General features: G+C 39.6%; 5 protein-coding genes, 2 long non-coding RNA genes and 1 pseudogene across 14 annotated transcripts; 5 read left to right on the forward strand and 3 right to left on the reverse strand.

Annotated features, from left to right (window-relative positions):
* Window positions 1-281: 281 nt before the first annotated feature.
* ABCB11 (ATP binding cassette subfamily B member 11) lies at window positions 282-76027 on the forward strand. Of its 2 annotated transcripts, none has more exons than XM_081141647.1 (28): window positions 282-362; window positions 7292-7394; window positions 8621-8642; window positions 11631-11682; window positions 12469-12707; window positions 22866-22953; window positions 23904-24037; window positions 26016-26187; window positions 28991-29115; window positions 30656-30830; window positions 35734-35847; window positions 38671-38781; window positions 40712-40837; window positions 42523-42726; window positions 44465-44635; window positions 45114-45315; window positions 46438-46513; window positions 50473-50575; window positions 54316-54480; window positions 59389-59493; window positions 59581-59742; window positions 63561-63764; window positions 65043-65284; window positions 67633-67789; window positions 68925-69122; window positions 72040-72246; window positions 74169-74315; window positions 75495-76027. In XM_081141647.1, the coding sequence occupies exons 2-28, from the start codon at window positions 7319-7321 to the stop codon at window positions 75693-75695; spliced, it is 3978 nt and encodes a 1325-aa protein (XP_080997773.1). In that variant the 5' UTR covers window positions 282-362; window positions 7292-7318; the 3' UTR covers window positions 75696-76027. The 2 variants fall into 2 exon arrangements, with proteins under 2 accessions (XP_080997773.1, XP_080997774.1); XM_081141648.1 differs by having other exon boundaries at window positions 74196-74315.
* Window positions 76028-85788: 9761 nt separating this feature from the next.
* On the reverse strand, window positions 85789-92479 carry G6PC2 (glucose-6-phosphatase catalytic subunit 2; the record flags this gene model as incomplete). Its single annotated transcript, XM_081142209.1, has 5 exons — window positions 92140-92479; window positions 91426-91535; window positions 89392-89503; window positions 87103-87218; window positions 85789-86300 (listed from the first exon to the last, which is right to left on the reverse strand). Exons 1-5 carry the CDS (start codon window positions 92355-92357, stop codon window positions 85789-85791), a joined length of 1068 nt encoding a protein of 355 aa, XP_080998335.1. The 5' UTR covers window positions 92358-92479.
* A 6577-nt stretch (window positions 92480-99056) lies between these two features.
* SPC25 (SPC25 component of NDC80 kinetochore complex) lies at window positions 99057-107175 on the forward strand. Of its 2 annotated transcripts, XM_081142444.1 has the most exons (8): window positions 99058-99181; window positions 99978-100130; window positions 100229-100294; window positions 100896-101042; window positions 102275-102379; window positions 103391-103489; window positions 105432-105557; window positions 106856-107174. In XM_081142444.1, exons 1-7 carry the CDS (start codon window positions 99136-99138, stop codon window positions 105554-105556), a joined length of 741 nt encoding a protein of 246 aa, XP_080998570.1. In that variant the 5' UTR covers window positions 99058-99135; the 3' UTR covers window position 105557; window positions 106856-107174. The 2 variants fall into 2 exon arrangements, with proteins under 2 accessions (XP_080998571.1, XP_080998570.1); XM_081142445.1 differs by lacking the exon at window positions 105432-105557 and having other exon boundaries at window positions 99057-99181; window positions 106856-107175.
* Window positions 107176-110413: 3238 nt separating this feature from the next.
* On the reverse strand, window positions 110414-156669 carry NOSTRIN (nitric oxide synthase trafficking). 2 transcript variants are annotated; one of them, XM_081142447.1, is made up of 16 exons: window positions 156459-156669; window positions 150620-150705; window positions 141994-142077; window positions 138426-138488; window positions 138159-138240; window positions 136478-136540; window positions 133587-133685; window positions 128626-128751; window positions 123531-123629; window positions 123311-123436; window positions 119301-119409; window positions 118338-118423; window positions 115594-115719; window positions 114471-114582; window positions 113163-113252; window positions 110414-110619 (listed from the first exon to the last, which is right to left on the reverse strand). In XM_081142447.1, exons 1-16 carry the CDS (start codon window positions 156483-156485, stop codon window positions 110456-110458), a joined length of 1542 nt encoding a protein of 513 aa, XP_080998573.1. In that variant the 5' UTR covers window positions 156486-156669; the 3' UTR covers window positions 110414-110455. The 2 variants fall into 2 exon arrangements, with proteins under 2 accessions (XP_080998573.1, XP_080998572.1); XM_081142446.1 differs by having other exon boundaries at window positions 114471-114585.
* Window positions 143281-152231, forward strand: LOC308559566. Of its 3 annotated transcripts, XR_013999172.1 has the most exons (5): window positions 143353-143508; window positions 143805-143884; window positions 149141-149245; window positions 149395-149463; window positions 150154-152231. It is a non-coding gene; the product is annotated as an uncharacterized lncRNA (long non-coding RNA). The 3 variants fall into 3 exon arrangements; XR_013999173.1 differs by lacking the exons at window positions 143353-143508; window positions 143805-143884 and adding an exon at window positions 143592-143753 and having other exon boundaries at window positions 150154-152230; XR_013999171.1 differs by lacking the exons at window positions 143805-143884; window positions 149141-149245 and having other exon boundaries at window positions 143281-143753.
* Window positions 156670-175983: 19314 nt separating the features above from the next.
* On the reverse strand, window positions 175984-411607 carry CERS6 (ceramide synthase 6). 2 transcript variants are annotated; one of them, XM_081142426.1, is made up of 11 exons: window positions 411057-411587; window positions 343850-343955; window positions 334245-334375; window positions 281212-281269; window positions 236683-236733; window positions 232813-232905; window positions 218814-218942; window positions 216013-216119; window positions 181932-182088; window positions 181356-181379; window positions 175984-178869 (listed from the first exon to the last, which is right to left on the reverse strand). In XM_081142426.1, exons 1-11 carry the CDS (start codon window positions 411224-411226, stop codon window positions 178717-178719), a joined length of 1179 nt encoding a protein of 392 aa, XP_080998552.1. In that variant the 5' UTR covers window positions 411227-411587; the 3' UTR covers window positions 175984-178716. The 2 variants fall into 2 exon arrangements, with proteins under 2 accessions (XP_080998552.1, XP_080998553.1); XM_081142427.1 differs by lacking the exon at window positions 181356-181379 and having other exon boundaries at window positions 411057-411607.
* Window positions 411608-415262: 3655 nt separating this feature from the next.
* Window positions 415263-438213, forward strand: LOC308559555. Its single transcript, XR_013999170.1, has 3 exons — window positions 415263-415362; window positions 432630-432796; window positions 438136-438213. It is a non-coding gene; the product is annotated as an uncharacterized lncRNA (long non-coding RNA).
* Window positions 438214-456481: 18268 nt separating this feature from the next.
* On the forward strand, window positions 456482-463215 carry LOC308559402 (protein Mdm4 pseudogene; annotated as a pseudogene). The gene is made up of 2 exons: window positions 456482-456646; window positions 462655-463215. The product of its transcript is annotated as a protein Mdm4 pseudogene (transcript).
* The last annotated feature ends 53682 nt before the right edge of the window (window positions 463216-516897 follow it).

Here is a 516897-nt window from a genome sequence, read left to right on the forward strand (position 1 = left end):
GAGTTGGACACAGCCAGAACCACAGCACTCTCGCCCGAGCCCCCGGCCTGTGACTCGCCTCTTTCGGAAGCAAATCAGCACCTTCCACAGCGCGATGGCCCCTCAGAGGGTTCCCCAGCACACTCTGTGTTTGGGGTTATTACTTCGAGCGTGTTCAGTCTCTTCTCAGATGTCACTGAACTGTGCTTAGGCTGCCCTTCAGGGTATTGACCCTTAAGCAAATAGATAATGTTCCCAAAAAGCTTGAGCTGCTCAGTGCTTTCTAACGGTGAGCCCTGGAGTTGGGAAAGGCTGTAAAACCCTTTGCCTCTCGGCAGTGGAGTTCATTGCTTCTTCTGGCTTCCTCAGGTTCGCTTTCACAGGTAAGCGACTTACGCCGTCTACAGCATTTGAGGACTGTGTTCTGCAAATCCGTTTCCTCTAAAGCTCCCTTTGTGGGGCACTGCGTTTCTGATTTACTAAAGGGCGGCCTCTTGTCATGGGATAAATATATGACAATGCTTGTATAGGAACTTGCAGAATACATGAATGATTTCACAGTAGTATATACAGTACAGATGACTCTTAATTGCAGTCTCATTTATAGCAATGCTATTGTATGCATCAATTCCTTTGAGAATCTGTGGTGTTGGGGATGTGCTGTGTAAACGGGTGAACAGATTGAATAATCTGCCAAAGGTAAAAATACCAGTGAAGTTTCTTAACTTGGCTTTATGGAAGCATAATTCTGTTTGCACTGATAACTACAAACCCTACCCTGGAAAGCTGGTGCTGGCTTAATAAAGAACTATACCGACTTGCCTTTTCTCCAACACCATGCTCGTTTCCGCAGTCTCCCAGTTTTTAATAATTTAGGTACTAAAAAATAAGAGCTCTGGATGCCTGGCTAGAGGGGGGAAAGTTGGTTTCTAGAATGTAGTTTCAGTTTTTAGGTTTTCCTAGCCAATAGAAATCATGTTGCTGATGATTGGAGCACATAGATCAAATATCATACACTTTTAAGACAGGGAAGTAAGTGTGGTATTTCTAAATGTTGTGAAGGAGGAACAGCTTTCTAGACATTTTAGAGACACATAATAGTGATTGTACCTAAGAGTCTTAATATTGGGATCTAACAGCAGTTATTTATTAAACTTTTAAGGTATTGACTTATTTAAGGCTCTTGTTTAACAGAGATTCTTTCTGTGTGCACCTACCCACCACCCTACCCCCACGTACCCCCCACCCCTCGAAACTTAGTCACCCCTGCGCTCTGCTCTGTAGCTCCGTAATGATCTCTGAAGACTCCATGTCCCTGCTGAGGAGTAACTGTTTACATGCCCCTCCCCCCTTGATTGTAAGCCCCTTGTGTGTGTTTTACTACTAGGAGTAGTGGTGACAAATATTTGCTGATGAAGCCTGAAGGTGAATTAGGACTTAATTTAGGAAAAAAATTGCCCACTCTGGTTTTAAAAGTCACTGAGATTGCTAGAAAATGTCCGAGTTCCAGGCAGGAATCAAATATTGGAGCTGTGTGTTGCTTTGTGACAATGACAGGGCTATGCATGGAGAGAGAAAGGAGAGCTGGGAGCAGCTGTGGTGGTCAAGTTCCACTTTCTCCAAAACCAGTCCCTTAGCCCTCTATCTCAGCTGTGACACTGGGGAGAAAGGATGTCTGTGGGTCCCCGTGAGGATCCCTGTGCATTTCTTTCCCTTTGTAGCTAACAGAGCCCCATTTTTATCCCATCCCTGGACAGCGTCTCCCACGTTATTGACACACACCATCATCCCAAAACCTGCAAGATAATATTTTTCTTGCTTCTTAATATAAGTTAATATTTCTTTTCTCCTCTAATGATCCTTGGGAGAAAGAAATTACTTGTTAGGTTTGATGATAACAGAGGGGCCCTGTCTACATTCTTAAATGTCAGCAGTGAAAGACATTTTAAGGGCTTTTTTGAAATATTGAAATTTGTGGCTTGGAAAATGACTTCCAAATTCAAGAGGGGCAGGAGCAGTTCTGCTTTTCTCTCTGAGCAGCTCAGGGAAGGGGAGTTTATGGAGCTGGCAGCCTTAAGAGATTTTACAGAGGGGACAGCTTCATAAGAGTAAGGCCAAGGAGAGTATTCACAGTGTGATGTGGGGTGCAGGGAAGGGCCACTCCACTTCTGAGCCTGGCCTGTCCCCTTGTTGTGTCTCAGCTCCTCAGTGGCTGTTAAGGCTCCTCCTTACCATCTTGGTCTGGATGAGGGAAAACCTCTGCCCCTTCCTCCTGAATCCAGTCCAGGCAAGACCAACATGTTTTAAAAAGAGCATTTGGGAGAAAATGAAATGGGAAGCAGAACAAATTTTCCCAGAAAAAATTCAAAACCCTGAACACTGATAGAGTCAACAAGCCATCTCCTAAAGTGACAAGAGCCTGGGCACCATTGGCTTGGCCGTGTCACATCACACAGCCTGTTTCCTTTGGTGGCCTCAGGCCCATCTGCCTGGGAGTGGTTTGAACTATACACACTCCTGGACTTAGTAAACGAGGGTGAGCTGCTGCTTGATCTGGGGGGATTTCTGACCTTCTCAAGATGATTTCCTCTTCTCTCTCTCTGGGTATAGGCTCCCAAGTCTCAAACCTTATCAGAGTGTTGGGGTTTTAAAAATGTATGTAAATGTGATAATATTCTTCTTTTGCCTAAAAGCCTTTATTAGCTCCATTGCCCTTGGGATAAGGCCCCAAGTCCTGAATGTTAAGGATTACCAGGTTCCAAGGAATCAACAAGCTACATCCACCAGCTCACTGCGCTTCCTTCCAGACTCACTGGACCTTTTTTAATCCTTAAACCTACTGTACTGTCTCTTGGGTCTGGGCCTTTGCATGTGCTCTTCTGTGCCTGGGACACTCTTCTTTCTCTTCTTCCCTGGGCTAACTTCCCCTCATCTTCAAGGTCTCATCTGGTTCCAGAGCCTTCCTTAAATCTCTAGACAAGAGCAGAGCTTCTGCTTGAGGGTTTAGGAGATGCAGGTACTTCCCCTTTATTCTTAGTAATTTTGTTTGTAATACTAATGTGTCATCTGTCTTCCCTGCCATACTATAAGCTTCACAGGGGTAGGGCTGGTTGGAGGGCTGGACCATCACACAGTTTTTCGGTTAGGTAAATCTGGTCCTTGAAGATTTCTCCCTGAGCTGACCTCAAGATAAAGGGTTCAGCAAACATTTTCGGGTGGATATAGTCTCTGTCACAGCTACTCAAATCTGCCATTGTAGCCAAAGAAAAAATGAAAACAAATGGGCACGACTGGGTTCCAATAAAACTTTATTTACAAAAACAGGTTGTGGGTTGAATCTTCCCATTGTAGTTATTACCTTCGGCCTGGAAGGATTCCAGCTCCTGGGAGAACTATTCTTAAGCCTGACTCCTTCCCTTCCCTTCCCTTCCCTTCCCTTCCCTTCCCTTCCCTTCCCTTCCCTTCCCTTCCCTTCCCTTCCCTTCCCTTCCCTTCCCTTCCCTTCCCTTCCCTTCCCTTCCCTTCCCTTCCCTTCCCTTCCTTTCCCTCTCCTTTCCCTTCCTCTCCCTCCTCCTTCTGTTCAGATTTTCTGCAGTGCTCCCAGTCTTTGGTGAAGGTCAGCTCACTCATCTGTTGCTCTAGGCTGTTGCTTTGAAGTCACACTAGGAGCCTTGGCACAGTGACCCACTGTGGGCACTGACGTTTTGTACTCTCAGGAATTTTGATTTGTCCCTGGCATGCTGGCAGAACTCTTTATCTCCTCCAGTTTTGACAGCCTCATGCCCCTGTGGCACTGCTCACTCAGCCCCCTTCCTGAGGTGTGTCAATGACACAGATTCTCTTGAGTGACAGCCTGATTCTTCTCTCAGTTACCTTTCTCCCACCAGCGTTGATCTTACAGAGTGTTGTTGCTAATGTTCTAAGGTAGAAAAACCTCTGCTATGTCTACTAGTAAAGGTCAGAAGACTGTCCCCCAATGTGAGCTTCTGTGTTGATAGGATTACACATTTTATCAAAGAAAACATCAACCTTGGATAGTTAAACAGAAGCATGTGTAGTACTCAGGTTATAGAGTACGTGCCATTGAGCAAAGAGAAACACTGGTGTTGGCATGGACAATTAAGAATTCTTGGGGGATTCCATGATTAGGTGGCCAAAGTCTGCCAACCAGTGCTTAGAAATTCTGATTTTCTACTTTTAAGTCCTAGATTCTCAAGTTTATTGAAAGATAAGTTTTTCGGAAAGACCCTGGGAATTTGTTTCTGAAGATTTTTTCGGAGATTAAGATAATTTACTATATCAAAATTTAGAGTGAAAAGGAAATAGCAGTGTCTTATTTTTTAACTCTGAGTTCTTTTGTGTTGGTTAAAGTAAAATGTTGTTACTGTAAATTCTTAAGAAACCTTAATTAAAGCTTCCTGCAAGGTATGATACCAAGTACCTTGCACAAGCTTCAGGAAGCTCAAGAACAAATTGTTAGCTTAGGTGTTAGAAGGGTAGAATTGGATGACATTACATCTGTTTGTATTGATGGGGGAAATAACTTGACAAATTATTGCATTCTTAAATCAGAGAGTGTACCAAGTGAAGGGGAGACACTCTCATAACCCTGTAAAACAAATCTGTTTATTCCTAAAAACCAGACTCCCACTATGTTTCCAGGGTTTCAAAGATTAGTTGAGATATTCTCCAGCATCTGCTATGTGATGTATCCAGGATATTGTCTCATAAAAAGGGAATTAACCAGTGGGAGGAAACATGGTCTAATGATATATCAGAGTTTCATTCTACACTTATAATAATATGAAGCAACTCATGTTACATCTTGTTCTGGAAACATTGCCTTTTCTGGAAATTATCACAAGCAATACCTTGTTTATTCTTTCTAGTAATTGTGGCGCCTTATTGCATTTCCCCAAACTTAGTGTTATAAAATTGCTACTATTTTTGTGGCTGCATGCAAGCTATCAACATTTTCAACACAATGGCTTTGAAAAGTCATCACTGCCATTTCTAAACTTGCCAGAGATAAGGCACCTAGCCTCCATTTCTATTGAGCAACAGTCAGATGCCACACAATGCATGCCCTGTGACAATGGAGAGTGCACATCTTTCTTTCTTTTTTTATTTTTTAAATATATCTTTATTGAGTATTGAGAGAGGAAAAGAGAGGAAGAGTGAAAGATAGTACCATCAACGATGAGAGAGTCATTGATCGGCTGCCTCCTGCACGCCCCGGACTGAGGCCGAACCCGCAACCCGGGCATGTGCCCTGACCGGGAATCGAATCACCATCTCCTGGATCCTAGGTCAATGCTCAACCTCCGAGCCACGCCTGACCGGGCAAGAGTGCACATCTTTCGAAGGATAGCTCCTTGGTGTACCAAAAGGGCACAGGGGACTTTCAGAGTTCAGAGTGATGCACTGAATGCTGAAAAAGAAAGCAAACAAACAAAAGAAAGGCCCCAGGTTTCGGTAGCTGGCCTGGCATTCACACCTAAACCATGTTATGCTCTTTTTAGAAATTAACGATCTCACAGAATACAAACTATATTACTCAAGGCTCTTGGGAGAAGCAGAACCAGTAGGACATGTAGAAAGAGATTTATTATGAGGGATTGATGCCCATGGTGATGGGGGCTGACAAGTCCCACAGTCTGCAAGCTGGAGGCCCAAGGAAGCTGGTGAACCAAAGGGGCCAATGGTGTAAGTCCCTCTCTGAGTCTGGAGATTAAAGCTTCAGAATCAACGGAATCAGCAAAATTTGCAGTCTCTGAATGTAATACTGCCACACTGAACAGATTTCTTGTTGAGTAAAATAATTTTGCATCTGGTTGACCTAGTTCTTTTATTTGTACTCACCTCCTAAACCACTTAACTAAATCGTGTTGATAGAACCTTTGATATGATGTAATGAGAAGGGTACTTTACCTCTGAGGTCTTCCCAAAATACACAACTCTTGTCCAATCTGGGAAAAATATCACATAAGTGTCATTTAGGGGACATCCCACAAAATAACTGCTCAATACTCCTCAAAACTGTCCAGGTCATCAAAACCAGAAAAGTATGAAACATTGTCATAGCCCAGAGGCGCTTAAGGAACTATGATAACTTAATGTAATGTCTTTCTTTTACATGTTCCTAGCACTTTGTACTCTTGAATATTTACTCTTTGCCAGTATTTCAATGAATGCGTTTAGTACTCATTGCTGATCATTTTCCAAAATTTATTCATTGGGGTACAAAATAATGATTTTTCTAATTTTTCAGTATTTTAAAAATCAGGAATGGATATTAATTTTTATTGAATACTTTTTCTGCATATATCAAAATGATCAAAACTTTCTTTACATTGAACACTGCATTCCTGGAATTAACATTGCTCATTATATGTTTTCATAAACTGCCAAATTACACTTAACATAACTTATTTAATGATTTTAACTCTATTTTGAAAAGTAATTATAATTTTTTTTATAACATTCTTGTTTGTTTTGATGTCAAGGTTATATTTGTTTTAGAAAATGAGTTAAGCCCTAGCCAGTTTGGCTCAGTGGTTAGAGAGCTGGCCCTCAGACTGCAGGGTCCCGGGTTCTAACCCAGCCAGGGGCACATACCTTGGTTGCAGACTCAATCCCCTGTCCTGGTTTGAGTGTGTGAGGGAAGCAATCAATGGATGTGTCTCTCTCACACTGATGTCTGTCTGTCTCTCTCCTTCTGGTTCTACTCTCTCTGAAAAGCAATGGGGGGAAAAAAAAATCTATGGGTGAAGATTAAAAAAAAAGAAAAAGAAAATGAGTTGGATAGCAGTTCTCCTGGTCCACACTGGACTTGCTGTATCCTGGATTGAGGGGCTTTATTTACAAAGGAGCACTGAGGACTCCCCCTTAGTATTTGAGTGCTGTTGGTCAGATATGTCGCCAATTAGTTTTGCCCTTCTAGGGATTTTTATTTTTTCTGATTAAAAAAAGAAGTAAAGGAAGGAAGGAAGGAAGGAAAGAAGGAAGGAAGGAAGGAAGGAAGGAAGGAAGGAAGGAAGGAAGGAAGGAAGGAAGGAAGAAGAGATAAGCAGAAAGAACAGATAAATAAAAAGCATCCACTCATCATCCTGAGAAATCCGCAATCAGTGATTTGGGTTTATCTTTCTAATCACTAGACTCTTTCATGGAGTTATTAATCACTTAAAAAATCTGCTTTTCATGAGACTGGTAATGAAATTTATTTCTTGAACCAAGTTCTTCTTTCATTTGGCTACTTTGGTTAAAAAAAAGAAAAGAGATAATTGTGGTGATTCTTTTATTTTCTCTATAGGGAGACTGGCTGCAGGTCGCAGTTACCATGCCTGACTCAGTGATTCTCCGCAGCGTGAAGAAGCTTGGAGAGGAGAACCACTGCTTTGAGCCAGATGGACCATGTAAGTGGCCTTTTCTCTCACTGTCTATTGAACAAAGACAGGTTAGAACAAAAATGGAACAAGCTAGTGAGGTTTCAAGGGGCAGAGACAAACCATCAATATTTAGAACTGTTAATGAACATGTTTCTTACACATTAATGGGTGGTTTTCCCTAGAATCCATGTAACAATGTATGAAAATGTCAAGGTAAAAATGCATAAAGTATGGGTTTGTGAAGTATCTAATCTATAAATATCTCTTTCCTAAGCAGAGTAGGGTTGTTCCGGCATCGGCTATTATTATTGTCTTTATTCATATATTGTTGTGGTTAATTAAAGCAGTAATTATTCAGTGAGCACTGCTCCCTGAGAGGAACTGCACCAGGACTGTGCTGGCAGGAGGGAAGGGCGTCAGTGCCCAGCATGCAGTGAGCACAGATGATTCTAAGCAAGTCTTACTGTTTTAAACAGATCTTATGATTTTACAGGAAAAGAAACTGAGACTTGAATACATTTTTTAAAACTTGGCAAAGATCACATGACTAATAATGGAGCTCTAATCCTAATCCAGTTCTGTCTGATTCCCAAACACAAAATATTAATCTCTTTCTATACTATAATGGCTTTTTACTCTGAAGTTAAACTAAATTAAAATGCCAGGACAATCAGGATGTGCTGTTCTGTGACAATGACCGTAGCACCTTGGGTTCCTTTCCCTGTGACTTCCTGACCTCACACCCTTTTACTTCCTACCCTCCATCTGCTCTGACCCACACTGGGGAAAATAATCAATGTGCTGCTCGATTCTGTGGCTTCTACTGGCATGCCAACGGCATCATATTGTTTAGTTAATTTGTGGTCTAAATTTTAAATAGAGAAATTCTGATGTTTCTATAGAACCAAGTAATAAATATTCACTTTACTTGGTAGTTCAAAAATTCATATTTTCTTCAGCTAATGTTGGTCTCCAGTTGATATTCAGAAAATATAAATATTTCATATCCTGGAGAAAAGTCTAGAAATGTAATCAAGCTAGAAGTCCTAATCCTGAAAGAATATTTTCTTTATATATATGTAAAGGGAGAAAGAGAGAATTTTTAAAAAAGGAGAAAAAGCAAATAATCATTTCGCTATGCTTCATGAATAAAAATAATTTATAGAAAAGGCTTTTTCCAGAGCAAAATTGTAAGTAATTATGTTGCATTTTGTCATTATTAACTGCCTTATGCATTGTTTTTATCCTGACAGATAACAATGATAAGAATTCACGGTAAGTGACTTTATCAACAATGCATCTTTCTTTGAATAGCTTCACAATATTCCTATAAAAGGCACAAAGCAAAGGAAATATTTTTATGTACATTACACTTCCTATAAAATGGTATAGATAATCCATTATTTTTCTCTTTAAAATATTACTATAATTTGATTTCAAAGACCTTTTGGAATATCCCTTATAGACCAGGTCCAAATCTCCCCTGTGCATCCAGGAACAGCACAGAATTTCCCACCTGAACAATAGAAGAAAAGTTGATGAGTATGATTTCGTGGGTACAGGGGAGGTTCCCAAGCCCCAGATTTTTCCCACAAGCAAATAGTAGAAATCTAACACTTAATTATTAGATATTCCTCTTTAGCTTAAGAGTTTAAATTCTCACATAAAACAAATTTTAGTTACTCATACCTTGGCATGAGGGCAAAAATAGATGGAATTTAATTTAGAAGAGGGGGGCATGCCAGGCAATAATAAATATACAGGTGAAATAGAGGAGGTAGAAAGGGAGAGGTTGAAGGTATTTAAGAAATTTTAAGTAATTTGTGGCAGAGGGAGGTGTGGGGTATGGTAACATTAGCTTTGGACTAAGAGTGGCAGGACCAGCTTGGGCCTAGAAGAATCACACTGGGTGGGGAAGAGATGAAAATGGGTATGAATGTAGATGAAAAGCAGTGGGTGAATTAGCAGGAAGTTTGAGTGAATTCTTTGGTTTTTATTTTTATTTTGTCTACTCTTTTTAAAAGTTGTATTGGGGTGACAATGGTTAACAAAATTATATAGGTTTTCAAGTGCACAATTCCAAAATACATCATCTGTACACTGTATTGTGTGTTCACCACCCCAAATCAAGTCTCCTTCCATAACCATTTATCTCCCCTATGCCCCCTCCTCGCCCCTGGGCAATTTGTCTGTGTCCATGAGTTTTCTCTCTATTTTTTTCTTTCTTTTTTTGTTCTTTTGTTTGTAGAGGAAACGACTCTGTCTCCCAATAGATATGGTAATGTAGAATGAGAAGATAAGAGTGAGTCTGACAAAGCTGCTGAGGGAAGGGAAACAATCTCTAGAGGGAAGAAACAGTGTTTCAATTGAGCTAAGGCTGGAGACCATTCTCATTTATTCATTTATTCATTTCACAAGTATTAATTGTCTATTAGGTGTCAGGCACTGATTTTAGTGCTGAGGACACAGAAAAGAACAAATTAGGTAAAAATTTCTGTCCTTGAGGAGCTTACATTTTGGTGAGGGAGACATAATAAACATCATAAATAAAAAAAATATATAGCATGGTAACTAATGATTATCACTTTCTTCTACAAAGGAAAAAGTAAACATGGAATGGAGTCATGAAATGATGTGGGGGAAAGCTGAAATTTTAATGACTTTGATCAGAGAAGGCCCCATTGAAAAAGTGACTTTTGAGGAAAGGTCTGAAGGAGGGGAGGGAACTGACCATGCAGCTATCTGAAGAAATAGCATTCTGGCAGGAGAAAATAGCAAGTGCAAATGTCCAACAAATTTGGCTTGGACAAAGGTCAGCAAAGAGGCCAGATGGCTTAGGGGCAAGAACTGGAGTGCAGTAAGAAGAGACAAGATCAGAGAGCCAGTTGGCCAGACCATGGAGGGCCTTGAATGTTTCATCAAAGACTTGGGATTCTACTCTGAGCTGGAAGGGAAACTCAGGGTAACCGAATACTAGGAGTGGCATGTGTTGGCATCAGTTCACATGGTGGAGATGTTATCTCCAGCCGGCCTAGCAGCCTGGCTTCAGGAGAAGAGGGCAAACATGCAGGATGGATGTAGAGATGAAGTTTCCAAGCAAGGATTTGGGGAACATTTGAGGATGATGTTGAGAATGTGGTTCAATTGGCAGGCAGTGTGATGCATGGAGAAGGAAGCAAAATTTTGATGAGGTTTAGCAATTATAAGTTAATAGAGGGCTTAAGGGGCTGCATGTCTCAATTGAGATGACAAATAGTTGTGGAAGGGAGAAGGAAGTGACAAAACAAATGCCTGGGCTGTCTCAGTGTGCGATGGAGTAGAGTAGTTTCTGGTGAAGGCAAGTTCCAAGGTATTTCATGAATGAGTGACTCAGCTCAAGTAGAGATCCCTGGAGTTGAGAAGGTCAAAGGTGGGTTCAGTATAACTTTATGAGAAATAAAATGAATAAGAAATACTAAGGAAACATAATTTTATAGGAAGTATGGACGATTGGGGGGAACTTTTCATCATATCAACACTACTTAATGTAGTTGTAAAAATTTTTAAGTGTTAGAAGGAAGTTTTAAATCAGCTAATCCAACCACCTCTGTTTACCCACAAGGAAATGTATATAGAAACAGGTCAATAGCACATGATCTCGCTTATATGTAGATTCTAATAAACAAAATTAACTGATGAACAAAATAGGTCCAGAGGCATGAATGTATGGAACAGAATAACAGATTTCAGTGGGGAGGGTGGTGGAGGGGATGGGAAGAGGTTAACCAAATAACATATATCCATATATGCATAACCCATGGACACAGACAATAGTGTGGGGAAGGCCTGGGGTGGGGTGGGGATTGGGTAGAGCGGGCACAAAAGGGAAAAATGGGGACATCTGTAATACTGTCAGCAACAATAAATAAATACACAAATTAAAAAGAAGAAATAGGTCAAGGGTAATAGTTCAAATAACTGAACTCCAATAGTTATTTATTGGTATAACTGAGAGTGAGGAGTATTTTTTATTTTCTCTGAGCGCCTTCAGAAAAACCTCAATGAATCTCTACTGAGCATGAGATATATTGATAATAAAATTTCTAGAAGAGGTAAATCTGAAAAATAAAATCTTGTTTTAAAGATACCAGGTTTGTCAAGAATTTCTCAGCCAGAGGGGGGCTTTTTTTCATACTAAAGAATAACTCATTGAATCACCACCTAGGGAGAATTTCTCATTGTTTGGAAAGTATGGTCTGTAAATCCCTATTTTTTTCTCCTCAGGTTACAAAATGAGAAGAAAGGTGACAGAAGTCAAGTTGGCTTCTTTCAATTGGTAATGAGACAGTGCTGATTTATGACATAGGTTTTGCAACTATGAATTGTTCAGATCCTGGAGGAAGAGTTAAATCTTTAGTCATATCAGTAGGTTTTTAACTACAATGATCACTTTTTCAGTCATAAACTTTGTTTATGTGATAACATGCTGACTAGCAATTAGAAATATATTGTTGATTAAACACACAAATCCTATTCAGTAGATCAGAAAAGTGTCCTGGAAAATAATTACTAAGTTTATAATTATTATTTTAGTAAGGGAAATTATCACAGTAATCATGTTGTCTATATTTATTCCTTTGATAAGACTTCAGAAATTCCATAGTATAAGTATTTTTGACAAATTTGTTCAGGGTGGAGGCATTTCTAGGCACAAATAGGCACTCTTCATTGTCAATATCAGTTCTGGCAGCCAATTTATGTTATTGCTGAATGTCCCACACAGTATACACACATGGCAATGGTATTGGTGCCAGTGACTGATTCCCCCATAAGTGGTGGATGAATAGCTAAGAACTACAGTCAACTCTTGAGATAAAGAAAGTGAATTCAGAGACCGGGAAAGAAACAACATTGACTGACAATGTAAGAGTCTCATGTTTTAGATAACTGATATACCGTTCATTTTGATAAAATTAGTGGGAACTCTGTTGTTTGTTAAGATGATCCCACAAAATTTGGTGTTGAATACTATTTATCAGAATCTAGTAATTAAAATTAAATAGTCCTCCTACCTCTCCTGCTTTTCACCCATAGATGATCTCTGAATCCTTTGTTTTTCAAGTTTCGGTTTTCTTCAACGACTGACATTTGGCTGATGTTTGTGGGAGGTTTATGTGCATTTCTCCACGGACTAGCCCATCCAGGCGTGTTACTCATTTTTGGCACCATGACAGATGTTTTTATTAACTACGAAACTGAATTACAAGAACTGCAGATCCCTGGAAAAGCATGTGTAAATAACACCATAGTGTGGACCAACAGCTCCCTCAACCAGAACGTAACAAATGGAATGCCTTGTGGGTAGGCTGCTATTCTTTATTTTTTACTTTTTTTTTCACATTTTAAATTGTAATTCAAAATGTGTAAAGGGGACATATTGACTGAGCTGGAATGGCATCTAATATACAGTGAACAGAAACATAAATTTACCCATATTTCTAAAACTACTCTGCCCGGAGGTTCTCGTATCTTACCAGATTTTAAAATCCTAACAAAAAACATAATTGGAAATTGCCCATTAAATGCATCATCCAAATTTAACCACTTTGCACACCATAGGCTTGAGGATGGGACTACTAATGCTTAATGCCAAAAGAAGATGACCCATGAATTTTACTTGAGTCCTATGTCATGTCTTATATCCAAGACTTCTTTTTTTTTTTTTTTTCCTTTCTAGCTCCCTTCCATTGCCTAGCTTTTGTGGTCATGGATTATGATCCACTAGATCCCCAGCCTTTTCTCTATAATGGGAATTTCATTAGTATGCTACAAACCTTGGAGTAGGGGCCACTGGTCTCAGTTAGTAGTTGAGTTTCTACGAAAGAGCCGTGTGAGCAGAAGGAAGCCATGAAAAACTAGCCAGAGCTCACTGTGCCATGACTTTTCTTTGTGATAAGCCCAATAGGCTGCTTTGTAATCAGTGAGTCTAGAGTACAAAGGTTGATCCACTGTTACGGCAGGGACTTTGCAGCCTGCCTCTTGCTGCCTCAGGGCCAGAACAGGGTTATTTACACATAAGAACAAACACACTCAGATTTGAGAACCAGGGGCAGGGCACATCCTGGCTAGAAAGACACTTGGAATGGCTTTCCAAGTGAATTTATAATTTTCACCTTCATTTTAAAATTTTTCTACAAGATTGATTTCAGATTATGAAAAATCCTTCTAAATCATTGACTCTCTTCCATAATATTATCTACTCTTATGGTATTTTATTCATTCACTCATTTAGCCAAAAATTTTGGAACAACTATGTACCAGAAACTTGTGTAAGCATCAAGGATACCGTGGTTATCTTAAGAGTCAAGTTCCTTATCTCTGAGATCATCATTAAATCTATGACCATTCAAATAAATACGTAGTTGCAAATTGATTACTGCTTGATAGAAAAGTATAGGATAACATACAATATACAGAATTACCCTTTGAAAAATACTAAGCCTACTCATCAGAAATATATTTTCTAATGTCTAAATATGTATGTTTCTTTTCTAAATTTAGAAGTAAGACTCATTCTGTGGCATCTGAAAGGTGGAATGTGAGCTTGAGATCAAACAGTACTGCTGATGCACAACTGGGTGAACAGTCTCTACCCAGCGATTTCTGAGATATATCCTGTTAACACTCTACTGGATTAGAATTTAACTGTGACTTCCCTCTACCAAAAAAGATTCAAACAGAAAGCGTAGGCGCTACCATAAAATAAACATTAATAATTTTTGTGTTCAGATTGACCTTACAAATAGAATATTCTTAAGCACCGAGTGGTGGTTGTAACATTGAATACTTCCCAGTACCTCTGTCAGTTGGGCCTTGAACCTGGTATGCTGACTCAAGGCACAGACAGGGGTCTCTGAATGGCTAGGGCTTCTGCATTCAGTCTAGGCCAGGCCTGTGGCCTGTGGTCTGTTTTTGTAAATAACATTTTATAGGATGGAATACAGCCATGCCCATTTGTTTACCTATTTATTACCTATGGATGCTTTTGTGCCACAACAGCTTAGTTGAATAGTTGCAAAAGAGATTGTCTAGCCAAGAGAACCTAAAATATATATTGTTTGACCCTTTACAAAAACACAACTTGTCAACCCCTGGTTTAGACATTTCAGACTTTTTAGTGACTGCTGTTCTATTTACTTTCCAATTGATCAGATGGTATTTATTTACTGTTGTGAATGAATGTGAAAAATTAAAAAAACACACAAGTAAGACTCAGAACAGTTTGTATAAAAGAGAGACTATCTCCAGTGACCGTCTTTTAAGTCTTTCATTTATGTTAGAGGACAGAGATGAACTGCTTTTTACAGAGTAAAATGACTACAAAATGTGAAGTTAATCACTCCCTCTTTGGAGAAAAAAATGCAGACTTCTTTATGATGTAAATAGACCAAAATCATTAACCACACTCATGAAGGTAAATTTTTTCAAGGGAAAATTCCTGAAAATATATCCTATTATGTTTTAAAATTTGGAAATAACTCTTAGAAGGGCCAAAATTTGAGACATATTCATGATACCAAGTGCTCATAAATATTTATTAGATGAATTAAAGAATGAATCTACCTTATTCTGCATCACCAACATCCACTAGAAAGGAATTCACTTTAGCTACCCATTACTCATGCTTTATTCACTCTTACTGGGTCATGTACTCTAAGGTGAGCAAAAGTGCAAAGCAAATAGGGGCTTTCAGAAGTTCACTGGCTTTAGCTGCATCCATATGATACCAAACATCCAAACATGTAAATGGACATTTGTCCTTTTAAAAAATTTTTCATATAATAACTCAAATTGTGTAGACCACACCTTTCTTGGGCCATTCCTTTACTAAGAACTCTTTTGATGAGTTAAATACTTTAATTGTGAGCTATCATGGTCACTGACATGAATACTGTTACATCTTTAAATTAATATGTTTGTTTAGCTTTCATGTAGTAAGATCACTGAGAAAATGGATGTGGATGGGACAGAGGGGAAGGGAGAAGGCATTTCCTTCTTGTAAGTGTGAATAGTTAATATGCCTCCCAAATTACCCAATACTCCTTGCAACTTGAAGAAAGTGTATCATTAAAGTACAATTTCTCCACCTATTATAATAGGTCTTTAGTCTTGGACTTTACAAGGTGACTCAATGATTTTATCAACATAAGCATGCATACTTAATGGTAGGAACTAGTTTTTATTTCATTTTGTTGGTTTCCACATATCAGTTGTAATCTATTGGATGGAATTTATAGGCTAAAGCTTTTCAAATAGCTCTTAATGAATAATGCTGAAAAAGATTACAGAAAATTAGGCTTCCTCATTAGCTTATCAGAATTTATTTGCTCAGAATAATCAAACAATAAGGTAAAAGAATGAAAGAAGGTGAAAGAAGGGAAGTTCAAATATTATAATGCAGCTTACTTTTATCCAATTAAAGTGTAAAAATTCAAATGGAAGCCGCAGCCCCGTCGGGCGTGGCTCAGCGATTGAGCATCGACCTAGGGTCCAGGCGATCGGGGTTCGATTCCCGGTCAGGGCACATGCCCGGGTTGTGGGCTCGATCAATGACTCTCTCATCATTGATGTTTCTATCTCTCTCTCCCTCTCCTTTCCTCTCTCTGAAATCAATAAAGATATATTTAAAAAACAAAAAAAAACCCAAAACAAATGGAAGCCACAGTCTTGTAATGAAATCATGGAAGTGACATACTGTCATTTCTGCCATATTCTGTTGCTCACACAGACCAACCCTGGTACAATATGGGAGGGAACTATAAAACAGTGTGGATACCAGAAGACACAAATCATTAGGGACTTTTTGTAGGCTGACTGCCACCACCATTGGGAAGTTCCTGTCCTTGATTGTCTCACTTTTAGATTCATTGATGTAGAAATCTGAGTCTCTGTTTTCTCTTAGATTTCAGTCTATTTTCTTAGCAATGTACATGTAGCTTATGCATTCAAGCACTTTTTGAATTTAGACACTTTAAGACCAAACAGCTTTATTGAGATACAATTTACATACCATATAATTCACTTATTTAATGTGTACAAATTAGTAGTTTTTATGATATTCACAAAGTTGTGCATCTATCACCACAGTCAATTTTAGAACATTTTCATTACTGTAAAAAGAAACCCTATCCCCCTTAGCTGCCACTCCCCATTTCCCCATCCCCTTTCAGTCCTAGACAACCACTAATCTACTTTATGTCTCTGTAGATTTTCTTTTATATATATATATATATATATATATATATATATATATATATATATATTGATTTTAGAGAGAGGAAGGGAGAAGGAGAGAGAGAGATAGAAACATCAATGATGAGAGAGAGAGTCATCACTGATTGGCTGCCTCCTGCATACCCCCAACTGAAGATCGAACCCACAACCTGGGCATGTGCCCTGACCAGGAATAGTACCACAGTCTCCTAGATCCTAGGTAGATGCTCAACTGCTGAGCCACCCCAGGTTGGGCTCTGTAGATTTTCTTCTTCTAGATATTTCAAATAAATGGAAAAATACAATGTGCAGTCCTTTGTGACTAGCCTCTTTAAATTAACAACATTTTCAAGCCTCATCTATATTGTATCATGAATTAATACTTCATTTCTTTTTATTGCTGAATAATATTTCATTGTATCAATAGTTATCCATTCATCAGTTGATGGACATTTGTATTGTTTCCACTTTTTGGTTATTAAAAATAATGCTGCTATAACCATTTGGATATAAAGTTTTATGTGGACCGATGTTTTAATTTCTCTTGAGTATACACCTACATGTAGAATTGTTGGGTCATATGGTAACTGTAATGTTTAACCATTTGAGAAACTGCCTGACTGTTTTTCAAAGTGATTGTAACATTTTACATCCTCACTAACGCTGTATGGGAGATCCAATATCTTCACATCCTCACCAACACTTGTCACCATCTATATTCTGACTATAGTTCTAGAGGGCTGAATAATGGCCCCCAAAGATATCTAGATCCTAATCTCTGGAGTCTATACATATTACCTTGGTCGTATGTTTTCTTACTATTGAGTTGGAAGTGTTCTTGTATTCTAGACAAGAGTCCCTTATCAAATATGTGGTTTGTAGAATTTTTTTCTCATTCTTTGGGTTGTCTTTTCACTCTCTTAATGATGATTGTTGTAGTAATGATGATTTTTGAAGTTTTAAATTTTAATGATGTACAGTTTATTTTTTTCTTTCATTGCTTATGATTTTGATGTCATATCTAAGAAACCATTGCCAAAGGCTAGGCCATGAAGATTTGTACCTATGTTTTCTTTTAAGAGTTTTAGAATTTTGCTCTTGTATTTAAGCCTATGCTCTTTTTAAGTAAACTTTTGAATATGGTATTTGGTAGGAATCCAACTTGATTCCTTTCCACCAGGGTAGCCAATAGTCCCAGCACCATTTGTTGGAAAGACTGTACTTTCATCATTGAATAGTCTCAGAACCCTAGTAAAAATCAATTTACCATAAATGTGAGGGTCTATTTCTGGACTCTCAATTCTACCATTTGGCACCATTCTACCATTTGTCTTTAGGCTCGTAACATACTGTTTTGATTATTGTAATTCTTTGGTACGTTTTGAAACCAGAAAGTGTTAGTCTTCTATCTTTGTTCTTCTTTTCCAAGGTTGTTTTGGCTATTATGGGTCTTTTGGATTTTCATATGAATTTAAAGATCAGCTTATTTAATTTCCACAAAGAAGTCAGCTGGGATTTTGATAAAGATTGCATTGAATCTGTAGGCCAATTTGGGAAGTATTGCCATCTTAATATATACTTAGGTCTTCCTTAATATCTTTCAACAATATTTTGTAGTTTTCAGAATATAAACTTTGCACTTGTTTTTGTTAAATTTATTGCTAAGTATTTTATTCTTTCTGATGCTATTGTAAATAGAATTGTCTTAATTTCATTTTCAGTTTGCTCATTGTAACTGCATGGAAATACAATTAATTTTGTATATTGATCTTGTATCCTACAACCTTGTTAAATTATTTATGAAGTCTAACAGGTTTTTAATTAGATTCTTTATGATTTTTCTATACAAGATTATGTCATCTGAGAATACAGATCACTACACTTCTTCCTCTCCAGTCTGGATGCCTTTTATTTCATTTTCTTACCTAAAATTATTCTGGTCAAAGCCTCCAGTTCAATGTTGAGTAACAGTGGTGGGTGCACACATTCCTTTTCTTGTTCCTGATCTTAGGAGGAAAGCATTCTGTCTTTCACCATTGAGTATACTATCAGTCATGAGATTTTCATATATGTCTTTTTTCATGTGAAGGAAGTTCCCTTCTAGTCCTAGTTTGTTGAGTGTTTTTAACATTAAGGGATGTTGAATTGTGCCAAATGCTTCTTCTGCATCTATTAAGATGATCATGTGGTTTTTGTCCATTTTAATACTGATATGATACATTATATTGATTAATTTTCTTATGTTGAAACACCCTTGTATTCCTGGGATAAATCCCATTTGGTCATGATATATAATACTTTTAATATTTTGCTGGATTTGACTTGCTAGTATTTCACTGATGATTATTGTGTTTATATACATAAGAGATATTGATCTGTTGTTTTTTGTTTTTTTCTTGTGATGTCTTTGTCTTCTTTTGGTATCAGATAATACTGACCTCATACAGTGAGTTGAGAAGTATTTTCTTCTCTTTTATTTTTTTGGAAAAGTTTGTGAAGAGTTTTTTTTTACTACAAAAAAATTAAAACTTTTACTCTGCAAAAGACATTTTTAAGAGGATGAAAAGATAAACTACAAACTGAGAGAACATGTTTGCAAATTATATATCTAACAAAGTACTAGGATCTAGAATACCTAAACTACTCTCACAACTCAATAGTTAAAAAAAATTCAGAATATGGAGAAAAGACACCAACAGACATTTCATTAAAGATATAAAGATGGCCAATGAACACATGAAAAGATGTTCAACAACATTAGTGGTTAGGGAATGCTAATTAAAATCAAAATGAGATATCAGTATTTATCTACCAGAATGACTAAAATAAAAAATAGTGATAACACCAACTGCCGGTGAGGATCTGAAAGAACTGGATCACTCATACCTTGGGGGGATATAAAATGGTGCAGTGACTCTGTAAAACAATTTGGCAATTTTTAAAAAGCTAAACATGCAACTATTATATGACCCTGTGATTCTACCCTTGGGGACTTATCCCAGAGAAATGAACTTAAATGTAAAAATTGAAGCTTTATAGAAGCTTTATTTGCAATAGACAAAAAGTGGAAACAACCCAGACATCCTTCAATAGGTGAGTGGGTAAACAAACTGTGATGTATCTATATCATGGAATCCTATTTAACAATAAAAACGAATGAGCTATTTATGAAACTTGAAAGAATTATGCTGATTGAAATAAAAGCCAACCCCAAAAGGTTAAATTCTGTGTAATTCCATTTAACATTCTTCAAATGACAAAACTGTAACAACAGAAAACAGATCAGTAGTAGCCAGTGGTTAAGGGAGGAGCGGGGCCATATGAAAGTATGTGTGGATATAAAAGGGCAACATGAGAAATCCTTTTGGTGATGAGACTGTTCTGATCTTGATGATATCAACTCAACATTCTGATTGTGATGTTAACCTATAGTTTCACAAGATGTAACCACTGTGGGAAAACTGGAAAAAGAGCATGCATAATCTCTCAGTATTATTTCTCACAGATGCATGTGAATCTATACTTATTTCAAAATAAAGGTTTGATTAAAAATAAATAAACAAAAAATACCTTCCTGAGTGAAAAAAATTGTGGATTTTCTGAAATTAGGATCTAGCCATTCTCGCAGTATGATACTCTAGTGTATAGATGTTCTAGCAACTTTGGCCAGTGATGAACCATTTATCCATAGGTCAATGTCTCTTGCATTAAGGAGTACAGAACCTCCAACACTCTGAAACTGGGACATGAACACACTTCTGCCAGATTGAGATGCTCAGTTTAGAGTTGACACGGATGTTAATTCTAATGTGTCCATGCTACTATGTCTACAGTGCATGAAAACCATTGAAAGAAAAACTCCTTCTTAAGAAATGCACCTTGTCATAGTGACCTCCTAGGTATTTTAAATGAAAAGCCTATGGCTTTAGTAAATCTGAAATCTTGAGTGATTCGATCTTATGATGCATTTATTTTTTTATAAAAACAAGGTAAGAATCCTCATATATTAATAATTTATAAAATAGCTCTTTCCTTTACCTCTAATTGTCATCTCTCTTCCCTCTTCTCTCTTCAATAAATGAGTTAAGGAAATCTTAATTTATTCAAGTAGATGTAAGTTAATTTTGCTGTTAAAAAAAAAAAAGAAAAAGATGTCCATTGTGGGGTCCAAATCACCTGCACAATTTATAGAATCCTTCCCAGGATTTTATAACCACAAAAGCTTTCCCCCAGGCAGGTGATGAAGAGTTTGATGTGCAGTCCAAGGAACTAGCCAGCCTGCTCTTTTCCTTCCTATTAGAGTTGCTGATAGACTTGTCCTGCTATTCCAGAAATATTCTCAAGTAGTCTCTAAAACTGATAACTTTTTCTGCCAAGAATAAAATAGAAATGAGTTAATCATTTACCTCTGGGGTACCTCAGGGGTGAAAAGAATCATAAACTATCTGTGTCCTTACCCACACCACTCAGCAGTGACATAATTCTCCGGAACCTCTCTCCAGCAAATCCTGGGGCTGGCTCAGTGCTCTGTGCTCTAAATCTTCACAGGCTTGTTTGTAACTGGCAGCTGTGTTTTCATGACAGGCACTTTATCACTTCTGCTCAGAGTGTCCGTAGAATGAATGCACCACAGGAAAGTTAAGGAAAACTTTTTGACAAATCCGCATAGATTTCTGTTTTTGGACACCCAGATTTTATTTCACAAACAGAGAACTCAGAGTATGGACTCACTTATAAATTAAAAGACTTTACTCATAATAGCACATTATACACCGTACAGAGATTGTTAGCTTTTGTAAGAGCCTCTGACTGTGGATACTGATATATAAATTTATGATTTTCTAGGTCTTGTCCATTCTTGGGGTTCCCTTAAATCATTATGAAAAACTAGGAATGGGGTGAACACGGACATATTAGCTGGTTTAGAGATTATCAGAGGGGTTGACTAAGGCAGTTATTTCCTTTCTTCATTAGTATTTTGAAAGTCAAAGCAAAATCAAGAAACATTTATTGAGCTTACTGTTCTCCTTTACGACTCTATTACTATGTGGAAGCTATTGTACCAGGCTTCAGGCGGTGTGAGCAAGAAGCTTAAAGCCAGCCTTTGCCCTCAAGTAGCTTGCAATTTATTAGCAAGGAAAACAAATATATGTATATATGCATATGTATACTCAATATAAATGTATTCAATAAAGATGTTGAATAATAGTGCAAGGTGGCAATGAAATTTGTGACGAATAACAGTTTGTTCTCAATAAAATGAATTATGCTTCGATGCTTGGTTTGAGGTAGGTAGAGGGAGAGAGCAACCCCAGCGTGGTCACAGAAGGAAGTCCTGATAGGAGGCAGAAAGGACGTAGGATGAGAGATGAGAGCATCTATGCTGAAGACACTGTTTTCTGATTTTCTGTAGAAATGGACAGATTTCATATCATTTAGCCTGTCCCTGAGGATCAGGATTGTCATCAACCAATATGTTAGTTTTTGAATTATAAAATTCCTTATTTCCTGAAAGCAATTTCTTCCCCTCCCTGCCCCTGCTCCTGTCCCTGCCAGTCCCAAACCCTATGCCGCAGATGACAGAGTTGTGCTGGAAAATGCTGTAGAGCTTTCTTGCTATTCCCCACAGTTCTTTGGCTTCAATCTTAGAAATCGCCCTGGAGAGTGAAGCTTCCTGGGCTGAGGTCAGCAGAAAGGCTCTACTAATAAAGTGGTTTTCTGCCTCTGTGGGAAGATGACATGCACATTCCTCACAGTGTCACTGAAATGGAGGACATGAAAAGCTGGCTTAGAGTTGTAAAGGAGGAACAGTAAGCTCCAGATTTCCAGCACACATCTCCCTACCGGTGTTTTTTTAGACACCTGTCTGGCTTTTTAAAACTTTTCTGTAGCTGTGATTGCTCTATCCCTGCACAACCAGCCTGAGTGTAGGGGCCTCAATGGACAGAGCCCTGGGCTGCCACCTAGGGTCCCCAGGCTTCCAACAATGTCAGATTGATTATTTCACAACACTAGCATCTCGGCCTGTACAACCGAAGGGGGCAAGCATCTTGGCTGTGATTGATACCATGAGATCTATTTAGGAATTTTGCTAGATTGATTATAATTCTACATAGATAAGATGTCTCACCCATATTTAATAGAAGCATATAATACATGTATTTTAAATTCCTCTGTACTCACAAATGTAATCTTTGGTAGCTTGATCCTACTTGTGAGTCTTAACATTTCCCCTCTCTTTTGAAGGTTGCTGGACATTGAAAGTGAAATGATCAAATTTGCCAGTTACTACGCTGGAACTGCTGTGGCGGTTCTTATCACAGGATATATTCAAGTTAGTAGCGCTTCTATTTTACTCCTTGATCAACATCTGGGTTCAAACACATTACAATGAAATGCAAAGTGTACTCTTTAACTTTTAAGTTATTCAGAAGCCCTAAAGACTACTGGTGTTTTGTTTTTTTTCGGGGGGGACATGAGAGAATGAGAAAGATCCTTTCTTTCATTTGGAGGGGAGCATACAAGCGGTTGTCTAGAGAGATGGCGAATAGACCTTTAGTTTCAATGTCCTGTCCTTCCCGGCCCTCCCTACTGCACCCTCTCTTCGAAACTCAGAGATAGACAGTATGGGGTGTTTGTAGAGGGAAAGCCAGGCATGGGGAGTTGGAAGAAAGCAAACTTTACTTTCTTTTTCTCTTTCATTGCCAAAGACTCATCAAACCGCATTCCAGCCCAAATTCTGTAAATTGAATCTAGAGCACATTCTAGATTAAAGCCATGGAAGGGCCTGGAGTTGCTTAACCCTTATTAAGGAAAAAATAATTTCATCTTTTACTGCCTCCTGTAGAAAAATAATAAACTTCCCCACCTCCCATTCATTCAAGAATTCCAGAAAGTTAGTGTCAGTTGAAGAGAGAAATGCATCATTTTTCCCCATTCAGGCCCTGGGAGTTTTAATGACAGGCTTACTTGGCTTGATTGGGGGAAACTGTTAGCAGATTCCCTGCTTATGTCATAAGTGTTGTCCTATTTTCTCTGAAATCTTTGTCCAATAGCCTGAAAATTATGCATAAATGCTTGTTTGCAGGCTTGGGGGGGGCGGGATTCACTCAGAAGTGGCGTGCAAGACTGCACTTCAGTTCCCAAAGAGATGCATTTCATGAATTACTTTCCTCCTTTTCGCAACTGCTATACTGAAAGTATTTCTTCTGAAAAGAGAAGGAATTAAATATTGTTAAATATTTTTAACATCACAATGCTAAACATTCCTTGCTCCATTTTCAGATATGCTTCTGGGTAATTTCTTCAGCTCGTCAGATACAGAAAATGAGAAAATTGTACTTTAGGAAAATAATGAGAATGGAAATAGGATGGTTCGACTGCAATTCAGTGGGAGAGTTGAATACAAGATTTTCTGAGTAAGTGGCTGGTAGGACATTTTAATGTATGTATGATTTTTAAAAATAATAAAATGTTTATTTCTAAATTAAATAACAATTGGAAACATTCTCAGTTATTTTTTAATTGAATTTATTGGGTGACATTGTTTAATAAAATTATAAAGGTTTCAGGTGTACAAGTCTGTAATACATCATCTGTATACTGTATTGTGTGTTTACCACCCCAAGTTGGATCTCCTTCCATCACCATTTATTCCCCTTTACTCCCTTCCACCTCCCCAGGCCTCTGGCAATCACCATACTGTCGTCTGTGTCCATGAGTTTTTCTTTCTTTTCTTTGCTTAATCCCTTCACCCATCTCGCCCAGCCTCCCTCCAGCCCCCGCTCCAGCTGCCAGTCTGTTCTCTGTATCTCTGAGTTTATCTGTCTCCACTCTGTTAGTTTATTTTGTCATTCTCAGTTATTTTTTATATGTTTTGTCTCTTAAGTTGGGCTTTTATAGGTAGCATAGCTTTTTCATAAGTAATGTTTATCAAATATGGTCATTATAAATTGAAAGCCAGGATACTATAATATGACCTGTGGGCCCTTGATTAAACCACTAGAAATGAAGAATTACAGAAGAGATTTAAAAGAAGTATGGTTATTTGGCCCCAAAGGAGAAATAGAGGGATGTGACAATCTAGGTATCTATAAGGAAAATAATACAACTAGAATAACTTGCTTTGACTGTTGAGGTAATTAATGCACATAAAAACAAAAACAAAAACAAACCCATAATAGTTTGAGAAAGATTCAAACTAGAAATTGCCTATAAATCCAGTTTATACTTAAATACTAACTTGGGTCATTAATAGCCCCCTCAGTAATTCTGAATGAGCCCTGAGTAATTAGAACTAGTTCAATGGAATTAAACTTTGAAGTCCCATGACAGGTAGTGTGGAGTGTACCGAAGATAAAAGTAGACTGAATGTTGGGGACCCTTAGATTCCAGCACTCCCTCTACCTCTGACTATGACCTTGGACAGATACATAGCCTTGCTGGGATACAGTTATCTAATTTTTGCTTAATGTCTTAGGTCATTTTTTGCTATCAAGTCCTAAATCCTTGTATGCTCCATCTGGACAGGAGATTATGGGAATGTTCCCAGGAATGTGAATTTAACTGTATTCAACCAACATTCTGGAGCACTTACTCCATGCAAGGCATAAAGATAAACCACAGGACTCCTAGTAAGAGGACAAAAGGTGCAAGCAAATAAATAATCAGAGCAAACACGTATTGATTGCTTCCTATATCCTAGGCACTGTTTTACAAGCTTTACATATATTAGCTAATCCTCCTTACTACCATTGAGGTGGGTTTTGTCTTTATCCCCATTTTAAAGACAAGGAAACTGAGGCACAGAAAGGTTGAGTAACTTGCCCAAGAATAGCTTGTGTTTAAATTCTGGGTCTAGCTCTAGAGCCTGTCCTCTGAACCACTATTCTATACCGTCTATAAGCAGAATGCAATAATTACATACACATACATACACTTGTAGTATAGAGATTAGTTACATTGCTATGGAAACACAGGGAGGAAGATATTACTTCTTTCTGGGTAACTATAAGTTTTTATGAGTTAGTTGGTATGTGAGCAGAACCTAAAAGGACTTAGCAGCTATAAAGAATGAAAGAAGGGCGTGTCAGGATAGACCAAGGATATTAGCTATAAAAAAGAGACAAATAAGATGGTTGCCAAAAGTCTTTGCCAAAGTTTAATGGGCACCAGTTGGGAAAACCAGGTTAAGGACATACTTACTTAGCTCTGAGAGGAGGCTTGATGACCTCCCAAGCTGCAGCAAATTTCCCAAGATGTGAGAGTCGGTTATGTTTCCCAAAGGTAGTGGGGTTCAGAGGTAGGAATGTTTAGAAGGGAAAGACCGAGATTTCTGAGTAAGACATTTGAATGGACTAATTCCATTTTAGTGATTAAAGCCTCTCTTGTTTCCAGTGATATTAATAAAATCAATGATGCCATTGCTGACCAAATGGCCATTTTCATTCAGCGCATGACCACGAGCATCTGCGGGTTCCTGCTGGGATTTTACCAGGGGTGGAAGCTGACCTTGGTTATCATCTCCGTGAGCCCTCTCATTGGCTTGGGAGCAGCCATCATCGGCCTGGTAAGAATGCTTCTCATTTCTCCCCGTGGGCAGGTGCTGGCTCTGGGAAACAGCCAGAAACGTAAGCTTGAGCCCCTGCCGAGTATGGTTAGTCAGCATCACTATTTTCACTTATTATTTCTCAGTATCAAATAACATTCCTTATATTAGGGATTAAGGATATTTTAATAATATAAATATTATTGTGTTAATAACAATAACAACTACACTTATTGAGCATTTACTATTGTGTCAGGCACTATAAAGAGCTCCATATACCTTATCTCTAATCTTCTGACGATCTTATAAAATATTAGTACCATTTTAAATATAAGAAACAGAGACTCAGGGGGGTAAAGGGACTTGTCTGGGACTGCACAGCTAGTGAGTGACAGAACAGAATGCAAATTCGAGGGAGACTGACTCAAAATTTCCACCCACTCTCCAATATGCCTATTGCTTCCCTGGTCTTCCAAGCTCAGATGCCCCCTCAAAAAGGCCCAATAAATATACCCATATCAGTAACAAGCACCTAAAACAGATTTCTGCAATCACAACTGTGTTCTCCATTCCATCTGATCAGTTTCAGAGAGAGATTCTCTGACAAGTTTCCCAGTCCCAGTCTCCATTCCCCAGGTATGCAGGCCAAAGAAAGGGTAGGAGTAGGAATTTTGGGTTATCCCTGTTAAAACACACTCCCAAAGGCTGAGAAATTGTTATGGCTTACTTTTAGAGCAGCCACATTAGATAGCAGGTCCTGGGACCAGGCACACTAATAATTTGCTGTAAATGAGAGTAGAATTCAAGTGTAAAGCTCGCCTTATTGAGCAACAGGTACCAATCTCCATTACGATATTTTTCTAGCAAAATATTCTCTACAATCCACTGGTTCTATTATTCAAATGTTTCCCTGGTAATACAGAGTGACAATAGCAAAGAGCTCACTCCACTTAACTAGGTCACCACCTGGCTCTTTCACCTGGCTTAAGAAAGATATGTTTAACTCATCAAAACTTCAGTTTCCTCATCTGAAAACAAGGACAGTACCTCCCAAAGTCATTGTGATGATTCAGAACATAATCCAAATTATGCACTTAGCACAGCACCTGACACAGAATTAATCACTAAAGAGATATTAGCTTTTATTTTTGCCCACCATATCACGCAAGCTTTGCAAAAGTCTTTTCTACCAAATACTTTCCAGCTACACTCCGGAGAAGCCTCGGTTTCTAGGGAGGGTCTTCAGGGATTCTGCAGACATCTGATTCATTCCCCCCCCCCCCCCCCGCCAAATACATTTAATCTCTTCCTTTAAACGCAGCATAAATTAATATTCCCCCTCTAATGGATCACATGTCACACTTTAACATATTGGAGCCCAGCAATGCACCTGGTTTATTTGGTTTTATACAGGCTTCGAGCACGGTTTCCTTTGTCTCAGTGCCCACATCTCAGCTTCCTGTAAGTGTGTCACTGATTTGCAATGTGGTCACTCTGCACTGGCTTCTTCTTGGGTTCAAGTCTGTGCATGTTTGTGTAAAACTATACAAGCAACTTCACTGGGCTCAATTCAGTAGCAAGACAAGAAAAGGTGGAGGGGCAATATATGACGTATTGGAAGTTATTATGGTTCTTTTGTCTTTGACTTTTATACTTACAATGAAAAACATGAGCAATCGTTAGATATTCCCAGTCTACATTTTTAAGCTCCCGTGTCCGTTTAATTGACATATCCTGAGATTATTTAATGTGCCATTACCACAAAAACTGATAACATTAATAACTACTTAATTATCTCATTGCTGTACATATTTGTGAAATAAATTAGAAAAGTGTGGTAAACACTGCAGTGCCATCCTTAACACCCCAATTTTAATGTTGACGAAAATACCCTCCCTTTTCTTACTGTTGCCTTTTCATTTCACAAACATTTTATAAAATGTGGACTTGTGAGATAAATATATTGTAATAAAATACTACTTTTACTTATTACTATATCCTAGAAATTGTGCTTAAGATTTTGTTTGATAAGAGTTTTGCTGCTAAAAGCTTGGAAAAACTTGGAAGATTAAACCCTCCTAGTGTGGGCACTGAATGTTTTTGGGTTTCTGAGTGAATCAATCTTCCACAGTATTTGCTTTTTCCCCGTCTTGTTTCTTCGTCTGTGCCAGGAATTTTGTTGGCGGTTAATTCTAACTAGGATTCAATCTAAGTCCAATTCTAGAAAAAGTAACTTGTTTAATTTTAAGTGCAATGTTTTTTTATTTCCTTTTGTGGAAAGCAAAGGTGGTTGAGCCCCTATGGGTGAGTGAAAACAGTGTAGTATTTACCTGAAGCTTTCTCCTGAGGAATTACCTGGGCCTCAGAAGCCTTCGCACGTTTGGTCCCTTTCTGTCATTGTATATCCTGACAACTTGATGGCTGCGCTGACCTCTGGCCTTTGCCTCTGATGTTTGTCTGTGAATTGTGCAATGGCCTTTGGCTAGGAGCAGTGAAGTGTGATGTGTTTTGACTTGAAAACGTCTTTACTGTAATGACTGGGACACTGTGGTCTCACAGGAGTAAGACCTACTCTGTGAGAGGGTTTTCGAGGCTGGCTTTCAATACAGTCATTTTGACATGTCAACAACCAAACACCTATGGGTGAGCTTAGCATGGATCAGGCTTGCGCCAGGTTCTTCCTCAGCAAATGCTGTTACTGTGAGAATCCAGCCGTGTATTAAACCCTGCCACCTGTTTACCCACCTAAAGGAATCACTGAGGGACAGACTGACTTACCTTTTTACCCGGTCTTCACGTTTTGTTCTGTTCTTTTGGATTTTAGAGTGTGTCCACGTTCACTGACCATGAACTGAAGGCCTATGCCAGAGCAGGGTCGGTGGCTGATGAAGTCATTTCATCCATTCGAACGGTGGCTGCTTTTGGTGGTGAGAAAAAAGAGGTTGAAAGGTTGGTTAATTGAAATGTCTGCACTTTCCTGGATTTCCTTGGTCCATATACTACCCTGAAGCTTCCCCATGTTTTCGTACAAAGGGGCAGAGTCACCTTGGTCTGTGGCACCCTGGAGGAGCTTTTTGTTCGAGAGAGAGCTCGGTAGAGTAATGAGATCGATCAGAGCACTACAAGGACCTCCAAGCCGTTAGCTATGAGTTTTTGAAGATGTTAGAGTTAGTGATTTTTAGAAAGCCATCTTAGGTTAGATCTTTATTTCAAGCTCTGGGGGGGTATGTGCACATACTGTACTGCTTCCCGACTATTACGCTGTTTGCTGCCATTAAGGAAAAGCCTACATGATCTAAAGTGCAATTTCACAGATTTTTATTGAACACTCCATTTTATTCAGCTGCTTTACTGCACACCCTTTATTAAGTCTCAGGTTTCAATGTAATCAAACAAAATTTAGCATTGGTTTATTATAGACCATCATTCTAGGAGATTAATTCTTAATGAAAATGAAAACCTAAATGACCAAAACAACACAGTTATCAAACAATTGCTTTTGCTTCTTCCATTTATCTAGTATTTATTGAGTGCTTATATGTGCCAGGCACTGATATTACAAAACAACCACCAACTTAAACTTTTTCTTTTATGTGTTACAGATCTATTATGATTGTGTCATTCTCAATTGCTAGCAAATTCACCAAATGAAAAAGAGAATAGGACTTACAGTCTCTAATTATCTCTTTTCCTCTTTTATTTTTCATTTGCTTCTTTTGGTTTGTGGAATGAAGTTACCTTATTTCTCATAAAAAATTTCAATAGCGTATTTCCTCCACTATGAAAGATATTCTCTTCTATTGTTAATAAAACAAGCAGTGTAAATGTTTTAAAAATGCAACAAACAGAATAGCCTTCAGTTTTGTCCTATGAAATGTTAAAAATTCTCCATTAATTAATTTCTTGAGACGTAGGAAGGCAGGTATAGAATGTCCATTATTAATGGCTAGATGATAGAATTACTGAAGCTTAGTGCTTGGATTGAATCTCCACGCAGCTATCCATGTCCCATGGCTGTGAATCTGACCTGCGATGTTACAACATAGCATTCTTGGTCACAGGGCAGCAGATGAGTTGGTGTGAACATTAGTTTCAAACCTAAGGAGAAAACTGTTGCATCATTTTCTGATAGAAAATATGTCACTTGACTTAATAAAACAATATAAACACAAATAGTACTGGATCCCTCACGTCCAAATATTTGTGCTGAAAAATGTTTTTCTCTTGGGGCAAAGCTTACCCCACTGTACTCATCCCTGAAGTACAAGGCTTTGTCAGGCATCATCCCTTCAACTCATTTCATTGCCAGGTTGAAACAAACTTTAAAGAAGTACACAGAAGTCACTGTTCTCTGTCCCTAAAGCTGGCCTGTGTTTGGATGCTTTTATCATCACTGAGGAAAGCCACTGCACTGTGGTCTGTTTTAAACATTCTAACCTGAGCTGCTACTGCTGCTGATGAAATAGACTCAAATGTTTTCTCTTTGCAGGTATGAGAAAAATCTTGTGTTTGCCCAGCGTTGGGGCATTAGAAAAGGGATAGTGATGGGATTCTTTACTGGCTTCATGTGGTGTCTCATCTTCCTGTGTTATGCACTGGCCTTCTGGTACGGCTCCAAACTCGTCCTGGATGAGGGAGAATATACAGCAGGAGTCCTTGTCCAGGTATCTGGGTCTTGGTGACCACATGTAGCATTTCTTGTTGGTATCTCAGAAAAGCCCATGGTGAAGACATTTTGTTTTTTCCTTTAGTGTCTGAGGGAGGAAAGTGTCAATGATTTGGTGGAACAAGCAATACATATACCTTTTATAGTAAAGGGATGCTGAGCATTTGAATTGATGAGACCAGCGATTTAATGGTTTTCAATTAAATGAGGATTTTATAGCTTTAAAACAATGATTTTTCTGACCGAATCCAAAAGATAATATGCCACGAAAATTGAAAGTCAGTGATCTCTCAGCTAAAAATTATCAGCTCGTGTAGCTGAGCTTAATAATAGCACAAGATATGTGCTAATGGACATATTTGTGAAAACCTAATGAGTTACTAAAATGCCAAGCCAATAATATCCTCAGCTGAACAGGTAATGCAAACATATTTTATTGATCACTTGTGCTATAGCAATGCTGTAGCTAAGGCCATGACTACTTTAATTTTCAATGTCCTTTCAGCTATTCTTTCAAGAATTAATTACTGAGCATCTACTATATGCCAGACCCAGACAAAGATTCAATAGTGAGCAAAAGAAGTGTGATCTTTGCCCTGATGGAATTTATAGTTTAGCCAGGAAGATAAGTAATAAATAAATAATCACATAAGGGCATAATGACAAAAGGTAACACGTGCTGTAACGTAGAGGAGAGGGAACCTCTGCAGTGAACAGCAGGGTACCAGGCGCGGTTGGGGTCAGGGAAAGCTGTTCCTCCTGCTCCCTCTCCCAAGGCCTTTCCTCCTCAGCTCACAGCCTTCGTGTTACAGCTGAACTCCTGTCACTGGATTCTCAGCTGAGTGGCGCTATCCCAGCCAGGCCTTCCATGCTCATCTAATCTTTTATTTTCTTGTATGGCTTGCTGAACTTTCCCCTCAGAGCACTCGAATGAAATTGAACATTTGCTTATATTTACACTTGTTCCCATCCCTTCCCACCCTCGCATAGTAAGCTCCACATAGTAAAGCATGAAATATATGTTTCATTTGGCCTATTAATGATCTAATTAAGAATATTAATTTAAATATATTAATTATTAAATAAAATATTTTGGTTCCAGATTCTAGGTAGGACAGGCACCAATTTAACAATAAAAATTACCCAGATTTTGTATACCAGAAATTTGCTAGCTGAAAGCCTGAGATCTGAGATTTACTGCTTTAATATAAATACATTTCTAGGGAATGTTAAATGAAAATCTTATTTACAATAGAAATGATTATCAGAGATGAAAACATAATCATTCTACTCTACTGACTTTATTTCGTTAACAGCATGATACACTAAGAATGAGTTTTAAATTCAGTTCTCCTTTGCAAGATGAACAGCTGGCATCACTTGAACTTCTTTAAAAAAATTAAATATGATAATGCATTTTATACTGTTTTATAAACTTTAAAAGGATGGTGTAGATGGAAAGTGTTGCTATTATCATAATCTAACCATATTCTTAAGTTTGATATAACTTTGTACATTTGAAAAGCCAGGGAGAGTATTGCAGGTCTGAAATCTGACCATAAAGTCTCTTTTCTTTATTGATCTAATGACTTTATAATTTTCAACATTTACCAAACTAGAGATACCAGTAGTTGATTTTAGTTCCACCTGCATATATCTATTTCTTCCGCACAAGTACATGCATGGAGAAAAGACATCTTTCCTTTCATTCCATGCCTGCAAGGAGAGGACAGAAAAAAATAAATTAAAAAAATTGAAAATTAAATAACATATAATTCCAACTGGAAAAACTGAACTTTAAAAACCCCTTGGTTCCCCGGCCAGTGTGGCTCAGTTGGTTGAGTGTCATTCCCTGCACCAAAAGTTCGCCAGTTTGATTCCAGGTCAGGGCACATGCCCGGGTTGCTGGCTAAACCCCTGGTAGGGGGTGTGCAGGTGGCAGCTGATCGCTGCTTCTCTCTCACAGAGAAGTGAGAATTTTCTCACTCTTCCTCTCCTTTCCTCTCTCTTTAAAAATCAATAAAAACATTTAAAAACAAAACAAAATAAGAAAAACCCTTGGTAACTCTCTCTTTCCCCTTCCTTCTCTCTCTCACTCATGCATGCACCTTTTGGCTGTACTTCTGAGCAGCAAACCATGAAAACTGAGTATGCATGAGTTGAGTGTTTTAATCCACTAAACTAATTAACAATTAGGTTAATCTAACATATTTTGTGATGCACAAAATCATTCTTGGCTGCATGGTAATTGCGCATAAATGGTAAGGAATTCACATAAATGACTGTAATTAGTATCACTTGTACCCAGACAAAAGTCATACTCTGTGATCTATTAGAAAAAAAGATGAAAGGGAACTGAATGGTGCCAAAGGATGCTCTTTCATGCCCGTCTTACATTTCAGGACTCAACAATAAAAAATTATAGCAGTAATAGAGAGTAACATTATTCATTGTATACAAGATGTGAACCACTGAGTGAAGTATTTAATAAAATTACCATATGTAATACAACTTTATTCTGTAAATGATGTCATTTTACTACCACTTAAAAATGAAATGGAGCCATGAGGTTGAGAAACATGTGTCTGGTGGTACTGAGTGGGATTTGAATTCAGGTCTCTGTGACCCTGGGGCCTGACCCATTAACCACTCTTTTCCTGCCTCTGGATCTGTTTTCCAAGGGGGTCACAGATCTCCCTTTCTCCAGCACTGCACATCCACAGGTAGATTGTTTCCCAGTGGCCCTTCCTGCCTTCCTTTTTCCCATACTAGTGTCCACAGGACTAAAGAGGGATATTTGGAGTGAGCAATGATGATCTATTGAGATGTGTGCTACCTATAGTGAAGCATTAGGTCCATGCCCCTGTCCTGTCTCACTCACTCTTCTCCTAAGAACCCTGAGAGAGACCTTCGCTTGAGGTAATGCTGGTAAAGCCTGGCTGAGCGAGGATTCAACCCCAAACCTCAGTTTAGGACCCTAGTGAATTTTTCTAGAATCTAGACCAGGGGTCAGCAAACTGTGGCCTGCAAGCTAAAACTAGCTTAGTGTCTGTTTTTATAAATAAAGTTTTATTGGAACACAGCCACAGTCATTTGTTTAATATTGTCTATGGCTGCTTTTGTACTAGACAGCAGAGTTGAGTAATTGCTTCAGAGCCTATGTGACCTGAAAGCCTAAACTATTTACTATCTGGCTGTCTACAGACGATCTTTATTGACCCCTGAGCTAGGATATGTGGAAACCTTCCTCTGCTCAGGTAGGAAAATCTTGGATGAAGGTGGTCTTAACCCAAATTAGACCACAATTACTGTCCTGTCTGTTCACCTTATCACTTCCTAAGTGTGAAATCTTGCTTCTTTCATCATCATCATTACTATTATTTATGTGGCTGAACTGGATTAATCACCTTTACACGCATCATCTCATTTAATGCTCATAACGATCACATGAAGTATCTACTCTCATTATCTCTGTGTTACAGATAAAGAAATTAAGGCTTGAAGGATTAAGCAATCTGTCCATGCTAGGACCTACCTGCCACAATTAAGGAAAAAGAACAAGAAGGACAGATGAAGAGATAATGTTTGTCCCCATGCATAGAGTGGGGAATTCAGGGAGCAGGCAAGAGGGGGCTGGTCCACATAATCCTGATGTGTGAAATGGAGAGGAGACTAAAGAGGGAGGGAGGTGACTGGGAGGCTCTGAGAAGCCCCATGGTCCAGCCTTAAGGAAGAAAGAGAGTAGAGAGGGGTTCTGGGAAGGATCCAGCTCATAGACACCACCACAGACTAGGATCATCAGATTACCTGAAAAAGGCTATATTCATGTAGATGTCAACCTTTGGCTCAGCAAATAGCTGTAGTCTCTGATAGATGGTGGCCACTGAAACGTCTTCCACATGAGTCAAGTTGAAAGGGTGGGGAGCAGGAGTTTTGTGCTCATCCTAGATGCCAATGTGAGGAATTTTCTCATTGCCTCTTCCTTTATAAACTGATAAAAGCAGAGTGCTATTTGGTAGGACCATCTAGTCATGATCAGGTAGCCTTCACCTAACTTAATGAGATGGGTGGGTTGGTGAGTCAAAGATAGCTTCCCCAGCTCTACATAGGAACCTGGCCACTCTACCTGCATGAAACCACCAGCAGATGAACCTGGGAGGTAGACAGTCATGAATCTAGGTTCAGGTACTGCTCTACCACTTCATATATGTTGTGACATATGTTAAATTAGATAACCTCCATACTCTGTTTCCATATACTTCTTTTGTAAGGATTAAAGGAAGCAATATAGGTAAAGGATTTATAAACATACCTTATTATTATTGTTATTACTGCTAGTAGTAGTATAGTACTAGTAGTAGTAGCAGTAGTTATCCTAATAACTAGTATACTAGTAGCAGTAATATAACAGTAGCAGTAGTAGCAGACCTATATTGCGTGTACCAATCTCTAGGACAATCAAGCTAATCATAGTGTCTATTGTTTCAGGGACCCTTTGACCAGAAAAACCATTGTAAGGCTATTTATATAATGAATCTAATGATCATATCACCATTCTAACCCACTTTGTGTTGATTGAAATCTCTGAGTTCAGCCTTGCCCATCATGACCCACTGGTTAGAGCATCAGCCTGTGCACCACCCTGGGGTCGAATTCAGGAGGCAAACAATCTCCCTCCCTCCCTCCCTCCCTCCCTCCCTCCCTCCCTCCCTCCCTCCCTCCCTCCCTCTCTCTCTCTCTCTCCCCCCCTCTCCCCCCCCCCCCCCCCCCCCCCGTTCCACTCTCTACAAATCACTGGAAAAAGTAGCCTCCCTCCTAGGGTGAACATAAAGAAAAATCCCTCCGTTCACACAGGTCGCCCCAAAAAGCATGAACACTGTGCTTATCGCTTCTCATTTCAGATTTTCCTCAGTGTCATAGTGGGAGCTTTAAATCTTGGCAACGCATCTTCTTGTTTGGAAGCCTTTGCAACTGGACGTGCAGCAGCCACCAGCATTTTTGAGACAATAGACCAGGTACGTAAAAGCCAAGAGTAAAGGTCATTCATAGGTTGGGGGTAGAAAGAGGAATGAACTGAGGAATTTAACCTCAGTGTTAAAAACTATGAGAAATGATCACGATGCCCTTAGTTCAGCAATATTTAGTAAGTGCTGTCATGGACCAGACCCTATTCTGAACGGGGAGCACAAGAGTAAAACAGAACCAATAAGGCCTCTGCTTTCCTATCACAACTGGGAAACAGGCAATAAAGAAGTAAGCACATTCAGAGATAAAATAATGTTAAACGGTACACTGAAGGAATTAAAATAGGCCAATGTGATAGCAATTAGGGGTGGGAAGGAGTGTTTATATTGAGGGAAACGGTGGCTCTACTGTAATAGCTCTTGGTTTACAGATAAAATGTTCCTTGACTTGACACCCAGGGCAATGGGAGGCAAGTTTTGGGAGCCCAAGGAGCAGCAGGGCGCTGTGGTTCTGTTTCTTTGTCAGAAACACCCCCGCCTGACAGTGGGCAGCTGCAAGGCAGGACCCCACGCTCTGGCAGGCGTCTGCTGGCTCAGTCCCTGTTCACTGCGCTCACCCTGCTGGCTGCCCAGCAGCTCCTTCTTCCTCTGGGTCCGCTGAAGGAAGCGCCTGTGACCGAGGGCTTCCTCCCCTTCCTCGCCAGGCCCCAGCTCCCTGCTGCAGGGCCGGTCTCTCCGCCTCTGGGCTTCCCTCCCTTCTCGCCTCCCCGCTTATTCCCGGTTGCCCACCTTTAGATGTTTCAGTGTGCGGGTCTCTCAGGCATGGCTTTGTGTTGAGTAGGGAATTCTTTGCTGAGTTATATTTGTTGGTTAATTTGTTGAAATTTCTGGGGGAGGGGCCAAGGGTATCTCTCACACAGCCATTGCTCTGATGTCACCCCTAAACCTCGGAGTGTTTATATTGAGTGATGGTGATGGCATCATCTCGGAGGAGGTAGTGTTGGAGCTGAGAGCCAAAGGAGGAAAGTTGGCCACGTAAAGGGAGAGTGGGGGTGGGGTGGGGTGGTGCATGGGAGGTAGGAGCAGGGAGGGTATTCATGGAAGAAAGACCTCCAGTTTGGAAAGGGCTTATTGAATGCAAGGAGCTAAAACAAGGTCAGTCTGAGAAACAGAGTGAGCAAGGGACACAGGCTGGAGGGATGGGAAGGGGCCAGGTCATGCAGGACTTTAAGGCCAAGTACATAAGTTTGGGTTATCTTCTAAATGTGACAGAAAATCTATACAAGCCTGGAAAGGACCCTGGTAGTGTGGCTAGGATTTTTCTGGTTGATTTATTGAGTCATTGGAGGTCAAGGTACAAAGTCAGAATCCAAGAACAGGAGGTGAAGGTGGCAACATGTTCTTTCCCTCTGAAAAAATGCCCTGGGCAGAGTCAGAAACCCTGTAAATCCAGAGGTGTTTCATGGGTTCCCTAAATCATATCTATTTATGAGGCATATAACCTGCCTGAGTACATTTCTCTTCACTTTATCTGTTTTATATTTTGGGGTTTTATGTTATTGGGATATAAAGAGATTGTTGAAAACCACACAGGCCTGTGGAGAGATCCAAATCCTACCTCATTCTGGAGCTGTTATATGCTCAAGTAAGATGAGTCTGAAAGGTCTATGACACTTTTTTTTTTTATTTAAATATATCTTTATTGATTTCAGAGAGAGGAAAGGAGAGGGAGAGAGAGAGAAACATCAATGATGACAGAGTCATTGATCGAGCCCACAACCGGGCATGTGCCCTGACCAGGAATCGAACCCCGATCGCCTGGATCCTAGGTCGACGCTCAACCGCTGAGCCACGCCCGGCCGGGCTAAAAGTTATTTGATTATCTTTACTAGAGACCTGAGAAGAAAGTAGATTACACTTTAGTCCCAAACAGAGATATAATAATGAATTTTTGTCACTAGTGTAGAAGAGGGAAGAAGCTGACTTGGGAGTGTCTGGTAGCAGGAGATGACCTCACTCTTGTCTGATTAACTGGAATGGTTAAGTTCTAGATTAAGCTCCCTGCTAACAACAGAGGTGAAACTCAGCAAATCCACTGAAAGTTGTTAGTGTTTGAAGACACCACCTGAGGACATTCAGTTAGTTTTAATCATGGTATAATAGATACTCAAATGTTAGACCCCAGCTTGATTGACCAGTTGTGTGGTCTTAGGCAAGATACTTAACCTCTCTGAGATTCCTCAACTTCCTCAAGTGAAAAAATGGGCATATTATGTCCTGTTAGGTTATAGTGACAATTACATAATTGAAAAAAGCACACTAAAACACCTAGTATATAGGCTTCCATTGGTATTTTTATAATATAATAATACATAATAATCTTAATATATTATATACTAATATACTAATTATAGATCAATATGATATATTATATTATTATATTGTTATATAATAATATGTCATAGTAATATATCAATAAGTAATTATATTAATGTGATATTATATATTTTTATTAATTTGCATCACATTTTCTATTAATTAAAATTGATTATATATTAGTTATTTATATTATATAGTATAATAAAGATAACATTGTATATTTATATACAATATAATACATATAACATGTATGTATTAATATGTTGTATATGTAACAATACTATTAATATATGATAATTTAATATCTCAATAAATGGTAGTGAGTATTCTTACAATTATTAATAATTATTTAATGTGGTGGCAACTTCTCTTTAGCATATCTCTGCAATGTTTTACCTGGTTGTTATTCTTTTTTATGAGTAAATTCAAACTGAGATGGACAGTAAATGTCTCTAATACGTGTTGTTGCTACATCCCTTTTATATTCTACTCCAGACACCTGTTATTGACTGCATGTCAGAAGATGGTTACAAGCTGGATCGAATTAAAGGTGAAATTGAATTCCATAATGTGACCTTCCACTATCCTTCCAGGCCAGAGGTGAAGGTAAGGGCCAGCCTTTTCCCCAGGAACACCAGCATTTATTTGATGATTCATTTCCAGAGCCACAAATTGCTTGGTTTTCTGGAGCATGATTCAGTTTCCAGGAACTTGGAACAGAGGCATTTTTCTCCGGAAGTGTCCTTGGGTGTCATGTCATTTCTCAGGCACCGAACTACGTTTCTTCGTGATAACAATAGTGAGCAAATCCCTCTGGTAGGAACAGCCTGGCAGCACATTCCAGTTAAGTCACCTTTATGACGCTCTGTGGGGATGTACGCGTCACGCCCTGTCATTGATAAACTGCACGGCAGTCAGATCAGTTAAGGACAGCTGCGCCAAGCCACCTCCCGGGAGGGCGCAGCAGGCAGAGCACGGGATGGCACCCCGTGCAAGGCAAAGGAAAGCTGCCGTCTGCAGCTTGCTGCTTCTTATCTGTAACTTCACAGGCTCACTAGATCAGTCCTCGGTGCAAAGGTTATCTTGTGATATGCTCATGTGTCACCCGTGGTGAAGAAAATTTAGTTTTCCTATACCTACTGAGCAGGTATCTTTAAAGGCAATTTACAGGAAAATTAGGATACTCTCCCCTTGAATGGACTGGCTTCTAAATGAGACCTATTCCTCAGTTTTAACAGAGTATCTTTAGCCACCCTTTCTTAATAATATTTCTGTTATCCCCACAAAAACTTATTTTCATGCAACCTAATCTTGATACCACATACCTATAATGCAGGTAAATACATACACACACAGCACATGCATACACACACCCATTATATGTATATATAAAGCATAAGTACATATATATTATGATTATATTTATGAAGTATATTTTTAATTAATATTATATATTACATATACAAACAGTAACTGTCATAACATATGTAAAAGTACTTTGTGAAATATAAATCACAAGGTGGTTTCACTCAGTAAAGATCTTTGAAGGGATAGCTAAAAACTTCCTTTATAATATTTGTTCAGAACCAGCTCATAATAACTGTTCAACAAATACTAGTTGAATTGAAACACAGTTATTTCATTTCTGTTTTACCTTCTATTCCCAATACCAAGAGTTTGCTGTAATAAAATCTTCTTACTTAGACCTGTAAATATTCTTCATTCCCAGCATGAGTATGTATTTAGCCTTGTTGGGTGCCACAGTGTACTGGGACTATAGTGATTAAAAAAAAAAAAAGGAAATATACACAGTGCCTGCCCTGGGGGAAGATTATAGTTCAGTAAGTGAAAATTTGTAAGCCTGACCCTCTAGTATGGCGAGAGGGTGAGATTTTTGTCACATAGAGGACCCCAAACCACCTCTACATAAGTACAAAAATCACCACTGAATTGGTGAAAATATCCAACACATGGTTATGAATTAGCTTTTTCCTTCCCTTTCTAGACTTACCAGCATTCAGTCTCTACTTTGCATAGAGCTTTGTATCTAGCAAATATACCACAAATATTTGTTATTCATTCAAATAGTGAGTTCACACACAGTACAAGTATATAACAGCTTAAACTTTGCAACTGGCTTATTATTAATATGCGATCGGTAAATTAGTATTATCTTTTTCTGACTTAATGGCTTTCTTCCCTTAACTAATTGGGACAGTCTCCTTGAGGTGTCCTAGTATGTCAGAAATGTTTTAAATTAAATTCTGGAACATGTAAAAGTGGGCATGGTTGATTAACTTTGGGTGCTATCACACATCATTTTATTTTTTTGAGCCCAGCTATCAGCTAAGTAAGTAATCTACTAAATGCTAAAACCTCACCCTAGATACTGGTTACGAATATGCTGCTTATTCATGGATATCGATGGATATTGCTTACAGGGCATAAGTAAACAAAAGCCATGTCCTCACAAGGCATCCTAGCTTGTAGCCTAATTGCTGACAATCTGAACATTGTTCTTTTCTCTTCGCTGCAGATTCTAAAGAACCTCAGCATGGTCATCAAACCGGGGGAAATGACGGCTGTGGTAGGATCCAGTGGAGCTGGGAAGAGCACAGCCCTGCAGCTCATTCAGCGATTCTACGACCCCAGTGAAGGCATGGTGTGTGTCTCCCAGAAACTTCTCAATACAGGGGGTGGGAGAGTGCTAGTGGTGATAACTTAACCAGACACAAAGGCCGAGGACACACTGAGACCCTCCTGGCACATGCGTGGTGGACTTAATGATGTTGGCTGCACTGGCTGCACTAATTCCCTGCTTGGCTGTGTTCACTGACTGATGGAACTGACTGTGCAGACACATTCTAAGTGGTATTGTTGCCTCTTTGGTGAACTAAGGTTTTCATTTATTTCTTTGTATTATAACAAAATTGTTATTGTTCCCCCAAAGTTCTTGAGATGCTAAGTACGGGAAAGCTTACATGGCCGGAATTAACAGAGACTGGCTCCTGATTTCTGCTTTGAGAAGTTAGGTTGAAAAACAATTGTATAGTTTCACAAACTACTTAGTCTTTTTTCCTTGTGTTTGATTATAAACATAGATGGAAAATAAGAAAATAAATATTAATAATTTCCATTTATTTATCACATCTTATAGTTCAAGTACTTTATAAAATGATTACTTATTTTCACAATGGTTGCCAAAGGTACATATCTTTTTATAAATGAGGAAGGAGAGTTAGAGAGATTGAGACTTGCTCCTGGTTTGAACCTGGACTTGCTGGATGCCAAAGGCTTTTCACTCTCTAGATTCTTGTCAACATCTCCTTGATGCTTTGAGATAGAATCATTTGAGTACATGTTAAATACTTTAATGCAACGAGTTCTCTATAGTGCATGCACTATTTCACTAACATGGCAAACAAACCAGAATTTTCCTTTGTCACAAATATGTCATTCTCTGATTGGATATTCTTTGCCACATACAAGCATAACTATATTCTAAATATGTATATAAAAATCATGGTTTCTTGATGTAAGATTTTTATATTTTTGCTAATAGTAATTTAGATTTTTTCATCCCATTTATAGTTTCAATTGCTGTTGAACAGCAAAGTGTTATTTGGTGAATCTGGCCAGAAAGTAAGATTTACTATAAAACATATATACAAGCTAGGGATCATTGCTTATTTATTTATTTATTTATTTATTTATTTATTTATTTATCTTCACCTGAGGATATTTTTTCCATTGCTTTTCAGAGAGGGGGGGTGAGAGAGAGAGAGAGAGAGAGAGAGAGAGAGAGAGAGAGAAATGTCGATGTGAGAGAGGCACATAGATTGGTCACCTCTTGCATGCACCCTGACCTGTGCCAGCGATTGAGCCTGCAACCGAGGTACATGCCCTTGGCCAGAATCAAACCGGAGACCCTTGAGGCCTCAGGTTGACGCTCTAGCCACTGAGCCAAACCAGCTAGGACTCATTGCTTATTTTCATTGTACCTTTTGAAGTCCATTTTAGGTCACAAGTCAAAACATAGTAAAAATATTCTAAGTACGGTGAATATCTGACTGGACTCTTCATTGAGGAATTAAAACTTTTTGCCAATCATGTTAAATTAAAGGCCCTTTACATTATTTGTGTTTCTGCAATGAATCATCCTACAGCTATATTAGATTTTAGTTATATATTGTCATTTTTATATAAGCAACCATCTTATAAGAGGAATTGTTTCTGTTACAATCTGTTGGGCTCTATTTTTTCTCCTCATGGGTGAAGTACAACATAGTATTGATTCAGAACCCTGAAGGATTCCAAGAGATGTGATGTTGTGCTCATGTCCTCTAGGTGACTTTGGATGGCCATGACATTCGCTCTCTTAACATTCAGTGGCTTAGAGCTCAGATTGGAATTGTGGAGCAAGAGCCTGTTCTGTTCTCCACCACCATCGCAGAGAATATTCGCTATGGCAGAGAAGAGGCGACGATGGAAGATATTGTCCGAGCGGCCAAGGAAGCCAATGCCTACAACTTCATCATGGAGCTGCCACAGGTACCCCTAGCCTCTCACTCCAGAGGGAAACCCATAAGTTGGAGAAGGAAAAAAAAGTTCTGTGAGATGTATTTCTTTTCACTTGAATCCTAAATCATTAAATTCTTTTTTTAAAAAATATATCTTTATTGATTTCAGAGAGAGGAAAGGAGAGGGAGAGAGAGAGATAGACACATCAATGATGAGAGAGCCATTGATCGAGCCCGCAACCCGGGCATGTGCCCTGACCGGGAATCGAACCCCAATCGCCTGGATCCTAGGTCGACGCTCAACCGCTGAGCCACGCCCGGCCAGGCCTAAATCATTAAATTCTTAATGTCATGTTTTAGTTTCATGCCTAGAACTGTACCATGTTTCCCCTTTGTTTGAAATCATGTTAATCTATTAAAAGTCTACCAAGCTGGGGACTTTCAAAGCTCCCTTTGTCATAGATACAGTTCCTTTATTCTATCTATTAAGCATTTGTCTAAGCGGATGATAAATTTGTTACGTGGCAATAACTTGCACAGTGCTCTTTTGATGTCTCCCGTTGTTGTTTAATTTTGTTGTGCTTAGGCAGCTAATATGTGTCCTCAGCACTGTATCCAACATATTCAAAAATTCCTCATTTATCTTCATTTTAAGCAACAACGACAACAAAGCCAATTCCATATTATTATATGGATTTTGGGGCTAATGGTTAGCTAAGTCAAAGAAGAGTTATTAGTAGTTAAAACATATATAGTGCTTACTACAAACCAGGCATTGTTCTAAGCACTTTACATCTGTGAATTCATTTAGCCCTCACAACCGTCCTTTCAGGCAGCTACTGTTATCTCCCTAACTACAGATGGAGAGCTGAGGTTCTGAGAGGTCGCATAACTTGCTCAAGGCTCACACTCATGTGGTCTGGCTCCAGAGTCTGCTTTAGAACAATTTCTATTCCACCTTCAAAATTCCCTGTATGAATAGGATTACAGCTGTATCATATAGTTTAGTGGTTAAAGTGTATAAAGCTTTAGCATCAGTCTGCCTCCATACATGCCCCAGCCTCTCCACTTGCAAGCTTTATAAACTTGGGGAAGTTAATTTACCCCCTTACACCCCAGCATTTTCTTATCCATCAGCTGAGGAGAATAGCAGTCCCTACCTCATGCGGCATCTGTGAAGACTAAATGAGATGATATGTGTAAAGCTCCGCTCTGTGCTTTCTTTATACACGGTGGGTGCTCAACTCACGTCAGCTAATAATTGCAAGAAGAGTCTGATATCAACGCTTCATTGTGAGGTTCCAATATAATGCTAGACATGCAGGATACTCAGGGACTATTTGCTGTCGATGGTAATGATTATAAAGGTAGTTTGGCCTTTCATACACAATATAAAAACAACTTTAGCATTGTGTTTTTCTGTGTTGTCTAACTAGAGAAAAGAGACAAGATTTGATATGTGCTCTAAGCCTCTAACGTGGATTTTCAGAACCTTGATCAACTCTTAGTTTGGTGGAAACATTTTATTTGAATTTGAGCCTCACAGAATCATTTATACAGCCAGTGAACCTGGGAATAAAAGAATAAATCAATTTATTTATCTTACTCACAAATATTGATGAGACCTGTTTCAGGAAAGGGTATTTCAGTAAAAGTTGGACCTATGAAAATTCATGCTTGAGAAGGAAGCTAGAAAGGACCTCATGATGTGTTGCTGTCAGGAGTCATCAAATTCTTCCCCTTCATTTCTGGGCTCACTTTCTTCCCAGCAATTTGACACTCTTGTTGGAGAAGGAGGAGGCCAGATGAGTGGTGGCCAGAAACAAAGGGTAGCCATTGCTAGAGCCCTCGTCCGAAATCCCAAGATCCTGCTTTTGGACATGGCCACCTCGGCACTGGACAACGAGAGCGAAGCCATGGTGCAGGAGGCACTGAGTAAGGTTTGTGGAAAGTCTGAGTTCATTTTACATGTGGAAATGTTTGTGCTGCTGTAGGAAAGGCTGCTTGTTGAGAGGGGGAGGCGAGAGACAGAGAGAGAGACAGAGAGAGATGCTAAATGGGTCAGTGTATCCAGTCTGAATGTTTAGAAAACATTGGTTGACTACAATGTTCACAGTTGAACAGAAGATAGTTACTTGCTTCCAGAAGTTGCACATGTAAAATTTAAAATCTTGTTAAATCTAACTTAAAATCTGTGAGTTTAAAATTTTCCTTTTTTGTTTTTAGCTGTTGATTAATAGCAGCAATTGGACCAACAGTGTGAGAAAGCGTACCGCCCATTTCTAATGTCTGCACAGCCTATTTAAGGATTTCCCCAGGGACCGAGGCTCTGACTTACTGTGGGTTCGAGATGACCCAAAAGCCAATGTCATCCCTGCCTTACGGTCTCTCTTAACGGTGCACTGTGCATTGTTACAGATTCAGCACGCGCATACGATCATTTCAGTGGCCCATCGACTGTCCACAGTCAGAGCTGCAGATGTCATTATTGGTTTTGAACACGGCGCAGCAGTGGAGAAAGGCACCCATGAAGAACTGTTGGAAAGAAAAGGCGTTTACTTCACTCTAGTGACTTTGCAAAGTCAAGGAGAGCAAGCCCTTAATGAAGAAGGCGTAAAGGGCAAGTGCCTTCTTCATTTTGCTTATACACTGTATTAAATAGTTAACATATGTAATGCTTTATGTGTTTCTATGCATTTTATTTATTTATTTATTTATTTATTTATTTATTTATTTAAATATATGTTTATTGATTTCAGAGAGAGGAAAGGAGAGGGAGAGAGACAGAAACATCAACGATGAGAGAGTCACTGATCGAGCCCGCAACCCGGGCATGTGCCCTGACTGGGAATCGAACCCCAATCGCCTGGATCCTAGGTCGATGCTCAACCGCTGAGCCACGCCTCGCCAGGCTCTATGCATTTTAATATACAGTGTTGTCTTATTTGTTCTCCCCAAAGCCCTTGGAGGCATTATATAAATGATAAAGGAAAGAACAGGAGCTCAGGAGGTTCAGTTACAGAGCCCAGGTCTTTTGTGGAAGAACTTTCAACTCATCCCCCACTAACCACCCCCCTTTGCAAATAAGAGAGGCTTCCTATAGTGTCCTGCACACAGTAGGAGCTCTATTCTTGTTGGTTGAGTGAGTGAATCAATGACTAAAATGTTTTGTGCATATTTTCACTAGTGTAAATAGATACTTCAGGCCCTAGTGCACCTTCTCTTTTTCAATCTGAATTTTTCAGGTTTGGTGGTTTAACCAAACCTACATTAACCACTCCACACTTTCTCTACCATAGCACATATCAATTTTTGAACTCCACTGAGTATAACTGTACAGTCTATAACTGCATATAACTATATAACTGTATTCATACATGTGTGATTTATTCTGAAATGATTTTTTTAAAAAGTGGTGAGCCTGTCATTTTTTTCCTACTTCTAGTGGGCTTCCCTTAAGTTTTTTATGATTCATGCTATAAGACATCTATTTCTGTGGTGATAACACATAGGCTATTATACGCATACAGTTTGAAAGATTCAATCTTGCTGAGTATTTTGAAATATTTTTGTTAGAATGCTCTAGACAAGTGCTGTTTTACTTATAAACAATAAAGTTAATAGAATGTTTTAGTATCAGACATAGTAATGATGTGCTAGGCAAACATAGTAAATCATTTTATTTTGATATCGTTCTGCTTATTTCATACACTAAGAAATCCCTCATGCTGTGTTAAAATAGGAAAGGATGACACTGAAGGTGCTTTACTTGAGAGCAGACAGACCTTTAGCAGAGGGAGCTACCAGGCTAGTTTAAGGTAAGTTCAAGCCATGGGGCAGATTTTAAGGTTTTCAAATATTCTTAGGAACCTTCTGCAACTATGATCCTTAGGCAATATTTCAGGTACTACCAGGAGAGCCCTAAGTGTAGCCCCAGGTCTTGTGTAATAGGAACATGAAATGAACCCTTGGTTGCTATATTGACATTCTTGGGAAGAATGTTTCTAATTCATGGGGAGTTTTTGTTTAACTGTAGCTTCTCATCTTATTGGGGGTGGGGTCATGATAGAAATACTCTATAATTAAAATGCTGTTTATTTAACATAGCAAGGGGATTTTTAAACAAAAAATTTGTACTTAGTCCCCTCCTCCCCCAAAGCTAACTGTGGTATGAATCACCATCTTACACGGATGTCAACTTCATTTCTTTAGATCTACTCTTTAACCTACTGAGCTGAAATTGAATTCAAATATTTTTTTCCAGAGTAACCCATCTGAAGCCAAATCATGCTTTAATTCGATGAAATAAATGTATTTTCTAATGTTTAAAGAGGATTTTCCCAAACATCAGCTATTTATTTTTTATTTATTTTTAATTTTAGCTATTGATTTTTGTATAGATAGATATATGAATATTCACTCTCAAAACATATTTTTTTGTAGTATGCTACTAGCAAGACTGTAAAATTTAGTCTTTCATCCTGGTTTAAGAGTTGTAATAAAATAGCTCCTTTAATATTAAAAAACTGTGAATTAAGAAGAATTCTGCTCAGGAATATTGACTATATTCATGAAAATGTTATTAAAGGTTCTTTTTCTTAAGTTAGGATACTGTAGTGGGCAATGAACTGACAGCATATTTCTCTACCACTTTCTTACCATTTCTAGATCACTTAATTCAGGGCAGTGCTCTGACAAAGGCTCAGTTATAAGATTTGCTCATTCAAGATAACTAACTAATCATTTATTGAAAAATGGTTAAAGAGCTTAAAACAAAACATTTAGGTAACAACTTCAAGTAGTAAAAACACAAATTTACTTAATATTAAAAATATCAAGTTACTCTATGAAGTGAAAGCTATGAAATTGTCAAAATTATTAGGCAATTTTTATAGACATCTGGCATTATGTTTAACCATGCTTTTCTGATTGGAAGAAAGAATTAAATTGTAAGGTTCATTAGAATCATAACCTGAAGATAAACTAACTTCTTAAATGCAGAAAATGACTCGGCATCTTTTGATCACTTGGTTAAAGGTTGCCAAGAGGAGATGTATCTCATGGTCACATCAACAAGAAAATAAATATTTTCTTAACTTTCCAGATGAACCAAATTCCACCTGTTCTAAGTAGTTTATTTACAGTCTATTATTAGGACCAGATAGCCATTTTAATACAAACATTTCCTATTTGACCATTTATTCTCACAAAATTCTACATATTGGTGACTAGGATGAGAAATCCAGAAATAAGATCTATACACAGAAAGAAGCTATTAACCTCCTGCAGAGAAAGAGTTATAAGTCTGAGTGAGAAGGATGGTTAAAAATATCTCATCGTGTGTGCTGACAGATTTTTTTGTGTGTGTGCTAAAAAATGACTAAGTAGAATGTTAATTTGTATCTTATTTCCTTGCCTACAGTCTTTCTGAAGGCTAAGTCTTTAGTCATATATTTTAGGTTCAAGAGCAATTTAATGGATGATAGTAATTAATTTCCTAAATAATAATGTTGAGAGAGAAAGCAAGCATTTATTCCCTGAATTAGTTATTTTTATTTGTGTCGAGTAGTAAAGCAGCTTCTGAGAAAGGGGGTGGTAGATGTAGGTTCCTGAAAGGGGTGAGATAGAATTATAGGTCTGGTGTTTATGGTAGATCAGAGGGGGAACTGGGTGGCCTCGCTGTGTCATTGGGAGAGCCTATGCTAGACAGGCGGAATGGTTTGGGGGGTGGGAAGAGAGAGAGAGATAGACTTAAGAAATGTAAGATTAAAGTGGTCAAGAGGTCAAGGATATAGGTCTCCCATACTCAGAACGGGGGGGCAGTTACCACATTTTCATGCTTTTTTCTCTCCACATACTCCTAGTACAGCTTCTGACACTCTGAGTTTTATTTTAGCCCCATCAACTAAGTCTCAGCCCTATCATGTATTCTGCTCTCTCCAGGTGACACATTCCTTATTCCTTACACCTTCTGGAGAAGACAGCCCCGCCTTAGTTACCTAACCCAAAGAAATGACTCTATTGCTGTAGAGCTTCAGGTCAGGTTGGGAGGGAAATGGGGTGTCCCAGAAGAAGCCAGTTTGGCAGGCAGTAACTGGCTGAGGAGTGGTTTCATACCTGTTCGTAATGAAGTTTGGCAAGAGTTTGAATATGCAAGACCAAGGAAGAGGGAGGACTTTAGATAAACATACCTTGTTGAACCTGGGTGACTAAGAGGATGGTGGTGCCATTAACAGAATGTGGTGACAAATTAGAGCAGTTAAGTTGATGTGTTGCTGCCTTCTCAAGAAGCCAAATGAGCATATGTAGAAGGCAGGCATCGCCCTGCTACTGGTTTTAGTCTAATTTCACCTGGATACAAATGATAGTGGCTTGTGAATGGTTCCATCTAGATTGCACTAAGTAGCTGATGTAGGTCTCTTCATCTCGAACATCTCTCTTTATACCTTATTACTTCCAATTTGAGTGCTTTGATAAGGAAGTTCCTCTCAAGTCTTCAGTATTGCCTTTGTCACTAAAGATTCTTTTTGCAAATGAATGAAAACCTAACCCAACCCAACCTGGTTTAACCTTTAAAGGGAGAGAGTCAGTTGGCGTAACTAAATAGTCCGAGGAGGGTGCTTTGGCTTCAGGCAAAGCTTGAGTTTCAGGGATTGGTTCAAGTCTCTCTCCTCTTCTTTTTGTTTTTTCATTCCTGGCTTTATTTTTTATAATTGCCATCAGCTCCCTCCCGATGCTACATATTTTCAAGCTTAACCTAGAGGGGAGTAGGAGTCTCCTTCCCAGAAATCTCAGGAAAACAAAACAACCTGAACCAATCACTTTCTATATCTGTCCTGTACTAAGTAGATATAATGATATTTCTGTTCTCTCCTCTCCTCATGCTTCCATTTATGCTGTTCTCCCAATCAGAAGTGCTTTTCCTTCCAGCCTAGAAAAACCCAAATCCTACCTTAGCCACCTCTTCCAAGAAGCCTTTCATGATAACTCCTGCCATGCATTCCTTTTGCCTTTAAATTCCCATACTCTTTACTCAAACCTGCCTTATAGCACTTAGCGCATTCTTCCTTACATCAGGGTTGGGTGTACATGTGTTGCTCTTCTACAGGATTTAAGCTCCTTGAGGGAGAAGCCTGTGATTGACAAGTCTTTGTATCCCCCACAGCACCCGGAAGTGGTTTGTATGTTGTAGATGCCCAATAAACCTCTTTTGAATGAATGAATGAACACATCAAGCTACATTATATTTCAGTAAAATACTTGTTGATTAAATATATAGCCTGGAGAAAACCTCACTAAGGGTTCTATTTCCCCTTACTAGCTCATTTGTATCCAGGTGATATTACTTTACAGTAAACATCAGGTTGGGGGAGGGGGAGAGATAGAGAAAGAGAGATCAAAACTATAACTTACAACCAGAAGGGAAGTAAAGGTGGTGGAACACTGTAATCACAGCAATTAGCAGAGCCATGTAGGTTCAGAATGGATTTGAGTCTTACACCTCTTTCTGGTAAACCAGTAAGACACTTTGCGCCCCTTCTCTTTCTCCCTCCTAGGTCAAGGTCTAGCTTGGGGCCCAGAGCAACCCCACTGATTAATTCTGCCCTAAGAATAGGTCTATCAAATTTAACCCAAAAGCTCCCTTATCTGCTTACCACGTGACCTGGCAAACATTTCTATTTATTTGAGACGTGTGTTGTAAACTTGCATACCATTTGAATCCTGTTTCAACCTGCCCACAGGCTACAGACTGTTTCATATTTTTGTTTATTTACAGAGCTTCCATCAGGCAACGCTCCAAGACTCAGCTTTCTTACCTGGTACACGAACCTTCATTTACTGCTGCAGATCATAAACCTACTTATGAACAAGACAGAAAGGTCAGGCACCAATCATTCATGGGGGAATGGAAGAAGTCCCTCTGGGGGACTATTGTATACCTTTTGAACCTAAAATATGAATTTTCAAGGCCTATATCTAGTAATATTTCAGTCAGACTAAATGGGAGAATACATTAAAACACTAAATGGAAACTCTAAATTTTACACAATGTTTCTAAAGAAACAAAGATTAATTAATTACTTTTAAGGATACCTGGTAACTACAACTGGACTATAAAGGGTTAATTAATAGCTCTTAAATGTACCATTCTAATAAACACCGGCAGATTACATGTACTTAGCAGATTACTTGATTATGCAAGCATGCTTTTAAAGTTTTTAAGAATATCTGAAAATTTTTCCCACAAATTTTTAAATCTCTTTCTTAAATTGTAATAACCTTGGCAAAAGTGTTTGATCAACAAAGGTATTTGATAAGGCTAGCTTTATACAAGTCATCACAAATTTTTAAAATTGGCATATAATCGACCTACAACATACCTCACAAAATGATCCCCATGATAAGTCTAGTTACCATCTGTAGTAACTAATCAATACTGTTAATTTTAACATAATTCAAGACAACACAAAGATGGAAGAGATGGGAGAGGAATCACCACATACAGCAATATAACACTCTCTTCCTCGGAATATATGTATCCAGAGCTACTGTGGGCACTGACTTCCACTTAAAGCGACTGCCCCCCTTCTTAAAGCCTTTCGTAATCATTGCCCTTCACCCTTCAGCACTGACACGCTCACTTTTGACCCCCACTACCCTTCACTTGACTCTTTTCATGGCACTTTTCTTATTGAACTTTATTTGAGGTCATGTTGTCTTACCCCCTTACTAAACTATAAGCCTTCTTAAAGTTAGTGACTATATATTATTTGTGTTTGTATCAACTTGGGCACCTCACCCAGTGCCCTGCACCTAGTAGGACATCAGGAGATTTTAAAGCTAGTATAAAAAATGGAATGTCTACAATAAAATAAAGCCTAAATCACAATATTTATCGAAGCACGTAAGTCAGAGAATATTTTAATTACAAGCTCATTTATTACGCATGATGTAATTTTAAATTTTTAAAAATTTCAACATGAGAATTCATTTTGGAAGTAATTGTAAGCATTGGTTCACACAAATGACAAATTTGGAAGAAAGTACAGTGCTCTTTATGACCTTGACTAAGAAGGACTCTTAAGGCTCTTTCTGGTTTCAATGTATTAATCATGAATAAATAGAGATTCCACTATCTAACAGAGTTGTTGTGAGTTTCATAGATGAACACTTCTTCTTGGGAGGAGCAGGATGAATCACGGTGAGAGAAAACATGATTGCTTACTGCGTTTTGCCAGGTAGGACTTAAGTCCTCTTCTAGTTCAAGAAATAGGTACTGCAGTTACCTTCATGGTGCTGCCACTAATAACTACGAGAAACATGATGGAAGGAGCTTAAGAGGGCTTCCAGGGAGAAAAGGACCACACACGACACTGACATTTCAAACACAGCAGCACCAATCATCTTCAATTTTTGCATTTTTATGTGTGTCTTTTCCTCCCTAGTTTCTGGGTAAACATTTGACAATAAAAGCAAGAGAGTTAGGGAGAAGAAAAAGAAAATCTGATTTTGCGGTTGTTACTGCTGAAACCGGTAGGTGGCCCAGCACAGGTGCAGAGAGCAGCTGGGTTCCCTGGAGACAGATCCCCAGGGGGTGCTCTTGATGCCGGGGAACTAGAAGGGAGCCGTTTAAATAAAAGGAAACATCAAATACAGAGATTAGTTCTAAAGATATAAAGTGCTCCATAGAACAGTCTACTCGTTAGCATTGTAAATTAGAATGGAACAATTAAACGCGACTAAATGTTAACCAGTATAATTTTAAAAGAAGGCACTTTATATGCTCTCTCTAGTTAAGGGACACCTTGGAGGAAGGAAATGACCGGGAAGCCAAAGCGGTTTCCTGAAAGCCCCAAAAGGAAAAGCTCTTACGCTTCTATTAATACTGCTTCCTTGTATGTTACTCATCTGAGTCTTTTAGACTTAAAAAACTAAGTATTTTAAAGAAGAAAACAGTAAAATTAGGGAAAATAAATTTTAACTTATGGAATTTCTAATCCCAGTAAATTTTAAAGCATTTTAATAGTTAACTACATTCTGCAAGCCCAAGCAATGAGAGTCTCCCTTTTTCTTATTTTGATGTAGAAACTCTAACCTTATCTTCTGTTGATTGGGAAATGTTCTATTGTATGTTACAATGCAAAAGGCTTAATTACCTAAAGAAGTTATCTCCATCTTGTGGTTTCTTAGAGTTTTGACTCTGAGAATTATCTCCTCAAAACAACTTAGTCCATTGCTCTCATTTTGAGGGTCAGGTAACTGAGACTCAAAGAGCTGAAGTGCTTGGTGATATAACCCACCGCTGGCTGTGCGTGGCTCGTCCAAGAATCCCCTTCTTTCTATGCCTATTCCACTCAGCTTTCCTAGGCTCCTTTCTTCCTCTCTGGCATCGATTCCTAGAGTTAGTAAGCTGCCAGAAATAAAATCATTGAATGGAAGGATTTGCTGCGTGAGCAAGTAGTAATGACAAGTGCAAATGTTGAGGACAGGCCAAGAGAGAACTTGAAATGAAGGCAATAACACATCCATCTCCACCTAAGCTGCCTTCCTCCATCCTATCTGGCTTGCAACCATAATGACACAGACATAATACAGGTTTAATTTAAATTGAATTGGTAATATGGTTTTTGATTTTATAAGCAAAAGGAAAGCATTTGAAGTTCTTGCTATTGTATGCTCCTGACATTCAGTTACCAAAAGGGTAAATTACTATGTGTTAATGAAAGAGAACACTAATTAATAGCTTTGTAGTCAATTTACTATAGATATTTTTAGTATAGTTTAATAGAAAAATAAAAAATTTATTATAGATCTATATAAGCCACCTAAACTCCTTTCTCAAATAAAGTGCGCAATAAATTTAAAAATGATTGACTAAATGGGCCTAAGACAAAGCACTGAGTAATATCCATAGCAAAGAAAAATAATGGTAAAAATGAGGCTCTGAATGTAATATTTGACTTCAAGAAGATAAAAATTTGCTAGCTCTGACACTTTAATGGCAAATAAAGATATCAGAACAGGGAAATATTAAAATAATATTCATTCCTTGTGAAGAAAATGTGAAATTTAGAAATCCGAATGGATTACAATTTTCCTTTGGGCACTAATTAAGGAAAACCTTACATGATACATGTAAATGATAAGTGTTGACACCACTTCACAAACTCTAAAAATTATTTTGCCTTATTTTAGACACACTGGCTTACCTTGGGAACTTTGACATTTATGAAGGACATACCCTGAAAATTTCACAAGTCCTCAAATACGTAAATACTACTATAACACAATTTTTTAAAATCAGGGGTTTATTTTTCTCAAAGATCCAACATATTTATTACTGCCCAAGAATTCATACCTATGCAATTGTGAAATGGGAAGTATAAACTCACTTTCAGATGCGTAGCCTCTCTAGGCTCCTTTCTTCCAGTGACAGCATGGTCTCAAGAAATCTAAAGCCATTCCTCGCAAAATAACAAATCACCACATCTTCTAGATCTCTGAAGTCACTCATAACCAATCAAACCATGACTCTTACGTCTGTATAAAAAGAAAAGTACGTGAAAAAAATGTCTGTGTGTACATTCGGATGAGTAATCTAACCCTCTCTCCCCTCCAGGACAAGAGCATTCCCGTGGAAGAAGAAGTGGAACCTGCCCCCGTCAGGCGCATTCTGAAACTCAATGCCCCAGAATGGCCCTACATGGTGGTCGGGTCTGTGGGCGCAGCTGTCAATGGGGCAGTCACACCCCTCTATGCCTTTTTATTCAGCCAGATTCTTGGGGTAAGCAAGCCGCTGGACTAGCTTTATCAGTGGATATTGTCATTTTTGATAGGTTGGCTTTTTACTTTAATGTGTTTAGTTTTTTTCTCATCTTTAAAGAATTAAAAATGCCTCAAGTAGCCCATCAGACAGAAGGTAAGAAGACGAAGCTAAGCACTGTCCTTTGGGCTGGCAGGATGCTCATATGGTCATCAAGTCTGTAAAAACTGCACTAAGGCTGCAAATTTATGTTAGCAGAGTGCAGTTTACCTACATGCGAACTGAATCAGGCTGCAAACACGTTTGTTGAATAATACAAAAAAGTTTTAGAGCTATTCTGATCTTGCTGAACAGCTGAGGTACAAAGTTTTACTTTTAATGGCAGGTATTAGCATATGTTGTATAGGCCTCTGCTTCCCTGCTGATTGCACCATTGAAATTGGGAGATAGAGAGAAAATGGGAAAAGGAGAAGTAAAATAAGAATGGGAAAAGATTAAATTCATTTCAGTTTTTCACTTCCTAAAAGTTTCAATATTCTCTATCTGACTTCACTGCTATCATAAAAAATAACTACAAAATTAATTAGACACTAAGAACTTTCTATATAACAGTTCATTAAGCTCTCCTAATAACCATCTGTGGTAGGCATCCTTATTGTTCCCATTTTACAAAGGAGCAATCCAAGGCACAGAGAACTTAGGGTAGCAAGTAGTGAATCTAAGATTCAAATCTAAGCAGTGTGACTTTAGAGTCAGGTTCTAATAAAACCTTATCATTGCAAAATTATTTATCAGAATGCTATCAAGTTTTCTTAGTTAAAATTTATACACACACACTATCTTGTGAGGTCAACAGGGAGGCAAACCTAGAATCTAGAGAAGTTTATTAACTTGTTCAAGGTAACATGGGCATTAGGTGACGGGCCCAGGAATAATAGGACCTAGTCTTTCAGAAGCCTAGTCTAAAGGATTTGCTGACACACCACACTGTCAGAACTTAGTAAGAATCCTAGGTTTTAGCTTTCCTTTCTCTCTTCCTCTCTTTTCCTCTCTCTCCCTTTCTCTCATTGTCTCTCTAGTAGAGCGCCTGACCAGAAAAAAATGTCCCCACAGGCCTGAGTTGTACAGAAAGACCTGGATAGTCCCACAAACAAAATCAAGTCAATTGTGTAGGGAGGGCCCCAGCCCGGCTTCAATTTTCACACTGCCCCCTTGTGGTAAGCTAGGAAATCATGTTCATTTCAGGGGAAATTGGAAACACAGGGACCTTCAGCTCTGGTAAATTGAATTTCTGGTTATGTAAAACCTTTATGCTGAAAATGTTTTAAATAATTAATTTATATTCCTTAATGTCTAGTTAGTACAATATCATAAAATACTAAAAATGTTTGTTTGCTCACGCAATAGATATTTGTTATCTGCCTTAGACATTGTGCTAGGAACTTGGAAATGCAGTATCAGTCATGGTGTCTTCCTTAATGAAGTTCCAAGTCTATAAGGAAGACAGACATTAAACAAAAAAATTCACTCACCATCTCGTTATTCAACAAACATTTATTGATCATTTATTGTTTACTAGACACTGTTGCTGGTGTTGGGAATAGAGTGTTGAACAAGAAAATCATGGCCCCTCCCTGCTCTCATAAAGTTGATATTCTAGTAGTGAGAAGCTCTGGAAATGCATTGCTCTTGGCAGTGATGTAGACGCAGAAGGTGTAGGGGGTGGGGTTGAATCAGCAAAGACCCAGAACTATGCCCTAGATGTTTGCTTTTAAAATAAATCCAGGAGGTCAGCATCTTTGCTGATCATCTCTTTCTGTTTTATAAAAGCAGAGTAAGGAATCTACTCACTCAACTTCACCTTATATATTATATGAGCTGCTGTGGAAAGAGTCCTGGTTTCCCTGTCAGGAGACCTTCTGAAGCTGGCTTTGCTAGTTACTTACCAAGTACTGTATTTATTATTATTATTCATTATTATTATTGATTTTAATATAGGATTCAGCAATTTCCATAGAAACTTACCCAGAACCTTCCACTGCCATGATAACTGGGGCATCACCATTCATACGCCCAGGGATCACATCATGCCACTTCTCTGAGCCCCTGTTTTCTGAACTATAAAATGAAGAATTGACAAAGATAATTTCTAAGATATCTTTCAGGAGAAATTTGATTCAGCTATAATCCCTACCCTCCTAGAGCACCCATCAGTTATTGGTGGTGAGAATATTTTCTGATTATTCTGGTCACAACCAGAAATTCTAGGAAAAACTTAGACTGAGCAATTGAGCTTCTCACTTAAGGGCTGCAGGACCAGGGTAGCAAGGCCTAGTTGGTGAAATCCAAAGTCTACCCACAGTTAATGTCCTCACAGGATTTTTTTTTTTTTGCTAAGAGAATGATGCTAAACAAACTGCTATTTTTCCTCTCTGGTAAAGAAGATTGTTTCTGTTTGTCTCTTAGCATAATTATCACATATTCATCAGTAGATTCATGATGTTTTTATCTCATAAGGTATAATCATGAGTCAGATAATAGTCCGTTTTTAATTGTGCTATTTTCATTCTGACGTACCTAAAAGGCATAATATTCACGTTTAGTGTATTGAGACCACAGTTTGGAACATGGACTCAACAAATCATTGGGCATTATTAGGAGTCTGATTGCTAATCTAGTGAAGCCTCAATATACATGTAACGCATAATTTATCTCATTCATATTCCCTGGGTCTTTTTGATTTGGAAAATGTGCCAAGTGTTCCAAGCACAGTAATTTGGATGGGAAAAAGCATGAACTATGGAATCAGCCAGCTCTGGATTTATAGTGGGTCTTTGCTTTAAACCCTCTGTGTGCATTTGGGCAAATGGATTGTCCTTGATGAGTCTTAGTTTCCTTTTCTGTTACATGGGGCAAGAAAATCTACTCACCAAGTTGTTTTAAGAATCCCAATTTAAGGAAATCCTCACAAGTTAAATTAGGTTAAGTAACACATTTGGCACCTGGTAAATAGCAAGAGTTTAATGCATGTTTGTTTTCTCCTTAAATGAACTTACCATTACAAGAATGGCACTGATGTGTGCTCAAACTACAGCTAGTCTAAGAACAGAGGGACCCATTGATGGGTAGCTCTTTGGGTTGCAAGTATAAAGAAAATACAAAGAACTCATGAGGCAGAATTTTGTAAAAAAAATCCATTATGGACAGACATGTTCAATCTTGCACTGGACAGTTATGTGGATTTAACATTAACCAAATATTCTCTTCCTTTTCTTTTTTAACATTGAGAAGATGGGTAATACCCGGAAGCAAAGAAAAAAACCATTGCACTGGAATCTGAAATACAGACATTTCCTTATCTAGTATTAACCACTAGCTACATGAACTGGGACAAAAGACGTGATGTTTTGGGCTGTAGTTTTCCATCTATATAATACGAGTTAAACTGGCTAATCTACAATCTACCTTCCATGATTATTATAATAGGTGACCTTAGGGAGCAATGGACACTGTGTCATCATAGTTTGGGTTTTGCAGAGGATTTGTATAGTGCTTTTAAAAAGCAAACTGAAATATATTTTTAAATTCCTGAATTTTAAAACTCTATAAAGTAAAACTGTGAGTTATTCTGTGCTGGAGAATGACTGTGGTGACTTCTGAACCCCCTTTTACTTGTATTAAGAACCATGAAGGCTCTAAAAACTTCTGTCTGAGAAACAGTAAATCTCATTAATCTGGAACCCTTCCTCTGACTTTGAAATTTACGATAGTTAGAATGGGTTACGTTTGCTTTACAAAAAAGGATCTGTTAATGGAGTAGTATACAGTGTTTTCAGGAGATTTATTTGGCATATAGCAGACACTCAATAAATATTTATTGGCTAAATGGTTACCTTTGAGCAATAAATAAGGATTTATCGTACAGCTCTATAATGTATGCTTTTTCCTGAACTCTCATAGTTCCCTCCTTTAGTCTGAATTAGGAAGGTTTTGTTGTACCTAAAACCTCCTTCACTGTAGGGCAATGTCAGAATAGGTGGCTCTTCTTTCCATTTTCTTATTGGAACATCTTGGTCCCAAATCCATTACTGGAGCATATGTCTGTAAGTTCAGAATATAGGTACTTATGAGTAGAGTTTACTACTTACTATAGGCTAAGAAAACCCATTCAGAATTTTCATAGTTTTTTGAAGGAATATTTTCAGCTTCTGGTGATTTAAAGGCAATAACCTCAGCCTCAGATGGATGAAAACTTTTTTCTCTCCTAAGCCAATTCCAGTCAGTGCCTTGATAGCTAGTTGCTTTTTTAATGATGTTATTATTTGTGTGTGTGTGTGTGTGTGTGTGTGTGTGTGTATATTTTTTACAATTATAAAACTAATAACAGGCCATGTACCTGAGTGGCAACATCATCTTTAGTTCCTCTATTATTGAGGAAAGATAGAGGTCATAATACTTTAAGTTTTGTCCCAGATAAACATTCTCAGATTCTCAAGTATCCTTCCTTCCTTCCTTCCTTCCTTCCTTCCTTCCTTCCTTCCTTCCTTCCTTCCTTCCTTCCTCCCTCCCTCCCTCCCTCCCTCCCTCTCTTCCTTCCTGTATTTTCTTTACCTTATTACATAAAGGATTTTAGGCATTTCACCATATTTTTTATCTATGTCAAAGGAAAGCCAATACAATTGCCCACATCAGGCAAAGAAACAAGACAAAAATTCTGTAAATCTTAACCATTGGTTTTCATTCTCCAGGCTTCCTTCCCCACGGGAATTAAAAGTACACATACTCAAAGTTAACTTTGGCTTAATTACTAGTATGTTTAAACTGAAATAATTTTTAACTCAACGTTTAAGAGAAATTTCTAAAAGAAATTTTTTTTTTTGCTATTGTTTGTAATAACGAAGCCATTTTCTTGCTTACTGTCCTGCAAAGACTTTTTCACTTCCTGATAAAGAAGAACAAAGGTCACAGATCAATGGTGTGTGCCTGCTTTTTGTAGCAATGGGCTGTGCATCCCTTTGCACTCAATTTCTGCAGGTAAGACATCTTATTTTTAAATAAGTGATTTAGCTATTTCTCGCTTTTTCATGCTAACCTATCACTAAATACTCTTTCATGTTTTAGGGATATGCTTTTGCTAAGTCCGGAGAACTCCTCACAAAAAGGCTACGTAAATTTGGTTTTAGAGCAATATTAGGGCAAGACATTGGCTGGTTTGATGACCTCAGAAATAGCCCTGGAGCACTGACGACCAGGCTTGCTACAGATGCTTCCCAAGTTCAAGGGGTAAGCTATGGGCCCCGGGGAGGGGGGGGTATGAGCTAGGGCTGGAGTCACTGGAGGAGATTTTCTTTCCTTTGTAGCCTTCAGACAATCAGCTATGTATTTCCTATGAAATAGGACCTCGCAGGATTCAGATACCCCAGAACCACATTTCCCCACATTTCCAATGCTGAGGAACAGCGTCTAAAAAGCACAGTGTCTCCTAGGCGGTGCCCCGAATCAGTGTTATGGCACGAGCTGAAATGTGTCGGGGTTTTGGATTTCCTCTGCATCTTGCAGTTGAGAAGGACTTTTCTGAGTCTCCTTTCTCAGAACATTTTTAGGCTCAGAGGCTCAGATTTCATAAGACTTAAGAGTGCCCCATAGGGTGGAAGCAAAGAATGTGAGGGAAGAAGCCTCCCTAGCACATCTGTCATTATTTTTTTTATTCTCAAAGTGTAACCATTGGATTATATTCAAGGTATAATCATTTTGAAAGGTTTAACATGCACTGTCTTACTGCTTAGAGAAAATCTGTACCAATTTCACTCCCATCATCTGAGAATTCTAGTGTCTCGTTCACCTTACTCTTGAACTTTAGGTTAAAGTAAATAAACCACAATCTTATCTATTTTTGTGTCCTTCAGTCTTCAAGGGGCTTTTAAAGGTTTTTCACTCTTACTAAAATTCAGAGAGTAGCATCTAATCGTCTCACAGAATTTTTATTTATTCTTAAAAAAAAAGATTTCTGAGAGTTTTTCCTAATACAATCAGGTAGGTAAACCCTCTGACCAAAATTTATGTATAGTAAATGCTCTCCGACTGTGTGACAGACAATGTGCAATCAAGGATATTTTTTGTATTGACCAAATAGTTAATCAAATCCCCTGAAACCACTTTAATATCTGCCAATAGGAAAATAGTTGAACAAATTTTGATACAACCATACTAAAAAATATTGGGCAGCTAATTTTCAAAGTGAGATATATAATGATCTGGAAGAGTGGTTATGTTTCACTAAGTGGAAAAAATCAAAGTACAAAGTAATATGTAGAGTATGATCCCATTTTTTGTGAAATATATACATATACAGTATTTTAGGCTGTATTACTTTTTAAACTTTTTAATGTATCAGTTGAATAAAATGTAAAAGAAAACAACATCCCAAAGAAAAACTGCACAGCTGGTTTTCAAATACTCTATAATGCCTATAGTTCTTTCCAACCAGAAATTCTTGTTTAAAAAATTGTGGTAAAATATACATAACATGAAGTTTACTGTTTTAATAATTTTTAAGTGTACAATTTTGTGGCAGTGAGCAAGTCACATTGTTATGCAATTATCGCCACTATCTTTATCCAGAACTTTTCATCACCCTAAACAGAAACGCTGCACACATTAATAACTTCCCATTGCTCCCTCCCCGCCTTCTGATAGCCACCATTCTACTCTGTCTCTGTAAATTCTAGAAGTCTCATATAAGTGGAATCATACAAAATTTGTCTTTTTGTGACTGGCCTGTTTTACTTAATGTCTTCAAGGTTTCTTTCATCTCATGGAATGTGTCAGAATTTCATTTCTTTTTTAAGGGTGAATAATACACCACTGCATGTATAAACCAAAGTTTATTTGTCCATTTCTCCACAGATGGGCACTTGGGTTGCTTTTACCTTTTGGCTATTGTGGATAATGATGCTATGAATATAGGTATACAAATAAGGAATTCTTAATTTAGATTTTATTCCTGTCTTCAAGGGAGTTTGTACCCACACATGGGAATTCTTTAGACCACAGAGTTCACATTCTATTTGAGTCTTCAACACAGTATGAAGATGCAGAGGATTCTTGAATTGCTGTCTTAGCACCTATGGCTACCTAATAGCTTACCTTTGGTTGTTTTACATTCCTTGTCTTAAATAATGCTAAAGTCTCTTCAGTTTCGATCAGCAGTCCTGTAGTTGCACCCACCCACATGTTCTCTACACAGAAAGCACCAACCTTTGGCCATATTTGCACAGCTGCAAGTGAAATGAAGACTTGGAGCTATCAAATACTTTTGATTAGTATAATAATAATTACCACAGTGGTCCAATCTCCATCTATATTGAGATTGAATCTATTTTGTCTATCTGTGTTGACTAAGCAGCTATGTATTAAGTCAGCATGTAACTTTGTACCAATGAGCAGACTAACTTCGGTGAGAATCAAAGTGGTGTCTTTAAGAGTCTTGTATGAATTTCAAAACTGTAATTATAGGGCAAGTATCAATCTTCACTGAATAATAACTACTATTATCACAAGCTCAATGCCTGTGTATTTTCAAGCAAACCAAATGCAGCCCATGCTTAGGGCTGAATTAATCTCACACTGCCTACTCTAGCTCTGACACCCATGAAATGAGATCAGTCAATAGATGAGCTGCCAAGAAGCTGAGAATAAAATGGACTTTTATTAATCCAGCCTTCAAATGCATTAGGGGAGCCCATTATTTAAAAGAACCTACCTTTTTAAACACAGAACTACCATATAACCCAGTAATTCCACTCCTGGATATATATCCAAAAGAATTGGAAGCAGGGACACAAACAAATATTTGTACACCAATATTCATAGCAGAATCATTATGGCTAAATGGTAAAAACACTCAAGTATTTATCAACAGACGAATGGGTAAACAAAGTCTGCTCTATATCTACAATGGAATATTATTCAGCTTTAAAAGGAATGATTCAGCAATTCCACTTCTGGGTATTTATTCAAAGAAAATAAAAACACTAATTTGAAAAGATATATGCACCCCTTAATTACAGCATTATTTACAATAGCCAAGTTTTGGAAGCAACCTAAATGTCCATCAACAGATGAATAGATAAAAAAAGATGTAATGCATATATACAATGGAATACTACTCAGCCATAACAAAGAATGAAATACTCCCATTTGCAACAACATGGATGGACCTAGAAAGTATTATGCTAGGTGAAATAAGTCAGACAAAGACAAATACCATATAATTTCACTTACATGCGGGGTCTAAAAGACAAAACCAATGAACAAACAAAACAAAACATGAACAGACTCACAGATACAGAAAACAAACTGATGGTTGCCAGAGGGGAAAGAGGTGGGGGGATGGGTGAAATAGGTGATAGGAATTAAGAGGTACAAACTTCCAGTTATAAAATAAATGTCACAGGGATATAATGTACAGCATAGGGAATATAGTCAATAATATTGTAATGACTTTGCATGATGACAGGCAGATGCTTACTAGACTTATCATGGTGATTATTTATTTCTTAAGATATTTAAGTGTTAAATCACTATGTTGTACACCTGAAACTAATATAATATTATATATTAACTGTACTTTAATTTAAAAAAAGAAATAAAATTCTGATACAAGCTACAACACAAATAGACCTTGAAAGCATTATGCTTAGTAAAATAAGCTAGACACAGAAAGATATTGTCTGATTTTACTTATATGTGGTACTTAGAAAAGGCAAATTAATAAAGACAGAACATATACTAGAGACTATCAGGGGCTTGGGAGAGGGGGGAATGGGGACTATTATTTAAGGGGACAGGATTTTTGTTGGGGATGATGAAAAGGTTTGAGGTATAGATGATGGGGATGGTTACACAACACTGTGAATGTGTTTAATGCCATTCAATTGTATACTCATGAATGGCTAACATAATAAACATTATGTAGCATATATTTTATCATAATAATTTTTTAAGAACTATCCTTTTGGAATAAAATAGCCTTTTCACATAATGGTATTTGATAAAAGAGACTGCAGGTCTGAGGCTGTTTGATTGCTTTTGGTTTGCAGGCTGCCGGCTCTCAGATTGGGATGATAGTCAATTCCTTCACCAACATCGTTGTGGCCATGATCATTGCCTTCTTCTGTAGCTGGAAGCTCAGCCTGGTCATAGTGTGTTTCCTCCCTTTCTTGGCTCTGTCGGGAGCTGTGCAGACCAAAATGCTGACAGGATTTGCCTCTCAAGACAAGCAGGCCCTGGAGACTGCAGGACAGGTAATTTTACCAACTCAGTTTTTAGGCTGATTCTGGCTGAATGGCTGTCATGAAACTGTTAAGAATGGGTGTGTAGTATACAGAGACTTTGGAAGCTGTTCACCTACAAACTTTCATGGTTAGCAAACTCCCACCAACCCTTTTCATAAGTGCCTCTGCCCAAAGGCTGTGACAAGAAAGTTCTGACACAGAGTTTGAGTAGGTGTGAGCAAATAGTGGGCGTGTTCAATGGGTTACAATTCACTTTCCCCTCAAATAGCTACTTTTTCTGCATCCCAATCTGGTGTATTCTCATTTGCAAGACCAGATAGTTCAGCTTTCTGTCTGTTCCATTTTTTCAGCTTAATGGTTTCCCCAGGTCATGCTGCCCACATGGAGGGGAGTTTTACACATACTTCTAATTTTCCACTTTAGTGTCTGTTAGACTTGTGACAAATGTCTTTCCTAAGTAGAACCATGAGGTACAGCTTAGATTTTAAATACACTTATGTTTTAGTTATGTACCTTTAAAAGTATGTTCTAATTAATATCTGGTTATTAGGGGCAAATGAAGGAATGGAGACACTGACATTTATTAGGTATAAGAAATCTCGCACATACACATATACACACCCTCACTCTTTTAGCAAATTGACTATAATCTAGGTCTTATCTCTTTTAAGAGAGAGAATGTGAACACTTCCCAGGCAGGCAGAAACCAAAAGGATTTCATATGCCAGTGGTGGAAAGCCGCCCACCTTTGTGTCTTTTTGGGACAGGACCCTAATTCAGAAACTGATTATTTGCCCCAGAGTATGGACTGAAACAAAGTCAGAGTATAGACTAAAAGATAAACTTTATACTTAATTTTAATTCATCTTAAGTAATATTTGGTTAGATTAATTTTTAAGAAAATCAAGCTAGTATGTTAAATTTATATTATTAAATAAATGTTTGTCTCAGAAGCCATCTAAAGATGCCATTTTAGACATTTTAAATTAACTAATGAAACTAAAAACTTTCAAGGATAAACACATGTATCTCCCCTCTCCCCCTTCCCCAACAAGTGGAGGCGAAAAACAGTGCTAGTATGAAGTAGAACTTCATTCAACTGATAGGCTGTCTCACGGTGCAGTTGCGTTGATCTCCAGCAACTTAGTTGTGTTCTCAGATGATGCCTTTGTCTCCAATTTGTACCGCATTCTGCCATTTGTACTAGATCTAATCCATATAGCAGCTGAAATGCCATGAAAATAGTTATTTTTGCTCTTTTATTCCTAAGACTCTTTCATTCTTCAGGTTGCAAGTGAAGCCCTCAGCAATATCCGCACTATTGCTGGAATTGGAAAGGAGAGGCAGTTTATTGAAGCATTTGAGAGGGAGCTGGTGAAGCCATTCAAGACAGCCATTCGAAAAGCAAATGTTTATGGATTCTGCTTTGGTTTTTCCCAGTGCATTGTGTTTGTTGCTAATTCTGCTTCCTACAGATATGGAGGTTACTTAATCTACAATGAGGGGCTCCATTTCAGCTATGTGTTCAGGTGAGGACTCTAGGCCAAGGCCATAAAAGATCAATGGTCTGGGAGGAATAGCCTGATTCTGTAAGTTAACTTTTGCTGCTTAACAAATCAAACTTGGTGTCTTAAACAGCTGGGATTTATTATTTCTCAAGATTCTGTGAATTCTCAGGGTGGTTCTTCTGGACTAGGCCAACTCAGGCTTCTGAGTGGGCTTCTGTCTCCACATAGTCGCTCTAGTAGGTGAGCTCGTTTTCTTCACATTGTGGTCTCAGATTCCCAAGTGCAACAAAGAGAGGAAGCCCCTATGTGCAAGCACTTTTCAAGTCTCTGCATGCATCATATTTTCTAATACCTCTTTGGCCAAAGAAAATCATACAACCAAGCCCAGGTTTAAAGACTAGAGAAATGGAACCCACTCTTTGATGAGAGGATCTGACATGTTTCTCCTTTATTCTTACACTATCACACTCACAACACTTTGGACACCTGATGTCCTACAGTTCAACTTCATTCTGATACCATGTGTCTGGAGATAGCCACAGAGCCCACAGGTGAAGGACATAGTCCTACAAGGCTGCCCACCTCAGACTCTGCACCCTTCCCTGGAGGTGAAATGTGGGGTAAGAGACTGAAGTTTCCACCCTTTAATCAAATGATTGCTTCCCCTGGCATCCAGCCCTCATCCTTAGGTTACCTAGGGGCTTTCCAAAGTTATTTCACTAATGTCTCAAAAGACACCTTGATTGCTCTCCAGAAACAGGAAATTCCAAGGGTTTAGATGCTCTGTGTCACAAACTGAGCAAAACAAAGTATGTTTCTCATTATAAATCACAATATTACAGAGCAGTGAAAAAGTCATATTGCAAAGGGGTGCATGCATAGTAATAGGATGAATTAACCATTTTCATAATCTACCTTATTGACTAATGCTGAGAAAATCTAGAGGCCTTGACTAGCATGGTTCAGAGAACTACCTTATGTGAACTCTACTTCTTACAAAAAGGGCATGTTTCCAGCTGACTCTAGGTGTAGGCAGAAAAATGCAGTTCAGGGGAATTATATTCCTTTCTTATAGCTGGAGCCCACTCTTCTAATAAGATTAGCTTTGAGTCCAGTTTCTCACATTTCCAGAGGTGAGAAACTAGGGGTGTTGGGGCACCAAGGGACATGTATATGGGTGTAGTGTGGTGGGTGGGGGACCATAAGTGGGGTAAAGGGAAATGGTCTGAGAAAGTCTTGAAAGGCATTAAAGAAAGTGGTCCCAATAGAAATCTGTTCTTTTGAGTTCATTCTCAAGTCATGAGTTCTGTCTTCTTGCCTTTGATTTTCAATATAGAATAGGTTTTTTTTTCTCCTGCCCCATTTACACTGACCCCAATCAGGAAAGTCTCTTTTCTAAAATTTTACACATTTAGAGCTACTAACTTAAATCTGATATCACAAACTATTGACTTGTTTAGTTTATGTAAGATTTTGGAAGAATTATTTGCCAAAGTGTAAAAACTTGGAGACTGCAGAAAGCTCCTAATTTCTGGCTTCTCTTTAAAAATGGAAAGATCACCTTCCATCATTTCTCATTTTATTCCAGTTGCTTTTCATTGCTTTATGCTTCGGACTGAGCCCTGGAGATGTTTGGGTTTGCAAGTCTGGCCTAAAACAATTCCTGCTCATGAACTGAGCCATGAAACACACAAAGACACTGCCCCTACCACTATCCAGGCAGGTTCTCTGTGCTTGGCAGTGCGGGTGGACAACTTTGCAGGGTGCCCCTCGTATCATAGTGTATATAGCAGCAGAGCTATCTCTCATCATGTTTATCTTTCATTTATTCATTCACTCATTTGCTCATTAATTACACACATGTTGAGTATAGTTAGAGGCTGGGCCAAGTAGAAGGATACAGGCAATTCTATCTTATGCTGTCTGAAGCATGAATTACATGCATGCTTGGTACAGATTGATGCATTTATCACCAATCATTCCCTTTTATGCATTTATGATAGATTCAAAAAATATTAGCAATGTGAAAAAATCAGCCCAATCTGGTGATTTTTTTATGTCCCCTTTATTTTTTTTTTAAGAAGTCTTTTCTCAAACACATTTTTAAAAAGAGGCTATTGTAATTGAAGCAGGGTTTGGAGGTCTGAGCCTCCCTTGTTTAATCATCCCCTCACCTTTTTTTTCATAGAACACAATTTGAAAACTGCTAATCTCTCCAACTCCACCTTGCCAAACAAGTCTACAGTGACTCGCCCAAGGTTGCTCAGTTCTTTGCTAACAGAACCAGGACTAGGCTCCAAATTCCTATCTCTCTGCCACCACACCAACCACACCACACTTCTCTCTACATGGTGTCTGTTCAATTGCAGGGTGATCTCTTCAGTTATTCTGAGTGGGACAGCTCTTGGAAAAGCTTACTCTTACACCCCGAGTTATGCCAAAGCTAAGATATCAGCTGCACGCTTTTTTCAACTGCTGGACCGACAACCCCCAATCAATGTATACAGTGGGGCAGGTGAAAAGTGGGTAAGTACTGAGGTGGGGTACGAAGGCAGTTGGGGAGGGTTGTGCTTGTGTGTGCACATGTAGTACAGCCATTGGGGCTGACCATACAACCCCACCACTTAGCTTCTAAGTTCCTGCAGTACATGGGTTCATCCAGATGCACTCAGAATGGTCAGACAGATTTATAGATGTAAAGAAATTAAGTAAATTAGCGTTAAAATCATCCATAAAGCAGGCATTTGAAGAAGACAACAATATCCAGTGAATGCTAAATTCTGTGTACTATAAAACACACCTAGCTCCAGAATAATGAAGCTACCCAGACACCATGTTTTCTACTGATGTTCTGGTATGGAATGTAGAAAAACCAGTTCTTCTTGTCCAGTAATATTGATGTAATTCATGTTTACCTGGGTTCAAGTTTTAGCTCATGCCTATGGACTGCCAGAAAATTAATTTGATCTTAGCAAAATCTCTCTTCTTCTGATTGATAGTCTCCACAGGTGTTTTCTAATCTTCCCTGCCTATTTTTTAGTATCATAATATGATCAGGAGAGCGGAACAAATCTAAACCCTAGTAAAGCTAAATTAAATTCAGAAATCTTTTTAAATTGGTCAAATGACCTGTTTCTCCTTTAGCCCAATGAAAGTAAAGTCTCTGTGTGGTCTGTTAAATAGCTATCCATTTCTAGGATCCACAATTCAGATAATAAAATGGAAGGTATTCACATTTGCAGTTCAGGGCTTAAGTAACTTTCTAAGTGGTTTCACGTGTAATGCTATTATTTTAAATCTTTGGGGGAACAGACCTCTAAGGGTTGGAGAGTTCCTGGCTTCTGTGACGTAATTGTGTATTCTAGCCATTCTCTTCCGTTTGACCTTCTTCCAGAATGGCAAGCCATGGATGACAATGAAATCCCCGTAAGTTAGGATGGAAAAAAGCACTCAGATATTTAGAATTTCACTGCCCAAGGCTTCCTCTGTTCTACCCCTGCTGGAATAAGGAATTCATTAAGTCGCTGTCTTCATACTTTGCACTTCAGCAGCATGGTGTTGAGGGTCTCTTAAGCAGGGATTTAAAACTCAGATTTAGGTGCATTTTTCATATTCTAGATTCTAGTAGGCGTATATATAATTCCAATCTTCCCTTCCACAGGACAACTTCCAGGGGCAGATTGACTTTATTGACTGTAAATTTACATATCCTTCTCGACCTGATGTGCAAGTTCTTAATGGTCTCTCCGTGTCGGTTAGTCCAGGGCAAACGCTGGCATTTGTTGGAAGCAGCGGATGTGGCAAAAGCACCAGTGTTCAGCTGTTGGAACGTTTCTATGATCCTGACCAAGGGAAGGTGGTAAGCAATGCAAATGCTTCAGAGAATTTTGCTTTCTGCAGGAGCTCTCCAGCCCCTGAACATGGTCTTCAAGGTTGTGCCTTGCCAGACTCACTGTAAAGTGCTAGCCTTGGACACTCACCCCCGTGGATAGTTTCCAGTACCAGTCATTTGCTGGTTGACCTGATTCTACCTCGCAGTTTCTAATATCAGATTCTTCCCAGTTCCAGATGGCCTGCTGACCAGTTAGGCAAAGAAAACTGGGCACACTGCAAAGCTGGAGATGAGCATATTTAGCAGAAGCATTCACTTACCCGTAAATGGAGCAGAAAGTACAGACTAATCAGGAGACTAATGACTGGGAACGGAAAAAGTGGGGGTGATAAGGGACACAGTGATATATGAGCAAGAAAGCGGATTTAGTATGAAAAAATTGGAGACAATCCTGGTTTGAGAAGCTTAAGTCTAAATAGTATGAGGAACTCAAATGGTAGTCATGTGCCATAAAGCTTTCATGAGAATATTTGAAAAATTGGCAGATTGCTTTGTTGTTTATTTCCCACAGCAGCATTTTTTCCCTTTTTTTCTTTTCTTTCCAAATAATATATGCAGAGGAGTACAAAATAAAGTAACAATATTTGTAATGAAAAGCAAACTTTTATTCTGCCCTTTCTACCACTCCATTTCTCTGCTCAAAGGCAACTGTTTTTAACCCCTGATGTTTTCAGATTTCCCAGAGATTACCTCAACACCTCTAAACATTATGCTTATGCTGCTGTTTCATGATTTAACACATTTAAATTCTGTTGACTTACTTTCAAGAGATGAAAATTTAGCTTACCCTCACCACTCTTTTTCCTTTTACCCACATCCTCCCAACATAGATATATAAAAAAGTTCCTTTATTTGTAAATTTAACTAATACACTTCTGTGTTGTTGTTTTCTACCACCTGTAGATAACATCTCTTGAATTCTCCATTTCTAAGATGAAAATCTACCTTTATTTTTATCTCTTCTTCCTTTTACCTTTTACCTATCAACTCCTAATAACTACTCTTTTATATGGTCAAAAATACAAAACACTAACATTCTGTTTATAACGTTTATTATCTTTCATGCTTTCACTCTAGGCTGATTCTAAAAGTCAAAAATCAATGAACAACTTTTATTATGATTACATAAATAAATAGTATTCATCGCTTAGTCAAGTAGTAAGGCCCATTAGCATTACATGTTCTTTCTTATTTTTCTGAAAGGCTTTCAGTTCCTTGTATTCTCTGCCTTGAAAAAATCTTTATGTTCTTCCAGGGTTTCTATCCTGCTGCTTAGTCTGAGGGACCTGCTTCTTTCCCTCATTTCTGCCACAGCCTGAGCTTATCACAACCGGTACCTGTGGAATAATTGTCATTCTGTGAGTTTCCTGCAGTATTTCCTTAGATTTTATTTCCTACTCCCTGTATCTTCCTCTTTCTTGCCTTTCACTCTCATTTTGTTGGAGTACATCCATACTAGTTTTCTAAGATATGATTCATAGGCATGGGTCTGAAAATGCTTTATTCTGCTCTACACTTGTTTCATCTTAATATTTAGAAAAAGGCCTTTTTTATTTCCCCAAATAGTTTATTCTTCATTGCAATGAGGACAGATAACATGCTGAGAAAAACACATACATTAAATATATTTCTCTGAAAGTGCTCAGTGAATGTTCAGGTCACAGGTAGAAAGCAATGCCCATGAAGAGATCAATATGATTCCTTGCTTTTTGTGGACACAATGTATTTGTTATCATTGTAAAATATTTCCATAAACATTTTAAAGTATAAAAATACCACCTTTTATGCAATTTTGAAAAATCCCCTTTGCTCTTAAGGAAGCTACCAAATGCATGCATTTAACCTTTTCAACATTTAATTGGATACCTATGATGTACAGCACTGCACTAGGCCCTGAGGGAGATCCTAAGGAGCATGAGGCAGGTCTCTGTCTTCTAGGAGTTTACAATACCAGCACATGTACCACAATTAGCAGACAGCTCCAGTATTTAATTAAGTATTAAATTGTGCTTTGCACACTGTGAGTACTATGGAAAATGAGTAGAGGAAAATGAGAGGGTTAATTGTTGAGAAATGCCTTATGTTTTTTTCTAATAGTGTTTGTTTTTCCCATTGCTCAGATATTATCTACAATATAATATGCTCTCACCATTTACCACAGTCTTTTTCTGAAATCATAAGGCCAAATACTTTACAGTAGTATGTTAGGCATACTGTATCTTTAACTATTCTAGGGCTTTCAAGGGAACCAGCTCAAATGGTAATATTTGACTTCCTATACTATTTTTAGGCAGTGAGTTCCTAAAAAAAAAAAAAGATTATATTTTCTTCCTATAGCAGACAAAATACTGCTTAGCATGGTGCCTTTGTGGCAGAGAATTCAATATATGTTTGTTGATCGACTGAGTAAATGAATAAATGTACTCCTTTCTTGCTTGGGTCTCTTATCTCAGTTATGCATAGGCTAGTAGTGTCAGTAAGATCATGGAAACAGGCTTCATTCTTATGTCATCTGTTTTATAACCTATGGAGTTTCAAAACTGAGCAGTTCTGCACACTTGTAGAGGATGTCCTGCACCAAAATATAAGGGGAAATTTTTAAAAATACTGAATAGTGTCTTGAATACCTTTCCCATTGGTACCACCTGTAGAGCTAGAGTTTGGAAGCAAACAAATGAAACCATAGTCTGATCATAACTTTGACACCGTTCTGACAGACACCACCTCCAGGGGTCAAAGGCAACATCATTTATTTCCAAGAGTCCTGGGATTGTTGTCTCTTAAACAAAGCAGATGTTCTACGTAACACTAACTCGAGAATATAAACTTTCCTCACGGCTGGAATTCTAAAAGTTAATGCCCTGGCTGTCACCTCTGTTGTCAGATAATAGACGGGCACGACAGCAAAAAGGTAAATGTCCAGTTTCTCCGCTCGAAGATTGGAATTGTTTCCCAGGAGCCGGTGTTGTTTGCCTGTAGCATAACGGACAATATCAAGTATGGGGACAACACCAAAGACATTCCCATGGAAAAAGTCATACAAGCTGCAAAGCAGGCTCAGCTGCATGACTTTGTCATGTCACTCCCGGAGGTGAGTACCAAGTCCGAGTGACTCCTTTGGGAGATGGTGATGGGAGAGATAGAATAACCAAAGAGGATTATGATTTGGGCTCAAGGAGAAGATCAAAGGCAACATAATTTATTTCCCAGTGCCGGGGGTTCATCACAGTCTGTTAAGCAAAATAAATGTCCTTCATCAACATACTCTTTAGTTTTGGAAAGTATCATATTATCAGGTGCAAAGGATACTGTAGAACTCGTTGTACGTAAAGCAATGTACTCATTGTACACTGAGCACCAGCTTAGCATAGTGAAAAATGTCCTGAGATTTAAAGCAGACAGTGCTTTGAATCCAAGCTCTGCCACTCACTAGCTGTGCAACTTTGGGATGATTACTTATCTTGTCTGAGACTCAGTCATCTGCGAAATGCAAAAAACAACATTAAAATTAAAGAATATACATAATAGCCGAACAAGAGAGCTGCTGCTGTTATTACTGTCGTCATGATGGTTTCATTACTTGGCAGCAGGGCCACGTGTGAACTTAGTATGATATTGACTCTGAATTTTTCCATCTACCAACAGTCTCTCTTGGTGATTGATCACAAAGAAAATTAAGCCATGGAAACTGAATTTTAAGAGTCAAATGTTACATTTAACCTTTTCCACTCCTTTCTTTTAAATACCACTGGGGAGTTGCTTTTCTTTGTAAGTGATTATGTTTATAAATGTTGGAGTGTTTGTGCTGGGCTTTTTCTTTGTTCTTTTCACAAAGGCTTTTGTGCCTGAGGTTCTTGACCTCATTCTCACTTGGGTAGCCTGATGTGGAAATTGCTACTTGCTGTATCCTAAATGAAAAGCAAAGCTTGTGTGTCCACTTGGAAGATTCATCTAGTCCACAAATCTTTGTTGAGCACCTGCTCATTTTGTGGGAGACACTGGCTTAGAGTTGATTTATTGCGTCTTTCTCATACAGACTTACCTGTAATACCTTTCACTGAGCACTTTTTCTCAGCAGTTAAAGTAAGACAAAGTAGGTTATTATGAGTCTCACTTGGCTTGGGTGAGCATTTTGTCCAGAGACAAGGGACAAAAGGAGGCCGACCTGCTGTGGAAGGTGGCAGGGTACTGGTCAAGGGCAAAGGCTCAGAAGATAGACACACCTGGATTTAGATTTCGCTGTCACTGCTTTTTATTTGTCCTCATACAATTTCTTACCTGTGTGTGCCTAAGTTTTTGTAATCTGTAAAATAGAGAGAAAATGGTTTTTGTGAATATAAAATGATGATCTGGCTAGAATAGTTTTCAGAATACCTGATGCATAGTAAATATTCCATGAATGTTAACTATTTTTTATGTAGTCATGCCAGGTATTTAGCTAGGAATTTTCCTTTATAATTTCATCTAAAACTCACAACAAACATGTGAACTAGCTATTAATATCTGCATCTTTCAGACTAGTTTGTACCTCAAAGAAATTTAAATAATTTTCTCATGGTCACAGAGCTAGTGAGCAGCAGAATAGAGATTCACACCTAGGCTTATATTCTAGAATGATGCCTCCTCAACAGGGGACTGGTCTAGAAGATCTCTCATGGGCCTTTCCATTCCTAGGATTATTCTGTCCTAGAAAGATCTTCCACAGAGGAGTTTGGAAACCAAGGAATCTTGAATCAGGGAAGAATCTCACACACAGGGAGAAAGAGATAAAAAATACAAAGCTTAAGAGAAGGGTAGCTAAAGTCCCCTTGTTTCCCAACAAAAAGGTCACAAACTAAGATTTCTTAGATTTCTAAATGGATTCGACATCCTATATAGAGGGACCCATTCACTAGCCTCAATTTCAAAAAACAACAAATTGTTTCAGTTCCCAGAGGGGTCATTGATGGGGGCTCCATACAGCCTGGGAGCAATGGCTGCCACTGGTTTTCAAACCTATCGTGCTTTTTCCAGAAATATGATACTAATGTTGGGTCCCAGGGGTCTCAACTCTCTCGAGGAGAGAAACAACGCATTGCTATTGCTCGGGCCATTGTGCGAGATCCTAAAATCTTGCTACTAGATGAAGCTACTTCTGCTTTAGACACAGAAAGTGAAAAGGTATGTATTGATTTTCTGAAGTATTAGATTGTTATAAATGAGACTTTTCCTGTAATGTTTGTCCTTCTAAAATGGCACTATTTTCAATTTTCTGACTCATTAACAGTAGAAATTGCCAATACTTTGTGGAGCCAAGGACAATAATCTAGAGCAGTGATTTTCAACCCTTTTCATTTCATGGCACACATAAACTAATTACTAAAATTCTGCAGCCCACCAAAAAATTAATATTTTTTGCTGATCTGACCAAAAAATAGGTATAATTTTGATTCATTCACACTAGACAACTATTGCTGTGTTGGCTGTTGTCATTTTTTTAATTTGACAATCTAAGGGAAAAGAGGTCAGTGCTCCTGACCAAATAGTCAGATATTTCATGTTTCAAAAATTCTTGGAGCATACCAGTTGAAAATTGCTGATTTAGAGAAAGTGATTTAAAATAGGATTGCATACAGACAATGGTCTGGAGAGGGACTGAGGAGGGGGGTAGGATGGAGTGGAATGGGTCATTGGGGAGAAAAAGGGACATCTATAATATTTTAAACAACAAAAATAGGATTGCTTCAAATAAAAATAACTTTGAAATAAAAATTGTTTTTAAGATTCTCTAGGCTTGGTGACATTTTTCAAGGGCAAATAATTAGCTTTCTTAAGTAAAGTAAAATAATCCAGGTCATCTGTTGGGGATTTCAGTTTTTATAGTTCTAAAGTTATGTGGCTGAGCAGGTAGGCAGCAAACAACACAAAGTAAGAGGCGATATCTAATGTGCAGTTTGCATGAAAGGAAATGCAACCGAGCAAAACACAATTATGAAATTTTCTATTTATTAACTCCTTAAAAACCAGGATTCTATTTTGGAGACAGCTAAAACGGCCTCAGTGAAGAACAAAATCAGGAATGGTCGATGACTGCTACCTTACCTTGCTTCCTTGGTTTCATTTTAGCAAACTGGACCATCAAGTATTTTGAAATTACATAATGACCTCATAGTTTGGTTTATTCTTGTTTCACTGAAATTTGTCAGCCTATATTCAGCACATACTTATTTCTTTTATGCCAAGCCTTTGGGTTTAACCCCTGACTATAGCCATGTTACTCAGATGGTATTAAACAGAGCTCTGTGGTGGTGGGCCAGGGAACATGCATCTTTGCATCATCTTTCCATCTTTTCTTTGCAGACAGTGCAGGTTGCCTTGGACAAAGCCAGAGAAGGCCGGACATGCATTGTCATTGCCCACCGTCTGTCCACCATTCAGAACTCGAATATCATTGCTGTCATGTCACAGGGGGCAGTGATTGAAAAGGGGACCCATAAAGAACTGATGGCCCAGAAAGGAGCCTACTACAAACTAGTCACCACAGGAGCCCCCATCAGTTGACCTGACTCAAGAACTTCACACACAGATGATGCACCGGTTACAGAAGTGCCATGTGTTGTCTTTCCTTTAAGAAGCTTTGATAACTATTTTTCTTTTACACACATTGTCATACATTGGGATCCAAGCTAATTTCTAATGACCTTCAATAGTAATTTAGTTTTAAATGTCTGTATATAGAAAGTGAAAGAAACTAGGTCCAGTGTGAGTGAAAAACCCATGTTTAGCAGCTTCTCAGGCATCACCTGGTGTTCTCTCCATGCAGGAGCCAGTCCCCACTGCTCCATAGGAATCAGTGAGAAGTCCTGGAGTAAATGAAACTTTGAAATCCTCAAGGGCAGAGAGGCTTATTTTTTGTTTTTTCCATTTTTGAGCCCATAATTTGTCAGCCCTAAGACAATAAAAATGGGAAATGTTCATTCTTACCATTAAGATAGAGCAATGCCTTCCAATCGAAATGTAATATGAGCCACTAATGCAAGCCACATGTGTAATTTAAAATTTTGTAGTTACGTTTAAAAAAGGAAAATAAAAAAGGTGAAATTAATGTTCATAGTATATTTTATTTAACCCTATATATCCAAAATATTATCACCACAACATAAAAATGTTTACCCACTATAAAAATTATTAGTGTTTTAAATTATTTTATCATATTAAATATCCAAACACCAATGCATATTTACAGTTGCTGCATATTTCAGTTCAGACTAGCCACATGTCAAGTCCTCAGTGTCAACATATGACTAGAGGCTACTCTACCAGACAGACAGGGTTAGAGAATCCAGGTTCCTGTATTTACTGGTCTGAGCCTCAGTTGTTCCTTTACAATTCCAGTCTTATAATAAACATGAGTCCAGCTTCTCCGTTGAAATGTGCCCTTATACCTACTCAGAAACTTTAGAAAACTTGTTAGACAAAGATCATGGTGCCCATTTGGACTAAAGAGAGACATTGGTAGAATTAGACATCATGGTATCAGAAGTTACAAATAGAATCACCCCTTATCAGAGGGATTAAAATTCTTTCCAGCATTCATTTTATTTTATTCACCCGTTTGAATTGAGTCGACAAGAGGGAAAAAACTAAGATTCCTTAGTGTAGCACAATATAACTTTGAAAACTCCCCTGAGGCCCTCTTTCCAAAATAAGTTTAGTTCCAATTAATTTATTAGACTCGTTTATGATTTTTTTCCTATGAAGAATTCTTATGAATAGTTGGAGTAGCACATCTTCCAACTTATTTTGGGAAGAGACCCTCGGTTGTGATTCTCAAAATTGTATGGAGGCAGATGCCCATAAACCAAGAGTGTTACTATTTGATAAAAACGTAGAAGAATTGGCCTCTAGATTTTTTGTCTATAAACTCTTTTCATATAGTTACTCTATGTCTATTCTACACTTGTTTTTAGGAAATTATTTCAATGACCAAAGACTGAATTTAGTGGTGCATTGATGCAATTTTTGGCAATTAAACACTTACTAAAGTTGTAGATCCTGAAATATTTTGATACTATGTTCTGAAAGAGAAAAATAGATAGGCTAATAATTAAATATGACTTACCACGTATTTATTCATGAGTTAGATATAAATTTCATTTCCTAAGAAAATATCAGAACAATCTCATCAGGTTGGTTTAAGATCGCACCTCATATTTCCAAATGAGAGTTGGATTTATTAATATATCTTATGCATTTAGATTCTTGCTGTAATCAGGTCACTTAAAGCTGTTAGTGGACATTAAAAATTTGCAAACGTTATTGCTGTTTTCTAACCCATTTTGAGATATATTTACATGTGTGTGCCATTATAAAATAAGCATTATGTCCATTTGTATTTGCTTTAAATTTCCAGATCAAGTGAATAATCTCACATACCTGTACGAGATGGCAGATGAAAGTAACTTAAACAAACCAAGAAACCCAATTCCAATTTCTTTCATACTGTGTTCAATTAGATGCCCAATTAATTTAAACAGATGGACTGTAAATAAAACAGTGCACATGATTATCATCTAATTGGCACTGGCCAGCATTATAATGTGCTCATTAGTGAGTTGTATGGCATCCTAAGGCTCATAATGAGTAATCAGTGTACACATGATTGGCATATAGCAGTCTGGATGCAATTACTCAATGCAATAAATCAGAACTTGGACAAAATGTGCAGTAGATTAAGGAAGAAGAATACATAGCCAGCTGGTGAATTGGCAATTCCCTCCTGTTTGTAATTCAGGTACAGCTTCTATTCTCAGATACAAAGAGATAAATGTGGGCACAACAGAATGGCTAGCGATAAAAAGGGAAATGTTCACCCAAGGTGACCCAGAACAGTACCTACAATTATTAACAATGATTACTGAAAAAAGAGAAAATAATGCTATCATATTGGTTGAGAATATATATTTCCGATATACAAAGTATGGAATCAAAGTCAGAGATAAGCAATGTTTTCATAAAATTCCTTGAAAGTTGAGAATTCAATTAATCCTTTAAATATACATCAAAGAACATTCACAAAGCGTTTTATAATTTTGAAAGCATTTGCCTTTATAATCTTTGTATGTTATTGTGAAACCATCTAGTAGTCAGCAGGGGAGGAATGCAGCTGTAAGTTGCATTCATTGTTATACATATGAGAAGTCATTATGGCAGGCATCGTGAGTTAGCTCACTTGACACCCAATCCTACACCCCTTTCCCTTGCTTGCCTCTATTACAGAGCCTGGAAAGTAAAGTAGTTACCTTCCTAGACTCCCTTGCAGCTAGGGACAACCATGTAACACTGTTTTAGTCAATGAAATATAGACACAAGTCTCTGTGGAAACTGTCCCTTTTGGAATAAAGCCTGGGTTAAAGAAAGCCTGTTTTCTTTCTTCTTTCCTCATGCACAGCAACCATGCTGTGGTCATTTGGACATCAGTGGCAGAGCAGGAAGACAAATTGAGTGTGATTCTTAGACAACCTTGAGAAGCTGCTCCAGCCTGAGCTTCCCTTCATCAGTCATCCTGTTATACAAGAAAAAGGCACTTCTCACTTGTTTAAGCCCTGAAGACATTTTTTGTAGTTGTTAATTTTGGATCAACATAATTAATAGATACAGTTAGATTTTTTATTAATAAAAATACTGAAACTTAAGTATAAAGAAAATAATGCAATGTTGAAATATTGATTTATGCTTAAATGACCTTAAAATATGACTTTTACAATATTTCCAAAAATATTGATTGAAAAAAGGAATTAATCAGTCTTTTTTTTCAAATGCCACTGCTATGAAAAGGAGCTATAACTGGATGGAAGTCCTCACAGCTCATTCTAATGGTTTTCCAGGAACATTTCATGTATCCTGCTTTACTACGCTTTATGAAGATGTTTTTACTTCAGGACTTGGTGTTTTGTGATTATGCTTTCTCATCCTCTCATATGATAAAATTGGTGTTAGACTAGGAATGATCATTGGCAGGATATAGCCAGATTTGAAAAGAGTGATTCAAGAAGAGAAATAATTTGAAATAGGGTGGGTTAGAAGAGATGGGGAATAATGTTACCCTGTAACCTGTAGCTGGGTATAGTTTCAATTCAATTCTTTCAAGCCCAAGGCCAGAGATAGTCTTGGTGTACACCCACAGTTGCAACATGTAAGCCTGGAACTTCTGGGGATCTCTTCAAGGGAAAGGCCCTTATCAAAGTCATTTCTTGCATATCTAGCACCTAAGTGATTTTAATAACTGTTCGTCAGGTGGGTGGGTAGGGGGATTAGAGAGAAAAGAAAAGCATGGACAAAAGGGGTCTTGTTTGAGCCTGAAAAGATCTTAGAAGCTCTTTGGAACTGGATCTCTAATTTTCATTTAGCATGGTCATCCTCAAAAATCTTGGCATCATATAATTTGATGTCAGACTTGTGATGCATTCAAGAATCACATAACACCAACCATGAATTAAAAAGTAAATTTTATCGTTATGTCTTTGAGAAGGATCTGTAATCAGTCTACAACACACTTACTAAAATAATATTTCAGTTCTAGTTACTTCCCTCACACAGTGTAGTTGGTTAAGCACCTCCAACTCCCCTCCCACAGAGCAAACTTTTCTTTTCACTCAGCCTGTTATTATATATAACCCCTTAGTATCTCTTCCAGCAAGAAGACATTCCTTGTTAGGATGTTAGGAAAGGGGAAATGGAGCTGGTAATTTAATCATAGGATCACTTCTGTAAGATAGGTGAGCAGAAAGTCTATGAATATTCTCATGCTAATAATTTTGCTCTATAACATCAGTCACATTATTACATGTCTCCATGCCTCTCTTTTCATAGCTACAAAATTTGGATTCTAACAGGAATAGAATGTTTTAAAGGCTGATATGTATTATATAAATCTAAAATTGTTCATTAAAAGCAAATTACAAAATGGAGTACTCTTTAGAATTTACAGCTTTATTCATTGCATGTAAGTAAAAGTAGATATGTTCTGCCTCTCTCTCCAACATCATTGAATAACAGCCTTAGAGCTGCAGAATGTCAGAGCTGGAGTGAATCCCCCATTATAAGCCCACTTTAAGGTCGTGATTTGAGAAATTAGTCAACTGAACCCACCAATGTTAAATGGCCTCCCAGCATCACAGTAGTTAGGTGCAGAGACAGACTAGAATACAGGTCTGATTACTCCAGTCCAGAATGCTTGCTGCCAAACTCCACAAAGTCTTTTGTACATCTATCTGTCCTTGAACTTGCTAGCACCTGCCTCTGGTGTTCTGACACCCTTGGGATCCACATAACGATGTGTGGCACCACCACTTGACTGGTCAGCATGAGCAGGGCATCAACATTCCAATGCTAAAAGGATAAAATGTTCAATAAAATCTCACAAACTCAGACGGAGGCATTTACTTTTCCTTTGTTAAGCCAATGCAATCTTTGTATAGAAAGATAGCAGGGCCTCTACTATTTCCTCCAAAAAAATTGTTAAAAGACAGAGTTTGGAAAGATTCTGCCCTAAAAGAGATCTCAAGGATCAGATGCTTTTAATGCACAATTATGAAGCTGGCAGGCAAGGGTGTTATCTATGAAAGGCAGCAATGGGTGAACGCAGTGTTCACCTCCAGCAGACCCCTTCCTTTAATGGCAGCATGCATGAGCAAAGACGACAATCTGGCCAGCTGTTTATAAGACACAGGCTGCGTCCAGGAAAAAGTCAATTTTTTTAACAGAGGTGAGTGTGATTGGCCCAGTTGATGAGGAAAGAAGCTCTTAATTAGTTCTGGATTTCTTTTCCAGATATGCATATGGTCTGCTTCTCCTACAGAGCACTCAGATCCTCCCAGGGAAGTGGTTTCTGCTCTCACTTGGGCCAGCACTGGACTTGGGTAAGGTGCTGCCAGAGCGAATGCTCCTCTTGGCAGTGCCTGATTTGTGCCACAAGCCCACTCAGCAGGACCACAACTGCTGCCCTTCACTCATTACCTGCTCTTGTCCTGGCAGCTCCTTCAGAACATAGTGCTCTTTGGGAAACTAACACAGTTTTAAAAAACTGAAGCAGATTCTGTTCAGAAATCAGATGGTAAAATGTTGGAGAAAAGGGATTCTAAAAAAATTTAAAATTAAAGACAGAAAATAATTAAGCAGCTTCATGCAAACCTTTATAACCTCAATCTTTGCATTTTCTCCGTCCTTGAGAACAATCACTTCTGTGCTGCCAAAAGAAATGAGATGTGATTTCTTCTAAGTCATTACTGTGATCTCCATCAAAGAACAGCAAAGGCAGTAATTAGTACTCCACATCAAACTGCCCTCAAATTTGACAAAAACTGCATTTGTCCTTTGCAGAGCTGAAACAAAGCACTTCTAATTCTTAGAATTTTCCCATGAGTTGCTATCATTTGGCAGAAGTTTCTGGAGTTGTTGCTTCTTATAGACCTTTCTTGCTGTTAACATTGTTTTTCAAAGACAAAGAAAATAAAGTCTTTTTTTTAAAAATTAACAAGTTGTACCACATTACCTTTCGTGTGAAATCATCATTGGAAAGCATTAAAGATAAGGGGACAGGGAAAATATTATATGCTATAGGTGACAATATTTAAAATAAAAATTTTTTTAAGGCAAAGCACTGTGGGACTTGCTCTGTGCTATCTAATTCAGTAGCCACTGAACACACATGGCTATTTTAATTTAAATTAACAGTAAATAAAAATTTAAAATGCAGTTCCTCAATTGCATTTGCTGTATTTCAAGAGCTCAGTAGCTACATGTGGCTTATAGACTACTGTTTTGGACAGCACAGAATAGTTTCACCAATGTGAAAAGTCCAATTATAAAAAAGCTGTGGGGTGGGGGTGGGATGAAGGGAGATGATATGACTTTGGGTGGTGTTCACACAGAGCAATATACAGATCTTGTAACATAGAAACCCACACCTGAAACCTATTTGTTCATACCGACCATTGTCACTCCAAGAAATTTAATTAAAAAAAAGAGAGAATTGAAAATGTCTCTCCCCCCCAAAAAAATTAAATGAGAAAACAAATAACAAAACAAAGCAAACAAAAGCTGTGGTACATTTATACCATAGAATACTATGCAGCTGTAAAAAGAAGGATCTCTTGTCCTTTGAGACAACATGGAGGGACCAGGAGAGTACTATGCTGTGAAATAAACCAGTCAGAGAAAGGCAAGTATCACATGAGCTCACTTATATGTGGAATCTAATGAACAAAATAAAGTGACAAACAAAAAAGATCCAGAGACACTGAAGCATGCAACAGACTGAGGGATCTCAAAGGGAAGGGGCAGAAAGAGATTAACCAATGAACTTATATGCATATATGCCTAGCTCATGGGCAGAAAATAGTGTGGGAAAGGCCTGGGGAGGGGACGGGATTGTGAAGGAGGGGGTCAATGGGGGCATAAAAGGGGACATCTGTAATACTTTCAACAATAAAGATAAATTTTTTTAAAAGTGCTGGAATATACAGTTTTAATATACTCAAGAAATAAATCACATTTAAAACCAAGGTTTTTTTACTTTCTCTTATACCAAGATTTTTATGTGTATCTATCAATTTGATCTTGGATTTATTTGCAGATTTGAATAAATATAAAACATTTAGAGATATAACTTTGAGTTTCAAGGGCATCTTATGATAATTTTTTAATCTCCCTTGTGTTATACTAAAATAGATTCAAAGAAGGCACCAATTTAACCTTCTCAGACAGATGTCCAATCCCTAGGTTGTCAGATGAAAGGGATCCAACACTCCCCTTGACAGCTAATTTCAGCAATAATAATTCCTTTGAATTTCTTTTCAAATATATGTTTGATTGGAAAGTTTCTCAAGTCACTTGTCTAGATTTTTTTCATCCTGAAAGCTCATGATATTGACATTTTCCTCCTGAATATGCAGGTGTGTAGACATTTTGAATACGTGGAGGTAGTAACAGCAAGTTAAGTGAACTAAATTTCACTTACTTTTGGCAAATAAATTGATAGCAGAAGAGTCTTTTCCATCATTATTAAAAGCAGACATTTTCTTCAAGACATTTTCTTGCTGCCTAAGCAGTTTTAACTGCAAAAGCCATTGGCCACCATATGGATCCCTCTAGGAGGCGTCAACTAGAGTAAAGAGGGAAACCTCACCACATGGGGACGCCAGGGAGTTATGGCAGATAAGGTAGAGTTGTTGGAGATTAATTCTAGAAAACCTCGGTGTATTCCACTTCTGAGGATCATGGATCATCCAACAGACAGCACTCACTGTGGGTAGCTGAAGACAACTGAGAAGGGATTTATAATGGAGTCACATATTGTAGCAGAATTCTTTGGCTATTAATGCCCAGCTTTCTCAGGCCTTGGTAAGAGGAGGTTGAGACTGTATTGTGAGGGAAGATTCTTCAATATTAACATTATTAATCTCAACTGAAACTTTGAGAAAGAGCTCTTAGACAGGAATGAGAGCTCTGACAAGTGCAGAAGAATATGTGATGAGGCAAATGCATCATCAAGTGTGAGAGAACTTTCTAAGGTCACTCCAAGTGGGAGCCTTGAACCCATGAACTAAGCTCACACATTAAGAATCATTCTTGCCTGTCCTGGCGTGGCTCAGCGGTTGAGCATCAGCCTAGGATCCAGGAGATCGAGGTTCGATTCCCAGTCAGGGCACATGCCCGGGTTTCGGGCTCCATCCCAGCAGGGGGCGCACAGGAGGCAGCCGATCAATAACTCTCTCATCGTTGATGTTTCTCTCTCTCTCTCTCCCTCTCCCTTCCTCTCTCTAAAATCAATAAAGATATATTTTAAAAAAAAGAAAAAAAAAAGAATCATTCTCTCTTTCACCCCAAATGTCTCATCAACATGAGACAAATTTCATTCTTAAGATAATGTTTCTTCAGTACAGCATAAGAAGTATAGTCAATAATATTGTAATAACTGTATGACGCCAGGTGGGTACTGGAAATACTGGGGTGAACACTTTGTAAGGTATTTGATTATCTAACCACTATGCTGTACACCTGAAACTAATACAAAATAATATTGAATGTGAACTGTAACTGAAAAAATTTTTTAAAAAGATAATATTTTGTCATATCTCATTTTTTTGCTTAGGAATCACCCACTCACTAAAATCACATTCAGTTACCATTTAAAAAGAAAGCTATTAAGTATGTTTTGTAAAAGCAACAGCATATACTCTATAAATACACCTAGAAGTGGACCAATAATTGCTTTGAGTTTTAGAGGTTTTGTTATCCTCAGATAATACCTTGTCAAATAGCACTTGCTTGAACTGTTATGTTTTCATAAACATTTATGGGTTATTTAATATGTTGTCATCTAAAATAAATCATGTATTTATATCCTTGAAAAGAGTTACATAAAATGTTATGGTAGATCACAGGTCAATAAAATATGTGGCAAAATCTGACTTAACATGTGCTTGACTGAAAAACAGAGTTATCAATCTAAAGTCCAGGATTACTAGGTCCAATAAGAAGAAAACCTTAGTGAGAAATTCTTAGTATAACATTAATATTTCATCAATAATAATTTTCTAGAGTAAACCTGTAGATTTTAATCATTGTTCAGCATATATAGAGGTTAACCCAATTAACAGATATAAGCATTTAATAGTTTTCCTGATTGGATCGTGACCTTGAGGAAGGCACTAGATTTCCCTAGTTTTGAAAACTTGACTCCTAAAGTATAAGGATATCATAATAAAGAGATAAGCCTTTTGGGGGGTAAATGGTGTTCTAAGCAGAGTATCTTCAGCAGCATTTATTGAAATATTAGAAATCACTACCTTAAAACAGAGACCAGGAGTTGTGCAGAAGTTCAAGTCCATAGTAGCCTGTCTTGTTTCCTTTCCCCTAGGTATGTATCCATACCTAGAGCCGTCACTGCCCATCTTGAGGCCCTGCATGCATGGTTTTAGTCAAACAGGGTGTGGCACTTTAATGTTATTTTTGGAAAAATAGTTGATTTACATAGTAATTGTCATAGAATCTACATAAAATCTTACAAATTATCACCTCTTGAAAATGAAGAAACAAAACATAGTGCAATGGAAACATTTGTCAGAAGACTTGGCTTCTAATCCTGTTATGACGGTGGTATGACCACAGCAAGTTCTTTTACCTGAATGAGCCTCTGAAAACTGGCTGCCACTAAAATACCCACCAGAGCCAGAAGCATCTGGAGATGATAAAGGTATCTGACATGGGCTCCCATAGGATGCAGAGGATTGTGATAAATGGATAGTGCCTCCCTTGTGTTGGGGACATTTGGCAACAGCTGATTAACTCCAGGTGGGGATGCGAGCCCTCTATTGCCATATCATTAGATTTTTCAAGAAAATACAGAAATTCAGATTTTTATGTGAAATATCCTGGTTTTTAAATATTGACAACTAACTTAAGAGAGAGAGAGAGAGAGAGAGAGACCACTGTGAAGGCCAAACTAAACATATGTGATGGTGGGCTGGGGCCTATGGTTGCTGTTTTGTGCCCTCAGATTGGCAGCCCCCAGTCTCTCCCTGCTCAGTGGTTCTACTGGAGGAGAGAAGAGGCTCATCCTGGGGCCATAGAGCACTAACTCTGCGCAACTCTAGTTAATCTTCTTTTCGCTTGGATTCATTAGCACATGAATACAGTAAGGAATGAGAGCAACCACAGTCAGGGGGATGGATGCACTTTTACAGAAAGACAGCACGTAAAATAAATGCTCTGCGTGAGTGGGGATCTTGATGAAATGGTAGAGCTGTAGTGTGGTCAACGAGGCCATGACACAGAGCAGCCGGAAGCTCAGCTTGTAGCCATTTTCCCCTCGGCAGCTCCTGAGGAACATCTCTGAGTTGATTGCAAAGCCCAAGCCAAAGAGGACCCCGAGGTTTCTCACGAGTCCAGCAAAAGGTGTAGTGTCAATGTGGATCCAGTCGGGGTTGGCACACCACTTCTTGGCGATGGGCACAGACCACAGCAGGTCAATGTCAAGCAGTCTGAGAAGCAGGTAAAAGCCAAGTGCAAACAGGAAGAGGAAGAGGTTGGTCTTCAGGTATGTGCTCAGGCTGGCCGTTTGGATGCCTGGAGTGTGTTCAAAGGCCTCTGCCACAAGCATACCTGGGGGTTAGAAAGAGACACTTAAGGCAACCATGTGCCCTTGAGCTCCCCAGGGAAAAATTCCTTCCTGCATTAAAGAATTTAGCTGCAGTTTTCAATGATAAAGGGCTTTAGGCACCTAGGTTCTATCCATTTTCCAAAGCCTTCCTTAAAGCAGTAACTAAACACACACACTTGCCCCACGGTCTTTTAACTACCCATAGTAGGACAGGGGCACCTTTCGGGGATCCATGGCACTGAGTGACAACCCACTTTATAGGCAGAGCACTGATCTAGGTGCTTGCAATTAATATTTCAATTGCCAGAGCCAATTAACTTTTGTCTTTGAAAAGCATGTGAGGCTAAAAGGTGGAAACTCAATCATGGTGAATGCTGCTTCAGGAACACAGAGCAGCTGCTAAATGAAGTTAGTAGTCATGTAATAATCACTTCAGATGTTTCAGAGAGAGAGTGGCATGGTATGCAGGTTGGAAGGCCATTATTAAGTCCCCCAAACCAAGACACAAGCGGGTTGTCTGAAGTGGTGGTCTGGGAGTTGGACTTAGCTCTGGTCACACTTCAGAGAAGCCCAGCTCACTAAGAGGTTAACGTTTACACCATTAAGTGAGACTGTGCCACTGTGTACAGAGAGGATTCGAGAGGCATGTTGAACCACGTAAGCTCCCAGGGTAGCATGACGCATCAGTGGCTTAACAGAAGTTTCTAGAATGCGGAACTGATTAGAGGGAAGAATCTAAGAAAGTAAAACAAATGACACTAAAGCTCTCAAATGACACCAGCAAAGGTAAATGATCATATTTACCACCAATTACTCCGAGAATAACTTGATGAGGAAAATGTGTTGCTATGAATACTCTGGAGATGCAGACACTGATTTGAATCAACCAAAAAAGACTCCAAAGAAATGACCAGGTCAGTCTATGATGGAAGAATAGATACAAGTGTAAAAAACAAAGAAATCATATCGCTCAGAAAATTAGGGGCGGAGGTTGACACCAGATGACCTTTCTCAGAGGAATTGTCTGATATAACATCATGATTCTAGAGTCTGTTTTTTCAAAATGTTGTTTCCATGTGCTTCATAGGATTTGAAAACCTTTAACAGAGGTTTCTACATGTATCAATGCATTTTTAATGCTATTTGCTGAAATTTTAATAAGTACTACAAAAGGAAGCCAATTTGACATCCTAATAATTATTTTAATGGAGTAGGGGAATTCAAGTTTGGGGAATTACTAATATCAGAATGATGAAGAATGAATTATATATACTTTTACTCCCTGTCATATGTGCGCCCTTTTTACTCTCTCTCTCAATCTTTTTTTGCTTGAAGAAAACTCACTGGAGAGGCAGCTGCCACTCTGATAAAAAGCACATCAGCATTTATTAAGGGCACGTTTTCATTGGGATTAAGTTTAGACTCTCAATGGAGTCCTGATTCTTTGGTTTTCAAGATATAGAAAATAAGAAACAAGAAAACTGACTTATAGGTTATATACTTTGGATTAGAAACAACAAAGTAGGCCCTGGATGGGTAGCTCAGTTGGTTCGAGCTTTGTCCTGAAACGCCAAGGCTGCAAGTTCAATCCCCAGTCAGGGCACAGACAAGATTCAACCAATGATGCATAACTAGTGGAACAACAAATCGATGTTTCTCTCTCCCTCCCTCTCTTTCTCTCTAAAAATATCAATATATATAAATGTTAAAAAAGAAACAAGGTGTGAAAACTAGTAAAACTATTAAAATCCAAGCTATGCTCATTATTTTAATAAAACAGAATTAGCAATATTGAATTTTAAGAAGTACCAGGGTTCTCAATGGTTTTTCCTGATAATCAGACCAAACTTTGATTATTAAAAGACTAAAGAATGGAGAGACATGAGACTTCCAAAGAGGAAATAAGCAGGGGTTATCCATATGGGAGAAGAATAAACAAGGGTTTGGTAATATTAAGGTAAGAGGTAGGCACTAAATAAATTTGGGTGGATGAAGGAATGTTGCAGTTTATAAAAACTGAAAAAGGGTTATGGGAATTTTTTTAGAAGAAACAAATATTTTCCAAGTTTGGAAATTGGAGGAAGAAATAAACTATAAGAAGGTGAGCCTTATCTAGATTCCTACTTTGAAAAATAGTCTATGGGTAGGAAATGCTAATTTCTTTAAATTAAACAACTTTCTACTGTTGTTGTTTTGGCCAATGAATACATTAAAGCATACAGGTTAAGCGATTATTAAAATAAACTTTAAATATGTCCAAATTATTTCGGTCATTTCTTTTTTATATTATCCAATACTACTCTGAAAAGTATGGATCTTGGAAAATTTTTATTTTAAAAGAATTTGTATATAATAGCATATGTTTCACCTTTTTTAACCAATTAACAGACAAATTTTATCTCTGGTAGAATAATAATTTAAGATTAGAGTGGTGCTCAAAATTGTTTTAATGATAAATTATTTCCGGACAGAAGAGAAGGAAACAGCTTAATTGCTACAAAAATTTTGAGTAATCTAACATTAAGGTTCTAGGCCTTTTTAAACATTACAAATCTACTAACATGAAATCTATTAACATTCAAATTGAAGTTTGCCTCTAGAATGTTTTTACTTAGAAAAGTTGTAAAGTCTTCAAAGCTAGAATATGTTATTGATGTCAAAAAACATTGGCTCATCAAAGAAAGAAGCATAATTATACTAAATTAACTGATGCATTCAAGGGGAATGATGATTCTCAAAGTTTCTAGCTAATCTTAAAGGAAGAGAATGCATATGCAAAATTATTTCCTTATATAATTTTAGATGACTTATTTATGCACTACCAAAGTGATTATTATATTACTGAAACCCAAAGGCACATTTAGCAAATCATTAATCAATTAAACATTTCCAACCCTATAGTGTAGCAATAGCTGTGAACTAATTAAGACATTATCTTAAGGCACAATATTAATTTTCTATTCATTTGCTATTTTGATTATGGTAGAATAGAATAAGCACATTTCAACAACTGAAAACATACTAAAATGAATTTTTAAGAAGATATTCTATATTCAAAACATTCTAGTGCTACAAAAACTGGAGAAAACTGACCTGTGCAGAGTGGTAGATGACTTATCCATCCGACTGACAGTGTGGCTCAGGGCAGCCGTTACCATGACATACCAGACACACGATGAGCCCATTGCGTGACCAGATGGACTTCCTGCAAAAGCAAAGTTGTCGATCCATTTGAAAGGTAGTTTACAGAGTATCAGTATCAGAAATGGGTGGTAGAATAGCATGTTAGCCGTGAAAATTACAAATAACTCAGAAAAATAACCACAGGGCACAGGCTATCTCTAATATTTAGACATAGGTAGAAATAAAGAAAACTGAACCAAATTGAACCTCAAAACACTACTTGAAAATTTCCCCCCCAGATTTTTCAAGTTCGTCAAATTCCAGAAATTAATATGTTCAAGGCTAATTAAGAACTCCAAGTGTTGCACCAAAATCTGCCATATTCATTGTTCATATCTAATTGTTTTTAATTGATGATTAAAATTAAGTACTTGTGTTGGATCTTAAATCAGTTTATTTTCCTTGGGCTGAAAAGTCAAATATCTAAAGGGTATTATTGCTATGCCTGATTTACCAATTGACTGCTACACACTAGCAGCTCCCTCTATGCCTATCTTGTGGCCAGCAGCTCCGTGGAAGTCTTTGTTATGAAATGGAAGGGAAGCTGTGAAGGAGGCATCGATATTGGCAGAAGAAGCCTGAAGACAGGGTAGCCTTTCTACTCCTAGAATGTCTTTCCCATGAAGCTTGATATTTTTTTAAAAAATAATTTACTTTTATTCTCTCCCTAAGTCTTTATCAAGTGGAGATTCATTCAGGTTAAACACCAGTCAATTTTTTAAAAAACAAAATAAAACAAACAAAAACCACACTAAATTAAACAAAGAAATTTATTTCTTGTAGATCTATTTCTAATGCAGGAATTTTCACAGACTTTATCTTCTTAGAGTTGTAAATCTCTAAGGAGTGAACATAGAATGTGATATATCTTTCTTTTTCTCCCCTCCAGGAAATGTCCCATAAGATAGAATACATGCTGGGAAGTGCTGGGATAAAACAAAGTAGCATTTCAATTGTCTTAAAAGTTATCCATTCATTCGTCCATCCATCCATCCATCCATCCATCCATCCATCCATCCATCCATCCACCCACCCATTCATCCACCCATCTAACCCACATTGGTTTCACAAAGATAAAATGCACACCATCCCCATCTTAATAGAACACAGTCTACTGAGGGAGCCAGATATATAAAGAATTAATTATAGTAATATAACAGAGCTTACACATTCACGATTTTCAGGGTTAGTTTCAATGGATGTCAAATATGAATTTTCTGTATGTGCCAAACTATGGTGAGGTATAATGTAACACAGTCTTATAAATTAAACCAACAACATGTAATTTCCTTGAGATATATATATTTATTTAAAAAAACTTTTTACAGTTTTAAACTCAACTTCCATGTAAAGATTCTACATTCATGCAGAGTCTTACTTATAATAAAAAAGGAAGTGGCCCAAGGAGTTTACTTACGTACTATAAATACAAGAGAAAAAAAAATTTTAGAGAAATCATTCTAAGATCAGAGATAGCTTTACTGGTAATAGTAACACTGGAAAGTCCTTACCTTAACTTGCCTATTCTTTCCTCATTCATGAGATTTTCAGAAGACCTATAATAACTTTGAAAGCTGCTCAGCAGTAGGTAAATCAACATTTCTAGAATTTTAACATAGTTCTTTGGCAATTTATTCTAGCTAACTTTTTTGTTTGTTTTAATGTTAAACCATTTCATTCTTCCAAAAAGTAAATGCCAACTATAAAATTATTTGAGGAGTGTTCTCCCAATTTACCCTTTTACAAATAATACAATGAAATTTGATTGCTTATAAAACTTTCCTTTCTCGTTAACAATTTTTATGCTTATGAACTTTTAGCACCCTCACTCATGACATTTTCTTTAATACCCTATATGATATCAAACACTTATTAGATGATAATCATACATAATGACTCTCTGTTGGAATATCTTTAGTAACTTGAGGTTCTATAATTGCTTACCTGGACCTGTTTCGCATGTAGTGGGAAATTGTTCAAGGCATGGACTTGAGTGATTTGGGTAAGTCTGAGTTTCTTGGACCCACCAGTAAGGCCGATGACCAAATAATATCCTGTATTTGAAGAAATATAAATATGCATGTATATTTAAATACACAACTATTACTTAATTGGAGACTAGCTATTTTCTCCTACAAAAATGATATCATCAAAGGGTTGATGGGGAAAGCTGATGATTAAGAAACTTTGAAAGATCTTGGGTTCTGGTCAATCTTTCATTATAGAAGACGACACAGTCATTTGGGGATTGGGTACCCTAGTTTTCAATAAAAACAGGGACTTTTTTCCTTCCAGGGGAAGTCCTGTGGGTGCTTTGGAACTTAGACTGGGAATATCAAAGTGGTCCCTGGAACCACCAATCTGTTCAGTAAGGTGTGGCTCATTTAACTACTTGGTTAACCACAGCATATGTGTTACAGGGTTTGAGAATTTACTTATAAATTAGTATACATTAGTATATAAATGTACATTTGTATGTAAGTATGCATTTCTATGGGTTTTGTAAGTTCTACTTATGAATCTGTGTTTCAAGTTAACTGGTATGTTTGAAAGATTTCCCAAGTAAAACTACACACGTCTAAAATGTGACCATTAATTTAAAGCTACAAATTTAAGAATAAACTTTAGGGAAAAAATGAAACAAAAAAGAAGTCTTACCATTTAAAAATAAGATTGAACCAATCCCCAATGACTGCTACCCATATCATCTTGGTTCCAACTGTCTGATTAAGTTGAAACCAAAGTGGAAAATAAATAGAAAAGATATTCCGGGGGTCTCCAACATTGGACATAAAATTTAGAAAATTGTAGTAAGCTCGGTAGTCCTTCTGCAAATGCTGAATAATGAGCACTCCATTCCTATGAAGGAAATCCATCTTGAAAGAGAGGCAATTCTAAACATAGAGCAATTGGAGCTGAAGTGCTCTGAGTCCCACCATTTTTATACGGTACCCTTGTGGCGTGTCAAGCCATTACTACAACATGTGACTCTGACCATCTGTGGAAAGGGCACATAGACCCTCATGTGCTGAAAAGCTCATCTGTTTATAATTTTAATTGGAGCCGAAGAGGTGAAGTACAAGCTGATCTGTGACAAGTCAAGGGGAAATTTGGATAGAGATACAACGAATTTCTTATGCAACCTCCCTTTTGTGTGAACAGTTGGGTTGTGTTTGCTTGAAATTTTTTGCACAGTTCATTTCCTTCAAGGGCAGAGACATTAGCAATTTCTATGCTTGGCTAGAAGACTATGCAGATAATTACTGCATGTCAAATAGCCCTTAAAGCCATGCATTTTAATTTAAAATAGACTGTGGCTCTTTGACTATTTTATTGGGTCTTTGAGGGAAACAGATGAGTAAATATCTGGGCATGAAAACTTGATGTGATATAACAGATTATTTTCTCATCACAGATTTTTACATATTTTTTTCTCTCTTTATTAGCAAAAAGAATGAAGTGATAAATAGGGAACAGAGAAGGAAATACATGGAATATATGAAATCTAGAAGGAAATGCGTTGCTTTTTTAAAAAACATGTTTTTATTGATTTTAGAGAGAGAGGAAAGGAGAAGGAGAGAGAGAAACATCCATGGGAGAGAGAACCATCAATCAGCTGCCTCCTGCACACCCCCTACTGGGGATCAAGTCAAAATCCAGGCATGTGCCCTGACTGGGAATCCAACCAGTGACCTCTGGGTTCATGGGACGATGCTCATCCAACTGAGCCACACTAATGAGGGTGAGAAGGAAATGGGTTGTGTTTTGATCATGAGGTCACTTTGCTAATAAAACGGTGTTAGGACTGAGTCATGTTATTATTGACTAGATGATATAATTGAGAACACTGGGGAGTGCTCATGTGAGAGAAAGACAGGAACAGACTTCAAAAGGCTTTGGACCAATCAGGAAAATGGTTTGTTGAAGACAGTGTCCAGTAGAAGTACCTGGGCCACACCAAAACAAACATGTTTATTGGGAATGAACAGAAGGGCAGCTCCAAGGGAAGTATGGGTCCCAGTCAGAAGGGAGATGCTGGGTTTAGAGAGCTAAATCAGGTCTGCGAGGATTCCTGTGAGAGCAGAGAAGCCCCACCAGGTGGCAGAGGGTGGAGGCAGTAGCTATACTTACCGTTCAGATTGCTCTTTGCTAATCACGGCCTCTTTCACTAGGAACCTCTTCACAGGCTATAAAGATCACTTTGAGCTTCTCTTGGAGTCCTGCCCCATCATTTAACAGCACCACTGCTAGGGGGAATCCAGTGTCTATCAGTACCTTCCCAGGCTCTGTTGACTGTCCTGGAGAAAATGCTTGACCAACCATTAAACTCTTTAGGATGATTTTTTTTTTTTTTAATGCCATACATTTGTCCTACCCCAAACAAACTCGTTTCTGACTAGGATCCATACTTCTCTTTGAGCTGCCCTTCTATTTATTCCCAACCTACATTTCTGGACATCTAAATTTCTGGACTCAGGCACTGGTATTTTAAAAATACATTCCAAGTGATTCCAATGTGCTGTCAGGGGTGAGAATCAATGTGATAAAGAAATTCATCCTCTACCTGTTTTCCTTTCAGCTTAAGTCTCCCTCCCCTCTCCCCACCAAAAGTCAACCTGAAAGAAGTTTCAATGGCATTTAATATGTAAATTATTGAGTATAACTGGATCTTCCTGTTAAATTTGATTTTTGCACTAATTGATTTATCTTGTCAAGACTTCAGAGAATCTATCTCCAGAATAAAAGAAAAACCTAATCTAATAAATTATACAGCTGGTGATGGCTTGTAGACAAATTTGGTAATGTGGGCCATAAGAGGTGAAGCAGTGTGACCATTGAAACGCACTCCTCTTAAAACACGGCATGGTGACGACAACTTTCCTCGCTGAGTTTTCTACGATGCCCACCTGGAAGGAGCCTAGAATACAGCCTGGTTTCTGTGGATGAGAATTCTGGTTTTCTCATCATAAAGTGAGACTGGAAGCAGCACCATGTCATTTTTCAGAAAGTGATTTTATGTGGCTGCAAGGAAATGAATATTAATCTCCATCCATGGTGAGAGCCTTACCAGTCTCTTCTGTCATTCTTATCATTTCAGTAGGAGGATAACCAGGAAGGAGTCAGCCAGCACTGGCCTTCCCCACATTTTGCTCTTCCCCCAGGCAGCCCATGAATCACACACACACCAGGTTCTCCTACTAGTATGCTAATCTGATTCGAATGATGTATGTGTTGGGGTAAAGTTAATTGTGCTGAAAACTCAATTGTGCATTAGAATGTCTTGCATTTATGCTCTTCCAATTATTTAAAATACTCTATTTTATTATCTTTTAAAAAATATTCTATCTTATTATCTGATTTTAACTCTACAGTGGTACAGTAATTCTCGTCTTAGTGATAAGGACATGGACAAGTAATCTCCCCCAGGTCATGTCTTTAGTGCAGCATCCGTGCTTGAAGACTAAATTTTATTCCAGAGCAATGCTTCTTCCTAGTCTAGGCTGTATCCAGGTTACCTAAGGCCGACATTGGTGAGATTTAAACCAGCTGCAAAATGAATAATAGCTGATGCTATAACCAGCTTGTTTCAAATACTTTCAACTACCCAGACCTCCAATTCAGCTGTGTCATCATTCCAGTTATAAGGCTTTTCTGTGTAGTCTTGTGAATTAGTTGACACATAGGCACATCTGGCCAGCTGCCATATCTCTAGAACTTTGTAGATATAATCACCACTTTGAACTCCTGTTGGATGGCTTAACCCATCATGTGACATCAAGGATATAGTTGTTATGGGGGTTCAGTGGCTACTGTTACCTTCCCAGTCTCTGACATCTTCTCTGGGGGAAATATCAAGCGACACTAAGATGGGCACTTCAGAGCTTGCAGGGGAGTAGGAAAACTCTACAGTGGGTCTCATGTGTGCTCTGATTAGAGGTTGTTGGCATGGCCAAGCAGAAGCTGGATTAATCAGAAGCAGAGCATCTTATGTGATTGGCTAGGATGCATATTTGGCTTTCTCTCCTTGGTCCTGAGCTGGAAGCAGGGGCAAAAAAATAGTGAAACTGGCAGTCTTGACCAAGTCCTGACCATTCTGGGCAGATTGTTTTAGAGGCTGTGGACCAGAGTTCTAGTGTCATATTTGGTCTGCCCATTGTCCATTTATCTATTCAGTCTCTCACAAGACAAATTGAGTAATCATGTGCCAGAAGTAATTTGTGTGATATCCCACCAAGAAATAAGGGAATCCATTGTCTATTTTATGATTCTATCATTCTTATTATTTATTGAGTTAAAATCAGGGCATACAGTTGCTTAACAAAGAAGAATCAATCTATTCAGGTACATCACTGCTCTAGCCAAGGTTTAACTTTGACTAATCAGAGTCTGTGCTACTGGCCTTTTGTTTGTCATATTCAGGTTCTATATTTTCCATAATGTCCTTGATGAGCCACAAGGAAGAACATTACTTCCCTTTATCCTTTTTCTAAGAGGTGTTTGAGCTACATATTTCATAATACTCATTTCCTTCAGAAATGTCTTGCCCTCAAACCAGGGTGTGAAGGATATCAAATACATTTTATCTTACAATTAAAAATTCAACTTTATGGTCATTCAATACTTCAGAGTCTTTGGGCCGTGATGAAGTTGGCTGCACATGGGCTTTTCATCTTAGGTAGTTAATTTAGAAAGACTGTCTCCCAAGGACTATTTGGTTGTGTTGACTGCAGGCAGGATAATTAACCAAAGTAAAAGCATCTTGATTTCTTTTGCTTTTTTAACAGGATCTGCTACCTGGTTATTCCTCATAGTTCATCATTTTTAGTCTTTTCATATCTTAGCTTATGTGCACTTCCTCCAAGATGCCTTCTCTGGTCAGCATCTAGCTGGGTCACTTATAATAGTGTCATTATGGAATGCCAATATTCCTGGGATGCTAGCCATAATGGAGGTAATTGTTCTCTGAAAGTCCCTGGGGTCTAAACTTGGTCTGAAATAAATCCATTACACATTGCAATGTGACACTGGAGAGATCTCAAATACAATTTGTTGTAGACGAGACAGATAAGCTTGCTATAGAAGGATAATGACCGTTCACAGAGACATTAAAGGTCAATGCCTCCAAATATTTTCATTTGCTGCCACTGTACCAGTGACACAAGCTAAAGTCAAATATCTCTGAATGACATTGAACTGCAGTGAGCACTAAAACTCAGAGATGAATGGTTCCTCTTATGATAAGAATATATTTTATGGTTATGTAATTTTAATGTGACAAAACATATTGAAGAAGTTTTAGCCTCTGTCTTACAGGTTCCAATTTAGTAAAATAGGCAGGATTTGCTGCAACTCAAAACCTCACAAGAATCTAAATGAATCAAAATAAGAAAGTTCTGAAAAGAACTAGAATTATTCAACTATTGGAATTAACTAAAAACAAGACAACCATACAGGATTTGGGAACGGGCTATAGTACCAAAAGATTTTTTTTAAAAAAAAGTCATTAAAAAGAAGGAAGTCACCAAGACAAGCAAATTATGCTGCGGAGATTGGAGTACTGGAGATAATTCTGAAGAAACTGAGGAATTGGAGGGATCCTGGACGTAGGCACCATGGACAGTGGGTGGGATTCCAGCAAACCTTATGCTACACTTAACTTGTTCGGGTCAGGAATTCCAATGAGAATCTTGTGAAAGCTCTGGCCTTTTTCCAAGAAATATGCACATGTACTAACATTCTGCATATAACTTTAGGAAGTTCAATGACCTCTAAATAAGTCAGATTCATATTTTGGACTCCTGGCCTAGTGACTGAAGAGATGTAGCTAATATGAGACCCAAAAGCACATACTTTTAAATATTTCTACTTAACAGTATTTTACTGGCACAGCAGAGTTCTAGTCATTGAACAGAACATGGAGGAATCAAGTACAGACTTCTATGACAGCAGGAAGAAAAGGTATTGATCCTGAAGGGAATGGTGGCTGGTTGTGCAATTTTCTGAAGACTCTCATTATGTGGAGAATATCTGGTTTGATTCCAAGATGCAATGGTGAACAATTCAGATTTGTCTCTGTTCTCTTGGATTAGTCTGTGCTTTCAGGCTATAAGAGAAGGTTGAAGTTTTTGACCAATTTGAAGTCATAGATTAGTAAATATTTAGTGTGAGAAAGAAGGAGGCTGGGATGGAGAGAAAAAGGCAGAGAAAGAAAGGAAGACAAGAGAAAAGGGAGAGTGGGAGGAAGAGGCAGAGATGTCAGAGAGTATAGGAAAAACAACAGAAGAATGGTGTATAAGACTGAAATTTTATCACTCTGCCCTACTTCCACTCTGATCAGGAATCTCACCATTGAGGGTCAACACCACTTTTACAAACTATTTGACTTTGTTTTATTTAAAGTCTTATATATGTTTTAATATGGCAGCCTATTTCATAAGAAGTAGGTAGGATATAAATCATAAAAACAAGAAACCATTTTGAGTACTTATAGGGACCTATTCTAAGGCATTTGCATTTAGTATCTTTTTTAGTCTTTTAGATGGGGTATATGCAGAAGATATTATTATTGTTATTATTGCTACCCTCATTTTACGGATTAGGAAACTGAGGTCCAAGAGACCAAGTAACTTGCCCACAGTCACACATGGTAAATCATGGGGTTTGAAATCCAGGCTCCATGATTTTGCAGACTTGGAGCAGTTACCCCTGTGTAACTTATTAGAGAAGTAAACTGCCTAAAGGACATTAACACTTGGTTAATATCTCTAACAATATTCTCTAAAACTCAACATTAAAATCATAACTCATCATGCCGATGCCTTTCCACAACACCCCTCCCGCAACATACTCCACCTACCCTGAAGACAATCTCAGTTCTGCCAGTAGTATCCACATTCTTCCGAACATCTATGTTAGATACCTTGAATTACCTCTGCCTTCTCCCTCCCCTTTTCACTTTTATCTGCAAAATAGCAATAATAGAGGGCAGGTACCAAGAATTTTGGCTATTAAAAGTTTTGTGTCGTTGTCTACTGTGGCAGGAACTACCTGTAATAGATACTGCCTTTTAATGTTTCAGACTTAATTTACATGGTCAAAAACAGAGGATCAGAAAATTCTGGAAGAGTTAGTATTAGAAGCCAATAAACAGTAATAGTCCAGCTACTTCCCAATGAAGCATTAAAAGATGAGACCAATTAAAAAATAGTATTTTTATTAGTTTTATTATTTTTAATTAGCTTTATTTAAGCTACAGGTAGTATCAAAGAAGAGGGTATATACTTGGTAACAGAACACAGTTAAAGTCCAGTATTTATATTTGTTGCAGAAACCTTCATTTGAAACTGATGAATGGCCTGTCCTGGGGAGGCTCCTCCAGGAACTATTACTATTTTCCTAAGCCAAGGCGAGAGTTGGGCTGTTTTTCAAAAATGAACTACAAATCCCAGAATGCCCTTTCCCCCATCTTTTGCGCGAGAATCTGGGAGGGCTACATCAACCAATCCCTTCCTTCAAAACCTGTGCTACCAACCAATCAGAAGGCGAGCGGGCGCTCGAAGTCGGGAGGCGGAAGACACCGCAGGTTTGAAAGAGGAAAGTTGGCGCGGCGCAGGGAGGCGGGTCTCCAGCCCGGCGGTTAGCTGGCGTCGGTTCATGTCCTGTGTGGGGAAGGCGGCGGGGGTCAGGCCTCCGGGAGAAGGTGAGAGAGGTGGGGGCTGAGCTGGGCTCCCGACCGGCCTGTCGCGATAAAAGAAGTGGCTTTGGGGGCGGATGTGTGCTTTCGGGGGCAGTGTCTGTGAAACGCTCGTCCTTTTGTTTGTAAATCTGGGCCTCGCGGGGTGGGCAGCGGCGAGGCTGAACTCCCGGGATGTCTGTGGATCCCCGGGAAGATTTTAGGTCGCTGGGAAGGTTTTAGCCGTACGGGGAACTGGTGGGACCGGGAGCCGCACAGGACGTCCTTTCGCAGCGGAGGACCCCGAGGCCCGGAGGGGCTAGGTGACTTGTACAGGTCCTGGACTACACCCACTCAGCCCCCACCCCGGTCTTCGTAATTCCTGCTGCCTTGACTGATCCGGGGTGAGAGGAAGAGGTGGGGTGGGTGGGTGGCGTCTTATCCTATGGGAGGGGGCCGGCCACCTGGGACTTGGCGATTCGTGCTGGAATGGGAAGTGTCAGAGTTGGGAAGGTTCGTTAGATTATCACCAATTTTACTTGTGAGAAAATGAATCATTTTCCCAAGGGTCATAGGACGTGTATGTGTCCTGTGCAGTTACATACGAACGAATTTCTGGGAGGTAAAGGTTTCCTGAATCTTGCAGCACCTTAACCATAGTCAAGTCCAGGTTCTGATGGGCTCTGGAATATCTAGAGCTAAAAGGAAGTTGCTGACCATTGAGAGCAAAGGTCAAACTGCCAAAATATAGTTGATTGGAATATATGCCAGATATGATTAAAGCAACTTTAAAAATACAATGTATGTTCTGTTTGTCTTGTAGCATTGTCTTACAAAATGGTAGAGGATGAGCTGGCACTGTTAGATAAAAACATAAATGAATTTTGGAATAAATTCAAAAGCAATGTCAATGACACCTCCTGTCAGATGGTGGGACTAAGAGACACTTACAAGGACACCAGTAAAGCATTTGCAGGTACCTAAAGTTAATTCATAACATGCTGTTTATGTTATTCTTTGTTTTTTAGTGTTATTTCAGCTGAATTGAAGCATCAATTCCAATTTCTCTTTCAGAAAAGCTGTCTGTGAAATTAAAGGAAGAAGAGCGAATGATTCAGATGTATCTAGAATATAAAAATCGTATGTGACAATCTGTAGATCACAGTTTTGTTTAGATTAAATATCTTTTATGAAATCCTTGATACAAGTAAAGCAGTGTATTCTGTATGTGTGTGTGTGTGTTTGTGTATGATAAACATTTATGTATCCATAACCCAGCTTAATAAATAGAACATCCCATGTTATACCTTCTTCTCCTCCCACCTTCCAGAACTAACCTATTAATATTTTGTTTAGTATTGTGGCTTTGAATGTTATGTAAATGGCATCATTTTGTATGTATTCTGTCCCTTTTAAATTGTCTTTGGTGGTGAGTTTTCTGTATTTATTTGAATGGGGAAGAGCTGCAAGGGTCATGATCATCTGATTTTTTAAATTTCTTGTTTTATTTGGTATTTTTTTTAAAAAGTGTTTGTGTCTTTTTATTTCTATTTTCATAGGCAAATAGGAAAGAATAGATTAGGATTTTTTTCTCTTTAAAACATTTTTTAATCATTAGGAAATATTTATCAATTAAAACATGCTGTATTAATCTTATGAAAGTCAATATTTTGCTCTATCTTAGGTACATATTAGAAAACGAAACATATATATTCTAGCTAATACTTTGTGCTTTTTACAGAGATCTGCAGGCAGAATAAGCTTATTCAAGAAAAAAAAGATAACTTGTTAAAGTTGACTGGTGAAGTAAATGGCAAAAAACAAGATTTGGAAGTGCTGACTGCAAACATCCAGGATCTTAAGGAAGAATATGCTAGGAAGAAGAAAAGTAAGTTTTCAGTTGTATACATATTTAAAACATAAATCTAAATTTCAAAGCCGTAATGGTTCACAACTCTACCTTGTCTTCTCTCCATCTTATTGCCCAAAATAGATATGCCTAGGGGCATAGCAAGGACTCATTTCTGTAAGGTGTCTATGAAAGTAGCTGAGTGGATTTTATTTTCTGTTTTACTTAAAGGTCCTTTTGATTTCTAATATTGCCAGAGTAATAATGAAATTAATATGCGAGTTTAATTAAGCATAGTGGGAGACAGTTTCACAGAATAAGGTTTGCCTGGGAGAACCTATAGTATAATTTAGGTAACAAATTTATTGATCACACATTCTCTGCCAGGAACTTTTTTTTTTTTTAATACATCTTTATTGATTTCAGAGTGAGAGAGAGAGAGGGAGAGAGAGAAACATCAATGATGAGAGTCATTGGTTGGCTGCCTCCTGCACGCCCCTGACTGGAGATCGAGCCCACAACCTGGCATGTGCCCTGACAGGGAATGAACTGCCATCTCCTGGAGCCTAGGCCGAAGCTCAACCACTGAGCCACGGCCAGCGGGGCTCCCAGGAACTATTACGCACCCTCTTTATACTGAAAAGTCTCTTTGTTTAAAAAACTTTTATACTTGAATGAGTGCTTGCTTTACAAAGGAGTCTTGTTTGCCCACAAACGAAGTACACAGATCTCAAATCTCTTGAAAGTAGCAGTTTGTTTTGTTAATATGTTTTCTTACAGAATTTGTATGCTAGCCTACATTATTTTTCTCATCTGCTATGTATTACTTAGAAAACCATGTGCTAACTTTAAGAATAATTCTAAACTAGCAGGAAATAAGGCTAACTTCTTGTGAGAAATAGTTATGTTTAAAATAATAGAATTTTTTTCAATGAAGCAATTTCTTGGCGAACAAGAAAAAGCAAAATAGTGTAAAGGAAGCCTATTTCTCTGCCAGCCATGCAAATCTTGGCCTATTTATTCATGCTACTAAGCGATAAAATAGAATAAAACATTCCTCTTACTCCTCGTACATATTTTCTCACAGGTTTTCCTTCCATTGTGAGTGAACGGAAGCCCCTTTTGATAATTGGTAGAGAAAGAAACTCCATAAATTTAAGCAGATTTATTTGGCATCATTTTTATAGTTGTTTTCAAGTTTTTAAAAAATTAAATGAGCATTGAGTGTTATTTAAAATATTTTGATAGTGTGTATGTTTTTTCAATTATAGCTATTTCCACTGCTAAAGAAGCTAGTGAAGAGAGGTTACAAAGGTTACAGAAATCTGTAGATGTGTTTAAAGATCGACTTGGACTAGAAATTCGAAAAATTTATGGTAAGTATATTAATATAAATAAAACAGGTAATTAGAAGGTGTGTCTTTTCTTAAGTATAGGAGAATTAAAAATTTTTTTCAAAGTAAAAATATTTCATGTTTTCAAGTAAATGAATGACATTATTAACTTTTTAGAAAATAGGGGGAAAATTACAAAATTTTTATCACCATAACATAATTACTAATGCCTTGGTTATTTCTTATCCAGTATTTAATAAATGTATTTTTGGCATGGTTGCCAACATGCAAATAATTTTTGTTCTTTGCTTGTACTAGTATTATATGATTTGCACTTCTCCTATTGTTTTAGCCTTCATAATGATAAATTTAAAATGGTGGTATAATCATTCATTCTATTAACATATCATTAATATGTGTATTGCCTCTAACCTAATCTTTGGATTCTGCCTGTTTTTTAGTTTTAGATGTACTATAGTGAATGTAGACTCTTCCATTTCTTTTGTATAATTTCCGTGGAATTCCTAGAGGGTAATTACTAGTTAAAGCACATACATATTCTAATGGCTGTTATATGTATATGTGCCAATTTACAGCACTACTTATTGTGTTGGGAGTCCCCAAGATTACCATCAGGTTTGGTGATTTGCCAGAAAGACTTACCGGACTCGGCATATAGTTATAATTTTGATGAAGCCCAATGTGTTTTTTTCTTTTGTTATTTGTGCTTTTTGGTGTCATATTTAAAGTACAATAGGTTTTAAAACAAACACTTGCAGCATACAATTGGAGACATTGTTTAAGCAAGTATACAGGGTGGGGCAAAAGCAGGTTTACAGTTCATATGGAAAAGAATACAATAATTAATAAATAACAATACAAGAATAAACTGTGTATTTTGCGTACTCACAACTGTAAACCTACTTTTGCTCCATGCTGTGTATACTTAGTGTCTAATTATTCATCAGAGACAGAGGTAAGTGCACATCTCCATCGAAAGCTTTGGCACAATAAAATGTTCTCATATTAAATAATTTAATCTCTTTTTTTCAGGTGATAAATTGCAGTTTATATTCACGAATATTGACCCTAAGCATCCTGATAGCCCATTTATGTTTTGCCTGCACCTGAATGAAGCAAGGGACTATGAAGGTATGTCTTCCTCTCAATAACTGGTATTTAAGAGTGGCACCTGAAAATGTTATTTGAATCGATATAAATATGAATGAAATAATATTCCCACAGCTATTGTTTTCTTTCCCAGTCTTGATTTTTGGGATATTGTCTTCTAAAGGCTGTGACTATGATAAGTAACTTCTTTTCAGGATGGCACAGTGCCACAGTGGCAGAAAAGCCTAAAAGACAAAAGATTGTTGTATTTTATATACAAGTGTGGATTATCCTTTTAGAGAGCTTAAAGCAAAGCAATAAAGGATATGACTACCTAAATGTGAATACTAATATAATTTATCCAAGTAGGTGATTTTAAAACCAAATGTAAAATCATTAGAATTTGGTAACTTTTCCCCCAAAAATCAATTTTACAAAATAGTTCCATCCTGAAAATTTCTACACATAATTTAGTTGAGTTACTGATCCTCAACAGGCCAGATGGTTTTTTGATTTATGGGAAATATATATGATTGGTAATAGTGTGAACAAGAAGAGAATGGAAATATATTTTCCTCTTCCCTTTTAAAGTAATTAATTTATTGGAATTCAGGAAATGGTTCCCAGCTTTTGATACCTGTGTTCTTATTAAGGCATTAATAGGAGACACACACTCAGGTGAACTGTTTAGTTGGCTCTCCAGTGTGCCCTGATGACTCCATTCCTATTCTAATGGAATTTATATTTTAGGAATCGAATTCATGCACAACTGTGTAGCTTTTTTCTCTCTGGGTAAATATCTTCTGATCTAATGAGTGCCGAATTTTAAACTGCAATCCCAAAAAACCTCTTACTTAGCTTTTAAATTTTCTCCAAATTGGATATCTTCCATTGCTAATAGTTTCGTTGTATTTGGTAGTATATTAAAATAGAACCTACAATTTAATTTTGAACCCACTGGTTTTTTCCTGTTCTTTCTCTGCTTTCATCATGAGCCTTATTTCCTAAGCAATTTCTACCAAAGAGCAGGAAATCTGATGTGGTCGAATGTCTTCCCCTTCAACAAAGGACAAGGTTGATGGTAGAGAATGCTGGATCATTCCTTTTCTTTGACCAACCTCTCTGGAGACTTGCTTGCTCCCAATATGTACTATCTGGTTTAGCGGCATATGAGATCTATACTGTTGTTCGTGACCTTGAGTATCATTTGTTTAGTGGGCCCTGTAAACAACACTTTTGGAATAGGGACCACATTTTCTAATGACCTCCATTTCATTTGTGAAACTTCAGATTCCCCCCCCCATAATTGTAAGTTATTAAGGTTGGCATTGCCCGGCCGGGCGTGGCTCAGCGGTTGAGCGTTGACCTAGGATCTAGGTGATTGGGGTTCGATTCCCGGTCAGGGCACATGTCCTGGTTGTGGGCTCGATCAATGACTCTCTCATCATTGATGTTTCTATCTCTCTCTCTCCCTCACCTTCCCTCTCTCTGAAATCAATAAAGATATATTTTAAAATATATATATTTAAAAAAAAAAAAAGAAAAAAAAAAAGGTTGGCATTGAGTGTTGTTCTTTTTTTTGACCCATTGGTCACGTACTAGAAGTCAGGCAAAGTTCTGTAGAGAAAACTGACTTAACAGTTAAAAAAAACAAACCTGTTAAAATAGTTTAGTTAAAGTGTATAAGAACGACGATGGGAAATGGCATTCTCTTCATCATCACTAAGCTCTTTAATCCCTTGCCTACCATCTGTTTAAATTTAAAGCAAGATTGTAGCACAGAGATTTGAATATTTAGAAATTAAGCAGAGGAAAGGTTCAAAAGATAGTTAGGATATGAAACCAAGTGTCTCTATCATTCTGTGCTCAAATCAGTTGAATAAAATAGGATTAAAATGATCTGAGTCAGACGAAATCATCTAAATTGGAAAAATTTCTCTTCCATAAAAAAATCTCATTCAAATTGTCTTTTTTTTTCTTCTAGTGTCAGATAGTGCTCCTCATCTTGAATGCCTAGCAGAATTTCAAGAGAATTTAAGGAAGACCAAAAATTTTTCAGCCTTTCTTGCCAATGTTCGGAAAGCTTTTAGTACTGTGGTGTATAATTAAGGTATAAATAGTATATAAAAACTTTATTTTTCTTCCTTATTGTGTATCTCTTTTAAAAAGAATTCTCACTATCCATAGTTTGCCTATAATCCTTTTGGATTTTTTTAAACATTTCTCTGTGGTGTATTTCTTTAAGGTATTTTAATTAAAATCGTGGAAATAAAATTTATAAAGTCAAATGTGTTCTTTTTAAAATGAAAGATAATATATATATATACACACACACACACACATAGTTGACCCTTGAACAACATGAGTTTGAACTGCACAGGTCCTCCTACGTGTGGATTTTTTTCAATAAATACGCAGTCAGCCATCCAGACCCCTGCTTTTGCATCTGCAGGTTCAACCAAGCATGGATGGAAAACAGTATTTTCAGTCTACAGTTAGGAATCCACAAATACAAAAAAGTCTGATTTAAATTAGGCAGATTTTCAACTGCATGGGAATTAGAGCCCTTAACCACTGCAGTTGTTCAAGGATCAGTAATACATATACATGTATATTTTTAGATAAAGTCTATTACTATATCTATATTATATATAATACACATGTTATATATTATTAAAAATATTTTTGTATCATATATATATTTTTTAATTAATCTTTATTGTTGAAAGCATTGTAGATGTCCCCTTTTATCCCCCATTGATCCCCTCTGCCCCACATCCACCCTATCCCCAGGCCTTCCCCATACCAATGTCTGTCCATAGGTTATGCATATAAGCATATAAGTTCTTTGATTAATCTCTCCCTACCCACTCCCCCACCCCTGCCTTCCCTCTGAGATCCCTCTCACTCATATATATTTTCTTCATGGTGGTCAGGGACAGTTTATGGTTAGCCTCTAAATGGGAATTTGTATAGCCTGCACTGTGTCTCAGTGGTTTCCAACCTTTTAAAATCATGGACTGGTCATATTAAAAACTTAGGAGGGTGGCCCAACCTAGTGTTGACAAATTTTGAAATGTACTTGGTAAAATGAACACTATTAAATGGTACTACTGTCGTCCTAATGGAAAGTATTATTATCTCACAACAAGAGGAATCTGTAGTTAAAATAAAAGACTAACCTTCATATCAGAAGAATATTGGCAGTACTCTACCAAGATATTAAAAAAAGGTTATATTTTTGAAAATCCAAATAATAGCACATTTGTAACCAATTTCCATTTTGTAATATTTATACTGTTTAATTGTGGTCTGGACATAAGTTTGCCCTCTTGGGAATTCAAATGTCAGCGTGTTTTAGGATTTTGGTTTGTCACTGTCCCTCCTTACAAGTGTGGTTGTATTTAGGCGTGCTGGCTATAAGGACGCTTCAGGATATCTTGCAATAGAATCACCTGCAGTGCTTGTGGAACCACAGATGGCTGAGTCTCTGAGTGAAATGGGCTGATAATTTGCATTTCCAACACAGTACAAGGTTCTACGGGTGCTGCTGGTCCAGGTGAAAATTTGGTTCAGCCCTGACCGGTGTGGCTCAGTTGTTTGGGCATCGCCCTGTGTACGAAGGGGTTGCCAGTTCCATTCCCTGTCAGGGTGCATGTCCGGTTGCGGGTTCAGTCCCTGGTAGGGGGCGTGTGAGACTCAGCCAATTGATGTTGCACTCTCACATCCATGTCTCTCTCTCTCTCTCTCTCCCTTTCTCAAAGTCAATAAAGATAACTTTAGAAAAAAAGAAAATTTGGCTCAGACCTCTACTTGGTGAATCACTAGAGTAAGCACTTGCCATTTGCCCCAATGTCTGGAAAACTCAATTTACAAGCCATTTGAAACAGATCAGCAACACATTTGCCACCTCATATACCTGGCTAGCCAGGTACCCGGTCCCTTCTAGGTACCCCCAGATCGCTATCATAAGATCTGAGTTCTTTCTGTGGCCAGTTCAGTTCACTTCCACTCCTCAACTGGCTTTTCCTATCTGATTAGAACATTTTTATGTTCTAGATAAGCTGAATTTGCTAAAATAAACCATAGGATTGTATTAAGGTTCATAATTGAATTTTATTCCATCATGAAAAATGCTTTGGAATTTAATTTCATTCCTATTTTTTTCTAAGATCATACTAAATTTTTTCTTTTAAATTGATTAATGAATAACCACAGCATATAAAGGTTAGATTCCTAGAATCTCAGAGACAGAAAGCAATTTCAAGGATCATATAGCCCAACTCATCTATTCACTCATTTATTTATGCATTTACTCTGCCACCTACTCATTGAACATTTTAGTGTGGAGCTGTGTGACAGAGTGGGCTAATGATAAAGATTCAAAAATTAACTTGGTCAACCCTCAAAGAGTTCATAATCTAGTGAAAAAGACATAAAATGGAAACAAAATATTGCAATACAATGCAAAATAGTTCACATGTACAAAGCGATGGTTGAATTGGATTATTTTCCATTTATTAAAAGCTTTTTTGAGGTATACAATAAAATTACCCTTTTAAATACAGCTTATTGAGTTTGGTCTATGTATTCTGGCTACAGCCACCACAATCAAGGGTTAAAACACTTTCAGCACCCTCGAAGCTTTCCCTTTTGCAGTCAATTGCCCACAACCCCAGGCAACCACTGACCTACATTCTGAAGTGTACTTTTGTCTTTCCTAACTTGTTTTATTTTGCCATTTCCTGTCCTCACCCCCCATGCCCTTGGTCTGATCAACAAAAATAAAATGGCAAAGTTTGGGAAGCTACACGAAGTGCAGTATGGCCAGATGAGAAAACTGATGGTTGAAAAGGTTCAATGACTTGCCCAGGATCACATATCAATTTTAATAGAGCAAAGGCTGGGGCGCATCCTAATTCTCAAAATTTTCCACAATACTGTTCTCATGATTGGAAGACAGAATTTTTCACAAACCAAGTTGGAATATTTAAGATTTTCCACTATACATATTGTATTTCTATATGGAAGACTTGGGCACATCATTAATCTTTACAATAGGTACTTAATTTTCACCAAAATCTAAGGGTCCTATCTCCATCTGTCCAATCAGAAAATTCTTGCCTTACTAAAAGATCTTCAAGATAAAAGTTGTTATACCCAACTATACTTGTATTTTACCTAGTTTAAGACTACATCATGTCTTTGAAGCTTCATAATTACATATCACAGCTGCAAAAAGAATGTGTAGCAACATTTCAAAATAGAAAAACCATTTTATGTTTTTACAAAGTAAAACTGATTTATGAAGAAAGAGGAGCCTCTTTCCTAGAAAATTACTTTCAAAGAGTTTCAGGGTCCAACCACCATTATCATCATTTCTCTATACAAATGATCCAGTGTAGGCTGCAGTCAATTGCTACATAATTTTTTATCCATCAAGGCTAATGGAAAGAAAGAAGATGAAAAGGAAATATAAATTCAAAATCTCTGTTCATGGTCTAATGGTCTATTATTCAGCCCACTTTCTACATGCAGAAAGCTGTCATTAGTACGCCATTAAGGATGACATTAAAACTTCTGATCTGTTCTTCTAGGCTGTAAGTTATGCCTCACATAACAAATTTTACTTGAGCCCCTTCAGGTCTAATATCTGTATCTATAAATATCTCTGTGTTAGCTATATCCTTTAGGAGTGTAATGTGCATAGTGTAAAAATATATGTACCTTGCTTTGAAAAATTCCTTCTTGAAAGTATAAAATCTGATGAATTTAAAAAGAAAAAGAAAAAAAGAGGTGGGGCACAGGGGAGAAATGGAATGGATCTTACTCCTTTAATGCCAGACTCTATTTGGCACAAATGTAGACATACCCAGATGTTTCTGTCAACACCATGACCTTCCACTGAATGGAGTGTGTGATCTCCAGGCTGACTTAGGCCATTTTCTGAAAGATGCTGCTGTACCACTTCTCCCCATCCTAAATTGTTACCCTTGAGAAAAGTTTGGGGCTACCTCTCTCATTCCCAACCGTTTCCCATTATATGGCATTTGAGAAAGCAGCATACATCTTTTCTCTAAATATTCCATTTGATAGTGAATGTTGGTTTCTAAAATTTTCCACCCAAACTAGAGACTCATTAGCATTTAAAGTACCTTTCACTAGGGATTTGCTTACGGTATTCCTTTCATAATGACCTACTTGGGAAGCGCAGAATTCCTGGTTTCTGAATTGGTATATGAAGTTTCCAAACAAGCAAAGAGGCACAAGACATCAGGAATGGTCTCCTTTCTAACCCTTCCCTACCTGTCTTGCTCTTGTCCTCAGATCCCCATCCGTCTCTGGCTCACACTTGACCTTACTTTAAGAGTACTTCTGGTTGTGGGAAGAGGGTATATAAGAAGCTGCTACCTCAGAAGGTCATTGGCTACCCTGAGGTCATCCACTGGATATGTAGTCCTCTTGTCTACCCGCGCCCCCCCCCCCCCCCCGTGATCATGCGACTCGACCTCGGCTCCTGATCCTTTATTCTACAGTCTCCTAACTTGGGTCTACATCACTAGTGTCTTGCCTGCCTGTCTTCTGCTGAGCTCATCTTCTTGGATGTAATTACAATGTGTTCTTCCTCATCTCCCAGGACCTGTTTGAGCCCCTGTAGGCCTACTGTGGCCTATTGCCACTCAAGTCCAGAGGAAAAGGACATCTGAGGCCTAGAATATGTTGTGCTGCCAGAAAACTATGTGACTTCATGCAAGTACTAAACCTGCCTTAGAGTCTGTCTTTCTCTGTAACACCAGGGGCTGTATTGGGTCATCTCCAGGGTCTCTAACTGTAGGAACCCTGAGCCTCTTCCCTGCCTCCCTCTATCCTCCACCTTCTGACTTTGTTTCAAAAAATAACCAAGAGTACAAAGTGCTGTCACATGCAGGTAGGACTCCATCACTCATTTAGAACAATAAACCTGGGAAGATCACAGCATTTATCTTTATTTGCATCACATTGTATGGTTTACAGTGTGTGTAAGGTGGTGTGTTGAGAATCTTGTTTTATGCCCATGTACCCAGCGTTTGAAGGGAGCTCCTCCACGTAAGCTGCAGGAAAGTGGCCTTTTTTTCCATTTAAAGATCCAAACCACCATCCTTCTTGTTTCTTGTGTACAGTCACAATGTCACCTGTGAAAATGCACATTTAGTTAGACAAATGGGTCTCTGCAGTTTAAGCACGAGCCTGAGCCCAATTGGTGAGACAGTTTTCAAGAGTCTGCTTTCAAGGAGTTACTTGGTAGCATTGTTTTCTGCAGGTGATTCAGATGAAGCAGAAATTTATTGACCACCTCTGTATGAGCCAGGCACAACACAGCATATTAAAAAGAGTAAGATAACGGACAGCTAAGTTATGGCATAATAGAATTTGATTAACAACAGATTCACATTCAAACATAAGTCCTTCTCATGCTGGCTGGCTCACTCTGAATAGAGCTGATGGGTTGTCACCAAACCCTTTCTTGGTATCTGTGCTTTAAGGGTTTCTCATGTTGGTGGCCGCCATAGTTTGGTATGTTGATTACTGTCTTTGCTACCAGACATTCCTTTAGAGCAAGACCACCTCTCTCCATTATATGTGCCAGCTTCATAGACTAAAGTTCACCTAATAGCTTTGCACTAAATATAACTTCAAAATTTAGGTAACTTTAATAAAATATCAATTCAAAGACAAAACTTTTTTAAAACCACGATTCAAATAAACAGATTTCCTAAGAAATACATGGCTCTTCTCTAATTCTCTATTTAAAACAATATTATTCTGATATTAATAACCCTAAACCTTAACTGGTGCCCCAAATCCTCTGGCTGTCCTCTTTTGAGAGAGCCCATTCTTTCTGGCTGCTATCTGCACATCGAAGTGAAAACATCTACCTCCTTCAGGATCCCAAAGCTACTTTATCTTGAGCATCATTCTAAGGTAATTTTTCAGTCTTTTTTTCTTTAATTTTTTCTGTTCCCCAGTCATTTTCTTCTTAAGACAAAGGAGACTGTTAACCCCTCTTCTATCTCTCCTCAGTCATAAATCACTATTTATTCTTAGAGGAGATCATTTTCAACTTAAGTTCACCCTCTAATGAGTTTTCTCAGGTCAGAATGACAGTCTACTAACAGAAATTCAAATGGATAATTTAAAATCTTACTGCCAGTTTCCCTAAGCCCCCAATGTCTCATTTCATTTATAGAACCCACTTAGGATATGAAGTATAAGTAGGCTTTGCAACCAAGGAAGAACTAAAGACAAACAAGATGATCTATTTATTGTGTAACTATGCAACTCAAACTCAGGAGCCCAGGTTCTAGACGGCATCGGGAATGTGTTTGGAATACAGCATTTCACTTACGTACTTGCTGCCCTAGGAACCCTCAGGATGGCATGGTGAGTAATGAGATGACTTCTATAACACTTAAAACTTTTAAATAAAGGCAACATTGACTTAAGAAGAATGGAGGAGAGGGTCTACTTTCTATTTTCTTTTTTCCTGTCTTTACCAATTTCTGCATTAGAAGGAAAAGTAATGGCCTGGAGAAATCTGAATGGCAAACCGCGGAGGAAGCACCCACTAACCAACAGCAACTACGTGGTGTGTGTTGTTTGACTGTGAAAATCCATCTTGACTTTCCCCTGGCTCTGGGTGCCACGTCCTGCCCATGGATGAAAGCTTTCTCCTATGACACACCTCTTTCTCACTAACCTTTTCATTTCCAGGTCTCTGCTTTAGCTTTCACATCCGAATGTGGTCTCTAACCGGACACACAAGGAAAGTTGAAGCTAGTGACGTCGTTTTCTTGTTTAATAGTGTTGAGGTCTATAGAACCCATTATGTAATAACTTGCCATGTGAAAGAATAATCTGTGACACAAAGAAGGGGCTCTGTTTCCTCAGACTGGCCATAAAACACTTTCCTGAGAGATAAGTGGGAGAAACAGTAAGCTGGGCGTCCTTTGCTCGAGTCCTAGAACTTGCTCTCACACTAAGCCGTGAGAGGAGGTCACTTCACATTCCTGCCTGCCTAGCTTTTTTAAAAGAAGAAGGTGGGGTCACCTCTCTAATGACTTTCCATTGCCGCCATTCTCACTCTTCATTAAGCATGACCCAGTTTCTAAGTTCAAATCCTGCACTGCCGCTGCCTGTGACTTCAGCCAAAGTACTTACCCTTTCTATATCTGTCTCCTCAGCAAGAAAATACCCACTTCCAAGGGTATAATAATAATAATAATAATAATAATAATAATAATGATGATTTAAAATTATTTGCTTCAAATTCAAGCTACAAATTCTAACAAATTAATGAGCCTTCATTTTAATGTAGATTTCTTTGAACTGATATATATCAGTGTGGCTCTGAAAATAAAATGTAAATATAGCAATGTCCTTTACTGGTAGGACTTAGCCCCAAATGATTCTGGCGTGGGATTTTATGAATATTAAATTGGATAATGTGCTTGCAATGTCTGGCATATAGTAAACATTGAATAGACGTCACCTATTTTTATTACGTGAGCTTTATTTTTGATGTGTTTTATCTTTATCTTCTAAGAAGGGTGATTGTAAACCTGAGCTGAGTTGACATGGTAGTAACGTTTAAGGCTACTACACTAAGACAGGAGTTTTATTCAAGTTAAGGGTTTCAATAGAGGAAGGCAATTAAACATTTGAGAATGAGTCTTACCTATTTCCAAATTCAATTCATCCTCTTGCCTGGCTTGGAAAGAATATAAGGCTTTGCAAAGAGTATTGCCATGCTGGGCCACACCGGAGGCTGAAAGTTGGATCAAGTTATAATTACCAATGCTGTGTCAGTAAGCAAGAGGATACAATAGGCAGCTCTTTAGTTACTTAGCAGTGTGGGGCAGAGCTTAAATATATTGAAGTCTCAAAAGAAAAGTTTATAATTTTATATGCTATTTATTCCTTGGTTCAGTAACCATTTATGAAGTACCTACTTTGTGTATGGACTGTGTATATTATATAATCAGCAACTATATTAAAATATAGAAAATAAGTCTGAAGAAAAAAGTTATTGTAATAATAATAATAGTAATAAAGATGAAGATTTAAAATTATTTGCTTCCCATGGACATAGACAATAGTTCGGTGAAGGCCTGGGGAGGGGATGGAAGCAGGGAGGAGGGGGGTTAATAGGGGGAAAAAGGGGGACATGTATAATACTTTCAACAATAAAGATAAATTTAAAAAAATTATTTGCTTCCCACATAAACTTAATCAACATCAGTTAGCTAATATGTGTGGTACGCATGTTTTGGAAGACATATGCAAGGTATGCCATTCGGGTATGGACAGGGGACACTTGGAGCATGTGCCTCTTACCGTCATCCCTAGGTATGTATGGAACTATTTCTCAAACAGTGCAATGTGAGTCTCTAATAGACCATGTGGATGATAATGTCTGGGTTTTATTGAAACTCTTTTTTTGGCCAATTTCTAATCAAGAAACTAGAGAGTCGAAGTTATGGTAAATATAGTTGAACTATGAGGGACAATAATGTACGTGTGTGTGTGCGTGTGCGTGTGTGTGTGGAAAGGTAAAAGGTAGTAGGGTGTGGGTGGACAAATGACTAAAGTCAAGTAGCTGAATAAAGGGGGTGAGTAGGCCCTGGGATCAGTATGTTTCTCACGTGCAAGTTTGGAGGAGGCTACAGAGACAGAGCTCAGAGCTCCCCCAATGGCTTAGGGGTGATTGTGTGCACAGCAATTGCAGGCTGCCTGAATAACATGGAACCAGCCATCTCATATTATAAAATTCTTCTCCCAACCCTCCAGTCTTCTTGACTCCTTCAAGCTTTTTGGATTACATTTGCATAGAAAACTACAAATTCTAACAAATTAATGAGCCTTCATTTGAATGTAGATTTCTTTGAACTGATATATATCAATGTGGCTCTGAAAATAAAATGTAAATATAACAATGTCCTTTACTGGTAGGACTTAGCCCCAAATGATTCTGGCGTGGGATTACCTGTAGATGAAGAACTTGGATTGCTCTGCCCACCAGTAGATGCCCTTCTCACAGCATTCTCTGATCTCTTCATCAGAAAAGGTCGAGATATTCTTACATAACTATGTGTCTGCTGCTGTTCAAATAAAATTTTTTGAAAAAGTCATTTTTAACAGCACAAGTATTCATGAAAAATAATTCTTCTGTAGCTATTTTCTTTAAGAATTTGTTTTTTAATTTTTTGGAGGAAGGTGTAAATAAAGCATTAACTATGTTCCTAAAGCCTACTGCAGAGCTTTCTTGTATCTGAAGCCTTAATATTTTCAGAATTAGATGATTACCATATTTTGTAACTTGTATTTGCTATTCTGACCTGTACCTAGGCAAAATAATAACATTCATAGCTTCTTCTTTTCCTTCCTTCCTTCCTTCCTTCCTTCCTTCCTTCCTTCCTTCCTTCCTTCCTTCCTTCCTCCCTCCCTCCCTCCCTCCCTCCCTCCCTCCCTCCCTCCCTTCCTCTCTTTCTTTCTCTCTTTCTTTTTTGACTGAGACCATTTTCCAGCTCTTGAGTCTCTTAGAAAGAAAACTGTCCCTTCATTACAAGATGGTTACAGCGCCCCCTTCTGATAGAGAATGGAAAACAGCTACAAGCAGTAGTTAACCTATGCATATTCATGATTCACCATCCATTCCTAAAGAGGGTAACACTGTGAAAATACATGTATGTGATTTTTAAAAATTGTGCTCATACATTTTCTACATTGTGTAGTATGTTAAACAATGAGACTAATGCATATCACATAATTTAGGTCTGTATGAATAATACTAAAATTTCAATTTAATAGAAGTTTTACTATAAAATCACATTCAGAGGATAAAGTTAAGGTTCGAGTAGGAAGAAGAAGGTATCCAAAGGGGTTTTCAGCTCCTCATATTTCATATGCAAAGAATGCACTCAGTTGTGTTTAGCTCTTGTTACTCCACTCAAAAGGAAAACAACTAAATTTATCTTAAAATTCTGAAGTTGAGATTTGGGACATATGGCGTATATAATTCATAGAAGCCTTTTTGCTCCATGCTACTTTAAGCCACTTCACCTAGCAAACCCAGTCAAGAAATTATAACCAATATCTTAAATGTTTACCTTTTCTTTCCGCTTGAAGATGGAGTTGCTACAAGGATGGCTGGGCTGAGGTCTCTGCTCAAGTTCTGCTAACACTGATGACAGTTTATAGGCATTTGCTTGCAACAGGTCTAGTTTCAAGTTGGTCTGTGGATACATCATTTGGCCTTGTGAATAAATTTCTAGAAAATGAGGCACAACTGCATGGGTGAAAGGATATCAGGATAACTTCCAAAATGACAACGAGGTCTGGGAAAGTACACATTCAACTCATAGGCAGACACACACAGAAAACGCTGAGCGAAGAAATGGACCCTTTTCCTAGAGGAAAGCCTTAGTTGTTGAGCATGAATTATGCTAGATTCTTATAAATGGGGTAAACCAGAAACCTTGATAGATATATTACTCAGTATTTTTTAGCAATGAATAACTTTATTCAATTTCCTGCTGAGCAACGAGACAGGGAATACTAAATGTTGACTGCAGAAGGCAGCCTTTTGGGAGGCCTTGAGGACAGGCAGAGGAGGCACAGGTGCTCAGCGCTGTGAAGAGAGCCGAACTCGGATCAACAGAATCCAGCGAAATGATGCAAGGCAGGGTTTTTAAAATTTATTTTGGTTGATATTGTTCATTGTTTTTCTTGAAGAGGTGAGGTCTTATATTACCCAGAAAGTTCGCAGTAACACTTCTGGAAACTAGAAGCAATATTCTAGGGTATTTGATTATAAAAATAAAGACTGAAGCTTAAGATACATGCTTAGGCTCTTCCTGTTCTCTATTTAACCTCGAATTAGAAACTTTGTAATGACTTCTTTGTCGGGCTGTGTCCAGCCAGGGTAAATCAAATAACAGAATCCAAGCATTAGAAAGGGCCTGCCTACGTACTCTCCTCCTCACCATCACCTCTCCCTTCCCATATGCCCAGCATGGGGATTTCTAACCCTAAGATCCCTGCCAAACACCTCCAATCGATAAGGAAGGTCTCTAATCCTTGGAACAACCCACTGTACTGAAATGAACCCCCCTACCTTCTACCATTAGAACTAGTGCGTTAGAAAGCATTATAGAGCGAGTCTCTTTCCTCTTCTATGTGACACTCCTTCCCATATCTGAAGACAAGCCCTGCAACAGTTGCTCAGAGAAATGTTGGCATGCCTTGCCAACATTTTTGCTTCAAAATTAGCACTTTAAGGATCAAAAAGCAATGAATTAGGAAGAATTTAAGTGAAACAGAGTGTCCTTTTGCAAGAAAACTTCTGTGGGTAAGGCAAAATCTACTGACAACTTTCCCTCCAACGGATGCAGAGGTGTGTAGTGAAATTACGTGGGCATTTGGCATCCATTATCTGAAGGCTTGTATTTGTTCCTTCCCTAGATCACAAACACTGTGAATTTAAGGGTGAGAGCCTCTCCCTTCTTGCATCCTCCACTGTGTGAATCAGTCCAATTGTGTTCCCAGCTGATCCTAATACACGCTTTATGCTGGTAATGACAATGACAAAATTCTGTGCAGGAACAACCGAAGAAATATACTTGTATCTTAACACCATCATAAAGTGCTCCATTTGACTTTATTTTGGTACTATTATTTGCATTGAATTAGTTAACTAAATAGTTTGTGTTGTCAAAGAAAATGTCCTAGAGTCTTTTATAATTTTGTAAAAATTGTAGCCATGTGTTATTGCAACTATGTTAGACCTGTTTGCAGATAAAGAGAATTCAAGCTTTTCTTTTCACAAGAAGTGTTAGGTTTGTTTCAGCAACAGCACCCCACTAAAGGAAGCCCGGGTATGCGGTAAAATAGGTAAACTGTGCCTGGATACAGCTGTCTATTTTCACCAAAGAACTAGTGAAATTGCCTGCTTGGAGAGAATTATTAGGTACCTACTCCCAAGAGAATTAGTTAGGCTATATTCAAGGTAAGGGAGGCTTGTCCACCTTCAAAACATTAAATTCTTCAAAATATTGCAAAGATTTTTTATCTCTTCTGAATTTTTCTCAGAAAAGATAACCAGTCAACTTCCTCTCAGTCTAATCACAGCAGAAAAGCCCTATCTTGCACACATGGGTAATAGCATCTGTTTGTTTTCATTCCTGTATAAAATTCACGGGCCTTTGCTAACTGTTTTTAATGTGGGTTCCTCCAAAGTTGCCACTCTGCCCATCAATCTCTACATGTTCGTTCCTCCTGTTATTCTCAGGAGACCCTGATGTTAGTTGAGGAATGAATGGGAAACAGCATTTTAATAATAATCAGTTTTTCAGCTCTCCTCTGCATACTGTGCTAGCATTTTCTAAATGATATTTAATCCTCATGGAAACTCTTAGAGGTAGGTACCAATATCTCCATTTTACAGATGAGAAATCTAAAGTTATCCCAGGTTCCTGTAAACAGTAGAGCTAGACAGATGCAAACGCAGGCCTTTCTGAATGTAGAACCTGCGTTTTTGGTCACGGTTCTTAACTGGGTTAAAAGTACCCATGGTTTCCAGACCCTGGAAGGAATGATTCTATTTTGGAGAATTCTATTTTAGGCACTTTTTTTTTTCCCCTGGGAGGACACTAAAGCAAACGTTTCTAAGTAGTTGGAGTTTTCCAGATCCCTCGAACTGCTTGCCAAGGAACTGACCCTACACACTCTCTGACTAGATTGTTCTGTGTCATGAGAAAGGAAAGGCAAACAGAGGTCAAATGGGCTGGAAAACAAGCATCTAAAAATAACTTTCATCATTAAATCTAGGAAACCACTCTCCGCAAATATTTACCTCTTCCATTAAGGCTGCTGTGCTTTTCTGGCTCTCTGGGTCTGAGAAGGAGTTGCCGGAGTAAGCTTTCAGCATAGTTCGAAGTCCTGAAAATGAAATCATGCTCTCAGTCACTGTCCTCCTGTCCTGGAGGGATGGAGCTGAGGGAGGTCACACTCCATGGGAGCCTGAGCCCACAAGGATCTCCTAAACAGCTGTTTCTGAGGGTTGTGGTTACTCAATGTTACTGAGTGGGTGAGCTTTCCCTTCATTGAATGAAATGTGAGAAATGCTGGTTGATGCTTAGAGTCGTGAATGTTATTTTCTGAAATGAATTTATGAATCCTCCTTGTTGACCCATTCCTGGTGGATTCCTGACGTTTACCACAGGGTTAGGCTTTCCCTCCCTATGGTATTTACATGTGGAAACATTTTTGCTCTCTCGGATTTCCTGTCAAGTATTCCACTACAATATGCTGTTCTGGTTCACATAAAATAAGCTGTACACATGGAGATCACAAGTGGGGAGTCGTTTTTATCGCCTGCATCACTTTAGAGTTTCACGCTCTAACAGGCCTCACTTCTAAGTATAGGGTGTAATCTGAATGATTTTTATGTTGCGTAGAGAGTCAGTCTAAAAGGAAACAAGCAAGAAAACCTAAAGCCCTGTGCACAGGTTTACTCTGTTGTAAACCAAAGGAATTGTCCCTTATTCCAGACAATGCCAGAAACATAGTAAAATGCTATGTTTCTGGAAAAGATGGTATAGAACTTCTATAGCTCTCCCAGACAGATCAAAGTGTCATTTTCAGTGTTTTTGTTCTCTCCTTTCTTTTTTTAAATTTTTCTTTACTCACACAAATTAGGTTTGACACACAGTTCTTTAAATGAGGTGATCCCTGACTCAGTCAGCAAAAGCAGAACCACCCGACTCTGAATGGAAATACTTTCCCCATCAGGCTGTTCACAGGGAGAATGACACACCTTCCCGGTCTTTTGAGGCTTTTTCAATATCTCTTTGCAGTCTCAACAGTTTCGATCTAATTGAAGACTTTTGTCTCTCTTTATTCATTGCGTTGTTAGGATCTTCTTCCTTTAGGGGAGAAAAAGGATATTTAACAATTTAAGGGGGAAAAAGAAAGAGTTTTCTCTCCTACTTGCACTGAGACTTTTGCTGACTATTTAATTTTAACTGGGTGGAAGAAAAAAGTAAAAAAAAACACAACACAAAGCAGGCCCGGCCAGTGTGGTTCAGTGGTTGAGCATCGACCCCATTACCCAAGAGGTCACAGTTCGGTCACAGTCAGGGCACGTGCCCAGGTTGCGGGCTCGATCCTCAAGGGGGTGTGCAGGAGGCAGCAGATCAATGACTCTCATCATCGATGTTTCTCTCTCTCTCTCCCTATCCTTTCCTCTCTCTGAAATCAATAAAAAAAAAAAATTAAAAAACAACAAAGCAGGTAACCTTTGGTTTAATACAGATTGTTCTAGACCTGCTTAATAAGAAAACACCAAAAAGGACTGTATCTGTTCACAACTTGTAAGTACATAGCTGAGCACTTTCTTTAGTAGAACAAATTATTCTTGGAGGATAGCCTCCAAGTTTCTTGACAAGTGAATCTATTTGTTGTATTCTTATTGCTCTCTATTTATCTTTATTCAAGTTAGAGTCTTTTAACGGTCCAAATGTAGTATCATGTATATGCCTGAAGCTAGGACTGCTTCATGAGCGGAGCAATCGTTTATTGTGCTGTGTTGCTGGCTATTGGGAACACGTGAACTAAAACACAAACACTCTTCCCAGAATGGGTTTATAATTTAGTTAGGCCTTGAAGCATAACATAAGAGACCTAGCAATTCAAGGCCATGTTCATTCATGAATGGTGCAGACAAGGATGTGTGGCCCACCAAGGGCAGGGGCCTGGGCATGGAAGCTTTGAGGAGGCTAGAAGACAACACCAGGATTTTTCCATCAAGGGGAAAACTGGCCCAAGTGAAGGACAGAGGGAGGACTGTGTGAATGTATCAGGAACAGTAAATAGACCAGTTGCTTAAGCAAACACAGTAGAAGAAAAAGTTGTCTGAGTAGTTTAGGCCAGATTTTTGGGCAGAAGTAGACGTTTTATCACATGGGCTATGAGAAACCATTAACAAAATTTGAACTTTCACATACATATTTCAAGGGTTGAATAAAAAAAAAATGGGGTTAGGGTCAGGCAGGAAGGTGGCTGAACACAGAGAACCCAGGGAGAAAGAGGAAACTAATAACTAAAGATGGAAGTGAGGGAGTCAGAGAGCCAGGGCTTATCTGACAGGGAAGGAGACAAACTAGGATCCTTAATGTTGGTGGAAGGTTAGCTTTAGATAGACTATCATGAAGCAAGGTAAGCTGAGGATTCAGAGCAATGTGAATAGCCTTTATAAAAATGTAATGTACAGATAAAAATATTTAATCTACACATTGTACATTATGTACTAGAAAAAGTTTCTTGGTAGCCCAAGCTGACGTCACCCCCCCCCCCAGGTGACCTCTAACGAAACCACAAAGGTGCCTTAACTCCAACTCTCAGTCCTTCCTTGCTAGAGGAATGCACGTTATAACCTGGCTCCCGTACCAGTCCAAGATTTCATTTGGTCTGCTTCGGGGCACCTATTGTTCAAAAAGGTATCTCTAAGGATAGATCACTCCTGGATCAACTTGAGAATGGAGTATCCTTTAGCTTTCTTAAATTCCTCCTCTCTTCCAAAGATTTGTTAGGAAGAAGAGTAGTAGGAGGCATATAAAACTACAGATATGATCTTTGAACATGGCCTTTATAGTGACCTTATAAATGTTTTCACACTGGTCATCAGCCCTCCAAAATTTGTACTCAGATAGTTCTCCTGTCTTACCTCTTGTCCATGTAAATTTCATAGCACTAGATAAAAGTCCCTCTACCCCTATTGCCATGACTACAAAGTCAGACTTTGGGGGCATTTTGCTTTAAGGATAGTAAGAAAAATCTTATTTATTTATTTGAAGATACAGCCCTTTCTCTTAGACAACAGATATGTAGTCGTTAGTTCTGGTGCACTGAAGTTTCATAGAAACCAAAAATTCCCACGGGCACGTCAATGAAAGAGAATCCATTGTGGCTGCCTCCTTACATTTTGATAGAAGCCTAGTCAAATTTTCAGGGAGAGTGACCCTTACTTTACTGATAGGTTAGTCTATAGGGACATTTTTATTATTCTTTTAAGAAAGTAATAGATATATTTTATTGTATATTTTCTCATCTCAGAATCACTTACATTGTTTGGAAGAAAAAAAAGAAAGTGCTTTCCTATTATAATCAAATCTCCCTTTCTGCTCCCATCTCTACCTCTTTTTCTGCTTTGAAAAGACATTGCTATTGTTAATTTACTTTGCCTTTGCCAGCATAGGGAAAAAAAAGAATTCAATTAAAGAAATAGCCCTAGCCAGTTTTGCTCAGGCCTGCAGACTGAAGGGTCCCAGGTGTGATTCCGGCCAAGGGCGCCTACCTCAGTTGCAGGGTCGATCCCCAACCTCAGGTAAGGGCGAGTGCCGGAGGCAACCAATCGATGTGTCTCTCTCACATAGATGTTCGTCTCTCTCTCTTTTTCTCTCTCTCTCACTTTCCCTTCCAGTAACTCTGAAGAGCAACAGAAAAAATATCCTGGGGAGAGGATTAAAAAAAAAAAAAAGAAATAGTTGGCCACTTGCTGCTGTTTGGAAGGTGGAGAAGGGAAAACTTGGCCGCCTTCCCTGCGGCTGGACTCACTGCTGTGCCCAGATATAACTGCTTTTCTTTCTCCCCTCATCCCTTGCTCCCTGATTATGGATCCTGGGATATTCACTTTGGCTATACTTTTAATCCTATAGGAGGACATGACCAGGGGGTTGGTTCTACATACAGAGAAAGATAAGCCTCCCAATATGAACCTTGAAAATCGGAATGAAATCTAGCAGAGGGCCCAGGGAAGAGCTGCTAGGAATTCAGAAGACAAAGAATTTGCTCCAAGATAGCAAAGAGACAAGATGCCTGGGCTCTGACCAGGGACACTGATCTGTTTTTAGCACAGATGCCATAGTAGAGTCACCCAAATGCCCTCAAAATAGGCCTCTGTGATTTGGTCCAAGTCTTTCAAAGAAAAGGACCCTGAAGAATGTTGATAACGATTCCCACCTCCTAGGATTCATGCCATTGTGTAATCCCCTCAGCTTGAGTGTGGGCTGCACTTACTGATTTGCTTCTAACAAATAAAACATGATGAGCTGTCACTTCTGAGATTAGCTAGTGAAAGACTAGGCTTCTATCTGGGGCACTCTGGCTCTGTCTCTCTTAGATCAAAACTCTAGGGAAAGCAGGCTGACATGTGTGCTGCCCTAAGGAGAGACCTACTTGGCAAGGAAATAATATCCCTGGCCAGCAGTCAGCCCAGACCAGAGGACTGCGGTCAGCCACATGAGAAATCTTAGAAGTGCTTCGTTTCCCAGCGGAGGCTTGAGATGTCTGCAGTCCTGGCTGTCACCTTGATTGCAGCCTATGAGGGACTCAGAGGCACCCAACTAAGCCACTCCTGGATTCCTGACCCACAGAAACTGTGGGATAATAACTGTTTGTTTTAAGCCATTAAGTTTGGGGGTCATTTGTTATGCAGCAATAGACAACCAAGGTGAGACGCAGTGATTATTTACAGGGCATGAAACGTGTGCCTGGCATTGCTCTCATAGAAGGCCAAGGGTGAAGACTCAGTTGAAAACCCTGTTTGACTTTCTTCCCTTGCAGAGAACACCAAAGACATGTTTCCATTGCCTAGTTTATAAACCACACTGTTTTTTAATTTATATGAACCATGAAAAAAAATCAGTATTTTCCATTTAAAAAACAAGACATTTCCTTTATAATTGTTCTCAATTTTTTAAAAACTGAATCCTTCAGTACCTGCCTAAGGTTCCCTATTAATGGAACTTCCTTCCATCCCATACTTACAAAGTAATCAGTTAATAGGAACTCCGATTTATTTTCTGTAGATGAAACGGCAGTTTCTTCCATTAGAGCCTGGATATCTTGTTCGACATCTATCTTACTGATGGCCCCGTGAATGTTCGTGTGGCACTGCAAGGCAAGGGAAGCCGAACAAGGTTGCCGAGGACGCTCCCTGCCCGTTCTTACCTGGCACACCAGAAATGGAGAAATCTTGACTACTCACTGTGGTCAGGGTTTGGCCAAAAACAGAAATATGTTGGGTGTACTGATTTAAGTTATTGCATAAAAGTTTAATTCTTTCCTTCTCCAGCTCCACGATGTTCTAAAAAGGATGAAAAATGACGTAAGATCAGCTGGTTATTATGCAAAACTGGTCACCCATCTGAGCTAATTGTTCTGTTTGTGCCTCTTGATTATGTCATATCCAAACTGTGATGGGGAAGATTCTCAGGGCAAAAATGTGATTTGGTGTCTCTCCTATTTATCTTCCATTAGAATTGATTTAAATCACATGCTTTTTAATTTTTTTTTATTTTTAGCCCAAGTGGCATAGAGGCAGATGCTATGAGTTACCTGACATTCCCAAAGAAAGCGTAGAAAATAATCTTTTGAAAAGCACTTGTGAGTTCCAGAGAAAGAGAGGGAAGCCCAGTGAAACCCATGTCCATATTTCCAACATGCGGTCAGAAACTAGAGATTTCTAGACTTGTTTCCGGGGCACAGAAGGCATTCTGCTGGTCTCTGCAGGGGCAATGATGGTGAGCAAACTCTCTGCTTCAGGAAACTACTGGACAAGAGCAGAACCTCGAAGTTTGATCAACACATAATTCTGGCCTAAAATTAAGCCTGGGGGGGTGGTGGTCAGAGATCACTGTTGGAAGGCAGGAACACGGCCTCCCCATGTTGTGTGGGATGGCAAGAATTCCACTCCTAGAGTTTCATAACTTTTAGCTGGGAAGGGTAAATAAGAAAGTGAGGGAGGTCACATTTGCCTCGTTAGCCCTTAACACTCTAGACAAAATTAGCTATTAGACTCTTGCCACTCCCTGCGAGCTGAGTTGCTCACTGATTGTTTTGAAGGAGTTCGAAGAAGTTCAGCAGCTGGGCACCGTGGGAGAAAGCTGGGTCGGGTGGAGCATGCAGGTGACTCTCTGGCCACATGGGGGCAGCTGCGTATGTGCCCAGAGGACTCTGGCTTTGACAGAGGTGGCAGGTGTCCAAGACAACATGCTCCTTTATGGAGAGGATTGGCTTCTCCCGTACCTGCCACCTCATCCCACACAGTAAAGAGCTCTCAGCAACAGTCTTTCATGAAGGAGGCTTTGGGCAAATTGGCGGGTAGCATTCCCATGGGAAGCAAGAAGGAGGGGCTACATCTCAAGGCCTCTGAGGGGGGGAAGGGAGGAATCTCAAAGACAACTGGCTTCTCCTGTCCTGCCTCTGCTGGCACACCTGCAGGGCCCCCTGGCCTGATCCAGCATGGGGTTTCTTTACATTCCTCTGAGTAGACTGCATTTGCGGTCTGTTGTTATTTCATCTGTGGTATACAGTCATTTAAAATGGTCAAAAATTTATTTATGCTTCCTAATTGTGGTAAAATCCTCATAACATAGAATTTGCCATTGTAATCATTTTTAAATGTACAGTTCAGTGTCATTAAGTACATTCGCCTGTTGGGCAGCCATCACCCTCATCCATCTCCAGAACATTTTTCATCTTGCAAAACTGAAACTGTGTACCCATTAAGCAATAACTCCCAATTCTCCTATCCCAGCCCCTCTGGCAACCACCATTCTACTTCGTCTTCTATAAATTTGACTACTTTTGGAAGCTCATAGAATAGGAATCATAAAGTATTTGTCCTTTCGTGCCTGGCTTATTTCATTTAGCATAAAGTCTTATCCTGTAGCATGTGTCAGAATTTCCTTCCTTTTTAAGGCTGAATAATATTCCTTTGTATGTGTCTACCATGTTTTGTTTATTGGTACATAGTCACTTTAAACTGCTATGTGAAAGGCTCAGACAGTAACTGAACATCTTCTTCAATCACATGCAGATTTTTATTCTGCGCCAAGTGTCCTGATGTTTGAACCTGAAAGCCTGGAGCTCTGCTCCCCATGGCCACCTTCTTTGTGGAGTCAGAACCTGCACAATTTTTGTAAGTCAATGGAAGCCAAATGTCTTCGTTTCTGATGTTGGTCCTCTGAGTCTTTCTTCCAGATCGCAGGCACCGGCCATTTAAATGTGGCCTTGTGTCCTCTGTCTCCCCCATACAAGATTAAAGACACTGAGGAGCAGCCTATCAAGCATATTGCTCCTTCAAAGGACAGAAACCATATGCCTCCTAACAAATACGTAACAAATTCTGCTCAGTGGTTTGGACCTCAAGTGGAACAGCCTTCAAAAAGCAAGAGACTTCCCTTAGCATAATACTCTCCAGGTTCCTCAATGCCAGTCAGAGAAAGACAAGTATCACATGATTTCATTCTTATGTGGAACGCAATGGACAAAGTAAACTGATGAACAAAATAGATCCAGAGACATAGAAGCATGGAACAGGCTGATGAATCTCAGAGGAAAGGCAGGGGTAGGGGATTGGGTGGGGAGAGATTAACCAAAGAATTTATATGCATATATGCATAACCCATAGACACAGACTATAGTGTGGTGAAGGCCTGAGGGGCAGGTACAGGGTGGAAGGGGTCAATAGGGAAAAAAAGGGGACATCTATAATAGTTTCAACAATAAAGATAAATTTAAAAAAAAAAAAGCAAGAGAATTTACAGCATAGAAAAAGACTTAGAAAGCAGCTTTTCTAGTTTAGCAGCATCATGAGCAAAGGGCAGGAGAGAAAAGAAAAGGCAAGAACACATTGCATCATTAGTGGGCAGCTGTTTCTTTACTTTGACAAGTGCTGAGCCATTAGCATCAGTTTGAGTCTAGAATAACCAGTGTCTCTTGATGGAGATGGTAATGTTGAACAGATTTTAATTACATTTCAGGGAAATCACTAAAATGATCTATGTTTGTTCATGAAAAGAGGCTGAGATAAATTCACTGTGCAAAGGGAAAATCCATATCTCACTTAATGAATTATTGCTTTCTATTATCTTTTTGTCTTTTTAAAAAATATATATATCTTTATTGATTTCAGAGAGAGGAAAGGAGAGGGAGAGAGAGCGATGAGAGAGTCATTGATCGAGCCTGCAACCCGGGCATGTACCCTGACCGGAAATCGAACCCCGATCGCCTAGATCCCAGGTCGATGCTCAACTGCTGAGCGAAGCCCGGCTGGGCTCTTTCTGTCTTTTTTTTTTTTTAATGTATCAGGCTCTGTTTTATTTATTTATTTATTTATTTTTAAATTTTAGTTTTGTTTAAAATATTACAGATGTCCCCTTTTCTCCCCAATGACCGGTTCCACCCTGTCCCTTCCCCCACCCCAGTCCCTCTCCCCACGATTGTCCGTGACCTTGGGTTGTGCATATATGCATATAAATTCTTTGGTTACTCTCTCCCCCTCCACCCACCCGCCCTCCTCCATCCCTCTGACATTCATCAGTCTCATTCTGTCTTTTTTAAAAAAATATGATTTTATTGATTTCAGAGAGTGAAGAAGGGAGAGGGAGAGAGAGATAGAAACATCAACGATAAGAGTCATTGATCAGCTGCCTCTTACCCCCAACTGGGAATCAAGCCCGAAACCTGGGCACGTGCCCTGACCAGGAATTGAACAGCAATCTCCTGGATCATAGGTCAATGCTCAATCTCCTGGATCATAGGTCAATGCTCAACCTCTGAGCCATGCCAGCTGGGCTGTTTTTATTTTTTAAGTAAAATAAGCAGTAGAAAAGGAAGATACTCTGGAGGAACCTGAAACTGTCCTCCTGTGCTATATAGCACATATGAGGAAATTGTGGTCAGAGTTACCAAGAAACAGCAGATTTAGAGCCTGTCTGAGGCCCAGGCATCTTGACACTTTTCATTCATTCTTTTCAGTTCCTGCTACTGTTTTGGCCTTCCAGTTTATAATGCCTGAGAAGCTTGGAGGGACTCTGTTTTCATCCAAATTGCCCTAATAAAACTATCAAAGAAATACAGAGCAGGAACTCTCAAACTTTAGTATGCCTAGCAATCACTTAGACCCCATCCTAAAATAATTCAGAGGTTCTGTGATCCACCTGGTCTAGGGAGGTGCTCAGGAATCTGAATCATTACAAGCACCCTAAGTGTTTTGAGACTTTGTCCTGGGGCTAGAAAGGGCCACAAAACATGTTTTTTAATCATTTATAATTCCACCCAGAGGTGGTTGCTGTTAACATATTGATGTATTTCAGTCTGTCTAGGTATATGTGTATGTGTCTTTCTATTTATCTATCAAATTATTTAAATTCATATATATTTTTTTCAGTTAACATTATACATGAGCAATTTCCCAAGCTGTCTTCATAAAGACCATTTTAATTAATAGTCCACTGTTCAGAATTGCATAGAATGTAAGGATTCATTTAGTCACCCCCTAAATGTTGGCCGTTTGGATTGTTTCTTCCCTTTTTTGCTTTTAATGTTTTTTGAACAGAAATCTGTGTTTTGTTTTCCAGCTACTTTCTTAATATAGATTTATAGAAAGGAAATTACATTTTCAACAAGGGTTCTAGAAGAGAATTAAGTGGTAATGGATGCCTATGGCATCCATCGTATTCAATGAATTACCATCTCCCTTCTGCCTCTACAGTGGTACTAGTCACTACCATCCTTGAGAGAACTGAAAACAGTCACACATTATTTTCTGTGTTCTGTGGTTCACACGAAGAACCCTGGTTGAGAAAGTGAACATTTTTAAGGTTCTTGACACTTATTGCAAATGGCTTTCTAAAGTAATTTCTTGAGTAAGTACTGTTAGTACCAAGCAGTTGATTCTTGGTAATTCCTGGTAGTGTGGCTATTATTTTTCAAATATATTATAGATTACTCCTAACAACTGAATTGTTTCTTCTTGAAAGGTAGGAAGTATGGCTTGATCATAGCATGATTATAAAGTAATAAGATTAATTTTGACATGTGGATTGTGAAATTGGTTTCATTATTTAATAGCCACTCTTGAGACTTTGTAACAATAAATATTCACTGGTTATTTTATCCATGGAAGAATTGCAACAATGAGAAGTAATGTGGTTTGTCTAAAGTCACAATAAGAGTGAGGGTCATAGCTAAGGGCAGAGATCATCAGGTCATGTAACTATAGATCTGATCTCCATTTTTAAGGCCACACAAAGCTCCATGGAAGAAGAAAAAAAAAAAATTAATGCAGAACTTACCTGGTAGCAGTTTTCCAGTGTGTTTTCCCATTTCAGTCTGGTAGAACAGCCAGCTATGTTTTTTTGGTAGTAATTTTCATCTTCTTTTGTCAACTTCTCAGTCGATTTTTTCAATTTATTGAGGAGCTAAAATAAAGCATCAGAGTCACATATTCATTAACACATTTATGAAAGCCCTTTGTAATTCCACATAATTTCATTCATCCCAATGATATACTTCTCATCTCCCAGCTAAAGTCATAAAGAGTAGCTATAAATGACAAAATAAGGGATGTTGGAGCTGAAAGGAACCAAAGGACCCTGCAGTGTAATTCCTTCAATTTTTTATATGAGAAAATTGAGGTCCTTAAATATGATGTGATCTGTCACATTCACCAAATCCAGGAGGAGGCCAAATGACAGGTGAGGAGAAGCAATCAGGAGCCTCCAACTCAAGACTACAATCTTCTAACAATTCCTGTGGTCTTATCTGGTAAATTCCTTAAGCCCTGGCATCTCTTACCAGGGCAGTTATATGTGCAGTCATATAACATTTAGAACTAAGATTAGGCCTGGCTATCATCCAGTAAGGCCCAATAACCTTACTTTATTTTTGCTATATAAATTCTGCAGTATAACTTTAAAATCAAACTTCAGCATTAGAGTCCTGCAGGTGAATTACTTAACCTTCATGAGCCAGTTTTCTTATGGTTCACCGGGTTGCTTTGAGGATTCAAGCAGGCGATGCTGGTAAGGCAGGTGGCACACTGCCCGAGACCTGGGACAGCACTCAGTTAGTGTTGCTATTGCTAGTGAAGAGCCTGAGCTAGACACATGCCAATGTTCATGGCAAGTTGTGGACAGCTTGACATATGCCTTCCTTTCATCCTACTTCCCAGTGATTTGCTCCTTCACAAAGAGTTCCCTCTTGCCAATCCCCAGGATGGACCATTCTGATTGTGAAATCTTCCGGAAAATCAAAGTAATATAAAACTCTCTGAACCAAGGTAGCTGAAATTGATTCTCAAAATACTCAGACAAGTAATGTCACATCTCTGAGAATGGAAGTTGTATTACATTGAATGATTCTCAAACTTTAATACACCTAGGAATGACCTGGGATGATTGTAAAACTGCAGATTGTCAGGGTCCCACAGTAGCCATGCTGATTCAGTAGCTCTGCAGTGGGATCAGGAAATCTGAAAGTTCACTACCTCCTCCGGGGATTCTGATGCAAATGCTCCTCAAGCCACAGTGTAAGGAGTGCTAAGGATCCCTCTGACTTAAAGCAGTTTAGAAGTTTCAAGGACACAGACAAAGGCTTTTAAGAACGACCCTTTTTATGTTTAAGGACAGTTTGACTAATGATTCAGTAATGAAGAACATTCATCCAAAATTCTGAATGTTAACACCACTCGCTTTATTATTCCAATTGCTATACTAGCCGTTCAACTGTCCCTCGGCTCTGATGTATGACTTACACAGGACACATTGGGTCTTGTATATCAGGTATAATGGACCACATTTATCTATAGAAACATGAGCTTGTGAATTTTAATCCGAAAACAATATAGTGAAAGGGCCAAAAGGGTACCATGGCGATACTTTGCTAAATCATGTCCTTAGATTCTTATCGAGGATACTCAGACCTCCAGCAATGAGAACAAAGTTACTTTTGAGATGACCACTCACATTCATCAGTCTGCACTATATAGCTATGAACTAAAAGTTTCTGCTCAGTAAATTTACAGCAAATAATCTCAAAATAATGTAAAAGAAGAATGTAGACTCTTATATTCTTATTTAAGGATCTTTTCAGAAAACTTCACTGAACATCAAGAGACGAATTTGTCAGTTACAATAATTGAAGCAATGATGGTGGTGGCCTGGAAGAGAGTAGCGGCAGTAAAGATAAATACAAGTATGTAGATAAATGTAAAAAGTATTTGGTTTAGGAGTTAAAATTGGGAGGATATGGGGAATGATGATATTCAATGATACAGAAAAAACAAGAATAAATAATATTTTTGGCAGAGGGAAGTGATAGTTCTCATTTTGGATACTGAGTTTGATATGCTAGAAAGCAGTTTAGAAACTGGTTTGGGCTGCAGATATAAACGTGGGTATTGTCAGCATAGATATTCTAGCTGAAGCTGTGAGAGTATATTTATTGAGTACCAGTTACTTCTTGAGTACCTGATATTGAGAGTACTGAGTTGGACACTGAGATACCATGCTGAATAAAACAGAATGAGGCCCAGGAGAGGAACCATCAGGAATAGCAGTATATAAAAAGGCAGATGAAGGGAAGTAGTTCAAGAAGTTTAAGAAAAAAATGGCCAGAAAAAAAATGAAAAGAGTAAAATGTTGCTCAAGTGAAAAGAAGAGACTGTTTCTGGAATGGGGAAGTCATCAATGCTTAATGCTTCCAAGTTAAACAAGGTAAGAACTGGAAAGTACCCATTGGCTTCAGCAATAGGGATGACATTGTTTTCTATGTCAAAAGCATTCTCGGTTCAATGGTGGGGAAAGCCAATTGGGGTGGTTTGAGGAATGAACCGGAGATGAAGTGAAGACACAGAACAGAGAACTCTTTCAATAAATCCTAGTGTAAAAAGGAGAGATAATAATATCTGGAGAGGAACAGGACTAGGGCCATGGAGAGGTGTCTCCCTGGCTCTCCCAAGATGTGGGGAGTTGAGAAGGCTGATGGGAAGGAACTGTTGGAGAGGGTCATGGCCAAGATAGAGGGGAAAAGGGAGTAACCAAGAGAAGCATGTCGGAGAGAGAGGACGGGATGGGAACAGAGCACCTGAAGAATGGGCCTGTCCCACTGCACACGTGACTTTAGCAGGCAGGTGACTGTGCTGCTATTTACTCTGTGAGCTAGGAGGCAAGATCGTCTGCTGAGAGTGGGTGGTGACGATGGAGGTGCAAGGACAATGGAGATTTAGATCAGCTTCTGGTGGGAACAAGGACTGCTGAGCAGGAAAAGAGGAAGAATTGCTGAGCAGCATAGAAGCGGCTCAGCTCAGGCTGGAGATCGGGGCCAGTTCTGTGCGAGATGAGACAATGAATGCTGCCTTAGCTGTGTGGCTTTAGGACTAAAAACAACAACAACAAAAAAGGCTAACAGATAAAGCGATGAAGACGGTGGCGGTCTGTGATGTTAGGACAGCCAAGGCTTAGAATTACAGGACCAGCCGGAGGAGGGGAGGGGAGGACTGCAGGCTTCGACCCCCCAGGGAGGCTTCTAATGAGGGAAGGAAGCAGAAACTCACCACTTAGCTGCCCACGCTTTTTATTGTGTTATTGCTTCACGTCAATAAAGGACAGCTTCTACTGTGGGCTTCAAATGCCTGCGACAGGCCCCAAGCTTAGCATTTTAACATACTGTGCTTTTGCCTCCTTGGAAACCATATCATTATTCAATACTTGTTATGATTATTTCAAACTGTGAAGACTGACATGTCAAGACATAAGAACTTGTAAAACCTTGCTAATAATGAATTTAAGTGATTCAACTAATAGTTTCTTCAGATGAAATAATAGCATTACTTGCAATGACAACTTTCTTCTTTTAAGAATGTTTTGGGTTGTAGTGGTGCTGAAGCCTGCATTTCCTTTGGGGGCTCTATCTTTGGGGGAAGATATTGATGATTTCAAAGCGTTCCAATCTCAGCACATAGCACAAGAGGTGAGTGAGATAATCTATTTGGGGCTGCATTCATTTTTGCCTAAAGCTTGCTTGCATTTAATATATGAATTGACATTGATGCCCACACATGGACAGCTGGGGCTCCCAAGTGTCCTGGAGGATGAATGGGAATTTTATGATAGGAGAAGGTGTCAACATCCTGCTGGCCACTGATATGTATCTGCGTCATGCGGATTTATAAATTTATTATCTAGCTTTGATTAGGTTAATACACACAAAATGTACAAATCTCTTAAGACTTCTGCAGAAAAGTTATAGCTTGGAGCTAATATGAACAACAGCAGCACAAGGCAGCCCCAGGAAAATGCTGGAGCTGATGCTTTCTCCTGCTCCTGGCTATGAGTGCATCCTCACCCATGCGAAAAGGCAAAAACCTGGCCCTGGCTGGCATGGCTCAGTGGTCAGGGCGTCAACCGGTGCACTCTAGGGTCCCAGGTTCAATTCCCAGCCAAGGTCACGTGCCTGGGTTGCAGGTTCGATCTCCAGTCTTAGTTGGGGAGTGTGAGGGAGGAAACCCACCGATGTGTCTCCCTCACATCAATGTTTCTCTCTTCTCTCTTTCTCTCTCCCCTCCCCGCTCCCTTCCACTCTCTCTCTAAAACATCAATGTAAAAAATATCCTCAGGTGAAGATTAACAACAACAACAAAAAGGCAAAAATTGGGATGAACTAGTGAGATCTGACAAGAAGGTGACCAAAAAATTTAAATTATCAAGAGGACTACCAGAAATATGAATTTATATTTACTATGGTAAAGGCTGAACCTGGCCCCAAGTGTATATTTATGCTGGAACTGTCACTTAATGATCGTGTAAAGATAGAATAATTAGCTAATCATTTAAAATATCATTTCATCTTTACCTCATCCTTCAAACAGTTCTACTTTTTTGTGTTCTATAGAGTTCATAACATATTGGTATAATACATAAAGTACTATTATTACATACAACATAGGTAAAGTACATTATATGATAAATGTGTATATACATATTTTTATTTGGGGTGTGAGCTGAGAGGCTTACTTAATAGAGCTCCCTATAAAAAAATGTGGACAACATTGGTCTAATTTGTCATCTGTCAACAATACCTTTTAAAAATACGTGTGGAACAGGAATGATTTAGAATACCTCTGATACTCTGTGCACTAGGGCTCAGGAGAGACCCCGCCAGAGGGGGAATGAGCCTCCGCTCTCGTTTCCATTGCTAAGGGCGGGAGCCCACCCAGCTCGAAGCCTTATGCACCCAGCAGACAAGGACACGGTACCTTCTGCTTCTCCCTGTCGGTCATGGTTTGCTTGGAGCTTTCTACAAGGTGGAAAAGCGCTTCATGCTTCTTGGTACTCTCCATTAATTTCTTTTTGGCCTAGAGTCAAAAACATACAGAAAAGCAAAAAAAAAACAAAAAAAAAAACAGAAACTGATATCAAGAGAAAAGCTCTTCCGTCCTGGAACAAGTTAATGTTCACGGGCTAGCTTGTGTGATTGCGTATTTTCAGGTCTTCGTTTCTGCTGTCACTCAAAATTTGCCTGAAGTTTCACAGCGGCTAATGTTTTGCCCTGAGAACCGCTGCACATTTTCATTACAGTGGGTACCCTCAAGGGGGTTATACATTTTACTCAATCACGGAAGGCCTGCAAGCCTCCAAAACATCCCTCTAACTAATACGAAGGAAGGGAATGGCTTTGCCACAAAAAAGAGTAACACAGCAAGCACGGGAGACTGCCTGCGTGATTCTTTTAAATCAGCCTGGGCCACAACTGAGGTTGTGTTAAGATGCTTTCTTAAAACTGACAGCAACGGGGAAATTTTGCTACCTGATGACCAGGCTTGAGAACTGGGCATTTGCCAGGCATCTAGTGACAAGCCTTTATTTGTGGGAAGAGGTGGGGTGAGGAGAGTTGGGAAGAAAGAAACATTCCAAGTTCCCCTATTCTGTCGATGCCTCAAACCGTGGGGTAGGTCATGACTCAGGCGATCATTTTCTACTCTCCACAGCTCCAGTCTGGCAGGAAGTGACGCTCCAGAGAGGAAATAAACAGAATTCGGTTTGAGTTGGATTCAGCCTGTTTCAGAAACTGAGTTGATTGAAAGACTATTATCTTTGTTTTCAAATGACTGTGGCTTAGAGAGGTTATTTGTCCAAGCTATTTACATGGCTGGAAAATGGTAAAGCAGAACTTGGGACTTCAGCAATTTGGCTTAAGAGTCTATATATGTAACCTTATATCACAGCTGCCTTCTTCAAGGACTTATGTGAAATAAAGTGAAAAAGTTAAAAGGAAAAAAAAAAAAAAGACTATGGTTTTTACCTCAAGGTTATAAGAACCATAAAGCCAGATAATGAAGGGAAAAGCTCAGGTCACTCTTTCGTTCAGAATCAGAGGCAAAGGCTTCTGAAAGTCTCTAAATAGATGAAGTCTCTACAAAAGGGAATTCAAGGAGCAAGAAGCTCCTAGACCCTCTTCCTCCACCTTCAGTTGGTCACATGCCTGCAGATAAATGAGAGCGTGAGGCCAGAGATTTGGTTCTTTAAGGCTTTTCCTCTGTGTCTCCAGAACAGACTGCATGCACCTCATTACTGACATGCTGAATCCCTTGAATTGCAACTGGGGAGAGAATTACTATAGCTCAAGAATTTTATGTTCTCTAATTTCTCTGTCACTCTTCATAAAAAATATAATCATCTTTATTTGAAAAATTTATTTGGTGAAAACTGGGAAATAATAAAAGATGTTTTCTGTTCTGGAAAGCAATTGCAGCTGCTGAGCATGGTTTCTCTCTTCTGGTCCATTATATTGGATTTCCCGTGGAAGCTGAATATTTAGAGAATGGATTTTTAAAAAACAAATTCTGTTTAAGAAAGCTTATAAAATCAAAGCAAAACTAAAAACTAATGGCTGAGAGCTGTTTATGAGAATGTTAAATATGTGTTACAAATGTGATTCTCATGAGCCTGCTTTTATCAGTGCTACTACTGTGGGTATAGAAATTCATTTATCGAAAACATTTCTTACTATCTTTGTTCTCATGGAGTCTGAATTCAGCAGAAGCTTCAGTGACAACAGGAGGGCTGCCATGGGGCTACCTGTTTCTGAGGGTGTCTCTGGTTATTTATATATATGGGTGGCTGTCTACGTGGGAAGGGACTCTTTGGGGTCTTGACACTTTGGAGATTAAAAAAAGGAGAATTTCAACTTTTGGAGCATAAGTCCTTTCAAAAAGAGTCCTTGGGTTTTCTTGGTAGATTCACTCTCTAGTCCTTTCTACTCAAAATGAATTCTTCCTAAACTGGATTGTTCTAGAATAATCTTCTGTACATATATATGAGTTCCATCTGCTGTTCTCTCTGCTTAAGAACCTATAATAATATGCTCTAAATTCTCACACCAGATCATAATTCCTTTCCTTAGAATTCATTCACTGTTTCCTGCACATATGTTACCTATCAACTAAATTTAAAATTACTTGGAAACAAGAGCCTCATCTTAGTACAGTGTGGTGCGCAAGAGGCAGACTATGCATACTTGTGGACCCAATATTTACATGCACTTCCCTTTATGTATCCCTACCCAACCCTCACAATGCTCCTCTCACTAGTGAGACCAACGCCCATCTACAAATGATAAAACCAAAACTCAGATAGTATTTGCCACTTACCCTAAGTTGCAAATTATACAGAGAGGCAGTCAGTGTAGTGAAATGATTAAGAGTAGTGACCCTGGAGCCCAACAACTTGTTACATTGTTGGTTCAAGCATTAACTAGCTTTGTAAAGGTTCTGCCCTAACTTGAGTTTGACTAAGGGCAAATTAGTTACCTCTCTGTATCTCAGTTTCCCCATCTTTAAGATGAGACAAAGCAAGGTCACATACCACAATGGGTTGCTGCAATGATTGAATATATAGTATGTAACACTCGGCACACAGTAAGTGTTATGTAAGTGTTGGCTATAAATCACAACTATATTTAGAGCCCTGCTCTTCCATTGGTTGAATTGAAAGATACAGCTATATAATTTCTCAGGTGAGTAAGCATTTTTCTGTTCAGTTAGCACTTAGAAATACTAACATTAAAACACATTTCCATATTTGCGCAAAAGCAAAAAACTTCAATCCTAAAAACTGAGTTCACACAGAAGATATTTGTGTTACTCACCTTAATTTGTTGATTCCAGTTGCTAATGAAAAGATTTGCTGTCTTTTCAACTTCGTTATTAAGCTATTGAAGAAAAAAATAGAAAAAAATTATTTTTTGCTGTCTTCTTGTTGAGTCACGGTGCTGTCTTATAAGTTGTAGCACAATCACGACTGCAATTCATAGAAACTTCAAAATCCTACAGTGGACATGGTTCCTGAGAAAAGTAGCCAAACTATTTTTTCCCCTGTCAAGGAGGCTCTTGACAGAATTTAGCTTGAATGCATTAGATAAAACAATTATGTCTAACATATAACTACATGAAAACAACATACATGTGTGCAGTCCGTGTGGGTGAGACTCTTGCATAGTCTGGTGTTACATCCACCCCATCCCTTCTTCTTCCACATCGTACCGTGTGGCCCAAACTTTAACACCATGAGAATCTGTATCAGCCCAAGCAGTGCCAACTTTACTGAGTCTCATTGCCTCTGAAGTGAATATTGTTTTAACTTCAAAGAGATTGAATTCTTATTCATAATTAACTTTTTCTCCTAGTTTAAACAGCCAAACGGGACAGTGATAGTAATGATAAAACTGGGTCCAGGCAACCCCCCCAGGAGGTCAAACTTAAGTGAAGGCAGAGCCTTTGTTCCTGGACCAGTGACCTCTTCCCCAGGCCCACAGATCAGCCACATTCAACCACCTGGAGATTTAGCAACACTGCATTTTGATTTTTTCCAGTTGATTAAATTTGGAATATATGCTTTACTGTAACAAATACAATGAAAATAACTTTATGCTTTATGCCATGTTTTACGCTCTGTATGTGGCTGAAGTGTGAAAGCAGTTCACTTTGTTTTTAAAAATTCTAATTTTCTATCTTTTGTGTGAGAGTGGGAGGGGTGTGAGAGGTGCAGCAGGAAGGGGCAAAGCTGAAAAGATGTCAAACTGGAACCGTAGTTTGGAGGTTCACGACATTAATTATCTAAGGCACGGTTATAATGATCATAGCACTGTGACTAATTTATGGTAAGTACTAAGGAAATGCTAGTAATGATCATATTATAATGTGGTGTCAAAAATATTTATTCGTTAATAAAATATAGATTTGTGTTTGGATTTTATTAAGTTGATTTACAAAGGTGATGATTATATTGCTTTCTAGTAATTACTGCAAATTTCCTCCACCACCCTAGCCCTCAGTGGAACATTCATTCTGGTAAAAACACACGTAGGTCCACACAAACATCAATTCCATTTCCTGAGTGACTTTAATGAGTTTGAATAAATTTTTACAAATCCCCTCATCCTTCTGACTTACTACCTTTCAAACCTGCTTTATCTGGCTGTGATCACTTGAAATTCCCTTTAGCCACTGCCCCTTCCCTTCACAAGGATCCCCTGTTACTGCTTCAGAATTTCTTACCAGCACCTGGTCTTGAAATAGTGACCCTGATCCTCCCCTATCAGAACTAAGCAGCTTTTATGAAACACCCCTTAGGTTGTCCGAAAATATATCTGAAAGTGCTTAACAACTGCATGACACACAAAAAGAAAAATGATCACAGATGAAACTGTCCTGGCAGAAAAGCTACACAAATTTCTGAAACCTAGTATCACTTTCAGGTCACCTTTTATTTCTTGAGCCAAAGACAGAAATCTTGCTTAAACAGGGGAGAAAGAAAGATTTTTGACTCACTGATTTTCTCTTCTTCTCGTGTACACTCAGGACTTGATGAGTTGGTTTTACTGCTTCCAACTCAATTGCTTTGCCAAGTTTTCTGGAAATGGAGCATAAGAAACACACAAGTGTAGTATTAGGATTTATATCTACTTTCCAAATTATTTTCTGGGGAAATAAAATGGTGTGTTACGGCAAGTTTGAAGAGGAGTATTGGAGCACACCCACATTAAATATTTACGACTCCCTTTGGGGTAGGAGCAAGGCTGGGGCGGGAGCACTCACTGATGCAGGTCTGCTGCAGATTTCATGCCCTCTGAGACCCAGGCCCAGGCACTGACGACACCACTGGAGACAAAAACAAGGGGGAGAAGGGTGCATCATTTTCCCAAAAAGTCTGATTCATTGCTTTCGGCAACTGCACTCATATCCCTAATCTTATTTCAATTTCTCCATGGGACTAAATGCTGCCAACATATTTATTTGCACCATACTCATTACAGAAACTGCTATTTTTCAGTCATTTGTCATTGTGATTTTCATTTTCTATCTCATGTCTGTAGAAGATTGGGAAATAAAGTAGCCAAGGCTGAGAAGGCATTTAGAAGACACAGGAGACAGCATACGAGGGGCAGAAGGCCCTTGTGGACAATCTTTTCAGGCTCCTTATTTCACAGATGATAAACGAGGCTCAGAGAAGTTAAGTGACTGCAGATTCGAGAGCCCTGATCATGTCCTGCGTGCTGTTCTTGGGGTCGGGGTGTAGATCCTGTTCCCTGTTGGCTTTTAGGACAACAGCTCAGGTATTTTACGGTCTGTGAGCAGTATCACAATTTAACAAAAGGATAACACTGCCCTGTCCTCAGCAGCACAGAGGGAGGATTAGGAAGTGTGATGCTGTTTTCTCCTATGGAAGGGGCATAGCTCATAGCAGCCTTCACAAGGCAGGACAATAAGTCCAGTTGCATCAGTAACCTCAGGTACAGACGCCTCTGTGTGCTTTGATGCCGGGGGAGGGGACAGGTCGGTGCCCTTACTGAAATCAGGATGGTGCAGTGGTTTTGCCTCAAATGACTTAGGTTGCACCCAATAGTCAGATAATGGGAGAACTAGATCTAAGGATGCCAGATTTTCTGCATATCCAAAGTCAGGCACAAAACCAGGCCCAAGACAGTACCTACTGTATGCTTGCAATTATAGGAAATTCCAGAAAAGACAGAATGAATATGCATATCGACGGGAAGCAGATCAGTGGTTGCTCGGGACTGGGTGGGAGGGGGATTGCACACAGGCATGAGGGATCTTTTGTGTGATGAAAAGGTCTCCGTGTTGATTTTCGTGGTGGCTACACAGTGTAACATACATCAAAATCCACCAAACCATCTGCTTAAAATGGATGCTTATTATTGCAGGTAAGTTAAACCTCAATTGAGTTGATATTTTTTTAAAAAATGAAGCCATGCCCTGACTCGTGGCTCGGTTGGTTGGGCATCGAGAGGTTGCTGGTTTGATTCCTGGTCAGGGCATATGCCCAGGTTGCGGGTTCAGTCCTTGATGTGGGGTGTACAGGAGGCAGCCGATTCATTTTCCCTTTCACATTGGTGCCCCTCTCTCTCCCTCTCCCTTCCTCACTCTTTCTAAAAATCAATAAACTATTCTTAATAATAATAATAAATAATAATAAAAAATAATAATAATAAAAAGGAACACAGCCCTGGCTGGGTGGCTCTGTTGGAGCTCTGTCCCTTACACTAAAGGTGCTGGGTTCGATTCCTGGTCAGGGCACATACCTAGGTTGCGGGTTCAGTCCCTGGTGGAGGCATGTATGGGAGGCAACCGATCGATGTTTCTCCCTCTCTCTCTCTCAAATCAATAAAAAGATATCCTCGAGTGAGGATTAAAAAAAAAAAGGAAGCTAGGCACACTTTTGCCCCTCACAGGAGCAGGCAACGGAGCAGGAAGCCGAGGGCGCTGGCTCAGGGGCGTCTGCATCTGAGTTCACATGTTCCCCACTGTTTCCCATATGAGCTTGGAGGGATCACTTGATTTCTCTGACCCTCACTTAATTGGACTTTTAAAATAAAAATAATTAAGGTTATTTATATAGGTACCTACCACAGATTTGGGTATAGATAAAAGTTCAATTAATGTTTATTATTAAATATTATTGTGCCAATCCCGGTTAACCAAACATTCTGAACGTGCCAGCTCTCTGGGAGCACCACGCTGGATCCTAGGGCTGCAACGTGATACGGCACACACCCCTGCTCTCATTCTTTAAAAGGTAATTATTATCTTTACTTTTTTTTTTTTAATCCTCACCTGAAGATATATTTTTTCCGCTGTTTTTCAGAGAGAGTGGAAGGGATAGAGAGAGGGAGAGAGAAACATCGATGTGAGAGAGACACATCATTGGCTGCCTCCCGCATGCGCCCGACTGAGCCGGGATCGAGCCTGTAACCGAGGTACGTGCCCTTGGCCAGAATCGAACCTGGGACCCATCAGTCCTTGGGCCGATGCTCTAACCACTGAGCCAAACCAGCTAGGGCTATTTTTCCTTTTTATTGAATTTATTGGGATCACACTGTTTAACAAAATTATACAGGTTTCAGGTGCACAATTCCACACCACATCACCTGTGCACTGTTTTGTATGTTCGCCACGCCAAGTTAAGTCCATCACCATTTATATCCCTATACCCTTCTCCATCTCCCCGCATGTAGGAGATAATTCAAATCAAAACCATAATGAACACTTACAGGACTTTGCCTCTGTCCCAGGTAGTAAGCACGCTTTTTGTATTATCTCATTTAATTCTCACAGCAATTATGTGAGATAGGTTTTATTTCCACTTTATTTCCACTTTAAATAGACCCTGAGAAGTAAGATAAATTTTCCTAATTCACCTACCTGGTAAGTGGTAGAGCTGGAATTTAAACCCGGGCAGTCTAAATAAAGTCTCTACTCAACCACTGTGCTAGTCTCCTTCGTAGTCTACTAAAATACCATCCTAAAAATCAAGTTAAAAGTCAGAGCAATTCAAAGTCAGCATTTGCTGTTACAGATGATGCCTAAGGAGGAATAAGAATATGAGCTCCCCAAACCGTCTTTTTTTATTTTCCTCTCATTCACCATCACAAGAGGCTTTTGCGACAGCATTGCCCGTTTAGCCTGCCATCTGCAAGCAAGAGTTAAGAGTCTTCGTAATAAATATAACCAGTGGACCATTTTTAGAATACCAATATTGAGGAAGGTGTGAACCAACGTTTTTTCAGCATCCAATGTTCTAATCTCTTTCCATACATTTTCTCATTAAATATGCACCCCCCATACACACCTATATACACACACATAGTGGAGAATACACCATTACTTCACCTAACAGTAGAGGAAATGAAGGCACAGAGATGCCAGGTTATTTGTTGAAATAAAGCAGGATTCACACTTTTTTGACTCCAAGACATTCCAACTTAACAACATTGCTTTCCAAGTTAACCGTCACCACCGAGACCTATTACATATATGGGCTTAGGAGTCATAAAGGCATGGGATGAATGCAGCTCTGCAACTCGTAATCTGTGTGATTGGGGAAGTGTTTTAAACCCTCCAAGACTCAAGACTTTGTCTGTAATAGGGACCATAATAAAACTTCTTAGGGGTTTTGAGGATTAAGTGAGAGTATCTATAAAAGCATTTAACACAATGTGTCGCACATAGTAAGTGCCCAAGACCCGGAAGCCATGCTTGACATGATGTACCTGCCACCTTTATAACAGGAAGCTGGAACTGAACAAATGACACTGTTTATTATATTTAAAAAGTATTTTACCTTACCTCTTTTTCATATACTTACTTTTTCTTTGTGTTCTGTAATGCTTTGTTCAGCTTAATTGCCTGTTTCTGAAGTCCTTTGGCATAGTTAAACTCCAAGTTTGCCCTGTTAGCAAAGGGGTAGTTAGGATGCGCTGTCCAAAAATCAAGCAACACCTCTACACCCGCCCCCCCCCCACATACATACGAAGGAAGTAATTCATCCTACATTAGGGGTTTTATGATAATGAAAATATGGCAGTAACCCAAGTTTAGGAGGGACTCAAAGACTGGAACGATTGCTGTTGACCTGCATGATCTGACCCTTGGTTCCCTCTCTGATTTCCTCTCCTACAAGTTTTCCCCTTGCTCTCTGTGCTCTGCTAGTGACCAAATGTCATTCTGCCTCTGGGCCTTTGCATTTGCTATGGCCTTTGCTGGCTACTCCTTTTGCTGTATAATCATATGGCATTCTCCTTCAAGTGAACACCAACAGGACTTGTTCAAACATTACTACCTCAGAGCCTACCCCTATCTAAAAGAGCATCCTTGTTACTATCCCCTTACAGCTTTTATTTATTTCCTAGAACTCATCACTATCTTAATCACATATTTTTTCAGTGTACTTCTATGACCACTCCTAGAATGTAAGCTCCATGAGGGTCTAGAATTTGTTTTGTTCATTGTTATATATCTAGGCCTAGAACAATGCTTGGCACATAATAGGTGGTTGGTTTGTGTGTAAATGAATGAATGATGAACTTTCCATCAGGTCTTGGTTAGAATTTTTAATTAGTTTCTGCTCCAAGTCTGTTCTCACCTCACCTCTCTCAAAAACTTAAAATTGCCGAGCTATTTAGATGTATTAGTACAAGTTTGAGCTGTGCTCAGCCCTGATAACAGAGTACACAGTTTTTTAGCACTTAGAATAACTAGACATATAAACCCTTTCCTAGCCTAGTGCTAACCAGAGGCCTTTTTAGGATGTTCCTTTCCAGCATTCTTTCTTGGAAGCAGCACGTAGAGCATTAAATATGAGGAAGCATCTCACAGCTGAGCACCAAACAAATTCCTAATGAATATTAATTTTTAAAATATGATTATTATTATGTACCCCAAAGGATCTCTAAACATCCAGAACACCCCAGATAAACAGAGCAGGGGTGTGTGGGGAAAAGAACCACAGTTTGCACATCCATCAGCTCCAGCACAATTTCGAGAGCCTTCTAACAGGGAAGGTTAATGCTGTCAGGCACAGCCTCCTCCTCGGGATTCAGTTTCACTTTTAGAATGTTCTTGCAGTCCGTACAACGTGTCCTAGAGGCTAAGCAGACATAAAAAGAACAATACCCAGAAGGAAGTGCTTTTTTCCTTTAAATCACTAACTTAATCAGATCCGCCTGGGGGGAAATGTTGGGCTTTGGTGGCAGAAAAGGGAGAGGGTCCTGCTCACTTTGAAGCTCTTGCTCTTCTGCTTTGAGCCTGGCCACATTTACCCCTGAGCTTCAACACTTATTGGGCACTTACAACATGCCAGGCACCATTCTAAGTGTTTCAGGTGTGTTGTATCATTTAATCCTTGATAACTCCCATGAGGTACGCACTCTTACTCTATCCATTTCCTGGAGAGGAACAGCAAGGCACAGTTTAGTCAGTAACTTGCCAGAGGTCACTCATGAAGAAGTGACAGAGCTGGGATTCAAACCTGGGCAGGCAGGATTCAAACCTGCCTCCTTGGCCGCTCCAGTCCCCTCTGAAACTGGGGAAGAGGCTGGAGATGGAGAATGGCGGGGCAAGTCAAAGGTAAGTACTTTTAAAGATTGATGCCGCCTCTCACTTTGCCTTTAATTGCAGAGTTTCTGAATCGCCTCGTGGCTCAGTGCAGACAATGAGTTTCGGGGGCTTCTCCCAACAACACTGGAGCTGCTGTTAAGGTGTGTTCCCAAATGGGGAGGAGGAGGTGTTAAGGGCCCGGAAAATGGAGAGGGAGGGATCTATGACATCAACTGTCACCAACTTAGCCTTCTGGGTGGGACTGAGTTGGACGGCTTCTCTGAATGTCACTATTTATTGCATCCTCTGTCCACCTTCGATGTAGTAAAGGGTTTTATGATTAGCATTCAAACTGATCAAGCAAAGCAGGCTGTAATAATCTCCTCTTGCATTTTAAATCCTCATGACCATTTCACAATCCTCAGCAGATTACCCCGCCCGTCAGAGGAATGGAAAGGAACTGGGGTGGGGAGGGCGGGGGTGGGCACAGGGGGAATGGGGCGCTGTGGCTGGGCCCCTTTCTGGAGAGTTCTCCTATAGACGAACGGTTCCCAGACCTCTGGCCCTGAATGGTCTTTATCTTAACAGACGTTAATGGCTAAATTTTTCCCTGGAGAAATTGGTTCTAAGAAGTTATGTTCCGACTGGCAGGCATAGAGAGAGCTGTCATTTTTACAAGTCGGAATGTTTGTAAATTGAACAAACACTGCCATGCGGCTCGTCTGTGTTTATGGTCTAATAAAACAGTATGTCTATATATCTTTTCAGAATTCTTGCTAAACAGAAATGAACTGACTGCTGTGTTTTCCCAAGGCAGAGGTGGCAATGCGCAGCCTCCTCCACTGCCTCCCCCCCCCCAACCTCTCGGTCCTTTGAAGGGAGCTGCTTTATCGTGGTTTCCAGCCTAAGAGTTATCACATGCAAAGGGAGTCAAGAGAGGCAGAGCTAATTTCAAATTGAGACCTAGAATCTTCATTCCCTCATTAAAATAATCAGAAACATGCTTGTAAGAACATTGTGCTTAATGTTCTGGCCCTATAACTACCTAATAGGAGTTGAGATTCCCTCTCCAAGCGGTTGTCTTGGTGCATGTGAAATTGATGAGGTATATATCTTCTGATGGGCAATTCAATAGCAGAATATCCCAGTGAGTTTTAAGGATCCTGGTCCAGAGAAATGGCATGCACTGACTTTTAATCCATTTATGTTCTGATTTCCTCTTAGCAAGTGGAGGCAGGTTAATAAATTTTCATTAGTAATAATGAAGACCAACCAATAAGTCAAAGACCCACATTTGTCTTAGAATTTAAAATAAATTATACTTTTGAAAGAAAGGAGAGATGGAAAATACGTGGTATCAGATTCAATATTTTAGGTAGACTGCAAATTAAACTGTAAGAATATAAGTGACCGTGTAATCAATTTTAGAGTTTCCTGCTCTAATAAAATTAAGATTTTAAAAAGTGGTAAAAAACAATAAACTATAGCTGGTCCCTGTGTCTACAAGGAATTAATTAAAAGAGATACGCACCACTATATGTCACTGCAGTGTTATTTACAATAGCCAGGATATGGAAGCAACCCAAGTGCCCATCAGTAGATGAGTAGATAAAAAAGTTGTGGTACATATAGATAGTGGAATATTATTTGGCCATAAAAAAAGAATGAAATCTTACCATTTACAACAGCATAGATAGACCTAGAGGGTATTATACTAAATGATATTAGTCAGAGAGAGAAAGACAAATATCATATCATTTCACTTATATGTGGAATCTAAAGAGCAAAGTAAATGAACAAACAAAACAGAGATTCATAGATACAGAGAAGAGACTGATGATTGCCAGAGGGGAGGGTTGGGGACTGGGTGAAAAAAGTAAAGGGATTAAAAACTGCAGATTGGTAATTATAAAGTAGTCATGAGATGTAAAGTACAGCATAGGGAATATAGTCAATAGTACTGTAATAACTACATGTGGTGCCAGGTGGGTACTTGAAATGTGGTGGTGGGGAGGAATCACTTTGCAAAGCATACGATTGTTTAACCACTCTGCTGTACACCTGGAACTAATGTAAAATAATACTGAATGTTAACTGTAATTAAAAAATAAAATTAAAAAAATAAATGAATAAAATGGAACTAAGGCTCTCTCAAGCTTGAAAACAGCAGGTGACAGAACCCTCCCTTTAGTATGAATTAAGAAGGAATTTTAGTAATACGAAAATCTTTGTTTGCAATATCACCCCCATCTCTGGCCTCCTAATTTCCACTAGCAACCGCTTCTGGTTGGGGGCCTGGTATGCTGACGTTTTCCCCCCAAGCTTTATCAGTTTGTTTTTGAAAGAGCAGTATAAGCTCATCTTATAAACAGGCTATGTTTAAAAGCTAGTTGCTAGCAACTTGAGAGACATTTTTACATGGAAGCTCTGTTATATGAGCATCTGGGTTCTCTGGCTGGCCCATAACACCCACTTCGTCATTACTGATGGTCTCAGTTCTGGTTCCAGAGAACAATATAAAAGAAGACGAAATAGGAGGGTGAGACAAGGAGGACACCCTTCTTGGGGGTCCAGTCTGAGACTCCCACTGAGTCACTGTTCACTTCTAGCTCAGGGAATGGACCTCTGTGGTAGCTCTAAAACTTCAGATCCTCTGTGTCTGCTAATTCCCGAGCTGAGTGAGTTTATAAAAGGAGTTGGGGGAAGTTTCAGGTAAAATGGACAAAAAGGGTAGTTTTCAAAACTTCTTAGCTAGAAAACAAAATTTTATACAGAACCCACCATATTGTATAAATACTATGTTCTAATTAAGTGGGACCAAGGGCTCCCCACAGACAGGTGTGCTACCAAGTTTAAAAGCCGCTGGGCTTGCCCGGCCGGGCGTGGCTCAGCGGTTAAGCGTCGACCTAGGATCCAGGCGATCAGGGTTCGATTCCCGGTCAGGGCACATGCCCGGGTTGCGGGCTGCAGCCGATCAATGACTCTCTCATCACTGATGTTTCTATCTCTCTCTCCCTCTCCTTTCCTCTCTCTGAAATCAATAAAGATATATTTTAAAAAAATAAAAATAAAATAAAATAAAAGCCACTGGGCTTGATAACTGCTGATGTCCCTACCCACAGAGGACCTTAAAAGGACCCCCTGAGAGTGATGGGACTCCCACAGCACTGCCCCATACTGCCTCTCTACTTGGAAGATGCCCTTATAGGGAGCCTGGGTTGGGCTTAGTAGAAATCAAAATGTATCATCTCATCCATATCCCCATCTGTAAATTAGGAATAAATGAGAGTACATTTGTACTGCACTGGATTGTGAGAATTAAAGTAAAAAAAGACTAACTATAAGACACATCTAATACAGTGGCTGATCTATAGATAGTGCTGGATAAATGGTCTTTTCTGTGGTTTTATGATTCTTTTTCAGCTTCTGTTCAAAATAATATTCTATATACTATGTAAGTAAATTTCTCTGACACTCATTTATTGCTCTTCAGAAATAAGCTAACTTGAGCATCTTAAAAGCTATGAGTGCCTGAAGGTACAGTCACTCATACATTAATTCATTCAATGAACATCTCTATTGAGCACCTGCCTGCTCTGTGCCAGACAGAGAACAACAGTGTAGGGCAGGAGAGCCGTGTCAGAGGTAAGCACCAGCTCCCCACGTCTCTGAGGAGCACTTTTTTGAGACTGGGGACTGGAGTCAATGTAGGCCCGCTAGAAGGGGATGGCGTTTACTGGAGCCTGGCACTGAAGGTGAAGACGTGACCACAAGGCAGAGGACATAACCTGCACGGATGCAGGGACCCATGATGAGGGGTAGGAGTGTGTGGGAGGGGTGGCAGGCACTCATTAGGGGTGACTGCAAGTGATTCAGTAAGTTGGAGAGGAACATGCATCATGGGGAGATGGAGAGAGAGAGACAAGCTTGACATGAAGCAAAGACCCAGATCTCTTTTATAGAATACTATGGAAGCTCAGTTTTATACTGAAGGTGATGGGAGTCTTTGAAGAGTCTTAAACAGGGTCATGGCCATAGAGTGGAAGATGAATTAGAGACAGAGATAGGGCCCCTGCTTGAGGCAACTTTGCTTGGATTAGAGACAGAAGGTTCTGTGAAGGGACACAGCCCTGAGCCAGGGTGCAAGACTCGGGGATTGAGAGTGGTTTTAATTCCTGCCTTCACTCAGCCCCTCTTCCAGGTGCCTTTGTGCAGTGCCCCGGGACAGAAGAAGGGATTAAGAGATTTTTGCCAGAATAATGGCAGAGGCAATGAAATGAAAAGAAAGCTATAAGGTATAAGAGGTGTTTAGAAGAAAGCAATATGATGACTTGGTCATAAATTGAGATAAAAGAAGGGGTCATGGGTGGCTCCCAGGTATTGGGCTTGATTGGGTGGGCAGTGGTCTTGGTCTCCATGGTAAAGAAAAATAAAAAATCCATGAGTACCAGCTTCAGGGGAAAGCCTAAGAGACTGTTTTGGATAGGCTGACTTTGTGATTTCATGGGACACACAGGTGGGAATGTCCAATAGACTGTGGATATGTGGTTTGAAGTACAGATAAGATATATTGTCTAGTAATACACCTGCAAGAGTCATCAGTATGCAGAAAAGAGCTGAAGCTGTGGGAATTAAGATCACCCAGGCTGTGGCTAGAGTAGAAAAGGGGAGGCCTTACCAAAGATTTTATTTTAGTCATTTATTCCTTTGTTGACAGCATCTGCAACGGATCATGGCTGAAACAACAACCAACTGCACTTTTGTCTTTGTTTTCCTTTTTCCCCCCTTCCTCCTGTCTGTTTGTCTGTCCACACCAGTGGTACCTGCCATTTGAAAACCTGATCTTAAGCTTGCTTGCAAAGGAACAATTGATTTTCCCATCAAAGCCTGTTTTAACATTAGCTGTGAAAGTGCAGGGAACCAGACACTCATAAGTGGTTTCTGGGAATGTGTCTTTGTCTTTTAAAATTGGATCTGTAATTGTGTTAACGTGAAACCCGATGACTTTGTCATGAGGCATCTTAGTCTCTGGATAAATCTGAGTTGCAACTGTAAAAAAGGAAACTGTAGCAACTAATTGGATAAAAGAAGCTAAGCATGACCATGAATTGCAGAATTTCCCGGAAAAAATGGTGTTTCAATAACAACTGTAATTTTCTAGCACCACCAATTAGAACAAATGCAAGAAGGCAGCTGAGCTTGGAAAGAAAACATTCTCTGCACTCGCAGCTTGCTTGTGACGCTGTCTCCTATAGCCAGCGCTGATACAGAGCTGTTCTGCAGAGCCATGTTCCAAGGACAGTAAAGACCTTGTTCTAACACTGTGGCTGTAATATAAGAAAGTAAACCCTTAACCATCTTTCATTTATTTATTCATTCAAGGTACAAGTCTTTACTGAATCTATTTCACTTGGCAGGTACCTTAATTCCAGGAGGCCCTTTATCTTTCATGAAGCTAGCTACCGGATGTGCCTTTATGATTTTCTATGTCATAACCCTCAGCAGTTGCAATAGAGATACGGGTAAGAAAGAACGTTCTGACTCCAGAACGTGGAGATGCAGAGCGATCTGGGCAAGACAGTTTTGGAGTAGTGATTCCCCCAAATGTATTCAGTTTATTGTTGAGTCTATTTGCCAGGCATGATTTGTCACTTGCCTTCTGTCTTTGCAGCTCTCTACCGGGCACGAATTTTGAACACAGGAACAGCAAAAAATCAAGGACCAGATGACTGCAGCCCAGGTCAGGTGCATAGCTAATAACGGGTACAGATTCTACCTCATCTGCAGGAGGGAGGCGCTCTCTAACCCAGGCAATGGGTTGAACTTGTGCAATAGTTAACTGGTCTTATTTTAAATAATCTCCTTTGAGACTGATAAAAATACTTTCTTAAAGAAGAAATGCTCTCCCAGATTGGCCCTCCTATTCCTCTCTTAGAATCAAAGCTACTTGGCTATTAAGACAGAAGTAACATCTTGCTTTAAATTTGTCTTTTCGACTTCATTTGACAAACCTGATTCTTTGTGACAGCCTCTTGGAGCTCCCCTGCACCTTCCCTTAGTCCTGACAAAGTGACTGTTTTCCTTTGTTCTGGACCTACTAGTGCAGGAAGCAATCAGCCCACGTGTCTGTTCTCACCGCCCGCAGGCAATCACTGAAACATGGAATGGGTTACCTCAAAAAGGATAAGTAATCTAGTGTGAGGGTCTATTTAGAGTGGTTTATTACAGAGCTTTCTAGAGGCAGGAAAACGGCCTATGTCTTTATGGCCCAATTCAGTCCCCAGGTTCTCAAATTTTAAGCAGAAATCTTTGTAACTTCTTGGCTGAGTTCACTGTGCTCATTTCAGCATAGTGAACAGCCCTATCCATGATCACATCTAGTATTAAAGACTAAGATACTGAAAATGGCGACTTTTATTTCATCCATTAGGTGGACGGATGATTAGAATGACTTTTCTAATCATTCACTGGGCATTTATTGAAGAAGTCGGCCAACCAGGCTGCAAGAGCTCAGCATGCAAAGGCGAGTAAGACACTGCCCGCCCTCGCCGGGGAGGCAGATCCGTCACCTGCTAATTGCTGTCACCGTGAGCACAACAGTGGCACCTGCGGCGGGAGGAACGCGGGCCTCGGCAGGGGGTGACAGACAGTCTGCAGGATCCGAGGAGATTTGACTGGACTTTCCCAAGCAGAATTACTTCCTGCTGTTTCTGATTTTTATGGTAGCCGAGTGATAAATGTGCAATAGAGTAGGATAGCTCTTCAAGCCAATCTCTCAAGCACCAAAATATAACCCTGCGTTTGGAAAGGACAGCTTGTAATCGCTCCTCCAGGCCCAGCACTCGCCGCAGCTACAGAGGAGGAACTGCAGCTTATTGCAAACGCACGTTTCATACCTTTGCTGAAGAATGGATGTGACCTGCTTGCAGAAATTCTCTCCATTTTGAGAAAACTCCTTGAGGTTCTTATACACTTGATTATACTGAAAAAGAAAAGATGCACAGAAGGATTACGGGCGCTTCCAAAGACAGAATTCCTGTAAACTCCGAGCGCTGCTGTAATGATACATTATCGAGCAGCTGTGGGATGCACACCTTTCTGTTGTTGTTGTTGTTAATCCTAACGCAAGGATATTTTTTCCATTGATTTTTAGAGAGAGTGGAAGGGAGGGAGAGAAGGGGGGGTAGAGAAAGAGAGAGACATCTATGTGAGAGAGACACATCGATTGGTTGCCTCCCACACTCATCCCAGCTGGAGACTCAAGAATTCTAACTGAAAGTTTTCCTCATTTGATTTAGAATGCCACAATGTCATTCTGAAAATTATATTTGTAAAGGTAGACCTTGATGACAATAGATTTTAAGTGCCCGAATGGAGAGGGTAAATGTCAGCTGATTCTGTTTCAAATACACCCTCTCAGTTTCCATCTGGGAGATGTGACAGCTGGTTGCATTTTTCAAAATGAGATTTTACACAAGCATCTGAAATATGAGTTTTTTTAAAAAAGTTATAGCAGTTGATTCACATATTTTAAAACTCTTCAGAGTAAGCAAAGCATACCTGTGCTGAGGTCCAGGTGTAGCCTTTCTCATAAACAAATGATTCTTTTCTCAGGGTCCTGAGAGTAAAATCACTATTTGGCAACCAAGCTTCCTCATTGTTATTTCCGTAAAAATAACTTGTCATCTATGAATGATTTGATACTAAAAGGCTTCCTTCCTTCCCTTACATGTACAATGGAAAACTTTTATTGAGCATTTTAAAATTGTTTAGTTTTTTTTTTACTCCTCTGTTAACATTTTCACTAAGTTCCCCTAAGCCTTTCATTTTCTTCCCATAACGCCAAATAACATCCCACAAAACACGCCTAGGTATCATGAGAAGAAAATAGATAAATGTTTAGCAGGGCACGTGTCTCAGCCTCTGTAGCCCTTAGGTGTACACATGTGACTAATTACTTCTCGAGGCCTGGGCAAAAGTTTTGTGTTTCAGTGAAGGTTCCTCCCTTTCTTTCCTGACACTTGGACTTAGAAATGATGGCTGATGCCAGAGGATGGTCTTGAAGATGGATGCCATGTGCTAAGATTGTAGAGCAGTAAGAGAAAAGAGCCCAGGTCCCTGATGGCCCTGGAAGCCACCACACAAGCTCTCAACTCTCTACTTTTGGACTTATTTTATGGATGAGAGAATGTTTTATTTTTTAAGCCACTCATTTCAGGTTCTTAAAATATGCAGCTGAACATATTTCTAACTCATACACAGTCTTTTAACTTTTTATTTTAAATTATGAAACATTTTTATATTTCATAAAGTAATGATACAGATAATAATAGTGATATGCTTTTGTATTCACCGCCTAAGTTATAGAGATATTAATAGTTTGCTTCTGTTCTCTCTTTATACAACTATGTTTTCCTTTTCATAATGTATTTGGCTATACTTGGGCAATATTCATTCATATGAACATATCTAATTACAATAAAAAAAAAAAATCTCTGTTGGGATCCTAATTGCAATTGTATTGCATATATATATCATTTGGGGAAAATTGACTTTTTAATGGCATCTAGACTTTCCATCCAAGGACACAGGAAGTCTTTTCATTTATTCAAATCTTACTTTATGTTCAATAACATTTTATGATTTTTGTAGGTCCTGTGGTTTTCTTATTTCATTTATTCAGAAATGTCACACAGTAGAAAGCTGTATATTTTTAACGTGATGTCCTATCTGATTCCTTCTCCAGCAACAAAAACGCCAGGGGCTGGGGGCAAGTGCAAGAGAGGAGGCTGGGATGCAGCTTGCAGAGTGAGGCTTCCTGCTGGGCTGGGGCTGGGGCTGGGAGAAGACAAAGCAGAGATGGAGTGGAGGGTTTGGGGGTGCTCAGAATGGGAGCAAGGAATAGAACCCCCATCAGGAGAGCTGGGAAGGAAGGAAGGAAGGAAGGAAGGAAGGAAGGAAGGAAGGAAGGAAGGAAGGAAGGAAGGAAGGAAGGAAGGAAGGAAGGAAGGAAGGAAGGGACTGAGATGAGCGGTCACTATCACCTGAGGGCAGGATGCATTCCACAGCTCTGGGGTGAGAACAGGTGACCTCAGGCACCATGTGGGAGGATGGGGGTCTGTAGGGGAAACCTTGCCCCTAACCAAAGTTGTGAACAGAACCAGCTGAGAATATTTCTACATGCTTGACTGCCCGAAGTGGGGTGCCTGTGGCAAAAGGGAGAGTTCCTGTCTTTCCCAAAGATACTCAAATTCAACTTTTTAAGAAACTATTATTTTACTGATTTACTTTAGAGAGAAAGGAAGGGAGAGGGAGAGAGAAACATCGATGTGAGAGCTGAACATCAGTCAGCTGCCTGCTGCACGCCCCCTACCAGGATCCAGCCTGTAGCGACCCACAACCGGGCATGTGCCCTGACGGGGAATTGAACCAGGAGCCTTTCGGTGTACGGGGGGGATGCCAACCAACTGAGCCACAAAGGAAGAGGCTCCTCAAATGAAGAGCATCTTATGGCTTCAATTGACTCTGAAGCTGCCAGTTTTCGATTTTGGAAGATGATTTCCTATTACTTAATAGACTAGTACTTCCTAAATTTTTCACATCACGGCACACCTAGAAAATGATATTTGTACCAGGCAGTGTAATAAAGGGACAAAGTTCTTCCAGGCAGAGACAACAGGCCCATGAGCTCTGCCATGCCCTGCCAATTCAAGGCTGAGGGACCTGTGTCCCAGATACACCCGTAACCCCTTCCCCAGTCCCCAGTGCGCCCAGGCATATACAGGCCTGGAAGCTCTTCAACGCGTTATGCTGTTAATTTAGTGATCAGATAAGAACAGGATGCTCTGCTTGCAATAGCAATGGAGAGAATCTTTATCTTTGACCCTATATATACTGTACTGGACAATTCCCAACAAACCCTGATCACACTGAGATAAAGGTGACATCAATAAATAAAGGAGTTCTAAAAATACTTCCATTATTTTAGCATAATCCCTTATTTAGAAACAACTATCTACTCAGAGTAAGACAAAGGCGGTGAAAAGCAGACTTACATAAATATCAAAGCAGAGCCCAGAGACCATCTTGTCCGGGGTGTGTGTGTGTGTGTGTGTGTGTGTGTGTGTGTGTAATCAGAAAATATTGGAACATGTCTGCTTTGAGGGGATGAAATCTCTTGACCTTGGCTCTGGCTCTCCCTCTCCTATTCTCCTCCCTTCCCATCCTACTCACATCTACCCTGGTGACTAATAATTTGATCATAGACACTGACCCAGCTCTTTGAGGTTGAATGGCCTAGCTCTTGGCCTATGTTACCCATTGGAGCATGACCTAAAATAAAATATTAAAATTTTTTTTGTTTCATGGGTCCCTTTGGCATTCTGGTGAAGCCTATTTCCCTCGGAATAATATTTTCAAATGTATAAAATAAAATAATAGGATTACAAAAAAACCTAATATATTTGATATATATTTATGAAAACATTTTAAAATCATAATATTATGTGTGTTTTATGATTAAGAATTACCCAATCTTCTAAACTACATTGAGTGTGAACAATATTTCTAGATATATGCTAACAACTTTAATATTATATAAAATACATGTGATTTTTCTTGGTCACAAAATCACAGACACTTCAGTGGTGGTACTGGGTTATTGCTTATATTAAAAATTGAAGGAAATTCTAAATTTCAGGTATAAACTAGTGCAAACAAAAAGATGCTTTTCTCATTGAAACTCACGCAACCCACTGATTTCCGTACATGGACACACTGGCGTAGGCTAGGTTAAGAACTGCAGCTACGCTAAGGCTTTATGAATTGATTGTGTTCTACGCAACCCTAGGCGCTCATGGAATGGGACCTTTTCCAGGTGGTTAAAGCTTCGTTTTCTTTTTTAATAAAACTGCCCGAGTGTTTCATAAAGCATTCATTTGCTTTATTTAACAAGGCACATTAATGCTAATAAAACCCATCCGCACGTTTCACTTTGTTCCCAGGCTGCAGCCTCATCTTGCCAGTGTTGTTCCCCACGCACAAGCTAGGACTGCACCAGGAAATCGAGTCGAACGCTTGAAGAAGCAGAAACAACTGCAAGTAAGTAAAGAGCCCATGACGAGAGGATTTAGAAACCCTGGCTGAGGGGATATCCACTTCCTCTGGATTCCCAGACTACTTTGGTGGCACTGGGCCCATAGAGATAACCTTCAAGGTTGTGGACAAGGTAGGAGTCCTTGGGGCAGTGTGGCTCGGCATGAGGAAAAGGGCCCTTCAGCATGCCAGGGAGAGAACATTACACTGACAGAGATGTGCTCATGGGTTGTCTTGGGGCTGCTCCAAAGAAAACATTTCTCCTAGTTCCTGAGGATGTTAGGCACTCAGTTCTTTTTTTTAATTTTTTATTTTTTTTAACTTGGGCCTAATTGTCCCTCTCTTCTATCTCACTCTTCCCTTGGCCTTGACTTTCGTGACTATTGGTGCCAGGTTTTGACATATCCAGCCCCTGTCCCACTTAACTACCCCTTTGCAAAACCATGATCAAAGTATCAATGGTGAGAAAGGAGTAAACACTTTACAAGGGAGCAAATGCAGGGAGTAAAAAATAAACAAACAGCAAATAAACCATAAAAGACTTTAAAAAGTTACCTGTGCAGAAGATTGGAGTAAATTAAAGGGGGGGGGGGTTCTTTGTTCAAATCTATTGACAACCATATTGCTGGATTTTTTTTTTTTTTACATTAGACATTACTTTTTCATTGGAAAAGTAAAAGTAGGCGGAGGCTGAGACTCCATTGCCATTATTAATATTACTAGCCATTATGACTTCATCAGCATTCAGCTCATCTGATTCATGAACTCATTTAGCAGGTACAGGTCCATCTTCTCTAAGCCTGAGCTTCCCTCACCCACGGGACTATTTCTGTGGCTCTATTGCAGCCCCCATTTATCTGCTTTTCCACAGTTTTGGTTTTCTTTTTGAATAAAATACTTGCAAGACCCGTTGCTTCTGTTGTTACCAATTTTTGCTTCTTGGCACCGTTTATTGGGATAACACCCTGACAATCCGTGATTACTTTGTTTCCTAAGTAAATTAGCCTCTTCTTTGTTTTCGCTGCTCCTCATTTCCTAAATTACATCCCTGCTATTGCTGCTAACGACCTCACAAGTCTTTGAATTTTTGATCCATCTCCTGTTTTTGGTAACCCTCCCAGGACTGAAACAAGCATATTGGTAAACCTGTCTGAGAACCACCACAGGCTGGACCCCCTTGCAAAGAATTCCTTCCTCCTGAGGGGCGTGGCAATTCTTGACTCTCTCAATGATATGGGAAAATACTCAAAAACCTTCCACCCTAAATTCCTTCTCAGAACTGGCTGCCAACATTCTGCGTGTTTGTGTATCACTCAACGCATAATGTTGACACCACTGGCCTGTATCTTAAGAGCGTTTTCTACACAGCCACCATCTGCATGCAAATAGGATGCTCTACCCGCTCAAAGTTTCTCTAAGAATATGAGAATAGAAGATGACCACACCTGCCCAGTCATTTGCTAAAAAGGGCAATGAAATTGAACCAAAGAACAACCACAGATTTTTGTCCCACAGCCAATGTCGAAACATGTTTAGCTCCTGAGCATCTCAAACTTTTAAAGTTAAAATAGTTTAGTCTATAAGTCTACCCCTCACCCGCCTTCTCACATACAAAGACCCAAACTACACCAAGTTACTCACCGAGCAGTCTGTGAGTGGGTCCCTCATGCTGAAATGTGTTTTGCTTCTGTCTTTTTAAACTGCGCTCCAGCCTTCAGCTTCCCACACTCGGGACGCATTGCCCTCTGAAGGCTGGGCGTGTCCTAGACTTCCTGCAGTCAAAGAGCCCAGAATCCTGTCAAGCACCCTGAGGAGGAAGCCCCACCCTGGACTTTCATCTCCTTTATTTACTGAAATAGCAAAGAACTGCTCTGGGTCAAGACAGCTGGTGTGAGATGGTGAGAAAGACTTCTGTAAATATTTAGAGGGCAGGCAGAATACTGAGCCCTCAACTGTGTGGCCTTGAGAGAAAGCCCAGAAGCTATAAAGTGTCTCTATAATTCGGACGCCCTCAGGGCTGATGAACGTTCTCTCAGCTTGCTGTACTAGTCACGTTTTTTTATTTTCTGTATCGTATGATGCTTGGACATGTTGAGGCCTTTTGGACTTGGAGAGAGAGAGCCTCGCTGGGTCTTCCTCTGCTGACCTTCCATACCTGCTCCACAGTCCTTGCTCTGCTCGTGACTGTCTAACTGCCTACCACAGAGAGGAAGGGTCCTTAGGGACCACCATTCACACACTTAATAATGTTTTCCCCTTAGCTTCTCCGAAGGAAATTTATCACTGGAAGTCACGATATTAAGCAGTAGCTATTAAAGGGCTAGAATTGGACAAGCCTACCTGGCATACAGGAAGATGTGTGGAGTCAAATTATAAACTGAGGTTAAAAACACATCACTCAGATTCCCGTGCCCTCAGAGGCTGTCGATAAACTGGGCTGGGGCTTTGGTTCTAGGGCCAGGGGCATCTCAGCGTCTTCCCCCTGGTTCTTACTGCATTTGGTCTCAGTTCAAAATGGAGAGATTGGCCTCCCTTGCCAGTTTCCACAAGAAATGTCATCACACCAAGCTTACTGTGGTGTGTGTGGCCCTAGTGCAGATTGGTAGGATGTTCTTCCACACTTTCTCCTCACTTGTCTTTCTCCCAGCAGCTGACTTGCTTTCCCACAGGCCTCATGGACATTTGCTCCATGAAAATGTCTCTGTCTCAGTACAGTACCCCTCTCACAGACTGATGAAAGGGCAGCTGGGTGTCCTGGCTCAATCTAGACCGAGAATTAAAGTTGGCTATTTGTTGAGCTTCTTAGAAGGGTGTTTGAATGTGCAAAGTTTTTTTTATTTTGGAGGTCAGAAAGGGGGTTGTATCACTTATCTCTTGTCATAATGATGCTATATATTAAACAGAAAATCCAGTGGCTTCAAATAACCGACTTTATTTAATTCACTAGTTTGTGGTTTAGCTGGGTGGTTCTCCTGGTCTTCCAGGTCTCATTCATGTGAAAAAGCAGGTCATCTACACAGCTCTGCTGATTTGGGCTGAGCTTGGCAGGTAGGGCAGCTCTTCTGGGCTCTGATAGGCAAGTAGTTGGTTATGGGTGGAAGCAATTTTTTTCATCAGCCAGCAGTGTAACCCAGGCTGTTCTCAGGGCATGGCAGAGGAGCCAAGGGAATGAGTGGAACTCAGGCTTGGAACTGACATGCTATCACTTCAGCCACAGTCTGCAGACCTGGCCAGCCCAGATTCAAGGGGGTGGGGAGATTCCACTCCTTAATGGGAGGAGCTGAATGTCTCATTACAAAGGGCATAGAAAGGGGCAGAGACTTGGAATTAGTTTTACATTCAGCCTATGACAATGGCCAGTCAATATTTGTTCTTGAGTGACTGCAGAGATAAGGGAGAAAGGACACTGGAAGGGGCGGCTGATACATGCCATCCTCTCCTTTCCCCAGGGCAGCCTCAGGGCACAGGCTTGGAACTTCAGCGAGATGGAGGTTAGAGAGTAAAATAAGAGGAGTTAAATTTACAGAGTCTAGATATGGATTTGGAAATAGGGGTGTTCTCCCCTCTGACCCCACATTCCACCTGCACGTACTCTGCCAAAGAACACAGCCAAGCACCCCCCTGGGGTGGAGGGCAGGGCAGGAGGAAGTGGCAGAGCAGGTTCTCCGCGTGTCTCCTGCCCCCGAGGCTCTGACTGGCAAGGGCATCTTGGCAAGGAGGCCAGAGCAGGCCAACTTGAGTAACTTGTCCTTGCCCATGTAAGAGTCCCTAGAGCCCCCCGACTCCCAGAAATGGTCCAGGGAGCCTGGGAGAAGGAAGCTGAGTTCCTGTATGAGCAAGGGGGAGAAGAACTTTGTGGTTTTGGAATCAATATTAATATCACCTTGTTTATATCTATAGGGAAGCTTCTCAGAGAAGGTACACTAGACTTGCTTTCTAAAATATTTGGTGCCCAGGGCATCCATGTGAGTTCTCTGTCCTCGGGTTTCCTCTGGCCGTTTGTTTCTGGCCTGCACTCGTTCTCTGGCTTTTTTCCAGGCCAGGCCTCCAGCGTGAGTTACTAGTTTGACCTCTCGGATACCAAACTTCCTACTTCCTTTCCCAGTTTATGCTCAGCACTGGGCTTCCTGGAGTGGCCTCTCCGCAGAAGGAAAACCTGCAATGGACTCCTGGGGTCTGGCCTGGAAGCCACTCCACTGCACCCCACCCATCCTATTTTGGGCAGCCTCTAAGGTAGTCAACAACAGGAGGACACATTTGTTAAGTGCTTATAAGGGGGTGTTGGGTATCAGTAAGTTAGCAAGAAACAGGAGCCTAAATGTAATAGAAGTTAAGGGCAGTTCAAAATTTGGTTTGGAAATTTCTTTAGTAGCCAAAGGATACAAAGAATTGAAACAGCACATACATTAAATTAATGCTGTGTATTAATGCTATGTATTAAATAGGGATCCGGTTAAATACCTTATGGTAATATAGGCTCACATTTAGAGTATTTACCATCTGCTAGGTGCTATTCTAAGTGCTTTACAAATATTAACCTATTTAATCATAATAGCAATCATTTGAGGTAGATGTATATTATTTTGATCCTTACAGTACACATAGGGAAACTGAGGCACGGGTGGTTAAGTGACGTACCCAAGGTCACATGGTTGGTGGTGACATGGCTGGGGTTCATCTGACTCCAGCACCTCCAAGCTTGATTTCCATGCTGCACTGCCACCCAACCCGGACAGTGGGGCACAAAACATCCAAGACATGAGGATAGAGATGAAAACATTTAGTTATAGGAACTGACTTAAAAACAGGTTGCAAAAGAATAAGTATGATTCCAGTTTGGTTCATATATATATAAAAGGGGTCTAGACACATATATACTAGACAGACAGTAACATATCTCTGAAAGTTGGGATTATGGAGGGCTCTCTAGGCCACGCATTCCTGTGTAATTTTAATATTTGAAAAAGAAGTGTTGCTTTAGAAACCAAATAAGACAAAATTTTAAAAAAGAATAACATTTATGCTCACTTTAATTTTTAAAAAGGGAGAACCGATCAATGAAATGCTGACCATGGGCCTCGTTCATATCTCGAGGACCTTGCATAATGCTGTGCCTTCTACCTGGAAGTCCTGCCTTTATGTTGGCCTTACTGACTTATTTTATCTCTAATGTCCAGCTTTTGTCATTTTCCCCAGACACTGTAAGTACACTCTTGCCTTTGTCCTTCTGTATATTACACACACCTCTTTCGATTTATTTATCATCCCATTATGTTGAAATTACTTATTTAATGGTACGCAGTGTGCCTTCCACACGACTCAGCGAGCTCGGTATGGCAAAGTACCTGGAGCAAAGTAAATGTTCAATAAATAATTGTTTTCATTAGAGCGAATTCAATACTACTGAGAAAATGACCCCGTTAGCTAGCTCCTCTCCGCTGACAAGGCAGGGAGCATTGTTCGGGGATGGGCTGTAATCTCGGTTCTCAGGAAGCAGAGTTCAACACGGAGCGAAGGTAAGAGCGACCTCCTGGGCAGCAACTCTAAAATGGCAAAGGGCTCAGATGCACTTGGGAATCTCTGACACTCTGATTAAAAATGGCCTCGGCAAGCAGGAAACTGAGAAGGGATCAGAAGAATCCCAAGAAACCACTTAGAGAACTTTCTTGGAGATTTGTTGGTTAAAAAGATATAAACAGAGGAGATAAAAAGAGTCTTGGGACCAAGAATAAAATCAGAGAGTGGTCGAATGCTAAGAATAAACTTGGGAAAGCCGGAGTCTAAAATGAACCAAGTTCTGCAAAGTGTGCCGAAAGCATCTAGAATTTTCACTACATCCAAAGCATGAGGAATGCAAAGGGACAGAACCTGGGCTCGGGCGGCTGGCTGGTGTGCGCATGGCAGGGCAGCAGGAGGGCCTTGCGAGGCTGCTGGGCTCCCGGGGCGAGCGGCTCGGGCAGAGCAGCCGGCAGCCAGCGCACCACGGCTGCGAAGCCCTTTCCTCCCAGGACGAGCCGATACGGAGGACATGTGGTTCACGGCTTCCCAAGGCCATCTCACTTCTGAGGCCTGGACAAAGTCCAGTCCTCGGCCTGTTTGATCAGACAGAGGACCAGTCCCGTCTCTGCTGCCATGTCAAGCATGTGAGAGCCACAGAAAGTACTGACAAGACATGACATCGCTCCCACCACCAATCACCCTCGGAGGGAAATGGAGAAGCAATCTCACTCTAGCTAAATTACTTTTTATTTTTAGTCTCTGGTTGCTGTAGTAATTGGTTTCCTTAATTTCCACATATCTTCAAAGCTGGAAGATACATTTGTAAAGCTTAGCCTTAATGCATATATATTTTTTTAAATGTACCTTTGTCCAAAGCCTTAGGATGGGAAAAAACCTGCCTATCCAATTTAGAAGCCCTAATGGGTGTTTTAAACTGTAGCAGGAGCAGTGGAAGCACACATAGATACTGTTATTGTTAATAGCCAGCCTAATTTGTAGCGTCTAAAGTAACTTTTATGCTGTTCGTACTAATTATATTGTGGTTTTTAAAATTGCACAAAATTAGCTTTTTACCACTTTCTGCTTCATAAGAATTACCTAAAAATTACCTAATTTTTAAATCAAAGTCCAAATGGCCATAATTAACTTACTTTATATATACAAACCAGCCCTGTATTCAGTGGGTTAGGGTGAAATTTTCATTGTGTATTATTTAATACACGCATACACATTAATTTAAAATCTCCAGATGTTAATGGAGAATAAAAATGAAATAAAATAGATTCAGTTTCATAAAACAAATTTACTTTTCCCTAATAAGTCCTACGAAATGAAAACTAATGGACAGCTAATTAACAACCAAGTCATCCTACAGCTGTGATCTATGGCTTTACCTTCCAAAAAAAAGGCACAAGAACAAGGTATTTTACAAATGCATCCAAATGACATTATATCTTCACTTCCTCGCCTATGTTAATATTCATATGCCATTACTTACATTTTCTAAGCTCATCTGGGACAAGTCTTAGGGATTTTAATTAAAAGGCACACTAGAATATCTAGTATAGAATCATTTCAGTCACCAGGCATTTTTGCATATGTAAATAAAGTGCCACCACAGGATTTATTTGCCTTTTCCATCTTGGTTATACTTCCATGTTATAAATCATCGAGTTACAGTTATTCACTATAAATCACTGCCAGGTTATGGAGATGAGATCTTAGAAAACAAAAGCTCTCCAACTGGTTATTTATCACAGTTCCTTCTGCAGCAGGAACCAAGGTGCTGGGGGTGGGCCTGGGGAAGAGAGGGAGCTTTCTCTTCATTCTATTTCCTTTTGCATTTTTGCAGTTATATATGATGTGCTTCATCACTTAGTCAAAAGTATAAACTATTGAACTCTTTAAAGCCACGGCACACCCCTGGGGCTGAGGGCACACATTGTGTAGAGCCTGTTTACTAGGAATCTAGATCTAGTCATCTGGCTCTCTGTGTACTTATTAAAAATCTTCCCCTCATGTCTTCTACTCAAATTGTTAACCCACTAGTCAGCTTTCCCCACAACTCTTTGAAAAGGTTCTCTGGAAAAATCACTTTTTTTGTTTGTTTTTTAGTGGGTTTTTTGTTGTTGTTTTGCCTCTCCGTAGCATTTTGCACAACTGATAATTCATTGGCATCCATTCATTCACACTGTCACTATTCAGTGAGGGTGTAGGTGGCATCGTCCCTGATCTGGGCAGTCTGAGGGACCCAAAGATGAACCAGTTCCCTTCTTCCAAGGCGCTCAGCGTGGGGACAGAAGTTATATCACACTGCGATAGATGACATAACGGAGCCTTTACAGAAACGTGAGGGGAATTCCAAAGAGGCACCCAGCTCAGCCTGGCTGGGGAAGGGGCAAGCGCCAGAAAGCGTTGGCGAGAGCCGGTCGTGCTTGCCGAGGCTCGAAGGGCGCGTGTTCATTGTCTGTGCTTCGGAGAGTGTGTGTTGGTGTCCTCAGAACTCTAACTCCCTCAAGAGTGCCTTGAGTGCAAAGCTTGCCTGGGACCTTCGAGTTGATGAGGCTGGAGACACAGGCAGAGACCAGGCACAGGAAGCCTTGGGTGCCATGTTTTGACTCTTACCCAAATGTAATTGGAGCAACATAGGGGTCTTTTTTCATGTAGGATTTTGGGCACATTTGTGATAGTTAGATGTGCATTTTAGACTGATCGCCGAGAGCCATATGAAGATGCTAAAGAAGGCTGAGATAAGAATCAGGAAGGGTGGGAACCTGTTGCCAGGGGCTGGGAGATGAAAGGCGATGCCTGAACATAAAGAGGAAAGGGTAGAGTTTTAAGATGGACAGCCAACAGGACTTGGCGATGGATCGGATTGGGAGTAAATGATGGAGTGGAAGGAGCTACAGTGAAGCCCAGGTTTCTGGTGTTCCCCTTGGGATTCTCTTCTCTGTGGCCTCCATGGGAGACACTACAGGGCAGGAATTAATAGGACAGGTTTCAGAGTGTGAAACATGTGGGTTCAAAAATTGGCTACATTACACATTGGTATACCAATTTTGGGCAAAACTTCTTAACCCCTTTAAGGTTCGGTTTCCTGATGTCAAATGGAAGAAATAATAACACGTACCTCATAAAAGAGTGTATGTAGCAAATGTTCAGTAAACACTAGCTGCTATTATTGCTGTTATAATGATTATTTTAATTACTTTTTTGCATAATAAATTAAGGCACTATTAAAGATGATTATATATTATACATATAAAATACTGAAAAATATAACTAGTGTAGTTCAAAAACTCATGAAAACTAATATGACTATTCTACTCACCAAACAATTTAGCATTCCCAAGAATTCTTTCACTAAATTTCCCTTCAATAGGCTGAGGGGTTTTGTATTCCTCTATTGCTCTTGAGACTCAAAGACAGCGTTTTCATTGAAAAAAAATAGACCTGCTGCATCTAAACATCTGAATATTTTACTTGAGACATTATTAAGGTTTTGAAAACAAATATATATTGATTTAAAAATTATCTCAAAGTTACAAATTGCAAATTTAGTACACAATTTTTTTTCACCCCTTAATATTTTAGTGTGTATTTCCTACTAACAAGGAATTTCTGCAACAAAACCACAATATAGCCATCAAAAGCAGGAAATTAACATTAATTCATTACTACCATTTGCTCCTCAGTTCCACCAATTGTCCTAATTACGTTCTCTATAGCAACAGGTCCCATTCAGTATCATGCATTGCATTTAATTGTCATGTCTCTTTAGTGTCCTCCTCTCTGGAACAGTTCTGTCTTTCCTTGACTTTCATGCCATTGACATATTTGAAGATCACCAGTTAATTATTTTTAGATTGCCCTTCAATTTGTATTTATCTGGTATTTGCTCATGAATAGATTCAGGTTATGCATCTTTGGCAGGAATGTCATAGAAGAGATGCTACGTTCTTATTGTATCCATTCAAGTGACTCATGATTTCATTTGTCCCATGACTGATGGTGTTTACTTGATTAAGATGGTGTCTGCCAGGCTTCTTTGCTGTAAAATTACCACTTTTGCCTTTCAGTTAATAAATGTTTTCTGGGGATGCACCTTGAAGCTATGCTAGCATCCTGTCCCTCATCAAACTTTGTCTATTCATTTATTAATATGTATGAACTCACTGTTTTCCCACTCTATTCAGTGCATTATAATTTGTTACCTAATGTAATTTTGCTGCACAAAATGTCTTAGATTTGGCCTGTGAGAGTCTCTTCAACTTTGTTTTGTGTCCTTACACCATTTTTCCATTAATTTTGAGCACTTTCTTGCTTTCTGGTCCAATAAGATCTTTCATCCCAGCCTGTGCTTTCCTGCCTCAGCCCTGAATCAGCTACTTCCTCAAGGAGCCCTGGTTCATTTTAATGGAAAATGGATTTAGGATGGATTTAGAAACCAAGATTTGGGGCACTGGATGTTCTCATTAGGGAGTTACTGGTTGCAGGGCCTGAGGTGGACAGCTGGGAACTCACATATGCACAAATAGACACATCTATATTTTCATATCTATGTGCACAGATAGACATATATGCACAGATAGCCACATTTATATTTTGATATTGAAAGCCACGGATTGACATGGATATCTATGCGTTTAATTCAATACTGCTAAGTTCATTTGGTTTTCTCTCCCTCCATATTTGTAACTCCCTTTTCTAACAGTGAGAAACTGGCTTTCATTACTCTTAATAAGTTTACATATTTGATCCATCCCTGTACCTGCAGCCAGCTTCCCCCTGCAGTCCCTCTGACTTTCCATGCTCCAGCCCCCTAGCCAGGCTGCTCCTCTACAGAGATGCCCTCACCATCCTGCTGGGGGGCCACACTTCATGCCTGGCCTCCTGGTATGGACACACTCTCCATCCCACCCTAATTCTCTATAACCTCATTTGGCCTCTGATACCCCACTCTGGGCAACCATGACCCCTTTACCTGGCATAGACATCCACCCTGCTATGTCCCATCCAAGGCGTTGGGACTAAAGAGATCAGGAATAGAAAAGAAGGGAAGGAAGAGAGAAAGAGGCAGAAGGGAAGGTCATCATTATCATGAACATCATTGTCTTTCTTCCTATTTTTGTTATCACTGTGTTCTTTACTAGCTTATCTTCACCCTTGTATCCTTCTAATGTGGGAATTTCCCAAAATCTGCATTAGTAGGAAACAGAGAAATGACTCAGAGCTCAGATTAAGTTATCTGCATAACTGCTTTCTGGCTCTAGAACCTACCTTGGCAAGGTTCTTATTCTCTCTGTGCACCTGTCTCATCTGAAAAAGAAAAGAAAAGAAAAGAAAAGAAAAGAAATAATAATGGTACCTAGTTTCAATCCCATCTTTCTAATTTTTGGTAGACATTTCCAAATGAATGGGCTCTCATTAGCTCAGTTTCAAAATGCAAAAATCAGCTCATTTTTCCTCTTTCAAAACTTATTCATCTTCTTAAAGCTCCTATTTCTGTAAATAAATATATTCACTCTGCAAGCATTTATTGAGTGCCTACTATGTAGCAAACATGGTGGCTAACAATCCAGTTATATCTTTTTTTTTTAAATATATATTTTTTAATTTCAGAGAGAGGAAATGAGTGGGAGAGAGAGAGATAGGAACATCAGTGATGAGAGAGTCATTGATTGGCTGCCTCCTGCATGCCCCCGACTGGGGATCGAGCCCGCAACCCGGGCATGTGCCCTGACCGGGAATCGAACCCCGATCGCCTGGATCCTAGGTCAATGCTCAACTGCTGAGCCACGCCCGGCCAGGCAATAGTCCAGTTATAAAAGGCAAGGTCTTTGCCCTCAAGATGCTTACAGTCGAGTGAGGGAGGAGTGTGGTAAGCACCCTGATCAGGGTGAAATGGTTGTCCCTTTCCTTCTCTAGGAAGCGCACTACATTCCAAGAGACTAAAGCTTTCTGGGAGAAGGTGATTCTTACGTTAGTCTTGAAGGCAACACAAGAGGTAGCTAGATGGAGAAGAGGGAAAAAGACCTTGAGGCAGAGTGAGCAGCATGCTAGGTACTGGAGACATAACAGTGCCTGGTCCATTCTGAGACCATGGACTTGAAAACAAGGTTGAGAGAGGCCATGGGGAGGGGTGAGGATGGTGTGGGAGGTAAGAGGGGTCAGGCCATCAACTGCCAGGGGGCGCAGGTAAGGGGCTTGTGCACTGATTCCCACCATGCCCTTTGTCTCAAATGCCCTTTCTCTTCCCACTTGACTCGTCCAAATCCTATCCATTCTTCTTGGCTTTCACCTTGAAACCTTTCTCACCCGATCCTGAAGTAACCTCTCTCTTTTCTGAACTTTTTAAACAAATACTATCCTAACAATATGTAACATGATGATAATAATGTCTTATATTTGTGGAGTACTTACTGATTTCAGAAACGTTTACCTTTATCACTAACTCTGATTTGCATAATAGAACAAGTATCCTGTCTTTTAGAGCTACCTTGACCCATAAAAATAACTACTGCTATGTCCTGACTCTCTAACTAGACTGAAAACTTTTTCAGGTCAGCAGCTTTGTCTTTGACTTATTTATATCTCTTACAGTGCTTAACATAATACTCATAGGGAATTGGTGCTCAATATGTGTCTTGACTTAATGTTGATGTGAATTTTACTGAATTCATTACATTGTGATTCTTGGTTTTTAGCTAGCATAGTATCAAGTGTTTTATACATTCTCAGAAATGACTTGCAAGTGATATCACTAAGAAATGTAAGAAATGAAATGATTTAACTCTAAGTATAGTATGGGCTCTTTTCTATGAACCATTTAGTACCCTCAACTGAGAGAGAGAGAAAAAAGACACTAATTACTCTTAAAGACTCTAAGGATCCTTTTGAACTTATTTTTGTTGATATGGCTCCAAACAACCTCACATCCTACACATTTCTTGCTTACTGGCTTACTGAATAGTTGCTAGTATCCTGGGTCAGCAAAAGTAACAGGAGCAAAGAGCTTAATCCTGGTGAATCTAATTAATTGCTATGACTCAAAAAAGTAGAGCTGGTAATTGCCTTTTCCTTTCTTATACCTTCCTCACTCTGCAGCACCCCATCCCTTACCCACTCCTAAAAGAATTGCCCCATGAGACTTCCAGCCTATTCTAAAAACCCAGACCCCTCAATAACTATTCCACTACCATATATTCTCCACCTTTCTAGTCTGCAGTGCATTTAATTATTGAACTGCTTGATTTGATTTCTTTTAAACTTGTGTCTTTGCAAGCTCCCTGTGGGTTAGATTGGGGAAGGAGATATGTGCTTTGTAAACTGGAAAGATGCAGTGAACTTGGAAAACTGAGTCAATCATTGATGTATTAGATTTACTGAGGGTCTTCCCTAAGAAGGGCCACTGATGTGTCTTATGGTACTAAACAATACGATGTTGAAAAAAGTAGAATAAAAATGATGGTTAAAAATCCAAGATCTGGAGGATAATTAAAGGAAATATATAAGAAAAAAACCATTGGAGAATTCAAATGCAGTAGAAACCTGGGCAGCCCGAGTCTTCAGAAACAAGTGCAAATATTAGAAGAAGCATAATGTGCCAGGAAGATCTGTATAAGCTTTGAAATCACTCAGGTCTAGAGTCAAATCTCAACTCTACTGCTTGCTGACTGGATGACGGAAGGTAAATTACTTCTTTGAGGCACAGGTTATGGGAGACTGTGGTTTAACAACTGGCTCATTCAACAAATAAAACCTTGATTTGCAGCTTTTGCCCATTTCCATAAAGTACATAGTCCCACCATGGCTGATTTCGAGCTACCAACGCAATGTCACTGAACAGAGTTGGGAGGAAATGCACAGTAGTCACACCATTATACAGTATTTTCATCCTGCAAATCCAAGAGGTGTAAATACTTCAAAAGCACAGATTAAATGTGGAGAAATAATTAGGAAGAGATGTTTTGTGTATTATATTTTTAAATATAATTTTAAATCGCAAGTATATAATGTTTAATAATGGTGATTTAATAGCATCTTGCAAAATTTCAGAAAATTTAAGAATCGGTTCAATCAAGCTCTGTTCAGGCATGTGTTCTAGTGCTGTTGGCTGTGAGTTCAGTGTTAATGAGTTTACAATATATGTCAAATAAAGTGTCTTTAAACAAAAGCACACATAAACAAGGTTATGTATTGATTAGCTGATGAAAACTTTGTGTCCCGAGGCTCACAGGAAGTTAACCCTGTATTTTTCCTTGGAGCAATGGTTCATGGTAACTTTATAGAACATCACTGCTGTGAACACAGAGAGTTGAATTGTATCTGTCTTTTAGGGGGTGACTGGACTGAGACACTTCTGCACTTAGCACATTGCTTGGCACCCAGTAGGAAAGCCCAAAGGGGTTTCTTCTCCTGTTCATCTCGCCTTCCTTGCGCTGGGTAGTGCTATGCTAAACCGGGCAGGCTCACTCAGATGCAACCCGAGGTTATGCAACATTCAAGGCAAGTATTGTTATTGTTGGACTCTCGCCTTCTCCAGAGAGGTGCTTTGGAAATTGCAAGCATCCATCAGTTCACAGTCCTTGAGACAGATGCCTTTGAACTACACAGAGAAAGGTGCTAACAAGAACAACAAAAAAGAACTACATTCAGTCAGGAAGTTGCCTCTCTCCCTAAGGTTCCCCCCTGGCTGATAATGGCCAATTTTTCATATTTTTTTCAAGTTACTTTCCTTGAAGGAACTCAGAGTCTCTTCCTGTCCCAGGTCTCAGCATCCTCAGAGCAAAACCTTCTGCCTCTCATTCTCTGTCCTGACTTACATTGTTGACTGTGGGTTGAATTCTCAGTAAGGCTTAGTCCTTTATTTCTTCCAGTAGCCATGTGCCCATCATGATGCCCACCACCGCTGGGGACACAAATGACCCACTTCAAGTTGGAGTCATTTTTTTCCAGTCATGATTAGGATGGATATTATTACTCCATGTTCTTTCTCTTCTTATTAAAGATGACAACTGATCAAATTATGCTACTCCCTGCTTAAACCCCTGAAAGTTTCCCATTACCCATTGCCTAAAACTCACCCTTTTGAATGTGGGATACAGGCCCTCTACGATCTGTCCCTTTCTACCTTTTGAATGTCATCACCTGCACTTTCTGCTTATTTTCCTTCACCCACATTGGCCTTCTTGCTGCTTCTTGAACTTACAAGCCTGGAGCCTTAGTGTTTCAGGTTCTCACTGGCTGACCTGCAACCACCCAAGATCCTCCCCAGCTGCTCCTGTCAGTCAGGTCTTAGTCCAAATCACCTGTCCCTGAGGTGTCTGTGACCATCCAGTCTGAAGAGTCCTGGCAGTCACCCTGCAACCACCTTGTTTCTTCATTACTTTTGTCCTTTGTCACCACGTGAAATTACCTTGTATTGTGGACTGAATTGTATCCCCCAAATTCATGTTGAAGTCCTAACCTCTAGTTTCTCAGGAGGTGACTGTATTTGAAGATAAGGCTTTTAAACAGGTGATTAAGGTGTGAGGGGAGGTGGTAAAGGGGGTTAAATATACGGTGACAGAAGGAGATGTGACTTTAGGTGGTGAACACACAATGCACTACACAGATGATGTATCATAGAATTGTCTACTTGAAACCTATATAATTTTACTAACCAATGTCATTCAAAGAAATTTAATAAAAATTTTAAAAATAGGTGATTAAGGTAACTTTCCCACTATGCATTCTAAGTGCATACCCCTAAAAGCCTCAGAAATAAATTGTGCAAATGAATCAGTGTTTATTGCAGAAGACAGAGAATTTTAACTTTTTGCCAAATTATGACACCCTGGAAACTTCATCCTATCTCTTTTTGGGAAAAAATTAATGTAATAAAAATTTTACCAGTGTTTAAAAATAAAAAGACATGATTTAGATAAAATGAGGCCTTTAAGAGTGGATCCTAATCCAATATGACTGCCATCCTTAAGAGAAGAGAGTAGGACAGATATGCAGAGGGGAGACCATGTGGAGACACCTGAGAAGGCAGGTCAAGGAGACAGGACTCAGATGAAACCAGCCCTGCCGACCCCTTGATCTTGAACTTCTGGCCTCTAGAACTGGAGCAAATACGTTTCTGTTGCTTAAGTCAGCCAGTCTGTGATATGTTGTTATGGCAGCTCTAGCAAACTGACACTCCTGTTTCTTTGTTGTTCTTCTTCTCTTTCCAGAGTTTAAGTTCCATGAAAGCAGGAACCATATGTCTTATTCACCCTTCTATCCTTAGTGCCTGTAACAATCCTCAGCACCTAGTAGGCTCCTTATAAATATTTTGTAACCGATTGAACGATGCAGACAGGGACTCGAGCCTTTGTTGTTTAAATTATCTTTGGCTATGCAAATATTCTCATTATTCATTCAGCTGAAAAATAAACCTCTTGCTTAAAGAATCACTTACTAACTTAGTCACAAGTGCCGGAGCTTAGACCGTCTCACCGCATTTTTCACAATTCTGGCTCATTAACCCTCCAGCTCTTCAACGCCCTCTCCTCTCAGTCCCTCTCTGTTTGTAGACACCTTTAGCCTCAGCCCTGCGCCTTCCTGCCCTGAGCCCTGTGTGCCCGCTGGGAAGCTGGTACCATGGGTGGCTTCCCTTGCCCGAGCCTGCCCCGAAGCCCTGGTGCCAGCGATGGGAACGGCACCGCAGGGAAAGGCCGAGCTCCCAGCAGCTGCAGATGAAGCGCATCCTTGGGCTCTCGCTTCCTGGCAGAGGGAGCGGGAATTGCTGGAAACTCGTACCCCACCCGCACTCTCCTAAGCGGCTTCAAACATCGACTGTGGCCTGGTGCCCCCCGGGCCGTGGGTGCAGTTCCTGGAATGCCACCCGCCTGATGGGCCGATTCGGTGTGCCCCCCGCAGCTCTCTGCTCTGCCTGTGGGACCTGAGCCCCGCCACCGCCTCCCTGGGCTCCCAGGGCAGCTTTCTGGGGCCAGCCAGTGGGTGCGTGAGAAAGCAGGGAGAGAAAAATGTCAGGGTCTTCGCTCAGCCGGGGCCCAGCCCCCACGCGGGGCCCTCTCCACGCTCCCTGCTCTCCTGGCCTCTGGTCAGAGCCCGGGTGGCAGTGGCTTCGCATGTTTGCTGGACTCCGGGTGCCTTGCTTTCCTGTGTTTCATCTTAGAATCCTACCCATGTGCCTGAAAGTAGTCCTTTTATTGACGTTTTTTCAACTCGACAATCTGATGGTGAGTTCTGTTTCCTGCCCAGATATAGGCTTTATGTAAATTTTTGACCTCAGTGTTTAGGAATGATGTAGCGTTTGGGTCCTCGTGCCAGCAGCTTTGGAGCGAACCAGGGGTGTGGGGCGCAGGCTCCAGCCGCCGTGGTCGTGTTGAGGGACCGCCTGCGTCCCGGTGCACGTGGTGCATGCCCCCTACTTGGTTGTTCTGCCGCCTCTCACTGTTGCTGCACCGTTGCCACTGCTCCTGGTGAAGCAAGCGCAGGGTTGGTGGGAACATAATCAGGGGCAGAAATAACATGTGCCCGGGCTGGATGTGGCAGATTGGAGGTGCCCGGCAGCAAGGGAAGGGCCTGGGGGGAAGCTGAGCTGCAATGTGGCTATTCGGGAAGAGGCTTGTGGAGTTAGGCTATGCTGTGCTCACAGGAGCAGCAGAGTCCACGGCTTCCCAGGGTGGTGCATTTGCTTACTGTCTATCTTTCTGTACTGAGAGACATTCTGGTGGTTTAATTTACTAGAATCACTTGCGTTTGGAACCAGACTGCTGTGGGTATAAGATTTTTCACAAGGTGTCTGCTTTATTTTTCATCACATTGGTGGTGGTGGTGGTGGTGGTGTGTCTGGTGGAACGTCCGTGTTATTTTAATGGCTCTTGAGATTCTAGATGCCATAAGCTTAGAAAAGAAGAAGGCAGCCGGGGAAGACCAAGTTACGCAAGAGAAGAGGGAGAGAAGGTGTAACGAAGTGGTGCACGGGCCCAGGGAAGACGATGTCAGCTGCGCTTCTATGAGGTGCACCGGTCAGACACAGAGAGGGACAGTTGTGTGTGTGTTAACTTTGGGTTGTTAGTCCTAAGGGCTTGTTTCATAATTTGGAAAAACCAGTGCAGTCTGATATATTTGAACAGATACTTCTGTAAATCATATTTTTTCCAGAATGAAGTCCTACGTAAAATTTAACATTGAAGTTCATATAACTTAATTTTCAGATACGATAACATATATATGTCATGACTTTGTTAAATGAACATTTGTTAAGTGGAGTACAGGGTGAACTGAGGTTCAACAGACCACAAAAGAAATTGCAGTAGAGAGGTTTATTATTCACTGGTCCTGGGGGAAGTACACGGCATCCCTCAAGGAGCCACATGGGGAGGTAAAGGCAGGGCGCAGACAGAGCGAGACAAGACCTGGGCACTTGCCTTTATTAGGGCCCACGAGTGGAGTGCTTGGGGTTCCTGGGCTGAGGCTGAATTGATCACTTCAAACCAAAAGAGCAGGGTTTTGGTAAGCCCCACAGGGGTCCCATCTAGGGTGCATAAGGCGTACAGGTGCTGGGAGGCTGGGGAGACTTGATCACAAGGGCTGTTGGGGAGGACATATCAGGGACTTACATTTGCTTGTGACCCTGTGGGCTGCTATCCAGGGCATGCACTGGAATGAGGGGCTGGCGTCAATTTTAGGTCCCTGCAGGCCACTTGACCGAATAAAATAGATGCCAAGGTAGCAATACCATGGAGTAGCTTAGCTAAATTCTCGACAAAATAACATATATGTAACACATAAATATAACATACTCGCTCAGTAATCATAGTCATTACTGGAATTTGAGGAGGCTTGCAAGAAACTGGTAAGATGAAGGAAAACCTGAAAAAGTCTGGTCCAGGAAGGTGTGGCATATCACCAACACAAGCTCGTAGTGCTTACAGAAAGGGCACTTACACCATACTCTTAATGCTTATCTTTATTATGAAAGTGTTTCCAAAGTAAAATGATCCTCATCATAACAATTGCGTCCAGAGATCATGAATGAATAATTATATTTTCATATAAAATTCAGCAAAACACAATAACAGTACATAAGAGAATTCTATTGGCTAACAGTACACCATTCCATTTTAACAGAGATGCTCAAGCACTGAATTGTCCTAAGAAAAAAGTAAGATTTTGTCACCTATCCTAGTTCTCACTGCAAGCTGAAAAATACCAAATCCAAAACTAACCACCTCCCCCTTGCATGACAACAAATGGCTATGGCAGTAACTATGTGGGCAAACACAGAGCTGGTGGGAATCATGAGCTAGCGGCATTATAAAACTTTTGGAAATCGAACTCGGACGGTGTTTTCCATGTTTAAAGTTAAAGTTCCAGAATCACCACATAACTGTTCCTATGACAGAGCTAATTTCTCTTTGTCAACTCATCTTTAAAAACCCCTAATTTTTAAAGGGCAGTTATACAATGACAATTTAAAACATTACTGTAGATCTAAATAAAAAAATTATCTCTATAAAATCAATTCTTCCCCCCACTGAACATAGGAATCATGCCACCAGCTATTGTTCCTGGTTTCCAGGCCATGCAAAATACACCAAAGCAGGAAGCCAAGCTTTCATGGACCGTGTTAAGGAAAACAGGCTGATGTGGACACAACATTTTAAGAAAAATGGCATCAGGCAGAGAAGGAAGTGTGGGTACAACTGACCCAAAGTGCACTGGGAAATTGATAGCAGAAAAGTGACAATATTCTGGCTTCTGTTTTATCAAGAATTCCAGGAGGCTTAAGGGAATGTGAGTGAATGAGATCAATTACACAGATTTTAGGCTAACGGTCCCCTCGCATCACTTCCCGTGCAAACTGAGAATGCCTAGTCTTGTGGAGACACCATACGACATGTCATCTGGCCGCACATGTTTTTTTATTTCTTTGATCTGATGAGGTCTTAGCTTGTGTTCCTTTCAAAGGCTTCAGTTTTGACTCAAGTTGGAAATACCCAGAAAAGACCAAGGTTCTCCTTTGGGTGTTTGCAGATCTTAACAGTTACTTATGATGTTTTATGTTCTTTAATACAATGTTCTCCATGAAAGCCAGCATCAGGTATGCTCCCTCTGAGTATGTATTAGAAGAGTTCAAAAGCATAGAGCGGACAAGTGGACAGGCCTCCTCAGTATCTACTGAGCGCCCCCTAGGGGAGAGTAGGGGCCCTGCGTGCAAAGGCAAACGGCAGGGCTCTCTTCTGGACTATTACTATGAAGAACTAAAAGGTGGCCACGGTGAAACAGGGCTAATTACTATTTGGTAATTTGAGAATGGCACAGTTTCATGTTACCAAGAGAAATTTAAGTTGACTCTGGGGACAACAATATCTTTATTAAAAACATATCTTGCTGCATTCTGCATGACTTCAAGGACCCTTTGATTATTACAAGTATTCTTCCATGGACAGAAGGCTAGACAGCAAATGCAATAACTAGAGCTAACTGCATTTTCTCTTTCCATACAAGTTACTTAGAGACTGAAAGTGCCTTGTCATCACTGAAAGTGCCTTTATCATCAGGCTGACTTTGACCTGATCTTTTCTTATTTGAATGTTAGAAACATTTCAGGGCTATCATTATTTATCAACAAAGCAGGAATCAGCCAAAGACGACAACAACAACAAAACAGTAAGCTAATTGGAAACTTAAGACCTCAAATAGCACACAAAATGTAAACATATAACCTTTTATTCCCAAAGGATTTCTTGAACCTCTCTGGACATAACGGCATCATCACACATACTGATAAACAGAATCTTTTAACACCTTTGGAATTATTCTGTATACTTTTTATACTTAAAATTAAGAAAAAATATTCAGGCATCTTTGGCGTCAACATTTCCAAGAAAGGGATAAAAATAACTATCAATAAAAAAATCACGAATAGATCGGGAACCATCATAGGTGTTCATAAAGACCTTTGTGGAAAGTTCTTTTGGAAAGACTCAGGTAAGCTGAAATAAAATCTCATTTTTTACTTCTACACAAGGGGGAAGCATTCAATTTGCTCAAATTCAAGTTCTATCATATATATATACTCAGAACGGAAAGTTTGGCAATAGAACTGGACGTTGTGAGGTTCACCAAGTGATCTGATCTTATCTCACTAAAGAGTTCTCTCACCCAACCGCTTGCTTTCTTGGAGAGCCAGCCTTTCTTCCTAGTTCATCTTCGTCAGATGTGTTTCATTATCTGATGGCACCTCAGAACACCATTATCTAGCAGCCTAGCAGGAGTCAGATGTTAATAAAATTGTGGGGTTGAAGCAGCAATCATATGCATTTTTTCCAACATACAGTTTAATAATCCAAAATACTGATAGTTATTCCCTTATTCTCAACATTCATATGACTCAGTTTAGAAATGAAAACTGTATTTGGCTTATCTGCTGACCTTAGGCCTCTATGATCTTGATTCTGCAATATTTAGCTCTGAGGCTAAGAGACAAAAGATTCTACGACTCTCAGCTGTGTGAGTAGCATGAACGGGAGGTTGAAAGAAAGGCAGGAAGTTTCTATTGTACATAGTGAATGGTTTTTATGAAAAGAATATCGATAAGGATGAGTCGGTGATATTTTGGTTTTGTCACATTTTTGAAGAAACATACAGATACATACACAGATCACACATTTATATCATTTATTGACCCAAGGCCAAATTCTACTCAATTTTCTACTTTCCCCCCCACTAAGAGATCTAGAAGAGCTATAACATTAGAGAATAAAAGATACTTTTTCTAGATTCCTTCCTACACACCCTTAGTACCCTGGGAAAGTCTGAATGTGACCAGGAGGAAGGAGATATCAGCACAGGCTAAGTTAATTAATGGGCAACAACACTCTCACTAACCTACAGTGGAATTTACAAACTACGCTTCCCACAGGATGGCCTAGCACTGGTAGGGGGTATTTTTGTCACTCAGCCTTATCAGGCCACCACCGGAGAGCAGCACACAGAGATGTATTATCCTTCACCTCGAGAGGCCTACAAACACCATTTTGATTCTTCAAAAAGAACTCTTTGTCCTAAAATGTAAAATGAAATAAAAACCTGTAGATCCATTGAGGACTTTGTTAAATTGATGCCATCGGTCAGAGAGGCTCTAAGTACTCCCAGTCCTCCCTCTAAGTGACTTCTGGGAAAAACAAAAGCTTGTCTAGGTTTGCCTTTGCTAAGGACAGACTCAATTTACTTCATTTTATGCAACTCTAAGTTAATAATTTATAAGCTGATCTTTTGAAATTGTTCTTCTGTACTAAAGAGTGTCGGGTAATCTATATTTGAACATACTGTGGTTCTCTGGTTTATTTCACCCACGGAAAGGACTTGCTCTACCACTGGATACAATCCTCTTCTCTTTCATATTTTAGTTGATAAGAAAAGAAATTTTCACCTTCTCTAAATTTTTCACCTATAACACGCTTGCTGTTACTTTTTATTTACCTGCATCTCAGCAGATGTTCAGATGACTAACAAGTACTTTTGATGTTTTATGATTGGCCTTACAAAGTAAAACCATCCTCAGATTACACCTTAGACATATCTCTCTTTTGTGAAATAAAATAATAAGGTTTTACACGATGAATTAGTTGCACTGTGTTTCAATAAACAGGCAGATATATTTCCAAGCCTCTTGAGTTATTACTGTGAACTAAACCAGAAACATACTATTTTGTAACTAGGTGGGGAAAGATTTAATATTACAGTGTGAGGTTTTTGTTTGGGACTATTCTTTGTACTACAGGTTGTAAATTGTGAACACAAAGCTTTAATTTTTTTTTTTTTTAAATGGATCTGAATGTGAATGGCTCTGAACAGCATGTGCACTCTCTAGTATTTGCTGTTGTCTGCACTGTGCCAGATTCACACATTTATGTCACTGCATTGTGGTTTTCAACTCTTGTTTTACATGATGGTCTTTTTTATTTATTATAGTAAGTATCTGTAATACTTTTTTATTCCCTCTTACTGAAAGTTGGAAGAAAGGAGATAAAATCTTTGGTTATGTGTATGGTTTTCTTATCTATAAGTAAATAACACTGCTGTCTAGGAGACAATGGAAACTTATTTTTCAGTAGTTTTTCTCATTGCCAATATTGACATTGTCCAGTCTAATTTTTGCTTTTCTGGCTTCCTTTGAGTAAAAATTCCTGTAAAGCGAACAAATCTTCAAAGAAGCAAACGAAAGGACTCAGAGTGCAACACTGCTTGAGTAACAGGGAAGTCATTCTGAGTTATGGTTAGGGAGAAAAGACAATGGGTAAAAGAGTCTTTTTCCCACTGCCTTTATTTTGCTCAGAAAAATAAAAACATCAAAATCAAACACTAGATACGGCACTTTCTTTGAAAGCTGGTGAAATAAAGTGCTTTGCACTAGAGGTGACCTTTGCCAACTCTTGAAACTCTCTTTTTTTTGTCCCAAAATATACTTGGCTTCTTTTTTTTTCATGACATAACACAAGACTGCGCTAATTACGGGGGCAGTGGTAGAATCTGGCTGCAATCAGCTGCTCTCTTTATGCTAGTCTCAGGTCACGAAACAAATGCCACACAGTCAGAGTGTTTTCTTTGTAACTATGACCTTCAGCAAATGTCTTCCTTTAGAGCCAGAGCATTGACCTCATAACAGAGAACAGAAAGATCTCTGTAACCTACAAGGTGAGTCCCCAACTAGCTACAACACTCACTGAAGAAGTCCTGGTTATGTGCACAAGAAATGAAGTCTATTCCAAAGCCATTTAATACAAAACAATTTTTAAAAGCCCTCCAATAACTATACTCTTTCATTTGAACTGCTCAATGACCATGAAGAGTGACAATTAAAAAACCTAGCTCGTCCTATTTAAACTATCTGCTGGGGGAATGGTCACTGAGATCGGGCACTGACACAAAGAAAGCAAACCTATTTGGAAGTGTACAGGAATCTTGCGCTGGCTTCTGCTTGCTCTAAGAGAAATTAAGCTGATGCTCCTAGCAGACGGGGCTACAGCAATAGAAAGGGGTTGAAGCAGATGGAGCATCTCCCTCAATGTCATGAACCCAGGGAGTAAAAGGAATGAGGAAACCCTCTTTTGTCCACAGATTTACAAACAAATACAAAAAAATAAATAATATTCTAAGACAATACAAATGCAAATATTGTTCCCTTGTGTCAATTACATACAGCATGCCTACGTATAGAGAATGATAATTCTTCATTCACAGACGGGACATATGGCAGAGCACTATTCAAAATGCTTTGAGAATCCTAATTTTTGTTTCTGGTGCTGAGATATCATGAAAGGAACTGCATTTGCAACTTATTAAATACTTCCAGGAACAAATAGTTCACTTTGTTCTGGACTTGTAGTTTTTGTAATTAATCATCCACGGAGCACGGGCCGGTCAGGAGGTACCCGTTGGTGCCACTGGTTCCATTGGTGGTGGTGGCAGTGTGGGATTTCTTCCCTGCAGGTTCCGAGTCCTCCTCATCTGAGCTGGACTCAATGTCACTTCGATCATCCTTGGACACCTGTGGAATGCAACACAGTGAGTGTAACCAGCTCCTAAGGAACCATTCAGGTATCGCATGCTCAGAATCACATGCAATTGTCATACATGAAGAAAAACAGATCCAAGTGTTAAAAAACCAAAAAAGATAAAAACTTTGCCATAGTAAGAGATCCCCTTTACTGGAGATATACATTTTGGGTGACAAAGTCAATTGTCAAGGAACGTAGGTAGATTTAGGTATCACAGCAGGCTAGATATGCTGACCTCTTGATGTCTGGATTGAATGTACTAGACCATGAGTCCCACTTTCTCCGGCAAAGTGGCCTACTGTACTACTGGAGTGGCATTAAAGGAATTTGGTACAAACGACTCAACTTACATTCTGATGATCGCATTATCCTTGAGAATCATTTGAAGTCAGCTCTCAATGAGCTACACTAATGGAGATATTCACTAACTCGGATCATCAAAACATCATTCTTATTTGGCTTTGTAATGCATTGTTTCATGATTTAATTTGGTTTTCTTTTCTGTCTGCTAGAATTAAGTAGAAATTTTGTTTTATATACTACATCATAACTAATGGCAGTAGGAAGCATTTTGAGAACCTGCTGGGTCAGGTTTAGTTTTAAATATTTCCAAAGGAAAACCTACTGACGGAATCTGCACAAATTGGTTCCCATCATTTCAGGGTTCTTCAGTTCTCCAGTCAGTCTCATTAAGTAATGATGATGGTCACAAAAGACACCAGATAGGAATCTATACATTACCATAAAGAATGAAAAAAAAAAAAATCAGGCTGTCCAGCAAGGAAGTGATTTAGGGAGAAATTTAGGAAATACTCTGCTACTTTTAATATTAAAACAGTTGGAATCTCCTACTCTGTAAGTCTAAATTATGGTAAGCATTTTACCCAAAAGACCTTAAGAACTTTGAGTAACTGAACACCATTTACTTGCTTCCTAAGTGGGGTGGCAATAGGGACTGGTGGCCTGGCTTCATAGAAATTTCCCCAGTCTGGTCACCTGTGATTCTCTAGGGGGTGGGCTGGGGAGGTTGGCAAAGTCTCCTGGGAAGTATATCAGAATTAACTGGGGGATTTTTCATATCATGTTCTCTCTGTGCCACCACTACTCCCCAAATTGAGAACCCTGGGTCCCAGTGCCCTTCCAAGTGGGGAAGCCACTGTTACTGAGAGAATGTCAGCTCTGTTAGGCAGGAGGGGCTAGAGATGACAGTAAATAGCATAAAAATGAACTTCACTCCAATGCCCCTTGAGATGATGCTAATTCACAAGGACCATCTCCAAGAAGATTAAGATACTGAAACATCAAAACAGCTAGATTATAAGGATACTTTAGCTTAATGAAACACAGCTCACAAAGACCGCATTATAGTAGGGCTCCACTACATTTAGAAATCCATTAGTCATAAATTAAGCTGCTAATAGGAAAGAAAACTCCAGTTTCAGAAAGTGATTAATTTACATTTGCATGATTAGTAAGATTATTTTTAATTACATTTGGCAAAAAAATCTATAGTTATGTTACCTTCAAAGAAAGAAACAATTTCCAACGTCTCAAAATAATCCACAAAAAATTGAGTCCATAACCTATGCCCATGAATCTTACTGTCTTAGGTGAGCGGTAATGGCAATTAAAATATCATGAAGCCTGAGATCTGGAATAAGATTAATGATCATGTCTTCATAAAATTGAATAAATAAGTTGGAGAGAAGACAGTACATCTGGTGGAAACAGCAATGCAATAAGGAAGGAAGTAACCTACTCCGTGGCATCCTTGTATCTTCAGTTATTCTCTCCTACTGACAGTATTGTGCATGTTGAATTAATTTGTATCCCAATGAGAATAGGAGCATTTTAAAAACAGAAATACATACTCGCTTTAAAGAGTAAGAGGCCACAGAGAAAAAAATATTTTGCCTTTAAACAATGTATTGATCAAAATATTTTGGATTTATAAAATAAGAGCTGACACTGAGCACTGCTTCATAGAGTATGACCAGGTGTCCCAAGCGCCTCTATGGAAGGGTCAGCTCTGTTTTCCTCACTGAGGACAAGGTGGTTAGTTAAGGGCTGCCTTGTGGTCTAGGGCACCTTAGGCAAAGGAGCTCATGCTCAGTACTCCATTCTGGACCGTGCTGCTCCTCTCCCCAACTTAGTTCTATTACTCCTACTTCACTTTTGGCCTATTTCTGTTTTTTGGCCAACATGTTAAACACTGATGAGAAAAATTCCTCTCCTTCTCTGTGGGGTCATGCAAAGTTTAGCAGAATGCAAGCTCATACAGAAGGGCATTAACGGAGCTGTCCCCAGTGTCCCTCTGCAGCTGGTGGGAGCCATACCTCAGTTAGAGCCTCCAGCCAGTGCAAACAGATTAGACAGAACAATATGCATGGAAACAAAAGCATCTGAGTGCCCCTCCAACAGGCAGGCTAATGTGGCACCCAGGACCATGACAGAGAGAGACTTGTGAGAAACTTACATGTAAAGGGTTCCACTTCCCAGCCTTCCAGGGTGGCAGAAGGAGAACAAACAATGAAAATAAGAAAATATCATAGAGAACTTTCTAGAAAGTCACTGCTGTACATAGAGGGGTTGGGGCGCAAGAAGCTTCATTCCAATCAGCCTGAGTCCATTTTTTTAACCAAAGAGATTCAACTAAATTTTATTGGTAAAGGCATAAATGGGCATCCTGGATCAAGCAACCCTTCTCGTAAAAGGGAAGAAGTTACTAATTTCTGTTCAGTATTAAGTATAATCAGGGAAGGACCAAGGGAGACAGAAAGAGGGAGAGAAAAAACACAACAAATAATATATCATTAAATCTAAAATTATAAATGAAGAACATTGTCAGTAAAGCAATGTTACAACTTAAAAAGTGAACTAAGTAGACAACAATAAAAATTTTGGGTGTGTGTTTTTATGAAGTTATGCTCACTTTGGGGAAAAATATCCGTTTTGATGACATTTGAAATAATAAATAATGTTCTTGTTGATTTGGAGCAATCAAGAAACATAATTATCTGGGACATATTAGAAATGGTGAATTTTATCTTACCTTGCCCTTTGAAATAGCTTTGCAAGCTATTTTTACAATCAAGTAAGACCAGAAGCAGTTCAAGCCTTGTATTAGCAACAGCAGTAGGTTGAAAACCCACCAGGAAGGGTAAGGTCCAACAATCTCCCAGCTTTCAAACAGTGTGGAGTTCAACACCCTAAGATAAAGGAGAAAGGCATCATTGAACACAACGTTTCACTTTGCCTGCAAAGAAACTCTAGGACCTGCACAGAAGCAGAGTCAACAATATTCACTAACCACTCCCTCCCTGCAAGGCTGACCTGGTATTTCGAAGAGTCATCACCTGAACTATGCCCCTGGTGGCCAACATTCATTTCGATTCTAGTTTTAATAGTGTATTTATGCCCCCCCTTGACTTTTGTCATCGTTTCTTCCATTAATTTCCATTAAGTTTTTAGTTGTGATTCTACCTCTGATTGCTAAAGGGCTTTTGAAGTTTCTTTTGGTCTTCAAATAAGGGAGGAACACCACTCAATAACATTACACTGCAAGAAAAAAGGGTAAATTAATTCCAAAAACACTAGTTATGTTTAAACCATATGACTAGTACAGTGGGAGCTAGAACACACTTCAGACCTATCTCTTGTCCTCGAGTGGTTTACAGTCTAGTAGGGGAGCCCCTAGAGGGTTCTTCATTCTGTAAGCCTTCCCCTGGGAAAGAATTAACAATTGAAAGATATCATTTTGAAGTGATGTCTTGAGATGAGTACTGGAAGAATTTTAAAAAGTTATTAGAATATAATGAATATACTTAGTTTTAAGAGTGTGTACTCGAGGTAGGCAAAAGTATTTGAGGCAACTGGTTCTCTCTGTAATCCACCAGCAGGACCAGAACGGAGCAGCCACCTGGGCAGGTGCCCGAGAGCTGGTTTCAGTGTCTGGCTCTCCTCCCTGCTGGAAACTGACTCCTGCCTTCTGGATTCCGATTGCAGCCACAGAGAAGAACACTGCCCACAGAATTTTGGAATCCCTTGCATTTCCTCTTTAACTTACTGTAGGGCTGGTTCTTCAATCTCAGAGTGTTGATAAAACTCATCTAAGTGCATTTCCCCCATCTGCCACTGCAGTGCTTTGCTGGGGTCCCATAGGAGATGTTAGGTGGACCACACTTAGTGGCTAAGGAGGAGGGATGGAAAACTCTTGAATTTAAGACACAAACCACTCATACAAGAACAGCAGGCAGACATGCAGATAATTTTCATAAAACAAAGAGTGTAATGAGTGCTTTGAGAGAGGCTAAGGAAAGTATGAATCCACACAAAAACCCCCACTTATTGCAGTTGGGATAAGAGATAAAGAAAAAAGAAGAATGAATAATATAAATAGGGTCCCTATCCCCAATTTCATCCTAAGAACTCTAACCCTGCCACACTAGTTGTTTCTCAAAAACAATACATATGGATATTAAAATCCTAAAATAACAGTATGAGATTGAATTTGACAATTCACTGAAAGTTTATTACTCTATGCTATAGTAGTATTCATTCTGCCAGAGGGGGACCAATATTAGGAAATCTATTAATATAATGTGTCATACATCCATAGACCAAATCGGTACAAACCTACTTATTTCAATAGCAATAAGAGACATTTGCTGATGTTCAACTCTACATTGCTGATATTTAAAATTTAGGACTCAAAGAATTTATTTAATATCACTTTTAAGCAACTCAAATCACCAGTTATCATTCTTAAAAAAACATCAATTTTTTGCCCCTATAATCAGGAACAAACCACAAACAGCCAACATCACCATTATTATTTAACACTTTTCTAGAAGTTCTGGCCAGTGAGTATGGTAGAAAGTCAAAGACTTCATTTCAAATATGTAGACATTAAATCTTTGTAACTATTTTAAAAACAGCGAACAATCAAAATTTCCAATATCAGAAAATGGACAAAAAAATTAATTTTCATTCTTAATACAGAGATTATGAAGTCATCATCTTAAGTATTAAATGTTTCAAGAGTTTCTTATGATAGAGAAAAATACATATCATCTCAACTCCATAAAATACACATATGTGCACATGTACATGCAAAAAAGGGAATGAATGATACATCCTGGAAAGGAATAATCAAAAGCATTACAGGCTTCCTTTGATGGATTAGAGATTGTGTATATTTTCCTTGTTACATTCTATTTTCCAAATCCATGCCAAATAATTCAGAAAAAGTACAAATCATTTGTAAAAAGGCGTAAATCAGGATAATGCCTATATCCTTGCCTTGTGCATTAGAACAATGATTTTACTTCAGAACTACCTCTGCTTCTTGGAATGCTATTCATTTGGATATCAGAGAGAAATCAGTTTAATTTGAACAGAAAGAGGCCCTGTAGAAACAGCAACAATGCCTGGATTACGCTCTTTATTATAGATCAGCCTTTGCTGGATTACAGCTTGAGGACCTTCCTCACCATTACAGTCTGCTTGGCTTAACTGGAGCAGGGAGTCATGCAGTCGCTGGTGACACGGCATCACATTAATCTCTGCAATGCTGCATCAGAATTCACAGCCTTGGCCATGACAATCTGTGGTGCGTCTGAGGTGCAGCTCAAAAGTAATGAGGTTTCTTAGAAAATTGAGTTGGTGGCCTGCAGAGACATATAATCAGTGCACTGAATGGATATGTCTCTTAGTGCGAAGTTTGGTAAGAAAAACAATGTATTGGGAATTTAGACTGGGAGAGATCATTATGCACCTGGGCCTGAAATGAACCCAGGAAACAGGGCCTTTTTTTAAGCCACAGAATATTATGGATATAACTGTTTCCCCCTTTTTGGGAGCAGGCTATTAAAATGGTGATTACAGAATTTTATCATTTCTCAGAGGTTAGGGTTAGGAGTATGTACCTTAATGATGCTGTTGCAAAGCTCTGGTACCAGAGTTCTGAATAAAGGGTTATTCTGAGGGAGGATTTCTGGGAGGGGTCATGAGAGAGATTCCTAGATGCTGGAAACATCCTATAGCTTAATCCAGATGGTGATTATATGTAGCATACAAATGCAAACATTTACAAAGGTAAAAATGTAGGAAGCTATACAATGAAAGATTTGTGCACTATATTGTATATGTGAATTATGCCTCAATAAAATAAAATGGCAAAAAGTACTTTGTGGGCCAAACACAGCCAGTTTGCAACCTTTCGTTTGAATAATTACTGTATCAGTGTCCCTCCCCGCAATACTCTAGGCTCACAATGTGGCTCCTAAGAACACAGACACCACCGCCCCCCTGCCAATAGTTAGCTTCCAGCATCAAACCTCCTACAGCTGCTCAAGTAAAAAGTGGTGGAGAGCTTGGAGGTATAGACACCATTAATGCTGGGCTCACTTAGCCACTAGGTGGCACATTATGCATGTACAAGGCATGCTCCACGAGGTCTGTTCTGCCAGAACCTTCAGCCAGCCAGAGTGTGGGCCCAGCACAGAAATCACTTGATCTTCAGGTTACACCCTCCCTTCTAAGAATCCTGTCTAACAATGGAATGGAAGGCTCCAGTGCGCACTTCTTTCTTCCTGCAGGATTCTGGAAAGAAATGGATGCCTGAAGGGCAAAGCTGAGCTCCCTGCAATTCACTGGTGACCTGCAGATGCACCTGTTACCACCCCCAAGGGCTGAGTTAAAATAACCTTGATGGGTTATTTTAACGGATGTTTAATGAATCATAAGAATTTAATCTGACTATGCCCTATAGTTACTTCCTCTCGTGCTTACCTTTTATGGATGCTTCATCTTAAATTTGATGATCACAGAATTATTATACAGGCTATACAAGGCGGGGGGACGGAGGATGGGGGGATGCATACATTCGTGCAGAAAAGTTTGCAACCTTTTCTTTTTAAGCAAAGAAAACACAGTCTCATTTTCATATGAGATTTAAGGCCTCGCTCGTTTACGTTCTAAGCATCAATGTTGCATCTGCTCTCCCTTTAAGCCTCAGGGTTCCGGGAGTCTCAGTGTCATACAGCACAGTGTAAAAGGATCTTCAGTGGCACCTCATTCAGAAATGGTACAGCCAGAGCTTAATTCATCATCCTTGTCATGACTGTCCGCTCAGAGTTTAACCTGACAGTCTTTACTACACAACATTAGATGAACAGTCTCACCTTCAGTGGATGTTTATGATGGGACCATGGCCCGAGACAAACACAAACTCCCTACGCCCTTTCTCCCCTCTACCCCCACCAAGGACCTCCCTCTGAGCCTTGGGTTGTGTATTTCTGGAATGATCTATATAAAAACCATAGTAATAATGAGATTCATATCAAATACCAAAGAGAGCCAAGAGATAGGGTCAGGTGTCACTTTGAGGAGCACTGCACAATGCCAGGGAGGGTGCGTTAAAAAGAAAAATTTGCTTTGCGGTCAAAATTAGGGTGTCCTTTACTTCAGGGTTTTTGAACGGTCTTCACTTTGCTTTCCCAGACAAACCTCAATATATTTCATGATGTGTTTTTCTCCGACATATATTTTCAGTTGCTCTACACACAACGTAATTGAAAAGTAGGTTCTACCTAAAGATTACTGATAATCTCCTGGCATGTTTTGTTCTTTTAAAAGTAAATGCTGATAGAAAAGCATTTAAAATGTACTCTGAACAGAAACCACTTAACACCCGATAAAGAGTCAGTTAATTAATCCACTGTTAGAGCAACTGTCTTTGTCCTGGTTTTCTAAGGTAATAAAAGCTCCAAGACTAAAGCATATTTCAGTCAAAGGTTGGGTAGTCCAGGTTTCAGCCTTTGGTAAAGGCTGAAAACCAAGCTTGCAACACTCTTTTAACAAGACGGCCCCTAATCTCTGAGAAAGGGTAAAATTCCACAATCACCATTTTAATACCCACTCCCCCCACAAAAAAGCAGGGACAGTTATATCCATAATATTCTGTGTCTTAAAAAAAGACTGAAGCCTACTGGGCAGGTAGGAATCTAAGAGACACTGAGACTCTGGATGCACCCTTCCAGTTTTCTAAGAGTATAAGCCATCCTCACACCCTCAGAGGGGCAGACGGAGGGCCAGGCTCTGCGGCCTCCCCAAACCCGAATGCCCTTCCCCGAAGGGCTGCTTTCGGCTCTCATTCTCTGTAGGAACCATTCCTAACAAGGCTGACAACGGACTACATGCTTCTGGGCCGAGCTGGGTAGGATGCTCACAGCATGCCCTGGGGTTCCTGCCTTTTTCTCCCTTTTCCATTCCCTTGGGGATTTGAACAGTAATTTTTGTAGCAGTGAGAGAACAACTAAAACCACAGATATATCATTTTGGAGCTCTGGTTGTGAGATTCTTTGTTTTACCTCGAAGTTTCTGAGTCTAATCAAGGAACTCAATTTAAAGCAGAAACGCTTGGCCATTCAGGGAATTCAATGAACTTGTTCTCAAGGGATCTCACTGGGCTGTGACAAGGAAGCGGAGGGGGGAGGTCTGGTGGCCTGGTAGGAAGATCTCATCTCGAGTGTGTCTATTTACAGCAGGAATGTTGAGAGGCCGGTCTAGTTTCTGGCTTTGGGGGAGTATCTTCCATTTTGCCTTCCCAAACAGGTAGGTGCTAGAGCCTGGGGCCATTTGTATTTTCTTATGAGCTATTTGAATAGCAACTTCGGTGTGGGAAAGGCCTGCAGTGTGGTGGGCACATGGTCATCCCCTCGAGTGTAGCCCGCAGGAGGGATGTGGTCTGTGCATCGCCGGGAGAAAGCAACGAGGCAGCATTACCAGCGTTATGCCTACGTCTGGGCTGCTCTGTGGAGGTTTAAAAGGAGCATCTCTAGGGATGAATGGTAAGAACACATCAGTCAAATATGCCACATTCTAGTCCCCTGAAAATTTTGTTTTAAGAGAGCTTGAATAATACTTGTATTTGAGAGACGTTCAAAGAATTTTTATGTTTATTAGATTAAATCTCATTACTAACCTGTAAAGTTGACAAGGCAGATGTAAGAGCAACATTTTGGCCAAGAGATAAAGATCCCCAAATAGTATTTAATTACCCAAGGTCACAATATTGCAGTTTTTGTTTTTAGTCTAAACATATTATCTCCTGGTCTCCTTCTGTCCCTCTCTTTTAATTATTATTATTTTTTTAAATCAAAACAAAGGTTGTGTACTCTTGATAAACCTTCCAGCAAGTAAGAGCTAAAAGGGAGGCTAAGAGGCCATCATGCGCAGGCTGGCAGCTTTCAAGACAGGAGGAATTCTATCCCTCTGCTTTCTGAAATCCCTTGAGAACATTCCGGTAGGGTCTTGGCTCAGGGAGAGTCTCAGTATTTCATTACTCAGGGGTCAAACCCAACCCATTTTGTTTAGAAGCTTGTAGAGAGAGTCCATGTCTTCTTAGAAATTGTGTGTGTAGCACAGGTATCAGAACTTCAGGTCAGCCCTACGTTCGTCTGCCTTGAAGCTTGGTTGTGAGATTTCTCTGCCATATCAAGCTAGCAACAGAATTTTCCAAAAGAAAATTCCAAAAACTGAACAAATATTAATTACATATTTTCATGGATATATACATATAATTATATGTATAATATAATATCCTCAGTAGTGTATGTATATCCTTTGGCCCTTTAAGAAATGCAGGCACACTCACCAAGCATGCACCAAGTGCGTAGGTCCAAAAGGAGTGTCTGTTCTTTCTGGTAAACAGACCCTCCTTCCACCTCCTTCCTGACTTCCGTAGTCTTGTACCTCAGGTCTTCTTTGCTCTGAGACTCTGACCATAGTTACTCCTGGCTCTCTGGGTTACATACGTCCTACGGTCTCCGAGTGTGTGATGCCAGCTTCCTGTCCCTCTGGAAAGCTCTGCCTTGCATGATGCCCCTGCTCTAAGTGTTCCTGTCCTGACTCTGCCCCCACCCACTCCTCTGTACCACAAGCCAAGCCAACTCCTTCCCTTTTTGCTGAAGATGAAGAGAGAGGGTGAAGGCAGGGGTTGGGGAGAGAGGAAAGAAGAGGATAGTCTCTTACTCCCACCTGGGTTGTATTGTCTCTCCTATCTTTTGTGTATATAACATAAAAGCAAGCAAAGGTAGCAAGGGAAGCTTGGTTAATTATTTGGTAACCAAGAAAATTAAGTGGACTTATCTTTATTTTTATTATGCTTGTGCTACATGTCCAATACTGTGGGGGTATACACTAGTGGGCCTCAAAAAACTATAATCTAGTTGAGAGGCTGAGGTTGGAATAAATTGGTATATTCTATTTGGTGGGTAATGTTACAATATGTATCAAAAGCTATATATTTACTGACCTATGATTCTCTTTCTAAATATTTGTCCTAAAGAAATAATAAGGAATTTATGAAAAGATTTAGCCACAAGGATATTCATATAAATATTATTTATAATAGGAAACCACTGGAAACATCCTAAATAATGTCCAAAAATAGGGCACTGATAAATAAACAATGACTTTTTCATAGGATGGAATACTCTGCAGCCAATATAATTATGTTATAGATGACTACTTAATAAAATGAGAAAATGCTTACAGTATAATGTTGAATGAGAAAAGCAAAGCTATAAAATAATATGTGCAGAATGATCTCATTTTGGTAAAGAAAAAGATGTAACTTTAAGCATATAAAGTGTTAGAAACAAGGACATCCAACTAGGCTCAGAGGTTATCTCAGAATTATGGGATTGCTAAGAAAAGCCAATAAAGGTCTTAACTGGTGCAAAGAGCACAACAGCTTTTCACAGAGCCAGATGGGTTTCCCCAAAGCCACCTCCATTGAATCTCAGTCACAGAGGGGCAAGCCTGGCTTGGCCAGATGTGGTTCTCCTCAAAGTCCCAGCTTCCTGCTCTGAGTGGGAGATGGTTGGCTCCCTGAGAGGACTGAAGAGGGGACTGCTCAGGGAAAAGTAGGGTGCACCGGTGGTAGTAAAGTCCCCCCTGTCTCTAACAGGCTTATTCACATCACTCACTCCAAAAATAGATGCTTTGATTCCATTTGAACACAGGAAGCCACTCTGTAGATTCATTCTTGGTGATGGGTTTTTGCTCTGGGTTATGGAGATCCTGAGAGGGCAGAGGGGTCAACTTCAATGCACATCGGAAGCACATTGGATCACTTTTGTCCCTGGAATGTGGGTCTGTTGGCATGTTTAGGGCTGTTTTTGTCCGAGTTCCCAACATTTCAAGCTTAATAACTGGCCTCAGAACTGTAAAACCTGCCAGGCTTCTGCACTCCCCTTCTGTTATTTTCTTATTTCATGATTTTGTGAAAGAAATGTATTTTGCAAGACACAAGGTGCAGCTTGTGGAAGCTATGGTACAACCCCTACAATCTTGCCTCGAGGGGCAGGGGGAAATGGAAAAGAGACTGGAGAGAGGGAAAGAGAGAGAAGGGAAAGTGAAGGGGAAGAATGAAGGGATGGGAAAAGGGCAGACAGGGAGGAGGAGGCAGGCAGGAGGCCCTCCTCCCCAAGGCACTGTGCATCTTGAATCAAGGCCAGGCCTTGCACAAACAGCCTGGCATTTAATACCACCTATTTCTGGTATTAAATGTTACACTAATGAAAAGAGAGCCACAAGGCAAAATAGCTGTGCCTTGGAATTTAGGAGAGAGATGCCCCTGTGCTAAGCTCAGGGCCTGAAACTTGAAAGCTTCCTCCACCTGTCACTCAGGCTGGGGATCTATTCAGTGGGATCCACTTGCTGGGAGACTCAGGGGAGGCGCGTATTCAGACAATTCACTGAGGAAGAAAGGAATATGAACACCTTGCCGTGGAGGGCGGGCAGGCAGTAACGCGGCACTGGCTGCTCGCTGAGGGCACTGGATTCCGGAGCTGGGGGGCAATGCGTTCTTTTGCAGAAACCCCCACTGCAAACCCATCAAAGGAGGGCTTACTCTAGGGACGACAGTTTTATGTGATAAAACTCATCTTCAAATAGTCAAAGACAGTCTACAGAGTGTCCTAGGGGTTTCATCTAAAAAGCAAAAAAATAATTTAACTGACGGGACAAGACGTTCTCTCTGCTGCTGCTAGTTGTAGTGTGTCTAACTGGGCTTATCCTTCGACCTCCATTACTTCTCTCCAGTAGTCCCCGATCATGAGTGGGATGTTTACAGTCAACAAGCTGACTATAAGGCCTCTCCTCTCACTGACAGAAATAGCAACAGCCAAGGCCACACATTAATCACAGAGGAAATCTGTACACACCATTCTTGACCTCCACGAACAGAGTCTAGCGCTATGTTAGGAGGTTTGAGTGGGTTCAGGGGGCAGCAGATGTAGCTTTCTCTCAAGGGAAAAGTGGAAAAGGGATACGAACAGACAGTTCCCAGAGGAAATACAAATGGCTTAGGATATCACATTTTCTATGGGTTTGAACATGTTCAAATTAACAAATTAAAAGAGATAACGTTTAAACTATCAAATTAACAATTGTACATAAAAAGATGATGAAACGCTGTTGTCAAAAATAAAGTGAATGTGACACTCATATGTGGCTGTCAGAATGTAAATTGGTGAGTTCTTTACTGAAAATTTGGCCATACATGTGAAGAATATTTAAAAATTATTCTTTATCCTCATAAATTTAATTTTGAAGTTATCTATCTTTGCCTTTAAATAAATGAGTTATCCACATATTTAAGTGCAAGAATTTACATGTAATGCTGTTTTTAATGGCAAAAAAACCTTCCAAATGGTTAAAAAGGCCTATCTATACTGTAGAATGCTGTTCATATATTAAGATCATGTCATCTATCTAAATGACATGGGAAAATCTTTAATTTAATGAAAAGTGAAGAAAATCAGATTAGAAATTGTATACAATATGATCTCTAATTTTTAAATGTATAAACATTTTATCTACACATATGAATAAAACATGATTAAAAGAAAATATTCCACAATGTTAACATTGCTTATTTCTGATACCAGGGACTTAAAACATTTTCTATACTCTTTTCCAAATGTATGTATTATTCTTATATTTAAAGCAAACATTTAAACTTTTTTTTTCAAGGGTGATTATATAAGAAAAATTTTTACCCTCTCAAGTTAGTTCAAATACCTATTTGTGTTCTGCCTCAGGCAGCAGAGAGGTGAAGCTGAGTGTCAGGGCCAGGGTTGAACGCCTTCTGGAATGCCCATGGGGACACACGGAGTAGAACTTGGATCTGAGCCACAGTTGTTGGTTTTAGGGTTCGCATTCCTATGAGCAAGTATCCTTAGCATGGCACGCAGATGGTACTAAAGAAACCAGTCTAAGAAGAAAAACGTAGGAGGCCAGAAGGTCTCTCAGATTATTCTGCCCAAGTCTTCCTTAGATTGAGGTCACACATGGACTATGAGGCAGAGATGGCCTTCCGTTTGTAATCTGGTCCCAGGGCTCCCAATGTTAGGGTAAAATGTCTGGGGTTAAGCACATAGCAGATGCTCCACAATGCCTTTTTGGGGGGCAAATATTTTTGGTTAACTTATAAACATGCATGTGATTTCTGGAGTTTGTATACACCATATATAACATGTCCATTAAAATTACTCAAAATCAGCTTGTAATGGAAATGGTGTTTCCCGTTGTAAAACTAATTCCCCTTAATCTGTAGAATTCAGAGGCCTGATTTCTCTTCTTCCCACCCTGTGCCATGTGCTTCAATGAGTCTGTTCTGCAGAAGGACAGCTCCCAGCCTGGCTAGGCACTGGAATTCCCTGGGGAGCATTAGGAGGGCAGATGCCTGTGACCAGCCTCCAAAGCCTATAATTTAAATGGTCTGGGTGCAGCCTAGGTGGTGAAATCTTTAAAAGGTCCTGGATGATTTCAATGTGCAGATGAGTTTGGGAACCACTTTTGTAGGCTTTTTTCTTTTCTTTTGTTCACTATTTCTTTTCTTTATTTTTTAAAAACTACAAACAATTCTGAGTAACTTTTTACCGAACCGTTCCTGCTCCCAGTAGACAAGATGGTTAGTGGACATTTATGAGGGTGTGTGCCTGAATGAAATTCACCAGGCTATGCATGAAATGTTTTTAATTCTGTCCCCCTCCTCCCTCCCACTTTTTTTGGAGCATCAGAATTCCCAATTTTTGAGGTTTCAAACTGTCCCAACTCAGATACTTAACCTCACTCTTCCCAGATCTCCTTAGCCCTCCTTTGAGCCACTTGAAGCTTATTAACCTCCCAGAATTTTGCAGAAATCATCCTTTGAAGAGAGAGTCTGAAGCATGAGCTTGCACACTCATTCAGACAATAAGCAAAGCCCAAGGCAGAGGAGGGAGAGTGTCTGCAGCACCAGATCAACAAGCCCAAAGCCTCAAGGGATGATGGTGCCCACACATAATTCATATAAAAAATAATTTTTAACATGTAACAATGCAAAAATATCCTTCTTTTTTGACATGGGGGAAAAAGTCTGTTTTTGTTAAAATATAAAAATATTTTAAAACAAATTTTATGGCCCACTTTGCTGGGTCCTGAGCACACTTAGTCGGGCCCATTAGGTGTCTCTGTGTTTGCCATTCATTGCCCTCCCTACGATTACTTGGGTCACTTAGCATTCACATTTGCTAAAGAGAGAGCAATGTTTGTTATAGAGTTTTACCTGAGGAAATATTCCTTCAGATTTGATCAATGTCAAATTTCCTAAGAGATATCACTGGGCTTACTATGTTTCAGACACCAGAGGAGATAGTGCTCAGGGAGATTTTCATGTTGACTTTTGTAAAGCAGCTCTTACAAGGCTCCGGCTAGTAATGCGCCATCTCTTCACCTTACCTGGAGGGGCCTCTCCCATCAGGAAGGCAAATTGGAAGATGGACACTGAGCTGCCATCTTCATTAGTCGGCTTCTCTAACTGGGAGGGACAGATTGGCTCTCAATATTGTGAAGCCCTGAGGCAAACTATCCTTCCTCACCTAAGATACTAATTCAAGTGAAAAGTCAGTCCACCTGGAAAGGCAACCAAAGTCCCAAATAAGCAACTATCCCCAGGAGATGCAGGGCAGCAGGGAGTCATCCTACTACTTTGTAGCGGAGCTGCCAGGGACAATTGTAACAGTTAGACTCACTCTCCTTCTTTAAACCTTCTAATCATCACTCACTGAAATTAGAAAACCCCAAACACCTCCGAAGGCCCATAGGAGTCCCCAATTTGGACCTCTCCAACCTTAATGCCTACCTTCTTGTTCATCAAGCTTATTTCTGTTCCAGGAAAAGGCCAACACTGTTCCCATCTCAGGGTGATGACATTAGCAGTTTCCTGTGCCTGGCCTCTTCCTATGACTTGTCCTTTAATGTGTCTATTTCACTGTAAATACTTTCCTATGATCTCACTGCCTCCCACCTTAAAGCATAAGCTCTAGGAGCACAACGACTGGGTACATTTGACTGCTTTGGGTCTGCACAGGCACTATGAACTTTATAGTATACTGGGTGCAGATAACATAACAGAGGCTATTGATCAATCCCCATTTCAAGAAAACCGATGGTAGACATGGCCCTCACTTCAGCAGCCCACAGAATATCCCTGCTGGACACACTCATTTCCAAGTACAGACAGACAGGGCTGCTCCTCACACTTGCCTTGCAATATTTATACTCATAGGCATAATTTGTCAGTGCACTGTGCCATGATAATTGCTTTTGGCCTACTCACTGCCAAGACTTCAGTTTCAGCAAAAGCATTAGACACGCAACAGAAAAAAGAATGAGAACATTAGGCCCCTGAAAATAAAGTTATTAGAATGGTAGGCGCAAAGGGAATGAAACCTCACACTGAGGCTAACACAAAGTGACTTGGAAGCCGTTTCAAGTGAACTCCATCCCAGGCAGGACTGAAGTAAATTGCAATGCCAACAAAATGCTACGGCTATGCATTTTTATCATTACCCACCAGGAGTTGCTTTTCTTGTGCCAAGTAAGACAAACGGCAACCAAGTCAAAGCTCAGATTTTTTTCTCTAAAGTTCTGATTGAAGTCGGGTCCTGGATAACTGCAGAGCTGCCAAGAATGTGCTCATCCTTTGAAATAAATACTATACTGAAATTGATGTTTTCATATGCCAACTGTATAACCCTGGGGCTTCTATGTTATTTACATGCCCCTGGCACCAATGAGCCAATGCTTAGAATACTATTGTTGCTGCTCCTGAATGCGGCATAGTCACATTTATGGTCTTTGAATGTGTATAGTGACACACCTTTGAAGCGTGCCTGCCTGAGCTAGGGGCTGCGGTCCTGAAATAACCATTTGCTTTATTTCTATGTGAACTTTGGCTTCATTACCACCACAGTCTAATCAAACAAATGAACACACAGTCAAAACCATGCTTGAGATTCCCCAGTTTGGTTTTCCAGCTAGTTTGTCTTATTTCATTTTGTTTTAAATGCTCATACATACACACATACATGCATACAAATGTATATATAAAAATATACATGTATATATGTATATATAGATAATTATATAGGGAGATAACTATAGATCTATCTATCTATCTATCTATCTATCTATCTAATCTATCTAAATTGATGGCTTGGCACCTCCTCTTGGGTATTTATGAGGTATCTCCAAAGCCAAATTTATATTTTCCCCAAAACCTATTCCTATAGCAAATAACACCATTACCACCACTACTGTGACTCCCATTATTAAGCATTATAACTCCAGGCACATAGTATTGTTTCCATCTCCCAATTATTTATTTTATTTATTTCAGAGAGAGGAAAGGAGAGGGGGAGAGAGAGAGAAACATCAGTGATGAGAGAGAATCATTGATCGGCTGCCTCCTGCATGCCCCCCACTGGGGGCTGAGCCTGAAACCCAGGTATGTGCCCTGACAGGAACTGGACCGAGATCTCCTGGATCATAGGTGGATATTCAACTGCTGAGGCACGCTGGTTGGGCTCCATCCCCAAATTTTGCAGAAGAGGTTAGAGTGCATAGGTAATTTACCCAGAGCCATATAGACAGAGGGACAGAGCCAGGATTTGAACATATACAGGGGTATCCAGAGCCCATTTTGTTAACTACCATCTCCTTCCTCAATTAATGGCTTTAGTCCCCACTGAGTTATTTAAAATTGTGGTGTCACCCTTTCTAACTCCATCAACTTGACCCATCCCCTTTATAACCAATGTGGCTACAGGCCCTACCAATCTCCTAACTTCTTCTGGAGTCCATTTACTTCCGTCTACCACCGCTACTACAACTGTACTCGAAACCACCATCAACTCCTACCTGCGCAGTTACTGTAACAGGCTTCTAATTAGTCCCCCGGTAGACCCTGCTTCAAGGTATCATAAACAAAAAGACCATGACAGCAATGAAATCATGTGGCAGTATTTGGTTAGTAAGTGATCGTCCAGATAATCTACAAGATATGTATTTTTAAAAATTAGACTGTCACTGTGAACAATTTCAAAACACTTTCTCAAGTCCCAAGTAGATCCGTGAGCCCCCAGTGGCCAGGCTAACCCAGACTGATTCTTAAGATGGCAACTTCCAAGTTATTCCTCAGGGAATTACTCCCTGGCCCTCAGAATAGACTGGATCCTCACAGCCGCCAATACATCTTCATAATATTCACCACTGTAACTGCGTGAGGGATGTCTGCTCCCTATTAAAAGCTTCACAAGGGCAGGGACTGAAACATTTGCTTCGTCATTAATGGTCTCATTACCTGAGAATGTCTGGCAAATTGTAAGTTTCAAATATTTGCAGGGTAAATGAAATTTTTCCATAATGAGAATGGCTTGAATATTTTCTGATTCTGAAAATATGTATCATGTAGAAATATCAGACTATGTAGAAAAAGTTAAGAAAGTAAATGCCTTTCAATTTTTTCTTCAAATTATTCTTGATTCATATTTATTTTTACCTGTGGAGAACCAACTTTGCACGAAGTGCTATTTAAACAATGTGTATGTAACTGAAAATCCATGGGATTTTCCCTCATCAGACACCAAATATGCTAAAGTTCTGGAAAAGGGCACAACACTCATCTTTCCCTTACTCTTTTCTACCATATTGGACTTTTCAAAATCAGATCCTAATTTGACCCCAAGAGTATAAGGCACATCCCTCTAAATGTTGGCTCTTCCAAACTCACTCCTCTCCTGCATTCCTTCCCATCCTCTTCATACCTGCGAGGCAGTAGAATCAGTTGCATTATATAGTAAAAAAATAGAGGATTCAACTATTTGTGCTTAGCAAAAATAAAATTAAATAAAATAGCATAAAATAATGAGAACAAAAGAAAAAATTATTTAAATAATGCAGGAGAATCCAACAGCTATTTTCTTAACTCACTTGAATTAGGGGACACAACTCTTTTGTACCCTTGGACATTCTCAGTTTTTACCTTACTTGCCTTTCATAGTGAGACCATCTTGTTGCATGCATAGTCAATTTAGGGATATATACTCAATTTTTACATACGAACTAACCTTGGAACTTCTACTGCTCACTTACTGTAAAACTGTGGACCTCTATTGGCCACTTCTGGCTGCCTTCTGTGGGTAGACTAGTTGACCAATGTCAGAGGTAGATCGCAAGCTCCTCAGGGTAGGGGTATCATATGCATTTTTGTATCCCTGGTGATTAGCCCTGAGCCTGTGTAAGCCTTTGATAATTTATACTTGGTTAAAAAACAGAACCTTATGGAATTTTCTTTGATTCATAGCTTTTTAAAACATCTGTGATGCAAATTCTAAGTTATAATATTCTATTCTATGCTTACTTCAAAGTCCATCCCTCACTGGATTATTCGCTTAATATATTCAAGTTCTATTCTGAGGAACAACAGTGAATCATAAGCTAGAGTTTAAAACTTTTTGAAGTTCTAAACTTTAGTCTTAGTAGAGCATACCTATCATGATGTTAAAATACCAATTATATAAAAAAGGAAAATTGAGATGCATCACTAGAAACAAAAGTATCTATTTTCTGTTTGGTTCCTGATAAACTGCCATTGTTTATTGTATAATAATCACCGCCATCTGTCACTTAAATTTTTCGTACCATCTGTCACTATTGCATGGCAGAGCAAAACTGATTCATATCTCTTCTTGTTGGTCAGATATAATGAGCTCTGTGCAAATAATTTAGCAGAAAGCAATGTTTTGACTCCATACCCAACTTTATCACAGAAAGAATCCTATCTTAATTCAAAGAATTCATAATATGAGTCTCTCATTCTGTATATACAAAATAGAACTGAATTTCATAATTTGGTTTTTAACTTCTATTACTGAAAAGTTTAGGTATGTACACGAGGGGAAAGAAAGTAGTATAAATGACGCCACCACCTCAATAGACACTCATCAACAGCTTCAGCGGTGATCAATTCACGGTCAATGTATTTTCATCTATATTTCCCTCCCTCTGTCTACCTTGAATTATTCTGAAACTAATCCCTGAGACCATATTATTTAATCTATAAATATTTCAAAGTCTTTTTTTTAAAAACCAAACCACAATGCCATTATCACCTGTTAACAATAATTTACATACACCTGTTGAGCCCATTTTTATTCTGCTGCAGAAATGAGTCTTACTGAATATTTCCCTGTAAACAGCTCAAAAGCCCTTTATAAATGGTACACAGGCTGTCAATTATTACAAGGCTACCTCTAAGGCAAAGAAAAACAATTAATTCCCTGAATGCTGCTTAATACTGAATTCAGTTTTTGGAACAGGGATGCACGTAAGGTAAAAAACACAGTCACTGGCATCCACACTGCCACATCAAGCTTGACAGCCATTCTTCTTTTTCAGTCTTGCCTAGGGTCACCAACCAGATAATTTCATGCTGAATTTCAATTGTACATCTGAACAATTACAGATGTACAGTTGAAAATCAGCATGAAATTATCTGGTTTGGACACTGCAATAGTTCATTTTATATTTTCACATCCCTCCTAATAAATTTCCTATGAATATTGGTTTTAAAGACTCTGAAGGAGGTAGTTAAAAAAAACAACAAAAAACCTAAATGTCATATTTTTCAAAAGGTCACTGCAGAATTTTTTTCTTTACACAGTAGAGAAAAAGGACATTTTTGAGATGAAGTGTCAGTCTGTTAGCCTAATATTGAATTTTCCATTGTTGGTACTCAGTCTCTCCTGGGAGCTTCTTAATTGAACCGGTCTTGAAAGATTCTCATTGTGTTTTTTCTCCGACTTTCTTATGGATTACAGACAAATTCAGAGTGAACACAGCTCTAATGGAAGGTGCTGTCATCCCATTATTCAGTCTGGCCTCAGTCACAATTATTCTTGCCTCTTAGAGACTGGCATGCTACCAGGTCAAGAAGAGGTCAATGTACAAAGACACAGGAAGCATCACTCTTCATGGGGAACAGAAAAACAGTGGTCGAAAGAGATGGTACAACCACCAACTAATAACCTTAGCACAAATTCTAGACTAATTTGTAGGTGTCCATTCCCTAAACAATTTTGAGAATCACTGGTTTACAAATATGGCTCTCAACTGGGGTCAATTTTGCCCCTAGGAGACATATGGCAATGTCTGGAGACATTTTTGGTTTTTGTAACTAGTGTGCTTATGTGTTACTGATATCTAGTGGATAGAGGCCAAGGATGCTGCTAAACATCCCAGAATAAACAGGATAGTTCCACAACAAAGGATTATCTCTTCAAATGTTAATAGTACTAAAGTTGTAAAACTCTGCTTCAGAGTTATGTTTATGAATGACACGAATACCCTAATTGAACACCCACAAGTGAATGTCTTAAACTGGTTCTGAGGAAGGTTTTAATATCTACATCCAGATTTATTTTCAGAAAGCAATAGGGAAAAAAAAAAGACCTCACAGAATTTTAACATACATCTACCTCTCCATTAAAAAAAATTCCTTCTCCATTTAGTTTTTGAGAATAAGGTGGTTGAAAAAGTACTTAAATTATTATGACACAATGCCCACCTTTAGTTCATAGTTCCGCTCAAGTAATCTACTAAGGTGCTCCAAGTGTCTTCTATTTTCCATAGCAAATAACCTCCAGCTTAAAAAGAAAGTTTTCTCATCTCCGATTGTGTTTACATCTGTGTGGGTGGGAGTAGGGGACAGGTTGGTGGCTCTGGTCTGTATTCCAAACTGTCCTCTGGCACTATGCTGAGCAAATTGTAGGGGTCAACACATTTACTGTGTTCTATGATATACCGGGTAATGGTAAGCTATCAGTGGGAAGTAAATTTATGTAACCTTCCTATACCTCCTTTCCTTCCCTTCTGAGCTATGTCAACCTAGGAAAATTATTTCTAAGTGTTGTTGGTCTCATTAGCATTCTGTATTCTACACTCAGCAACCATTTCAGTTCAAGGATCACACTCATAGAGGCCTGAATGCAGCAGTCTGATTAAAAATGTTTTCACAGTCAATCTAAATAGAAGAAACAGATTAGGGATGTCACCCCTACCCCTGACACACCTCAGAAGCAAACTTTTCTTGTATAAACTTTGAGGTGGGTACAATAACTTATAGGCCAAATTTATCAAACATCAATTGAATTAGTTATTGACTTTACATACAGTTTTGGGAGGTGGTGGAGAGGGAATGGGGAAGTCTGCTATAAGCATTAGATGACTTTAATTTGTATTAACACTGATAACTGTGAATGAGCCAGGCATAGAGCTAAATAGTCCTATATTGACTAAATAATCAAAGTACTGTACTGTTCATTTGAGGAGGGGTGAGACATTAAGATCACTCTTGTCTACATAAGGAACATATACTCTGTGAAGAAATGGTCTGTTTGAGCACAATCAAAGTGTTTAAATGCTTTGATTTGTGGTTGACTGATTTTTAATTTTTTAACTCGCAGGCCTAATTTTTAGTTGTTTAAAGACTGTTCCATTTTATGTTTAAGGTGTTGTAATTCTCCAGTGTTATTTGCCAGGATACTGATTATGTATAAGTGGGAGAATTTTTTTTAATCAACAATAAATGTCTTGCACTGTGAAAATAGCAGCTTGACTCCCACATTCATTGAGCAGCAGGAGGCATGAAATGAATTGGCCTTTTGGAATTACTCTGAAATGTGTTGCAGATGCATGTAGACAGACCACCAAATATAAACCTAATTGCTTCTTTCTTTTGTTTTTGTCTCACCGCTAAGCAACTTTTAAAAGCAAACTATTTATATAGGACAAGTTCTTTATCATCACTGTTCTTCAGAATAAAATTAAGTTGAAAGCAAAGCAATGTATGTTCCCAAAATACAATCTGGTGAACCCTGTTGACTACTGAAATTTGTAACTGGAAGACTGTCAAATGTCGCCATTTTGATGAGTATGAGTCTTTGTTTCTGAAGGATTTATTCATTTGAATGGTTAGGTATTAGCTTCCTATTTATAGTGACATGAGTTATGCCAAGGAGGTGTGCTGCTCAGGTCTCCCTTCAAGAAAGAACTCGCCGTTCAGCTATGAGGGGTTTTGTTAGCTGGTAGGCTCCAGAGGTAGTGCCTTCAGAATCTGCCCCAGTGTTTGAGATGAGGCCTTGTTCCAGCCGAGGCCTGGGAAGCTCTCAGCCATGACTGGACATACTGGAATAATAGGGGCTGCCCATTTCTGCCCAACCCAGGACTCCTCTAACGAGCAATCATTGCTCTGGAGTTCTCTGTTGGGCTGCCACGAAGGTCAGAACTACATCACTATCTAAAGCTCCACCTGCCCCACTCCTGCTTCTTTCCCTTTCCCTTTGAACAGTGTAACCACCTAATAAACCTCTGGCACTACTAACTCCATCTCAGCCATCTCAGCATCTGCTTCTCAGGGCACCTGACTGATACATATCATTTAGATGTGTACCAAAATGGGAAGAGTAAAATATTCCATGCTGCACTTTGAGCCCATGGCCAGTTAGCTGCAAACACTTCCTGGGGACCTTCACCATCAATATTAACAACTCAGTTCATATATTGTGTTGTGATTACCCACATTGGTATATCTGCTCTTAATGGGCAGTAGCAAAATCTCCCTGGTGTCTCCAACCAGTAGCCATCACCATCTCCTGGAACCCTTAGGGTTAATAAAGTACATGGCTAGTGAGAATCTCAAAAAAGGAGTAAGTTTTATTCCCTGTCAGGCAATGTAGAAATTGGCTAGAAAAAGACTTTCATCTGAACAGCGGGATGGGCTGCCTCAAAAGATAGTAACTGCTACTTCTCCATGAGATTTTGGGGATTAAGCTGATTAAAGGAAAAACACTAATATTAAAGTGAATCAATGTAAACTCACTAATTTAAACCGACTGGTTATTTTCAAATTATGTTTTTCAGTTGTTCTGCCTCCACGAACAGGCAAAGCATGCATCTCTTACATCTGGGCAAACGTATTTCCCCACTCTAAACACTTCTCACCCTGCTGAGGAAGGAATCGAATCTATCAAACCCCTTCCCATGGAGAACAAAAGAAGCCTTGTTTCTTTCTGTGATAAAGAATGTGGAAACAAAGGTAAATTCAGAAAAAGAAAAACCATGAAGAAAATATAAAACTTGTAAATACTGGCTTCCTTCTTTTTACCTGGTCCACCCTGAGAACCTCTGAACTTCCTCCACAGGTTGAATCCCATGGTCAGTCATGTCAGCAGAGTCCCTGATCACACCCAGCTCCTTTTACCTGCTGGCTGGAGGGTGGCCATTAATGCTGCATCGATCCCTTCCTGCTGGACCCAGACTCACTGGCTTTCTTTATTTTATTCTCAGGTCATACTGACTGGATTTAGAAAGTCAGAGAAACCCTAGACCCACTTTAAGTTCTGAGTACAGGAGGTCATCCCATTCAAAGGAACATCGTCACCAAGAAAGAGCCATTTAAAGTGAATCCACTTAAAATAGAATATAAATTTCATAGAAAACACTGGATAAAAGGCTCAATAAAGACTTTCATTTTGAGAAGATAAAATTCATAAAAATAAATTTATCTTCCATTTGTAATCCAATTCAGGTTATAATTGCAACTATGTTCCAGTTCTTAGACCAAACTTAAAATGAATCAAGTGTTGATTGGATGGGTTATATAACTGTCCTCAAAATTGAGTGGTTTAGCCCTGGCCAATGTGGCTCAGTTGGTCAGGCATCCCCCACGAAGTGACTGCTGTTCACTGACCATTGGCTCAAAGGGCAATGAGGTCCCATCACAGCTCTGTTCTCTTTCCCCAGAACCTCTCACCCAAATCCAATGCAATTCCCACATCTTGTCAGGTATGACCAAGGTTTTCTTGTTAAGAAAACTATAGACCATCCAGTCTACCTTTCTATCATGTGCACACCCCCTCCACTCCAGTTTTTCATTCTCTTTTTTCTTTGCCTCATGCTCCAGCAGGACACGTTTCCTACTTCCACAAGGCTGTCTTTCCACCTGGCTGTTACTCCTCTGGGATCCTGCTTGCTCAGTTTTTTCCTGTGTTTTGTTTTTTATTTTTCATCATCATCAATCTCTTCCTTTACACAGACTCCAGGAATCATGGGTGCCTGAGAATTCATCTAACTGGAACCAACACAGGATGCCTGCCTCTCTTCCTTCACGCCTCTGAAAAGCTGGATTCACTTCTCTAACTCACACACCTACAAGTACTCTTTCTCCTGTTTCTAAAAGAGAGCACAGATGTTCAGTATCCTATACAAACCTTTATTCAATACTGTCACCATTCTAATGATCATCTTATTTCTTTCCTTCTATACACTGCAAAACAAGCCGTCTATGTCCACTATCTCTTCTTGCCCACCACTCCCTTGTCCTCTGTCCCTCCACTCAGAATCCCCTGCAGGGATACTCTACAAAAATATATCACTGGAAGGTCACCTACCCACTTATAATTGTAAAATCATAGAATCAAGAAATTTCAGAGCTAGAAGATATCTTTGATATTTACTTCAATTCTTTCATTTTATAGATGGAGAAGGGCACATACACTATTTCACATGACCAGTGGTCTCATTTGTCTTGATCGCCTTTGCAGTACTTGATATTGTAGACACCTTCCTTTTTCTGAACATTGGTTAAAATACATAAACTATTGTTAATGTTTTTGGGGTTTTTTCTCATTGGTTCAAAGAGAGGGCCTGAGAAACTTTCCTGAGGACAAACTACATCAGTCACAAGGCAAGATGACTATCACACGTGTGTTTCCATCCAGATTCTTGGGTAAGATCCCTATCACCCCCTTCCTCCCCCTTCACCATCACCATGTTTTCATTTACCTCAAGCTGTTTTCATAATCATCAAAGGCCTTTGTTATTGCTGGAAGAATTCAATATGAATGTCTTCCTCCTGCGCTGGAGTGAGCTGTTTATACGTTAGAAAAAATAACTTTAAATACTGCTTTTCAACTATTAGACATTCACTTGGTTAAGTAACATACCTTACTGCCAAATATTTTTTCTCCCTTCTCCAAGAGGACAGTGCATTGTTTTAACTGTCAAGAATTTCTCAGATGTAGATACAGTAAGGAGCAGCAAATTGTCACTGCACACCAGGACAGGGACAGGGTGTTCATTTGAAGAAGAAAAAATAACCACTCTTCCCTTTTTGCTTAGGGGAAAACAGTCTGGACCTGTTTGGAAATCTACTGGCTATTTTCAAGGCGCTCAAGACCCTGTCCCAGGGAAGTATCTTCTGAGCATGGAAAGAAACAATGGTGTACATGTTTGAGACCCGTTTGTAGTGTAAAGACTCACTAGGTACAAAAAGTGTTAGCAAAACGAAGTTTTAATAAAACTATTAGGTATTCATGTAAATGCAAGGAAATCGCCTTACCTGAAATCTCAAAGCCATTAAGGCCAATTTATGTGGAAAACACATCATTAGGTTTTATTCCTTTCGTTCCTTTTGCAGCAGGCAGCAATCAATAGTCTCACCCCTTTTTAATTACTAAAAAGAAAAGCCCCATGAACTCATGGGAGCAGCTGGTGTGGTATTTATTTGATGTTGATAAGGGTAAGCAAAAGTTTCACTAATGGTATATATATATAAATAAAATATGTAAATATCAATAATGTATATTTACTTAAGATGTAGATATTTATATCTATAAATATACTTATATATGATAAATTATATATTTATGTATAAATATATATTTAGATATAGATAAATAAGATCTATGTTTATATATGGTAAGTATATATAAAATACACATATAAAATATCTATCCATCTATCATCTATCTCATATATACACAATAAAACACCACTTTATTTCACCTCTTTTAAGAAAAATAGGCCAGAAGATAAAAATAAGCAATGATCCTAGTTGTGTATGCAGTTATTTTCAGACTGAGGCAAGCTTTCATCACCTTCCCCAAACCTTTGAAGAATGGATAGAAATCAAGCTCCAAAAAGGGAACAGTCACAAAGTTACAAGTCAGTATATCCAGTGTGGGCCACCCAAGTCCAGTCCCCGACACTGCCTGAAAGTGAGCTCGTTTCAATACTAGCTTTAAGGGATAACATGTTGGGTGGGCAAGTGATGGTAGGGGAATTGGTTAGAAAATGTGACTTAAGAGAAGAGGGAATTTAAATATGCATGACTTCTGGCATTCAGAATGTTTCTCCCTGGTTTAGGGAGAAGGCAAATAAAAAGGTTGATATTCCTTATATTGAAATAAGTAAATGAACTACCTGTCTGGGGAGAATACCTTTATGAAAGTGAATTCTGAATTGAGGTCTAGGATAAATCATGGAGAACTATAAGGTAAATCAGCAAACTCACAGTGAACCAGGTATTGTCATGGCACCAGAATTGAAAGGGAGAGTGAGACATGGTCCCCGCCCTGGGCGGAGAAGAGTGCCAGGGAAATGAATAATTATCGAACAATTGCACCAGAGCAGTGCTTCGGGAAAATGCCATGTGATTGCTATGGCGAGTAGGGGACTCAAACAGCTAATTAAATTTTTGAATGGGGTGAGGGGACACACAATTTGAAGTAAATGCAATTCTATGGCTAGGGAAAGAAAAGGGGGACAAAGCTCCATGAATAATTCACCACCAAGAGAGACATCAAGCTCTGCTCCTCCTATACTTCATCATGGCAGCTTTAACCTACTTTGTGAAGCACCTGACTTATTTCTGGAAGATATTGTAGCCTTAATGTGTAGGAAAGGGTTTTGACCCTTTTAAATAAAGTGTTGACTTTGCAAATTGTGCTTCTAACATAATGTAGTATTATGGGAAAGGGAGATAATTTAAGAGACCTGTACACAAATCTTCAGTGTTTCACATAAGCTCCTGAATTGACTGAATGGGAGAATACTTTAATTAATCAACTTAAAATAGCTGTTGCTTTATCCAGGTCTTTGCCCTTCAGTAGCAGACAAGAGATAAAACATTCTTACATACATCCATGGGGTACGAACAAAAACAACGGTTGGACTGAAATCTTGATTAATGGAAGTATCCTGATTAACATAATGATAACTAGAAATTTTTCCTTATTTTGTTTTGTTCATTTATTATTAGTCAAAAAGCATAGAAAAAGTCACTGAAAAATATTCTACTATTATTTGATGGTTCATAATCTTGTGCTTCAAGTTAACATCCTTACCACCAACTATGACTGCAGAGGACAGCAGGTGAGAAGACAGGAGACTAGGCTGGGACAGAGGTGACCCAGGGCACTCCCCGGAGGCTTTTTTGGGGAAATAATCCCAAATATTTCTTTATTTGATTAGCATACTCCATTGGGCAGTGAAATTACAGTTAACAGCCTATTCCACTTCATTAAACACATTTTACTATATTTATATTTCAATTAAAAAGATAATCTAAAAATGTTACGTAACTAAAACAGTGCTTCTTTATCTCTCAGAATTTAAAAACATTTGTAATTGTTTGGCTGGCCATTTCTGTGTGCCACTAAAAAGTGGGATGTATTCAGAACCATTTCTTCAAACAAGCTTTGATAAATATTTCAATGAATGCTTCTTACTACTTTTTTTTATAACCACTAAATATATAACTGAAAGATCTCAACACCAGGTATTAGCAAACAACAAATCAAGTTACATATTTATTTTCTGTCAGCTCTACTTAAAGCACGGTTGGGACTGTATGGAATATGAAGTAGCTAAGACACCAGCGCCTGTGTGGGTTTATATGCTGCTCGTTGAAAGAGAGGAGTTAAGGCAGCTACATTGGGTTGGTGCAAGTTGCTCTGAGAGATGCAGGGTTTGCTATGAATCTGACATTGGGCACCTAATCTGACACTGATGTAAGCCAGGGGAGAAGTCCCTGAAGGTGGCTGGGAACAACTGTCCAGGGCCCTCAGACATCATTAAAAATTACTGTTGGGGTGGTGTTCTCTTGCTCACTTTCTTGGGTCGTCCAATGGATGGAGGAATGGTGCTCTGTATCTTTCTTTTTACTTCCCCTTCTCTTGGACAGGTGCTCCCTTCCCACACTGTCCTGCAACCTCTCAGCTTCCTCTCTTCATGCCTCACGAACCAGGAGCCACCGTGCCATGAGTACTCACCACACCCCTTGACCAGACTCCTAGTCACAATCTGCATTTTCAGCATATCCACTTGTTTTAGGGTCATATATATGTGTGTGTGTGTATATATATATATATTTACCTCCTGTATTTCCAATCCTTTGACATTTAGCATTTTAAATTATGCATTTCTGTTTTATTACCTGCTGAGGACAAAGGCAATATTTGTGAAACAATCACACAATCCTGTTTCTATAAATTCTGTCTGAGCAAAATGATTCAGTGGCTGGAATGCTTCTGCTTTTGAAAGCTACTGAGTCACTGTCATCTTTATCTTCTTCGACTGGCCTGTTCTGTATCATAAGGAAACACACATGTGGGCTGCAGAGTCTCAGTCCTGACTGTGCCAAAGTGCATGGGAAACTCTAAAATTTCATTCATTCACATAACAAATATTTTTTTGATGCAGTGCTGGATGTTCCTGGACTCATAACCTAATAAATATCTATGTCCCTAATACCCACACTGTGCCTGACACACAGCAGGCTCACAGTGAAGTGCACTGAAGAGATCTGTAAAGAATAAGTGGCTCCTTGCCTATGAGTAATTTGCAAAGTGTTTGCTCCCTTGTCCTAAAGACATAAAAGGTTAAATAATAAGACACGATGAGCTATATCCCCACAAGGAATAGGGTGACTCGAGGGATGCTGGGGATGCTATGGTTCTGTCTCCTTGGCTACACTGCCATCCCAGAGGTGAGAGTCAGAGGCATGGATGAAGTTCTGAGAATGAAAGGACACCGCCAGGGTGGCCTCCACAGATGTGCCATAGAGCCCTGCACACTGGGATTCTGCAGGGAGGGTTTCTGGGATGGCTCAGGTACTGTCCAGACTGGGAAGTAAGCAATGGGAAGGCAGAAGCTGGGCCCAGGCTGAGCCCAGGACTGTTGAAAAGGGACTTCATATGGACAGAGAGCAAGTTGACAATGGAAACCTAGGGACCACAGCCAGGGAGGTGGGGGTGACTGCTGGAGGAGAGGACGAGCCTGGTATACAACTGCGCTTTATAAAGCACAAGCAAACTGAAGAGAGCTGATGTGGGTTCCTCATCTGCTATAGCATTTTACATAAAGCATCACTTTCAAGTAAGTGAGGCCCTTGATCAAATATACAATTTTCAAATCTCTGACCCTGGCATTAGACTTTATTGCAATATTCAGATATTTTCAAAACAGATGAAATGGCCACACTGAATTTTTTCCACAGATGGTATAAGCACATTGTATAATACTTTGAGAAAACAAGCTTTTAATTTTCTTTTTCCCCAGCAAAGAATTCTCTGCAGTGATTGGGAGGAAGGGAAAGATCACTTAAGACATTAATTCTGTGTAGAGAGCGTTACTAGGATACCACATTTTCCTGTTGACTCAAGTCACAAAAAGAAAAAGCTCACTTGAGAAAAAGCTCACAGTCTGCCCCTAGCACCCCCACATACAATGTTAAGAACAGCTGCATGTTTTCTGCCTGAGGTAGACAATACTTCTAGAAAACATCCAAAGGCTGAATACATTTAATACATCACTCCATTGCCTACTCATCAGACTAAATTTTAGTGGCCTCGCCCAGGAAATGACAAATTTCTATAAAGACCCAGCTGGTGCCCTGGCTGGGTAGCTTAGTTGCTTGGACTCTCATTCCACACACCAAAAGGCTGTGGTTCCATCCCCGGTCAGGGCACTTTGGGAAGCAACCCATCTTTCCTTCCTTCCTTCCTTCCTTCCTTCCTTCCTTCCTTCCTTCCTTCCTTCCTTCCTTCCTTCCTTCCTCCCTCCCTCCCTCCCTCCCTCCCTCCCTCCCTCCCTCCCTCCCTCCCTCCCTCCCTCCCTCCCTCCCTCCCTTCCTTCCTTCCTTCCTTCCTTCCTTCCTTCCTTCCTTCCTCCCTCCCTCCCTCCCTCCCTCCCTCCCTCCCTCCCTCCCCCCCTCCCCTCCCCTCCCCTCCCCTCCCCTTCCCTTCCTCTTTCTTCTCTGTTCTCTCTCTGTCTCTTTCTCCTCCCTTCCTCCCTTTCTCTTTTACTCTCTCTCTTTCTCGCTCTAAAATTAATAAAAGCATATCCTCAGGTAAGGATTTAAAAAAAAAAAAAAGGACCTAGCTGGTAAATAGTTTAGGATTAGTGGGCCACATATTCTGTCTCAACTATTCAAACCACTATAGCAGAAAGCAGCCAAAGACAATATATAACAGATGGGCAAGACTGTGTTCCTATTAAACTTTATTTATAAAAACAGGCAATGGGCTGATTTGCCCTACAGACCATGATTTGTTGACTTTTGTTCCAGCCCTTCAATCTCGCAATCACATTAAAATTACTATGTTCACATGAAGAGATAATACATCTTAATAGACATTATTTTCACCCAATTCTTCCCCACCATAAAAAGGTATTTACTGATACTGATATATGTATTATTAAAAACATGCCAAACAGCCTAATAGCCAAAGATTTCAGGTTTCATATTTTATCTTTCAAATACAGTTAACACAAACTAGCACCAAGAATAATTTCAGAGAAAGTCTATCAAGGGATTGTAGAGGAAAAACACCCAGCTACTCCAAATCTGTGAACTCTGAGATTAATCTTATCAGATATTCAGAAAAGTATAAAATAGCCACACTACTGTGGCAAAATATATTTTGAAAAGTAATCAGAGAAGAAGATGCTATTCCCAAATACATCTGGATGAATTTCAAATCTTATTATGGAAAATGATAAAGGAATGATCAAGAAACCTCTGTCATGTTTTTGGGTTTTTTTTCTTTTTAATTGCAGAAACCTTCAGAGAGTAAAAATCAGCAAATAATTCCCCTGTCTTATAGGCTGGAGATCAACAGAAACATTCTGAGAAGTCATGTGCTTCTGTCTGAATAGCCACAGACCTTGCACGTATCTGACTAATTTCCCTGTAGCCCAGGCTGGCATTGGTGAGCATGAATGGGGATGTGGAAAGTCACCACTGGGCCATGGGAAGAGGTCCTGGCAATGTGGTATTCCCATTGTTGGCTGGGTCATGGCTTGTGAGTCTGTGACTTATAGGAAAGGACTAGCCTGACGTGTAGTTGCATTTTATAAAATGCTGTGATTCTATGAATAGTATTGGTTATTTGTGGTGGCTAAGGATAGGTACAGCCACTTAGGATTTGAGGAAATAAGGCAGCCCTGAGCATGCTCACTGAGGACTGAGAACAGGAGTGACTAAAACAAGATTTTTTGAGTCTCATAATTGGAGAGAGATTTAAAAATTTATTTCAAAATACCTACAGTTATGGCTCATTAATCTAGACTAGTTGGAGGTTATAAAATGTCATAAAAAATTTTGACCACATGACCACAATGGGAATTTACATCTTTAACAATTTATTTTTAAAATGCTTAATGTTTGTAACGTACTTTATAGTTATAGATCACTGCTACAAACAATATGTCATTTGATCTGTAACATCTCCTGGTAAGGGAGGTGGAACAATTGCTATTATTCTTATTTTTCTGATGAGGACATAGATGCAGAGAAGTTGTACACCCGGTCCTCAGACACGCAGTGAGGGAGAGGGCCATGACTCGCAGCAGGCAGCCTTTCTCTTGGCTGCAGCATGCTCCTTCCTTTTCCAGATCTTTGTGGATTTGCCGTTTTTGTCACCAGATTCCAACGTACGGCCAAGAAATGGGGAGGCTTACAATAGAGTGTCTTGGCTGGGGCAGGATGCTAAGGATAATCATTTAAAAACGACTCTTTAATGCAACAACTACCAAAAAATATATTTCATCCATAGCTTCATGTCCTACCTCTTAAAGAAGATAATATTATGTTGTAGGAAGAGCAACTGGAACTTGCTGAATTGAACCAATGGCAGGAGACCAGAGTCCAGAGAAACCAGGTAAACCACTGACTAAATGAATCCGTTTTCTCTGTTTCATAAGGGAGAAACTGCACCTGTTCGTTTCACAATGATTTAAGGAGCTCAACTAAGAAAGCAGATGTCACACCATTTTGAATAAAAAGTACCTGATTCACTCAACAAATATTATTGAGTAGCCATTGCAAGCAAAGCGTTGTGAGAAATGCTATAATGAGGTTGAGCACAATCTATTCTATGCCAATGGAAATCACAGTTGCACAAAATATGGAAAATTGTTAGGAAATTGTTAGAAATTTTTGTCACACAGAGTTGACAAAGATAGATGCAGATCAATGAAAATGGTAACAGTTTACAGTGATGATAGGCTTACTGTCAAAAACGATTGAATCACTGACTGTCCAACTCCAATGTCAAGGCTAAAATACGTGGACCTTTGAATAGATGCAGTAACGTAAAATGCATAACCAATTTAGAAGATTCAGTATATAATAAAAGAACACTAGTATCTCAATTTTTAATACAGATTGCATGTTAAGATGGTATTACTTTGGATATACTGAGTTAAATAAAACATTTAAATGGATGTCACATTTTTATTTTTTAATGTGGCTAGTAGAAAATTTAAAATGACCATAAAACCTGAATTATATTTCTATTGGACAGTGCTGTTCTAAAAGGGTGTACAGTAGCCAAAAGAGAAATCTGGGCAGTGCATGGTTCTGAAAAGGCTACTCACGTGTATGCTGTCTTGTGAGGTAAAGACTCAAATGTGCCAAAGATGCAACTGAGAATGAACCAAGTGTTATGAAACCCACAAATTATAAAAATTCTGATGGCTCATGTGGGAACATAAATATAGTCAGGAGGAACATGGGCTAGGTATTGCTGGTGATTCCAAAGTGAATGGACTGAAACTGAAAAGAGGTAGAGGGCACAGGAAATAATTTTGTTTCTTCATCCCGCAGAAGCATAAATATTTGAAGGAGAAACGAGTCTATGAAATGCCTGTTAGATCTGAAGTCCAATTTCCCACCAGCACTTTCCCTCCAGGAGCCAGTGAGTATTTCACGCGCGCGCACGCGCGCACACACACGTTATCTACCGTGCTTTACTAGCCGACAGAACTCCTTAGGATGCTTCCACCAAACTATTTAATATTGACAATCCACTTAAATTATTTATCTCTAGTAAATGGCCACAAAAAAACGAATCATCTCTAGGCCCCAAATTACAAACCATAATACTGAAGGGACCTGGAGGGATTCAGTTACAAGTGCCCCAAGGGGAGCCCTATTGTTTAATTGAACTTGCAGCACCCAGCCCAGTACTGGTTACACAGTAAGTGCCCAATAAATTCACTAAGAACATTAAAAATGGTGGTATATTGGAAGGTTAATAGTCCACAGCTACACAATGTAGAAAAGGCAAAGACGGGAAGTCTTAGGCGGCAGGCTCAGTGTTGCAGATGGGTGATCAAAGACATGAGTGTGAGCAGTTAGAAATGAAGAGCCAGGAGCCAACAAGTCTCCTAAAGTCAAGTCATGCCAGACGGGCCCCTATTCTTTTTCCACCCTGCCTCCAGATGGGCAGAGGAAGCCTTAAACACAGAGTAAATCTTGACTTTCGAAAGACCTTTGACCTTTCATAAATCTTTATGAAATGTGGAGAGATAGCACGCATGATTGGCAGCAGTTTCAACAAGTAGAAAAATCATGAAGAAAGACTGGTGGTTGAGAAGTTGAGGCCAGCCTAAAGAAATTCTTCAAGAATGTATCAGGAGTTCGTCTGAGGCGACTTTTTTCTTCAGTGAGTTGGAGGACACACAAAAGGCATAAAGGTGGAGGGAATAAATACAGCATTGGATGTAGTTCAGAAGGCCCTAATATTAGGGGTCATGTAATTGGTTATTTAAAAACAGCATGGTGAAATCTAACAGGAGTAAATTAGTTTGTATAACTAAGTATACAAATAAATCATAATTAGAAATAGAAATACATAAAAATGAAATATATTTAGGATGAGGAGGACCTAGTCTGAGGCAGCGCAGATGTTTATCTGGTTGTCAGTAGTACAATGTGGAATCTGCTTATTAAAGCTGATGCAATGGGAAGCTGCGTTAGAAGACATGCAGTTCTAAATGAAGCCTGTTTCACTTCTCTTATATTCTGTACCAGCTAGTCCACACTGGGAACATCGTGACAAGAGGAATCCTGAGAAACAAATGAAGGAAAACAACAAGCAGGAGTAATCTAAGGGATTAAAGGTGCTTTCCAATGAAAGGAAAGCTTCCAGATGATGCCCTAGAAATCTTCACATTCTTAAGTTTTCAATTAGAAGTGGTAGGGCACTCTTAGTCTGTTTTCCAAAAGGCACATTTTTAAGGAGAGAAGGGTTCACAGATCTCTTAGAGAATCTGATAAAGCCATGGGCCCTCCCCCCGACCCCAGGGAAAAAATTACACACGCATACATGTTTTCATACAATTTCAGGGGGTTCTAAACCTTAGAAGTTATAAGGACCCAGGTTTCTATTTCATATAAAGAACTATTTCTCCCTTGACCTTTAAGCAATTCTTCTGATCAGGGAAATGGATAGAGATTCCTAACCTGGGAAGAGGGAGTGGGAGAAGAGTGTGGAGCCAGTAACCCAGAGTCCCTCCCAAGCCTAAGATTCCCTAATCCGAAAGGAACTTCTGAATACTTTTACAGTAGTAACAAAAATATTTAAAAAGAGTTTTGTCACTGTCATTCATGTTACAATTTTGAATACTAACAATACCAATTACAGTCTAGTAATTGAAACAGGGTTAAAACAAAGGTCATCCAGGCACTAACATATTTACCAGGCACATCTGAAAGGAAGTTCATTCCCTAAATGCACAACTCCAGTGGCAGCAGGTATATCAATTATTTCATATATTACAAACAGTAAAGTATTTCTCTCCTCAAGGTATCTTTTGAAAAACTTGGCTGCGCTAAGGGGCATGGTAATAGAAGCCCTACAGCATCTGCAATATAAGCTCTCGTTCTGTGTTTGGTTACAAGGATTCTTCTAAGGAGCATGACAGGATATACCCATGAGGCACCTTATTAGCAGCATTACATAATTTCTATATTCCGGGGTCTATGTTCTAGGTAACTCATTACTGTCATTACAAATTAACTACTGGGAAGGAGAAGAGGTACATTTAATTCTACCCTTAAAGGAGAATAAATAAATTGAAGTACTTGAGAGTGAAGCTTATTTCTTTAAAACTCAGGTTCTCACAAAGTCAGAAAAGCTTCCTAAAATTCTTTTGAGAAATAATTCCTGGACTTTGCTCAAATTTTTTCTACTAAAATTCTTACCACTAGTTCTACTAATAATCTTGAAAGATTCCCCAATCCCAAAATAATTACAGACACATTATATTCAAAATTACTTCAATGTTTCCTACTTACAACCATATAAAACTATAATGAGGTTTTATAAATACCTGCTGCTTGGAAATTATTTTCACAATAAGCATGACCTCAAGGAGAAGGGGTGTGTGTGTGTGCATGTGTGTGTAAGTGTATGTATGATTAATTTGTGTATGGAACCCCAGTAATAGACGTTATTCACTTAAAAGTCTCAACTTCATTCTTTGGGGGGGCTGAAAAGCAAGGTGTTATTGCATCTCTTCATTTCTCAGCTTTCTCTCATTTCCACTGCTTTAATTTTCCATTCAAATCAATTTCTAAAAACAGGGGGAGGGGGAATCTGCCATCAATGGCAGGCTTGAAGTGATGAGGAAGGCTCATGTTTTTCTAGTTCAAGTAATAGCCTTCCAAAAAATGATTAATGACAGTGGACCTACTTTCTATAGAAAGAACTGTCAAATTCCATCAAAATCTGTCATGTTGTTTTCTTAGCTCTCAACAAAACAAAACGCATCCGGACATTCAGGGGCCATGGAGAGTTTTAGGGATTCATTTTAGGTTATTCCTTCCATCTGCTTTAGCTATAAATACAGCCGATGAAGAGAATTATATAGGACAGTGGTCCTCAAACTTCAATGTGGAGCAGGAGCAGCAGAAAGGCTTGTGAAGACACAGGTTGCTAGGCCTCATCTCGAGTCTGTGACTCAGTCTGTCTGGGGTGGGGCCCAATAAGTTGCATTTCTAACTGGTTCCCTGGTGATGCTGTTGCTGCCAGTCCGGGGACAACCCTTTGTGAACCCCTGGTATAGGAGGATCCCTGACGGATAGCTGGTTGCAACACCATATTTCCTTTATTCATTCCAACTTTCATGGCGAAGGTTTTTAAATCCTATTCTAGATTGGACCCCAAAACGGCAGACAGCTTTCTGTGATGTCAGAACCTACATAGCCACACCCTCCTCTCACTATCCTGAGGGGAAATATTAGCAAAGAGCGCAACCCTCTTCTGGAAGAAGAGATCAAGCTGTTTCTTGAGTTGCTCCCTCTCTTTTCCCTCCAAAATAATATTATTTATGTACTTCTTAATTTTAAAAAAATTTCATTTACAGTTGACATACAATATTATATTAGTTTCAGGTGTTCAACATAGTGATTAGACATTTATATAACTTACAAAGTGATCACCCCAGTAAGTCTAATACCCAGCTGATACCATACATAGTTATTACAATATTATTCCCTCACTTTCTTTACACTGCTTACCAAGTATTTGAGTAAATTGAAAAGGAAAGTGATTCACAAAGCTTATCTGGGAGGGTGGCTCTATCACAAAGAAGACTGGCATACTCACCAGAGAGGAAATACACCCAGTCGTGTGGTGATAAAAACCATGGCGAACATAATAAAGAGGAGATCACACATTTTCTGAAACTTGGCATAATTGGCCATTTTGGCAGCCTATGAAAGCAAGGAATACGACGTATTAATTTAGTTAAGTTGATAACTAAAAAGCTTCTTTGACTATGCATGAGTCTCCTACAAGTTATAACTTACCAGGTGCACGAAACTGCCTGCTACTGTGCAATGTCATGCGTCACGCATCGGTATTTAAAAATTACCCGTAAGCCGAGGGAAATGCAGCATTAGCCCTAAGTAGAACTGCTGACTGTCACAGATTTAATAAAATATTCAGCAACCTGAGAAATTCAATTATATGGTTGATTTCAGAAAAATAGGAAAATAAGAAAATTCTTGCATTAAGGATGATATTAGCAAGCCAAACACACCAGAACAGGAATTTGGCCTAACAGGTCAAAATAGAAAGTGTTACATAACTCTTTAGAACTTTAATGAGTCCCAAACACTGAGACCACAAAACTTATACAGAATATATAAAGCCTTTCTGTATTTTTTTTCTCCTTTCTACTTAGAATTATAGGTTTTCTTTAAGGCATAAGGAGTATTCTGGGGAGACAGTTTCTTGGCATATTCTCAAAAACAATTTTAGAAATGGAAATATGTCAAGATCAGATTTTTTCAATGAATCCATTTAGGTATCGTTTTCAAGGTTACATTAATGGGCCATCTTCTGGATGAAAGACACTAATGTTGAAAGCGTCTGTAAGAAGTACTCTAATATTTATGGTAGTGATTTAAGTGACGACTTTTTATATTATAGTCTAGGGAAGAAAGCACTACCCTTCCTCTACCATCTACTATTTACAGATGATTCTAAGTAAAAACAGGTGACACTGAAAACATAATTTTGCTTCATCACCTCTTTTTATATTTTCACCAAGAATTCACAAGCCCTGCCCCACAGGGTTATAAATTGAAGATGTCTTCTGAATTCATACATTATTTTATAGTTTTTGGAAAGTTAAATTAGCTGAGTCAAACTTGAAAAGCTTGTTGACAGTGTCCACAGAAGCTATAATTTAATAGCTGTAAGTAGAACACAAAGCTATGAGAGAACTATATTCCTAAGGGAAAATGCCAATTTACTGAGTGGAAGCTTTTAATTTCATGAGTACTTTGGATATGAGACCACAAATTATATTGAGGAAAAGCATCTTCTGCCTCCTTCTGGCTAGGTAGCCATGCAGTTCTTTTATATTCACTCACCAGTATTCAATAAAAAAGATGAAACATCAATTTTTTAAACATGTTTAGGCCATATACCCCACTTCAAAGGGTTGACAGTCAATATATCTCATTATTTGGATACTCTTGATAGATACTTTCTAATAGCAAAGAGGACCCAGCTGATGAGAAAAATATGCTTTTAAGCCACATAGCTGGGATTTCTGGATTATTTTTCTTTTCTGGATTAAAGTGGCACACGATGATACACCTAACATTTTCTGAATCATAGCTCTGCCAAGCATCATGCCAGCCATTTTCACAGAGATTAAAGTTGGAAGACTGTACAGGATTGATTTCAAAACTGTAGAGTGCTGTATAAATCTTTACTTTCAAGCATACTTCGGACTTAACCAAATGGTAACTGATTTTCAGGGGATTGCCCTTATACTAATTATATTTCTCCTTTAAAAAATATGTGGAATAGAGCCTAGCTTGAAGCACTTAAAAACTGTAGTGCTAACTATCCTCTGACATATCCTAGCCCATTAGGACTATGTTTCTGTTTCATAAACTTATAGGGATCAAATTTTAATAAAGTGCTATATATACTTCAAACCTTGACTAACTGCCTTTCTAGTAGATTCAATTTTATGGTGCGGGAATTTCTGCTTATACTGCAGTATATGAAGGCACCTTTATTCTATATACAGTGACAGTAAATGCTTTAAAGGGAAGAACTGTGGGCCAACAGGAATAAAAAATCAGAATACAGATTCTAAGACCACTTCTACATGGAATTTGTATTCTGGTAGGTTTATTTTTGACCGATTACATAAATTTCTTAGTATAAAGTGGAAAAACTTTTATTTAATTATTAACATTACTGAGTGTGTAATTAAGAGTAAATACTACATTGAAATTTTATTGGAGATTTTATCTTTTGAAATATGCTAGAAGCACTTTTCTTTCTTTTTTTTGCTACTTTAATAATTCTAAGTGATGATGGTTTAGAAAGTTTATCAAAGTGCAATCAATATATCCTCAGATACATTTTACACTTATATGCACAGAAAACAATTGTCATATGTAATTTGCAATTTGCACACACTTTTCACTGTAAAAAACAAGGATAATATGTACACTGGCAATAAAAACTATGATTACTAATTGATTTCACCAGGATGTACAACTTCCATTAATAACTAAACTGAATTACATACACTTTCTGGATAAATCAGCATGAAACATATAACATGAGAAATAAAACCAATTCAAGTAATAATTTTCTTAACGTAAAACATTCAATTTTTAAGTGTGGAATAATAGAGGTGTTAATTACTCTGCTAATAAAGAATGCTAACATGATGAATATTTTTTATACAAAAACATATATACTAATTTAAAGTCTCCTTTTCACCAATTTCACCTACAAAGAGATACTCTGCAGTTTCAAAACAGTCATATACTATTGTCCCCAGACCATCTAGCATGACATAGAAGAAGTGATAATCTTCGAGACTTCCTGAATTCTAGATCTTGTGCTCTCAAAGATGAAATAAATTTTACCTCCAGAAAAGCATCCGCTGAATCGTGAAGACAGAGAACCAGGGTCCCTATTCGGGCCATGTTGTTGACATATGAAAACGTAATCAAGAAAATAGACACCAGGTGATGCAGGAACATAATGCCGAAGTCCTTGGGGAAGGAAAAACACAGCCACATTAGGGCTTAGCGGTATTGTAACATTTCCACTGATCCATTCAACCATTCGACCAGTACTTTCCAAGCTCCCTGTGGGCCTGACATTGCGAATACTAAAGTGAATGAGATATAATTCTGGCCCTCTGCGAGGTCACCCTAGAGTGGGAGGGACACACAGGAGACCGGCGATTACGGAGAATGGAATGAAAGCCAGGACTAAGGCCAGATCATAAAGGGTGTTTTGCACCAACCCAAGGAATTTGATGCTATGGGAGAAGTTATTGATGGATTTTAAGCAAAGAAAGACACTACTTGGGTTAGTACTTTAGGAAAATCTGTTGGGCAGCAGTGCAGGTCCAACTGGACCACCTCTCTGACCACTTCGGCATCCTTCTCCTAGAACATGCTCAGAGGGACATTAAAACAAAGACTGTAACATATTGGTTTTTCTGCTGGATCCTATACAAATAAGCTCTGAATTTTAACCAGTATCTGTCTATAGTCATTTAAAAAAATTTAGTAAAAATAATGGAATATTGGCTATCCTTATTTTGGTAAACTTCAAGGGTGCTACTTCTTGGCCCATGTGAAAAGATCATCTTTCTCAGATACTGATTTATCTCCTGATTATCTGGACAGGGTTTCTTGTTATACAGAATTTCTGCTGCTTAGAAATACAGTCTCCCTAGAAGAAGGTAAAGGGGGGATAAATGATGATGGAAGGACACTTGACTTGGGGTGGTGAACACACAATACAATATACAGATGATGTATTATAGAATTGTACAACTGAAACCTATGTGATTTTATTAACCAATGTCACTCCAATAAGTTCAATAAAAAGAAAAAAAAAGAAATACAGTCTCTCTTTTACTGATATTTTTTACTCTTATTTAATGTATATTTCTCCCAGAGTAAACTTGAACTTCTCAGGAACTTAAATGCCAGGATTGGCTCTAATGGTGATCTACTTGAAGCCTTGGAGAAAGGGGACTACTTTCCTATAGACCATTCATGTAGAGACAAAAAAAAAAAATAGCCCAAATGGAAAGCATATTATGAAACTAGGAGAAAAAGAGAAAGAGGGCAACTGTGTGCATACACTCTCCTTTCAGTAGCTGCTGATGTCACACAGTTTGGAGTTTGAAAGGTCAACTTCAACAATTTTTAAATGGTTTTAAAACATTTCAACAATGGTCTTTGTTTAGATCCTAAAAGTAAAATGATACTCCACAAAGAATAAAATATTGTTCCTACTAGATCCGTTAGCCATTTATTTTATTGTATAGTTCCTATATTGAAAACATTTCCAATTATTTGATTTTAATTTATATACTGTGAACCTACAAAGCTATGGATATTTTTAGTGTTTAGATTCCTGTGAGACAGAACTCTTAAAAATGTCTCTTTATGTTTTATAATGTCAAATTTAAATAAAAACAATGAAATAAAGTTAAACGTGTATGTTAAAAACTCACACCACAATGTTTAAATGGTTCTGTATACACTTTGGTGAACATGTCCAGAGGTTACTTTTCTCCCTTGGAAAGTACCAAACATTTATTGATAACCATACATACTGACTCATTAATACTACAGTAAATTCTCACTTAAGGTCACTGATAAGATCTGTTACTTTAAGCAAAATGGCATATAACAAAACCAATTTTACCACAGGCTAATTGATGTAAACAAGAGTTACGTTCCTATAGCATCTCATCATTATAATGTAAGGCTTGAACAAAATGGCATTATTTGAAGACCTGTTGTATTAGTTGCCTAAGTCAGTTCAGATAATTGTTTAAATGCATCGCGACTATTTCTCTTATTTTCAATTAACTTAGCTATGCTGCACTGATGGTGAATTCCATTGTTGGAAGAATCTTCTGCCATGCATCGGTTAATTCTACCTGCCTGCAGTAGAACTGCAGAACTGAGGCTTGCAAACTTCTGCCACCTGTTGACCTACCACTATGCTCCTTCCTCCAGAACCACATTCGCATCTAGTTCTCAGCTCACTGGCAGAGAGAAATGATGACCATGCTCTGAGCTTAATGAGTGACTGTGTGTCAATTTAGTTAACTAATTTTACTTACAATCATTAAAGTTGGACAATACCAAAATGCCTTAGGCACACAATAAAAATGGTTCTGATAGTGTTTCCCACTGGAAGATGAAATTTGTTCTCTTCAGTCTGTTATCCAAAGTTTATTAGGTTCCATCACCTGTCAGACAATGGCTATTTCAAAACAATGAATCAATGAAGGTGGAACTACCCTATCAACTGATATTTTATACTGTTTCCTAAACATAATTAAATGAAGACATACAGTGCTTAATTCAACAGTTCAGTGAGTTTATCTGTGCCCATACTTATTACACACACACACATATATATATATATATTTTAAATATATCTTTATTGATTTCAGAGAGAGGGGGAGAGAGAGATAGAAACATCAATGATGAGAATCATTGATCGGTTGCCTCCTGCACACCCCTGACTGGAGATGGAGCCCACAACCCAGGCATGTGCTCTGACCGGGAATCAAACCGTGATCTCCTGGATCCTAGGTCGATGCTCAACCGCTGAGCTACGCCCAGCCAGGCTACACATATTTTAAAGTCTAACCAGTTGAGTACCTAACCAGAACAATACTTTCCACATTTCCCATTGTTCAGCCCTGAGTCATTAACTGCTTTTGATTCACTGAAAGAGAACAAGAGCCCAGCTGGTGTGGCTCAGTGGTTGAGCAATGACCCATACACAGAGAGGTCACTGGTTTGATTCCCAGTCAGGGCACATGCCTGGGTTTCGGGCTCAATCAGGGGGCGTGCAGGAGGTGCCAATGGATGTTGATGGTTCTCTCTCATCGATGTTTCTATCTCTCCCCCTCTCCCTCTCTCAAATCAATAAAAACATATTTAAAAAAAGAAAGAAAGAGAACAAGAGTTCTCTATTTAATTTTAAAATTAATAAATATAAGTTGATTAAAATTTATATTTTAATCAATCCACTTATGGATGATTAGTGCCATTTTATAATTAAGTTTCCTGATTTGTATCTGATATAAATGTCAATAAACAACACAAAGTCCTTGGCAATATATCAAGGACCCTCTTAAAACAAGAGCCATGTTTTTCAAAGTTTGTTTTGTGAAGATGATTTCTGCATATAAGTTCCCTGGTTCCAAAAAATATTTATTACTAAGAGACTCAGAGTTATGTGCAAGGCAGAAGACCGATTTTCATTATACAGTCATATCTGTATGAATATGAAAAAAGCATGAATAATGAATTTTATCTTACATTTCTGCTTCAGAAAAGCATTATACACAATGAAATACCTTTAATAAAAGCCATGGAATGATTATTTTATGTGTTACCCACATCTCACCCTGACACATTTTTTTAAGTTGACACTAAATCTGGTCCAAATACCAGTTTTTAAACAAATTGTCAATTTGGACTTTATCGATGCAGGGTGGGACCCTGGTGGGACCCCCCCCATGTTTGTTACTGTTGAAAGTGACTGATATGTATTTAGACACACACATGGCTGCAGGAACATCGGCGTTTTAGGTAGAGAATGTTTCACTGCATTTTTAGTAGCAGCAATGAGGTAGAGAAATCGTGAATATTTGTCAGCCCTCAGACTGAAGATTGATTCCAAAAGCCCTTATTCAAAACAGAATGGCCTGGCAGCCTGCTCCTGTGGTGTCCCCAGTCTCCTGCCATTCCACCATATGGTTTTTGGACATATTCACAGTGATCATCAAGGGGTCCTTCTTCGTTCTTGCCTAATAGTTACTCTGATCTCAGCCCTCATTCCAGTAGCTTCTTCTATGTTAATTACTAGACAGATAAAAAAAAAAATTAGGTGTGTTCTTGACTCAAACTCCATTAGAATAAGTGTGAAACGAAAGAATTCAAGGAAGATCCATCCATGTTAATACCAGAAGCTGGTAAGATAATCCTGGTTTTCCCCCTTATTACATTTCCAAATGGCATTTAGAAAACCTAAGACAGGGTCTCTTAGTCTGTTCTGTGTAGCTTCCATATAAGAAACGCCTGGGTGCAGGTAAAATTCCAGCTATTTGGGCTCCATCCTCAACTATTAAAATGAGAATCGGCATCCTTAACTCACTTCTCTGGGAAATTTTATACACAATATTAGTCAGAGGGATCACCTTCTCATTAAGACATGTTCTAGAAGAACATGCCTGATGTTCAACATGATGAAAACTCCCTTTGCAATGACCAGGCTGCAGAGAGTCTTTGAAATTATACTGTGTCTTCAGGAGGCACCAGAAATTCATCTTTATGTACATGTTTTTATAAACGCAAAATGAACTCATTTCTCAACAAAACAAAACAAAACAGAAAACACCATGAACAACAAGAAACTTGTTCTTCAAGTTCTCATTTGTTTGATAGAGTACTAATAATTTTATGCAGTTTCTTTTGGGAATAATCTTTGCAACAAATAAAAAAACATTGGTGAACCTTCTCAACAAAGTAATAAGATGACCAAGATTTTAAGCGAGGGTTGATTTAGATGTGCTTGGATGGTAAAGAATAGGAAATACCTCTAAAGTGCAAGGCAAAGGAAAGAGTTTTCTCTCAGATACAAGTGACATGCATTAGCATTCCTGGATTTAATAAAATTAATAAATATAATTAATAAATTTAAAATTTAACTCTTATGAATGGAAATCAGATAAGTAGTACCAAGTTATTCATTTAACAAATTTTCAAACTCAACAAAACAGAAATTCAGCAGCATAATTTAAAGCTGATTTCATTTTATGAAAACTGCAGCAATAATAGAAATCTCTCATTTCTATTTTTTTAAAAGCCAAATCAAAGGGTATACTGTGAGAAACTCAGTCGTGTTATCTGAGTCGTGCCAACTGCGTAGCCCCATGGCCAGCTTCATCACATTTTCTTCACATAAAGAATATGTAAGAGAAGCTCTGGCTAGTGTTGCTCAGTTGGTTGAGCATCGTCGCATGCACCAAAAGGGTCACCAGTTTGATTCTTGGTCAGAGCACATGCCCAGGTTCCAGGTTCAATCCCCAGCAGAGGGTGTGCAGGAGGCAGCTATTCAATATTTCTCTTTTTTAATTTATTTTTATTTTTTATTAAATATCTCTTTATTGATTTTAGAGAGAGGAAAGGAGAGGGAGAGAGAGAGAGAGAGAAACATCAATGATGACAGAGTCACTGATTGAGCCTGCAACCCCGGCATGTGCTCTGACCGGGAATCGAACCCCGATCGCCTGGATCCTAGGTCGACGCTCAACCGCTGAGCCACGCCCAGCCAGGCAGCATTTCTCTTTTACATTGATGTTTCTCTCTATCTCTCCCTCTCCGTTCCTCTCTCTAAAATCAATAAAAACATATTTAAATAAGAATATGTAAGAAATTTGATTTTCATAGCTATTCTGAAGTAACCCATAAAATATGACTCTCAAATTTCAGACACACTATAAAAAATTAGTTTTGGCAGGTATCTCCATCACGCCTCTCATGATAAAGTATAACTACAACTTCAAGATAATTATTTGAAAATCCTGACCAGCTTTTACAATAAGAGCTGTCTGGGTGCAACAGCACTTTCTCTGCTGCCAGATGTGCCATTATTTTATAGCTTCTGGGAACTTAGATAAATGGAGTGAAGAGCTGCTGTATAAGCAGTGTTTACCCGATCTTTCTCCTGTGTAATATTTATGGTACCATTTCAAGATCAAGAATTCATAATCTCTTTTCTACTATGAATTATTTAGTTAATATTAATCTTTAATTGATTTTATTACTGTGGCAGGGGAGGCAATAAAATTTTATTTGTACAATAGAAAACAGTATGATAGTGCCACCGATTCCCTTCCAGTATGCCTGGCCGGAGCATGGAACTCAATCTGTAACTCCCTGGAGTTCTTCCTCCTTCATGCTTTCCCGTCCCCATCAAAAGCACTCTCTCCAAATGCACTCAGCTTTCAAATTATGTCAATATTTTTCTTAATTATACATGCATGTCTTTTTTCTCATTGATCTTTGGATCTTCAGATGTTCTCCATCACTACAAATCCTGTCTAATTACAAGCACCAGGAGATGGAGGTCTTTATACACACTTTCTGGGCTCTGTTTAAATTACTCTTGGCCCAGCCACACTAATTTGTAAAGCTTTTAATGCTAAAAAGGTCACTCCCAAGACATTTTAAATATACGCATCATAATAGTCTTCAGTGATGCACAGGTTAAGACTATTCCCTCCCTTCCTTCCTCCCTCCAATGTCCCTGAGGACAAAGGCAACTCTTGCTATCAAGTAAACCCATTCAGGTTGAAAACATCCACAATGATCAGTAGGGGGCAGACTGTGCTCAACCAAAATCAGAAATATCCCAGAACTCAAAAGCCATAATCCTCATATTTACTTTAAATATGAGGCCTAAAATAACAATGGGTAATCAAGGACTCAGTTTTGTGCTTGAGATAGTAGATGGAAAAATTTTCCATCAGGTCAACCAGATTGGGATGATGCTGTAAAATGTCAGGAGGGGTTCAGAGAAACTAATTATTATCATCAATCAGCCTTGTCTTCTCTCTTCTCTTTTTCCTTCAGCTATCTAAGTTTTCGCCCATTTTTACAAACACACAAAACTGTACCTGTACGAATCACTCCTCAAGTTACTTCTGGCCATGCAGGTTTTTTTATGTTTTTTGTTGTTGTTTTCCTGGCTGCAAGGCATGTTTTCTCTTCTTTTCTCCAAGCCCCACTCCACTTTTACTACCTGGTGAACTTCCATCTACCCTGCAATTTGCTTGCTAATTCTCACGCTCCAAAGGTTCTGTCTGACACTGTGACTTATTCTGAAGAACAACCCCATCAGGCAAGTACTATTGGAACTCATTTTATAAAGAAACTGAGGCACAGAGATACTACATAATTAATACTGTTCTATTGTTGTCCCACCAGTCCGCACACAGCACTGGGTTGAAATGCTTTGATCACAGATGGTAGGTTACTAAAATGAGCTGCCTCTTCTTCCCCTCTGATATTCTGAAGACACTTTAGTGTGAAAACACACACACACAAACACAACAGAAGCCTAAGAGTCAGGAATGTCTGTCTTGGAAAAAACCTAAGCTTTGAGTGCAAGATGTTGCCACTCCAATCCCAAATGGGCACACAGATGAGCACCTCGGCACCTGTGTAAGAGAGGTTAAGTGGCCTGCCTGTGTCTGTCAGTAGTAGCATTGAGGTTACACAGAGGGAATTCACATCTTCCTCCATCCCTCTCAGGATAATCAGGTGTCAGCTGGTGGGATTGCAGCTTTTCAAGAAAGAAAGGACATGCTGATACAATCTGAGGCACTACCTGGGAGTCACATTCTTGGGAAAGACTTAAAAATGATGAGCAGTTCTCAAAAGATTTAGTCTCAAGACTCTTTTATATTCTTAAAAATTATTAAGGACACCAAAAAGGGTTTGTTTATGTGGGTTATACCTATCAGTATTTACCACATTAAATATTAATACTGAGAAAATTTTAGAACGTGTAAAAACACACTTATTAACTTAAAGTCCATTATTTGTTAATTAACAGAAGTACTTTTGCCAAAAATAACTACATTTTCCAAGATTTAAAAATAAATGGTTATGAGAGTGTCATTGTTTTACATGATTACAAATCTCTTTGCTGTCTGGCTTAAGACAAGAAGGCTGGCTTCTCATAATGGCACATACATTCAATCTGTTGATGTTACTTTGATTGAAGTATGTAAAGAAAATCCAGTACCACACAGTTTGAAAAGGGAGAAGTATCTTGATAGTCTTTTCAGACAGTTATAGATATTCTTTGATACTGTACCAAAACTTGCGAAGTAAGATATTCTTCAAGGTGAGTTGCAATGTGGAATTTAAAACCAGATCAATAAACTCTTCATATTCTGATATATGAAATCCTTTGCTCTGTCTTGACCTTTGAATGGATCTTAAACTTATGCATGATTTTGTAACATCACACATTAGTCACTTGGAAAATATTGGCTCACTGAGCCAATGACAAAATTTGTTACACAATACTTTAAAAATCACATTTATTAATATCACTACCAATCTCATGAGAAAAGCTTTACAGAACTGAGATGCCATCAAGTTCTCACTGGTGAACACAAGTTTTCCAAAATTCAAAATTTTGTTTGAAAGCTTGAGTTTTATCACTGACAACAAATAATGCCGATTGTTCTCTTGAAACAACTTGACAAGCTCACTCTGCATTTTCAAGAAAATATCTACCCAAAATACAAGTTGTAATGACCATGGTTTGCCAGTGATTCTTTCAAGTAAAAGTGAGATTCTAAAGGGGGGGGGGGGAGCAGCTAATTCAATTCACAATGCAGGGCACTAACTGTACATGGTTTTCTTGAGACACTAGTGTACACTGTTATGCAGCAGGAGTTCTTTATGCTTATTTTCCATTTCATCACATAAAATATTTTTAAATGTATACTCAGGAATGCAGATTTAATAAAATTAACAATTTTTATGCTTCACCAAGAGCGTTCTCAAGTAAAACTGACATTGGTTCTTTCTGCAAGCATGTGGATGTGAAGAATACCACGACTACTGACACAGTTTGGTGCCACTAACAGCAATTTTGCCCACTGTTGCTTTTGCACGATCACTGCAAATTTCAATGCAGTGAGAAAGGCAAATGACATCTTAGTGTTATTATGACAGTTTTGACCTTGCAGGTCCCCTTTGACCTGCAGACCACACTTTGAGAACAGCTGATCTAGACAAATTATTTCCAAATAATGCTTTAGGAAATGATAATTAGCCATATTATTAGTAATAACTGCACCAGTCAGGACAAACTAGATTTTGTGGCAATCAATAACAAAGCCCTTGAAATCTCAGTGGTTTAAGACAAAGGCTTATTTCTTACCCACTGCATGTTACCATTTGGCTACAGATGGGGGGCCCTCTGCTTACCAGAGTCACTCAGGGACCAGACTGATGGAGTAGTCTCCATCTCAGATATCACCAATCACTGTGCTACAGGGGAAAAGAGCTTGGAGGATCTCACCTGAGCAATTAAATACTCTGGTCCAAAAGTGACTCAAGTGAGCTCTGTTCACAGCCCACCAGTCACATGCTCCCATCCAACCACAGGAGGAGTACCATCCTACATGTGCCTGGGGGTAGAGAGCTGGCACTATCCGGTGAACCACATTAAAAATTGCAGTAATAGCTAATATGTATTAAGCGTTAACTGTGTGCCAGGCACTGTTCTAACAGTATGTATTACATTACGCTGACAACACTCCGTTGCAGTAGGTTATACAAACTCCATTCTCTGGATCAGAAAAACCAAGGCACAAAGAGGTAGAGTAACCTGCTCAAGGTCACACCAAGTTAGGAGTGATGCCCAGCAGGCAGGTGAACTCCAGAGCCCATGCCTTTAACCTCAAGGCCATTTGCCCATAATACTCCCCACTCTAGAAAAAAATGAGTAAGATAAGAACTTTTTAATAATGATAAATTTAAAGGATTATCCTTTATTACAAGGTGCCTTTTCTCCTTGAAAATGTTCAAATGTCCTTTCATTTAAGAAATGATGGTTGTAAGTGGAGGAAGTACTAGGAAAAAAGGTTGGCAACCGTAAGTTAGTTCCTCTTCCTTAGCATTTCTGTTCATTTTAATTGACCCAAAATATAAAAATTTGTGACCCTACATTTTGGAGGTTTTTTTGTTTGGTTTCAGCACTCTGTTTCGATTCAGCCACATTTTGGTCATTGTGTGCCCAACAGAGGTACTGCTCTAAGCTCTATTTGTCAAGCATTGTGCTAGATGGTTTGGTGGACATTATTTCATTTAATTCTATGCCATACTGCTTGCTGCCTTATAAAGAGATTAAAGCATGAATTGTCTTTTACCCTGAATCCAACTGAAGCTGGAAAAATCTGGAGCATGACAGGCCCCTAAAAGGCAAGTAAAGCACCCACTGCAATGGCTGTCAGTTATTCTTTGCAAAAATTACCAGAGAGCAAACATATGTCCTTCAATGAGCTTCTTGCTAAACTTAATCGCTGTACCCCTCTCTGTCAGGAATCTTTTCCAAGATGTAATTTTTCTCTCAGGTTAAAGACCAGAAGAGCCACAAGCTGATTTTACCAGCTGGGCTTTGGTACTCCGCCATGGACGATTTCCTACAAAGGATTCCGAACACGAGCCCCGCTCACTGGCCAAGGGCCCAGGCTTCGGGTCCAGCAGCCGCTTACTTGAAAGGGACATAGGGCTTAGACACAGGCAAGCTGTTCTGTGCTCCAACACAGTCATACTTATTAGCTTCCCTTAGAAACTGTAGCTGTGCAGGAGAAATACTCATTGTGAGGAGGTGCTCAAAACAGGATTTTTAACAAAATGAAGCCTTGGGTAATAAGAAATGTTTCAAGCAATGTTGAATACCAGGAATATATCTGTTGTTTTAATAAGATACTGGAACAATTTCTCTTTACAAAAGAAGGAAGGAAAGACGGAAGAAAGGAAGAGAGAAAGCGGGAAGGAAAGAGGGATGGAGGGAAACAAGAAGTAGGAAGGAAGGAAGGGAGGGAGGGAGGGAGGGAGGGAGGGAGGGAGGGAGGGAGGGAGGGAGGGAGGGAGGGAGGGAGGAAGGAAGGAAGGAAGGAAGGAAGGAAGGAAGGAAGGAAGGAAGGAAGGAAGGAAGGAAGGAAAATTTCTCAAAAAGGTTTACATATCTTGGTAGCACATAATAGAATATTTGAATTATAAGTCATTGGAATTATAAGTCCAGATAACCATATCTTGGCTAGTCCCTGCCCTCTGGGAAGATTAACAGTACATCTCATCACTGACCAAATAAGTACCAACCCTGGAAATGATCAAGAGAGAAGCAATGTGCTCTGTCACCACAGGGATGAAAGTTCTCCTCTCATTTTTAAACTTCAGATTCTATTTTGAAACAAAGCAATTAAAAAAACAAAAAGATGTCAATATTAGGACACTTCTAAAAGGGAAGAGTCTGTGAATATAAAAACCATTTTAGAAAGACTCAAGCATCCATTAAGTCACAGAAATGATTTCGAAACCTCATTTAGGGCACTGATTCTAACAGTTTAGGGTTTGCATTTGGACTCAGTGTTCATAAACCCTAGTCACTATTTGAAAATGGCTGTCCAGGCTCATGATCATTTAATTGGGAAGCAAAGGAAATATTTTCATAACCTTTGTATTAACAACCCTACAAACAGCCTTCAGAAGTTGATATCCATACTCTGCTGTCAACAAATATTTCTATCCCCTAATTAGAAAGCAGGCTATGTTTTAGAGAGTTTAGTTAATAGGTGCAATCTAGAAGGTGGGAAGTATATTTTGCAGCCAGAACATTTCATAAATCCTTGCCGATAGCTAGAATAGCAGATCTTCAAAGTGTCTACAGAGCAATGAGGAGCGAACCACAGAGGACCTTCAGTGACAGCAGGATGCAAAGGAGAAAAGGGCTATAACTCACTAATGAGAGACGTCAAGAGAGGAGAAGGCCTTCCTTATTAAAACCTGTGCTGAGTAATACTCAGTCTGGTAGTGGCTATATTCCCATTTTGCACATGAAATAAGAATTAGCCAGCTGCACCAGGAACATACAAAGGTACTTAGACCAACTGAAGAAGGGAAAGGTGCCAGGTGTCTAAAATAAGCTAAGAAAGAATATATAATTAATTTCTAAAATTTGACAATATGTACAGGCCTGAGAGCAATTCCATGAACCTCAATGTAAAAATTCCTTTTATAGATGTTTTCTGCGCTGATGCAAGATATGTTAAAACCATACAAAATGATATACTTCAACCCTTGAAAATAACCCACTTAAAAAGATAACTATTAAGATAATGGTCACTTGGCCAGAAACAATGAAGACTGTCAGTCCTCTTGGCTCACTGAAAAGGCATGGTAAATGCATGATGTGAAAGCTCAAGCAAGTGGAGGGGGCCTGGTGACTTTTGGTGCAGCCATGTCTCACTAGGACTAGGCTCCTGGGAGCCAAGGACAGACAGTCTTGCAACCTCTTTGACTCTAGATGGCACTCCTAATTCTAACTAAGCAAACGAGGGACCAATAAAATGGCAAAGAGCTGCAAAAGGCTTACTACCTTTAACGTCAAGAGCATGGAAAGGCAAGGCAATGCAAGAACTGTGTACATGTCTAATCTAAGAGTGAATCACAGGACTTTGCTTGGTCACCTTGGGCTGTAATTCATCCCCAAATTGCACAAAATGTATGTAAACTTACTGTAGATAAATTTTCTCAACTACAAAATAGGAAGAATATTCAAACTTCCTTCTTTGTTATGCACGTGTTTTGTGTGACTACCTGGAAAAAATGTTCCCCTCCCAAAAAAGAAAATTCATATTATTCAGTCTTAAAAAAGAAGGAAACTCTGATGTACGCTATAACATGGATGACCCAAGGATATTATGCTAAGTGAAAAAAGCCCATCACAAAAGGACACATATAGTCTGAGTCCACTTTTATGAGGCACTTAGAGTAGTCAAATTCATAACAACAGAAAGTAAAATGGTGGTTGCCAGGTGCCTGGGGGAGGGGAGAATGGGACATTGTTGTTTAATGGGTATAGAGTTTCAATTTTGCAAGTTGAAAAGAATTCTGGAAACTGGTTGCACAACAGTGTGAATGTGTGTAACGATACTGAAGTGCACACTTAAAATGGTTATGATGGTAAATTTTATATTTTGTATTTTTACCACAATTAAAGATTTAAAAAGTAAATAAGTAAAACACACAATGAGCCTGGCACATAGGAGATAACCAGACTACAAGTATTGACTACATGAATGAAGAAGGCTCCTCACATAAGACAGAGGAGATCTCATTGGCACAATGTCACCAAAGGATCTCTAAACATTCCCAGAAACTGGCCCAGAGTGTTTGGGGCAATGAGTAAGGGAACCACAAATTATGGGTGTCAGTTAGTTATCTGCTATGCCTAAGCCCTGGCCCTTATAGGGACCGCCCACTTCTGAGGATCAGACGACACATACCACATTAAGGCTGTTCAGGCATACAGATCAGAAAGAGCCTCTTGCCAGCTAAGTAAATCACTGCTGTGGGACAGTGAGAGGAGTGTACCTGGCAGCACACAAGTATGTGGAGCATGGGCACTGAGATGCAAGCCAGCAAACACAGCTTTGAAGGAATGATCCAAATATGAAAATCTGGAGAAAATAGCATCATGAAAAACAAATAAGCAGTGAAGAGTCAAAAGTGCCACCTCTGTCCAGAAGTTGGTGGGATGAGAACTGGAATGAGTGGGTTTAACACACAGGAGTTGGAGCGCACCCTCTGCAAAGGCCGATGGAAGGGAGGGGTGAAACCCAGATCACACTTCATTTAGGAATGTTGTATTTTCATGACATCTTTTCATGCCAGATAGCCCTTAAACTGGAGAAAAATTCATTCTGTAGGGCTAAAACACTGAGATTTTACTCTCTCCCAGGAGCAACAAATAAAATTTTTCTTCTTTATTTAATTTAAAGAACAGAGGGACTTGTGAATCAGACTGAGAGAGATTACTGTTGTCAGAACTCATTGCTATATATTTTTATAGAGAAAAGAACACTAGGGAAGAGTTAAGAGACAAGGGGAACAAAATACAAAACAGCGCAAACTAAAATAGAGAACTTTATGTATCAAAGCAGAAAGCAGTACCCTAGTGCTGCTGGGAAAACAGCGGTGAGTGCCTGTGAGACTCCACCCACCTGCCAGGGGCCCTTAAAGACACAAATCTTCAAACACTTTACAGCAGAACCCCACTTACCTTTCTTTTGATATCAATGAACTGGGAAAACATTAAAGACCAATAAAATGACAGTTCCAGGATATAATAGTAGTGAAGGTCAGTTGTAAGTGGCTGAGGGTTAAAGGAAAAAAAAGGAAAGATTAATAGTTAATAGGAGACCTCATCTGTGTCCCAAACATCTCAAGTTCAGTGCTGAAAAGCAACATAGTCTTATGCCCCCACAATTTCTGGCCCTGTTCTCTTTGCGATAAGGGGCTTTGAAGAATGCTTCTAATTCACAGCCCGATGGCATTAGTTTTATCTCCAACCAAAAAAAGTGTCCGTCAGTATGAACATTTGGTGTCCAATTCACTATTCACTTGAATAATAGCATTTATGCTTCTTTGACATGAATCTGTATCTGCAAGATTCCTCAGGCACGTGAAAAAATATTCTAATGCACACACAAAAAGAATAACCTTGGATAACTATACTGTGAGATTCCACAGCACAGGGACAAGGGAGGGAGGTGATAGGAACTGGAGTATAATATATGTCACTGAGGCACAGTTTCAAGTTCTGCATTAATCAGATCTTTCAGTACATTGCAAATATTAAATAATAAAAAAAAGACAATTCAAAACATTTCTTAAAAGATCAGAGGGACAAAGAAGCTGCCAAGAGGTACTGGGCTAGGCACCCAGGTGGGAAATCTGAGATCAAGTCTCACCTCCAGAAGTTAATAGGTATAAAATTTGGGCCTTAATTAATGTATTGTAAAATGAGGTGACACCTGCTCTATCTGCCTCATAGGTCCAGGAGTGGGGAGAACTCCAAAGAGGCAGCAGAAGTCAGTAATGTTTATTCTGCACATAAATCCATAAAAACAAAACAAAACAGTGTTTAATAAAAACCATTTTCAACAAGTTGTTTTGTTTTATTGAATTGTAATGAAATGTCTTAGTTTACCAGAATGAATCAAAGACCTTTGAAGCTCATCACACAAACACATCTATACCACTACACACATAGCAACAGTATATGCGGTAAATACAAGGGAAACTTAAATGCTCTGTAAACCAACAGCAGCAAAGGGGATGATTTTCATGAGAAGCTGGTACTCACTTAACTACCAACTCTACCAACTTTACACATAGGCATCAAGGGAAACAGCCGTTTCACTCACTGACCTCTGGCAACAGAGCATGAGAGAGGACAGGATACTCTCCCCACCAGCAATCCTAAGCTCTGAGCATCAGTGTGTTTTTCAAGCTCAGCACTACCCTGGAGAGAATATCTTTCCTACTGAATCGTCCTTGTAAAATTTGAAGGCATTTGTAATGAGAGATGGATACTCAGGTCAGACATATGGCAGCAATAAAGTCTAGAAAATAGAGTGCTGGCTTCAGGGCCCTTGGAGCCAAGATTAAGTTTCGGTTTTAATGAGAGTCACTTTCTCATTGCATCGCCACCTGGGAAAAGGCCACAGTGGGCTTATGAGGGCAAGTGAGGGCCTCTAGAAATTTCAGAGTTCATAAGGGAGGGTCATATTAGAGTAACTACTATAGTTGTGGAGTCCTTTGCAATTAACAAAGCTTACACGTGTGATAATCTCTTTCACTCTCATAAAAGTCCTATAAAATGAGTACTATCATTTTCTAGATTGTATAGTTACAGGAAATTGCTGCCAGTTGATTCAGGCTGGAAGGCTGATCCCAGGTCTCACAAGCCCTGTGATAGCCAGGCTAGGGCTTTCATTCCCCACTTGTGCTCTTTATGACAGGCCGTGCAAGGGCCAACTAAAGACAACTTTGCATTATTTCAAACTTAAAATACACATGTGTATATAAAAATCATTTTGTATGCAATAAATACTATAATATACATACTCATGCATAAGGAGCAATGTGTGTTTAATAAAATTGAATAGACCACTACTCTTTCACCTAAAAATCTGTTCAACTATTTATTTAATAGATGTGCTAAAGACATAATAAATCTGTTTCACAAGCATGGCCCATCTTTAAAAGTGCTCTTAAGGCATAAGACTGACTGAACTACAACCTACATGTTTATGTATACCTACCCACAAAGCACTATAATTACATGCATAATGATTATATACTGTTTAATATACACCCCCCCAAAAAAGCTGCTAATTTTTTTATGAGTATAAGGAATGTATCAAGAATCACCACTGTCCCCAGGAGAGATCATAAATTGGTCCTAGGCTTCGGGAGTTATATGCCAAATTATTCATTGAGAAGCAATAATGTCTTATCAGTTGAATTCAATCTTGATCTGAATCCCCACATACTAATGACGTTTTCTATTTTATATAAATATAACTGTAAATACCAGACAGATCCTCAAATTTTCAGGTGGAGTCGATAACTGCCTGTGAAATAGTCTGCAGCTACATTTTGAGCCACTGCTCTAGCAAATAATTTTCTCAGAAATAAGCAACTGCTTGGCTCTAGCCATTAATGTGAAAGTTATTTCAGACCACATTATAGTTATGAAGAAGAGTGGGTATTACATTTCATACGGCATTTGTCTCAATGCCATTCACGTGACAGAATTTACCTCATAAACGCAGTGCGTTAGAGCAGCTGCCACATTGACATTCAAGTTAAGGTTTCTGGAAGGCTTTGATGTGTTTTTATAAATAGAATTCTAGATATATAGGGACTTTTCCACTCAGTGTACCATTACAGGACACAAGGAGAGCTATAAATGACAATATTCCAAGTATTTAAGATAGTAAAACAGCAGTTGGGCCTGAGAATTACAACTGTATTCAACAGTGACTGGGTTTCAATGTTGCTTTAGTCTCTGAAATGGCCCTGGAGTACTCAGCTCTCTGGAACCATGTCATGTTGCTTATTTACATTATTTTCTAATCTGAATAAACTACATGAAAGAGATGGAAATGCAAACTAGAATTCCATTTCAACATGCCTTTAACCTTGAACTTGCCCAAGGAATATCCCAACACCAGTTCCCACTGGTTTAGACACTGTGGGTGATAGAAGACACAGGGCATGCCTACCCCCCAATAACCTGATGCGTAACAAAAAGACAAAAGCCTCTAAAAAGACAGCTCCAAAGAATCCCAAACTCAAAATCCAAGTTGCTTATTATAATGTATGTCTCTTTATTGTATCATCAAAATACCTAGTTGCATTTGCTTCATATCCCAATTGATCTAGACCCTTTTCAGGAAGAATTTTCTAGAAAAGTCCAGCTTTGATACTCAAATAGTAACTGACCTAGGGACCAGCATGCTAATACTACTGAGTTCATGGACAGAGGCAAAGGTACATCAGTGCGCAGGAATCTGAAATACTCCCTTTCTACTATATAAATTTAATCTCATTTTCAATTATGGGGGGGTTTTTTTGAGTTTTTTTTTTTTGGTCTATGTGTAATGGTATAAGCCCATTTTTCTGTGCTCAAGCAAATGGTACTTGATTTACATACATAGAGGCTACTCCTAAGCCACAAAGTAAACTGATGTCAGCATGCCTGCTCCAGCTCCATGCAAGCTTTTCTACTTGGTATTGAGAGAGGCCTGTGCTGTTATCAGCCTTTCCTCAGTCATTAGAAGCAGATCAACTGTTAGAAACAGGAATCATCCACCTGATGAGCTGATTATATCTTACTCTCCAGCAAATGCACCTTTCCACACTTACTCCATCTGCTAAAGCAATTAAGCTCTGATTCTGAACTTCACTGAGAACACAAATACTTCCCTCACTAGGCTACCTGCAGCATCAAGCAGCAAGGGTTGGGGCAGGAGGCCAAAAAGCAAGGCAGCTGTCTAACCTACTGGGACCTGCCTGAAATCAGAAAACTCACATACGATACTGTATGTGTATAAAAACCCAGGCAATAATGGCGCCTTACCTGATAGGGGTAGTTGTACCAGCAGTGCCTTGTATTCCACAGCCAGGGTGTCTAAAAAATGACAAAGAAACATATTTTACATGTCTTGGAAAAGAAGCAGGATGAGATGTTTATGACAGATTCTTCCCCCCAACTCCCCAATATTTAGGTATTTCAATAATCTACCTGTGTGAGAACTGAAAGACTCAGGAATAAAGTTTTAAAGCAATTAGTACTCCATCATATATTCTTTCTGGGTAATCTACACTCAACTGGTAGTATCTCAGGCTACTTCTGGGATGAAGTCCTAGCTGGTGTTTTTAGATTTTGCTGGTCACAGAGACACATTCCTGCTATGTCATGAGCCTCAACAGCAGGGCCCTTCAAAGGTCTCACCTAAACCAGACACAAATCATCAATCTAAGTGTTATCAATAGACAATGCTGACAGTTGGTGCAAACGACCCTAAAACATCTCCAGCCCAATGTTTACAAAGAAACGTTATTAATCAATTGTTCCCTGCCTTAACCAGGGTTCCATAACAAGCAGTTATACTACTTTTTTCAGTAGGACACCTCAGATTAATTCCAGGCCTAAGGGAATTAAGCCTCAGGGCACACTCTACCCCTTGACTCATAGTCAAGGTCTTCTAAAGACAAAACAATCATTCTTAATTTGACAGCAATCTCTTGGCTTACAACGTTTTATAATCAAATAGAACATCTAAGTATACACACAGATTCAAAACATTTGTAATGAAAAGAGAGGAGTTGGTGAAGATTTAAACAGGTTGTGGAATAATCCAATAATATCAACACAAACTTTCTCATATTCTTGCATTAAGTTTGTAATTCTTTTGCATCTCTGATCTATAGCTATCAGCACTTTGTGGTATACATTTATATACATTTGATATACATCTGTATATTAAGGAACATAATCACGAATCCAACCCATATCTGTTTACGCATCTCAAAATGACAGTAAATGTCACTGAAAGATTAGTGTCAGATGTGTTTGTACCGACTTAACGTCCTTATCTGGTCCCAGACCGTATAAGATCAAGGTTGCTGCCCTCTGCAGTGTGATAATGCAGTTGTCTCCCTGAAAGCGATGCACATATCCTTCCACCCTGTACCAGTGAGGCTGAGGATGGGAGTGAGAAAGGGGCTATGTAATAAATCTGACAATTTCAGTGACTGAAATTAACCTCACAGGGAGATCTGATCATAAATTCCTAACTGGGCAGGGCCTGGTAGGTAGTCAGGCCCCAGGCCTATAAAAAATTTACCTTTGCCTTAAGCAAGCCCTACCCAGTGTTCTTGTGCATCCAGGTTAACACATCTTTGAAATGCCAGAGTAATCCTCTTTTCCAGATCCCTCAGAGGTAGAAACATCCTCAAGAGAGAAAATAATCTTGTTAACTCTCCTGTAATCCAATCACACAGATTTCCTTGCCTTGCTTTCTCCTACCACCATGTGATTTCCTTATGTTCCCTCTTTAATTTCAAATGTAAAAGAACTGCAAAACTATTTCCTCAAGAGCATTTGAGATCTTCCTTCCTGGCATGTCACCAGTTCAGCTCAAATAAACTCATAAAAATTTTCCACATGTTTGGATGTTCCTATGTCAAGTATGGTAATGATGATAACAAAATGTGAGTCCTCCTATGTCCACACATTTTTTAGAGGACGTTTTTTCCATGATCTGTTACTTACTTAACCAGTTAAAAAGTTTAGGCTGTCACACACACTTTTAAAGGATCTTACATATGAACTCATTTTATCCTTACAGTAGCTAATAGTATTTGCCTCATTCTATAGATAGGTAAATTGAGGTCTGGAGTTCATTAACAACTGCCCAAGTTAAATAGCTAGGTAGTGCCTGAGCTGGAAATCAAACTCAGATTGTGTGGTCTCAAATCCAATATAACCCCTGTGCCTCTAAGTCTGATAAAACCTGAACCAGGCCTCTGTTTAGGGAGCCAGATAGAAATAAAAAGCCATTCCATGCACTAAAACGGAAACTGTTCAAGGATCTTTACATTCTCCTTACATGTAAGTACTACCACTTCTCCCTCTCTTTTCCTGGTTTTGCTATTTGCTACATGTTCAATTCCATACATATCATGTAATCTCACTGCACTTAACATCCTGGCTGCCTGAGTTGTATGTCTGTCTGTCTATCTCCTCCATTTTTCTTATCCATAACTTTGGTGTTCATTACTGATCTATCTCACAGGGTGGTTGTGAGGATCAAATGAGATAGCATGTCTAAAAATACTTTAGATGCTTCAAAAGTTTATGTTATTGTCTTATAGTTATATAAATAATGCATGTCCATTGAGGAAGACATAAAAATTATAAAAATTAAAAATAATTTCAATTCTTATCACTATTAACATTTTAATGTACAATCCATTTTTTTCTATGTAATATAGATATAAATACAGATATAGATAGGTTTATTTTTAAACACTCAAGAATTAGGAAAGATCATCAAGAGCAAAGATGTGTCATTAAAGACCTAGGCTAAGACCATCCACACCCTCATAGTCCCAATTACTATGCACCGATGTGAAAGTTGGACAGTGAAGAATACTGATAGAAAAAAATAATAATTCATTTGTAATATGGTGCTGTTGAATAGTTCTACAAATACCCTGAACTGCCAGAAAGATGAACAAGTGGATCCTAGAGCAAATTAAGCCTTAAACATCACTGTTGACAAGAATGACAAAACTGAAGCTGTTCTACTTCGGGCACTTCATGACAAGGCAGAGTCTTCGGAAAGACAATAACACTGGGAAAAGTATAAGGTACCGGGAAAGAGGAAGACCAAAGATGAGATGGATTGACTCCATTAACGAAACCATCAGCATGAGTCTATAGGAGCTGAGCAGGGCTATGGGGACAGGACACTGTGGACATCACTCACTCAAATGGTCAACTCGACGGCACATTAATACATACACACACGTGCATAATTTCTAAATGTGGGCACAAAGCACCCAAACCTATTTTAAACGTTATTAGTTATTCCCTTTCTCTTTGATAAAGGTGTTTATTATCTCCACAATTAGTTGAAAGTCCCAGAGGGAAAGGTACATCATATGCATATGTTTATCCCCCCAGCATCTGTGCCCAAGTTGACAGCTCAACATGCATTTACTGAATGCTAATGAAAACAATGCAGAATTAAATGCAAGGCCTGTAACAAGCCTCAGAGTATATTTCTGAATTTATCAGTCCCCAAATCATAGGACATGTGTGTGCTACCTCTGAAGATGCAGCGGGCACCCCTTCCACTGCAGCCACCCCTTCCAATCACCGTCAGGAGAGGAAAGGTGTGATTCCCAGTGATCCAGAAAAATCCATCATTTAGCGCTTCCCTTCCTCTGTAAGTTTCCTGGCTCGTTGGTTTTCTTCTAACATCCAGGCTTTTCCCTGTGTGCATCAGATGTACATCACCCAGACCTGCTTCTATTACGTGCCAGTGCCTGACTGACCTGCAGAAACAGTGGATGAGTCTTTGTCTCTCGCTTTGTCCTACCTGAAGCAGGAGCAAAGGAAACTGAATTTGATGGAGCTACCAGGGCCCTAGCTCAATCCACAAGTTTGTTTGCCAAACATTTATAAAAGTTCTTTTATATACAATGCTTGTTTGCATGTACCTCTCACTTTGGCAACACTAGATATTAATACCACCTTCTATATGCACACTACATTTTTCTAGGACCTCATGCTATGCCCTCAAAACCAGTTTTTGAGACAGGGAGAACAAATACCATCTTTCCCAATACATAGATGAGAAAACAAGTCCATGAGAAGGTGATTCTTAACATTCTTATCATCATTCCTATACAATAAAATAAAGCTCTGTACCTAGGACAGTGCATGGCAATTAAGCACATTTCCTGGAAATGGACAGGTCTTTTTCACATGGCATTACAATATTAAGGAGTGTTATCAAGGTTGAAAAATCTAAAAACCTAAGGATTCTCAAATCTTGTCATTCTAATAACAGGATTTACTGTATTCCCCCCTCATCCATTTATACTTAAATAATGCTATGAAGCACTTACAGATTTTAGTGTATTTTATACATATTATCTTATTTAATTCTCACAACAACACTGTAAGTGCTCAAGCTAACACAGCCAGCAGATGCCATAAGTGACAAAAAACATGCTGGCACAGAACTTCTCAAAATATGAAAAAGCAGTTTCTGATTCAGTAGATCTGGCTTGAGACTGAGATTCTACATGTGTAACAAGCTTCCAGGAGGTGCTGATGCTGTCAGACCTTGGCTCATACTTTGAGGAGTAAGGTGCCAGGGAAAGTAAACTAGACATTTAGTTACAATACTTCACAATTGTGTACAAGGTGAATAAATTAATGAACTATTTAAAATCTTTACAATAACCGTTTGAGGCAGAAATTGCTAGTAAAACAATATTGAGCTAGAGAGCATGCTTCTGAACCCACCTTTCTATTGGATATAACCACACTCCTAAGCTCTGGTGGAAGGCACGTGAGCAGCATTTACATGGTCCACTTTGGGATGGTGCCCCCAAAAGTTAATATGAATGAGTACTTCTTACCCTTTCTCCATTCCCATCAGAGGGAGATAATGAGAACTGGAGTGGTTACCCTTGACCCTGAGATGAAAGTTTCTATTGAGGTTGGTATTAGGGACCTCTTACTAGCCCTGGTCTGGCTTACCTCTGGATTCTTTGCATGCAATAGATAAATTCCTATCATTTCCCTCATATCTAAGCTACTGTATTATCTATTTTTAAACTATATATACAATAGCATAGTCTGTATTCTCATTAATATATGCATCAAGGTAAGCATGATTAATTATTTTATAGACAAGTGATCTCGAAGAAGTACCATAATTAACTGAAGACTCCCTAGCTGATAAGCAGAAAAGCTGGAATTGAAACACAGGCGAGCCAGATTCTTCCACTATATCTTCCCCCAGGTACCCTGGGTTTATAAAGAATTAGTAATCAAAGAAAAACATCATGGGCATTTGGAATTGATTACCCAAAATTAGTTATTATGTAAAAAAAGTTGTATTTTAGGATTGGAAAGGACCTCCAAATCTTGTTTAATCTATGAAGAAACCGCATGTCCAGATGGATAACTGTGCCTTTCACTCTGAAAGAGCCCCATGGTTATCAATCACTGAAAAGATCCCTTAGGCTTTCTATTTTGGTCAAAATAAATTATATCAGTACTTTGTTTGTTTTGGCATTTTCTATGAACTAAATTGTGTCCCACCTCCGTACAAATTCATATGGTGAAGCCCTAAATGCCCAATGTGACTGCATTTGGAAATATGGCCTGTAGGAGGTAATTAAGGTTAAATGACGTCTTAAGGGTGGGCCCTAAACCGATGGGATTGGTGGCCCTATAAGAAGAGGGAGTGAGAGATTTCTCTCTCCTCACACACTCAGAGGAAAGGCCAGGTGAGGACTGCAGTGAGAAGGTGGCATATCAGGAAGAGAGGCAAGCAAGGGAGAGAGGTCCCCCCTAGGAACTGAACCCTGCAGAACCCTGATCTGGAATTTCTAACTTCCAGAGCCATGACAAATAAATGTCTGTTCTTTAAGCCACCCAGTCTGTCTTATTTTGTTATGACAGCCCGAGCTGACCTACACAGCATCATGAGACGAGGCTTAATAAATGGTGCTTAATTGTTATTAAGCTATACATCAACTAATTTCAATTCAAGAAGACTTATAAAGCATATGAAGCAAGACTAAGACCATAACATAGTGGGTTAGAAATGACTTCTAACATTCTCCACCTAAACTGCACTGTTTAATGGGATTTTTCATTATCTCATGCACATCTGCTCCCAGACACATCACTTGAGACACAACTTGGCAACAAGCACATCGATCAATAATAATGTCCCATGGCTCTTCTTACTGGGAGCAAACCAACCCCAGCACCAGGATGGAGGTCAGACGTGCTGCTGGTGGTCACCCTGCTGTATTCCTTTGCATTTTGACCATATGCATAAGACTCGAGTGCTATTTACTCTATGGTTTTTTAAAGGAAAAACTAGAGAAGCCTTTTTAAGTGTCAGTAAATCTGCTCTTTTTTTGGGTTTCTTCTTTTATCAGCTGTTCTGTAGAGGTTTCACAGTGAACAGAACTAACAAAAATAGATCAGGTCTGATCATTTCACTTTACCATCTGGAGTTAGATAGGTGTGGTCTTACCAAAACTAGAGACAGTTTTGTTCAAGCATAGAATGTGCAACACTAAGAGTGAACCCTAATATAAACTAAGGACTTTGGGTGTTAATGATGTATCAATGTAGGTTCATCGACAATGTAGGTTCATCGACCGTAACAAATGTCCTGCCCTTGTGGGGGATTTGATGAGGAGACTATGCATGTGTGGGGAAGGGGAACATATGGAAATTTCTGTACTTTCCCCTCACTTTCTGTGAATGTAAAACTGCTTAAAAAGAAAAAAAATCAAGGTAACTGAGCTATTTTAGATCACTGACCTTACCATGTTACTATGAGCTAAAGGAATAATAGCATTTGAGGCAAAAGACCAGAGAAAAAGATGCTCGGTTAACCAGGCAAGTGTTAAATGATTAAACAGAAATAGAAATACATATGAACACATACATACTTTTTCCCAAGAATCAGTAGAAACCTACAGCTGAGTGACCGTACTTTCTTTGAGCTAATAAAATAATTAATTTTGATAATAATATAAATATAAATTAACAAAAGAACATAAATCATATAAGGCACTAAAGACATGTTGTTGCCTCATCAAAGACGTGAAAGGCATGTAGGTCTTTGCCCAAAGTCAGCATCTTAGAGGCAAAATTTCATCTTTTGCTATTTCCATCCAAACTCATACATGGCTTTCACAAAGCCCACTGGGACAGCAACAGCAGAGGAATATGATCTAAGAGACATGCTGGTATCTGCGCAATTTATGCGTGAAATATACAGAGCCTCAGCTTATGCTTTAAAATGCCAGAAATCTAGCTCCCTGAACTACTCTGAAACGACTTTCACTGAGTTGTACTTCAACCTTTTGCCTTTGGATTATACTGAGGATTTAGCATAAGAAATAAACATGAGAAAAATGCTTCTATGTCTGCAAAGGGTTTATATTGGAAAGGTTACCACTAAGTTACCCTAAGTCAAATGTGTAAGTTCCACACAATATTTTTCCTTTTAAATTTAGTCCAAGGGGAAAAAATACTTCCCTTCAGTGAATGCTTAGTATGCTTCCTCTTACTGAGTGAGAATTATGTCACCCCATTACCTTTTTACCTTGGCTTTGGGAAGCTGAAATCTAATTCTAAAGCTCAGTCATAGCAACTGTGATTGTCTTTCAACATCTTTGCTTATTTTTTCTTTTATGTATAACTTTTTATGCTAATATTTATATTAATAATGTTGTTACATAAACATTGCAAATTCTTTTAGAAACATTCAACTGTATGATTTAAATGAATTAATATAAATCAAATCCATTGCAAATGATAATCTACAGTTTTAATTTAATACACATTGTAAAATAACTCAGAATGTGAAGAAATTTTTCATGCTTTGTGAGCTTAAAAATTGCTAAATAAATTGTGTTTGGGTTGAAAAGAATGAAGCCTGAGGTGCTGCTGGTCAGTGGTGAGCTGTCTAGAGTGCTCCCAGAATGAAGAGTACCCTCTCCTCTTTTCCTGGGTCAGTAGAAATGTGACTAAATCTACAAAGCAGACTGGTGACTCCTCCCTAGAGGCCCCTGGCATCTGCATGAGCTTTGAAAGCTCTCCTGACATGCAAATATAATTTGAACTTGACCAAGGCATTGTATAAAGAGAGCAGCCTTTCCTATTGATCAGGCTTTTAAAAAGATGCTGGTCCTCTAGCCCTCGTCAAGCACGTGCCTTCAGCATATTCAGCAATCAATTTACAAAGTAATTTGCTGAGCTGGCAAACATACATAAATAGGAGTTCCTTGGAGATGGGCCCTGAGGTCACAGGGTCTCTATGAGGGTTTAATCATAGAAACAAAGAAGAGAAATGTGAGTGGCATTTCTATGCCTTCTAAGACCTTCCAGCCAGTGACTACCAACATTTTCTGCCTTTGCTTAGCTGAGATATTACACACACACACACACACACACACCCCTAACAGTAACTGTGGCTATCTCAAGAGTCTAAGTAACAGGAAACTTAAAAAGCCATCTCTCCCACTGATGCGGATGTGAACTCTTCTCCACTGCCAGTGAGAATCACTGCGAGCAAAATGGAATGATCAATTAATTCCATGTTTAGAGCAGAAATTAGGGATAATGGAATCAGATGAAGACAAGAGATGACATAAAAATGAGGTGAAAGGAGGGGAAAATGGTGAGAATGTCAACACAGGGGGAGAGAGAGAGAGAGAGAGAGAGAGAGAGAGAGAGAGAGAGAGAGAGAGGGGGGGAGTAAAATTTGGGAACAAAGCCAATGAGAGTGGCTATCAAGAAGCACACAATTAGTCAAAAGATAATTTAAAGATATATTTTTTTATAATACATTACAGAGGATTACTCTTTCCAATATGTAAAGAGCCCACAAAAATTTATTAAAATATCAAAACACCCAATGAAAAAATATGAGGAAAAGATGAAAACAGGAAACAATAAAGAAAAATATATGTAACTGAAAACATTCAAAAGTCACCAAATATTATTTTACTCATGTCTGGAAAATATTTAAAGAGTTTAGTACACAGAGGTCAGTAGTGTATAGAACTCCACAAATTTAAATAACACTCCACAAATTTAAATAACCTTTCTAAGGAGTAGTTTGGTCTTTAAAATCTGCATATCCTTTGACCCAACATTGATTGTAAAAAAATTAATTAAACCTATATGTAAAGGATTTGTGAGTAGATTTACACTATAATTCTTTTTCTAGTAACAAAAATTCAAATAAATCTAACTTCAATAATGTAAGGTTAGCATGTGCTTATATGTGACTCTATGAGAGTAGATCCTGAGAGGAGGGTATGGATGCAGGCTGTTTATTTGAGAGGAGATCCCAGGAAACAGAACAGAGAAATGGAAACAGTGAGATAGATGAGGAAGATAATCCATTATGGTTTTCAGGACCTGGTTGATTACTGCTACAGGCATCCCAGTTCCACTGGGGATCTCTGCAGAACTATGTGGCATGTATCTCATAATTCCAAACACAGGACAGGGAGGTCGGATGGGGAGGCTGGTATTTTCCCACCAACTCCCATCCCCCATTGATTGAGGTTTCAGTATTAACTGCTCCATATTTCTAGATTGTACCTTCCCGTGTTTAGGTGACCTTTGTGGTTTTGGGAAAAGCAGAGCAGAGATATAGCACAGCTTGCACCTGAAGCGGGACACTGTCAAAGGTGCATGGAACTGTCTACCACATCAGGTGGGCTAAGGCGATGCAACAGGCATATTCACATTTTAAGTTAAAATTAGATTACATGCCGAATAAACAATGTACCTTATGTTTAAAGTGGACATATTTTTAGACACACACACACCAAGTATGCACATGAAAAATGCCTGGCAATATTTAGCAAAACTTACTTGGTGATTATCTCTGAATAATGATTATCTTGAGTGATTTTTACTTTTTTTCTTTAATGTTTGCATATCACTATTAAATTACACAAGTGATTGTAGCTATATTTTTTCTGCAATGAACAGGTCTTATTAAAATCATAAAAAGCCAAAGTTCATGTACTTTTAATTGATTTCATTAAAAAATACACATTTAGTTTCTATTCACAAACAACATTAATAGCATTAATAATATATAGCTATCTTCAAATTATTCAAGAATTCTAATTAACTTTAAACTAAGAGCTAGTATGTGAAATAGCTGTCTTCAGAGCATTTACATGTTGGCAGTGATATTTTTCAAGTATAAACAAATCATTAATAATGCAATTCTAAATTCTCAATTAAGAGGCTTTAACACACACCAAAATTAGTCCCAAGAATCCAAAGCCATAGAATTGAATCAGGTTGAGGACGGGAAGACTCTTTTTGTCAATGTGGTGATAACCAACATTATCACCAGATAAATCAGATAATCCATAGTGATGGGAAGAGAGTCAGGGTTGCTCTTTGAGACCACACAGCCTAAGAGACCTTCAGGATTTTCATAAGTCATCATTTCTGTAAAAATGAATTTACCTTGAGCAAGAACTTATGTACTTAAAAATCATCTTTCTGAGAACACTTTAAAGGAATTATATGTGAAAATCCATAGCTCACTCTCTCTCATTTAAAAGTATGGGGCACTTTAGGTTTGATTTTTCTTATATATGGAATTTGGCTTGTTTTTAATGTTATCTTGCCACCATGTCTATGTATTATATTCAAAATCTACAACAGGCCATACTACATGCATCATGAATCCAAACATATTAAGAATAAACAGTTTTATGTTTCCCAAACTCCTAAACAGTCATTAATCTTTTATCTAGATGTGGCCATATGGCCATGGAAGATCCATATTTTACATGAGTGAATATGTTAGAAGAAAAAAGTGTATTGTGTTATTATTACTTGAGAATGCTGCATGAAAATACAAAAATCAGACACTTGCCAAGCAGACAAATACCTGTAATGTTCAATTACATCAATAGAGAACGCCATTCTTAGGAAAGAAGAATGTAGAAGCAGAGAAATAAAAGTTCCTTAAATGCCCAATCCCTGCAATTACTGAAAGAACACAAGCTGGGGAAGAGGGAATCAGAAAGGGCACAAGATCCTGCTGTCAGGCCTGTCTCCCACTAACCAGCGGGGTGACAGTGGCTAAGTCAATTCACCCATCTGGTTGCACATGTGTGAAATTAGTGCATAATTCCTATGATCACTTCAAGCCCTAAGTTCCACCACCCTCTTTGCCACCTTTTTTTCTCCTAAAAGACAGAATCCTAGTTGGCCATGCTCTGATCATGTCACGGACTCTGACATCCCACAAATGGAAACCCAACATCAGAGGGAGACCCCCATTTTCTTCTTTTTGAAAGGATTTTAGTTATCCCATGCAATTTAGATTTTTTTGAATCACTGACAAAATTAAGTCACTCTTATTCAATCCGATTAGAGCATTATTAGCAACCAGTATAATAAAAAGCTAATTTTTGCCCAATTTCATGATGTTTGAGTAAAAGTCATAAAGTGAGTAATCGCTTTCCAATCACTTTCCAATCATTTTCCTCTATCTGTGAGGTTCACATTTTATATTATGTTTGGTATTAAATATTAAAATTTTCTAAATTAAACACTTATAAAAATTTGATGATAATATTTTACTTTAGGAAAATAATTACCCCTTTTCCCTTACAGCTACTTTCACATATTAAAATTCGGAAGGGAACTCACACTTTAGTTTACCATTACTCAATACTATAGAACAAATGATCAAACTGTACCCTTTAAATGAGTGGTACATCCTTATATATTATTTATCTTCAAATTAGGATAGAGAAATTATGCTTTGAGTTGCTGAGTTAATTACAAAGAAGGAATTGATCTTTATGCAGTTAAGTTTTGATCATTAGTTTCTGATTTTTTAAAAAAAATAGATCTTTATTGATTTCAGAGAGAGGAAAGGAGAGGGAGAGAGAGAGAAACATCAATGATGAGAGAGTCATTGATAGAGCCCACAACCCGGGCATGTGTCCTGACCAGGAATCAAACCCCGATCGCCTGGATCCTAGGTCGATGCTCAACCGCTGAGCCACGCTCGGCAGGGCAGTTTCTGATTTAATCAATCCTGTCTTCATGCCTTCCTAGCTCATGATCTTCCAAAAATGTATAACTGTTTTTTAGGGAGGGGGCTGCAAGATGTAAGTAGGATAGATTAATGCAACTGAATTATATCAAGGGGCTGCACCAGCAATTACAGAAGTAGTTTGCTGAATGTAAGATAAGCCTCCCTCTCCCATGAATAGAGCTCTTAAAATCCATGAGACAGCCCTCACCACTGTTTCTCAGTGTTAAAGCAGCAGCCCACGCACCAAAGGGTCATGGATTCAATTCCCAGTCAAAGGCACGTACCTGGGTTGCAGGTTCAATCCCTAGCCTTGGTCACCTGGTTGGGACACATGCAGGAAGCAACCAATCAATGGAAAAAATATCCTCAGGTGAGGATTAACAAAAAATAATAACAAATAAGACAAAATCAATGAGACAGAACGACTGGGTGATTAATAAAATTGGCATGATATTTAAAACAATCTAAAATTATCTATTTACCAGGGAGCAAAACCAAGACAGCCAAGTAGTCATAGTACAACCAACCTTTCTATGCAAGTAGAACCAGATTTCTTTTTATCTTCCGTTTGTATTTTTGAAATGCTTCTTTGCTTTGTTTACCTCAACACCTAATGAATGTCTGAGTTCACTGATGTCCACAATATTAACCCATCACTGTTTACTTTCTTGTAGTGTGGTTCATGCTCTCATGGGCTTGCACTCATTACTTGCCAAATACCTGATTCTTCAGGCACATATACTATCAATTACAGAACTTGCCTGTGCAAACAAGTGAAAAACAAGGTTATTTATTGGCAATGCTGAAAAGGCCATGAAATTGAACCAACCTGGAGCCATGTCTCCAGACTAAGGTATACAAATGACTTCATGACTTCAGTTTACAGTTTCAGGGGTCACAACTCAGAAAACATGCACAAGGTCATCTTTAAGTGGGAAAGAGCCACAGGAAATGATTTTACTTGCTTCAATACAAACAACCTTAGCATTTGAGCTGAGAAGACATACTATTCTGTTGTCGTGAAGAAGTAGTATCTAGAAAATTCACATTGCGCTAAGGAGTAAGTATCCTTTAATAGAGCCATCACTGAGCTAAATGACAATGGTATTTTCATTCTTCATTTCGAGTTTCTAAGATACTCTAATTGAAGGGGCTTTGCCATTGTACATACATTTTCATCTCTATAGGAATATCTCAGTTTGGAATGCTTAAATATTACCAGTGACCAATTTATAAATACCTGTTTTTAAACTAAGAGTCCATCGATTTACTTTCTTGATTCTAGAACATACATCTGGAAAGAATTGCCCTGTTTTCATACACCATTGGTTTCAAATAGGAATAATGTACATTTTTACCTAACAGTATTATAACAGAATTGTATTATATGTAGTTACTGTTCCAGTGAACAAAATTTAACCCACGATTGAATTTGTAACATCAAACTGTTTTATAATGGGACTGACTGTGATTATACTCCTGGAAAAACAGAAGGACCCCCAAGGAGATGAAAATTTACAGTTAGTTCAAACAGGAAATAGTAAAAAACTGTCAAAATGTAGGGAAAACTGGCATTTGTAATAAGCTCCAAAAGTAACAAGACAGAACTAGAAGGTCAGCTGAACCGTGGATTTCCTTAGTTTAAGGTTATACTTATTGAAATGATACCACTTAATCAAGTGGTATAAGAGTAAACTGAATGCTGGGACAGTTAAGTTCCTAATACAGTCTTCTATGAATCATGCACTAAAATTCATTTATCCAGCACCTGCTCTGTGGCAGGCCAAGTTCTAGGTGCTAGGGATTTAGGAGTGAACAAAACAAACAGAAAATCACCGCTCCCACAGAATTTATCTTCTAGTGGAGGAGACTGACAATAAACAAGATAAATAAGCAAAAATAAACAGTACGTTACATATGATGAAGGTTAAGGAGAGAAAATCCAGCAGGAAAAGGAATATGAAATGTCAGAGGGTGTGATGGGGAGATGACATTAATAAAGGGTGATCTTTGAGTCAAAACCTGAAGGAAATCGCCTGTCATCAGAGGTTTTCCTTGACTGTCCTGATTACATTAGTTTCTACCTTTATTTATATGTAAATAAAGTAAATAAAGTAAACCAGCCACACAGGGGTGGAGAAGGCATGAATAAGGGTAGAAAAGACAGACATTCTGCTTTTAATTGGCAATAACTTCACCTCTGCTTTCAGTCTGTGTGTTCAAAATATCAGTTAGTATGTCATTTTGTGAGTAATAAGTTGCATCTTTAGGTGTGGCCCTCACTAATTCCACTTAAGACATTCCTGGAATGAGAACTGAGATGAGAGGTAAGATCTAGGGGGAGGAAGGAGCTGGAAAGTTGGAGAATAAAAGGAAAAAAACAACCCCAAAAATTGTACGTAAATTTGCTGTTTTTAATGCATGGACCTGCTTTTTCATTTAAACTGACATGTTGTCAAGTGAAAACAATTGTGTGACTTTGTTTCAATTCTCTGTTCTATAAAATGGCCATGATGATCATTGTACCAGGTTTTATGAAACTGAAGCTAAATAGAGGCAAGAATTTTAAAAGTAAAAACATCATAGAAATGGAAGCCATTGCTTTTATTTCTTAGATTACCCTAATCACAACGTATTGTAATGACAGAAGACAACAAAGTGAGCAACAGAGAAATAAATTCATTGGAGACAGAGTACTTGCAGTATAACCAGGACTCTGAAGACACCAAATGATGAATACTTAATTCTTCAATGTGCTTGACCAGTACATCTAATCATTCTGGTCTTTAAAAGATCTGCTGTTCTATATTACACCTTCCTGTCATACAAACACACGTTAATCCAGACCTCTATGACAACATCCAAGTTTATATCTCAGAATAACCTAGGAGCACAGGACTTGGTGCAGTGACTCTCTTTCCTGGGGAATGCACAGTATAGGGGAATAACCTTTGTTCTGTAAATTCATGAGGGCAATGACTGGATCACTTTTATTTTTTAACACATAGAGTATTAGGATTGACTCCAGACTTATTAGGTGACTTCACTTGTTTATTTTAATAAAAATACTTTCCAGAATGGCAGCCACACAGCTGAAGTATCTGAGACTTGAAAGAGACCTCCAGTAATAACTGGCTTGTTCTGCCCCAGAGAGAGTTTTATATATCCTGAGCAGAGTCGCTTGTCCTCTCCCCCAGTTGCCTATGCCAACATGGTTCGCCCCTTTCTTCCTTAGTGATAGAACCCCACTTTTAAGTGGGCTACACTGTCTCCTGAAAAAACAGAGAAGACACTTCTCAGCTTTCTTGCAGCTAGGTGGGGCTCTGTGTCTCAGTTCTGGCCTATGGAGTGAAAATGGTGTGTGGGAGGTCCAGTAGGAGGCCATAAAGGCTATGTAGTGAGAGCTGACTCAGCTAGTGAGCAACTTTCTACCTGTTCACTTTTCCTCCTTTGAGGGGATTGTTTCACTGATGTGATAGCTGGACTTCCAGCAGCCATTCTGTACCAGTAAATAATCTCGAACATGCGGGCTAATGTTGTGAAGCCAAAAGGCAGAATATCCCTGTATCCTTAATGATATAATGGAGCTATCCTATCAGACTCCAACTGCCTCCCTCCAGACTTATTTTACCTGAGAAACAAACTTTTTTCTTATTTAAGTCATTATTGCTATTATTATTAATTATTGCTATATGCTCCAAATCTACTAATTAATATAATAGAAACACCAAAGGACATAGGAAGTCAGGGAGAGATTTCAAATGTGTATAGCACCCATCCTACGAATTCCTAATACACTGATCCTGTTTCCAATAGCCTTAAAAAAGCATGTTGCATTTGCACAACTCCAAGCTTATGCAAAGATCTGATAAAATTTCAGCTTCATGTGCTGAAGCAGTAAAGCAAAATAATTTCTCTTATCTCTGGAAAGTGAAGAATAGTTAGTGCAGTTTAATGGCACTCAGTCTGATTAAATTTTAGAGCTGAGAATAGAGACAAACTAGAGCACCATTCATAGAAGGAGCCACTGGCACACACTGTCTTGCTGACATGGGGTAGAAGACAGAGGGAGTGATCCCCTAAGCTCTCGGCTCGGTCAGCTGCGGTAGATGGTGATGTCCACCAACAAGGTGGGGAACACCGGAGGAGAGGGAGGGAGGGAGGGAAGACAAGATACTGAGTTTGGTTTTAACCCTGAAGAGCTTTTGAGATACCTATGGGATGCAAGTGCAAAGTCCTGGAGGAAGCTAGAAAACAGTTTGGGAATCCAGATTCGCTTGTTCTTTAGCTTAAAACAAACAAAAATACATTAGACGACTCCTCACTGATTGCTCAATAAAGCCCACGCTCCTTATGATTTCAAGGCAATTTCCAAACCTGGTTCCAACCTAACTTTTCAGATCTGTCTTCTAGCACATCAAAGCAGAAAAGTCTCCAATACTTATTTAATCAACAGGCTCACACACCAAGCCTCTGTGTTTTTGCTACTTCTGTTTTCCTTATCTGGAATACAGAAAGGAATCAATGACGACCCTGAGTTGTCAGGGCTGGGTGAATAATACCGTGGTGACTTTTATCTGTAGAAATCAGATCAGAAAAGAACAGGGGAAAAAATTGCCAAATAGCTGGCACAATTAGGGGAGTTTTATACAAAGAAAAGCAGGAACAAATACACTCAAGTCTCTGATGCTTTTATTTCATGCAGCAAAAATACATCAGGAGTGTTTAATCAATAGCTCACGTTCAGTAAAGGAAGGAAGGCACATGACAAGGAGAAAAGCCTTGGGATGCTCAAGAGGCAGGGCGGGCTGGACAGCCAAGAGGACAATAGGAGTCCTCTCCTCTCCAAGCCGCCAGGACACAGCAGCCGCTTCGCTTACACAATAGCCCGGCTGCAGACTGAGACGTGCTATGCCACTTGTTCACCCTCAGCCGTGCTTCAGACCTGGACAAAGTGCAGTTAGAAAAGGTCTGGGTTGTCCCTGCTTGAAGCTTTGCTATATGCCACCAAGACAGCATGAACTGGACCATTTGTTAAACACAGCAAATCCCAGTCCAGAAATACATTGCTTAGCTTCTCCAATTTGTAATAAAAGAAAATAATGCCATGCCGTGGCATAGAAAATAGAGGAGACTTATCTCTGTCATGTGTGAACATTTTTGCCAGCATTCTGTAACACATATTCTTATTTTTGCTGAAAATTAACAAAGATAACTGAATATGTGTAAGTTGCCTTTTAATTAATGTGATGTGGTACAATATTAACACAAGATGTCTTACTAGTATTATGAAGTACTAACAGCATGAGAATTGAGTTGAGCCTTTGTGGAATCATTTATTCATATTTTATGTATGTGTTTTAGGTCTTTTATATATGGCTTCTAAATACGGTTTTAGGAGACTCTTCAAGAGAACAGAGTCTGAAGGGGGAAACTTACAGCATCACTCATTCCTCCCTCAAACTGCTCTGGGAGTCTAGCCTTCTTTGCAGGGTTTTTGCTAGTTCAGCTGTGCCCTTCAGACACTGCCTTGTAGCCAGCCTTCCACCAGTGCTATTCCTCCTTTTACAATATCCCTCCCCCCAGTTTCATTTATTATTTAATGGTACTAGTCTAGCCAAAAAAAAACATTGTGTGAAATCTAGAAATCATCTAATACAAAAGATAACAATGTATATGAAATATATTGGCTCCAAAATGATTTTTTTAAGTTGGTAAAGAAAAAGAATATTCTTCTTAGCAAAAATAAGAACAAAAGCCAGGTTTATAGGAGTAGGAGGAATTGTGTGTGCAATTTTTAAAAAGAGACAGCATTGAATGGTACACCAGGGCTCAAGGATCTCAGCTGAAAATAATTATTACTAAGAACTCAGTTATTGCAATAGTCTGCCCTGATGCTTTGCCAGCTGTTTTATTATAGAGCAGAATATGTACTCAGTTAAAAGAAATAACAATATGTCTGTAAGCCAATCAATTTACATAAAATTTTTGGTGAAAGTAGTCTAACTATCCTTTGATCCTTAGCAATCTAATACAAAAAGATAGTCAGAAAAAAAGGAGCCCAAATGCATGGCCCAGTGGGAAGCCGGCAGTATTAATGCTTCTGTATCTTGTTACTTTGTGTACTTGGCTCTCCACAGGGATTCTGGTTTTCAAAGATGCTGGTGATTCTCAGCTAAATACCCTGATAACTACATTGCCGGCCCTGAACACATGCAAAAAAGGCAAAATCTAATGTTAAATCTGAGGACTAAAAATGTCAGGATTAAATATGCTCTAGGGAAACAATAACCCTCTGAACTACTAATGAATAACTGGAGAAAGTATAAGCAAAAGATAAGAAATGTAAAGTGCTTCCCAAAACCTTAAATGGGGGAAAAGGCTTTGTCAGAGATGAAAAATGTGGCCCACTGTGCTCCTTTCCATTTATTGCCTATAACTTGCAAATTACAGCCTGTCTACAAATGGTACATTTAGTACTTGGGCAATTATTTATAATTAATTGACACCATAATTCTCCAGATGATACTCTAGCAGGTAATCGTACAAGTTTAATTGAAATGATTTCTTAATCTTCATTTCATTTAAAAATACAATTAAGAACATCTATGATAGCAAAGCTAACTAAGCATTTTTCTAGTGTGTTCATTGTTAGGATACCACTATACTTGGATTTAATTTGGTTTCTTCTTTTCCCGTCTTTTATTGAGCCACACCTGCATCCTCCCAGGACACACGTACCCCAGAACTGCCGATGCTAAGAAGAAACTCAGGCAGCCCTGAGTGAATATGACCCTCAGCCCCCAACCCCCACTCCAGAGAGGAACCCCTTCCAGATTTATTGTCTGCACTTACAATGCAACCTTCTTTGTTCTGTTACATGAAAATCAGGAGACGTTTCTAATTATCATGCTTCTATGTTTAAACATCAAATTTCAAAGGATCCAAAGCATATACTCTAGGAGAGGCAGTCGATTTTGCAATTGCTCTAGGTCAACTATTTTCATTCCATAGTGCAACAAACTCACTTATTTTTAAAAAAGAAAGAGATAAATAGTTCTTTCAAAAGGATTCAGAATCAAGCTAAAGCAAAAAGAAATAATAAAAAAAAGACAATGCAACAGCGACAGACCGAAATCTTTAGAGAAAATGGATACCCAGAGATAATGAAAGTACTGCCACCGTTTTTTCTCTCAGAGAAGACATGCCATTTAAAGATTTCCAATTCTCATGAACATAGTTGAAAAGTCAGAGATAATATAGTGGTCAAAATATATTTTGAACAATTTTTTTTTTTTTAACCATATGTTTGTTATATATTTCTTACAGAGGTTGGAACATAGTCTAAAAGCATTTAGACAAATGTTTTTAGATTGTGTTCCAATCCCACACCTCAGGACAAAAAGCTTCATTGTGACAAAGCATTACTAGTTATAGGTGAAAGCATTACCAGGGAGCTTATAAAAAGGAGAGATTCTTAGAAAGTTGGGGGAAGCCCAGCCAGGCGTGGCTCAGCGGCTGAACATCGACGTAGGATCCAGGAGATCGCAGTTCCATTCCCGGTCAGGGCACATGCCCGGGCTGTGGGCTTGATCCCCAGTCGGGGGCGTGCAGGAGGCAGCTGACCAATGACTCTCTCATCATTGATGTTTCTATCTCTCTCTCTCCCTCTCCCTTCCTCTCTCTGAAGTCAATAAAGATATATTAAAAAAAAAAAAAGTTGGGGGAAAACACTCATTAGATGGTAATTGCCCAGGCATGGTGTGGTAATATAAAGTTAGAAGAGTCTCTCAACTCTCCTTTATTTGGGGTGAAGAGGAGGAGGGGGTTTAAGCTAGTTTCTAGATTCTCTTCCTGTAGATGCCGTAAAAGCAGAAACTATGACTTGATCGTGGTGTCCTCGGACCCAACCCCGTGGCCCATCCATGGAGGCTGCTGTGTTGAATAGACATGGTGAATGTTTTGCTGAGTGAGTTTCCCAGCCAGCCATGTAAATATGTACAGATTTTTCATTTATATTTCACAGTCATGTAAGGACTTGTGCCCTTGCTGTTTTATTAGTAACAGAAAGCATATGCTCGCTCCAAGTAGACCATTTATTCCATCTGAATTTTCTCCTCTATTAAATCAGGAAAAATCTGTTTTCTTAACTTTGTGTCATAATGTAATATTCAGGCTCCATTTTGGCTCTTTCATAGAATGTTCTATACAAAGAGAATAACATTCACTTCTTCATTGTATATTAAATGCTCACTCTGTGCCAGTCATTGTGCCAGACATCAGGGACATTATAATCACCAATCCATACCCCAGGTTTGCAAAGCGTTCACAGTTCAGGAGATTAAAAAAAAAAGATAAAGTGGTAAGACAGTATTACAATGAAGAAAAAGTACTTTGAGGGATGTTAATATTGCATACCTTGGAGAGATGGGAAATGGTGAGTAGGGAGTATTAACCTCTCTTCACTTTATACATCTTATGGTAATTTCTGTAGTTAAAATGGAAAATTTAAAAAATGTGATGAACAATGTATGTTAGCATAACTGTATTATTTTAAATAATGCAGATATATGCTATGTATGCATAAAATATCTTCCACATACTCAAGAAGCAATTTAAAATCTAAGGGTGAGAATTGATGTGAGGGAGAGGGAAGGAGATTTTTCATATTTATGATCTTCTATACTATTTGAATTTTTTTCCATGTTTATGTATAATATGAATTTAAAAAATGATTGTCAACATGAGATGAAATCAAAAGCAAAGCAAAGCAAAGGTAGTAACAAATTGAAGAGAAGGCTGACAAAACCATATGACAAAGCAAAGGTGGGCTACAAATATGATATTAGCTTCCCAGTGATCAGCTCAGAGGGGGAAGTTGACAACATCCAGGAAATAAAGCAGACTAATTTGCTCAGGGAGTTTCCTGATTCTCTTTATGAAGAAATGAGAGAACTTTCTCCTAGGATTCCTCACAAAGAAGATATTGTGCAGCACAGAATTTTCTCATATTATTCTCATAATATGCACAGTGACAGGCTTCACATGACTCCTTCTCATAATGACTCCCAACAGAAGCTGATGGCAACATACCAAATGTAATACACAATTTCTGAAGAGGGCCAGTTTAATCTAAAGGCCCAGGGCTCCCTCCCTTCTTAATGGCACGACTCTGAGACCAGATGGCCTGAGAACAAATGATGACTCCACCATGAAATTTACTATAAGAACTTGGTCAAATTACTTAACTTTTCTGTGCCTCAGTTTCCTTACCTGCCCCATAGGGTTTTGTGAGAAATAAATGAATACATGCACAAGTTTTAGCACAGCACCAGGCAAAGAGGCAAATAAATACACAATCCATGCAGCTATTTGCATGGCCATTTTTGAATTTTCTCTCACCTAAGCCTTTAACAGGGCACTGAGCATGCCCAAACTAGGACTGTGGTCCTTGCCAGTAGAGCAGACTCAGATGCCCCAGCAAAGAGTTCCCTCTTCTGAAGACAGTCAGGAGCCTAGCACGGAGCAGAGGCCAGAGAGGATAACCTACAACCCAACGTGAGTAAGGGAGGAATCGGAAACAATGCTAGGTTGTTTCTTAGAAAATGTGACGAATATATTCCATCACACCAAGATGAAGGCAATAGAGGCCTCAGTTCTACCACATGGGCAGCTCAAATCTAACTCCCTGAGATCCATTCCAGGACCCTAAAAGAGAAAATTTGTTGCGCAGCTATTTATATTTTGTTTATATAAGTATTTATATCAAGTGTAAACTATGGACTTGTCTATGCTCATTTAATTCTTATAATAAGACTCTTAAGTAAGTTCAGTTATCATTGAATTTTATAGATAATGAAACCAGGGCACAGAAAAGTTAAGTAACTTATAACATGTCACACATCTTGTAAATGACAGAACCAAGACTCCTATCCAGGAGACTGGCTCTAACTGCGGCACTGTATTATACCACATATTACACCCGTCAGCTCAAAGTTACAAAACAGCCACTGCAAAATGATAAAGGCTTACTATAGAAGAACTTTGCTTTCTTGCAAGATTTAGGCTCTTTCTAAATAGTAAAACATTAAAGTCATGTAAATGAAAGTTTTTTCCATACCTTTGGGTTACAGGCCTGATAGTGATGGATGTCAGGGGAGGGCTTACATTCAGTTACTAATCACATCATGCCAAGCTGCAGAGGCACCAGAAAATTGCCCCTAGAAATGTGGCTCCAAAAGAAGACCACTTTTACCAGCTCTGTCTTTCATGACATGTTATGCAGGTCTATGTAAGAGCAGACAGCATGGTCTATGTTCCATTCATGCAGCTTGGCCTGCAGCAGGTCCCTGTACTCAGCCTTCCACATTGCCCCTGCTGGACTTCTTCAAGAGGGATTAAAAAAATCTAACAGGGATCTGGGGAACACACAGTGTCAAAGTCCAGTGGCACTTTGTGTAGCTTGGTCTGAGTAATCCACATTTGTAATTTGCCAGGCAAGCGGATGCTGCAACATTTGGGTGTAATATATAATATGCTAAAAGAAAAAGTCTATAATTTGAAGACAGTAGCAATGAGTTAAAGCGCCCTTACAAATGCCAGATGTGCTAATCTGCCTTATTAGATTTCAAATAAATTCCCTGGGAACAAAGATGGTATATTTTTAATCTCTATATACCTAATACCAGCACAGTGTTTGGCACACAGCAAGTCTTCAATAGCTGTTTAAGCCAAATGGATTGGAGGCACCTGATTTTTCTCTAGCCTGAGGAGTGAGATGGGGAAGTCATATCCTCACCTGCATACTCCCTATGTTTTAACTTGAAGAGGAACATTTTTACTTCCCAAATATGAAGGTGGCTACAGAAGTATTTTTAAAGATTAAAAAAGTACTGTTATTTTAAGACATAATCTATACCAAAGGCAAGTTTCACACACATTATTTGGTTAGCTCTCCAACATAATAACTACTACTTGTTTTGAAATTCTCCCTGAGGTTAAAAAAAAAAATAGGACAAAAACCAATGTAGAGTGCTTTTAATTGTGTTAATTCGTGTTATGAGTGTTTACAGCATATGAGCAACTCCTGGCTATGGTAGCATGGAATTTTTTATTTTTTTTTGCCAAAACTTGAACACTTCATCTGACAGACCCCACTATTAAGGATACATTCTTTAAGGATAACACCATCTAGTAAGAAAGAAAAGGAGAAGAAAGAAAGAAAGAAAGAAAGAAAGAAAGAAAGAAAGAAAGAAAGAAAGAAAGAGAAAGAAAGGAAGGAAGGAAGGAAGGAAGGAAGGAAGGAAGGAAGGAAGGAAGGAAGGAAGGAAGAAAGAAAGAAAGAAAGAAAGAAAGAAAGAAAGAAAGAAAGAAAGAAAGAAAGAAAGAAAGAAAGAAAGAAAGAAAGAAAGAAGAAAGAGAGAGAGAGAGAGAGGGGGGGGAGGGAGGGAGGGAGGGAGAGAGAGAGAGAAAGGGAGAAAGGGAGAAAGGGAGAAAGGGAGAAAGGAAGAAGAAAGGGGGAAAGGGGGAAAGGGGGAAGGAAGGAAGGAAGGAAGGAAGGAAGGAAGGAAGGAAGGAAGGAAGGAAGGAAGGAAGGAAGGAAGGAAGGAAGGAAAATCCAGTTGTCCTAGGAGGAGTAATACAAACTATTAGCAGCCACCAGCACACATGTGTCACAGCTTTCCTTGAGTATAACCAAAAGCAATACCCTTAAGGAATTTAAAAAAATTTAATAGAAGATTTAGGGAAGAAATAGATGGCTACTTGCAGAGATCACATACCTAGGGTTTTCTTAATACATTTCAAGTGATAAAAAATTTTCCCCTATTATTTTATAAACTATCTAAAAGTCTTCAAAATTCCAACATACTTATATCCAAATTATACCTCCAAGAATAGAATGCCTTTTTCTTTTTAATAAAGCATAATTTTTTGCCCTGGCTGGGTGGCTCAGTTAGCTGGAGCATCATCCTGTACACTAAAAAGGTTGTGGGTTCAATTCCCGGTCAGTGCATGTACAGAAGGCAACTGATCGATGTTTCTCTCTTTCTATATCCCTTCCTCTCTCAATAAAAACATATTCTCAGGTGAGGATTTAAAAAAGGCATAACTGTTTTGTCAATTCATGCGTCCCTATTTTTGGTTAGTAAATAAAAAATGTTTTCAGTGTCCCAGGAAGCTAGGTATGAGGTCAATATCAATGGGAGAAAATGAGGGTGCAAAAAAGGGAGGTCAGATGACTCTCAGAGCAAATTGTTTAATTATTTTCCTCCCATCAGCCCTGCTAACCATTCATGAAAACATTCATAAGGTAATACCCTTCTCCAATTGTTTTTCCCTTTGGCCTCTATTTCAGTTACCAATTTGCTCTTTTTGAACATATCAGACAAACCATACCCTCTTGGTACTTTAACATGAGTTACTGAAGTGATGGAATGAGAAGGCATTTACTTATCAAAATTTCCATCTCCCTTAAGCATAAACATTTGTTTCTGATACAGTTTGTCCACCATGGTTAGGCTCAGAATAACTTCTCTAAGGAAATTAGCAACCTGTCCAAGCCTCTGCCAATGTCCTAACATTTCCATTTGGAAGGTACATTCAATTACCACAAAGGACCAAGTGTAAACTGGGAAGTAGTGAAAATGGTATAATGAGGATAATTTCGAATTCTCCTTCAATATCTTAATGTATGAAATATAAAAGAATACAATGATTTTTCTAAAAGTTCACAATACTATGATAAGCCATAGAAGCATTTACAAGTAAGTACTGTCACCTGTAGGGCAACAGGTAAAACACGGGAACAGGTGATAACAGTTGTCATCGTATAGCTAGGAGGAATGCTTGGAATTTTGCCTCTTCAATCTTACTTTCTGAACTTTGACTCCATGTACTTTTGATTTTTCTTTTGATTCTACATTTTATCAATTTTGAAAATATTTTTTGTCCAGGTTGAGACAGATTTATTTTTTTTATGTACATATAATCATAGGTCCAGGTCTTTTACTTGCTATAAAGGAAGGAGAAATTCAAAGCCAGAGGAGTTAAGATTTGTAATAAAAACCCACCTATAAAGGTAAGACATACTATCCAGAATCCTAAACTCCATTCCCAACCCATTCACCTGAGAATGTTGGCAACTCCTGAATATGCATTTATCACTGTAAAACTTTCACATATTTCTCGCTCTGCACACAAGTTAATTCAGGATGAGTGCTATCACCATGACTGGATCAGTGACTGTCATCATCAAAGCATACTCGCTCTTCCTAACCTTCTGGGATCTATTTGTGAAGAAAGGACTATCAACCCTGAGAAGACTAAAACTCAGTAAGAAGCCCACCAGCAAAGACGGTGCTTTCCCCCGGAAGCCAAAATGCACACTGTCTGTGTTATTCGGGGTATTGCAGGGCTGCAGTCTACGCATGCTACATCCAACTTAGGATAAGCAGGCTTGGCTTCAAACCTTGCTTGTGCCCAGGCTGTACGAAGAAGGGATCGTGGCTGCATCAACCTCCTTGGCCTTCAGATCCTTCATGTACCACAGCGTTCTTGAGATTATCAGTAAGAATGTATTGTTGGTACTTTGTAGAAGTAAATGTGTTCTATGAAAGCATGAGCTATGCACTGGGATCATTACTTATCTTCAACTAACAAGATTTGAGATGTCATGACATAAAATATATTTTTACACAAAATACTAGCACTAACTGATGGCCAGAGTGTACTTAGAGCTGGTTGTGCATTGCTCTGGCCACCGTGATTCATCCATATGCTTCTATATGTCTTGCCCTGTGAGTTACTGCATACATTTAAAAAACGTATAGTCACCTCACAGACCTTCATGACAGTCAGGCACCTATGACTTTGACTTTAACAACACCTATTCCCATGAATGCAAACAAAATCCAATTAAATAATTTTACGTAACACTTTATATGATATTAATATTTCAACTTGTAATTTCCCTAGGCTCTGATGTCTTTTGATTCCTGAGATGCATGAAAAATCTGAGTTTAGAGTTCAGGTGCTTAGTAATTGAAAACCAAAGGTTTTCAACTTTAAAATTCATTAGAAAGATATATTGAGAGAGGCCCATTACAGAAAGGCTGAGAACGAGAATCACCTCATCCCAGTATCTTTTCTTTTCAACATTAACATAGTAGCAGAAGGGGCCATCTGACAACCTTTACCAAGCAGGCAATTTTTTAACTATTCATTAAAGAGAAATAGTTTCCATGTCCCAGGGCATACTGCTAAGACTGGGATTTGTAAGTTCCAATTGGCTTACTGGTATCGGCAGAATTTTACTGTCAGGGTGGTTAGCTTTGCTGGCATCAAATAGCATTTCTCTGCTGCAGCAGTCCATAGAAGGGATGTCCTAGATTAGTGATAAAAACTAGGGAAACCAAAATAACAGTGATAAAGATTTAAAAACAGTCATGTGTAGTTGCTAAACCCAAAAACTTAAGAGATCATTGAAAACAATAACTCATAATTAGCTAAGATACTTAAACTAGTGTAGCATACCACAGAAGGTCCTCAGGACACATACTTTTAAGACAAGGTTTTAAAATACTATTCTCTTTAAAAGGAGAACTATAATGAGTGTCCTTGTTTTATAAATAGTTCCCTGATGCAATCAAGACGGCCATTATCTGGTCGGACCTATCTAGTAAAAAAATGTGTCCCATCAACAGAGGGGAGCAGCCACTGGAAATGGTAGCTGTGGTGAGCCCACTGGGTGCATCCTGGGGTCCAAATCTCTTCCCTTCAGGGTTTCATTTGAAAAACAGAACATTTAGCATATTCCATTAATGCTTCCAAGGGATTTCCAAACCTTTAAATGATTTTCTTTAATTCTAGTAACAATATTGTTAAGAACGTTCTTTCATATCTGCCTTACTTCCAATAACCTGATTACGCAATTGCCCAGTTGCGTTTAGGGAAGAGAAACTTCACGCCCATATTATTTGCTCCGTGTATTCAAATAGACGACACATACGCAGGGTGTATATTGTTATCAACTGGAAAAAGAGAACAGTCACCTGGCCATAGAATTAAAACATGCGTCCTAGTTATCTTTTCAACATGACTTTTCATTTACTCTTACAAGGATCAAAACTTAACGAATGTGAAAGAGGGTGTGTCTATGTTTTTGTGAGACAGAGCGCGAGAGTGATCCTTGGCAGACAGACACGAGAGGCTCCCTGTGTGCCTAACGTGGGGAGGGGAGGGAAGAGCCAGCCAGCCCAGGGTACTTTTGTTGTTGCTGGTGTAAAAATAAATTAGTTTTCTCTTACTTTGTTTATTTTCCTCGGTAGCCTAACCCATCATTTTACCTACCTGTAAATGTTCTGGTCTACTTAACGAATGGTCTAATATAAGAATGGTTTTAAAAAAAAGTTAACAATTTGTTATTTTTTCTCTTTTTTAAACACCTCAACTTGTTTATTTATTAGGTAAACCTCAGGACTTAGAAATCATTAATGAATTATGCAGTTTATTAAATATGCCTGAGTACCCTTTGAAAAATAAAGGACCTGATCTCAGATAATGGCTACATGACCTACTCTCTATAATCAAGCAATAAATTAGTAACTAAACTAACATTTAGTTTTTGAAAATAAATTTATTAGAGTTATTTATAGACTTGCTCCTGTCATTAGCTGGTTTCCATTTTTAGAGGCAATGTTTTGATTATTCACCTGAATGGAGGCAAAAATCCACAGGTCAACTGGCAGCACAGAAAGAAAAATTTCAAATTAATGAAGCTGCTGGCCACAGATCCACATGTGACTCTAATGACTGGTTTCCTTAAACCATGTGCTCTTATTGATTAGATCCTCACTGCCTGTCAGCAAATGTGACTACATTTTATAGTCACTTACAACCATTTTTTAAACAGGTTTGACACAAGATCTAATTATATGAGGGTTGTTTGTGAAGCTGCAGAAAAACAAAGTGAAAAAACATACATGAAAAGGACACTTGTAGACTGGCTGGGCGTGGCTCAGCGGTTGAACATCGATCTAGGATCCAGTAGATCGCAGTTCGATTCCCGGTCAGGGTACATGCCTGGGTTGCAGGCTTGATCCCCAGTCAGGGGCGTGCAGGAGGCAGCCGATCAGTGATGACTCTCTCATCATTGATGTTCCTATCTCTCTCTTTCCCTCTCCCTTCCTCTCTCTGAAATCAATAAAGATATATTTAAAAAAAAGACAGTTGTAAACAATATACCACACAGAGATGCTTTATCGGCTAATAAATCATCAGTCACTATAGTAGCAGTGCCTTGTTTTATGAACTGCCTGATAACTGGGATATTAGTCATTCTTCTAACCCTAGTGCATTGTTGTGGGAATGCAGACTGGTACAGCCACTGTGGAAAGCAGGATGGAATTTCCTCAAAAAATTAAAAATGGAACTGCCTTATGACCCAGCAATTCCACTTCTGGGAATATATCCAGAGAAACTGGAAACACTAATTCTAAAGAATATATGTACCCTATGTTCGCTGCAGCATTATTTACAACAGCCAAGATTTGGAAGCAACTCAAGTGCCAAGTGGACAAAATAGCTGTGGTAAATTTATACAATGGAATACTACTTGGCTGTAAAAAAGGAGGAAATCTTACCTTTTGTGATCACATGGATAAAGTTAGAGGGCATTATGCTAAGTGAAATAAACGAGCCAGAGAAAGACCAAAAAAATCATATGATTTGCCCTCGCCTGTTTTTCTCAGTGGTTAGAGCATCAGCCCACCAACTGAAGGGTCCTGGGTTAGATTCTGACCAAGGGCATGTACCTCGACTGCAGGCTCCAGGTACCTGGCCCTGGTCACGATGAGTGCAGGAGGCAACCAATCAACGTGTCTCTCTCACATTAATGTTTCTCTCTCTCTCTCCCACTCTCTCTGAAAAGCAATGGAAAAAATATCCTCAGGTGAAGATTAAAAAAAAAAAAATCATATGATTTCACTTATGTGTGGAATCTAATGCACAAAATAAACAAACAAGCTAGGAACAGAATCAAAGATACAGAAAACAGACTGACAGCTGTCAGAGGAGAGAGCGTTGGGTGTAAAAGCGGAAGGGATTAAACGGTACAAACTGGTAGTTACAGAATAGCCACAGAGATGTGGATTACAGCATGGGGAACACAGTCAATGATACCAGGGTGAGTACATGTGGGCAGGTGCGTACTTGAAGCAGCAAGTGGACCACTCTGTAAAATACATGATTTTCTAACAACTTTGCTGTACATCTGAAACTAATACAGAATAATATTGAATGTAAACTATAATTGAAAAGTAAATTTTAAAAGAAGACATATATTTGGAAACAGAACCAGGGCTTATATGTCTTAGACCTGAATCAGATTAAAGCCTCTTGAAAAGCCCTAAGTTATTTCCTTCTTTCTTCTTCCCTTTAATTCACAGAACTCGTTTATTATTGTTCCAAAGGCTATGGAGGAGATAATTAACATGAGTAAAATGACCACTCTGGAAGAGAAACATATTGTTTGGCCCTAATAGATTGTCCTTAAGAGGAGGAAGCACTACCTTCATAAGACATGAAAACCTAGGTAAAAATAGAGCTGAGCCTGCTATACAGAAGTGTACCACGGTAACATGCATCGCTGTGAAATACCACCAGCCAAACTCCTCGTTAGTCATCTCAATATTGCTATATATAAGTTAGCAAGTCTAATTCTCATCATTTAAGAAAAATTACAACACGGATTAAACACTTGCCTCCCAAGAAGGCCTCTTCATTCCCTTACAAAGAAACTTTCTTTCCCCGGTACCCCGTCTCCCCTTTCTGTTACCACCCAATGTCCTCATGCTACCTGTCACTCACTCCTGCCTGCCCACCCACCCCCTCCACCCAATCCACAGGATTTCCACAATTTCCAAAGCAAAAGGAGACTTTTTAAACCTACATTGTTCAAGAAGAGTGGTGCTTGAGATATGAGGCAATGAATAACTGTCGATGCTTTTACAAAAATGACTATTTGGTAGCAGGAAAAACAAAAATGCATATTCAAAATTGAACAGAAATCTGTGGAAGAGATTTTCATGATAACTGAAGGGTCACATTAATGCACCATGTAGCTGCCATCAGCACAGACCTAGTAAGTAGACTTCTGGTAAACCCTCATTAAAAAAATCACTGTAAATCAGATGAAGTAGATAAAAGCAAGCAGGTCCTGCTTCTGGAATGTAATAAATAGAAAAAGGGGTGAAAGATACTTTAAATTGCCCCAAGATCTCTCTATGAATTAATCTGGTGGTGATTTAAGTGCTTCAGGAGTTGGTTTATTTCATTTAAGGAGAGCATTGATGTTTGTTGGTGGGGCCAAAGAAATGCAACAGAATTAACAACTGATGGGCCATTCCCAGTGTTCAGAGCAGGAGGGAAGGCCGTAGGAATAAACTAACCAGCTCTGTCAAGGATTTGATGCTACAGACAGACATGACAATAAAGTAGAGGGCACTCTTTCCTCTGGCTTTTTAGTGGGCCTACTGGATACTTCTTGGCATTTGTGACTCCTGTCCCTCCCCTCCTCTCATGAGACACCAACTCCAATGCCTGCAGGATGGAAAATGGAAATTCGGGATATACCTTATCTTACCCAAATGGACGAATGTTTCTTTGGCTCTTATCACCTATTTTACTAACATCAGAATTAAACCTGGAGCAAGCAAGCAACTACAAACAAAATATTAGTATGTGGACAGCAGCTTCTTTTTTTAAAATTTAAAGAATGCTTACTTTCCCATTGCTGTATACACTTCTCTATTTTGAAATGTGTCTCATTTGTTATTACATCTTATTTAGCATGACAGCCATTAGTGTAACTTCATGGACAAATAGCAGATCCGGTTCAACAACTATTATTACTTACTTTCCGGAACTGATCTAGAGGTGCTTAAAGTAAGGATGGGGAAGCACGTGGGTAACCATGTGACAAGTACAGTGATCCAACTCTTCGGAGTCCACTGTGGGGACACGGGTGTTGTGGCAGAGACTTAGGATAGACAGCCCAGAGGGAGGAGAGGAAGGGGAAGAGGAAGGGAAGGGAAAGGGAGTTGAAGCTGGAACAAAGACTTATGTCATGGGTAGGAGTTAGCCAGGTCAGGAAAGGGTGAGATCATTTCTGTCTACCCCTGGCAAACGGAGTTGTTATCAGGGGAGGAAAGCAGATCTTTCCCGTTACAAAGTGAAATGTTCTACTTTCTAATACAGGCAGTTAAAGACTTTTCTCTGTTGAAAAATATAAAATTAAGATTTCTGAAAACCCAAAGGTTATTTTAGTAGAAATTAAACACTTTTAAAACTAAAAATATTCTTGCATTTTATCATTTCTCTTCCATTCTTTCTTGCCATAAGATATCCACATGAAGACATAACATAGTATCAATGAATAGGTTTACTTTTCAGGATCTGACCAATCATTGAGATGGAGTATTTTTACTAAGAGAGGTCATTTAACAGGGACAAATGTGAACACAGAATCACACAACCTAGGGCTGAATGCCAGCTCTGCCACTCAGAATTACTTAACCTCTATGAGACTGTTTCATTTCTCTTTTAAATAGGGTAATAACAGACCTCAGGGGGCTAGGGAGAAGATCAATTAAATACCACAATGCAGGGCTCAGCACAGAACAGCACACGCAGGAGGCTGAGGAAGCACGTGGCTGCCACGGCTGCGAGCTCTTCCTTCTCATTCCCTAAAAGCCAGCTGCCTGCTTGCCCCAAATATCACAGAACTAAAATATATTTTAGAATTGTTTGTATTACGTACTAAGCATAACATTAAAAAAAATAAAGAGCAGTTTTGTGCCCCCACAAAGAAGTATTCACTATCTTCAATGAAACATTAATACCCTTTGATCCCCCCACCCCTTCTGCTAAGTTAGTGAATCTAAAGGGAAAAAAAAAAAAGTGCTTTCTACCTCCATAGAAAACATCATAACAGAAAGAGCTGCCTCTTTTTTCTTTTTTTTGGCCAGGTAATAAGAAGTCATTTTTCTGGAAAAGAAACAGAAGGAATCTTTTTTAAAGTTTCACTTTTTCTTTTCCCCCATTTTAGAAGTCACTTTTAAATACACTGAGAACATTCTGCCTGTCTCCTCTTTTCTCTTTTTAAAAATTCAACACTAACTCTTCAGTACTGGATAAGCTTTCATAACAAGCAGGAAATGCTTTTACCTGAGACTGACCTTCTGCCAACTTTTTGGGGCGTACCCGACACAAAAATCCACAGATACACAGGAGCCAGTCTTCACCAGCACGTGGGCCGATGCCAGGCACAATGACCAGCGTGACCATTGCAGTGACCAAAACAGGTCTCCCTGCCTCCAGTTTTGGCTTCTTCTAATTCATTCCTACACTGCAAACAGTTGGCCTTTCTCCAGCTCTAGTTCAGTCCTCTGTCACCTCTTAATTCTTTCTTTCCTAAGTTTCCCGTGTAGAAGATAAGTTCTTGACCTGGCAACCATGGCTTAGCCCACCTGCCCCACTGCCCTCTTATCATCAGGCTTGCTGTCTCCCCTCTTCTACCCCTAAACACACAGCTCCCCTCAAGTTCCAGCCAGATACTGTTCTTCCCTTTACCTCCTTTGTCACTGCCATCAGCTGAAGCTTCCTTCATCTTTCTGTTTTTGTTCTGTTCTTCTTTTTTTCCATTGATTTTTAGAGAAAGTGGAAGGTGGGGAGGGGAGAGAGAGAGAAATGTGAGAGAGACACATCATTGGTTGCCTCCTGCACGTGCCCGACTGGGGCCAGGGATTGAACCTGTAACCCAGGTGCATGCCCTTGACTGGGAATCGAACCCACAACCCTTCAGTGAGGGGTGAGGGGAGGGTGGGGGGACACTCTAACCACTGAGTAACACTGGCCAGGGCTTCTTCCTTCATTTTTCGTCCTCAATACCACATGCTTAGTTCAGTCCTCCCTGAGCATCTTGTCAAAAATTCTCCCTCCTCCTCTAATCTTAGGTCCGTGTGTACCACTATTACAGGACTTTTATCATGTGCTGCCTGATGTCATATGTACTTGTGAGCCAGTCACATTCCATTCACTTGTAAGCTCTTTAAGGACGAGAGATATATGATTCTTCCATAGAAAACTTCAGATTTTGTGCTATTCCAGTTTTTAATTAAAATGAAAATGTTATAGAATTTAATTAAATTCTTTTTCCATGATTTCTAAGATAATAAAATAATATGAACATTTACAGCAGCAGCAGATGTGTTACCACCTGCATATCATCTCCAGCTTCATGTGAAGAGACAATGCAAAATGACTCCAACTTTGAATGTGCCAAGTGGCATTTCTCCCTGGATATACTAGTAAACATCTCCTGAGAGATCAGGAGAGATGAGTAGAAGATTTTCATAGAATGGTAGGCTGAATAATTAGCTCCAAAGATATTCAAGTCCTAATCCCTGACATTTGTGAATGTTACCTTATATGGCAAAAGCAACTTGCAGATATGATTACAATAAGGATGGGGAAATGATCTTGATTTATCCAGATGGATCTTAACTATAATCACAAGTGTCCTTATAAGAGGAAGATAAAGGAGAAGGCACTGTGATGACAGAAGCAGAGATTAGAGTGACACACTTTGAAGATAAAAGAAGGGGCCACAAGCCAAGGAGTACAGCCAGCCACTGGGAGTTAAAAAGGCAAGGAAGAGAGTTCTCCCCCAAAGCCTCTTGAAGGAACCAGCCCTGCCAAATACCTTGACTTTAACCCAGTAAAACAGATTTTAGACTTCTGACCTTCACAATTCTAAGAAAATAAGTTTATATTGTTTTAAGCCACTAAGTTTGTAGTATTGTTATAGCAGCCACAGAAAACTAATACACATGGTAAGTTAGTATTTAGCATTTCTGGGTACCACACTATAACACAGTAGTTCTCAAAGTGAGGTCACTGGATCAGCACTGCCATCATCACTACCTGGGTACTTACTGGAGATGCAAAGTCCAAGGCCTCATCCAGACCTACTGAATCAGCAGCTCTGGGAGAAAGCCTGGCCATCAGTGATTTAACAAGCCCTCCAGGTGATTCTGAGGCACGTTCAAGTTTAAGAACACTCCTGGGACATTTTCTCTTTGAACCTGGTAATCAACAGGACGTCACACATTTTAAAAGGATGAAATAGTCTAATAGAATATCACTTCTTTGAAACAAAGGCTATGAGAACACAATGTGAAAAACAGCAAGGGCATTCCAAATATACTACAGCACAAAAAAATTTTTTTAAAGTCTTAAAATAACAACAATAGAAGCCACTACCAATCTATAGTGACTTGGAAACTAGGGGGCATTAGTAACCACAGCATAAGTAAACATCATCTGTTCTCCCAGGAAGTGGTCCTGTTGTGAGTTGTCAGCCTCTCCTTTGTGGATGTGTGTTCCTCTCCATAGCAGATCCTTGATTAGAGGTTAAAAGTAAAAAATAAAATATCATGACACAGAGTTTCTTAATAGGTGTTCAGCCTAAGCGGAAAAATTATTTGGCACCAGCCGTTCAATACAAATGGGTGGATAATAACTAGACTGCAATGCCTGAAAAAAATTACCTAATCCTTTCCATTGTTCACTGCCTTATGGAAGCCTGAATTCCTTGAGGACAAAATAGCCATCTTCTCTCAGTTTTGGAATAGTAGTTCCAAGGTGACTGGCATCACCAGGTTTTGCTCAAAAAATCCTAAACAGTGACAGCAATGGCCTGCAGCGGTCAGGCCTATTCTCGTTAATAAAGGAGAATGGGAAAAAACAAAAAAGACTGAACCACGGGTCCCACCTGACAGCTGACTCTCGCTGACCCAGGCTCCACAAGCCCTCCTAACTGGCTTCTCGAAGCTACACGTGGAGCTGTAATCAGAGCGGGAGCTGGCCAGGTCGGAACGCCCACCCTCGGCTCCACATCAGCTGCTTGTCCTAAGTACTCCCGCCCCACTTCAAACACACACAGAAGACTGGGTCTTCCTGGAAGAGACAGAACACCCATTTCAAAAGCAAAAGTAGAACATCTCACTACTTTTCCCAGAAAGCTGTTGTTTTTAAGCAAAGATCTCTGGTTGGTTTCATTATTGCTGATAAGGAAAACATTTCATGATGATGACCACTGTTTGTAAAAGTTATTAGCTCTCAGGCTTTATGAAAACAAACCTAATAAGAATAGCTCTTTCCTCGTTAAATTCAAGAAAGGTTTTTTCTTCAGGTGTCAGGTGATGATTCAGCTAATGCCGAGTGAATGTGCAGGTAAAGATTTTGATACATGGATCAATTGTTTCATATCAAATTACCTGAGCTCTTCTGAGAGTGACTAGTTTTCTATTCCCCATGGAAACGGGAGAAGACTACAAATGCGATTCAGTTCTCGGGCACTGCCCTGAGCCAAAGGAAGCCTGTGTAGCACTAGCTTTATAAATGAGGAGCAATATAAATGAGGAGCATATAAATGAGGAGCAATGTCTTCATATTCAAGTTCAGCTCTAAACTTTTGAGATGTATAAGTTTATGCCTTTAGGGAACTGTCTAATAATGAATGTGACATTTACATCAATTATTTTAGTAGCCTATGAGATAGTTTTTTGTTACTTCAAGTTTCTATGAACTTGATCCTTTATTAAATGAGCTGAAAAGGTAAGATTCATGGTTTGATCAAGCATCAAATCCATAAACCCTTGTATAAATAATTACATAGAACAAGTGTCACTCAGTAAGGCAGCAGTCGCCACTTGTACTTGGGAGTTGACACAAGTACCTTTTCCTCCCACAAAAATCCATTTCAGCTCCATGAACTCCTAGAAATCCTAAAATCCTTCTACTTCACTGTCAGGAGAAAGCTGTTGGTATAAATGTCATTCTTTCCAGACAAAGTCTGAACACAAAGCAAAGACAGCCTGGGCCCTCACTAAGGGTCAGGCATTATATTGCTCTTTCAATGCTCTTTAGAGAACATTTTACACAACCCAAATTAAACTACTGCATCTCATTAAATACAAAACTGTAAGGGATAACCTCAGTGTTGATGAAATGGTTTTATCATCTGAACAAGTTTTCATTCATTCTAGACAATGAACAATTTCACCTAAATCACATTCCCCGAAATGTAGAAAGTAACTGAGTTGTCCAAATTAGCTTCTTACTGTGAAGAGTATATTAACGGTTTACTACTCACACTGTAGGAATTAAACATGTATCATGAAAGGAGAAAAAATTTGTGTTGTATAATTACACTGGGTTGCGTAAAAAGGGACATTTATGTCCAGTCTGAAAATTAGTAGACAGTTTCTGATAAGATCCAAAAATACTAAGAATGCAGCAAGCCACACATTCTTGGCTTGGTCAATGTGACTTCATTTGAAAGTAGACAAATAAGCAAGTTTGGTGTTTAATTTGTGCCTTTTGAATATCATCACTAAGTTTAACTCTATAGTCTTTGGATAAATATAGTTATAAGACAGAGCCTTTGCTTTTTCTTGTTAACTGGTCAATCTTGATCAGTCCAGTAGGTCTACTGAGTCAGTAATGAAGCCTGGATACATATAGACCATCTGCCAAAAATACCTTGATTTAAATCTCAGCCCTCCCACTGACTAGCTATGTGACCTTGGGCAAATTACCAATCCTTTGTTAGCCTTGGTATCTTCATTAATAGGGGTGAGGAGTTACACTGTGTAGCCCATGAGAAATGAATGCTAAGTGACCAATATAATGCCTGGCCCTTAGTGAGTGCTCAGTACCATATAGCTATCACCATTATAATTATGATTATAATTTTCATCAGTGATTCAAAATTTCATCCCAGTTCTGCATTAAGCCAATTGCATTTCCAAATCATTCTCCCAATCTAAAAGAGGTATGACTTTCATTGTGAGAAAAGCTTTTAAATGCTATATGAAATGAAGAATTCCTAGTTATTATCTAATACAGGTCATATAAATCTGCTATGGGAATAGAGCTTGAATCTTAACAGAATCCCATCAGAGACTAAAAAACTCCTTAGAAAGTCTATGCTTTTCCAGAGCATTCCAGACAATGCGATCATGTAAAGAGAAACCCTGAGAGGAAATTCAGGGACTATGGCAGTGCAAACTAGGCAAACATGAACAGTAGGATTTTTTTTGACAAAATTTCTGTATCTCTTTGCCATTTATATGAAATTCAACTTTTAAAAATGTTTCTCCTTTTTAAAAATTGCAACTGTAAGCTCTTTCATAACCAAAGTATATCTAAATTTATGCATAGTCACTTCCATTCTAATTCCTACATCTTAGGGTTAAATTTTTAATAGAAGAAAGAGTAGTCAAGACATTTTGAGAAAATATCTATCTTCAGTTCTGCCTCTCTAAAAGGAATCTTTTCATTTTTACCTATTACCTTCCATTTATCTATATGTCTGGTTATCACAGCAAAATGTACAAATGAGTTTGTTACTTATTTTCATGTAAAGTTACACTAAAAGTTTTATTAGGACTATAAATAATGTAGTTACTTTACAGTTATTATTTTTAATGGTTGTGTGTTATTTTGATAGCAATATTTTAAATAATTCCACCAATATTATACATTAAGATTGTTTTAAGTTCTGTTTTGGATGTGTTGTAATTTGCATGCATGTATATGTATATGCATATATATATTTATTTAAGTTGTAATAAATAACTTTACAAATGTATTTTTTTGGTTCTGTACAGTTCTTTTCTCAGGATAAATTCACAGGAGTTGAGCTGCTGAGTCACAGTATATGAATATACTTGTGGTTATTATCCTAAATAACCATGTTGCTTTCTAAACAGGTTGTATCAACTTACCATAATTATTAGCTATTGCAAATTCTTCACTAAATTACGCAGTATGAGTTTAAAAAATGTTACATTAGTCTACACTGCTGATTTTGGAGATGTAGAAATGAAATCCCAGAGAGATTAAGTGACTTGCTTAAGGCTCTAAAACTGATTAATGGCTATGTCTTCCGACGATTCTTAAGGGCCCTCCCTGTATCACATTATCTTTAGTTTCTTACTGGCCTCAGAATGTTCTTCTCAGAAAGAATGTCAGCCACATGCCAACACAGAAGGGCAAATGACAGGTATGAGGGAAATTAGGAAAAATTCAAGAAGACAGATGTGGGTAGAAGGGGGAAAGGAAGATACAGCAAGGAGAAGCATTGAAGGACAACTTCCTAAGTCCATTCCAGATCATTTCCATTCCAGAAAGTGTATTTACCCATTCGAAAGCATCAAACCATGGTCATGACAAGGGATCTTACTTGACTAGGAGACAGTAGTAGCACAGCATTTAAAAGTTTCATGTCAAGGGATTATAGAGGATTTAGGCATTCAGTTTCCCAACAGATCCCATCTCTCAATCATTAATAATTAGTGTTATGTCTTATATTTTTAAAATACCTTATAGCTTCCACAGCATTCCTACACACAAGCTGAGCAAGTCAGGACAGGTATCCTATTCCCACTTTACAAATGAGAAAATGAAGTTTCAGAGAGCAAAGTTCCCATTGAGCATAATCAGCAGAGGCAAGGCTGAAACCTCCATCCTGACTTCTGACTTAATGTTTTCCCTAGTGATGTGACTTTTATTTCTTAATAACTAAGGTGAATTTACTAATGAAAATAAATAAGTAAATAAATAAAAAAATGTTACTTGAACTGCTAGATTTTTGAAACTTGTTTTTTAAGATTTTTGTTGTTTTTTCCCCAAAGTGATCTAGAAATTTTAAAGACCACGAGCCTAACTGGCCTCGATTTTTTGCCTCAGGCAAGTCAATTCTTCCTTTTGAGATTGTTTCTTCTTTTCTGACATGAGACATTTGAGAGAGTTGATTTTTAGGTCTTTTCCCAATGTTTGAGTCTGTGTCGTGTGCAATTCTTACAAAACTATTTGAAGGGGGCCATTTTCTTAGTAAAACTCTAAATGTTAAATCTCTTTAAACAAGTGACGCACGCCAAGCAATTCCAAAATATTTAAAATGACACAAAGAACAAAATTAAAATAAACACATTCTAATAGCTGGAGCTAGACAAATTTTATTTTCGCTATCAAAATAGGCAAAAGTACAACAATGCTGTTTCCATTTCATAAAGATTCCAAGCATCACACCAAGGGAACACTCTGTGGCTTTCTTTGTCGAACTTGGAGAAAAGCACGCCAAGTGGATAATGCAAGGCTATTCCTTAGTTCAGGTCAGACTCAGACAGCCTAAGAGAAGGGCAGAGTGTTCATGCGGCCAGAAGAGTTTTCAACAGTGGCTTTTCACCCTGCAGTTAGTCACAAAGTCAACATAACAGGTGGCAAATTGCATATTTTTAAAATGTAATAAAATAAATGACAGTAAGTTGTCAGAGCACACTGCCGAATGCAGCACCATGGGAAGGCTGGGCTAGTTATGAAGATACTGCCTCTCAGCTCCAGAGCCGGGACTCTGCAAACTGCACTTCAGCTGCCTCTGGGAGCTGGTGCCTCGCTGGGTTCTGCCTCCTGGAAGGCCCGAGAGGGAGGCCGGAGGCAGCCGGAGGAAGATGAAATAGGCCCCTTTCTGCTCTGCTTCCCGCTCCTGTTCACCCCCCTCCCCCAGCAATGCAGCTTCACCCCCGCAGTGGCCGTTCATCCCAGTGGCGACAACTATTGCAGTGAGCGCTTTTCCTCATTTCCAGAACCAGCCCCATCGTGGAGCCTCAGAGACTCGGCCAGGTCAGTGTTCCCTCCTCACAGGTCTTATCCGCTCCATGGTTCCTTCTTCAAGCTTCGAGGTTCTGACCATCCAACTTCTTCCTATAAGCCCTGGTCCCCAGGAAGGCAGCTTCTCCCTGCTAGTGCTCAGTGCAGTGCTCATCAGTGTCACGTACAGACAGTGCTAGTCCTTGAAATGTGAGCTGCTGCTTCACCAGAATGTAAATGAGCCACACCACCAAGCTCACTGTGTAGTTCAGCTGACTTTTCTTCATAGGTAGACTTCCTCAAAAAAGGAGCAATGAGCTGATTTACATTCAGGTCAAGCTCCTTATCACAGACTGCTAGCAAACCATCAGCAGATCAATTACTTAGAGTAACACAGTGTAGTGGCTCCCCCTCGGTGAATGATTCTGCATATTATAGTCACTCCTAAAATAACTCCTGTGGTTTCTGTCTTCTATGGAACACTGACTGATAGAGAGGCTAGGTATAGCTATATTTTGAGTAAATTCTATATTTTAATTATATACATGCATGTGTACAAAATGGATTGTGATATAAAATGCACCATAAGGCAAAAAAGTTGGAAATACATTAGCCTACTATGTAGATTATAAGAAAAAATAGTTACCTAAATCCCAGTTGCACATATATCTGCATTGCCTTCCTGTGACGCAGTATTTTTTAAAAAAATAAATAAAGGAATTAAAAGAAAAATATTCAAAGAACTCCATCCAACACAAACTTCCATTTACAAATGAGAAAGAAGATAACAGTAAAAGAAAGATAGCTTTCTCTATTTTTAAAGGCTTGATATGTGGGATCTTTTGGGACCTAGGAAAATATGTTAATTTGTATGAGTACACTGTGTGGAAGGATTTCAGAGCACCTGAAGTAATTCTGGGTCTTCTTTTATAAAAGTACTTGTCTCTGTCAATCATATTAATTCATAGGCAAAGAATCATTTGTGTCCAGCAATTAGGGGAACAGACTATTGAGCCAGGCTTATCTTCCACTATTGAAATATTTCCTACTAAGGTAATAATAACTTTACTTAATAGTTCACTAACATGTCTGGAAGGTCAATGGCTTCTAGAGTACACTTCTATGATCAAAGTGAATGCTATCAAGAAAGGCAGATCTAAGCTAAGAAGCTAAGAAAACAAAGACAACATATATGCACACCTGAGCATTATCACATCACTATAAATGAAGCTCATTCCCTTATGTGTTATCATGGAAGCTACAAAAACATCTTGTTGATTTCATATAAATAAACATAGATACCTTACAGGGTATCTGAAAATTGTAAAAATATAGGGCTAATTATTTCATCATAATATTATAGAACTATTCATAGGGCAAACATTTAATTTATCACCCAAACTGGGTCATCTGAGTATGAGGGGGAATTAACCCTAAGCCTGCTTGTCTGGTTACCCAGCTCATGCAGAAAGTCAGCCCGTGTATTGCCCCAAAGATACATTTACACATCAACTAGAAGAACTATGACAATGTAGATTAAGTCAACTCATAAGTCAAATGAAAAATAAAGTACGATGGATGAATAGTTCTCTGTGCTTCTAGGCATCTTACATATGAAAACATAATTTCTGTTTCATAGGGTCTTATTCCATGACATATCCTTTGGCTTTGCTCAGAATAGCTGGAATATTTTTAAAAATAAAGTACACATGGCAACCATGAAAATGTGCCTCTTGGATCTTGGATGGCTGCAAGTGTAATTGGCCCAGGGCCCAGCTGCTGTGCTCTAAAATCCACAGTTATGTTTGCATGAAGGCCATTGCTGGACAGGTTGCTGGCAGCCAATGACCGAGAACAACAGGAATACTAAGGACAAGCTCATTTCTGGGAGACATAGGTCTCCTTTGATAGTCAAATGTGGCTCCAGGACTCCACAACAGCCTTACTGAACTTTCCTTAGAAAGGCACAGCAGTCCTAGAGCTTCGCCCAACTTTCTTTCCTTCCTTCCCTTTCTTCTGCACTCAGGGTCAAGCTTACATCGTGGTCGGAAGGCTCTTCCAGCTTCCCTTTGACTCCCTCCCTATTTTCTCTCATGGGCATTTCCCCTAACAAATTTCTCACACATTTAATCTCTACTTGGTGTCTCCTCAGAGGATTAAAACTAAGACAGTACAAATGTTTATTGACATAAACCTAGTTTATATGTATTTAAAAACTCTTAACTGCCTTATTCCTAAGTACAAAAAAATATTTTAAAACTGAGAGCACTTAAATCAGTCATATTTACACATTGAAACTCTACTAAAAACCCAGGTAAGTATGTATATTCTTCCCATACAATGAAGCCAATTCTAATATGAAAAGTTAACAGCCTTTGATAAAACTTCAGCATTCAACTTGAATGTATTTCAATGGCAGAGAAAACTGAAGCTACTCTTACATAGAGATTAATACCTCATAGACTCATCTACAAAATAAGGTGTTTAGGTTATATGCATAACTTTTGCATCTAAAAGTTTCAAAATTTATTTATTAATTTATTTGTTTGCTTTGAACTTTTTAAGATTCTCTACCCATTATTGAGGGTGCCTGGTGCTTTGCATTTGATAAATATATTTTTAACTGTATCATAGAATTTCAGGGTAGAAAGGGTTCTTAAAGTTACTTAATCCACCCTAGAAGATGAGATGTATCAGGTTCATTTGACCTAAAGGCAGAAGAAAATTGGACACTGCAGGCTGCCCATTTTTCTAACAGTCCATTTAATAACCCATAGTTTTGATGCCAGAATTAAGAAGCAGCTGTGGCCTCTCATCTCTTAATACTGGTTCACTACTCTGCCATTTTATTCTAAGACATGTAGGGCATTGTGAAAATCTGAATTACCTTCTTTTGATTATTTCTGCTGTTGCCTCCATAATAATTCTGTTCCCTCTCAGGTTAAATGAACAAATATATTGTCTACTCCAAGAAAGTTAATAGAAGTATATTTTCAATATCCATTAAAAAGTATTTAAAGTTATATAATAGAAACAATGACTACATTGGGTCAATTTTGCTAACCTAACTGAAGAAGGAAGTCATTTGGAAATCATGCTGAGGTTAGGGCAGACTGGTGAAGTGGAGAAAGTACTGGAATAAGAGAGAGCAGTGTGTTTCATTTTACTTTCAACTTTAATAAACTCACTGTGTGACCTTTGGAAGGCCACCTATCCTCTCAGGGTTTCTGCTTCCTCAGCTGTGAAATAAGAAGATTGAGCGAGATGGCTTATGAAGTCCTCCACAGCTAGTTCAGCGGCATGGATTCTATGTGCACTTTCCTATGACTAAACTAAACAATACAGTTCATCCACAACTGACTGCCCCTTGAATAGTATTAAAGGAAGACACCCGAAATACAAATAATTCAACGTGAAGAACAACATCCAGTTGTTTTTTCATTTTTTTAAGCATTTGTCATAACTAGGGTCAATTTGAAAGGGAACTGGTATAGTTTAAGGAAAGATAATTTTCAAACAAATGCTCTGCTGACAGGCCCTCTTACAGCCTTCTACAGAGCCACTGAGGACTTGGAGATTAAAAGTACTCTTGTTCCATTTGTTTAGGGACAGAGTAAAGCAGAGCGAAGTGTCAAAGTGCTTCCTGTTCTGATGCCGATGGCCAGGCTGGCTATATGAGGGCTATAATAGACCATGTCCTACAGATCTAGGGGAAAGGACAAAAAAGTGCCCCTGGCTCTCACTATCTTTCCTTCTCACCATCAAAGCCCTTCACCAAACAAACCCCACATGAATTCCAATCCTTGGCCTCAGCAAGGTGGCGTTCTCATGAAGCACAACTCTGCCATGTGTGCCCAAATTTCATGCAAAGCTACTTCCTTTTCCAAGGTAATGAAGTTGTAAGCATAACAGCTCTACAGTCATTCTTTCCATTTTTTCCCTAAATAAGTTTGAAAACTAGAACAGTAGGGTTCCAGAATAAGCAGTTTCTACCACATTTATTTACCCAAGTTGAACATTTCTTCATACGTCAAGCCTATAGAATGAAGCTCATCCTTTTGAATCAATTCAAATGGCCTCTGGGGCATGTGATCTTATTAAGTGAAAAAATAAGTGTAGTTACTAAAGGAAAAGGCAACAAGTAAAAAGAATATTTCCTTTAGGAAAACATGATATTGGGAAACAGCCACTCTTCATAACAGAATTTGCCGCAGGCAGAAAATATCTTATAACTCAGACTTCAAAAATAAAAATGTATTTGCAATTTTCACATCAATGTTTACATGAAAATTCACTAGTAAGGCATACCACTTGGCACAATGCCCTATTTTGGAAAAAAAATTTTTGAACTAAATAAAGATAATATTGCTATAACTTTAAAGGTTAATAATATAAAATATTTTAAAAAACAATTTCCCATTTTCTGCAAAAAAACCGCTATTGTTAATATGTGCATTACTATGAGAAATAAGTCTTCATGAGTCTTGACTTTAATAAGCAGCCTCAGGAAACTGCTTTCATAGATGCAGGAATTGCAAAGCAGCAGGGGAAAGACAATCTATGAAAAGAACTGAATTTTCCACCAGTAGCTGATGTTACCCCCGTTAATAACTATGAAGACACTAAAATATAATTTCTATTGGTGACAATTACAATGATCACACACATTACAACTGATTTTTTCAAGTTGTGTGATGTGTGAAGTGTAAACTGCTTTCAAAGCCTCAGATGGATTTTATGAGGCTCCTAAGCCCACAAGTAATAAATAACCAGCTAGAGTGGTCAGAGGGCTTAGCAACATTTTTCACTGGAAAAAGAAATTATTTTCAAAAGTATGTTAGGTATCTGCATAAAAATTACTTACTATAAAGAACAAATTGCAAATAATCAAAAATAATGCACAAGTAATTCTTAGGAAGCCTGTTATGGTTGTTTACAATATTTCTACTGTCACACAGGAAAAAAAATGAGATCTAGGCTTACAGTTACATAAGAATTATATAAAATAACTTGGCATATCTTACCTTTTTCAGGAACCGGACTCCATAGGTAAACACATAAAGGTAAAATGAAAATCTCCACCTGTAGAAGGTTAAAAACAATTCTATGACATTCAGTTTATATATTTCACAGCATATTCTGAAATACGTGTTTGAAAAGTCCATTAAATTTGCAACTCCATTCCGCCCCTGCCCCAACCCGAGATTAAACTTAATACGCAACTTCAGTGCTAGCTGAACACATACACTCATGTGCATGGCTTGCTGCGAATGTTTTAAATATGAGTAATTATATTCACAACTTAAATTTCCTTTCACTTAGTTAATGTATTTGCCCATTTGCTCACCTTCTCTTTCCTGCATGTGAATTTCCTCTTGTTAATCACTCGTGAAAGGATATATTTCAACAATATGAAGCTATATAAGATAGATTTGAATTCTGTCTGATTCAGATATTAACTGAAGTTCATATCTGTTTTAAAAATAAAAACCTTAATATTTTTAAATCAGGTAAGATATTTTTCTTCGTTTCTTATTTACAGATATTAATCAACATCTTTGTGGATGTTACTAAATAAAGGAACCCATCTGGACTCTAAATCATCCATCTGATGTACAACTTAATGACAACCTTATACCATTCCAAACTGTAGGTCTAGCTGGTAGACTTACACTTTTTTAATGAGGAAAAAAATTTTAAGTTTGTCTTTGATTTTAAATGATTTGTGTAAGTCTTCTAAAATATGGCTTTATTTATATAGACTCCAAATAAATTAGATAGCTAGATACTACAAGAGCACTCTTACCCTAGCACCCAATTCCCAACTTTATTTCTCATATTTTCTAAGTGTGAACAGCTGTGCCTGTAAAAGGGGCTATATTTCACTAAACAGCCTTTTCCAGGTTATGTTATTAATGGTGTTAAGATACTGAGACTTATAAGTTGTAAATTAACTCAAAGGAGGAAGCGACTAGTCAACTTCAATTTGTCAGGAGGCAAATTGCTTTTTGTGTTTGCAAGCCATATAAAAATTTCAAGTAAGGTGAAAAAAAAAAAAGGTTATTCTAGGAGATGATTCAAGTTTTAGACAAAATTTTCTGATTGAAATGACAGCTACCTTCAAGTAAGAGACAGAGTAATACCCAACAGCAAACACAAGTGTCCTTCAGAGTTTTGTTCCTGGGTTAAGCGACTCCCCAAACGTCTGAAATTAAAGTCAGAACTAACATTTAGAGAAGAGCTTAGAACTTCAGGGTTGAAAATCTTCAACTAATAATTCATAAAACCTGAATGCAGTAAGAAACAATAAAAACTGATGGAAGCAGTAATTATTCAATGAAAGTTTCCAAACAATGTAGAGAAGCAATGGTTCTAAAATCTCATGCAAAAGCTCCCTTGTAAGTAAAGGTGGCTCACTTACTTACTGTGGAATCAAAATCAAGGACTTAATTTTGGCTTTGAGGTTTTTTTTAAATTTAAGTATAGTTAGTATGCAATCTTATATTGGTTATATTAGTTTCAGGTGTACAATAGATAGATGAATAGATAAAGAAGGTGTGACTGGACAAAGAAGGATGAATGGATAAAGAATGGACTATTGCACAGCAATGAAAAGGAATGAATTCTTGCCATTTGTGACAATATGAATGGATATGGAGGGTATTATGCTATGTGAAATAACTCAGGCAGAGAAGGACTTAATTTTAACCCCATCTCTCTCCATTATCAGTTTTTGGTGGTTGTGGGTGAGAGTGTATGTTTCTTTCCATTTGGGTGTATACAAATTCTGGATCAGAAGCCAAGAACAGGGATGGCTTCAAGGGCATGTAACTTGTGCAAGTACGTAGCTGGTTCTGGTTAAGACACATAGATTCTCCAAACTTTGGACAGATCTATTAATATCTATTAATATCACTCAACTTCAGTTCCATCTCTGTGATGGGAGAGTAGGTTTATATTGTACTGCTTTTGATATTACACTGGTTGCCCGAGGATTTAATAGCAGAAGTAATCCCCACTTCTCTCTAGTCCCTCTCACTCCCTATTACATTTATCCAACCTACTTCATGAATTTGCAGGCCACTTTTCTGGCCCTGAAAACAACTGAATTTACAACTCCTAGATTAAATAATTTATAATAGCTGCTTCAGCTCTAAGACTTTTATTAATAGGCAGTTTTTATGTAAAATAAAAATTTTATGGAAATCATTGGAATTCCTACAATAACTTATGTATCAAAATTTTTATTTCATCACAAAAATGACCCAGTTTTCATAAGACATAGGTTCTATTACAGAAACACAGATGCCTTCATCATCTGCATAACAACTTGTGATGAATATTTACAAGGAAGAGTTTATTTCCATAAAATATCTGCAAAAAGCAAAATTTTCAAGCTTTTTACCACATGCAGAAAGTACTTTTTTATTTGCATAGTTTCATATACATAAGTTAAAGTTTTCAATGGTATCTAGCCACCAGCCCATGATAAAGGCCTCTCCCAACCTCCCATAAAAGTATCTATAAAAAGAGGTAAATAAAGGTGTGTGCTACCACAAAAAAGAGGGAATAACCTTCAACCTATTCCAAGAATCAGAGAAAAAAATGTTACAGCAGGAAAAAAGATAAATTAGATTATTTAATGAAATATAAGGCAACAAGAAACAGCCATGGGTCTTGAAGGAAGTAGAAAATCTTTGTATATCTTCCTTTGTCCACTTTCTGTCATCTTGTACAGAAATACAAAACTCTGTATCATTCAGAAACCTAGTCAGCTCTCTGTCCTGAATGATGCTTTTTGAGGAAGCAGAAAAATCTCCTCACCCCATCAATTAGTTACTGCTACTTTCAAATGATAAGTGGGAAGAAAGGGAAGTACTCAGTATCCTGGGAGATTCCATTGCAGAAAAGATGCTTTAAGGGTGAGATGATATTGTGGCACTGCATTCTGGGTATCAGCTTCTTATATAATCCATATACAGAGTAACCGAGAACAAGGCATTGGAGATAGCTGCTTTATATAAAACTTTTTTAGTCCATTGAGAATGCAGCAGGGCCTATAACCTGTTTCAAGATCTAAAAGAGGACTTTTATTGGCAAGCAGAGGACAGAGAGTGAGGTCAAGAGCAACCCAGGCACCCTTTCTGTGAGGAGGTCTACATGGATATTTCCAAATTCAGGAATAATGAAATTAACAGCTAAATATCAACATTGGTCTACTAAGAAGTACTGCACACGTGTGGAAAGAAAAGAGCATGCTGAAGACTCAGAGGAAGAACTGTCTCCTAAAAATGACTTCCTAGAGGAATCAGAAGTACATTTTAGAAAAGTATTTGGCATTGTTAATATGATATAAGAAGATATGTCCCTGAAAAACAAAGTTGGAAAACCATAAATCAATAAAGATGACTGGCTAAGATAAAAAGAGATTATAGGTGAAATAAAGAAGCTAAAAATGAAGTGACAGGATTTTTACCCACATGGGTGGGGGTAAGTAGATACATACTGTGTAAAATGAAATAATTGATGTAGAAGATAAACACCCACATAAGGCTGGAGAAAAGAACCAACAGATGAAAGAACACTCTAGATCTGGAGGACAGAAAAACCAAGCCTAATTACAGTTGTTTCTGAGAAAACACAAGAGAAGAACTGAAAGAGAAGTAGCAGAGACACAATTTAAAAAACTAAACTGATAAACAGGGCTAAATCATATTCCAAACAATATGCAATTCAAAGCCATATTCTGACAAAAATTTTGAGTCCTAGAATTAAAATTAAATAAAAATCCTTTCATATTCAGGCATGAAAACAAAACAAGTGAAGACACAAGTCAAATGAAAATAAGTCATCATTAAAGGAAAAAATGTCCTGTTGGTCTCAAACTTCTCCTGTGTATCACAGAAGAAAAAGCAGACTCACTCAATCAAAAAAACTATTGCCAGCCAAATTGCCTTTCACCTGTAAAGGAACATGAAAAATAGTCTCCCGTGTTTACAGGCTCTGAAAACATATTGCTCATTAACCTTTCCTCAAAAAGTTACTTAGGCCAATTCCAACCTACTGAGATACAAATAAAAATTAAGAATTCAAAAAGTACAATTTTAGAATAAAAGGACTATGGCTAGTAACATAAAGAATTGCCTTATATTTCATTGTCAAATTAAACACTATTGTTCTTAGGGATAACTTATTATAAAATATGTAACAACAATAATCAATGAATCCTCAGATTATATTAATGAAAACAGGGAATGAAGAAGGGAAGCATTACATTTATTCTTCTACAGGGAAATTTCAAGAGACACAGTTGTTATGATAATATAGTCAAAGAAGTTTCCTTTAAAAATGTAAAGATGGCCTCTGGTTAAAGATGGCAAATTGAATGCATGAATTTACCTCCTTGCCTCTATAATGTAGCACTAAACAGGCAGAAGAGGGAATCTGTTAACAGCGTAAACTCATCAGGACGCAGAGAACGGGAGTGAGGGTTAGCAGAACAAGGAGCTGGATCCTGAGCTGTTGGAGGTGCCAAGAGCACTGGCAATCCCAGAAAGACTGCAAGGTACGAACATATATTGGCAGCGATTTTCAACCGTTTTCTTCTCATGGCACACACAAACTAATGACTAAAATTCTGCGGCTGATCTGACACACACACGAAAGGTATAACTTTGATTCATTCACAGCAGACAGCTATTGCTGGGTTGGCTGTTGTAATTTGACAATCTAAGGGAAAAGAGGTCAGTGCCCCTGACTAAATAGTCAGGTATTGCATGTTTTAAAACTTCTTGCGGCACACAGGTTGAAAATTGCTGCTCTACTGGAAACAGAGGCCAAGGGATTAGTTTGCCCAAGGCCACACTGTTGCTAAGTGGCAAAACCAGAACCCGTACCTAGCCTGGTCCTGAATCTAAGGCCTGCTCTCAAATTCCACAGAATTAGAGTGCACTTCTTTGTCTAGAGTAGTCAGTGTGTTCCACTACATTTGTCTGGACATGAAAACCTTTTATATCCATCAAACTTGAAAAATTAAATGGAAAGGTGGTAAAACTCCCACTCACTGAATCTGGTTTATTGTCCTTATACAACGAGGCTGAAACGGCTCTTTGTTTAAATCAAGACTAATAAAATGTGCCATAAAAAAGCAGGAAATCAGAGAGTTGATTGAGGTCTTGTGTCTTGCTGCCAGGTGTCACCCAAATGGTACAGAGACCCTCATCTCAAGAAAAGGTGGCAGCAGGGGGAAAACATCCAGAGTGGCCCCCGAACTCAGCTCAGAGCACCATTCTAGAGAGAGCAGGGCTTGTGCATGGGCCATTTTACTGACATCTCTGGAGTGCTTCTTCTGTGCCAGGTGCTATTCTAAGCACCACAGATAGGAAGTCATTTAGTGAAACTGTCCCCCACAACAAGGTAAGTACTATTGTCATTATCTCTCTCTGTCTTTCAGATGAGGGAACAAGCACAGAGCAGTTTACCAATTTGATAAATGGCTCATAGCTAGCATGGGCAAGAGCCAGGACTGGAAACTAGGCAGTTTGGCTCCAGTGTCCCGGCTCTTAACCACTAGGCTATGTTGCCTCTTCCTGATTTTACACACCTGAATATTAAAGACAATGTACTCAGCTAACATGGTGTTTCTAACTGAGAAAACATTAATGGACACCACCTAATAATAGTCTCTGTCCTGATGTATAGAAACTGGCTGCTTGCAAAACTGGAACCAGGGAAGGACTGCACTGGTTCTTTTTTCAGTACCAGGGTAGTTAAAACAATATTGAGCTTGTCAACTAAAGTCAACAGTAATTACCCAGGGGGCCCTTCTGTCTTAGCCACTCATCCTCTCTACTTGCTAAAATACCACTCCTCTCTCGGGATTTATGTCAAATGCTAGTTATTCCATGAAGTCAACTTGTCTAAATGTTGCAACATTAAGACCATTGCAATTCTCTGACGACGTGTTCCTTACCTTTTTATCTCATCTTTTCTTTTTTAAAAAAAATCTCATCTTTGATTACAGCCACAAACCTCTGACTTGGTTGTGAGTTCCAAGTGGGTAAGACTAAGTCTTATTTACCTTTCTGACAGTAAACAATTTTTTGTGAGAAATAGCTCCTAAATTGACACGTGAATTTTTACTAAAGGTATGAGTGCTCCCTTCATTTATTTACTTTTAGTTTATTTTAACCAAAATAGTCCATCAAATAATTTTATCAACTACTCTGTATAAAACATGCATAAAAAAAGGGAAAAGACATGACAAATACGGCAATTTAAAAAATAATCTATATAAAATCTGGAATCAAAGAGAGTCAACTCTGAAATGGTTTAAATAATGACAAATAGTGTTATTGAGTGCAAAACTAGGATACATTGTAAGAGCACAAAAAATTACTAGTATGTATTTTCTTTGATTCTGAAAGGGAATTTATAAATTTTGAGACATTTTTTTATTTTAGGTGTTCCAGCATCTAAACAGACAAGGATGAGCTCATTTCTTATCAATACATGAAGAAGTGAAGTAGGGCTTATATCTTTTCTTTCATAAAATTTAACATTTAATATAAATCAAGCCACTGCACCTTGCAAATTATTACAAATGAAGAAAACTATGGAGTTGGATAAATAAGTAGAATATAATTTGAAAAAAAATTAGTGTAGACTTTATTGGATTGATACTTTAAAATATATAAATCCGTCATTTTATCTCTAAGCACAAAGTAAATAAAATTCCTATTTTTCTACTAAAAACTCACAGCTGATGACTTTCATAAGATACGAACAAAGCTACCATATAAACATATTACACTCATATTTTGTCACTTCTCCAGTCAGGTACAACTGGACTTATAAAAGCCCTTCAAAGAGATTTCTGTACTATATCTAATATAATCATTTCCACAAAGTTTTGAAGTAAACTAATTGTAGCTTCAAGCTTGGATGGCCAAGGTCAACAGTACTTCTACTTACTAGGTACTCTTTGAGGGTCACCTGTTTATTTTTATCAAACAAGAATAGCTGGCGTTTCTTGAGTACGTGCTTTGGGTCTGTTACCATCATAAGTCATGTATGTATCAACTTATTTACAACATCTGAGAACCCTCTGGGGCAGATGCTGCTATCATTCCCATCTTACAGATAAGAAGAAAGGATGTGGGCAGTGTGCCTAAAAGCACAATTAGCAAGTGGAGAATTTGGGATTAAAATGCAGAAAGCTGATTCCAGAGACCACACTCCTCACTACTAAATATTTCCTCTTTATTTTAACACAAAAATTAAAACATTTTTTATTGTAAACAGCATACTCCCCAGCTCGTTCTCTCATCACATCACACAAAATCAGTAGAATTACTCTGCCAGCTGCCACACCTCCTTTTCAGCTCCTCCCCTGTGCTAAGACACTTTCCCTGCTGCCTCTTCTTCCTTTCTCCGTGTAAAGCACACACTCAAAGTGAAAAGACGTAGCTGGAATCTCATTTCAGAGTTGCTTTCATGAATGAATGCTGCTTGCCCTAGTGGAAAAACAGCCCACCAAGGGCAAGGCCTTATGGGTGTTTTATTGTAACATTAGTGTATTTCTGTGCACATAAATCCATCCCCCATTGTTTAGTTCCTTGAACCTGAGATTATTCTCAACAGCTGGCAGGAACCCCTGGGAGTCCAACCACACCCTTGTTCTACAGATGAAAACACTGGGTCCAGAGAATTGTGCAACTTCTCTACATTCACAGGTAACTTGGTGAAAGGAAACAGGTCTCCCCATTTTCCACACCAGGTCTTCATCTACATCTTGTGGCTTTGTGGCCTTAACATCAAGAATGAAAGTGGATAACTACACTATAAGGTTCAAAAAATACTTAGCAAGTGCCTGACCTGCCTAGACTCTGAGGAGGCAGTATAATGTTGGTTAGTGTATAAATGTGGAAATTCACAAATTAAACCAACACCTAAATTCTTTACAGTCACAGGTTTCACCCTGGCCAGAGCTGCTCAGTGGTTAGAGCGTTGGCCCGTGCACCCAAGGGTCGAGGGTTTATTCCCGGTCAAGGGCATGTACCTGGGTTGCAGCAGGTCTGAACCCCAGCAGGGCTTGTGAGGGAGGCATCCAGTCTCCCTCCCTCCCTCCCTCCCTCCCTCCTTCCCTCCCTCCCTCCCTCCCTCCCTCCCTCCCTCCCTCCCTCCCTCCCTCCCTCCCTCCCTCCCTCCCTTCCACTCTCCCTGAAAAGCAATGGAAAAAATATCCTCTGGTGAGGATTAACAAAAAGAAAACAAAGTCACAAGTTTCAAACTTCTATTTGTTTGTTTGAGTAGTCGGCTGGTGGGCTGGATTTTGGGTTTGTAGAACAAAATAAGGCCCTACGATTATTTTGCATTTATTAAGTCTAACAAAGCCATCAGACATCATTGAATCATGCTAAAGATGCAGACTCATATTTCTTTCTTGGTTCTATAGGCTTTTAGCCAAAATGCCTCCCTACAAAGGTTAGTTTTCTTTACATTTAGGATGCAGTATTTTGAACTGAGGCATAGGCCAGAGTCTTTGTTAACCAACTAATAGGTTTTAAAAGATGTAATATGGCTTTTAGGTCAGCATTCTTTTCAAGTCTTTACTGGGACACTAATTTTATTATGTGAGTACAAGAGAGATACATACTCATCAACTAGAGAGAAAAAGAAATTAACTGTAGTTTGAAAGACATCCCATATATCTTATGGAATAATATAAAGGTGAAATGAAAATTACTTTTGGGAACTCTGATATACAATCTAAATTCTCACGAAAGCTTTCAAACTTTCATTAGATTAGGAGTCCAATGAAATACTCTAACTAGGGGAAATCCTGTTACTCATCCATGGACAGATTATGCAGACTTGAGTTTCGGTATCAAAGAAAACATTTCCTGAATTATTTCTACTTCCATCAATAATTAACTCTGTGATTTCAAACAGCTCTCCCCATTTGCTGAAGGCTCAGGTGTTTCTCTCTTTGAGAAGCAATAGACATCCATGCAAAGTCACTGAGGTTGGTGCTAAGTCAAACCTACTCACTTTTCATTCTCAGGTCAAATGGGAACTTCATCTGAGAACAGTCTTCGCTAATCATTGCTTTAAAAAATTGATGAAGCACTTATGTAAAGTTTGGTAATATGCAAAACAATGCTATCTATCTCATGAATGCATATGTAAATATACACATATGCACATACACATATACTACAGGTAGCATAAAAATAAAAGAGGAAATATAACCCCCAAATTCAGGATAGAGATTACCTCTGGATGGTAGAGGAGACTGAGAAGGGTATTTAGGGAGCTTCCCCTGGTTCTGTAATATTATAGTCCTTTAAAACAGGATTAGATAGAGCTGAGTGTGTCTTTGCTATATTAAGTCCCTGAATTAAAAAATTTTTCATTATAAGAGATAGTGTGAATAAAAAATATGTTTACTAAAAACATGTAAAGTGGATATGTCTTTTCCTTCTCTCACACCTAGAAACCAGGAATGACTTGTTCTTTATGCCATTACCTAAGCATCCTTTTCTAAGTATCATAATTAATTTTACTCTTTTCCTGTCATTACATTCATGGGTCTAAGGCTAAATTGCCTTCGGAAGTGTTTCAAACATTGTATGTATTTTATACTTAGTTCTAATCTACTGTGCTCAGTTTCTTCAATTTAACTACTTTAATTTGGATATGGGGTCTTTTATGCTTTGTCCGTATATTGGTTCTTTCTTTTAATTTTTTTATTGGGATCCATCCTTTTGTTTCATTGTCAGCACCCAGCCAGGTAGAATTCAGCATCACCAGTGTTGGTCCCTTCTTATCAGTCTACCCTACGCCAGCCCTAGTTTCCCACAGTCTACTCAAAATACATCTGCCCAAAATCAAGATCCACAAATTATACTTCTGTTAGGTCATTCTGCCTATACTACTTCTCACTGCTCCTGGAATTCCCCTAAATATGGAGTAAACTTATGACTGTGAGCTTGAAGTCCATTTACACACAAGTTTGAATGGCCATGATTTGTGGAAATCAGAAAAAGATAAGTAACTCTTTTTTCAACTAAAACTTGTCTAGAGTAAAAAAAAAAAAAAAAAAAAGATGGGGGGGGAATAAAACCAAGATTTCTTCCCTGTTGCCAAAAATAAATTTAGTCAATATGACTTTGGAGCCTGTACTTGCAGATGTCCCAATTCTTAAGTGTGTGGTTGAGGCAAAAGCAGCCAAATATTTATTATCATCTAGGTCAAAAGAATGTTATGTGTCTCTTGAACATCAAGTGCTTTCCCTAGTGTCTATGTAATTTGTTTTTTCTTATCTGAAAGCAGACTGAAGACCGAGTTATTTGTTCAGCACTGATGCTGTGATTGCATGGGAAACAGGAACTCATGGTGCTTACGTTTTCAAAATGTACATACTTTTGAATTTAAGAAAGAATTTAATTTTCCCCTCTCTGCTGTCCTGTTTGGTGTCAGTTTTCTGCCACGGGCTCCACTCCACATCTCATAACTGGATGAAAGACGGAGCAGCAGGCCTTTCACAGAGATATGGGTGCAGACCTTCACCCATCCCTAAATCCCGCCTACACTAGTATACAATTTCTTGAGTTTCCTCATCTGAAAATGGGGACCAAAACACCTACTTTTCAGGGTTGTTAGAATTCAATAAGAAGTGGAAAAAAGATTTAAAAGCAGAGAGAGATGGACAAAGATGGATCCTAGGTTGCTGACTAGACTCATTCTTAATTTACTTGCCTACTTGCCCCAGCATACCAGTCTCACCATGAAAACATTTAAAATCATGCCTTGCCTCCTGGGTTTGTTTGTGTGTGTTTTTATTATTTTTTCCCTGGCCACACCCACCCATCTCTCATCATGCCCCAAGTCCTTTAGTCCGTGTGCCACCACATCTCCTCCTGGACTTTTCAGTTGTCTGTGAAGAATACACATGTGTACCTGTAGATGTAGAAGTGTACGAATGTGTATGTATGTATATACATACGTACACACATATATGTATGTCTATGTATATAAGTTAAATCCATAAATGTCAAGGATCTTCCAACTGGAAACAAATATAGGTACATAGGTTTCTGACCTAATATCTACTACTTGGAAGGAGGATGTTCTTGCTCCCTCCTCTTACAGAGAAACGGACATAATTGGACACTGACAGTTGTCATCACTGAGGTTTCCTCCAAAAAAGTCAGTCAGCCCACACTTTTGCATAAGAGAATAAGCCATTCATAAAATCGAATCCAGTTCCAACACACGCAGTGGAATTCTTGACTGACTGGTTGAAGTCACGTGAGTTGCTGATTGAAAGAGCAACGAGTGGCCCACACACCAGCTGTATTCAGGCTGCAGCACCTCATGCTCACATTTTAAACAAATAGGACCCTCTTTTCACTATGAATATGGGGACCCAATGAGACTGAGCTGCCCTCTTAATTTTATTTATCTGTTGTTGTTTTTAACTTTTATGAGTTAAAAAAAATATTTTTTATGAGTTTATTTGAGCCAAACTGATGACTGATGCCAGGAAGCAAGATCCCCAAAGCTCCCATGAGCTGCCCACTTAGAGTAGCATTGTGAGGTCTCATACCAGCTAGCATTACATACTAACTGGAAAGCAATGTTAAGCATTCACTTAACATTGTTGACAGGTCCTGCAACTTTAAGCGAAATGATGTATAATGAAACCAATTCTACCACAGGCTAATTGATGTAAATAAGAGCTCAGTTCCTGCAGCATGTCATTGTTATAACAAAACAGTGCTGAATACAGTGACATTTTTTTAAGAACCTGCTGTACTTAGAAAATAGTACCCAGTACGAAACAACGGGACAAGCACGGGACTGCCAATGAGGAAGCATTGTAACCATCCTCTGATACTCTCGGGGTGACTGTGGGAGAGTTCAAGTCTCCCTTCTGGGGAGGCAATCAGACCTCTAAGGTCTCTTCAAACTCTTACACTTCAAGTCTAAGTCACACTTTCATCCTGCAGTATTTGACAAACTGGGCATTCTGTTTTGCTTGAATCGCTGCTAGTTTGCTCTTTCCCTCTTTTGTCCCAATTCTGCCTCTCTTGCCTCTTTCACAGACATTTTTGCTCTCCTCCCATGTCAGGGACACCCAGGGTTCCATCCTCAGCCTCCCTCTCAGTCCCCACGCTCCATCTAGGGGAACTCACCCACTACCTGCATGCTGTGTCCAACCTGCTTTCATAACCCTGCATGCCCAAACGCCAGGGTTCTTCAACAACATAGGCACCTTGGGCTGAAAATTCAAAACCAAACATGTGCTAGCTTTCTTCCAGAAACCCACTCTATTTCTGCCTTCCATATCTGTCAAAGACATTATTATCCACTCAGTTTCCTACCTTTGACCCCTCCTCCTTCAAACCCTATCTCTCATCAGTCAACAAATCTCAAGTTCTACCTTGGAAATATTCCTGTTATGTATTCCCCTTGCTCCATCCCCTTGGCCTCTGCCCTAGTCCACCACATACAGTTTTCATCTCTCTCTCAAAAGGTGGCCTAGGCTTTGCTGAGCTCCACAGACAGACATTTTAGCCAGGATGACAACTGATTAAATTAATCATGAGAAACAGAATAGCCACGCAGTCGAGAATATTTGCTTTGGCATGAATGAGAGTTTCTCTTCCTACAGGCAAATCTATACAGAAATCTATAGTATAATCAGGAGGTCGATTGCAAAACACAGAAACAGAATAAGAAGTGATGTTGAGATGGGCCTAGGGCACTATCACCAAAGAACAAGTCTTACTGTTCCAGAAGACAACTCTACTTTCCCCCAGTACTTTAATATACTCAGCCAAACTGAATCTCAGAAGGTCCTCTGAGATGGGGAAACTATAACATCTCTGTGCCCCCACCCCTTCCTTATCTGGGCGAAGCTAATCAAATGTTGCCCCAGCCAAGCCTGGAATCACCTCTTTAAGGAGACTTGACAAATCTTATTTCTGATCCATCATGTTGATTCTCTCTTTTTTCTTAAACCTTAACTTAAGCCTAAGTTTGGAAATAATAAATGCCTAGTTGTCTCCATATTCTGCCTATAAATATTATCTCCCAGGTGTCAGGGCTGCCTTCCATCTCCTGAATAACCCATTTACATTTATGCCTCAGGACCTTTGCTCATACTTTTCTTTCCTCCTAACACTTCTTTTAGTCTTTATCCAACTCATTTTTTTTAAATATATGTTTTTTTCTGTTGTTTTTCAGGGAGGGGGGAGGGAGAGAGAGAGAGAGACATCGATGTGAGAGAGACACATAGACTGGTTGCCTCCCACACACATCCCGACTGGGGCCAGGGATTGAGCTTGTAACCGAGGTACGTGCCCTTGGCCGGAAACGAACCTGGGACCCTTGAGTCTGTGGGACAATGCTCTAACCACTGAGCCAAACCAGCCAGGGCTATCCAGCTCATCTTATCATGATCTTTCTGAAGTCTTCTGTGGTCTTCACCTCTCAAGGCAGAAACGTTTGTCCCCATCAATACACTATTCTTATATGAAGATCACCTATATTATAGTTATCTTTTATGTGACCAAAACCCATTCGGATTTTAGGCTCTGCATGAAATATCTGTGTCTTAGATCTACCCAGGACCAACACAGGGAGGCTGTGTTCACGGGGCCTGGGTGGGAACACTGTATCTACAGTTTCACTCTGTCCAGGTAATTTGGGGCACTCCCTGTGCCTCTATCACCTCATCTATAAAATGAAGATAATAACACCTACTTCAAAGGGTTGGAGTAGGATTAAATGAGACTATACTTGCAAAGCACACAGAATGTTCAATAACTCAACTACCATTATTATGCTTTTATTGCTATACAGAGAGAGAGAGGGGACCATCAATGTGAGAAAGAAAACATCGATCAATTGCCTCCCATATGTGCCCTGACTAGGAATCGAACCCTTTTGGTGTACAGGACGATGCTCCAACCGCTGAGCCACCCAGCCAGGGCTATCATCACTATTTTTATAAAAATAGCAGGTATATGACAGGCCCCCAATAAATGGTTTCCGAATTAAGTTTTATAATGAACTGTATGGGCAGTGCCCATGGTTGAAGAGACTATTAAACTACAACGTGACTCTAGGACTGATCTTTCATTCGATTTTGACGATACAAGTGTGGAGGAGGCCTTCATTCTACTAAAGCGGTGAAGCAGCAGGTCATGTAAATGAGACTCTGTATTGCTTCTGTATTAAATTGATGTGTCAGGATTTGGCTGACTTCTGATTTTTCCCTCGTTGGCAGTTTTGACATTATTTAATATTTAATGTTACAAAACCATTTCAGATTGCTACTACACTACATCTGTGCATTGTACAAGGGGCTCTGAAAATGTCAAGAGTGAAATTTAGTTGAGCTGGGAAGTGAAAAGCACGGCAGTGAATTTCGATGGCAGTGCAGGTTATAAATTAGGGATGATATGTAAAGAAGCCGACCACTGAGGATGTACAGATGGACAAAATGAGTCTATGTTTATTTGTGGGTTCTTAAGCTCCTTTGCATTCAGATAGTTTATAGCCTCAAAATTAAATATCTAAACTTCAAGGTCATCATCTAAAACCTTTAAAGCCAAAGACTCTAAACAAGGAGCTGAAAACGTAAGTCCTGTGAGGAACAGGCAGGTCAGGCAGACAAGGAGGTGCTCAGGCTTAGCTCTGAGTATTGGGATGGATGGCGCCAGGCACTCGGCTTCCAGCTGGCAGTGTGACAGGCAGTGCTGGGGGGCTGTGGCAATTTCAATACCCCACTGAAATAAGGGCCAGTCAAATGTCAAGAAAGAATGCAAACTCAAGTGCTGCCAGGTTTTCCCCATTTTTTCAGAGAAAGCTGATATTTTAGGTATTTTATATGAAATCTGATTTTTTATAAATGCTGGCAATTAATTCAATTAAAAATAAACCATCATACGGCCCAAGCAAAATACTTCTTGCAGGCTCGATTCAACTTGGGAGTCACTAGTTCACAATCTTTGATCTGACTTTATACTTTTGTATGCGGCAGAGATGGGTGGGATGTTTTAGTCCTAATCTTACTCTTTAAACTACATGAATAAGCCAGAATGGACTTCTCTGCTTTCCTGAGGCATGGAATTCTCACGGGTAAAGTTTCACCCTTATTTTCTAACAAACTAACGAACTCCTGCTCAGTTCTTGGAAACTGTCCTCCCAACAAAAATGAAGAAGGGTCAAGTCAAAGAAATTCTATCTGTAATTATACACAAACAGATGGCCATTCACTAGGGAAGACATTTGGGGACTTATTAAATGCCAACACATTGGACTAGATGCTGGGAATATAAATATGAGTTAAGTCATGGTCCCTTCCTCAAGGAGCTGATCTACAAAGCTGTTTCTTGATGGGCTACAGCCACAAACCTAAGAAAGCCTTACCTGTTCTAAGAAGTCATTCCCATTCTCTGTCCACACCCCAGCTGGTGACAATATCCAAACAGTAACCTCCCTGTCAAGGTGATCATGCCTGACTGCCACTAGGGAAAAGCTCCTGGAAACTCAGTCTTCCGAGGTCAGATCTTGACTTCTTGTTAAGATTGAGATGGTGTCACACCCTGTCCCTTCTCTGGGTGAGCTGGGGTGAGGATATGGTGGGGTGGAGATGCAGCAGAGGACCATGCAGAATACAAACCTAAGAGAACATTTCATTGGGCCCAGGAGTTTCCCCAGTGTCCAAATCCTCTGAAGACTTTTGCAGTAACAAGAGAGCAAGAAATGGACAGGGCATCAGTGGCTAAAACACAGGGAAAAGGGACTGTCATTAAGAGTCTGAAAGTCCCTTCACTGTGTTAGTGGAATAGTGGAGGAAGAGCAGATGGGGATGGGAGCTGGGGGTGGCAGGGCCCATTCTGATACCTTTCTGAACCTGAAAGAAACTTGGGGATAAAGAATTCTTGATGTAAACATTTGACAGAATGTTTGATTATGTCAAGAATATAAGAATAACTATATTCTTGCCCCAGCTGGGTGGCTCAGTTGGTTGGAGCGTGGTCCCGTACACCAAAAAGGTCACGGGTTCGATCCCCAGTCAGGGTGCTTACAGGAGGCAACCGATCTCTGTTTCTCTCTCATGTTGATGTTTCTCTCTTTCTCTCTCTCTCTCTCTCCCCCCCTTCCTCTCTCTCAAATCAATAAACGTATCCTTAGGTAAGGATTAATAATGATAATAATAATAACTATATTCTTCTATTTCCCTTTCTTTTCTAAATTAAAAGGTTAGTAAAGGTATATCAATGTTCACACTTTGAGAAACAATAAGAAATAATTATTATAAGATAGTTATCACATTGTCAAAGTCTTGATCATAGATTTTTTGTAAGTTTGAAAATGTATAAAGAAAGGAGGAAAGGCATGGGAAGTGGAAGGCAGAGAGGTGGGGAGGCAAACAGTAAGAAATTCAGAACTAGAGTCACTGTAGCAAATCATTCACCAAAGTATCTCATAAATAATGGTATATGCTAATAAGAAAACAATTCAAATGATAAAAATAGAATGTATTTACCAATTTCCTGTAATAACAACACTATGTAATACAGGAGCAGGGAACCAACACAAGATGTCACCTAGGATGTCTGATGCTAAAGCCTGTGCCTGTCACTTAACAACAGCAAGAACAATAATAATTGCTAACACTTACTAATTACCAACACATACACTTCTATTACATGTTCTAATTCATTAATCCTCGCAACAAGTAGATGCTATTATTACTCCCATTTTAGAGATGTGGAAGGAACTACGGAAAGACCGAGTAACTTGCCTGAGCTCACATATCTTGTGACAGGGTCTGTGCTCTTACCCAATATGCAATCTACTGGCTAACAGTGCCGCCTAACCGCTTCCAGAGACTTTTATAGCTAGTTCTTATGTTCGATTTCCCCCTCTATAGTCCCATCATTCTTTTTACATCATAAAGGGAAGTCTTGAGAGGAAAACATAATTTTTTAAAGGCATGAATGCTGGAGGAGATGGGGAGGAGAGAAATAAAAAAGGAGCTGTCCTATTCCTTGACCTAAAAGAGTGAAACCCTTAGGCTATCTGCAGGATAAAACCAATCCTCTAAGATAACTTCTCCTTTACTGATGTCCTTGAAGTCACCCTTGACAGCCATACCCTAAATAGAAACTGTGAAGTAAACAGATCTAGGCATCAGGTAAATCTGGGGTTGGCTAGAGCTCTAGCACTAGAGCTCTTTGTGAGCATGCAAAATGTTAAAACTCTCACAGGGGTGACTATCACCAACCCAAACAGCGATTCATTACTGCAGGAGCTCCACACGTTCCTGCAAAACTCAGCTCAGCTAACATAATTAAAATGAAGAAAAATATTGGAAACTAATTCCATGTCATGAATTCACAATTCATGTTTCGAGACTGACTGCCCTTCAAAAGACACCATTAAGAAACGGCACAAAGACACAGAGGGGAAGAAAATGTTTGTAAGTCATATACCTAACAAAGAATTTGTATCCAGAACATATAAAGAACTCTTAAGTCCCAATAATAGAAGATAAACCCATTAAAAATGGTCTAAAGCTCTGAACAGACATTTCACTAAAAATATATGAATGGTCAATAATCATATGAAAAGATACTCAATCTCATTAATCATGAGGGAAATAAAAATGAAGACAACAATGAAATACCACTTTGTACCTACTGGAATAGCTACAATCAAAAAGTTAATACCAAGTGTCTTCCAGCATATAGAGAAATGAACCCTCATATATTGCTGATGGAAATGCAAAATGGTGCAGCCACTTTGAAAAACAGTTTGAGAGTTTCTTAGAAATTTAAACATAAATTTACCACGTGGCCCAGCCATTCCTCTTTCAGGTATCTATGCAACAGAAATGGAAAGATAATATTATAGGGAACTGTTTTTCTTGAATGCTGACCTATTCAAGTCTGAGAAGCTGGGGCTGGGAGTCATAAATTGTCCAAGACCCAATAAGTGACAACCAAGGTCAAATCCCAAACTCCTTTTCTTGATGCACACACAGATAACAAAACCCTGAACTTCACTAGATCAGATTTTTCCCTGTCCTTGATGTTAACTCATGAGATTAATGAATTCAAGTAAATTAATATCCAATAACTACACTGCATGCACAGATACTTATTCTTCTTCTCTGCTCCCTGGGAGAAAACATATCTGAATTCTTAAGTTAAACTCTGAATACTAGCGCTGCATCTGGGTGGTGAAAAATGTTATTGGACTACATGTTTCCCTGTAAAAAAGTCTATACACGTGGGCAGGCTGATCTGGGTGATTTTTTATTCATTAAAGCTATAAAGACTGGGATTAAACTAAAGCTATTGCTTCTCGTAATGGACCTATATTATTTTAGTACTTATACATTTTGTGAAGATACCAAAAATATAGGTCATAAAGTACTACAGCAGGCAAATAATTCAGGTATCCTTTCTCTTAGTTGCACTCAGAGATACATTTATTAAAAACCTCTATGGTCTTCAATTTTTGCTAAACTTATTTGTAATATGTCACTTGATCTGAAACAGGTTGTGAAAATCGATTTCCCTAAACTTTTTAACTGAGAGAAAAAAACAACTAACAAATGCTTGCATGATGCAATAGCCTTGGTGTTTTGACCACCACGTTCTTCAGTTTTACTATTACAATCAAAATATGTACACAGCACAGACTGCCCCCAGAACCCTGTCTAAATCAACTTGATTGGCTTGGCATTTCATTTAAGGTATTTATGACTTTGTGGTTTAGAGGGGCAATAAATTTTATTTACTTCATCTGTGCTGCCTTTTCTAGAAGCCATTTAAAATATTCTACTTCTGTATTTTCAAGCTCAAACTTGCATGCAAACATAAGGCCTGTGAATGAAATTTGTTTTTAAAAGGTACCAAATTAAGACCAAGGAATTAGTGTCTACCTAAGACTTTTCAGTTTCCTGCCCTATAAAATGGGAGAGCTGGAGTATATGAACACTACTACTAGGAGACTGTTTAATCAGGAATCACCACTGGTCTTTGTCTTCAAAAAGCAGAGGTCAACAAGCAACCAATAAATGAGCATGCAATACTGACATTAAATACAAATTAACTTTAATTTAAATCATGAGTTAACATCGAGGAAAGAAAGAAGTGAGATGTATTGAGACTCACAATGGTACTGGGGCTGGCTCAAAACTGTTTCCCAAAGTAGGCGATGACCTTATGTGGGAGACTGTGCCAGCGTTTTTTTTATGAAATTCTAGATGGTGAGAGAATGCCACCTGTTATGTCAGCTGACAATGGATATTTTTATACACCTTTGTGAAGGCGAGTACATTTAGCCAATCTGCCTGGTTGAATCATAGAGTGTAGGCTGAAGTGTAATAAGTACTGGGGGGTAGGGAGTGTGCAGAAACTGACAGAGAAGCCTGGAATTCTGTGGTAATAATTCCATATTTGCTCTGGAGAGAAGGGGAAATCAATCCACGAGGTTTGCTTGGGTGTAATGTTTCTAGACACGTTGAAGATGTTTTGTAGTCATGCCACAGAAAAGTAGAACTATTCTTGGCTACTGTTTATATGTGAGCATTGGATCAATTTCATTCAACCCCAGGATTTCATGAACACACTGTATTAGGTACCACAGGAAATGGAAAGATGCCTTTAAGGAATGTAAGTCTAGAATTTCCAGTCAAGAAGTGTGATGGAATAAATGTACAAATAAGCACAACTCAGAAAGACACAGTATTTCTATCTAAATACTATCAAGGTATCTTTGTGTTTCAAAGAAGGAGAGAGATGCCAAGTGGCCGGGCAGGAGAAACCCTTCAAAGCTGAGGGAACACGTGGAAAGAGTCTGCAGCAAGGCAGACTTGGAGGGTTTCCTACTTAAAGAGAAGCATGGTCACTTCCTAACTGCAGGGTGAGAAGCTGGATAAGTTTGCTGATGACTATGCAGACACCACTGTCATTTCTAATGTTCATGCTGAGAAGGGAAAGGAGAAAGGGGAAGGGAAGCTAGGATGTATTAAAACCTTCCATGCACAAGTTACAATCATGGTAACAGCCCAATGAGGTGGGCTGTTAACATCGAGGAAAGAAAGAAGTGAGATGTATTGAGACCTTGCCTCACAGGACAAGGTCTCAGGAAGGCTCATATAAGGAGAAACCAGGTTTTTATGCAGGTGAATCTGACTTCAAAGTCTACCTGGTCCCAAATCCCAAACATCTGCTCCCAAATATGTTGCCAGTATTTGAAAATTCTTCTACTAGAGACAAACAAACAAACAAACAAACAAAAAAGACTTGGATAAGGAGTACTTGGCTATAAAAATGCAAATATCCCTGTGTCAAACCACACATTAAATAAAGCATCATCAAGTGTTAAAACTCTTGCTAAATTAATCTGTAGGAAATTTCACAGTATATCTTTAAAGGATAGCAGAGGATTGGCTGGAGGAAACAGGCCAAGAGCCAGATAGAGATTTCTGTGTCTCTCCTGCATGCTGAGTCCTTGGTAGCAAGAAGGTTGTGGAAAAAGGAGGGTGATCTGCCTGGCGGGGCATGGCTCAGCGGCTGAGCATAGACCTAGGATCCAGGAGATCGAGGTTTGATTCCTGGTCAGGGCACATGCCCAGGTTGCGGGCTCGATCCCCAGCAGGGGGCGTGCAGGAGGCAGCCAATCAATGACTCTCATCATTGATGTTTCTCTTTCTCTCCCTCTCCCTGAAATCAATAAAGATATATTTTTTTTAAAAAGGGGGGGGGGAGAGTGGTCAAAATATAAGACTCATCTCTCTGTCAAATTGAGTTTGATGTAGTAGAAGCAATGTACCAGTAGCCAATGTGGGTATTGAGTATTTTGTTCACATAGCTAAAGTATCTCTAAGTTCAAAACACAGCTAGCTTCCTTCCTTCCTTTAAAAATCATTTAAGGGAAAGGAACTTTTTCCCTAATTCCCCAAGAAAATCAAAATTCACCTAATGGTCACAAATATATTCATTACTCTTTGGAAAGTGCCATGTCCACAATCACCTACTCTATTTTCTTCCTGCCATTCTGAACCCAGTCCTTGTTTCCCAAGTATACCCTATACTTTCCTGCTTCTATGTATTTGCTCTGTTTTCCCCAATGGAAACGTCCATTTATCACCATGCTTCCTCCCGCAGCCACTCCAAACTGTGAGCTCGTCCTGATATTCCCAACCTGATGTGCACGCTCTCTGAACCCTTAAAAGGCTCACTTTCTAGCTCTTTTTGCATTTACGCATTCTCCTTTGCCCTGAAGTTATTTTCGTTCTTATGCTTACTGCCAGCGTGTTAACCCCCTTGAAGGGAAAGAGCGTAACTCTGTCACCAGCTCCACTTGGTGCTAATATTAGTAATACAATAAATATTTGTGACATATAATTCAATTCATCCAAGACTGTCAACCAGATTGCACATGTGAAGTTCAAGACAATGTCTTAATAAAATGGGTACTTTAAATCTAAAAATTTTCATATGGTCCTCAAACTATATAAAAAAATTTCAAATACATATAAGACTACACATAAAGGTCTCAAACAAGTGTTACACAAATGAATGTCAGCAAATTATCCCTTTCCCAATATTATTTCTAGAGAACAATGTTTTTTAATTTACAAAAATTGGGGGTGGGGTAGTTCCTAAACTGCTTAAATTCAGAAGCCTTTCAGAACGAGATAATAAACCATGGCAGTTCACAGCGGGATTTATTCGGACAATGTTCATTTTAAAATATATCGATGTCTCCTTTGTTCTTAAGTGTACCTGCGTTCTTATTATTGGCAAGAGTAAAAAAGGGAGAGAGGAAAATATAGAAAGGATAAGAAGTTACTGCCCTTCTTCAAAATGTAACGACACAGGGGCAGCATTCTATGACAATCGCCTCTAAAACACATTCAGAACTGTTTCACATGTCCCTAGATGGAATGAGTGAGAGACAGGATTTCAGGAGATAGAAAAAAACGAACTGACAGCAGTGCAATGATACCAGTATTTTTCCTCTACCCAGAGAAGTGGCCTGTTTCCCGTTTCCCATCTTCTACATGGTAACCTGGGTCAATTTACTTAACCTCTCAGAACCTCACTTTCCTTAAACATTAAAAAAAAACAGAGGGCAAGAGAGAGGAAGGAATGCCTCTGACTCCTTAATCTATACCTCAGGTTGTTGTGACAATGGAATTAAATAGCACTCACACAAGTTCCTTGAAAATTACAGAGCTATCCAAATGTCAAGTTAACTGCTATCACAACCTGCCCACTTACTCTCCTCAGCATCTTCTGAGATGTTTTTCTCTTGCTAGAAGCCACAAAAAGTTCTCAAGAGAAGAGAGTTAATTGTGGTTGTTTTCAGTAAGACTCTTCTCCTGTACAAACCTTTTCTTTCCAACTTACCAGATTATCCTGAGAAAATGCTCAGATTTGTGTTCATTTTCCTATGTCATATCGCCACAATACTTGATACCACTTTTAATGGAAATTAAGATACAAAAGGTCAAGAGATGGATCTACATTGGAGAAGTGAAGATTAATGAACATCTTGTACGCAAGGTCATTAATTTTTTTTTTTTTGTACTGGTTGGGGAATTGAGACTTATTTTCTATTAATTCTGTAGTTTTATATTCTATGATGGCATTTTATTCTTGGATTACCACTTATTGACCATTAAGGTTATACAAGCACCATATGATAATCATTAGCCTATTTAAATTCCCTATTCTTTCGTAAACCACATCTTTGCAACTACATTTTCTTACCTTTAAAAAACATATATGAATAGATAACAAAAAAATGAACTTTGTGAGGTGTGTGAAAGGAGGAAAACCTTTTGGTTAATTACTATGCCATATATACTAAGGATTCTTTTCTCTCCCTTCAAAAGAGAGAATCGCCATATATTCTCTCATATATTACACAGCCTCTTACTCACTGAATACTCTCTCAAGCACTTCATTTTGAACAAAGAAGTATTCTTTGTATGAAGACAGTCAAATCTGAAACAATCTCATGATGGTTTGGGATGCTTGAAAAGGTCAGCTGATGAAATCAGCTATTTTAAGGAAGCAAAGAAATTTAATAAACTTAGTAATTATTTATAGGGTTGTGACCTCATAATTGTTCAAATTAGATGCCACTGTAAACAAGCCTTTTAAAAATGTCTTTTAAAAATAGTACAGAAAATGGTTACATTTTAGAGATCTTTAACATACACCAATAGAGGGTACAAAATACACCTGAAATATGTGCTAGGGCCTGAAATAAAATTTGGAAGTAACTTCATAATGCGGATATCAAAAACATGAAAGTCCATGCAATTTCAGTGGAAAAGATTTATATGTAATTTAGTGAAAAGATTATACTAGATAGCTTCAGAGTAACTCCAATGACGTTAAAGACATGAATGAGGTCAAAGATGCAGGCTTTGAATAAATTATTTCATGAAAGTGAGTAGGAAAAACATTACTTCTAAATGAACGTACCAGTTATTAATATATGTGTTATATTATTCCACCTCCAAAAGTTTATATATTCAGTTGGCCCCAAAATATTTTTATCTTATTATTGGGAACTGGACTTGCCTTGTACCCTAACTCCATCTATGGTATCTGGCAAATGAAAAAAATTAAAAGCTAATTTCCCAGTAGTGCAAAAGTGAGTCAGTGGTTAGAATGTCGAATTCAGTGCTGCTACTAGAGTTCAAGACACAGTAAAGACAGAGGGAAGAGAGCATTGGATTTCAAAGATACCACGTAGACTATCGCCTTTGCTGTGAGGAAAAAGTTATCACACTCAAATTTTCTATTTGAGAAAAAAAAACAACCCAAATAAACAAAAAAAAAGTTGCACTAACTCTAAAAAACATGCTCTTAACTACAAATTTTGTGTACTAACAGGGACAGGATCCTGAAATACCAGTTTGGTAGATCAAGGCCAGATAAAAAAGCATGGACTGCCCTGTGAGTTTTCCCTTTAACCTCATATTTTCCCACTCTCATTCCATTTGGTGGAAGCCATCCATCTCACTTCCTTAAAGCATTCTGGAGGGAGGCTGGAAATCAGGTAAAATCTGGCCCAAGAGCCCAAATTCTCCCCACATCATCTAGTCTCCAGCCTCTTAAGGTGTAATTTTGCACGATCCTGTGATCAACAATGAAGCAAATGCCCTTGACAAAATCCAAAACCAAAGCCACTCATTTTACAATAAACTGAGTTTCTTCCCTTTGTGACTCATGACTAGAATTGATGTCTATTAGCCAGATGTATGAAAACTTAACAAATATTGAATTTTTTGGCAGCTTTCAGAATAATAATTTTTAAAAATTGTTGTTGATTTTAGAGAGAGAGAAGAAGGGAGGGAAGGAGGGAGGGAGGGAGAGAGAGAAAGAAAGAAAGAGAAACATCGATTTGTTGTTCCACTTATTGATGCATTTTTTGGCTGTTTCTTGTATGTGCCGTGACCAGGGATCAAACCCCCAGCCTTGGTGTATCAGGACAATGCTCTAACCAACTGAGCTGGCTAGCCAGGGCCTCATAACGATCATTTTAAAAGTCCTATTTTGGGCACCTTTCTCTCATATCTGGAAGAAAATATGAGGCCCATTTAAATCTATTTACATTGAACAATAAAGTCTGCCAAAAAGAAAAAACAATAAATTCTCTTTAATCTCCTCCAAGAATCTTAAATAACTATGCAAACAATAGCATACTGTTTTGTCAATTGCAAGGCAACATTCATGAGTCAAACATTAGGATATATTATTTAATGTTTGTATAAAGAAAAGGTGAAGATGACATCAATTCAAACCATTAAAATTCATATGCTGCAATATATCTGAACATCTAATAATTATGTTAAATGAGAGATACCCTTCATAAGAACCATCTGCCTCATATTAAATTTAACATTTCAATGCTATGCCATTCAAATCAGTCTAAATTGGTATTATAAATAATCCAATGCCAGGAGATACTGGACTTAAGAAAAAGAGGAAAGGGGAAAATAAATGAATGCAACTACGACATTTATACATTTGTCTTTGGTTCATTGATTTGTAAGTCCCCAAACTGCCACAACATTTCATTTAACCTTGGTCTAAGAACTCTCATGCAGAAACCACATGAAAGGAAAATACACGCTAAAATCGCAGACTAAACAATAATCCCTCTCTTCAGGCTGAAAATGCTCTCCTAAACATCTCACCACCTGACTGTCAGGAGCCGGGAGTGAAATTATTCGGCAGCGCTGCATGTAAATACATCTGCTCCTTACCCTCTGTGTGACGCTTCCTCTGGTGAGCGCCGCAGACACTGCGGTCAGCAAGGTTTCTAAAGGCGCCCATGAAGCGACCTGGCAGAGGGGTGCTCAGGCGCGGGCGGCCTGGCCGCTCCTCGCCATCCCGATTCCCGGCATCTGCCAGTCCTCACAACACCCCCTGGAGGGCAGGGGCGACATCGAGCATTTTCAGTCCTGACCCAGAATCCTCGTGTGAGAATGCTAACTTCGCAGGATACTCCATAGAAGTCAGGGACTCCCTCTGCCAACCAGAAAGTGTCAGCCAGACAGCCCAGGAGGGCCAACCCGGGAGTGCCCATCTTTGTAAGACACAGTTAAACTCCAATGGAGGCCCATGACCACTTCATTAACGATGCCTCGTTGAAGTTGAGAGTCAGCTGCAAGCTGTAGCCCCACAACCTTCTAGCCCCGGAGCAGCACTAGGCAACTCTGTTCACGTCACAGGAAGGAAATGCATTCCTTAGGCCCATCCTGAGTCCACCAGCAAACCACCCTATATATATTCATTACACACACCCTGCCTGCACGGCAGTCTACCTGGGGAGAAAACAACTGAGACGCATAAAACAAGCAGAATATAATTCCAAATAGTAGCTAATGGCTAAAATGGGTAAAGCTAAGTATCAGTATAATAGGACTTCAGGAAAAAATGCCTTTGGAGAGATTCATGCAAGAAAGAATAGTAGAGAGGGCTCATGGTAACACAGGACTTGGGCTGGGCTTGAATGACAGGTAGGACATACACGGGGGAGAAAGGAAGAGTAACAGAACTAAGAAGGGGAAACAGAAACAAGCTGGGGTGTGCAGCAAGGGCTGAGGGACCTGCTTAGACAATGAGAGGGTGGAAACCAAATGAGAGGAGAGGGCTAGATTCCAGGTGGCTGTAGGGAGTGTGGAAATGGACAGACAGGTGAGCAGAGTTTTAAGGAGAGGTGGGATAGGGAAGGATTAAAAAGAAAATAATAAACAAAATATTAGGAAAAGAGACATGGGTGATAATAATATCTTCACCTCTTCCACTAAAATATAAGCACAGTTCACTATATTGCCAGAATATGACACAGGGCTTGCCACAAAATGATGGAAATAACCAAAGATTACTGAAAGCTTACTTTAGCCATAGTCTGTAGCACGTGACTTATGTTATTTGATTGCGAGTTTGTATTATTTCCTCATTTGATGAACAAGGAGACTGAGGACCATGGATGTGAAATGCCTTGCTGGGGGTCATACAGAACCTGAGTACTGGGCCTGAATTCACAGCCACGTCTCTTTGACCTCAGAGTTCAGTCTGAGAATGGAAGACCCACCAGGGCAGGATGTGTGCTCTGTCTGCCGCTGCATCCCCTGAGACTAGAAGAATGCCTGGTGGAGAGCAGCCATGCAATAAACATTTCTAAATGAATGAATCTGAACCATCTTTTACCCTGTCTGACTACAAAATAAGTATTCTTACTATGAATGAGTCACTAAATGCAGCAACTGATTTACATGAGATACTAACAATAAAGGATTCAGGGAATTTTATAAACACTGTTTTAGAAATAACTCATTTAAGTATAATAACAATATTTTCACAAAGTATACTTGTTTTTTTATGAAGGGGAAAATATTCAAGAAGTTATCTGTATATACAATGAAATAGTCATGAACATTGACATAAGCCCAAAGGCACAGGATCTAAAATTACTTTAAGAGTTTTTAAATAAAACAAAAATATCAGATGGCTTGCATTAAAATATGTGCATGCATACATATATACATATATATACACACATACACATATGTATGTATATAAGTTTCATAGCTTAATTCAAATATTTTTATTTAGTAGTAATTTCTGGTAACATTATTTATATGATAATCTATTTAAATTATTCAATTTAAGTTAGAAATGCCAAAAATATCAAATGAAGCCATACCCTTCCAACAAAAAGACAGGCTTCACTGTTCTATTTCTTTTCACTATGACCATGGCCTCTTTCAGTTACCAGGTGAAAGAAATTTCACAGCAAGAAAGCTCTTGGTAATTTGGACAAATGCACTGGGTCACGTATTTAGCTGATCTGTTGGACTCTGAAGCTGGAACCTTTCCCAGTTTGGGTTCCAGTCATCTGCTCAGTCTGGAGTTCTCTCCCAGGGACTGTACTTGTTTAACAAATTTGAGGCAGCCAAGGTCTTTCATCTGCTTGGTCTTCTTTCAACTCATGTCTGTATGAGTCGGCTTTTAACTCTAGGACCTAACATAAAATGTATGTACCCTTTAACCCAGAAATTCCATTTTTAGGAGCTTATTGTAAAAAACACACACACAAAAACTAATATAAAATACACACATAAGAATGTTCCTTGAAGCCAACTTTCCAATGGTTATACCAATAAAGAAATGATTAACAAATTAAGTTTCTGCCAAATGCAGTCATTAGTCAGGGTGAGGTACATCTATATGTACTGACCTAGAAAGATGTCTTTAATAAATAAGTTTGGCAGAAGAAGTACCAGAACAAAGTGCAAAGCATGAACCCTTTTATTTTATTTTTTATTTTTTTATCTTCACCCAAGGATATGTTTATTGATTGATTGATTGATTGATTGAGAGAGAGAGAGACTGATATGAAAGAGAAACGTCAATCAATTGCCTCCCATACATGCCCTGATTGGAGTTCAAACCTGCAACCTTTTGGTGTACGAGCTATACTCCAACCAACTGAGTTATCTGGCCAGGGAATGTACATATATCCATCCATGTCTGGAAGGGAACACACCAAACTTATGAAAAATTAATTCTAAGGCACATGTGGTACTGGAGCTAGGGGGAAAGCTCAGTTATTATCACAAACACTTCTCTATTGTTTTAATTTGCTGCAATGACTGTATATGAGAGAAGCTATGACAGCAGGGTAGTAGGAGCTCGGATCAAATCTCAGCCTGGGATCAAATCCCAGCTCCACTACTTACTAGTCATCACATCTACTCCTGCTTCCTCTTCTTTCAAATTGAGATAATGGTACAATCCCCTTCTAGGATGTTAACAAATGAAATAAGCTAGCTAAAAAGTTGAAGTCCAGACAAACTTTCAAAACTTCCCTCAAGGTCTATAAGGAGGAAACCGATAGATGACACATGTTTTATATATTTAATGCAAAATTTGATTTGCAATTATCCCAATCTTTCAATTTCCACTGAAATAAAATGGCTTTTGTCAAATAAATAGAATGGCTTTTGTCAAATAAATAAATGAGGGAGGCTTTATACAAATGTTTTTTTAAAGTGTTTTATAATGGGCAAAGGAAAGCATGTTGTTCTTCTTGATTTTCTTGACTAGTAAGTCAAAGATATTGTAGATATCTTTGAATATCTAAAAGATGGCAGTATACTTGGAAAGCTTCTCTTTCTTTCTCTCTCTGTCTCAAGTATCTTAATCTGCCACTAACAAGCTATGTCACTGAAGATATATTGAAGGATCTAAATGCCATTCTGCAACTTTTTCAAACTAAATATTTAGGAAGATTACCCAATATACATGTAACTTCTACAAAGAGCTAATTCTTTTTTTCTTTTTAAATCCTCACATGAGGACATGTTTAGAGAGGAGAAGAGAGTGAGAGAGAGAGGGGAGAGAGAGACATCGATGTGAGAGCAAGGCATCAATCAGTTGCCTTTTGTAGGTGCCCCAAATCCACAACCCAGGTGTGTGTCCTCACCAGGAATTAAACCGGCAGCCTTTCAGTGCACAGGACCGCAACCAACTGAGCCACATCAATGAGCCAAAGAGCTCTTCAGTTTCTCCCTATTTGGGTTCCCTGGCCCAGCACAGTGGTGCTTAACGTGGTGGAAGATCCAGGGTGAAGCCCACTGTGTGTTTCCCTTTCTAATTACCCAACATTATACCTAAAAATACCAAATTAAAATAATGCCTGGAAGGGGAAGGAAGCTATACAGGGAGAGATACAGTCCCACATTTGCAAAGGATGGGCCTCACTTTCTTCCCTGGTGGGCTGGAGGTGTTATCTTTATGAACCTCTGGTCGTTCCCTCCCGCAAACTAGCAGCCACTTTCTTCTAATTTATTTCACACACTTTTCCTTTTCTTCAAACCCCGAGGCCAGAATAGAATCATAACAATAACCACAACCGCAGAGGAGACAGTTCGCATCCAAGGAGCCTTGCTAAGCCACAGGCACTGTGAAACCCCTTTACCACATTGTAGACGCAGAAAGGGAGTCCTACTGAGGCAAAAGCGGCTTGGCACACATCATGCATCTAGGAGGTAGAGTCCTTGAATCCGGGGCTGTCTGACTGCACAGTCTGGGCATGTAACCACGAGGCCACTCTTTTCAGTGTGGAGACAGTGACTGGAGAAGAGTGAAAAACATGGGTCCCTTGGGGATAGACACTGTGTCTTGTCCACCACTGTCTCTCTGGCACCTATTGTCCAGCACACAATAGGTGCTTATGAATATTTATTGAATAAATGAAATAACACCGTAATAAGGAGAGTGACCAAGAATATTGTCTTAACCTCGCCACCCGGACTCAGGCAGGTGCTGTTTGCTCAGCATCCTGTGAGCATGCATCTCACTGTTATTAATGGCTGGGCCCCAGAGAAGCAGTGAGTCGTGTGTTTCCTGAAACGGGTCAAAGAACACCGACCACTTGCACGTTCATTACCATTTCAACTAAAGGAACCAACCACCCCTGGAAGCTCAGCAGAGATGGATCTGACTTTTGTTTTTGTTATACTCTTAAGACAGGAGTTGAAATCCTGGCAACTCTTTCTGCCAGTCTCTCCCATTTAGGGCGTTCCAAAGACTGACAATGAATGCAGCCATTAATCTAGAGATATTTACTTATGTATTTTCTACTTCCTCCAACCATTTCAAAGGAAAATAATCTAAGCCCTGCTCTTACCCACTTCATTTTATGCCATAAAACAAAAGACAAAAAACCCACAAGAATTCTTGCAGCTGTTTTTGTTTGTTAATGTTTTTGAAAAAAATTAGAAAAAAGGAAAAACCTCGCCCGAAATTCTCCATAGCGAATTATCAATTAGCACCTCCCAACTTCAATGAAATGCCTTGAAGTATGTGAACAGATTTTAATTCAAATAGTGTTACTCAACCCCAAGTGACTAGTATCACACCCTTATCTATTCTGACAGAGTGACTGCAATAAATGGAAGAACTGATAGGACCCACTGTTAGGGGAGAGGTCCCCAGGGAACCGGGTAATTGTGTAAAAATAGGAAATGTGGCCAAATTTAGTCTCGGTAAGACCCACAGAAGCTGTGCGTTTGCGCTCCCACAATTTGCTAATAGATATGTGGGTACACTATCACTATGTCTGTCCCTCTCACCAATGCCACACATGCAGACTCCACTGTGAAGTTCTTCTGTGGACGTATTCTAAAAAAACAACTGCGAAGGGTCTGGTGTTACCTCTATCACAAACACCAAAAACATGAGAGCTGAAAGGCCCATAAAAAACATTTTTCTTTTAAAGATACAATCTCATTGCAGCTCACTGTGAGTACCTAATAGGTCTGACTCCACAATAAAAGAAAAATCAGCAATACCCACATCTTTAAAGAAGGTCAACCCTAAAGACAGCTTTGATAGGGATTACTTAGGAATTCAACTTCATTAAAATTTATTTTCAGTGTTACAATCTCAGTGGTTGTGAGAAGGAAGAAACATGGGTCAGTCATACACGGGCTCTGAGTCCCATTATATGTTTCATTATGTACACAGTCCTCAATGTCATCGATAGTTTCTGCCACTTTAAATGAAATGACATATAATGAAGCCAATTTAACCATAGGCTAACTGATATAAACAAGAGTTAAGTTCCTGGGGTATCTCATCAATGTTATAATAAAAGATGTTATTCAAGGACCCGCTGTATATGCAAACTACTTAACCTTTCCAAAGTGAAGTAAAGCCTTCTCTCTACCGAATGGGAGTATTGTGAGGATTAAATAAGATGACATAAGTCAAGACCCTGACACATAATAAGTATTCAATAAATGTTATATGCTATCATGATGGCAAAAGGCCAGATCATGATGGCAAAGCCTGTTAACATAATTACCAAAGAGAATATTCACAGTGCCTGGGAAAACCCCCAGCATGGAGATCCCATTCATTTTGCTAAATGAGAGAATGCATTCTATATCCATGCATGACAAACAATGATACATCAGTGTGAGAGAGCAAATAAAATTACATGAATAAATTGCAGCGTTTCAAGTAACTATAAATTCTAAACACAAGTCCTCTGCAGGTCCTACTTGATGTTCATTACCCTCTTCCCAAAGTTAAAACAACCCTGCTGATGTTAAGATTTGGCAGTTTTCAACTGTTCTCTGAAGGCCTGATGACTGGTGTGGTCTAAGGCCCAGGGAGGCCACCCAAGAGGTCTCAGGTCATCGTATTTGGTTAAACCACAGCCCTTTCCTCAAGGTCAAAAGAGAAAGAAAAGAAGCAAGGAAGGCTAACCAGACTCTGGCTGGCTGAAGAACTGGCAGCAGTTGGGCTTTGTCCCTACCCAGGTAGGGCTGGGGATGTTCCTTGGGGATGTCAGGGCTAAAATGTTTTCTTTTCTCACACCTTTCTTAGCAGGTTCATTTCTCAGTCCCTTTCCTGGTGGAGTCAAAAGGGCATGCTTCTCCGTCGCCATACGCTTCTTATTCATACCTGTCTCTAATCCCTCCCCGTCTACCAATCCCCATGCCCCACTATCACTAATGCGTATTTCTAAGGCTCAAAATTGTATTCAAGATTCCTATCCTTTGCCCGGTGGGTGTGGCTTGGCGGTTGAGCATCGACCAATGATCCAGGAGATCGAAGTTCAATTCCTGGTCAGGGCACATGCCCAGGTTCCCAGCTTGATCCCCAGCAGGGAGCGTGCAGGAGGCAGCCCATCAATGACTCTCTCATCTTTGAAGTTTCTATCTCTCTCTCCCTCTCTCTGGAATCAATAAAGATATATAAAAAAAAAAAAAATTTTTTTTAAAAAGATTCCTGCCCTTTAAGAGAGATTTTCTGCTTAACACTGCTAATTTAATCAACCTGTGCTGCATATAACCAGCATTCTCCAAACCAGCTACATTTGATTAAATTAACATTTGTCTGTGTGTTACTCTGTGAGAGCAAGCCTTGCCTACACTGTTTTCTGGTGCATAGCAGACAAAGATCTTTTTGTCGAGCACTGCCTAATATACACCAGAAAACAATGTAGGCCAACCTATATATTTCATGTCTGTGAAAAGCCATGTTCTTCAAGATCTCTCTCATACCATAACCGTACACTGTGGGTACTTAGCAAAGATGGCTATTTTACTGGCTCATTAGGAAAGCTGCTGTATGCAGTTTTAGGAAATTGCTGCAGTTAAAATTGGGAGTCGTATTGGATACAAGGCCAAACTGACCTTGTTTAACTTCACATCAACATTAAAATGTTGTATCACATAAATACGTTTATTAAAATACCAGTGTGCAAAATCCTCTGCCTACCAAATTTAAAACTTCTGTATGCATAGCCCACATTTTTTTTCAGTGGATGATATATTATTCCCTTTCTCTGAAATAGCAGACTTGGCTATTCAAACCTATCCCTTGCTACCCTAACCTATTAAAAACAACTAAATTGCTCAGCTGAAAAAAATCCCTAAAAGCATCAGAGGTGACATGATAGTGAGAAGCTATTAGGACTAAGGGAAACTGGGAAACCTAAGTCGAGCACCATACTTCCTTTCACCGCAGGGGCACCTGCCACAGCCAGTACATCTGGGTTTCTGTTTTGGCAGCCTCTTAAAAGAAAGGGAGGAAAGAGTCAAGGCCCAAGAGCCTACCCAAAGTAGGGGATATTACAGAGGACACTGTCCACATTAAGCTTGGACCCCAAAAGATTACAAGCATAAGATGAGTGTGAACCATACATAAACCCTGTTACTACCCCTAACTTTGGGGAACTGCAGGGATAGTTGCCTTGGCACTAAGGAGAACAGGAGAAATAAAAGGAAAAGAAAAAAAATTCCATGAGAAGTTGTGGTCAAAGAGCCATAACCATGACTGTAACCTACATTCACTATGCATGGTCGTCCTGGTAATCGTAAACCACAGACTTGGTTTAAGCTGATTCTGGACTGGCAGCATTTAAAAATGCTTGGCAGAAGCATAAGTATAAACTCTCTGGAGAAAGGCATCTTCTTCCTAGGCCTCAAGAATCAGCCCTCAATTTTTCTAAGAACAAAGGGTAGCACACAGTTAAAGCACAAGGGAAAAAGAAATCAGGAATCAGAATCAGTAACAGACCCACAAATACTGGAGTTGCCAACTACAGATTATAGAACAGCTGTGCCTACTCTAGGTCAAGAAATGAAAGACAAGGTAAAACATAATGAAATGTCCAGCACTGGTAGAGAAGATGACTACACTGTGGTATGTTTATGCAGTGAAATAGCACACAGTCATGAAAATGAATGCACTATCGCCAAGTATACAAACACAGATTAGCAAGGATATACCTGAGAAGTACACTGCTGAGCAAAGAAGCGAGGCACAAAGAAAACACGCAGTAGGATTTTACTCATATTAGGTTTAAAAATAAAAATAGGGAAAACTAAACTATGATGTTTTGAATATGATTTCACTTATATGTGGAACCTAATGAAGAAAACAAAAACAATAGAAACAGACTCATAGCTATCAGAGGGGTGGGGTAGGGAGGCTGGGTGACAAAGGTAAAGGGATTAAGGAAACAAACAAAAAACAAACATCTAGACAGACCACAGCATGGTCATTACCGGAGGGAAATGGGAGTGGGGGCAGGTAGGAGAGGGTAAAGAGGGGATAAGTAGTGATGGAAAGAGACATGATTTGGGGTGGTGAACACACAATACAATATATAGATGACGTATTGTAGAATTGCACACATTAAACCTATATAATTTTATTAACCAATGTAACCCCAATAAATTCAATAAAAAAAAAAAAATTGGCTAAACTAAACTATGTTTGTCTCGAAATACATGTTTAATAGTAAGACTGAAAGTAAAAGGAAGAAAATGATTATCCCAAAAGTATTATGGAGTTTATTTCTTAGAAAGAAAGGAACTGTTGTGATCAGGAAGGAGCTCCTAAGGGGCCTCTGGGGAGCAGCAACCGGACAGTCAAAGATGGGAGACAGAACATTCCAGGAGGAGGAGACAGCTAGTGCAAGGACCTGCAGGCAGGGCTGAGCTTGGCATGCAGAGAACATACTGATGCCACAAAGTGTAGTGAGAGGAATGACGTCGAGGGGGAGACAGCCAAGATCTGGATGAAGCAGAGCCCTGCAGGCCAGGGCACCCGATCAGATTTTACTCCAGAGCAGACACAGGGAGAGAGGCAGTGCTCTTATGGGAGCTCCAGGTGGGCACACCTGTGCCAGGCAAAGGATGGGGTGATGAGAGGAAATCTCAGAGGAGAGGACACCAGAGCTGAACTTCAAAGACATAAGTAAGAGTCAAAAGCAGAGAAAAGGAAGGTCTGGAGGGCTCTGGGACAGCGCATGAAGAGAACTCAAAGCAGTTACCTCTAAGCAGAGCATAACTGCAAGGAAGGGACTGAACAGGGACAGTGGTGAGCCTGACAACTTAAGACCGTGAGAACTAAGGGTCAGGGCCATGGAAAAACCTTTGCAGGCCCTCGTCTCTAATTTGGAGGCTCCATCCTAAAGCATATTAAGCATACATAGTATCTTGTTACCCACATCCCCTATTAACATTTTGTCAGTTTAAAAGAAGAAAAGTTTTTAATTTTTATAACTTTTAGTTTAAGAATTATAAGGAGATGGCAGAATGTATATCATTGTCGAAGCTGTATGATGGATACATGGAAAGTCATTACACAATTCTTTCTTCTTTTGTGCCTATGTTTAAATTTCCTTATTAAAAGTTAACATTAACTGAAAGAATCATTACTTTGTAGCTATTAAGATCAAAACTTTATTATATTTACATATAAATCTTTGCTTTGAATCAAGCCATTAAACCCTATCTTGCAGACATTTAATTAAACATTTAATAATTACAGGGATAAAAGGATTTTATTTGAGATCACTGTCAGGATTACTTTTTAAATATCAAAAAAATTACACTCGTGGGATTTTATGAAAATGTTCCCCTTACATTTTTGATTTGCTTATTTGGTTGTATTCCTAATGAATTCCTTATTTTTAAAGGAAGGAACCCAGACCTAAAACACTTAATGAAGATACAGTGTGCAAAGTATAAAAAGAAAAAACTGGCCAAAAAAAAAAAATGTTGCTTTCTTTTTTTTTCTGTTTTCTCTTATCTCTTATTTATATGCAGATTTAGAAAACTGGCTGGCTGGTGGCAGGCATATCTGGATGTGTTTCTTAAAATTAAAAGCATAAATTAAATAAAAATACCTAACACATCAAATCATCTAAAGCTCCAGAGAAATCCATGTGGCAGCTTAAAATCTTCGGCATGTGGTACAGAATTTCACAGGAGAAAGGGAGGGTGGAGTGGAACGTCACCCAATTTAACAAGAACTTACTACCTCAGCAGCTCACAGAATAATGCACTATAAGACACAATTGTGCTTCATTAAGATGGGGACATTTTCCTTAAGTGGAACCATGCAAAATAGGCTCCATAGGTCAGGTTTGTTCCCTGAGTATCTCTAAAGTTACAGACTGGCTAAAGGACAACAGTGACTTGCCCTCCTTCCCCTAGGAAACAGATCCTGTAAACAATGAATGGGGAAATGATACCATAAAGAACGAGCAAGTGTTCACTGGTTGTCATAGTCAGCTTGGGCTGCTATAATACAATACTGTAGACTGGGCGGCTTAGACAACAGACATTTATTTCTCACAGTTCTGGAGGCTACAAAGTCTAAGATCAAAGTGTCAGCAGATGCAGTTTTTGTTCAGGGCCCTTTACCTGGCTTGCAGGCAGCCACCATCTAGCTGTGGGCTCATGTGACTTCTTCATGTGAACACAGAGAAGGAGAGTAAGCTCTGGTGTCCTTCCTCTTCTTATAAGGCCACTGGTCCCACCTCCATGACAGCATCTAAACTTAATTATCTCCTAAAGGCCCTGCCTCCAAATACCATCACATCGAGGGTTAGGGCTTCACGGTGTGAATTTTAGAAGGACACATTCAGTCCAGAACATTGGTTAATACCAGCTCCACAGTCTGGTCTGATAAGTGCCTGCATAAAGCTGTACCAAGGGCTCTAAACCTTTAAATTCTGCTTTCAACCTAATTTTCTTTTCTTTTCTTTAATCCTTACCTGAGGCTATTTTTTCCATTGCTTTTCAGAGAGAGTGGGAGGGAGTAAGAGGGGGGGGGGTATCAATGAGAGAGAGACACATTGCTTGGTTGCCTCCCTCACGTGCCTACAACCCTTGGCTGGAATCGAACCCTGGAACCTTCAGTCTGCAGGCCGATGCTCTAACCACTGAGCAAAACCGGCCAGGGCTCAACCTAATTTTCCATTCAAGTAGCCAGTCACTGCACTGTTGAAAAGTACATTTAAAGAACATATAAATTTCCTTTGGAGGAAATTCTGTATTCGGCTACTTCTTGAGATTTGTATGGGCGAATCAACTAGTGCTACAGACACAGGTTTAAGCCCCTCAACCTTATCTCACACAGCACGACATGTACCACATTCCCCAAATGTTAAGAATTTACTTGGTTTCCATTTTTCCACACAGTATCCCATTCTTCAGATCATTGGGATGGACTTGATGTAAGCAGAAACACACTTCCACTACACCGAACCCCTCTAGCCCCTCGCCTATTCCTATCCCCACCCTTCTACCCACAAAGAAGAAAAGGAGACCTACAAGAAAGATCAATAATGGCTCTGGCCAAGCTGGGCGTGGCTCAGCAGTTGAGCCTCGACCTAGGATCCAGGCGATCAGGGTTCAATTCCTGGTCAGGGCACATGCCCGGGTTGCGGGCTGCAGCCGATCAATGATTCTCTCATCACTGATGTTTCTATCTCTCTCTCTCCCTCTCCCTTCCTCTCTCTGAAATCAATAAAGATATATTAAAATAAATAAATAAAATAATGCCTCTGGATGAAAGCTGGTTCCACAGAGAAGGAGCACCAAATAAGAGCCAGCATAAGTAAGGAGTCTGCATGCCAGTGACTCTCCCAGCACCCTGGACAATAATAAACACAGTGAGGCTTCATGGTATGTGCTTCGTTGTTGGAAGGCCTAGCACAATCCCACTATAACGTAGTCACTTGTTTTTCCATGGATAGCACCAGACACACAATGTTCTGAAGATAAAAATTCCAAAACCAAAATTCAATATTTTATATACGTCAACATTAATTCTGTCCCCCAGATCCATTATAAAACTCATCTATGAGAAGCTCTCTACATTGACCAGTTCTTAGACTTGTTTATCTGAAATTTGATTTGCTAACCCATAAGAACTCATAACAATACGATGATTCAGCCTTGTCCCCAAGGACAGCTAGATGCACCTAGAGCTTTTTCTAAATTGTTGTGCCTTTTTCTCCTCCTTAAAAGAGCACCAGAGAGCAGCAATTTTTACCTTGTTGCCTTTACATCCCTCAGCACCTACCCCTGCCACATAAAGGCCCCTCTGTAACCATTTGGGAAACTGAAGTGAATTAAGTCCCGTGGGCACATGATTTTTTTCTGGATTTTCTGGGACACTCTTGATTTCAAATATTCACTTGTTCCCAAAAGCACACGAGCACACTCATACTTTCCTGACAGCGTGTCCTGGTTTGGTTTGTTTTTTCACGTTGGACCTTGATTGTAGAGGCTGTTAATGGCATACTACCAGCATGGGTCTCATGCCCTGATTTTTTTTCTGTAAAATATGACACAGTTGGTGTAGCCAATAGTGAGGGGATCATTTAACTTGGGTTTCTTCTTTTTTCCTTTGGATGTTTAATTTTTGCATGTTTGGGGCAGTGGGAAAGACAGGAGGAGAGGTCATCATGCCAATTTGATGCACTGCATTACCCTCTTCAGTAGACAAGATAAAACTTGGAAGGCAGACCATGCAAGGAGGGTGCCTGCTCAGAATCATGTCTATTACATATCCACCAAAGAGAGGTTTATGTTCAATGAGCAAGTGTTTTTTCCAACAAACAAATGGAAGGGGTCAAACTGAGTCATACATTGGTATGAGGCCCTGATGATAAAGGGTAATTCCATTTTTAAATAAGCCAAGCACTTGGTAAACATGGGATTTATGCGAAAGCAGGCTAAATGAGGGCATTTTAGAGCAGAAGGTCAGATGGCCCTAGATATGTAGAGAGAAGAGGGTGGGAAGAAATGCCCAGGGCCTTAGCTTGGCCACAGGTCTGCACCTGCCTCTTCCCTCTCCTGCTCACCCCTCATGCTGACTGGAGCTCCTCATGCCCACCATTCTCCTCAGGCGATTTCCATGCCCTGGAGAGATTTTGGCAACCTCACTCTTTCTCTATCTGGCCAATGTAATCATCCTTAAAAATTCAGTGGTGTCACCTCCTCTAGAAAGCCCTTCCTGCCTCTTTCCGCCCCACCTCAATCTTCCCTAGGAGTGTTTCAAAGACTATAAACTTGAGTTTCTTCCAATTAAACTCAGTCCTCTCCTCCCTAGAGGTTCAATCCAGTCCTTAACCCAAATAATTGATTCATTCAGTAGACACTTATTGGGGCCTTACAGAGCACCAGCACTGCGCTGAGCTGTGGGGATGAAAAGATGAAGACGACAGTCCCAGCAGTCAAGGCTTTGAACAGTTTAACAACAGAGAGAGATACAAATAGTGAAAACAGCAAGTTTCGAAGTCCACTAGTAGAGAGCGACTCAAAGTGCAATCAGTGTGCCAAGAAGAAAGCAAGAAATTGAATCCTAGTCCCTCATAAACTGCAGGAAAACAGGAAACAGAAAGGAGACTACGCTGTGCAATAAAACACCAAAGTGCTCCTTTCCGTATTTGCTCTGAATGTGGGAACGTCTAATGTTCTTGATCTTTCCCTAACATTGTGCAGTTAAAATAACACAAGCCCCCAGATTTAGGCAAATTTGGGTACAAATTCCAACTCTGTCACTCACTAGCTGTGTGGCACTGGGTGATAACTCCACCTCTCTTTGCGTTAGTTTCCTCATGGGTAGAAAAGGCTTTTAATACTTAACATATTACAGATGGTGGCTGTTAAGAATCAATGACAAAGGTCCCACTACAGTGTCCCGAAAAAAACGAAACCTCAGTAAACACTGCTTTCCCCTCCCTGCTCAGGGTCTGATTCTCTTACCAGCATTAAGTGTCCAACACATCGGCAAGAAAACCTATTGTTGTATAATCATATGTAAGATGAAAATATGCAATGTTATTCATTACACCTGTGGCTAAAAACAGGGCGTACAGATATCAGTACACTGAAAAATTGAGTGAAATGGCCAAGGCTTGCGCACTGACCTTTAATGCCAATTCCACTGTTGACCTTGACCTGTGTGTTATGGGGCTCCACCGCCTCATTCACAATATGTCCTCTGTAGAACAGTATCATCAATGTTCCACATCAGTGATTTTCAACCTTTTTCATCTCACGGCACACATAAATTAATTACTAAAATTCTGCAGCATACCAAAAATATATTTTTTGCCAATCTGACCAAAAAATAGGTATAATTTTGATTCATCCACACTAGACAGTTATTGTTGTGTTGGCTGTTGTCATGGTTTTATTTGACAATCTAAGGGAAAAGAGATCAGTGCCCCTGACCTGATCAGATACCTTAGTCAGATATCGCAGGTTTTAAAAATTCCTGAGAGAGAAACAAGATGGCGTGTAGGTCACAGCTGCACCCGCCGCCTCCCGCAACCACATCAAAATGACAACTAAAATACAGAACCACCGTCACTCGGAGCCTCCTGAGACCTGGATGCACAGAAGCCCCACAACCAGGGAGCTGAAGAAGCACCGAGACCGGGAGGAGGGGCGGAGACACGGGCGGATCGGGGCTGAATCCCGGAGACTCGGCTGCGGGCCCACACCCGGTGCCGCGGGTTAAACCTGGGAGGGAATCTCGGCGGTGGGGGTTTCCCGGAGAAGTGAGGGGTTCCAGCCACATTAGGCCCCCAGCCCAGGGCTCCAGGGCAGGGAGGAGATGTCCCCACAGCTTCGGGCTGTGAAACCAGCGGGGACTGTCCCTGAGGGTCGCGGAGGCTGCGGGAGCCCCAGCAGCTCCTCCTAAAGGGCCCGGCACGGACTCACTCGAACGCTCCCTCTGAGCCCAGCGCCGGGCAGCAGCCTGAAAGGACCCGGGACCCTCGGGGAGGAACTAACCTGCCTGGAATCCGGGCCAGAGCTGGAGGAGCAGCTTTCTTCCATACAGAAGAGCTGGCAGAGGCCGTTGCTCCTTCGGCGAGTCCTCCCCACACAGCCGGCAGGCAGGCGCCATGTTTGAATCGCCAGCACCAGATTCACACCTTTGGCCCCGCCCCTCCCCAGCTGCAGCTCATCCAGGCCATTTCCAGGGGCTTTTCTGTGCAAGTGGCCTCTCGAGCCTCATGCTTAGGACTTTCCTAAAGTCTCTCAAAGAAGCAATCAGCGGGCCCCATACGGCTTGATAAGCGGCCCCAGGCCTGGCACTAGCGGCAGCCTGCACTGGCTCATAGCTTGGCCTCTCCTGGGCACCTCCAAGCCCAGCACAAGTAGCAGCCAACTACGGTTTGCTGTGTAGCTCAGGCTGGGTGGCCCTGGGCAAGGCACTGGCACAGGCTGACTTTGCACCTCCCGGGAGGCCCCAGAGACAGTGCACCTGGTGGTCAGACTCGACCACACTGGATTACAACCCTACCACAGCCACGAGTGACACACTCAAGGGGCGCACTTGGTGAACACCAAAGCCCCACTGAAGTAAATCCTGCTCCATAAGAGTGTCTTCAGCACAGCAGCTCTCTGGCTGTAGTTGCAGCTGGTCCTTGCAGCCGATTGGCCTGGGGGTCAATTCCTCCTAGTGACACCAACAGCAACCAAGGCTCAACGACAACTGGACAGTGCACACAGCCCACACAGGGGAGCACCTAGAAGGCCCAGCTCAGGTGACTGGGGAGGCTGAGCCACTGGACCCTACAGGACATCTACTACACAAAACCACTCTACAAATTCCAGGAGATATAGCAGCTCTACCCAATACACAGAAACAAACACCTGGAATTTGCGAAAATGTGGAGGCAAAGAAACATGTAACAAAGAAAAGAACAGAAGAAATCTCTAGAAGAGGAACTAAATGAAATAGATTCAAGCAAGCTAACAGATACAGAGTTCAGAATTTTGTTTATAAGGATGTTTAAGCATACTATTAGGGAAATAACTGAGAAAATCAATAACATAATAAAGTATCAATTTGAAATGAAGGCTACACAGACTGAAATGAAGAATAATTTACAGGGAATCAACAGTAGAGTAGAGGACGCTGAGAATCAAATCAGCAATTTGGAACATGAGGAAATAAAAAACACTCAACCAGAAAAGCAAAAAGAAAAAAGAATCCAGAAATATGAAGATCGTATAAGGGACCTCTGGGACAACTTCAAGATGCCCAACATTTGTATTATTGGAGTGCCAGATGGAGACGAAAGAGACCAAGAAACTGAAAACCTATTTGAAAAAATAATGACAGAAAACTTCCCCTACCTGGGGAAAGAAATAGACTTACAAGTCCAGGAAGCACAGAGGGTCCCAAACAAGAGGAACCCCAAGAGGCCCACACCAAGACACATCATAATTAAAATGCCAAAGGTTAAAGACAAAGAGAGAATCTTAAAGCAGCAAGAGAAAAACAGTTAGTTACCTACAAGGAAGCACCCATATGACTGTCAGCTGATTTCTCAACAGAAACTTTGCAGGCAAGAAGGGAGTGGCAAGAAATATTCAAAGTGATGAAAAACATGGAACTACAACCAAGATTGCTCTACCCAGCAAAGCTATCATTTAGAATTGAAGGTCAGATAAAGAGCTTCACAGATAAGAAAAAGCTAAAGGAGTTCATCACCACCAGACCAGCACTACAGGAAAAGTTGAAGGGTCTTCTTTAAGAAGAAGCTAATTAACAAAAGAATCTGATGAACTAAATAGATCCAGAGACACTTACGCAGGCAACAGACGATCATATTTCAGAGGAAAGAGGGAAGGGGATGGAGGGTGGGAAGAGATTAACCAAAGAAGTTATATGCATATATGCATAACCCATGGACACAGTCAATAATGGGGGGAAGGCCTGGGGAGGGGGTGGGAGCGAGGTGGAGGGGGTCATTTGGGGGGAAAAAATGGGACACCTATAATACTCTCAACAATAAAGATAAATTTAAAAAAAAATTCCTACAACACAATGGTTGAAAATCGCTGTTCTACATAGCAACTGCTATCAGATGGTATATAGGCAAAATAAGAAATAATGTCCAAATTTAAAGTCATTTTTCTACAATACTTTAATTCTCTCAAGTCAGGACAGTCCAAAGGACACTGCCAGCACCTTAACTTGCATTTAAAATAAAAGTAATTGGCCTCAATTGCTTTTAGTTGTTTCTCATCTCATTATGAATTTAGATTTGAGGAGGCCTACAAATAAACTCCAAAGATCTGTTTCCCCAGTCACCACTCAGAATCTGCTCAAATCTTCCCAAAGGGGAAACAGCTGGGCTTCCTGCTGCTTTGTCCATGTGCCTGCCCTCCATCGCCATGTTATACACAAACATATTCACCCCTCAAATTACTAGGTGCTATATCCCAGCATCAGGAGACATGTGCATTGCACCAACTTTTAAGACAATTACAGTCAAATTAGTAATGGGTGAGGATTTTTTTAAGCTTCCTGTCTGCCCCTTGCCAAGGGATGTGGCGACCATGAGCTAATCACAGAAGGGCGAATAGCCAAAGGGAAGCAGTAGGCACCTGCCCCTGTAACAGCGGGAGGCGGAGTAAAGAGAAGGACAGAGAGAGGGAGCAAACAGGCCCAGACTCCCAAGAGGAAGCAACAAAGTGCTTCCTTCTCAACAATCTAAAATGTGCTTTCCTGATGGCACAGTAAGATACAAGACCCAGAAATCCCCATGGCTGGGGCAGTAAGGAAAAGGCCCTAGAAATAAGGCCATGTCACTTAAGAATCACAGGTTATATAGCTCACTGTTCGAGGTATTGAACAACTTTTCTAATAAGGACAGTCAACTGCCCTTGTGAGTCCCTCAAGGTCAGAAACTGTTGCTTATTTAACTCTGCAGCCCCAGGCATGGAGAGATGCACATTGTACATAACCCTCTCATTTAATCCCAAAATGACGCTGTAAGGAAGAGTTATTTGTCCTTTACAGAAGAGGTACCTGGGACCTAGCAAAGTTAAATTAATCATTAAGGGTAACATAGCTCAAGCCAGGACATAAACCAGGTACATTTGATTCCTAGACTCATATCTATCTGTTCAAGATCGCCTCCTTAGCCCCTTATAGGAAGTAACCAATACATATTACACTTAACAGCAAGCTCCCTCACCTAGAAGCCATGCTGACCCCTCCTTCAGCTGATCAGACTGTCCTGGCTCTAGCTCGGGTTGCTTTGCTAAAGCCAGCACTGCAGGGCTCCATGCTTTGTTCCCCTCTCCCTCCTGGCAGAGGCAAGCTGTGTCTTCCTTGGAATCACCTGGCAAATTTTAAATCTCTGTGGTTCAAAGACATTCGCTGTGTGTCCTGACATTTCTCATGTGGTGCTTCAAAAGCCCTGGTTTCCGGAGGCACAGTGGGCACCGCCCCTTGCTGAAGTAGGACACCCTTTCTCATCCACTCTGTCACATCACTGCACAACAGCAAGCCCAAGGCTCTGGCTCTGAACTCTGATGGGTTTTGCATCTCTTTCTGTGTGTAAGTAAAACCCAAATTGACGGCCCTGTGAACTCACGTGGTTCTGTCTCCTTGGGGTTCCACAGAATGAAAGAGCTTCATTCTAAATTGAGAACCTGCTCTCCTTGCCTCTCCTTGGATCCTTCCTTCTGAAACGACAAACACTGGAGCTGCCTGTGGTAGGTCATGTGCCCATGGCTCTGAGGGGGCCACACTGCCAGTGCAGGGTTTTGACACAATACTAGCTATTTGCTGCTGCTCTTGTTATACCAGCTTGACTAATAACTGGCAATGTGATGATGCTGACAGTAGCTGACATTCACCACCCCCGTGCAAGCCACACACCTTTCTATACACTATAAATGTTAACTCGTTTAGTCTTCACAATGACCCTTTGAGACAGGTACTGTCTGCCCATTTGACAAAGAAAGAAACTGAAACTTAGGGTGGCCACACATCTGTCCCAAATACCCCACAGGCTTTTATCAGGGAGAAGACTGGAACTCGGACTGCCTGGCTCCAGACCCCCCCAGACACCCCGCACAATACACACATACACACCGCAACCCTGTTCCATTAGTCTTGCTGCAAAGCTTGCTGTGAAACCATGATTATCTTCCAATGTTATGTGAGTATAACACAAATTTCATAATTGCTTCTGTGTGATTTCATCTGCCAGACCTCTAGGTAAATGTGGAAAATGATGCTGAGCTAACCTGAGCCGTGCAGGAATACATACACAAGCCACGCACCCCCCTCGAGCATCTCCAAACCACCTCAATTTGCATGTGCTATGAGACTCACCCATCTGGTATCACAACTTGCTCTCTGATTTTGGACCATCTTCCTTCCTCCACTTCACAGAAATTATGAGCTGTAACTCTTCCAACAGTTATAGATTGAATTCTGCCTCCCAACATTCACACACTAAAGCCCTAAATCCCAATGTGACTGTATTTGAAAACAAAGCCTTTAAGAAGGCAAATGAGATTAAATGAGGTTCTAAGTTTGGGGTCTTAGTCCAATAAGACTGCTGTCCTTATAAGAAGAAGGGTCACGGGGGAGCATGCACAGAAGAAAGACTATGTGAGAAGGTGGCCAATGAGAAAGGCCTTGGGAGAAACCAATCCTGTGCCACACTGATGTTGGACTGTCACAGGGAGAAGGTGGCCAATGAGAAAGGCCTTGGGAGAAACCAATCCTGTGCCACACTGATGTTGGACTTCCAGCCTCCAGACTGTGAGAAATAAATTCCATTGTTTAAGCCACCCAGTCTGTGGTATTTTGTTATGGCAGCTCTAGCAAACTAATACCCAACAGCAACTTACAAGCAAACATCAGGTCTTTTTCAAGATAAAGTACCATATCTTAATAGTCTATTTTTTAACCATTTAATATGTGTAAAACTATGCTACTGTTTTTACTAGGTTCCTAGCTCTCTTTTTTTATGTCACTGACGAAGTTTTTGAGTTCTGTGTCCTGACTCATTTTCTCATAAGCCATGTGTTGTTGTGTTGTGTTGTGTTGTGCAATTTTTTGTCATGTGGCAATTTTTAGGAATGCATACATCATATTATAGCACAACAATACTGCCGCACAAGGAATAATGATTTATGGATCCTAAAGATAAAGCATAAAACATAATGTTTCTATAGTCTTCTTCAGATACGCTGATAAGGCAGGTTCTATTTTTTAAAAATCTCAAGAAGGGCAGGCACGAAACTTAGATACACAGCATGTATGTGTATTTGTGTGGGCACATATGTAGACTATAATCCTGTGTAAGTAGTAAAAGGTAAGTATTAATTTCTGCATGGTAGGCTTTGGAGGTTTTTCCCCCAAATTTTACAAACATTATGTGTACTTTCATACATCTCCTATAATCAAGGTTGATTATAATGATTCTCATGATTTTGTTCTAAATCAGAAATAACTTTTAAAATAGATTAAACAAAGGGAAATGATGTACAGATTTAAAATATAGCAGTCAAGAATTAAATAAGAATATTAGGCCTTGCCCGGCTGGGCGTGGCTCAGTGGTTGAGCATCGACCTAGGATCCAGGAGATCGGGGTTTGATTCCAGGTCAGGGCACATGCCCGGGTTGTGGGCTCCATCAATGACTCTCTCATCATTGATGTTTCTATCTCTCTCCCCCTCTCCCTTCCTCTCTCTGAAATCAATAAAGATATATTTTTTTAAAAAAAGAATATTAGGCCTTAATAAATTCAGTTATTCCTCAAAATATTCTGTCCTTTTTTTTTAATCTTCACCCAAGGATATGTTTATTGATTTTGGAGAGGAAGGGAGAGAGGGAGGGAAGGAGAGGGAGGGACTTAGGGGGGTAGAGAGAGATAGAGAGAGAGAGAGAGAGAGAGAGAGAGAGAGAGGAATGTCAGTGTGAGAGAGAAACATCAATCAGTTGCCTCCTATATGTGCCCTGACCGGGGATCAAACCCACAACCTAGGTATGGGGCGTGAGCAGAACCAAACCTGCAAACTTTTGGTGTACAAAAGGACGTTCCAACCAACCGAGCCACCTGGCCAGGGCTCTACTCTGTCCTTTTTAACACTATCCAACTCCATGTTGAATAAAGTTCTAGGAAAAATTATCTACAGGGCCTTAAGAAACTGAAGATGTAAAGAAAACTGACCAACAATACTGAGTACGCAGCCAGCTTGCCCAAAGTATGGCCTCTCTGATATTTTTAGCAAAGACATGTTTTCCTTAATTAGCCAGTACACATGAATTAGAGGCCTAGCCATATGCCATCAAGGAATGTGAGAGGCTTGATCTAATTGAAAAACCTGAGTTCACTTGCTACAGATGGTAGGGCTGGAGTGGAACGAGTAGGAAGGTTTCAAAAGCTTACTCAAGGCAGGAGAGTGGACTGTCTCTAGCCAGGTTCATCCATCTTCAGAATTTCTGTAGTGAAAGCGACACTGCCTTAAGAATACTAATAACTTCAAAGACGGCCTGATTGAGCTAAATGAAACTGTACAGCATTAAGGTACCATGTCCCAAGAATATTAAAATGGGGCATACTAACTACAGAACTGTCCTAATGCTTCTGCTACATGGCAACACTGAGCAATGGATTACTCTGCCTGGTGCTGTAAGACCACATTCTCTTTCTTGAAACTCTGAAAGGACTGTTAATAATACTGTAATCCTAAAGCACTTAGCAAAAACGATGGCTTGCCGGCCAAATCCAGCAGGCCATCTGTTTTTATACAGCTCATGAGTTTAGAATAGGTTTAAAATTTTTAAATGATTGGAAAAAAATTTTTAAGAATAATGCTTCATGACACTTGAAAATGATGACTTCAAACTTCAGTATCTATAAATAACATTTTATTGGAACCCAGCCATGCATGCACATTTGCATTGTCTAGGGCTGTTTTTGTGCAACAGCAGCAGAGTTGTAATTGTGATAAGGTTCGTGTGACCTAAAATATTTACTTTCTGGCCATTTACAGGAAAAGTTTGCTGACTCATGCTCCAAAGTTAAAACTGACCTGAATACAACCCACTGATTTGAAACCATTCAGGATAGTCAGGAACAGTCTTGAACACCAAGACAGTCACTCTCTCAACCAAATTTGAGCAATAACAGGCCAGACTAACTACATACTTTGGATGATGGAAATTGTTCATCAATCTGGGGATGGTTTTGTATTAATGAAAAATAACCAACAGCCACAAAACAACTCAACCCTGCACAATTCAAGAACTAAGAGGTTGGCCTCCAATTTTATGATTAATTTTTTTCCAGACTCCTGATCAGCATCGACATACTACCCATAATGTATCCCAGTACTGAAAAAATGAAGATGTCATTTTTCTAGATGAAGATATTTTCTTAATCTCCCATTCTAAAACCACATCAATCTCCAGGAGAACTCTGATGGTGAACTTTGTCAAAGATGTTCACATCATGATCTGATGGAAACAATAATCGAAACTGAATTTTCTCTTTGGCAAAGTTTGCCCATCACCAGAGTGTGGAATATATGGAAGATTCTAAAACAGTTTACAAATATTCGGTTGGTTTTTCTGCAAACAGGTGGCTGAGTTATAAAAACCTGTTGAATATATTCACTGCACAATTTCCTCAGATCAAAGACTGATCTGAAATACAGGAATATGAGACTCAACTTGTTTCCTGTACAACCCTGATCCTGTTTGCCCTCAATTATTAGGCTCCACTATCTTACTGAGGTCACAAGATAGCATTGCTTATTTGTCCAAGTAAAACAGCTACCAAATAAAAACAGTGACTGAGTTGTGGCACGAAGGCAACTGGTTGAGCCACTCATTTCTCATGCTGAGTTATCCTCAGTTCAATGGAATCACAAATTAAGATCATCACAGGGCTTCTTTGTAGAAATGAAGTCACAATTTCAAAACATTCCCAGACTTTGGTCATTGTGCTACCACTAAACAGAAGCATCCAGATATGGCACCATTTGGGGGTAATTTTAATCAGCATCAACTCTAAGATGGAATTCCTAAACAAAAGACAATCTTGGGTCCTCGACTTCAGCAGGCTCCATATGGAGCAAACTTCAATCCAAATAAATTACTACTGATCTGTGAAGTGTGACTCATCTTCCTCCTAGATTTCCAGGTTACCATATGGGATATTTATCTGTCCAGTCAACTGGAGACTGCTGAAATGAAAGCATATATGTTTACTCCCAGATGTGTGCTATTAAACCCACTGTGCAATATTCAAAAATCATGAGCACAGGTAGGGCACAAACGAGAGGAAAGCCATTTATTCTGAAAATTTATCTCTGCCCCTTCCTGAGTCATCCTACAGATATTTTTATTACAGATATTAATTTTTATGTTATCTGGATGCAATTGTTGGAGAAGGAAGGCAGATTTTCAGCAGCCTCAAAGTGTAATCCCCCAGCTAAATGGCTCCCAGTCAGAACCAGTTTCTCCTAAAATGTCTCACATGGCATCTCATTTTTATAAATTCTTTACTCCACAAAAATCTCTACTTCAGTTTTCAATAAACATTGAAATGTTTCTGGAAGAAATATTCATCAAAACGAATGCAGCTGTAAATGACTGACATAGGCATGAAGGAGAAAAAATATCACGTCAGTGTTTCAACACATTACTTGCTGAACAGTTTCTCCTACTCGGTCCTTCGGCGTTAAATGGGTGTACCCAAAATTGGACATGCCAGCAGATGGTTACAGGCGCTGTCTGGCATGTATCTCGGTGCATTCTACACTGCTGACAGATGAAATATAATTCCCCTGAAGGGATTTCATATTTTCTAAAATAGTACTTATATAACAGAAAAACTATAGAATTTTTCCATTGGGGCCCTATATCTATAAGCTCCAAATTTGTGTTGTCCTGCTTTTTTAGTAGTTTTGAACAGCAGTCCTCTCTTCTCAGAGATCAGTGCTTCTTAACCAGGGAGGTGTGTCATCAGTATTCACGGTATTTCTTCCAAGATATGCATGTCCAGACCCCACCTGAGTCCCCACACTTAATCAGACATGCTTAATCAGGCATGGGCATGTGTACAAATTTTGAAAAGCTTACCAGGTGATTAGGAAGCGCATCCCTGGTTAAGAATGGCTTTCCCAGATTACTTTTTAAATTGATCAGTGAATAACTATGACATACCTGTGTGCATGCGCAGAACAATATAATTCTGCTTTACCCTTAGTGGTGTTATCTAGATGCACTTCTTTGCCATCCCATTCTTTCCCCTTGATTTCTGCATTTGAAATTGGCTTGGAGCTTTCCATAGTTCAGTAATTTCCCCAGATGAATTTTAGGCTAAGTCAGTGTATGTTAGACGCTCTTCATTTGGGGGGCAGGATGCCAACTTAGATCAGCAAATCCTTCCAAAATAATGTCATCTGAACATACAGTCATTTGACAAATATTGATTCAACAGAGTCTATATGTTGTGGTAAAGGCTGAGAAGAATGCAAGAAAAACAAGATGTCGTTCTTGTGCCCTCAAGGAGCACAGATGATATAATTAGGGTGACAACAGATAGACAAGCTAAGAAAAGATAAATAACCACATAAGAGAACAGGTGATTCAGTATTAAATCACTAGCACTTACAATAAGGACTCTAAGAATGCAGCAGAAGTAGCACTCATTCCAGACCCAACCACTGTGCCTCATTTCCGAGAGGACCTGGGGTTTGAAGAAAGGAAATGGAGAAATGGGCGGCGCAGAGGAGTGCAGGTGTTCCCCACCAGGAACATGGTACACACCAAGGTGGGGATGGACTAAGTATAGACGGTGGAAACCTAGCCCTCTGGAAGGAAGGGGTCATTTCAAATTAAACGGATGAAGGCCAGCCTCTATCAGGCTAAGGAGCCTGATACTGATCCTACAGTTGTAGAAAAATCATTAAGGTTTTAAAGCAGCAGACCATGGAGATAATAGTATTTTAGGAAAATTACATTTTTGTAACAAACAAAATATCTATGGGTATGAGATAGATAATGAGACCTATGAGAGCCATTCGGACTGGGCCCATAGCAGGGGCTTTACAAAGAACTAATGGCTCTCAGGGGTGACAACAGATTTGTTTGGTTTGTTTCCAGCCTGTAACAGAATGGAGGCATACAAACAAGAGGTGAAAAAGAGAAGTCAGGAGTAGAAGCGAATCAGAGTTCCTGTTGGAGATGCTTCAGAAGAAGCATTTGCACTGGACACATGGCTTTGGAAGGAGTTGGTGAGAGGAAAGAACTTCTGTACAGAGGATGGAAGGTAGAATGAGGGAAATAAGAGGGTGAAGACTGAATCTGGAGAAGTGGCCCATTAAACACCATACAGAAAATACAGAATAAATGATGCAAACAACAGCCCTCAGAAAGGCAGGAGAATCTAGTGACAACCCAGAGGGCGAGGGAGAAGTTTCAAAACAATGTTCATCAACACAGTCTCTGCAACAGAGAAGTCAAAGGCCACTGGCAATGACTCAGTTCTAGTCCCAGCAACCCGTGTGTGTGCTCTAACCCACAACTGATCTTTATCGTTTCATCTTTAGTTACTGACTGTGCATGCCAATCATTTAGCACACATACCTGGTTATTTTTCAATGCTTGCGAATGACCCTCATGTATTCAGATATTGCGTCTTATCTGACACTATTATAAATAAACCTCCTGAGGGAAGAGATCATAATTGATACTTTTGTGCACCCCCACACCCCACATTGTGCCTTCACATTGCCATGCCTCTAGCAATCATTTACAAATATTTTTAACTAATTGTCACTGTGACCATCCTGGTAATCGTGTTATGCAGATAAAGACAGTTGAATTCAGGGAGAAGACGTAGACATCGGTATAGCATTGAGCTTTGCCATTCAAAGTGTGGCCTGTGGACTAGCAGCATGGCCTGGGAACTTGCTAAAAGTGCAACCTCGGCTGCCATCCAAGAGTGGCTGAATCAGAATCCGCACTTTAACAGGATCCAGGTGACTGACTCCTACACATACTGTAGTAGACTCAGCATAGTGTAGAAAGGGCCAGCACTGAGTTACCAAGGAGGTTAGTGGGAGTCGGGGAAGATGGCACCAGAGTTTCAGTTTGTGGGCTTGTGCTAAGACCGCACTTCACCCCTGCTCAGACCCACAGCTCAAGGATGGAGCCCAGGCCCTTTGCATATGTGGCAGGACCAGGCCAGGAAGCAATCCCAGCTTCTGAGAAGGAGCCCATGTGCATAAATCCTTCCTCTATGAACTGCCACTAATTTCAGTTATAGGGAGAGCTTTGCAGATTGTATCTACTAGGTTGTTTTTCCACGTTTTGTAAATATTCTGACCTCCTGAAGACCCTATTTATGCCCCCCATATTTATCCAGTCCTAGTATTTACGATACTATTCTGCCTCTCATCATTCTATAAGATTAGGTTTCCCTCTAAGCTTTAGATTACAATTGCTAAAATATTTTTTGGGCATAACTGAAAGCTAGACCTGAAAATGTGACTTTAACTCCAAATAGAAAGAGCCTGCAATGGAGGGAGCTACACTGACAGCACTTCTGTTAAATGACCAGGTATCAAGAAAAAGCTCCCAAAGGAAAGAACCGTTAGACAAAGGCACTGTTGTATCCCAGAGGATGAAAACCAACTAGAACCTTCCTCTTGGGGGGCATGCGCTCAATGCTCCAAAATTCCTTTCTCTAACTTTCCTGTAGATAAGTATTTTTAGTGTCACTACTTCAAAATATCACTGTGCTAGAAGAGTTCTCTGTGAGTCTTCTATTATTTTTAACAGCTTCACTGATATATAATTTACACACCATAAAGTTCACGTTTCAGAAATAGAAGAGACTTTCATTCCATCCCCCACCTTCAAGCAATGCTTCATTAAACTCACCCAGGAATATAATACAGCCATTTCTTAAATCTCCAGGAATATAGGCCATCAGCATTACTCCCTGATAATATATCCTAGTATCTCAGCTTTTATCAGTGGAAAGAACATCATGACAAAGTCTGCTCTATTAAAATTCAAACTATAAATGTAATGACTTTTAGTGCTGTATTTCAAAGGTGGCTGATTGAAAATGCCATTGTAGGCTCTGTAATATGCCTACTTTATAGGAACTCCATGCAAAAGTCAACTTCATTTATTGCATCCAAAGTGGAAAACACAAATTCGTACCAACTATTCCTTGTTTCTCATGGACTATTTTCCCTCCAAATAGCATGCTTTCTAGAGGTTGCTGGAGCACAAGCCTTTATTTTTTCACCTCAGGGATGGTATGAGTTACTAAATAGATTTTTCTTTCAAAAAGAAAAACAGCAACTTACATGCTCTCACAGAACCTTGTCAGCGTGCTTGGCTTCTCCTGATTGCGTCTTTGTCGAAACCAGCGCTGAATGCTGCGAACATCCCAGTCCAGCTGCTTGGAGAGGCCTTCCAGTCTCTTTTCATCAGGATGCTATGAAACAAGGTACATACCAGGAAAATCATTTTCATCTTCACCATAAATAGATCTGCCCTTGCCTACAGTTGAGATCTTTTTTTCTATATATACCATTTCCTACTGAAATTTCTACATTTACTACTGAGGACGTAGGCCTTCCATTAGCAGCATGAACATAAATAACCACTGAGGACAAGAAAAGTTGTTCATTGTAACATAACATTGAAAAATACGAATCTTGCTCCAATGCTTGCACTTCTTATCAGCAACAAAGATTCAAATGGGGCAGCCAACTGGCTGAGTTAGCTCCCTTAGCCTGCAAGGAAAGGAGTTTCAAAACAAAGTTCAACAACAAAGTTTTCTGCAACAGAGAGGAAAAGTCCCCCTTAGGTGAATTAGCAAAGAGGCATCATTTCAATATTTCATTTTCTCAGGGGAGAAAAAAAGCTGTACCCAATTATCATTTATCAGGAAATAACAAAAAGCATGGAATAATCTCAAAACACCTCGCCTTAGCATAAGGTACCAATTCCACCACAAAATCTATTTTCTCTCTCCCCTCTCCTCTGTTCTTCACTCACACATTTTTCCTCTGTTCCTTCTCCTGGTCATTCCTTTTGACCAGGTCCCCATCAAACCTTTTACAAGGACTATGCACAACTTGACACAAACTCGGTGAGGTGCAAAGAGATGCTATTTATGCTTCCATGTGATGATAAATGTTGTCTCTCACACATTTCTGTGACATTAGGAGATGACCTCGCTCCAAGGACCTACGTCTCTGAGCCTTGATTTCCTTGCATGTTTAAAAAAAGGGTTATTTATCCACCTAAATGGGATGGAGGGCCAAATGTAGAAAATGTATGTAAAGCTCAGCAAATGTTAGTTCCCCCCCTTTCCTGCCCTTCCCTTCTCTTCAATCTCTTAGAGAGCACGCTGCCAAAAATTATGGGAGGGAGACCTGCCACACAATACTATTAAACTAATTTAGCTCTAGTCTTTATTTATTCTACCTTTGCTTTCATATTAAGGAGATGTTATTGATCAGAGGAAATAACAAAAACAGGGGAAGGCAGACCACTGTTCAGCATTCTTGTTATGAGGGTAGAATGTTCACATGACATCTTTTAAAGCATCTCAATCAATTCAAGGTGTCCAACAGACAGGAAACAGCCGATGGCCTTCGTGTTATGACTGAGGTTATAAAATGTGCTGAGCTTGTGTCTGTAAAAGTTATTTGCCAACTTTCAATAAAGCATGTAGGTTGAGGTGTTTTTATTAGTAGTCATGACCCCGTTTACACTCTCCTTCCATGTCTCTCCTAATTAAAAAATATGGGAGAAAGAAAATGTGCAGCCTACAATATGCCCTGGATATACCATTTCCCTAGAAGACTTCATTTTTCATTTCAATTTATTTTCTAAGTTTATGACTAGGTAAAACATTCACATGGTTCGCAAATTAAAAAATATCCAAAGTTTTACCTTTCTACTTTGTTTCTACTCTCTCAGTTCCTACTCTCCCCTTCTTACCAGGTAACCAGTTGTTAAATCAGATTCTTTCCAGACTTATTTTATGCAAATATAAGCAAATTTTAATATGTGTTCTTATATCTCCCTTGTCACATACATGCTTGCATGTTACACATATCATTCCAGACTTTGGGTTTTTCACTTTACAATGTGTCTTGAAATATTTCCATTATCAAAATATAAAGAATTCCCTCCTTCTTTTGTAGAACTGTAAGAATATGCCATAATTTACGAATCCACTCCCCTATTAATGGACATTTTGCTGGCTTCCAAACTTCCACTACTATAAACAATGCTGCAATAAATAACCGTGTCATGGGTCACTTTTTACAGGCCATTTTATATACGGGTATAAATTCCTGGAAGTGAACATTGGAGATCAAAGGGTCTATGCATTTGCAATGTATTTAGATATTGAAAAATTCACCCTCATTAATAATTTCACCAACTAGTACTCTCACACAAGCAGAGGGCACATTTCCCAAAGCCTCATCAACAGAGTTTATTATCAGACTTCAATTTTTTTCAGGCATGATATATAAAAATAGTATCTCAGTATATTTTTAAATTTGATTTCCTCTTTTATGGAGAAGCATCTTTTCATGTGTTTTAAAAACCATCTATATTTCATTTTTATGAGCAGTCTTTTTATATCTATTATTCATTTTTTTCTTGATTTGTAGGTACTGTCTCTATTGATTTGTAGAATTTCTTCAATTATTCTTTAATTTCTCCTATTAAATCTCTGTGTGTACTTTGTAGCAATGTGTCATTTGTGCTTGATAGTTAGTTTATGGTGTTTGTTTGTTTGTGTTTTTTACTTGCATAAGTTTTCTAAAAAACATATTTGAGTTTATGAATCATTTGTTATAGCTTCTGAATCTGGGTCATAATTAGAAAAGATTTTTCTGTTCTAAATGTCCAAGAAATTCTCCCACATGTACAGTTTTTATTCTAATGCATTTATTGTTTTTATTTTTACATTTGATCTTTAGAACATTTGGAATATATCCTAGTATATAGTGGGAAGTATGAATCTAACTTTCTTTCCAAATGGCTACCCAGATAGCCCAAAACCATTGTTCATCTTTTTCCCATGAGAAACTGAATCTATTCTTCCATTGTTCTATTATGTTTGTGCAAGTATATGCAGTTAGGTTACTCAGAAATCCTTATTTATTTTTCTATAAGAACTTTAGAATTAGCTTGTCTAGTTTCAAACTATAAACAAATGGTCAAACAAGAAAACGTGTTGGGATTTTTAATAAGGTTATACCGAGTTCTTAAAATTAACGTAGAGCGAACTGACATCTTTACTCAATTTGTCTTTTGTGTCCTTTAACAGTGTTTCAAATTTCCTAACATATATCTTGCACATCCTTGTTACATTTATTCCTAGGGATATTATCTTTTTGGGAATTTTGTAAATAAAGAATTTTCTTATATCTTCTAACTGCTTAATGTCTGCGTGTATATATGGTTACTAATTTCGTGATAATATTTCACATCATTTGTGGTTAATTTTCCTGGTATACAGTCATATAATAGCATATTACTAGAATGGTAACTCTATAAACAAGGGACATTTTAGTCTTTTTCCACCAGTACCTAGAATATAGTATGGTCTCAATACTTCTTGAATGAATGAATAAATCTTCTCATAACCATGGCTTTATCTGCTCCTTTCTAATTTTTATGCTTTGATTTTCTTTCTCTTATCTTTTTGCTAATTAAATATAAAACTTAGTACTATGTAAAACGGTGGCTATAAACATCCCTGTCTGTTCCAGACATTACTGGGAATGCCCCCTTGTTTCTCATTAAGCAAGAGGCCAGATCTGGGTCTGATATACAAATGTACTTATCATATAAAGGAAACCACCTCACCCTAGTGAGATAATTTTATTTCAATCAAAACGATGTTAGGTTTCAGGATCCATGGAGATGATCATGTACTTTTTTCTCCTTAGATCAATTAATATGATAAATTATTTAAATAGATGTTTAATACTGAATTCAGGGAAGGAAGGCCTTGCATCCTAGAATAAACCCTATTGGATGATGATGAATAATTCTTTTAATGTGCAGCTAAGTCTGCCTGCAAATTTTTTCCCCATCAATATTAATAAGTACAATGGTCTCTAGTCTTATTTTTGTGTGAAATCTTTGTGACACTTTGATATTAATGTTTTATTGCTACATTAAAAAATTGGATGGTTTTCTTAATTTTCTATGCTTTGGGATAGTTTAAAATAGCATTGGAATTTCCTGCTCTTTAAGAGTGTGTTAGAATTTTCTTCTGAGAGCATCTGAGCCTGGTACTTCTTTGCAGCTTAGCTCTTTGATTTACACACACACACACACGCACACACACAATGCAAATTATAGTTGGTAAATTATATTTTCCTAGAATAATTTACATTTTATCCAAGTTCTTATATTTTATTTTCAATGTTAATAGAAATATATCTTTTTTTATTTCCCTCCATGTCTGTGATTATTGACTATTAGGTTAATTATTATGTTGTAAATTTATTCTTTTTTTTCTTAATTGGGTAATCTGACTTTCTATAAAACATTAAACAGATAAGGTACTTTTGGATTAATCTTCCAATCTACAGTGTTGCTAACTCAGTTCTCCCATTTATCTTTATTAATTTCTTCCTTTTGCTTACCATCATTTATTTTGTTGTCATTTTTCTAATGTTTATTAAGTAAGTGGTTAACTATATTTTTATATATACATGAGTTTTCATCTGGGCACGCCTTTGGTATGTATACAAATACACATATGTATGTGTGTATATATGTAATGCCTCCATCATCACTGTTTTCTAAATATTCTGAAATTTTATTATTACTTAAGAGTTGACTGAGAAAGCAAGAAGATTTCTGCTTTCTAGTATTATTAAATTGTGCCTACTTTTAAAACTTACTTCAGTTTTGTATATAATAAAAGGTGAAATTTTGTAAATATTTAATAGGCACTTGAAAAAGTATGGTCTATATTCAAAGTAGAGGGTTCTAAATGTACCTCTTAGATCTTCCTCATTAATTATGCTTTATTAGAATTTCTATATTCTGCTTTATATTTTATTCACTTGATTTGTCATGACCCAAAGATAAATTTAAATTTCTAACTATTGTTTCTTTTTTCATTATTTTTTGAGTATATGGATACACTTATATTCAATGCATGTATATTTATAACTATTTTATCTTCATTGTGAAATGTATCCTTTAGCAATAAAAAGCTAACTCTTCATTTCATTTAATCCTTCCTGACCTTAATTCTGCTTTTCTATAAAAATAGAAACTCTACTTTCTATTACTTATATTTGCCTATATACTTTTACTCATAGTCTTATTTTCAATGTTTTTTAATTACTATATCTTATCTCTTATAAGCTATGTGACCCAAACCGGAATTATTTTTATTAGATGAGTCAAATCATTTACATGTATTAATATAATTGAAAAGTTTGTTTATAGTTCCCTCAATTATGGTATACTTTCTCTTTTGATAGTTAATTTTTAAAAATTTTACCAAATATGGTTTGTTTTATTTTCCTTCCTTTTTGTGGGTATTTTTTGTTTTAATGACTATTCATGTGATCATAATACTCTTCTGTTTGTTTTCAGTTAATAATAATTTCATATGAGCAATATTTCCTCTCCCTCTCCCACCCAACATTAGTCAATAATTTTATCTCTCTTAGAGTTTACTCTGGTGTTGTTAAATGTGCACAATTGTACTTCTATTACTTGATTTGGCTGCTTAAACTAATATGCTTGGACCACCTGCTACCAGAGATTAAGCATTTAGTAAATTTACTCTACCTCTCACTCTCACCTTCTTTCCCCTTCCCCTCTCAATTATTGTTGTATCATTTCTACATTGTGAGAGCACATAACATTTATGGCCTGCCCTGCCTGTTCTGTAGTCCTAACCCTCACATTTCTTTCTTAGTTCTAAAGTTTAAGTGTATTCAAAACTCACTAACATTCCCAGGTCATCTCTTGGTCAGCTGAAATTATGGTAATAATTTCTCCAAAGGACTCATGGGAACAATTCCCCCAAATTTTTTCACTTTCAAATCTGTCGTTAGCCTTTACTCAGGAAAAACAATTTGCCTATATATAAAATTTTTAGTTCACATTTTCCTTGAAAATGCTGTTCTGTTGAATGTTGCCATATACAGAGGATTAAAGTCATGCTGATATTTTCCCCTAAATAACTGATGTGATTTTTTGTTTGTCTTATCAAAGAATTATTCTTTTGTTTTTCAAGTATAACAATTTTAATAATATAAGTCTTGGTGGTAGGTAACCTTCTTGGGTCAATTTTTATGACATTTTCATTAACATATTAAAATAAATCTCCATTTATTTTAAGATAATTTTCTTGAATTATATCTTTCAATATTTATTCTATTTTGCTTTTCCTTAAGGAATTTCAATTATGCAGATGCTGCATCTGTCTGGTGTATACATCTAATTATTTTTAGCTTTTTTTGTTTCATTTAATTCAGTTTTATTATTTCTACACCCATGTTTCTTATTGAGTTTTCTGCAGTGTCTAGCATTTGCTGTGTTCTTTCCAATTTTGTCTTCATTTCTGTGATAGTTTTAGAACTTTTTTCCTGAACCTACCAGCTCACATTGCATCTCTTTCATTGACCAACCATTTTTTTCTTTAAGTGTTGTATTTCTTTTTTGTAGTTTCCCTTCAAAGAGTTATTGCTTTTTTTAAATTTATGGTAAAATATTTTATCACAATTTTCATTTGCCCTGTGGCCTCATTTTTTCTAGTGACAATTTTTGTTGATAAGCATTGCTATACATTCTTTTCCTTGTCTTTGGTGCTGTGTGTGTTCCCTTTTTATTACTCATAATTGAGGGAGTTGGATTTTCTTGACTAGTTCCTAGTAGTATGAGGAGCAGGGAGAGTACTTTTGCAGTTTCACTGCCACCAAGGTAGACTAACTTCAGAGGACGTGCCATCCACATGGTTTCCTGTGTACTTCTTCCCCCTCTCTGAATTAAACTGAGTCCAGGAGGACATCTGCCAGCCTTGCTCACCAGTTCCTGTACCTAGTGTGGCAAACACTGTGGATACAGCTTTTGTCCTACCTTCAAGAACTGTCTTTTTTGCCGACTTTCCTGAAATCAACCCTCGCTGGGCCCTCCATCCATACTTCATGCTTTTCACTTCCTGCTATTTGGCTTCTGCTCAACCCCAACCATTGTTTGTTAGCTTTCATACATATTTTGAAGTCTAAAAATAATGTATCTCTTAGTTTGTCAAAAGTAAAGTTATTTTTTTGAGTGTGTATATTTTTAGTATTGTTTTTTAATTCTATTTCACAGGGTGTTTTTTGTCTTTTTTAATATCTCCACAGAAAGAAATGAAAAAAGCTGACTTACAGAGACATTTTTATACCAGAAATACCTACGTGAATTTTAAGAATCATAACCAGTACTGGGAGGGGAAAATGAAGTATAAAGGAAAAAAAGGTGGTAGGTATAAGAGGTAAATGAGGAAGAACAAATTATAGGAAGTTTTCCTATATATTTTAAAACAGTATAACATACCCAAGTGGATTGTAATATGATTTCTCTGGACCATTAAACCTGGTTTCATAGTTGACAGATATAGTCTTCTCTCAATGGTTCAAGGATTGAATTGATTAGAAAAGTGAGGCTATTGGAATACGGCAGGAGAATTCCCAAAAGATACATATATATGCATATATATATATATATATACATATATATATATATACACACACACACATATATATATAAACACACACACACACACACACACATAGTATATATCCTTGACCTGGAACCATGGTCAAGGGCAGGATGCTGGATGATCACTCAGACACATACACATGTTCCAACCCGCCAAGTCCTGCTACTTCTATTCTGGTCACCCTATCACTTTCTCATATCACAAATTACACTGGAGAACTACAAAGAATTCAATGAAAAACAGCTACAACTTTTGCTGCATTTATAACATAAGGCTCTTGTTTTAATTATGTTAAAACTTCCAAAAGAATCACCTTGGAAACTAAGAGAATATGATCATTAAAATTAGCTACAGTCTCCAAAGCAGTTAACCTACCTGCAACTCCTCCTTTCATTACCTTTATAAAAGAAATTTCTCCAGTAATCATAATAAACATAAAGCAAGGGAAATAAAATGTCCACGGCAGGATTTCTAAAGGGAGGCATAGCATTTAGGGAGAAAATTCACTTTATTATACATTCAGAGCAGTTTGCAAGGAAAATAAAAATATGTTGTAATCACATTAAGAAGTGAACCTGAGCCTGGCCAGGTGTGGCTCAGCAGTTGAGCATCTACCTAGGATTTAGGAGACTGCGGTTCGATTTCCAGCCAGGTCACATGCCCGGGTTGCGGGCTTGGTCCCCAGTAGGGGACGTGCAGAAGGCAGCCAATCAATGACTCTCATCATTGATGTTTCTCTCTCTCTCTCCCTCTCCCTTCCTCTCTCTGAAATCAATAAAGACATATTTTAAAAAAAAAAAGTGAACCTGATACCTTCCTACACAACTGCATTTTTAGGGGTAGAAAGGTGTTTCACTGCAATAAACTGATAGAGTAAGTAAAAATGCAAGGTTTTTCTTAGTACTTTCTTCCTTTAAAAACTGTAGGATGTGCCTCTTCAGGATAAACCTGGCTGTCTGAAACTACCAAAAGTACTTTTCTTAAAATTCCATTCATTCTTCTCTCCTTCCTAGCAGAGATATAAAAAAAAAACAAAACAAAAAACACCTGGAGCTTCTTGTACTTTTCCAGGAAAAATACCATTTCTAAAAGGACAGTGGGAAAAACCCTAGAGAATCTTGGCAGGAACAAAGATCATAAAATAAACAAAAATGTTTGAATATTTGAATGAATATTATGAAGACAAGAGACAAATGATACGAATGGTTAGCAACGCAGATACCAAAAAAGGAATGAAATTTGCTGAACACTGTCAAATCCCATCTTAAATGCCTGAGTGATTCTCCCAGGAAAATGAAAGAGGGAACCATGTGTTACACAAACACACAAATTAACCATTTATCATATAAACACACAGTACTTCTCACAGAATGATACACTTCTGGTGTTTTCTACTTTTTTGTCCATGCAAGAGTAAGATACCAGAGACACATGGTGAGACTAAGATATTGGGATGGGGTAGTTTGCTTTAGTTTCGCATGGCTTTGGACCGAGGGTTTCTGACTTCTGCCTTTCTCCTCCGCTCTGTGTTCTTAGGGAGACAGCAGGTGGGGTGGGGGGCAATCTTTGCCTATCTCTTCTCCTTCCCTGCTCTCCTCTTCCAACTCCTAGTTTGGACCAGAGTGACTGTCTCGTCTCCTATTTTCTCCACAGTGAATCTATAACTTACCACTCTCCTGGCCCTCATTCTCCCTCCCTCCCTTCGTGTCGCAACTCTTCTTGCCTTCAATTATTCCTTTTTTTCATACTTGCCTGTGTACCACAACGGCTAGAACATACAAACCTGGCTATAAGCAAATAAGCACATTTTTTCACATATACATTAATTACATTCCTCATCTCTACTCATTCGCCTCTACGAAGTCCCTGCCAATTGTTATGTGTACTGTTTCATGTCACATGAGATTAAAAGAGGCACAGAGTTAGATTAATCACTACCTAATTTATACTATTCTTCACAGACAAGCTTCTGAAATCAACTTGAGAGTAAACAAACAGGTCTCAAACGTGCCCCCATTTATTCGGCTCCTACCCATTTAGATCTAGTCACAGTGCCTGTGTGCTTTCTGAGAGCGCACTTCCCAGCATGAGGATGGGCAAAAGTTCATTCTGAAACCCAATTGAGAATGGGATGAATGATTTCGCACTGAGAACTGTGGCCATGACAGTTCACGTCCCAGGAAAGGAGAGCCTTACCTTTGTGATTGCAGTGAAGACCTTCTCCAGAATGGCATTAGGCTGGGCAACCTGTGGTCCACTGGCCTGAATGTTGAGGGCTATCGCACATGGTTTGGCTACAAACCTAAAAAAAAAAGTCATAAGTTATTCTTTCTATAGCTGTTCTTAATGTCACCAGTTACACATTACTCAATTTGTCCCAAAATAGCATTTTATAGGTGGACATTGACAACACTTAGATTTAACTGTTTTCTTCTTTAGTCCCTAGCTGTAACAGTAAAAAAAATAAAAAATAAAAAATCCTCTTAAAACTTGATCCTCAAGTTCTAATGAGACTGAACAACAGATAGGAAGACTATCAAATGACAAAATAAGCATATAAGTGAGATATATAAACAAAACAAAACATGATTTGGGAACAGCATAGTTTATAGCCTTTTTACTGACACTTGACATGTTGCGTTTTTACTATGAGAAAGTATTTACTGAGCATCTGATTACACATGCAGAGAGTGTGCTTTTGATCGTCCCAGGCATAAAAATGACCATTTATGTTTCTATAATCCAAGTGTTCTATATTCAGCCCCAATTCTTTATGACTTCTTAAACTTTTCTGCTTTGCAGTTTTTGCTTCTTTCTCATAAGGAGCAATGAAGGATGTCAAACAGCATGATGTCCCAGACAAATTGAAAAGCCTGAAATGACTGCGAGCATCAACTGCGCTGTTTTTATCCTAAACAAATGCCTATGTCAGGGATGGGAAGACAGCTTCAGTCCTGGCCATGTTTGATGTGTGAGCGAGGTACCAAAGGAGTGTAGGTGGAGGGCAAGGGGCCCCAAAGGTATGGTGATGTGTGTCTAAAACTTTTTTAAAAAGAAAATGCAAATTTAAGAGCTGTTTTTGTACTAAATGTTCAAGAAATAAGGCTCTGTAAATGTTCCTTTTTATTGTGGCATTTAACATTCTCTACTAATACAAAATAATACAATAATATAATATGAAAGTATCACCAAGATTCATTTAATGTTGGCCAAGGGCAGCAAGTGATAAATGTACAAAACAGATCAAGAGTAAATCTTAGCCCTGTTGGGCGTGGCTCAGCAGTTGAGCATCGATCTAGGATCTGGAAGATCGAGGTTCGATCCCCAGTTGGGGGCATGCAGGAGGCAGCCGATCAATGACTCTCTCATTGATGTTTCAACTCTCTCTGAAGTCAATAAAGATATTTTAAAAAAACGAAAGAGTAAATCTTAGATGAAGCACTTTTTAACAACAGTTGATGAGATTATAGAACAGTAAACAAAGAAGGTATTTAAGAGTCAAGAAGTTCACTCATCAGAGTCTCTTCAAAAGCAACTTCCTCACCTTTGCTATCACCTTCCAGCAACTTACAAAAGCATTCAAAAAGGTTCTTTTAGTATCTACTGCGCTATACCATGTTGTACACCTCTCTCTTATCTCTTTTTAAGCTTCAAACTACTTTTTTAAAACTCTTTCTAAATTTTGAGAACTAATGAAATAGTATATTAAAGGGCATATCCCATGATCACCAAACATTACACTTTGATAATCAAAATTATTAAATAAATATCATGCTTAGTAAACAGATTTTTAAAGCAATGTCCAAAGGTTAGGTGGTAATTGTCTCTACTACTATCCGGCTGTGGAGCCCTAGCTGCAGAAATTAATTCCTCTGTGCCTCAATATATTTATATGTAAAAAATTATAATAATTACATATGTATGTAAAGTGCATATGTATACAAACACATGTTTAAACATCATGTTAAACATTTAAAATATGTTAAAACATAATGTCACATAGTCTCTTTGTATAAAATCACTGACATTAGCCACGTGCATGTTTTTGTATCATAGCATTTACACACCAAGGTTTTTCTGGGCCAATTAACCCATTCAGCTTTCAGCTACACTGTGCCAAGCCATGTGCATCCAACAAGTTCTAAAAGTACAAGTTCTAAAAGCAAAAAAAAGAGACCAGAAACCAAGATAGGCAACTGAAAACAACAAGGGTATCCTGTAGAGTAGCCTCTTGTCTCAGTTTGCACTCACAGTCTGCTTGTCCTTGCATTGCTATTAATGGCACCACCTTTACTGACAAAAGCATCCCTATTTGCTATATTGCCGCAATATTTTTTTTAAGTGTCCTCATTTGGACAATAAATTGTAGTGATGACCATCATCTTGCCATCAGGGCCCTTGCTCATCTATTCCTGGCCTTCTCTCAGGACCCAAAACTTTCCAGCTCCCCCATCCATCCTCCTGGCCATCGAGGGTGCTGTGCCCACCCTTAGCAGAGGATGATATGCCGCCCTTAGCTGGTATGGACATGTGTGGCCCTCACCCATGTGTGTGTGGTCTCCATGACGGCAGGAATGGCTTTAGTGAAAGTCCGCATCTCCGGAGCCTGGCACACAAACTCCTGCAATACTCCCTCTGCCAGGTGAGGCAGGATTATCATCAGCCCTACTCTGCAGAGAGGGACAGAGAGATCAGTAGCCTCTGCTGCCAGGGGAAGGGAAGCAGACGATGGCATATTTTTCTCCCGGGAAGGTCAATATTATCATCAAATCCCTGTCCTGATTTACTGGCCAGGCTAAATCTCCAAATCTGAGGACTAGGGGGGAGAACAGAGGTATGAGGAGTGACAGACAAATTTAACAGAATCAGTTTAAAGACTGAAGCTCTTTACAGTGTAAATGGCTCATGTTGGAGATGGGCAATAAGTCGAACCACATGAATCCTTTAAAGGAAGTTACTATGTTATAGAGTATCTTTATGTATATGCGTGGCATACTGTAGGCACTCACCAAATATTTGATGGATGAATGAAGGACTAAATCAGCTAATTCAATGGTAGGTACCCTTACTATCTTTTCTACAGAGGCTGTGCATTATAACTCCCCTGAATACCCACAGCTCCTCGGGGTCCTATTTGGCACTAGAAGCCATTTCTGAAATTCCCATTGTCCCTCTGAAGTCAAGGCTGCCCCAGGAACGAGCACTTGTGTGGGCTCCACCAACACCTCACCAGGCAATTTCTTTTCAATTTACCTAGCAAGATAGCCAACCACTTAATTTCCAAGATTTAAAAAATTTCATAACATAGGCAGAAAACATTAATTTCAAATCCCATATGAGAGGAAAAAAAAGATATAACTTCTATCTTCCTAATAGTACCCCAGATTATATGAAAATACAGAAACTTTGTGTTTATTCTCCAAAGAACTGGTGAATCACTGCTAGCATTTTTCTTTTCAGAGAGCACATCAGACACCACATAAAACCCAAGACATAACTACCTCCTGTCATGGTCCATTAGAGAAAAGCTGGATTTTTTTTCCCCCAACACTGTTCTGAAGAATTCTCTTTCATAAGGGTTGTCTTAAAAGAGAGAAAGAAATGGAGGGGGGGGGAGGAGAGTGCCTACAAATATAATAGTTGAAAGGAAATAGGCATTTTCAAGCTCTGAAGATTACCTCTACCTGGAAATGCTCATCTAATTACTTTTTTATCAAAGGCAGCGACACCACCTTCAAAAGATCAAACATCCATAAAGTACTTCCATGTAGTAAAGCATACTATTTGAAAGTAAATAAAATAAGAATGCAAGCTTTGAAAAATACTAGTCTCAATTTAAAAGCAGAGAAAAGAATCTAAGACATTCCTACTTTTTATTTGTATTGAACCACATGTATTTCGAGTTTTAAACATGAGTTGGACATCTCTGCACAGTGTTGAGGTAAGCTCTGGGCTGTGGTGTGGCTACAGGTATAAGGAAACAGGAAATGATTCTTGCACTCACACACATTTACAACATGGGAAAGGAGATTAATAAAAAAATTAATGTCCACAGTATTAATGTCAGTTCTAATGACTTAATACTATGTAATCACCATAGTGGGGAGCTTGGCCAGAGACTTTTAGCCCTTTCTAACTCTAGTATTTCCTACACTTTTCAAAATCATTGGAAGGCTGTGGTGGTAGATACAAACCTACAGATGATAAAATTGTATAGAATTAAATCACACACACACAAGTACAAGGCTAACAGGGGAAATCTGAGTAAGTCTAATAGAATGTAACCATGTCAATACCCTGGTTGTGATATTATACTACAGTTGTACAAAATGCTGCCACTGGGGGAAACTGGGTAAAAGGTACATGAACTCAAGTGTATTACTTCTCAAAACTGCATTTGATTAAAAAATAACAATAATTGGAAGGGGCATTCTGTTTTTGATATGAAGAAATGAGGTTCTAATATACTGAATTTTCATCTTTAAAAAACTCTATACAACCCCCACCCCCACCCACCCCCAAAAACACACACAAAACTACCTGAGGGCTTGGCCTCACCCAAGGATATTTTTTCCATTGTTTTTCAGAGAGAGTGGAAGGGAGAGCCAGAAAGAAAGAGTCAGAAAGAAGAGGTCAGTGAACTTAAAGATAGGTCAATATAGACTCTGCAATCTGAAAAAAAGAAAGAAAAACTAGAAAAACAAACAGACTGTGGGGACTTGCGGAACAATTTCAAACAGGCTAACACACAAGTAAGTGGCGTTCCAGGAGGAGAAAAGGAGGTAGCCTGGGGAGAAGAAAATATTGGAGAACTAATAGTCTACAACTTTCCAAATCTGATAAAAGACATAAAGATACAGACTTAAGAAGCTCAAGGACTCTAAAAGAAAGAAGTTCAAAGAGAGGAAAACTTAGACACATCATAGTCAAACTGATGAAAACTAAGAGAAAATATTGAAAGTCACCAGACAAAAATGGTCGATTATAAACAAAGAACAATAATTTGAAAGACGAGGGGCTTCTTATCAGACGTAACGAAGGGTCAATGACAGTGAAACATCTTTAACGTGCTGGCAACAAACAAACAAACAAACTGTGCCCCCAAAATTCTAAGTCCAGCAAGGATAGCTTCAAGTAATGAAGGTGAAAGGCAAACTAAGGGAGTTTTCCACCAGATTCCCACTTCGAGAAAACTAAAGGAAGTTCTTTGGGCTGAAAGGAAACAAAACCAAAGGGAACTTAAACCTTCCGGAACGGATGGAGAACATCAGAAATGGCAAATACACTGATAAATACAAAAGTGCTTGGAAGGTCCTTGAAAGGAATCACAACCAATTAATAATCGATGAAATACATCCAATAATGAGAAATAACATGTGCCCTAGCCCGGGCTGTACTGGAAAGAAACCTAAGTATGGACATTCAAGAAAGAAGGAACAGGGAGAAGGGACTGATTCAGTTCACTGCTTGCCTTCCAGCACTTCCATAGCCTCCAGCAGGCATCAGCAGTGGGGGCCATGGCTAGGGCCATAGTAAGCATTAAACTTTTTAAACTTATGAGAAAAGTATACATTGGATTTTGAAAGCTAATATGTGGGTGCATGTTTAGATCACATGTGTGCACATGCCCAAGTGAGTAGGCATGTGCATGACTGTATATTCTACAGTCTTATCTAAGATTAAACCGTTTCAAGAATACTTATAGTGGAAAGAAACACAGGATGGAGATGGCAAACCTGGTATTTGTTAGCAGTTACTATGTGTCAAGTGCTTTGTGAAATAAACTTTTTTTAAGTCCAACAACAATCTTTGAAGTAAATATAAGTCCTATTTTACAGAAATGTAAACTAAATTTCAAAGAAAGTTAAGGGATCTGCTCAAAGTCTTAAAGCTTAAAGTAAATCACTTAGACAAGCTTCAGACTCAGTCAATCCTAGCACCATCTAGTCATAAAAACAGTATTTTCCTTTTCCCTAATATAATAAAAGGTAAGTTGATTGAAGAGGCGTTGTTAAAATATTTGTGATATGGTCATACGCTTTTACTCAGTCTTCCCACTTTTATAAATTTAATCTAAGGAAATCTATCAAACAAAATTTAAAAAGCCATAAACGTAAAGATTTTCATGCACCGGTATTTCTAACGGGGAGAAATGGTAAATAGCTTAATGATTCACTAACAAATGACTCACTGAGCACCTATGACACATCAGCCCTGCACTAAGTATTGGGGATCCAGCAGTGAATGAAATCCCTGCTTTTATGGAACGGATATTCTAGCAGGGGGAGATAAAAATAGAGTGATGCTATGCTGGAGGGTATTATGCTAACGGAAGCAAATCAGACAGACATGGACAAATACCATACAATGTCTCTTATATGCGGAATCTGAAAAATGAAATAAACGAACAAACAAAACAGAAACAGGCTCATAGATACAGAGAACAAACTGATGGCTGTCAGATGGGAAGGAGATGGGGAGCTTGGTGAAAAATGTGAAGGGATTAAGAAGTACCAATTGGCAGTTACAAAATAATCACAGGGATGTAAAGTACAGCACAGGGAATATAGTCAATAATATTGTAATAACTGTGTGTGGTGCCAGATGGGTACTAGAATTATCGAGGGATCACTTCGTAAGTCATATAAATGTCTAACCACTATGCTGCACACCTGAAACTAATATAAAATAATATTGAATGACAACTGTAATTGAAAAAAAAATTCTTTTAATTAAAAATAAAATAAAGTGACATATGTTATGCCAGATAATGAAAAGTACTGTAGAGAAAAATTTAGTCTGTTAAAAAGGATGGGGTTGCAGTTTTTAATATTTAATAGACCAGTCAGGGAAGGGCACTAAAAAAGTGAGAAGAGTCCTGAAGGAGGTAAGGAAATAAACTAGAAAGAAAGTAGGGAAAGAATGTTCTGGAAAAAAACAGCAGCCACGGGCAAAGGCCCTGAAGAAGGAGTATGACTGAGACATCGAAGGCACATCCAGAAGGCCAAAGAGGCGAGAGCAGAGCCAGTAAGAGCGAGAGGAGGAGCTGGGGTCAGAGATGCCAGGCAGCCCCATCAGCGTGCCTTGTGGGTTATTTGAAGGACTTTGGTTTTTCTCCTGAGTGGGGCAGGAAGCTACTGAAGGACTCTGAGAAGATAACCTAAATGACTGATTTCTATTTTAACAGAATCACTGGCTCCTCTGCTGGGGACAGACCGAAGGGGAACAAGGATGGGAGCAGTGGCGCCAACAGGGAGGTTACTCTAGTTATCCAGCCACGAGATGACGGTGGCTCAGTGGGAGTGGTGTCATAGAGGGCGTGAGGGCGATCAAAGCCTCAGACTATTTTGAGTTGGGCCATGGAATTCACTGCACTGAACATGGGGTGAGAGAGGAATAAAGGATGTCGACGGTTTTTTGGCCAGAGCGCCTGAAATCAGGATGGAGTTAGGTTAGGGGATGGTAAATGTGAGGTTCGGCTTATTAGGCTATTAGGCTTATAAGTGGAGATGTCAAGTAGGCCACTGGATAGAGTATTCTGGGTACAGGAGAGGTCTGGACTAGATACACAGATCTGGAGTCATCAATATACAGGTGGCATATAAATCCATAAGACTAATGAAATCACCTAGGCAGTGAGTGTGAATAAATAAATGAGAGGAGATTCAAGAAATAAATCCTATGGTGACTCCAATGTTTAAATAAATTAGACCACAACTCCCATAAAATATTATATAGCTCCTAAAAGGATACTTACATAAACTACGGGGAGGGGGGAGGGCAAAGGAGGTTTCAGTTGTTCATATGGAAAATAATACAATCATTAATAAGTAATAATACAAGAATAAACTGTTTTGCATATTCATAAAATGTAAGAATAAACTGTTTCACATACAACTGTAAACCTCCTTTTGCCCAACCTGGTATATGAACCATTAAAATTGATAATACAATGGAATTTTTTTTTAATTTTTTTTTTTTGTTTAAAATATTACAGATGTCCCTTTTTCTCCCCAATGACCCGTTCCCCACCCCCGTTCCTTCCCCCTCCCCAGTCCCTCTCCCCCCATTGTCCATGTCCTTGGGTTGTGCATATATGCTACAATGGAATTTTTAAAAGCATGCTATATATGAGAAAAGGAAAACTCCAACATAAAGCATGTGACAAAATAAAATCTGAAAAGTAAAATTAATATGTTTTAGCAGATGAATTTAGCATTGTACTTCTTTTGTGTTTCCTTTATTGTTGGGAAACAATAAAACCCAGGTGAAAAAAAAAAGGTGGCACACTTCATAAATATATAATGAACCTAGCAGTAAAAGAGAATTATGGACAGGGCCAATACAATTACAAATTGTACATAGTCCGTGCTCTCCAAGAGCTCAAGAAATGCTTCATTAACCATCAAAATTCTACCGAGTCTTCATTTTTGTGACTTCTGAGGATTTAAAAGTGGTGTACAGTATAGAATGTGTAACAGAAAGCAATCACCAGGAATGCCATCACCAAAGATAAACATTACTAACACCTGAGCATTGCCCTGCTACCTCCCCACTTCACACACTCTACTACATGTTTTTATACTTTGTTTACTGTGTTTTTATTAAACAAAACTGCATCACATTATATATATTTAATAATCTGCTTAATTTTCCTATTTAGAATATTTTTCCCAGGAAATTACATATCCTGGTAAAACACAGTACTTAACGGTTACATCAACTTAGGTTGATCTTATTCTTTGCTGTTTTGAAGATTCTCAGGAACCAGCCGTTGGACCCTTTCTGACAGTACAAAACTGTGGTCAGGGGCTTGGGGGGAGGTAGAAGAGGGTGGAGTGGGGATAAATGGTGATGGAAGGAGACTTGACGTGGGGTGGTGAACACACAATGCAATGTGCAGATGATGTACTGTAGAACTGTACACCTGAAACCTATATAATATTGTTAATCAACGTCACCCCAATAAATTCAATTATGGTAAGTGAGTAAGTCAGTCAGAGAAAGACAAATATCACATGATCTGACTAATATGTGGAATCTAATGAACAAAAGAAACTGATGAACACTATGGAACCGGAAGCATGGACACAGGCAACAGACTGCCCGGTGCCCGAGGAGATGGGTGTGGGGCGACTGGATAAAGAAGGTGAAGGGATTAGCTAAAGAACATGTATGCACACCCCATGAATACAGTGAAATATGGCACCTTCATACAGTGGAGTTCCATAAGGTTGATAAAATGAGGTAGATTTGTTGTGCTTCAAGACACAGCAGTAAACATAAAATGCAAGAACAAGTATAATATCCCATTTGTATAGTTAGAAACACTTTTATCAGAAAGAATAGCAAAACATTGTTAATGGTGATAATCTTTTGGGGTTAAGAAGATTACATTTTATACCTTTCTGTGATGTTTTAAATCTGTACAGGTGTATACTTTGTATTTATTTGAAAGGTAAACAACATTTAAATACTTTCAATGCATATCTAATAACACGGAAAAATGCTCAGAAGCAAGAAGAGGTAAAGCATTATTTATATGATGCTTACTTATACATAAATTTCTGACATGTGAGGAACAGAATGAAGGGATAAAATGGACTCACTGTAGTCAAGCTGCTATATTACTAAAATCAAGTAGACTGAGGCATGAGGAGTCGATTCTATTCCAGTTTTAACTAGCCTAGGAACTTAAGCATTTGAACTTCCCAGCCTTACATCAATGTTGGATACACATGAAACCCCAGATAACTCTCTGATGACCCCTGAAGGACTAAGGCACGAATGGTCATGAATCCAGGCTGCCTGGAATCCACGATGCAGACCACCAGTCATTCAGGGGATCACCATCTCAGACAAATCCAGAGAGTAAGAATGCAGAACTGATTCTTCTCAAAAATATACATTTTACTATAAGAGCTCTCAGCTTTTCGCTCTTCTTTAGGCCACTCTGGGTATTGCCTAATTGTGTTTCTGGTTTGCAAACCCTAAGACCCTTGAATAAATCTTTATCATTTATTTCTAACCAAAGCCTCCTGATTTCATTGGTGCTCAGCTGACACATATAAAAGCTGAGCATAAATACTAAAAGATTCACCATGCCTATTGCCAAGTAATAGGGTTGAGGCTTACTTTTACATACTTTTTTATGCTTTTCCATATATTTCAACATCTTAAAATGAGACTGTAAATTTTTAATGCCAAAAATAATAAATATCTTTAAAAATAGAAATGAACAGGATAATCTCTGTGCCTGGTAAAATTCAAAACCTCAAAGGACACACAGATCGAACATGGAAAACCTGAGACACCCGCATTTCAGCTAATTCCATGGAGCTCTTCGAGCAAAAGATTTCACTGTGACTGAGGCAAGGGAGAGATTAGTAAAGGCAACAAAAATAAAATTCCATTTTAGTACCTTGTCAAGTGAAGAAAAGGGTGAGATTCAAGTCAATGGGAGCACCGAGTGACAAGAAACTATACCGAAATCACGTCAAGAAAAATGTTGCCAACATTAATAAACAGCCTAAGAATTCTCAGATGCTTCTGCTTGTGCCTGGAGAGAGACGCCACAGAACTTCTCTATTTCCTTACCTGTAAAATGAAAATCTACACTGTCTCATGCTGAAAAATATTTCTAAATCATGGGCCTCTTGAGACCAGTTGAAAAGGGATTAAAATAGGGGAACATGGTGTGCAGACTGGTGTGCAGGCAGAAGATAGTACTCTTCTTAGGACAAAATAGGGATTTTTTCCAGGTAGAATCACATAGTAGAAAGAAGCATTCCTCTAAAGCAAACCAATATACCAAGTGAATCTTCTCTGAGCTTGCAGTGTTGGAAAGCTATTTAATATTTCTGAACTCCAGTTACCACAATTATAAAATGGAGACAATAAAACCTACCTTGCAAATTCTGTGTGAGCACTGACAGAATGAATATAAACCTCACACCACGGTGTTCAGCATCTGGAAAGTATTCCATAAGTGCTGGCTAGTCTTAAATTTTTATTACAAGAAGCATCCATTTCACACACTAGGAAGACTTCTAGTCTGTGCTGGTCAGAAACTCAAAGAGGGAAGTTTGTTATGTGGTAGGCAGTTAGACAAACATGAGCAGAGCAAGGACAGTGAGGTGGGTACAAGAGATCACCAGGTTAGAAAGTTCCGGGGGCCAAGCAAAGGGCAAAACTGGGAAAACAAGGACCTTGCCCCCAGGGTAACCTTTCCTCCCCTAGCATATGGATGGTCATGCGGTTTAGACCTGCCCTGGTCTTGAGGTTCGGACCCTCCCCTGACCTTTACTACCCTAGTCATGCAGATTAGACCCCTGAGGGGGAAAGAACAAGGGGGCCAGAGAATAGCCCTTAAGCATTAAACCCCCCAAAGATGAGGTTCTGACCCATATCAAACACATCTAGGCCTCAGTAGTGTTTCAGCTCCAGGCCCAGAAAAGTAACAAAACCAGATAAGCAACACTATTGCTGACATCAGGACCAGGTGCATTGACTAATATATATATAATAACCCCCTGTCCTGGCACCAACTAATCAGTAGAGACCACAACCCTGAAAGGACACACCTGGAAAGCTGATGAATGTTCTATTGGGATCCTACCCTGAGACCTTCAGATAAATACCTTCAAGAGGAAGACCCAGTGAGGCTCTCTCTATAGAGCACACCCGAGCCTTCCCCCACCCTCTTTCCTCCAGGCGTGTTTTCCTTGCCCCTCTCTCTTTTGAGCTCCAAGGGCCCTTCTTTTGCCTCTGTGACTTGTTCCCTGAGCCCACACAGCTCAGCTGGCTCATTTCCTCCAGGGCTCTCTTCTACCTCTGTGACTTTCCAAATAAACTTTCTCTTACAGTTTTTGAGTCTAGGCTCTGAATTCTTTCTTAGCCAGAACTCAAGTACCTAGCTGCTAAACTGAGGTCTGACCTGACTCCACTTGTCAAACACCTGGTGCCGTTTTGCCACCAACAGTTATGGGAAGAACATAAGAAAGGCAAAAACTCATGAAAGAGCCAGAAACTTGAAAGCTTATGTTGCTTGGTCCAGCCTCTTTCTTCCAAGCCAGATTTTTTTTCCTTAGAGAGATCATTCAAAAACTTCCTTTGGGCATGAAACCTCCTTGTACTTTCCTTTGCAATTTCTTGTGAATCTATTATTTCAATGTAAAAAAAAAATCTTCCCCCTGGAATCTTATTTTAGTTTTTTAGCACACTTGACTCAAAATATTCTTCCTGCAACATTCTTTTTTGCTGAAATGTAAACCCATTTCTCTTTCTTCAGCCCTTTGGAGAGATGGTTCAGTCAGTAACCTCCTCAAATATTTGAAAGTGCTGATTAAGTCATCCTGTGCTCTTCTCTTTTCAAGAATAAACAGTCTGGATCCTAAAAACCTTTCTGCACCCATCGTTTTCTTTCCTAACTTTAAATTTTTAATTTTTAGTATTTTAAGAAGTATTTTCCAAAACTAACTTTATTCTTTTCTTTAAGGAAATGGTAGAAACCCTTAGACAATAGTTGTTTTTAGTAATAAATAATCATTGGCCGATACTGTTGTTGTTTGTTGTTTAAAAAAAAATTCACAAGTAGCTTTCTAAGAATTACAGCTACATCATAAATAGCTATAGTAAAGAGAGCTGTCAGTCTAAGTCCACTCCAACTTTATCAGAGGTGCAGATCAGAGACCGAAGGCCACCAAGTGCCATACACTGAGAGCTAAGATCCTTGGAAAGCACAGGCTGACCCAAGACATGTCAAAACTGTCTGCTTGGTATGCATTTCCAGGATTCTGAAAAAAAAAAAACACCACCACAAAAAGCTCTAGATTTGCAATATTTCACCGTGAGTTTATTTCAACTCTTTGAGAAACCAGAATCTAGCCGTTAAAGTTTATAAAATTCTAAGAAAGTGCATCTTTATTTTAACAATGAAAAATATGCCCCCTGCATTTTGCATAAAATAAGATATAAAAGGTATTAAAGATATTTATAAGAAGAAAAACTGTATAGCATATATTTACATACGAAAAATACCCTTGCAGTTGAGAACGTCTTTAAGACATTACCACTAGGAGTAAGCTGATTTTTTTTCATAGCATCATGATGCTAAAAGTTAGATCTGGGAGAGTTCCAAGCTTTCTAGTAATGCACTAATCCTTTAATTCCATTACATTTCACATGCACTTTCACACTTTATCTCAGTCAATCTTCAAAACGTCCCCAAGGGATAGCAAACAGATTTTATTATCACTGTTTTACAAAAGAGGAAAATAATTCATTCAATGTTTCAGTGACTTGAACTAAAAACTAAGGGGTAGAGGTACATGTTCACAACCCCTGTCATTCTACTCCAAGCACTGCACTCTCCCAATACTTGGCACATGCTCGTGGACCTGTAAACATCTCTTTGGGTCTAGATATCAGTACCACGAGCATCGTCCACCATACCTCAAAACCACAAAATTTGGTCATCAATGAACAATGCTGCTTTTACTCCTGGTCCACCACGGAAGACTTCTGGCATGTGTACAGGTAAATGGGAATAGTGCCCTTTAGTTTGATGGTGGATTACTAATAACACGATGACTTTATGAAATTTCAAAACAGAGTCAGCAATCCATGAAGGTTTTCATTTAAGCATATGATCTGCCAATATACTAAAAATTTCCCCCAGAAAAATTTAAAAACCTAACACCAATTACCTATCATGTGCCTGTTTCACAAGCAAATGTGACTGAAAACAGACAGAATGAAACAGAATGAAGGAAGCGTCCTTCACACACGGACAGGAATTGAGGATAATTAGGAAAGCAGAATCAGTTTTGTCTGCTATAAAATGGTAGAAGCTGGATGATGGCATATATGTGATGCACTGAGCACAATGCAGGGACAGAGCAGGTCCTTGGGGACCATCTCCATCCCCCCTCACAGTCCCAGCCCATTATCGCTTAAAGATTCCTAAGGTCTCTGCAAACCGCTTCACATAGGCAGAGATTGAGTCTAGTGAGAGTACTGTGCTCTTTATTCGGCCATCATAATAGTTTACTTTAATTCCAGGCCTTCTACTTTTTATAAGTACTCACTCAATCTCTGAACTTCATTTGACTTCATAATTAGCGTTACCTAACAGTTAAAAGGGGAGGAAACAGAGGCCCAGAGTGAGTCTTGTTCCCAAACCTAGAGGCAAAACTGATCCTTATACAGTTTCTCTTCTTTGGTTGCTATTTCCTGTTCTCTCATATGGGACATGCTCTCCCAGGATTGACTTGTGTTGTGAAACTGTGAACTTAACAAATTTGTTTGCAAAGGATTTGTTTGCAGATCCTACAAGTTTTTCTACGACTTCTGCCCAACTAACTCCCTATGTCAGCAACCGGCAGCGCGTGTCTCGGGTGGTGTGTTTTCCCATCACACTGCATCACGGCTTAGACGTTTTCTCTGTGTGGATCCACGACGTGAGGATCTCGCCAGGAAAACAGAAACCATGAGTTATTTTTAACGGAGAGAATTCAACAGAAGGACCTACTTAAATTGGCAGAGGGGTACTAAAAACATAAAGGCAACCCTGAGATGTCACAGAGAAAGTCCTAGGTAGAGGCGAGGGAACAGAGAGTAGAGGTTAGCGAGGTATCCCCAAAGAGCTGGACCTAGGCCCCTAAGGAGTGGGTGGGGGCTGTGCTAGGGAAAGTCTGAAACCAGAATCAATTGCTGAAAACAAACCACCTCTGTTAAGATGACACTTTCAGGAAACAGGTCAACAGGAAAAGCATGTCTGGCCTCCTTCGTCCAGCCTCCCTCCTCCAGCATGTAGGCCCCCTCTACCACCCCATATTGGCAGAAACCATGGGGAAAGTGGTTTTTAGGGCCTCGGTCCCAATGCCACAAACAGAATTAGAAGGGTGGCTTTGTAGCTGAGAGCAGATGGCTCAATGGCCAGCAGAGCGTTCCTCCCATGTTCCGAATCTTCACTCTGGGGTTGCTCCTGCCAGCGGGGCGTCCGTCTTCATCTGACTGTTGCAGCACAGAAAACAGTTTGTTAGTGGAGGCTGGATAAGAAACTGAAGAGATACTGATCAGCCAGGACACTTATTTTCTCCCTCTCCCATTCAAAATCTTCTGCTGTCATGCCCTGGTATGTGATGTGGGACCATCTGCATTCCAAAGAATCTGCTACTTATTTCAGGAAGCCTGGGCACATAAAAAGAAGCTAAGAGGCTTTGGAGATAGGCCGTCCTGGGTTCAAATCAATCCTGATTTGACCACTTATGTACTAGCTGTGAGATACTACCCTAATTGTTTCACCACCCTGAGTCAGTTCTCTTGTGATGCAGTTACACCACCTGGACCATATGGCTTTTGTAAGAATTAAATGAAACACGGATGTAAAGGCTCACCGTCCCTGATGGTTCTTTAGCCCTGTTACTCGTGCCACAGACACGGAGCACCAGCTGCTTTCCTTCCCTTTGTATGAGAAAAATAACGTATCCAAAGGTTAAAGAGCTATTAGTAATCAGCTTCTCTTTCTTGAGATCATCTTGTACTTCCAGTTGGTCTAAGAACTGCTAGTGATTCTACGAGAATATCCCCTTAATGACAGAAAACCTAACCTAAAAAGAGATACAGACTAATGAGATTAAAATCAAAGCTCAAATGAGAGGCAAAGAGACAACTCCGAAGGCAGCACAGAAAAACACAGCTTACTCACAGGGAGAAAGTAGGAGAAAACAGAATAAAATACACACTTGGCTCTTGGTAGGAAACATGCATTTTTTTAATGCAACTTTGCATTATCCAAGCAATGGATATAGATCCATGTTATTTTTTAAAAGATGAGTAACCTCTTGATTTACTGTACTCTTTCCATGGCCACAGCCCCAGTGGCATCATTAGAAAGCACAGTGAGTGGACATGATGGGATTAAACCCTCAAAATTCTTCGATGGGGGCATTTATGAGAAATAACCAAATCTGCAAGTAAACATCAGAACTCAATTGAAGGAAAGAACATGAAAGTTGTTTCCATTCAAAGCTCTGTAGTAGATTCAGTGAGGCATTTTCCTCATGGGCAAAAGCTTACAGAGTGAGTTAAATGAGGTCTTATTTAAAGGCCTGAAGCTCGGCCAGGCGTAGCTCAGCGATTGAGCATCGACCTAGGACCCAGGATATCACGATTCGATTCCGAATCAGGGCACATGCCTGGGTTGTGGGCTCAATCCCCAGTCAGGGGCGTGCAGGAGGCAGCCGATCAATAACCACTCTCTCATCACTGATGTTTCTATCTCTCTCCCCCTCTATCTTCCTCTCTGAAATCTATAAAGATATATTAAAAAAATAAATAAATAAAAAATAAAGACCTGCAGAGAAGGGTCATAAAAATGTTAGTAATTATGGTGTGATAATTGTAAGACAAGTTTTTTTTTTACCATGAAAAAAGAATTTTTTTAAAAAGTCAACTTTTCCTTTGTCACCTTTGGGGATTTACAAAATAAAATGATTTCACAGGAGCTCAGAGTTATATCCTCTGGTCTCACTGCCCAGTGGATGTTTAAATTTCTTCAGGCCTCACCATCCCTGATGGCTCATTAGCCCTGTTACTCACACCACAGACCAGGAGCATCGGCATCATCCAGAGACATCAAAAATGCAGAATGTCAGGCCTGAACCAACTGAATCATTTTTGCGTTTATAAAATTCTCCAAATGATTCCTATGCACAAATGATTTCTAGTTTTATAAGCATGTTTTAGCTCTGAAATTGTGGTCCCCAGACCAGCAGCCGCATCACCTGAAAAGTCATTAGAAATGCAATTTCTCAGGCCCCACCCAGCACTACTAAATCAACAATTCTGGGGGTGGGGTACAGCAGTCTGGGTCTGAACAAGCTCTCCAGGCAATTCTGACTCACGCTGATGCTGGAGAATCATGGCATTAGCCTAGACTTGAACAGACTGGTCTTGAAGGAATGAACACGGAATTCTCTTACACCCACAGCAGCCTACTTCACCTATGGGCAGCACTTTCAGAAAATTCTTCCTTAGCTATGAGCCCAGGTGCCTCCCCATAACTCTACCAACTGGGCCTTTCCTATCAAGAGGTATAAAGACAACAAATCTCAACCTTTTATCCACATGACAGTTCTACAACATGCAAAACCAGCTGTGAAGTTATGAATCTCCTTTTCTTCTGATAAAATGTCTACATAGATAAAGACATAGAGAGACAGATACAGCAGAGATATAATATACATAAAAATAATACAGTAAAATATGTTAATATTCTATAAAAACATACTCTACAATTAATTTTGTAGGTTGTGATAAAGGCAGTGCAACTATATTAATCTTTCTCACAGAGAAATGCATAAAATATGTAATATATACATATTACACATACATAAAATCTCATATTAAATCAGAAAAGAGTAAAGCCATCATCTTTCTCATCCTAAAATCAAATGTCAACAATGAGGAGCCACATTAACACTAACTTTTTGGCAGCCCCCTCACTCACTGGACTTACTGTCAATCCAATCCCCCGAATATAAAAAAATAGCATTATTTTTTATCTTTTTATTGCATAGGTTTTTGGGGTTTTTTTCCCCCTCTGCAAATACCAGCCTTTGAAAGACCACTTGGGTCTCTCAAGTCTTTCTCCACCTGAGTATCCAGTCTTGCTTGTTTGACCACAGTACAGAGCACTGTTGGACAGTTTGGATGGAGAAGTTAAAGACTAAGACAGCTTTTTTCACAAACACCACTTCTTTTCATTAATTTCTTTCCATACAGACAAATTAGTTCAATGACTGCTCTAACTGTACCAAAAATAACCTGGTAGGGTTTATTAAACATCATTCAAAATGCAGCTAATGTAGACCACCAGCATTAGAAGCCCGCTACGGTGCATTAAACTTCTTGTTATTATCACATCACATCGAGAAAATTGGACCTGTGACTCGAGATCCTTTCACCTAAAAAATACTACCTGCACCTGCAGATTACAAACAACAGACCTCAGAAACACACAGGAGTTCAAAGTTCAATTCTAAATACAGTCGGGGGTGGCCCTTGAATAAGTGGAGCACTGAGGAGAGAAACGTGAGCACCTTCACCCCCCAAGGTCACCTGTCTGGAGAAACGCCCACTACTGCACTTGGCACATAACCAGCAGGCAATGAGAACACGTGCAGTTAGGCTTTCACTCACCTGCTGCTGTCTAATGCAGTGACGCAGCAGCCACCACAGCAAACACCTGCCACTATTATCACTGATAATTCTCCTGGGACACGCGCTATACAAACCCAAGGCCTTCGACTTTGCAGATGTCTAAAGGCTCTTGTCAGCACCTGTTGAAAACTTCAGTGCCCATATCAGATGTTACATTTCCCAAGGTTTTCTTTCCCAACTGTGCTGTAACAGGGTGGTGTTTGCAGCTCTGTTCTTACTCCACAGATCACCTGTCTCCTCCCCACCACCAGGTGGGGAGATCCTCAGTGACCAGGGCTCACTCACTCTCTTCTCCAAAAGCCTGGCAGGTGCCGCCATGGCACCCAGCGTTGGTCTCCCACCTACGCCTTCTTTCTTGCGAACAAAATACCTCATTTATTTGGAAAGGCTACTTATCAATTATAACTGATTTTGGACAATCATGAAAGTCAGATTCTTATTCTCCAAACATCTACTTTATTTCCCTCACAGCTGCTGGGAGTGTGGAGGTGACAGAAAATTTTTCCTCCTTGACAAAGGAACGGGTTGTTGTTGTTGTTTTCATTCAGCCTCTTTCTTCCTTCCTTGTTGTAAAAAAGCAGTGTTTGGAGCAATGGCAGCCATACTGGGATCAAGAGGTGCCAAGCTTAAAGACAAAACTCAAGAGGGGCACAGCAGAAAGGTAGAAAGAGCTGGGTCTCTCCTGCCTTTGTAAAGCTACTGCATCCAAACTATGTTCCACCAACCTATGTTCCAATGGCTTTTTCATTTAGCCAATGCCAATGAGGTATTGTTACTTCTACCCATAGCTGGCATGTAAAAAAATGCTTGAATATTTATTAAGATGTATTTAATTGAGTTTAATTCATTCATTCAAGTAGTTAGAAAATACACAAAAGCTCTTGGTATCTCACTCCTACCATTTTCTCCTACTTTATTCAAAATTTTACCCATATTACAGGGGTAAACCTCTTCCTAGCTGCCACTGAATGCTCCCACATTCAGCAGACTAATAAACTTATTTTTTAAAATAACAAGGAAATGTTTGCTCAGGAGAGATTAGACTCACAGTAACAAATAGAAAAAAAATTTAATGAACAGTTCTAAATGATATCTGCTTTAAAAGATACTTTATGAATTTCAGAGTAGCCAAATCCTTTGCCCTAAATCAAGTAGCTGGACTGTATCACAAATCCCACAAAAGCCTGTTCCTGCATCCAGCTCTCTGCCACCTGTGCTCATTACATAGATCACAAAATCTGAGATAACTGCCACAGGTTTGTGGCTCCTCTTCAGTACTCGTGACCAAGGCTACACAACTGTGTCAGCACACAGAGGTGCAAATTTTTTAATTTGATGACAAGAATCCAAACCAGGGAAAGTCACACACAAAAAAACCATCATCACAATAAATTCTCCAACTGTGTTCTCAAATGAATCACTGCCCAGCACAGGAACCTCAAAGATGCACTTGCCCAAACTGGCTTTTGTTGAAGGAGCTGGGAAGGCAGGAACAACCTCTATATGCCTCATTTTTAACTTTGGAAAAATTGCTTCTAATATATTATAAACTTCTATTTCCCCTCAAAGAAAATTAGGCTCAGCGGAGCTCCTTAGGGCCCAAAGGTTTCAGAAGGTTATTCCATTCCTAATTGAGATGTTTCTGTTGTTTCTGTCAGAGATGAGCGATCCCTTGGCTCCCAGAGCTTGGAAACCTTCCGCGGGGAAGCTTCCAAGCTGCAAGCACGATTTTTTTCAAATTCTGGTCATACTAATGTCATTTATTAGTTTAACATGACAACATCTCATCTTTCACCCCTGACTCAGTGAGAAGAACCCAAGACACTGTCTGGAAGTTCCTCATTTCAAATGCATCTAAGAAGTCCCATTAGCAATTTTCTGGAACTGCCCCTTGAAGTTCTGTTACTATCACCCACTCTTCCACCTCCCCCCTCTTTTTCCTCCCCCTCCCCCCCAGCTGGTACTTGACAGTCTTCAGAGCCACTAGGCACTCCTTATCTCTCAGGATCCTTCTGACAAATCTATCAGGCCTATGAGGTAGTCATTAGAGAAGAGAAAGTATGGCTCAATTCGGAACCAATTGATGGGCATAAAATAAGGGCTTCGGTTTCCCCACTGGCCCATACTGACTGTTAGATTGGCACATTCACTTGTAAACTACCAGTCTGTCCGGCTTTATTAGCATCTAGGCTGGTCCCTGATCCCAGCTTAGGAAACCATCTGGATCTCCTCGGCTGCTTTCCAATGTTATAACTGTATAGCCTTGTCATTCTTAAAATTTGTTTACCAGATCGGATTTATTTCCCTGAAGAGTTAAGCTCAAGCCAATTCTGTCAAACTTGATTTAGTAATCAAATGAAAATAGAAATCTTATATCTATTGGAAATAGAAAATAGTATTTTAATGCTTTTCATAAACATGAGCAAACAAATTGTATTCATATAGCAGAAAGAAAAAGATTTTGGAAAACTTCCCAAAATGTATCTACGGTATGTCATTAAAAGTGGGTCATAAATATCTATTTATTTTTTTAAATTTAAGACCATATCCCTTTGAAAAGAAACCTTCCCACTTCCCAATATATTTTTCTCCATGTGGCAGGGTATTGCCAAGACTCTGTGGTTTATGACGTGTGGTCACTAAGACTATTTGAAAAATGTGACTAAGGCCAGCATTCCAGTAAATATCAACCAGCACCAAAGCATTAACCCCTAGTTATGATGTACATAGAATCACTGTTTAATCAGTTAACATCTTCTGCAGTGGTCCCGACACTACTTGGCATCACAACCTCCTGGAGCATTTTCCAGCACACTGATGTCTCAGTGGCACTGGGGCTGGGCATTAGCTTTGTCAAGAGCTCCCTGAGGACCTCTAATATGCCACCAGAGTTGGGAAAGGACTGGGGCGGGGCAGGGGCAAGGGGGACTACAGCATTTGAGAGAGAAGTCGGTCTTGGAAGAGAATACCAACAGTCAGCCTCAGAAGACACTCCCTTCCACAGACCAAAAAAAAAGAAACTCAGAAAGACATCAGTTCTGCAGGGAGATAAACTGATTGCTTTTCCACATGTCAGTGCTTAGTGGGGCTGCAAAGAGACTAAGTGCTCAAAGGTCCTAGAGATGCAGTAAAAGGAACATTGGGCAGATGAGCATTGGTTAAAACCTGGGGATTACATCACACAGCTTGGAGAGAGCTCTGGTTGCACAGATTTGCGTCATAAAAGGGAGTAGGAGGGGGGAGGCCACATGCAGGAAGAGAAAGAGGCACATACACATAGAAACACATCCTTACTCCAAATACAAATTATGTAATAAGTCACTTAAGCGTTCACTATGAAATGTTCAGAAACCCCACAGGTTTTAAGAATCATTTCTCACATACAGGCAAAGCTGTTTTTATATTCTTGGAGGAAGCGTTTTAATAATGATCTTACTCTAAAATTATGTCAGCCGTAATTTCAGAAGATAACTGTGGCCCATGCTGTTGTTAAGAAGGGGGACCAAAGAAGTGTCCCCACCCTCCAGGAACTGACTGTATTGCAGCTCCAAACAACCCAAGATGACGCAGTAGGTCACGGAGCAGAGGCAGCCCTGCTGGACCGCACAGAGCAGGACAACCACAGCTGAGCTTTCAGAGCTGGGCCCTACACGAGATTCCCAACGGACAGGAAGTCGGAGATGACAACATGAGCAACAATGACGACGTTATGACACGTCCTGCAGTGTCCTTTAAAGTGGTGATGTGTTCTTAAAGCAAAAAAACAAAATCATTCTCGGCAGGGTTATTTATAAGAATCATCTCTCCGCCATGTCATCACAGTACACTATGGTGCCACTTCAGTGCATTAGGGGCATGCATCTTAATTTTCTTTAGTTTAAAAGGCATTTATGGCTATACTGTTTCATATATCCTGCCAAATAAAAAATGGAAAGAACACTATTCCCCCAAAATTTTACAGGTTATCTTCCAACAGAAAATCAAGAAGGGAGTAACCTCTTACATTCCCACAATATCTATGGGTTTTTGAAATTAATCCCAGTTCCAAGGAAAATTCCTGCAGGATCTTTAATAGCAAAAAATAAAAATAAATATCTATGTTTCTTCCTTTCCATGGAAGTTGAGGCTATTTTTACCCTAAGAGCCAAAAACAAGAGGTAGTAAAGACCTCACCATCTTCCTTAAAACTGTAGCTAGAGCTTTACTTCCACAAGTACCACTCCCACCCACTCGTATTTATAAGCACGTCCCGACCTTGAAGGATCCTCCTGAGTTTGGCCTTTAGTAGGAAAAGAAAGTGACTGAACAAGGGGCCCAGTTCCTTTTCCTTTACTTCCTTTTCCCCCCGATCATAAGGTTTCCAGAGTTCAAACAACCGTATCAAACATTAAAGCTCATTAGCCAATAGTAATGAGAGAGGCAGAAAGAGCCCATATTTGCACTCTATCTTTTCCTTCTCTTTGAGGACAAATTACTGTATTCTGATAGACCGGAGATCAAGGGTACGAAGATAAAAGAAGCCAGAATTCAATTAAAAAATTGAACTTCATCAGGATTTGCTCAGAAATAAAATGAGCTGTTAGGACACGGGAGAGGCAGGATGTATAAAGGTGAAAGACAGGTATGAGCTTCATAGGTGGGCAGAGTTGTCTCTGAGTCCCAGCTCCTTCCAGTATATGGTCATATATCAAATAACAACATAAATCTTACTTTATTTCTAAAATGGAAACAGCTCTGGGCCAGGCACTCCTAAGCTCCTTACACATACTCACTCATGTAATCCTCAAAACAACCCTAAAAGGTAGATGGATATAGATGGATACTCATTTCACCAATGAGGAAACTGAGGCACAAAGAGATTAAATAACCTACGTGCCAAAGTCACGTGGCAAACAAACATGGAGCTGAGATTCATTTAGATGGTCTTGCTCCAGAGTCTGTTCCTTTAATTGCTACACAGTTGCTCTATAAGGCTATTAGAAGATCAAATGAAATACTGCGCACAGCACTTGAACTGACACATAGTCACTCAAAAATGTAGCTGCTATTGCAGTTAATTATTATTGACACAAAAATAACAATGTTGTTTATTATAACATTATATAGTATATACAATTATATTATGATTATTAAGCTGCCTGATGTTAACACATTTGTGCAGAAGCTGGATGTCTCTCCTGAGCGATCTCTAAAATTCTTTTCCATTCTGTGACTATTCCTTACTGGGTCAGTCTGGTACTTTGAACTTAGACCTATCGTCTTCCCACGGGCCGGGCCCCAAAACCCCATTACCATCTGGCAGATCTCTAGCCAAAGAAAATGTAGGTGGTTCTCAATATTCTGGAAACTACACCTGCAAGAAGGAGACAAAACTATTCAAAACGGAAGACTTGACCCATTGTTTAAAATTTCAAGATGCAGCTTAAGCTGTCAATACAAAACTTTACTCGATTCCGAAGTTCCATCTCCTCTTGGAGACTGTCTAACAAAAACTTTGAGTTCTTTATTTCCTTTCTGTGATTTTTACATGCAAGAGACAGACATCTCTAGGAGCTGGTGTTCTCCAAAAAAGTAACCAGAGACAGGATCTCTGAAAGGTAAAGAGTAATGTCAGCTATGTTAAAATTTCTCCAACAAAATTGCCTCATTACAGATTCTCTTCTTGGCACAACTTGTACTTTTAAAAATAGTAGCCCGATTTCACAAGCAAGTTGGAATCTACTGATCCTCACTTCTAACATCCTGCATTCCTCCTGCTGCTAGTAATGCTCAAAGTACGTCTCTCAAAATTACTTGTCAAGCTGTCCTTTTAACAGGGCCAATTAGTACTTTCCTCCTGAGACAAAAGCATGAGAACCAGAAGCCGTGGGAACTGAGGACATCAGTATATTACTGCATGTTTAGCAATGAACTCAGAGTGGTCGCCACTTTCGTCCTCAATTCTCTCTCCCCATGATAATTAGAATTCTGATGCTTTAAAAGATGTCAGTGCAGGACAATCTGTAAATTTAAAATAATTTTTATATCATAAAGTTTTTCCCCACAGTGACTGCATGGTTCAATTATCAAAAACAACACATAAGAAGAAAATCAAAAGTTACTTTATTAATATTTATCTTGGGCTTGGACAGACATTATTAATGTAAGCAATGCAATCATGTTTTCATGTGTTAAAAATATAAATGTCAAAAAATATATAATCGCCAGTTCTCTATTATTAAATTGTGGAATTATGCTCCTGCAATGCTTAAATATAGACAACTGAACTATTCAGTAAAATAATTAAATGAATAGGGAACATCTGTAATACTTTCAACAATAAAGGTAAATTAAAAAAATAAAAATAATAATTAAATGAATTCACGTTCACGGCAATAATAATTTTAAAGGTTATTTTTTTTAAGTCTAACATACTAAATTATTTTTCCACCAACAGGCAAGCGTGAGCAGACACACTACATATTGCTGGCTTCCACTTGTGCTGGTGGAGGGAGCTCAGATCTGGAACTCAGGTTCGTGTCGGTCTAGTTCTGCAAAGTTGACCGTGATATTTTAGCCGATCCATTTATCTCACAGCACCAAACACAGACTCTCTTCCACCTGTGTGCCAGCGCTTTGCAGAGGGCAGGGGGATGGGAGGCGGGGACGGCAAAGCCGGTATTGGTTTGCCATGATCTCTGACTGAGCTATTGCCTCTCTCCCTCCCCAAATGCTGGTGCAGCTCCACCTCACACCCAAGGTCCCAAGACATCAAGGGCAAAGAGAAAAGATTAAACAGAGGCAGGGAGCAGGAAACAAAGGGAGACAGAGAGAGAAGGAATGGACCGAGGGAGAAAGTGTGTTGCTGAGAAGTAAAGATGGTTTGTGGATAAGTTACCACAGTTACTAGGCTAGGTCTTCCTCATTCATTATCTCACAAAAACCTCTCAACACCGTTGAAAGGTATGTATATTTATCCCCATTTTACAGATTGCAAAAGTGCGGCTCGGGGAGGTAAAAACTTTGCCAGAGGTGACGCAGCATGCGGTCAGCTCAGGTGGGATTTCACCCCAGCTGTACCTGAAGTCACAGCTCATCCTCTGCAGAGGAAGGGAAGGAAGCAATGACCACAGAGGGAACTGCTTACTGCAAGGCCTACGTTACATTACACCCTTCCATGGATCACCTTTGCAACAATCACGGGGTGAGAAACTAAGTGCCATTAATCTCGTTTTCCAAATGAGAAAAGGTGGGCCTGGAGATGCTAATCTGTGCAAGATGGTACCAATTGTTAAGTACCAGAGCCAAGACTTAAACTCAGGCCATTCCTACTTCACGCTGCGTTTCATGAGGAAAAGATAATAAAATAACAGTGCAGAAAGCTTCTGCTTACACAGAACAGACATACATACAAGTGTTGCCTCCGAGTCCCCCCTGTCGTGGTTCCTTCCTTCCTCTGGCGAGGGCTGACAGCAACAGGGACAACTCCTCGGAGTCGCCATCAACCGGCACTCACGAGGCAAACAGTGCACCAAGGGATTTCTACACAGAAGGCTACCGGGACTCTGCGTTTATCAAAGTCTCTGGGGCAACAGGCCCTTGAAGCAAGGAGGGTCTGATCAGCTTCTCGCGGAGCCCACATTCCAAGAAAGTGTCTCAACCTGACACTTTTCCAAGTAATGGGCATTATTATTGAGTCAGTGGGAAAAAAGTACAGAAACGTGAAAAAAAAAATGCACATCTCACTAGTAAGACTGGAAACAAATTCTTACCTGTTCTATTGTGAAGAAGCTTCAGGGGGAATGACTAAATTGTGGCCTATTAACTCTAACGATGACACTATTAAGCCCAGAGCTGAACTGTTGATGCAGCAACGGGAAGTAAAGTCCATTCCAAGAGCTATGAGAGCTTGGCATGGTGCACACAATGAATATTCCCCCTTATAAATATGGTTTTTACCTTTTGCCATGAATTTTGTTTGTTTGTTTTCCAATCAGCATAAAAAGATGCTCTGAAGTCCATGGTCTTTTAATTGAGAAGAAGAAAAGCATATGAATTTTAAGTGACTCTAAAAACCCAAAACAATTTTCCAGACAGCAATAAGAGAAGCGACAATAGGAGGTCAGAGATGTTGTTCCAGGGAAGCAACATCTATAAATGGAAAATCTACACTTAGAGGTTTTAGAAAGGAGATTGATGGATCCATCCAAGTTTTACTCAACATTCTGGAAATCATCAGTTTAAAAGTTTATAATTGAGGAAAAACAAAGGCAGGAATACAGAGGTATGTTAAAGTTCTACTGTTTCCCAGTGGTATCTCTATAATCATTTATTTTTCAAAAGAGAGAAGTGGGAAGCCTCTGTCTACAGAAGAAACAACAACAAATATTATAGACACTGGCTGAGAAGACCAAGTACTCAACCACCCAAGAAAGGGAGAAATGATGTCAAGTCAGGTAAGTACAAAGAACAGGTATGCTAGTACCTCCAGCGAAATAGTCTGCTCAACAGCAGCAGCATCAGGAACAACAGCCGGGACCATGGCTACTAGTCCAGACGCAAGGAATCAACTGAGCCAGGCCCCTCACCAGGACTCGCCCTTATTGACCCCGTGTTCCAGTGCCTCAGAGTCCTTCAGCCCCTTTGCCACAGCAAAGGAATTCCCACAGCAGCAGAATTTACCTTCTCTAGAAATTGCCAGATCTGGGAGTTCCAACACAAAGACCCCAGCAGTTGGCTCTAGCGGCTTTCTGGTCCAGCTTTGATCTCACACTGCACAACTTACCACAAACCTTTATCCCTAGCTGTTCCCAGTGCTGCCCCAGTTGGGTAAATAGGTTGTTGCCATTTGCCCCTTAAAAAAAAATTTAAAGAAAAAAGGTCTTATTACTATTCCCCCCAAATTCTCAAGCTACTAAGAGACATGCATTATTTATCATTCATCTCTATTTTTAAAAATTTACATAATAGCTTCAGTTTCCATTTTTGCATTTTCTTCATGTTGTTTGTCAGCAAATTATGCTCTAATGAGCTTATGTGTTCCGTTAATTAAAATATATAGCACTAAAACTTTTGTCTCAACCATTTAAGAATTAATTCATAAGAAGGACTGAAAAGAATGCTTCTTCAAGTACATAGTATCAGCCTCAAGGCTTTGTCTTCGGGAAGTCCATAGTGCAGGAGTCCTATACATTTTGAACAGAAAAAAAATTCTAAATGCATTTGATAAACACCAAAATAGAGGAAATGTTTACATAAATTACTTAAGTCTGCTCAGGGATAAATCTACTGGGGAAACAACTGCCTTTTTTTCTATCTACCAATACACACAAAACATAAGTCATGTTTCAAACTTTTCACTTACAGAAATAAGGGCTGTTTTTTACCAACAACTATAAAATACGAAGTATCATATCTATGTTGATAAATTAAATATAACATCCTTTCCTTAATTTTTCATGTGATTATATTTTAGGGACATGTTACTATCGTTACTTTATTTTTATACATGAGGGGGAAAAAGACAAACAGTATGGAAACTAAACACAAATCTCCTAACCACAGCTGTCCTGTGAAGGAAAGACTGGTCTGGCCTCAGAACAGTCTTTACATTCAAGTGTATCAGTACAGCTGTGTACTCTACAAATCCAGAGATTATTCATCTGTTATCAAAGTCTCCTCCACCATCTAGAATATAATTAGGCCTCGAAAGCTCTACAGATGACTTCATGCAACATTCTCATTTGTAAAGGAAGACCCTGAGGCCCAGAACATGAACCGCTCCCAGCACCAGAGCTCCTTAAGGAGAGAGGCTGGACCATCACTGTTCCCTCTAAATGTTACCTGGTTCCTAGGCCCATCAGTTTCCAATATGGAGCCTGAAACATCTGTGGGGAAACATAAGTGAAAAAGAAGCGCACAGGTATATGAATGTGTTTGAAAATGAAACTAGTTGACTTCATGGGATGGAATTAAAGGTGATTTTTAGTGTAGGAGATTTTACAATAAAAAGAGAAAATATGGTTGTTGCTCTCTAAGGTTTTGTTGTTTTATAAAAAGTAATTTAAGAAATATCATTTTGTGGTGAATCTGTTTTAAAATGTTTGCATTTGTGTTCAATAAAAGTGAGCATTTGGTCAAGCCAGTATATACCCAACTGAGGGTATGTAAAAGAAAAGAGACTACCCAGAGGGAGTTAGTCTAAATTCCTGTGGCCAGTGTGTCTGCACAACAATAGTAGCAATAAAGAGAGTGAGATTCCCACTTAAATTACCATCTAAAGAGTAAACTCTGACATCAACCTGAGATAGACAAGAGACATATAAAGTCACCTGAAGAACAAAAATGGCCCCTAAATCTAAACACACTTGACAGGATCCTGATTTGAGACAACCAGGTATCTAAAGAAAGAATACATGGATGGAGTCTAAAAGGAAGAAAGGGGCTCAGAGGCAGAGTTGGAAGTGTCCATTCAAGCCTTGTCCATGAAGAGAGCAAATTTGACCTGAGAGAAAGTGCTGGCCTGAGGATGCCAGAAGCTCATCCTTTATATATCATCTGTCAATTTTTACAGCACACCCCATTGTTTCAATTCAGGAAGCTTTGCTCTTTTGCTGATTCACCCACAGGTGCCATACTATGTGCCCTGAAGTTAAGAGTTCATTCTAACAATTGATGTCACAATCCTACTGTACATCAATGTTTTCCAAACTGTGGCTCCCAGTTATTGAGAAAGAATTGATCAGTCCTGTGTTTTCCCAGGCACAAAGCTTCTTCCTTTCCTACCGTACACTCAGAACACAGTCGATCAGGACCAATCACAGCACATGGACAAGAGCAAATAAGAAAAGTAAGTATAAGTGATGTCAGGCTCAATGATACAATTTTAAGCAGGCAACTGTCTAAGAATAGATGACACAACCTCTATGTCACCTGGATTTATGTATGCATTACATTTACCTAGTGCCTATGCCTTAGAGTGTTTAAGGCGCAGGTATCAAGAACATCAAATAAGAAATATCTAATGGTTATGAATCAGAAGGAACTCTCCTACAGAAGAGAGGGAAGGGGAGGGAGGGACGGAGAGAAGGAGGGAGGGAGGGAGGACAGAGGGATCTTTCTTAAAGCAGAAAGCCAACTCATAAATGTAGAAAGAATACCGGGAATTCGAAGCACCATCGCGCAACTGTCAGCGGATGTTGGTGGGTGGAGATTCGATGAGGAACAAGAAGTTGGCAAAATTCTGAGAAAGCTTTCAACCCAACACTAATCGATTTCAAAGAGAAAAACAGTACATTTAATATGAATAAACCTGGCATATGGCAACATGACCCGGTGGTCAAGGTTAACATCACTAGCGCAGGACAGGTTGGCATCCTGTGCACCCGATGTGACGCCCTGGGAGGAACACAGCATCATTTCTAGGTCATCCCACCCAGAATGCACTAACTGAGCCTCACCAGGAAGGAATATCAGAAATTCTAACAGCCTACATTAAAGGCTTATACTTATTAAAACTGTCAAGGACACAAAAGATAGGGAAAGACGGAGGAAACCTTCCAGACTGAAGGAGTTTAGAGAGACATGAAAATTAAATGTAATACATATTCCTGGACAGGATCTTGGATCACAAAGGAAAAAAGGGCCACGGTTGAGTTTATAATGTTGAAATTGTGCAATGCATGGTAGTGTTGCACCAGCACTTGCTTCCTGATTGGGAGTGTTGCATACTGGTTATGAGAAGAACTCTGTTTGCAGGAAACACACACTGAAGCACTTAGAGGGGACGGGATATCATGTCAGCAGCTGGCTTTCATATGGTTAAGAAAAAGACTAATAATCACACACACACACACACACACACACACACAGAAGCACACACAATGGAGCAAATACATTAAAATGTTAACAACTGGGAAACCTGGTGGTACAAGAGTTCTTTGTTGTGTTTGGCAACTTTTCTATAAGTTTTAAATCACTTTAAAATTAATTCTTTAAGAATTAATCCACTGGGGAAAATATATGTTATTATAAGGTAGGCGATATATTTAATTGAAGAGAAAGATGTCAATATGAAAAGGAGCCTTTACAATAGGAAATACTAGCATTATAATTGGCTCAAATCTGCTTTAAATGAAACAAATGCTTTATTCCTTATGAAGGCTACTATATTTTTGGCCTACCAGTCAGAGCCTCTTTTTTGAGGAGCTGGAACCAGGTCAAAAAGAGTCAGTTGGTTAATAGCATCGGAAGCAGCAAAATTGAGAGCAAATGATCCCAGAGTCCCTATGAAGTCTTTTCCATGAATAGGTGAGTCTGACTCATCAGTTGGATTCAGAGCTTTTCAAAAGCAGCAATTGGACCTAAAATGACTGGAATAATTGCTTCCTATCTCTAACATCCTGAGTGATGTATCTCACTCAGTTGGCAGGTACCCTGTAAATAACGTGCCACCAACAGACAACTGCCAAAGGAAGCTATTCCTTATAGAACCTCTACCACAAGTTCAAAGAGTTGTACAAAAACCTTCACTCCTCAATAAATAGATACACGCATATAACACTATATTCATAAAACAAAATTACTGTATAACAGTTCAGATTTCAGTTTACAATAATCACTCCTTGGATAAAATTCACTGGTTATGATACTGCTACTGTGCAAAGCTTATATAGCAGTTAAAACAAGCAACTTAGGTCTACATCAAAGGATGCCTCAGAAAAGCAGGTTATACAATAAAAACTATATCACTTGTGTGAATTTTCTCTGTCTTTTAAGCTGCGACATTGGTCATGTACATTTGGACTCAACCTCAGGCTGGAACTTACACCATCTTGCTCCTGGGTCCCAGCTTGCTAACTATACATCTTGGGACTTCTTAGCCTCCATAATTATGCACGTCAATTCCTTATAATAAATCTGTTTACCTATCTGCCTATCTACCTACCTACCCACCTACCTACCTATCTTCCTACATCTTCTATTGTTTCTGTTTCTCTGGAGATGACTTTAATAACACTTAAGTAAATGTTCAAAATACTGATAAGGTAATACTGTATTTAATTAATGAATGCATCCATAACTGTGCAAAAGTATAAGTAATAAACTAGAAGTTCATGATGGTGGCTGACGGTAGGATGGGGCAGGAGAATGAGATTGGAGATGGAAGACCAAGTGAATTTTTTCTGTGATGTTCTATTTCCTTTAAGAAAAAAGATGACCTAATTATGTTGATACAGAAGGGCTTGCTCAGGATAACAACCTACCGAATCACCTATAGACCATATAACGTAACACAAAATCATGTCCTGTACCTAGAGTCTATAGTTAGTATTGAGTGTATAGGTAGAAAGTGTGAGCCAACATGAGCTAGCAAAAGCCTCACATTGAGTAGAACTCAGTTCCTGCAGTGTTTGATGTGAGACTTTTTAATGAAGGTACTTGTCTAAATGCTTTAAAACTTGGCAAATTGTTGTTAATTTTTTTCTCAAAGTAACTCATAAAATTAAAATGAAGAATTTCTGATCCACTGCTTTTCTCTGAAGCTCTAATAACTGGATAAGTGCTTAATTGGCATGCTTTAGTTTCCTCGATGGCAAGCTAATTAAAAAAATTGTACAGAAAATAAAAAGACAGCCCTTTAGATTCCAGCTTTAAAAATGCTAATTGGACACTCTAATGAAACAGGCATGATTGGTACCTACTTAATTTTGTCACCTATATAAACTACTGTAACATGCTCACCAACAAATATAGAATCAACATACCCACAAGCATTTATTGTGCAAGTGTTATGTAGCCACCCAGTTTATCTTTTTTTGGATAGTGGAAGGTTTACGTGTATAAATAGTCATTTCCCATCACTGTCCTGTGACTACAGGAGACCTAAAGCACTATAACAAATGGACCTTGACCTAGTCTCTTATCATCTAATTAAAGAGATTAAAAACACAAAAGTAATTTTGTGCTAAATGACAACAGTGACCGTAAGGGCAACCAGTAACCGAGTAAGGAAAAGCTCACAGTGGAAACATGGATGAGATGGAATCGGTAGAGAGGACGGCGAGGAAGTCCACACAGAAGAAAGCATGTGAGCCATGTAGAGGCAGAAATTAATATGAGCGTCAGGAGTTGAGCCTGACCAAGCGAGTTCGTGGGAAGCTATGGGACACACAGCCAGGCAGGTAGAATTACAGCGATTTGGACTGAATGCTATGCACTTGGGAAGCCTTATTGATTTGTAGGATGGGGCCTGACCTGATGATAATGGGACTTAAGAAAGATCAATATAATACAATTTCTGCAGGCTCTCTGTATCACTGAGAGGAACATCAAAGGCCTTGCGGTGGCCTGTATAATTGGAACACCTGTTCCCTTCGGACCTCCCTTTCTGCTTCTCTCGTCATCCCTCCATTCAGTTGCACTGGCCTCCTTACCAAGCCTCCCACGCGGCAAGCATGCTCCTACCGCAGGGCCCTTGCATGCGGAGTTCCCTCCACTCAAGATGTTCTCCCTCCAATATTCTCCTGGCTCGCTCCCTGGCCTCCTTTAGGTCTTCACTCAGAAGTTATCTTTTCGGGAATATAAAATAGTACAGCCACTGTGGAAGATAATATGGCAGTTCCTCAAAAAATAAAACATACAATTACCGTATGATCCAGCAATTCCACCTCTAATTATATACCCGAAAGAATTGAGAGCGGGGCCTGAAAGAGGTTATCTGTACACCCATGCTCACGGCAGCATTAGTCACAGGAGCCAAAAGGAAGAAACAATCTAAACGACCATCAACAGATGAGCGGATAAACAAAATGTGGTGCATACATGCAACAGAATATTATTTAGCCTTAAAAAGAAATAAAGTTGTGGCACACGCTATATAGCATGAATGAACCCTGAACACATAATGCTAATTGAAATAAGCCAGGCACAAAAGGACACATATTGTATGATTCCACTTACGTGAAAAACCTAAAATAGTCCATTTTACATGGAAAAAAGGAGAGCAGTGGTTACCACGGGCTGGGGGAGGCGTGAACCGAGAGGTACTGTTTAATGGGGACAGAGTTTTCGTTCGGGAAGATGAAAAAGTTCTGGTAATTGCCCAACAATGTGAATGTACTCGATGCCACTGCACTGTACATTCAAAAATGGTTGAAAGGGTAAAGTTTTATGTTAAACACATTTTACCTCCATAAAAATACATTTTAAAAGGTCGCTTTCTCTGATATCCCTACCTCATTTGAAACTGCAAGCCTCTTCCCACTCTGACATCCCTAACCCCTCTCCCGGCCTTTCTCCCTCCTCTCAGCACCAACACCACCAAACACACATATTTCTCTCCTTATTTAGCTCACTGTCTGCTCCCCGCTCTAGAATGTAAGCTCCTGAGGGCAAAACTCTTGCCTGTGTTGCAGCCCCAGTGCCCACATCAGTGCCAAGCACGCAAGAAGCACTCAGTACATACCTGCTGAATAAATTATCACTAGCACCAGCGCAGGGGGGCACTGGAAGCCAAATTAGCCCCTCACAGGCGGTGGCCGGAGTCCAAGAAGCGGACAGTAAGGCTGGGGCGGTGGCATGTCTATTATGAGAGAAGAAAGTATAAACCTGAAAGACACTCCACAAAAAGGATCCGTAAGATCTGAAAACAGATTGGAAGACAAGTGGAGCAGAAAAAGGTGTCAGGATCGGCTCTATTTTGAGACAAGAAGAATGGAAGCAGCAATAAGAGAAATGGGGACAGGAAGCCGGTTTTCATAAAATATACCCAACACCGAGCTGACATGTCAGAGCTGGAGACGAGAATCTGTGACACCTGCCCCACGATGGCTGAAACTAAGGAAGGAATAAATTCACCAAGAAAGTACAAAAAGGAAGAGCAACTGGTGGACACTCACCACCGGGGTCAGGAAGAATGAGAGAAGGGCATTAGGGTGAGCATAAAAAGCTGCAGAATCGTGGAGCCAGAAGAGGACTTCTGAAGGGGGGAGGGAGGGACTAGAAAGGGGGAAATGCCACCACATCTGACAAGGAGGTTATTGATCACCTTAGAAAGGGTTTCAAATGCCGGAAAATCTCTTAGCAATGTGGCTATTTTCGGAATCGTGATGTTTACAAAACTGAAGCCAACAAGTAAAATTTAAGTGTTTTCATGTTGAGGTTTCCTCTGCCAGGGGAAAAATGGGGCAGTAAAGGTACTGGCTAAAAAGATAGCGTATTGGGAAGTAAGCAGAATCATGGCGCCAGAAGCCTTCCACTGAAGCTCAGTTGCAGTTTCCCATCGTTACTCATAAACCTTTCTAGCCGATCTTCTCCCCTTGTCCAAGCACCCTTAGGGCCTGGTATTTCAAAGCCACCGTCATCTCTCCCCTGGATTTCACCTGAGTCTCCCAATGGGCTTCGCTCCATCTAAGCCCTATCACAGCAGCCGGTCAGTGAGCTCCTGTCACTGCTGCTCAAAACCTAGTCATGGCTTCCCAGGTGCCTCAGAGCAAAAGCCAGTGGCCTCCCAGGGATCTCCAAGGCCCTACACGGTCAGTGCGGCCACCACACCCACCTCCCGCTCCCCCGGGGCTCCCCTTGCTGCGGTTGCACTCACCCCATCCTTTGCATGGATCAGCTCCTGCAAGAGCCTCGGGGCCACTGCTCTTGCTTTCAGTCTCCCCACCTCCTTCAGGTCCCTCCTAAAAAGTCACCTTGTAAGAGAGTTCTTCCCCGACAACCTGTATAAAAGCTCACCTGCAGCGCTCCCATTCCTCTTATTATGTATTTAAGTATCTTTATTTTCTCTCCTTCTCTCCTTCTTTCGTACTTTACTTCCTTTTTTTCACGGTACTTGTCAGCACCTGAAACATCTTATTTGTTCATAGTTTACTAACTGCCTTACGGCACATAAAAGTTGTTCGGTCAGTGTATGTTGAAATTTAAATTCAAGTCAATGACTTCTACGACAACTAGACAAAAGTGCTTCTAACATCCTACTCAGTCACCGTCTTCATACTTACAACACCCTCTCCGTCTACCATACTTTATTTTCTCTAAAGAAGTATTCTAACTGGCTCTCTCCAGAGTAAGCTTTCCCCGGCTACCCATGTGGCCTTCAGCCTGTGATTCACAGAATTTACGCACACTTCAGACATAATGATGACACACCAGGCCTGATTTCCCTGCCTGTGCTGGATTAGGAATGACAGATCGGATAGAAGAGGCAGGTGCACTGCTGACATGAGTCAACAGTTCCCAGCCTGAGAGGCAATAAGGACACTACAAAGAGTAGTAATAAGGTCAACACACACATGTGCATGCGCGCGCACACACACACACACACACACTTGAGGATTCTTGGTACAGAAAAAAAGCTTAGTAGTTTAAAAATCTCACTATTTAATGCACAGTAATGTTAATAACAATAGTTGCAAATTGTCAGAAAAAAGTTAGATTGGGTCCATGCAACTCCACTTAGTAGCCATGAAACTGAAAATAAAGTTTTCCTTTTAATAATAGCTTCAATGAAAACATCACGCTAATCTAGAAAGTTCCTATGGGAAGTTTATGTTTCCCGATCATGCTAGCTAGATTGCTCTGAAATCTAGGGTTCCTACCAGAAACAAGGTAAGAAACATAATATAACTAAATGCTATACAAATAACAGTATCTCATATTCAGTACTTTCAAGTTGACAAAGATACCTATATGTACACGCATTTTATACATAATAATATAGTTGATATGTACATTAATGGAACTCTCACAGCAACACTGTGAACAGGCAGGAAAGACTCAGAGAAATAAAGTAACAGGCCCACTATCAATTCAATGCATGCTGTGGAGTGATGTCCTAGGAGCTGGCAATAGTGTGGGAACCCCGTAGACAAGGACCCCCCACTCACGGAATCAAGAGGCTTTCTTACAACTTTTCTCTCAAACCTGGAGCACATGCTACCGTTTCACTACACTGGCATCTGGGATGAGACAATCTCTACTCCAGCACAAATCTTTATTTTATATAATATCTTACTATTCATGGTGCTGTTCTGCAGAAAACATTATGACTTCCAAGTTCTCTGTCAACCAAATAACCTTTTAAACCATTTTACTAATATCATTACAAGTGTGTCAAACAATGTATGTACAAGATTGTCCATCGCAGCAGTTTTTATACAGCAAGAGAATGGAAACAACCTAAGAGTCCTTGGGCGGGAGATTTACTAAATACATGGAGTACTAAGCAACTAGTACAAAGAATGTAGCGGGTCTTGTACACCAACACGGGTCGATCTCGACGATACACAGCAAGTGGAAAGAGCATGGTCTGAACGGCAAATGCGGTGTGAGCTTTCATGGGAGGGTGGTGGGGACAGGAGGAAAAACGTCTGCGTGTTTGTAAGAGCAAAGGATACCAACAGAAGGATGCACGTAACAAGCGACGGCCTTGGGGTGGACAAATGGGTGGCTGGGGGACGAGGCAGGAATGGAGACTTAGGGTTTTGCCAAATACCCTTTGCAGCTATTGAATTTTTGTAGTAGGTGAATATAAGTAAATAAAATAACCACTGTAAAGTCAAAATGGAAACAACAATGCTCCCCTCAATGGGTTGTGAGACGGATTAAGGTCAATATAATTTATCTTAACTCCATTTATGTAAATGTAAAACCATACTGGGGACAACAAAGCAATAAGCAGACAGTCATAATTACTTTGGGGACAGAACTGCTTTTTCGTTCTCTCAGTTTTAAATTTTAGGGCTCCTGACATCATGTTCAAAATACAAAAATATCTTTAGATGCTGCAACCAGATTCAAGGGACTGGCCCTTGGCCCCTTTTGAGAAGTTCTGTTTTATTTTGTTTATCTTGTTTCATTGCCTTTGTTAATTGTCTTAACAGGTGTGCTTTTGTTTCCACTTAGACCCATGTCCCTGGGACCTAAGGGACGAATACAACCTGGAAGGGGGAAAGCTGATTGCCTGTCTCTACTCTGACCAGCCTTTCTGACTCCTGTTGGGTTAAGCATTTAAACATTAAAACCTCCGGTGATTTGCTATTGCTTTGTCTTAAAATAAAACACTTTAAAAGTAGAGAGGGTTTGAGTAAAAGAGGTTACTTTTTCCTGGTCTGCCAATAAAATAATGGAATTGGCTTTGACTAAATATAGTTCAGAAATCTGAGAGTCAAACTATAATAAGCATGTTTCTTGGTTAGTTTGTTCCAGATGAGGACATTTAATTCATGGGAGCTCAGCAGTGACTGGCTGGAAGCAAAGGAGGGCCACATTCCAGGGGAAGGCAGCATCTCTAAGTGTATCTTCCCCCCAGCCCTCCGGAGATGGCTGAAAAGACCGGCCCGTTCTTTCACTTAACAGATACTGAGCAACTGTTATTTATTTTGTTTAACACGCGTTTATGTGCATTTATAACCTCAGACACATATTCTGATTTACGTATTAACTTATGTGATCCTCATAATCTCCCAAAGAGATAAGCATCATTTTTGTTCTCATTTTACAGGTGAGAAACTGAAGCACGGAGAGGTTAAGCAGTTAGTCCTGGGTCAAAGCGCTAATGAATGTGGGAGCTGAGGCAGTCTGAGGCCAGAGTTCAGGCTCTTAACCACTGAGCTGTACAAACGGCACAAAGCTAAGCACTGGGAATCTACTGGGAACCAAGACTGATCTGTCTCTCTCTGCCCTCTGGGGAGTTTACCTTCCAGCCAGGGGGTATTGGTAAGGAGCAAAGAATATAAACCAATTTAATTACAGTCCCAAATACTATAATGGAGAAGTGATGGGATATCACAACACAGAAGGGCAAAGGACGCTGGAAACACTCCCTGAGCTGTCGCCGATGCCTCACAAAACCCTGACAAATAACTAGGAAGATACATGATCACTGTGGAGATGAGGCGGTTCTGGCTCAGAGGAGAGGTGAAGGCCAGAGGCAGGATTCATCCCTAGTCTGAGCAGTCCTGGCATCTGTCTGGTTGTTAGTAACAAACTACTTGACTTTCTTCTAGATTCTGCCCACGTGTTGTAGTCTTTCTGCCTTACATCACGTTAATTCCCTTTGTACATGACACCGTGAGAGGTCGAAGAATTTATCATGAGTGTCTCGTCGAATGCAGGAGACATGTCTCGCTTGGCAATGATCATTTAATACAAAGCACTGGACTCACAGTGAGACCGCAATGCATATTGGTTAACGGCGTTCATCTAAAATCGATCCCTATCATTTCTGGTCTGCAGCTGCTCTGTCCTGGTAGCTGAGGAGTTAGAGCTAAGGACTTAGGAGGCAGAATAATAACATATATCCAATGACTCATTCTAAGGGCAGGACAGGTGTTTTTACAAGTTACCTTATTTAAATATCTAAAGAGATCAGATGTTTCAGATAAGACAGATCTGGGAGCCTGCTGGGGCTGATTTAAAAACAACTATCCCTTCATTTTAAAAGTGCTGTAAGGGAAATGCAATGCAACCGAAACACACACTTTCAGAGGACAGGCACTCTGTCGTCATTAAGAATTATGCTTGCAAAGAATTTCAACAAACAGATGGATATTTATGTTCTAATAATATTTACATATTCAGTAAATAAAGTATAAGCTCCCTATAATACATTATTTTTATATATAAAACATGTCTGGAAATACACAAAAAGGAATAATATTACCAGTGGCTCCCACTCGGGAGTAAAAAAGATGGACAAGGGGACTTTTTAACATTTACTGTAGACCCTTCCTTAGAGTCCTATACATGATTTTTAAAAATATAAACAAAATGAACCTTTAGGAATTTTTATTTATTCATTTATTTATTTTATCTTCATTGTTGAAAGTATTACAGATGTCCCAATTTCCCCCCATTGGTCCCCTGCGCCCTGTATCTGCCTTCCCCCCCCAGGCCTTCCCCACACCAATGTCTGTGTCCATGGGTTATGCTTATAAACATTTAAGTTCTTTGATTAATCTCTCCCTACCCACTGCCCCATCCCACCTTCCCTCTGAGACCCCTCAGTCTGTTCCATGCTTCTATGTCTCTGCATTTATTTTGCTCACCAGTTTATTTTGTTTATTATATTCCACTTATGAGTGAGAACATGCGGTACTTGTAAGAGTTTTTAAATGATGTGTAAAAATGGTGAAAATTCTTTTAGACGGTAAAATTATCTTAAATGACAGGACAAAAGTTTTTAAATGTAGAATAATTTTAACTATGTCCCCCTCCCAATAAAAGAAACTAGAAAATTTCTGAAACACTATTAAGGATACTTACCCCTAAAGGGTCAGTTTTTACTTTTTTAACTTTGTAAACTTTCTTATATGTTTAAAATAGTTACAATAAGCATTTATCACTTTCATGACTTAAAAAAAAAAAATCCAAGTATTAAATAAGAAGAACAAATAGAATAAAGGAAACATGCTAATATAAGTGATAGGATATAGGAGTTGCTTTTGCAAGTCAAATATGAAGAAGCCAAGGTTGTCACTCTAAGATGAATAATCCAAAGTAAAGAGTAAAAGACCCTCTTCTTGCTGAAATACAGCCAAACGTGGCCTCGAAGTCCTATTCCTAGGAAGGCAGAATCACACCTTAATTTTAAGTACTGTTGAAGTAATTTTCTCTTCTTCCTCTAGTCTTCTTTGCTACAGGCATTAACCCTATTTTCTTTCAAACAGCCATCTGAGACAAGCAGGTGACAGTGGCAATTAGCTTGTGTCAAGTCACAGAGTCCAACCTCAGTGTGACCGGCAACCACCCTCAGACCAGAAGCCGCTTCCCTCACCTCTCGGGCGCTGTTTGCTTCTATACCTCTGCATTCCTTCTGGAGTTTAGTCTTCCCTCTCCAAAAAGGTTACCTGCCTCCACCAAGTATTAATACAACTGCAACTTACAAAACAGTGAAAGGAGAAAATGACTGCTTTAAATTGTCCTGATGCCAAAGTGTCATCTATTAGCAAAATAGGGGTCTTCTTTGAAAGCATTTTGGAAAACATCACTATTATCGTGCATTCTCCCCTTTCAGGTGCAAGATCCTTTGTGAAGAACGAAGGACAGCAGGGAGCTCCAGCTGCTCTGAGAGGGAGGGAGCACACTTCAGCCTCTCTTACGCTTCACAACACAAAAAGCAACAACCTGAAGGCTCTGAAAAGTGAACTGAAAAGGTGAATTGTAAAGGACAGTCCAAAGTGACCTAAAAGTAGGTAGATTTCCCAGGTGTTTATATTTTATATTTTATTTTTTATTTTATGTTTTGTATTTTATATTTTATTTATTTTTTATTCTGGCAGCTTTGTCCCGGGGCAGGACCCTATCACAGAGTTCCACAGACAGCAGCAGAGCAGCTCAATCTGCAAATGACATCCTGTCTTTGTGGACAAAATCTGGAAAAGGGCCCTTGTAGACCAGACTATGGGGGGAATCCTGAAGAGAAAGAAGATGAAGAAGGGAATCCTCTCATTCTATACATAAACTGGCACAATGCCCAGCCTCACTCTGAGCTGTGCATTCATGGGACAGACTCAAAGCACCATGTCAGAGGCTTTGAGAACTGAAAAGACTGAAAGTAGCACCCAAATCTCAGACTAACCCCTGAGAGGCACATGCATGGGACAGACCCCAAGGAGCATAGTAAAGGCTTTGAAAACTGAACTGAGATCAGAACCACCACCCACAGGTGAGACAAATACAGTGTAAATCTAACTGCAAAAAAACCCAACAACCCGTTACCTACATAGCATAACATAAATAATATCCGGGATACAACCCAACAGCATTTCACATACAAAGAACTAGGAAAATATGACCAGTTCTCAAGAGAAGAAATAATCAGATTACAACCCTGAGATAACCCAGATGATAGGTATTATAATATCCTCCATGAAAATATAGAATGAATGGAAAGATGGAAATTCTCAGCAGAGAAATAGAAACTAGAAAAGTCACCGAGTAGAAATCGTAAAATTTAAAAATATATCTGAAATTAAAAAGTAACTGGATGGCTCAATACAGAAATAGAGATGACAGTTTCAAAGGAGCGAGTGAGCTAGAATAGTCAGTAAAATTATCCCATCTGATAAGAGAAAAAATTTCAAAAAAATAAGCAGAGCCAAGGGACCTGTAGGAGAACATTAAAACTTCTAATATTCAGCCCTGGCTGGGTAGTTCAGTTGGTTAGAGCATTGTCCTGATGAGCCAAGGTTGTGGGTTCGACTCTACTCAGGGTCTATATAAGACTTAACCAATGAATGCATAAATAAGTGGAACAACGAATCGATGTTTCTCTTCCTCTCTCCACCTTCCTCTTCTCTCTCTCTCAAATCAATTAAAAAACAACAGTCTTCTAGTATTCATGTCAGTGTTGTTCTAGAATAAGAGGAGAAAAAGACTGGTGGAGAAACTATTTGGAGAAATAATAGCCCAAAACTTCCCAATTATTAAAAGATATAAATTTATAAATGCAAGAGTTTCATAAACTCAAAATAGAATAAGCTCAAAAATAACCACCCTTAGAACCATCATAATCAACTGCTTAAAAGCAAAGATAAAGGAAAAAAATTCACAGCAGATAGAGAAAAATTACATATTACAAACAGAACAATGATTTTAATGACTGAGGATTTCTCATCAGAAATGAGAGAGGCCAGAAGACAGTGGAAAAACATCTTCAAACTACTGAAAGGAGGAAAAAAAGTCACTAACCTAGAATTGTATATCCACTGATAATATCTTTCAAGAAAGAAAGCTAAATAATGACATTTTTAGACAAAGGAAAACTAAAAGGATCATTTTGGGCAGACCTGCTCTGAAAGAAATGCTATAGGAAGTGCTTCAGGATGAAGGGAAAGGACACCAGAAAGAAACTTGTATTTTCACCAATTAAAGAACAATGACAGAAATGGTAAAAATCAGGGTAAATATAAAAGGTTATTTTCCTCAAGTCCTATAAAGTGTGTATAATTGTTGGAAGCAGAAATTATGCCACCATGTGATAAGGTTTTCAATACATGTAGATATAACACATGTCATGACTATAACATAAAGGTGAATGCGACAGGATACAGGAACCTACATGGTTGTAAGGTTTCAACATCTAAGTTGTGAAATATCAACACTAGACTATGAAAATTTAGGTATATATGTTGTCACCCTTGAACATCCAACAAAATATTTTTTTTCAAAGGATAGAGCCAAAATGCTGATAGAAAAATGAGAATGAAATACTGAAAAGAGAGATTCAAATTACTGAAGAGAAGACAGGAACAAACAGCAGATGGGATACACAGAAAATAAATGATGAAATGGTATTTCTAAATCCAACCATACCCATAACGATACTAAGCGTAAATGACCTAGCACAACCATGTAAAGATAGAGGTTGTCAGAATTTTTCAAAATAACAAGAACCAACTAGATGCTGCCTACAAGGAACCCATTTTAAAATATAAAGACCTAGATATATTAAAAGTGAAGAATGAAAAAAGTATATCATGTATACAATCATCAAAATAAAGCCCGAAAAGCTATAGTATTAATTTCAACCAATCTCCTATTCTTGCCTCTCCTAATCTTTAATCCCCCTATATTAACATGTACCTACAGAGGCTATTTCTTCATTCTTCGTAACATCGATTCCACAGTTCTATGTTTGTTGGTGATTTACAAAATATATCCCTGCTCTTTATGAACTTACCATCTAAGACAGACAACATTAATGAAACAGTTTATTAATATACATTATATATAACATATCTAAAGTATATGTTTGGAAAATGTGTACAGAGAAGATTTCATAGGCTTTAAGGATGGCATGGGATTCTCAATGAAGTTACAGTTTAGGGGTTTAGAGAATAATGCTGGAGAAGACAGAGTTCATACAAGAAGCTTGAGAAAAAAAGCATATCTTCAGAAGCAACTAAATATAGATTTTGAGAAAGCATGCCTAAAGCAAGCATAAGGCTAATACTACATAGATAAGCCTCTTAAAACTGTATTAGACTTATAAAGATTCCCAGCAGTATTAAGCAGATCAGGCCTCTCACAGCATCTTACATCATAAGGATGAAACAGTGCTTTGGGGTTTATACCTGATAGATGTCCTTTTAATCAATATTTTGCATCTAAACATTCTGGTTATGAAATTATAGCCTTACAGGCACCCCCACTCTTCTCCACCAGTCAACTTTTTTAAGGTGACAGGGAAAGGAGAGAGAGACGGAGAGACAGGGCAAAGAAGGGAGGAAGCGGGGGCGGAGGGCCCCTAGAAGGAGATAATTATGGACGGGGGTGGAAACTTCTGCAATGGAAATTCATCAATTGTCCAAAACACATAGCTCAGGGTCTTCGACACAGAGTTTTCAGTTATAAGTAAAACTAGGGGACAGATTGATTGTTTTAGGAGAAAGTGTAAAATGAAAACAGAGAAAAGTGAAGAACTGAGCCCTGCAGGACACGAGTACACGAGGAGGATCACTGCCCTCCGCCTCCTCACGTGTTTTCACACATATTTTGTGATATGCTTTTAAAAACACACACACTTTTCTCTATGTAAAAGGAATACTATTTCTATTGTACAAATGAGGCAACAGTCAGATAAAAAAGGTTTTATCGATACAGGCATCCCTCACTTTTATGATGCAGTTCATTCCTGGAAACCACAATAAAAGAATCATTAAGTGGACTGTGTGGAATTTATGAAACTCATTTACTAGAATAGGTTTGACTTTAGCAATGAAAGCTTGTGACAAATAAGTGAATAAAGATGAGAAGTGAAATACTGGCCCTTCCTTTCACTACATCACAAGGAATGTTAGGAGGAGTGAAATCTAACTACACAAATAAGCAGGAACAGTGAGCAGCTTAGAGTATAAACACTGACCTGCACTATAAGGAGGCTCCACAGAGGAGAGACCCAAAGCAGCTGCTACAAATTTGCAGAGAAAGGCAAGGCAGTAGAGTGACCAGAAACAGACCACACAAATACAGGCAACTGGTCTTTGACAAAGGAGCAAAGTCAGTACAATGAAAAAATGACAGCCTTTTCAGCAAATGGTTTTGGAACAACTGCAGTCATACACATACACACAAAAAAGATTCTAGACACAGTTCTTTCACCTTTAAAAATTTTTCACTCACAATGGATCATAGACCTAAATGTAAAATGCAAAATCTATAAAACTTCTAGAAGATAACATAGGAAAAAAATCTAGGTGGCCTTTAGCTTGGTGGTGGCTTTTTAGATACAGGATCAAAAGTGCAATCTAGGAAAGAAAAAATTGATAAGATGGTCTTAATTAAACTTTAAAATTCTGCTCTGCTAAAGATACTGTTAAGAGAGTGAAATGACCAGCCAGTCACAGACATAAAATCTTTGCAAAACACATATCTGATAAAGCACTGATACCTAAGATACGCCACAAACTCCTAAAAACTCAACAAGAAAGAATGGGCAAAAGAACACACACCTCACCAAAAAAAATATAAAGATGGCAAATAAACATATGAAAAAATGCTCAAGATCATTTGTCATTAAGGTGCTGCAAATAAAAACAATGACATACTACTGCAGATCTATCAGAATGGCTAAAACCCAAAACCCTAACACCGGTGCTGCTAATGCTGCTGAGGATAGGGAACAGAAATGTTCCCTGATTGCTGGTGGGAATCCAAAATGGTACGGCTACTTAGAAAGACAGCCTGGCGGCTTCTTATAAAACTATACCCCTCCCATATAAGCCAGCAGTCATGCTCCTTGGTATTTACCCAAAGGAGTTTAAAACTTGCAAACACCACCTGGCTAAGCGTGGCTCAGTGGTTGAGCATCGACCTAGGACCCAGGAGATCACAGTTCGATTCCCAGTCACACATGCCCAGGTTGTGGGCTCGATCCCCAGTCAGGGGGTGAAGGAGGCAGCCGACCAATGATGACTTTCTCATCATTGATGTTTCTATCTCTCTCTCCCTCTCCCCTCCTTTCTCTGAAATCAATAAACATATATATATTTTTAAAAAACAACAAAAAAACTTACAAACACCCACACACAAATGTTTATACACCTTTTTGTACAACTGCCAAAACTTGAAAGCAACCAAGATGTCCTGCAATAGGTGACTAGATAAACAAACTGTGGTACATCCAGACAAAGGGATATTACTCAGAAATAAGGAGACATGAACTCTCAAACCACTAAAAAGCATGGAGGTGGGTGTGGTAACTGACCTTATTGTGGTAATCATTTCACAATCATACATATATCAAATCATCACGTTGTACACCTTAAATTTACCCAATGTTATATGTCAATTATATCTCCAAAACAGCTGGACAAAGCAAATAAATTTAAAAAGTACATCATCCCAGAATGGATATTGTATTAGAGAGAAAAAAATGTCCTGGATATTAAAGACAGTGTGGGGTCAGTTTGTAGGCTGGAGTACAGACAGTGGGTTGGATAGAGATGAGGGTATGGGCTTTTTAAATTTGGTAATTGCACTCTGTGTAGAAGAGTGTCCTTATCTTAGGGGGTGATTGGGTTTAAAAAAACTATGAACAGCACGTATACACGTAAAGAAAGAGCAAGAGATGGAGCAAATGGAATAAAATGGAGGCGAACCTGAGTGAGAAGCATACAAGTGTTCTCTGTGCTTTTCTCACAAGCTGTTTTGTCGTGAAATTATTTCCAAATAAAAAGTTTTTTTATTTTAAAGGTTACCCAAAAAAAAGAAGGGGGGAAAGGGTATGAAGGAACCTTAAATGCATATTGCTAAGTGAATGATAGCTACACACTATGTGATTCTAACTACATAACATTATGAAAAAGGCAAAACTAAGATCAGTGGTTCCAGGCACTGGGGTGGGGTGCAGGGGGTGGGGGTGGGGCATGGGGGATTTTTAAGGCAGTGAAACTACTTCGCATGATACTGTAATGTTAGATATATGTCATTATGCATCTGTCAAAACCCACAGAATGTACAAAACAAAGAGTGAACCCTAATGTAGACTATGGATTTTAGTTAATAATAATGTATGGATGTTGGTTCATCAATGGTAACAAAAATAGCAACTACTATAAGCTGTTAATAGTAGGGAAAACTGCAGGGGGCGGGGCGGGGGAGGTGAGGGGATATATGAGACATCTCTCTACTTTCCAGTCATTCTTCTGTAAATGTAAAACTGCTCAAAAAAAGTTAAACCTATTAATTTTTAAAAACAAAGCAGTATGTCACTTTTTGTGTTTCTTGTTTTTTACTTATAGGTCAAGATTTCTGAATGGCACCAAAGGATATTTTAATTTCCTCCAATTTCATAAGCCAGAACCGTATTGTAAGGCCAACAGCTGAAACAGAAAACCACCAAATGAGAGCCTATCATTTTCTACACCGTCTTTTCTCATTAACTTCCAACATGCCTCGCTGTTCACTTGCTTATCTTCATAGAGAAAACTTGTTCCATTCCACTAAGAGCAGTCACGGAGCATTATTTCATCCCCAAGGATGTGTCTGTGGGAGACAGCCCTCCTCCACACCCCTTAAAGCTGAGGCCAGGGCAGCTTCCAACAACTCTCCACATGACTGGAGATACCACCACATCGGGCCTTAAAGTTAAATGCCTCAAAAGAGAGAACGTTTGTATGAAAAGACAGTAAATCCCCTGTTCTTATCTGAAAAATAAAAACAAAAAAGCTACACACACCTACCTTGAAAAATAGGTGAGTATAAATTCTCCCCCAAAACGTAATCAACAAGAAGCTAATTAAGCATTTCAGCGGTTACGGAGGAGTGCTCAGTTCAGGAAAATCTGTGATAATGTGGAACTTACAATAAAAAAAACTTCACATTTTGTTGGCATCTATTCCAAACATCAGACACTTTAATTTTTTACTCCAATTAAAAGATTAGCTCTTACAAAGGTAAACCAGATAATTATGTCAAATGTACACAGCCTTCATCACAGGGAGTTTCTAAAGATACAAAGGAAAAGAAAAGGCTTAAATAAAGCTGGTGAACTGGAAAGCTGATTTCAGCTCCTTGCCACTAAATTGATCAAAGATAGTCTGAGTTTCCAGTTGTATAAATGAAAAACAGAAACTCTCCTCTGAGCACATCCTTCCAGATACATGTGCCTGACTGCGGGCCTTTGAAGTCAACGCAGCTGAAATCAGATTTTTTGCATGAGTTATGTACTACAGCAGAACAGAAAGGGGACCGCTCATAATATGACTCATCGTACATAAGAAAGCTAACGGCACAACCTGTACCGTGCATTTTCAGGGAGGCGAACATTCCTGAATTAGCTGAGAGGCACACGGGGAGGGATATGAAAGGTGCAGCAGCAAAACCCACTCAGTTAATGACTTCACCAACTGCACGGACTTGCTCATTTGTCTTCTGGTGGCTTTTGTCCCACTAACTTCCAAGTCCATGGATCTAACCTACCATAACTACCTATTTCAATCCAGTGAACAAATGAGAAATTAACATTCATTTAATTCATTTCAACCAAGTCAACATAAACCCAGCAGGAGATTCTCTAAGTCTAAATTTAAAACCTCATTTAATTTTTTCCCCAAGTACGATTCAAGTTTAAATATCATAATTTATTTCATCCTTTGTATTCTCCAACTTTGAATTATGCAAATCAAAATTGTTCATATTTATTGGAATTCGAAGGCCTGCATTTCAGAATTTTTGATTGCCTCTGAAAAACATTTTTAATGATTCCTCTAAGCTTATTTATAAATTCAACCGGAACTTAAATTGTTTGCAATTAGGGAAATAACTTCTACATGAAACTATTACTAAATCAAATGTATTCATGCTAGTACTATTTCAAACTCGTCAAGACCCAAGATCATAGATTTCATATTTATATATGAATGGCTTATTAGCTCAATAAGTAAACCCATGGTTGGGGGAAACAACTGGTTTTTCAGGTTGGCCATGATTCCAGTGTTATTCCTACTTAACTTATGTAACAGATTAAGCATTTATATCTCAACACTAAGGTCAAAAGCAAAATTAGTGTGCAGGAGTATGAAGCAAAGTAATGCGAATTGGAGAGCTGTACAATATTCTAAAGGTCAGTTTCAAACTTAAAGCTAACGATGATAGGTCAGGAATTACTCAGAAATTATTTTATTCAGTCCACATTTAGACCTAGAAACCGCAACCAGCTACAGTTGATACCACCTGACCAGGAAATCAAAAAACTCCTGAGCAAAGACAAAAAATAGCTGGTCAGTGGCAAAGTGGGCTGGCTGTTGATGGCTTGTAACTATCCCTCTTTCAAACCATGAGCTCTGGAGGACAGGTCCACACAGCAAGCACCTCTCAGAGTGGGGCTCAGGTTGGTGCTCAGCTTTTGCTGAGGCGATGTTTCATTCCTACATGCTTTTTGCTACATGCCACCTGTGAGACTGACCTTCTAACTACTTGCTTTTGGCTCATGATATGTATGTGGTCCTTATTTTTGCCTGTCTTTTGACATGGAATCCATACCCTATGCAAGAATTCTACACAGGTATTTATGTGCCGAAACAACTCTGAGGGTTCCCACCTTCCCTTTTATTCTGACTTAGATGTATATCTACTCTATTAAGAATGACTCTCCCCAGTCCTAGCTTCTCACCCCAATTTTACGGCCCACACCCCAACATCATACAGTTAAAGCTGTGCTTTTGAATCAGAGGAGAGTATCTCTGAAAATCTCAGAGAGAGCAAAAGCTCACAAGTGTTTCCATTCTTCCAAACTCATACATCCTTCATCCTACACCTGACTTGAGTTCCCAGATATCAGTTCTCAAGGTATGTCGGTGGCTTTGGATATGAACTTAAGCAAATATATAGGGTGGAGCAAAAGTTGGTTTACAGTTGTGAGTACACAAAACACAGTTTATTCTTTCACTATTATTTATTAATTACTGTATTATTTTCCATACGAACAACTATAAACCTACTTTTGCCCCACCCTGTAATCTTAAAAGGTAAATAGAAAACACAGACCTGGGAGTTAACGTATCTGTAACTCAACTGCCAAGCCCACAACAATGTGAGATCCTGGTGAGTCACCATCCCTCTAAGGTCTGTTTTCTCAACTGTAAAGTTAAGGGGTTTTGCAATCTCAAAGTTTTCTTCCAGCTATGAAGTTCTATACCTTTTTTTCAAAAGTAATTGTCAAATGAATTCCCAGCCATACTTAGAGGCTTAAGATATTAGATATTACCTGCTCTTATTTACTCATGTCATCTCTCCCCTCTATTAGTATGGACAACTGAAACTCAATTACGACTCTAAGGCAGAGACGCTGGGGAAGATTCCCATATAAACTTTTATTCTAATGGCATGTCTGAGTGAGCAATTCAATGCTGATTAAAGCACTCTGAAATACGAAATCATATTAACTTCTCTCACCAGTTTAAAGAAGTGGAACCCATTGGCTGAGTACCTACTCTGGGGCAGGGATTTAGTTAAGCACTTTACTGCAATTAACTCTAATCCTTACTATCTGAAAAGTTAATATGATCTCCATCTCCCAGGATCTCGGAGATTCTTTAATTTAACCCACAGTCACAGCTCCAATAAGTGGTGGTAGTTGAATTCAAATGCAGGAGCTGTGCTTTGGGCTGGCCGGCTGGTGAAGAGCTGAGCAAGCATTTAATATCTCAGTCTTGGGTAGAGGTCATCACAACACACTAGCTGCCTGTCACACCATATTCCTGCAGTAAAACTTTCTATTGCATTTAACAGGTTTTATTTACACTGTACCCTTTCTCTAAAGATGGGAGGAAACGGATTTCCCTAGGGATGGCTTCAAATTTGTGATACGTGAGGGGAAAAAAGAAAATCCATAAGGAACATATATGTGTATGTGTGTGTGTGTGTATACACACATATATGAAAAAGGTATATCTACTTCATATAGTTAAAAAATCTGTTAGAAATAAAAACATGTTGATGACCTTATCATTTTGAATAAGTAAACAAAAATGGAATGAATAAAAATGAAGTTTAAAATAAATGAAAAATATAGAAATCATTTCTTTTAACTCAAGAGTTTTAAAACTGACTTCTAAAAATGGAAATGAGTTAGTACTATCGGATAGTAAGAGATATTATAAAGTTGCAATAATTAAGATAGCCAAAGGCAAAGGAAATTCAGTATATGATAGAGGTAGCATTTCAAACCAGAGAGGAAAATATGGATCATTTAATAAATCATTTAAGACAACTGGTTAGTCAATGGGGGGGGGGCAGTAACTAAAATTAATTCAAGATGTATCAAAGATTCAAACATGAAAAAACAACAACATAAAATAGTAGGAGAGACTTTTCATTCAACACAGTAAATACAGTAAGTGTGTTCATCTCTAGGCCCTCTTGAACCTCCAATAAAATCACTGTGAAGAATGAATGAGGTAAACTTGCAAAAGGGCAGAAGACAGTGATAACAGATAAGAGATATCACCCAACATTCTGGAAGATGGAACGCAGAGGAGAGAGTGGTAAAACCAATCCAATCCAGTGGAGACAGCCGAAGCCTACCTGCCTGCCAGTGGTAAAAGTCAGAGAAGGACATCCACACTTCCTCCTGTACGAGAACCACCTGGCGATCCTGAGCATGTGGATTCTGATTCAGCAGGACCAAGGGGAGGATTGGGGGAGGACTGGGGGAGGATTCAAGTGCTGCATTTCTAACAAGCACCCTGGTGATGCGGACGGAGGCTGCTGGTCTGGGGTCCACATGCTGAGCAGCGAGGCTTTGGCGTAGAAAATGCCACAAAAGTTCTAGACCTGTAGGCATCAGACCCCCTCTGGAGGCTGGGGAGCAGAAGGACTGGTCCAAAGTCTGTATCAGGAATAGACAGGTCTCCTGATTTGGTCGTAGAAGCCAGGTGGCTGCTCTCCCAGCCCCAGCAGAGGAAGGATGGTTTACTCCTGGAGAGACTGAGTTACACAGGATCTGACCTTTGGGACACTGAGCACAGTGACCAAAACATGGGACTAAGTCAGCGATTTTCAACCTTTGTCATCTCACGGCACACTTAAACTAATTACTAAAATTCTAAGGCATACCAAAAAATTTATTTTTCACCAATCTGACCAAAAAAAAAATGTGTGTAAGTTTGACTAATTCACCCCAGATGGCTACTGTTGTGTTGGCTATTGTCATTTTTTAATTTGATGATCTGAGAGAAAAGAGTCTGGACTTGGATTCTGATAAGGTAACTGTACTCTGAATGCCTGATTGAAGCCACCATGCTGCAAGATCAGACGTGACTCACAGAAGTGTAAACACTACCAAATCAGGGACAGGAGTCAGGAATCTTGAGAAATATTTGCCTCATATGAATGAGTCTAACAACTTGATTTATAAGCCAATGGTTTGTGTTTTCCTCCAAAAGGAACCAAAGTCCTTAAGTGGAATAATTGGTTTTGCTGCATAGATTAGGAGTTCAAGCTGCCTTTCATTTTCACGTTTCAAATAATTTTCCCTTAATTTATAAAAATGGGTAAAAACTGATGAGGAGGAAGCTTCCTGGCTGCTAGTAGTGTTTCTTGAGCTGGGCTCTGACTGGTGAATACATGGGCTTATTCACTTTAGCGTGATAATTCAATGAGCTATACGTCTAAGTGCTCTTTTGCGTGTGTTTCTTATGCATGCTAAGCATGCAGAACAAAAGTTTACGTTAGAGAAAGAAAGCACTTTTCCAACAACTCCAGAAGAATGTTTTTAAGCAAAAGATGGTTGCACACTTGAGTGCTGGGTTTACAGGGTATTGGCTGAACTCGGGCTCCACAAAGATGGAATTTTAAGCCAAAGTCAGGGTTTTTGGCTCTCCTTTGCTGTACACACATGGGAGAGCCACTCTCTCCCCCACTCTCTTATCCTCACTCTTACTCTCTTCACAAATGTACACACTGGTTGCATTCAGTTTCACCTGCAAAGATAAGTATCATCTGTGTCAACTTCCAAAATGTATCATCACACACCACTTACCTTAGCAGTCCCATTCAGAACAGCTTCCTGACAGTTTTAGGATGGCTATTAAAACAGGGCAGAAAGTTTCTAGCAGCTAAGTGCATCCAATTCAGAACAGCTTTAGACAACTTGAAAGGACTGAAATTCCTTAGATTTGAGCCCTGAGTAAAGACTTAGACAATGGCTGGGAAACTGGAATCAGGATCAGTGGAGGGAAAGGACTAACCAGGTTTGGTTCTGCTGTGAGTGCGAGATTTTTATTTCATCTTCAACTCTGAACAAGGGGAAAACTGCTCGCCAAACGATAAACTGCTGTTGCACACTCGTGGAACTTAGTAAGCAATTCTGTTTCTTTTTCCAATCAGAAAAAGAGAATTCTAAAACCATAAAGTTATTTCGATAACACAAAGAACATTTACTCCACATTATTTATTACATATTTTTTAAACACTGAAAAACTGAGGTTAGCAGTACGAGACGGATAGCTTATTAACCATCCTTCTAAGTGGATTTGGCCCAGACTCACTATTGTCCTGGGAAATGGGAAGCATTACACAACAGCTGGTAACCAGGGCTCAGGACCAAAGGGTAAGGGGGTCAACCAATCAAGAGATTCAGTGTACCCCGGCTACCTTAGATTTGAAGACAGAGTAGGAAGAGAAAAACAGAAGATGGAGCATGAAGCAAAAAGGAGCCAACAGTTAAAAGGAGTGAAAAGCCACGGTCTTATCTAGTTGCCCTCTACCTGATCTTATGTGGCCTCACTCGCTGCCAAGGTGTGGACAGATGGGGGAGAGAGGTCACAGCACAGGCACTGACTCGGACGATCTGACCTGCCTGCTCAGAGGCACGCAGCTGCAAAGCCTACCTCGGAGGGAACTGGAATTGGCTAACATTTCCCTCATTCCTCTGAGACCTAGCCCACCGCAGTGTTTGCATCAGGAGCCCAGTGCTCTCCAATAAACCACAGGTACCTAACAGTAGCAAGTCAGTTTTACACATTGTAGAACTCAGCAAAACCATGCACAATAAAAGAACACGCACAGAAAACCACCTGCCTGCCTGAACACCCTGTAGAAATAACTGCTGCTTCACAGCCACCACCTGTACGGCATCTATTTTGGTTCCCCCCCCCCCCATTCCTTTACACTTCTGCAAGCAGCATTCAAAGTGTGGGTGCACACAGCACATTTTCCATCATTCTTTTCATTTTAATGTGTGCTTTAGCATGTTTCTAAATACAACTTTTACCATGCAGGTCTTCAGCCTTCTTTTTCTCTCTTTGGCAATTTAAGCAAATAAAAGGGTATCATCTTCCTAAAAGCTATTTTGGTATTTGTTCTTTTTTAAAAAGTTCTCCAACTTTGTGGTTTTTTAATGATTTAGGTAACTTTTGTGAGTTCTGCCACTCTTCCTCTAAAACTTTTAAACATAATGTAATAATCATTTAAAAAAATTAAGTGTGTGTGCGTAACGCACCCTGGGGTGAAAGTGGGAGGAAAACAAATCCACTGGTGTGGTCTCAATAAGGCCAAACGTGCTCAGAGGAATTGCCACACCAAGAACTGGTCCTGGGTATGTGCAGAATGAGTTCGGCCTTCAGGAGCTCCAACCGACCCTTAATGAGGAGCCTGTCCATCACCTTTTTAAAGCCATGACATGTGGTACATCGACAGTGGGGCAGGCACCACATCTCAATCTCCAGGGAAGCTCCTCCGCACAACCACCCTCATTCACCTCAGAGAGAGGCAGAGGAGACACTCTTACTGTGAAAACACCCCTGGCAGGGGACCAGACCATCGTGGGTTTGACAGGGCAATCAGGTGGGATGACTAACTATTATAGTTTTTCCTGGACTGAAGTGTTTCTGGGACAGTCCCAGACAAACCAGGAGCAGCTGGTCACTCTACAATAGCATCATGGGTGTCCCACAGCAGCCAGGCTCTGCTGGGACCAGGGTGGGTGGCCCAGGGCAAGTCATTTCATCTTATAGGTGTCTGTGTTCTCCCAATATTTTAGAACATCTGTACCCTAAAACGGCATCTGGTAGTGGTGTTCTAAGAGGTGGGAGGAGGGGTAGTAGTGTGCCCTGATAAGGAGGGGTATTTTTTCACACTATCAATTCTATGCTTTTTTATTTTTATTTTATTGATTTGAGAGAGAGGAAGGGGAAGAGGAAAGGAGGGAAAGAGAAAGAAAGATCGATTTGTTGTTCCACTTACTTTTGCATTCATTGGTTAATTCTTGTACGTGCCCTGACCAGGGATGGAACCCGCATATCGTCAGAACAATGTTCTAATCGACTGAGTTACCCAGCCAGGGCTATCAATTCTATGCTTAGAATTGGCTTCATGTGGTCTAATAAAAATCAGGCCAACTTTGAGTTAATTTTATTGTGTTTTTTAAATCTACAGGTAACATTCCCCCTTATTGCATGCACCCGGGCAGACCTCTCCCCAGCCACGGCCCACTTTGCCGACCCATGGCAGACTCACATGTTTTTGAATGAATAAGTGTTCAGCTTCCTTTCTAAGTAGAAAGTCTGTAACTGTTAAACTATTACTAAATTAAGTAGAGGCAGTTTTTGGTAATTTGTCATTCAACAGCATGTGGTTTCATCTTTGCCGCACTTCCTCATTTAAAAGACAACCCACAACAAATGTCACTTATGATCATCCTAAGATGCCCTCTGCCAATGCCTAAAAAAATTAACAGGCTCATTAAATTATTCACACAACAAACTACTTACCAATTATACTGAAGCTGGGCAGAATTGGAAAAGTGATCCCGGTGGAAAGCAGGTACAGATCCCTTCTAAACTAACTTGGCTAGGGTTAGCCATACTCACACCGATGGAAGTTCAAATTTGGGGGTGTAGATTGGTTTCTCTTAGGGAAAAATGCTCATATATTTATTATTTTCAGGTGATTTTAAATGCCTGCATCTTCATAAACATGATCCCAAGGATACTAAGTTAAATTTCTTTTTCTTAGGGATCAAATTAAGACAATCCACTAGGCTTAAAAATTCTGAAAGAAAGCAGTCAGTCTCAAGGCTTTCCTTTTTCTGGGAGACTTTTATTAGAAAATACATATATTTCTGAGCTATCTGTTAACATACAATCTCTGCAAAGTGTATTACATGAGTGTGAGGTGGATAAGCTAGGGTTAATTTCATGCTACCTACAACTCGAAGAATCTGAATTTCCCTTGGGAGGGGGAGAGGAAGAGTGTGGGAGGGACAGAGACAAGGTCAGGGACAGAGAGCAGGAGAGGAGAAAGGTAACAGGGAAAGTAAAACTCAAATGACTACACTGGCAACCCCAAGGAGTGAAAAGCAAGAATGAGATCCATCATATATGTTAATGACAGAAAGGAAAAGCCAGTAAGATGTTTCAGAAATCTAATGCTAAAGTCTCATTTCTGGAAATCAGGGTTCCTACAAAAACTCAGAAAACACTTGTGTGTGCCTTTGATAAAAACCCAAAGAGCAAGTAATGACTCTTCCATGACCTAAGCACAGCTCTAAATACAATACAAGGAGCATTTCCTTTAATCCCCATAACAACAGTGTAAGTGTCAGGTGGAAACTGAGCAGGGAGAGACTGAGTCATTTGCTCCTAGATCTGTAGCTAGTTGAGTGGCATGGCCAAATTCAGTCCACGTCTTAAATCAATATAAATGGCAAATCTGATGCCTGCCACTCCTGGTGGTTGAACACCCAATCAGTTTTCCCTTGAGACTACATGCAATACAAAGGGACCAGCAGGGCCAGCTGGGGCCAGGGGGACAGACTGGGATATCTGCCTAAGGCCTCTCTCCACTAAAAGGGGATTTCCTGAGAAAACTCGCCCAGTGGAAAGCCATCTTCCTGGGCTACATCCAAAGGCATAGCTTCAGGCTCTACGTGATACACTGCTGCCCATCGCTTGTCTAAAACCTCACCTTTAGAAATAGTTTTCTGCCATGAAATCCAAGCAAGTCTCTGGCCTACAATCCACATCACTATTAACAGTTGCAAAGAAAAAGCTAAGCAGCGTTTTCCTCCCTAAGCAGGTGTAGTGCTAAAGAGATAGGGGCTTCGATGGCTGTCTAAACTCTATTTACTCTTCAGCAGAACAAGCAAATCCTTCTGTTCCAGGATCAAATACATAAACAGGTTCTACTGCCTCCACAAGCTGCACCCTCTCCCCACCCCTCTACCCCCATACACACCCGACACATTACATCACCTTAGTTCTCAAGGAGGTAAGAAATCGTGCACTATGGTACCAATTATTTTTTACACAATGTGTATTTTTAGGAACCAGTTTTACTGAGTCCCCTTTAAATACATGTTTTTGCAGATAGTGCTCCAATATCACAAAGCAGGCATCTTCCCCATTTTATAAGAGAGGAGACCAAATTTCAGAGAGTGCGCTGTCCACTATTGCCTAGTTGATAAAAGACAGTGTTTGGATTCAAACCCAAGTTCCAGAGTCTTTCTGATATTCCATCCACTTTCCTTTCAACTCTAGTTAGGAATATGCATTTCTAATTAATTGCAGTAAATGTAGAAAATGGTAACATAACTTAAATGCAGTCGCCCTGCAATCTACCCACACACTCAAAGATACTCGCCCACTGACGCACAAAGCCCTGTATTCTCTTAATCTCCATAATGCCTGAGTGACTGATTGCCGGGTTCTCAATTTTCCTTCACTCAAGCTATTGTGTCCAAATCTGCCACTCTGCCTAAATCACCAAGTCACTTTATTCTGCTTTGAAACGGTGATCTATTAAGACAAGATCTACAGAGCCACTTAGACTAGCTGGCAGCCTGTACTCTGATACTTGCCAAGCTGTGTCCCTGGACAAAAGTTTAGAGGGTTTTCTCCATCCCCTCCCCAATTCTTAACTCTGTGCTGTTCCTCTGCTCCCCAAATGTCCCTGTGTTTTTAAAGGATCTGTACCAATGATAATAAGAAGGAAGGAAGGGAGAAAGAGGTAAAGTGGGAAAGAGACTGGGGGCGGGGCAGGGGACAAAGAGAGAAAGAGAGAAAAAAGAGGAAAGAGACAAACGCAATCATAGCTTCAGGACTGCAACGACAGCTTTGTAACCTGAAAACCTCAGAGATAAGATGTGACATTTATGCAGACACTGGCGAGTCACAAATTCCTAGGTCGCTGCGTGAAAAGGGCTACCCAGTAAAGGAACACAGCCTTCCTGCAATGAAAAACCATCTGTGTTTCTCCACTCCCCACTCCTGCCCTTTCTGAGGCCCTAAAGGCAAAAGTAGGGCTAGGAAGCAGGAGCCGCACGCACGAGACAAGTCCATTTTGAAGGCTAGTAAGGAAAAGAGAGTTCTCCTTAAGACAAAAACAGAAAACAAAAAAAACAAAACAAAAAAAACCTGCCCAAAACATTCTCACAGGTGAATTGTGGGAAGCAGAGTTTTGCACAATGAACAAAGATTAGTATAAAATTTGAAAACGATTTTTCAATAATATGTATCTGCCCGTGTTTGCAATCAATTGCCGATGGTAAGCAGCATTTAAGTAAAATCACATTCAAATTTTCAAGTGTTTAAAGCACTCGCATACAAAATGGGTGTAAAATTAAATTGAAAGACAGGGAGGAGGGTAAGATCTGATCTTTTAGATCCATAGATAGGATGGATCTGTGGCCTAGGCCATAAGCCCTACTAGAACTTGATCCTGTCATCCTGGCTTGCTTTAAGTGGATTGGGAACTCACTAGGGTGCCTATATTTTAATCCTAGGGAGCCTCTGAAACTATACACTGTACAGTGTGTTTTTCCAGAGACACTTTGCTCTCCTTTTCTGTACATGCTAATTTACTATTATTAAATTTCCATGTTAACAAGTGGACTGAAGGCCAGTGTTTAGTGGAAGTGCCTTCCAAAAGGGCTCAGAGAACCTAAGTGCTCTCTGGTCTTCAACCTTCCTTCCATCACCCCTCCCCACTACCCACCTATGCCAGATGGAGAGAAGAGGGACTCCCCTCGATCCCAAAGGAATTATGCATTTTAAAACAAAGAAGCAAGTGCTTGATGGAACTTAAATCAAGAGGCTGGGATGTGTGTTCCTAACAAGAAAACCGTCAAACCTAAAAAAATGAAACCAGTTATTTCTAGTAACTTTTTTCTTTTTAGTCAGTGAATCTTCTTTGTGTTTTTTATTATTATTTTTAGTTGTGGTAAAACACATAACATAAACGTTACCATCTTAACCATTTTTAACTGTACAGTTCAGTGGCACTAAGTACATTTACATTGTGCAAACATCACCACTATCTATCTCTACAACTTTTCATCTTGCAAAACTGAAACTCTACGCCCATGAAACAACTCCCCATTTCTTTCTCTCTCCAGTCCTTGGCAACCACCATTCTACTTTCTGTCCCTATGAATTTGACTATTCTAGGTTCCTCATATAAGTGCCATCACGCAGTGTTTGTCTTTCTGTGACTGGCTTATTTCACTTAGAATAATGTCCTCAAGGTTCATCCTCTGTAATATGTGTCAGAGGGTTTTTTTTCCTTTTTAAGGCTGAATTCTATTCTATTGTATGTATACACCACACTTTGTTTATCCATTCATCTGTAGGACACTTGGGTTGCTTCTACCTTGTGGCTATTGTGAAAGTACTGGAATGAACGTAAGTGTACAAATACAGTTGACACTTGAACAAGGGGCAGTTAGGGGCACTGACCACCCCCACCAGTCAAAAATATGCAGATAACTTTTAACTCTCCAAAAATTTAACTACTCTAGTTGAACCTAAGTATCCATGGTGGATTGGTTTCAAGACCCAATGTGGATTCAAAAATCCGTGGATACTCAAGTCACCTATATAAAATGGTGATGATAAATGCATAACAGTGGCCCTCTGCATCTTCAAATGCCTAACCACGGACTGAAAACAGTACAGGTATTTTCTGAAAAAAGCATGCTTACTATATAACTGAGTCCACGTAGTTCAAACCCATGTTGTTCAAGGCTCAACTGTATCTATTTGAGACTATGCTTTCAGTTCTTTGAGGCCAAACTGGAAGTGGAATTGTTGAATCATAATAATTCTATTTTTAATTTTTTTAGGAACCTCCAAACTATTTTCCACAGAGGCTGCAACAATTTGCAATCCCACCAACAGTGCACAAGGGTTCCCTTTTCTCCACACCCTCGCCAACACTGGTTGTTTGTTGGTGATAGCCATTTTGATGGGTGTGAGGTGATATCTCATTGTGGTTTTAATTTGCATTTCTGTCACGCTGGGCATCCTATCATATATCTATTGGCCACCTGTATGTCCTCTTTGGAGAAGTGTCTATTCAGGTCCTCTTTCCATTTTTTAAATAGGATTATTTGGGTTTTTTTGGTGTTGGCTTGTATGAGTTCTTTATAAATTTTGGATATTAACCCTTTATCAAAGGTATCACTGGCAAATATGTTCTCCCATTCAGTAGCTTGTCTTTTTAGTTGTTGTTGATGGTTTCCTTTGCTGTGCAAAAACTTTTACTTTGATGTAGTTTCATTTATTTTTCCCTTTGTCTCCCTTGCCCAAGGAGATGTATACAAAAAAAAAAATGAGAGCAATGTGAAAGAGTTTACTGCCTACGTTTTCTTCTAGGAGTTTTATGGTTTCAAGTCTTACATTTAAATCTTTAATCCATTTTGAGTTTATTATTCTTGTCAGTGGCGTAAGAAAGTAGTATAGTTTCATCTTTTCGTATTATCTGTCTGGTTTTCCCAACACTATTGAAGAGACTATCTTACCCCATTGTATAACCTTGCCTCCTTTGTCATAGATCAATTGACCATACAGGCCTGGGTTTATTCCCAGGCTCTCTAATCTGTTCCTTTGATCTATATGTCTTTTTATGCCAGTGCCATGCAGTTTTGATTCCTGTAGCCTTGCAGTATAGTTTGATATCAGGTAGTGTAATACCTCCAATTTTGCTCTTGTTTCTCAAGATTGCTGTGGCTGTTGGGGTCTTTTGTGGTTCCACATATAAGTCACTTTTAACCACATATTCAAAGAGAAAACATAAAGGAGTTTAGGCTCTATCTCTAAGTTTTCCTTCATAAAAACTGATTCATTCTTAATTGCTCAAATTTCCTCTGAGCGCTTTCTCTCTGCCTCACTCTCCATAATAAAGTCAGGATATTATCTAATTCATCCTCTTGAATGCATCCCTTCCACTATGTGGAATCTGAGAAACTTTCTCCCTAATGATGATGACGACTTAGATTGTGGGGGACAGGCAAGAGGGAGAAAGAAATAAAACAGTGTAAGCATGTGACCAGAGAAACATACCACGGCAAGACCATTGTGCATCTAAAAAAAAAAAAAAATCCCAAGGCTACCACTGTCCTAATCAAAAAATTGGAAAGCTCATCCCAGTAAGAAAATACACACAAATTCACAGGAAGTGAAATAAGAATGATTAATAAATATTTGAAATAAGTTCATCATGAGTCACATAAAAACACATTATAGCAGTAACATGTTTTCAAATTTCAAAGCAAAAATGTCCTCAAATGGTAATGATCTGCATGTTGATAAGGAAGTGCAAACGGACATGATCTTCTGGACACCAATTTGGAAATCTGTATCTGTCAAGAATACTAAAATATTTATCCTTTTGGGCTTAAAAATGCCATTTCTAGAAGATATTCCTTAGGAAGTCATCAGGAATTGAAAGACTTATATACACAAACTGGAAACAACCTAAATGTCCAACAACAATATGGAGAATGGTTTAAATGAATTATGGTATATTCACAGTGTAGAAAAAGTACAGTCACTAAACATATTTGTTAATAAATTATTTCATGGAAAATGTTCAGGTTAGATCATTAAATAGCAAAAGGCTGCATATGAAACCATATATACAGTATGACCTCATGATACTGGCTTTAAAATCTGAGATCACCAAAATTATTAGGAGATCAAGACACCTAGCTATTTTGAGCTGTGTAACGTTAGGTGCATTTCCAAAATTTTCAATCCTTAGTGTCATCGTTAAAATATTGGGAAAATTAACATCTACCTCACAGGGCTTGGTAAATGACGTAAACCATATAAAGTCATAAACTCACATAGGGAATAAATGTTAGTTTTTACTATTACTTTCAAAACTAAAATAAAAAGGTTTTCATTAAAAACTGCAGTCATTAGCAACAGTCAAACATAAAAGAAATGATGAGCTCCAAGTCGCAGCTTGAGACTCTGGGCCCTGGCCCTCAGTCATCCACAGTAGCACTAGTGGGCCACCCCAAAGAGACGTTGTGAGGATCACCACTTTGAGTTCAATCTTGCCACAGCATAGGTATTTGGAGAAATCAATGAAGGCTATGGTGGCAGAAAAGAGTGACAACAGAAGAGCTTATGAAATAATTTTTATTTTAAAAAGGGGAGTTGGGAAGAAGTCAAAGATAAAATCTTAAGAGGCAAGATTCTCAGGGCATCACTAATACAGAAGGATCCTTGTGCTACAAGTGGCAATGTTGTTCACCTCCTATTTTTGCAAATAAAAAGAAATGGCTCCCTAAAAACATTAAGGGATACAACTAGTTACTAGCAAACAAAATCTGGAACCTCGGTATCCTGACTCAAAATGTTTATGAACTGATGAAATGGAGCTGGGAGGAGGGAAAAGCAATACAATTTTGAGAGTTATGGCTTCTTAAGAAATAGATGGCCAATGGCTTTAGGAAATCTGAATTTGCTTGGTGATGGAAGAAGAGATGTTAGTGCTTGTAATAAACACTTAAAATCTTCCATGGCCAGCATACCCCTACGTAGTAGTGCTCACCAACAGTGTTATCAGGCAGTAAGACAGGGAGAGAGCCTGAGGCAGAAGCAGTGGCCTCTTCCAAAGCCATGGGACTGGCTTCATGATGAAAGTTTGCCTGGAACTCCATTTTCCTTCCACCGCCACCTGCCCTTGCCCTTCCCCATCACAGAAAAGAAACCACTTCTGAAATATCTTATAAACTGGAATCCAGGAGGAAAAAAATCCAACTGTGTCAATAGAGAATCCAGATACTTTCAACAGAAAAGTCACAAGTGAATGCAGGGTGTTAATTTCATCACTCCTTGATGACATGAAATCATTTGTGGTCATTTAGAGTTATCTCTCCTGCCCTCCCCACCATTCTAAGACACTGCCCATTAAGAGTAACATTATGCCTTTGATCCAAAACCCAACCTATTACAAATAGCTCAACTATTGCATTCAGTAACGGCAAACTTTTTATTTTGCAAAAGGAGAAAGCTGTGTTAAAGTTCTGCAAAAAACAAACAAAAAACCAAATAAACAAAGCCATCCCTTTGATTTTAGGTTGTTTTCCAACAAAACAGCCTTTGTAATCCAACTTTCCTATCCAAGTCAGAAATCGTAGGAGGTAACCTATGTGTCTGACCCTACTTCTTTCCTCTTATACCAGCCTGGCAAAGCAGGTATCCATATTTTAATCTGGATCACACCATCATTTAACAAGTGAAAAGGTACATTTATAGGGTTAAATGTCCAGGACCGACTGTGTGAGAAAAACCGAATGTGTATGCAAGTAATTCTCATATACTGTGTTGGTTCATTCAAACTGTCATAACAACATACCACAGGCTGGGTGGCTTATGAATAACAGAAATTTATCTCTCTCGCAGTTCTCCAAATTGGGAAGTCCAAGGTCAAGACATCAGATTTGGTACCTGGTTCACAAACAAATATCTTTCTGCTTTGTCCTCACATGGTAAAAGGGGCAAGAGAGCTTTCTGGGGCCTTTTTTTTTTTTTTTAAAAGGGCACTAATCTCATTCTCCAAGGTTCCACCCCCATTACCTAATCATCCCAACGTCCCCATCTCCTAATACCCTCACCTCGGTGGTCAGCTTAGCAAATTATGGATTCTGAGGGAACGTAAACATTCAATCCATTGCATACTCTTTTAAAACATCTGATGGTAATCAGCCTCTTCATTACTAGGTACGTTATAGGAGCCTTCAGTAGTGAAACTCACCTGACACCCCACTTTTCCCCAGCAGTCATCCACTCACACCTGTCCTCCCCCTTCTTACCATGGGGAACACCTTCTCATTCATTCTCTCTGGGCCCTCCCCTCCCCTCCCGTCTCCTCCAGGACCTCAGCCGAGGCTGGGCAAATACATTAAGTGTACCCACACGAGAGCCCACTGGCCGCACATTCCCTCTGACACAGCTGACACTGTGTTGTTCATTGAAGGTTTGGGTGCAGCAGGTCATTACTGGACTGAATGGGTCAAAGCAAGACTGGTGTAAGCCCCCTGAGGAATGATGGTTGTCACAGAGCTTGCCACTCTGAGGGCCCAACCAACAGGAACGAGCTTCTCATTTCTTACCCAGCCATCACAAGAAGCGCCAGCCTACACTGGGTTCACCTACACAAGGTCTGAGGAGAGAGCAGCTGCTTTGTCTGTAGAATCTCTTACATAGTTATTCTGAAATACTGCAGCTTTGGGGGGCACAAGTGATAACAGCCCAAATGGTTCTTTCAACTCAAATCGTAATTCAAAAATATAAGAAACAAAACCATTGGCTGGAATATTTATATGAAAAAAACAACCTCTTTATTCTTAGATGACTCACTTCTACCTACAGAAAAATGATGCTTAGCCTTATCCAAAGTTTGGTGAGGTAATAATTAGTAAGCTACAGGAGTCAGACAACTGGGAGGCTCCAGCAGCCCTGGATTACCACGCCAGCTGCTTCACCGCCCAAATGCGAAAATAAGGCGAGAGAAACGAGGTGCCTGCAGCAGTGGGAGGCACGTCTGGCTGGAATGAGTGTTCGATTCTCAATCACTTCTCCCTGCATCTCTCTCCTAAGCCCGAGGGGAAGAAAATGCACTGACGTTACCTTTCATAACAATAGCTGGAAGAATCTTTTATTCCCAAACGGGAATTCAACAGAAGTTTGATCCCACGTTTAGGAGTACCACAGCAACACACGTTTCTTTAAAAAAATAAATTCGGAAGAAGCCTTTGTTATAATATCAGAGAATGGATTACTGAGCCCAAACAAGCCTTAAATCAAGAAAATCCATCAAACAGATGATAATGCCGCGTTATTAAATAATATTTTGTTCCTTGTCATCAAACTAAGAACATAATATGATCGTCGACACTGCGATTTTCATTCTGGAGGAAACTGCCCAGTTTTGTTTTGTTTTCCATAAGAGATAGTTTTCTGTCGATCAAGGCGTATCTACAGCGCCCTTCCTGTCCCCACCCAGAGCTAAGTGTAGAGTGAAGGCTAAGCTTAAAACCACCGAGTGGTGGCCTATTCACAGGCTCGGCCAAAAGCCACTGAATTGAGGCTGCCCCCTTTTTAACTGGCCACGCTGGGCCTTGTTGCTGTCCATGTGGTGCTACAGCATGGCATTGTTCTGGCCACCAATGCCACCGCTGTCAACAGCCCAACAGTGAGCAGGATACAAGAAGACAGAACTCTTCAACTGGGCAAACGTCCAATTCAGGCAGTTTTTTATAGAGAGAGATGCGTGCGACTGAGGAGAAGGTATTCAAAGTCACAATTTTAGCCTCAACAAGGGCACTGCAGACCCCATTTAATGGAAATAAAGATGTTGGATAATCAGGTATTTCACAGACATGTTCTCAGCTTTGAAATCAATGACAATAGAAGAAGAAAACCAAATAGGATCCTGAGGGGATTGTTCCTATTATAAAGCATTTCATTTCACAAAGGGAAATGAAACAGGCTCCTTTAAATCATGTTATACGTTCTAGAATTATTACAAAAGAAAAATGTCTGCATGACATATCAGAAGGGTGCCGAAAGTGAGTCGTGCCAGGGATACCAGTATCAACCGGATCAGTTATGTTGATTCAGGCCTTTGATGGATGCTGAGATGAAGGTCACAGGTTAGATGCCAGAATGTGTCATTTAGGTTTGAAAAGAAGAGAAACATGCAGAGCTTGTCATTCTGGGTACAACTATACACTTGGATTTTTAGAGAATTGAGAGAGTCAGAATAGTTAAAGACAGAGGTGTCACAGCTATAGCAAAAAAAAAAAAAAATAGAGACCCTTGCCAAAGTCAGTAGCATCCTATGGTATATAGGTCATACTGAATTATTACTTTGAACATTAACCATAAACTTTCACTTTCCATACAGGCCATGAAACCACTTGTACTTGAATCAATTGCATGAATGGCCACTGATCAATGACCAACTCTCTCCATATCAATATGAGGGCATTTGCTGTGGCTAAAGTTGAAAGCAGCTGACCCCTTTGCATAAACTCTAAGTCACAGGATTGTGCAAAGGAAGAGAAAACTGTTCAGGAAGAGGAAAAATTAACTTCCAGTTTTCATTTATTACATTATTTTTAATTTTTTTTTAAGGCAGATAAAGTCTAAGTATAAAGCTGTCTTCGTTTTCTAATTTTCTTTTTCTCCAACCTAATGAACAGCCTGGAATCAGCTTTCTGCATACAGGTCATCAGCTGATATGCTTTTGTTTTCCAAAGCATAAAACTACACATCTCTTTCAAATGCATTAGCTAGCTTAAAGGGATCCCAGCCAGAACTGATTAGATATCATTCATAACTGTGTGGAGCCCATACAATGTGTCAACACAGCAACCTGCTGTTTCTGAGAGGTGTTTTTGTTGGTTTGTTTGTTCGTTTTGTTTTGCTTTTTGAGAGACTGCAAGGTTAGATATGCATTCCTATTTTATATAAGTAAACATTTGCTCTAGAAGCAACTCTATACCTGCAAACACACCCACTTTCTCACAGTAAGCCATAGTGCTAGACAGGATCAATGAGGTATCTGTGCTGGATTCCAATCATTTAAAAAATAAGTCTTTAAATCTGTTCCCCTGTGCATGTTAATCTCTGCATGTGGACAGCTCACTTAGTACTTATGCAACAATGATGTCCATTGGAAAATGCACCTTTTTTAAACAAAAGATACTTTTTGTTCCCATGAAGCTTTGTCTGTTGCCATTTCCAGCAACAAAAGATACAAAAAAACAAATTTAACATCCCCAATAGCGGCTTCAGACAAACAGAAACAGCAAACAAAATAATAGAGCAAAAGCTGAAGAAGCAAAACCAAGGTGAGTCGAGGCAGGGGAAGAGAGACAGGGTGGAAGTGAGAAATGGAGTCTAAACTCTGCTCTGTGATCTAAGAAATTCAGCCTTTCCTGATGAAGGGGGCGAGAGGAGAAGGGGTGGTGAGGTTTTCAGCTGAGAAAAAGAAGTGTGTGCTGCCATCCAGGTCCTGTTTCAGTAAGACCAGCAGAGCCGAGGCAGGCAAAACCTAGTTGTGACTAAGACTGATTCAATGAAAGCAGCACAAGTTTGTTCACCGCACAGTGCGGCCAGTCAACCAAATCCGAGATTTATAAGTGATAATACGTCAATTCTTTAAAATTTTTTAAGTGCATTCTGGTACCAAAATAGAAGTATGGCTATTCACCGTAAACACCTATCAATTTAATATCATTTTGCAGACTGTGCACCCGTTCTGTCACATCCTCTTGTAAAGAAACAGCTAATGGCCTGGAGGGCTGGAAACCTACAAACTCTTGTCACCTATTTCCCAGGACTGTGGGCCTGAAACTCAGTGTCAGCGATGGAAACCGAATCGCGTCCAGAAGCCAAGGAGTCCCCGCCGAATTGGAGAAGCGCGGTCCTGACGATCCGCGTGCGGGGGGAAGGGACTGGAAGTGCGCGCGGCGCCTCCGCCCTCCCGGCCGCGCGTCCGGAACGCTCCCGGCTGTCAGGTGGGTGGCGGCGAGCCTGGGCGGGCAGCCCTGCCCCGCAGCGCGGCGCGCTCGCAGGGCGGAGCGGGGCGAGCCCCGCGGAGTGCGGCGCGTCCCGCGGCCGGCCGCCGCTCACCTTTGTTCGCCCGCCCTCGCGGCGAGGAGCGGGCCCGGGAGGAGTGCGGGGAGCGACCCCGGCGCTCGCGGCCCCTCCCGGGCGCCCGGAGGGATCCGCAGGCAAGCCAGACCCCTCTGGATCCCCGAACGGCAGCGGGACTGCGGGGTCAGCAACCCCTTCCCGAACACAAAGATTGGGAGGCGTGAGCGCGAGCGCTGGGGGCGCGGGTGCGTGAGCCACAGAGCACGCGAGTGTGCGTGTGCGCGCGAGGGTGTGCGTGTGTGAGTGCGCGCGTGTTAGGGGGAGGGGAGGAGCGCTCCAGCTCCGCTTACCTCTCGAAGAGGAGCCGCACCATGAAGATGCAGAAGGCCAGCGGGAAGGCGAGATAGAGGTCCTCCGCCTGCGGGAAGGTGGCTTCCTCCGTGTTCTTCAAGTCCGCCCAGGTGACATTGTGCGGAAGCCAAAACCTCTCGTTCCAGAACCAGGCTAAGATCCCTGCCATCTTGCTTTGTCCACCCCTGTCCTGGCTCCCGCGGCCCGCCGAGCTCTTCGCGGCGCAGGGCGCCCGGGGATGCGCGCGCTGCTGCTCGGAGCCTGTGCCGCCGCCTCCTGCGCGGCCGCTGCTCTCGAAGGCTCGCGGCGAGCCCCGCGTCCCTCCTCCCTCGGGCCGGGCTGGGGAAAGGAGCCGCCTCGCCTGTCACATGGCAGCGCGGGCTGCTCGCGCTGATTGGTGCGCCCTCGCGTCAAGCAGGGAGGCACACGCGGCCGGCGTGCCCACCCCGGGGGGAGAGCGCGAACGCGGCCCCCGGGGCGCAGGGGCGCAGCTCCGCGCGGCGTTGCCCGGGCCGCGCTCCCCGCGCTCTGGCTCAGCCTTCAGGGCAGCGCCTTGGGGCGGGCTCCCCAGTCCCCCCGCGCCCCGGCTTGCTCGCACATGCTCAGAACGCCGGCCCCGGCCTCCTGGAGCTGCGGGGGTCTCGGTCTGCTTCCCGTGCGCCCTCGGGCAGTGAAAAGGCAAGTAGGGGCCGGGCGGTCTTCAGAACCAGCCCTGCACCGAGAGAAAATGGCCAAAGGAGAAGTAGGGGGCGCAAAGAGCGTGGGAGGAAGAAGAAACAGGGAAGGAGTCGCCCACTGGGGCTCTTGGAGAGGCAGGGTGGAAATCAGGAACTGGTGGCACGAAAGGCTTGGCAAGAGCCTCCTACATCTATCCCACGCGGGTCCCCCCACCCCATCTCTGACCTTCTGGCCTCCTTGTACTACTGCTGGTCACCACAACCTGTTGCCCCCGGGAAACACCGCCCTCTTATTTTAATTGAGGAGGTGTCAGGAGAAATTAGACACTTAGTTGCTATTTGATGATAGCACCCGTAGCATTCTGTAAAACTGCCCCTCTAAAGGAACCTCTCAGAAAACGCCATCAGGCCACATTTTGGCTCCACAGATCAGTAGAGAACTTTGCTATTTGACAGGCTCATTTTAAATGCCTTTCAAATCTGAAACCTTTAGGGCATTAGGCCTGTCAGGCCTAACCCAGGCACCTTCTCTCCAACAATGTATTTCTTCATTGGTTCAGGAACCGTGTGTGGATCAGTTCAGTGACCCATGCAGATTTTTTTCTTTTTCTCACAATCATCCATTTTCTGCCTGGTTCTGCCAGTAAGTTGTACTGGACCTTTCCAAAAGGCATATAAACAGGCCCCTAATGCACACGTCTTTACTCACCCTCTCTCTCCAGCTTCTGCCCTCTTTTTATGCCTTCCCTTTAAAGCAGTACTGTAAAGAATTACCTCTATTTATTGCTTTCAGTTTCTCTTCCTTCCATTCTCCTTTGAACTTCCTTTTGGGCAGTTGCCCCTCTCTACTGCCCTGAACTGCTCTAAGTCACCAATGATGTCGTTGCCGCTAAACCCAGAGGTCAGTTCTCAACACGTCCATCAGTAGCATTGGGCCAAGTTGTTCAGTCCCCAAATCTTGAAACACTTTCTTGCCTTGGCTTCCAGAAAACATTGTTTGTTTTCCTCCTACCTCGCGGCCACTTTTCACCGAGTCTCCTTGCTGGTTCCCCCTCACCTTTCTCACTCCATAAAGTTGAAGTGGCCTAGGAGTCCTTCCTTTGTCCGCCTCACTTCTCTATCTACACGCATCCACTCTGTGATCTAATTCAGTACCAAGGCCTTCAACTTCATACGGGTGGCTCCCAAATACATATCTCTAGCCTTGAACTTTCCCTTGAACTTCACACTTCTAAATCCACTATCAATTCAACAACCCCACTTTGATGTCTAAGAGCCATTTCCAGCCTAAACTACTAATCTTCCCCCTAAAATTTTCTCCTCCTGCCATCTTGGCTCTGATTTCTATCTTTTTTGCTTTACTTTCTCAAATCTCCTTTCTAAGCCATCACAAATCCTATCTGCTCCATCTTTGAACCAGAATCACATCACCTCTCACCACCTTTCTGCTACCATCTTGGTCCAAACAACCAACATTTCTTTCTTTTCTTTTTTTAAATTTATTTTTACTGTTGACACTATTACAGATGTCCCCATTTTCCCGCCTTTGCCTGCCTCCACCCAGCCCTGCCCCTCCCTCTGGCCATCACCACCCTGTTGTCTGTCAACCAACATTCCTCACCTGACTTTCCCCAAGAGGCTCCTAACTCTGCCAGAGTGATCCCGTTGAAATGTAGGTCAGCTCACTGCTGTGCTTCAAAGCCCTACTGCCTCCCCATCCACCCCCCAAAGTCATTTCCATGGTCTAATATATTTCACTCCATATTAACTCTCTGACCACACCTACTCTCTCCTCTCCCCTCTCCGTCTCTCTTACTCTTCTTCGATCACATTGGCTTCCCAGCCCTTCCTGCAAAGCACCCAGCATGCCTCAGGGCCTTTGCACATGCTTTCCTCTATCTCTGGAACTTTTTTCCCCTAACTGTCCATGTCTGCTCTGTCTAGAAGGTCACTCACTCAGTGAAGCCTTCCCTGGCCACCCTAGTTAATCTACAACCCTCACTCCCCACCCCACTCTTCCTATCCAGCTTTCCTACTTTGTTTTCCTTCAAAGCATGTGTCACCGTCTAACACAATATATTTCTTACTTATTTCTTTATTGGTCTCTCCACACATACATACAAATGTAAGCTTCAAAACGTTAAAGATTGTGTCTATCACTACTCTATTCTTAGCGCTTAAAATAGTGCCCAGCCCATAGTAGGTCCTCAATAAGCTACTGAATCACTGAGTCACATTCCTCCAACCTCACAGAAATCTTCTCTAGGAGAGGGGGAAAAAGTCTGAATAAATAATTGTGTTAAATGCTTATATACTCATATGAAGAATAGTATGGGCATAAAGAAGGGATCGGTCAGTTCTGAGGTGGAACAGGAGAGGGGTCCTTGACATGAGTCTTCATCGGGGAGCAGGTGTCACCATCCCCACCGTAGACCATGCAGCCAGCTGCTCAGTGTTACTGACAACCCTCCAGGAAACTGCCTTGGCATCAACTGCATTCTTATAGGCCACAGAGAGGAGTTTGTTAAGGTCTCTTGCCACCTCTGTGGCAGGAGGTCATGTCATGGTGGAGCCTGGCCTTCTGGGCCAGCAGACTCCCGCCATGGCTACCTCAGTCCCCCATTACACGCCCACGTGTGGCTTGACCATATCTTGCATTCTACCCTAGGACTTCTCTGCCGTCCAGCAGGTCCCGCTGTGTCTCCAAGCACGTACAACAGGAAGTGTTGGTGAGTTAATGCCCTGGGGCCTGAACTTTGGTCAAGGGCAATGGAAGCCAGTATATAAATGTTTATTCTTTTCCCACTCCTGCCCATTGGTCCACACACAATAACTTCAAACAGCCTCTCTGAAAATATCCTGTGATACAAAGCAATCAGCTTATTTCAGTAACTCACTCCCTTCTATTTTCTCTCTCTTTCTCTGCCTCACTCTCTTTTTTCCTCATTCCTGCTTCTCTGAAATTACAACTTCCCTGGAATTGCTCTTTTTTTCTGGAGAAGACAAGCTAAGATAGTATTCCGTTCCTGCTCACCAACTTTGAGAAGGGGGTGGGATTTCAGGAACATTTTGAAAGACCGGTTTTGTTGGACAGTGGAATGATGATTTGCTACCTCTCTGTGAATCTTATGCAAGTCACTTAGTTTCTAGGAACATTTTGATGCCCTTTGGTGTAAGTTGTGCACCAATCGTTCCTGTCTTGCCTGTGTTACTCAACTGTCATGAGGCTCACATGAGATAACACATATGGGAAGAGACTTGTAAACCTTCCACCTCTACGCACATGTACAGTGTAGCAAACGCCTACTCTTTGATCTGCCCAGCATATCTTCACCAGACAATAGCCCCTCCCTACCATCCTGCATCCAAATGATTACCCCATAAATACAATAGAATACCTGACCATATTTTATTGGTTCCAGGATGGACTTTTGGCCCAAGAGAGCAATTAAAGTTTGTCTTTAGGTATTGGTTGGGGCAGGGGTCAAGGTGATCTTTCTCTGTACACTTGGACTCTAGGATTTCAAACTCAGAAGCTGCTAGCCCCATGCTTCATCATATGGGCAGGGAAAGCGGAAACTAGCCTGAAACAAGGGAGAAGAAAGCAGACCTGTAGAATTAAGTGAAGGTAAGAGACCTATTTCCACAGGGTACCTGGGGGCCAACTGCTTTCTCATCCATGAAACAGTCATATCTTCACAAAAAAATTCCACTTTTTTTTTTATTGGGTTTCTGTTCTTTTCATCCAAAGGAGTCCCACTATAGACGAGACAGTACTCTTAGAGTACACATCTTTAAAACCGTGCTGACCTCAGCTCAGGACCTGGGGAAGGTTAGTCTCAGGAAAGACACAGCACAGCACACCTCCCACGGAAGCCACTTTATACCTGCGCAGAAAAGACTTCTAGTTGTTGACCCAGGAAACCAAAATACAATGTACTCATCAGATGTGTCTGTAGCTCAGTGAGAAAGCCAATAATTGGCCTATAAATAGAAGGTATAAGGAGAGTAAAAAGGTGAAAAAAAGATTTTGTTGGGGGTGCGGGGTGACACTGCCTACACTGCATATTAAGAAAGCATGCTCGGGGTCCTGAATATGAAACAACCTATAAGAACACACCCTCTTTTTTCCAGGCAACAAAGCTGAGCATCACTCTGCATTCTTAGGCACACCCAGGTCTCAGTCCTTGTACATATATTTATGTCTACTTAGATGCAAGAGAACAGCCAGAAGTTTAGTTGAACTTCCAGGATGAATTGTATAACACAAACTTATAGTGCTTGTTCAACAAAAAGAACACAAAGCCTATTTGGGGAGTAGGATGTGCTCATGTGAAAAGCCAGAGAGCAATACACACTGGCACCGGTCAAGATGGCACCGGGCAATATATGATGAGTGCCCAAGGATTGCAGATAACAAGGGCTTCCTGCTCGAAGGAGGAGAAGACATTCGGTGTTGAGGAGGAACGGGCAGAAATGAAATCTGACTCTGAAGAATGAATAGGTTTTGGAAAGGCATGAGCAAAGGGAAAGCGAGGAAGGTTTGCTTAGGGACAGCAAACACATTGTAGCTGAGAAGCTGGATTACAAATGGCTTTTACTATGAGGCAAAGGAGTACTCCTACTTATTTTAGTGAAAATAGTATTTTATCTGTGATAATAGCATAGCGGTGATTCTATGGCACAATGTCTGGTACACAATACATGCCCAACTGTTCTAGGGTTTTAACAATATACAAATAAATTAAGTTATTGCTTGAAACACAGGACAGTGCTAAAGTAAGCACTGAACTCAAACACTCAGTTCATTGATTTTAAAGGAACCTGGTTTTCACTGGGAATAATGTGGAAATATTGCCAAACATTATTTCTGCAGTCATTTCTCGTGAATCATCTTACTGTGGTTGGCAAAACTATCCTAAATAGTCTCTTGTTTTTTGCTGTCCAGGTGGTAGTTTTCATTGATGCAGGATGGAGGGAGGGGGTTGGGCAAGAATTAGTCAGGATTCATTAGCACAGTATGGAAACCACTCAGCACTGCAGAAGACTCAGCATCTCCTTCCATCTTAAGGATATGAGTGCTAAATTCACCACATTGGAGCTAAGTCAAGTGTGCAACCTGGACAGGAATTGAATATACATTATTTGCTGGAGGTCCTCCATAGGACTGCTCCCTCCCATGCTCACAGTCTTTCTTACAACCATGTCAGGTATTAGAGGTCTGAAGATCTTTCTCCTCCCTCCTCTACTTTCACAGACCCTCTCTCTGACAAATCTTTTCTAATACTGACAACCATCAATTACTCCTGTATTCCTAGCTAAACCAAACCACTGGCTGGAGCGTCTGTCTTCTCTCAAATAATCAAAACCTAGTTAAATGTTAATTGTTCCCCTTGCAATTTTCTTTAACATACTAATGTTATGTCAGCACCCCACTAAATTTTTCAGCATGCCAAATTTGTTACGAAACTAACAAAGGAAAGTTAGAAACAACCGGGGTACCTAAATGAGCTGTCCAGTTAGGGATTACATTCAACTTAGTTATATGTCTAAAATTTCATAGGTACGTTCAATAGGTATAGTCAACCATGATGGCCTTTTCAAGGTGCACTTATAAGTGAATAGCATTTAGGGGAAGGGGCTCTGAATTATTAGCCAGAAATCCTGAGTTCTGTTTTCCACTATGCAACGGTTTTTATAACCAGAAAGAAACAGAGAACTCAAACCAATCCTCTGGCTAATTTGTGGGAGGAATGTGTAACCGAAAATATTGCTGGAAATTACTGACTTTATTTAGAAACAGTATCAGGACTGGAAGTGACCTCATATACCAGCGAGTACAATTCATTCTCAGTCCCCTTCGAAACTATTATTAAACATCTCTAATGACAGGGAACTCACTACTTAAAAAATTGATCCATCTCATTTTGGCACGTCTATGACTGTTAGAAAATCCTTTAGTGAAGACATTATCTTCAGGGGCCTAGCAAAATCTCCTTAGGTTTCACATTTGTAACATAGGGATAATATGTTTACGTTGACTGGATGGACTTCGAACTCAAGGACAAGATTCAGGTCTAGTAACATCACCTTGAACAAAACACAACACTGTGTATTTGACTAATCGAGTTTACAGAAAGGCATTAGGGACACCTCTGAGTGAAAGTCCATGTCCCCTTGGCATTCCCGGCCTCTGCGAACAACCACAATAAAAAAGGTTAACTTGCCTACAGGTGATTTATGGAGAACTCAGTGCTTCTTTCATTTTAGACATAAAAAGGGTGACCAGGTAGCCCTGAAAAAAGGTTTTCACAGGTAGGTATCATGGGAATCACTTGTCAGCTGTGTTGATATGGAAAAAATTATAACTCTTGAAGTTGAAATCCTATGATCTTCATGAATTCTACAGAGCACGGGTGACTTTGTAGCATACGGTCTCCTGAATAAGATGTGCAAGGTGAAGACAAGGAGAGAAGAATGGTCGTGTTAGATACAGGAGCTGGTAGGGGAGCGCCTGCAGAACAGTAGGTTAGAGGGCAGGCGACCCACCGGCACCCACGCCAGGGCTAGGAGTTACCGTGACCACAGGCCTATTGAGCTGCTTTGAGAAGAACTGTAACTGTCACTATCAAATCCAAGAAGGATGGCAAGAATATGCCATGTTTTCACAAAGTGGGGACTGCAAACTGAAGTGTCTTTAGAGGCCCGTGGAACAGGCCCTGTGAAAGAAAAAAAGTGGTACACTGGAGATTACACAAATTCAAATTATCCATTTCCCTACCCTTCTCCTTTAAAAAAATTTTTTTAATTATTATTAAAAACAGGGTTGGGCAAATCAAAAACATTTGTTGGCCAGAGTTTGTAATCTTCAATTATTTCCTTGTCTTCCCACCTAAAGGACTCTATTCATTTAGGAGGTTATATTTTAAAAGGAATACTGTTTTATCTTTGTAAAAAATGGAATTTAACTATCTGAATAGTGAAGCATGTGGAAATCTTGGGGAGACATTTAGTGTGCATATTAAGTGCACTAACTTGGACGTTTAAAGAAAAGTAGGTTCTAAGCACTAGCTTTGCCAACAATACCTGTTTCTCATTAGAAAAATTACTTGACCTCTTGAAACCTCAGTTTCTTCACATGTGCAAAGGGAATAATATTAGTACTACCTACTACATGGGGTTAAAGTAAGATTTAAATGAGATAATGTAAAGTGTTTCGTTTAAATGGAGGTAGCTTATATTATTGTGTGTTATAACAATGTGTATAAAATTGCATTGTTTTAGGGAAGGAAGACCCAGACTCTGTTGAGATACTGTACCTTTTAGGCAGGATGAGCCTTTCACAGCTAATAATGAGCAGGCCTTTTTTTCTGAGATTCGTAGGATTAGCTTTCGCTCAGCAGAGAAAGTGAGGACAGGAGGAAGGGAGAGAGAGGAGAGGATGGAGCTGTCAGAAGCTCCTGCGCCCTGCTGTGTGATTGCTCATGATTTTGCTGCTAAGCTGCCATAAACATATTAGAGAAAAACTGCTTAAAACCAGTGATAGCCTCGTTCGGGTGGCTCAGTTGGTCGAATGCCGTCCCTGTACACCAAAAGGTTGCAGGTTTGATTCCTGGTCAGGGCACATTCCTAGGTTGCTGGTTCCATCCCCCGTCAGGGGGCAACTGATCGATGTCTCCCTCTCTCTCACTCTCCCCCTCCCCTTCCTCCCTCTAAGATCAGTAAACATACCCTCAGGTTAGGATTGATTGAATGAATGATTGAATGAATGAATGAATGAAACAAGTGATACATTGTGGAAACTCATAGAGACTAGGTGTTGATACAAACGGCTTATACAAACAAGGAAGCTGGAGCATGGATGCTGAGGCAAGTCTGAGAAATTGTGGAAATGGATTTTAAATCTCAGGAGGTCAAGAAACTGGAATTTGAGTCAAGTGTAAAGCTGACTAAAAATGAATCAGCAGCTTCATCAAGCGGTGAACTTCCTGTCATGGGAAGTGTTCAGGCAGAGGTCTACCCATTAGGAATGCTGGCAAAGGTATTCCTGTCTGAAACCGACTTGGAAATTGATGTCCTCTAAGTTCCCTTTAGTATTTTGGAGTTAAGGCAAAGCACTGTGGAGAGAAGGGCAGAGATAATGACAGAATCTGCATTGCCCTAGGGGTTTCTCCAGTTGCAAGGAGACACTAGGCAATGCCCTAATATTTTAGGACCTCTTCACTCCTAAATTTCTACTCTCCTAGAGGGTAGAGGGAAGAAGGAATCAAGAGGAAAAATGGAGCCATAAAGGAAAAAAGCAGGAGGTTATTACTGTCACACAGAAGCATATTCAAAAGTTAGAAAGAGAAACTTGAAGTCCAGAGAAATAAATCACTTCTTGCTTTACCCTATAACATGTCCTGAAATGATCAAAGGGACACATTGGAATACATTGCTAGCTGCCTGCAGGATCCCAGCAGAAAACAGAATCAAAGGATGTAGGCCACATGGTTATGTTGGCAGTGCCTCTCAGTCACCAACTTGCTCCCTGGCACTTTGAACATTTTTCTTTTTTAAACATGTTTTTATTGATTTTAGAGAGAGAGGAAGGGAGAGGTATAGATAGAAACATCGATAAGAGACATTGATTGTCTGCCTCCTGCATGCCCGCTGCTGGGAATCGAGCCAGCAACCTTGACAAGTGCCCTGACTAGGAATCTAACCAGGGACCTCTTGGTTCATGGGTCAACCCTTAACCACTGAGTCACGCCGGCCGGGCTGACCATTTTTCTGTGTTGTTTCTAATCGTGGAAAATTAGACATTAGAAATCACTCTATTACATATTATTTGAGAACCAATACTACCTCAAATGATTGTGTTCTTCCTTTCCCTCATTAGTTGTTTGAGTTTACGTTTATCATCATGTGTGGATCCAAGAAGGAGGGTAGAATTTCAAAGGTAGCATTCCCTTGCAGTAATTGATCATTTAGTTTTGCCTTCAGGAGTGCATCTAAGGCACATGTTCATGTCCAAGTCTAAAATAATCATTACCTAGCAATCATTAACATATATTGAATTAAACTCTACATGCTCATATTTGGAAAGTACACATAATTTTAAAAGTCTTTCCCCTAAAATTAAAAAATTTATACAATCTACACAATAACCAAACTGATCAGCTGTCTTTCATTGTTAAATTAATTTCAGTGCAGCATAGGTGCCTAGATAGAATTATATTATAAATATTCCAAGGAATTAATTGATCTGATTTAATTAAATTTGAGACCAGTAAACTGTATTACCTTCTGCCACTCTAATTGCATGTGATGTTGTAAGCAGTCAACTCCATGTGATGGATGTGTCTAGGCTGAGATGTTTCTATTTGTCTTGCATTTTTATTATCTCTAAATTCACTTTAAAATGCAATTAAAATACAGCATAATCAGGATTTAGAAGAAAACAGACTTTCAAAAATCTGCACAGATGTGTGCTATTAGAAGATGTAGGTATTCTCAATTTATCAGCTATATATTTTTCAGAAGGCCTCCCCGGTTGTTACCACAGAATTATTAACAAAATCCAGAGGCCCTGGAGCTTCCTAAATGCTTACAAATGATTTGGCTTAAAAGATTTTTGCAGTCCTCATTTACATTGTAAAAAACGAAATGCAGCTCTTAAGTTTACAGAGAAGTTTTAGAAGCTTTGACATGGCAAGTTGCCATGAGAATATTTTCCCTGTGGAGAAGCAAAACTCAAATGTGCTAATTAAGGGTGCTTAATATCCCTCAAAATTAATTCTTTGTTACCTGCAGTGATTTAATTACTCCCTTATGGAAAGCTCAGAAAACCCTTGCATCTTTAAGTAGCAGTGGGCCACTCATTGCAAGAGTCAACGTCCACTTTAAAAGTATTTCCCCTACTCACTGGTTACAGCAGTGGGCAAAGAGGGAAGGGTTTCAGAAGTCACAATAAAACACTAAGACAAATTTCCACTGGTGGTTGCAAAATCAGTTTCATTCCTGTCATCATCCCTCACATTAAAAAAACCTTCCAGAAAAAAAATAGTATAGAAAAAAACAACAACGAAGGGGGAGAAAGGGTTGGAATAAGCACGAGGTGATTCTAGCTAAACTCTGACCACCAGGAGGGGCCAGGCCTGACACTGTCCCACTAGCAGCCCTCCCTTTACAGAAAAGCAATGATCAAATGTCCTCAGGGAATATTGGTTGAACTAAGAGATAACTAACCATACAAGACTGTTTATCTTAAGCAGGAGACTTGAGTGCTATCCAAGAATTCTTCATGAATCAGGTGTAGCATGGAACACAATAAAAACCTCTAAATGTAGGTACATATCTTGACCTCAAATGTCACTTTCTCTGGCAGCCAACTCTGACCACACAATGTAGAGTTGCCGCCCAGTAACTATCGCATTGCTCAGGGCCATCTGCAATCTTCTTGGGTTCACTTATTTATTACTTTGTTCCTGTCTTCCCGCCTCGAGCCTGTGGGCTCTGGGAGAGCAGGGCCCTGGCGTAGCCACTCCTCTCTTCCCTGCCTCGAGCAGCACTTGGCATGTGACGGCCGTTCAGTAAATCATTGTTGAAGGAGTAAAGAGCAGATTTTTTTTTTTTTAATGTCAGACATGCCCGGGCTGGTGTGACTCAGTGATTAGAGCATCAGCTCGAGTACCAAAGAGTCATGGGTTCGATTCCCAGTCAAGGGCACGTACCTGGGTTGCAGGTTTGATCCTCAGCTCTGGTCAGGGCACGTGCAGGAGGCAACCAATCGATGTGTTTCTCTCTCCCTCTCTTTCTCTTTTCCCCTCCCTTCCAGTATCTCTAAAAATCGATGGAAAAAATATCCTCTAGTGAGGATTAACAAAACAACAACAAAGTCAAACCTACTTCTAACAATCAAAAGAAGATTTATTCTAGAGCCTGTGCTAGGAAAGGAGCTGGGTATTCTGTGCAAGCATCCAGATTTCATGTACTTGTGTGTGGGCCCACAGGCTCCTGCACACACAGATCTTTGCCCTGTTTGCTCCTGTGAGTTTGACGAGAATCAGACAAAATTTCACCCAAGCTGAGCACTTGACGACCTGTCATGTTACTCTCCTGGGCTGCAATGTTCTCAGTTCAGTCCTCACCTGTGCTGGCTACACCACATAGATTCTCATCTTGGGCACATTTATCAAGTGCTCATAGATCAGCCCTTAAACGCTGTAGAAATGAGAAAATGCTATGAGTGCTTCAGGGAAGATGGGCAGCTCAGTGCTGACAGTACCCAAGCAGGCGGGCTGAAGTGCCGATACACAATTCACGTTTATGTGCACCAGTCCCCCAAGCCCTGCAGGTGTTTTCTTCTGCGGCTGGGACTGAGGAAACAAGTAGGGGGAAGTCCTTTGCTCTTTGAAACCCCTAATATGTTAAAATAAGTAACAATACTAGAATGGCTCTACAGAATTATGAAATGGGCATCTTAGGCACTTTTCATATTAACATTATTAACATACATAAACACAATGCGATATAATTGGGCCATCATAAGATAATTATAAAGTCTGTCTAAAAAACACGAACTCATAGAGCATAATGACTGGTATAGTCCTGCAATACGCTGAAGGCTGATGCCAAATGTCTCCACCCTCTGGATCTGTCAGTGAAAATCTAAGTCTGACCCTAGACCTACATTTGATAAGGTCAGATGTCTCCCCTTGAGGCACTTCATACACTTAGGGAGTCTGGGCCTGATGCCCTGAGCAGGCTCCCACCCCCTAGTTCCTGGGTCCACCTGTTTCTTGACATACACCTGTCCTGCCCCTCCTCCTCTCCTCTTAGCTTTGCCACAGAACCAAGGGGTTCATCCTGCTGACTTGATGAGCAGCTTGCATAGGTGTGCATGTGTGTATTATAATATCCATTCATCCTAACTTACTTAAACATATGGATGTGGTTTTCTCTGCCTTCTACACCACCCTCATTCAGTTTCCAGCCTGTAACTCTTTAGACCGATGGTCTGACTTTCAAGCTCCACTCCAGGGAGACTCAAAGGAAAACACATCGGCTCATGTGGAATTAGACCATTTGTAAATTACAGAAAGTTTGAAAATATAAATTTCAGTGAGGCAAAAAGCCTGCTTTATCTCCTCACAAGATCTGACTTCTCCAGTTCTAACCTAGCAGGAGACACAGATAAAGTCCTTCGCTGAGGCTTTCCAAGGTTATCTAAGATAAAGAGATAATGTGGTCATTACAGGCATTGATTTTCTGGACTCCAGACATTCTCAGAAATGCTAATTAACTAGGAAATAGGACTCAGCTCTTCATAGATTCTCAGGGAAGAAGGCCTCTCTCCTCAGTATCAAAAATGAGTAACAAATCATTTAGAAAAACTTCATGTCTTAGCTTCAAATAATAGGAATTGGTTTCAGTTCTTTAAGGCTAAAGATAAAAGATGAACAAATGCTATTGAAAAGGTCCGGGGAAAGGCCATACAGGTGAAATAACACGTCTCCCATCACCCCCTGCCCCCCACACCCTCCACCCCCACACGCCCCCCACACACCCTTACCTAAGTCACCTTCAGGCGGGGGTGAGTTTCCTCTCTTCCCCCTGCAAACGCTTGCCCCCTCCGGCAATGACTATCACTGGTCAATTGGCCTCTAGCTGAGAATTTAAGCACAAATCTCAGCCTTTCTTTTGCTGCACCATTGGAAAATATCTGAGTAACAAGAGAGTCCTCCATAAGACAAAGCTACAAAAATCCAACTCAAGGAAATAAAATAGAACCAAGTGATGAGAGAAAAGGTTTCCATGGTTTTCCACCCAATGCATGTGACATTCCCTTTGGGCTGCCCCAACCAGCTTGGCAGTGTGTGCCAGGTGGATCCAGAGGACTCATTCACCCTTAGGGACTGAGCTCCTGTAGGAGCTGCCTGGTATCTGAAACACGTCCACAGTTCACCCAGTCCTCTGCACAAAAGGCTCTGCATGACTCTCTTTATCTTTAGGACAAATCCAGGCCTTTCTGTCGGCAAGTAGGGCCCATTACAACCCACTGCCCATCTCTCTTTGCTAATCTATCTCTGAGGCTCTCACCCAGACCACCTAACTCTGTGCCTCTTACCCGACAAGTTAACCTTCCTCTCTCATGCCATGTGTTTGAACAGGCCTTTTTCCTTTGTTACTTCCCCAGTTCAGAATAGCTTTCCCTTTCTTCTCTACTTATCAAAATTATATTTGTTAGCTCATTCCCATCTCAGAAATGACCTTCTGGAATTTTTCCTAGATCCCATAAGAGTTTGAATGAATCCCTCTTTACTTGGTGCTACCATGGGACCCTAAAGCCCTCCCACAATTCGTGTTGTCTTCTCTATTAAACCACTGAATCCCCCAGTGAAGGGACTAGTTCTTATTTCATCCGATGCCCAAGGGCCTGATATCCCAGGGCCTAGTGCAGGTTTGTTCACATAGTGAATGTTTAAAAAGCTTGTTCTAATTGGATTTCATAGGAAAACAACAGCTAACAGCTAATTTGGGGTGGGATACAACTGATAAGAATAGTATAAGAGTTCCGGCATAAGAATGCTTGGGTATAAACCCCAGCCTCACCTCTTATAAGCTACATGGCCTTTCTCATCTCAAAAAATGGGATATTTTTACATACATACATTCATAACAGTACTTGCCTCACATAACTGTGGGAGAACTAGATGAAAGATTTAGTTCAGTAATCAGCACTTAACACGAATTCAATACATGTTACAATTCCCCTCCTGCCCCTTCTAGTCTTCCTCTTCATTACCACTGCTGCTAACAACTACTAACTAGTACTGCTACTACCTTAAACTTAAATCCGTGAGGGGAAGGCCAGCTGTGGAATGTGAAGCCTCTGCCACCTCTCCCACATGGGGCTCCCATCCCTGGGCTATGTCTTAGGAAGAATTTTCCTTCTTGCAAAGAGGACTGTAGCTGTGAGCGGAGGTGGCCTTGATATCTTGATGGAGTGGAGAGAACCTTGGAAAACGATTTTTCACAGCTTTGAGCAGAGACTTTGTCTTTGGTTTAACCCCTCTTCGGTTTTGGGAAAACGTTCTCAGGAGTTCTTTGAGGTATACAAGTGAAAAGTAAATGTCTACCCATTGTTTTGTGAGAAACCATGAAGTCACCAACAGTTGACTATGTTTAGCCCACAGAGTCAGAGTTTATGTTTGGTGCGTGAGTTCTTGTATTATTGAGTCAAGCTTTTTCCTGTAGACTTGTTGCAGGCTTGGATTTTTTTTGTTGTTGTTTCTTGGGTTTGTGTGGAAAGAAAAATGGTAAATATTTCTAACCCTTGCAGAAGTGAGGTTGGAGATCCAGGCTGAGTCACTGTTTGTTCTAGGTAGCACTGGGATTCGGAGTGAGGTGAGGCGAGCTGTTTTGCTTTATTAGCATCCATGACAGGAAAATGAGAGTGATGTGGGGTCTGTGTTGAAGGGATGGCTTTCATGGGACCCTGCCACCCTCTGGGAAGGGCAGTGCCATTCCTCTGCCCAGGCAACAGGACAAAGTGTGACCCAGAGTTCCGAAAGGGTCCTTGTTCCTGCCTCTGTGCAAGACACTCCCCCCCCCCCCCGCCTCCCCCAGCAGCTACTGGGGTGAGAAGACCCAGCTCCCTTGTCCCTGATGTTTTCAGAAGTCCCACCATTGGAAGAGGCAACAAAAACCATAGTAGCTGTTACATAGTGGCCTGGAAGGCAGATGGGTTGGTGGGCATCTCTAGGAGCCATAGAAATAGTGGGGAAGAAAGGGGAGCATTCTTGGTCAAAGAGTGAGGTCAAGGACTTGAATGATTGAGCTTTTGTAACTTGCACTTTAAAATTATTATGACCTCATATTACCATCCCCTGCTCCAGGTTGATAAAATCTGTGGAATACTATTTAAATAAATAATTATGTATTTGAAATTTTATATATATATATATATATATATATATATATATATATATATATATATATACACATATTTTTTAATTTTAACTTAAAGCTGGAAAGAATTTAGGGTGGAAGATAGAATAGCATAGTGATGCTGGATACTGTAAACCAGCAGATTTCTGGCTCAGATTTCTATCTTCATATTTCTTTTTACTAGTTGTGTGATCACAAGCAATTTGCTTACCCCCCTTCAGCCTCTGTTTTTTTCATTTATAAAGTATAGGTATGTGACAGATTGTATTTTTCTAAAGCTGTCCAAAGACAGCTGCACCCATACGTATTCCATCCCACACTCTGTTCTCGTGAAGTGACGTTCACATTCCTTCATCTAGAGCCCGGATCCTTGCTGGAGGGGTGAGCAGATAAGAAAGCTACCCTCCCCTCCAGTCTCAGACCCCAGAGAGCCCTAACTCAGAGAGCGTATCCAACAGAGACCCAGTCTGGGAAATGGAACTAAAGGAGAGGCAGCAATTGAGGGTTATTATGAAGAAGACTCACCTCTGCCCCTCTCTCCGGTTGTAATACTTTGTAACTGCCTCTCCACTCAGTAAGGGAAGCATTCGTGGCAGGGGTGGGGAACGTCCAGCCAGCGGGCTGTATGAGGCCCGAGAAATCATTTGGTCCGGCCCTGCCAAGGCACTGCAAGCGGGACTTGAAATTCAATAAATCTAGGAGCTTTTCTTCATAGCTAATTTTTAAGTTGATAATTTTGTGTGGCCCGCAAATGATGTTATAGATATCCAAATGTCTCTTGGCAGTGAAGAGGTTCCGCACCCCTGACCTACAGATATATTTACTCCGAGGAGGAAAATGGACAATTCTTCTCAAAATAAAGGAAACATCCAGGGACTTCTATCCCATCTATGTGGATGTCTGTGCTCAACAATAAATGCCTTTCCATTTCAGCATGGGCGTGAAACAGGGGAAGGGCCTTGTAAAGGGTGGCTCTCGGTCTGCTTGTGCTGAAGCGCACAGAGCTCCAAGTCAGCCCTCCTCCCGGAGAACATAGAATGTGTGAGGACAGCCAGCGAAGTAAAGATGAAACAAACCAGAAAACTAAACTCAAGGGGAAAAAATATATCAAATAACAAAAGAAATTTAAAAGCAAAGCCAAAACAAAATTCTCTTCAATTATTATTATCAGAGATATTTGAGAACGTATGACATCTGTAAGAAAAGAATGGTTAGTATAAAAAATGATACTCTAAAAATAACAAAAAGCTCAATATTAGGATTGCTGAAATTCAGTTCAGAAAAAGAAATAAAAGATAATGACACGAGTGTTTATATTTTGGAAAATTGTGTCAAATAAATGTTCGCAAAGGGCATAGAGAGGGAAATATAAGATTAAAGGTATGTCTCAATTTTTAAAAGTTAGTAAAAAAGAAAATAAAGGTAAGAGACATAGAGATTCAATTCAGGACATCAAACATCTTTCAGATTAGAGTTCCACAAAGAGAAATCATAGAAACTGCGAAGAGGAAATTAGCAAAGAAATAAAAACGGCCCTGGCCGGTTTGGCTCAGTGGTTAGAGTGTCAGCCCCCAGACTGAAGGGTCCCAGGTTCGATTCTGACCAAGGGCATGTACCTCGGTTGCAGGCTCAATCCCCGGCCCCAGATCATGGGGGAGGCAACCAGTCGATGTGTCTCTCTCACATTGATGTTTCTCTCTCTCTCTCCTTTCCACTCTCTCTGAAAAGCAATGGAAAAAATATCCTCGGGTGAGATTAAAAAAAAAAAAAGGAAAGAAAAAGAAATAAAAACAAGAACATCTCCTGGAAAAAAGAGAGATGTAAATATATAAATGAACGTATATAAATGAAAGGATGCATCGAATACTAAGAAGGTTGAAATTAAGGGAGACCAATATCTAAGAAATAATGAGGACATTTTATAAATACCTGGGAAAAGAAATGATCCTAAAAGCTTCAAAAGAGGAAAACAAACAAACAAACAAATGAAGAGAATACTAGGTTACCAACCAAAGGGCATGAGACTCTTCATCACTGAAATAAATGCTAGGACATAGACCAAGCATGGCCTTTAAAAATTCTGAGGGAAATTTAATTTTGACCAAGAATTCTCTCTTTACTCAATCATCTCATCAGTGGGATTTGGGGAGAAAACAAAATGATTTCTACTTGTATAAGTACTTTTTATTGTTAACTTCCAATGAACCATTTCTTGAGGATAAACTCCAGCGAAATGAGAATGAAAAATGAAACAGTAGCCCGGCCGGGCGTGGCTCAGCGGTTGAGCGTCGACCTAGGATCCAGGCGATCGGGGTTCGATTCCCGGTCAGGACACATGCCCAGGTTGCGGGCTCAAGCAATGACTCTCTCATCATTGATGCTTCCATCTTTCTCTCTCTCTCCCTCTCCTTTCCTCTCTCTGAAATCAATAAAGATATATTAAAAAAAAAAAAATGAAACAGTAAGAAGGCATGGGATATAAGAAATGCTAGTAATAATCCAAGATCCAAATAACAGGATATATCAACTATACACAATAGAAAAAGAAATCAGTGGTTGTTAAGAAGTGTATCTTCAAAAAGAAGACCAGACAATATGCTAAAAGATATTCTAGATGGCTTATATATTTTTTCTCACCCAAATAAAGGCTATGAGTTATTTTAAGAAATATCAAACAAAATGTGCAAGAAAATAATTGTCCCAATATAAGGCAAATTTAAGCATCACATGGTTTTAAGCAATTGATGAGGTATAATAAAAGAGATTTAATATTTAGTTTGACTAGCAATGAGGTTAAAACATTGAGAAAGAGCAGTTATCATAGCTCTCTACTTGGCTCTGCAACAAACAATAGTCACATAGTCATAAAAATGTAAATACTGTTTATGGCCTTTCAACTTATATAATCAATGTTTAGATAACACTTCAGATGATTTTATTGATATTACAGAACACCATGTAAATATTACTACCAGGTGTCTAAATAAGGATTACTTTTCTAGTTAAAGAGAAAGTGAGAGAGAGATGGGATCTACATTCCTTTCCTTGAATCTGGGCTGAACTTTGAAATTGCCTCCACCAAAGAAATTGTGGCAGAAGCTGTGTGGCTTCTGGCTATGTCTTTCTCTCTCTCTCCTTCTCTCTCTCTCTCACACACACATACACAAATCATAAGACATACTAAATGATTATTGCCATTTGAAGCCCCTAAATTTTGTGGTAATTTGTTATACAATAACAGATAACTAAAATAAAGGGTAATGGTATGTAATCCATGGTGGTGTTACAAGGATTAAAAGAAATAGCACAATGCTTAGCACAGCAGTGAGCGCTCAAAAATGTTAGATACTTTTATTATGACAAAAAAGGCAATTACTAAACAAAACTTTGAGGTGAATGAGAGATCGCAATAGACACCCTTTCTGGCTCTCTTAACAGATATCCAGGGGGAAATGAGGTTGAAATGTCTAAATAACCAGCTTAGAAGCAAGACTTCTGTGGGGTTTGGCTTGAATCAAGTCATGTATAGACTTTGTTTTTAGTCCTCTTAAAATTCCTGGAGCCAAAGCCTCAGGATAGGCGAGGGAATATATTTGTCAGGGCCACTATCATATCTGGGGCCCTTACAGTTGTTGGCCCTACACAGGAGAAGCCAGCTTCGGTTTGGAATTACGACCTGTCCAGTTGATCGCCCTCAGAGTAGCCTGTCACATGGTGATCTAACAGCGGCTTCTCGGAATATTTCAGCAAGGCATCAAGCTGTCAGAAGGCGCCGCTTCAATGGGAAGTTGGGGATAGGCCAAGTTTCTCCTGCATCGCTAAGGTCATTGCAACTCCATCATCCACAGAATTTGCTCTCATTTCTACCCATAATTTTGATGAAGATAGATGTGGGCCATTGAATATTTTCTTGGGGCTTCCAGTGGTCAATGATATCAACAGGAAAGAAAAGACAACGGCCCGTTTAAACATCTGTCCTCTCTCCTGCCCACCCAAAAAGGCCTTAAAGTATTTATAAGATCGATAGTGGAGGAAGGACAGCGAAAATAAACTGGAAAATGTAATTTTTCTGTTTCTGAATATGCATTGTGTTGAATTTGGGATTCACTCAGATTATAAGCAATTCTCTTATAAGCAATGATCTGAGAAGAGGGGCAGGATATTAATGGTGGTGTCTCTGCTGTAGTAGCTGAGGAAACGGCTTTCAGGTTAAATGTCATTTTAATATCCCTTACATTATCCTTCAACCCAGATGATTGTCCACAAATTAGTAAATGTAGACACCATTTATTGAGTGCCTTTTTTTGTTTGTTTAAGCACTATACTAATCTCTTTGAATGCACTACCTCATTGTAACCCTCATTGTGATCAAATCCTATTAGACGGACACCACTAGTCCCAATTTTTTTATGGAAATGGAGTGTTAGAGAGGCCATATAGCTTCAAAGGAAAGGCACAAAGATGTGATCCAAAGACCATGTCTTGCCCATTACACGGCCTTGCCTGTAACTGTTGGTTGCGGTCCCTTCTCCACTCAGCATGTGCAAGGGCTACTTGGAGACTCAGCTCAAGTGTCACCTCCTCTCAGATGGTTTTCTGCTCACCATCTCCTCTTCTGTAGGTTTCTCCCTCATGCACAGGAACTATGCTCCCACTCCTCTCTAAATTTCTTTAGCAATACTATCCAATGGAAGTAATGTGAGCCACGTATGTAGTTTTAAATTTTGTAGTAGCCACATAAAAAAGTACAAGGAAACAGGTGTGAAACGAACCATAGGTTTTATTTAGCCTAATGTACCTAAAATATTATTGTGTCACCATGTAATCAATATTAAAAATATCAATGAGATGCTTTGTATTTTTTGGACTAAATCTTGTAAATCTGGTTTATACTCACCAGCACACCTCAGCTCAAACCAGCCACATCTCAGATGCTCACTAATCAGTGGCTATTTTATTGGGTTGTGCTGTTCTGTAGCATTTATTTAGCACATGCTGTTTCCATCTCACTTTGTGTAATGTAAGTTTCTCCAGGTCAGGAAACAAGGCAGACTCATCTATGTACTTCCCAACATCCGCAGAATATCATGCATCATAAATGTTTGAGTTAACGTGTGAGACAAGAACACAAGTGATTGTGACTTTAAATTTCTAAAAGGGAAGTATCTGCACCACATCAAGGCATTGGCTGGTAGTTCTCACAGACAGTCCTCTTCTCACAGGAGAGGCTTAGGAACTGCAAGTTGCTCAGAGAGCTGAAAACACAGCCTTGAGGTCAAAGTTATGAAACTGAGAAGGAAGAAAAGGTAAGAGAATTGCTATAGGGGCCATGAAAACAGGAAGACAAAGCACCAGGTCACTTTCTGGTTAGCATTTAAATAAAGAAAATGAGAGCAGAGGGTGATGAGAGTACCAGGTGACACAACCACCTGAAAATAACGGAGCAATAATTGACACTTGAATGTGAAAGGATTCTTTCAAGTTCTCCGGCGAGGCTTGTATACCAGAGACACATCTTGAGCAAATATTTCCTGTGTATGAAGGTGGCACATTTGAAAAAAAATAAGGCTGTTTTTTTGTTTTGTTTTGTTTTGTTTTACCACTGACGTTATATCTGATTGGCGCAAAATTAAGCAAGCAAAATCCATTTTAAAAAATCAGTTATTAATTACTGTCTTAAGAAAGTTCCCAGTTCTTTTCAGTTTTTCTTTCTTTCAATGAGTAGCTGTTACACTATGAGAATACAGCTCCACAGTATGTTTACTGTATTGTTTACGTATCAGTATTAAGTTATTTTCTATGTATTATCTCCTCTTGATTAAAAAATCTCTGGGACATTTTGTGTCACTCGCATGGACCTTGTTGAGTGATAAAAACAAAGTCCCAGACTGTTGATTTTGGACATCACCTTAATTCTCCAGTTTCCCAGTGACTGAGGCTCAGTCTCCTTTAAAATCATAGCCCCCGGGGAGGAAACCAGAAGGCGGCGTAGGGAAGAGCTGCACCCGCGCCTCCCGCCACCACATCAAAATCACAACTAAAACACAGAACCACCATCACTCAGAGCCTCCTGAGATCTGGCTGAAACGAAGCCCCACAACCAGGGACCTGAAGAAGCACCGAGACAGGTAGGAGGGGCGGAGACACGGGCCGATCGGGGCTGAATTGTGGAGACGCGGCCGCGGGCCCACACTTGGTGCAGCAGTTTAAACCCGGGAGGGAATCTTGGGGGCAGAGGTTTCCCGGAGGAGCAGGGGTCCCAGCCCCACATCAGCCCCCAGCCCAGGGCTCCAGGGCAGGGAGGAGATGTCCCCACAGCTTCGGGCTGTGAAACCAGCGGGGACTGTCCCTGAGGGTCGCGGAGGCTGCGGGAGCCCCAGCAGCTCCTCCTAAAGGGCCCGGCACGGACTCACTCGAACGCTCCCTCTGAGCCCAGCGCCGGGAGCAGCCTGAAAGGACCCGGGACCCTCGGGGAGGAACTAACCTGCCTGGAATCCGGGCCAGAGGTGGAGGGCGGCTTCCTCCCAGGCAGAAGGGCTGGCGGAGGCCATGGCTCCTTTGGCAAGTCCTCCCCGCACACAGCCGGCAGGCAGGCGCCATATTTGAATCGCCAGCACCTGACTCACGCCTTTGGCCCCGCCCCGTGATTCCCGGAGGCCCCGCCCCTCCCCACCTGCAGCTCATCCAGGCCATTTCCAGGGGCTTTTCTGTGCCAGTGGCCTCTTGAGCCTCATGCTTAGGACTTTCCTAAAGTCTCTCAAAGAAGCAGCAGCATGACCCATATGGCTTGATAAGTGGCCCCAGGCCTGGCACTAGCATCAGCCTGCATTGGCTCATAGTTTGGCCTCTCCTGGGCACCTCTAAGCCTAGCATAAGTAGCAGCCAACTACGGTTTGCTGTGTAGCTCAGGTTGGGTGGCCCTGGGCAAGGCACTGGCACAGGCTGACTTTGCACCTCCCGGGAGGCCCCAGAGACAGTGCACCTGGTGGTCAGACTCGACCACACTGGATTACAACCCTACCACAGCCACGAGTGACACACTCAAGGGGCGCACTTGGTGAACACCAAAGCCCCACTGAAGTAAATCCCGATCCACAGGGGTGTGTCCAGCACAGCAGCTCTCTGGCTGTAGTTGCAGCTGGTCCTCGCAGCCGATTGGCCTGGGGGTCAATTCCTCCTAGTGACACCAACAGCAACCAAGGCTCAACGACAACAGGACAGTGCACACAGCCCACACAGGGGAGCACCTAGAAGGCCCAGCTCAGGTGACTGGGGAGGCTGAGCCACTGGACCCTACAGGACATCTACTACACAAAACCACTCTACAAATTCCAGGAGATATAGCAGCTCTACCCAATACACAGAAACAAACACCTGGAATTTGCGAAAATGTGGAGGCTAAGAAACATGTAACAAAGAAAAGAACAGAAGAAATCTCTAGAAGAGAAACTAAATGAAATAGATTCAAGCAAGCTAACAGATACAGAGTTCAGAATTTTGTTTATAAGGATGTTTAAGCATACTATTAGGGAAATAACTGAGAAAATCAATAACATAATAAAGTATCAATTTGAAATGAAGGCTACACGAACTGAAATGAAGAATAATTTACAGGGAATCAACAGTAGAGTAGAGGACGCTGAGAATCAAATCACCAATTTGGAACATGAGGAAATAAAAAACACTCAACCAGAAGAGCAAAAAGGAAAAAGAATCCAGAAATATGAAGATAGTATAAGGAACCTCTGGGACAACTTCAAGAGGCCTAACATTTGTATTATTGGGGTACAAGAAGGAGAGGAAAGAGAGCAAGAAATTGAAAACCTATTTGAAAAAATACAGAAAACTTCCCGTACCTGGGGAAAGAAATAGACTTACAAGTCCAGGAAGCACAGAGGGTCCCAAACAAGAGGAATCCAAAGAGGCCTACAGCAAGACATAGCATAATTAAAATGTCAAAGGTTAAAGACAAAGAGAGAATCTTAAAAGCAGCAAGAGAAAAACAGTTAGTTACCTACAAGGAAGCACCCATATGACTGTCAGTTAGAAGGGAGTGGCAAGAAATATTCAAAGTGATGAAAAACATGGAACTACAACCAAGATTGCTCTACCCAGCAAAGCTAAAATTTAGAATTGAAGGTCAGATAAAGAGCTTCACAGATAAGAAAAAGCTAAAGGAGTTCATCACCACCAGACCAGAACTACAGGAAATGTTGAAGGGTCTTCTTTAAGAAGAAGCTAATGAACAAAAGAATCTGATGAACTAAATAGATCCAGAGACATTGATGCAGGCAACAGACGATCATATTTCAGAGGAAAGAGGGAAGGGGGTGGAGGGTGGGAAGAGATTAACCAAAGAAGTTATATGCATATATGCATAACCCATGGACACAGTCAATAATGGGGGGAAGGCCTGGGGAGGGGGTGGGAGCAACGTGGAGGGGGTCAATTGGGGGGGAAAATGGGTCACCTATAATACTTTCAACAATAAAGATAAATTTAAAAATTAATTAATTAATTAAATAAAACCATAGCTCCCCTTTTAGGCACACACACAGGTCTTGAGGTGCATACAGGTTGATTAAAGGCAGGAAATTCTCAGTGCTGCCTCTGCATACCAAAGCAATTAGGCTTTGAAAAGGCATTTTATTGATGCCTTTTGGTTTCCAGTAAAAACATGTAGGACTAAGATCATCACCAATGGAGAGGCCCCTAATAAAACAGGGTGAGACTCAAATGTTTGTGGGTTTTTTGTTTTTTATTTTATTTTATTTTTAAATTTATCTTTATTGTTGAAAGTATTACAGATGTCCCCTTTTTCCCCACCATTGACCCCCTGCACCTGGCATCCACCCCCGCTCCCCCCCCCCTGCCTTCTCCACATTATTTTCTGTGTCCATAGGTCATGCATATATGTATATAAGTTCTTTGATTAATCTGCCTGTTTTGTTTTTTTAATGTCAAGAAACATTTTCCCTGTAATATCATCCCCATAGTTACTGTCCTTCAAGAGGAGGCCTAAAACAGTGAGAAGCTTCTTGGTGCTGTTCGTTGGAACAGGGCTTCCTTTGAAATCCAGCTTAGGACACCCTGTCCTGAGGAATCTCTGTGTCTGTGGCCTTGCCATGGGGTGACTGCCAAGTAGCCCATTCTTCTCAGAAGTTCACCAATGGAATTTGATGCTTGGTAACAGAAAAATAAGACATAATGCAATTTATTTTCTCTTTTTCAAATCCCATGCTAATTTATATTCAAATTCTTTTAAGCATACAGGGTTGAAACCAAGGTTTGTTCCCTCATGTGTCCATTCAGAGTAGAGTGTGGGTTGAGTCTCTATAGGCCCTTTACACCCAATAAAGTTACCAGAGAACTGAGGTCCAAGGAACCTGCTTGTTTTGTGGCCCATCCCATCCCCCTGTATCAGCATTTGAAATAGACCATGAGGTATTCGATCAGCATCACCCAAGCTGTGTGGGTGTAGCTTAGCAAGAATAGAGCCATTTTTCAAAGGTGTTTATGTATATAACAAGAAGAACAATATGTTTTTTTTTAAACTGAAAAACATTTTAATTCTATCCCAATGAATCTTTAATGATAAACAGGTGGGAGGGGGTAGGCTAGAAATTGTGGGAAAATAAAGAGAGCATTAGGGTCATGGTTTGCAACTCTATTACATCAAGCACCTCATTTTAATAAGAAATTTAGACTGCCACCTTGACTATCCTGAAATGAAATTCAAGTAATCTCTTACAAAAATTTAATATACTTCCCTAACTGTAGGATAAAGAAGAAATAAAAAGGAAGTAATTTATGAAATACACAAAGATATGTGTTCCATATGCAAATGTTTGGCCACGAGGACACTAGAATCCATAATGAAGGAGTCAGATGTTTGTGCTAATCACAGGATCTGGCAAATGTAGCAGCCACAGTTGCACTCCAACCTTTGCCTGTTGCCTGGAGCACCATTGTCATCCCTGATGGAATGTCCCTACATAGAGAACAACTCCTGGGGAAGTTCCAAACCTAATGCAATTTTTCCTCAAAAAGTCCCAAGTATTTTGTTTTTATATATGAAAAACAGAGTCAGATTTTATGTTCAGATAATTATAAACAGGATTGATTTTTACCTACATAAATGTCTGGGGGACACTTGAAAGTGGCATGAGGTGCCAGACAATTCTTCATTGGATGGGACTATGCTAGCATCTCTGATCCACTCCAAAATGTCAGCATCATCCCCCTAAACATTGCAAAATCCAAAAATGTGGCCACAAGTCCCTCTGTGGGCAGAGAACTAAGGGGGCAGAAGGCCTATGAACATGGCTTGTGGCAAGATTTCTAAGAAGAAAGACGAGCAGTGAGCAATCTCAGAGAAGCCTTTCATTCCATTTTAAGCTCTTTCCTGTTTTATACTATGCCCAAACCTCCTATTCTTAGGCCCAAACTCCAGCAAAGCTGAAAAGTCAGGCTTGGGGGTGATTAGCCGTGAACAATACCCCCAATCATTCCATGGCGCCAGCTTGGTGAAGACCCCGCCACTGCCACCACAGGGCTCAGGCAAACCCGGGCATGCAGCTGCCACTATTGCTGGCATCACTGCCATCACAGGCCTGGGAATGGAGCCCAGGCGGCTCCCGGGCATCACCCTCCACTGCTTGAGGACTGCTCGGTAGCTGCTTCTTCACACCGATGGCTTTACGTCAAAGTGCAGTGAGTGCATCTGATGGGCCAGCCTCTGCTACATGACCTTGTCTTAACGGAAAGGGAGGCTTGGGAAGAATACACACATCACAGAGTGGGAGGCAGGGCCTGTTTTCACCCAACACGGGAAAAGGGTTTGGAGGCTGAGCTGCCTACAGGAATGACAGATGCCCGCTCTAGCTGCGCAATTCGCCCTATAGAAGACGAGCACCATGGGGTTGGGAGCAGACGGTGATCCCTCTGCGGGGGCACGGCCAAGCCTTGAAGGATGAGAAACTTGGCGGAGCTGCGCAGAGGGCTGGAGGACTTCTAGGGAGATGGAGCCACAGGAGCGAAGACGTGGGCCTGGGAAAACAAACGCAGGGCGAGGAGCTGAGTTTCGTGGAGTCGTTAGTAGAAAGGACAGGAATGGCACTGAGGAGTTATGAGAATTTGTTAACAGTGGTTTTATGTAATCAAGATGGTGTTCGATGGGGGTTTTGCATATTTTTTGTATTTACTTTCATTGCTTTGTCAATCCGAATCTCACTCTTCGTCTTTATGAATTGCCAGAAGCCTATACATTCATTGTTTTGTTGAACAAATTCAAAGAGCCTGGAAGGTTTTGCTAGAAATAAATGATGATTTGTTTAAGGGCCTTACAGTTTGCAAAGTGGAAACACAGCCAAGCAAAACCCCAGAAGTGTTATGAAGGAGAAAGAAAAGTTAAGAGCTCTTATAGTGAAAGGCACGTCCTTGAGGATAATCAGTCCTGCCTTCTTAGCCCTAGGATTGATCCAGGATGGTTATCAGCCAGGCGCCAGGAGGTCTGCATGCGGATGCCAGGTGGTCTGGAGAACGGTACCAGGAGATCTGGGTAATTCCATTTTAAGCTGTTTCCTACTTTATACTATCGCATTCCTGTGGATAATGGCTATTAGATGGATGTCAGGTGATCTGGATTTGTGAGTCTCCTTTAGGAGGTAATCAGGAGGTTATCCGGAGCTCTGATGGATGTCCAGGTATTGAAGCAAAACTGAGTGATGCGTATCCCGGCATTGACACAGGACTGAAAATCTCAATAGCTCGTGCTCCCTCTGTTCTTGTTTTAAGCCTAGTTAAAGCAAGAATAGAACTGTTTCCTCATGCCACAGCCTACTTGATTTTAGTAATTTAGCAGCTTGACCGTAGTGACTCCATTTTATTTCTTCACTCAGTTTACTCATTGTTTGCTATTTTTGTGGTGGTTGCTGTATTTTTTTCTGATAAAGAGGCTACCTCCTTTATACTTTGAATTTGTATTACATGGTAACCACAGAGAATTTCACAGGTGTCCTTTAGATGGTTCTCAGAGTGACCCCATCTTTAGCTTTTAATCAAACTACGTATCGTAGTCCATTTTTTCCAATACTTGTTGCAAACCTAACATGTGCCACGCTTACTATTTAACACTTTCACCCACATATTTAATTTAATCTTCAAACTTCTCTTTTATTTATGAAGAAATAAGATCTGAGAGAGTAAGTAACTTGCCCAACAGCCAACCTGGCGCACCTTGTGTGACAGATGAAGTTACACCCGAGGGCATGTACCACACTCTTGTCTAGCCCTCTGAACAAGGGGCTTCAAATCTTAGAGAGTGATAAGAAGAATCCACACCCGTACATTGAGGATTCTGATGGAGAAGCATGGATGATGGACACCCAGTGATAATCTAGCAACCTACTTTTGTCCCCAAGCCATCCTTCACCCCCACCAAAGCTTGAGCAGAAATTCTAAGGTGTGACCTACAGCATTTCATTTTCCGTTTCTATTTTCTTTCTTTATTCACTCTTTGGGAGAGAGACCAAGAAGCATTAAGATTTCCAAAAAAAAGGGCAGGCAATGGGAGGAAAATGGAAAAATAAGCAATCTGTGGTTTCAGGCTCAACTAGAGCCTGCTCTGCTGTCCTTGGTGAACTGCGCTGCGTTAGCATTCGCCACCCACCCCAAGTCCTCACTCCCTAGACCCTTCAGTCTGCAGCTCACTTTGTCTTATATTTCACTGAAAGACTTTCCTTTCCCCTCACCCTGTAAACCTTCCTCTGTTTAGAAAAGTATGCCTCCTACTTTCAAAGCTAACTTTCCTCCTATGCGCCTAACACCAGTCCCACCTACATTCTTCTGTGACTTGCTCAACAAATGACCTTTCCCAAGTCTCTCAGCCCACAGACATATTCAGGGGCACCGTATCTTAAAGACAAACAAACACACACAAGTTCTTCTCTCCCACATCCCACGCACTGTCTGTTTACTTTTAGTTCCCTTTGCACAGACTTGTTGCAAGGGTAAGACTGCTGTTGACTCTCTCACCTCCCACCCACTCCTTGACCAGTAGGCATCTGATGAAGCTGCTTCCCCCAAACAATGTGTTGGGCATCTGGCTTTTTGTTGTTATTGTTTTTATTAAAGTATAATTGACATACACTATTATATTAGCTTCAGGTGTACAACATAGTGATTCAACATTTCTATGCCTTATTACGGGATCACCACAATAAGTCTAGTAGCCATCTCTTACAGTACAAGTAAGTTGTTCGGGTTGTTTTGTTCTGTTTTTTTCTGTTTGGCATCCCTGACCAGAGGTCTGCCAGTGGTCACCGTTAGAGGGGGTATACCCAGAAGTCAATCTGGGCCATTTTGAGTTTCCTGCCCTAGAACTTGACACCCGAGCAGAGACACACAGGGAAGCAGATGTGAACGCTGAGCGTCAGGTGGCATCACCATAAAGAAAGTCTTTCTGTTTCTTCTGCTCAGACTCTAGGGCCCCTGCGTTCCCTGCCCTCCCTGAGGCTCTGTAAGATGTACTGTACTCTGATAGCTCCTCTTTTCTTTCTTAAGCTGGTTGGGAGGAATGGGAGGTAACAGCTAATGGGCCCAGGGCTTCTTACGCGAGCTCTTTCTCACACACATCCTAAAATTCTGGGAATATGAAAGATAAATTCTGGACATCAAAAAGCCCTATCCCAAAGTCCTCCCCCAAATCCCAGCGTTATAGAGCAAGTCATTAGCACAAATCCATTGGATTCCACTGCCCCTGAGTTGTCTTACATAGACTTTCCATGCTCTACAGTATCATTCAGAGGTGAAGTGGCGGTTGGAAAAAAAAAAACACACAAAAGGAGTGAGATAGAGATGCTTATTAATTAGCTAGAAGAAAAGGAATCAGTTGGCTTATCCTCAAGCCTAGGAAGCCTGAAGTTGAGCAGATAAAGTCAGGTGGGCCTGGATCTGTGTTCTGGCAGATCCAGGTTTAAACCCCAGTTTCATCGCTTATGCTGGCCGTGGGCTCCTTAAATCTCTAAGCTTCATTTCCTTTACCTAGAAAATGCAGATAATAAAGCCATCAACTGTAGAAAGTTCTTGTGAAAATGAAATGAGCTGTAAGAAATTTAAAGTGCTTAAGAGAATGTCTGTTACCAGGGAATGTTCAATAAGCATAAATTGCTAGAACTACTGTTTTTTCCTAAGTACACTTACAGTCTCACTGGCTTGCCATGAGTTAGTCCATGAGTGGATGGTCATAAGAAAATCACGTTAGCTACTTTTCTAAATTATTTAAAAATCATTTTTAAATTGCCCATAAGGGGGAAAAAAGTTCTTTTTTTTTTTTTTTTTTTAAAGAAGAAAAGATAGATTTGAGCATTCGGTGACAATAGCTAAGCTTCCTAGGAGAACATAGCAACTTGGTTACTAGGGAATTTTTTTTTGTTTCTTAAAGTTATGTCTTAATGTATCATTTTATATGTATGCATGTTAAAGGACCCTTATTGTACAAGGAAATAAAATAAGGGGGCAGTCCCTCATTGTACAAAATAACACAAAAAAGAAAGAGTATTGAACTCAGAGAGAAACTGAAGGTTACAGTGGCAATTGACACTTTATATAAAGCTGCAAAGCAGACAGGTGAATGCTATGTGGGTCTCAGACGTATAATACATGGAAAATGTGAATGTTACACCCAGAACATAACTTCAGCAGAATGATAAAAGCAGTAAGGAGGATGGTAATTGAGTAGAGAAGTATAATACTGAGGCTTTAATTCAATGTTTGCAGGACCTGTACCTCGTGTTTTTCTCTGTAGCACAGTGTTAAAACAAAGTTGCTTGGATATAAAATCCGAGGACCAGGCCTTATATCCCTATCCTACTGTTTAGTCCTTGTGCGACCTTGGGCAAATAACCTTTCTGTCATCTTTAAAGTGTGGCAAATAAAACACTTGCCATACTGACTTCAAAGAACTATTGAAAACATCCAAAAAATAAATAAAGTAATTAAGGTGAGCTCACTTAGTAAATTCTAAAGCAGAATATAAATGTTTTTGTGATTATGTAAAATCTAGTGGCTAATGAATGGTTAAACACTTTACATTCTGTTGTAAGGGTACATTTTGTATAGTGAAAAGAGACCTGACTTTACCATAAATTTATTTAAAATAAATAATATATGTAAACTGTGGGATCCAGCATTAGGCACCACCTGGTGGCAGTTAAAGGTAATGCAAGTACATTGCTGAGCTGCTCACATGTCACAGAAAAATAAGCGAGGTGGAATGGATCGAAGAGCCTCCAAGAAGGGCTTAGACTAAAATGCGCTGAAAAGGGACTTGGCGTACTTAGGGTTGAAGCTAGAAAGTGGCTCTAGGGTTTGGTGTGCTATGTGCTGTAGAATCAGGCCACTGCTTGGCTGCGCTGTAGCTGAACAGGGGAAGAAAGTCGAGCCTCTCACTTACCCTTGACGTCCCACTGACCAGCGCAGTAGTGCTCAACGAAGTTTATTAAATAAAAAGGAATAAAAGTGAGGGGAGGAAAGGACAAACGGAGGAAAGGAGGGAGGAAAAGTCTTCAACTCAATAAACTAGTTCATTCGGGGTGCTTTTGTTTGGTTAGTTTTTTTCATTTTTCTTCTAGTTGAAAATTCATGTTTCTTCAGAGAAATTCCAACCCTGCGCTAACTGAACTAAATTAAAAGGGGCTGACTTGGGAGAGATGAAAAGGAACAATATTACTGGATAGACCCGTTGTGATGGGACAAATCTGCCCTGACCAGAATGCTAGAAAGAACCCAGGCAACGGGGCAAATAAGGCTTAGAAACTGAGACCCTCTGTGGGAGATAGCTAAACTCACAGCTCAGCAGCCCCTTCCTGTCCGGGTGGTTTTCACATCAGCCCCCACAGACAAGGATAACTGCTCCAGCTTCAGGTAGTTGCTCCCTGCCTTTTGATGGCAGCATCTCCCAGCAAAACCAAGGAAATGCCTCCCCTTAAAGGCATAACCTATATGGCCTCCCTCCATTCCCTCTCCTCGGGAAGGCCTCCACCATGCTCCCAGCAGCAGCACATACTCAGAATGTGACTTGTCCACGATTGCTTTTCACAGAAGGGAAATGTAGGGAACAGATTTTTGGCTACATCAAATCAGCCTCACAGACAGTCAAGAACTTGGGCTTCAAATACAGAGTGAAGTGATAGAAATCTTCCATCCAGCTAGTCAATCCCAGTCTTTCACATACAAATTCATTTAATTTACATAATACTGTGAAGTGGGTATTTTTATGATCTTCACTTTGTAGCCTATGACAATAAAGATTTTTCTTTGCTGAAGACTTGGAAGATACGCATACCTTCAAAAGTGGTGTAATATAGAACTAGAAATAAAAAAGCATGAAACATTTATTGGAATTCTAATAGGATACCCAGAGTCATGGCTATTATGACAAAGGAGCAGAAGTTCATACAGGAAAGACAGAGATGCAAATTGAGAGGACTGACTTTTTTCTTCTTCTTTGTAATGAATGCTGGGTTTTGGAAATGACTATATTTAAGGCTTCTGATATATATTGTCAAATTGTATTTCAAAGCATGGTTATAATTTACAGTCCTATACAGAAGTCTTGAGAATACCTATTTCATTTCAAAAGGCATTACACATTTTAGAGTCTTTGCTACTTTGATACACAAAAAAGTAATATTTAAATGATTTTGCATTTCTTTGACCATTTTCTTACATGTGTGCTAAGTATATTTCCTCTTCTATGTATTACCTACTATCTTTTTATATTTATCAAAATTTAATATTTTTAATTATTTTATAATAAATATATTAACCTTTAAAAAGAAAACAAATATAATAAAACAAACGTGGATTATTATTAGAAGCAACAAATACTTTAGCATTCCAATACATGAAATGGAGGAGAGTCTTGAAAACCCTGTAGGAGATGATATAAAAAGATAAAAAGATGAGAGAAGCATTGATCCCCAACAGGATAGAAAATGAAAATCAGTCCTAAGAAGTATAGGTATTCCCATGGGTGAATTCGGCAGGGATGGTAGGATGGGAGGGGCAGATGAGATGCTTTGAAATAGAAGAAATAATCAAAGATGTATTTTGAGAAAGCTGCGATGAATAAAGGCTGGAATAACATTTAATAAGCAATTCCTTTGTGCAAACAGATGTGAGAGCACTGATCTAATGGATTTCTGCAGTCTCTGTCAGCTGGCATCCTCCTTGAATTCAAATTCCAGCCGTGCATTTACATTTTATCACATCTACTTCTTTTCTATCCATAGTCATTTTGGAGGGAGAGTGGAGAAGAGTTTCCATAAGAATTCTTGGAATTTTAGTGATTTCAAAATAACATGTGGTCTCAATGGCTTCATAGAAACAAATGTATGACTTGATAAAAGATCAGGTGATTTTATGAATTTTTTTAAACAAAGCTCCTTGAGGCATTTTTCCTCTTTTTTTAAAAAATGTATCTTTATTGATTTTAGAGAGAGGAAAGGAGAGAGAGAGACAGAAACATCAATGATGAGAGTCATTGATCGAGCCCGCAACCAGGCATGTGCCCTGACCGGGAATCGAACCTCGATCGCCTGGATCCTAGGCCGACACTCAACCACCGAGCCACACCTGGCCGGGCGAGGCATTTTTCCTCTTAAAAGAAACCATTATGTTAGAAAAAAGTATTAAGCCTTTTACTATGATTTGACTTTCCTGGCTTTAATTTTTTTTGTTTATTGAGGTTTTTAAAAATTAGGAATGAATGATTAATGGACAGAAATAGCCCCAAATTCTCTTACACTGATTAATCGGAATGGAATTAGAGATGGACAATAGCAACCCAAAATTATGACACAGAGCAAAAAATTTCAGACTTTCAGGGGATTTTCTATTAAACTCTTGACTTGCAACTAACTCTTCTGTGACTGTACAACTTTCCTGGCAAAACAGCCTTACTGTTTGGGCTGACCATGTTTTGGAGGACTTTTTAGCCAAAGGTCAAGGGAGACCAAGTTCTTCTTACCAGGGTCTAAATTAAAATAGTTTGCTTTTATATTTTGTTTTGTGTTTAATGAAGTTGTTCTAGTCTCTTGTTAAATTGATATTATATTATAATCAGGTATAATCCACATTGGCTTTCCCTTTGCAGGGAAACTTTCTTCTAGGTCCCTAGATCTTCCCCCTATCCTCTCTCCCACTTTTCTCCTCCATGCCACCTCTTCAGGTCAGAAGGGGCTCACAAAAAGAGGTTCATTAAATTCAAATGTTGGTGACATAACTTGGTCTCTCTTCTCTTCTTTGATGTCTGAGACCTACCAACCCAATGATGGCATCCAGTTGCAAATTTCGCTTTCTCATTTGGGGACACTGGGAAGAGAGTGTTCTCTACTTTCTAATAACAAAGTAGCAAGCAGGCAACAATTCTCTTGACCTTGCAAAAGTCCAAGACTGAAGAACGTTTTATGCTTTCATTTTCTTTCTCTTTGTTATAAATTATATAATTTATCTCTTGGGAATGGAATGCCCGAGGTCTTTCTCTTCTATTCTCTCTTAGTAATAGAATAGCATCCCGGGTTTCCAGGTGAAGAAAATATTGTCAAATGACAAATGGCCATGAATAGGTTTTTACCAGTTTCTAACAGTCTACTCGAACACAGCCTCTATAGGTTCTGATGTTTTAGAGTTTTATTATACTTTTAGTAACACATTTTTTAATGGGGCACCTATAATAGGCCCGGTGATAGATTTTCTGGTTTGAATGAATTCATAGAGATGCGTACCTTTATGCAAATCCTTCACCTGTGCGTGAGGCCCATGACATTCAGACCACCTCTGGAGTTGAGCTCTAAGGATATGGGGAAGCCTCGCCTGCTGGTGCCCTACTCCTAGGTCCTTGTTCCATAATTCACAGAATCATTGGTTTGGCCTCTTGCCTCTGTTTGTCCAAAACTCCCAGTTCCTTCCCTCTTCCCTCTTTCTAGGCCCTCTGCTATGAATCTGAGTACCTGACCCCTGCCTCAGCCACCCAGAGGCTTTAAGACAGAAGCTTTGTTTGACGGCAGGGCCTTTCTTTTCAGGGCGGAGGAGCCGCGGGAAACCACCACTGTCTTGGAGCACATGCCCCAAAGTGGCCCGTTCTCAACAATTCCTCAAAGTAAATGTGAACCTGACTGTTGTTAAGACTTAGAAGTAAAGCCTTTGGAGAAGTGAAATATGAGAATAAAACACGGTGATCAGACTTTGAGTGGCACAGAGAAGGTGGTTTAAGGTCAGCCCGCCCATCCGTTTTTTACCCCACCGCTCTTGCACGAAGCCCCAGGCGCTACGCAGGGGCAGCTGGACTCGGCACAAGTCTCTACTCTGAGCATTACACCTGTCTGGCCTTAAAGCATCTTCCTGCCCTTCCCTGCTTTGTCAGCCTTTCTGAGCTCGACCTTTCCATCCAGTTGATTGTAGGGTATGCCTTTCCTCCACTCGTCTAGCCAAAGCCCTGCTCTTGTTCCCCTCATCCCCTTGACTTACAAGATGCAGTCATTCCTCTCAAGTAGAATACAGTTTGTTTGGGGATCCCCAGGACCAGAACCTAAAACAAGACAAGAGGGAAAGGATGGCAAAAGAAGGCCGTTTGGACCTGATCATTTTTTCTCAAAAAAAAGTCAACTGTAGGTAGTTTGCCTCATCTTCTATTGAGATATTACATACAGCCGCAGAGAAACGAACAGGGTTGAAAAGCAAAGGCATTCATTATAGAACTGTACATTTTGTCCCATTATTGGAACAGACTTCCATAGTGCACCATGAGTTGACATTGTTTTTATGATTTGTAGTTGTGACCACTAGCGTACTTACATCTTATTATAATCTCTATTAAAAGCATTATTGTTAACTGTAAACACTTAATATAAAATACAATTATTTCAGTTTATTTCAGACTAAAAAACCAAAAGTGCCCCAAACCTCTCTTGGCCTCTGAGAGGCTTCATAATCCTATCCTAAGATCCGGTGGATGCTAGGTGGAGTCGTTTACTGTCACTGCTCGGAGCTCGGTCAGCAGGGGCTGGTGTAGCACAGAAGGCTTTCTGGAGGGGCGACTTCAGCCTTCCCCTCTTCTGCGTGCCTTACCAGAGCTTTCCACCTTTTGGTATCTTATACAGAAAGAGTCTAACATTCCTTATCGATGACATCTTGCCTAAGCTCCAAGGGAGCTGGCGCCTCTGCTTCATTTGTCATGGGCTCTCCGCTCCCTGCTGCGTCTTGTCTATGCTCTGCCGGATGGAGGCGTCTGAGGGGCGTGGGGGGGCGGGTGTGGGGAGAAGTCTCGGGAGATAACCTTTCTCCACCTCTCTCCCACCCCCGCCCACCATGGGTTCAGGTCTTTCTAAATGAACGCAGGGGACTCCCCCAATGAACTTGGCTTTTGGAATTTCTCTGCTATTTTCCTTCCCATAGCTAACCAGAAAGATGACACAATTAGTCTAACCAGACCTTTAGAGAAAAAAATTCCAAAGATATTTTGCGCGTTGGATCTGTGTGTTTACGTTTGTGAGAAGAGCCTTATAAGTACATTTTAAAAATCTGTGCTTAACTTTGAGGATGGAAGGAGAAAAAATTACGAAGAATAATATAGCACATATCTTATTCAGATATTCTGAATTAACCATTGTTAATATTTTGTCTCATTGACTCTCATTTCTTCATTTATTTGTTGGTTTAAGAAATAATACGCTAGAGATATAGGTCAGCCTCCCTTAAACTCTGTCTCCCTGGTGCCCCTCCCAGTCCCCAGAGCCCTCTCTCCTCGTGTGCTTAAACCGTTCTCAAATAGATTTACATGAAGTTTTGCACATACCTGCACATAGAAATCTATGTACATATTTTTGTGTACACATGTAATATCCCTGAGCATTTAAATGCTATGCATATGAGGGAGATAAACATAAAAATATATGCAGGGGTTGTTTTTTTATGTGGTGAATGCACATAAATAGCATCATATTATACATATTAATCGCCATTTTGCCCTTTTTCAGCATTGCTTTCAGTATCTATTTATATTGATATTTATAAATTTAAAGACCTTTTTAACTGTCACTGAGTATTGAGTTGCATGGATATAACACTTTCTTAGTACAGTATATATTAGACACTTAAAAATTATTTGTGGAATGAATGAATGAGCAAATGAATAGCAATTTCAAAGCTGGTTTTGTGTCAGGGACTCTTTAAAACTTGCCTTATGCTGATATAACAACTCACTGTTCATTACCAGGCTTCTCCCCAAATATCTTCACCTGCTTGCACTGACATGCCAAAGTATTTTTTCGATGTACCTGAGACTGCAGAATTCCATGTGATTTCCCTCACTCCCCATCCACTGCACTGGCACATCGTAAAAAATCAGTGGAGTTTTCTAAAATTAGACATAAAATGTTACTCCAATAAACACACCACCTAGTAGGTATTTTCTTCAGTTTTCATCCATGGAAAAGTGGACAGTCACGGACTTTAATGCATCCTACAAGCCAAAGCACGATTAAGCGAGAGATTGTTACCCAAGAGTTGTAAACATTGACTCTTCAAGACCAAATATAAGGTGTGCTGAAGACCAGCTCTGGGTGGGGACCCCCAGATCCTTCAACAGTCAAATAGAGAGAGGCAGTCGGCCTTTCGCATCCCACACCCTTGGACAGTCCCAGCAATTGTGTGAACAATTCCAGTTTACAGTTAAATCCTGAATGAGTTGTAATTCAAAGGATGATTGTTTTTAATGAATGAATTCATTTTGCTCATAGACAGAAATGGAATTCATTCATTAAAATATTCATCCTTTGAATCACAACTTATTCAGGACTTATTCTGTGTTGAAAACTATGCCAGGTGCTGGGCCCAGTGAGCATGTTCCCCGCCATAGTGGAACTTGGAGACTAGTAAGACCACGGGTAGTTTTGTACTGTGTCAGGTGGCGGAGCGGAAACCGTGCCTCTTAGAATCCCCTTCCGTGTATGCTTCTGGCTGAGTGCTGGCCGTGAGAAGCATCGCTGTTCGGAAGGGGCGAGGAAAGGGAAGCAGCGGCTCTGAAAGTGAGCGTAGGCCCCGGGTGTGCCGCCCCACGCACATGGCTGCTGGCCCGCTGCTCACCTCGTTGGCGTCAAGCACGGCCAGCCTGCAGCTCTCCTGCTGCCTGACCTCCTGCAGCTTCTCCGAGGCCTAAGCCAGACACTTGGTCCCCACGCTGAAGAGCACCAGCTTCTTCTGCACGTTTCGCGCATCATCAAGGCTGGAGGTCGCTATCGGTTGAATGTTGGGATACTCTCCAAATTCATATGTTCATCCCCAACATGATGGTGCTTAGAGGTGAAGCCTTTGGAAGGTGATTGGTATGAGAGACCCCGGAGAATTCCCTCATCCTTTCGACCATCCCTGTGAGGTTACAGAAGGAAGATGGGATCTACCAACCATGAAGCAGGCTCTCGCCGGACTCTGAACCTGCCAGCCCTTGAGCACGGACTTCCCAGCTTTCAGAGCTGTGAGAAATAAATTTCTGCTGCTCTTAAGCCACCCGGTCTATGGTATTTTATTACCGCAGCCTGAACAGACCAAGACAGAGGTGGTGTGAGATGGATGCGGGTTTCAGTTTGTCCTCGTGGGTTTTTGTTTGTCCCCGGTCTCCCCTGTTTCGTGCCTAGAATTTCTCCCTGACTGCTAGTCCTGCTGACCAGGAGACTTCAGGCCCACCACCAGACCCAAGGCAGCAGTCTTCCATGGACTTCTTCATCAGCGCCCCCCATGGCATGAGTTCTAATCCCCATAAGAAATCTTGCTTTTAATATGAGTCAGGGTTGTTCTATTTCTCTGATCAAATCTAACTGATAGAAGGAGATAGACATTGATCAAAGAATCATATAATGTACAATTATCCATTGTTTTAAGGATTTGAAGAAAGAGTATAAACCACAATGAGACAATATACATATAGGGATTTAATTTAGATTGGGGAAAGAGATGTCAGGGTAGACCCCTTTGAAGAAGTAACATTTTAGCTGAGACCTGGAGTTCCAGTAGATGTTAGCCACGTCAAGAGTTAGACAAGAGGAAGAGCAGTGAGTGAGAGCTCTGAGGTCTGCCTGTTGCAGGAACTGAAGGAAAACCAGAGTAGCCCGAGCAGAGGGCAGGAGGTGGCAGTGGTAGAGAGGGGCCAGGTCATCAGGGCCTGTATTCCAGTCCAAGGTCTTGACGTTTATTCAAAGGGGATGTAGCAGGAGCTGAGTTCTGTTTTTAATAGTTTACTCTGGCTGCTATGTAAAGAGATTATATATTTGAAAATGATCATCTGAGAGTTGACAAGTACTTTCTAGAATGGAATTTGAAATTCAGCATTTGCTGTCTCTTGAAATAAAAATTACCTGTCAGAAAAATCTCAGAGCATGCAGGAAAATAAAACCCTGGCCCCAGGGTACTCAAAACCTGATATAATACGTGCTACATAAAAGGTGTCTTAATTGTTATTCTTGAGAAATCATATTATTGTATCATAGATGCCTTTTGCCTTCACACTGTTGGCAAACTGAGATTTTAAAATAAGTAAGGAAAACTCTGCAATGTCAAGATCATGACTAACAATAGATTAGAAAGAGAAGATTATTTGAACCTAAGTTGAAAAACATGTGGGCCTTATTCTAACACAGAGCTCTCAAATATCCACTGAATCTGTCTCTTTCCATTAGATCTTGAGTTTGCTGCATGCTGATCATTTTTCCTGCAAAAACATCTCGTTCTAGCAATGTGGATGCCTTCCACCACCTCTGTTGGTCACCAGAGTTCTGTTATACATTTTTATTTCTTCTCAGGAAAGGAGTTTGAAACCATACATCATCAGTATCAAATCTGAAAAATAGGCTTGAAAATTGACTCCTTGGTAGCTTAAATGGCCAAAATCTGAGTCACATAAAGAAAAAATAACAGTAGTGATGATAGTGATGATGATGATGATAATGGTGACTGTGAGGAGGTAGGAGAAGACTGGCTTAAGAACAAGTTTTAAAAATGGAAAAGCTTAAAGAAAATATAATTATGGGTTTAGATTAGTTGTTTTTCCCAAAGAAAGAAGATTCTAAAAATGAAGAAGTCCGATAAATACTGAAATATAAAGAGATGAGAAACAGAAGGTTATCATAATGGGTCTGGTGGGTGGAAGGGTTGTGGCAGTGGGAACAGAAAGGGGAGCAGATGCAAGAATCTTTTAAGAAACAAAGGCAACAAGACTTGGAGTCTGATGGGACGTGAGCAGCACAGGAGACATGGTGACTTAGTAATGATAAAGTTGAAATGGAGAGTCCTGGAGAATGGCAGGGACATTTTTTATTTCAAAGACGTATACACCATGGAATACTACGCAGCTATAAAGAAGAAGGATCTTATACCCTTTGGGACAGTATGGATGGACCTGGAGAATATTATGCTAAGTGAAATAAGCCAGGCAGAGAAAGACAAATATCACATGATCTCGCTTATATGTGGAATATAAAGAACTTAATAAACTGATGAACAGAATAGATTCAATGACATGGAAGCATGGATCAGACTGGCGAATGTCAGAGGGAGGGAGGAGGGCGGGCGGGTGGAGGGGGAGAGAGTAACCAAAGAATTTATGTGCATATATGCACAGCCCAAGGACTCAGACAATGGTGGGGAGAGGGACTGGGGAGGGGAATGGGATGGGGTGGAATGGGTCATTGGGGAGAAAAAGGGACATCTGTGATATTTTAAACAAACAAACAAAAAATGAATGCGAAAAAGTAAATAAAATAAAATAACCGGAAATTGTACTAATGAAGAAGGTGATAACTCCAGCCTTTTCTGTAGGTCAGCAGAAAAATTGAAACCCCTTTTAAAATATAACAGAATTTCCATTTTCTTCAGCTATTCAAATGCAACCAGATTGCTTCGGCCCAGAGACAGTGAGACCTCAGACACCTGAGAAGGGAATGCTTGGTTTTTGAGGGCAGCCCCAGGCGTGGACAGAGTGGGCAGGGCCTCCATTGCACGCAGCCTTTCATTTTTTGTTAAGTTTGTCGCTGGGGTTTAATGAATGCAGAGGGATGATATTTCGGAACGGAGTTGCCATGGTAATGACACGAGTGGTACCTCAATTGATAGTCTGTGTTCACGTGAACATCCCTGTAGTTATATCAGGGACAGATAACGTGATAAGCATGTGATCGTGGCTCGGCTATGCGCCGTTCACGTCCAAGGCTGTCCTTGCGTTCCCTGCGGTAGGTTTCCCCTAAACGCACGTGCTCTGGGGAGGAAGGGGTGTGAGTGGAAGATGGTATTTGCTGCCAGCATCAACCTGGCCCCTCCAGTCCCAGCCCCAGTGACCTTTTCTCTTGCGCCTCCTGGATTTCTCACTAACCTCCCCCCGTCTGGGCCTTTCTCTGCTCCTAGACTACAAGGAGGAGAGAAGATCCCCGTTGTTTATGTGGCTGGCGAGAGAAAAAGAGCAATTCTTATCTGTGATGACAAAGTACTCAGAGCGGGCGTTGTGGACATTCCATTACTTTGCTTAGAGTCACAGGAGGCTGAGAAGTGGGGCTCGGCTTATGCTTTAAATCATGGAGCACAGTCTGCTGTGGCTGGTAAACAGTCCATTCCTAAGGGATTGGGCTCCAACCTCAAGACCCAAACGGGGAGCCTTAGGAGCCAGGAGAGTGTGTTGCGTAGCATGAGCTCTGATTCTAGACAGCACCTGAAAAGGAACATTTTTGGCACCTCTCATGCTAGGCATTTTGATTCCTTTTTATTTTTTTCAACATAAAAGGAGTATCAGTTTCAGCCTTAATTCTCTTTCCGGCCTACCGTGGATGTTCAAAATCCTCTAAATATTAAAACAGCCTCAAGTAGCTTCACATTTTCTACTTCCACCTTTCTCCCTTCAAATTACACAAAATCACTATATTGTACGTATCACTTTAAAACCTTATCTTTGGAAAGATTAGAGTTCCAGAAAATCTGGGAAATTCTTAATCAAAACTGTTCCAAGAGTTGTTTCATGGGTACAAAATTTCACTTTGGGATGATGGGAGAGCTCTGGAGATGGGAGGTGGTGATGACTGCACAGCAATAAGAATGTACTGAACGCCACTGAACTGTCCACTTAAAAATGGTTAAAATGGTACATTTTATGTTACGTATAGTTTACCAAAGCTAAAAAAAAAATCAGGCTAGTGGTTGCAGGAAGAAGGAAGTATGGGAGTGTATTCGGAAGGCCCTGGCGTTGTTCTCTTTTTACTCCAGTGACTATATGTCTGTTCAGTAATTATTATACTTACCTTTGATTTATATTTCAGGGTATAATTGTGTTATATTTCCCAATAAAAATATTAATTAAAAAGTAAAAACAAAACTGTCCCAAGTGGTAAGAATTATGAGGCCTTGGGAAGTCCCTTCTCTGGCTTTGGGCCTCATTTTTTATTTTTAATGTGAAATGAATGAGTGGGACTAACAGATCTTGGAAGCCTTCCTATCGCCAGCATCTTGTAATTGTTCACAATAACTGCTTGTGGATGAAATAACTGCAAAGGGCAGAAGTCCTAGGAGTATCATTTATTTTGACTGTGTTTTCCTTCACAGAAATTGAAAAATCAAGGGGGAAAAACCCCTTGGGGCAATAAAGCCCACTGGCTAATATGAAGAGATACTGTTGTCTAAAATACAGCCTGGGTAAAGCTGGCTGCTCTGAGATACAAACAGGAAGAAAAAGGATGTTTGTCACTCAATCTAGGGTAGCTGGGAAAAGAAAGTTCCGGAAGAGGTCAGGTGGGATAGAGAAAGGTGAGTGAGGCACGCCTGGGCTGGAGGGATAGGAAAGGTCTTTTACCATCTTGACGAGGAAGGGGCTGCCTCCCACATTTGCCTTCATCTCTATCAAATACAGGCTCTCCTGTGCCAGCTGTGCTTCCACACAAACCATGTCCTTCCCCATAAATCTTTATTTTCCAAATCCACCCCAAAGGCTCATTGGGCAACCCACCTAACTGATGCCTTCCTCAGGTGCTCCCATTTCCCAACACTGACCTCATCCTTGAGGCCCACCTGAGGCCGTCACCCTCCCCAAGGCCTTGGTGAGTCACCCTGTCCCTTTCCTTGGGTCCCCATGACTTACTGCCTCCTGTTTCTAATCCTCCGTCCCTGTCCCCTCTTCTTTACTTCTACCCGAACTCCACTTTTTCTCCCACATCTAGACTTCCTAGAGCACCTAATATCCCAAAAGCTCATTCAGAATATAACACATATCATCTCAGGGGTTTCACTAACACAGCGTTGGTAAACCATGGCCAGTAGCCCATCAACGGTTTTTATTTTTGTTTACCTCTGAATATTAATGTCAGGAAAGAAATATTTCTTCCACTGCAAAAGGTTCCTCAGTTATTGTTGTCGTTATATCAAATAACTTCAGATCTACATCTCTTGATTTATAGAATACAGGATGGAAACATTCTCACTGATGATAACCTGTACAGAGATGCCCTCTCCAAGGATGAATGTGAATTAACAGGCCTGGGAAATAACCCAACCAGGGGAAAAAAAAAAAAAAAAGGACAGCATAGCTGTCATTTGTCAACCCCCTTAAAAGCAAATGACAGGGGCAATTTCTTCTATTCTTTTACTAGCCCAACATGAAATCACGCCCACTAGAGGGTTGAGCAGGCAATGCCTTGCAGGTGCTCTTTTGTAACGTGGGGATATTAATTAAGCCTTTGTACCATATCCAGTCACTAATTACTATTTAGCTGCACTAGTTTGTGTCTCCCGGTCTTTGTGTTGCTGTTTTTCCTGCTCAGCCAGCCTCCTTCGCTCGGCAGTGTTTTGCATTTCCCTTTGCCCTGTGTGTTTGTAACCATTTCCCTGGTGTGGATTACTCCCCAGCCTTCACAGAACCTCAGCCGCACAGTGGGAATCATTTTGACTCCATTGAAATTCTGTTACAAAAATTTCTCCCCACCTCCTCCCACCGCCCACTATTTTCGTGTTGATCCCAATGATATCTTGCCAACATTCTAGTTTCCTGGGGAACTTTATGAAGACTTTTTTTTTTTCCCTGAACTACATAATCTTGGCAGAAATAATCATTATGTTAATAGGCGGGCCTGTTGTCATAGGAAAAATGTAAAGAATGGTTTAATCCATAGGAAAGAATGTAATTGTGCAAAAGTTTTTTAATTAAAGTATTTTACTCCCCATGGTAGAGTGGTTAGAGGTCAGGTAGATAAAGGAGTGTAATTCCTCTAAGATTATTCCTTCATAGTTTAGGCTGTCCCTGTGTGCTCTGGGCAACTGACCAGTTTGAATGATTTCGGGCTCTGAAAAGCTACATGGCCCCAAATATTTCTCTGACGCATGTTCAGTAGAACCACTCTAAGGATTTCCTGATAAGGATGTTTTAGGATTAGTAGCTCATCTACTGGGACTAGTTAAACCTATTATCATTCACAGTTACCTCAGAGAGAGCAGACACTAAAGGAGTGGGAACTAATGACAGGTTACCTTTCGATGGAAAGGACAAATTGGGAGAAATGTAGAAAAAAGTCCAGAAAACGCCTCGAGGGCAGCACAGTGCAAGCAGACAAGTGATGGTTCAAAGCTCATCAAAGGAAAGGAGAAGTAGGAACGTTTTAGGGACTGTTGCACAGTTTTCCATATAGATATATTATTATTTCACAAGGTTCTTATTGCCTGTTTGCTTATGGTCCAATTAAACCTTTCGGTGTCAGCTGTGTAAAGCAGCGGTTTTCTTCATTTTTATCTTAGTGACCAAAATCTTTTCAAACAGAAGTAACACATATTCCCGGTGTGAAAACCAAAGGAAAAGAGAGCTCTTCTGATTGGAAAAGGTTGGAGTATGTGAGGACTGGTCTTCCCCACGGCACCTGGCTTCTCCTTTGTCCCTCAGCCCCCTCCGGCAATCCCTGAGGCACTGATCTGATTAAAGGCTGTTTGAGTAATCATCACCCTTTGAAACGAGAGATATTTATTCAATAGATTCAGGATTGGCACCGCCATTTGGGGAAGAAAAATCACTCTATTAAAGTCGGCAAATTTGAGAAATTGCTGATATCCCCGCTTCATTAATTCATTCACTCATTTCTCGTCCCCAACAAATATTGACAAATACCAAATAACCTACTGTGTGCCAGATACTGTGATAAGTTCTGGACATGTAAGAGTGACCAATATAGACATGGTCTGTGCCTCATGGAGCTTACATTCTAATGAATGAAGAGCCTGATATGAGCTGCTACATGCATTCTTTGAACAAATCATTTACCCAAGATGTTCTCCCTGTATCTAACCACACTTGTGCAAAGCATATAAGAATATCTAATATTCTTAGATGTATCTTCTGACAACTTGCTCATGCTATGTAAATTTCAAGACTGTCTTGGTGGGGCTAATACAGCAATGGAGAGCAATGGGGCAAAGTGAGGAATTAGTAATCAGGGCCAGACTAATGGTCTGGTGCTGGGGAAAGTTAGTCCTCAAAGAGAAAAGGGCAACTCCCTAGGTCAGATTCAGGAGGAAGAAATAGCACCAAGACTCAGGAGCAGAGGCCAGAGCAGACAGTCCTCAAGCAGCAAGGAACAATCTTACATGTGTCATTTAAGTCCCTACCTGCAGCTGGCTGTATCTCCTACATGCCCCTCATATACCAGTTAACTTCTGGGTGTCCCCCTACCTGCCAAGGAGAAAACCCAAGGGGCAGGTTGGAAAGATGTATTGTGAATGTGAGGATTTAAGGTCACAACATGATGGGGAAGTGGGAAATATCCAATAACTATCACAGTTATGGGGATGGAAGTGGTGGGTGTAAGTCTGGACCAGAGATAAAGTCTTGGGTGTCACCTATAAAGGGGGTGCTGAAGTTTGTAGGCAATGATGAGACTTCAAAGAAAGTGTATCAAGAGGGAAAAATGGTAGGTCAGGGATGGACTCTGCCAATGCTCTCGGACATCAAGGTGGGAAAGGGAAATTGTTGAAGAGACAGAAATAATCAGACAGTGTCATCATCAACAAAGGAAACTGACTCATGGGCACAGTGGTAACAGTTCTTTATTTAAGAACTTGGAAGTTCACTCTCAATCATATAAGTGTTTTGTTTTATTTTTTCAGAAATTCCAGCAATTTATTTGCTATGGGACCAAATGCTTTGCTAGAAAATTGGTGTGTAAAAAATATATAACTCTAAAAGACACCTTCTACCAAGGAACAAGAAGCTGTGTCCTGGCCACGAATGGCATTCTTAACTTGTTCCTCTAACCAGATTCTTGGCCTGTTTACACTTCCTTTCTGTTCTCTTTTATTCTTCAATCTATTTTAAAACACCTTGTTTCCTTCCTGACTTATCTTCACATTTCTAAACCTAAACCCATAATTATTCCATCCTCTGCATTACAATGTCATTTTTCTCTATCTAGGGGGAAATAATCAACGCTTCCTGAATCCTCAATGAGGTTTTAGTTGATTAGCCTATAAAGGCTATTTGCAGCTTTCTCTTAGGAACACTGCACAGCGGCTTGTTTATATTGTAGAATAAAACCTCTGAATCTTCAAACTCCTCCTCCCCCTCCTGTTTTCTTCAGGCCCAAATTATTGAAGACAGCCTTCTAAAAAGCCGGCAAATCTCTCAGGTGAATCTGCAAATAATGCAAAAGTAATCTTTTGCCTTAAAGAAATAATGGGAATCTGGGTCTTTGGCTGTTTTATAAGGAAATTTTACCATTGCCTTTCTCTCGAGTGCTCTCTGAATCTCAACGCTATACTGTTCTTTGAGGGAGAGCGAGAAGGTACCTCTGAATCTTAGTAAACCCAGAGGCACAGATTAGGGCCGTGAACTCAAGTCCCAGAATCTATAAACACATAAAATGTAAATCCATGACAGAGAGAGAAAATAGTAATAGTAAAGAAAGAGCCAAATTACTCTCAAAAACATACAGCTGGAGGGAAGAGTCTTAAAAATTAGTTAGAGCTTTATATGTGTTTATGCCTACTTATTTCTATTCAACTTGTATTTATTGACTATCATGTTTCAGGCATTCTGCTGAATGCTGGTAATAGAAAGATAAATAAGTGTCATAGAGTATAGGTAATAGATAAAAGAAAAACATTACCTTTTTCACAGAGAAAAGTAAATATGACACCATTGGTGTTACAAAGACGCAAAAGGATAAGACTGTCAACTGGAATGGGGCATTGGAAGGGCTTTTTTATTTTTTAGTTCAAAAAAGCATCTAATAGAAGAGATACAGCAAGAAGGTACAAAACCCTGTATGGAATTCAGAAGGGCAAGTGGCAAAGCTGCCCTTAGTAATGGGCTGGAAAGAATCCTACTTCTCCTTGCTGTGCCACTCTACCCAAAGAAGAGATAGAACAAATCCTTGGTTTAGCTTGTTGACATTTTCTCCTATGTTAGTGCAGGGAAAACAGTGAGGAAAACTGCTACACTGTCTCTACCTCTAGCCACCACGGGAGACTGGTTAGGGGCATGGAAGGGACAGGAGTCATGGAGGAAAGCGGCCCCTTCACATTATGGTAACGAAAGGGGAGAAGTCGGGAGTGGCTACCCATTTCCTTGGACTTTCGGAAAGCAGCTTGTAGAATGTGCAAAGGAAATGTACAAGTGACCCATCATCTGAGACTCGGAAGGAATATGAACAAAGAGACAGACATAGGAGGTTTTATGGAGCAAAATGTGGGCAAGGCCATCATAAATGATCCCCAGTAGAAAGAAAATGGGGAGGCAGCCACAGAGACCAGTGCAGGCACACTGGTACTCTTGGGACTTCTGATTTTGAAAGGCTGTGTGAGAAAGATGCAAGCTGGACACAAAGTGAAGGGCACCTAAAAACGTGACGATCTTGAAAGACTACGAAGAATCAGCCTATATAGTCAGAAGGGAGACTTTTCCCCCAGAGAGTCCTTGTTACCTTCAGACCCTACCCATCAGCAAGCTGGACACAAGGCACCTGTTATCTCAAGGGAGGACTCTGACAGCACACAACCAGAAAAAAAGTTAGTCTAGTGCTGGGGCTTGCTTTGTTGTAGAGCTTTGTCAAAATGAGAGATACCCTTAAATCCCATATGAACCCATTCTGCCCCATGGCTATGCCAAGTTTGACTCTTTCTAAAATCAATGAAATAATTTCAGAAATCAAGGTTGCCTTTTTTTTCTTGAAGAAATAATTTTTCTACTGTCCTCTTTTTTCTCTAAGACAATGTTAACAGTAACAGATACGACTCACATTATTTTAAGACATTTTTACTACAAATGAGTATTTTCATTGGAATGTACATGCAATCCAGGAAACCACTCCCTACCCATTCCCAACAGCAACCCTTACACATACAAACACACAAGAACTCCATGGGCAAGATTCAGTGATTGCCACAAGGAAGGGAGGTATTTGACCTCTTACATTAAGAGACCTGTTGTGGAAATGATGGGCTGTGGAGACATCACCGCCTAATATTAATTTATCTTAGACACTTTCAGTGGGCAGGTCCTTCACCATGCTTTATTAAACTCAAGTTAGGTTAACTTCTAGACAAAAGAATTTCTCATAGAAATTCAGCAATCATTATATGGTCTCTTCCATTTTGCAACATACAGATTTTTTATCTTCTGGAAAGGGGTGTATAGATCTTAACAAGACCTACTTTACAACCATAGTCAACATCATAAATCACTAACCCTCATTTGTTTCTCACAAGAAACAAAATTATAATTATATTAATTGCATAATAGTTCTTTTAGACTATTGGTCAAAGAATTAAATATAATTGGCTTATGACATTGGTCCCTCCTGCATAAAACAAAGCTTATGCACAATAATGGTACATGGATTAGATTTGTAATGGTTTGGATAATTATTGTAAAAGAGAATTAATTACTTTATGGGTGGATGGCAATGTGAAGAGAAGATTCTAGTAGTATCTCAAAGGAATCCGTCTCATTAAAAAATTGTTTCACAATGACTAGAAATGAGGAAATATTATTTTCATTCTCAGAAACTATAATCTGATTCAGCAAAAAAAGTCAGTCTTTGCAAAAAGAGGGAAGTTCCCACATGTGTACTTGTTATTTCACTTTCATCTTTCTTGCCTGTATTAGTCAGCTCAGGCTGCCATAAAATACCATAGACTGAATAAATGGAAATTTATTTCTCATGGTTCTGGAGACTGAGAAGTCCAAGATCAACATGCCAGCAAGCTAGGTTTTATTATGAATTCTCTTTTCTTGGTTTGCAGGCAGCCTCCATCTGGCCGTGTGCTCACATGACCTCTCAGAAAGCGAGAGAGACAGAGAGAGGCCTTCCTCTTCTAGTAAGACCACCAAACCTATCAGATTAAGGCCCCACCCTTACAACCTCTTTTAACCTTAATTATTTCCATATGGTCCTTATCTTCAAATATAGCCACTTTGAGGGTTAGGGCTTTATCTTAGTCTGCTCAGGATGTTATAACAAAATACCATAGACTGCATGGCTTAAAGAACAGGCATTTATTTTCTCACAGTTCTGGAGGCTAGAAGTCTGAGATCAGAGTCCCAGCATGATCGGGTTCAAATGAGAGCCTGACCTCATTGTGTCCTCAAATGAGGTCGAGGGGGGGAGAGAAAGACAGAGGGAGGGAGGGAGAGAACGAAGGAGGGAGGGACCCAGGGAGAGAGAGAGAGAACTGGTTTCTTTTTTTTCTTATAAGAACGCAAGTTCTATCATGAAGACCCACGCTTATGACCTCACCTAAGCCTGATTAATTCTCAGAGGCCGCACTTTCTATTATTATTACATTGGGAGCTGGGGCTTCAGTCTGTACTTTTGCAGGAGACACAAACATTCTGTCCATAATAGGCTTCAACATGCATTTGCAAGGGGACACCATTCAGCCCACTGCATTGTCTTTCTTGTAAATGAAAATATCACCTAACCTTTGAGTCAGAAGAACTATACTCACTCTTCAATAACCACCACATTTGACTACAGGTACAAGAGTTTGGCAAATATCAATAAAAGCATTCTATGAGGATAAATTAGCTACATCAAATCTATATAAAAGGACTATGTATTGGATTAGTAGTAGTAAGTTGTGCTATACATCCTTTATACTAATGAAATTTAGAATAAGCTTATGTATTTACATACATAAATATGTACTTTTTTAGAGACCCAGTTGTTAAACATTTACCATCCCACTACTGGGCAGAGACAAGGAGAAATGAAAGATGGACAGGAGCCAGAGGGACAGTAAGCCCCTGGATCCAATAGTGTTTATAACTGCCAGATCTATCCTGTGTTTTCCAGTTACATGAACCAGTGAATTCCTTTCATTTGTGGTTGCCTGAAGCTAATTTTAAGTGGATTTCTGTCACTTTCCTCCAAGAGTCCTGCCCAATACTAAGTGTCATAAGCATGTTCAGGGAACTGATTTTTTTTTTTTTTTTTTAGCCCTGAGAAAAAAACTTCTGCAGGTCTGAAGACATAGCCTTCACTTTCAGGACCAAATCAGACTTCAAGTAGAGGGATTAACAAGCTCTGTTTGGAAGCTCTGGATTTTGCATTGTTAGTTTTACTGCTTCCCCGCCTCTACCCTTATGTCCCACTTTAATACCAGGATCCATTTCTGAGCCCAATGCTCATCTTTCACCCAGTTCTGCAAATAGGTTTCTTCTGGTTCTTGTACCTGATCGACGTGTCTGATGCCAGTACCTTTAGGACTGGCTCTGCCTTCTCCTTAGCAGATGCTCCAGGGCCTGGCTACTGGAGGACAGTGTCCTTGCAATGCTGGCCTGCTGGGTAGCTATGTGAAACCTGTCTCTTCCTGATTTCCCATAGGAGTGTTCCTGGCCCTTTCCGATGTGAATTGCTGTTCTCGGAAGCCACCTACAATCTGTAATATGACCCACTGGACAAGGTTCCGCCTGCCACACTAGGCCCATCCCGGAGTCGGCTGCTCACTGGGGCCCAACTGGCTGACCCTGTTCAGCCAGGGCCTTCCTAGCAGAGTGGACTGTCCCCAGGCCTCTGCTGCAGCCAGTCCAGCCAGGCCATGACCAATCCTTTCTTGGAGCTGCAGTGCCAGATGTCAACCTGTGGAGAAAAGAAAAACCACACACTGCAGTTTGGATGACTGCTGTTCAACTTAGGCTTTGGCATTCCCCTTGAATACTGAGGGAAAGAACAGCTCTACCTGTGAAGAGGAAGTGCTGAATAGTCTTCAAATTTATCTAAAAAACAAATTAATTCTAAGTAGTAGGTTGACGTGTACTTAGGTGATTCTACAAAATAAGGTGGAAGATCGTCTCCACCTGCCTGTTTGTAACTTTTCCTTCACCCATCCCCTCACCTCCACCAGTTCTTTTGAAATGTCAAAGCCACTAAAATCAAGGGTGGGGAGAGAAGCATTTTCCTAAAAACTCAAAGAACAACAAAAAGCTCAGCTCCCCAGCCCACAAGGCGAGAACCTTGTCTCTCTCGTCTTTGCTAGCGTGTTCCTTTGCACAGTGGTGCAGGCACAGCCCAGCATCCTAATAATGGGTCTCATTAAGTTGCATTTTACGTTTTGCTTGAGAAAAAATTAATGTAAACGTTCACATTATGTTCAAGCAATTATAATGTGTCAGCATCAGAAAGCCTGAACAAATGAGTTCAAAAGACAGAAAATAGGGCAATTTAACTTGTTCCACTTGAGAGGAAGTAAGAGATGAGGCAAAATGGGGATAGTGAACAATCTTAGCCTATTTGGAATTTTTGCCAGACTCTACAGAAAAAAAAGGCCTTGAAAAACAGATGTTAGATGACTGATGTCCTCTCCCCACCTGTCCCCCCGTCCCCCTTCCCCCTTCCTCGGGATTGGCATGGGAACAACTCTTGGAATGGCCACAAGGTATGACCAAAACTGGCGCTTTTGCTCTGAGGATGAGTGACAGTGTGCTAAGTGCAAAAAATTTCAATCTCCAAGCAAGAGGTACTATTTGCTGCTGGGTCTTGAGGAGGGATTGTATTCAGATTGTTCTAAGTTAACCCATTCTCTCTCCACATCTGCTATCACTGCTATACCCGAAGAGAAGGGAAATGGAGGAATTGATGTCCCTGGTTGCCAAAAACCACATTAGCTCCAGCTGTTAGACCTAAATGTGTATATAAAAGGGACGGAAACCTCGAACTCTTTGATCCCTGCAACTCGGTGGAGTTCTTGGATTTGGTTCACAGTTTTGAAAGCCAGGAGACCATAGCAAGCCTAGGAGATCAGCTAACCTTTCTAAACAGAGAACAGTTCCAGAAAGCACGGATTGCTGGAATCTTGGGTAGCCATGTAGTCTATGTGAGAAAAGACCAAAAGACACGAACATCATTCACAGGAGGACGAGCCATCTTGTCACTTGTTTTCACTATACCAGAAATGGAAGGAGGCTGGAGCTTCATGCCCTATTTGCAAGAAAGAGATTCAGCTGGTTATGAGGGATTTTATAGCCTTGCTGAACCAATGAATTACAGAAACATCAGCAGGGTCAGATCATGTATCAAAACGTCAGTATTGAGCATCTCCACTCAGTGCAAATCATTGTTATCAGTTAGTTCACTTTTTCATGGAAACATCTATGTTCCAGAATATTTTTGCTTCAAAATTTACATGGAAATTGAGAATGAATTCTTTAGAAGTAGATAATTAATGTGGGAACTCCATTAACATAAAAAGCTATGTTAATCATTCTATTCTCCCTTCAAAGATGAGGATCTGGGAGGAAGCAACTACCAGTACAAACAAAAATACATCCATTCATTTACATACCAAACTACTTGAAAATTAATCACTTCTTTAATTTTATTCCCTACTCTTATTTTCTGTTAGAGAATTATTTTTCTTTTTAATTAAATTGCAGTTGACATTCAGTATTGTGTTGGTTTCGGATGTGCAGTATAGTGGTTGGACATCTGTGTGGCTTGTGGGGCGGTGCCCCTCTATGAGTCTGGTGTCCACCTGACACCATGCGTATTATTTTCTCCACCCCCCATGCCCATGAGGGATGAAGTCCTTGGTGGTCAGCCTCCCTGGGCACGGAGCAGGATGGAGGAGACAGAGAATGAATCTGAAGAACAAGTAGAAAATAACCCACGCAGTGAGTTTCTTTCTGCACGGCCTTCTGCCATCCTTCTGCCCAACTCTATCACTCCGTAGTCATTGACAGGGTGGGTGGACAGGGAGAATTGGGAAGCTAATTCTTTCTGGATTTTGCTATGCTCTCGATTTTAATTAGGACTAATTATTTTATTGAAGGAAAACCACAGTCAAAACAAGGGCAATGGAAGTTTCAAAGGGCATCCTGGGCAGTCTGGATCCAAATTTGGTCCCTTGTTTCTAAGCATAAATAGGGTCTGGCATATCGTTTTTAGTAGAATTTGGCTTCTGCAGGCAAAAGGCAACTGAGGTCAACAAATTGTTCCTAATTCTTTCACTTTACTCAATTGCATGAGGCACCACAATCTGTGGGACCCAGAGAGGAGATGTCCTTACAACCAAGATGGTTGGTCATCAATCTGAAGTAGCTTCAGGCTTTTCTTACTTCTAGTAAAGTTCAAAATGTCAAGGAATAACTCAGCTTGAATGAGCAAGCCCCACAAGGTTTCAACAATTCAATATAAGAATAACATTATTTTATTCTGTTATCTAGGCAATCTACACAGAAACTCACTTTGCTGTCCAGGTGCCATAGTTTTTATGTTTTTGAGACTTGTAGCTCTACTTGTTTTTTTCATGTTGCCTGAGGGACCAGGTAACAGGAGATTATATTGTTATCCTGACCTTGAAAGGCCTGACTCAAATTTTGTTCAAGTTTATTATATCCTAACACATTTTTATTATAAAGTTTATAGCATCCTGTTAAACGTTAGACGTTGTGGTGAAAAAAAAGTTCTATGTTCAAATATTGTTAGGAAATAACTAATGATTTTTGATTAAACAAAAATAAGTGGGTTTTGTTACTACAGAAGTTCTCATATTATTCACATTCTAATGTGAACAATGAATTTACATGAGGGGGCTAGTGGATCAGCCTTCCCAAACTTTCTCATGGAGCTTTTGTGCCACATGACATCTTATAGACTAAAGTTTCAGGGAATAAATTTTTGAAGCACAGCCCTAGCAGCTGATCTCCAAGCCCCTGTTTCTCTAGTGATAATCAATCCTGGCAAGATGGTGGTGAGACTTTAGGTTTTTAGGAATAACTATGGGCTGATGGAAGCTTCCCTAATTGTAGTTGGGAGGAATAAATTTATTTTTGGTTTTACCACTTACTGACTGTATGGCATTGAACAAATTAACATGATATCTCTGAGTCTCAGTTTACTCATCACTAGGAGAGACTAAGGATTCTTACCTCATTAGGTCATTGAGAAGTTTTTGAAAACAGCCTGGCAGTTTTATAAAACATTAAATATATGCCTACCCTATGATGTAGCCATTTCCCTCCTAGGTGTTTATTCAAAAGAAAGGGAGGCATATGTCATACAGGAATATTCACTGCATCTTTATTTGTATTAGCCAAAAAATGGAAACAACTTAAAGTGCCTATTAACAGGCAAATGGATAAATTGTGGTAAAGTAATAGAATGGAATACTACTCAGTAATGAAAAGGAGAAAACTATTCCTACACACAACAATATGGGTACAATCTCAAAAAATTATGCCCAGTAAAAGAAGTCAGACAAAAAAAGCATACATACCGCCCTAGCTGGTGTGACTGAGTTGGTTGGAGCATCACCCCATGCACTGAAAGACTGTGGATTTGACCCCCAGTTAGGGCACTTATAGAAGGCAGCCAATCGATGTTCTCTCTCACATCGATGTTTCTCTCTCTCTCTCTCTCCCCCACCCTGTCTCTCTAAAATCAATAAGCATATCCTCAAGTGAGAATTTAAAAAAAAAAAATCATACATACCACATGATTCCATTTATATAAAATTCTAGAAACAAATGAATCTATAGTGACAGAGAAAGGATCAGTGGTTGCCTAGGGACCAAGGGGAAGAGGGCAGCAGGAATTGATAGGAGGGAAGATTTATAAAAAGGACTGTGTAAACCCTGGGGAATGATCTCTGTATTCACCACGTTTTGCTGCATGTAGAATCTGAGGTTGACAGCTTTTGCTTTCCTTACTTGGAAGACGCACTCCACTGCCTTCCCGCCTGCCTCGCTTCCGCGGAGGAAATGGCTGTCATCTCGACCTTTCTCCTCAGTACAGAACATGCCTGTTTTTGTCTCCTCTGGCGGCTTTCACATTTTTTCCTTTATTACTGGTTTTGAGCAATTTGACTATGATGTGCCTTGGTGTCTTTTTTTTCTTGTACTGAAGGTTCATGGGGCCTTTTGGAACTATGATTTATGGTTTTAATCAAATTTGGAAACATTTTAGCCATGATTTCTTCAAATATTTTATTTCCCACCCCTCCCTCTCAAGGACTTCAATTACACCTATAACCAGCCACTGGACGTGATCCCACTGCTTGCTGATGATTTGTTTAAAATTCCTTTTTCCCTTTGTTTATCTTGGATAGTTTCTATTGCTATCTCTTCAAGTTCAGCGATCTTTTCTTCTGCAATGTATCATCTGCATTTAATATCATTTGGTGTATTTTTATTTTACCTCAGACATTGTAGTTTTTATGCGTTGGAGTCTGATTTAGGTCTTTTTAAAAATTATCTTCTCTGTCTCCACTTAACTTTTCAAAGTTGTGGGGCACAGTTATAAAACTATGGTAACGTGCTTGTCTGATAATCCTGACTTCTGCGTCAGTTCTGAATCGGCTGCGAGTCATTGTTTTCCCCTCCTTATGGGCCATATTCTCCTGCTTCTCTACACACCGGGTTGGTGGATCCAGGCAGCTTGAATTTTGCCTTGTTGGATGCTGGGTATTTTCATATTCTCATAAATGTCCTTGAGCTTCATTCTGGGACACAGTTAAGTTATTTGGAAACAGTCTTATCTTTTTAGGTCTTGCTTTTTGTGATTTGTTAGGCAGGAGAGGAGCCGTGTTTCATCTAGGGCTAGCTCTTCTCTACTGATGAGACAATATCCTTCCGAGTGCTCTCTCCTCAGTTCAGAGAGCCTGCCTACTCAGATCGCTCAGCTTCACCCTCCTTGCAGTGGCCTGGAATCCTCTCAAGGTCATGGCAATTGTAGGGTTCACTTATCTGGTTCCCATTTCTTAGGGAACATTATTCTTTGTTGTCTGACGTAGCAGCCTTTCATTTAATTGTTCTAGCGATCATTGATGGTCAAGTCCTAGAGCCATTATCTTATAAAGAGTTATAAAATAATGATATTTAAATCCTCTCATTTCTGCATTTGTTAGATGGAATTATTTTTAAAAGATATTTCATACGCCATCTAGTTTGTTACCTAATGGTACAATTCATAAAGAAAAGAACAAATGTTTTGTTCCAGTGTTTCAGTTTTCAGAATAATTAGCTGTTTCAATAGCATCCTCTAAAGATAGTGAGTTTCTTTTAGAAATTATATTTAGTTTATCATTGTGAGGACATGAAATTTAATATATTCTATGTGTTTTTAATATAATTAATTTTTTTGATGTTCAAGCTGTTCCAGCTTTGGCCAGGGGGTGCCCCTTCAAATTGATTTCTGTTTCCTCTGATATTACTTCAGTACCTTTTCATAGTTTCCTTGATTTCTGACAAAAAACAATATCCTTGGGTTCATCTTGTATGTTTCCTGACCCAGACATGGAATGAATTATTTGTCTAGGTGGCCCTCATTCTATTTTTAGTAGGAAATGGTACTTGGAGACCACAAACTGAGTTTCAGGCCGCTTGTTTTTCCTGCGTTGTCATTGCTTCTAAGCCCTGTTAGTGGAGAGCTTAGAAATAAGTGTTACAGAAGGACAAAAACAAATCATGAGTGCATACTGATATTTACAATTTAAATTTAAGATTATAGAACTTAACTTTTTGGTTTTATATTGGTATGTTTTTCTCTTATGCTGAAAAAAATAGAGATTCTAATAAAATTATTTGCCTTATCATGCATACATATATACACACATAAATATACATTATATATACATACATGTGTAAGTAGCCTTATTACAATAATAATAAGTAATAAGACTACTTAATGCAGATTAAGAATTCTTTGCATTATTTTTCCATTCAGGATATATTCCAGCAAAAATTTACTATGAAAATACTGTGATTTAAAATTATTTGAAACATTTTTTCTTTCTATTGTTATGGCAGCTAAATGATATACATTTGAGAAATTTGTTTATTTCAGTTTGTTTTTTATTTTTACTGATTACTTTTTAAAAATTTACATTTACTTTTAAATTAGGTGAAGTATTAACATGATTCCAAAGCAGTAGTGTGCTGGTAATTACTTAACAACCTGATCCCTGGGAATAAAAGCCTTACTTTTGCTAATTTCCATGGTGTAAATATTGCCACCATGACAGATTTCAAGCTACCAATGTTACATTACTGAAGACAGAATTTGGGAGCTTCAAAATAGCACTGCATTATATAGTATTTCTACCATACAGATATAATTAATCTCGGTAGCACAGATAATAGTAAACTGTGGTAAAATAATTAGAGATTGATAAATTTTTAGCATTTATTATCTTTTAAAATATAATTTCTTTCATATTAAATTTATATAATTTAATTTTCAATAATGACTTTAATAACTGGCTCACAAAATTCTTGAAAATTTAACAATTGGCTCTTATTAGCTGGTATGACCTGGCTTCAGGACACATGCTGTTACAAAGTCAAAACCACATCACAAAACACAAAGAAAAGGATTGCCTTCATGCCTATTCTCTCTACCCAGTTTTCTCCCTTTCTGTTTGGGAACCCTTTTTTATTAGATTTTGTCTCATCCTTTCATGTGTCTTTCTAGAAACATAAGCACATACTATTATGTATTTCCTTATACAAAAGGTAGCACACAATAAACACTGTTTGGCTCCATGTTTAGCTTAGAATTTTTATTCCAATTAAATTGCAAATCCTTAGGGGAGGCCAAGAGGTGATATTGAAATTATTACCAACATCACACTTTAATAGAAATTAGTTTTCTTGAGAGCTAAGTGTCTGAACAAGAGCAGAGAGTTTCATTAAGAATAAAGATGAAACCAATAATCTGGGTGCTTCATAGACAAACTTCACAATTCTGCCCAATGTTGGAGCAGTGAGAAGCCAGGCTCTGGCCCAGGCTGAGGTGGCGAGATGACATGGATGAATGCTCAGTGCTGACTGAGCTTCCACCTTAGAAATCCCGCTATTTCACTAAAGTCATCCTACCTCCCTGCTATAAAACTTCTGGCCATAAGAAGGGGTGATTTTTATTTTAATGTTTTAGTTGGATTTCTTCAGCTAGTTAAATGCTTATCTCGTGAAAGTCATTTCTACAACATTCACACACTTATACTGAGTGAGACTGAAATCTTTCCACTGAAAGGAAATGACTGAAACCTTGGAATTCACACATCATCACGTGACTACTTTGAGTCATGAGGTTTTAAGCGTCTTTGTTTCCTACATTGAGTATATCCCATCTTATATTTGCCTTAATAGATATCATTAGTGGTTGTTAGAGCTTTCTAATGTCATCATATTTTCATGATTAAAGCCAGAGCAATGAAAGGGCTATTGACATGATTTGGTGGCTGTTGTTAACCCGAATGGGCTCTTTTATTCTGTGCAACCTCAAATTATTTCTGGCTATTATTATGTTTTTCTGTGAATTTTAGGGGAAGATATGCAATGGTGTTAACATAGCTGGTAAAGACAGATTGATACAGTGTTTTCAATGAACATTTCCATTCGCCAGGCTGAGCTGAAGACTGGTGATCCCATGGCATGTAGAACATTCATGTGAAGTCAACAGGGAAAAAATGAAACTAAGGCAGTGTCTTGCAGGGCTGAGCCAGCACTTTATCCTATAGAGAGAAATAGCCTCAGAAAAAAAGGCCATGGCAAATGACTGGGGCATTCTTATGTTCTCACATAACACTCTGGCCTTTATGATGGATGAGTGAAGTTTCCTGAGATTAAAGCATAGAAAATAGGGCTTAGGGAATATACATATTCTCCGAGAATGCTGTTTTACAAGCCTTCATTTAAAGAACCTCAAGACTTTTTGACCTGCAGTGATTATTGCTGCTCTAGTCTAACTGGTTGGCCATTAAAATTTGCTCCCTACTCTACTTACCTTGAAAACAAGATCTGAAAGGATGGACTCAAGTCCCAATTTGTCTCTCTTGTAACTACTATTTCCCACAATATGCTTATTCTACCTTAGTCCAGTGATTCAAATGTAACGATTATAGTTATAATCCAGCACCAAAGTACCAGAGGCACAGTGTTTGAGCCACAGAGTGGAATGAAGAGTCATTAGACTACTTTCACTACCTTCTGTTCTGAGATGTACTAAAATCAGACAGACCTCATAAGAGCAGAGGTTCTATATTAGAGACCTAGAGCCCCTAAAAAGGAAACCAAAGACACTTGCTTACTGCTCTTGAAAGCCATGTGTCAGAGACTTGAGAATGAGTGCAATTCACATGAAGGGAACTGGCATCACATGATCTGACCTAGTAATTCAAGTCCTGTTGTGTTTACTTGTGTGTCCTTAGACACATTGCTGTAGGGACAATAATCTATTTCACAGGGTTCTTGTGACGGTCAAAGAAAATGTTCGTAGAAGAGAAACTCTTTAAACTGTAAAATACTATAGAGCTAGAAAGACTATCATAAGCACCATAGCCAGAGTTTGAAGAAAGGACTGTACTCACAGTGAAAGGGTGAATCAGGAAAAATACACCCATAGGCTCAGGGAAGCAATAAGGATGCTTTTCTGCCTTGATCTGGGCTCTGGGGAAAAGAGAGTCCCTTGAGAATTTGTTACCATGGGTCTGTCATTACATTGGTTCCAAGAACACCCAAGCTGAGAAATAAACATAAACTGAAGTGGGGAGGTGGTCATTTTTCTTGGGCAGCAAACAGAATTAAATGCAAAACCCTCTTGTTCTGGAAGATTAGGCTCTTGTCCAGGCCTCTCAGGATTTCCTCCAGTATTCCTGTATTAGATGGTTGTTCTTATGTGCTCTATAAATCTCAAGTTTAAATAGCCCCCAATTTTCATGTAACAATTTCCAGAACTGCCATCATCCATTTTCATCTGTGTTCTCTCTAATGTGTCAGGTTTCCACTTAAAATGTGCCCTGTTTCTCCAGTTTATACATAAAGGCAACTATCCAGAGACTGTCTAACGTGGATGGGATAAAGTGAGACCATTATAAATATATAATAACAAATTAATACAGCCTCCTATCACCATAGTAATTTATTAATATAATGTCACTATAATAAAACTTTTATTGGAACAGCCATTGCTATAGAATGTGTTTTATGAGCCAAACACTATGAACTTTGCGTTCATTATCCCTTTTAATCCTTGTGAAGCTCCGCGGTAGGTTCTTTTAACCCCATTTTACAGATGAGGAGGCGGGAGTTTAGTAACTTGCCCCAGGTTACAGCCTAGTAACCGCCACAGAGATAACCATGCGTACACATCCAAACGAGGATTTAAACCCAGTCCTATCTGCCTTTTATTTACCAAACTTGTAGCCAAACAGACCTGGCCGGTGACAGGGAGCCACTTTGTTCTCACGGCCAGGAATTGTGCCTGGACTCAAAAAAAATATTTTGGTGCTTTTTATTTGTTACGTTCTTGAAGGGAGTGGTAATACTGCATTTCTGAAAGCCGGCAGTCACCTCTCCTTGGAATCACCTTTGTTTCTCAGGGAGCAATGTCTCTTTACGTTTGGGAAGCCTGCCCCCTTGTGGATTAATGAAAGATTACATGCCGCGTTTTCCAAGCCCTCCAAAATTGGACCTGATTTGTGAAGATGTCTAAACTGCTATTCAGAGTTTTGGAGAAAAATAAATAAATGCAGATTTTTTTAAATACAATTTTCCTGAGGTTCCTGGATTATTTGTATAAAAATCTGAGTGGGTTTTATGGATTTTCACATATCTGCCCCAAAACCTCAAAATAAATGATTTAAGGATCCAAAGATATAATAACAATAATGGTTATACAATATTATATTCCGTGCTTCCTAAGTGCCAGGAATGTGCACTGTACTCCATGGACATTGTCTCTTGCAACGCTCACCAACACCCTAGGAGACAGGTTCTATGCATTATCACCCACACCCCCAATTTACAGAGAGGCTTGAAGCAGCAGAGAGCTCCTCCACTCCCACTCTCACCCACCCGCCCACCCATGGGAGACCCTGAAGCTCTTCTTGACCTACTTCACCCCATCAATTGTCCATAGTTGATTGCACCAGACTTAGTGAATCGAGCTCGGTTACCCAGCTCCTCTCTCCTGGAAGCTTGGAATTGGACTTCAGAGAGAGCCGTCAGTCTCAGCTGGTTACTTGGATGGAGGCTGCATAAGGTCAGCAGCTCCTTGTGGAGAAGCATCTCCTGTCCTGTGTGTGGAGAAGCAGGATAATGTGCCTGGGGAGGGAAGAGCGCACAGAGGTTGCAGAGAGAGAAGCAGAGGACAGTGTCCTGTTCTTGGTCCCAGTCCCCCAGGAGGCCCTCCTACTGGCTTCATGGATTTGGCTTATTGAAATAGGTTTTTTTCTCTATTTTTTTTTTAAAGTGTATATAGCCAAGTCATGTGAGCACTAATAATGTGTAAAAGTGAACCAATTCTAGTGTTATAATGAAATAAAATCTGAAGTTAATGTGGCACATTGAATGATGTGCATAATTTTTATTGTACTCCGTAGCAATTAGGCTCAAATAGGCAGCAATTAATGAAAATGACTGTAATTATTGCCATGTCAACAACGCCAAACCAAGCGATTCCAGAGTCAGCTGTAGGGAAGAAAATTGAGAAACAGCAGGAATTTTTTCTCCAGTTCCTCTGAAGGACCCTGGATTCCAAAACCAGGAGATCAAGTCCCTCCCTTGTCCCTCCTTCTCTAGCAACGATAGTCCACATGATCCAAGGGGTCCCGGCTGACAGTGAGGGCCCCTCGGAGCCCCTGGCTCCTCTCCCCGCCCTGCTCTCCCCTCACTGCCCCTCCAGGAGGGGGCGCTGAGACTGACAGGTTGTGTGGGAAGGGCTGCCTCTACTTGGGTGTGCCTCCCTGCCTCAGCATCAGGCTGGTGAGACAGGGCAAGGAGGATGGAAGGCAGGCTCGGGAAGAAGCCGGCAGCCTGCTTCCACGGTCCACTGCTCCTCAGGCCTGCCTCTGCCCTGAACGTGGGGCTTTATCAGTGCGGTCCCGTCTGGCCCGCCTGGGGTCTGTGCTGAGGATGGGGGAATCCTCCCGGCAAAGAGAAGTGCGGAATCGTCTCACTTTGCTCTTCTCACAAATAGGTGTGTTCCTTGGGCAACTGGGGTGTGGAGCACGTATGACACATGGTTGAGAATGCTAGGTCCCAACTGAGTATCAGCCTCTCGACCTCTTCTCCAGCGAGGTGAGACTAAGGAAGAAGGACAGTTACCAAAAGCCAGGGTCCTAGAGTCCTAGGACTGGTTTGGTTTAAAGCAACCAGTACTTACATGGAGAAAAATTCAATGATATGGAAATATTTCATTTTTCTTCCTCCACACAAAGCTTAACTAATACCCCAGTCTGAACTTGGACCAATTAGAGGTGCTTTTGAGTTAATAAATACATCTCAGATGTTTTAGATGTATTACTTCCTTTATTTTATTTTTTTTTTAATTATTGATTTGAGAGAGATCGGGAGAGATCAATTTGTTGTTCCACTTATTTATGCATTCATTGGTTGATTCTTATATATGCCCTGACCAGAGATCGAATCCGATACCTTGGAGCACCAGGGCAATGCTCAAACCAACTGAGCTATGCTGCCCGGGCAGGAAATGTTTGTTTTGTTTTGTTTTGTTTTGTTTTGTTTTGTCATAATTAGCTATGATTCTGACATGGGAGCAATGGGAATATGGGAATATTATGGAAAGGACCAAGGAAAGTTTTCCTGGGACCCCTTCAGGATCATTGTTGAGGCACTATTATATGTCAGGCATGGTGTTAGGTACTAGAGAAAAAAAATTACAAAATAAGGTCTGTACTCTCCAGGAGCTTAATGGGTCAGCCATTCTTGCCATTACCCAGGGTGATGACTTAGAGGAGCATAAAAAACAGGCTATTCCTATCTTGGAACATTTTAATAACCTTCGAACATTTTATACAGATAAAGCTGGATTAAAATAGACGTTGAGAGAAGTCTAGGAAAGAAAGGATGGAGGTGGGAGTGGGAAGAAAATTGTAGGAAAGGGAAGGGCTGTTATCTCAGAGCTGGAGAGGACTGCGAACACATGCATCTGAGGGCTGTTTTTAAACAGTCTCTGAATCATCCCTCCACCCTCCGCCCTCCACTTCCCACCCGCCAACTCACCCTCTTCCTGAGTCACCCAGGTCGCCACCTCTCACTTGGAAGGAATGCAGTGTGTATAGAATCCCTCCACGCTGCTAGATTACCTTCGTGCGATGGTAGAAGTTCTGTAGAAAGCTGGGGAAATCTTAGGGTACATTCCTAGAAGTGGTATCGCTGGGTCAAATGGCAGCTCCAGTTTTAATTTTTTGAGTAAATTCCACACTGTCTTCTACAGTGGCTGCCCCAGTCTGCATTCCCACCAGCAGTGTCCTAGGGGTCCCCTCTCTCCACACCCTCGCCAGCTCTTGTCGCTTGTTGACTTGTTGATGGAGCCATTTTGACAGGTGTGAGGTGATACCTCACTGTCGTTTTAATTTGCGTATCTCCGATGATTAGTGCTGCTGAGCATTTTCTCATATGTTTCTTGGCATCTGCATGTCCTCTTTGGAGAAGTGCTTGTTCGGGTTCTTTGCCCATTTCTTAATTGGGTTATTTGTCTTCCTTTTGTTGAGCTGTATGAGTTCTTTATATATTTTGGAAATTAACTCCTTATCAGATGTGTCATTGGCAAATATGTTTTCCTATCCAGTGGGTTCCCTTTTCATTTTGCTGATGGTTTCTTTTGTTGTGCAGAAGCTTTTAAGTTTGATGTAGTCCCATTTGTTTATTTTTTTTCCTTTGTTTCTCTAGCCCGAAGAGATGTATAGGTGAAAATTCTGCTACTCGAGACGTCTGAGATTTTGCTGCCAATGTTTTCTTCTGGGATTTTTATGGTTTTGCAACTTACATTTAAGTATTTTATCCATTTTGAGCTTGACCAAGCAATCTCACCTCTAGAAATATATCCTGAGAACCTCCAAACACCAATTAGAAAGAATATATGCACCGCTATGTTCATAGCAGCATTATTTACAATAGCCAATATATGGAAACAGCCCAAATGCCCATCAGTAGATGAGATTTAAAAAGTTGTACATTTACACAATGGAATACTATGCAGCCATAAAAAAGGATCTCTTACCCTTTGCAACAGCATGGATGGACCTGGAGAATACTGTGCTGAGTGAAATAAGCCAGTCAGAGAAAAGCAAATATCACATGATCTCACTTATCAGTGGAATCTAATGAATGAACATAATAAACTGACAAACAAAATAGATCCAGAGACATGGATACATGGAACAGGCTGACGTATATTGGGGGTGGGGGGGTGGGAAGAGATTAACTAAAGAACTTATGTGCATGTATGCATAACCAATGAATGGACACAGACAATAGTGTAGTAAAGGGCTGGGGTGGAGCAGGGGCTGGGAGGAAGGGGTTAAAGCAGAGGGAATTGGGGGACATCTGTAATACTGTCAACAGTAAAAAGAAACATTAAAAAAAGGTGGAGAAATTGAGGCATAAAGAGGTTGCATGACTTCTCTGTACAACAGTTTGTAAGAGACAATGCCATAATGCAAACTCACATTTTAAAATTATAACTAAGACTTATTGCGTCGCTTTTTTAAAAGTAAAACATAGAGAAGTGTGAAATATAAAAGTTTTCCATTCTCTGCATTCCAAATGGTTTGTGGTAAATCCCTATAGATTTGTTTTCTTGTATACACAAATGTGTATTTATACACACAATGTATAACCCCATATGTGAGCATGTACAATTTTTACACAAATCGGCATTCTAGCTATATTGTTTGTAACTCACTTTACCTAACAAGGATATCCTGGATAGCCTTCCTTTTCAGAACCTATACATTTACTTCATTTTAACTCTAAGATGCATATTCAATTTAATGAATATAGTATATCTTATTTAAGCATTTCCTTATTGATGCGGATGCCTTGCTTTGTTTTATTTTGAAATTCAGGATCAGTGTTTTCTCACTATTGCCTGCATGTGAGCTTTCAACTTTAAACCATGCAGAGGAATTCTGAAATGAAAACTGAAGGCTCCTTTTCTCTCACCCTCCATTCCGGTTCCCACCCCCAGCGTGTGTGGTTGTTGCTTTTGTTTTTGTGTTTGTTCTTCTGGTCCTTAACATCATAACTGAATTAGATTCAGATACCTATAGTTCTTGATTTATCTGTTTTGGAAGATATGTTGTCTTGCCTCAGTGAAAGCTGAGAAGTTTAACATACTTTCGCTATTTCCACGTTCCTCTTTTGTTAGCTATATTACTATTTTTAAGTTATTTAGGTTAATTACATTTATACTTCTCTCTAAGTCTGTCTTCTGTGCTTTGTTAGAGGTTTCAAAAATTTAAAACCTCAACTCAATAAAAATATAAAGTGTTCTGATTATGTAAATGTTATACGCTGTAGTGCCAAGTAGTATGATAGGATCCACGGAGAAGGAAGGATTGTCATCTGGGACTTAACCATGCTGGCAGCTCAAAGGAGAAGCACTGAGGTTCCATGGATTATCTTTTTATATCTTTTCAGTTTCCTTCTAGGCTGTGCTGGGCTTCTACTGTTTTTTATAGATCACGTCCAAGCGAATGGATCTAAGCCAAAGGAATCCATATTCTCCAAAGCCTATAAGAAGCATGAGGGGCTGGGGGCTGGGGACTGAGGCCTGGGAGAAGACACAAGTTCCATTGTGTCCCCCCTGAGGGGACGTAGAAGTCCTAATAAGGCCACTGAACTGCCAGGGATCATAGGTTGCCTTTCAAGAGGCTGCCAATGGCAGAGATAGGCTAAACCATCAACTTCAGCTCTGAAATTGAGAACATACCATTCATAAATGCCCAATAGGACCAGAGTCTATGCAGGGGATCAAATGCAAAACAGAAATTCTCCCTAGAACTCACATGTGCTGACCTGAGGCCTCCTTATTCCTGAACCACAAGGTTACCTCTTCTTCAACCCCAAACACCTAGATACCATTTTGGTGAGGAACAGGAGAAGGGAGAAGAAATATAATATAAAAGACTATTTGGCCCTGGCTGGTGTGGCTCAGTTGGTTAGGCATCATCCCATGCACCGAAAGGTTGCAGATTCTATTCCCGGTCAGGTCATATGTCCATGTTGATCCCGGTGGGGGGCGTGCAGGGGGCAGCCAATTGATGTTGCTTTTTCTCTCTCCCTCTCCCTTCCTCTCTCTCTAAAAAAAATCAATTAAAAAATTTAAAAAAAAAAAAAAAAGACTATTTGAACCAGAAGAGGCTAATATATTGATATTTGTCTCCTTTAGTTATTTCTACCCACACACCCAATGAGAAAGAGACTTAGGAAGTACACTAGTTCATGAGACAGAGACTGGCTATTGTTTATGAAACCCATTTCCCAGCCTTCTTTCAGTTAGGTATAGCCATGTGAATGAGTTCTGGTAAAAAAAAAAAATGTGGATGGAAGAGATATACCCATTTCCAGGCCTGGCCCATAATGGTCTTTCATTCATTATTCCTCACACTCTTTTCTTTTTCACAATGATCTTGGAAATCATGTGTTGAAAATGGTGGAGCCACATAGGGAAGGCAACAGGGTCCTCAAAGACTTAAGAGAACTGCCTGCCAATCAGAGTGGTTTACATAACAAAGCACTCCAAAATATAGTGGATTAAAACACTTTATTATAATCTGTTTCATTTTTGTAGGTTGGCTGGGTAGCTTTCACTTGGGGTGTCTCATATGGTTGAAGTCAGATGGGGGCATCTTTCTTTTGATTCTTAACTTATTCACTGCCTACATCCTTTATAAGCCCTTAGGAAATATATTAAGAATTCAATTTCTCAGGCCCTGTTTCTGATTCAGTAGGACTGGGGTCAAGTCTAGGGATTTGCATTTTAACCAGCATTGTTTTAGGAGCTTTTTCCCTCTTACTAATTCTTCCCATCTCCTAAATCCCTAATTACCTGGAGAGCAGAGATCAGTCTCTCTGTAGACCTAATAGGTCTTGTCATACCCAACTCTGCATTTCACCACCCACATAGAACACCTACCATCTTATTAATCACTAGGAATTTGAGAAGTTGTTCTTTCAGCCCCATCCACCAAAGAGAATAAAAAAGAAACTGCTTTATTCCGATGAGCATTATCCTATTTCTAAAGACCACTGGGGAGGAAAAGTGGGACAGAATAGGCCGCTCAGTCATTAGTATTATCTTCTGTTGTGATTGGGTTGGCTGATTGACCTACAATTGTTTCCAATCCAGAATCTAAATCCTACAGAACTCAGCAATCTTACTTAAAATTCTCAGAAGAGGGGTTGCTGGTTCATAAGGTAGTTCTGTTCTTAAGTTTTTGAGGAACACCCATACTGTTTTCCATAGTGGCTGTACCAGTCTACATTCCCAACAGCAGTGAATGAGGGTTCCCTTTTCTCCACAGCTTCTGCAACACCTGTTATTACCCGTACACGTCTTGTTGATAATAGCCACTCTAGCAGGTATGAGGTGGCATCTCATTCTAGTTTTGATTTGCGTTTCCCTAATAACTAGTGAAGTTGAGCATCTTTTTAGATATCTGTTGGCCATTTGTATGCCTTCTGGAAATAATTGTCTATTTAGGTCCTCTGCCCATTTTTTAATTAGATTGTTTTTGTTGTTGTTGAGTTGTATGATATTTTAAAATATATTTTGGATATTAACCCCTTATCAGAGGTGTTGTTTGCAAATATCTTCCCATTTGGTTGGTTGCCTTTTTGTTTTGTTGACAGTTTCTTTTGCTGTGTAGAAGCTTTTTAGTTTGATAGAGTCCCATTCATTTATTCGTCAAGATATATGCAACCCCTATGTTTATTGTAGCATTATTCACAGTGGCCAAGACAACCAAAGTGTCCTTCAATAGATGATTGGATAGAGGAGATGTAGTACACATATGAAATCGAACACTACTCAGCCATAAGCAAAGGTGAAATGCTGCAACTTGTGAAAACATGCATGGACCTTGAGGATATCATGCTAAGCGAAGTCAAATGGAAAACCTCAAGAACCACGTGATTTCACTCATATGTGGGACATAAAACTGAAAACAGATGAACAAACAAGAAAAACAAACAAACAAAAACTCATAGACACAGAAAACAGTATGGTGGTTACCAGAGGGAAAGCGGGGTGGAGGAAGTAGAAGGTAAAGGGGGTCAAATCTATGGTGATGAAGAGATCTGACTTCGGGTGGTGGGCACACCATGCAATATACAGAGGACGTATCATAGAATTGTACACTTGAAGCCTATATAATTTTATTAACCAATGTCACCCCAATAAATTTAATTGCAAATTTCAAACAAGAAAGTAAAACAATTCTCAGTTCATGTTTTCTACAACTCCTCTGGGCTTTTCTGCCTCTTGCCTGGGCCGTAGGTTCCCCTCCCCTCCCTGGGCCGTGCTAATTACTGCCCTCCTGTCTGAAAGAGCAAGCCCTCCAGGAGGCGCAGGGACTGAGGGGTGAGAAGGACTCTTCGAGGTTTGGCTCTACCGCTGCCTGGCTGTATTTGCAGGTGATTTGAAGGTTTGACTTTGCCACATCCTGACCATATTAATAGAATTAGTATTAATTCTCTTTATCTACAAGATAAAATTAGTATTAAACCTACTCCATAGGGCTTGTGCTCCAGGCTCCTTCTTTCTTTCAGTTCTTAGAAAGAAACATGCCCCCTCCTACCACTTGGATTTTGCACACCTATTCTCTCTTCCTGGAACATGGTGCCCTTCCCTTCCCCTTCCCCTTCCCCTTCCCCTTCCCCTTCCCCTTCCCCTTCCCCTTCCCCTTCCCCTTCCCCTGGTAAGTGCCTACCCTTTTTCAGGTATCAGCTCAGGGGTCATGTCCTCTGGGACGAGGCCAATGTCCCTGTCATAGCACCATGTACCTCGCCTCCAGGGCACTGGTCACAGTTCTGCATTTATATTGATTTGTGAGATTATTTAATCAACATCAGTCTCCTACAATACACTGTATGCTTCCTGAGAACAGACACAGCCCCTTTCTCTCACCATTTTATCTCCAGCACCCAACACTCAACAAATATTTGTGGAATAAATGAATGAATGTGAATGAATGAATAATAGTCATGAAAATAAAGGAGACCGTGTATGTCAATCACTTACCACTGTTTTGTTATTATTAATAATATTATCTTTTCCAGAGCAGGTTTTATTGTATCAACTATCAGGATCACAATAACTGCAGGAGGTAAGGTACATAAAAGCTGTTTGTAAATTGTAAAGCTCTAGGCAAATATTAGCATTTTGTGATCTTTGATATATATCCTGTAGCTCCTTTTCCTGCAAACACCTTGGTAATCCCCCACACAGCCGTCTGATGCATGTGAACACACAGAGACAACTGTGCTTCTGTAACCAGATAGGTACCTAGTTTGACTGTGAAGTCCTCGTAAACAAATCACGAGCCCAACAGCAATGGCACTATTAGTAGAAGAAGTCATGAATTTTAAGGAAATCGTTTCCTTAAAACTCAGACACCATGGCTCTTGTTATTATGGAGCAGGCTTTGTCACAGAGAGCGAGGCAAGGGGAAAGGGGATGGAGACTGTGTGGCACTGAGGACACTGAGTGGTTATGGTGGCTGCTTCTAGCAAGGGCGTTTGGGCAGCCCGAGCACTGTGCCCAAAAGGGGGCAGCAGCTCATGAGAAAGGTTCAGGCAACATTAGTTCTGGCGCATGATCTGTTGGATGGGGCATGGACACAAACTGGGGCAAGCACAGCTATGTCAAGTGTCCCCTTCCATTCCTGTCAACCACAGCAGGATGCTTACCCATGGTTAAAACCATAGGTTCTTCAGGGGAAGGGGCTCATGGCAGATTAGAGATGTCCTCAAAGTCTTTGGCAGTCTTGCCACTAAGTAATGGAGTCTGTCTATGTCCTCTCCCCTTGAGTCTGGTCAGACTCTACGACGGCTTTGGCCAATAGAATTTGCCAGAAGTGATGCTATGCCTGTTTCTGAGCTTCGGTTTTAGGGCACTAGCAGCTTCCAAATTCTGTCTCTTGGAACATTCTCTGAAAAAGCCAGATGCCATGTAAGAAATTCACCTGCTTTGAAACCTCCATGAATGAGGCTTGGCCCTGACCTGAGTGGTGAGCCTAGGTGGAGAGAGAGAGAGAGGGAAAGAGAGTGAGAGGGGGGGAAGAGGTCACTGAGGTACCACACCATGGAGAAACCACAGTTATTTGAAACCACTGCATTTTGAGGAAGCTGATTATGCAGCAATAGATAACTGAAAAGTGGCCTACTGGCAAGAGCCAGGTAGGGACTCTAAGCCCCATCAAGGCAGGTGACCACGTTCAGGGAAGTGCTGTGTCCTGCAGGGAGATTGAGCTTTTAGGTAACTCATCAAGCGGAGTCCTAAGGAGGAAAAGGTTAGGGAGGTGGCTCAAGTTTACCTGGCACTCAGCATGTCCCGAGACACTGGGCGCAGTTCCCACAAGCCCACCAGAAATCGGGGCTAAGCCAGTTGCCATGCTTCCTGGCCATGCAGGTGACCGGCTGAGAAGCTGCCAGATACTGAGCCGAAAGTAGGACCACTCAGAAGGGGGGGGGGGAGTGGAACATGGGGAGCTGTAAAAAGATAAGGTGAAACAATGCAGGTGTTGTTAAGATCTGTGAGTTCCAGTAAGTTTATGAGTTCCAATACGGGTGTTAAAATAGATTATTCATCTCTGTAAGATTTAGTGTTTATGTTACTATCATTACTACTATGACTACCACAAGTTTATTGGAGAAAACAACTGTTTCTGCTCTCTCTTTTTGAAAAAAATTACTTCACAATGTAGAGTATATATGTTACAGGAGTTAACGTGATTTTGTTCCCACAATCCAACATTTTGTTACCTTCTTTGAGTACCTCTCTGCTCCTGGAAGTCATAGGAGTGAGACATGAAACAGAATTTCAGACTACTGAGATCCCAAGGGATGTGGGATTCCCAGGACCAAGTTATTTATATGAAGAGTAGGCAGGAAGAAAGGCTAGTTTGGTTCACAGTATTGAACAGAATTAAAAAAAAAGAAGAGATTTTTGCATACTAATCTACTGCAGTCATTTTCATATAAATAATTTTAATTAAGCAAGAGACAAGTTCAGAGACATGTTAAAATAATGCAAATTTTTCCCATTCAAGATTCCAGATGCAGCATATGCCAGCTCTGTGGGGAGTTTGTTGTATTGCTTTTCCTTGTTTTGTGACCAATCAAGCTGAAAATAGTGAAGGAACTTGCCTAGTTTAAACTATTAGAACACCTTAGAAATGCTTCAGGGGATGAGAGCATATACTTCTCCCGTTGATGGGAAGAATGTCAAAGACTTTGTGACTATTTAGAGACCGCCACAGTCATACATTTTACTTCTCCTAACTTACTAGACGCATTTACAGTCTCATCTACCACCTGTATTAGTCAGGGTTCTACAGAGAAACGGACCAACTGTATGTATATATAATATTAAAATTGAGAATGTGGTATGGGGGTAGTGTGATGGTTTCACACACACACACACACACACACACACACACACGGTGTATGTAAAAGGATAGTTATTATAAGAAAGTAGCTCACTCAATTACGGAGGCTAACGATTCCAACATCTGCAGGGTAGGCTGGCAGACTGGGGACCCAGGAGAACAAATATTGCAGCTCTAGTCCAAAGGCTGGCAGACTGTGGTAGAATCAAGAAGAGCTGATATTGCAGATGAAGTACAAATGAAATCTGTGGAGTATTCTCTCTTGCTCGAAGGAGGCCCTTCTTTTTGTTCTATTCAGGCCTTTACCTGACTAGATGAGGCCCACCAAATTATGGAGAACAATCTGCTTTACTTAAGTCCACTGATTTAAATGTTAATGTCATCCAAAACACCCTCATAGAAACACCTAGATATAATGTTTGACCAAATATCTGGGCACCCTGTGGCCTAGCCAAATTGACACATACAATTTATCATCACATCACCCCTATACCACATTCTCAGTTTAAAAAATTTCTTATTGCCATATAATTTGCACACTAAGTATCTTAAAAATTTTAAGTTTTAAAATTATAGTTAACATACAATATTGTATTAGTTTCAGGTGTACAGCATAGTGGTTAGACATTTAAATAATTTATCCCTGATAAGTCTAGTATCCACCTGACATACATATTTATTACAATGTTATTGACAATATTCCCCATACTCTACTTTCAGAGGTCATTTCTATAGTTTATTAAAAAAATAAGTATCGTAAAAAAAATTTTTTTCTGCCCTTTTGGTTTTATCAGAACTTGAAGTCATTCTCTCTAAATTATTGTTTAGAGGGACTGGAGAGTCACATATATTTGATCCTCAGTTCCTAAAGAGACTCACAAAGTAAATCTGCATTATATAGAACTATGTAATGCACAAGTTCAGGCTGGGGAGGAACAACCTCTGTGCTCTCCAGGCTTAAATCATCGGAGAGCAGCTGAGGTAGTAGCTCCATTTATGTCTTAATGCAGATCCCAGGGCACGTTTGTTATCTTGTTTCTGTGTCCCTAATACTCATTATTCATGTCTACATTCCATTCTGTTTCCTGCTTTACTGTTTCCTGCCTCACATTAATTACTACTTATTGTAGAGAGCTCTCAACCAGTCAATAATTGTACAAAGTTCAAACCATAAAATTCAGGCACCCTGATTCAACTACACAGAGTTCGTCATCTGTGTCTATGTTGCTCTTTCTACTTCTGCTCCTAGTAGTTATTACAGAAAACATGCAGTGTGAGAATGGCAGAAGGGGTGACTCTCCCAAGTGGCTGCCTTCAAGTGTGGAGCAGAGCCCTGGATGACAGCTTCTATTTGGATGTCTTGTGGTCAGAGAAATGTTATGGACATCTATGGTCTTAGGCAGGAAAATTAATCTTCTGGTCTAAGTGGTACCTGGAAAGCTCTCTCATTAAGCAAAACCCTGTCCCCTCACTCATAAAATACTTGACTTCAAAGGAGCTATTTTTCACTAGAGCTGAGCTGTTTTCTTTCAATGCCTGCTTTGGAATACTCTGGGCTAGACATTCAAAGGCAGATTTTTGGGCCTCTCCCAGACCAATTGAATCACAGTCTCTAGTTGTAGGAATTCCCTCAGTCATTTGATGTGTGTGCTTGTGTGTCAAAATATATGTGTGTATATGTATATATGTGTGTGTGTACATATGCACACACACACACATATATACATAGCATAAAATTTACCACTTAACAATTTTTAAGTGTGCAGTTCAGTGGCATTAAATACGTTCACATTGATATGAAACCATCACCATCCATCTCCAGAACTTCTCATCACCTCAAGCTAAAACTCCATATCTATTCAATATTAACTCCCCGTTCCCCCCATTTCTCAGGCCCCAGTAACCTCTATTCTACTTTCTTTCTCTATGAATTTGACTATTCTGGGTACCTCCCATAAGTGGAATCATACAATACTTGTCCTTTTGTGTCCAGCTTAGTTCACTTAGCATAATGCTTTCAAAGTTCATCCATGTGGTAGCACGTGTCAAAATTCTATTCCTTTTTGAGGCTGAATAATATTCCATTATATGTATATAGCATATTTTGATTATCCATTCATCTATTGATAGACCTTGGGTTATTTCCACCTTTTGGCTATTATGGATAATGCAGCTAAGAACAAGGGTGTGCAAATATCTGTTAGAGTCCCTTTCAGTTCTTTTGAGTATATAGCAAGAAGGCATTTGCGTTTTTAAAGAGCTTCTCTAGTGAGCCTCTTCCCATAAAAATTGATAGCCACTAGTTTAAAGGCTTTACTAGTAAATTGTTTTGTCAAACCTTGTGCAAATGTATCTTGAAGTTTAGTTTTGTTTAAAGGAGAATGAACTGGTTTTAGCACCATCTCTTTTCTTTTGCTATTACCTCTTCCACATCCACGTTAAGGTCCTAAAACCCTGACACAAATCTCCCATGGTGAGTACTTTTCTCTTTCATGTTATTCTCAGCACAGAGATGAAAGTACCCTTCCTAAAACCCTCTCTAATTTCTCAAATCCATCCCAACTTCTTCCAAAACTTTCTAGCAGTTTTTATGGTGTAAACAATAAAATTCAAACTCCTGAGTGTGACTTTCAGAGCCACTCACATTTAGGCTCCATTCATCTGTTCAGTTACCTGTTCCCTTAGGAATTCTTGCCTAGGGGTCCTCAGAGGATGATCCCTGGGCCACCAGCATCAGCATTACCTGGGGACTTGCTGGAAATACACTTTCTCAGTCTGCCTCAGACTTACCCCAACAGGAAGGGCGGGAGGTGTGGAACCTAGCAGGTCATGTTCTAACAAGCCCTCTAGGTGACTCTGAGTTTGGGAACCACTGCTGTGGCCGATGGACTTGTAAGTCTTCTAAAACACTCCTTGTATTGCCAGCTCTGAGTTTGTGCTCTACTGTCTCACTGCCAGGGGTTACCTCTCCATCTGTCCTGCGTCATTTGCTACCTTCTTCGTGTGGCCTCTGTCGAATCCCCTGCGGGAAATGCCTCTCCTAGCTCTTCGCTTGGATGGACCATTCGGCGGTTCATCCTGACTGGCTTGTGTCCTCTGTGTCTTGCCCATGGCAGGTAGCGACTTAATTTTACTCATTCGAGTAGATTTGCTTTATCTCTAGTGAATTTAAAAGGCAACTGAAGAGCTTCTCAGACTATACCCCTGGTCCCTTCAGGCCAGCTAGAGAGCATGTTGTTGGTCCCAAATTATTGATGAGGAAAACCAGGCCCTCCAGACCGAAACCCAGCCACAGCTCACGGGCCCTGACCCGAAGGTGGGCGGTGTGAACCGAGTGAAAGGCAGTCAGGTGGCACCCGATAAACCTCTTTCAGGAAAAGAGCGGGGCTCAGCTGCAGCAACAGATGGGAAGTGGGTGGGGAATCAGATCCCTCCCGCATCCACAGAGGGGGGCTGGAGAAAGCCCAGGAGCTGCCTTTGTCCCCCAGCCCCCTCCCCCCCCCCCCCCCCCGTGGGCTTATGGAGTCTGAGAGCTCTTCCCTTTCCTTTCCAGCTTCATGGCACGTGTGCTCTAAGGATGCTTAGCATCTTTGCAATTACTCAGAAAGGAATAAATAGCGAATTTTGTGTAGAAAACCTAGGAGGGTGTGCCAGGTTCAATTAAACCGTCTACAAAGCCTGCGAGAAGGAGCGGTGGGAGGGCGAGATTTCATTCCCCCCGATACTGAGCAGCCTCCCTGCTCCGTGGGGAATGCCGCGATGTGTCCACAACGGGAGTGTGGATCTTTTTGTTCAACTGCTGCCTAATGCACTAGAAAACGAGCAGGAAAATGCTTTTCTACACACAATTTGATCAGAGGGCTCATTAGAAATGCTAATGTAGAATTAATAAAATGTTGAATGATTTTTCTATCATTTCTCTTCCTATAGTTGGTTAATGAGAATGAAAAGCAATTATTTTTATAATACATTTTTATGTAATTGGTGGCTAAGTGTGCTCAATAGAGAGAGAATGGATGGACTAGTTTGCAACGAATTTCTTTGAAAGGAATGAATAGAATTGGGAAGATTCTGGAGAATTTTACCCTTGGGGCTCTAAGTGCAAATTCTCCCCGTCAATCATTCCTCATAATTTACAATCGGTGGTGTTATTTCTTTAAGAAGCCATTGTTTTTTGTTGTTTTTTTTTGAGAGCTCTGCATTCGCAATGAGTTTGCTCTGTTGCTTTAAATTCACAAGTTGCATACAGCGACAGGAAAAGCATGTTTGTTTTTTTAAGTTGGACATTTTTAGCTATCTAGGCTAAATGAAAAAAAACAATCATTTAAAATTATGCTACAATTTCCTGACATATAAAAGGAAGCCATTTTCACTGAATAAAATTTAAAAACTGCTTCATGCACATGGAGGGGAGGTTGTTGTTTAGTCTGTCTAAGAGCATTTTTTGTCTTCTGCCCAAGAAGCTCATGAAGGAAATAACCTCCCGATATTTATAGATTGTGATCGAAACAGCCAGTAACCATTTAGAGCCTTCTAGGAAACTGCTCTGGTCTGTGTCTCTGAAGACTGAATAATTTCTGGGTTCTAGGGAAAGGTCTCAGATACACACGAGAATGCTTGAAGCACTTACTAGTTTCTATTTGTCTTTTCAATATAGCTATTTTCACTATTATACTTCACTAAGACATAATAGCTTTAGGGCTCTCCCTTCACTTCCCCCTCCCCCCCCACACACCCCATTTCCCTGAAGATCTTTCTGCCCTTGACGGAGAGCATTGTGCCCGGGGAGCTGTTTGGTTCAGGCCGTGTGTGGAGTTACACAAAGGGGGGTCTGGGGTATTCATTGTAGGAGATGACAGAACAGCCCTGGCATATAGTTTCTATTCCTTCTCGAGGGGAAAACTCTTTGATGACTATGAGAAAAACTGCTAGATTGTCCTTTGGAGATACCATACTTTGTGAGGTCTCTGTTTTTATTTATTCTTCACAGTTTTGCTAAAAGAACTTACATTTGTTAGCTCTGTAAATTAATTCTAATAATGTTACTTCAGTTGTTCTCTTCCCCATATTTCAGAAACATGTCTGGATTTCTCTTTCTCTTTCAAACTTGTTTTCATAGCTGGCCCTTGCCTGCTTCTCTCCTGAGACGCGGCCTTCTTCAGTGACAAATAGTCCTTAATGAAGCCGCAGCTGACCATCAGATAGGAGACCCCCGAAAAACTCCCCCCAGGCCGAGTGTCAGTTTGATGGGAAACGTCTTTCCCGCAGTCAGCAGCCTGAGAATCGACATTTCAGTCTGTGGAGTAGAACCTGACAGTGACATTGTGAAATCTTGTATTACTGATGACAGTGTTCATGAGTCATTTTGTTCCCCCAAGCCCTGCATTCATAACCCGATGCTTTATTTATATGAATGTACTTTCCATAAGAACACGTTTATGTCTTGCCTTCCTAAAAAGCACCTGGTCCCTCCCTCCTGTCTGCCTCCACTTTTCAATCACTTTAACTATCATCCTTATGCAGACCTCGTGAGTTTTCCCCTGGGTGCATGCCCCATCTCCCCACACTGTTCAATCTACATCTTCTCAGCAAATTAATCTTCTAAATGGAAGCTCTGTCATAGCGTTTTCCTTGCTTGCAAACCTTCATCTTTTCTCGGCTGCCTGATGAAATTACATTGGCATCCAAGGCTCTGTGTACTAGATCTTCAACCCACTTTTCCAGTCCTAGCTCCCACTTGCGTAACTTGTATTACCTTCAGCCAAAGGAAACCCACGGTAGCTTCCCACAGCCACATCTTTGCTCATGTGCTTGCGGCAGGGGTTGGCACACTGTGCCTAGTGGGATTTCGTCTGCAGCCTTTTTTTTTTTTTTTTTGTACAGCTCATCAGCTAAGAATGGTTTTTACATGTTTAAAAGATAGAGGGTAAGAATGTGCAATAGAGACAGATTGTGAATTGCAAACATTAACATATTTATTATCTGACCCTTTAAAGAAAAAAATGCCAACTCCTGGCCTAGAGAGCACCCTTCCCTCTCTTATTGCTGCCATTAAAATCACATTTTTTCTCTGGTGTGAGGCTGCATTTGCCTGTGCAAAATGCAGCCTCACACCATCCCCATTCTGCCCAGCTGCCCAAATATCTCCTTTCTTGGCACCCCTTAGGGCATTTTCGGACTCTCTCGGAGCTCTAACATTTCTCTGTAATTTAGTAAGTATGGGTGTAAATTTTTATTAAGCTGAAAGCACCTTGAGAATAGGGACTGTTTCTTATTGTTTTTTTTTTCTTTTTACAAATCCTCTCCGGCATTCCAGCATCTAATAAAATTAGTTACAGACCAAATAAACTTTCTAAATATTTGGAATTAAATTCAATTAAGGTCAAATAAATATAAGCCATTTCCTGGGTTCCTAAAAATGGATGAGAGTTTTCCTCTTTGTTTGGGCCTCAATCTTTGCTGCTCCAGGAGACAATATTCACTTGAGTGGGGTCCCAGAATATAATGTACAGGGGAGCCTGGAATGGAGTGAACCCACAGGAGCTGCGTGGAGTTCTCTCTGGCCAAGTGAAAAACCCATGCAAGTTGCCAATACAAGTTATAACAACTCCTAAAGCTGTCACTGCTCACTCCAACATGCTCTAGTGCCTTCTGAGTTTTCTCCTGAATAGTTTTCTATTTAGATAATTTTCTATTTAATTTACTACTCTTGGTGTAAATGATTTAGATCATTCCTTCTATGAGTTTTTACTTTAGAATTTGGAAGTTTAAGTTCTCTGAGGATCAAAAGTTTCCCAAGCCAGGTCCCCCATAAGGCTCTCTCTGTTGGTCACTAACATTTGGTAGAAGTTATAGAATGGCATAATTTGATAATATACAAGGCAGAATAGAGGAGTGGTTATCTGAGGTAGTATGATTGATAAGTTGTTGAAGAGCTATGAGTGAGGTTGATCTTCCAAGCCAGGATAACTGATCATTCATTGGATTCAGTGGGTATCAGTCATTTCTGCTCAACCAAGAAGTTAAGTATAAGAAGCACTCTTCAGAAAGGAAACAAACATAGTGTGTGGTCCCAGGAGGGACATGGACTTTGTATATGAAAGAAGAGCTGATATGTTTCAGATGGATTGCAGAGAAGGCCACGTGGTCATTAATGTGAAGATCACATCTCATATTCATGACAGATCTAGCAAGAACGTCTCCCTCTCTCTCTCTCTCTCTCTCTCTCTCTCTCTCTCTCTCACACACACACACACACACACATTGAACTAAGATGTAAAGTCCAGAGATGTATATTAAGAAACTCAAGTCACAAAGTCAGAAGGAGAGCTCACAAATAGTTGAGCCAGAAATAAAGTGCCCCAATTTCAAGTGTAAAGAGTGAAGCAAGGCCATTATTCAATAACAAGTACCCACATCAGAAGTGAGAAGGTTGGCCACAGCTTCAGGTTCAGAGGGTGAGGCAGGACAAGGAGAGTGGATCAGAGTGAAGGCTGTGCCAGCTATGAGCCTGACAAGCACATGGGGTCAGCAATATGGGAAAGAACTTGCAGATGAAGACCATTCAAAAATAAGAATCGCCTGGTGAAAGTGCATCGAATACTAGTCTGGGGCTCTAGAACTTTAAGTACCACTGGCGTTTTCCTAGGTAACCACAATACCATTATCACACCTAAACACACACACACACACACACACACACACACAAAAGAACAATGATTGCTTAATAGCTTAATATTATCTAGTGCTCAATCCATTTTTTAACGCTCTCAATTGTTTTTAAAATAATGAAAGGGAAATTCTTTACACACTTCTTATGGTCACATACTTTCAAAGACTGTGATAGAGCCTAATGCTTATTGATTTTATGTTCCATCTGTGGGGGCTTGCAGATAAATACTTTCAGAGTCCTATGGAGACAGAAGCAGTAGCATGATGTCATATCAGACTCCAGCAAGGAGCTGGACTGAGGTGGTGTTAATAAAAATGCAAGGGAGAAACAGGGCCAGACTACCCCAGGCTTAATAGGCAACTGCCTGCAGAGGGAAGGTTTCAGGGTAAAAAAAAATCCTCTTCTAAGCTTCCTCCTAAAACTCCATCTATCCAAACCAGGATGCTCTGGCTGGTACTTCCAGGTTAGTTTCTTTTCTCACTACCCGATCTGCCCTCCTGCCCTCTCTGTTCCAAGGCCTGGATAGCAGTCCCTCCCTTATCTATGGTTTCGCTTTCCACGGTTTCAGTTATCCATGGTCAACCACAGTTCAGAAATATTAAATGGATAATTTCAGAAATAAACAATTCATAAGTTCTAAATTGTGTGCCATTCTGAGGAGCGTGATGAAATCTCACACCATCTCACTTTGTCCTGCCAGGGACATGAATTGTCCCTTTGCCCTCTGTCTCCACACTGTATTCCCTACCCACCTATTAGTCACTAAGTAGCTCTCTCGGTTATCAGATCTACTGTCGAGGTAGGGCAGTGCTTGTGTTCAGGTAGCCCTTATTTTTACTTAATAGTGGTCCCCAAATGCAAGAGGGGTTTAAACTTTATCGTTGGTATGTATGTGTAGGAAAAACATAGTATATGTATGGTTCGGTACTATCGGGTACTCCGGGCATCCATGGGCGTCTTGGAACATATCCCCCTCAGATAGTGGGGTCTGCTCTGCTACCCATCTGCTCCTTGGCTCACTCTTCCGACTCTTACTTCTGCTTTGACACTCTGCCTCCTGCTTATTTGCCCTTACACTCATCCTTCCGTTTTCTCCGGCCTAATCCCAGGTGCCCTTACTTTTGGGGTTTCCACCCCCTGCCTCTCTGAGCTCGCCTCCTTAGTAGTTGCCGCGCTGGCTCCCAGGCTCCTGCAGTGGAGGCCTAGCTTGTCGCTGCTCCCACAGCCGGGCCAACCGCTTGACTGCCACCTCACGAGCGACCTGGAGCTGGAGCCGCCAGCTCAGTTACTCCCGAATTCCTGATCCACGGACACTGTGAGACAATGAGTGTTTGTGTTTTAAACTGCTAAATACAGGGTATTTTGATATGTGGCAATAGATAATTAACTTGCCCATTTCTTCCTACATTTACTCCTTTAGCCCAACAAGTAACTATTGAGCCCTGTTGGCTCAACCTCAAAGTCTGTGGCAGGTTACACAGGACACGCATCTATGGATAAAAAGAAACAGCTACGTCCCAGTCTTATGGCCACACATGGGCAACTCGCAGCCTTAGTTGCAGAACAGCCCCTATTTCCAAAGAGGCAGCATTTAAGGGACCCCTACCAGACAAGGGTGGAACTACCCAATTTTTTGAAATATTTTAGGGGAAAAGGTTATAGAAATTTTCCAAGGGTTGCTTTCACATCTCATTGGTGCATTTAGGAAGATTCTTTCCCCGCTTAGGCAAAGTGCTTGATATGATTTGAATCCCTTGAATCCTATCACTCTTTGGTGAGGACAGGAACCTCTTCAGTATAATAAACCCTTCAGTGACTCCAAATCACCCATCTCAGTGTCTAAGTAGTTAATTTTTAAATGGCACAGATCCCACTGAGCTAAGTACAGCAGAAATAAATAATGTATACCTCTGTGTTTCTCATGTGTTCGCCCCGAGCCATATTGTGTACATGAGATTTAATCAATCCCAGTCCAGGCTCAGACTCCAGGCTGGTGGTGCGGTGTTATTACCTTCCCCCAGAATGTCATTCTTGTTAATGGTCAGACCCACCCAACAAAGCTTCTCAGGCATCAGCCTGTATTTCCCGGCATTTGTTGACTCACATGCCCCCGTTAGTACATTTCTGACGCACACCCTGATGTCTGGCTCTCCTTCAGTACCAGGTATTTTCACTTAAGCTGACTTTACATGATGCTTGTATAGACTGTACAACAGCTTTGAATTCTGGAATAAATTGTCATTATAGTCACGGCACATCTCTCAGATCACTATACTAGACGGTCAAGGGGAAAATATATTCCTTAAATCAGCTATAATTTTTCATTCCAGTAGAAAATAATTTGTTGTGCAAGCTAGTAACTAAATTTGAATACAACTTCTATTCAAACAGATTCTTCCTGAGCCCATTTTTAAAGCATGTTTAGAAGACTCAGATATGCCAATCGTTTATTAAAAGACCTACTGACCACAAGTTGCATAAATTACACTTCCTAAATATATATATTTTCCAAGGGAAATTCCTTAGTCTCTTTGTCACAGAAGCAAAAGTGAATCATTTTTCTTTGCAGATTCACTTTTTGGTTACCCAAAAATATGTAATATTTGAATGTTGGAATTATTCCTGAGTGGTCAAACATTTTTTTACATAATTTGAGAGGCTGGGAACCCAGTGAGTGTGAGAGAAGATAAATGGGATCTTTGGCAACTAACTTTAGCCCCTGTGGCAGAGGATACAGTTGTCCAATAAGAACATGCTTCTAAAAATAACCGTGGGCAAAACTGTGGCCTTGTGGTAAATTAAAATACCTCCTGCTGAAGACAATCAAGCTTCATATATATTTAGCTTTTTGGGTGGGACATAACCCCAAGTCTGTTGGCTGAGACTATTAACCAAACTCTTAGTCGAAGGCAAGTTGTCAAAGAGATTGTAAATCCAAAGAAACAACGTAAGTTCACATTTATTTTTGCTTTTCAGTTTCTCTACACAGTAGCCTTATTCTTAAGAGGTGAAAAAGCACATTTCATAAATGAGTCAATTCACAGAACAGCTCTGTGAGGCAGGTCTGTTGACAGAAAGATGGGCTGTGGAGGGGCAGGGAATGTCTCTCTGCGCTCGAAATTTGGTGTGTGTTAATTTTGGAGAGAAATTATTTATGTTACCACTGCAAATGTTTAACTTATAAGAGCCATGCTCTGGAAGAGGAAAAGGCTGGTGGGTAAGACTTATCCAGCAAAAATATCTGGTCCTAAAGTTTATAATAAGCTTTTGTTTGGATAAAAGGACAAAAATACATAGTTTCAGCATGTGTGTTTTCCTAAATGCCAGATGAAGTGTTTTGTTTTGTTTAAAGAGAAGTCTATTTAAACTCGGAGTTTATGAAAAAATTTTACTCTGGAAATGAATTTTGATTCATTGCTTTCATAAAGAGTACTTAAGGCAAGTACTCTGTTCAATGCATCAGCTATTAGCCTCATGTGCTATTTAAATTCAAATGATTTAAATTAAACTAAAAAGTTCAGTCTCTCATTTGCAAGTGCCACACATCAAATGTTCAGGGACCACATGTGGCTAGTGGCCACCATATTAAACAGCACAAATATAGATAATTTCCGTCATTACAGAAAGTTCTGGATAGCACTGTTCTATATCCTACCTGAAGAATAGACAACAGTCGGTCCCATCTAAAATTGATCCCTAAATTCAGTACTGAAGAGAGGATATAGGTAGTTTACTGGAAATGGTCGGGGTTTTTAGCAACAGAGAAGGTTCTGAAGATTCTAGGACTACGCAATGGTATAAAAGTGGTCGGGTGACCTGCTGAATATTTAACTCCTATTCTGAATTGTGGTGTTGGTGGTAGTACTGGTAGTTATTTACTTGTTGCTTTAGCCAAATAAATGCCAGATATTCCCTTGGATTATCCTGAGCAGGAGGACTGACCAGGGAAGCAGAGACAGTGTTTCCCATTAAAAATAACCTGGCCCGGCCGGGCGTGGCTCAGCGGTTGAGCCTCGACCTAGGATCCAGGCGATCGGGGTTCGATTCCCGGTCAGGGCACAGGCCCGGTTGCGGGCTGCAGTTGATCAATGACTCTGTCATCACTGATGTTTCTATCTCTCTCTCTCCCTCTCCCTTCCTCTCTCTGAAATCAATAAAGATATATTTTTTAAAAATAAAATAAAAATAACCTGGGCACTTCTCGAAGGCAGGCAAGTTTTTTTCTGGTGAAGGGTGTGGAGTGAGCACTCTGTGTCTGGAGAGTTGGGAAAGGAAGGAGGCCGGCCAAGCCCTCCCCACCCCCCACCCCCAGCCTCCCTGTATTTCTAAGACTGGAAAGAGGGAAGTAGTTGCATATTCTATGATGGGCTGACCCTCTAATCAGCTCAAGCATAGCACCTCTAGACAGAACTTAGCTCCATGGGCACTCAGGTGATGTCCAGGAACCCAGAAAAGGCACCTGGAGCACCCCCTTCCCCCCAGATGCAGCCTTCTCTGAAAGCTTAGGGTAACCTGTGGCAGAAGCTGGTTGAGGGTAACTTCCCTCTGGCTGTGGACAGTCAAGTGGACACTCAAGAGGGGACAGTGTTGTGTGTTGTAGCAAGGAGCCATGACCACATGGCAACAGCAGATCTTAAGACACAAGGCTCTTCCTCGGGCAGAAGTGAAAGCAGATGGACCCCTTCGCTGGATGAAAAGCCACCACGATTTTGGATGGGGGTTGGGGGAAGCCCAAGAGTGTATTGTAGGATTTCTTTCTGATCTGGCATGCAGGGGCTAAGCAATTTTAATTTACCTTGGGGAAAAAGAAAAGAGACTTGATGTTACTTGCTTGATACTTATTTCATGAAGACAGGCAGCTGTAGTTTAACCGCTCACCTCTGCGGGGTTTGTGTAGATACCCTACATTTAGAAATATTCCAATTGGCAAGAGACCCAAGTAACTGGTAAATAATTGGATATGTTCACCTACTGAGAAAACTTAATTCAGGTATTAAAACAGTAAAGTTATTTTTAAAACACTTTTTGAGTAACTAATTAAAATTTCAAAGATATTTAAACTCTAGTAAGTTATAAATTTTTGTTAGCAATTTTCAAACCTATAATAGCTCAACAAATGTCATATTTGTACATATGGACTTTGTATACTAAGTTCTAAGTGAAGTTTTTCAGTTCATTTAAGCCTATGTGATCTGCATTGCAATTGGTTTCTGTACATGGTTCTGTACAGAACAGACTTGGTATATATGTTAAAATTCATGGCAAAATTGTCTTATGTTCAGATGAGTTAACCCATCTTCAAAATTGCAATGGAGGCTTTTTTAAATTGACTTAGAGTTTGGAAAATAATTCTGTTAATTTAAAATATTTCTATGATTGTCCTAAAATGACTTTTTAAGAGCTAGTGACCTGAAATACTTAACTCATTCCAGACACATGCTTTTCTTAGAAATTTAACTCCTTTATTTTATAATTATAAAATTATGTTTATTTTTATACATAGATTATTAGTGTCACAAATTTATAAACATACTGTTTTGGCATTAATATATATAATGGCTAGATGCTCTCTCATGCTTCCAGTGTTTTCTAGCCTCTGTAACCTATTTATTACCTGTAACTCTTAGACACTCCCCTGCCCAGTGCCATATAAAACTTTTTATTTGTTTAATTTCATTGTTTCCCAGAAGAAATATTTACTGAAATATGTTTTTAGATCAGGTGTGCTAGGCCTCACTCAGCCCCACCCTACCCCCAAAGTCTGCTGGTCCCACTTCTGAATCCTAGTTTCAGGATATTTCTGATGATAAAAGGCAAAGAGCCATAGTAATTCTCTTTGGCCTTTTTTCTAAAAATTTACAAAAGTATTATTATCTTAGCTATAGCTGAGCACTCATATAACAATTAAATTTTGTGTCGTTTTGAGAATGACTGGCAAGTAAGTTTAAAACTAAAATAAAGATGGGATATGAAAAAACTTTTTACACTTGAGCTGGCTAGTGGGTGAATGGGCAGAGTAAACATGCTTGTATATCCAAAAATGAGTGAGGAAGAGAGTAAAAGTTAAGTTCAGCTTCAATGAATTTCTCTAGAATATTGCAATCTGAAAAACTATTTTAATTTCTCTTTAGTGTAAAATGTACATATTCTGCTTAATATTGTTTTTATGTCTAGCCATATGTGTTGGGAAAGGGACACCAGTTTTTTGTTTTACTTTGTTTTGTTTGTTTTCAATGTTCAGGGGCTATATGCAGAGGAGATGTGTTTGCACCAAGTCAGGCCATGTTAGTCAGGCAATAGTGAATTTCAGGTCAGAGATCACCAATGTATGTCCTCAGCCATGCCAGCCAGGGACTCAGATGGGAGGAAATTCCTGAGGAATAGTGCTAACTGCCCTACACATGTCCTTGGGGTTCAGGCCTCTGTAGAGTAGCTTTCAGTATCCAGATAAATCCATGTCTACGGTGTCTCCACTGTCAGTAGAATTCATAGATCTATCCAGTCCACCATAACTCAGCTCTTGGGAGATTTCACCTGCCAAAGTGGCACTTCTTTCTGGTTTGATTGTGAATGAAACCCAGCATGCCCTAGGTGGGCTGGGAATCTAGGAAATACTTCCTTCTTTGGAAAAGAAGGTAAATATCAACAGGTCACCAGGGTTCCTAACTTGAATTTCTATCTTTGCCAGGGGTGTCTTCTTTTCCTCTTTTAGCCAGTACTTTCTACCTCCGTCAGTAGATTCTCTGCTAAATGAGTTGATCAATTCTCTACTGGGGGCTTCTAACACAGAGAAAATTGTAGCATTAAGGGTTTATGTGCTGAACGAAAGATTTGCCTCCCACCAAGAGTTGAAAAAAGTACAGCTACTTACCGAGTCTCTCAGCCTGCAACCCCGATAAAATTCTTTTAGTGAACCAACCCAGAATACTTTCATTTAAACAGGCACAAACAATGTCTTAGATAAAACTATTGTGATGCTAGCAAAAACCCCCAGCTTTTCAATCCAAGTAACACTGCTCATGTGAATGAGCAGTTTTCTCTAGAATTCTGGGCTTAGTTACAGGATATTTATGATGATATGAGTCTTATACAATGAATGCAGGCAACACTCCAGTTGACTTAATCTGGCAAGATTTTCCTTAGGTATGAGTATGAGTTTGGGCCTTGAGCCAGCAATCAAAAGGGATTGTAAACTTAAATGATTACATCATCTAATGAAGTCTGCTTTTTGGCTGGGTCAGAGGCACCTTCTCCAAAATTTATTCAGAATACATTTAAATCATTCTAGCTGTGTGACCTTGAAAAAATTACTTGATCTCTCTGTAGCTCTGTTTTCTTCATCTGTAGAGGAAGTAAATTATAACATTTATCTCATAGGCTTACTGTACAAATTAACTTATGGAAAGTACTTGGATTATCTGGCACATAATAAAATCTATGTAAGTATTAACTATTTTTTTTACTATTATTATTAGATTGATAGAGGGAAGTTGAAAAGGTTTACATGTAATCTAAACCCATGTAATTATCTAGCTGATATAATTTCTACTTAGAGAACATTTTAAGACACATTTTGTATATTTAAGCATTTTCCAAATAACTATCTTAAATCAAATATAAACTCCTTGGGAAACAGTTTCTTTTTAAATAAAAAAATTTGCAAATGAATGGCTTATGTTTGGAGGATAAAGGTGGAGATAAAAACGGGAGGGACATACACTGAAAAATCTCGACAGAAACTCATAATTACTACCTGGGTCTTAAAGTTCTATTTTTCATTGACCTACTTAACTACATAAAGGTAGCCACAGTTAAACACCTTGGAGATTTCTCCCGTTTATATTTTATTTATTTTAATATCCTTTTGGTGATTTAAAAATCATTTTAAATACTTTTTAAAATTATAAGATATCTCTTGGGAAGAAAATCTCTACTTTAAAAATATAGTCTTGGAACTTAAGGTTTTTGCCACAGTAGATATTGATTGGTACTAGACTAATTCTCCTAGGGTAAAACACTTAGAAAACTGGGTAAAATATTTGAAACCACTATCTTTAGATATGGGAGTATAGGCTGTACAAGACTGTTGTCCCTGACAGAAGGAAAACAAGCAAGGTAAACCCTACAATTATCCAGATTTACTGCATAGAGGCACCTTCCAGGCCATAGGGCAGAAAGGAAGAAGCAAAGCAAAACACAGTAGTCTCACTGAGCTAAGAAGACATCATCAGAGATTAGGGAAGCTGAGACAGCTAGCATTTGTGGCACAGAAACCAATAGAAAAGGGAACTACATAGAACTCTTCATAGGGGTTCCTTGAATTGGCTGGAATTTATCTGTACATGCATAGGTGCCACTCAATGAGCCATGCAAAGATGACCATGGGACTCCATACACTGAAGAATGGCTAGCGCATCCATAGAACTAGAAGACACTTAAGTTCTGTATTTGAGCCTGAGTGGAGAGATCCTTGAACAACTGGGCATTCAGTAGAGGCCCCAGAAAGCTTTTGCATTGAGAGCAAAGATAAATTACCACTACAGTATAGGTTTTACTACATATACCCTAAAAAAGCTTTAAAACAAGCCTCAAAAAGATCAAGGGGATCTGCAATAGATTAACTACTCACAATAATAAAACCTAACCTTCTTCAAAGAAAGATAATAAAATGCATATACTCAATAACATTCACAACATATGGGATACAACAAAAATTCACTGGAACTGCAAGGAAGCACAAAAATGTGACTTATAAGGAAGAAAGATATGAGTAAACAGAAGCAGACCCAGAAATGACAGAGACAATGAAATTAATAGGATAAGGACTTTAAATCAGCTATAATGAATATAATTAAGGATTTAAAGAAACATGTATACAATGAGGAAAGAAATGGACACTATAAAAAAGAAGGAACTCAAACTTCTAGAACAGAAAATTAAAATATCCGAAATGAAAAATTGACTGGATGGACTTAATATATTAGACACCACAGAAAAGAGTATAAGCAAACTTGAAGACAGTGCAATGGACACTATTAAAAGTGAAATAAGATAGAAAAAGGAACTTAAAAAATAAACAAACAAACCTCAAATATTAGGCTCAGTGAAAGCAGCCAGACATAAAAGAAAACATATTACATAATCCTATTTATGTGAAATGTTAAGAAAAGGCAAATTATAGAGACAGAAAATAGATTAGAATTTGCTTAGGGATGGGGATAGAAACGGAGAATGGCTACAAATGGCAGATGATTTCTGTTTCAGATGTTGGAAATGTTCTAAAATAAAATTGTGGTAATATACACATTTCTGTAAATCTACAAAATTACATGATTAAATTATATACTTTAAATGAGTACATTTTGTGGCATGTAAATTATAACTCAAGTTATTTTTAAAACAAATAACATTGCACACAGTATCAAAGGAATAATATCAAGTAGTCCAACATGTGTGATTAGTCTTAGAAAAAGAAGTGAGAAAAACAATTTAAAACACTTTACTGAGATATGATTGACTTACAAAAATGTGTACATAATTAATGTGTACAACTTATGAGTTAAAGAAAATTTCCACCTATAAAATCATTATCATAATTTATGTCATAAATGTATCCATCACTTTCAAGAGAAAAAATATTTTTAAATGGTTGAAATTTTCTAGATTTAATTTAAAATATTAACCCAGAAATCTAAAGAGCTCAACATACTTCAGTCAGGAAAACAACACAAAGGCATATCATGATCAATTGTTGAAAAAAATTATTGTTATAAAGAAAAATTCTTTTTTTAAAAAATATATCTTTATTGATTTCAGAGAGAGGAAAGGAGAGGGAGAGAGAGAGATAGAAACATCAATGATGAGAGGGTCATTGATCTGCTGCCTCCTGCACGCCCCTAACTGGGGATTGAGTCTGCAACCCTGGCATGTGCCCTGACCGGAATTGAACCCCGATTGCCTGGATCCTAGGTCGATGCTCAACCGCTGAGCCACGCCCGGCCGGGCTAAAGAAAAATTCTTAAAGTTAGCCAGAGAAAAAAGACTCATTACATACAGGGGTGTGAAGGTAAGAATATCACTGACTTATGACTTTCCAAAAGAAACCATGCAATCCAGAAGACAATGGAAAACCATTTTTAAAATGCCAAAAGAAAATGAAATCTGTTAAACTAGAAATCTATACCCAGCAAGATTTCCCAAATACTTGGAAATGAAAACACATATTCTAAATAATCACAAGTCAAAAAATCATGTAGGAAATTATGAAATATTTGTACCAAATGATAATGAAAACAAGACATATCAAAAATTATGGGATTAGTAATGACTAGAAGGAAAGGTATAGTTTTATTTTTATTTTTTAAATTTACCTTTATTGCTGAAAGTATTACAAATACTTTCCCCTTTTTACCCCATTGATCCCCTCCACCCTATACTCCTTCCCCCAGGCCTTTACCCCACTATTGTCTATGTCCATGGGTTATGCTTACATAGAAAAGAAGAAAGAGATTTTATTGCAAACCAAGATTTTACCTTAAGAAGCTATAAAAAAATAAGAGCAAATTAAGGTAAAAATAGAGAAAATAAATAAAGAAGAAATCTGTGAAATAGAAATGGGGCAAACAATAGGGGAAAATCAATTAAATTAAAAGATGGTTCTCTGAAAAGGGAACAAGAAAATTTGAATATGTTTATTAATTTTTGTATAAGCAATAGATATGATTAAAGTATACCATTAAAAACTGGCAAAAAATAAAATGTTAAGCAAGAGAAAAAGAAGATTAAAGGTATCTGCAGGTAGAGATGGGTTTGTTTATGTTTTTGTTCTAACATAGAGAGTATGTATGTGTGTCCATATGTGTGTATGTGTACTATATATAATTATAGCCACGCTTACAATTATTTATATGTAATTATAATCAGGTTTCTCATTGTTGGACAAAAAGTCTCCTTGAGAAAATGGCTGATTTCATAGCTTGGGCAGGGAAATTTCAAGGGGATCCTAGAACGTTGTATTTGTTTGCTACTGCTGCATTACGAATCACCACATACTTAGCAGCTTAAAGTACACCTATTTGTCCAGTTTATTATCTCACCATTTCTGTAGGTTAAAAGTCTAGGTTCAGCTCAAACAGATCTCCACTCAGCATCTTATTAGGTTGAAATCAAGGGGATGGCCAGGCTACTTTCTCATGTGGACCTCAGAGTCCTCTTCCAAGCTCATGAAGGTGGTTGGATGAATTTCTTTCCTTATGACTATAGGACTGGAACCCTCATTTTCTTTCTGGCTGCCAGTGGGAGTTGCTTTCAGCTCCTAGAGGCCACCCTCAGGCTGGTCCTTTGCATCCTTTTGTAAAAAATGATTTTACAAAACTAAGGAAAGCACAAAGGCACTTAATAGAGGGAAGACAGGTAATTCCTTGTCATTTTTGATTGTTTGATCTCAATAAGAACAATGGCTATGAAGAGAACAGGAAAAGAAAAAGTAAGGGAAATGGGAGCCAGGAAAACCGTAGAGTAGAACACGGTTCCTTACTCATCACTGACAATGTTGGCAAGCAGTCATTTTTAACTGTCAAAAATGTAAGCAGAAGAGCTCTTAGGAAAGGGGAAGGCAATATTAGCAAGTCTAACCTGTCAATCAATACTTGCTTATTTGTAGAGAAATGCGGAGAGGAAAGGATTTCAAGTAAAAAAAATTACATGTGTAGTAAAATTTAAAACCAGGAATTTGGGGATATTCTACTTCTATGTTTTCCTTAGGGCATTTCATTTAACATATTGGAATTTTTTTTTTTTGGCTTTAAAAGAAAATCTCAGAAATATAAAGTCCATCGCTCAATGAGCTACTTCCCATTGAAGAAAGCTCAAACAGCACATAGTGAGCTGTCTGCATCTTGTTTTCTTTTTCTCATTATGCAAAAGAGACAAGTAACAAATTAAAAAGCTGATATTATCATTTTATTGAAAAAAATCAAGCAATGTTAGGCCTTATTTCTATAACACAGATTTTTAGAATCCTTGTTTTAGAAAAGATACCAGAAACTTACATATGAATAACTGGAGAAGCAACAACCTAAAAATATTGCTGTACCTTCCACCTCCGTAGTACCACATGCTGCCAGGAAATGTGTGTGTTCCTGAAGATCTGAAAGATTCTGGGGGTCAAAAGGAAACAATAGAGATAATGAGAATAATTTCCAGAACTATCTTAACATAGAACATATTTTTTCTCATCTTTTGAACTTCTCTTGCTCATTTCTCACAGACTATCCATTTGTTTATTTTTTCAATTCAAATATTACATTGAATTCACCGAAACATAACTTTTACTTGTTGACCTTGGCTTCTTAATGCGAAATGCAATATTTTCATAAAAGCACATGTGAAATCCTCCGACATCCTGCAACTAAAACATAACAGGTTCACTAAACACGTGAATGCACAGAAGAAAAGGCCAAGATATCATGTGTATTTTTTTGTTAATTAGAAAATTGAAAACAAAAGAGCACACAGAATTCACTTATGTTTTGGTTAAGTACAACGCTGTGGATCAAAACAACTCCACTCTAAAACAAACTGCTTTACATGTAGAAAGGATGCTATAAATAACTGTAGCATTAGGCTGATTAAAAAGTATAGCTACATGCACTTTAATCCTGATTAAAAAGCAATATGCCAATGCTATAATTCTATTCTGCAAAAACAATAGTAAATCTTACTGATGGAAGCTTAGTAAAGAAAGCAAATATCTATCACATTTTACATTTAGATGGAGTCTATTTAGGATGGATGTGACCAATATTTCTTAATAATTGTAACATATTTCACAGAATGTGTGAGATCTTTCAGAGACCTGGCAAATAGAAAAGAGATGTTGACATTCCCTGGGCTCACAGAATGTTGTCGTAAAACGTAGTTGACCAAAGGAGCATTCGAAGCCTAACTCAGAGAGGGAGGCTTCCACAGCAGTGTTACAGATGAGTGTCTACCAAACATTACCATATATTCAGACTCCTTCCCAAGTCAGTCGGCTTATCTTCCTAAACTCCATAATGAATAACGGACGGATGGGAAGGCTTGTGATGCCTGCTTTTCCGAGGACTCTGAACATCTTTCTAGAACATACTAACTCCCATTCCAACCATTTTGAACACCCTAGAGGCCCCTGGTTTTACATGAAAACTTAACTATTAGAGAAGCCTTATGCAGTGACAATCTCTCAGGGATTTTGCAAATCCTTCGTTAGGACAAAAAACAGATTTTTAAGTTTTCTGCCTGTAAACATGGTTTTCTCCAATTCTGATTTAACACTAGGCTTGTAATAAGATTCTTCCCTAGCAATTATTATTTAAATAAGTTTAAGGGCTTTTTTGCTTTTTATTCGTTACTCAGTGTCATCCTAACAGCCTCTTTAGGAAAGTCCTGGCAAAAGCTGACTGGCCCGGGCCCACAGCAGGACCCCTAAGAGTCTCCCCAATTCCCAGCCGGAATTGAGCAGAGCCATCCTGAGGAATTGTCCTTTTTGTGCTGTAGCCTCATTTTAGCAGCACTCTCTGATCATTTATGATCTTCTACGGTCACTGAAGTGAAGAGGACACCTAGAAAGAGAACTCCATCCATCAGTCATAACCAGCTTCCCAGTACCAAGACTGTTAGTATACATATAGAAATCCAATTTTGTTTAATACAGAGAGTTATATTTCCTTACACTCTGTAAACCAAAATTTTAAAATACAAGGTTTTCTAATATTCACTTGAAAATGTATCACTCTTAGGTAAACCTCTGTTTCTGTAGATCTTCATAGGATCAGATATACTCATAAATGCCATGTAAGTTTTCTTTATCATTTTGTTTGTTTCATGAAAATTAAGAAAAGTTTTGTTCTGGGCCAATAGCAACAGCACATTGAGAAGGTGGAGATGATCTCTAAACCCAACAAATTCAGTGGAAGGGGAATTCAGAGCCAAACAAGTTTCCTGGGAATTCATAGACATCCTGGGGAGGGCACTGGACTTTTTAAAGTGCATAGATGGGGAGAAAGAGCCTGCCAGCCCTGGGCCCATTGCTCCAGATCCTTCCTTTACCTCCCCTGCTCTCTGTGTGCAGAGGGAGGCTGGCTGTCAACTCGATGTCCCAGGCTCCTTGTGGCTGCTGTTGACAGCTGTGTTCAGCTGATAGGAGGCGCTGGAGGAGCTTAGAAGACTGAAGGAATGAGGCCAGGCTCTTTCTCTCCTTCACCCTCTGCCTTGGCAGGTTTCTTCTAGCAGCTGCACTGGGTGGCGGATGGGGGGGATTCCAGGCAGTCAGGCCCAGTGTGAGTTCAGTTTCCCTCAGTGACCTTGCATCCTGCCCTTGTCCTTCCAGCCTGCACACAGTAGAGGCTTCCTGCTCTTGCTAGTCTCTAGGTTACTCTAATGTCCCCCACTTTGGCCTCTCAGCCTTTTTATTTTGGTGGGTAATCAATTATTTGCATTAAAGAACTCTCTAAATATTCAAATGGTTTCTGTTTCCAGGTTAGACCTTAGCTAAACCACTGTGTGATTAAAGACCAAAACAAACAAACGAAAAACGCTAGTCGTTTTACATCGTTTGAGGAATTTCCACAGCATAGACTGTAAGGCCACAGAGCTTTGCAGAGGCAATCTGAACCCAGCAGCTCCTCTCAGAAATACAGTGAGCTCCTGGGGCAGATGATTCGACAGCGAGGCTTTCTCTAGTGAGGGCTGGAACAGGGTATGGGAGCCCACAGCTGTACTGAAATATTTTGTCCCATCAAACTAAATTTCTGTTGTTCAGCTTCTATTTATAGGGGGGATAAAACATCCCATGAATAAAAGACAGGCAACAATAGCAATACTGAGTCTCTTTTCTCTCCTCCCAAGCATTTGGCTCTGGTCCAGACTCACATAATTCACTCTGTAAAACAAAATACCTGTAGTTAACACAATATCTGTCCTTGGAAAGTAGGTTAGTAATCAACTAGTTATAAGCATACAAGTCCTTTAGGGGTTTCATTTCAAACCTTAAGCTTGAAGGGTAGCAGAATATGCCAAGCCAAAATATGCCACTTTGGCATAAGGATTATTTTGACCCGAAGGCGGCTGAGAATTAGATACAAGAAAAACCCTCCCCCTTCTCTATTTGCCTAAAATCGGGACATAAATTCGTTAAGGCGTCCTCACTTCTCTCCACCAAGAAGGGTAAAATTAACCACCAGATAATTCTAGACCCGTAGCCGCTCCGAGACGATGACATCAGGAGAAACTGCATAACCAACTTTACTAATTAGCCCTCACCTTCCATTCGTTCCCCCGTAAATCTGTCCTCCCACAATTCGCAGCCCTAGACACCCAGCCTTTTTCCTTTGTTCTGTCACTTCTCTGAAAATGTGCGGTTCTTTCGTTGCGATGCTGTTTAAGCCCAGGTTCCAGCCACCCGCTGAGTTACACCTCGCTAAGGGCTCCCGGTGGGCCAACGTGTCCATGAGCTTCGCTTCGTGTTTCTCTTGATAATGTCTTCTGTTAGTCAGGAGTGCAGGCCCCAGCCTGAGGACCCAGGCCGGGTACAGGAAAAAGATTGGTTTTCCTCCCCGACGATTTCTTCCCTAAGTACAGTATTCCTTTCAAACACGTGCAATTCTGGGCTTAAAAGGAGGTCCCGACATACGCGTTTCCTCCACATCATGGTATTTGCGTGCTAGTTGGGCCCCTGAGCTAGTAGATTCCATTATTGATCTTGACTCTTTACCCCTTCCTATAATTATACCTTTGCCATGGCCTCAGCGCCAGTGGACTGCCTTCCTTGCCCTTGACTTTGAACTGGCCATGTGACTCATTATGGCCAGTGGGCAGAAGTGACAGTGGGCTGGTCCTAAGCCTAGGCCACAGGAGTGCATGGGTCGTTCTGCATTTCCTCTTGCGTCTCTGCCTTCACCCCACCAGCCCTCTGGCCCGAAGGGAGTAGGAACCAGGCAGAGCAGATCCGCCCCATCAGCTGATTCACAGACTTCTGAGCAAACCCAGCCAAGAATAATGGAATCATTAAATTCATTTAGCACAGACAAGCCGTGGGTAACAGAAAACGTTTGACTGAGAGGTGGTAGCTGGGAAAGCAAGTCTCACGCCCAAGTGGGGAAGTCCACACTCCTTTCGGACATTCGTTCCCTGCTGATGTGTAGATTGGGGTGTGGGCAGACTGTGTGAAGCACCCCTACCCATGTGGACGGACAGAGGCCCTGCAGTAGCCACGGGTCATATGGGGAATAGTTAGCTCCCAGTTGTGAATATTAAACAAATGGATGGTGTAATTCCTTCAGCACAATCTTGCCTCATGGTGCACAATAAACATTAGCCGTTATTATTAGCAGTGTTATTAGAACCCCCTGACAGAAAGAGCAAATAGAGAAAATCATCGACTGTAGAATACTATGTAACATTTTGAAAAGCTGGAGCCAGTCTGAAACATCACATTACATTCCTGAGGAAATATTTTAAAATTTTTGAAAAATTGTAATGTAGGCTTACAATATGATTCATAGACAATATGTTGATGAAACTGTTACGGGTAATCATGAAAAAGAAAATGAGAGTAGGAAAGTGCTCTTGGAAATGCAAATCCCAATTGCTGAGTTATAAACAATAAGAAGCAATAAGATAATAGAATTAAATATGGTGTAAATAAGCAAGTTAAATATGGTAGAATATTGATTCAAGTAACTAGAAACATGTTCAAAAAAACCCCCAGAACTTAAAAGGTAAAAGGAATTTAAAATGATGAAAGGAAAGAAAACTGAAAGATTCAATACCTGTTTAACAGGAATTCTAGAGAGAAAGAAAGCAAATAGAAGAAAAACAATAAAAAAGTAATAGAGTGGCTGGAGGGGATCAATGGGGGGGAAAGGGGGACATCTGTAATACTTTTAAAATAATTTTTAAAAATATATCTTTATTGATTTCAGAGAGGGAGAGAGAGAGTTTAAATATCAATGTTGAGAGAGTCATTGATCAGCTGCCTCCTGCATGCCCCTGACCAGGCATCGAGCCCCCAACCCGGGCATGTGTCCTGACAGGGAATCGAACCTCGATCGCCTGGATCCTAGGTCGATGCTCAAACGCTGAGCCATGCCCGGCTGGGCAAGGTACAGTTTAAAAAAAAGAAGTAATAGAGGAAAACAATTGTAACCTGGGGAAAAGTGTGCAAGTCTTAATACAGAAAGTCCTCAGCAATACCATTCAAAAATTAATTAAAGGCTACAGATGCTTAAATAAATCATGAAGAAACATAAATGTAAAATTAAAGGATAAACCCTAAAAGCACACAGAGTCAGGTTGGAGGAAGGTTATCACTTAAAACACAAAGCAAGATTTGCTTTAAATGTTTCTACAATAGAAAATGCAAGAAAACAATACTAATATTTTGAAGAAAACTTATTTTCAACTGAGAATTCTAAAATATTTGCAGTTTTACAAATCTGACAGGTTATAAACTACATCTCAGTCTAGTTTTAACTTTCATTTCTCTTATAGAAAATTGAAGCATCTTTTCTCATGTATTTCCTTTCATGTGAACTGTCCTTATCTTTTGTCCATTTGTTAATTGGGATATAAGTGTTTTGCTTCTTAATTGCTAGGAACTCTTTATTTATTGGGAAATAAGCATACTTTGTAATATTACCTGCAAAATTTTTTTCAGTTTATTACATAAACTTCTTAAAATTATTTCAGGCTAATTGGCCCCAAATTTGGAGAAATTAAACTATGGAAAATACAGTTCAAATAATTAGTAGTAATTAATAAAACCTACAGTTGGTAATTAAGTAACTGTTCATGTGAATAATTGTGCACATGAAAATATGGTTATAAAAATTAATATACATTTGAAAATAATTATTTAATAAGTATACATAAAAAGGAAAATAATATTAACACTTGGAACTTAAAGGCCTGAATAATCCCACACACCCAAGAAAAGCCATGGAGATGGGAGGAAAGAATAAAATATGAATAGAAAAATATATGTTCAAATTTGTTTTCCAAAAATTTAAAGTTCACTGTACTAGATTCCTATGACTGTTGTAACAAATTCGATGGTTCAAATCAACTGTGAATTAAGTCTCACAGTTCTGGAGGCCAGTATCGCTGGGCTGAAATCAAGGTGTTGGCTGGGCTGTGCACTCTCCAGAGGCCCTAGGGGAGAATCTGTTTCTTACCTCTTCCAGCTTCTGGTAGCTGCCAGCATTCCTTGAATTGTGGCCACATCACCCCAATTTCTGCCTCAATGGTTATATTGCCTTCTCTGTCTCTCTCTCTCCCTCTTTCCCCCCTCCTTCTCTCTCTCTTTCTGTGTGTGTGTGCATGTGTGTCTTTGTCTTTCCGAAGATTCCTTTGATTTTATGTATGCCTCACTCAGATAATACAGGACAATCTCTCCATCGTAATATCCTTAATTTAATCACATCTACAAAGACTCTTTTTTCCTTTTAGGGTAACATTTATGACTTTCAGATTAAAGCCTAATATTTTTGTGTGTGTGTGTGTGGGGGGGGTGTATTACTTTTCCTATCACCATAACCATTAGCAAAATAAAATATTCAAATCACCAAAGGGAAAAGAAAAAAAAGCAAGGATATTAACCCAACACAGTAAATTATTTTTTTAAATAGCAAGAAATCATAAAAAATAAAAAGGTTACAGAAAACCAAATATTTCCATTTTCACAATAAATGTAAATAGCTTGACTTCTACTATAAAATGAAAAAGATCCTTAGATTGGATCAGAAAAACCACCTCCAAGTATCAGCTATTAATGAAAGGCCCGATTAAAATAAAATAATAAAAAGAAGTTAAAAATCAAGTATGGGCAAAAGATAAAACAAAGAAAGAAACAGTGGTATTATTTGTATCAAAGTAGAACTCAAGACAAAAATTATTATATGGAGTAAATATTCATTTTATATTGATGAAAAGTAAAATCAACAACAAAAATATAATATTTAATAACATTTATATGCCAAATTATATACCTTTAAAATACATAAATGATTGACAGATACAAAGTGAAACCATTAGCAAGAATATTTAATACACCTCCATCTGTTTTTGTAGGTCAATTAGACAAAAATTAATCAAGGAAATGGAGAAATTGAAAAATCAAGTATAATTACAAAGATATACAGAAACATTTTTGAATCAGTTCTGCTAGAGATCATTTCCATTTTTCTACATAAAGAGAGTGAATGAAAATGCTCAATGTCTAATAAGAAGACAGCAGATAAAATGATAGACTAATTAACACAAGTCTGATGAGTTCATTTACAGCTAAGTGAGCAAATGAGATTTCTTACAACAAATACCTTCAGTGGTAGCTAGTAAATGTTTTATAACCGGCTCTCCAGGGGCTGAAAGGGGCTCTGATTTGAGCATTTGCCCATTTCTGTGGTGTAAGAACTCCCACCATAGCTGATTTCAAACTCACAATGTGAAGTTACTGAAGGCAGGGTGGTAAGACATATACTCAGCTGGCTCTCACAAGCCAGTACGAGTGAGCTCTAGGATATGACTGATGCATTTAATAACTTAGATACCAGGCACATTTTCTTTAATGAACAAGTTCAGGAAGTTTTCTGGTCACTCAAGCCTCTTGGATAAACAGTGCATTCTTAGGAGACATAACTAAAACTTTACAGGTAAACAGTTGAGTATCACAAAAATCCACTTACCCCTATCATCACACATAAAAACAGGGACTGATAATAATGCTAATGAGAAACCACGCATGTATAGATTTAAATTTACTGTTCCCTATGGCTAATTTCCAGTGGTGTGTCTTGTTTATTGTATCATTGTGGCCACCAAAATATAAATACATCTAAAAAGAATAATTTCAACTTCGCACATGAGTACTTATATCTACAGATTATTTTCTTTTCAGAGCTTCTCATTAGATAAGATTGTAAGCTAAAGTCTATCTTTTTTTTTTTATTTAAACACACACATATACACTTAAAGACTTACATCCGACTGAGTATACATTTCCTATGAATGTTAATTGTTGGTCAATATGCAGTTTAACGACCACAAATGGTGAAAAAATTTAGAGAGGACAGGATGAGATTGAACTTAAGATATATAGAGGTTTACCTATAAATGTATAAACTATTCCTTATTAGTTTTGTGGTGGAATAGTATTGATCCAGGCAGGGTACAAGGAGAGGGAGAAGGCTGACTACTTTAATGGAAAGACAAGAAATTTAGATTCATGTGACAAATGGGAAAATGGTGGGTAATACTGATCAGGAGAAAAATGTCTCAGGTTAATTATAAGCACAGAAATGTATTTGCTTACAGGGTTTATGAGTATGTAATTATGCAATTATGTATGTTTGTGCATATTATGTATTATGTGGCAGTAGAAACAGAATGTACAAAATTAGTGCATTTATGAGAACATGTCTTGGCCAATTAGAAGTATGAAGACACTGGCAGGATAAAGAGAAGGCAACCACTTGTTTATAATCTTGTAACCACAGAAATGAGACACAGTTGGATTTCATCAAATTAGAACAAAGGGTGCAGCTATGACCTAACTATTTAGACATCATTTCTTTTTTTTCTTTTTTTTAATGTCAGTAGTTCCTTTACTTGATATACTATCTTTTACCAGGATATTTTTCTAATACACTTAGAGATGAGACATTGTGGGCTTATTAATTTCATGCTCATATTTTTTAAATTAAATAATTTAATTTTTATAGTTGACAGTATTACAGGTATCCCCCTTTTCGCCCCCTTTGTTCCCTTTCACCTAGCCCCACCCCAACAATTTAGTTAAAGATTAAGTTCAACTGAAAACCCAAACTAACAGTCACTTAAGATAGAAATGAGTACTTCTTTCTTGTAGAACTCTGGCAGGGTGGTCCAGGGCAAGGCAGAAATCCTCCCTTCCACTCCCCCTAAAAATCAATGGAAAAAATACCCTCAAGTAAGGAATAACCAAAAAGGAAAAAAAAAAAATCTACTTTTATAATAGTTATTCAATATGATAAGGTGCATCCACAACTTGCTGTTCTTCTTAGATTTGGAAAACCTTAGCTATAAAAAGTCTAATGGGCCTGATTCATTTCAGGAAAAAAGGAATGTGGGAAGTAAACATGAGTTCGAAATCAGACAAAAACATCACGCAGAGTCCATTTTATTGTCAGTCTTTACCATTCATATTGAATTTCTGCCAGTTTGCTTTTACCTAATCATGAGGAACTTTATTCATGAGAAAATTTAGTTGACTTGAGTTTACGTGCACAATACATTCACACGCGTGTGCACACACTTGTTCCTGTACAAATTCTCCACCTCCAAAAAGTAAATCTACTTGAGGTGCCTCTTTGAACTCCAGCCAGTTGAAAGTTTGCATAGTGCTGGTTTAGAAGTGCTGTGAAATTTCTATCCAGTATTTTTTTTTAAGAAAGCCTAAGAAACTATGCGGATACATACACCAGCAGAAAATATGTTTGTAGGTGCTGATTAATACATGGTTAAAAGCTTCAGAACTTTAAAATCCAGAATATGTCCTGGCAATCACTTCCAATCTTAGTCCCAGAAGTTAAATAATTTTTAAAAATCTAATGCTGGAAATTTTTTAATTCACGTAAGAATTTCACAAACTGTCTGTAGTAGATGTGGTGGATTGGTGTTAACATCTGTCCTGTTTTTCTGTACTGTGGCGGATGGAAGACTAATAACTATACCTCTCAGATTCCCTTGCAGCTAGGGTTCAGGATGTGAGTCAGATGCTCTTGCCACTGTGAAACCTTGGCTGTGCTTCTTCTGCACTTTTTTCCCCTCCACTGATGGGAAAAAAAACAATGATAGATACATTTTCTTTTTCTGTGGGAGTGTTTGCTAAAATCCCACTGCTCAAAAATCACTCCCTGGTTTCTTAAGACAAGGTGTGGGCTTTTTGTATCATCTGTGGCACCATTGTGGAGCCAGCAGCACTAATGACACTTCCTCACCATGACCTCCATCCTATGGGTTTCCTGATTATACTTTCCTGCTCTTTAAGTCTTATTAACTAAGGAGGCAGAAATGTGTTTCTGGAACTGGAGGATCCCTGACTGTGAAAACTTTGACAGCTCCCTTGGTACCTGTATTAGTTTTCTAGGGCTGCCCTACCAAAGTACCACAAACTGGTACTTTTAAAACAACAAGAAATGTACCTTTTCACAATTCTGGAGGCTAGAAGTCTGAAATCCCTAAGGCCTCAGTAGAGCCATGCTCTCTCTAAGGCTCTGGGGCAATCATTCCTTGCCTCTTCTAGTTTCTGGTGGTTGTGGCAATTCTTGGAATTCTTTGGAGATGCATCACTCCAATCTTTGCCTCCCGCTTCCCAAGTCCTTCTCTCATGTGTCTGTGTCTCTTCTGTTTTCTTTTAAGGACACCAGTCATTGGATTAAGGCCTACTCTAATCCACTTCAAATTCATCTTAACTTGATTACATCTGCAAGATCCTATTTCCAAATAAGGTCACATTTACAGGCTTTAGGAAGACATGAATTTTGTGAGGGGATACTATTCAACCCAGTACTGTGTCCCAATACTGCAATGTAGTTATTGGAATCTTTTCTGAAAGTTCAGTCCATACTCAGTCCCTTTATTCCTCCCCCAAAATATGAAAATCTTTTAATATCCTGTAATAAATATTCTTTTTTTTAACTAGCTAGAATGGATTCTATTCTTTGCAATGAACTCTGACAATATGTCTTTTTTTTTTTTTAATATATCTTTATTGATTTCAGAGGGAGGAAAGGAGGGGGAGAGAGAGATAGAAACATCAATGATGAGAGTCATTGATCGAGCCCACAACCAGGGCATGTGCCCTGACCGGGAGTCGAACCCCGATCGCCTGGATCCTAGGTCGACGCTCAACTGCTGAGCCATGCCCGGCCGGGCTGACAATATGTCTTTATACATTATTTTTCCTTAAGTGTTCAACTTTAGGTTTTGCTTTTCATCATAGGTATTGGTAAAAACAACAACAACAACAAAAAAACCCTCCTAATTTGAAACCTAAATCTTTCATAACTAATACTTTTGATATCTCAAGAGTTTTGGTTTTAATTGCTACTTTTGTGTCTATCAATAAAGTCTTAATTAGATACAGGTGGGAGAAAGAAAACCAGCATGTATTGAGAGACTACTATATACCAGAGACTTAATTGGTTAACTTGGCAGTACAAGTTGTTATCTGAATTTAACAGAAAAGAAGACTGGGTCCCAGAAAAGAGAAATAACTGTAACAATATTTTGCAGCTAATAAGTGGGAGTCTAATTAATTAAACAATAGTGTTCTTTCTATTACACTATTGTTCCATGAAGTACTTTGTTGGAGAGGGAGAGGGTAGTCAAAGGCTTTTAAGTATTCCAGATTGATAGATCAGCACGGCATACATGATGTAAGTATCCAGAAGTGGAACTAACTTAAAGTGAGAAATAAATCTTAGGGAACATTGTTCCCTTTAAATAAGTCAATTTGGGAGCTACGTAGTGATTTCAATTATTACCCCAGGTATTTTCAATGTTTTCTGTTGGAATTGCCATTAAAACTGGAGTCACACTCATTTGAATATCCTCAGTGGTGAGTTTTCTTTTCCTTTTCAGTTACTTTTTTTTCTTCTTAGAGTCGCTCTGATTTTAAAGACCAGCCAAAAGTTGTTCAGAGCAAAGCATAGTGAATAAAATGACCAAGCAATGATGTGTGCAGCACACAGTCCCACGAATGTTTTAGAATTTCTGCATAACAAGCCTGGCCCGCTGTTTGACCTTGTAGATTAATTCAGCATGGACAATACCACTGATGTTGAAGAAACAAATTAACATTGTCTTCATTTGTGATTCGGGCAGGCATACTTTCTTAGATCTTTGGTTTCTTGGAGTTTTCCACTCAAGATTTTGGCATCTTCTTTTTGGGTCATACGGGAAATATCAAGTTTCTTCAAGTTTCTATTGTCCTCAAAAAAACATTACTTTGTCCAGCTTCTCTTGAAAGGTCAGAATAAATGTCAAGTCTTCTGTGTGTCTGTTCATCCCTCCAAACGCATGGCTCAGTCTTCACAGTACTTTTGCTTTTGCTCAGATTTTCTTTTGGAATGAAGCTGTTTCATGGCTTTTAAATACAGGAAGAGATGCCCAGCACACCTCCAAATAAGAAAAACAAAATTAAGGCTACAATTACACTTTTATCACCTACCTGATGGGCAAAGATCACAAAGTTTAATAACCATGATATACTATACTGCAAAAGGAGCCTTCATAACTTGTTAACAGGAGTATAAATTAGCACAACCCCTGTGGTAAGTAATTTGTGAATATCCTTCTAAATTAAGAATGTACATACCCTTTGATCCAGCAGTCCTACTTTTAGGAATTTTCTCATAGATATATTTGGACACGTGCAATATCATATGTGTAAATATTATTCATTGCAACTGTGTTTATAACAGCAAAAGAGTCCATCGGTAGACATCTGGTTAAATCAATCATGGCACATCCATGCAATGGACTGTTTATTAGCTCTTCAGAAGAGTAATTATTGAATATTCTATATCTTGCTTTGGGAAGTGGTTATACCATGTATTCAGTTCTCAAAATGTATCGCGTTGAATCTGTACATCTTAGTAAATGCAAATTATAGCTCAGTAAAAAAAGAAACATGGACAGCATAGAGTTAGGTTAAAAAAAGAAGTTAAGACTCCATGATTCCCTCTCCATGACATTTGTCAAGTGAAAAAAAAAATGGAGCAATGGATCAGTGTGTATATTATCATTAGTATAGAATATACTATACTATATGTGATATAGTTGTAAATGCATAATTATCTCTTGAAGTGTGCAAGAGCCAGGTAACAGTAGTTACTTCTAGGAATGAGAACAACGAGGGTGGACGATAAGGGTAGGAGGGAGATTTTGTTTTCACTCTATCCCCTTTCTGCTTGTAAACCTTTGTAACTTGCGCATGTAATATGTATACAAAAGAAAGACAATTTCTTTAAGTAAATCACTTTCGTAATCTAAATTTGTCACCAGCCACTATTCCCATGGTTAATTGTTTATTGGAAAGAACAAATCTCTAATTCTGTCAACAGAGATATGAGCCCTTTGGGTTACTGGGCTGCTACGTTCCACTTCACAATAAATGCCCTTGCTATCTTTTAAAAATAAAATGTTTGTGACAATAAAAAATGTTTGATGTGATGTCACCTCCGTAAGACCTCCCTTTCAGTATGCTGAGCATCTTACTTGCGGAGTTAAATCCATACAGTATCTATGGAAATACAAAACGGGCCGCACGTTTTCATGAGAGAGTGTAAGCTAATGTCCATTCTTATGCACTCAGCTGGTTGAGGCGGCCACCAGCCTGCTTTGACAGCCCAGCCCCAGGAACACGAAATGGTAAGCCAGCTATGATTCTCAATATTCAAACGAGATGTGCAGTAAACGACTTGAAAATAACACCCCAAAATCCTAATTTTTCTTTTTTCCAAAATTTTCCGTTATGTTTTAGTGTACTTTTTAAAGATTTAAACTAATTACATGAAAAAAATTATTGGGTTGTTTCTTGAAATATGTTTCAGGATTCTTTAATATTACCTGGCCTTTTCTGGTCTCCTGAGTTGCTTATCTATACCACCATCCTTTGTATCTGAGGAACAATTGATCTGAAGATTACTCGCTGCTTGACTGAATGAATGGCTCCATTTAGTTAATGAGCCATAGCTTTTACTTCAGTTGGAGACCAAACTAATAAATTATTTACATTGATAATTCAAACTAAGAGTTACTTTAGCATTTTTAAAACACGTTAACAATGGCCATTGTTCACAGAGTATTGTCAAGGGTGCTTAAAGATAATTTTGGAACTAATATTCATAATATCTGGATGGAGGAATAGAGTACATATGGAGTATTTGTGTCCTGTGCTCCATTCTTGGTGATTGTTTCCTGGCTATCTATACAGCCTTACCTTCTGGTTTTGTTGATTTTTAAAGAGAGAAGAAGGGAGAGGAAGAGAGAAAAACATAGATCTGCTGCCTCCTGCACGCGTCATACTGGGGATCAAGCCTGCAACCAGGGCATGTGCCCCAATTAAGAATCTAACCAGCAACCTTTTGGTGCACAGGATGACACCCAACCAACTGAGCCACACCGACCAGGGCTACCTCCTTTTTTTAAATATCTTTAAACTGCATAGCACATTAGTAGTCAGTTTTAATTAAAATTAAATTGTAATTTAATTTAATAGTATTTTGCTTAAGAGTTTTAATGTGATGACAGCAAATATGTCCTTGTCAAGAAATAGGGGAATGTAGTGCAGAGCATAAGTTTCAGGCTTTGAGGTTGTACAGAGCAAATTTGGATCCTGGCTAAGTTACTTAACCATTGTGACCTTTGGTCACTCCGTCTATTAAAATGCACATACTGTGATCTACATCATCAGGTTAGATGAAGATCATTGAGACAATGTATCTAAAATGCTCCCCACAGTGTCTCCATAACCTGCAGCTATTGTTATTGTTGTAAAAGGAAACGCTTTGAATTGTAGAAGTTACTGAAAATTATCCTAAAGCAGCCTAAGACCCA

This window comes from Miniopterus schreibersii, assembly GCF_964146895.1.
Source record: "Miniopterus schreibersii genome assembly, chromosome: 7".
Classification (NCBI taxonomy): domain Eukaryota; kingdom Metazoa; phylum Chordata; class Mammalia; order Chiroptera; family Miniopteridae; genus Miniopterus; species Miniopterus schreibersii.

Bases quoted from the DNA above. Each gene is read 5' to 3' on its own strand.
- ABCB11 (XM_081141647.1), top strand. From the start codon at position 7,319: ATGCCTGACTCAGTGATTCTCCGCAGCGTGAAGAAGCTTGGAGAGGAG. The intron at 40,838-42,522 runs GTGTGTGTCTCC...CATGTCCTCTAG, and splicing joins ACGACCCCAGTGAAGGCATG to GTGACTTTGGATGGCCATGA. The intron at 72,247-74,168 runs GTGAGTACCAAG...TGCTTTTTCCAG, and splicing joins TTGTCATGTCACTCCCGGAG to AAATATGATACTAATGTTGG.
- SPC25 (XM_081142444.1), top strand. From the start codon at position 99,136: ATGTCCTGTGTGGGGAAGGCGGCGGGGGTCAGGCCTCCGGGAGAAG. The intron at 100,295-100,895 runs GTATGTGACAAT...TGCTTTTTACAG, and splicing joins GTATCTAGAATATAAAAATC to AGATCTGCAGGCAGAATAAG. The intron at 101,043-102,274 runs GTAAGTTTTCAG...TTTCAATTATAG, and splicing joins ATATGCTAGGAAGAAGAAAA to CTATTTCCACTGCTAAAGAA.
- NOSTRIN (XM_081142446.1), bottom strand. From the start codon at position 156,485: ATGAGGGACCCACTCACAGACTGCTCG. The intron at 119,410-123,310 runs GTAAGTATGGGA...TCTCCCCTAAAG, and splicing joins TCCTATTAACTGATTACTTT to GAAGAAGATCCTAACAACGC. The intron at 115,720-118,337 runs GTAAATATTTGC...ATGTATCCACAG, and splicing joins CAGCAGCCTTAATGGAAGAG to ACCAACTTGAAACTAGACCT.
- CERS6 (XM_081142426.1), bottom strand. From the start codon at position 411,226: ATGGCAGGGATCTTAGCCTGGTTCTGGAACGAGAGGTTTTGGCTTCCG. The intron at 232,906-236,682 runs GTAAGGCGCCAT...TTTAACCCTCAG, and splicing joins GGTACAACTACCCCTATCAG to CCACTTACAACTGACCTTCA. The intron at 182,089-216,012 runs GTGAGTATGCCA...CCTTTATCTTAG, and splicing joins CTGGGTGTATTTCCTCTCTG to GGTGTTGAACTCCACACTGT.